This window comes from Phocoena sinus, chromosome 13 (assembly GCF_008692025.1).
Source record: "Phocoena sinus isolate mPhoSin1 chromosome 13, mPhoSin1.pri, whole genome shotgun sequence".
Classification (NCBI taxonomy): Eukaryota; Metazoa; Chordata; class Mammalia; order Artiodactyla; family Phocoenidae; genus Phocoena; species Phocoena sinus.
Genome location: NC_045775.1, coordinates 24579776 through 25156491, shown reverse-complemented (window position 1 = coordinate 25156491; position 576716 = coordinate 24579776). Strand labels below are relative to the sequence as shown.

The following is a 576716-nucleotide window of genomic DNA, read 5'->3' as shown; positions in this document are numbered from 1 at the left end:
ATCTTCCAACAAACAAAAGTCCAGGGCTAGATGGCTTCACAGGTAAATTCTATCATACATTTAGAGAAGAGCTAACACCCATCCTTCTCAAACTTTTACAAAAAATTGGGGAGAAAGGAATACTCCCAAACTCATTCTATGAGGCCACCATCACCCTGACACCAAAACCAGACAAAGATACTATAAAAAAAGAAAATTACAGGCCAATATCACTGATGAATATGGATGCAAAAATCCTCAACAAAATACTAGCAAACAGAATCCAACAACACATTAAAAAGGATCATACACCATGATCAAGTGGGAATTATCCCAGGGATGCAAGGATTCTTCAATATATACAAATCAATCAATGTGATACACCATATTAACAAATTGAAGAAGCGAACCATATGATCATCTCAATAGATGCAGAAAAAGCTTTTGACAAAATTCGACACCCATTTATGATAAAAAAACTCTTCAGAAAGTGGGCAGAGAGGAACCTACCTCAACGTAATAAAGACCATATACGACAAACCCACAGGCAACATAATTCTCAATGGTGAAAAACTGAAAGCATTTCCTCTAAGATCAGGAACAAGACAAGGATGTCCACTCTCACCGCTATTATTCAACATAGTTTTGGAAGTCGTAGCCACGGCAATAAGAGAAGAAAAACATATAAAAGGAATACAAATTGGAAAAGAAGAAGTAAAACTGTCATTGTTTGCAGATGACATAATACTATACCTAGAGAATCCTAAAGATGCCACCAGAAAACTACTAGAGCTAATCAATGAATTTGGTAAAGTTGCAGGATACAAAGTTAATGCACAGAAATCTCTTGCATTCCTATACACTAAGATGAAATATCTGAAAGAGAAATTAAGGAAACACTCCCATTTACCACTGCAACAAAAAGAATAGAATACCTAGGAATAAACCTACCTAGGGAGATAAAAGACCTGTATGCAGAAAACCATAAAATACTGATGAAAGTAATTAAATATAATACCAACAGATGGAGAGATATACCATGTTCTTGGATTGGAAGAATCAATATTGTGAAAATGACTATAGTACCCAAAGCAATCTACAGATTCAATGCACTCCCTATCAAAATACCAATGGCATTTTTTACAGAGCTAGAACAAAAAATCTTAAAATTTGTATGGAGACACAAAAGACCCCGAATAGCCAAGATAGTCTTGAGGGAAAAAAACGAAGCTGGAGGAATCAGACTCCCTGACTTCAGACTATACTACGAAGCCACAGTAATCAAGACAATATGGTACTGGCACAAAAACAGAAACATAGATCAATGGAACAAGACAGAAAGCCCAGAGATAAACCCACACACCTATGGTCAACTAATCTATGACAAAGGAGGCAAGAATTTACAATGGAGAAAAGACAGTCTCTTCAATAAGTGGTGCTGGGAAAACTGGACAGCTACATGTAAAAGAGTGAAATTAGAACACTCCCTAACACCTACACAAAAATAAACTCAAATGGATTAGAGACCTAAATGTAAGACTGGACACTATAAAACTCTTAGAGGAAAACATAGGAAGAGCACTCTTTGACATAAATCACAGCAAGATCTTTTTTGGCCCACCTCCTAGGGTAATGGAAATAAAAACAAAAATAAACAAATGCGACCTAATGAAACTTAAAAGCTTTTGCACAGCAAAGGAAGCCATAAAGAAGATGAAAAGACAACCCGCAGAATGGGAGAAAATATTTACAAATGAATCAACGGGCAAAGGATTAATCTCCAAAATATATAAACAGCTCATGCAGCTCAATATTAAGAAAACAAACAACCCAATCAAAAAATGGGCAGAAGACCTAAATAGACATTTCTCCAAAGAAGACATACAGATTGCCAAGAAGCGTGTGAAAAGCTGCTCAACATCACTAATCAGTCGAGAAATGCAAATGAAAACTACAATGAGGTATCACCTCACACCAGTCAGAATTGGCTTCATCAGAAAATCTACAAACAACATATGCTGGAGCAGGTGTGGAGAAAAGGGAATCCTCTTGCACTGGTGGTGGGAATGTAAACTGATACAGGCACTATGGAGAACAGTATGGAGGTTCCTAAAAACAGTAAAAATAGAACTACCATACGACCCAGCAATCCCACTTCTGGACATATACCCTGAGAAAACCATAATTCAAAAAGAATCATGTACCACAGTGTTCACTGCAGCTCTATTTACAATAACCAGGACATGGAAGCAACCTAAGTGTTCATTAACGGATGGATAAGGAAGATGTGGCACATATATACAATTGAATATTACTCAGCCATAAAAAGAAACAAAATTGAGTTATTTGTAGTGAGGGTGGATGGACCTAGAGACCGTCATACAGAGTGAAGTATGTCAGAAAGAGAAAAACCAATACTGTATATTAACACACACACACACACACACACACACACGCACATATGGAATCTAAAAAAAAAATGGTTTGAAGAACCTAGGGGCAGGACAGGAATAAAGATGCAGACATAGAAAATGGACTTGAGGACACAGGGAGGGGGAAGGGTAAGCTGGGACGTAGTGAGAGCGTGGTATGGACATATATACACTACTAAATGTAAAATAGCTAGTGGAAAGCAGCCACATAGCACAGGGCGATCAGCTTGTTGCTTTGTGTCCACCCAGAGGGGTTGGATAGGGAAGGTGGGAGGGAGAGGAAAGAGGGAGGAGCTATGGGGATGTATGTATGTATAGCTGATTCACTTTGTTATACAGCAGAAACAAACACACCATTGTAAAGCAATTATACTCCAATAAAGATGTTAAAAAAAATAAAAAGATAATACCCAGCTCATAATGAATAGCCATGATGGAATTGTACCTTGAGCTCCATGGTCAGGCATTCAGTCTCAACTAGGGCTCAGTAGTAAGCCAGAAGCTGTTTCTCAAAGGCGAATAGACATTTGAAGAGGAGGACATGGCTTTGCTTCAAAACCTTAGGGTTCTGTACCTCTACTGGGGCTGGACAGAAATTCCATTCAGTATCCTTACCTGCTGCAGACACTGTGATCATTGCAGGATCTTCTGGGTTACCAGGCCCAAGTGGCCAAGCAGCTTTCATTAATCGGACTAATTGCAGAGGCTTCTCTTGCTCTTGGCTGAATTTGAATGAGGCAACCTTGTGGGTTTCTCAATGAGTCAGAGTAACTAATGCAATTAAATGTGGCATATGTGTAGCATGACCTTCCATTCCAATCTGCCCAGGCCAGTCCCAGTTGATTCTAAAAGATAAAATCTCAACCACCACAGCTTCTTTAATGTTTTATTCTCTTGGTTGCTTTTACTTTTATATAGATCTTCACCATTTTACTCTTCTGGTAAAATACTTTGACTCTTTTATAGAGCTTCAATACTTTACTCCCTTGGAAAAATGTCATAGACCTTTATAGATGTGTATTATTTATTGGGCAAATACATGTCTTCTTTTGAATGTTTGCTATCAGCACCCATTTCAAATAGCTTATTTGGAAATTATCTAATTTATGATGGCAAAATCTAATCCCACCCTCCTGCTGAGGTCTTATCTCCCCTTTCTGGGGCCTCCTCCTCTGTTGACCTCAAGGAAATTCTCAGAGGATTCTTGGATTATATTTATGTAGGAAGGAAACATGAATGTGTTAAGGGTGTGGTAGTTAATGCCCCAAGCTGGTAAAAACTCACCACCTTTTTTCCTGCAGACAGTTTTTACAAATACGAGTCTTATTTTTTAACATCTTTATTGGAGTATAATTGCTTTACAATGGTGTGTTAGTTTCTGCTTTATAACAAAGTGAATCAGTTATACACATACATATGTTCCCATATCTCCTCCGTCTTGTGTCTCCCTCCCTCCCACCCTCCCTATCCCACCCATCCAGGTGGTCACAAAGCACAGAGCTGATCTCCCTGTGCTATGCGGCTGCTTCCCACTAGCTATCTATTTTACGTTTGGTAGTGTATAGAGTCTTATTTTTAAATTTGAAGTCTGAAGATTACCTGTAACAGTTGCTACTTGCCATTCCCATGCAAATACTTTTCTAAGCCTACATGGAAAGTCTTGGTTAGGAAATTAAATTTTTTTTTTTTTTTTGCACTTTGCCAAACGATTGTACTTTAGGCCTTGGGAAAAAATGCTTTTCATTTCAGGTTAAATATAAAAGCCTGTAACCATCAGTGACTCAGAACAGTAGAGTAGATCTGTAAATAACAGCCTTTCTGTTTAGGAAAAATAGTGCTTTCTCTCTGCAGGTGTAGAAAAGTCCCATGTCAGATGTGTAAGGCATCATTTTATACGTGCATTAAGAATGCTGGTTTATAGTACTTTTAATAAAAAAATGAAAAGAAGTGTTCATAATGTAAAGGTTTATTTAAAGTGTAGCTGAGTTCCTTCATTACAAACAGTACTCCTAAAAGCATGCTTACCATATCCTTCAAATTTTACTATATATATATATATTTATCCACAAACTTTCAAGAGAATCTTTAAATATTACATTTCCCATTTTTAAGACAGATTATTTTGTGGATCGAAAAACAGTTATCTTTTTTGTAGCTCTGTTCAGAAAGCATTTCCTTTAGTTTTCCCCTCAATTTCCCAGTAAGTCATATTGTCACAGTATCACTGACACTGACATAGACTGAGGAGTACTTTCTTTTTTTTAAAATAGTGTCATTCTTTTATTTATATATTTATTTTTTAACATCTTTATTGGAGTATAATTGCTTCACAATGTTGTGCTACTTTCTGCTGATCAACAAAGTGAATCAGACATATGCAAACATATATCCCCATATCCCTTCCCTCTTGCGTCTCCCTCCCACCCTCCCTATCCCACCCTTCTAGGTGGTCACAAAGCACTGAGCTATTCTCCCTGTGCTATGTGGCTGCTTCCCACTACCTATCTATTTCATATTTGGTAGTGTGTATGTCACTGCTACTCTCTCACTTCATCACAGCTTACCCTTCCCTCTCTCCACGTCCTCAAGTCCACTCTCTACATCTGCATCTGTATTCCTGTCCTGCCCATAGGTTCATCAGAACCATTTTTCTTTTTTTAGTTTCCGTATATATATGTTAGCATACGTTATTTGTTTTCCTCTTTCTGACTTACTTCACTCTGTATGACATACTCTAAGTCCACCCACCTCACTACAAATAACTCAATTTTATTTCTTTTTATGGCTGAGTAATATTCCATTGTATATATGTGCCACATCTTCTTTATCCATTCATCTGTCGATGGATACTTAGGTTGTTTCCATGTCTTGGCTATTGTAAGTAGTGCTACAATGAACATTGTGGTACATGACTCTTTTTGAATTATGGTTTTCCCAGGGTATATGCCCAGCAGTGGGATTGATGGGTCCTATGGTAGTACTATTTTTAGTGTTTTAAGGAACCTCTGTACTGTTCTCCATAGTGGCTGTATCAATTTACATTCCCACCACCAGTGCAAGAGGGTTCCCTTTTCTCCACACCTTCTCCAGCATTTGTTGTTTGTAAATTTTCTGATGAAGCCCATTCTAACTGGTGTGAGGTGATATCTCATTGTAGTTTTGATTTGCATTTCTCTAATAATTACTGATGTTGAACAGCTGTTCATGTGCTTCTTGGCCATCTGTATGTCTTCTTTGGAGAAATGTCTATTTACGTCTTCTGCCCATTTGGGGATTGGGTTGTTTGTTTTTTTGATATTGAGCTGCACAAGCAGCTTGTATATTTGGCGATTAATCCTTTGTCAGTTGTGTCATTTGCAAATATTTTCTCCCATTCTGAGGGTTGTCTTTTTGTCTTATTTATGGTTTCCTTTGCTGTGCAAAAACATTTGTTTCATTGGGTCCCATTTATTTATTTTTATTTTTATTTCCATTTCTTTAGGAGGTGGGTCAAAATGGATCTTGCTGTGATTAATGTCCTAGAGTGTTTTGTCTATGTTTTCCTCTAAGGGTTTTATAGTGTCTAGCCTTACATTTAGGTCTTTAATCCATTTTGAGTTTATTTTTGTGTATGGTGTTAGGAAGTGTTCTAATTTCATTCTTTTACATGTAGCTGTCCAGTTTATTAAGTCCCACTTATTGAAGAGGCTGTCTTTTTCTGCATTGTGTATTCTTGCCTCCTTTATCAAACACAAGGTGACCATATGTGCATGGGTTTATCTCTGGGCTTTCTATCCTGTTCCATTGATCTACATTTCTGTTTTTGTGCCAGTACCATACTGTCTTGATTACTGTAGCTTTGTAGTGTAGTCTGAAGTCAGGGAGTCTGATTCCTCCAGCTCCATTTTTCTTTCTCAATATTGCTTTGTCTATTTGGGTTCTTTTATGTTTCCATACCAATTGTGAACTTTTTTTCTAGTTCTGTGAAAAATGCCATTGGTAGTTTGATAGGGATTGCACTGAATCTGTAGATTGCTTTGGGTAGTATAGTCATTTTCACAATGTTGATTCTTCTCATCTAAGAACTTGGTATATCTCTCCATCTATTTGTATCATCTTTAATTTATTTCATCAGTGTCTTATAGTTTTCTGCATGCAGGTCTTTTGCCTCCTTAGGTAGGTTTATTCCTAGGTATTTTATTCTTTTTGTTGCAACGGTAAATGGGAGTGTTTCCTTAATTTCTCTTTCAGATTTTTCATCATTAGTGTATAGGAATGGAAGAGATTTCTGTGCATTAATTTTGTATCCTGCTACGCTACCAAATTCATTGATTAGCTCTAGTATTTTTCTGGTAGCATCTTTAGGATTCTCTATGTACAGTATCATGTCATCTGTAAACAATGACAGTTTTACTTCTTCTTTTCTGATTTGAATTCCTTTTATTTCTTTTTCTTCTCTGATTGCTGTGGCTAAAACTTCCCAATGTATGTTGAATAATAATGATGAGAGTGGGCATCCTTGTTTTGTTCTTGATCTTAGAGGAAATGCTTTCAATTTTTCACCATTGAGAACAGTGTTTGCTGTGGGTTTGTCATATATGGCCTTTATTATGTTGAAGTAGGTTCCCTCTGTGCCTACTTTCTAGAGAGGTTTTTTTATCATAAATCGGTGTTGAATTTTTTTTTTTTTTTCGGTATGTGGTCCTCTCATTGCTGTGGCCTCTCCTGTTGCAGAGCACAGGCTCTGGACGTGCAGGTTCAGTGGCCATGGCTCATGGGCCCAGCCGCTCCGCGTCATGTGGGATCTTCCTGGACCGGGGCATAAACTCCTGTCCCCTGCATCGGCAGGCGGACTCTCAACCACTGTGCCACCAGGGAAGCCCGGTAGAGTAATCTTGGTTGTAGGTTTTTCCTTTTCATCACTTTAAATTTGTCCTGCCACTCCCTTCTGGCTTGCAGAGTTTCTGCTGAAAGATCAGCTTTTAACCTTATGGGAATTCCCTTGTATATTAGTTGTTGTTTTTCCCTTGCTACTTTTAATATTTTTTCTTTGTATTTAATTTTTGATAGTTTGATTAATATGTGTCTTGGCATGTTTTTCTTTGGGTCTGTCCTGTATGGGAGCCTCTGCAGTTCCTGGACGTGATTGACTATTTCCTTTCCCATGTTAGGTAAGTTTTCAACTATAATCTCCTCAAATATTTTCTCAGTCCCTTTCTTTTTTTCTTCTTCTTCTGGAACCCCTAAAATTCGAATGTTGGTGCGTTTGATGTTGTCCCCGAGGTCTCTGAGACTGTCCTCAATTCTTTTCATTGTTTTTTCTTTATTCTGCTCCCCAGCAGTTATTTCCACCATTTTATCTCCCAGCTCACTTATCAGTTCTTCTGCCTTAGTTATTGTGCTGTTGATTCCTTCTAGAGTACTTTTAATTTCAGTTGTTGTGTTGTTCATCACTGTTTGTTTGCTCTTTAGTCCTTCTAGATCCTTATTAAATGTTTCTTTTATTTTCTCCTTTCTGTTTCCAAGATTTTGGATCATCTTTACTATCATTACTCTGAATTCTTTTTGAGGTAGGTTGCCTATTTCATCTTCATTTATTTGGTCTTGTAGGTTTTTACCTTGCTTCTTCATCTGTAACATATTTTTTTGTTGTTTCTTTTTTTTGCTGGGTGGGGCTGTATTCCTGTCTTACTGGTTGTTTGGCCTGAGGCATGCAGTACTGTAGTTTGAAGCCAGTTGGATAGAGCCTGGTGTTGGTGCTGAGATTAGGACCTCCAGGAGGCCTCCCTCCAGACCCCTGGGGTCTGAGGTTCTCTGTTAGTCCAGTGGTTTGGACTCAGAGCTCCCACCACAGGAACTCAGGCCTGACCTCCAGCCTGGGAACCAAGATCCCACAAATTGGTGGCTTGGGGTTCCTCCTGTCCCTTTTGGTGTCCATGGTCCCTCGTCCCCCACTGGTGCCTGGTAGGTGCCCTAGTTGTGCAGAGACAGGAATTCTGCATCCTCCTAGTCAGCCATCTTGTCTCCGCCCTCTGCTGAGTACTTTCTTGCTTCAGTTTCTGACATATCAGTTGCCCTGTCCGCATAGAGGCAGCTCTTATGCCATACTGTCTCCTCGAATGTGCATCCACTGTGTGCAAGCAACTATGCTAAGTCCTGTAAGAGCTACCAAATAATGAGATCCTACCAGGTGCTAGGCTTCGAGCCATCAGGCAGGCTGGCTCCTGACTGGCAAGCACAGTCTGTGCTGGTAGTTGCCAAGTCCGGAATTCCGCACCTGGAGAAATTTTTCGGCCAGCGGGGCAGCCGCAGGGAGGTGGACGGGGAAGGAAATTAATTTTAAGGATCCAGTTGGAGGGCATTTTTATTAAGGTTAAGTAATGGGAGCCCACACTGGCCCCCACTCTATTGCCATTTTCCCCATGGATAGAATAAAAGATGTGGATGTGGATGCTGGAGAAGAGTTATGATGAAAGAAGAGAAGGAATCTGGGGGTGGTGGACATTTGTAGGCAGAAAAAGTGACAAAGAAAGGGTTGGGAGAAAAAGCTGCTGAGGCTAAACCCTCCTGTTCCTTTTCCACCTGCAGAACAGGACATTTGAGAGGAAGATGATCTGTTTTGAGGGTAACACACCACCTACGTTTGGCAGGAAACCAGACCCTGGCTAGGTGGTTGTGGGCCTGTCCTACTTGCTGTCCTATGTGGAAAATTGATTCTCCCATTGCTGTGAAACCTGGCGTTGCTGGCTCTTGCTCTCATTTCCAACACTGGACTCTCAGCCTCCTGAAAAACACCCTCTCCACTTCTGGTGTCCAGTCCATTCAGTTACCTTGTAATTTTCATCTCTTTCTCCCTCTCCTCTTCTGCTTCTACTCAGTGCTGTATGAAGAGGTAACTGTGACTTTGGGGACCTCTTGAGTGTCTCCCTCTGTCTCTGCTCCAGGGGTCCTGGGGGCCAAAGCTGAGTCACATTCTTCCTCCTTAGCCAAAGCCAGCACCATGGTGAGCCACATCAGTGCCCGGGCCCACAGGAAGAACGTGCACCCCTATAAATAGGTTTTGACCACTCTTTTAATTTTTTTTTTTCCTGGAACATTCAAGAAGTTGAACCAATATTGAAAAATTAACCTCTCTGTGCCTCAGTTCATTCATCTGTAAAATGGGAGTTAATTACAGTCCCTGTCTCATAGCGTTGCTGTGAGGTTAAAGGCCTCTGGCTGACTGAGGCTGCTGCCTTTCTGCAATTCACTTGTGAGGTGCTGGAGAGGCAGGGATGAGCTGACCGGGTGCAGTCCTACTCTCCTGGAGCTGACAGTCTGGGAGGGGAGAGATAATTAAGCAATAACAGAGTAACTCATGGGGTAAATGGCTTCATTTTTCTGACAGAGAACAAGCCTCCACAAGCCCTCTGGGGTCAGAAAACTTAGAAGATCTACTTCACTGTCTTTCTCACCTATCTTTCTTCAGTAGATCCTGATACTGCAGTGAGCAGATCTTTGTAGAAAAGCTTAGGGCTGTGCTGTAAAGTTTTACAGGGTGGGGCTGCTGGCGGTGGTGGCAGGAAACCAGGCACTGTGTCATGGGTTCTGCTCTCATGCTTCCCTGTTTTATCCTGAGCAAGAGGTTAGTTTACTTGCCAGGTCTATGATATATTGGGTGGTGGAGTTCCATGTGAGGGGGGGTTCTTAACTCTCCTCTTCCCATTTCTTGCTGCCCTTTCCCTTAATCCCTTTTACACGACACTTGCACACACCCTGCATATATACATACCTTTGCCATAAGACATTCCACATTTCCCTAGAGAAGTAGTCAAGCCTAAGTTCTCATCAGCCCCCTCTGGGTCTTGAAAAGTCCTAGTCTCAGGTGGTCCCTGTGTGTTTGCAGCTTTTCTCTTTCCTTCAGTCATGGCTGTTTCAAGGAGGGTGCTTGTAGCTACATCATTCCAACCTCTGCCTCCATCTTCACATGACAGTATTCTCTGTCTCTATGTCTTTTCTTCAGTCTCTTATAAGAACATTTGTCATTAGATTTAAGGCCCATATGAATAATCCAAGATGATCTCATCTCGAGATTCTTCACTTAATTATGTGTGCAAATATCTTTTTTTTCCCAAATAAGTTCACATTCACAGGTTCCAAGGGTTAGAATGTAGACATATCTTTGGCGGGGGTGGGAGGATGCCATTCAAACCACTATATACACAATTATTTCTTACCAGGATCAGTGCAATAGCTTTTTTACTGGTCTCCATGTTTTAATTTTTGTATTTCCCTAAACACACACACAGAATTTATTTTAGAATAAAATGTAACTTCTTACCGTGGCCCACAGAGTAGGTAAATCTAATCTCTGACCTCATTTATCAGATACTACTGATATCATCCAGGCTAGTATGTGACCCTCAGACAGGGAAAAACAGGGGCCAATCAGATTCTCATGAGCATGGGAGGTCAGCCATTCTAAGGAGAGGTATGTAAATAACACACAAAGCTGAAATCAGTATGTACATTTCACGGAGGAGAGAGGGAACAGGCAGGGAGTGAGATGGCTGGGAACACTTCCAGGGGTTGGGACTCAGAAGGAGGTGGGCAGAGTAGACATCAGAGGGCGAAGTCAGAGACACACATACGGGGTTTAGCATTAGGTGGGTGAGTCCATGAAGAGGCTCAGCATTGTTACAGCAACTGAGGTCAGTCTCTTCATTCCTCCTCTGCATTCCTGGGTCCTGCACAAGTGTAGTACCACCAAGGGGCAATACTCCATTAGAGGGTGGTAACTGAACTGCAGCAGTCACCTTGTATTCAGGGAATAAAGCCTTTGCAAAAGTGAATTATCCAGATATGTGAATATCACAGCGGTGGAGTAAAAAGAATATGAATTAGACACCTGCTTTTAAGTTCCAGTTCTTCCACTTACTAGACTTGTTTAAGTTACTTTCCCTCTTTGGAAAATTCATCTGTAAAACGGGCATAAAAGCATCTGTGCTGGATGCTCTGGATTGGGTCACCCAGTCTCCATTTTAGCATTCTTCTCACTGGAGAGGCTGGAAGACTAAAAACTACATTTCTCAGATTTCTCAGTTCAAAATATGAATTTGATTTTACCAATTTGATACACTTATATGATTTTTAGAAAGTTAGAGGTAAAAGGAGGCCATTATCTGGGGAAAAAAATATGTAGAAACACATGACATCCCTACAGATGGTTCGAGGGTCAAGTCTCCAGTTTCCTGGGGATAGAGAAAGAGCGGTAATGTCCACAGCTTCTTGGTATGACTTCTAATCCTGATCACAGATTGGCCTGTCCATTCTCCAATTTTCTGAGCATAAGAAGTAGTTGGCAGGGTAGTGGCTTTTTGCTTCTATGGCTACAGTGACAGTCTCAGAGGAATAGCTCCCATGGTGGATCAGTTCTCCATTTCTGGGGATTATTTCAAGAGGACCAGTCTGGAACCTGATCCTTAAGCCCTTCTGATGATTTTGAAAAAGGCCTAATCTTAGGAACCAAATCCTTTCTTGCTTAAAATTCTCAAAGTAGTTTCTATTTCCTGAATTGGAGAAAGGGACCCTTAGAAAGGCATGAGGGGTGTTGCCTGGGAAAGGCCAGTTCAGCATGAAGAAGACTCACAAAATACTATGGCATTTACCTTGCAGAGTACACTGAGGTGCAGGTCTGGCCTCTGGCTTACCGTCTTAGGACCTGATGTATTAGAATTGATGGGGCTTGGACACTGACTCATGCTAACAAATCTCTCAAGATGAGAATTTATGAAATCAGAACGCTGATTTAATCATTTATAATGAGAAAGGCACTGCCAAGAAGACCAGATGCAAGTTTTAGCCTGACTAGAAACTCTGTCAATTGTGGTCAAGCCACATGGGAATTTAAATTATCAACGGCTCCTCAGTGAACAGGCTGTAGAAACAAAGAAAGAGCCACATGGAGATGGAGTTGCCTCCTGTGCCAGGCTAACCATGGGTCTCGGGCACCTGGACGGTGCTTGGAGGGGACTCTCCAAAATGGTGCCCCTGAGGTCCTCCTTTCCATGCTTTTAAGGCAGACCAGAATTCCTTCTGATTCTAAACATCACAAATCCTAAGACCTAGGAGGAATTCTGCTCCTTAGGTAATGCCTAAGAATATCTCTATTCTGTTTCATAATTAGTGGATTCTCAGTTTTACATCTCATAAGATAAACTTACTTCTCCAATTTCCAAGGTCTTAGAGAAAAACTACCGAAAGCACATACTTGTCAAGGTTGTTGTGAGGATTAAATTAAGTAAAATCAGTGTATGTATTCAAAATACCTACCGTAATATCTGGCATATAGCTGCATATTTAATAAAATTAATTTTCTTTTTATGATCCTTTTTTCCTCTCCCAGATTTGAGCATAACTTTAATAATATTAAACATCTTAATATAAATCTTTGGAGAGTACATTGTTTACTTATCTGCCTTCCTAAAGAAAGAATACCAAACTTAACTTGGCTTTTTCTTATTGACTTCTGGTTATCAATATAAACAGCCATTACTTTTAATGTAATGATACTCTCTGGGGTTCATTTGGATGTAGGTTAACTTGTTTTGAAGTCAGATGGCTCTCCCTTCCTTTGTTTTTCTTGTTCCATGTCTCCTACTTAGGATTTATAGTCGCCTCCTTTAGAGATAATTGGTACTTTGTTACTTCTAGGTACTGCCAATTTGCCTGTCTTTATCAACCATGACCTACCTGTAGGTTACACATCAGGTACTAAGCCTTGTCAGAATTGCATATCAAATAAGAACTGTCAAAGCTCTGAGTGAGCATCTAAGCATTGCCTATGGGTTCTAGGCAGATGAGAGAAATTCTAGGTGGAGAAGAAGCAGTAAGTTTGAGAGCTCTAGACAGGATGAATACAGGGAGGCCAACCAAAAAGTACATGCAGGTGTCATAAGTCAGTCCAAAAGCATCCTGAAATCAAGAGGTCAGTGCTAACAAGTATAGCTGAAGTCCTGTTGGAGCAGAGGCTGTTTTCTCTCTGCTGCTGCATACTGCCTGCCAATCAGGTGGAATTTATCATAAATATGAAAGAACTGCAGAAAGCAGGGAGAGGAGCCCAGATGAGTCAGTAAGAAAAGTCTTTTGGAAATTACCCTGTGGGATTTTAATCCTACAGCCTCCACCAAAAGAATAGAATGTCTCTTTGTAATTTCCAGACTTGGTTTTTGGAACTGCACCTCTTCTTCTTCAAGTCACCCTTATGTATTTTGAAGACATGAATATTAGCACTTCTTCTGGCATCTTAACTTTGCCTTGGGTACAGAGGTGAAGGCCTTCAATCAGCAGCCCTTAGAAGTCCATGCTCAATGAGAAAACGTAACTGGGCTTCCAAGAGGGGGCTAGGAAGTGTTGACACAGAGACAATGTTAGCGCAAGTCCGTGTGCCTGAAGCACAGTGAGGCCAAACAAACCGAAACGTTGGACTTTGGAGCAGAGAAAGTTTTATTGCAGGACCACGCAAGGAGACAGGTGGCTCATGCCCTAAAAATCCTTGAGCTCCCCAAACGATTTTGGCAAAGCATTTTTAAAAGCCAGGTGAGGGATGGGGGTCACAGGGTACGTGATCAGCTCGTGCACAAGTCTCTGATTGGCTGATGGTGAGGGAACAGGGTAGTGTCACAGGGGTTAACATTATTAGTCCTTAGGCTCCAGGACGTGTGGGGGCTATGTGCTCAGGGTCCTTATGTAGTTAACATCTTCCACTTAGGAGGAGGGTTCACATCTGTAAAACAACTCAGGAAATGTGCATCAAATACTGTTATCTAGGTACTTCAGAGAGGAGCTAAGGCAGAGGATATGGGGGAAGAGCCTGTCCTGGGAAGGCCCCATAGGGTCCTGCTCCCTTACAATTGGACTTGGAGGTGCAGGCAGGCAAGGGGGAGATTGCAATGTAAACATAGATTGCACCTCTCTAGGCAATCTGCCAGCAAAAGACTCAACCAGGACTTTTCCCTAATTTCTGTCTAACTCCCAGTATCTTTAGAAAAATATGTAAGATCTGAGCAAAGGTCAGTTATCATCAGGAAGAGTAGGCTTAATATTGATTAATGAAGAGTAAACTCAGACTCTCAGAGAAAGGATTATATTTAGCAAAACATCTTGGTAAGCTATGTTTTGACATGAAAGAGTAGCCCTCAAAGAATTTTCTGGACTGGCTGGCATCAATCAAAGAAGACAAATCCATTTCTGCAAAAATCATGAGAGCAGAATTTTGAGTGTCCAGGGGCAACCTAAGAAGGAAAAAGGTGAGGACAGACCCGTCCCATTTTCCTCCTTCCACCAAAGGCACAAGGAATAATCAAAGGGAAAGGGAGATGGGGTATTGGGGAGAGGATTTAGCAATATGCACACAGCTGAGGAGAGGCATGTAGAGGTTCTGTATCCAACCTTGGGGAATTTGTAGGGGCTGCGACCTCCACGTCTGTGTCCCAAGATCCTTAATGAAACCTTTCTCTTCATAACTGCTTATGTGGTGTTGCTTTGGAAAAACAAGGGAAAGGGACTGAGCTCTAGGTTTGGGTTGCTGCAAGATGGAGAAGAAAAAGCACTCCATGAGGGAAGATGGCAGAGAGTATGAGAATTCTGTGAAAGGAGGCGGTGGATTAAGCGGTTGAAGCCACATCTGGCCTCTGTACCCCAACACCGAACTAAATCTCAGAGACAGTTTTGGGTAAAGTAGAAAAGAATAGCCTTGTTGCTTTGCCAGGCCAAGGCGGGACACAGTGGGCAAACGCCCTCAAAACTGTGTGTCTCAACCTGGAGGCGGTAGTGAGGAGTTTTATAGTAATGGTTCAAAGAGGGTGTGATCAGCTCATGGACATTCTTCTGATTGGTTGGTGGTGAGGTAAGTGGGAGTCAACATCATTAACCTTCAGGTTCCAACCGGTCTGGGCAGCATACCATTAATTTCTCCCACCTGGTGGGGGTTTCAGTATCTGCAAAACATCTCAAAGATATTGTTATGTGTGTCCCTTGAGGGGGAAACAGGACCCTGCCCCAAGGCTGCACTATTGTTTCTTTTGACTGTTCCTCCCTTGTCTCCACATCCCCTCCCTTCCTAAATTAGCAACTGTTTGAACCTGCCCCTTGGAACTCAGGGAAGGTCATGGAAGCTGAATGAAGCCTATTTCCTGTAATCAAGAAATGGGAGAGACAGAAAGGCTTTTGCACCCAGGAGCCCCACAGGGTCCTGCTCAGTATCACAATGACTGGAATATATAACTCACTAAGAATTTCCAGTGATCATGGTGGAAGGAGAGTGCTGTGTGTTCATACTATGCAGGATCAAGTTCAACCCATTTTCATTTAAATCTCAAAGGACTGGCAATCTGGGTGGGATCGAGAGCACAGGGCACCCAGAGTCAGTGCAGTCAGGAGCTACAAGGTTTGGCTTAAAGAAGAGGAGGGTGTCAAGTACAAGACAGCATAAGTAGACCCTTGTGTCCTGCCTTTGGAACAGATATTTCAACTTCTTACAGTTCCCCTTGACCTCTTGGAAGATGTTAATAACTTAACTTTCCAGAAGCCAGAGAGGGAAGCTTTTCTTCTAGTACTTCCTAGACTTGTTTCCTCCTGCACTATGTTGTCTGACTGGCCAACACGGTTTTCTGCTAATTCCTAAAATAATCCCTGTACTTTCTTCCCACTGTGTTAATACACAACAGGAGATCATACTGACTCATGCGTCTCAGGCTTTAAAAAGCCCATAGCACCAAATAGTACTTCCTCTTTGTTCTCTAAGTCTTAAAAGACCTTTGATGGAGATCAGTAAAATTCTGTCCCACTAAATATGTTAACTGCAGGGTTTTAACTACTTGATGAAAGGCCCTTTCCCTTGAGAAGAAAATATCTTCTTCCAATTAGAAACAACTGATCCTCAAGGATAAGTCACACAGCTCACTGCCTGGCGCCCACGTGAGGCGTCTAAGGACTCGCATTTGGGTTTGAAGTCACTTTGTATAAGGGACTTCTCGTTATGGAAGGGGACAAAGCTGAGTGGAGGAGTAGGAACATGAGCTCTCTGGAAGGTTCTATGCTGCTGCCAAATGCTTCCCCTGAAAGAGTGGAACAGAGTGTCTGTGAGACATTTTGACACCGGATTACCCAAAGCTTTTAAGAGCCTTAGTCAGGGCCAGAAACCCTTACTCATGAGTAAGGATCTTGTGTGTGAAAGGAATGTTCTGGCCTAAGTTTTTTCAACTTCATAAATAGAACCAGAGTGAAATCTGAGGTAAATAAAACTTAATGAGTTATAGCAGTGTTATTCACAATAGCCAAAAGGCAGAAGTAGCCTAAGTGTCCATCGACAGATGCATGGATAAACAAACGTAGTATTATTTGGCCTTACAAAGGAAGGAGACTCTGATACAGGCTACAACATGGATGAAACTTGAAGACATTATGCTAAGTGAAATAGCCAGTCACAAGCATGCTGCATGATTCCACATGCATGAGGCACCTAGAGTAGTCACATTCACAGATACAGAAAGTAGAGTGGTGGCTGCCAGCATCTCGGGGGAGGGGAGAATGAGAAGCTATTATTTAATGGGTGCAGAGTTTCAGTATGAAAAGATGAAAATAGATCTGGAGATGGAGGTTGGTGATGGTTGCACAACTATGTGAGTATACTTAATGCCACTGAATTGTATATTTAAAAATGGTTACAATGGTAAAAATGATAAAATTTATGTTACGTATATTCTACCACAATAAAATAAGTTTAGTGAGAAAGATATTGTGCTGTTTGCAAAATTTTGCATTTCTTTAAATCATATTTCTCCACGTGTGTTCTATGAAAGCACTCATGAGAAAAAGATTCTGTTGTTTGAATCAGCTAGGGAACTCTCCATACACAAAGCACATTAAGTACAGAAAAGTCGCTGACAAGACCAGCATTGAAATTTTTAAAGCTTTGTTTAAGCCAGCTTTTCACATGTGTATTTGACCCCGGAACACCTTTTTCTCAGAGATCCCTTAAATACCTGTTAGAACTGGTATTCCATAAAACATCAGCTTGGAAAGTACAATTTATTTATTTTTTAAATATTATTTATTTTTTCATACAGCAGGTTATTATTAGTTATCCATTTTATACTTATTATTGTATACATGTCAATCCCAATCTCCCAATTGATCACGCCATGCCCCACCTCCCCACCGCGTTCCCCCTTTGGTGTCCATACGTTTGTCCACTACATCTGTGTCTCAATTTCTGCCCTGCAAACCAGTCCATCTGTACCATTTTTCTGGGTTTCACATATATGCGTTAATGTACAATATTTGTTTTTCTCTATCTGACTTACTTCACTCTGTATGACAGTCTCTAGATTCATCCACATCTCTACAAATGAGCCAATTTCGTTCCTTTTTATGGCTGAGTAATATTCCATTGTATATATGTACCACATCTTCTTTATCCATTTGTCTGTCGATGTGCATTTAGGTTGCTTCCATGACCTGGCTATTGTAAATGGTGCTGCAGTGAATATTGGTGTGCAGGTGTCTTTTTAAATTATGGTTTTCTCTGGGTATATGCCCAGTAGTAGGATTGTGGGGTCATATGGTAATGCTATTTTTAGTGTTTTAAGGAACCTCCATACTGTTCTCCATAGTGGCTATATCAGTTTACATTCCCACCGACAGTGCAAGAGGGTTCCCTTTTCTCCACACCCTCTCTAGCATTTGTTATTTGTAAATTTTCTGATGATGCCAATTCTAACTGGTGAGAGGTGATACCTCATTGTAGTTTTGATTTGCATTTCTCTAATAATTAGTGATGGTGAAAAGCTTTTCATGTGCTTCTTGGCCTTCTGTATGTCTTCTTTGGAGAAACGTCTGTTTAGGTCTTCTGCCCATTTTTGGATTGGCTTGTTTGTTTTTTTAATATTGAGCTGCATGAGCAGTTTATGTATTTTGGAGATTAATCCTTTGTCCGTGGATTCATTTGCAAATATTTTCTCCCATTCTGAGGGTTGTCTTTTCATCTTGTTTGTAGTTTCCTTTGCTTTGCAAAAGATTTTAAGTTTCCTTAGGTCCCATTTTTAATTTTTTTTTCCATTACTCTAGGAGGTGGAACAAAAAGGATCTTGCTGTGATTTATATCAAAAGGTGTTCTTCCTATATTTTCCTCTAAGAGTTTTACAGTGTCCAGTCTTACATTTAGGTCTCTAATCCATTTTGAGTTTATTTTTGTGTATGGTGTTAGGGAGTGTTCTAATTTCATTCTTTTAGATGTAGCTGTCTGGTTTTCCCAGCACCACTTGTTGAAGAGACTGTCTTTTCTCCATTGTATATCCTTGCCTCCTTTGCCATAGATTAGTTGACCATAGGTGTGTGGGTTTATCTCTGGGCTTTTATCCTGTTCCACTGATCTTTATTTCTGTTTTTGTTCTAGTACCATATTGCCTTGATTACTGTAGCTTCGTAGTGTAGTCTGAAGTCAGGGAGTCTGATTTCTCCAGCTCCGTTTTTTTCCCTCAAGACTGCTTTGGCTATTCGGGGTCTTTTGTGTCTCCATGCAAATTTTAAGAATTTTTGTTCTAGTTCTGAAAAAATGCCATTGGCAATTTAATAGGGATTGCATTGAATCTGTAGATTGCTTTGGGTCGTTTAGTTATTTTCAAAATATTGATTCTTCCAATCCAAGAACATGGTATATCTTTCCATCTGTTTGTATCATCTTTAATTTCTTTCATCAGTGTCTTATACTTTTCTGCATATAGGTCTTTTGTCTCCCTAGGTAGCTTTATTCACAGGTATTTTATTCCTTTTGTTGCAATGGTAAGTGGGAGTGTTTCCTTAATTTCACTTTCAGATTTTTCATCATTAGTGTATAGGAATGCAAGAGATTTCTGTACATTAATTCTGTATCCTGCTACTCTACCAAATTCATTGATTAGCTCTAGTATTTTTCTGGTAGCGTCTTTAGGATTCTCTATGTATAATATCATGTCTTACTCAAACAGTGACAACTTTACTTCTTTTTTTTCCAAATTGGATTCCTTTCATTTCTTTTTCTTCTTTGATTGCTGTGGCTAAAACTTCCAAAACTATGTTGAATAATAGTGGTGAGAGTGGGCATCGTAGTCTTATTCCTGAACTTGGAGGAAATGCATTCAATTTTTCACCATTGAGAAAAATGTTGCCTGTGGGTTTGTCGTATATGGTCTTTATTATGTTGAGGTAGGTTCCCTCTATACCCACTTACTGGAGAGTTTAATCATAAATGGGTGTTAAATTTTGTGAAAAGCTTTTTCTGCATCTATTGAGATTATCATACGGTTTTTATCCTTCAGGTTGTTAATATGGTTTATCACAGATTGATTTGTGTATAATGAAGAATCCTTACATTCCTGGGATAAACCTCACTTGATCATGGTGTATGATCCTTTTAATGTGCTGTTGGATTCTGTTTGTTAGTATTTTGTTGAGGATTTTTGCATCTATGTTTATCAGTGGTATTGGTCTGTAGTTTTCTTATTTTGTGACATCTTTGTCTGGTTTTGGTATCAGGGTGATGGAGACCTCATAGAATTAGTTTGAGAGTGTTCCTTCCTCTGCAATCTTTTGGAAGAGTTTGAGAAGGATGGGTGTTAACTCTTCTCTAAACGTTCGATAGAATTCACCTGTGAAGCCATCTGATCCTTGACTTTTGTTTGTTGGAGGATTTTTTTTTTTTTTCCGGTACGTGGGCCTCTCACTGTTGTGGCCTCTCCCGTTGCGGAGCACAGGCTCCGGATGCGCAGGCTCAGCGGCCATGGCTCACATGCCCAGCCGCTCCACGGCATGTGGGATCCTCCCAGACCAGGGCACGAACCCGTGTCCCCTGAATCAGCAGGTGGGCTCTCAACCACTGCACCACCAGGGAAGCCCTGTTGGAAGATTTTTAATCACAGTTCCAATTTCATTATTTGTGATTGGTCTGTTCATATTTTCTATTTCTTTCTGGTTCAGTGTTGGAAGGTTATACCTTTCTAAGAATTTTCCATATCTTTCAGGTTGTCCATTTTATTGGCATAGAGTTGCTTGTAGTAGTTACTTAGGATGCTTTGTATTTCTGCGGTGTCGTAACTTCTCCTTTTTCATTTCTAATTTTATTGATTTGAGTCCTCTCTCTCTTTTTTTTGATGAGTCTGGCTAATGGTTTATCAATTTTGTTTATCTTCTCAAAGAACCAGCTTTTAGTTTTATTCATCTTTGCTACTGTTTTCATTGTTTCTATTTCATTTATTTCTGCTCTGATCTTATGATTTCTTTCCTTCTGCTAACTTTGGATTTCATTTGTTCTTCATTCTCTGGTTCCTTTAGGTGTAAGGTTAAATTGTTTATTTGAGATTTTTTTGTTTCTTGAGGTAGGCTTGCATTGCTATAAACTTCCCTATTAGAAGTGCTTTTGCTGCATCCCATAGGTTTGGATCATCATGTTTTAATTGTCATTTGTCTCTAGGTATGTTTTTATTTCCTCTATGACTTCTTCAGTGATCTCTTGGTTATTTAGAACGTGTTGTTTAGCCTCCATGTGTTTGTGTTTTTTACATTTTTCCCCCTGTAATTCATTTCTAATCTCATAACATTGTGGTCAGAAATGATACTTGATATGATTTCACTTTTCTTAAATTTACTGAGGCTTGATTTGTGACCCAAGATGTGATCTGTCCTGGAGAATGTTCCATACACACTTGAGAAGAAAGTGTAATCTGCTGTTTTGGGATGTAATGTCCTATAAATATCAATTAAATCTGTCTGGTCTATTTTGTCATTTAAAGCTTGTGTTTCCTTATTAATTTTTTGTTTGGATGATCTGTCCATTGGTGTAGTGAGTTGTTAATGTCCTCCACTATTATTGTGTTACTGTTGATTTCCTCTTTTATAACTGTTAGCAGTTGCCTTATGTATTGAGGTGCTCCTATGTTGGGTTCATATGTATTTATAATTGTTGTATCTTCTCCTTGGATTGATCCCTTGATCATTATGTAGTGTCCTTCCTTGTCTCGTGGAACATTTTTTATTTTAAAGTCTATTTTGTCTGATATGAGTATTGCTATTCTAGCTTTCTTTTGATTTGCATTTGCATGGAATATCTTTTTCCATCCCCTCACTTTCAATCTGTATGTGTCCCTAGGTCTGAAGTGGGTCTCTTGTTGACAGCATATATATGGGTCTTGTTTTTGTATCCATTCAGTGAGCCTGTGCTTTTTGGTCGTAGCATTTAATCCATTCACGTTTAAGGTAATTATCGATATGTATGTTCCTATTACCATTTTCTTAATTGCTTTGGGTTTGTTTTTGTACATCCTTTTCTTCTCTTGTGTTTCCCACTTAGAGATGTTCCTTTAGTATTTGTTGTAGAGCTGGTTTGGTGGTGCTGAATCCTCTTTGCTTTTGCTTGTCTATAAAGCTTTTGATTTCTCCATCAAGTCTGAATGAGATTCTTGCTGGCTAAAGTAATCTTGGTTGTAGGTTCTTACCTTTCATCACCCTAAATATATCATGCCACTCCCATCTGGCTTGTAGAGTTTCTGCTGAGAAATCAGCTGTTAACCTTATGGGAGTTTTCTTGTATGTTATTTGTCGTTTTTCTCTTGCTGCTTTCAATAATTTTTCTTTGTCTTTAATTTTTGCCAATTTGAGAAGTACGTGTCTCAAATTGTGTATGTATTGTGTAGTATGTATCTCTGCGTGTTTCTCCTTGTGTTTATCCAGTATGGGACTCTCTGCGCTTCCTGGGCTTGGGTGGCTATTTCCTTTCCCATGTTAGGGAAGTTTTCCAATATAATCTCCTCAAATATTTTCTCAGGTCCTTTCACTCTCTCTTCTCCTTCTGGATCTCCTATAATGCTAATATGGTTGCATTTAATGTTGTCCCAGAGGTCTCTTAGGCTGTCTTCATTTCTTTTCATTCTTTTTTCTTTATTCTGTTCCACAGCAGTGAATGCCACCATTCTGTCTTCCAGGACTCTTACCCGTTCTTCTGCCTCAGTTATTCTGCTATTGATTCCTTCTAGTGTAGTTTTCATTTCAGTTATTGTATTGTTCATCTCTGATTGTTTGTTCTTTAATTCTTCTAGGTCTGTGTTAAACATTTCTTGCATCTTCGCGATCTTTGCTTCCATTCTTTCTCTGAGGTCCTGGATCATCTTCACTATCATTATTCTGAATTCTTTTTCTGGAACATTGCCTATCCCCACTTCATTTAGTTGTTTTCCTGTGGTTTTATCTTGTTCCTTCATCTGGTACATAGCGCTCTGCCTTTTCATCTTGTCTATATTTCTGTGAATGTTGTTTTTGTTCCACAGGCTGCAGGATTGTAGTTCTTGCTTCTGCTCTCTACCCTCTGGTGGATGAGGCTATGAAAGAGGCTTGTGTATGCTTCCTGATGGGAGGGACTGGTGGTGGGTAGAGCTGGGTGTTGCTCTGGTGAGCTGAGGTCAGTAACACTTTAATCCGCTTGTCTGCTCATGGGTGGGGCTGGGTTCCCTCCCTGCTGGTTGTTTGGCCTGAGCGACCCAACTCTGGAGCCTACCTGGGCTCTTTGTTGGGGCTAATGGCAAGTCTGGGAGCGCTCACACCAAGGAGTACTTCCCAGAACTTCTGTTGCCAGTGTCCTTGTCCTTACTGTGAGCCACAGCCACCCCAAATCTCTGCAGGAGACCCACCAACACTAGCATGTAGGTCTGGTTCAGTCTCCTATGGGGTCACTGCTCCTTTCCCTGGGTCCCGATATACACACTACTTTGTGTGTGCCCTCCAGGAATGGAGTCTCTGTTTCCCCCAGTCCTGTTGAAGTCCTGCAATCAAACCACTCTAGCCTTCAAAGTCTGATTCTCTAGGATTTCCTCCTCCTGTTGCTGGAGCCCCAGGTTGGGAAGCCAGACGTGGGGCTCAGTACCTGCACTCTAGTGAGTGGACTTCTGTGGTATAAGTGTTCTCCAGTTTGTGAGTCACCCACCCAGCCAATATGGGATTTTATATTTTTTAATTTTTATTTATTTATTTATGTATTTTGCGTTACGCGGGCCTCTCCTGTTGCAGAGCACAGGCTCCGGACGCGCAGGCTCAGCGGCCATGGCCCACAGGCCCAGCTGCTCCATGGCATGTGGGATCTTCCTGGACCAGGGCACAAACCTGTGTCCTCTGCATCGGCATGCGGACTCTCAACCACTACGCCACCAGGGAAGCCCCTGATTTTATTTTGTTTGCACCCCTCCTACCCTCTCATTGTGGCTTCTTTGTCTTTGGATGTGGGGTATCTTTTTTGGTGAGTTCCAGTGTCTTCCTGTCGATGATTGTTCAGCAGTTAGTTGTGATTCTGGTGCTCTGACAAGAGGGAGTGAGAGCACGTCCTTCTACTCTGCCATCTTGAACCAATCCCAAAATAAGTTGATTTTTGGAAAGCACAATTTAAATCTTGCTCCACCTGTAGAGGGGATGTGTCTGGAAAGTAATGGATTGTTTTCTTTGGGAACTGAGTTCTTTATAAATATATCTGGTGGACTTTGTGATTAGCAGTTAGAGATTAATTTGTTATGTTTTGTTAGTTCAGTAAAGAGACCATAAATCAAAAGCTCTCAGTGGATATGTCTTCTGACCGACCTACTTGAAAACTAGTAGGATTTTTGGATTTTGCCAATAATGGAGGCAACCTCTGTCACTGTGATGGTAGCTACCTGGATTGCAGGCATGTGATTTGCAAATATAATAAAAATCAGTCAGTTGACCGTAACTGTCCCACAACCAACATTTTTTTTTTAATCTGCCAAGGGTTTCCCTTTTCCCTGATTGATGTAAGTGGTCATTAAGCCTGTATGGATGGAGAACCTAATGAAAGACATGATCTTGCTTTTGCAGTTACTATTTTATGCTTGGATTTTGACCTACGTCTCCATCCAGGAACATTATTTCACAGTGTATCTCATGCCCACAAATCAACATTTTGGGCAGATTATTTCCACATCCTGGATTTCATATTCCCCATCTCTAAAATAAAGAGCTTGGATTAGATTGCAAAAGTTCCTTCCTGTTTAAAAAAATGCCTTTTTTTTCCAGGTAAAAGGGAGTCATTTTCTCTTTCCTTGCAAGTCAACATTTCTGTCTTTACCTTGTGAAGATTTGAGGTCTAGATACTTCCTGTTTTATAAACATTTGCAATTTGCATACAATATATTTTATATTTCATACCTACCAAACACTTTTCTTAACAGTTCTGTTGTTCTGACACATTTATTGCCATGTTTTTGACCAATTGTTTTTACAAAAGTTGGTATGAAACTACAGCTATTTTAGAAAAGAATAGAATATTTAAAGTGAAACAAAGCAAAGTTTTAGAAACACCTACAGACATTCACAGAAAGATAGACAAGATGAAAAGACAGAGGGCTATGTACCAGATGAAGGAACAAGATAAAACCCCAGAAAAACAACTAAATGAAATGGGGATAGGCAACCTTCCAGAAAAAGAATTCAGAATAATGATAGTGAAGATGATCCAGGACCTTGGAAAAAGAATGGAGGCAAAGATCGAGAAGATGCAAGAAATGTTTAACACAGACCTAGAAGAATTAAAGAACAAACAAACAGAGATGAACAATACAATAACTGAAATGAAAACTACACTAGAAGGAATCAATAGCAGAATAACTGAGGCAAAAGAAAGGATAAGTGACCTGGAAGACAGAATGGTGGAATTCACTGCTGCAGAACAGAATAATGAAAAAAGAATGAAAAGAAATGAAGACAGCCTAAGAGACATCTGGGACAACATTAAACGCAAAAACATTCACATTATAGGGGTCCCAGAGGAGAATAGAGAGAGAAAGGACCCTAGAAAATATTTGAAAAGATTATAGTCGAAAATTTCCCTAACATGGGAGAGGAATTAACCACCCAAGTACAGGAAGCACAGCAAGTAACATACAGGATAAACCCGAGGAGAAACACGCTGAGACACATAGTAATAAAATTGACAAAAATTAAAGACAAAGAAAAATTATTGAAAGCAGCAAGGGAAAAATGACAAATAACATACAAGGGAACTCCCATAAGGTTAACAGCTGATTTCTCAGCAGAAACTCTACAAGCTAGAAGGCAGTGACATGATATACGTAAAGTGATGAAAGGGAAGAACCTACAAACATGACTACACTACCCAGAAAGATCTCATTCAGATTCGATGGAGAAATCAAAACTTTACAGAAAAGCACAAGTGAAGAGAAATCAGCACCACCAAACCAGCTCTACAACAAATGCTAAAGGAACTTCTCTAAGTGGTAAACACAAGAGAAGAAAAGGACCTACAAAAACAAACCCAAAACAATTAACAAAATGGTGATAGGAACATACACATTGATAACTACCTTAAAGGTGAGTGGAATAATGCTCCAACCAAAAGACACAGGCTTGCTGTATGGATACAAAAACAAAACCCATATATATGCTGCCTACAAGAGACCCACTTCAGACGTAGGGACACATACAGACTGAAAGTGAGGGAATGGAAAAAGATATTCCACGCAAATGGAAATCAAAAGAAAGCTGGAGTGGCAATACTCATATCAGATAAAATAGACTTTAAAAGAAAGAATGTTACATGAGGCAAGGAAGTACACTACATAATGATCAACGGATCAATCCAAGGAGAAGATATAACAATTATAAATATAGATGCACCCAACATAGGAGCACCTCAATACATAAGGCAACTGCTAACAGCTGTAAAAGAGGAAATCGACAGTAACACAATAATAGTGGGGGACTGTAACACTGCACTTACACCAACGGACAGATCATCCAAAATGAAAATAAATAAGGAAACAGAAGCTTTAAATGACACAATAGACCAGATAGATTTAATTGATATTTATAGGACATTCCATCCCCAAACAGCAGATTACACTTTCTTCTCAGTTGCACATGGAACATTCTCCAGGATAGATCACAACTTGTTTCACAAATCAAGCCTCAGTAAATTTAAGAAAAGTGAAATCATATGAAGTATCTTTTCTGACCACAATGCTATGAGTTTAGAAATGAATTACAAGGGAAAAAACATAAAAAACACAAAAACATGGAGGCTAAACAATACGTTACTAAATAACCAAGAGATCACTACAGAAATCAAAGAGGAAATCAAAAAATACCTAGAGACAAATGACAATGAGTACAGAACAATCTAAAACCTATGGGATGCAGCAAAAGCAGTTCTAAGAGGGAAGTTTATAGCTATACAAGCCTACCTCAGGAAACAAGAAAAATCTCAAATAAACAATCTAACCTTACACCTAAAGGAACTAGAGAAAGAAGAACAAACAACATCCAAAGTTAGCAGAAGGAAAGAAATCATAAAGATCAGAGCAGAAATAAATAGGAACAAAGAAAAGAATAGCAAAGGTCAATAAAACGAAAAGCTGGTTCTTTGAGAAGATAAAGAAAATTGATAAACCATTAGCCAGACTCATCAGGAAAAAGAGGGAGAGGACTCAAATCAATAAAATTAGAAATGAAAAAGGAGAAGTTACAATAGACACCGCAGAAATACAAAGCATCCTAAGAGACTACTACAAGCAACTCTATGCCAATAAAATGGACAACCTGGAAGAAATGGACAAATTCTTAGAATGGTATAACCTTCCAAGACTGAACCAGGAAGAAATAGAAAATATGAACAGACCAATCACAAGTAATGAAATTGAAACTGTGATTAAAAATCTTCCAAGAAATGAAAATCCAGGATTATATGGCTTCACAGGTGAATTCTATCAAACATTTACAGAAGAGCTAACACCCATCCTTCTCAAACTCTTCCAAAAAACTGCAGAGGAAGGAACACTCCCAAACTCATTCTGTGAGGCCACCATAACCCTGATACCAAAACCAGACAAGGATACTACAAAAAAAGAAAATTACAGACCAATATCACTGATGAATATAGATGCAAAAATTCTCAAAAAAATACTAGCGAACAGAATCCAACAACACAATAAAAAGGATCATACATCATGATCAAGTGGGATTTATCCCAAGCATGCAAGCATTCTTCAATATACACAAATTAATCAATGTGATACACCATATTAAGAAATTGAAGAATAAAAGCATATGATCATCTCAATAGATGTAGAAAAAGCTTTTAACAGTATTCAACGCCGAATTATGATAAAAACTCTCCAGAAAGTGGGCATAGAGGGAACATACCTCAATATAATAAAGGCCATATATGACAAACCCACAGCAAACATCATTTTCAGTGGTGAAAAACTGAAAGCATTTCCACTAAGATCAGGAACAAGACAAGGATGTCCACTCTCACCACTATTATTCAACATAGTTTTGGAAGTCCTAGCCATGGCAGTCAGAGAAGAAAAAGAAATAAAAGGAATACGAATTTGAAAAGAAGAAGTAAAACTGTCGTTGTTTGCAGGTGACATGATAGTATACATAGAGAATCCTAAGAATGCCACCAGAAAACTACTAGAGCTAATCAATGAATTTGGTAAAGTTGCAGGATACAAAATTAATGCACAGAAATCTCTTCCATTCCTATACACTAATGATGAAATATCTGAAAGAGAAATTAAGGAAACACTCCCATTTACCACTGCAACAAAAAGCATAAAATACCTAGGAATAAACCTACCTAGGGAGACAAAAGACCTGTTTGCAGAAAACTTTAAGGCACTGATGAAAGCAATTAAAAATGATACCAACAGATGGAGAGATATACCATGTTCTTGGGTTGGAAGAATCAATATTGTGAAAATGACTATACTACCCAAAGAAATCTACAGATGCAATGCAATCCCTATCAAATTGCCAATGGCATTTTCTATGGAACTAGAACAAAAAATCTTAAAATTTGTGTGGAGACACAAAAGACCCCGAATAGCCAAAGCAGTCTTGAGGGAAAAAAACGGAGCTGGAGAAATCAGACTCCCTGACTTCAGACTACACTACGAAGCTACAGTAATCAAGGCAATATGGTACTCACACAAAAACAGAAACATAGATCAATGGAACAAGATGGAAAGCCCAGAGATAAACCCACGTACCTATGGTCAACTAATCTATGACAAAGGAGGCAAGGATATACAATGGACAAAAGACAGTCTCTTCAATAAGTGGTGCAGGGAAAACTGGACAGCTACATGTAAAAGAATGAAATTAGAATACGCCCTAACATCATACACAAAAATAAACTCAAAATGGATTAGAGACCTAAATGTAAGACTGGACACTATACAACTCTTAGAGGAAAACATAGGAAGAGCACTCTTTGACATAAATCACAGCAAGATCTTTTTTGATCCACCTCCTAGAGTAATGAAAATAAAATTATAAATAAACAGATGGGACCTAATGAAACTCAAAAGCTTTTGCACAGCAAAGGGAACCATAAACAAGACGAAAAGAGAACCCTCAGAATGGGAGAAAATGTTTGCCAACGAATCAATGGACAAAAGATTATTCTCCAAAATATATAAGCAGCTCACGCAGCTCAATATTAAAGAAACACACAACCCAATTCAAAAATGGGCAGAAGACCTAATAGACATTTCTCCAAAGAAAACATACAGAAGGCGAAGAAGCACATGAAAAGCTGTTCACCATCACTAATTATTACAGAAATGCAAATCAAAACTATGAGATATCACCTCACACCAGTTAGAAGGGCATCATCAGAAAATCTACAAACAACAAATGCTGGAGAGGGTGTGGAGAAAAGGGGACCCTCTTGCACTGTTCGTGGGAATGTAAATTGATACAGCCACTATGGAGAACAGTATGGAGTTTCCTTAAAAAACTAAAAATAGAATTACCATATGACCCAGCAATCCCACTAGTGGGCATATACCCAGAGAAAACAATAATTCAAAAAGACACATGTGGGCTTCCCTGTTGGCGCAGTGGTTGGGAGTCCCCCTGCCGATGCAGGGGACGCAGGTTCATGCCCCGATCCGGGAAGATCCCACATGCTGCGGAGCGGCTAGGCCCGTGAGCCATGGCCGCTGGGCCTGCGTGTCTGGAGCCTGTGCTCCACAACAGGAGAGGCCACAACAGTGAGAGGCCTGCATACCGCAAAAAAAAAAAAAAAGACACATGCACCCCAATGTTCATTGCAGCACTCATTACAATAGCCAGGTCATGGAAGCAACCTAAATGCCCATCGACAGAGAAATGGACAAAGAAGATGTGGTACATATATACAATGGAATATTACTCAGCCATAAAAAGGAATGAAACTGGGCCATTTGTTGAGACGTGGATGGATCTAGAGACTTTCATACAGAGTGAAGTAAGTCAGAAAGAGAAAAACAAATATCATATATTAACACATGTATGTGGAATATAGAATAATGGTACAGATGAACCAGTTTGCAGGGCAGAAGTTGAGACACAGATGTAGAGGACAAACGTATGGACACCAAGGGGGGAAAGCCGCGGGGCGGTGGGGATGGTGGTGTGATGAATTGAGCAATTGGGATTGACATGTATACACTGATGTGTATAAAATTGATTACTAATAAGAACCTGCTGTATAAAAATATAAATAAAATAAAATTCAAAAATTAAAAAGAAATCACATGACTGTGGTCACAGGAGAAATGGGAAATCCTCAGATGCTTGAAATGAAGGGGTAACTGGAAAAAAGCAGTGAACTTTGGAAGCTGATGAGCACCTTTCCAGAGAGATTAGTGGTCCTGGAAGCCTTGCTTGGAGATTTTTCTTTTAACACCAAAACATTGGGCTGGGCCCTTGAGCAACTGAAACTGATACCACTACATAAATTTGAAACCTTTAAAAGATTTGCATGGTGGTCCAGTGGGTAAGACTCTGCAATCCCTGTGCAGGGGGCCCAGGTTCATTACCTGGTCAGGAAACTAGATCCCACATGCCGCAACTAAAGATTCCACATGCCACAACGAAGATCCTGTGTGCTGCAATTAAGACCCAATGCAGCCAAATAAATAAATATTTTAAAAAAATAAAAGATTTGCCTCCTAAGTAAAAGGGCAGAGTACAAAAAGTCAAAAACCCAAACCCATGCATCAGCACTAAGAGAAGATAAGAAAAAATAAATAAAAAAATAACACCTATAAATGGCAACGTTCAAGGACAGCCATTATAAGAACTGAAATGGAGTGTAAATCTTCCAAACCAGAAAAGAGAAAGAAATTGAATAAGAAAATAAATATGTCACAGGGCTTCCCTGGTGGCATAGTGGTTAAGAATCCGCCTGCCAATGCAGGGGACACGGGTTCGAGCCCTGGTCTGGGAAGATCCCACATGCCACAGAGCAACTAAGCCCGTGCACCACAACTACTAAGCCTTTGCTCTAGAGCCTGTGAGCCACAGCTATTGAGCTTGTGTGATGCAACTACTGAAGCCCACATGTCTAGAGCCCATGCTCTGCAACAAGAGAAGCCACCACAATGAGAAGCCAGCGTACCACAACTAAGAATAGCCCCCTCTCGCCACAATTAGAGAAAGCCCGCACACAGCAATGAAGACCCAACACAGCCAAAAATAAATAAATGAAAGAAAATAAATATGCCACAAATTCAATATTTTTAAAAAAGAAAAGAGAAAAAAATCCTACAAAAGATAACACAAAGTAAAATGGTAGGAAGAAGCCCAAACATTTAATCAACAAAATGTAAATGACTTAAATATGTTAGTTGAAATAGACTTAGAATGATTTTGAGAACAGTAATACAAAATTCAGCCATGTGCTTTTACAAAAGAGGTATCGAAACCTTACAGACATGGGAAGATTAAAAGTAAAAAGAATAGAAAAAGATGAAACACATAAATCCTAAACAAAAGAAAGCTGGTGAAAAGATATTAATTTCAGATAAAATGGACTTTAAGACAGAAAACATCTTTAGGGGCAATGTAGTTTCTACATAATATTTTGAAACCTTTAACACTAGAAAGATGCTTCAACATAGTTTCAAAAACAAAGTAAAAATTGATAAAATTACCTAGAATTACCAAGGGAAAAGGAGAATTCAGCATCAGAGTGAAATATTTCAATAAGAAATGTGCAATTATTGGGAGGTGAAACAGACAAATGTTAGGGTTGTGGTGAGGGTTAACTGATAAGGTGTATCATTTCACGTATAAAATTTTGGCTGAGCACCTATTTAGTGTGAGGGCACTATTCTAGACTTTGGGTTAGAGGCATGACACACAGATGTAGTCCCTGATCTCGAGTCAGAGTCCAGGACCTGGGGTAGTGGGGAGAAGGTGGCCAGGACACCCCCTCTCCACGGTATGAAATTTGGAGGTATAGTTCACATACTTGGGACTTAGGTCTTCTTTGGGTCTCGTCTGTAGCACCTAGGAACTGCACGTATTGGGACAGTAATGTAATCTCAATCTATATATAAAATGGGATGCAGTGGGCCCCTCCAAGTGTAGGTGGGTAACATGACATAAGGTATTTGAAACTCTTAGCACGATGCTTGGCATAAGTTCTCAGTAATTGATAGCATTTACTATTACTCAGTATTTTTCAAAAAGCTCTGAATCAGCACTTGCTGAACCTGATGATAAAGTTTTAATAACACTCTGTTTGAAAGCAGTGGTACTTTGTGGATGAATATCAGATGCATGATATTTCCCCACAAATCCTAGTTTTCCAGTTTTTTATTCTTTTTATCTAACTTTATAGTTCTGCATATTTGAGGCCCACAGTAGGCAAACCTGAATGCTATGTTTACTTTTGGCAGTTCTTAGTGTGCTTAGAATTTTAGAGTCAGGGTAATGCATTGTGTCTTTCTTAGCATCCTGGTCAGAATGGTCAATGTCTCCTGGCCGTGCCTAGACCATCTAACATGATATTTGCATAAAACGCAGAATCTGAAACCATTAACTCTTTAAAAAAATTCTTTCGTCAGTGGTTTCCTATTTATATGAGCTGCCATTTCATTTTAAGAGATTAGCACCAAATGTGACAAGGATTCACAACAGAACAGGCCCCAGTGCATTTCTGCTATCTGTCGTTTTTTAAATACATCAATAAATATTTACTAAATTCTTCTTAGATGACAGACACTTTTCTATGTCAGGCATAGCAGAGAGCACAATCATGAATAAGTCATGATTCCTACTCTGGAGGATCTCACTGTTTAGTGGGAGAAATAAGACAGATTAAAAAAAATTACTCTCCCTAAGATCAGGAGAAAGGCAAGGATGTCTACTCTTACCACTTCTACACAACACTGGTCTGGAGATAATAACCAGTGTAATAGGCAAAAATTTAAAAAGAGAAATAACATAAATAATGGAGATGAATAATTAAAACTCTTTATTCTCAGACAACTAAAAGCTTCTTTGTATTTTGTCACAGTCTTTGTTTTAAAGTCTAGTTCATCGGATACAAATATTGCTACCTCAGCTTTCATTTCATTTCCATTTGCATGAAATACCTTTTCCCATCTCCTCACTTTCAGTCTCTGTGTGTCCAGATCCGAAGTGAGTCTCTTATAGGCAGCATGTACATGGGTCTTGTTTTTGTATCCTTTTGGCCACTCTACGTCTTCGATTGGAACATTTAGTCCACCTATATTTAAAGTAATTATTGATAGGTATGCAATATTGCCATTTTGTTAATTGTTTTGAGGTTGTTTTGTAGTTCTTTCTTGTTCATTTTTTCTTCTTTTTCTCTCTTCCCTTGTGATTTAATGACTATCTTTAGTATTATGTTCGGATTCCTTTCTTTTTGTGTGTGTGTGTGTGTGTATCTGTTGTAGATTTTTGGCTTGTGGTTACTATAAGGTTTATATATAGCAGTCTCTCTCTCTTCCCATTTATATATATATATATATGTATATATGATTATTTTAAGTTGATGATTTCAAGTTCAAATGCATTTTAACAGCCTTGAATTTTTACCACCCCCCAACATTTAATGTTTTTGACATCATATTTTACATCTTTTTGTTTTGTGTATCCCTTAACTACTTACTGTAGATATAGATGATTGTACTACTTTTGTCTTTTATCCTTCCTACCAGCTTTATAAATGGTTGATCTACTACCCTTACTCTATGTTTGCCTTACCAGTGAGACTTTCCTTTTGTAATTTTTGTATTTCTAGTGTGGCGTTTCTTTTCTGCTTAGAGAAGCCCCTTTAACATGTCTTGTAAAGCTGGTTTCTTATTGCTGAACTCTTTTAGCTTTTGCTTGTCTTGGTCTCTTCTTCAAATCTGAATGGTGGCCTTGCTGGGTAGAGTATTCTTGGTTGTAGGTTTTTTTCCTTTCTTCACTTTAAATATATTGTGCCACTCTTTTCTGGCCTGTAGAGTTTCTGATGAAACTTAAGCCGATAGTCTTATGGGAGTTCCCTTGTATGTAATTAGTTACTTTTCCCTTTCTGCTTTTAGTATTCTCTCTTTATCTTTTGTCTCTGCCATTTTAACTACAGTGTGTCTTGGTGTGATCCTGTTTGGTTTGATCTTGTTTTGGACTCTCTGTGCCTCCTAGACCTGTTGCCTTTTTCTTTTCTCAGGTTACAGAAGTTTTCAGCTATTATGTCTTCAAATATGTTCACTGTCCCTTTCCCTCTCTCTTCTCTTTCTGGGACTCCTATGATGCAAATGTTAGTATGCTTGATATTGTACCAGAGGTACTGTAAACTGTCCTCATTAAAATTTTTTTTTTGCTGTCCAGCTTGAGTAATTTCCACTACTCTGACTTCCAATTTACTGATCTGCTCCTTTGTATCGTCTAATCTACTCTTGACTTCTTTTTTTTTTTTTTTTTTTTTTTGAATTATTTAATGTATTTTTAATTTTAGTTATGGTATTCTTCAGCTCTGTTTGGTTCCTCTTTATATTTTCTAATTCTGTTAGAAACTTCTAACTTCTTACTGTGCTCATCCATTCAACTCCCAAGTTCTTTGAGAATCTTTATAATCATTACTTTATTGGTAGATTGCTTATTTCCACTTCACTTAGTTCTCCTTCTGGGGCTTTATCTTGTTCCTTCATTTGGAACATATTCCTCTGTTGCCTCATTTTGTCTAACTATGTGTTTTTATTTCTATATATTAGGTGGGTCACTTATGTTTCTTGATCTTAGAGAAGTGGCCTTATGTAGGAGATGTCCTATGGGGACCTGCAACACACTCCTCTTTGGTCATCAAAGTTATATGCTCTAGGGCTGTGCTCTGTGTGGGTTGTGTGGGCCTTTTATTATAACAGGTTGACTGCTGTGGATACACTGGAAGGCATGGTTGGCCCCCAGCCCAGTTGGTTGCTAGGCCCTGCCTAATTCAGAGGCTGCCAGCTACTGGTGGCCAGGACCAGTTCCTGGCATAGCTGGTTACAAGGCCTGAGGAGTCCCATCTTGGTGCTGGCCCACTAGCAGGAGGATCCAGGTATTTAGGTAGCTGCTTGCAATACTGGGGTTTCCAGGGCTCATGCCCACCCACTGGATGGCAGAGCCAAGTCCTGGGGCTAGGGCTGGCCCACTGGTGGTTGAGGCATGATCCTTAGGTGGCTGGCTGAAAGGCCTAAAATGTTCTGGAGCTGGTGTCTGCTTGCTGATGGGTTGGTGGGGTCAGGGCCCAGGGGGTCCAGGAACTATCACTGGCCCACTTGTGGGTAGAACTGGGTTCTGGGGTTTCTGGCTGCAGGGTCCTGGAGGTCCTAGAGCTGGTGTTGGCCTGCTCTTGGGTGGGTCTGTGTCCCAACAGTGCATAGCTCAGCCCTGAGGGTCCCAGGGCTAGTGCTGGCCCAGTGGTGGGTGGAGCTGGGTTCTGGTCCCTCTGATGGGTGGGGCCATGTCCTGGGGTGATTGGGGAGCTAATGGGGGTCCATGGTGGCCAGGCTCCTGGTGGGTAGGGCTGTGTCCCCCTGCAGCCAGTAGCTCATCCTGGGGTGTCCCAGGACTGGTGCTGACTGGCTGGTGGATGGGTCTGGGTCCCAAGGCTAATAAACTAGAGAGGGGATTCCAAAATGGTGCTTACCAGCACTAGTGTCCTCCTGGTAAGATGAACTCCCCAAAATGGCTGCCTCCAGTGTCTGTGTACCCAGGGTGAGTCCCAGTTGCCTCCTGCCTCTCCTCTCTGGGAGGCTCTTCAAGATCAGCAAGTGGGTCTGACCCAGGCTCCTTTCAAATTACTACTTCTGCTCTGGGTCTCAGCATATGTGAGATTTTGTGTGCATCCTTTAAGAGTAGAGTCTCTGTTTCCTATAGCCCTCTGGTTTTCTGCAAAGCAAGCCCCTCTGGCTTTTAAAGCCAAACATTTGGGGGGCTCATATTCCCAGGGCAGGAGCCCTGGGCTGGGGAGTCCAATGTGGGGCTCTGACTCCTCACTCCTTGGGGAGAATCTCTGAAGCTGTGATCATCCTCCCATTTGTGGGTCACACACCAAGGGGTGTGGGTCTTGACAATACTGCATCTCCCCGCAACTCCTACCCTTTTTGTTGTGGTTCCTTCTTTATATCTTAAGTTGTAGAAGATCTTTTGTGCTAGTCTTCAGGTCGTTTATATTCATAGTTGTTCTGTAAATAGTTGTGATTTTGGTGTGACTTTATTAGGAGATGAGCTCAGGGTCTTCCTACTCTGCCATCTTGGCCACTCTCTCCCATGTATTAACTTTTTAAGAACCCCAAAGTAGAGTATAATACAGAAGCTCTACCTGTTTCTCCCTACTACTAAATCCAAACACCTGGTGGCATTACCACCCAGTTTTCTTCCTCTTCTGTGTCTGGGAAGAAGTGTCCCTTCCCTTCCTCTGCAAAGCTAGGTTCCCTATTTGTGCTCTGGATCCCACCCCTTTTTTTTTTGCCTTATAAGGCTCTTTGTTCCTTTATTAGGGATTCTGCCTCCACCTCTCTTTAACTCTTCACTCTCCATTGGATCCACCCAATAAATATTCAACATTTGTATACTATCCTTGTTATCCTCATCTCCTCCAAGTATTGCCCCAATTTTCTGCTTCCTTACTTAACTACACTTCATTCAAGAGCTGTCTGTGTCATGTCCTCACCTCTTATTAATCCTTCAGTGTATTCATTTTCAGCTTCTGCACCCTCCACTCTATAGAAACCCATTTTCCTAGGTCACTACATGGTGCCAAAGCCAACGGTGATTTCTCTGTCCTTGTTTTACTGGACCTTTTTGTGGCATTCTAAGCTGTTGGCCACTTCTTCTTTCTTGAAATATATGCTTCCTCTCTTGGCTTCCATGGCACAATACTACCCTGGTTTTCTCCTAACTCCCTGGTCTTCTCAGACTTCTTTGCCAGCACCCCTGTTACTCCTCCCCTCACCTGAACTCTAATACTTTGAGCTCTTCAGGGAGCAGTCCATGGACCTCTTCTCTTCTCCCTTTAAATCCTCATCCCATCCATTCCCATGACTTTTGACATTACTTTATATACTATGACCCTTAAATGAGTATCTGTATCCCAGACTTTTCTTCTGGGCCTCAGACTCTTATATTTAATGACTTATTTGTTATTTCTAATATCAAATGAAATGGCTCACAGGAATCTCAAAATTAACACGTACCAAAGAAACTTTTCATTCCCCTATTCCTGGCCCTTCATCATTCTTCATCTGGGTAAATTTCATACAGGCAAAACCAGCTCTATCTTTCCTGCTACCTTTCCTCATTCACTGCTCCTCTTCTCCCAACACACATTCTAATTCATCACAAACTGCTATTGATTCTATATCTAAATCAACAGTCTTGGAATCATTACGGATATGTCCATATCCATCTCCAGAGGGCTACCTCAGGCCACCACCATCTCTTGTTTGATTCCTGCCTAACCTCCAACCTGGTTTTACTGTTTCAACTCTTGCCCCACTTCAATCCACTCTCCCTGTAGTAGTAAAAATGATTTATAAATGGGTGTAGGATAATGTCTCACACTTACACATAAATTACACCCACCCCCCATGATGGAAAACTATCAATGGCTTATTTCAGTTAAAACACAATAAAACCCTTACCATGGTCTCAAGGCCCTGCATGATCTATCTTCTCACTAACCTCCCCTTGAACTGCTTTTCCACACTCACTACACTGATTTCTCTCCTCCCATCCGTACTTCAAGTAACCAATCCCTTTTTCCATCTCAGGGAGTCTTTCCACCACTCTTTGCCTGGCTAACTCAGTCAACACTCAGTTCTCTCATCACTTCCTCAGTATGGCCTTCTGTCTGCTTTTCTGTCCCTGACAGCCCAGTGTTTTCCATTGTAACAGCCCGATTTGTAAGTATATATTTATTTGTGTGTTTATTGGTTTAATTTCAGTTCTGTGAGGGTAGAGACCAGGCCAGTTTTGTTTGCCACTGTACGTCAGTGGGTTCAGTTCCTGGTCCATAGTAGATACTCAACAAGTATTTGTTGAATGAATTTATTGTTGAATATAATATACATAATGATAAGTTTTCCAACTCTAGGTCAGGATCAATTGTCTGTTTTTCTGTTTAACTGTCCCTACTCCCTTAATCTCTAGTACAGGCAGGATGTACCATTTCTTCCTACAAAGTTCTGTTTTAAAGCCCTCTGTATTTGCATTTACAATGCTACTAATGTCACATGAATGAGAAATAAATCATTGTTCCTATAAATTATTGAGATTTGGGGGGCTGCTCATTGCCACCATTTAACCCGAACTACACTGACTGATGGACTCACTTCTTGAAGTTAGATGTAACCAGTGTTACTAGTTCTGCCAAGAAAATGTGGGCAGAAGTCACATGTATTACGTGTATCACTTGGTCACATCTCCCCAGGCTTCAGAAGTCATACTTCTGGGTCCAAATGCAGTGGGGCAGCAAGGAATCAGGAACAAAATGCAGAGATTAGGTATTTATGACTTGGTAAAGAGAGAATGAGATTGCCTGGAAGATCTTTTACATCTAATATAAGTGAGCCTTGACTCTCTCATCCAAATCCTTACTTCTGCCTTTGGGCCACCCAGCATTTTCTTGGATAGAAACAGACCTAAGCGTCCTGGATGTCAGAGACTTAGTCCCATCTCTGCTTGGCTCCCCACACGTGAAGTGAAGGGACGTTGTGTACTTACTGCAGCCGTGTGGCCTAAGGCAGGCTCTCAGGAGGGTTTCATTCTCCTCATGCCTCCTGGTGGTTGCTGGTGTGTCCCAGTGTGAGATTCAGGAACTCTCCCCTAGGAAGTGCCTCGTTGATATCACCAGTTTATTGACAGTTTATCTGGCTGGTAGGTTCTTGGGAGAGTGGCTAAAATACAGTATAAAATACTGCCAAGCTCCAACTTCTGCTTCAGGAAACATTTCCTGAATACCTGCTCTAGTCCTGGAACTTAACAAACACTTCTCCTTGCAACCACCAGATAAGGAAAGTATTATCTCCATTAGACAGACGGGGATGTTGGTTCAGAGACCATAGGGATCTTATCCACGGGTGCAGAGCTCGTGAGTGAAGAACAAGGATTTGAACACAAATATTTGAATTTCTCTGTCTCCCTCTGTCTCTGCCTCTCTCTGTATGTTAGTGATGTTGTACATACAACTAAATGTACAACTAGGCTCTTAACATTGCCTTCTCTAAATCTCATCCCTGGAATCTTTTTCTTGAAAGCTCTTCCTACTGGCCTGGTGTTAAAGCACATTTTTCAGTCTCCTGGAAATTATTGCTTTGTTCATAGAAGTTCATAGAATTAGTTCATAGAAGTTTGATGGAAGAGCCCAGAGGGGCAAGCCTTGGGAATCAAAATAGTAACACCTTCTTTCCTGATTCCTGTTGGTTACTCCAGCACAAGCTCTGCTGGGCTGATGTAGGGATTCATAGAGCTCCCAGCTGGAGCCACTGGCCCGAGACAGTCCTCTCTGGGTTACTTCATACACCTGAGCCGTCACTGTTGTCCAACTGAATACAGTAACATAATCCAGAAGAAAAGACCAGCTGTGCGGTCTGTCACCCCAGAACACTTCTCAGAACTAATTGTGGTCTTCCCAAATTGGAGGGCATGCCATAATTAAGGGGATCTGCTGGGGCAGCCACAGGCACCTACAGCTCAGACAGTGCCTCCCATCCCTCCCACCTGCTGCTGCCATACCTGTCCTCAAGGTGCTCTACCAGCTCTTGAAGGTGACTAATTATTATGTGGTGGCTCTGCTGGGCATTTCAGGCCTGTGGTCAGTTGGGCCTTCAGAGAATTCCTGGTGGGAATTTGAATGTCATGTCTGTGTTATGTTAATCTTTGTACAGAACAGTGTCTTCCAACCCTCTTCCCTGACATTTCCCTTCCTTTCAGTGGGTGCTAGTAGGAGAGGGCTGGATCTCCAGGCCCTTACTGAAGGAGAAGGCAGGTACTAGGTGTATGAAAGTGGATGCAAAGTTGGGCTCTTTAATTTAGGTAGTGTCAATTACCACTTCTTGGAGTTTATATCTGCTTACATAGCCTATTCTTTTTTCTTTTATTTGAAGCAAAATTTATTTTTAATTCATTTATGTTTTACATTTATTTTTTATTGAAGTATAGTTGAATTACAATGTTGTGTTAACTACTGCTGTACAGCAAAGTGACTCGGTTGTACATATATATACATTCTTTTTTTATATTCTTTGCCATTATGGTTTATCACAGGATATTGAATACAGTTCCTTGTGCTATAGAGTAAAACCTTGTTGTTTATCCATTCTATATATACCAGTTTTCATCTGCTAATCCCAAAGCTCCCAATCCAACCCTCTCCCACCCTCCTCCCCCTTGGCAACCGCCAGTCTATTCTCTGTGTCCCTGAGTCTGTTTCTGTTTCATAGACAGGTTCATTTGTGTCATATTTTAGATTCCACATATAAGTGATATCACATACCCTATTCTTACACTCTGGAAAACTGGCCTTTACTGACAGGTGCTGGGCTTTAACTTATTCCTTATCTCATCTACAAAGTCCAGTACAGCACTATGCTGCTTCCTACACAATATAAAACTGGATAACATCTTCCCCACCCCATGTCCAAACAGAAAGGGACTGAATGTGAGAGGGCACAGAGGGAACCTGGGGAGACCTTCTGGAGGAAAGGAGAGGCTCTGCCCTGACAGCCCAGCAAGGCAGTTGTTCCTTTCCAGAAGTGAAGTAAGAAGAGATTGTTTTAGCTTTCCAGGGGTTTTTGTAGGGTAGGAGCAGTCAAGCCTGTGGTCTTCCCCTTCCAGTCAGAGCTGACTCGGTTGGGTGCAATTAGGTTTACATCATACCACTGGAAACCATGAGGCCATGGGAGTGGGCAGATGTTCTGGCTCATCCTCTCTCTTCCTGGGGTTGGCTTTCTTTGAGCTACTTCCTGGTTTCCTTCCTCATCCTCTGCCCAAACCAGTTTCCCCATTTTCCTTTCTCACTTTCCTTGTAATCTTTACTTGTCCATTTCTGGACCACTTCCATCCCTTTAGCAAACACTGTTTCCAAACCCCTTTCAAAATGTTTCTTATAAGAGAGCACCCAGCATTGCCCATGACAGATTTCCAGACCATGAGTAACTCCCATTTGACCTGCTGTGTTCTGGAAAGTCCTGTTTCACTTAAGCTAGCATTTCTGGTGACTGGGGTTTACTTAAGCCAAACTCACTTCCCAATCCCTGGATTTTCATTGTTGGTTGTTGCTATTTTGTTTTATAAATGTTGAGGGTTTCCTCCCTGACTCCTTATTTGTCCAAATCCGATGTTGATTAGATCTCTGCACTGGTCAGTTACCAGGGTCTACATGAGCTTCTCAGTCATAAGAACAAGGGGGGTGCTCAAGTCCTAATCTTGGGGATCCAGTAGAGAGGAAGGAGCACTGAAACTGGAATTAAAACCTGGGGTTCAAGTTCAAACTCTGCTGTTCACTCACTCTCAGATCTATTTCTTCAGATGAAGATGGGGCTTATAACATTATGTAATACTTATGAGGATACCATGAATTGATGTACAAGAAAGAGCTGTAGTGCTGTACAAACCGTAGGGCATGATGATGAGTGCAGAGAAGTATCACGATAAGAATAAGTGTGAGATTAAGATGATTTTCTCTCTGGATGGGAGGGAAGCAGACTTAGGTAAAACATGTGAGAAGAATCAGTGCCTTTCCCTCAGCCCTTTATAGCTGAGCAGAGGTCATTGAACAAATACTGATTGACCGCTACTAGGGATACAAAAAAAGTAACATCTAGTCTCTGTGTTTTATGCCGTACTAGAGGTAGACATAAAATACACTGGAAATAGATGAGAGAGCAATGAATTTTCCTAGGTGTGGTTGTGTGTGGAAGTCTGAGGCTCTGGCCTTTGGGGAGCTGATTGCATTTAAGCTGAGCTTTCAAGGGTTTCATTATGGGGAGAAATGGGGAAAAGGGGTTCTAAGCTGAGGGAGTAAACTGGGAAAAGGCATTGAGGTTTGGTGGTGAGTTTAGGGATTGGTGAATAGCCTATTGGCCAAAAGATGGGTTCTGTGGGCTGGGTCCAGATGGGTCCTGATGGCACAACCCTGTATGCTAAGGCAAAGTGGTCTGTGCTGTGGACTCTTGGTCCTTCTCACTGTGCTTGGAATCTTTCTGTTTGCACTGGTTTGAGTTTTAGGAGAGGTTTTCACTTACAGCTGTGAGTCTTTGCCACTGCTCACCTATTTTCCCTCCTCTTTAATATTTATACAAGCTGTTGGAAGTGCACCACTTTCTAGACTCACTCCCAATATTTGCAGGGAGAGGGTACAAATGGAAGCCCATTTGCTATATGTTTACATATTTAAAAGTTGTAAACCAACTTAACAAATGTTAAATCAAGAGGTTCCATGCTCCTCGCTTGACAAATGCACCTTCATAATCACCTTGAAGGCTAGGTTTTAATTTATAGTTTACGAACTCTCCAGCGAACTGCTCTCCCCAGCGTCATAGTACATCTCCCCTTTCCACCTTGACTTCCCATCCTCAGCTCTGTCCCACCCTGTGATGGTCTTCTCTCAGGCAGATGAGTGGATAAGGCAGCTCACAAATCCAAGCTATGCCCACTGTCCCCAGGAGTCACCCTCTGGGGACCTCAGGTTGTACATATCAGGAGCCAAGGGGTGGTCATACTAAGAGCACAGCTCTCCTCTGCAGGAGTAGACCAAGGAAAATGGCCAGATTGGGCCTTGAAGTGAGCTGGGGCCATTTGGTGGGAACCCAGGTACTTGGGGTATGCTATAAAAGGGGGAGTGATATAGGCTATGAGTGGTTACTTTCTTAGGCCTAAAGGACCTCTCAACCCATGGGGAGGGGAATAACCACAGGAAAAATGGAGAAGCGTCCTTTAAAAGGCAGTCCCAGGGCATGGCCACATCTTGCTTGGGCCTCAGTGTGGGGCTGTGATGAGCAGCTCCTATCCTTGGTGAGTCCTACTTTCAGGGTTACTGGGCTGACTTTGTAGGTGCGCCCAACATTGCCGGCAGGAAGACTTCTTGTCACCTCCATCCCCCAATAGATCTTCTAAGGGAGTCAACTCTATGCATTGGTGGACAAGAGTCTGACAACATATTTCATAATCCCATACAATGTTATGACTATTTCAGAGGCTTACTAAAGAGAGGATTACTCAAGGATACTCTATATTAGGAAATACTGGTCCAAACAGTTATATGAAAATGATAAGCATAAAATAAACTAAAGCACTTCTGTCATCTGATATTATTCTCTTTTCCTTAACACTGTGGCTACACTGATGTTGCACAAGAGTTGGGAGTGTCCTGATAGCAATGCACAACTTGCTCAGAGATGAGTGAGGCTCAGAGGACATGAATATAGAGCATCGTTGCACACTTGAGCAGGCCATGCCATGGGAAAGAAGGATGCAAAAAAAAAAAAAAAAAAATCCAAGTATTATCCCACACCATAATACCCTAGTATGACAGAGCTGGAAGAATATGTGGAGTTTTATAGATAGGAAAGGGTCTTGCCGAAAGTGTCAAGGAGGACAGATCCTTGGTTGCACCTGAGTCTCTTGTCTCTTAGACTGAGACTCTTTCCATGGTTTCATCTCAACACAATGTTTGGTTGCCAGAATTTTCTAGATCAGTTGAATGAGGGCTCTGTTTCATAACAAAGGAATGGGAAGCTAGAAGATTTTGCCTTGGAAGAAGATATTCTTTTTCTTATTTGGAACAAGTTCACAAACTCTGCTCACAGACCCACCATTGAGGCACTCTGATTTAGCCTCCAGGCAAGGTGCTTCATGCATTTCCTGGGAGCTGCTACTTCCCTGGCACCCAGACATGGCTACTGGGGCTGTGTGATTCATTCACAAGATCCTTGTCACCGTAGTTCCTACTTCCATATGAGATTCTCAGAATAATGGTGATAATTAGATACAGGTGATGAATAGGGGACATTTAATATCACTGATAGCGATCAAGACTGAAAAATTATAGTTTCCAGGTCACTCAGGACTGTTAACTATTCTGGTCTGGCTACTCAGCTGGTTCTAGAAGGCATCCGAGAATCACAGAGGTAGGAAATTAGATTAAGAGGCCATGGAGTGGTCCCTGAGGTAACTTCATCATCCTTGGGAACCGCTCTATTTTTTCTCCCTTTGGGTGTTCTGTCTTCCTTCTTGTCTCATTGTGTCCTAAATCTATCAGGCCCACAAGTATCATCTGTGGGAGGTTAAAACCTTTCCAATCCAGATTCATGTTCCCTTCATGCTCCAGGAAGCTACCAAACCACCAAAGGGTACTGTTTTCCAGAAGCTTCCTTGTTCTCCTAGAGAAAAATGGCCAAGTCCAAGTGTCGGTAGACCCTGCAAGAATGCTCCTGGCTTTGCCCTTCTCTGCACATCCTGGGCCTGGGCTTCTGGAGGAGTGGTGACAGTAGTCACATGTCCTGTTTCATCTGCTTCTCTCCTGGTAGAGTGAGGCTGGGACCTGCGACCTTTTTCTTGGTCCCCAGGGAGTCAATTGTCAGATGGGTGACAGCTAAGATTGCACTGACTTCCTACTGTTTCTTCCTGTTTCTTCTCTCTCCCTAGAACTTTTTTACACTTTACATTTCCTTTGGGATTATAGAATCCCTTAAGATTCTTGTAGTCTGACAATTTCTGTTCACTTGGTGATCTCTGTCTATGAAGCACTTAATGGGGACTGTAAGAGTAAAGACAGAGATATAAACTATCTCCGTGTATTTTCAGAAGACAGGCCTGAACGGCCCTAAGCCTGCTTCTGCCATACTGCACACCATTCTCCTTGTTGTTTCATCCCCTACTCTACTCCTCTGATTCTCTCAAGGTCAAAGTTTCTCACTGCTGATACCTCTACAGTGTTAAGTGAGACCTTTATCAATGAAGCAGTTTGTCCCCTGCCTCCAGCCCCTATAATAGGTGGTGTGGAGCTAGGAACGCCTAGTCTCTGCTCTCTATTGCCTTCAGAAGATTCTAGAATCAGAGGAACTTGGGTTCAAATCCTGGTTCCCCCTTACCAGCCATGTGAATTACATAACCTCTCTGAGTCCAGACAGCTTTTTCATATAGAAAAGAAGAAGTGATATCTATCTTGTAGGGATATTGTAGAAAGTAAATGAGATCCATATAGAATGCCTAATTTAGGACTTGGCATATATTAGTGGCTTCATAAATAAATGTCTCCTACTAGGGAGGTGATTTAACTTTGACCAGTAGACTAGCCTTAGGACTGGAGGCCTTCCATTGCAGCATTTATAGCAAGGACTATATACTCTCCTAAAAGACCTTAAGATTACTTGCTAGATCAGTGAGGAGATGTGGTTGTCTTAATTTCTCCAGTTGTCACAAAATGTACTAAAATAAAGCTAACAGTATAAGAAATCTCCCTAAACCACTCAATGAGAATTGCTCAGCGTGCTGTAACGTGGATGCAGCATTATAGCTCATGAGATTACAATTCACGCTTCAGAAAAATGGCAAATATTATGCCATGAAACTTTGGGATTACCCACAAATGGTTAAAATCTCAAATATTAATCCACAAATGCCAAGGATCAACTAGCTTTCAAGACTCTGGAGAGAAGGGTAGACTTCTTCCAAAAGTACAAGAAAGGATTGAAGGGAAGGTCCCATCAGCAGTGGACAGCATCGGCCAGGCATGGATAAGACCACCAGGAAGGACTCGTGCAGAAGGGCAGACTCTATGCAGAAGGTTGCTCCAGTTTCCTTTTCCTCTCCTTGAGCACTGGGAAAACTGAACTTAGTCTAGAGAACAGGTCTGAGGTGGCCGGCTTGCTCTCTGTCCCTGATTGCTTTGGGGACTATGCTCCCTTTTTGGGCTTTATGCCTTGGGATGTAAACAGTAGTTTAATGGATTTTTTTTTTAAAGCAGGAGAGATGGTGTTCCTTCTTTTTTAAAAGAAACACAAAGCAAATAGCATCATTAGCAACACTATGTTCCTGTGGAGAGTTCTGGTTCAAGGACAGATTTAGAATGGGAGCAGCAGGTGATCTTCCTATACACTCTTGCACCCTGACTTGACTTCCCAGAGGCTACTGTATTAAAACTAGGGAGGCAACCCTGGGAGGTCTGAAGGAAGCTCTCAAGTTTTCAGATCATAACTATTTAAAAAATATCAATATATATACAGGACTCCCCCTGGTGGTGCAGTGGTTAAGAATCCACCTGCCAATGCAGGGGACATGGGTTCGAGCCCTGGTCCGGGAAGATCCCACGTGTTGCGCAGCAGCTAAGCCCGTGCGCCACAACTACTGAGCCTGCGCTCTAGAGCCTGCGAGCTACAACTGCTGAGCCTGCATGCCACAACTACTGAAGCCCGTGTGCCTAGAGCCCATGCTCTGCAACCAAGAGTAGCCCCCGCTCGCCACAACTAGAGAGAGCCTGTGCAAAGTAACAAAGACCCAATGCAACCAAAAATAAATAAATAAATATATTTATTAAAAATAAAAATCACTATATAAGCCTGAAATCTGCATCTTTGCTTTGGGGAGTGGTGACATTTAGGAGGGAAGGTAATGTTCTGAAATGTTCAGTTTCTGAAATGTTGGCTCAGAAATCATGGGTTACCTATAAGGTAAAATGCAGGTGTTCTTTAAGCCTCTTTGACCCTACCAAAGCCTGTCATAGTGCCTGAGACAGGGCAGAGTCCTATTAAAGTTGATAAATGAATGGGTGTGTGAATACTGCCTTGTGTAGAGGTTGCTCTGAGCCCATCCTTAAAACAGAGTGTGAGGATGGGGACACTAAAGGCCAAGGATCTGGGAAGGAGACCAAAATAGTCTTCTTCTCAGGGGCCCACAATCCTTGGTGGCCATCATTTACACAACGCAGCTTTGCACATGGGTCAAGCCAGATATCTGAGCCATGCTCCCTTGCCTTTAACTAAAACCAGGTCCCCTCATTGCTCTAATTCATTCGTTTGTTCATTCAGTGTTCAAGAAATATTTCTTTCTTTCTTTTTAATCATTTGCTCCATTTACATGAAAGAGACAGATTTGAGCTTATTTATAGAGAATTTGATTACTCTTGGGACTAACAAAAGACTACAAAGAAGAAATTTCAAAATACTTCTTGAATAAATATTGTGTTCACCATGCCCAGGCAGTGTTTTGCACTGACGAAAACACACATTAACACGTCTGTCTTTGGGGAGCTTACTGTATTAGTGAATGTAATCCTAGATGTTGTAACAGACTAACCCAGAAATCTCAGTGGGTAAATACAATACAAGTTGATTTCTTGCTCCTAAAAAGTCAAATAAGCAATAATGTAGGGGAGGAGAATGCTCAGATCATTGTAATATCTATTTAAGGACTTTGGCTGACTTGAAGCTCTGCTATACTTAGTGTGAGGCTTCCAAGATTACGCTGGACATAGACATTAGTGATCAGAGAGTGGGAGAGACAATGGCAACCTGGAGATTGTTAACGTCACTTTCACCCATATTTCATTAACCAGAACGCAATAATATAGCTTTATCCACATGTAAGGGGGCTGGGAAATGTCGCACCTGGCTGGTAATTGTTTCCCAGCAGAAACTCTCTATTAGAAAAGGAGGGCATGAATATTTGCCACACTTACCTTCTATTAGGTTCAGGTAGATAGACAATACACATTTAAGTGAGTACATTATATAGTATTTCAGATGATAATAAGAAAAAGAAATCAGGGGAGAGGAATAGGGCTGCAAACAATTGTGAAAATAGTTTTCCCTAATGGTACACATTCGGCCATATTGCCTACAGGTTGTATGTGAGTTGGTCCTTTGAATGAGCAAAGTAGTAAGGACTCCCCTTCCTGAGTTGTGCTGGAGCAGCTCAGATTGCAAAGAGAGACTTGACTGGGTATCCAGACAAGCCCACATTGTCATCATCACAATGGTGATGAGATTATAGAGTTTATTGAAAGGTATTATTGGAAAACATAATATGTGCAGATGGATAAAGTGGGTTTAAATTTGCTTCTGGGCCTTTTCTACTTTTTGAGCTTTTTGTCAGCAGTATTGACCCAGGCAGAACTTCGGGGGCTTTTAGTTTTGACTCTGTATCCACTTTTGGATAATACCACCTTGTTGATTCTAAAAGGATCTACTTCGCAGATGTACATAGAAAATCAAGGGTTGATTTTCTCAATAGTAATAGAGTAATGTGGCCCTTGTGCTGAGGAATACTAGCTGGTTACCTAATATCAGTGACAGAAGTTTAGTTGGAAAGAAGCTGGTGAGGGACTTTAAATGGTTTTAAGAATGTATGGAGTGATGGGAGAGAGTTCCATATTTGGCAAAAGGCAGAGGCTTAGGCATTTCTGAAAACTCAGTTCATCCCTTGCATTGTGGGCTTAATTCAATGGGCATTTGTTGATCCTTTTTATATACCTGGCCCTATGCTGGGCACCAACAATATAGTAGTAAATGGTTCTGCTCCTGATCTCAGGGGCTCACCATCCAGGCCTGAGAGAAAGACTTCAACAACCAGAAGGCTGAATTTCAGCTGGACTGAGAGGACCCGTGAGTGCTATGCTAAAAATCTTGGGTTTTATGCTTCCTAGTTAGTGAAGAAGTATCAAAGAGATGCTTTCTCTGCTGGGTAGTGGGTGACAGGTGTAGAAACCGGTACTTGCTTACTGTGAGACAGTTGGCAACTCAGCTTATCGGACCACCATTTTCTTTGTCTGGAGAGGGAAGATAATAACTTCCCTGCTCATCTTGCAGGGCTTTTATAAGGATGAAAACAAATCACATTGTGTGAAAGAAATGCTATTCAGTTGTTAAGAACTATTATTAGGACTGGTTAATAAACTAGACATCTGGGAGAACAAGGGAGGACTTAGGTGCTGGGCAGTGATGCTCTGAGAATATAGCAAAATCTTTCATCTAGAATGGGCGTATTTAGGAGGGAAACCAGTCTCAGCTAAAAAGACAAAACCCCCAACAACTTAGTAAAAAATAATCTAAACAATGGAATATTTTGAAAGAAAAGTGATTTTTTTCAAGTAAAGTTCGTTGTAAGTGAAGGAAGTGAACAGGGGATGCCTGTCAGACACAGAAACGATGCACATCTGGATTCAAAGAGAGGGAGTGAGCAGACCAGAGGCACTGCTGCACAGGCAGGTTAAGGGCTGGCAGTGAGACTTCTGAAGGGAGCTGGGGATCTGCCAGGGCACAAGCTACCAGAGAATCAACTCAGAAGCAGCAAAGGCTCTACAGCTGTCGACCCAGCCCAGCCTAAGCCTTCAGAGAACACGCCAAAGCTTTCCTGAATAGCTCTTCCTCTTTTGCAGGGAGTACTTGGCCCCATGGGGGCTCACTCTTCCAGAAATAATGACTTGGTTCTTGGCAGCATTTTCTCTCTTCTTATCTTTTATGATTTCCTAACAGTGTTGTTCCAAGAGGAAGAGGTCTGTGTCCAGGAGGCCTCAGGGTTTATCTGACCTTTCTGTGGACTTTGGGACCTCACATGCCAATGCAGTGCATATTATAAACCAAGCAGTCCTTAGGGAAATGAAGGAAATTAATGTCATGTAAGTTATAGTTGACCTATTTCAAGACCATGAAATCCCATTATTCAGCCCAAATATGAGAATGCATCCCAACGTTGAAAGCATATACAGAAGGTCTTCAGCTTGGGGAAGACCTAATTTACAGCACCTTGAAAAATTGCAGAGAAAGACATAGTCACAAATATTCTTCTGAATTAGAAGTAATCATACTAAGTTAAAGTATCAATATGTCAGAGTTTTGTTAGATCTCAGTTTATAGAAACTAGTTATTACATAAATAAAATCTGAATGACAACATAAGCCCTTATTGAAATGTTCCATAATAACAGTGGAATTTCTTCTCCAGATAAGAGAAGGAGGCTAATGATTGGCTGAGTGGGAAGTAAATCAATCCTTACAAATCAGTTCTCTGTATCCATTGGTTGCAACTCCACAGATTCAACCAACCAAGGGCAGGACATTTGATCCACGATTGGTTGAATCCGCATATGCTAAACTGTGATTAGGGATATGAAGAGCTGACTGTATTCATTGTTCTCTAGCCATTTTACATAAGGGACTTGAGAATCTGTGGATTTTGGTATCTGGAACCAATCCACCACGGATACTTTGGGACAAAAGTATATGTTGAGTATTTACTATGGGCAAAACATCTAACCTCTGCCTCACTTAATCCTCACCAGTGTGGATTCCTACACAGCTGGTATAGTTAGCCCCATTTCGTAGATAAGGATATTGAAGCCAAGAGAGTGATTTTTGCCAAAGGTCACACAGAACTGGTGGAGCTAATATTCAAGTTGTCTACCTAACCCCAAACCTGAGCTCTTTACTCAGCCTTCCCCCTTTACCTTGAGAGTGTCCTGGTGCTTTGGTTAGAGACTGGCTAGGAGGAACTGGAGGTCTTGTAAAGCTGGGTAGATCAGTGAATAGGGGAAAAGCCTCTCCATCACAGAGGTGTGGGCACTGTTGGGAGAATTGACCCATTATAAAACACCTACCCAAGCTTAACTCCTCTACCTCTCCCAAACTCCTTCCTTCTTATTCCTTTTAAGGCAGGATTTCTCCACTGACATTTTGGACCAGATAATTTTTGTTCATAGGAGGCTGTTCTATGCATTGTAAGGTGTTTAGTAGCATCCTTGGCCTCTATCAATTAAATACCAGTAGGAACTTTCCCCAGTCATGTCAATAAAACTGATGGAAGAAATGTTCACATATTGAGGTATGGGGAAGTAATTCTGGCTTATATATGATTTAACTTAAACTTTATGCTACCTAGAACAGCCTGTTTTGTGACCTGTTAAACTACATTATACATATGCTTAACCATTAAAAGAAAAGAGTGCACTGACCAGAAGTAAAAATGTCTATTTAAAGATAAAGATTAAATGCCTCCATTCCTGAGACACCAGTGCTAGTACACTTCAATGACAAGGATCCTTTCCCAGGCGCCAAGGCTGTACTGACTTTGTGTACATGCTGATCTGTCATCTTTGAAATCTTGAAAATAATGTACTCTTGTCATGTTTGATGTTCTTTGTTCTGACAGGATATAAAACTGTGCTGAAAACCATGCTTCTCAGGATCAGTTCCTCAAAGCATCTGAGAGTCTGAGGCTATAGTCCTCAGTTTAACTCCAATAAAGCTCTCTTCTATTTGTATGGTAGATTGATTATTGATGATTTCTTTGACGTTACTTTGTGTAGTCAACAAGTTTATCAGAAAAAACCCCCCTGAGGTCGCCTGGAGTCTACTTTGGACTCAGTACCTAGCACAGACTCCCTTGAGTCCCCACTGCCCTGGCTTCACAGAATCCTTCTGGTGCTTTGGTGAGTTCTTCCTGATATATGGACCTCCTTATGTTAAGTCTGACGTTCCTGTGACTTTTGTTCAAGTTGTCATCTTAAGCCTTGAAGTTTTATTGTGGAACCGGTACAATTCCTAGGTAGAAAGGACCTAGGAGGAATCCCTAGGCAGGAAAAGCCTAGAAGAAATTTTTGTTATATTTCCTAGGTGTAAAGGACCTAGGGAGAATTCCTAAGCAAGAAAAGCCTAGAAGAAACTTTGGAGTGCTTTCCTAGGCAGGGACCTAGAGGTGATATCTTACCCAGGAACCTAGAGGGAATTCCTAGGCAGGAAAAACCTAGAAGGAAATTCAGAGTTAAATGTTTTGGCTGACCTCTTTTTCAAATTTGGCTTAAATTGGAAAGATTTGTATGTATATATTATGAAAAAGCTGTTTGAGAGCAAAATGAGAGACTGAGTCCATTCAGCTCTCAAAAGAAGGGACACTAGTTTCCTTCCAGACCAGAGGCATTCTCAGGCAACTGACAACCTAGAGGAAGTGTCTGAGAAAATGATCGTCATAACGAGTAGTGGTCCCACAGGGAACCCATCATGACACTTTATGTAGTTTTGTAGCTGTCCTGGGGATGCACATAAGAATTTGTCATTCAGTGCTCTGAACCCGCACAGTGGTTTTAGACAGCTGGCTGGAGAAACCGAGACACAAAAGAGCTGAAACTGACTTGAGGGCAACACCTTGATGAGCTAAGCTCACAAGTAGCACACTTCTTTTTTTTTTAAGTTTCAGTTAAAGTTAAAAATTTCTGCCAAGCCAAAACCTCCCTTACTCTACTTTCCCTTGTCCTATAAAAAGCCTGATCCTACTTCAATGCCGGAATCATCTGGTCTTCCAGTAGCCTTGATGCTCACCAGCTGAATAAAGCCTTTCACAAATTTTATTCTGTCATGCAAATCATTTTGTTTTGACAACTAACATATTCACTTTAGACTTTCATTTATCTTTTCTCTCTAGAGTCATATTTTCTTCTTTTTATTCATTTCTGCTGTTTTCATTCTGATTTATAAAAAACTTTTATTCTTCCTTGCCTTCCTCTGCATTTTTTACTTGAATATTTTTTAGATTTTATTTTGCAAATTATACATATTATTCTTTTATTATTTTATGCAGTTTTAATATTTTAACAAGCAATTCTAACTTGAAATATAGAGTTTATCAACACCCCTAATAATACAAAGATTTAGAGCTTGTAGTTGCAATCACTTTAAAAAATTTGCATTACTAATTTATTATTTATATTTATGTTGTTTTGCTTAAACCCACAATTAGATATCAGTGTTGGTGTTTTTGTTATTATTGTTAAATAAAATTAATTATTGCTTGCATGTGTATTTTTTCATGACATATTTTCTAATATTTCAAATTTCCATCCAGTTAATTCTTCTTTCTTCCTTCCTTCCTTCCTTCCTTCCTTCTTCCTTTCTTTCTTCTTTCTTGTCTTTCTTTCTCTTTCTTTCTTTCTTCTTTCTTTCTTTCTTTCTTTCTTCTTTCTTTTCTTTCTTTCTTTTTCTTTCTTTCTTTCTTGTGAGTTGTATAATAGAAAACTGAAATTAGTCACATTTATTGATGACAGTAGAGTCTATCATAAAGCCATAATTGTGAGTTACTGAAATAGGGGGGAAATTGAGACCATTGGAGTACACAAAGTCTAGAAATTTAGATGCCACTATGTTGGAGAAATCATCTAAATGAGTTATAAAATCACCAAGAATTACAACTGGGATAGCATTGGAAAAAGTGAAATAATCTAGTTGCTAAGACATTCAAGGAAAAATGACCAGAGTATGGCAGATGAATATTACAAGGAAAGGTAGCAGTCAGTGTGACCTAATGTACTGTCATAGCATTCTTTTTTGTTTTTAAACATCTTTATTGGAGTATAATTGTTTTACAATGCTGTGTTAGCTTCTGCTGTATAACAAAGTGAATCAGCTATATGTATACATATATCCCCATACCCCCTGCCCCTTGCATCTCCCTCCCACCCTCCCTATCCCACCCCTCTAGGTGGTCACAAAGCACCGAGCTGACCTCCCTGTGATATGCAGCTGCTTCTCACTAGCTATTTATTTTACATTTGGTAGTGTATATATGTCAATGCTACTCTATCACTTCGTCCCAGCTTACCTGTCCCCATACTCATGTCCTCAAGTCCATTCTCTACATCTGTGTCTTTATTCCTGTCCTGCCCCTAGGTTCATCAAAACCAATTTTTTTTTAGATTCCATATATATGTGTTACCATATGGTATTTGTTTTTCTCTTTCTGACTTACTTCACTCTGTATGACAGACTCTAGGTCTATCCACCTCACTACAAATAACTCAATTTCGTTTCTTTTTCTGGCTGAGTAATATTCCATTGTATATATGTGCCACATCTTCTTTATCCATTCATCTGTGGATGGGCACCTAGGCTGCTTCCATGTCCTGGCTATTGTAAATAATGCTGCAATGAACATTGTGGTACATGACTGTTTTTAAATTATGGTTTTCTCAGGGTATATGCCCAGTTGTGGGATTGCTGGATTATATGGTGAGGAAACACAAGCTTTAAATGACACATTAAACAATTTGAACTTAACTGATATTTGTAGGACAATCCATCCAAAAACAACAGAATATGCTTTCTTCTCAAGTGCTCATGGAACATTCTGCAGGATAGATCATATCTTGGGTCACAAATCAAGCCTTGGTAAATTTAAGAAAATTGAAATCATATCAAGTATCTTTTCCGACCACAATGCTATGAGACTAGGTATCAATTACAGGAAAAAAAAAAAACTAAAAAATACAAACACAAGCAGTGGTTGGGAGTCTGCCTGCCAATGCAGGGGAAGTGGGTTCATGCCCTGGTCTGGGAAGATCCCACATGCCGCGGAGTGGCTGGGCCCATGAGCTATGGCCACTGAGCCTGCGCGTCTGGAGCCTGTGCTCCACAATGGGAGAGGCCACAACACTGAGAGGCCCATGTACCACAAAAAAAAAAAGAACAAAAAAAACAAACACAAGGAGGCTAAACAATATGCCACTAAATAACCAAGACATCACTGAAGAAATCAAAGAGGAAATCAAAAACTCCCTTGAAACAATGACAATTTTAGAAAAGTGATCCAAAACCTGTGGGATGCTGCAAAAGCAGTTCTAAGAGGGAAGTTTATAGCAATACAATCTTACCGCAAGAAACAAGAAAAATTTCAAATAAACAACCTAACCTTACACTTAAAGCAATTAGAGAAAGAAGAACAAAAAACCGCCCCAAAGTTAGAAGGAAAGAAATCATAAAGATCAGACCAGAAATAAATGAAAAAGAAATGAAGGAAACAATAGCAGAGATCAATAAAACTAAAAGCTGGTTCTTTGAGAAGATAAACAAAATTGATAAAACACTAGCCAGACTCATTGAGAAAAAAAGGGAGAAGACTCAAATCAATAGAATTAGAAATAAAAAAGGAGAAGTAACAGCTGACACTGCAGAAATACAAAGAATCATGAGGGATTAATACAAGCAACCATATGCCAATAAAATGGACAACCTGGAAGAAATGGACAAATTGTTAGAAAAGTACAACCTTCCGAGACTGAACCAGGAAGAAATGGAAAATATAAACAGACCATTCACAAGCACTGAAATTGAAACTGTGATTAAAAGTCTTCCAACAAACAAAAGCCCAGGACCAGGTGGCTTCACAGGCGAATTCTATCAAACATTTCGAGACGAGCTAACACCTATCCTTCTCAAACTCTTACAAAATATAGTAGAGGGAGGAAAACTCCCAAACTCATTCTACAAGGCCCCCATCACCCTGATACCAAAACCAGACAAAGATGTCACAAAAAAAGAAAACTACAGGTCAATATCAATGATGAACGTAGATGTAACAATCCTCAACAAAATACTAGCAAACAGAATACAACAGCACCTTAAAAGGATCTTACACCATGATCAAGTGGGGTTTATCCCAGGAATGCAAGGATTCTTCAATATATGCAAATCAATCAATGTGATACACCATATTAACAAACTGAAGGACAAAAACCATATGATAATAGATGAAGAAAAAGCTTTTGACAAAATTCAACACCCATTTATGATAAAAACTCTCCAGAAAGTAGGTATAGAGGGAACTTACCTCAACATAGTAAAGGCCATATATGATAAACCCACAGCCAACATCGTTCTCAAAGGTGAAAAACTGAAAGCATTTCCTCTAAGATCAGGAACAAGACAAGGATGCCCACTCTCACCACTATTATTCAACATAGTTTTGGAAGTTTTAGCCACAGCAATCAGAGAAGAAAAAGAAATAAAAGGAATCCAAATTGGAAAAAAAGAGGTAAAGTTGCCACTGTTTGCAGATGACATGATACTATACATAGAGAATCGTAAAGATGCTACCAGAAAAATACTAGAGCTAATCAATGCATTTTGTAAAGTAGCAGGATACAAAATTAATGCACAGAAATCTCTTGCATTCCTATACACTAATGATGAAAAATCTGAAAGAGAAATTAAGGAACCACTCCCGTTTACCATTGCAACAAAAAGAATAAAATACCTAGGAATAAACCAAACTAGGGAGACAAAAGACCTGTATGCAGAAAACTATAAGACAATGATGAAAGTAATTAAAGATGATACAGACAGATGGAGAGATATACCATGTTCTTGGACTGGAAGAATCAACATTGTGAAAATGAATATACTACCCAAAGCAATCTACGGATTCAGTGTAATCCTTATCAAACTACCAATGGCATTTTTCACAGAACTAGAACAAAAAATTTCACAATTTGTATGGAAAAACAAAAGACCCCGAATAGCCAAAGCAATCTTGGAAAAGAAAAACGGAGCTGGAGGAATCAGGCTCCCTGACTTCAGACTATATTACAAAGCTACAGTAATCAAGACAGTATGGTACTGGCACAAAAACAGAAATACACATCAATTGAACACGATAGAAAGCCCAGAGGTAAACCCATGCACATATGGTCACCTTATCTTTGGTAAAGGAGGCAAGAATATACAATGGAGAAAAGACAGCCTGGGAAACTGGACAGCTACATGTAAAGAATGAAATTAGAACACTTCCTAACACCATACACAAAAATAAACTCAAAATGGATTAAAGACCTAAATGTAAAGCCAGATACTATAAATACTCTTAGAGATAAACATAAGCAGAACACTCTATGACATAAATCACAGCAAGATTCTTTTTGACCCACCACCTAGAAAAATGGAAATAAAAGCAAAAATAAACAAATGAGGCCTAATGAAACTTCAAAGCTTTTGCACAGCAAAGGAAACCATAAACTAGACGAAAAGACAACCCTCAGAATGGGAGAAAATATTTGCAGACGAAGCAACTGACAAAGGATTAACCTCCAAAATATACAAGCAGCTTATGCGGTTCAATATTAAAAAAGCAAACAACCCAATCCAAAAATGGGCAGAAGACCTAAACAGACATTTCTCCAAAGAAGGTATACAGATTGCCAACAAGCACATGAAAGGATGCTCAACATCACTAATCATTAGAGAAATGCAAATCAAAACTACAATGAGGTGTCACCTCATAGTGGTCTGAATGGCCATGATCAAAAAATCTACAAACAGGGCTTCTCTGGTGGCGCAGTGGTTGAGAGTCTGCCTGCCGATGCAGGGGACATGGGTTCGTGCCCCGGTCCGGGAAGATCCCACATGCCGCGGAGCGGCTAGGCCCGTGAGCCATGGCTGCTGAGCCTGCGCATCTGGAGCCTGTGCTCCGCAACGGGAGAGGCCACAACAGTGAGAGGCCTGCATACCGCAAAAAAAAAAAAAAAAAAAAAAAAATTTACAAACAGTAATGCTGGAGAAGGTGGGAGAAAAGGAAACCATCTTGCACTGTTGGTGGGAATGTAAACTGATACAGCCAGTATGGAGAACAGTATGGAGGTTCCTTAAAAAATTTTAAAAAGTAGCACACTTCTGATTCCCTATACTGTCCTTCAAAATTGTTAAGACCTTATAAATAAAATGAAAGTAAAAGGTAAACTGTACTTCCAAAGCCTACCATCTCTCAGATGGGCAGCCACCCACTAGAACTCCAGCTGAGTTCATGTACCATTGGTACTGAACCAATACAGTACTATCAAGTACTTATCTGGCCCTAAAATGACCAGGATGGGGCTCTTTTGACATTTTGAAACTGGTTTTTACATATGCAGCTAGAAAATAAAGCTGGCTTGATAAAATATCTTTTCAAAATTCTGACCCATAGGGATCAAAAGTATTTCTAGGAGAAAGCTTGAAGTTATAGCTTTTACCATGTCCTTGAAATGTAAACATAGCCTACATCTCCTGAGACTATGGCCTTGGCTTAATCAGCAGAACCTAAAACTTGAAACAACCAAACAACAAAAAAAAAAGGGAGAAGAGACCTTTTCAAACTCAAGTAGGAAAACTATGAGATCTCTGTGTTTATCTGGATGTATGTATGTCTATGTATATGTCATAGACATGATATGTCTCTATCTTCAGGTGGTATTATCAAAATTAATTTGTAAAAGATCTCTATTTAAATAGCTTAAACAAATAGGTGCTTATATAAATTCTCAGAAATATAATAGAAATTTACTCAAAGGGCTTTTGTGTTCATGAGATATAGGAAATATTGAATATTAAATTAATATTCAGTATTAAAGTTAGTTTAAGTTGTTGGTATAATTAATACAGACATGGTTTTAGAGTCATCAACATTAGAATAATATTGTAATTGTACCTGGGTTTATGGGAAGTCAGTAGACTCCTGTTATCTCTGTTGGAAAATTTGTCAATAAGAAAATTAACTTGGTATGATGATACTTTCATAAGTAATAAAATAAATGGTTTTTAGGAAGATTCTTTAAGAATACTTATGTTTTATGGTACGTTTACTTAAAAATAGTTTCTCCAGATTTTTGTTTACTTGAAACTTTAGAGTTTTGCTAAGTTAAGTTTGTTGATGGGAATTCATTTAATATCTAGATCATTTTTAATGAGATAAAATACTGAAACATTAATGCTAAGCAAGTCAATGTTTACCTACTTTTGTCTTTTATTAGAGAAAAACTAAAGATGTTTGGTTTATTGGACACACATCTTGTACCACATTAAGGAAAGAAATTATGCTGTGAGAATATGTATGTTTCTAGAGGTTATGGAATATGTACATAAGTTTGCCAGTCAGGAAATGCTGGTATACAGACAGTTCACAATTGTTGCTTCTTGGTTTTTTTTGCTAGCGATTCAGGTTCTTAAAGGTTAAAAATTGTAACATATATGTAATTAAACATACTAGAAAAATAAGAGAAACATTTCAATATGCAAGGAAAGTAGGATGTGTGATTCTAGTAAAAGAAAATATGAGGAATGGAATTGCATTTTGTTAAGGTAAAAAGAAAGTGATCGGGCTTCCCTGATGGCGCAGTGGTTGAGAGTCCGCCTGCCAATGCAGGGGACACGGGTTCGTGCCCCAGTCCGGGAAGATCCCACATGCCGCGGAGCGGCTGGGCCCGTGAGCCATGGCCGCTGAGCCTGCGCGTCCGGAGCCTGTGCTCCGCAAAGGGAGAGGTCACAACAGTGAGAGGCCCGTGTACCGCCAAAAAAAAAAAAAAAAATGATTTTGTCCTGAATCTTGTTATTTCTAAATGGGAAAGAAAATAAGAAACAAATTTGGATATAGAAAGTTGTGGGAGGTTTGTGGAAAAGGCACTCTGAGAAAAGTGGTGGTCAGGACTGGCTGAGATTGAATTTAAAGGTAAGCTGCTGCAAAACTAGCATTTGGTTCTCTCCCTGTTAGGACAAAGTTTTCTTGGGATATTGATCTGTTTTGATAACGGATTGTAAAACTTTCTTTACATTTTAAGCAATCTGTTGTCTTTCTGTATTTGCCTTTGAAATATTTTATTGTCACTTTGGCTAAGTGAATGACTAAACATTTTTTTCACAGTGACTTATTTGACTGTTTTAAAAACCTTTTTGATATCTTTGAAAAACTTTCCCAAACTCGAATTCTAAATGAAGTCTTTTGGTTTAGAACTAACTTTGAGATATTTTTCTCTCCTTATAAAAAGAGAGATATTAAATTAATTAGGCATGTTGTCATGGGAAGCACTGTCAAGAAATAAAAGATTCAGCTTTCTTTAAGTAGTGTCCATACATATGGACACTACATATGCATTGTAAGTGTTCCAGACACTTATATGCATTGTAAGTGTTCCAGAAATTATGTGAAATTCCTGGAAGTCTTATATGTCCTGACATAAAATGTTATCTGTCATCAAAATTGAGACTCACACTAAAGGGACTGAACTCAAGTATAAGGGAAATGCCCAGAAGACTTTCATGCAAAGGCAGCAACAACAGAATCTGTAAAGATTATGGCATGTATAAAGTCCATTCTACTTCTGCAAAAAATTAACCTCTCATTGTCAGACTTTTGCCATCCTGATGTCCTTGTAACATGGCAACAGTCTGCTCCTAAATCAGTGAAATTTAGATGAGTCAGGAATAGCTGTAAATTAAATAGTTGGACCTTGGGAAACCCAAGATGACTGCTTGGCTCTTCCTGGATCTCTGGCAAACTCCATTTTTCATTTGATGGGTTAAAGCCTTCCCTTACTGCAAGGCTGGTGCCCTCACAATGACAACGAAACTGTTAGAAAATGTTTTCTACTTGGGGTATACCTTCCACAGTCTCCAGCGATCAATGCACCCACTTTCCTGTGTAAATTGTAGGAGCCTTAACAAAAACCTTGCAAACTTCTTGAAATTATCACTGACACTATTGCCTCCAATCATCAGGCAAGATCAACAGAACTAAAGGAAATACTGGACTCAAGAAGAATAAGAATTAGTTATATGGGATTGAATGAACTGATAAATATAATGGTAATTTTAGTGATTTTTTTGTCTGAACTATTACTGGCCTTTCATCTTTATTTTCCAGATATAAGGAAATATTTCCCCTAAGCTAATTATGACTTACACCAATTTAGTAAATTATATCTTTGTAATCAGAGTTAAAACCTTTACCTTTTCTCCCTTCCTGATCCCACCAGAATTTGGAAACTCTTAATTAGTGACTATTATTTTCATGGCAATGCAGTTATTTGCATGAGTTCAGTAAGAATTTGTTCTCCTTATAACAAGACACAGTTGGAAACACTGGCAATATTACTATGGCTTTGACCGAAATGTCACGTTTGGGAATATCCATAAAATAAAGTATGGCTAGATAGTTTTAAAGAACTAGGGTAGACTTTATGGAACCATATAGCCCCTTGATAAAACAAGCTAGTACCTTACTTACTGGGTTCCCAGCAACCTTACCAGGTGATTAAGAAGGACCACTTCCTGGCACTTGCAGGAACCTCAAGATATTTTGGATCTTGAGAAGAGAGAAATCCTACCAAACCTGTAGGTATTACAGGCAGAATCTGATGGCAAGTCCTTGGCATGACTTTCCTGGCCTTAAGAAGCCTGTTGAAAGTTCCATTTGGATTCCTTATGAAAAGGTCCAACGAAGTCAAACTTCAAAGAGTCCATATGATCAATTACACTTATGTTAATAGTCAGGCCAAGTTTATTGAAACCAGACATTTTGCAAACAGATTAGTCTTAATTTGGCTATATTTTACAAAGAGATGTGGATAATTTTAGAGGGAAGAAATTGTTTCATTAATATACCTTCATGTATATTAAGTTCTCATGATGTTAATTGTCATTGAGGTTTGATATTTATTGCTTAAGACTCATTTCCTAGATGGCTCCTTGTTTCTATGTTACATTGTTGTGAAGTTTCACTGAATTACTTAGAAGACATTCTAAGCTTGGTTCTGAAGCTTACCTCAATAATCTGTCTTTGGATAAAGATCAGACGCCCCATAACCTGCAATGTGCTCAGTCTCTGCGGGAGATTATGCACATTGGAAAAGAAATCAAACAAAAGATTCTTTGAAGCCATGTTGTAAAATAATGATACCTGATAATACCTTATCAGGCATTATCTACTAATCCATGTGCTGTCACACGAAAGGGCATAGACTCATGGATTCACATCTCTCATTTTAAAAAGTCCCCTCCACCCAAGTGAACTTTAACACCTATTTCTGACCTGGCTTTCACTGACTGAGGCAAGTACCATCAAGCCGAGATGAGAAGAAGACATCAGTGGTAGACAACGGACCCAAGAATCTGGACCAAGCCTGTAAGACTTGCTCTACCAGTTCAATTGAACTGTTTACCAAATGTTTATCTCTCTATCAAATTGAAAATTATTGTTTTATTTCTAGCTATGCTTTTGCCCCAATGTTCAGGATGAAAAGAACATTGTCTAGTAAAGTTGTCACAGCATATAGTTACTGAGGGCAATTTAACACATTGTTGGATCTGTCATCAAATTCCTCAGTGAATACAAGACTGATTTAGGCCCCTCTTAATACCTGTCACCGACTTTTCTGATGTTCCAAACATTACCACTCATATAGAATGACCTCTCTCTGGCCTAACATTTCAGGTTCAAATTCTTCAACATATTAATGTGTCCATCCCTTGTCTGATACTGTCCTCAGTCTTTAGAGACCAGATACAACGTACCCTAGGACTGCTTCACTTTGTTCCTTACTTAATTAACAGATGTCTTAAAGAGAAAAACACGAGTAAATTATGCCAGCTACTCTTAAATGTCAAATGCCATACAGATAGCTTTTGGAAAAGCTGCAAGAAAAATGATCCGTGGTTTAATATTATGTTAAGAAAGCTTCCAATTAACAAGGCTATTATTGAGACTGCTTGTGCTTCCCCAGGTTTTATCTTTGCATGTGGTATTAGAATTGACCCACTTTCCCAAAGATGGGCACATAAATGTCTTAATAGCTGGCAAATAGAATATTATGTTTACTGGTACGTTATGCTACCCCATTGTTTCTATATAAGGCAATAGATGAACCTCCTTTCTCTGTTCATTACAGAGTCAAGAGATCCATTTTAGCAGGATACCAAGATACCTGGTGGGGACGTCTTTTGGGAATCTCGATTCATAGTGCAGGAGTATATGTAAGCAGAGAGCTGATCAGAAATCTATCAGTCACCATTGGTCAAATAGCTGAGGACACTGCAGAAAGCATTGCAGCACAACAGACATCCCTAAACTCCTCAGCCCATTTAGTATTTGATAACAAGGTTGCCTTAGATTTTCTGCTGGCTTAACAAGAGTTGCTGTGCTGTTGCTCACATTACTTGTTGCACTTATATCAACACCTGTGGAAAAGTAGGCATACACTTAGAAAAACAATTCCCAAAAGGCAAAAAGGCTAAAAGATGTATGGGAAGCTAACCCTTTAAATAATCTCTTTGGTTAGCTTCCCTCAGTAATAGGCCTTTTTTCCCCCCTGATTTGCTTTATAGATGATTGTCATTGTTGTAGTATGTATTATTATTCTTTTCCTAGCTATCAAGGTACTCATGACATGTATCACTGTTTGCTCTAAGTTGACTGCCCCAAACACAAGTATAAAGCTTGTGCAACAATTTGATATAATTGATAATATACCCTATGTTTATCCATCATCATATACCTCTGTGTTTACTTTGGTTGATTAAGTAATTACTCCCCAATGAGAATAATTAGGCAACTCTTTTCCTAGAAAAAAGAAAGAGAGAGGAAGTCCTAGCACCGAGGGACGTGTTGGACAGGCAGCAACCACTCTGGCATCAAGGGACAAATACTTTGGTCATCACTGCTTTCTTTTGAAAGATTTTATTCAATCAAAAAAAGAAATGATGGAAGAAATTTTCACATACTGAGGTGTGGGGAAGTCATTCTGGCATATACATGATTTATCTTTATGCTAACTAGAACAGCCTGTTTTGTGACCCATTAAATATACGTCGTACACCTGCTTTAACTGATAAAGAAAAGGCTGCATTGACCAGAAGTAAAACTGTCCCATTTTAAAGATAAATAGTAAATGCCCTCCCTTCCTGGGACACCGGTGCTGGTACTCCTTTCATGATAAGTCTCCTTTCCTAGGTGCCAGGGCTTTACTGATCTGTCAGTAAATATGCTGTGTATGTGCTGATCTGTCTTTTCTGAAACCATGAAGGGATGTACTCTTGTCATGTTAGATGCTCTTTTTTCTGACAAGATATAAAAACTGTTCTGAAAACCATGTTTCTCTGGAACTATCGGAGACACTGTCTCCTGGAGTGTAGTCCTCAGTTTGGCTCAAATAAAACTCTCTTCTATTATTATTATTATTAATTGATTCTTGATGATTTCTGTCAACAAGACATATCCCCAGACATTGCCAGAAAGGCTCCTGGGATGAAGATCCCCCTTCCTCAGTTAAGAACCACTGTTTTATGCTGACCAATCATCTTAGTTTGCCTTGGACTGAAGGATTTGCCAGGGATTTAGTGTTAAACCAAGACAGTTGGGGACAAATTGGGATGATTAGCCACCCTACGAGTGGAATTTCATCTCCTGCTTAAATAAAGTCTGTGTGGAGAGCGGCATCGTGTTGATTACATGGTGGCTGTCCTGGCAGTCTTCAGTTTCTCTAGATTATTTCTGTACCAAGCACATCTGCCCAATACTGCTTTCTTCCCCACTCATATCTTTCAAGGGGTGTAGTGGAAGCGACCTACTTCACAGAGGCTAGCTTCATAGAAGACAGAGAGAATGCTGGTGTGTGTGTGTGTGTGTGCGTGTGTGTGTGTGTGAGAGAGAGAGAGAGAGAGAGAGAGAGTTGGGAGGGGCAGTTGGCCGCTGGACTTTAGAGCCCATTGGTGCTGCCTGGGTGGGTGATATGCATGTGTGTTTATACCAGGAGTTAATGGAGACTGGATGGGGGAAGGTTTTCAGCTCTGTATTAATTTGGCCTATGCCTATGAGATACGCACATTTTATTTGGTACAGTATTTTGAAATATTTTTATGAGTTATTCCAACAATTTAATCAAGGGTATTTCCCTGAGAGAAACAAAAGGAAAACCTCAAAGTGGTTTGTTATCAGGATTATTTTTGCTGTGCTGTTGAGAATACATTTGCAATAGTAATAAAAATTTTGGTTGTTTGCTTATTTACAAAGCACTTCCAAAAATACATCATTTGTCACTCAGCCTTTTGCTCTTGATGTCATTCATTTGCCATTTACAGGATGAAAATAAGTGCGTTCTGAAGTGATAAGAGACCTGCTGAGGTCAAATGCAAGATTTTGCGTCTGAAGAACTGGACCCTGCCTCTTATGACTCCAGGACCCCTCCAAGCTCTGGGAGAATGAGTCCTGCATGTAAGTGCTGAGTCTGGGTTGCTGTAAACCTAAATGGTAAAATGACAAGTGTAGACGCGGAGGGTGTGAATCACCTCTATTGCTGTGACTGTCACTGTGACCATGGCCCTTCCGCCTTCTCCGTCTTCAGCAAGTGGGAGGATGAAGCAGGTTCTGTGAGGGTGGTTCCTAAGACCCACAGTCATCTGGCACCAAGGCATCCTCCTTGCTGATATCTGCCTGTGTCTTCCTCTGTGCTCTTCGACACAGGTGTTGGGGGTGTGATTGCTGTGTGTGATTGCATTTTCCTTGATTATGTAAACGGGTGTCTTTTGCCAAGAACTCTCCATGCCCCGAAGCTCTGAGCTTGGTCCCTCCCATCGGCTGACTTCATTTCATTTTTTTGGGAGGCGTATTTTTCAAGTTGCAGAGCAGTAATAACTGGCAGTGCCTCTTGGGCATAAGGTACCTGGAGTTCAGGGACCCCCAACCTGTGACAATGACAGCAGATGAGTTGGTTTTCTTTGTGAATGGCAAAAAGGTAAGCAGAAGCTGACCCTTTCTCTGGTTTCCCTGGTCCCCGGGAGGGATGTGTGTCCTCCGGAAAAGACCTGTTCTTGTTCCTCTCTCTTTGTGTTCTCCCTTATTTGTTCGCCTTCTCTCTTTCTCTCTCTTCCTTCAAAGTTGTTGCTGCATTTGGGGTAACACTGGGGAAAGAAGACCTTCTCAGGGTTAGAACACAGTCAAGATACTCACAGGGTAAAGCAGTGGATGGGAGGGAAGCGAGAAGAAAGGCGCCTGTGAGTTCACCCGTGCTCCTTGCCACCTCTTCGCGGTAATAGAGACACTGGCAGGAAGCTGAGAAAGGTGGGCAGGGTTCTAGGTGAGATTGGAGGTCACCTCCATTTCTGTGTTTAATCAAATGTATCCTAAGGCTTTTGTTGCTTTCTTTACTGAGAAAAGGAGCAGGAATGTGTTTTCTTGCTAATCTCAGGGTATAAGATGTACACAGCTTTGATTCTGATATTTCATCTGTGTAAATGTAACAGCTAAGTTGTGTGAGGACATATACTGACATCTTGTGGCAAGTCACAATTTTTATTTCTTAAAGGGCACGCTTTTCTCCCCCCCCACCCCACACTTAGTTATACATATAAATATTGCAAACCTCTTACTTTGATAAAAATTGCTCACTTGGATTAACTTCATTGCTGCACAGGGACCTAGGGAAGGTGGGGATGGTAGGGCAGAGGGCGGTCTTATGATAAGGGTACCAGTCCTTGCAGCACCGGAAGGGTGAGAATCTTTGCGGATCTTAATGCAGGTGCAGGAGGCAAGCACATCACATTGTCTCCACTGTCCACTTGCTCTCCCTACACGGGTGTTGAGGTGCTTGCATCTGCTTCAGCTCCCTCGTTGGAAAGGAAAGCGACAGTAAAAGGGTAGCCTTGGCTGCACATTGTGAATGGCCGTGTGCGCCGTAGGAGTGATGGTTATACCCCATCGTCAGAGCAATTTTGTTTGTTTTGCAGCATTGGCAATTTTGAGTTGAGAAACTGGGTGATGTGGGAGGCAATTTTCAAGAACTAAAATGCATCTAGTGCTTAAATTGTCAGGATATATTTGGATGAGTAGCAGGGGAATTCCATGAGCCGCCACAATGTCAGTGCTCCCAGGGACTGTTGGATTCAGTTTGAGTGGTATCACTGGGTGGCCCTGGGAACTGGGGTCAGCTGTGCTCTTCCAGGTGCAGAGCTGTCTCTCTGTGCCGACTTCTTTCAGAATTGGTCTCTGGTAGCAAACTAAGAGGCAGGGCAAATCATCCTTGTTGGTGGCTGTTAGACTTGCAGCCAAGAATTCCAACGACTTTGTCACATTCAGCAATTGCATTGTAGAGATTTAAGAAACAGTCGTTGAATTGGCTTTCTCCATCCATTACTTACACAGTGGCATCTCTAAGACCAGGCACTTACCATTCAGGAGTTTATGAACTAGTTGGCAAAGTGGATTGTGATTAGGTAAGGTACCATATTCCAAAATGTATTTCAAAGAAAAGTATCCCCACCAGATACTCTTCTTAGATATTCCTAGACCACTTTGTATAGTGTTGGCACATAGTAGGTGCCCAATGAATGTGGACAGAATGAATGGATGAATATTAAAACCCAGAGAAACCCTCTACTAAAGAAACTTATTTTTCAGACTTTGTACTTTAAAGGTATTTTAAATTTACAAGGAAGTTGCAAGAAGAATGCAAAGAAATATTAAATAGACTTGCCCAAATTCAACACCTAACATTTTGCCACATTTGCTTTAACATCCTTTCTTTAAGTATACATATATGTGTATAGATCTGTGCATATAAATAGATATATAGATATATGAATACGTAATTATATATAATTTATGCATGTAATTAATTGGAATAAATACATAAAGTATAAAATTTTCTTTCTGAACCATTGAGGATAAATTTCAGATATCAGGGACTTCCCTGGTGATCCAGTGTTTAAGAATCCTCCTTCCAATGCAGGGGATGCAGGTTCAATCCCTGGTCAAGGAACTAAGATCCCACATGCCGCAGGGCAACTAAGTCCGTACACTCTAGAGTCCGTGCAGCACAACTAGAGAGCCCACTTGCTGCAACTACTGAGCCTGCATGCTCTGGAGCCCGTGTGCCACAACTAAGACCCAATGCAACTAGTGAATAAATGAATAAATAAATAAGTATAAAAATAAATTTCAGATATCATACTTCTCTATCCCTTAAACTAAGAATAAGTATATTCTTACATAACCACAATCTAATTATAAAAATCAGGAAATCTAGTGTTAACATAATACTAGTCTAATCTATAAACTTTATGCAGAGCGTTATTCCAAGTTTCCAGTAAAGTCATTTATGGCTTCCACCCCCCAATCCCAGGATCCAGGATCATGCCTTGTACTTAGTTGGTCATATCTCTTTAGTTTCCCTTAATCTGGAACAGCTCCTTAGCTTTCCTTTCTCTTTTGTGACATTGATGTTTCTGAAGAGAACGAGCCATTATTTTTAAAATGTCCCTCATTTTGAGCTTGTCATGCTTTCTTCTAATTAGACTCAGAGTCTGCATTTTGGGCAGGATACCAGAGAAGTGACATGTCTCTCTTGGTGGATTTATATCAGGAAGCACATGTTATCGGTTTTCCCCATTACTTGTGATGTGAACTTTGATCACTCAGTTAAGGTGGTGTCCACCAGTAATCTTGCAATCTCCACTGTAAGAGTACTCTTTTCCCTTTATAATTAATGAATAATCTGTGAGAAGATACTTTGGGACTATGTAAATACCTTGATTATCAAACTTTCATCTGCTAGTTGCAGCATCCATTGATAATTCTTGACCAGATCAGTTATTGTGCTGAATTACAAAATGGCCACCCAAAATGGCCACTAGTTGGTATTCTTCTGTCAGGAAGAACTTTCCTTTCTCTCCTACTTGTTTATTTATTAATGATCGGTTTGGACTTACGAGTTTCAATTCTAGTTAATGGTTTTGTAATCCATTATGGCTATATTTGTTTTGGTGCTTGAGTTTTACCAGAGCAATCTGTTTAACCCAGCATTTCCTAAGCTCACTTCCCCACAGTGTTTTTCTTTTAGAATACACATTTCCTTTGGGCATCCTTTTGAGAGAGGGTTCTCTGGGGTTTGCTGGGACAAACACCGCAGCCATGCCATGAGAGTGGTCTGGTCATTCTCTGAGGAATTCAAGGAAGGTTGGACCACTTGTGGCTGGGGTGATAGGGAAGTGTTTGGGGTCTTCTAATAAGTCAAGATGCAGGTGAAAGAGGAATGGAATGGCCAAAGGCACAGGAGTTAGAGGGTTTAAGTTGTATTTTCACTGGAGTATGAAGATCAGCTTGGCAGGGAAGCAGGAGGGGAACTGGCCTGAAAATGAAGACTGGGGACACATTGAAAAGGGTCTTGAAAGACAGCCTAAGGAACTTGGATGCTACCTTGAATATGTGGGAGGTCACTGAAGGCACTGAGCAGAGAACTGATGGATGTGATAAAAGGAGAGCAGCAGGGCAGGAGGAAGGGGAGGCAGGAGCCTCTTGGCAAGCTAAGAGGACCTTATTGCCATCTATGAGAAAGATAATAAAGACTTTTATTTTGTGCATTTATGATTTAATTTCCAAGAGAAAAGAAACAACTCCTTGTGTGAAATTTATAACCAGGAAAATTTGAACAAGCTGTACCTGTGGGGTATAATCATAAAAGAAAATTAATTTTATCTTCCACTTTCCTTTCAACTTTATTCAAGGGTAAATTTTGGTAGTTTCATGACCTTCTGGATTACTCTTAGTGAAAAAAAATCCTATGGGCAATTATAAGTTGCCATACACAGTTTCATTTCAGGACAGAGAGGAGAGGGTAGTGAGAAAGTTCTTATTTATTAGGTGCTGGTGTAGGATGGCTTCCCGCTGCTGGGAACCTTCAACTGCAAGTCTCATGACATGGTGTAGGGGGCTGTTTTCTCAGTCTGGCTGTTCTCCCTCAGCCTCCAGTTTTGGGAGGTCCACTCCACACAGACTCTGATGGAGGTCCCATCACCTCCTGTAGTCAGTCTTTCAGGAATGATTTAAACACCTCCAAGCAAGTTCTCTCTCTCACATATGGCCGGTGCTGGGTCCATGGCACAACAATTTCACATCCTTTGCTCTTCCAAACTCTGGAAGTGCACATCAATCCTTACACTACAATTCTTCCTCAGCTAGTCTGGTAAGACTTTTTCTATCTTTTAGCTAAGCCAGACCACCATATGCCCTGCAGCATGTGAGCTTTACATGTAGGGCTATAGAAGCCCCTCATGAAGTTGAAGGTGTGAGGCAGATACCTCCTCCTCCTACTTTAGGAAGATGTGAGAATCATAGTGCAGGTCTCTCTAAAGAAACTCTTATCACACATTCTCTCCCCTTAATCATCCAATCACCCAGACCCTTTTAGGCTTGATGATGCATGAGGAGAAGTGAAACAGGTTTTCATAGATTTCCTTTGATGATTTGCATCTGAAACTAGCACCACACCTCATGGACAAACTTTCTGCCTTATTGAACATTCTGTTTGTGGGCCTTTGGTTTGAGATTTCTCCTCCATTTCTCACCTGTGTTAGTGCCGTTGACTGTGATGACCCAACGCATACCACACTCTGTTACGAGCACAGGCCAGCAGACTGGCCGTCCACCGCCTGAGAGTCCACCCTCCAGGATGCAAAGTCAGAGGTCTGCATGCCACCGCTCCCAGCTGTCCCTGGCGTTCACAAATGTGCTCCAGCAGCTGGAAATGAAATGACTTGTTCAATTTGAAGGGAACTTTGCCTTGAGTCAGCCCAGCACGGCGGCGCTGTACCTAAGTGCTCTGTGGTGGGTCCAGAGCTGAGCCCTAATGCAGAATTTTACAATTGCAGCATGTCCGCAGGTACACGATTTGGCTTGCAGCTAATATGCTCATCTTATAGAATTAAGAAAAACACCTTCGTTTTCATGATATATGTACCACATCTCCATTAACTCTACAAATTCTTGGGTGAGACGATGACTAAGTATACTTCTGATATAGTTTTCTTTGGTGTTTGCTTTTATAGGTGGTGGAGAAAAATGCAGATCCAGAAACAACCCTTTTGGCCTACCTGAGAAGAAAATGTATCCTGACTTTGGAGCAGGGGTGAGGGAGAGGGGGCACTTGGGGACTCGTTCTCTGGGCCTTACCCCATTTGCTAGTGACTGGTCTGGAGGCCGTGAAGTGCAGAGGAAAGAGCACTGGGTTAGGGCTCTTGACCCCTGTGTCTTAGTTGCAACTCTGCCACTTGGCAGCTGTGTGACCTTGGGAAGTCATTTGAGCCTGGTGGGTCTGAAATTCTCAGCTGCCAAGTAAGAACATGGTTCTTGATGTTCTTCAAGTCTCCTGCATTTAAGGTTCTAGTAATGCCAAGGTTTTACCCTGGGCCTGTAAAACAAGCAGCTCCAAAAGACCCTCCTTAGCTCTGGCAAGCTTCATGGTCATTCCCCTCCCCCCAACCCCAGGAGGAGCAGAGCCTGCCTCAGACCTTTGTTAATACATAAATGGGCTTCCCAGGCAGGGTTTCTAGCTCTGCGAAGGTGGAAAGAAAGTCAGGGGAAGGGGTATTTTGGGGGGAAAAGGATGCCTGAGGTGGGAATCGTGTAGAGGCACCATCCACTGTGGGAATGGCAGGCACTGGGAAGCATGGGGTACGGGACTCCTGAGCAGGGTTGGGGTACTGCTCTGCTCCCGGAGTGGGGAGTGCTTCTGTAAGATCCCCCATCCCTTTTGTTCTTTCCTAGTAGGAAAGTATTCTGAGGCCCTGGAACAATACCAGCAGTAAAGCTAGAATAGGAGCTAACATTAATGGGCACTGACTACATATGAGTGGAGTTCAAGGTGGTTTATGTAGGCTATCTCACTGATTCACAGCGATCCCTTTAACAGAGGAGGAAGCGAGGCTGGATGCGTTAAGGGACTCACCTCCCCCTCGTGTGTTCTGGGCAAATGCTGGCAGACCTGGACTGAAGCTGGGAGCCATGCTCTGAACTTCCCACCCACACTGGAAACTCTCTAGGGGTCTGTTGTAGAATGATACTCATCCTGACCTCTGTCTGTAAACCCTTGCGGCTCCCAGAGGCAGGGACGTCTGGTGGCTCCTTGCAGTGACATACTTTGGAACAACAAAGGATCGTTTCAGCACCCTCAGAAGCCAGCCTGGACTCCATGGCCTTGCCTCTGGTTCTTTCACCTCCTATCAGATAGTGGCTGGCTCTAGTGTACTTTGTCCTGGATTTTTGACCTGGTGGGGGCAGGTCTGGAGGTTCACAGCACATGGACCTGATGGTGTTTTTTGTAGACCTGGAGTCACTCAATGGGATCAGGGGACTGCATGGGACTCCATTTCCAGCCCATCTACCTGGGTGGTCTGGAAAGAGAGGCTCACTCTTAGAGATTGTTGACATCAATTTTAGATTTCTAGTACAGTTTTGAAGACCTGACAGCCTCAGAAATTCCTGATCATAGCAGTTGGCTGGTTTAAAGGCCAAATCTCTAATGAACTCCAAACCTGAAAGTTGGCATGTAAATATGAAGGCCTCGTGGCTTACTGCTGCCTGTGTTGAGAGTTGATCTGTGGGAGTTCCAGGCAAGAGAGAAGACACTAGCCTTGACTTCTACCCTGGCTTCCAGAAGGATGCCCAGGCTAGCAGAAGACCTCTAGACTACTTTGGGCTGCTTCCATTCGTCCTCACGTGCCCCTAGAGTGGTCTAAACTGCTGATCTCATACGTCCAGACTAGTGAAGAGAATAACTCGAGATCTAGAGATCCCTCCCCAGCTGTGCTTTAAAAGAAGCAGCAGCATGGTGGGGGAGGAGTCAGATGGCCGTGTTCTCTAACACTCAAGGTAACAACAAGTGGCTGTCATCTTGCAGGGCGCACATTACATCTTGGGTCTCAGGTCTTCCTCCCTTCGTTCCTTCGTTCCTTCGTTCCTTCATTCCTTCCTTCCTTTCCTTCTTTCTTTCTCTCTTTCCCTCTCTCTCTCTCTCTTTCTCTCTCTCTGTCTTCCTTCCTCCCTCCCTCCCTCCCTCTCTCTCTCTTTCTCTCTTTCTTTCTTTCACAAATTCCTGCCCTACCTGCTAACCACATTATTATGAAGATCAAACGGGTCCATGGGTATAGCTACTTTCCAAGTAGAAGATGCTTTGTCATTGTTAGTTATTAATTTATCTTGAAATTAGGGAAGTGACCAGGGATAATAGCCTCAGGTCCTTCCATCTTCAGTAGGAAGATAGATGGCCTGGAGGCCTGTGGGCCTGAGGGAAAAGCAGCGATGGAGCCTGTGTGTCCCCGGGAAAGAGGCCACCATAACTGCTCTTCTCCAGAATAGCCTAATTAGTTAGGCACTTTTCAAGCGCAAAGTATCAGAGATTTTGTTTCCCCCCAATATATAAGAGGTGGCTCCAGTGTTGGTTTCTGACCTCAAAAATATCTTCATTTTAATTTCCATTCACATATCCTATGGGATGGATATTCAGAAGCCCTGGTCCGGCCCTTAATTTTGGTCCCTGGACATTCATCAATCCAAAAGGTTTGGCGGGGGGATGAGGGAAGCCGAACTCAGCAAGTCCCATGCTGGCTTGAATGGCTTCCTTGCACGACCAGCTGGGTGATGTGAGGGCTGGGCCCACATACTCGAAGACCTTGATCCCAAGAAAATCTCCAGGATTAGAGACAGTGGAACTCCAGTCCCAGGGGTTGACACATGGGTGCTGGTGCCTTTCCTTTTCTGTACAATGGAATTGGCCCCATTTCCCTGATCCCGTCTGAGTGGGAGGCCGTGTGGGTCTGCTGCCTCCCGGGTTGAGGGGCCTAAGCCTGTGTGTGGACGAATGGCTCTTCACTCGAAGCTCAGTCCAGGCATTTCCCAGCAGCCCAACAAAGACTTTTTTTTCTCTGAGTTCATATTCTTTAACCCTTGACCATCCAGTGGGGCTGAGAGGACAAAGCTGGGCTGCGGAGAAGGCGGCTGTGGGGCCTGCACGGTGATGCTTTCCAAGTATGATCGTCTCCAGGACAAGATCATGTATCCTTTGCCTGCTGGCTGATGGCCTTTGCGGACCGTGATGCAGGGGTCAGCTTTTGAGTTGAGTGTACGTGTGCGCATATACATGTAAGCCCCTGTGTTTCTAAGTAGACTTTGGTCATGAAGAGGGACATTATAGAATGATGTCTAGGAAGTATCCTCCTGGCTTATAAATATATATGGACAAGATTCTGAACTGCTGAAAAAAGTCGTCTTTTTAAGATTCAGACTTATATCACATCCCATGAAATCCTTCAGTAGGCCTCCATTGCCCCAAATTAAAGTCCAGTCTTTTTGTTCAACATGTGAGGTCCTGCAATTTTCCCCATCTTTCCTCTCCAGTTTTCTTTCTCTTCACGGGTCCAGCGCTCTGTTCATGCAGAAACAATTGTGAACTACCAATGCTCCACTGCCCATTCATTTCTTGGTCTTTGCAGAAGCTGTTTTCCCGTCTTGAATGTCCTTTTTCTCAAGGACTTCTCTACCTGGCTATCTCTTACTAGCACTTTAGGACTGGGCAAAAATATCACCTCCTCTAGGAAGCCTTCCTTGACCTCCCAAGACTGGGTTAGGTTGCCCCTTGTCTCTGCTGGTGCCATGGTGCCCTGTGCATAGCCCTCCTGAAACACTTACCGTAAAATATTTAAATTTCGTCTTCACACTGGCTTCTGTTTTCCTGAGTTGAAGGCAAGCTATTAGAGGACAGAGATTCCATCTTATTCACCTCTATTTCCTCAGCCCTCGGCAGGGTGCCTGGCACTTGGTTGGCCTTCAGTAACTGATGTTGTCTGTATGAGTGAATGAGCGGTGAATAAAGGGATAGATGTGGGGAAGCTCTTTCTCAGGGGTTGGTGCCCCATGCCACCTGGGGATTTCCCCTCCCTCTCCCCACAGAGGAATGGGAGAAATGGAGGTGAGTGAAAGCAGAGAAGCAAAAGTGACAGGAGGTTCTGAAATTGAAGTGGCTAAGGACGGGCCCTGCAGAGAGAGGAGCACACTTTGGGCCTGGAAACTGCCAGAAGCTTCCTCTTGACTCAGCCTCCAGTGTCAGGCTAAGAGGCAGCTGAAAGTGACCCTGGCTCCCATGCTCCAGCTCAGAGGCCTAGGGTGCACCGATGTGTGACTCCACAGGACGCTGGAGGGGCTCGGGCGCAGAGTCTTGGGTAGAGAGGTGAGGACACCTGTAGAAAGACAAGACATAATATAGAGTGAAGAGAAGTGACACAGGCATCACAGATCTCCCAGGCCCTGCACTCAGGTCTGCTTGATGACCTGAGTGGTCGATGGAATGACCTTAATTTGGGTTCCAGTCACTTTTCTGCCAATGCCTGCCTGGCCCCCATTTGCTCCTTGCACCATGTTGCCGTGACAACTGTGGAAGGGATCGGAAGTACCAAGACGAGGCTGCATCCTGTGCAGGTAACCAGAGGCTCTGACCAAGGCTGCAGACTTGCTCTGGGTTGTTGGGCTGAGTGTCACTTCCCGGGCAAAGGTGGCATTCCGGCCCAGCCACCTCCCCAGATCCTCGTGGAGGTGAGGGGATGGCTGTGAGGCAGAAAGTGGAGGCACCCGAGCCTGGAGCTCCCTCCTGTGTCTGGTGGATGGTGACATTGCATGCCCCGTGGGAACCAAGAGGTCAACTGGATCTGGCGGCTGGTAAGTCCAGCTGTGTCACAGCTGGAGGGAGGAGGGGCAGGGGACTTCCTCACCTTGTGCCCGAGCATGCTTAGGAAGCCCCCTTGCCGTCTCAGATTGAAGATTCCAAATGCTCTGTGCCCCTTGATAAAAAAGCCCACCTACTCCCTGCTCCCTCCAGTGGTAATTTCATTGCACCTCTCACCTTTCACCCATGGATCATATAGACATGGGCTCATTAAATGGAGGTTAGCAAGGGCTGAGTCAGAGAACCGAGACACATGGGTGTCTGACCAGTGCTTTCTCCCTGAAGGTACCAGGCACCTGAGGATGAAGCGAAATTGGGGAACACTTTGGGGAAGAGTGGGCAGTAATCTGAGGGGTTTGAGGAGAGAGAAAGGATGCTCGTAGACAGGTGGAATGGAGCCCATGTGGGAGCAGAGCACAGTGGGAAGGAAAAGCCACTGTTCCCGGTGCTTACGTTTAGGGAAACTGAGGCAGGAGGTCCTTAGGAGATTGCATCATGGAAGGTGCCTGAGCCAGGCCCTTTTCTTAATCTTCCCTTGACTGTGTCATTCAGATCCTGCCACTCTTGTGCCCCTTATGTGAGTCTGGAGTCAGGATCGCCGGCTATATAATTAGCAAACTAATTATACTATTATATATTATAATTATACTATACAAACTAATTATACTCCCTGGAGGGAGCATCTTGGGCCGGTCACGCGGGGTCAGAGCGCGGTGGGGTGGCATTGCTTCACTGCCATGTCTTTGCTTCCTAGGCGGGAAAAGGGCAGATTACTAAACTTGTCCAGCCTGCAGCAGATGTGCGAAGATTAATGAGGGCTTGTACTTTTCTTTGAAACATAGATGAAAGAAAGAATGAACCGTTTAACGCAGGGATCGTATCCGTACAGTGAGGTGAAAACCCTCTCTTTCCAATGGAATAGATCCTTTTTCCTGACGTACTTCTTTTGGCTCCACATAAGCTGTAGATTCCACTTCCTCTTGTCCATTTATGTTTTTCTCTTGGCTTCTACCACACCACACTTCCCTCATTTTCCTCCTACCTCCATGCTTGCACCACGTACAGCTCTCCTCGGCTTAGTGCCTAATTGCTGCAGTACCCTGGGCCTCTGGCCTGGGCCCTCTCTCTTCTCCGCCTTCACACTCTCCTGAGGTGAGTTTAATGCCATCTACACGTGAATGCATCATCTTTGTATCTTCAGTTTCGACCTCTCCTCAGAGACCAGACTCCTCTTTCCAGCTGCCTACTTAAAATCGCTAGATGGATGTCTAACCTCAAGCTTAACAAAACCCTATTTTCCCCCCAACTTCTTTCTTCCCTGGTCCTTCCTCCATTTGAGTCAGTGGCAAAAGCATCCACCCAATTGCTCAAGATAAAAATCTAGGAGTCACCTATGATTCTTTCTCTGATACACCCACACCCAATCCATCCAGAAGTAGTAACTACTCTACCTCCAAACTTTACAATGAGATCTTCATTTTTTTCCTCTGTTTCCCTCATTAATGTTTGGTTCAAGTCACTATCCCCCCTTGCTAGGCCACTTTAGTGTCCTGTTCCCCTGTTTCTTCTCTTGCCCCTACAGCTGTTTCCTGCCCAGCAGCTAGAATGATTCTTTAAAAACACAATTCGATCATATCAAGCCCTGCTGAAATTCCCCTTAAGGCCTCTCCTTATCACACCCAGAATAACAATCCGGATCCCTAACCCTGGCTTATGAAGAGCTGCATGGACTGGCTGCTGCCTATTCCCCCAGCTGACATCCCTTGTCCCAGGATTCCATCCACCCTGGCCTTTCAGCAGCTCTAGCGCATCAGACTTTTGCACTGTCTGTGCTCAGAGCCTTTGCACTTGCTGTTCCCTCTGCCTGGGATACACCCTTCCCTGCTCCAAATTACGTCTTTAAGTTCAACTGGAAGGTCATTTTTTCAGAGTGGCTTTTCTAACCACTCCAAATAGCCACTAGTCACTCTGGGTCATGTCCTCTTGTACTAATTCTCTACATAGCACTGACCTCCACCTCAAATTTTCTTCTTTGTTTTTGTCAGTATTTTCCCTACTAGGATATGAGCTTCATGAGAGCAGGAACCTCATCTCTCTTCTTCACTCTCTGTCCCCAGTGCCTTTACCACTCCTGGTACATAATAGTTTCTCAGTAAATATCTGTCAAATGAATGACTATCCATGCTAGGCACTGGGGATACAACATTCTAGCAATTTTACTTAATGTAAGTTCCAAGAGAGATTCCCAGAGATTAAAAAATAGTGTAGATGAGGAGAATCTCCTTGTAATAAAAATCTTGCAGGTTTGAATGAAAATTCTGTGACATTCAATGCTTTTAGTGAATTCTATATCACACATTTCCCAATTCTTAAGTCCCCACCCATTGGACTTCAAGGATTGCCTTCACATAAGCATACAGCAGCATTCTGATTTGGAATAAAATGCATTCATTTGGTTGATTTGGATTGTGGGGTAGTGTAGTTAGAAGAACCTGACACAGCTCTTGCATTCACCATGTGTGATCTTGCATACATCTCTAAATCTCTGAGCCTGCTTCCTCCTCTCTCTAGTGAAGGGAATGAAGGGTGAGAAGCCCTCTGGCTTTAACACAGTCGTCGTTCTTTGAGGGGGCTGTCCTATTTATAACTCCCATGGGTGGACTCCTTCCTCTATGCCAGGGATGATGTTAAGAGTTTTACGTGAATGACCTCACTGAATCCTCTAAGTGCTAGGATGGTCCTAAACATATAGACAAGGCTTAGTGAGGCTTGGTAACCTGGCCAAGGTCACAGCTGGGAAGTGGCGGCACTACGACTTGACTTCATGCGGTCTGCTGCCCTACACTGCCTGTCGACATGGGCTGGCTCCAGTTGAGTCACGGGGAGCATGGGAGGGGTTCTGCAACACAGGTGTCTACGTCATCTGCCCCTTTTAGGAGAGAATCGCCAAAAGCCACGGCTCCCAGTGTGGGTTCTGCACCCCCGGCATCGTCATGAGCATGTACGCACTGCTTCGGAACCAGCCCGAGCCCACTGTTGAGGAGATCGAGGATGCCTTCCAGGGTATGGGCCTTGAGGCAGGGCCTGGAGGTGGGGTGGGCAAGTGGGGCTCTGAGGAGGGCAGGGCAGGGCCAGAGTGGATGCCAGGCCTGGAGTAGGAGTTCCAGGCACCGCCTTTTGAGGGAAAGGCTCATGCCATCCCACCACGTTGGTTACGATTGACTGGAAGAGTGGTGCTTTCTTAATTGGAAGAACACTTGGGTGGTTTGGAGACCTTCTGGGGTCTCCTGCCTTAGTGTTCATCTTCCTGAGGTGCCTTCTGCTCTCACCCCTTGCTAGGACGGGGTAGCCATGAGTGGCCGGAGTGGGAGGAGATCGTCTGGGAAACCGCACAGAAGCTAATGACATGGCGTCTTCCCTTGCCGCTTCCTCAGAGCAGGGTCTGCAGGGCAGGGGCCACCTATGAGGAAGGAGGCCATGACTCTGAGCCTTGAGCAGGGACTGGCTTCCCACTTTGCCTTCTGTGAATGGGCCCAGATGGTTGGGCCTGGTATCTGTTCCTCTGAATTGAGTAGAGAAGGCTCCCCATTCATTCAATCCATTTTAATGCATCATTTATTCAGTCAGTTATGTGAAGTCCTATCATATGTCAGGCACAATACAGGGTACAGGGGACACAGGGATGAAAGACACAGTCCTTCCTCTCAAGGAGGTTGTACTCTGAAGGGGAAGAGAGCTTATAATGTAGTTTGATAAGCTCACTGATAAAGCTATGACTAGGCACCATGGGAGGACTTAGGAGGAGCACCTGATTCAGTCTAGGCATTCTAGCAAGGCTTCCTGGAAGAAGTGGTAGATGTTTTGAAGTCAGGGATACAAGCAGGAGGAGGGTCATTCCAAGCAAAGAAAATAGAATATGTAAAGAGAGCATTTAACTGAGCTGGGAGCAAAGCCACAAACCCCTTAGCTGCTCCGGGGCCTGCGCTGACACTGCAGCCTTTTCCTTGGCCCACAGGAAACGTGTGCCGTTGTACAGGCTACAGACCCATCCTCCAGGGCTTCCGGGACCTTCGCCAAGGTGAGTTGGGGCCCTGGGACAGCAAACGACCCTGCTCCTGAAGCAGCAACACTCAGGAATCACAGCTGGGAGGGATGCCATGGGCCTCTGGGTTACAGAGAAAAATGATCATGTGTCCAGCTGGCGGGTCCTTCTGCCGCAGGTCCCTGGCAGGGGCGTTGGGCTGTGCCGTTCTTATTCTGGAGGTTGGAGGGAGGTGGTGGTTCTCATCAATAGCACGGAGACTTTTCTTCCAGGGAAGGCCTGGAGAACTGGTTACTGGAAGAGGACATTCTGCCTAAGAGCTAATTTCCTCCAGGGCATTCGGGCTTGGCATCCTTCCTTGGTGACTGGCACGCTCACCCATGGCACAGGTGCTTGAACGTGGCATTTAATAACAACCCAGCCTGACTCAGCACTCGAGTCCCTCCTCCTTTCCCCGCTGTCCCCACTGCTTTCTGCAGCTGGCACTCTGCTGGGCTTATGAAACTGCTAATTAGATCTTCAGACAGTGTGTGAACCCTGTAGTGTTCATATTCCTCTGCGTGAGAAACCACAGCTGGGGTGCATGAGCATCGATTACATAAATGCAGGACACACACCTGTCATCTGGCAAGGAGGACGGAGGGCTAGCTTCTCCTTTCTTGGCGTAATCTCCCCAGATTTTTACCTGATTTCCCAGCTGGTTCAAGTTGATCCTGACTCCAATCAAACTGTCTCGTGTCAGTTTGATTCTGGGTTAAGGGGAGAGCCACAGACTCCTGTACCTTTCACTGACTTTAGAGCTGGTACAGTACAAAAAGGAGTATTGTGTCCCAGTAGCCCAAAGGGTGGAGATGGAGGTGGAGCCTCTAAGGATGGAAAATGCCACATCCTGGTGAATGCTGTTGACGATGCGGAACCAGGAGGTACGGATTTAAATGAAAATGATTGAAAGCTTAGATTCAGAATCTGCAGACCTGGGTTCAAATCCCATTCCATCACTTAACTGATGCATGATATTGGGCAAATTTCCTTGTTTCTAAAATGGGGATTGTAATAAACACCTACCTTACAGTGCTTGTAGAAAAGACTTCTTGTAAAGCTCTTAGGACGATGCCTGGCACATCTTACATTTTCAGTAAATGGCAACATAAATTATGACGCTGGTACATTTTTTCCATGACCCATCTTTGATCTTCATGTATCGCTTAGGCTTCCTGAGAACCAGGGGTTGTTAATCTTGTGCATGTACTTACTTCATAGGAGGCTCCTCAAAGAAATACAATCTGACCAGCTCTCCTAGTTTCTCCAGAGAGAAGGGCTTTTGAGTGTAGCTGACAATTATACTCCTTCTGTGGGTCAGAGTTTTATCATCATTTACACAGTTCCCGAGTCTATTGTGACACCATGGGAGGAGGTGAGCTGCACCCCCTTCACTCCAGCTGCCTGGCAGCGGTAGAGCAGAGTAGAGCTGGGTCCTCCAAGCAGGCACAATGACTGGCTCACGGAATGTGAGCCTCTCAGAAGCTCATGCATGTTACTCCTTGGAGGCCCCCCAAGGCCTTTATTCAGAGCCTTTTAATTGTTACCTTACACACAGTTCTAAAAAGCTCATCTATCTAGTTTTCATGGCCGTAGCACACACCGGAAGAGGGTGAGAAGAGCATGCTATAGCGAGGCAGCCTGTTCACAGCAGGAAATGACAACGTTCACCTGGCAGCAAGGAAGGAAATGGGGGAACCATAAAAATAAGCCCAGTAGTTTTAGCCTACTGAGAAAAGTGGAAATCTCTCTGGGGAAAAACCCTAGCCTTATCTAACCGCAGTAGGCCTTGAGGGCAGTGACGCATTATTGTACGTTATAGTAATTTATGTCATAAACACATCAATGAATTATCAAGGAAAAAGATCTAAGTAAGAAAGTGCTGACACTTTCATTATCTGAATAATCCACTTTTGCGAAATATATCCTTCCCCACAAGGACCCGGTGAGGGAGGCTGTTGTCTTACTGTACGCAGGCCTGGTAATTTTCCACATCGCTCCTGCAAAAAGAGATGCGAAGAGGCCCTCTCCGTTCTGTCCAGATTCAGAGGGGAAGGGCAAGGTGGTGGTGTGGGCGGTACAAAATAGACCGAGCCGCTCTGAGATCCAGTGGCAAAGCAGTGAATGCAAGAGGGGTCTGCACGCAGGGCAGCACGGTGCAGGGGGGTTGAGGCAAGTCTGACAGTGCTTGCACGTTCTCAGAGGCTACACCTTCGGCCTCCTTGGCCCTCTGAGAACTCCCTCGGGGACACTGGTGGGTGGTGACTCACCCTTTGGGAAATGTCGGCATGAATGGTGTCTTCCATGATTCACGTAAGGAAGGGCTACTCCCAGCCTGCTCCCCCAGGAATGGCTGCCCTGGAAATGTGTCTAGGTCTGTGCCTGGGAGTTCCCCCACTTCTGCCTCTTAGCACAACTCCACGATTCTGTAGTGTCTTCTGGGGCTCTGAGCTGAGACTCCTGCCTCCTTGGGCTAGATCAGTCAGGTGAACACACCCTTTCCCACCTTCAGTGCATTGGTTTTTGGGAGGTAGCAATCTGGGCTCTATTCTGTGCTCCGCCATTGGCACCCCAAGAGGTCCTGAGCAAGTCCTTTCCCCATAGGTGATGAGTCATCAGACCTGTACATATCCTCCAGAACAGGCCTGCAGTGAGGAATAAAGAGTGAGCTTTCTGGCGAGAAGTGCCTGAGAAGGCGTGGGAAGGCCATCAGGCACACTGGCCGGGCACACCGCTGGTCCTGAACGTCTTTGGCAGCAGCCCCCCCAAGACTCCAGCCTGGGAGGCGCCCAGCCCATTCCCATAGAACTTGATGGTTTAGAAGTAGAGGCATGAGGGGCTTCCCTAGTGGTCCAGTGGTTAAGACCCTGTGCTTCCCCTGCAGGGGACACAGGTTTGATCCCTGGTCGGGGAACGAAGGCCTCCTCAGGAAGCAGTACTGAAGAGGAATGTGGGCACAAAGAGATGATTTGATAAAATAGGACTAGCTTTTATGGAGAAGTTTTTCTCATAATTAAATATCCCTGCTGCTTCCAGGAGGAGAGGTCCTGTTTGTTTATTCTCAAGTTATTTAATCTACGCTAACGAAGTGAAAGTAGTTAAAGCAGAGGCCTTTCCTCTGTGCAGAGGCAAGTGGGATGGGGTGGGGTATCTGCTGTTCCTTTTGATGCTGGAATAGGTATCGTACCCGGATCTTCATTTGATAGTAATCATCTAGGTTCTTTAGCTTCTGTGGAAACTCTTTGCAAATATCTTTGCGTGAATGTCGGTCATCTCTCTAGGATGGTGGATGCTGTGGAGCAAATGGGAACAGCCCGAACTGCTGCATGGACCAGAAGAAAGACCACAAGGTAAGCGGATCCTTTTCAGCCTGGAAGCCTGAGGGCCAGCCTCAGATCAAAGGAGCGAGTGGGCTCTCTCCACACTCTGGGAAGTGGTGGCTGGAAGAGGGAACGGTTACACCCCAGCCACGAGGGTGGTGAATGTGTACATTAGCCCTGGATCCTCTGTCAAGACCTCCTTGTCCCTTCTTCCCAGGAGATACCAGCTCCTCCACCAGCCTGCTGGGGTCTGTGGATGAGCTCGCTTGGACAGAGGGCTAGGCCAGCCCTGTGGGGCATTTTAAAGGAGGGGACAGTGTATCACTCATCTGTCCCCTTTTCCAGCAGGTCACTCTCTCGCCATCTTTATTCAACCCAGAGGAATTCATGCCCTTGGATCCCACCCAGGAACCCATCTTCCCCCCAGAGTTGCTGGTAGGTGATGCCCCACGAGCCCCTGGAGACCTGTTGGGTCCCACTCGTACCCACTGGGGCCTTTGTGTCCTCCTCGTCCTGTAGATTCAGCCTGAATTTCCCTTCCTTTCTCTAACACCCAAACGTCAAGTCCCTGTGCCACATATTCCCACAGGGACCCACACTTCTCTCCTTCTCACACGTGTCACTCTGAGGGAGTGGATCCCTTTGGCATGCTGTGTACAGTAACAGGAGCTCCAGAAGTATTTGGTGACCTCCGGGCTAAATCTCATGTATAAGCCCTCAAGCAATCCATTCTTCTTTCTGTTAGCAGTCCATTTATATACGAAACAAACAAACAAAGGGAGCTGTGTTCAAAGGACACAATCCATGGCCTGCAGCCATGTCTTAAGGACACCTCTCATGCCTACTTTCTCACCTTGGTGATCTGCTCCTTCACTCCAACATCGTGACCAAAATAATAATAATAATAATAATCAAGCCACTCTCAAGGTTTCTCAAGTGCAGATTTCTCAGGGGGGTGGTGAGCTCATGAAGGCTGCTTTATGAATTCAACAGGCCGGAAAGAACGGCTTTGCAGCAGACCGCCAGCATATCTTTCTCTGTGAAACCTTGAAAAACCATCAGTTTGATTTGGGAGTTTTCTCTCTCAGCCCCACATCACCCCTCATGCTCTAGAGCCAACCTTCCATTGCATTCCCTTCTGATCCGCCTCCCGTACCTCCTGGAGACAGTGTGGGACAGTTTCAAGTCACCTTGCGGCAGTGACCTTCAGCAGGTCCCATAACCTTGATCCTCAGCTTCCTCCTTCACCTGTAAAAGATGAGACTAACAGTGCCTCCTTCACTGAGATCTTCTGAAGACTAAGTGACATAATGTCTATAAAAGAGCTGCAACGTAATTCCTGCCTCGATACATGGTGTCCTCCCTCCCTTCTCCCCTGACATGCATTTTCCATCTGAATTCAGTATTAAACAAATCCATAGTAGAGTTGGATCCCCTTGCAAACTTAAAGCGATGGCCCTGGGAATGGCAGTGGGGAGGAAGAGGCAGCACGGTAAGAAAACTTCATTTTCCAGAGGCTGAAAGACATTCCGCAGAAGCAGCTGCGTTTTGAAGGGGAGCGTGTGACCTGGATCCAGGCCTCGGCCCTGAACGAGCTGCTGGACCTCAAAGCGCAGCACCCTGAGGCCAAGCTGGTGGTGGGGAACACGGAGATTGGTAAGGGCGCGGGGTGGCCCTGGGCCAGTCTGCCCAGTTCAGCCCCTGTGGCTGTGTGTCCTCTGTGTGTCCTCTTTTGCCCTCACTTCCCCATTTCATATGTGGAGTAATAACACCTCCTCTAAGGGTTGTCCTGAGTACTCACTGAACTCCTTGCTGACTGTTTCTCCGTAAGCACTGACAGGGAGCCTGCTCTGCACTGGGTACACTGGGAGAGCCAGGGGTACCCAGATCACCTGGACCAGACCCCTTCCCTTCAGTGTCTCCCAGTCTAAAGGCGGAGGGAGCAACGTAGCTTACGTGTCTGGGACCGGTGCCTGACGGACACTAGGGGTTCCATAAAGGTCACTCTCTTGCCCTCCCTTTTCTGGGGGTGATGTGGTAAGGCTAGGGAGAGGAGATGTCCAAGTGTGACTGTGCTGTGTCGCCCATGACTGTGGCCACCTGCCGTGTGGTGCCACCACCTGGGACATGAGGCCCGCGGTACGTGAACAGGTCAAGGAGACACCAGATGTGCAGCTCTCGGGCTTGGTCCTTGAAGACACAGGAGCAGAGGTGCCCAGGTCCCTGCTCGTCTCCATCCATTTATAAACCTGGCCTGGCCCGTTTCCACTTGGCTGGACCCAAGCCCAGTGGGGATCCAAGGAGAGGATGGTGGCACAGCCGAGGTCTGCCTCAGAGGAACCCTGGTTTGGGGGGAACTTGACATGCTTTTAAGCAGCCAAGTCCAGCTTGTGGGGGACTCCTGGCTCTGGCTCTGGAGGGACCCCCCGAGCCCTGGGTTCTGGTTGGTTCTTCAGCCACAGAGAGGAGGGCCTGGCTCAGGTCTGTGCTGGTGAAGTGCTGAGCTGGGCCACCCTTGTGAGCACAGGTGCTGTACAGAGTCCCCTGCTGCAGTAATGTGACACATCAGGATGGCAGGGTGGCCTGTGAGACGTGCCTCAGGTGATATGACCACAGTGGCTGGCCTGTGTAGCCATGACCCAAGGGCCCGGGGTCCCATGAGTTAAGGTGGAGAATGACTGGCTGGAAGAATATTTGGGGTCCTTGGGTATATGACATGTTCCTCGCCACGAGTCACACAATGTCCTGGGCTCAGTTAGATTCTAAGAGAAAGGCATTCACAAAGATATTATAAGCTTCAAGTTAGAAATAATTGCTTAAGACCATGCCACAGCTCTACCTCCTCCCTCACACGCACTCCGCACAGTGTAACCACCTACCGCCATGACGTAGGGGGAGGTGGGTCATAGAGAACCCCTTATCAAAATGAGCCACTTAGTGCCTCCATCTACATTCTTTGCCCTACGAGCTGATATTCAAACAGGCCAGACTCCTCAAAGCCTGCGCCTCCCTTCAGAGACCCTCAACGGCACCGGAAAGGGGCGGGAGGGGGGGTTGATGCACAGACATTTCCTTCTTACCCTTTTCCATCTACGGCCCTGTGGGCGGGGCTGGGAGAGGTGCTGTGCTAACTGGGTCTGAGGAACAGAAGCAGGTCTGTTCGCAGAGGTTTCTTACTTGATTCACCGGAAGGACAGAAACCAGACACAGACATTCGGTCCCACCAAGCCATGCACCTTAAGAACTCAGACAGATATTGGGGACTGGGAGGCCAATCTGAAGTTTTCTCTCTCAGTCAATTTTCCTTTTTTGTCTGAATGTTAGACTTTCATATCATATTACTATTACATCCCGATTCTAATAATTGCTCCGGTACTGAAATATGCCCATTTTTAGCTGTGTAATTTGGGCGAGAAACTTAACCTCCCTGTGCCTCAGTTTCTTCATCTATAAACAGAGAAATCACAGTATTTCATAGTGTTATTGTGAGGACTGAGTTAAAATATGTAAAGTGCTTACAAGCGTTCCTGACTTATTTTCATGCCCTTTTTCTAATATTGTGATTAAACACGCACGCACACATGCTCACACACGAATTCGAGTTCATCTTATTTGAATTCCGACGGGTTTTTTTCGAGAGGGAAAGACATAGCTTTTCAGGCTGACTGTGCGGAAACTGCACTCACTCTCACATCTTGTCCACTGCACCCCTAATCACCCCAAGTCACCCATGGAGCATGTTACGATCGTGAATATGTCCTCCGTCCTGTGTGCAGTGGTGGGGGAAAATGCCCTGGTGATAAACAACAGATCTATAACTTGAGGCTTCTTGTTCTCTTCAGGCATTGAGATGAAGTTTAAGAATCAGCTCTTTCCTGTCATCATCTGCCCAACCTGGATCCCTGAGCTGAATTCAGTGGAGCATGGACTGGAGGGTAAGGGGAAGTTTGCCTGAGCCCACAGAGGGTCTGAGATGCTGGAGGTGGGTCATGCGGGGGGATGATGAGTGCCAGGAAAGACTCCTCTTTGGCTCCCGCTGCCGCCTGCATTTTTGGGAGCCGCCCTGCATGGAAAGTGGGTACCCTCAGTGCTCTCCTCCTCGGAGCATCCATGGTAGGGTGCCAGCGGGCAAGGGGCTTGGGATTCTCCATAGTTGTTCTCTATCCTGGCTGCATGTTAGAATCGCTCATGGAAATAGGGGGTAGGTGGGGGGAGTTTTTGGGGTGCTTTTTAAAAAAAAATGCCAAGACTTCACCCTCAGAGATCTGATTTTATGAGTTGAGAACCACTGGTTTAGAGAAACGAGCACTCTGGTTGTAGGGTCAACAGGCCTGGGGTTGAGTCCTGGCTCTTTATTAGCTGTGTGGCATTGGGCAGGTCACTTGACCTCTCTGGGCCTTAATTTCCTCATCCATACAAGGATGTGCGTCCAGGTTTTAGCCTTACTGGGGCTGCTGTGTATGGAAGTGCTTTCCGAGCTGTGACGGGGATCGCTGTCATTCCGAGCGTGTGTTCCTAGGTATCTCCTTTGGAGCCGCTTGCCCCCTGAACTCTGTGGAAAAGACCCTGCTCGATGCGGTTGCTAAGCTTCCCACCCAGAAAACAGAGGTGTTCAGAGGCGTCCTGCAGCAGCTGCGCTGGTTTGCCGGGAAGCAGGTCAAGTCTGTGGCGGTGAGTCCCTATTTAGGGGCCCAGGATGCACGTTTTCATCGCAAGGCGAGGGGCGCTAGTCTGGACTCTGCTGCAGACCCAATGGGTGTCAAACTTAAGTGCTTAGAATTGCCTGGGGTGTTTGTTGAAATGCAGATTCCTGGGCCCCACCCTCAGAGCGTCTGACGGCAGGTCTGGAGTGGAGCCCACGGGTCAGGGTTTAACAAGCCCCACAGGTGTTTCTGATGAAGGTGGCCTGCGGGCCACCCTTGGAAGCACCCACGCTGTGACTCAGTCTTTACCCCTGAGGTTGGAGCCACCTGCCTCCCTCTTCCTGGACTTGGCCGAGGCTGCCAGCAGGTGAATGAGAGATAAGTTAGGGAGAAGCCGAAATAGGAAGGGGGACTGCCTTTCAGAGCTGGGGAGAGAACCAGAGGTAGACCCCCTGAGAGGAGGGAGAGGCCCCACCTCTTGACTGTTTGTAATAAATCTTCAGACTGGCCCCCAAATTCTGGGTTTTGCAGACGGCGTTCTCACCACCTGGCGCCATTTCAGTCTCACAGTTGTTGATGGAGTTGGGAGAAAAGCTGGCCCTCCCATTCCACTGCTGTTGTTGTTTTAAATTAGAACAAGAAACAAAGCAAAACAGCCTACTCCCATTCTCATCACCCTACCCCAGGCACCTGCCTCCTTTGATTACAGATAAGGAGACATAAACCCAGAAAAACTCTGCTGAGTTCCCAAGCACAGATGCAATCTACTTCTGGGAAGGATTTTTTTTTTTTTTTTTTCCCTGGAACAACTGGTTTTCTTCCTCTTTTCTAATAATAGGAACCCTGTGTCTGATTCTCCTTACATTCTTTGCCAAGGAAGCTCAGTTAGAACACACTGTTCATCCTTAAGCCTTCCTCCTCATTTTCCTTGATCTTTACCTTTTATTTCTTTTTTACTAAATCTCTATGGCCTCTGTGATAAACCACATCAACCCTTTCAGAAAGAGTTTGGGTGAAATCGATCAAACAAACACTTTAAAGGCTGATCCCGGTTTACCAACAGGTAAATTTCAGAGCTGAGGGCAACCTCAGGCACTGGAATCTCTTGCATGTTGCCCGAATGCCCAAGTTCTTACTGTGCTGATCCTGTGTCTCCACAGGGGGGAGAACCTCAGGGCTCTCCCTTCAGCAGGTGTGCCCCCACCTTCTGTGTGTTCGGGAGCCAGCTGTGTGAGCAGGGCTTTCCTGGGGTGGGCTCTCTCACACGCTCTCTCTGCTTGTCCTAGTGCATTGGAGGGAACATCATTACAGCCAGCCCCATCTCCGACCTCAACCCTGTGTTCATGGCCAGTGGGACCAAGCTGACTATCGTGTCCAGAGGTGAGCTGCCTCATACAGTGGTCAGGAAAGAGGGCTGGGGAATGGGGTGGAGTCTCACAAGATAGGTCACTTTCTGGAGAAGCAGAGCCCAAAGTTCAACGATGCAGCTTTCCTGAAGTTTGGATCCCCTGGCAACTGCAAAGGGAGATGTGCCCAGGTTGGGGACCAGGAGAGCTGGACCACCACTTAATTAAGAATTCACAACAGGACCTGTCAGCCAGATGCCTTACTTAGTGGTGTGTGCTGGGGCCAGAGCACACTGCTCACCGCAGCTGATTGCTAGGTTTTCAGAGAATCTGAGCATTTGTTAAACATGGCAGCTATTAAACTTAAACTATATAACCTTACAGTGAAATAAAATATATTTAAAAACAAAGGTAATGGACTTATATACACTACCAAATGTAAATAGGTAGCTAGTGGGAAGCAGCCGCATAGCACAGGGAGATCAGCTCGGTGCTTTGTGACCACCTAGGGGGGTGGGATAGGGAGGGTGGGAGGGAGAAGCAAGAGGGAGGAGATATGGGGGTATATGTGTATGTATAGCTGATTCACTTTGTTATAAAGCAGAAACTAACACACCATTGTCAAGCAGTTATACTCCAATAACTGCGTAAAAAAAAAAACACAAAGGTAATAAGTACTCAAAATTCACCATTTCCCAATTATTTTATTTCATTTTACAGTTGTCTATGCCCTTGAGGTTATTTCCATTTATTATATTTGTAGAGGGAAATGCTGCATAATGGTGTACTCCTGTCCATCTTTCCTCGTTGGAGGGTCCCCAAGACCACCTCTGGGTTTGATGACTCTTAGGAGGTCAAGGAAGCCTCACAGGACTCAGCGTAGAGTCTTACTCATGGCTATGACTTATTACAGCAGGAGGATAGAAAGCAAAATCAGCAAAGGGAAAAGATGCATGAGGCAGAGGAAACCAGGCACAAGCTTCCAGGGCCTCCTCCCAGGGGAGTCACACAGGACATGCTCAGTCCTCCCCAGTAATAAGTTGAGTTGTGACAACACATGTGAAGGGTAGTCTACCAGGGACACTTGTTAGAGACTCAGCCCCAGGGCTTTTACTGGGGGCTGGTCATGTAACTCTGCCTGGCACGTACCAGAAGTCCAGACTCCCAGGAGGAAAGTCAGGTGTTCAGCCTAAACCATATGATGTGTACAAACATTTCGGGCCCAGTGAGCCGTTCTTATCAGGGAATGGTGGGAACTCTCCTGAAATCCAAGGCCCCAGAGGATAGCTAGTGGCCAACCTTGTAAGCAGGACTTTCAGAGGAGGGCAGGTCTGCTGTGTCAACTCTTTGCTACCCTCCTTCCAACGTCACACTGAGCGATGTTGCTCTTTTAGCTTTGCGTTGGCCGTGGTAGGAGTATCTATACCACATAAACTAGCAAATGCTTTGAATCAGGGTTTTTTCTCAAAGAACTGATTGTTAAACAGTCAACAGCACACCAGTGCTTCAGGATTTCAAATGGAGCACCTTGGCCCCCGTCGTGCCAGCCACTGCCTCTGACTGTGGGCATCAGAGACCAGGATGGAGAATTCCACTGGTGGTCTGTCCTATGCTTTCCTCACGTTGGTCCCTCTCTGTCTTGCCTCTGTACAGGCACCAGAAGAACGGTTCGGATGGATCACACCTTCTTCCCTGGCTACAGAAAGACCCTGCTAGGTCCAGAGGAGATACTGCTCTCCATTGAGATCCCCTACAGCAGGGAGGTGAGATGCTGTCAGAAACATCCTGAATCACCCCTACTCCTGCCAGGCTCCAGACGGGGAGACCAGAGCCTGCCTCGGGAACCAAACTTAGCGTCTCTTCACTTTAACATCGACGTTCTTGTCTCTGAACATTGCCTTTAACCAACCATATTACTCTCTGAGTAATGTGGGGCACAGGGCATAATCAATGAAACCAGAGAGGTAGATGTGTGATCCTGAGTGAGCCATTCATCTTTCTGAGCCCCAATTTCCTCATCTGTAAAATGGGCCCATGTTACTGACTGTGCAGGTTATTGTGAAGACTGAAAAGAAAGAATTCATAAGGTTCCTGGCAGATATGCAGGAGCTGGTGGAGATCACCAGCTAGTGCTAGTGACATAGTTCCAAGAACACATCTACTTGTGGAGTATCCCTGCCCCCAGTTTTCGTATGATGAAGTGTGGAGTTTGCATGCTGGTAGAGAAGCTACCTGTGAGTCAGGTCCTCACATGCTGACCTTGGGCTTGACAAGGTGCTTTTTCCCTGACCTTGCCCTGTGTTGTCTTGGATGGATTTCTGCTTCACGAGAGGGTTTTCTGGCTTGTTGGGGCAGGTCTGGGCTCCTCTGGCCGCCTTGCTCTTGTTCCTTGGGGCCTGTGGTGTCTTGAGCTGGTGTGGTTTTGTCCTACACATTCCACAGTGGGCCTTTTAGAAAAGTGATCTGTGAGAGCCAGGAACCAGCTGTAAAGGAGAGTATTAAGGGTTTACCAGAGCCTGTGCTTTAGCGAGTGTTACAAGGCATGTTTTGCCCTTGCTGATTTTGACCTCCTTCATGAGAATACTAATTAAATTAAAGCAGTTATATCCCTGTAGTGGTTTCTTAATGATTTTCCAGCCTGTCCTCATAGGACCATTTTGAACAGGGATTCCCAGAGTTCTGGTATTTCACAGATCAGTAGATTTTGATTTTTTTTTTTTAATTATGAGGTGGGGAAAGGAAGAGGAAACAGGCGTAGCACTGCCCAGTTTTTATTTTGCCAGGTAGGGACATTAACAAAAAACATTTTATAAATGAAAAGAGGTTTTAATACCAGAATTAGGTCTTGCTCAAGAAAGAACAGCTGATGACCTGATGCTGACGCTGCATGAACCCTGGGAAAAATGTTGCCGTGGGCAAGCACAGTCCCGGGAGTGAGCGGCTGGAACCTCTGCTCCAGAACCGAGTTCAAGCTCTGGGCTGATTGCCCCAGGGCCATGTTAGACATCAGAAATCTAGACGAGCTTTCTCATTAGGAGGGGTCTCCGTGGCTTCTTCAACAAAAGCCTGGGGCCATTTTGAACCTCAACAGTGGGCCTCCTTGTTTCTCCAATAAACCTTTCCTTAAACCTCCCACCTGTGACAGTCATCAGAACTTGTGGTGCCGGGGTGAGTTCAGACCTCGAGCAGAACCTGAAACAGCTGGTTCTTACCTGGAAAGTAACTCACGCTCTCCTCCTATCTCCAATGACAGAGGTTGGCTTGGATCCGGGGGAAATGTATGTTCAAAGCACAAAGGCAGCTACTGTTTCATAGTGAGTCTTTCTTTCAGGAAACAAGATTTCTAACCATAGCCAGTAGACTGGTAGGAGACACAAGGCAGGGAGAGCATCTGCAGAAGCCACAAACACCTCCATCTGATGCTGGGTCTCAAACACCCTTTGGCATCGCACTGTACCTGCTTGAGAGGTGGTCAGGCCAGTGGAGCCTTCAGAACAGCTCTGGGGAGGCCGGGTGGACATGATACCAGGCACCAGGATGGGGAAGCCGTGGTGGGGCTGCGGCAGTCTCTCAGGAGCCTTCGTGAAAGCACCTTGCCCCCTCCTGCTCTTTGGTTGAGAGCACCCAGTTCTCCTGTGTCCCTGATTTCCCATTTTCCAGACTGATAGGCAGAAATCCTGGCCCTTTCCCAGCTTCCAGGAACATTATCCGGAACTTCTCCTGAAAAGGTGGTAGTTATGTCCCGATCGTTGGCCTCCACCACCAGCTCTTGGCTGCTCTGTGATGGTCGTGCCACCTCACCCCACCTTGTGTCCCTGCTTCAGGCTCACCATTTGCAGTCCTTGCAAAACAAGGTAGGAAACAGGGATTTTTCTGTGATTTTCAGGGTGAGTTTTTCTCAGCATTCAAGCAGGCCTCCCGCAGGAAGATGACATAGCCAAGGTGACCTGTGGCATGAGAGTCCTGTTCCAGCCAGGAACCACGCAGGTAAAGGAGCTGGCCCTTTGCTATGGTGGAATGGCGGACAGGACGATCTCGGCCCTCAGGACCACGCAGAAAACAGCTGTTGAAGTAAGAGCCAACGGCAAAATAAAATTGCTCCTGGTGCTACTGATATTATCACTGCTGCTGCTACTACGATGGCCACCAGCAGTATTACCGTTGCTGCTACGACCGTTACTGCTGTAGCTGCTTCTACTACTACTACCGTGATTTCTGCTGCCACGGGTGGTATTACTATGAATCGTGTTGCTGCTGCTGTACTACTGTTAGCATTGCGACTACTGCGGCTGTACTATCTCTGCCTGTTGCTGGAGCTACAGCTGCTGTTACTATTGCTCCTACTGCTGCTGCTTCTGCTACTCCAGTCGCTACAGCTGTGCTCCTCGTATTATTTCTGCTCCTGTTATTACTACTGTCCTGCTCCTACCATTGCTGTCATTCCGATGGGCTACCGCCACTATGAATGATATTACTGTTGTGGCTACCGCCACTATTTACAGCTGCTACTACTACCGCTGTCTCTTCTACTACTAATATACCATTATTGCTGTTACTCCTAGTATTACTGCTACTGGTGTTACTGCTGCTGCTACCATTAACGCTGCTGTTATTGCTGTTACTGGCAACTATTACTATTGCAACTAGCACTGCTGCTGCCACTATTACTACTAAGAGTATCACTACTGCTGCTGCTGCTGCTTCTGCTACCAGCAGTATCACTGGTGCTCTTGCTATCACTACTGGTGCTTCTCCTGTTTCTGTTATTACTTCTGCTTCTACTACTATTACTATTGCTTTCACTACTACTATTACTGCTTCTGTCACTGTTAGTGTTACTTCTACTGGTATTGCTGCTGCTACGCTGTTATTATAGCAACTGCTATTACTATGGCTACTGTGTGGCAGCAGTCGTACCAAGCACTTTGCTGGCACTGTCCTATGTAATCCTCACAATAACCATATGGATAGGTAAAGCTTAACTTTGGAGTTTGGTTCCTTGGTTCCAATTCCTGGCTCCGATACTTAACAGATGGGTAATATAAGCCAAGTTACTTAATTTTTCCATGTCTCCGTTTTCTCGTTGGTAAAATGAGTATAAAAATTTTCCCGACTATACCTTTCAATTTAGGTTGAAGACATTTCATATAAATCACTTGGGACATTACCTAGTACATTATAGGAACTCAATAGATTGACCTATTATTATTTTGTGTGGTCTTTAAAAAATTGTATCTATCTTAAAAAAGAGAAAACTGAGGCTCAAGGAGGTTAAGTAACTTGCCTAAAGTCACATAACTATAAGTATCTGAGCCACAGTTTGAGCTGAGGTTCGTGACTCTAAGGCCCTGTGCAAGCCACTCACACAATGGATTCTGAGAGCTGGGTGGGGAGTGCTCTCACACAGCCTGCTCTCTGGCAGGTTCTGGAACGAGAAGCTGCTGCAGGACGTGTGTGCAGGCCTGGTGGAGGAGTTGCCCTTGTCCCCAGACGCCCCAGGTGGCATGATTGGAGTTCCGGCGCACCCTCACCCTCAGCTTCTTCTTCAAGTTCTACCTGACAGTGTTGCAGAAGCTGGGCAAGAGGACTCAGAAGATGTGAGTTTGGGGCCTGGGCAAGGCAAAGACTTCCTGCAGCACTTGTGTTTAGGGATCTGGGAAGCTGACCGGGGTAGGAGAGTGCCGTGGACCAGGTGGTAAACATTCCTCTCCTCTGGATGTCTAAGGACAGAGGAGCAGGGACCAGGAAATATCAATAAAGGTCAGCCTGGTGTGACGACTGAGGAGATGGAATGGGGGGTGGGGCACAAAGGAGAGAAGGCTTCACAGCTGTGGGTGCAGCAGAGTGAGATCCCTTTTTTATAAACATTTGTAATAGTTAATTTTTTCTGATTATGTAAGTAATAAATTTGTGGAAAACTTTAGAAAATACAGAAATGTATAAAGAAAAATTAAAATTACTCTCAGATCTTAGATAAAGCCACTGCTAATATTTTTCCTTATTTCTCTCATCTTTTTTCCTATGTTTATCTGTCCATCTGTCTGTCATCCTATTTGTCTGCTCCATGTCTCTCTCTCTTTCTATCTGTCCTTCCATCTGTCTATCTATATATCTATCATCTTCCTATCTTTTGATCTGGATGTATCATTTTCTAAATAGATTTGGTGTCATGCTGCATAGAGAGCTTCACGTTCCCCTTAATTTGTTGAGATGATACTATGAGAATTTCCCCTACCACTAAATATTTCCCACAGAATTGAGGAGAAAAAGGATGACTTTTCCAGGAAGACTGAGGGAGAAGGATATTCCCAACAGAGAAAGCAACATGCATAAATGCAGGAAGGAGGGAAACTTTGGTTTGGTGTGTCAGAGGAAGTAGGGTGCAGGGGTGGGGGAAGAGAAGCTGTCAGAGCCCACGTTCGGATGTTGAGATAGACCCAGCCAGTACCAGGAGAGTAAATGAGGAGATGAGAAAGTTGTTACTTTTACCACTTGGGAACAACCAAGAATGGGACCAATGATAGAAATAGTCATGATCACCTCTGTTATCTTGTCTCCACAGAAGTGTGGTAAACTGGACCCCACCTATTCCAGCGCCACCTTACTCTTTCACAAAGACCCTCCGGCCAACATCCAGCTCTTCCAAGTGAGTACAGACTGTGTGTAGCTAATATCAGTGGCCCTTGCAGGGCACCTCAGATGATGCTGACCATTGGTGAGTGACCAACTCACATTGTATGTGGGTGCTTAAAGCTCCTTACCATTGTGCATAAATGTCTAGTGAAGGAAATGGGAATTATATTCATGTGAATGAAGCCATTTCCCCCCTTGTCACCTAAATTTCTCTCTTGGGATTCCTCTCATCTTCACCTGCTCCTTAAAAAGCATTTTTTCCCCATTTTGTTTTTTTCTAGTTCCTCTGCAGGGCTCATGTGCAAAGCTAGGAGTTCTCTTGAGCATGTAAACTAAACAAAATTTCAAAAACCCTATTTATATCAACAGTAATTTTTTGAGAGGTATTAGTTAAAGGGTCAGCTGTAAATGTTTTGGATTTCTGTGGGCCACATAGTCTCTGCTGCAATTCCTCAACTCCATCATTGCAGCACAAAAGAAGCAAGAGGCAATACGTAAATGAATGTGTGTGGCTATGCACCAGTAAAACTTTATTTGTAAAAACCGGGGAGTGGGGGCTTCCCTGGTGGCGCAGTGGTTGAGAGTCCGCCTGCCGATGCAGGGGACGCGGGTTTGTGCCCCGGTCCGGGAAGATCCCACATGCCGCGGAGCGGCTGGGCCCGTGAGTCATGGCCACTGGGCCTGCGCATCCGGAGCCTGTGCTCCGCAACAGGAGAGGCCACAACAGTGAGAGGCCCGCGTACCGCAAAAAAAAAAAAAAAAAACCAGGGAGTGGGCCAGATTTGGCCCATTGTCAATGATTTGTAGACCCCTGATCTAGATTGTAATGGTCCAAAGCATAAACTCTGGGCCTGACTGCCAGCACTTGACTCCAAACTCTGCTATCACATAACTATAACCTTGGACAAGTTACTTTCTCTCTCTGCCTCTTGGGCAAGTTAGTTATGCCCAGTTGCAAATGTGGCTAATGAGGGCCCCTGTTTCACGGCATGGTTTTGAGGATTCAACGGGTTAATAAAAGTGAATAGCTTAGGTAGTTCCTGGTATATAGTAAACTCTCAATAACTACTAGCCATCATTATTATTACTTTGAAAAAAACACACAAAACAGTGTTTTATTATAAACTGAATACATTTTAGAACATTTTGAAAAATGTAGAAAAACATAAGAAAATAAAAATCACCCCAAATCTCACCTCCAAGAGAAAATCATTACTCTATGTTTGTATACTTCTTTCCATTTTTTCCTATGCATATATGGACATATCTGTACTATATTTATAACATTTTCCACAGAATTTTGAATCATTACGCACACATACAATGTTGTATGTCCTGCTTTTACACTTAGCATGAGCGTTCTTTCCTTCTAATTAAAATTCTTCAAAACTATCTTTTGACAGTTGTGTGTTATTCCATCCTGTGAGCATAGCATAGTTTATTTACGCAGCTCTCAACAAATGGACATTTAGGTTCCTTGTTTTGTTTGCTCCTGCATATAGTCAGCCGTCATCTGTGGATGTGGAGCCCATGGATACAGAGGGCCAACTATACTGCCCCATTTTATATAAGGGACTTGAGCATCTGCAGATTTGGGTATCCATGGGGCGTCCTGGGCAGATGCCTGTGGCTGACTGTATAGTGATACTGTGACCAGTCTTCTCAATGCCTTCTTACCTGCCTTCTGTTTCTTTCACCCCGTTCCCCGCCTGCCTCCTCCATTCTCACTCCTCACATTTGCTTTGGCCTGAAGCTCTCCATGGCTCCCTGGGGCCTCTAGGGGAACAGTGTCCCCTGCAGCTCAGCCTGATTGGTGGCCATGTTGTTCCAGGAAGTGCCCAAGGGTCAGTCTGAGGAGGACATGGTGGGCCGGCCCCTGCCCCACCTGGCCGCGGCCCTGCAGGCCTCTGGGGAGGCTGTGTACTGCGATGACATCCCTCGCTACGAGAATGAACTGTTCCTCCGGCTTGTCATCAGCACCCGGGCCCACGCCAAGATCAAGTGCGTGCAGTAAAAAACACTTGGGAAGGGGGGTGCAGGGAACACCTGCCAGGCCCTGGAGATGCCACAACGACAAGCCTCCTCCAGGGCCTCCCAGTCCAGAGAGGAACACAGGAACTCTTTTTAAAACCAGTCTGGAGAGAAACAGGAGACGTGAGGGGCTCAGGGGTGCTGGGAGGGTGGGGGGATGACATTGGAGAGGTGGGCAGGGGCCAGATCAGGAAAGCCTTGGGGTGCTGAACAGGGACACTACACTTGGCCAGAAAAGCAATGAGGAGCTGCTGAAAGGCCTTTCTTAGATCTTCACTGTGGATATTGGGCTAAACTTCAGTGCAAATCTTCAGGAGAACTTGAGTCAGCACCAAAGGGAAGAAGGAGGCCTTAGAGTGCCTGCCATTGACGTCCTATTCCAGTGCTTAGCAACCTGACCTTGGCTCTTGTGCTTAAGCTCTCATTTTCTCCATAGGGTACTTTTGTGAGGATCAGTGATAGTGTCCACAAAGGACCCAGCAGAGAATAATCACGTGTACCCATTTGTTGAACCTTGAGAGCCCAAATGGCAAGAATTTCTACCTCGATGATGATGGTGATGATAATAAAAACACGTCACACAATATTTGCTGCAGCCTGGTTTAAAGCATTTTACACATGTGGCCTTATCTCTTCCTCGCCACAACCCTATAGGCAGGTCATATTATTATCCCCATGTTCCAGATGAGGAAACTGAGTGGTACAGCAAAGGCCCTAATGTGCTGAATCTGGATAGGTATTAGCTGTGATGTGGGTATTGGAGCTCTCCAGAGTAAATGCTTTCCGGTTCTCTTGTACTTGGAGACCAAAATAGGGCATTGTACAAGGTCCATAGGGACAAACGTGTCCTATTCATCTTATATCTCCCACAGCACTCAGCACAGTGGCCTCCACGTGGTAAGCATTTAATCAGCATTTGCAAAATAGGATAGGATAGGATAGGATAGGATAGGAGGTAGAAAAGGGAAGCATTAGGGTGGAGGAAAAACTGTCAAAAAGAAGACAAAGTTATCCAATTGGGTAATGGGTCTTTTTTTTTTTTTAAGATGAAAATGTTTTCCCGTTTAAGTTCATGGATCCCTGAATTCTATCAATAGACCCTTTGAGGGTATAGATCCCTGTTCTAGATGATAGTATCTGTTCTCCCTATGAAGGGATGGATGGGATTGGATGGGGAACTACAAGGAGCAAGATTTATAAGATATAAAAGTATAGCTGGGCTTCCCTGGTGGCGCAGTGGCTGAGAGTCCACTGCCTGCCGATGCAGGGGACACGGGTTCGTTCCCCTGTCCGGGAGGATCCCACATGCCGCGGAGCGGCTGGGCTCGTGAGCCATGGCCACTGAGCCTGCACATCCGGAGCCTGTGCTCCGCGATGGGAGAGGCCACAACAGTGAGCGGCCCGTGTACCGCAAAAAAAAAAAAAAAAAAAAAAAGTATAGCTGAAGATATTTTAGAAATTTTCTCTATTATACAGTCTTTTGGGAAAGAATTATTGATTCACAGGTAGAAGCAGAGCATAGTTCATCACTGAGTCAGGTGACAGGTGACAGGTCTTCCGCTTGTTTTCCTCCCTGGCCCCTCACATTCCTCCTCCTCCTTGCAGGTCCATTGATATTTCAGAAGCTCGGAAGGTGCCAGGCTTTGTTTGCTTTCTCTCGCTGATGATATTCCTGGGAGTAATGAAACTGGACTTTTTAATGATGAGACAGTCTTTGCAAAGGATAAGGTACATCTTGGATTTTTTTTTTAAAAAATATGAAGTTAGGGCTTCCCTGGTGGCGCAGTGGTTGAGAGTCCGCCTGCCGATGCAGGGGACAACGGGTTCGTGCCCCGGTCGGGGAAGATCCCACATGCCGCGAAGCGACTGGGCCCGTGAGCCATGGCCGCTGAGCCTGTGCTTCCGGAGCCTGTGCTCTGCAGCAGGAGAGGCCACAACAATGAGAGGCCCGTGTACTGCAAAAAAAAAAAAAAAAAAAAAAAAAAATATGAAGTTAGTGGAATGAGTATTTAAGTTTTAATTTGTGTTTTTTCCTCCAAATCCCTGATCTTGAAAAGATTATACATTTGCACATATCACGGCCATCATCCAATTAGCCAGTATTCAGGACAGTCAGCAAAGGGATAGAATATGCCTGGTAGCACTTTTACTTTTAACTTAATGTTTTATTTATTTATTTCATCGATGGCTGCAGCTTGTACATAGTATAAGACGTAGTAGGATGACTCCATGCCAAAGTGGCATTAAAAAAAGGCCTGTGACTGTATTTTAACAAACAATCAGGTTCTTAAGTGTACAATATTAAACTCCTTTATTAAAAGAAAATAAAAAATACACTAAACAAACCAACCAGAATAGGAATTACAATTACAATACCACCACTATGTGTATTGATAATTCACTTACATGAAAGTTTACCTATTGATTTCAACCATATATGGAGTTCTGCCAAAAAAAAAAATTCCAAACATTCAAGGCAGCTGCTACAAAAACCTATATACTCGTAGGATAGTTGTCAGTCATTGTATAATTCCAGTACAGATCAAATGTTGCAAATTGGAGGTTGATAGGTGTTGCCGAAGGACAAATTCAACTTATTATTAAGCTAAAAGTGAAGGAGGGAATGAAAAAACTATAGCCCTGAGACACAAGGACTCTCAAAGGAGAGCATTTGATAGAAGACAAATTGCTTTACAAACTTCAAGAGCCATAACTAGCATTATGGTTAGTGAGAATCAGCCAGGTTCAACAACCACTAGGCTAACCAATTAAGTCAAGAGCTTAACCGGGTCCTGAAGAGGTAATTATCAGAGACAAGACATGTTAAGTATTGGTTCCTATTGTCAGAAATCTCATCTTCCAAAGTGATGAGTTGGACAATTTTTTTGTTTATTTTTGGAAGGATGTTGGAAAAAAATTATCCCTGAAGGAGATCCATAAAGTTTCTATAGTAACTGAATTTATTAAATGAAAAGAAAACAATAATCATTAATTATTCTATAAATCTAACAACCAAAAAAACTGGTTTATAGGTCATCGTGTCTAAGAACCAGTATTGGGGAATGACCACTTTGGGGTATCTAGGTGAAATATAAGACATGATTGCTGCCTTTGAGAAACTTTTGGTATAAATCTGAGAAACAGAAGATAAAAGAGAGTAGAGTGGTAGAAAGAAAATAAAACTGGAAGTCAAGAGTTAAGATTTAGTCATAGTCTAGTAGTGAGGCAACTGTGATCTTGCCATCTGGGTCTCCATCTCTTAATATGAAGAACAAGGGTGTTGGGGTAGATCTGAGTTGACAGATATACTTCATGGTGCCGTGCTTTCCATTCTGCTGCTCATGGCAGACATCACTAATCAATCACCACATTTTATCCTGGGCAGCTTCTCAAGAGGCTGCCATCAGATACTAGTTATCTCCAAGTCCTATTCCAGTTCTACTGATTCTAAACACTTATGAAGAAGCACATAACCCCAAATAGTAGGATAAGAACATGAAGAGGCCTCAGGACATTCCTTAAATGTACCTTAAAAAATTATGGGGGTGAGACTTCCTTTACTTTTTTGAACAATCAGAAATAATTTGCTTCATGAGGAGCATGTTATGTTCTTTAACCATCTGGCTCTGCTCCTAGGTGACTTGTGTTGGGCACGTCATTGGTGCTGTGGTCGCCGACACCCCAGAACACGCACAGAGAGCCACCCATGGAGTGAAAGTCACCTATGAGGATCTTCCAGCCATTATCACGATTGAGGTAACTGAGGAATGGGCTGCCTGGAGAGGGGAGGGCTACCTGTTCCTGGAGGCACCTTTATTAGGATCCTCTAGAGGAGATTCAAACAGCAGGTGGAATCTGACCAGATAAGTTTTAAAATCTCCTCCAGCCTGCAATTGTGTGGTCCTATGAATCCTTCCCCATCATGATCCTAGACTCAGTCCATAAATGGCCAAGCTGAGTTCTTCCTTCCCAATTTCAGCTCCAGCTGGTTCCTTGAGGTATTCTTTGCTTTCCTCAAGATCCAGGGTTGTATGTCTATATCTAATGAAATAGAGAAATAGGACACCTTGGGCTACAATTGAGCTTTAAGTCTATATAAGAAACTTACAGAGATGGTTGTGTGACTTATGTGGGAAGAGAGAGGTAATAATTCCAAGAGCTTCTCTTCCCCAATCCCTTTAAGCCACCTTCCGTCCTTTAAAGCCAAGTCACTGAAGCTTCGTTTTAATCCTCAGGATGCTATAAAAAACAATTCCTTTTATGGATCTGAGCTGAAGATTGAGAAAGGAGACCTCAAGAAGGGGTTTTCGGAAGCAGATAATGTTGTTTCAGGTATGGCCGCGTGATGCAGCAGTGGGAATGGGGTGGCCCTGGTTTATGAGTTAAATTCAAGAGCTGTACCTGAGCCCTGGAGCAAGGGAGTGATTTCCTGACATTTCCTAACAGAAGAGTCTCTCTGTTGTTTGCAACAAAATACTAGACAGGTGGCTGGGAAAGAACTTAAGCATCTTAATCTCTACTCTCCTGTCTCTAGACTGGGACATACCTAAGTGGTTCTGGAGACATTATAATGTGTTGGATTTGGAAGACTGTCTAGGGAAGATAAGGGTCACAGATGTCTCTAACACAATATTGTAAAGCAATTATACTCCAATAAAGACTATAAAAAAAAAAAAAAAGGGTCACAGATGTCTGACCAGTCTTGGGTCTGCCCAGCCTCTGGTTACACAGACGTCTGGTCCTCCCCGTCTGCCTGAAGGCAGTCTTCACCCATCTCCGGCTAGTGCTCTCTCCTCTCCTCCCCCTTTCCCTCCCACACTGGGAAATTAGGTCCAGAGCTCTCACCCCAGAGCAAGGCTGCCTATCAGCCCCCTTTGGGGATGGTTTTCTACATTGGTTTCTGTACATCACTAAGTTACTAGTATGCCAGCTATCCAGCTGGACTGACAGCTTGGGGTCTGGGAGATGCTGTTTATTTTCAGCTTCTGAATCACATCTGTTAATTCCTTTTTTACTTTTTCCAAAATTTTACAATGATAGTCTAAAAAGCTTTCATTTCCGCTGGCTGCAGCAGGAAGGGAGCTTCACACCTGATGCATTTCAGTGTCGTTCTGATCTCTTCATTAGCGTGCGGGGGTTCAGCTCCCAGATGGCTAAGACTTTGAGACCCTTTTCCATCCCAGTTGGGGAACTGAAAGGTTACCTGTGAACAGCTGGTAACTGCACAGGGCCCTGCATGAGTACATTCTCTCCTTAAGCAAACTCACCGCCTCTGCAGCATCGGGCTCACTGTGGGGAGTCTTGTTGCTTCTCCAGGCGAGTTGTACATTGGTGGCCAAGAGCATTTCTATCTGGAGACTCACTGTGCCATTGCTGTCCCGAAAGGCGAGGCAGGGGAGATGGAGCTCTTTGTGTCCACACAGAATACCATGAATACTCAGGTAGGTGTCCGGTGGGTCAACAAGGGGCCGGGGAAGAGGGAGACAATGGGCTGATCCAGGAGGGGATGTGAAGATAGTGGTTCGAAGCCAGGCCCTGTCACCAACAAGCTGGTGTCATTGAGCTTGTTATATAACTTTCTCATCTATAAAATGGGGCCTGCCCAGGACGTTGTAATGATTAGATGAGTTTTAAAACTTGGATAGAGCCTAGAAAATCTTAGCTTTTATCATTCCAGTGCTGTATTGCCTTGGTCAGATCATATCTGGCTCAGTTTTCTCATCTGTTAAATGAAGGGGTTGTGCTAAGTGAGAGCCATGGGGACCACTACATTAGCTGCAGTGGCTCAAATATTCCTCATTTCTCTATTGCATGTAATAGGACAGTGGTTGCCAGTGTTTTGGGCAGCTGGTCTTACCCTCATGACCCACCAGTTCCTGGCCAAATGGAATGAATTTTGGCTCTGAAAGTAGGCTGTGAACAGCTGCTCACCCCTCTGGTCAAAAATGAGTGTCTGGTGGCTTCCCTGGTGGTGCAGTGGTTGAGAGTCCGCCTGCTGATGCAGGGGGCACGGGTTCGTGCCCCGGTCCGGGAAGATCCCACATGCTGCGGAGCAGCTGGGCCCCGTGAGCCATGGCCACTGAGCCTGCGTGTCCGGAGCCTGTGCTCCGCAACGGGAGAGGCCACAATAGTGAGAGGCCTGCGTACCGCAGAAAAAAAAAAAAAGAAGAAAACAAAACAAACAAACAACAACAACAACAACAAAAAACCGAGTGTCTGAATTCAGTGCACAGTGACTGATGTGCGCCAGACCCTGGCACCACTACCCAAGGGCTGCCCTGGGACAGGAGGGGGATTCTCGAATCAAGGAATTTCAGAGTTCATAGCAGTAATTAGGCTTCTGTGTGTCGGGTAGGCTCTGGGTCAGGCCTGAAGTAAGTCCAGGTGGCATATGCATTCACTGGGAGTATTTTGTTCTTTTGCCCACAGTCCTTTGTTGCAAAAATGTTGGGGGTTCCAGTAAACCGAATTCTGGTCCGAGTGAAGAGAATGGGAGGAGGCTTTGGAGGGAAGGAGACCCGGGGCATCGTGATGACTGTGGCTGTGGCCCTGGCTGCATACAAGTGAGTTCCCCCAGTGGGCTCTGGGAAGAGGAATAAGGCTGCCTCTGCCAGGGAGGCTTCCTGGATTCCCCCTTTGGGAAGTAGATTCCCCTTGCTTCAAATTTTCACAGCCCTCGGTTTTTAGAACTCGTGGGCATAGGGGTGAGGGCAACATCACCTGGTTCATTGTATTCAAATGCATGTGTCCATGTCCTATCTCTCCTACCTGTGAGGACCCCAATGGCAAGGACACACTCCACACCCCATACCCCACACCTGGATGTCCCCCACCTTGTCCAGCACAGTGTCTAAAGAGCGAAGCAGTGCAGTGTACCAGGTGGAGAAAGAAGGCTTCCTTGCTGTTTTTATCCCTGAGACTCACAGGGCTGGGCTGTTGTAGAGGTTTCTCACACTCTGGTACCTCCCCCAGGACTGGCTACCCGGTGCGCTGCATGCTGGACCGTGATGAGGACATGCTGATAACTGGCGGCAGACACCCCTTCTTGGCCAGATACAAGGTTCTAGATGTCGGGGGCTGTGCCGGGTGGGCAGTGCCCTCTGCTTAGGAAACTGGGGATAAAGATTCAGGGATCCTGGGATACCCTCTGACTTTTGTCATGACAGCCTATAGAAATTCAAAGAAGGAATAACAAGGAGAGAAATTCAAATCAACCAACAGCAACATAGGAGGGTGATCCTGGGGGAGGCTGGCAGGCCACTTCCCAAGAGATGCCACAGGACGCTGTGCGTGACGTCTGTGAATTTGCTGGGGTCCAAATCTGGTCCTTGTCCACTCAGGCTCGGAAACATGAGTTGTCAGCAGATCTGGGGTAAATCCATCCCACAGGATGGCCTAATGTTAATGTGTTTACAGCCTGATGTCAAAGTCAGAATGACCACTTAGGAATCTCCAGTGAGAAATACAACTTTCCAGGGGCCTGGTCAGGTATAAGCTGTTAGGGTGCCTGCTCGGCCAGAACACGTATGGCTGGGCACTACCCAAGTACCCTGTGGGACTGTCCCTTTTCTGGGCTTCTGTGGATGACCAACTACTGTTCTGACCATGCATCCTCCCCTCTACACACCAGTAGAACCTTACAGGTCCCAGTCTGGTGCTATAAACCTGGGAGCCCTCTGTCTCCACACGTTGGCTTTGAACATCTCCTCTTTGGCCTCTTCTGACTTTAGTCCATGATTTAACTCACCAAAAGGGATTGCATTTCTCTTATTCCCAAATTTTTGTGGGCTCCAAGAAAGTAACTTGGTCTTGTGGGGTTTCAGGTTCCTCACTCATGAGATGGCCTGTCAGGGTTTGTTTAGATAGTTTACACGAGGTTGGGGATGTGAAAGCACTTTCATGCTTGTGCAAGGTGTAACTTTTGCTGTCTTCTGGCCAAAAGCTGTGAGGGAGTCTCCAGTTTCTCTCCTAGTTTCTCTTCTCAGCCCTCCCCTCCCTGACCTGTCATGACCAGTGTTCTTTCTTCTACCTTCTCACTTCCGTTGGTAGAACCAGAAGCCAGGAGTAGGGAGGAAGAAGGAGGAGTGTAGGGAGAAGGGGTGTCCAGGATCCATCACTGGGGAGATGTTGGTTCCTCTCTTCTTCACCTGTGAGGTCTGGTGATCTCTTAAGTTTGACTTTATTTTGTGGTGGGATGTCTTATTCTTTCTGTTTTCTCCAGGTAGCGTAAGTGGGAGGAGATGGCTAGAGACAGACAAAGGAAGGGGACAGTTGAGAACTCACTCTCCTTTTTTTCAGGTTGGCTTCATGAAGACGGGGAAGATTGTGGCTCTGGAGGTGGATCACTACAGCAATGCCGGGAACAGCCAGGACCTCTCTCTCGGTGTATGTAGGACGTGCCCTTGCATCCGGGGTGACTGGGAGGTCACGGGTGTGCCCCATAGCATGTTTGCACATGCGGGAATAGGCCTCCTCAATTCTTGCCTGTTGTTGCAATAGCCTCCTACTTGGTCCCCACCTTCAGGTTCTCCATCCTTGGTTATTCTCTAAAGCATGGAAGTGATCATATTACTTATCTGACTAGAAACTCATCCTTCTGGTACAGGATATTTTGCCAAGCAAGTAAAGTTAGTTACAAAACTTTATGTATAGTATGGTGACATTGAGTGCCTGAATGTAATACTAATATGTGTGTGTGTGTGTGTGTGTGTGTGTGTGTGTGTGTGTGTGTGTGTTTAATGATATACATGACAGAAGTCTGATAGACCATACTCCAAACAGTGACTGGGTGGGATTAAGGGGGGTACTAACTGTCATTTTCTATATTATGCATTTCTGTGATGTTTGAATTTTAAATAATGACTTGATTTACCTTTTTAAAAATAATTTAATTGAAATATAGTTTGCATAACATAAAGTTCACCCATTTGAAGGACAGTTGACCTTTGAACAACGCAGGCATTAGGGGCACCACCCCCAACCCCACAGTCAAAAATCTGTGTTGGGCTTCCCTGGTGGCACAGTGGTTGAGAGTCCGCCTGCCGATGCAGGGGACACGGGTTCATGCCCCAGTCCGGGAAGATCCCACATGCCGCGGAGCGGCTGGGCCCATGAGCCATGGCCGCTGAGCCTGTGCGTCCGGAGCCTGTGCTCCGCAACGGGAGAGGCCACAACAGTGAGAGGCCTGCGTACCGCAAAAAAAAAAAAAAAAAAAAATTCTGTGTATAACTTTTGACTCGCCCAAAACTTACCTACCAATAGCCTACTGTTGACTGGAAACATAACCAATCACATAAACAGTCCAATAACACATATTTTATATGTTATATGTATTATATATGTATTTTTACAATAAAATAAGTTAGAGGAAAGGAAATATTCTTAAGAAAATCGTAAGGAGAAGAAAATACAGTACTGTACTATATTTATCGATACTGTAAATTTACATAATCTGTTTATAGGATGAACCATCTGTCTGTAAGTACCTACATCAATATTATCTTATGTGATACAAAACACTGTAGATGTTATTTGAATTACTAACACTAGACATCAACAATGAAAAGATAATGTGAAAGAGAAATTCATGTTTGTTTACAGATACAGTGATTCATGCATTGATAACGGAGAAGCAGCAGTATTTTATAACGATTCATTCATTAGTGTATAGGCTAGGCTATCCTGAAGCAATCATGTTGATTACACTGGGCTACCATAAAGCAATACGATTGCTTCAGGATAGCCTAGCCTATACACTAATGAATGAATCGTTATAAAAGTTTTATGACATACAGTAATTTTTATGGCATATAGTATATGATTACAGTCATAGACATAATATAGTACTGGAAACGTGGTTACATTTTTAAAAACCCACTTCCCTGTGATGATAGGCTGAGAGGCAGTTTCTCCAATTACAGGAGAGGGGCATACTGAACAGTAATATAATTCTCTGAAAGCAAAGTTATAAAACAGTAAGAAAACTAACATATTATTTTATATTTAAGATCACTTACGTTATACCTATGTAAGGATAGACTAATATCTACATATATCCTATGCATTCATGTCATACCTTCTCCTTAATTTTTTGGTATTTCTAGCCTCTTCAGTTCATCTGTGAAATTTTTCAAATTGTTGCAAATCTCCAAAATAATGTCCAATATCTTTATTGAAAAAATATGCTTATAAGTGGACCCACGCAGTTAAAACCATATTTTTCAAGGGTCAACTGTTTTACAATTTAACGGTTTTAGTACATTTAAGGAGTCAGGCAACCATTATTGCAATCCAGTTTTTTTAACACTTCAATCACCTCAAAATTATCTCTTATGCCCATTTGCAGTCACTCCTGTTCCTACCCCTCAGGCCCAGACAACTGCTAATCTACTTTCTGTCTTTACAGATTTTCCTTTTGTGGCCAATTAATATAAACGGAATCATATACTATGTAGTCTTTCTTGTCTGGCTTCTTTTCTCTCAGAATAATGTTTTTTGAGGTTCACCCGTGTTTTAGCATGGATCATTCCTTCATTCCTTTTTATTGGTGAAGAATATTCCATTGTATGAATAGACCATTCTTTGTTTTCCATTCACCACTTTAAGGACATTTGGGTTGTTTCCAGTCTTTAGCTTTATGGATAATGCTGCTTTGAACCTTCTCATATGGCATATATTTTTGTCATTTTGAAAATTAACCAAGTTACCTTGGTGGTACTACCTTTTAAGTTTTTTAAATCTTAATTTTATAACCATATTAGTAATATATGCATAGATTCTTGTTAAAAAAGAAGTCAAACATTTCAGGAGAAGCAGAAGTTCCCCATTATTCCCACTTTGAATCTAAGGGCTTCTCTAATTGGCTCAATTAGGAAACGTTATACTTCAGATCTAGTGTAGGAAGCTGTTCAAAAAAGAAAACATTTCTGGTAGTCTCACCAAATATAACACTTGCTTCTTGGTGTTGTAAGAAAATCAGGTTGAAAAAGATATAGGACTTATCCCCAAAGATTTTACAAGTGTTAAAATTTAATCCAGCAAATATTTATCAAGCCCCTAGGGTGACGACATATAGAAGAATATGGCACTGTTTCTGCCCTCTAGAAGGTCACAGTATGGTGGGAGAGACAGATAATAAAAGATAAGATGAAGTACAATTGACAAAGTGCTAAGGGAAAGCAAAAATGGAACTGAGACATATAAAAATCATCTAGGATGACTAAGACTGAAAAAAATCAAAGACCCCCAAAAGCAACCTGTGGGAAAGAGGCTATAAATGGGGAAGTAAATTAAAGCCAAAATGAAACGAACAAACAAAAGCTACCATTTAGCTCATCAGAGAGATGAGTTATCACACTTTAAAGAAAGAACAAGATGCTATAAAAATGAAGCAGTCTAAGAATAAAAATGAAGCCTTGTGAATTAAAACTGTGAAAGCAGAGGGTTGAAAGAAGCTTGAGGTGCTCTCTTAAAAAAAGAGAAAACAATGGGGAAAAATAGCAAGAAAATACAAGAAAATCTGAGGACCAGTCCAGGAGATCCAAATAATAGAAGTTTCAGAAAGAAAGAATAGAAAAAGAGAGAGAAGGAAAACTATTAAGAAATAATTCAAGAAATTTCCCAAAACTGATGGGCATATATTTTGAGATTAAGAGAGCCCATCCAGTAACCAGCACAATAAAGGAAGATAGACTTATGCTAATTTACATTATTGTGAAATTTTAGAAACCTGAGCACAAAGGAGATTTTACAATTTTCAGGGAGGAAAAAAAACGGAACTCATTCCAAGAGTTGGAAAGGCATTGGTTGAATTTTTCAATACTGGGGAGCTAGAATGCACTAGTAAAATGCCCTCAAAATGCTGAGGGTAAATGGGAAACTTAGTGCCAACCTAGAATTTTGTATACAGCCAAATCATGAATTAAGGGTGAGAGTAGAATAAAGACATTTCAGACATGCAAGTTCTCAGAAATGTACTTTTAGATATACACTTTTTGGGAAGATGTTGACGGTTGTACTCCAATCATATAAGGGTGTAAAACTAAGAAAAGGGAAGACATGGGATCTAGAAACAGGAGACTCAATGTGGAGAGAGGCAGAGGGAATCCTTGGGATGAATGTGAGGGGAAAACCCCTGGGCGACAGCTGAACAGAAGCCTAGGGGCTGCCAATTTAAATTGAAGTTGGCCAGAAGGCTCCAGAAACAATTTCTTCAAAAAGATGAGATTAATAGAAAATCAAATGTGTTTGAACATATTGAAAACAAATTTGTAGTAATATGTGCATAGAAAATGAAGCAAATGAAAAAAATAAAGATAATTGTTAACTCCAAAGGGGGAAATATTATCAAGAAAGAGAAGTAAACCTAGTATAACTACATGGTTCAGCTGTAAGTGATGTTTACAGAATGATTAAATGGACAGTTGATGAGAAGAAAGTATAACTATACAAGGACGAGGCGAGATAGGAAGCTGGTGTATATGTAGAGAAAGGGGGCTGGGCGGGAACTAAATCCTCCTTTTCCATGATGGGAAAACAGTATAAAAAGTCTAAAACTGAACAAGTCAAGAAGTGGCAATATAAACATTATTTAGAGATGTGGAAGACAATGTAAATAGCTGACAAAGAATAAGTGGTTGCTTCTGGGGAGTGGAAGGAAGAAAGTGGAGGCAGCTGCTGTTTTGTATAACGCGGCTTATGGAAGTATTTGATTCTTTAAACTATTTGCAGTGCAAGTTTAATGAGAATAAAGTCACCAATTTTTTAAAAGAGGCAAGTGATCAGTTCCAACTAGAAGATCTGGGAGGGGCTCCTCCATGTGGGAGCTGAATGGGGATTTTAGCAGGTAGATATGGTGGGGAGGGGCCTTACGGGTGAGAGTAACATGCAGTCAGAAAAGAGGATCAAAAGTGTATTGGGGGGACTTCCCTGGTGGCACAGTGGTTAAGAATCCGCCTGCCAATGCAGGGGATGTGGGTTCAAGCCCTGGTCTGGGAAAATCCCACATGCTGGGGAGCAGCTAAACCCGTGCACCACAACTACTGAGCCTGCTTGCCACAACTACTGAAGCCCACGTGCCTAGAGCCCATGCTCTGCAACAAGAGAAGCCCCCGCAGTGAGAAGCCCATGCACCACAATGAAGAGTAGCCCCCACTCGCCGCAACTAGAGGAAGCCCGTGGGCAGCAATGAAGACCCAACGTAGCCAAAATAAATAAATAAATTTATTTATTAAAAAAAAAGTGTATTGGGGAAAGGTCAGTAAGTGTCTTGAATTCCATGCTTAAAGATATACAGACTTTACTCTGGAGATAGTAAGTGCCACTTTGAAGCAAGTGCTTGACCTGCTATGACCTTATATTTCAGAATGAGGCATAAATTAGAAGGAGGAGACACAGAAGGCCAGGAGTGCACTAAGGAGGTTTGCAATACCCCAGGAAAGAAATAATTTCGGCCTGAGGAAGAACAGTTGACTGTGGGGCTGGCAGAGGTGGGGATGCTCACAGCCCTTGAAATTCCTTTTCGGAGGAGCCAATGAAATCCATGCATCGTTCTCTCCCATTTTGGTTTCTTCTGCTTCAGATAATGGAACGAGCTCTACTCCACATGGACAACAGCTATAAAATCCCCAATGTCCGGGGCACTGGGCGGCTGTGCAAGACCAACCTGCCCTCCAACACGGCCTTCCGGGGCTTTGGGGGGCCCCAGGCATTGTTCATTGCCGAGCACTGGATGAGTGACGTCGCAGTGACCTGTGGGCTGCCTGCAGAGGAAGTAAGCGGGGAATCTGGGGGCACAAGTCAGAGGGGTTAACCTGCTTTGTATCTTGGACATCTCCCGTGGGGGTAGAGGATGGGCAGGCGCTGGTGAGGGGCGGGAAGCTCAACTTCTAGTTATGCCCCCCTGGTCTCTTGCCACCGACCTGGCCTCAGTGTCTCTCTCCTTGGGAAGGTACGGAGGAAGAATCTGTACAGAGAAGGGGACCTGACACACTTCAACCAGAGGCTTGAGGGTTTCAACTTGCCCAGGTGCTGGGATGAATGCCTGAAGAGCTCTCAGTATCACGCCCGGAAGAGTGAGGTTGACAAGTTCAACAAGTAAGCGCCAGGAGGGGAAGAGCCTGACGTTCTGGGGCTCTCTGGGTTTCAGATTCTGTAGCCTTCTTGCTGAACTCAAAATAAGAATAATAACTTAATAGGTAACTTAGGAGGCTGCTGTGTTTGCTAACTCATTCACAGCCATCTCTTTAAGATCCTGAAATGGTCTTCAGCCCTGGGGCTCGGGGCTCACAGCGCTCAGCGTCATAGCACATCAGTGTGGTCCGTCTTTATACGTTTGTCTGCCTTCTGGGCAGACGATGTTCTAGAGGACGCCGGCCTGGGACTAAAAACACCACGTTATGTGCCTACCTCTGACACTAAGCTATAAATGTGACCTTGGCAGTCACTCCATCGTCTTGGGTCTCAGCTTCATCATCTGTAGAGAGGGGATAATTGTGCTGGCTCTGTCTTTCTGGCAGTTACTTGGTAACCAAATATACAGCACAAAGAAAGTATTATCATTATCATCAGCGAGCCACAGTTCCTCCCTGGGGCGAGTAGAGTCCAGGATCACCAGAGCACTCTGACCCAATCTGAATCCCACTCAGGGCTTTCAAGGGTGGGCCCTGTTTCAGCTCCACTGGGGGATCTAGAACCCAAATTTCCGCTGTTCTCATTTTTTCTACACAATTGAAGCACAACTCAGTTATGACAGAGACTAACTGGGCAATTCCAAGGATGCTTTGTTCCAGTTTTACAAAGATACTGACATAAAATATGTTCAATCTGACATGAATATACTGGAGAAGTTGCTATGAGAATGTTTTTTTTTTTTCTTCCCTCCAGGGAGAATTGTTGGAAAAAGAGAGGATTGTGCATAATTCCTACCAAATTTGGAATAAGCTTCACAGTTCCTTTTCTGAATCAGGTAATTGCTTTATATAATTTTGTCCATCTCCACTGCACTGGGGCCCCATTTCCCCCTCTGCTTGCAGTGTTGCAAGGGAAAGCCCATTGTCACGGGAACAGAGCTGAACAGATGAACTCCTTGCTATTTAAATGAAAGTTGAACTTGCACGTACTTATTTGATCTGGGGTCAATGTCTAGTTCTTATCTTCCTGCCTATAGGACTGTGGACATCTGTTCTGCCTTTCTGATCCCATTTCCTCGTCAGGAGAATCAGGACAAAGACCTCCCTCCCTCTTAGGATAGGTGACAGAGAGATATGAAAAAATAAAGTAGTTTTGCAAACTACTGAAAGACTGTATAATTAGATCATGAGATTTATACTGCTTTGATTTTTCTGTCTGAGGTTTCTATCCAAATTTCTACTGCTGGTTTTCTTTTTCCTGGGCTCCAGTACTTTTGGTCCCAGGCCTTAAACTGAGTTAGGATTTGCTGAATTTTCTGTTTGGTATCGTTCTCTTCCCTTAGGCGGGAGCCCTGATCCATGTGTACACAGATGGCTCTGTGCTGGTGAGCCATGGGGGCACAGAGATGGGCCAAGGCCTTCACACCAAGATGGTCCAGGTGAGCAGTCTGGAGACCATGGGCATCCGCCCCAGCACTGTGGTGTCTGCGTGAGGGAAGATGCTGTGAAAAAGAGAGCAGTGCCACATACCAGAAGCAGAGGCAGGCCTAGGTTCTGGCCCTAGCCCTGCTGCTCATCTACATGTGACCCTGGGCAAGTCTGCTCCTCCTCTTGGCCTCAGTTTCCCCATCTGTGCAAAGGGTTTGGCCAGGTGATGATTCAGGCCACTTCCATCACCAGCACTCTAGGGCTCTGTGACTGTGTGTAAGGTGTGTGTTATGTGTATTAAGGTAGCTGGCTACCCTCACACACACGGGACTCCTCCCAGGGGCGCTGAATTAGAGTTGGCATACCTGCTTGGCTTGTGGGTACTGGCCAAACTGGATTTTTTTAAAAGCCGGGGTTAGTTTAAAAAGGCATTGTTCTTCACCATTACATTTATGACTTTTTTTAATCCAACCAAACCACTCCATAAAGTGCTGCTTCAGATTCAGACAGACGTGAGAACATCCGAGTCTCAGTAGAATTATGGTTTACGAGATGATTTTCTTTTCTGTAACAGTGAATCTGAATCCCATCTTGGGGAGAAGGTAGCCAAGCCCTTCCCTAGGGGGTGACGTCCTCTCTGTTCGCAGGTGGCCAGCAGAGCCCTGAAGATCCCCACCTCTAAGATCTATATCAGCGAAACAAGTACTAACACTGTGCCTAACACCTCTCCCACGGCTGCCTCTGTCAGCACTGACATCTACGGACAGGCCGTCTACGTAAGGAGCCCCGGGGCCACCGTGCTGGGGGCCAGCCCAAGGCGGGGGGCGTGGAGAGTCCCCGGGCTGGGGGCTGGAATGGCGGCTCCTTGCAGGCTCGTGGCTGTGGCCATGCCTCTGGCTCTCTTCTCCAGGGGACACCAAGCTAAAAGAGGGGCTCAGGAACCACAACCACTTCCATCAAGGCCAGGAAGGATGAACGTGGGAGGGCAAGGGCAGCTGGAGGGAAAGCAGGGGATTCTGGGAGGACACAAGACAATGGAGCGAAATTGAAATTCGATTGTGGGGTCAGCCAGGTCAGACCACGTGCTTTGTCTGATGTCATCAAACAAAGGCGTTTGACGGGAGAAGGCACCTCCTTAGGGATCCCTCAACATCTCCCCCTCTGTCAGCCTCAGGACTGGGTCAGGAAGTGCTCTCCAAGCAAGAGCCAACGGCTTCTACCCTGAGACTCAGACATTCCCAAGAGGGTGGCAAGGCTGTCTCAGAGGCACTCTGGGCACAGCATCGCTTGCAGGTCCTCGGGGTTTTGTTTGGGTCTGGGAATGCAGAGGACTGATGTGTCTGCCATGTGGGGCATGTGTTCTTCAGGAAGCCTGCCAGACCATCCTGCAAAGGCTGGAACCCTTCAAGAGAAAGAATCCCAGTGGCTCCTGGGAAGACTGGGTAAGTCTGAGCTGATTCAAGTCGCTTTTGCAAATTAAAGTGAAGTTAAGAGCAGGGCTTTGTCCCCTACCCTGGGCAGGAATAGGAGGTCGGGATCTAGTCACACAGGCAAAGAGAAGTTGAGGTGCTCTGTATACTTTCACAGGACAAGTAAATGCTCAGCCTTACTGGGCCCCTCTCTACAATGTTCATAGTTGAGGGAAGTCACTTGAGGAGAATTTTTGATCCAGAATCTTGACAGCCCTGTGGGAACTAGGGGTTCGGCTACCCTGAGCCTCAGAAGACGGGGTGAGTGCTACCTCCGCCTCACTGAGAAGTCTTGGTCCCTTGGGGCTGGTCCCTTGCCCCACTTGTCTGCAGTCTTGATGAGCCTCGTTTTCTCCAAACCTCCATCTCTTGGAGGGCTGCCCCAGGAGCCTCTCCCCTTGCCCAGCTCTGGGGTCCGGAGACTCTATCTGTGAGGCGGCAGGGAAAAAGATACTGCCCACGAGTTTATATCGTCTCTGTGATTTTAAGAGTGACACAACAAGCACTCATGATAAGAATGAGCCCAGTTCTCTGATTTCTGGTTCAGAAGCCTGCACGTCAGAAGCCCTCAGAGGGAGGCTGCAAGGAAGTGTCTCTCAGGTGAGAGACCCCAGCTCCTCCCATGAGCAGAGATAGCAATGGTGGCCCTGCCTCACCTTCCCCTAATGTTGGAATGAAAGGACTGGATATAACAGTAACACATAAAACGTGACCACACGTGAACCAGCGCAGATAGTACAAGTCTCCCTCAATAGAGTCAAAGAAAATAAGCTATTGCTCTCTGACTCACTCACCTTACTGTGCCTCATACAACCTGCACTCCCCTGCCCACATTCATAGACACCACATGAATGTGGGTTGATCTTGGTAGTTTGAATTTTAGTATGGATTTGTAAGGCAACGTAGTTGTTTTTAATAATGCCTTTCCAGTCCGTTGACCTGGGCTTTGTCCTCAACTATCGGCCATGTAGTCCAGTGTTCCTTATAAGCAGATGACCCCCAGAAGGCCATTATCAGAAGGGTGTGATCAGGAGATGACAGACATCAAAGCTCTTTAGTGTTTGTACTGTACTGAAAAACAAGCCATCACTGCCACCACTATGATCTATGTATATGTTTGATATCATGCACATATAGTAAGGATCCTAGAGAAATTTTTTCTCTAAACCTTAGTTTTCTCATCTGTAAAATGAAGATAATAATCTTCATAAGTGCTGATCTTATAGGATTGCACTGGATATTAAGTAAGACGGTATCTGTAAAGGACTCAATAGCATTTGGTATATAGTAAAGTGCTTGGTAATTGACAATGATCATGATGCAGACTATATCAGTAAGAGATTAAATCTTAGAGCTGTGGATATTGAAAGAGAGAGAGAGAGAGGAGGGAAGGAACGAAGGAACGAAGGAAAGGAAGAAAGGAAGGAAGGAGGGAGGGAGGGAAGGAAGGAAGGAAGGAGGGAGGGAAGGAAGGAAGGAGGGAGGGAAGGAAGGAAGGAGGGAGGGAGGGAAGGAAGGAGGGAGGGAGGGAAGGAAGGAAGGAGGGAGGGAGGGACGGAAGGAAGGAAGGAAGGAGGGAAGGAAGGAAGGAGGGAGGGAAGGAGGGAAGGAGGGAGGGAGGGAAGGAAGGAAGGTAGGAGGGAGGGAGGGAAGGAGGGAGGGAGGGAGGGACGGAAGGAAGGAAGGAAGGAGGGAAGGAAGGAAGGAGGAGGGAAGGAGGGAAGGAAGGAGGGAGGGAGGGAGGGAAGGAAGGAGGGAGGGAGGGTGGGAGGGAAGGAGGGAGGGAGGGAGGGAAGGAAGGAGGGAGGGAGGGACGGAAGGAAGGAAGGAAGGAGGGAAGGAAGGAGGGAGGGAGGGAAGGAAGGAAGGAAGGAGGGAGGGAGGGAGGGAAGGAAGGAGGGAGGGAGGGTGGGAGGGAAGGAGGGAGGGAGGGAAGGAAGGAGGGAGGGAGGGACGGAAGGAAGGAGGGAGGGAGGGAGGGAAGGAAGGAAAAAAAAGAAGGAAGGAGGGAAGGAAGGAAGGAAGGAAGGAAGGAAGGAGGGAGGGAAGGAAGGAAGGAGGGAGGGAGGGTGGGAGGGAAGGAAGGAAGGAAGGAGGGAGGGAGGGAGGGAAGGAAGGAAGGAGGGAGGGAGGGAAGGAAGGAGGGAGGGAGGGACGGAAGGAAGGAAGGAAGGAGGGAAGGAAGGAAGGAGGGAGGGAGGGAAGGAAGGAGGGAGGGAGGGAAGGAAGGAAGGAAGGAGGGAGGGAGGGAAGGAAGGAGGGAGGGAAGGAAGGAAGGAAGGAGGGAGGGAGGGAAGGAAGGAGGGAGGGAGGGACAGAAGGAAGGAAGGAAGGAGGGAAGGAAGGAAGGAGGGAGGGAAGGAGGGAAGGAAGGAGGGAGGGAGGGAGGGAAGGAAGGAAAAAAAAGAAGGAAGGAGGGAAGGAAGGAGGGAGGGAGGGAAGGAAGGAAGGAAGGAGGGAGGGAAGGAAGGAAGGAGGGAGGGAGGGAGGGAAGGAGGGAGGGAGGGAGGGAAGGAAGGAGGGAGGGAGGGACGGAAGGAAGGAAGGAGGGAGGGAGGGAAGGAAGGAGGGAGGGAGGGACGGAAGGAAGGAAGGAAGGAGGGAAGGAAGGAAGGAGGGAGGGAAGGAAGGAAGGAGGGAGGGAGGGAAGGAAGGAAGGAAGGAGGGAGGGAGGGAAGGAAGGAGGGAGGGAGGGACGGAAGGAAGGAAGGAGGGAAGGAAGGAAGGAGGGAGGGAAGGAAGGAAGGAAGGAGGGAGGGAGGGAAGGAAGGAGGGAGGGAGGGACGGAAGGAAGGAAGGAAGGAGGGAAGGAAGGAAGGAGGGAGGGAAGGAAGGAAGGAGGGAGGGAGGGAGGGAAGGAAGGAAGGAGGGAGGGAGGGAAGGAAGGAGGGAGGGAGGGACGGAAGGAAGGAAGGAAGGAGGGAAGGAAGGAAGGAGGGAGGGAAGGAGGGAAGGAAGGAGGGAGGGAGGGAGGGAAGGAAGGAAAAAAAAGAAGGAAGGAGGGAAGGAAGGAGGGAGGGAGGGAAGGAAGGAAGGAAGGAGGGAGGGAAGGAAGGAAGGAGGGAGGGAGGGAGGGAAGGAAGGAGGGAGGGAGGGACGGAAGGAAGGAAGGAGGGAGGGAGGGAAGGAAGGAAGGAAGGAGGGAGGGAAGGAAGGAAGGAGGGAGGGAGGGAGGGAAGGAAGGAGGGAGGGAGGGACGGAAGGAAGGAAGGAAGGAGGGAAGGAAGGAAGGAGGGAGGGAAGGAGGGAAGGAAGGAGGGAGGGAGGGAGGGAAGGAAGGAAAAAAAAGAAGGAAGGAGGGAAGGAAGGAGGGAGGGAGGGAAGGAAGGAAGGAAGGAGGGAGGGAAGGAAGGAAGGAGGGAGGGAGGGAGGGAAGGAAGGAGGGAGGGAGGGACGGAAGGAAGGAGGGAGGGAGGGAGGGAAGGAAGGAAAAAAAAGAAGGAAGGAGGGAAGGAGGGAGGGAAGGAAGGAAGGGGGGAGGGAGGGTGGGAGGGAAGGAAGGAAGGAAGGAAGGAGGGAGGGAGGGAAGGAAGGAGGGAGGGAGGGTGGGAGGGAAGGAGGGAGGGAGGGAAGGAAGGAGGGAGGGAGGGTGGGAGGGAAGGAGGGAGGGAGGGAAGGAAGGAGGGAGGGAGGGAAGGAAGGAAGGAAGGAGGGAGGGAGGGAAGGAAGGAGGGAGGGAGGGACGGAAGGAAGGAAGGAAGGAGGGAAGGAAGGAAGGAGGGAGGGAAGGAAGGAAGGAAGGAGGGAGGGAGGGAGGGAAGGAAGGAAAAAAAAGGAAGGAGGAAAGGAAGGAAGGAAGGAGGGAGGGAAGGAAGGAAGGAGGGAGGGAGGGTGGGAGGGAAGGAAGGAAGGAGGGAAGGAAGGAAGGAGGGAGGGAGGGAAGGAAGGAGGGAGGGAAGGAAGGAGGGAGGGAGGGAAGGAAGGAAGGAAGGAGGGAGGGAGGGAAGGAAGGAGGGAGGGAAGGAAGGAGGGAGGGAGGGACGGAAGGAAGGAAGGAAGGAGGGAAGGAAGGAGGGAGGGAAGGAAGGAAGGAAGGAGGGAGGGAGGGAGGGAAGGAAGGAGGGAGGGAGGGTGGGAGGGAAGGAAGGAAGGAGGGAGGGAAGGAAGGAAGGAGGGAGGGAGGGAAGGAAGGAGGGAGGGAAGGAAGGAGGGAGGGAGGGATGGAAGGAAGGAAGGAAGGAGGGAAGGAAGGAGGGAGGGAGGGAAGGAAGGAAGGAAGGAGGGAGGGAGGGAGGGAAGGAAGGAGGGAGGGAGGGTGGGAGGGAAGGAGGGAGGGAGGGAAGGAAGGAGGGAGGGAGGGAGGGAAGGAAGGAAGGAGGGAGGGAAGGAAGGAAGGAGGGAGGGAGGGAAGGAAGGAAGGAGGGAGGGAGGGAAGGAAGGAAGGAGGGAGGGAGGGAAGGAAGGAGGGAGGGAGGGAGGGAAGGAAGGAAGGAGGGAGGGAAGGAAGGAAGGAGGGAGGGAGGGAAGGAAGGAAGGAGGGAGGGAGGGAAGGAAGGAAGGAAGGAGGGAGGGAGGGAAGGAAGGAGGGAGGGAGGGACGGAAGGAAGGAAGGAGGGAGGGAGGGAAGGAAGGAGGGAGGGAAGGAAGGAGGGAGGGAGGGACGGAAGGAAGGAAGGAAGGAGGGAAGGAAGGAGGGAGGGAGGGAAGGAAGGAAGGACGGAGGGAGGGAGGGAGGGAAGGAAGGAGGGAGGGAGGGTGGGAGGGAAGGAAGGAAGGAGGGAGGGAAGGAAGGAAGGAAGGAAGGAGGGAGGGAGGGAAGGAAGGAGGGAGGGAAGGAAGGAGGGAGGGAGGGACGGAAGGAAGGAAGGAAGGAGGGAAGGAAGGAGGGAGGGAAGGAAGGAAGGAGGGAGGGAGGGAGGGAAGGAAGGAGGGAGGGAGGGTGGGAGGGAAGGAAGGAGGGAGGGAAGGAAGGAGGGAGGGAGGGACGGAAGGAAGGAAGGAAGGAGGGAAGGAAGGAGGGAGGGAGGGAAGGAAGGAAGGAAGGAGGGAGGGAGGGAGGGAAGGAAGGAGGGAGGGAGGGTGGGAGGGAAGGAAGGAAGGAGGGAGGGAAGGAAGGAAGGAGGGAGGGAGGGAAGGAAGGAGGGAGGGAGGGAAGGAAGGAAGAAAAGGAAGGAAGGAGGGAAGGAAGGAAGGAAGAAAGGAAGGAAGGAGGGAGGGAGGGAAGGAAGGAGGGAGGGAAGGAAGGAAGGAGGGAGGGAGGGAAGGAAGGAGGGAGGGAAGGAAGGAGGGAGGGAGGGATGGAAGGAAGGAAGGAAGGAGGGAAGGAGGGAGGGAGGGAGGGAAGGAAGGAAGGAGGGAGGGAGGGAAGGAAGGAAGGAAGGAGGGAGGGAGGGAGGGAAGGAAGGAGGGAGGGAGGGTGGGAGGGAAGGAAGGAAGGAGGGAGGGAAGGAAGGAAGGAAGGAAGGAGGGAGGGAGGGAAGGAAGGAGGGAGGGAAGGAAGGAGGGAGGGAGGGACGGAAGGAAGGAAGGAAGGAGGGAAGGAAGGAGGGAGGGAGGGAAGGAAGGAAGGAAGGAGGGAGGGAGGGAGGGAAGGAAGGAGGGAGGGAGGGTGGGAGGGAAGGAAGGAGGGAGGGAAGGAAGGAGGGAGGGAGGGACGGAAGGAAGGAAGGAAGGAGGGAAGGAAGGAGGGAGGGAGGGAAGGAAGGAAGGAAGGAGGGAGGGAGGGAGGGAAGGAAGGAGGGAGGGAGGGTGGGAGGGAAGGAAGGAGGGAGGGAGGGTGGGAGGGAAGGAGGGAGGGAGGGAAGGAAGGAGGGAGGGAGGGAGGGAAGGAAGGAAGGAAGGAGGGAGGGAAGGAAGGAAGGAGGGAGGGAGGGAAGGAAGGAAGGAGGGAGGGAGGGAAGGAAGGAAGGAGGGAGGGAGGGAAGGAAGGAGGGAGGGAGGGAGGGAAGGAAGGAAGGAGGGAGGGAAGGAAGGAAGGAAGGAGGGAGGGAGGGAAGGAAGGAGGGAGGGAGGGACGGAAGGAAGGAAGGAGGGAGGGAGGGAAGGAAGGAGGGAGGGAAGGAAGGAGGGAGGGAGGGACGGAAGGAAGGAAGGAAGGAGGGAAGGAAGGAGGGAGGGAGGGAAGGAAGGAAGGAAGGAGGGAGGGAGGGAGGGAAGGAAGGAGGGAGGGAGGGTGGGAGGGAAGGAAGGAAGGAGGGAGGGAAGGAAGGAAGGAAGGAAGGAGGGAGGGAGGGAAGGAAGGAGGGAGGGAAGGAAGGAGGGAGGGAGGGACGGAAGGAAGGAAGGAAGGAGGGAAGGAAGGAGGGAGGGAGGGAAGGAAGGAAGGAAGGAGGGAGGGAGGGAAGGAAGGAGGGAGGGAGGGTGGGAGGGAAGGAAGGAGGGAGGGAAGGAAGGAGGGAGGGAGGGACGGAAGGAAGGAAGGAAGGAGGGAAGGAAGGAGGGAGGGAGGGAAGGAAGGAAGGAAGGAGGGAGGGAGGGAGGGAAGGAAGGAGGGAGGGAGGGTGGGAGGGAAGGAAGGAAGGAGGGAGGGAAGGAAGGAAGGAGGGAGGGAGGGAAGGAAGGAGGGAGGGAGGGAAGGAAGGAAGAAAAGGAAGGAAGGAGGGAAGGAAGGAAGGAAGAAAGGAAGGAAGGAGGGAGGGAAGGAAGGAGGGAGGGAAGGAAGGAAGGAAGGAAGGAGGGAAGGAAGGAAGGAAGGAGGGAGGGAGGGAAGGAAGGAAGGAGGGAAGGAAAGGAAGGAAGGAGGGAAGGAAGGAAGGAAGGAAGGAAAGGAAAATTTATTATGTAGTTAAAGAGATAGAATGGATGGAGAGATGGATAGCTTTATTAACAGGACAGTGTAAGTGGAAACACAAGGCTAACATGTTAAGTATCCAATGAGCAGTGTACAGAGCTGCTGTTGTAATGCCCAGATTAGGGAGTAATCACAGGAGAAGTGGATGAAGAGGCAAGCTTGCGCTGGTTGCTGAGGGAAGAAAAGGATTTGGACAGATATAGCAGAGGACCCATGTAAACAAAGGTGCAGACGTGTGGGGACATGAAGGATTGGGAGAGACTTAACACTTGATTTTGGCTGGAGTAGCAATGATGTGTGTGTTACATAAAGCCAGAGAGAAGACTGGGGTCCTGAATGTCAGGCATTTGGTCTATTGCTCTGTAGGCAATGGGGAGACATGGAAAGCTCTAGAGCAGGGGAGTGTCATGGCTAGTGTGGTGTGTTAAGATGACCCCTCTGACTTGGCTGGGCTACCCGGCAGGGCGAGGAGGCGACTTGAGGCAGGAAGACGAGTTAAGAGGCTACTGCAGCGCTCCAGGCTTCAGATGACGAGGACCTAGTGCAGGGGGTATGGTGAGAAGGGGAGGTAAGGTATGCAAGTGAGAATCACTAGGAAAAAGAGTTGATCAGCTTCCAGATGAGGAAGACGAGCTCCTGAAAGCTTAGTGCTGGGCCCACGTTTCTGGAAACCATGGTTCCCCCTTCCTGACGGCCATTTCCTCTGCTCAGGTCATGGCTGCCTACCGGGGTACAGTGAGCTTGTCTGCTACCGGGTTTTACAGGTAAGTAAGGGGCTGATCTCGCCCATCTTACAATGTGTTGTCATCTTAACCTCTGCAGAGCCCTCCAGCACTGAACTCTGTCAGCCTATGGTCAGAAGAGAGCAGTTCCACCAAAATGTTTGTCTCTTCAACGGACTCCCACTAGCTTCAATTTAAAGATGCTCTAAAATACGTGGGCTTACCCAACTATGCGCCAGAAGCACGAGCTGTTATATCGGAAGACCTCTGTTCTAGTTCTGGTCTTAAAGTATACTATTCCACTTGGGGGGATCACTGGTTCTCTCTGAACCTGTCTCCTCATTTATTGACATAGTGGGTCAATTACCAGCCATTCGCCCCTCAGCGTTCTCCTGCAAGAACCAGAGGTGTCTGGTGTTCCGAGTTACCCGTGTGTGTTACTTTGTGCTACGCGTCAGATTTCTTTAAGGAGGCTTTCCTTCAAAAGAGTGAGAGGAGGATTTAGAGCACATAGTCCTGTTACAAAATGCAGAATTCAGTGGACTTAAAGTGAGTTTTAGAAAAGAGCACGTATCTTCTGCAACTTTAAAATTCAGTAGCAGAGACCCTGTCCATCTGATTTAGAAGCTGTAAAAAGATATGATCGTATTTACTGTCAGCCATAATGTTTTAGCTTTCCCTGGGAAATTTAACTAGTGCCTTTTCTTTCACAGATCAGTGGATTTGGAAAATAGTTCAATGTTTGCTTTAAAAGGTCTTGTGTGAATTTATGAATGTATATAAAATATATGTAATATAAATGTATATATATATATATACTTCTAGGGCAAAGTAATGTTTTGCCAGTGTTCCTTGGGTTATGTAATATTTGACCTACACAAACACAAACTAATGCAAGTTTTCTCATAAGTTCCTATTTCATTTTTAGAGTTGATAAAACTGGGGTTATATCAGGGAACACCCAGATGAAGATGGTGAGTTCAGAGGTCAAAGAAGGTGATGGTCTCCTGGGAGAAGGCTTTTCCCTCAGCCCTGTATTGGTTTTGTTTTCATGCAGACTCTGATCACATCAGCTCACGTCGTTATTTCTGTGGAGTGAATAGAATAGCACAGATACAGATTGTTATAAGCAGAGAACACACACACACATTCGTATATGTTGACTCATGCAAAATTGGAATCTTATAAGATACTCAGGATTGAAAAAGAAAAAAATTTATAAAAGAGCATCTGCTTTTATTAGCAACCCTTTGCTCAAATCATTTGTTGAAACTTAGAAGGGATCAGTAGATGAGGAGTAATACCAGGCAAGGTGGCTGCGTTAAGAGGCACCCAAGTTGGCACGAGGTACTGATCTTATTACCTTTCACCTCGAGAAAGGTGAGCAGCCCCGTGAGCAGGTGAACTTATATGAAAAGCTCACAAGCCGGCCCAGAAAGAACCTTTGGTTCTGAGATCTTGAATCCCTATTCGGTAGATCATTTGGAGTGTAGCTTACGTGTCCTTCGTGAGCTCAGGCAGGTCTGTCCCCTCCGTTTCTACCATGTAGAGGCCAGCATGCTGGGACCCTCCACTGCTCAGTGCTACAGAATGATTCATATAAAGACCATTGGCAAAATAGAGCAGAGACAAGGGACAAAATGCTCCGGAGTGCCTGGGTTTCATGAACAGGTTCAAAATGTTCAAAACTCATGGACTTTTTTGAAGAACAGCTGAATAAAAAAATAAAACCTTTAGCGTCTCAAGATTTTAGGGGACAAGCTACCTCTGTGTGTATGAGTGGGGGGCATGTTCCTCTTAATACATGTGCAGTATTTTCTCTCTTCTACCCCAGGACACCCAACCTTGGCTACAGCTTTGAGACAAACTCAGGGAATGCTTTCCACTACTTCACCTATGGGGTGGCTTGCTCTGAAGTGGAAATTGACTGCTTAACAGGGGATCATAAGGTAAGAAGTTTGCAAAACTTTAGTACTAAAGGGAAAAAGAGAAACGTCTGAAATTGCAATACAAAGAGCTGATAGGAATGAACTTTCTGGTTGGGAAAATAATGTGTTAAATCATGCCTTGGCAAACTTCCTAAAGGACCAGAGAGTAAATATTTTAGGTTTTCTGGGCCACAGAGACTCTGCCTCAATTATTTCACTCTGTCTTGTAGTGTGAAAACAGACGTGAACGTGTGTACACAGATGCTCATGGGTGTGTTCCCATGAAATGTAATTTATGCACACTGAATGTGAATTTCGTATAGTTCTCATGTGTCACAACATATTCTTTTTATTTTTGTCACTCATTTAAAAATGCGAAAACCATTTTTAGCTCACAGGCCGTAGAAAAACAGGGGACAGGCTGGGTTCAGCCTGTGGAATGTAATTTGTGAACCCCTTCCTTACATGATCGACCTAGACAGGTTCAAAAGACAGACAGGTTCAAAGCCTCAGGAACCTGGGGACCTGCCCTTCCTACTCAGACTCTTGCCTGACTGTGCCCGGAGTGCTCTGCTTGTGAAAGTACTACTCAGGTTGGCACTTAATAACCTAGGGTCACCAAGACCCCTCTATCATTCCACACATCCCTTTCTTTTCAAACTGCTTTTATTTTGCTCTCTGCACTAGAACCTCCGCACAGACATCGTCATGGATGTTGGCTCCAGTCTGAACCCTGCCATCGACATTGGACAGGTAGGACTCCTGGGGCGTCAGAGTGGTGACAGACTTGGCCACTGATGTGCCCCACCACCTCCTAGGGTCCCCAGCCACAGCATCTTGCCCACTGTCATTTTTAAGCAGGTCTGAGCACGGTAACAAGTGAGTCTCCCTGAGTGGGATTTAGGTAGATGAGAGCCCACCCAACTCTCGGGGCGGAAGACAAATCCACGTGGTTAAACTTGGAAAGGGCACTCATATGTCAGAAAACAAGATGATGGGGTGGTGGGAACACTGGGTGTGCACACAATCAAACACACGCATACATGCACACACACGCGCACACATGCATAGTCTGAGCGGGAGCATGGGGGAGTGGAGATTGAGTTTGGGATCAATGTGCAGGTCGTGGGGTCTCAGGTCAGAGGCATCTTCTCCCTCCTCATTCCTCTTCCACCGAGGACAGCTGTTGTACCCTAGGAAGTAAATGCTACCAAGCGCGGGGAGCAAAAGACATGGGTTCCAGCAAGAGGAATAAAGGGGTGGCTGGAAGAAAACCACTTTTGGAAAATATGAGAGTATTAAGCAGAGCAGCAGAGCAGAAAAAGACAGAGGGAGGAATCGAGAACTGAGGTATTGAACATCCGGCAGAAAATGTGCATTGTTTCTCAAAACTGGACAGTTACTGAGTATAGAGAAACTTAGTCATAAATCTGTTTATTAACTCCCTGAACAACTGTGGTGAGGAACCCCTGCTACAGGCAGGCGTAGAGCTCAGCACAGCAGACACAGATGCTCAGCACCTGGTCTCCCCCAGACACACTTGTTTAGCTACGATGGTGCCACATATCACGATTCTGAGCAGTGAGGCTGGGAGAGCAGACGTGTGGGCCAGCAGAGCATGGCAGTGCCCTTTAAGAGATCTGTAAGCTACAGCAGAGGCGCTCTTCTCCCAGAGGGCAGGCAGGGCTGGGAGTTCAAAAAGCCTCAATTCTACTGGCCAGGAAAGTCCTCCTCTCTTGTGGGGCTGCCCCAAAGCGCATGGTCCCACTCAGCACAGAGGAGGGGCATGGGCCCCTGTGGCACACTCAGCCACCATCAGCCCACGAGCTTGCTTCTCAGCCCGGGGTCGCCATTTCTCCCCTGGCAACGTGGAAGGAGCATCTCCATCTGCCCTGCGGCAGGTTCTAATGGGAAATTACGCCTACAGCTGCGTGTCCCTCCTGGAATGGCCGACAAGTTCTGAAACTGATTTCAACGTCAGTGCCTTTGGTCTGCCTACACAGATGCCTGGCAAAGGCCCAGATCAGTTATCCTGGGCTGGGGCGGGAGCCAGGGAAGCAGTGGGGGGCTGTTTTCAGCTTCTTTCCAGGCTCCACTGCAGGTGGGGCTTGGTGCCCGCTGTGGGAAGCAACACCTGTCTTTGGGTGACGGGGGCAGGAAGGCAGGGTAGCCACGGTCTCTGTCTGCCCTGCAGGTGGAAGGGGCATTTGTCCAGGGCCTGGGCCTCTTCACCCTGGAGGAGCTACACTACTCCCCTGAGGGGAGCCTGCATACCCGTGGCCCCAGCACCTACAAGATCCCTGCATTTGGCAGTATCCCCACTGAGTTCAGAGTGTCCCTGCTCCGTGACTGTCCCAACAAGAAGGCCATCTATGCATCCAAGGTACTGTTGCCCTGGGTCTGTGCTACCTTCTAGTCTACACTGTGGGAAACCACGGGTAGTGATGAGGGGCTCCATCCACCCGCCATGTGGGTCTGTGGGGGGCTCGTGTGGAAGAGAGAGGAGAACCTGACACGAGTCTTGGTGAGGGTGATGGAGGGGTGGGCAGTCCTGCCTGGGAACATAGGGAACTGGGTCAAGGATGACACCACCTCTGTGTGGTCCAAGCCAGCTCTTGTGGGTACACTCAGAGGGATTCCTTAGTTCAGTCCTGTAGGTGGAATCCTGACCTACACCCCCGTCTCAGGTGTGCATCCCCAATGCTTGATCTTAGAGATGATCTCACAGGTCCAGCACCCATGTCGTCTCATGAGAATCAGCCTATTCACTGCACGTGGGGCAGCGCCTCTGTACACACACTTTCACCTCCTTCAGTGTCCACCACTAGACCTTATGTCTTGATCAGCACTCCTGGATGGTTAAAACCATCCTTTATTTCCTCCGTGCTCTGAATAAGTATGAAAAAATGGTTGAAAATCAATCAAGCTGATTGATAGTTGTTGGTCTAGGAAGGATACAGATAATTACTTGTAACCAATGAGACACAGGCCTTTGCTCATCTCACGGTTTACTTTACTGTGGGAGGGCCTGGGATACTTTGTGATCCTTGCCATTGGCTCCTACACTTCACTGCACATCAGATCACTGGGCATTGGAGCTCATGATAAAAATGCAGCTCCACTGGGCTCACCCTTAGAAATCTGGATTCGGTGGGTCTGCGGTACAGCCCTGGAACCTGCGTTTTTAGCAAGTGTCCCTAGTGATTCTGATACAGGCAGTCTGTGACCTATGCTTCGGGGGATAAAACAACCTCTGCTAGAAAATAGTTTAATTCCTATTTGTCATGATGCCTCTGTTTCAGCAAATTGTAAGAATAATTATGATGCCTGTAAGTGTTGGTGACAGAGCTGCAGGTGGATTATTCCCCTAGGCTTATTGCTGTGAGGAAAGGGTCAGATTTGTTTTTTGTCTGTAAAATATAGTTACTTACTATAACTTTCAATGGTCCATCGTATTTGCACGGTGTCATCGGAGAAAATCACATAGTAAGAGTTAAAAGAAATATACCCACAAGGTTGAGTCATTTACTGCACTGACTGTTCTCAGCCTCTGATTAATTTTGACCGTTCCTCCTGTCTTGCTCGATGTAGCCACTAGTGCTGGCTGGGCTCCCCAGCATCCCCAGCCCTGCAGGGGTGGAAGCTGGGCCCTCCCCTGACTCCCCGCCTACACTCTGCTCTGTCCACTCAGGCTGTTGGGGAGCCGCCCCTCTTTCTGGGCGCCTCCATCTTCTTCGCCATCAAGGATGCCATCCGCGCAGCTCGGGCTCAGCACACAGATAATAATACGAAGGAGCTTTTCCGGCTAGACAGCCCCGCCACCCCGGAGAAGATCCGTAATGCCTGCGTGGACAAGTTCACCACCCTGGTATGATCCCCCTCAGTCTGGGGAGGCGGGGCATAGGCCGGGGAAGGTTCCGTTGCAGAGAGAGGGGTGAGACAGTAGGCTCTCTCTCAACTGGGAAGCCTTGGGTCCACGCCCGCCCTCTGCTATGCAGTTGAGGTACCTCCTCCAACCTGCAGGAAAATAACAAGAAACCCCTTAAAGCTGCAGCTTGCAGCTAGGCCTCCTGAGAGGAAGGAGGGCTGTCTGATGCACATTTATCACCCACAGATTTCATTATTTTCCATAAAGATGAAGGTGATGGATAAAACTCCAGAAGAGCCTAATCTTTTGTGTCCATCACTGGCATTTTTGAGACCCTTCTTTGTTAAACACACTGTGTGAGGTACTAAGGAAATGCAGAGAAAAAGAAGAATTAATGAATGAATGAGATGGACCACATATGTTCTGTGATTACCTTGTGCCATGCTGGTACTGGGGACACATAAGTGCCCTTGAAGAATTTGCAGCCTTTTAGGAAGCCAGATGATTGCACCACGTGGTGATCGGTCACTACCTTGGAGGCGTGTGTAGCAGTGAACTCCACGGTCACTGGAATCATTTTGGGGGAGCCCCTATGTGATACTTGTGGAGACAATGCCTGGCAAAAGGAGACTGTGCCAGGACAGTTTCATCCACTGTTGGATGAAGCAGCCCAGTCTCTGAGTTGGGCTGAAGTGGGCCCTGCATACACAGGACTCTCCAGTTGACTTTGCAGCCTCTGTTGAGTTAGCAGAACTGGATTCTTCCTGATACCCAAGTTGGATTTCCTCTTGGATGTTTGATAGGAAACTTGATAGGCCTTTGGGGTTTCAAGATGAAGTGGGTACTCATGAACCCAGAGTTCCGGGGATGGGAAGGGTACAGGAGAAGCCCTGGGGACAGGCAAATCCGCCATCCATACCGAGGGTGAGGAAGGCAGATGGGTCCCCAGGCAGGCTGCCCTTTAGGTTTTCCAGTAGATTTAGCTTCAGGGTGAGGACCACACAGCCCATGTGCAGGGCTCCCAGGCAGTGAGATGCCCACACCTGTGCAGCAACCTTCCCATAGCCCAGAACCTTCCCACCGTGGCCCCAGTGCTGACAGTTACCCAAACCCCATTCTCAGATGGCAGAGGTGCTGCATGGCTCCCAGTAAGCGCACACAGGTTGCAAAGTTAGCTCCTTGTAAATAATCTGATGCAGAACTCAATGATTTGATAAGCCCCTCCTCTGAGGCCCTAGACCTAAAGCAAAGTTTCTAACTCAAGCCCCTTTGTGATGCTACAACACCCAGGTGATTTTAAATCCCTGCAATGGATTTGCATGAGCAGCTGATCCATGAGCCAAGTGTGCTTTTGAAGGACTGTGTCACATGACAAAGGACCACTTTTCTATTTGGTCATCCCTGGATCTCCAGAGCCTGCCACAGTGCTTACCACATGGAACGTGCTTAATAAAAATAAACGAATGACTAGGAAATTAAGGGGTCCTGCCCTGGGGGCACTCCCAACAGCTGGGACTGCAGAGTGGTGTCTGGTCTTGGAATGGTGGTTGGCACTGGTGTCCTGAGCTATGTGAAGACCCTGCAGTAAGTTCTCTGTTGTTCCTTCCTAGTGTGTCACTGATGTACCAGAAAATTGTAAACCCTGGTCTGTGAAGGTCTGAAGAAAAAAGCCCCATTGGAGTCTTCTTATCCTACACTGGGGATTCCATGGAAGATGGAACTTGCCCTGCAGAACATGAATTTATAAAAGTTGCAGGATGACAACGGTGTGATTCATCAGGATGGTGTTTGGAAGAACATTGAATGCATTGGAAGATTTTGATCAAAAATATGATTTATTAACACAATGATAAGCAAATTCAGAAATGTTAGGCCCAAGTGGCTAATAGGCAATTAGCATCATTTCATGTCTGTTGTAATCATGTATTTGAAATAGATTTAGGAAGTGTCTGTGCTATGTCCCAACTCACTGGACAGCCTGTATAACCTCAAGTGTTGACAGCATCTGTTCTTCAAAGAGGATTTCCACAAACCTCCAGAAGCGTAAACCAAAGTGAATCTGTGAGCCTTCCTCAGAAAGCTTTTTCTTCAAACCAATGAGCGTCATATTATAACCTCATATCCACACTCAGATTTGCAGTGGGACAGTGGGGTGAGATTCAGACCTCTAAGCACTTCATTGGAGAGAATAAAGAATGACACAAATTCAAGGTTAATTGGACTTAATCTTCTTAAGCTGCATAAAGTAAGATTATTATATAACACCAAAAGCCATCAAACCCAGTTATTGAGTACCTACAATGCATTAGCTTCTTCCTCTTCTCCTTTGTGCATTAAAAAAAGATCAGGTTTAAAAATCTTCAGCTGAAGCCGGTAGTTCCCATCTACTCGAATCAAGATAGGCCAGAGAAAAAACAGTCAAGGAGCCTGGGTTCTCATCCCAGCCATGTCTCTAATTATCTTTGTGACCTTAGGCTTTCACTTCCCTTTTCTGTGCTTCATTTTACTGCAAAATGAAAGGATTGGACTGGAATAATCTCTTAAGGTCTTCTCTGGATCTAAACATCTATAAATATATGACCTAAAAACTCCAGTTACATAAGGGAACTGTAGCACTCAGAGACTTGGTTCCCTTACTGTGATGTGCTATCTGGGCTTCATGAACTTGACTTAAATCCCCCCAAGTGTCTGAGGTTGGAAAAGAGAATAGGAGAAAGGCAAGCATCCCCTCTGCTTGTTCTGACGGGTGATTTCATCACTACCTGGTGCTAGGTGGACAGTGTGACCTGGTCATGTGCCTTCACTGTATAAAATGTCCAGCATTCTGCTGGACGGGATCCACGGTTCTGGCCACAGGAGAAGGACAGTGTAAACCACGCAGCTGAGCCCGGTGCTGGATGTCACCAATAAATGAAACCATCAGCTGGTTGGCATGTGAGAAATGCATCTTCATTATCATAATCACACCAGATGCTGACATCTGCCATATATGAGCCAACCTGCATTGCTAGAGAATGCACACACCAAACACTCACATCTCCACACACACACACACACACACACACACACACACACACACACATTCTTACAAAATTCCTTTCTTCAGAATATTCTAGACTTTTACAGCATGATTAAAACTGAAGAGCTTTAGAAATAAAACCGGTATTTGCACTGAGGTCCACACAGGTCCGTTTCATTGATTTTCTGGAATGTTCTAGGACATGGCCTGAAACTGAGATGTGTCTGTCAGCTGTTAGTAGTCTATCAGGGCTGAACAATGACTGAATTCCCTCTGAGCTTAGGAACAGAGGCAAGGCAGGGTGGTCGTGAAAATCAAACAGGCAAGTGCTTTGTGAGCTGTAAGTCACCGTGCTATTCCGAGGTGTTGCCTTCCTCAGACACCTGGCCTTGCCTTGTTGTCTTATCTGTAAACTGCTTCAACTCTGTAAAGTGAGGGTCCTTGGGCTTGGTGTTGCACAGGGGATGCCGGCATTGACTGCAGTATCTCACTGCAACCTGCAGAGGGCAGTGGAAGACTGGACATGAGACCATAGTCTCCAGCTGGCCCAGCAGCATTGCGTCTGCTGCAGGTTAGTTACCGGGGAGCTGATTTTACCGCCTCAGGATAGACCAGGTGTCTTCAAAGGTCTCTTCAAGAGCCGGATTTGAAGCTGATTTAGGGTTTCAGACTGAAAAAGTCTCCTCAAAGGAGCTCTCAGAAGACATGGGTCAGCTGTGGGAGTCTGAACTCCTGGTGAATGGCTGGCAGGGGAAGGCAGGTCTTACTTTCTCAGCATCTCCAACTTGCCAGGTGCCAATTTTCATGTTTTACATACGGGGTCTCATTTAATCATCCCAGTGGCCTTAAGAGGTAGTACTTTAATGTCTGTAATGACATGAAGAAGAAACCCTACCCACAGCCGTGCAGTAAACGGGCGTTTACTCCTGGAAAACAAGCCGCGACTGAGCCATGCAGGCAGGGAAACCTGGCGTATACCGGGAGTCCATCTGCCTGTCAGAGTGGACCCATGCTACTCAGGCTCCCAGAGGTTGGAGGAGGCCCCTGGTTGCCTATCTGTTCGCCTGAGTGCAGGTTAGGATTCTCACAGGGGCACGGCCAAGCCGTGGACCGTGGTCAGAAGGCAGTGATGAACTTCAACCTACTGCAGCTAAAAGGTGGCTGGGGAGCCAGGACGGGGAGGACAGGATGGATGGAGGTCGTAGGAGGAACCGTGGGCAAGGGACAAGGACAGAAATAGTCCTAGCTGATTGATTTACGACTGGGAACATCCCCGGGCCCACAGTATTTTTATCTTTAGCGGAGGGGGAGCCTGGAAACCATTCCCTTTGCTGCCTATTTTAGATCCTGGGACAAGGCTGTTCGGAACATGCAGCTTCCTTGACCTGCTGAGGCTTGACGTCGCCCTGGGGCCCCCCAGGCCCAGGGACCTGTCCTTTTGTTTTGTCTCTATACTGGACTGGGGGAGTACATGCCCCCAAGGCAGGAGACAGATCCTGTGACAATCTCATCACCTGAAACAAAGCAGCCCACTGATGGGAATGGAAATGTCAGGAACCGCCCAAAGGGTTTTTGGCATCACCTCTGTCCGTGAACTGGCCTGGCCCTGACCTTGTCCAATCTTCTAGACTGACTCAGCATCCTAGAACTGGAAAGAACTTGGGAACCATCAAACTCAAGCTTTTTGTTTAACAGCCAAGAATCGTAAGCCCAGAGAGGGTAACTGACTTGTCTACTGTCCCACAGCACTTTAGTGGGAGAGACAGGCTTATGACAAGGCTGCCTGACTCCTGGTCCAGATGCTTTAAACTAAATCATACATCCACTAGTCAAGCGAGCCTTCTCTTAGGCAACCTTTGGGTCAAATTGTGGGGAAAATGGTAGAATTCTAGTCACGTGGGGTGGGAAGAAAATATGGACAGCTTGGAGCCCAAGACAAACACTGTGCCCTACTGTCACCTGTGCTCTAGGACAGGGTGCTGCAATTGGAATCCTTCTGAAGCTCCACAGGTGGGAACAAAACAGTAAGTGCAAAACATCCCCTTGTTCCAAAATGATGGGCTAAGTCATCTATGCGAGATTTGCAGAGGGGCTTGGCTGGAAACGGACTTTGCTGCCTTTAGCTCATCACCTACCTCAGGGAATAAAGAAATGAAATACAGAGTTTGAGATATTGGAGAGAGAGTATGTCTTCGAAGACAGCAAGATGTATATCCTCCCTGTTAAAGAGAAAAGGAGGGAGGGAGGAAGGGGTGGACGGGGAGAGAGAGAGAGAGAGAGACTGTGTATGGGGCAGCGTTTTCCCCCACCAGGTCAGGGGAAGGGGAGCTTCAAGGGTCCGCTCAGAGACCCACATCCTGAGAGCTGCTTGAGCGGCTGTGGTTGGATCAGCCTGAGGCAGCAGAGCAGCAAGAGGAAGTGGGTGAGAGCGAGTTACCCATCCTCCAGTGTCAGGGCAAGGATACCAGTGTGGCCACACTGGAGGAAGCCACCCAGGAGGACTGCCCGGAGGGGGTGATGTAATCCCAACAGAGGGAGAGACCATCTTGTGCCTAGGGATCAAACTAGCCTCCGGTTAGCTTGCTCCAGGGTGGCCCACTGGAGCACCCTTCCGAGTGCTCTGCTGTGCCTTTGTGATGGCCCGAGCCTGAGACCTGAGATTTCTCACTCAAGTCTTTCCTGAGAATGAGCCCTGAATGTTGGGGGAGGGGGCTTAAGAACAGCAGTGCCCAGGCTGCTCCCACTGTTCTGATGCACTCAGAACACCAGCCCTAGAAGCACAGAGCGCGTTTCTGAGAGTCTGGGCAGCACGTGGCTTGCTGCCTTTTCCTCCTGCCTGCCCATCTCCATCACATCCTAGCGGGGCTGGAGACCAGGGCCCTTCCTCTGTGCAGCCCATTGTCCTCAGCCATCAACAGCGTTGAACTGACCCATGCATGTGCCCTGTGTTCTTCCTCCCATGAGATGTGTATTTCCTGGGGTCCTCCTGTCCATGTGATGTACTGGAGGGAGGCTGCCTTTCCTTGCTTCCCACCAAGGCTGGAGTGAACACCTGCCCTGGGCAGTGGCACCAGCATGCCTCAGGCAGTGCTTGGCTATTTAGGAACTGAGTGTGGGCGTGCCAAGCCCCTCTGCTTCTCCTCTTCTTCCTCTCTCTTGGGCAAGTCACTTAGTCACTCTGAACCTCAGTGTTTTCATCTGTAAAATCGGCTTGAATAATCATACCAACCCTGCAAGAAAATTTGATTTCTAAATGGACATGCATGAGGTATCCACCGCAGCATGGGGAATTGTCCTTCCGGCAAAAAAATTGTAAATGGAGATACTCGACTTTGGTACTTGCTTCTAGTCCTTTATCAGACCCACATAATTATTTTGTACTATAGTTTCTTAAAGCATTTCTAGGTACTGAAACAATTATACACAGAAGTGGAACATCTTGTCTATTACTCATGTTTTGAGTGTTGTGTTTATAACCAGATACACTTTGAATTTGTTTGTTTCCCTGTGGAGGGTCTGTTTTTCCTTTAAGAACTTTTTTCTTAAATAAATTCAATTACAATGTATACCAAATATAAGTAATATGGAGAAAAATAAAAGACACATATATACTTCCCACCCAGTTCTAAAAATGTTTGTTTGCCCATATTTGTTTCTCATGCTTAAAAATGAATAAGTACAGCTGAAGCCTTCCATTCATTCCACCCCCGCCCTCAGACTTGCCTCTCTGCCTTAAGGTAGTCAGTATTCTAAGGTTGGTGTATATCCTCCCCCTTCACGTTTTTATATTACATGTATATCCATTCACAGGCAACGCACAGTAGTTGTGCATGAATGTGTTTCAAGAGTCACACCCAGGGCTTCCCTGGTGGCGCAGTGGTTGAGAGTCCGCCTGCCGATGCAGGGGACACGGGTTCGTGCCCCGGTGCGGGAGGATCCCACGTGCCGCGGAGTGGCTGGGCCCGTGAGCCATGGCCGCTGGGCCTGCGCGTCCGGAGCCTGTGCTCCGCAACGGGCGAGGCCACAGCGGTGAGAGGCCTGTGTACCGCAAAAAAAAAAAAAAAAAAAAGAGTCACACCCATCAACCACCAGGATGACTAAAATTAAAAAGACAAAAAATTCAAGTGCGAATAAGATGCAGAGTAACTGGAGCTCTCACACACAGCTAGGAAAGTAAATTGGTAAAACCCTTGGGGAGAACTACTGAGAGCCTCTACTTAAAGCTGAAAGTCTGCATACCCCCTGACCCAGGAATTGCTGAGCTTATACCTAAGAGAAGTACATGCACATATGCACCAAAAAAAAAAGTCCAAGACTGATCATAGGAGCACTGCTTGTAATACCTCCAAACTAAAAACGTCCCAAAGGTAGATCACCAATGAAAAGCATAAATTACCGTGGCACATTCCTACAATGGAATCCTAGCATAGCAAAGAGAATGAATAAGCTATAGCTACATGCTTCAACAGGATGCGTTCCTCCAAACATAATATGGAATTAAAGAAGCCAGACAGGAAACAAGTACACACTTTGTATGTATATGATCCCATGTATATACATTTCAAAAATAGGCAAAACCCATCTATAGGATTAGAGGTTACGAGAGTAGTTACCTTTGGACAGGGGTAGTAACTAGAGTAGAGCAAGGTGGAGGAGACATCTTCTGAGATATTTGTTAACATTCTACTTCTTAACCTGGGTGTTGGTTACGAGGGTGTGCCGCTTGGTGAAAATTCATTGAATGGTTCATTATGATGTGTACATTTTTATGTATGTATATTGCTCTTCAATAAAATTTCCTTTGAAAAAAAACCCACATCCATGATATCATATGGTGAAATCCTTCTGCAACTTGCTTTTCCACTCAACCTTACGCTTTTAATATGTATTCATTTGATCTAGTTCAGCCATTTATCTGTTATGTAGTGTTTTATTATATGTATATGCCAAATTTTATTTTTTCTTTCTTATACTAGTGGATGTTCACGCTGTTTCCAATCTTTCACTGCCACAAACCACACTGTGGGAAACATCCTCGGATATACCTCCTTCTGCAACGGGTGAGAATTTTCCTCCACGGCCCATACTCCAAATTGTCATTTCTGGGTATGTCTACTTTGTTCTTTTATTTCTGACTCGTTCATGTTACGTTTTAGCTGAGTCTCTTATAAATAGTATATAAGATGAGGGTGTGTGTGTGTGTGTTTAAATGCAATTTGAGAATCTTTCTAACTGGCAAAATAAGGTATTTACAGCAATTGTGATTAATGTGTTTTGATTTATTTCTGTCATTTCGTTTGGTGTTTCTCTACTGACCGTGTTTACTCTCTTTTGCCTATTGTCTTCCACTGGCTTAATCAAGCTATTTCTTTCCTTCCTGCCCTGCTCTCTCTACTAGTGTTTTGTTCTACAATCTATTTCTACTCTTTTAGAGATAATCTTTAAATTTTTAACATGCACACTGTATTTAGAAAAGCTTATGTTTAATTAAATATATATGCTGCCACGAAACAGGTTAAGAACCTTAAAATGCATGAACTCTGATCATGCTCTCTCTTCCTCCATCTCTGTAACTGAGTAGTTTCACCTTGTTCTAACACTTTCTTTAGTCATTGTTGTGTTATCCTTGAAAAGGTTAGTTGTATTCATATGTTTACCTTTGTTTTCTCATCATTGCTTTTATATCCCACTCTTCCTTCTGGGTTCAATTTCCTTCATTAAGAGACACATCTTTTAGTAGTTTTTCAGTCAGAGTTTGTGAATGGTAAACTCGGTCTTTTTTGTAAAAACGTCTTTATTTTGCCCTCATCCTCAAATCATGATTTAGTTGGGTATTGAATTCTAGGAAGCAGCTCTTTTCTCTCAGTCCTTGCCATATATTTTTCTGATGTCAGTCAAATTGTCATTCTTTTGCAGGTAATACATCTCTCACTGGCTGCTTTTCTTCTGTTAAGGTATTTTAAGATATTCCATTATCTAGGTATGTGTTAACTGTTTATTACGCTTGGGATTCTCTCTGCTTCTTCATTCCCATGTCAACATCAAAGGATATTGGTGGGGATCTACTCTGCTCGGTCCCTCAGGGACCAGATGTAACAGAGGCTCCATCATCTGGTAGTTGCATCAACGGGACTGTGAGGTCTCTTTGGAGCTCTTGCTGACTTCAAGCTCCCTCTTCTTTTTGGAACGTGGGGGTGTCCCTTTCTTTTTATTTTGAGCTCAGCTGGGTGTTATGTTACATTTTCTTCTACATTTCTATCCATTTGAAGCAGAAGAAGAACATTCATTTAATTAAAACTTCATGTTGCCAAGAAGTTGAATCTTTTAAGAGGTTATATTCTAAAACACTTTAGATAACTTTCAATCCTATTTATTTTGCATATGAATTTACATCTCAGAGCCAACTGCCGGAGCATAATTCCAAGCATCCCCATATTCATATATCCTTCTGTTGCCCATTCTCATTTTCCTTATGCTGTCAGTATCCATCATCAATCAGCTATTCCTTTCTATATTTACAAATATTTCTAAGGTCCATCTTTCAATTCCTAATTGCCACAGTAATTCATCTTATTAAAACAATAACCATCCGTACAGGCTGTGAAACATACTTCCAAGAAAAATTTAGCACTGACTACACATGAGGTGCTGTGCCCTGGAAGGAAAATGAAGATGAATAAGCCTCAGATGCTGCCCCGAGTAGCACATCATCTAGTAGGATAAATATGACAGGTACATAAATAACCCTACTTATATAACCCAGGTGGACCATGGTAATGGCTGAAGAGGCTCAGGGGCAGAATGCTTTGAGACTTCAGAGGGGACACACGGATAGATGGATAAACTGGAGAAGGCTTCATGGAAGTGGCATTTGTACTGAATGATGGTGCTGAAGGATGGTGTGTTAATTTTCTATTGCTGCCACAACAAATTACCACAAATTTAGTGCATTAAAACTGCACCTTGTAAGGTACAGCATGGTGACTATAGTTAATAATACTGTACTACGTATTTGAAAGTTGCCAGGGGAGTTATTATCCTATAGTTCTGTAGGTCAGATATGTGGGTACCGTGCGGCTCTGCTGGCTCCTTTGCTTAGAGTTTCACAAGGTCAAAATCAAGGTGTTGGCAGGGCTGCATTCCTTTCTGGAGGCTCTGCAGAGGAATCTGCTTCCAAGCTCATTCAAGTTGTTGGCCGGATTCACTTCCTTTTGGTGGTAGGACTGAGGTCCTGATTCCTTACTGGCTGTCAGCTGGGGCCTGTCTTTGCTCCTAAGGGGACATTCACGTTCCTCCTCATGCTTTCCATATGCCCCACCTCTGACCCCAGCAGTGAGGGCGAATCCTCTCGTGCTTTGAATATCTGTGATTTCTTCTTCTTGTCTCTTCTGACCCCAGCTGGGGAAATTGATTAGATTGGGCCCCACCTGGGTCCTCAACCTATTTTCAGGTCTGTAACCTAATTTACATCTGCAAAGTTCCTTTTGCCTTGCAAGGTAAGGTATTTACAGGATCCAGGGATTAAGGCGTGGACTTCTTTGGAGAGCCATTATCCTGCCTACCTTTGATGGGTAGAATTTACATAGGCTGAGCCTGGCCAGAGGGCTCTTCAGGCAGAGGAAATGGAAAGAATGAACTTTGGAGACAGGAGACCTGCTGCAAGGAGCAGTGAGAACAGCCAGCCTTCCTCTCCGGGTGTCCCCCTAAGGAGCAAAGACAGGCTCCCAGCTGACATGTCTATTAATATTCTTCCTCCATGTTATTTTTAATGGATACATAGTTTCCTATTGTATGGATGGCACCGTGGTTTATTTAATGAATCCCCCCCCCCCCCATGTTGACATTTGGCTTGTTCCCAAGTGGTTTTACCATCATAAACAATGCTGAGATGAGCATAACAAAGGTTGTTTTTGTGGACACAGCGGACAGGATGTGCTCAGACGCTCAGCAGGAATGCAGAGGGGAGCCTGGGTGCAGTCACAGCTGCTGGGGTGAATGCCTTCTTGCCCGTGTCCTCAGCGGGGCCTCTTGGCTGTTCCCATGTGTGTCTTGTTTTGCAGTTAACTTGATCCAACTGCACCCAGGGCTCCAGTTGGGACCCTGGAGCTGCGGCGTGAGGAGGGGGTGTCGGAGCAGCAGTTGAGCGCTGCCGCAGACAGTGGGCGCTCAGGGTGCAAAGGCAGTAAAAAAGGAGTGACGGTAGCTGTGTGCAGTGCAGGGCTGGTTAAATGACTGCCCGCAGCCGGCTGACCCTGCCCTTTATACTGCCACATGGAAAACCAACCTGATTACAATAAGCTATCATTCTAAAGCAAATTTTGGAGGGATTATTTATATATATACACACACGTCTGCTTTAGCTTTAAGATTACTCACATTTGGGGCTTCCCTGGTGGCGCAGTGGTTGAGAGTCCGCCTGCCGATGCAGGGGACACGGGTTCGTTCCCCGGTCTGGGAGGACGCCACGCGCGGCGGAGCGGCTGGGCCCGTGAGCCATGGCCGCTGAGCCTGCGCGTCCGGAGCCTGTTGTCCACAATGGGAGAGGCCGCAGCAGTGACAGGCCCGCATACCAAAAAAAAAAAAAAAAAAAATTACTCATATTTTAACAACAAGCTACATGTCTTAAAGTCTAGTTATTGGGAATGTTCAGGCCCCACATGTGTTGGTATCATTCTGCACCCCTACGTCCATAATAAGCTAAATCAACAATGACAAACCCACAGTAAGTTATCACTAAAGACCAAGAAGAGCAGCAGTTCAAAATCAGGACCAACTCAAGACAGTGATGGGCCTCTGACTACAGTGAGTCCTCCTAAAAACATCTTCGGGCACTTCAGTGTCTTTGTGGACATGTGCCCCGTGGAAGTCCACAGAATGGTCACATGCTGCCATTCCAACCGGGGAGAACAGTGAGTTGGGGTCCACTGTAAACCCGACTAAATTTTTAATGTGAGTTTATAGATCCCAAATAATAGTAGTAATTCACTTGATAACTCACTTGGTAGGTATTTGGTAAATAATCTTTTGATATAGAAATAAAATTTTATACAAATTAAAGGGAGGATCAGTGAGGGACTTACCAGAAGAATCTTCCCAGTGCTTGAGGGGGTAAATATTATACACTGAGAAGCCTTAATCTAGAGCAACAGAATCACCTGAGCTGGTTACTGAAAATGCAGCTTCCAGGGCCCCCCCCCACAGAGATTCTGGTTAAATGGGTCTGGAGTGGGAGCCCAGGAATCTGCATTTTAAACAAGCAGGGAATACTGATGTAGGTGGTTCACAGACGCAAACTGATCAAAAACACCTAGAAAAAGAGTGGGCCCACTCTGGGCCAGATGCCTGCGTACCTGCTAGTCTGAGAGAATTTCCAGGGCTGGAGTCTGCCTTTATGAGTTGGGGGTGGGCAGGTGGGTCAGGCTGGTTTATACAGCCAGAGACAGGGAGGGCAGTGAGGAAGGGCCCAAGCAAGGTGGGCTCTTTATGTTGGAGAAATCTTCTAGTTTGATCCTTGAGTTGTGGCAGCTGAGAGAAAACTAAAGTCCTCTTAGAGGGAATGGGACCAAGGAATGAGAGACTCAGAAGCCAAGGCTGGAGGTTCAGTGTGAGAGGGAGAAGACCTCACAGAAGGAAGGACATAGGGGAAGTGATAAAGGAAAAGGAATGTACATCCACACAGCACTGTGGACCAAGGGCTTTACCTGTCTATCTCACTCACAGCTCACCACAATGCTCCGAGCTGGCAATAGCATTCCCTCCTACATGTGCAGAGAGGGTGGCTCAGAAAGGTTAACCAACGGGCTAAAAAATAGATGGCAGTCAGGATTTCATTCCAGGGCCATATGGTTCCTGAGCTCTGGCTCTTTACCTAGAACTTTGAAAGATGAGTAAATTACGTGCACCCAGTCTATCCATCTATACATTTATTCGTTATTTCATTTATCCACCCAACATGAATGAGCTGCTACTCAGTCTCACGGCACTGAGATAGGGTCCAGGGATTGACTGGTAAACAAAAAAGATATTATCCTAGATTTTAATAAATGCATACATTAGACAACCACACAGGTTAACTGTAACTTTGCAAACAGTTGTAAGAACTAAAAATGAAAATTGCAGGCTCTGTACAAAAGAAGGCAGGGGCTCTTATTTTAGGCTGGAGGATCAGAAAAGGCCTCTGTGGGAATGTGACATTTAAGCTGAGACTTGAAGGATAGGTTGGAGTTAGCCAAGCTCGAGTGTAGGGAAGACTGTCCCAGAACTTCTGTGATGATGGGAATATTCCATATCTGTACTGTCCAGTATGGTACCAATGAGCCACATGTGACTTTTTTTTTTTTTTTTTTTTTTTTTTTTTGCGGTACATGGGTCTCTCACTGTTGTGGCCTCTCCTGTTGCGGAGCCCAGGCTCCGGACGCGCAGGCTCAGTGGCCATGGCTCACGGGCCCAGCCGCTCCGCGGCATATGGGACCTTCTCAGACCAGGACACGAACCCGTGTCCCTTGCATCGGCAGGTGGACTCTTAACCACTGCGCCACAGGGGAGCCCCACGTGTGACTCCTGAGCCCTTGAAATGTGTTTCATGTGACTAGGAACTGAATTTTAAATTTTATTTAATTTCAATTAATTTAAGTGTTTATATAAAAAAGCCATGTGTGGCTAGTGGCCATTGTACTGGACAGCCCAGCTCTAGAACAAAGGGAAAGTTTGTGCAAAGGACCTGAGGTGGAAAAGGATTTGGTGGCTTCCAGGAGCCTAGTGTTGGGCTGCAAGGGGGAGATGGAGCAAGGTGTCCAGGCCTCATGGGGGTTTTCGATTTTACTGCGATGGCAAAGTTGATGAAGGGTTTTCAGAAGAGGAATATCTTGGTCAATTTTACTTTTGAAGAAGCTCACTCTGTGCTATGCCAAAAGGATCATAGAGGGTGAAAGTAGGAGAAAAGAAACCACGGAGGAGGGGATGGTGATGGTTCAGCCTAGGGCGGAAACTGGAAATGAAGAGAAGAGGACAGTTTTGTGCTACCATTTTCAGGTGGAATTGACAGAACATGCAGTTTAAAAGAGACAGAATCCAGCTCCCTAGACCTGTGTTGACTAATATGGTAGTCACCAGCCCCTTGTGGCTACTTACATTTAAAGTAATGAAAATTAGGGACTTCCCTGGTGGTCCAGAGGTTAAGACTCCATGCTCCTAATGCAAGGGACCCAGGTTCGATCCCTGGTCAGGGAACTAGAGCCTGCATGCTGCAACTAGAAGCCCACATGCCACAGCTAAAAGATCCCACACATGGCAGCGAAGATCCCACATGCCGCAACAAAGACCCGGTGCAGCCAAATAAATAAATTAATTGAAATAAATAAAGTCATTAAAATTAAATGAAATAAAAAATGTTGCTTGCCCACACAAGGCACATTTCAAGTGTTCCATGGCCACACCTGGCTACCGGCTGCCGTTACTGGACAGTGTAGCTTTAGTGAACATGTCCATCATGGCAGTAACTTCTACTGGCTAGTGCTAAGATCATTTGGAAAAGTATTTAAAAATGGGTCTATAAGAAATGAAAGAGGTCATTAAGTCCAACACCCTCATTTTAGAGGTGACCTGTTGGAGGATGCCCAGGTGATGTCACTAGAGGGGCACCCACACAGGCTCTCCTATGGCAGCCTCCGACGCTCGCTGGCTTTGTAAGCATCATTGGCAGAGACTCCAGCTTTCCGGCTCCTGCAAGGCTCAGGCCTGATCCTGACTCAGATCACTTAATCATTGCATTGCTATGCAAGCAGCCTGGAAGGAGAAGGAAGGGCGAGATATAAACAAAACATAGAGGGGTGGGATAGGGAGGGTGGGAGGGAGGGAGCTGCAAGACGGAAGAGATATGGGAACATATGTATATGTATAACTGATTCACTTTGTTATAAAGCAGAAACTAACACACCATTGTAAAGCAATTATACTCCAATAAAGATGTAAAACAAAACAAAACAAACAAGCAAAAAAACAAACAAACAAAAAAACACGTAAGCACCATTATTGTTTCCAGCTAATGTGGCCCAGGGCTGGAGGCCCGGAGGACGTGTCTTTAGTCCTTTCAGCAGGAAAGGATGCATTGCCTCTGGAGACCACATACCACATGGGGAGCCTCATTTTGTCATTCAGTCCCATCCCCTCACTCAGCCTCTCCAAAGATCCCAAAGAAGTGGGTTCCAAAGAAACACTACCCGCTCACACTTTACACTGAAGTCTAGATCCCAAGTAGATCTTGTCATCAGAGAAGGAACAAGAAAAGGAAAAAGAAAGGAAAAAACTGAACTAGCGAAGCTTCCTGGTGACCTGGTAATTTTGGGAAGAATTAAGTGAGTTCACAGGAAGTAGATGAAACGAAAAGAGAGCCTGTTTTCGTCACCTCTGAGCTTCTGGTTACGGGCAGGGCTTAGCTTCGGAGGAGTCAAGTGGAGGAAGGGGTGGGGGAAACTGTGTGAGGAGCGGACCTGGGAAGGAGACGGTGGAGGACAGCAGACGTCTAAGGGTTCACGATACCCCCCCCAACACCCTGATTTGCTCAACCTGGGACAGACTTTACTATGGGACAGAGGGTTCATCTCCACCTCCCCTCCCAGAGCGCAGGCTGCTCAGGAGACCACCACATCCCTCCTTAGTGGAGGCAGCGGTGCCCTGACAGCCTTCCAGCATTTCTTGTTGCCCTGAGCCTTCCTGGGCTGCAGAGAGATGATTCATGACTATGACGTACCCATATGTCATCCCCCTCAGACAATGCTTGGGTTCACATCCCTTACGTTAGTGTTTTCACTAACATTTGAGTAGGCTAACGAGCAGTGCTCCCATTAGTTGAGCCCCATCTACGTGCTGGATGCTGTGCACCGTGCTTCATGTGCAGGAGCTCAATCAAACATCGTGAGAAAGTGAGGCTCAGAGAAGTTACAGGAACCGCATGATCCAGCACTTGTATTCTTTGGTATTTACTCAGATGAAAACTTTACTCCATACACAAACCTGCACGTGGACGTTTACAGCAGCTTATTCATAATTGCCCAAACTTGGAAGCAACCAAGATGTCCTTCAGTAGGTGGGCCGAGAAATAAATCATGGTACCTTGGGACAATGGATTATCATTCAGTGCTAAAAACAAATGAGCTATCGAGCCATGAAAAGACATGGAGGAACCTTAAATGCACATTACTCGGTGAAGAAGCCTATCTGAGAAGGCTCCGTAGGATATGAATCCAACTGCATGACATTCTGAAAAAGGCAAAACTATGGAGACAGTAGAAAGACCACTGGTTGTCAGGGCTGGAAGGAGGGAGGGATGAATAGTGAGAGCACAGAGGATTTTGAGGTCAGTGAAAATATTCTGTGTGATACTATAAGGGTGGATACATGTCACTATACATTTGTCAAAACCCACAGAATGAACACCACCAAGAGTGAACCTTAATGTAAACTAAAGACTTCGAGGATAATGCCTTTGGGTGACGATGTAGGTTCATCACTTGTAACATCGGGGCAGGATGTAGATGGAGGGGAAGCTCTGGACTGGGGAGATGGGGATATGGAAGTCTCTGTAATTTCTGCTCAGCTTTGCTGTGAACCTAAGACTGCTCTAAAAAATAATCTACATTAAAACGTTTCAGTGTCTGTCCAAGGTCCAGCCTGAGTGGAGAGTGGAACTGGGACCCAGTGCAGAGCTCTTTAACCCCAAATACCCTAATCTTCACCTTCAGCCTATCCCACCTCAGTGTAACCTTTCATATTATACTTCACAAATACTTTTTTTTTTTTTTTTTTTGTGGTACGCGGGCCTCTCACTGTTGTAGCCTCTCCCATTGTGGAGCACAGGCTCCGGACGCGCAGGCTCAGCGGCCATGGCTCACAGGCCCAGCCGCTCCGCGGCACGTGGGATTTTCCCAGACCAGGACATGAACCCATGTCCCTTGCATCGGCAGGCGGACTCTCAACCAGTGCGCCACCAGGGAAGCCCAATACTTTTGTTTTTAACTCACAGTGACTCTATGATGTGGGTGTTAATCCTATTTTCTAGGTAAGGAAATAGGCTCCAAGAGGTTAGCTAACAAGTTACGAGTTGAGTGGGTGAGCAGCTGAGTCAGAACTTGAATTTAGGTCAGCTGACCTGCAACTCTGTAGTCTCAGATAACACCTTGATCCCCCTGATCCAGAAGCTCATCTGACCTAGAAACACGCAGAGTGGTGTCCACACTGATTGCCTTCACCTCCCAGCTACTACGTGACATTCGCAAGATGTTGAGTTATTCCATGAGCTGCTAGCGGTGGATGGATCCCTGTGTATCACGGGACTTGGGTCATTCTCCACCAAGGCAAGATGCCATTGGTCCACACCCAGAATAAAGGGGTGTGTGTTACATGGAGAGAGAAGGGACAAGGGAGGTGACTGGGCTTGTGTGCTGGGAAATTGAGATGCAGGCCCAGCACCTCCCGCCTCACCCCAGAGGCCTCGGCTCTTCTTCCCACTGACGTAACGGGCTTCTGGGCCGCCTCGTGGGTGGCCAGACCTCCTGGCTGCAGGGGAAAGCTCGCGGTAGGAATGGAGAGGCCCTTTGGAAACACTGGGAGTATTCAGAACTCCCTTCTCCCTAGGTCCCCTCCCTAACGGGAAGTTTGACAATGCCCTCTTCTCCTCTGTACACTGAGAACTTCCCCGATTGAAATCCTGACCACATGCTGGGCTCCCCCTCTCCTCTTTCTTTCCTCTGATTCCAGGCCACACTCCTTTCCCTGTTCTCTCCTAGGAAGGGAGGAGATGAAGGGTGCCACCCCGCCCCCCCCCCACCCCATCTGTCTGTCAGGTTGGTGTCTTCTTTCTTGACCAGTCTACACTCTGGCCCACCGATTTCACTGCTCTATGAGGGGACAGCCTTCGAAATAGTGAAACGTTGAGCACACAGCCACCCTGCTGCAGAAAAACAACTCAAAACTTAAGGTGATAACCACAGGGGTTGCCAACGTGGAGTCGGGCAGGTTGGACACTGCCCAAGGGTGCCTGGCACAGGGGGTGAGTGGTGAGTGGGGTCTGAAATAGAAACCTTGGTATCTTCACCGGGCTGTACTCCCTCAGCCCAGAGGGGCATCTCATGAACACAGACGTGCCAAGCTGCCTGAGGTATTTTAAAGGCGGTGGTGATCACTGTTGTGATCGGCATCGCTGTTGTTATTTTTAGTCCTAATACTTGACCCAGCATGGAAAGAGGCAGAGCTTGGGAGTCAAGGCCCTGGGTTCCATGTAACTTCTCCACTTATAGGAGGTAAGGACTTTGTAAGTCTCTTGGCCTCAAGTTACCCAAAATGTTTCCAAATACATATTTTCATTGACTTTCAGAAAAGAAAAAGAAAAAAAAATTAAAACTCTGTAAGGAAAGTAAAGCTTGAACTACCAGTCCCATTTCACAGAGGCAAAGTTAGGTGATTTGCCCAAGGCCACCAAGTTAGTAAGTGGTGGAGAAAGCATGGGACCTGGGTCTTCTCTTTTGGTTCCAGGCTACCTCCCTCCAGCACCCACCACCCCCGCTCCAAACCTGCCACTGTGTAGCAGACCTGCACACACTAGTATGACATCTGAAGCACTCTCACATTTGTTATCTTATTTGAGTCTTAAAATGAACCAGACAAAGAAGACAGTGGATATGTTTAGGGCAGGTCCTGCTGATATCTTGTTTAATCCAACACTAGGGGGATGAGTGTCCAGAATTAGCCACGAACACAGTGAATGAACACAATTCATGGGCCATTCGCTAAATGATACTCTCTTATTTTTGCACAGCCCTTTGCAGTTTAAAATGTCCTTCCAAACATAATATTTGAAGCTCTCATTGGCTCTCCCACACAACCCAGGAAGGAGCCGGGGCAGTTCAGACCGATGAGGGCGCGGCTGTGAGAGGAGTGCGCTGGCACCTCAGCTCACCCAGCTGCAGGGGCAGAAGCGCGGGTCAGAATCAGACATTCTGGTGCCGAACCAGCGCCCCGCCCAGGGCTCCCTTCTGCCTGGAGCCATGCCCTAACCTATTGGTTTTCAGAACGCTTGAGGGCTTCCTGGAGGTGACTCCAGGGCTTCCCCCTGAGGTTTGTGTGTATGGGGGCAGGGGAGGGGATCATTTGCATCTGCTCTAATAATATTAAGTTTTTAGTAGATAATGCATACATAGTGAACAGACTTCAGAAGATGTATTTATTTGGCCAAACACACGTGTGGGTGCTTGGCCCTATGCCAGTATGCCAGACAGAGGCAGGATCAGCGTGCGGTGTGGAAGCTTGATTAGAGAGCGCTCTTGGGATGGACATCTGTGGAAGGAAGGGAAGGAGGAAGCAGGACTGAAGTGAGGGGAGAGCTGCGGGCTGGTGCAGCGGCAACAAAGGCCTCCGCCAACACCGTGGGGAGCTCGGAAGCTGGGGTGGACCTTCAGAGTCGGATTGCGTGGTGGTGATGGTACAGGGCGTCATTGGATGCAGGTTGCCCTGGGAAGAGGGTGTCATTTGGGGCGAGGCAACTCTCCACCACCAAGGCAATTCTGAAGGGGGTTCTCGGCTGCCAGCACTTCCAGCAGCTGCGGGAGTAAGTCCTTTAGTCCTGAAGCGGCATCTGGGCTGCTCAGCACAGCATCTTCAATGGTCTACCTTTTGTGCCACTCAGACCCACTTCTTCTTAGAAGTTCTGGAAGCAGCCTCCTCTAGAATTCTGGTGGTCTCTTTTCCTGGGAGACACTTTCAAGAGGAAATGAGACAAACCCCAGCTGGTCTCAGGGCCACGTCCATGCTCATATCTCCATCCTTGTTGCCCACACCCTCAGCCAGCCCTTCTACTGGTCTCAACAGCTTCCCTGGTGGTGTGACCCAGATAGACCCTCATCCCTGAGGCGATTGAGTCTCTTCAATGCTTTTCTAAGCTCATGACTGCTTCATTTTCCATATACTGTCAAGATTGAGGCAAAGAGCAGCAAGGGCACCCAAAGGAATGGCCTGGTGCCCTCACTTCTCCCTGCTGCCACCGGGTAACAGCAGCCTGACCTCCTCCTGCGACCATGTCAATCACCCCTGCCAGGACGGTGAGTCTACTTCTTACTTTCCAGCCTCAACACACACACACACGCACGCATGCACTCACATACACGCACGCACGCACGCACACACACACACACACACACCAGCTGTAGCTTATCATTCAATGGACCTCCTTCTGTGATCCCAGGTAGAAGTTCCCCTTTAGAAAACCCATTGGATGATAACAACAGGTTTTTCTACTTTTTATTTCATTACAATTTTGAACTACAAGGAAAAACATGACAGACCTTACTTGGGTTTCTTTCTAAGTAAGAATCAGCAGGCCTCCTCTATCATTTTCTTCTAGGCCCTTCCAGGCTCCAGAGACACTTCTGCTCCCAAGTTTCTTTGCCGGAGCCCCTCAGAGCAGAGGCCCCCAGGCCCACACTGGAGGTGACTGCTTTCGCTTCTAGGGGCTGCTCTTGCCTGTCCCAGAGCCTGTGGCCTCACCCTCGGGCCCTGGTGCAGAAGGCATTCTTTCAAGGGCTCCAAGTATTTTTAATCATCTGTGTTTATGGGACCTAGAATGGGGCAGGGCTCAGTGGGCGCTCTGTGGTTTTTTTCTTTTTCCTGGACAATCAGCTGGGATTGTCAGGAATTCCAGGCTGTGTGTATTTACGGAAGGCCATGGGGTCCTGAGAGAGGAAAGTGACATGCTGACCTCCCTTCCCATGAGCCCCTGGGAGCCTAGAGCCTTCTCCTTTCCGCTCCCCAGAGCCTGGGGCCCCAAACCCAGGACACCGTCCGGGGGCAGGGGGGGTCACTGAGATGTGCAAGGAAGGGAGGGGAACTTGGCTGCAGAGCCTCTAATCTGGGGTGTCACCCACCTCTGCCCCTGCCCAGTCAGCAAGTATTTCCAGAACATCTCTTGTGGGCACGCAGTGCTTTCCTCAGCCTGGGGAAACTGCTCAACTCAGGGCCACTTAAGGAGGGAACCAAGAGACAGAGAAACTGGTACAGCTCTGAAGGCCAGAGGCACCCAGTAGATGCTCACGAAGGGAGCGATTATTCCCGGCCCATCTCCATAGCCTATTGCCAACTCTCTATGTGAGCTTCTTTCATTCCAGCCCCACCTGCAGCTCCCCCGGGCCACAGGGCAGCCTCCCCAGAAATGTCAGTGAGCTGCAGCGGGGGTCTGAGGAGCACATGGCTGACCACCACCTCCCTCCCCGCCAGCCCCGGGATATTTTTGCAGGGTGCTTGCCAGTCTGGGCCCAGCCAAGATCTTCTTTTACCCAGTAATCCTGCTGGCAGACAGGTGTGAAAGGAACCGAAAGCAGACATCACGGTCTGTTGATTTAATTACTGCTCTTCGGAGCAGCTGAGGTTTGGTCTGGAAAGCTCCTAATGGCAGGTCTGTCTGCGGAACAAGGGCAGACATGGTGAGATTCAAATGGGGGCTTGACAAGCCACAGCTGACAGCACTGTCAGAGCAGCCGGTCAGGGCGGACTCCTCTGGCTTTGGCACCCTTTCCTTGTGCCTCAGGTGTGGGCCGTGGTGCTCAGATGAGCTCCCGTGCTGGCCAGGAGGAGCCTGCAGCCAGGATGGGGAGGACGAGGCAGGGACACCCCCTCGGGGGACGCTGAGCCGTACGCTGCACGGCCCAAGAGGTGCGTGTCCTTTTCTTTATTCACTCAACAAACATTTGTTAAGCACCTATATCATTTGCCGAACGTTGTTCTTCCCTGGGGATACAATGGTGAGCAGGGAGCCACAATGGTGAGTGGTCAAATGCCCCGTCTTCCTGGAACTTTTGTTCTCTGTTGCCCTTCGTCTGGTGCCCCTGTCTGGCCATGAGTTTGCAGATGAGAGGAAAGCTTTTCGGGTGCAGAGTCTCCGAGAACAAGCATCTTGCAGAACGCGGCCCCAGGCCTGACGTTATGCCGATGTGGGCCCTGGAAGACCCCGGTGAAGTGTGGTCCGGTCAGCATCCTTCAGGCAAATCCTGCCTCCTCAGGCACCAGGGGAATGGCTGGCTGTTCGTGCTGCCCCAGGTGGCCATTTCTGATGGCCTGTGTTTCGTGGGGGAAGGGCAAACCACGGGAGGAAAACCGTGGGCGAGCGAGGCCATGCCCCAGGGTGTTTGTGTAGAATGAACTGACAGGAGTAGCGACCTATCCATTTGTCTTTGAGCTGTTCAGAGACTGGGGGTCAAGGTCTTTGTCGGGGTCTTTGCTGGCACCGTAGTGCTCCAGCCCGGGCCACCGTAACCCTCACCTTCCACCCGAGCCCGTGTGAAACAGCCATACTGCCTCCGCGTGGCCTGTTCAGGACACGTTTGACTGCCCGCGGCCCTGATGGCGTTGCTCTCATGCCCTCAAACCCGCAGTCTAGTGTGGCTGAGTGGTGAAGGGCTGTGAAACAAGGGTGTTTTCAGCAGCGAAAGGATTCAGACGGGGCACGTGAACACTGAAGGATCAGTCAGCCTATACCTTTCCTCTTTGGTTATCTCAATTTACAATCCTGTTTTCTTCCATCACAGGCATTTATTTAAAGCCAGTATCAAGGGTCCCACTCTGTGTCAGGCATTGTGTTTACATGGATTGTTTCATTTAATCTTCCAGACAGTCTTGTGAAGAAGCATGATGAAACTTTATCTTACAGAAGAGGGAACTGAAACTTAACAAGGAAGGAAGTTTGCCCAGCATCCCCCAGCTAGTTACGGGGTTTGACCCTCATGGGCTGGCCTTGGAGCTCCTGCTCTTAACCGGCACTCTGCGGACCCTCCAGGCCAGGTGATGCTCATGTCATGCTTGTCTCATTCATGGTCAAGGCTGAGGTTCAGCCTTGAACCTGTCATTCAGTTAGTTCTGGAAGGTGGCTGATTTTCTTGTCTCTTCCTTTCAAGACCTAGGGCTCTGCCTCTCCATACCTGAGGGTGAAATCTGCCCAGGCCCCAAACCCAGTGGTCCCATGGGAGTCACCTGCTGCTCCTATGTCCACCATCCTAGGTGCCCTCCAAGGGGACCACAGAGGTGGGGGAGGGGTGGTTGTATCTACAACTACCCATGGAGCTCTGCTCCCATGCTCACTCTCTGTGTGATCTTGAGCAAATTGCTAACCTCTTTAAGCTTCAGTTTCCTCATCTGTGAAATGGAAGTAAAATGAGAACTTACCTCTTAGTCTGTTGGTGGATTATATGAGTTAACTCACAGTACACATTTAGCAGAGTCTAGCGTATAATAAGCACTCAATAATTATTATCTACTAGAGGTTCACATTCTGTTATCTATGATTCTGAAGTCAAAAAGCTCTGAAAATTGTGTGGTTGGGGTCGAAACTCATTTGGAAGTAAAACCTCTCCTGATGTGGAATGCAGCTATGTTTAGAAATACTGATGAGGTGCTGCTTTGGACACGGCTGGGGTTGTTACAGGATATATTGTATATGCACCACATCACCTTTCTGAAATCTGAAGAATTCTGAATTCTGAAACACACCTGGTTCTGAGAGTTTAGGATAAGGGGTTGTGAACCTGTATTGCTTTTAAAAGCAGAGTCAGTATGGCCCCTAAATGAGTCTCAGTGGTGGTGACTGTCAACTCTGGAACCCTGAGAGCCAAAACCCTGGAAGGAATGGAATTAACTTTCTTTTCTCCTAGAGGAATTTTTTTTAACATCTTTATTGGAGTATAATCGCTTTACAATGTTGTGTTAGTTGCTGCTGTCTAACAAGGTGAATCGGCTACACATATACCTATATCCCCATATCCCCTCCCTCTTGCATCTCCCTCCCACTCTCCCTATCCCACCCCTCTAGGTGGTCACAAAGCACCGAGCTGATCTCCCTGTGCTAATGTGGCTGCTTCCCACTAGCTATCTATTTATTTTTGTCTTCTTTCTCCTAGAAGAAATTTTGGATTTCTATTTAAGGGCAAAAAGAACTAGAGGTAGTGAAGTCAGTTGGAACAATGTTCCTTTCTTCATTTGCTCGTGTGATCATTGAGGAGTTTCTAGAGTAGTCTGGTCCTGGATGAGAACAATCTTTTTTTGTTTGTTTGTTTGGTTTTTTTAATTTATTTATTTTTTGGTGTTTTTTTTGGCTGTGCTGGGTCTTCGTTGCTACGCGTGGGCTTTCTCTAGTTGTGGTGAGTGGGGTCTGTGTTGCAGTGTGCGGGCTTCTCATTGCGGTGGCTTCTCCTGTTGCAGAGCATGGACTCTAGGCACGTGGGCTTCAGTAGTTGCAGCACGCGGGCTCTGTAGTTGTGGCGCACAGGTTTCGTTGCTCCGCGGCATGTGGGATCTTCCCAGACCAGGGCTCGAACCTGTGTCCCCTGCATTGGCAGGCGGATTCTTAACCACTGCACCACCAGGGAAGCCCGAGAACAATCTTTAAGGACCATTTAAATTCCCAGATCCCAGGACATCGTGGTCACTTCCTGCTTATTTAGCACTGTTTTAGGCAGGGTTGAGGAGAGGGGAGCAGAGCAATCATCCTCCCTCAAGGAATCTATGCTTTTATTGAGGATACAAGCTACGCATGCTTGAAAGAAATAGTCATATGTTAGTGCTGTAGGAAAAAATGTGGTGAGAGGATGGTCATGTCCCAGGCCTTGGGTGAGTCCCTGGGAGGGGCCGCCAAGTGAGAATCCTTAGCTTTGTGCTGGAAAGAATTCAAGAGCGAGTCATAATAAAGTGAAAGTGGGTTTATTGAGAGAGATACACATTCCATAGACAGAATGCGGCCCACCTCAGAAAGCAAGAGCCTTCCCGAAATACGGGGTGGTTAGTTTTGTGTTTTTTTTACATCTTTATTGGAGTATAATTGCTTTACAATGGTGTGTTGGTTTCTGCTTTATAACAAAGTGAATCAGTTATACATATACATATGTTCCCATATCTCTTCCCTCTTGCGTCTCCCTTCCTCCCACCCTCCCTATCCCACCCCTCCAGGCAGTCACAAAGCACCGAGCTGATCTCCCTGTGCTATGCGGCTGCTTCCGGGGTGGTTAGTTTTTATGGGCTGGGTAATTTCATAGGCTAATGGGTGGGAGGATTATTCCAACTGTTTTGGGGAAGAGGCAGGGATGTCCAGGAATTGGGACACTGCCCACTTTTTGGCCCTTTATGGTCGGCCTCATAACTGTCGTGGGTGTGTCATTTAGATGCTAATGTATCACAGTGAGCTTATAATGAGGCTCAGGGTCTACTGGAAGTTGATCCTCCGCTATCTTGGACTTTGTTGGCTCTAAGCAGTTTATGTCCCGTCCTGTCCTTGACAGCTGTGTCATTCTTTTAAAAGTTGTGCCCTGCCTCCTTCCTTCCTGTCCCGTTAGGAGACTCAGTTAGATTAGAATATATTAGACGATTATGAAATCAACATTCAAGTGAGTAACATAGCTTGTATGCACAGTAGGAGTCCGGAACGGAGACCCCACAGGTGGGAGAGCTAATCTAAGGCCAGCTCATTCATAGAGAGAAGAGCCCCAAGGAATGACTAAGAATGGAGAGAAGAGGGGAACTGACATTGCAGTGCAGGGAAAAGCAGAGACTTTGGAATTCAGTCCACACTCCACAGGTACTAACTTTGTGGCTTGGCTAACCTTCTGAGTCTGTTGCCTCATCTCTAATGTGGAGACAGTTCTATCTCTGTCTAGCTAAAATTATTATAAATATTACACAGAACAGTGAATGTAAGTGAGTGAGTGTTGCCTGGACACCCTTTCTTCTTTTGGGGGCCATGTCCCTGCAATTCGGCTCTCAGAATCTTAGCACTCCTTGACTCCAAGATGCCTGTTGACCCTGGGCTGGGCAGCTCACAGCCTTGCTCAAAGGTGTGTGTTTCAAAAACATATAAATCAGGAGGAAAAAAGCACAAACAGCCATTCAACCAGCTAAAACCTCAAATAACCTGTACCCCCATGGCAGTATTTGGCAACGGGGCTCCATTCAGCCCCTCCCGTGCCCCCATGGCAACATTTGACAGCGGGGCTCCATTCAGCCCCTCCCGAGCTCTAATTAAGCTAACGCAGCACTGGAGAGGGGAAACCAGCCCATCCACGGAACTTTGCCCACAAGTCAAAGATGTTTGTTCTCAAAGATCTCATTTTATCTTCTTCTTCTTAGGACCTCTTGGCCTGTTAACACACAGCACCACCCCATGGGAAGGTTCTTGATAGATGGCAATTGTCCTGGTATCTTGGCTCCATTGCCATCGTCAGGCTCAATAGGTCATACAAATAGCAAATTCTACATATCAACCAAGGGAGAGGTTAAGGGGAAATGCAAAACGAAAGGGGGGAAATGTAAAACAAAAGGGAGTAGATGTTATCATGGTAGAAATGCAGAATGAGAGAAAGCTGCACCCTATCTAATACAGAAGAAAGAGTCACCAGAACACTTAACACCAGAGCCTACCCCACAAACAGGGAGCTTAGGAAAACCGTCTCAATTTGATGGGAAGCATCCTTACCCCACTATAAACACCTAGGAGAGCTGGGGCATATTAGGTTTTGGATGAATGGAAGCTATTATTAATAGTAGCAGCAGTGGTTTGGTAATATCATCGTCATCATCATCACCCACCTGTATAGAGGGTGAAGGTTCATGAAGATCACGTCTCTTAGGAGGGCTGGGCTCAGGAAGAGCTCAGTGACCAGTGATGGGGGGAGGACAGTCTGGCTAGAGTAGAGGGCATGCTGGCAGTTGAGATGTAGAGATTGGAGGACTTTGAACACCCAGCTGAAACTTCGTCTCTAGTCAACTGGGATGTCACTGGGCATTGCTGAGAGACCAAATGTCATGAGTGAAAATGGTGTGAGGAAGCCCTGAGGTGACAGGTGACTGTGAGTGTTTGACGGAGGAAGAGAAAGGAGTCAGGGAGACTAATAGGAATTAAAACGAAAGGATGAGTCCCAATGATATTCTTGTTTTGTTCAAATTAGTTTTATTGTTATCTTATCAACAAAAGTATTTATACCATTTATTGAGATAAAATTCACATAACATAAAATTAACCATTTTAGAGTGAATAATCCAGTGGCATTTAGAACATTCATAATATGGTGCAACCACCACCTTTATCTAGTTCCAAAACGTTTCTGTCATTCAACGTAAAATGCTGTACCCATTAAGCAGTTTCTCCCCATTCCCCTCTCCTCCAGCCCCCGGTAACCACCAGCTGTCTTCCGTCTCTACGGATTTATCTCTTCTGAGTATTACATATATGTGGAATCATATGATATGTGACCTTTCGTGCCTGGTTTCTTTCACTTAGTATATTTTCATGGTTCACCCACACTGTAGCATACACTAGTATATACTTTATTCTTTTTAATGGCCAAATAATGTTCCATTGTATGGATATACCAAGATTTGTGTATCCATTCATCCATTAATGGACATTTGGACTGTTCCACGTTTTGGCTATTGTGAAGTGTCAACAGAAACACACACGTACAATCCCGATGACATTCTAAAGGTGACTTGAAAATGTGTTTTTATGGGGCTTCCCTGGTGGCGCTGTGGTTGAGAGTCCGCCTGCCGATGCAGGGGACGCGGGTTCGTGCCCCAGTCCGGGAGGATCCCACGTGCTGCAGAACGGCTGTGCCCGTGAGCCATGGCCGCTGAGCCTGCGCGTCCGGAGCCTATTCTCTGCAGTGGGAGAGGCCACAGCAGTGAGAGGCCCGCGTACTGCAAAAAAAAAAAAAAAAAAAAGTGTTTTTATGGCTTATCTGCTTGGATGCAAGTCAGACTTTGTGAAATATATCTCAGAGGCTAGTTTCCCAATTTTAGTTACTGGTGAGCCAGGACATGGGCATCAATAGGCAGAAGAAGCTAAAGATCAAATAACCCCCATCCTGGGGAAACAGCTCCAATTCAGCTCAAGAGGTCTGGTAGAGAACGTCCTAGGCTGGGGTCAGGAGACAGACAGATGTTTACATGATGGTTCTGCCATGCCCAGGCTGTGCAGCAGCTGGCAGGCCTCTGAACCTCAGCCTCCTCATTTCTCAAAAGGTGCTATGATCGCTGCTTGCCTTCCTCACGGGGCTGTTAAAAGGCCGAGGAGCTGTCTGGTGTCGGGGTGCTTCTCAGCCAGTCCAGGATCACACATTTGTGCTAAGACTATTACTTTCCTGTTAGAAGACACGCAAGGTGACGCCTCTGACTCACCATCAGTACACTGTTGCATTTATCACAGTGCTTTATTTATAAGTATTAGAAAATGGAGATCTTTAGAAGGCACCTGAATAGCCCACAGAATTGGAGAAATGAATAATCAGACTCAAAAGGGCAGGGGCCAGACGAGGTCCGGGGTCCTGGGGTCAGAGGCTGACTGCTGGGGTGAATGGGTGATGGTCATTTTTCTGTCTTTACATCACTCCACTCAATGTTCCAAATCCCAGGACGGGGTCTGATTGATGGGCCCCTTGACCAGGGGAGGGCAAGAATCCTTGACTGACAGTTCCATCAAGCCGGCACGGGTGGAAGAGGTGATTCTCCAAGTGGAAATGTGGGAGCCATTAACAGAAGGAATGGGAGCTGGATGCTGGGAGACCCCAAAGCCTCAAATGTCCACTAGAGACAAACTCTTTGAACTGTTTATACAGAAGCAAGCACAGCGGGGTGCACAAGTTGGGGGTGACCAGGGATTTGTGGTGAAGGCTGAGGCCTGGCCCCTGCACACCCCCTGCAAGGTGCCACCCTGATATGCCATGTTCCATGTGTGAGGCTCAACATCTCAGCCTGAGAATCTGGACCAAACTGCATCTGGCAACTAAAAATATCCAGGCCCCAGGGAACTAGCAGAAAGAACTTTCCAAAGCTAGCCAAGGTCTTCAATGTATGTAGGAAATTATTCATCACACCCTGTGATTCTTCTTGGCATGAGCTGTCTTTACACTTTAAGAATAAGTAAATGTGAACCAGGGCCCACTGGGCCCCTCCTTTCTGTAATCATCCATGTCGGAAGTAGTTGGTAAACCCTGCTGTCCATGCCCCCCAATAGAGTCTTCCCTGCTCCCTGGAAAAACAGGAATTTCTTATCAGATCAACAGGAAATTCTATTTTTACTTGATGTTAGAATTAGAAATACCACAGGGAGAGAGAGGCACTCCCATATCCAAGCTGGGCACTAAGTTTATCACCCCCCCACTGAGGAGTTCCCCTCCCAAACTTTGGTCAGGGGTTCGCTCCCAGGGTTGACTCCCTCTGAGACTGGCCCCAGATAGCACTGATGGACAGAGAGCTGTGACATCCCAGCTTGGTTTTCTTCCTAACCCCAGGTAGCAGTGTTGCCAGGAGGACCACCTGTGACTCTAGGAGGGCGATGCTCCATGCACGTCATGGTTGGGCCTAGAAAGGTGCTCCAGAGACATCCATTAAGACACTGAGACAGGTCCAGTTAGCAGCACTTCGCAGCTGACTAAGTGGCCCTGGCTAAGAGTGGCCCTTAAGCCAGAGAACCCTTTTCCCTAAAGCAGTTAGGAGAATGGCATTGATTTGCTATGAGAAACCAGCCTCAGGAACATCAGGGAAGGAAAGCCGAAGTTTACTAGGGCCTGACTGTGTGCCAGGGACCTACTAGCGGCACCAGGCCATTCAGTGTCCCCCGCAGCCATCAGTGGAAAGTATCGTCAGCATCTTCCCCAACTTACAGAGGAGAACGCAGAGGCTCACAGAGGTGGTCAGGGATTGGAATTCGGGTCAACTTGATTCCCGAACTCATGCTCTTTTCTCTTTACCAGCAATATTTCGTTCAATGTCTCGCTGCAGGTCAGAAGCTAGGCTAATGGATCCAGTGGCCACTAGCGTGGGCACAGCCAGCTGGATGGGTGGCCTCCCTCCAGGACTCCTTTCTCCTGGAAGGGGCATCTGTTTAGTGGCGCGGCTGCTTTTGCTCGGTTTTAACTGGAGCACAAATAACTACCCCACTCGGAGAGCAGAAGAAATTCCCTCAATGCCCAGCTTGCTTGAACTTGAAAGTCACATGACTTCTTGTACTCTGCTAAAGTACCTTTAGCATTTCGTCTGGGGTTCATACAAACCAGCACCTTATCTGCTGCTGAGTGGTATTTTTGTTTTGTTCTGGTTTGGGGTGTTTTAGTGGTACAACTAAAAGGGTAACGCAGACACCTAGCCTTTAACCTGCCTCTGAAGTGGGGATCTTGATGTCATTCATTTCTCATCTCAGGGCCTCAGTTTCCTCATCTCTAATGATAAGAGGCTTCACTAGACCTGTGCTCTCAATACAGAGGCCACTAGTCACAAAAGGCTAGTGAGCACTTGAACTGTGACTGGTCCAATGGGGTGTGCTGTAAGCCTAAAATACACACTGGACTTTGAAAACAGTTGCAAAGAAAGAATGTAAACTTTCTCAGTAATAATAATTATATTGATTACACACTGAACTGACAATTTTTGGATATATCGGGGTAAATAAAAAGGTATCATTAAGATTAATTTCACCTACCTGTTGTTCTTTTTTACTAATGTGGCTATTAGGATATTTAAAATATAGATGTGATTTGTAGTATGTTTCTCATGGACAGATTAGACTAGACTTTCTGGGTTCCTTTCCATTTTTGGTCTGGTTGGTTAACTAGCCTGGGGTTAGGTGAAAAGGGGGCTTATTGGAAGACTCGAGGTGGCTGCAAGGACACTGCCTCTGGTTGCTCCTGGGTCATTTGCTCTAATGTCCCTCACAGAGTTGGCCAAAGCGGAAAGGGGAAACCCAAGACTGCCAGTGTCCTTGTGAACAACATACTTCTGTGGCAAAGTGTTTGCTCTGAAAGGAGCTGCTCCAGGGCATGGCGTGTCTCCTCTGCCACCAGTATGAGGAAGAGGTCACCCATGCTCTGAGATCCTTCCTGCTCTGGGTTGACCAACTCCTTAAGAATGTCAGGCATGTGGCTGATGGCTGAAGGGCAGCCTTGACTTTTGACACCATGTCCAGGAATACATGATGGTCTGCCATGTTTTAAGAACTTCCTGTCTTAACTTCCAAAGAACTGGTTCTTTTCCTGTCGAGGCAGCTTAAGGAAAGGAGATCGAAAGACAAAGACAAGAAATTAAGAGCATGTCCCGGACAGAAACCTGATGACCTGACTGAAAGGCTGACAGCACTTAGAATACTCAAGAACTGAGGTGTGATAAGAAAAAACAAAAGAAACAAACACACACGAAAAAACAAGCTTATACCTTATGGACTCTATTGTCAAAGGCCAGGTGCTTGTGTGGAGTTGGTTAAGGACCGTACATGTTATTTGAATAAATACCAGTTAAAGGCAGGGCCTGATAGATGAGTCAAGCATAAACTCACAGCTGTGGGCAGCTGGATGAGGAACTAGGAGATGGGAAGGGTGATTCAAGAGTGAGTCGGTGCATGTAGTCTGACCTTTGCCCCACCTGGAGAAGTCCTGGTTACTCCCAGGGAGAGATGAGATAAGCCCTTGAGATAGCTGGTTGGTCCTCCACATATACAGGGCACCAACATGAACACAGAGGGGTACAGGACAAGACAGCCTAGAAGGGTTTTTGTCCCATATTCTCATTCTAGAAGTGGGGAAACAGGTCTGTGAGTAGGAGTGACTTACCCAGGATCACACAGCTAAGTAGTGGAGGGCCAGTGCTGAGATCCCAGACTCCTGCTGTTAGGTCCTTAGTCTCAAGGATCCTACAGGATGGTGCCATGGAAGCAGCATTGGACTGGATGTTAGGAGAACTTGGCCCTAGACTTGAGTCACTACTAATGATGTGACCTTGGGCAAGTCATTCCACTTCCTCTAAGCCTTAGTTTCCTCGCCTGTAAAGCAGGAGATGGGCTAGTTGTTCTCTTAGATTTCATATCATAGCATTCAGGATAAGCCAGATTTTGCTGTGTTAACAAACAACCTCCAAATCTCAGTGGCTTATGATGCAAAGACATTTCTCACTCCCACTATATGATCATAGCAGGTCAGCAAGGTCTCTCACCTTGACACATGTTTCACAGGGAAGGAAAAGAGGCAAAGTATACACTGGCTTTTCAAGCTTCTGGCCAAAAATGACACGGATCACTTTCATTTACATTTGTTGGCCAAAGCAAGTCACGAGGTCGTCCACCAAATGCCCAGCAGAAGAGACTGGGAATATTTGGCAACAGTCCTACCAGCCATATCGTCCCTACATTGTGACAAAACAATACGGAGAGCTGTGTGGGGCGGTGGGGATGGGAGCGCGGGCCCTGAGCAGCCTTGATGGGGAGACTTCATGGAGAAGGCTGCACTCTGAGAGGCAGGGATTGGAGAGCACAGGATCTAGAAGGATTGGCGGGGGCAGAAGCAGGGGTGTGGCAAAGGACAAGAAATGTGAACTTAATGGGGAAATATCTAGTTTGGCTGAAGTGTAGGTGCACGAGGGGAGGAATAATAAGAGAGAAATCTGAGACCAGATCACGAGGGGCTTTGAGTGCCAGGAGAAGGGGCGCGTGCCTTGTTTGCTAGGCTCTGTGATTTCCGAGCAGGTTTGTGAACGTATTGAGTGGTGTGTGGCTGGTACCAGCAGCTCTAGAGAACTAGGGATAAGAATAGCACAGGGTAGGGGGAGACCAGGTAAGAGGCCACTGCTGCCCTTGGGGCTGGAGGTGATGAGACCCTAAGGTCCTGAGGCTTTATTCTAGGCTGGGTGCAGCAGGGGAAATGGGACAAATGCAAGTGAGACTACCTGTGAAGGAACCTAGTACAGGTCTTGGCCGCCTAGACCTTGGCTGTACAGCCTGTGTTCTCTGAGCATGTTTGGATGCCCACACAGGGGCAAGTATAATTAGTCTGGGAGTTACCTGGAGCTGCCCCGAGAGGTTCATGCTTCTAAGGGCACCTGGGACCTTCTCAGGAGGGAGAGGGGATAACCCTGAGGGCTTGTGGGAGCTCCCTCCTGAACTCTAAGGGGAAAATCAGGCTGAGCGACAGTGTGGACACTCCTGCCTGGTCTGGAGTCATGGGCAAAGTCATGGGTAAAGTCCAGCACCAAACAAAGGGGACCCCATGCATCGGCTGTCCTTCTCTCTCATTCCAAGTGGCCGTTTTGTGCATTTTGTCCCGATCTCAACTTGACATTTCTAAAGTGGCTGCAATCGTCTGGAGTTAATCCAGAAAAGACGCTGATGCACCCTCTCAGGCCCTGCTGCTTATGATCTGCCAAGACTCTGAATATGATTATTTAAAGTAATAATGAAAAGCAAAACAGGAAATTCTTATCCATTTTGGCAGGAAATTCTTTAGCTGCGTGGAAGGTACTGCTCCGGGGGTTTGTGCCCTCCAGGAACCATTTGGAAATGATTTATGGTCCAAGATGGCGCCAGTCCCTCCTCAACCCCCCGCGTTGGAAGAGGGAGGGATGATCCGGACCATGGGAAGCGGGACCTGCATTCTCTCGGAATGTGCCTTTCTGTTGATAACATGTTCATTGTCTCCACTAATAAGTTATGGTCCTGTTTTCGTCTTGCCCTGGGATGGGAAGTACCAAATTTAGGCAAATTAAAGATGTTCCTTTTCAAGTTTGAAAAGTTTAATTCCTCAGTATGTATTATTTTATGTGGAATCCTAAGTAGGACTTAGGGGAGAAGGTTTACGTTGATTAAAGACACATGAGTTCCACATGTTGTGATAGACCTTCTCTATGTGTCATGTTATCTTCTCTAATTATGGGTATTATTTTCTTCATCTCACAGATGTAAAAACAGGCTCACTGAGGTTAAGCAACCTGATCTTCTGGTAGAACCAGAAGAAATGTTTTCAATAGACTCTGAAGTTACCTGAGGGCCCAGGCCAGGTCAGCTTTGCTCACCAAATGTGTCCCCAGCACCTGGCAGAGTGCCTGGAATACAGAATGTTTAACCACCCCCCCCCCAAAAAAAAAAGTTCTCAGATGAAAGAATTAAAGTGTCTAGGGAATGGGGAGGCTGATTTTCAGGGCTTTGCTGCAGTGTTATATGACGAGGACCCCTTGTTCTGTTCCCGTGATTTTGATTGTTTCTAGTATACACAGTGCCAGAGAGGACAGATGTCATTAAAATGTTGAAGGATTGTTGATTTCTACCAAAAGCCAGTGATATGGGCTGAATTGTGTCCCCCTCAAATTCATATGAAGTCCTAACCTCCAGTACCTCAGAATGTGACTGTGGTTTGGAGATAACGATTTTAAGGAGGTGATTAAGCTTAAATGAGGTCATTAGGATGGGCCCTAATTCAATATGACCAATGTTCTTACAAAAAGAGGCAATCGGGACACAGACACACACAGAGGAAAGACCATGTAAAGATACATGGAGAAGACAAGCCAAGGAGAGCGGCCTCAGAAGAAACTAACATGCCCTTGATCTTGGACTTGTAGCCTCCAGGACCCAGAGGGGATACATTTCTGTTGGTTAGATCACCCAGTCTGTGGCACTTTATTATGGCAGCCCAAGCAGACTAATACAGCCAGCCTCCCTCTGTGTCTCATTACCAGCGGGAATCACGTCCTTATGTTGGCTTCTGGCACATTCCTTATTGCACTTTTATCTCGGAACCTGCATCAGGGCAAGGCCAGTGTTGAAAGCAGTCTGAAGCTCAGCTTAGGCTGAGGGTCAGGGGCAGAAGACCTGTGTTTGAACCTGCCATGTCCACAGACCCTCTTCTCTCCCCCCGGGGTCTTGACGATGTAACGCTTGCAGTTGGAAGATAGAGATTGCAGTCATCAGGCTGCCACAAGTGGACAGGCTCTTCCACCCTCTGAGCCGGTTTCTTCATCTGTATTTGTGAGGCTGGCAAAGATTTTGTTTTTAACCGATTTTTCAAGGCCTCTGTTGAAAAGGGCGTGCGTTCTCCGGTTCACCACCGCCCAGCACCCCGCTGTCGTGTACCTGTCTGCTTTACTCGCTTACATTTGGGTTGGAACCTCTTCTGGCTCCGGCAGCCTCTGTGTATGTGATGCTAGGACAGTTGACCACGTGGCTGAGCTTGTGCGTGGCCCCGAACTAAGGAGGCTTCTCACGGCAAGGCTGGTTCCCTCCGCTGTGAAGCCGCCTCTGTGGCTCACGTTTGCACCTGGTGTCCTGCCAGCTTGTCTGTCTTCATACTGCCGACTTACTTCAAATTCCACCTCCGTGAACTTGGGACTGCCCGTTCCTTGTTTCATACCTAGGTTAGCACTGTTTTGGGGTTCTCCCCAGGTCTGATCATGTCAGCAGTCGTATATTCGCTCATTCATTCATTCAACAGGTATTTATTGCTGGCTTTCCAGGACGTCTTTTCAACTCATCATTACCTCTGGTGCTGCTAGCTTATTTATAGTGTGGCTAAGAATTGGCAAACTTTTTGTTTATCCCTTCTAGGTGAATTAGGCTGACACTGGGAGGTAGGCATTTATAGACCCATTTTACAGATGAGAGAATGGAGGCTTGGAGAGCTTACTCACCCAGAGTCACGTGGCTAATAGCAGCAGAGCCAGCAGCTACTCTGGTTCTATATTTTCAGGATACCCTGTTTGATTCTAACCCCTGACAAATATGAAGGGGAGAGGTTTGTCAGCTTGGAGAGTTTCCTAAATTCTAAGAAAAGATACACTGATAAGGAATTGTGTACCTAAACCCTGCTGCTGAGAAAGCACTGTTAGAAGAAGTGGACCCGGGCTGGGGGAGATGAAGTGTCAAAGAGGGGTTTGAGGACGTGAGCTCTGCAGGGATGTGGCCAGACGGCAGCAGGAGAAGGTTGGGGGACGTTCTAGCAAGCCCACCCATACGCTGCAGGCCTGAGCACTTCCTGTCCATGAAGCCCTTGGAAGAATGTTTTGATCCAAAGCAGAGGCCCGGCCTGGGACCTTGGCTGCAAGGAGCTTTATTTGTCAGGGGCTGAGGACTAACAGTGAAAGCTTGACCTTGATTTAGAGGGCAGAGAGCTAGAATGTCAGTGACCAGAAGGTTCTAGATAGTTGAAACAAGTTAACCAAGAGCTTGAACGGGGAGTAGCAGGAGACACCAGGACTTCAGCCCTGCGCCAAGCTAACTGAGCAACTGCAAACTGTGTTTCTATAATCCATAAACCCAAATGTTCCTTGTGTACCAAGAGACTTCCCAGTGGAAAAATAATTGGTGTATAGAAAGCCTCCCTTTTCAGGTCAGCCTTTCTACCTTTCCCAGCATCCTGTAATTCCCTCTCTCCATCCCCACTCTGTCCCCTTTGCATTTTGTAGGATGACCAACTCATTCCAGTTTACTTGGGACTTGACCAGTTTTGATGCTAAAAGCCTCATATCCCAGGAAATTGCTCAGTTACAGGCAAGCCGGGAGTGTAGGTTACCCTAAAGATCTTTTCTCCAACTGACTCCTTCCTAACCTAACATATGCTCATGACTCCTCTTTGTTAAAAAATTCCACTTCCTTTTGAGCTCCTATTCCATTCTTGGTCATCTGTGGGTTGCTAAACCTCTGCCACATGTAGTCCATCAACGCACTATGTCCCTGCCCCCTTCTGGAGGACTCCTGAACCTCCCCTACCAAACTTCACCAGCCTTTGTTCTTGGTAGCTTTTCCATTGCATTTAGTACCACTGGGTTCTGAGATCCCATTTTCTGCTTCCAGCTCTGAAGTGGCTGCTGCTCTGTCTCAGGTCTAAGGAGTGACTGCGCCCTCTGCTCTCTCTGCCTGTTTGGGACACCCCTCAAGGCTCAGGTCTTGGTCCTGTGCTCTCGCTGATCTACAAAATGCCTAGAAGTGTAGGTGGGTAATGCGACCTGTTAGGCAGACTGAGTAGGGATGGCGTGAAGCGGAGAGTCTGTGCCCCATCTGGAGAGCTCTTCTCTTTCGTAGGTTTTCAAAAGAGCTGGCCACCCTTGGTTTGAGTGTTTTTGGAGTTCAGCTGTTATATGAAGTCAATTTGATCCAACCTGGGAATGGGACATTTCCACCCAAAAGCATGGAAACAAATCTGGATATACCTTAGGCAAGAATTCAGAGTTTTGGGAAATATCCTATCCTTGACTTGGGAGAAGAGTTCTTGTCCTTGCATTGGGGTGAGAAGGCTCTCTCCTCACCTGACTTCCCGCCTTTCCTCCTCCCAAGCAGGTTATCAAGTTCTTAGTCACAAGGCTCTCACAGTACAGTCAGGACCTTGATGGAGAGAAATGAGGGCCAGCTTGTCAAGTCCTGGGAGCATTGTTAACGTGGAAAAAATGCTCCTATCTGATGAAAGTCTTTTCACTCATCAGAGACTTATTATTCTTTCCATTGCAATTAAGAGATAGAATATGGCAATATCACGAGTGCACGATGGTCAGCAACTAAGGATCAGATAGATCACAAGACATTTCAGACATGAACAAGGTCAACAGCTTGACCACTTAAGCTATTTCAGTATCCAATGTCACAAGTCCAGAAAGGACTTTGAAGAATAATTTGTCTATTCTTCTGGTCCCTAGTGGGGCTGCATGTAAATAATCTCAGATTTTCTATATTCTAATTATTATTTCCCTAAAGAGTTTGTGCCCTTTGCCCCTTTTTAAAAAACAATTCCTTCATTCCTTTATTAAGCATTTTTTAAGGGAATATAGTTGGATATAAAAACTAGAAGAAGGTGTATCTCTCTCCTTGAAAAGTCTCCAGTTAGAGAGGGGAAGATGAATTATACATAAATCCTTGGAAAGACTTCCCATTGCTAATCCAGTCCTGCCACTTCATGGATGTCAAGCTGGGGCAAGTTAACAATCAAGGCTCATCTGAGTCCGTGCAAGGCTGGAGGCTTCTCTGACTGCAGCCCTCAAGGGACTCCATTCACTGGGCCTGTGACAATCTGTCCAGCACCAAATACCAGCAGATTGCCCCTGGCTCGTCCAGGCAGTTTGGGTGGAAGCAACAGGAACAGGAAACTCAAGCCTGCCTGTGGAAGCTTGGAGTCTGGTCAACAGACAGAATAAAGACACTTGAGACCCTTAATAAACAGCTCGTCTTACATTATTAGGTGCCGGGTGTGGGAGTGCATCCAGTTCAGGAAAGGGAGAGGCCCCTGTGGGCTTGTGACCAGGGCTCAAAAGAGGGGAAAGTGGTGACAAGGAGAGAGGGCATATTCCCGAGCTGCCTTCTGTGGAAGGGTGTTGGCAGGCAGCACCCAGAGGAAAGGGTGCAGAGCCCTTCCCTTTTACAGATGTGGTTCAAAGAAGGGTTCAACTACCTGCCCAGATGATGGGCTGCAGCGGACCTGGTAATGGGCTTGGTGGCCTGGAGACCTGACTGGTTCATAATAGGTCAACATTGTCCTGAGTCTTCAAATTGCTCAGCTGGAAGCACTTTTCAGTGTTGTCTTTCCAAAGCTGGAATTGCTTAAGAGAAACAGGATAGGAACGTTCTGATAAGGTGTTTTGCAAAGTTGTTCTCAGGTACTCTCCAAAAGTGTTGTACCACTAGAGAAACAGGACAAAAATAGTTAACACACACACGCAGCCACACACACGAATACCCACACACAAGACACACATAAATGCTCACAGACACTTTCTCTGTCTCTCTGTCTCTCTCTCACACACACACACGAATGTTGAAGCCCTGTAGACACTGCACTACTCCTAACACATACTTTGGCAAAATTGTTGAATTAGGGCCAAAACCTACAGTAACTGAAATAGCTTTGTATGAAATCTTTTCGGGCAGTGGGAAGAGTCAGGGGAAGGGCACTGGAAGGATTACCTTACTTTTCATCCTTATTTGATTAATTCTCACAGAGAAAGGGCGTGTGCTGAAATTGATCATATTCCCCACACCCCCAATCTGCCTTTTTTATTGAACAAAAAAATGATTCTGGTTTGAGACACATAAATGATACATTTGGTTTTCAAGGGAAATTTTATTTTTGCATTGGAAGAAAATTAAAGAGTTCATTTTAAAAAAAAACTTATCTAGCGAGTTGCATTTCCTGAGCAGCAAAGAAAAAAAAATTCTTTCCCTTCTCGTGACTTATCTCCTTTTCTCTCAGCAATAAGTCATCTTGGGTTATTTTTTCTGTGCCTGGATCACATGAGACCAACAACGGAGGGAAATGATGGGACATGATGGTCTCAAAGCTTGGCCATGGTGGAAGGCAGGCCCTCAATAGTAGAACTGAAATGGGGAGCTGAAAAGGAGCACGAGGACAAGGGGAACCAAGTGCTCCTGAGATAAGCTACAGCTGCAAAGATGAGAATATTGCAGAGTTAATTAAATGATCACCTATTTAAATCTTCTTTCTTTTCTAGACCCCAGTTCCCCCAACTCAAAACTCAGCCCCTCACAACACCCAGCAGTCATTGACTTTATTTTGTCTCAGCGGGACGGGATAGGAGCTGGAGGACCCAACCCCGTTGACCCCAGAGTTCATGCCGGGCAGCACGTCCTTCACTGTGACATACAGCTACCGAGCTCCACGTGTGCAGGCAGGGCCCTGATTTCTTTCTTTCTTTTTCACTAATAGGCTTTATTTTTCGAGCAGTTTTAGGTTCATGGAAAACTGAGCAGAAAGTACAGAGAGTTCCCACACATGCACAGCCTCCCTAACTCTCAATATCCCCCGCCCGAATGGTACACTCGTTACAATGGATGAAGCTACACTGACGCATCACATCACTTGAAGCCCGTAGTTTACGTTAGAGCTCACTCTCAGTGTTGTACATTCCATGGGTTTTGACAAGTGTATCTTGGCCCTACATTCTTTTCAGATGCAGTTCCATGTGCCTGTCGATAAGGCAAAGTGTTGTGATAATGAGATAGTGACTGCTGAAAGATATCGCATCCAGAAGAAATTGGTCTGGACACGTGGGTGGCCAGGGACAGTCATAAGGATACAGAGCTCCATTGGTGGGTGTCTGAGGCTGGGTGGACATGATGATTTCCGAGGTCCCGTTCAACTCCTAGACCTGTGTTTCTATGACCTAGGCCAGACACAATCAGGAAGTGGCCTTATGGCATGTTCTATAAAGGGTGCTGCTACCCATCCTGCCCACTCTGGCCAACAGGGGATTTACCACGATGATTCACTGGGGTTCACCGTGTCCAGGCTTCTATTTGCTTAAAAGTATCAGAAGAGGATACTTTTTCTCAAGACTTTTCAAAGATGATAAAATGATTGAGACTATGAAATAAGATTGATATGGTTCATTAAACTATTAACTATGTCTAGCATAAAATTATTTATATAATAAACTATATATGATATACAGTATGGCTCTGGTATTAAATTTGATTCCTCTTCACTGAGGAACTGGTGACATTTTAGTCTAGGAGGAACGTGCCACCATCCCCCATTTCTGTGCCAGCAAAGCCATAGCTGACTGGTCACGGAAGGCACCCTGAGTCCTCCCATCAGTGTTCCCAGCAGCTGCTCCTCGTCCACGGCTGCTGGGATGTGGAAACCAGCCGTGAGTACCCTGACCCCATCAGATCTTCTTTCGTTGCCCCAGCTCTTTTTCGTCCACTGATCTTCTATTATATCCTACAAGTCTGCAATTTAAAAAAAAAAATCTCATCCTTATCGCCAAGGCTTTTACGGAAAATGCAGTGGTTCTAGATTTCTGCTTAAGGACAGCATCTTCACCAATTCTGCTCCTAAGGAAGTGTCCTTCCCTCTAATGCTTACTTTTTGAAAGGATGTTCTCTCCGACATCGACGGACCTCCGTCTCTCTCTGAGCTGCAGCACGTCCACGAACAGGAGAGACTGGCCGTCAGTAAGAAAAGAAGAAATTGCAGATTGAGAGTGATTTGAAACAATGGTCTCATTCTGCAAAGAAGAGTCCTATGGTCCTTCCCCTCATTTACTAATAAACAACCCTTGGCTGGAGCTGCCTGAGGTGTACCTCGAACAATTTTGCCTTTTTCCCTGCCTTCCATGGTGCCAGCTTCTCCCAGTAATTCAAAGTGACCTGCCAAGTAGGTTTGGTGCCACGTGGCACTTACCTTCTGGCAAGGCCACCTCTCCTATTTGCATGGTCAACTAAGTAGTCCCCTTGAGGCCAACCTCTGACTGGATTTATCACTGAGCAACTAACTGACCAACTGTGCCAACCAGTATCTACTGAGCAGCTTCTATCTGCCAGACCCTCTCTTTTATTGCAGGGTGGGATCTCTGGGAAGCAGACCCTGGGATGGAGTTTAGCACGCAGCAAGTTTATCGGAGGGTGCTCTTGGAAAGGGGAAGGGAAAGATGCAGGAGGGGGCGGAGGGAGGTGTTGGGCTGCAGTGCAGTCAGGAGGGCTGGGCTGAGCCCGTGTGGAATTCTAAAATGAGAGGGCGCTTCAGAACCGTTCCAGGTGGGGCAAGGGGCCAGGCCTTTGTAGCCTCTCACTGACCCCTCACTGGGTGCAGCTGTTCCTGGGGAGAGGGTGTGGCACCGGGGGGAGGCCGCTGAGGGTAATTTCCGGAGACGGCTTGGAGCTGAGGGCGGGCAGCTGGCAGCACGACCTGCAGCTCAGGAAATGAGCACTCGAGGACAATCCAGGTGACACAGCGAGGCACCCCTGCCCTGGGCTAAGCGTGTTCCACGCCCTGAAGGACTTCATTATCTGGGTGGTGAAATTCAACACGTATGCCAATGCCATTGATCCGTTTGAATTAGGTCTTGGAAAATCCCAGCTTGTGGATTTTTGTCATCATCCGTTCGAGGCAGGCCAGCTGAAATCCTTGGTGCGTGAAGTGGCCCTTCTTGTACACAGACCACTAGACCTGGATTCCAAAGCAGACATTAAGTCAATCCCCAGGACTGAGGAGTGACATCTGGCCGGGCACTGCAGCTCAGAGTCAGTTTGCTTGTTTTCTCTTCTTCTCAAGAAGTTCCAGGAAATGTCACTACAGAGTTCAGGGCTGCTATTATCTCAGGCCTCGCTTCCTGTGGTCCCTGGACGTGCCAGAGGATCAAGAGGACAAGCTGCATCTGCTCTGGGGCCTGGACGGTTACTCTGCTCAGGGCAAGAAGCACCAGCTGACTTCCTTGCAGTTATATCTTTTCATGCATGGCCTATTCCTGAGGAGTAGAATTTTCTGGAATTGGGGAATTGCTGTGTACTGCCGAGAAAGCTGTGGAGGTATTTAGGAAGTAGATAAGATCCAGAGGGGAAGCCTGCATAGGAGCAGGTGCCTGCATGGTGGTGTGTCCCAACACCCGCCTGATACTGAATCTCAAGCCTTCTTCTTTGATGGATTGACTGGGACCTTTCCCACTGGGCCATCCTGCTAGACTCATACCTGTGACCAGAGTCACGGCCACAGCATCTGACCCCATGGTCACACATGCAGACTCTTGGTTCCTCAGATCAGCCAGTGGTCCCATGGCAGGACTCAGCTCCATGGGAGGGAACAGACACGGCTACTGCGAGTGGGGTGTGTGTGTGTATATCACTGGTCTGGAAAGGGCAGAATGCCCAGTTGGGGAGAAGTGGTCCTCTGGCACCCTGGATGGGGGTGGGAAGAAGAGCAGGAGAAAGAGAAAAGAGCGGAAGTGGGCTGTGAGAAGGGAGATGTGGACTGAAGTCAGATTTCACTAGCGTCATCATTACACCGGCAAGTGAGAGTCTCTCGAAGGTGAACCAGATCCCAGTCCCATCCCACAGTGGGGTTGGGGTGCAATGAGGGTCATCTCCCTTCTACTCTGATCTGGCATTTGCTACTCTCTTAGCTCCTTGTCTCAAACAAGGGTTAAGAAATGCTATTTCAAAACAAACAAAACACAGGCTGGTAGAAAAGGAGACTTCACCTCACCTAAGAGTGTGATTCTGGAACTTTGTGAATGAAGATAAACCTTGGATATTTGGGTTGTGTATTCAATATCCTGGAGGATCTGCTATGACCTGTGACATCCGTAGGTGGCCTGTGTTGGAGCCAGGCCGTCATGCTGCCCCTCCAGCCCACCAAACGAGTGCACCTTGATTGTTCACAGCCCTCTGCCGGCACCAGAGCACGGTGGCTGGGAGGCCAGGCAGGGATGCCAAGCGGAGATGCAGGGCTGTGCATTTACCCAGGTGGCCGGGGGCCCTGGCGGTCTAGGGCCTGCAGGTACCCGCAGGTAGTCTCCAGCCGCCGGGCACAGTTCAAGAATTCAGGCACTGCAAGCCTGCGCTTCCCAGATCCTCCACACCTCTTCCGTTCTTCTTTCTCTCGGTGCCTTTTTGGGGCGTGGCTGCTTCTTGCCTCTTCCCTGAATCGTGCCTCTTCCAGCACATGCCAACAAAACTCACGTGTGCAGCATTTATGTTACTGTGAGCTTTCCCACCTATTGTCTCTTTGTATTTTCACAGTACCTCCCCCAAATTGAAATGATCCCTACTTAGGGGAAAAATAAACGGAGGCACAGAGAGGCCGCATGGCTTATCCTGATGCTGGAGCTCAGGTAGCCTGAGCCCCAGTCCTTGCACTTTCCATGTCTTCTCTGGGTAATGAGGTGTGCACATGCTGACCAGCCCTCAGGCCATGGTTGTCGCTATTATGCTTTAGTGACGTTTCCTGGGAAGGGGTTGGGGGAAACTCTCCCCATGAAATTCTAAGGGAGGAGATAGAACTGCTATTTTTTCTTACCATTTCCTTATTTTATAGTCTCAAGTATTCGAAGTACACACGTTCGTACCCCCTGGATTCTTAGAAAGGGATTATTACTTTGAAAATTCCCCAGTCATTGCTCTCTCTGGAGAGTGATCCCCTCCCTTCCTCACTTATCCTGCAAGAACCACTTCAGGGTATCCTCCCAGCACACACATACACACACACCCCCACACACCCCTCCAGGAAGCCTGCCCTGTTGCAGCCTGGGTCCCGTCTGCACGTCTCAGCAGTGCTCAGGCCCTCTGGTTAGGTGGTATACGATCATTTGCTGTGCTGTCGCTAGTGGAGGCCACTGCTTCATCTGACCTCACAAGCAAGGCCTCTAGCTTCTTGAGCATAAAAAGGAAGCTGTGAAGTCAGGAAGCTTCTGTGTTAGCTGCTGGGTCCACCCCTGGCATGATCTGCTTCAGTCAACTCTCCCACGAGTACATCTGGTTGGCGGACCTAAACCACATCCTGAGCCTGGCTGCAAGGGAGTCTGGGGATTGTAGTTCTTCTCTTTCCAACCTGTGCACTCTCTGTTTAGCTCTAGGCAGACAAATGCCCATTCAATCCTCAGAATCTATATTATCACAGAAAGAAGACAGGGCCTATCAGCATTTGCCTCCATTAGTGCAAAGTTCCCCGGCTTAAAAAGTGATACGGAAGGGCTGGGGCTGGGACACTGCAGAATATGGCTCAGACACTAAAAGACTTTGTGTAAATTCACCTAAGCCTTGAGCTTCAGGTGAACTTGGTTCTGGAGAAAGCAGCAACTCAATCTCCTAGAAGACTTTCCTTTACACTTACTCAATGGACTAAACTTTTGGAAGAACTCAGCAGGTGTTTTGGCTGTGATAGTCTCGGTGATGCTGGGTGATAAATAGCCCATGACTGTCAGCGGCTTAAAATTAAAATCACTGGAGTTCACATCTTGCTCATGCCGCCTGTCCAGTGCAGACTGGTAACGGATTTCAGAGTGACCCAGGAACTTGGGCTCACTAAGGCTCCCACGTGCACTCCTGGCCAGGCAAGAGAAGCAGAACGTGGCAAGCCGCATGCTTGTTTCTGCCAGGAGGGGGCGTGTCGCCGACCGCCATATCTCACGAGCCAAAGCAAGTCACGCAGCTCACTTTTTTTTTTTTTTTAACATTTTTACTGGAGTCTAATTGCTTTACAAGGGTGTGTTACTTTCTGCTTTATAACAAAGTGAATCAGCTATACATATACATATATCCCCATATTTCTTCCCTCTTGTGTCTCCCTCCCGCCCTCCCTATCCTATTCCTCTAGGTGGTCACAGAGCACCGAGCTGATCTCCCTGTGCTGTGCGGCTGCTTCCCACTAGCTATCTATTTTACATTTGATAGTGTATATATGTCCATGCCACTCTCTCACTTCGTCCCAGCTTACCCTTCCCCCTCCCTGGGTCCTCAAGTTTATTCCTGTCCTGCCCCTAGGTTCTTCAGAACCTTTTTTTTTTTAGATTCCATATATATGTGTTAGCATACGGTATTTGTTTTCCTCTTTCTGACTTACTTCACTCTGTATGACAGACTCTAGGTCCATCCACCTCATTACAAATAACTCAATTTTGTTTCTTTTTATGGCTGAGGAGTATTCCATTGTATATATGGGCCACATCTTCTTTATCCATTCATCTGTTGATGGACACTTAGGTTGATTCCATGTCCTGGCTACTGTAAATAGAGCTGCAATGAACACTGTGGTACATGACTCTTTTTGAATTATGGTTTCTCAGGGTACATGCCCAGTAGTGGGCTTGCGGGGTTGTATGGTAGTTCTATTTTTACTTTTTTAAAGAACCTCCATACTGTTCTCCGTAGTGGCTGTTTCAGTTTACATTCCCACCACCAGTGCAAGAGTGTTCCCTTTCCTCCACACCCTCTCCAGCGTTTATTGTTTGTAGATTTTTTGATGATGGCCATTCTGACCAGTGTGAGGTGATACCTCATTGTACTTTTGATTTGCATTTCTCTAACGATTAGTGACGTTGAGCATTCTTTCATGTGTTTGTTGGCAATCTGTGTATCTTCTTTGGAGAAGTGTCTATTTAGATCTTCTGCCCATTTTTGGATTGGGTTGTTTGTTTTTTTGATATTGAGCTGCATGAGCTGCTTGTAAATTTTGGAGATTAATCATTTGTCAGTTGCTTCATTTGCAAATATTTTCTCCCATTCTAAGGGTTGTCTTTCCGTCTTATTTATGTTTTCCTTAACTTTAAAGGAGTAGAAAGTTCGGTCCTCCCTGTGCCAGAAGGACCTGAGAACCACACTGTGGGGAACAGCATTAATTACCTCCAGGGGGAGGTCGAGCAGAGAGCCATGTCCCTTACAACCTCCATTTCCCTCATGGCTCTAGCTGGGATAACTTACCATCCCTGTTACCATTTTTCTTTTTCTCCAAGCACTGAAAATTTCAACTTGAAAGATACTGATAAAATTTTTACTTGAAATGGCCTGTGAAAAACCAGCACAGTCCCCAGGGACAAAATTCTCATCATGCTTTTCCTCAAATACATCAGCGGTTCCGAGTCTGTCATGATTTTGTGGGCTGGGAATGCTGTGTGTTTACTTTTGTATAAAAATCCTGTCTTCCTTGGATTAGAGAAGAGAGATTGGCACAAGAGGCGGACTCCAGAATGTTTCGGGTTCAGCTCAAGTGCCCCACCCTTGCCCCAGGCTTTCTCTGACCACCTTCTCTCCAGTTGGAGGCCATTTCTGACTCTCGTGAGCCTCCACTTTTCCTGCACTCCCCATCCCAGGACCTGTCATGGTTCCTCATTGTATTATCGATGTTTGTATAAATGTCTCACTTCCCCAATTAGGCTGTGAGCTCTTCGAGAGCTGGAACCTGATTGGCTCCGTCTAGGACTTTCCCCCTGCGCAAGCGGCATTTATCAAGTATTTTTGAATGGCTCAATGGATGTACGAATCTCATCTTGGGGCCTTTTCTGCAGGAGATTCTCAGTGTCTTCTGAATGAAACGATGACTGGATGGATAAATGGATGGATGGACAAATTAAAGAATAAAAGATTGAATATGTATAGAGGCTAGTTAACATCTCATAGGGGAAATAAGCCTATTCCCCCCCACATGGCTGTGCTAATTCTGACCAGCCAACACATAAATGTAGATTCTTGGAACAGAAGGGACAAATGGGAGTGGGGTGACTCAGGGAAACCTCTTCCCACCCTGCAAACGGAGGCCAGGCCCTGCTGTGGCAGCAGGGTCCCCTGTACACGACTGGGCTTTGGTCATGGCTTAGTCCTCGGGTGCCAGGGGCAGGCTTTCTGGACACAGGGGCAGAGGGCGTGGCTCTTCCTGTCTGAGCATTTCTGTGGCCCAGGCTGAGTTTGGGGGAAGGAGCAACAGGCCAGCGGAGCCTCTAGGGGTTCTTGCCGGCGAGACTGCTGTGATGTGGCTCTGCTGTCCACACTAAATGTTTTCGAGGCTGAGGCAGGGGATCTCTGCAGGCCCCCAGAGCCCACAAGAGGTCAGTAGGTCGAGGCAGCAGGGGCAGAGGGACAGCCCCAGAGAAAGTGTCCCTCATCTGTCCCCTCACCCGTGGGAAGGAGCCTCAAGCACCATCTCCTTGCTCAGCAGATGGCAACACGAACTCCCGTGCCTCCCAGATCTCTCCAGGGTGGAGTCTTGTGGAAGGGAGGGGAGACAGGCAGGGAGAGGAAGGGCAGGAAGGTGACACATGTGTCCACGAGGCGGTGGGGTGAGGGGACAGACACCCCGTTTTATCTAAAATAAAGACAGAAACCTCCCCTCCCTCTGCTGTCTCCTTCCCATTTCTCCTTCGGCTCAAGTAAAGGCATAGAGGTGAGAAATGGTCCCTTTGCTGGGCTTGGCCCTTGAGTTAGAGGAGGTTAGACCTCTCTGCCTTGGTTTTCCTCTGGTGTTCATTTCATGAGAAAGAGAAATGTACGGATGCAGAAGGAACCCCAGGAGTTGGGGACCATCTTCCCTCCAGAGTGTCAGTGTGGTTCCACCAGGGCAACGGGCCTGGAGAGGCACCAGGCCAATGGGATGCTACTTGTGGATGCTGGCTATGGGCGGCCCCGATCCTCTGCCAAAGATGCCCGAGTAAGAGTCCAGCTCCTCTTCTCAACCTCCCATGGAATGATGTTCTGTGGCCCAGCATGTACCAAAGGATAAATGTGCTATATTAACATGAACGCTAATGACAAATGCACTGCAGTAGTAAGCACATCGTAGACACACAGAATATTCTCTATATAGTCTGAACATAGATACAAAATAAGTTATACTTGTTTTTCTTTTCCATCACAGTAGGAGCATGGCATACAAAGTGACTGAGTCAGTGGCCGCAAAGCAAGCCAAGGGAGAGACCATGAGGGAGACTGTAGGGCACCGAGAACGGTGGGGATTTGCCAAGGACACTGCAGACTCCCGGGGGTCCTGCAGGGAACACGACCTTAGACCTCTCAAACTGGCCTTCAGAGAATCAGCAGGAGGTCCCACTGGATAAGAGTTGGTGGCTGCATTTGAGCTGGGATGATTCAGGCTACTGGGTGGGAGGCAGAGCAGAGACAGAGGCAAACAGCACCCAACAGGCCAGCCCACTCTCCCGCGAGCGCTGTCGGGCTTCTGCGATTTTAGGAACACGGGGAGCGTCGCCGGAAGGCACGGTTTGCTTCTGTGCTGTGACAGATGGCCAGACTGATGGCCCACCAAATGCTGGCTGGCCCTTCTCCCTCGCCAGCCCGCTCTGGGAGGCCATGAGGGGGCTGTGTGCTCAGCTTATCTGCCGTGGTTTGTCATCAGCCAGAAACGCTGGGATCCCGCACATCATCACAGCAGAGGGCAGAGTCTGTGGCCCTCACTCTACCACATGTGAGTTCTGTGACCCTGGGAGGGTCACCTGAACTCCTGAGTCTCAGGCTCCTCTCTGCAAACTGAAGGGACTAACACATACTTCCTCGGAGCGTGGTGAGGACCACATGGGATAACGTATATAAAGTGCCTAACACAGCTCCTGGCACCCAGGAGAGGCTGGATAAACGTGAGTCAAGTACAAGCATCGAAACACAGAGGCCAGGTGGGAAAAAATACGAATCTCACAGAGCCTGTGGAACGAAAACCACCTTGACTGGCTACGAGAGCAGAGGATGACAGAACAGTTTCTTTGCTTTCTTTCCTGCCGAGTTTTCCCCTTCTCCCTCTGGTTGTGGGATTCTTTGAAGTGAAGTGCAAGCAGGTTTCAAAGCCAGGTCTGCCAAGGCAGTCAGAGCCTAAGCCTGGGAGAGAACAGGGCTCGGGGGCCACGTGTCTTCAAGTCTGGGGCTTGGTTCGCTGAGGACGCTTCCCTCCTCCCCTCCCCTCCCTGCCGCAGCTCCCCTCCCCTCCCATCTCCTGGCCCCAGAGCAGACTTCATATGAGGAAGCCCAAGAGGGAGGGGAAAGCACAGAAAAAAAGTGGATTGTCTATTAAGTGAAAAGCCTTTTCCATTGCTCTGAGTCCGGGGAATCTGGAGGTAGGTGGGCCATCTGTGGGTGAGTGAACCGCCCCCTCTGTGGGAGAAGGCGGGTCTCTGGGCAGTGGAATAGGGGAGGGAAAGAGGGATGGAGACCTAGGCTTGATACCTGGGACCCTGGGAGCACTCCTGTGCCTCAGCCAACGCTGGGAACTTGGAGATGTGTCTACGCAAAGATCCACCTGGAGACCTAGGGATCACTGTCCCCTCTTATCCGCAATGCTGTTCCCAACATCTGTGTGTGTGTGTGTGTGTGTGTGTGTCTGTGTGTCTGTGTGTATGCGATTGCCTCTCCCGTCTCCTCTAACACCTGCCTGCTCTGGACCTCCCCGCCTCCCATCACTCGGTGGCTTTCCTCTTGGACGGGGGTATGAGGTGGGCAGGCAGCTCGTTGGGCAGCTCATGCCCCTCCAGCTTCACCTTTATGAGGTGGTTGGCCAGTGCGAACTCCTCGTCATCCAGCATGCCATCCTTGTCGATGTCGGCCAGCTTCCAGATCTTACCCAGCACGCTGTTGGGTAGCTTGGAGCGCACCATCTCCTTCTTGGCATTGGCGCCCGTGATCTTGCCATCCACCGGTGACAGGGTGTAGAAGATCTCATCGTACATGGGTTTGTCCCTGGCCACCACCCACTCAGCATCATCGATGCCCTCCCCAGCCCCCTCCCCATAGCCGTGCCCGAAGGGGCCGTGCAGGGTGCCCTCAAATGCTCCGCCCTTCACTATCTGGGCGGGCCGCTGTGTCCTCCTCCTGGCGCACCAGCACCATGAGCTGGGCAATGTCATGGGCCAGCATGTCGTCCACACCTCCAGCAGCTTGCTTTTCAGTGGCTGGAATTTGCTGAAGTCCTGGGCTGCAGCTGGTCCTGCAGAAAGAGAAGAAAGAAGGTGAGGACAGAAGACAATGGAAGGAGATCCACAAAAGATATGAGAGGAGGAGAAAAAAGGCACGTTGGGCTCTTGGTGGATTTTTCGAGAGAGAATATCGTTGCAGGGGTTGGAGAAGGAAGGGAAATTTAACCATTACTGGTCTGATTCATTTGGATTTCCTCCAGCGTTCTAGAAAGCAAATACAGTTCAGCTCTCTGTATCCGAGGGTTCTGCATCTGTGGATACAAGAGGGCCAAATGTACCTCACCATTTTTATATAATGAACTTGAGCATCCATGGATTTCCGTATCTGTGGAGGGTCCTGGAACCAATCCCCTGTGGATACCGAGGGATGACTATAATTAAATTTCTCTTTAAGTTAGTTTTGGCTATTGACAGTGAGTGGTTCTTGAATGTGTATCCCTCTGAGACTGAGTTCATGCGGGTGTCTACTTCAATAAGGGTTTATACTCGAGAACACTGGAAGTGCTTTCACGACGTTAATTACTCTCATTCACTCCCCCGTGACCTTCTGAAAGTGGGAAATCACATGCTCTCACTATTTAGGGAAGGAAAATATGGAGGCATAGGCAACTAAAACAAATCATAGTAGAAGCCACAGGTCATTCCTAAGCCAGTATTCTTAATCAGGATGCTCTCGGGATTATCTGGAGAGAGTTTTCTTTTCTTTCTTTTTTTTTTAAACATCTTTATTGGGGTATAATTGCTTTACAATTGTGTGTTAGTTTCTGCTTTATAACGAAGTGAATCAGCTATACATATATCCCCGTATCTCTTCCCTCTGTGCTTCCCTCCCTCCCACCCTTCCTATCCCACCCTCCAGGCGGTCACAAAGCACCGAGCTGATCTCCCTGGGCTATGCGGGCTGCTTCCCACTAGCTATCTACGTTACGTTTGGTAGTGTATATATGTCCATGCCTCTCTCTCGCTTTGTCACAGCTCACCCTTCCCCCTCCCCTATCCTCAGGTCCGTTCTCCAGTAGGTCTGTGTCTTTATTCCTGTATTACCCCTAGGTTCTTCGTGACATTTTTTTCCCCTTAAATTCCATATATATGTGTTAGCATACGGTATTTGTCTTTCTCTTTCTGACTTACTTCACTCTGTATGACAGACTCTAGGTTCTACTCCACCTCATTACAAATAGCTCAGTTTCGTTTCTTTTTATGGCTGAGTAATATTCCGTTGTATATATGGGCCACATCTTCTTTATCCATTCATCCGATGATGGGTACTTAGGTTTGTTCCATCTCCGGACTATTGTCCGGAGCTGCAATGAACATTTTTGGTACATGACTCTTTTGAATTATGGTTTTTCTCAGGGTATATGCCCAGTAGTGGGATTGCTGGGTCATATGATAGTTCTATTTGTAGTTTTTTAAGGAACCTCCATACTGTTCTCCATAGTGGCTGTACCAGTTCACATTCCCACCAGCAGTGCAGGAGTGTTCCCTTTTCTCCACACCCTCTCCAGCACTTATTGTTTCTAGATTTTTTGATGATGGCCATTCTGACTGGTGTGAGATGATATCTCATTGTAGTTTGGATTTGCATTTCTCTAATGATTAATGATGTTGAGCATTCTTTCATGTGTTGTTGGCAATCTGTATATCTTCTTTGGAGAAGTGTCCTATTTAGGTCTTCTGCTCATTTTGGATTGGGTTTGTTTGTGTTTTTGATATTGAGCTACATGAGCTGTTTATATATTTGGAGATTAATCCTTTGTCAGTTGCTTCATTTGCAAATATTTTCTCCCATTCTGAGGGTTGTCTTTTGGTCTTGTTTATGGTTTCCTTTGCTGTGCAAAAGCTTTGAAGTTTCATTAGGTTCACATTTATTTTTGTTTTTATTTCCATTTCTCTAGGAGGTGGGTCAAAAAGGATCTTGCTGTGATTATGTCATAGAGTGTTCTGCCTATGTTTTCCTCTAAGAGTTTAATAGTTTCTGGCCTTAACATTTAGGTCTTGAATCCATTTTGAGCTTATTTTTGTGTATGGTGTTAGGGAGTGATCTAATCTCATACTTCTACATGTACCTGTCCCAGTTTTCCCAGCACCATTTATTGAAGAGGCTGTCCTTTCTCCACTGTACATTCCTGCCCTCCTTTATCAAAGATAAGGTGACTCTTGGCTTCTCCCCTGAGGGTTCTGACTCAGCTGGCACGGGCAACAGCTCCCTCCTTGACTTCCCCATGACCCCCACAGCACACAGTAAAAGAAATATGTTCCGCTTTGCATGTCTTTGCCATTTTGAAAGGTCCTGAGTTTCAAGCATCCAGCTTCTCCTTTGCCTCTATAATGATAAGACAAGAGTCTCCCACTCCCACCCTGGCTCTGGCCACAGCAATCTCAGGACACTGGATGAGGCCAATGCCAGGGGACAGTCTCAGGACAAGCACACTGAGTTCACTGCAGAACAATTCAGAAAACACCCATGGCTACATTTCAAGACCAAGTGTGAGCCTGGGCATTCTCACCTCCCTTCTAGGGCAGGGCTGGACCAGGGAGGCTGGGGGAGCTGGTGTGGGGGATGGTGGAGCTTGACAAAGCCTTTTCTCCTGCCCTCAGCACGACCTCCTAAGGTCCTTGTCTCTCCCAGCCTGTCCACATCTAACTGTGTTTGGTGGGCTTCCAACTAGGGGGTCCCAGTATCTTCCAGAGGATATGAGGTTGCTCCCATCAGCCCACACATATGCCCCCACCGGACAGGCCATTACATACTGATCCAGCATCCCTAACATGAAACTGACGTCAGACAGGCAAACAAGTGAGAGTGAAACCAGTTACGTTGCAAAAGAATTCCTCACATTAAAAAGTCATATGGTCCCTTTCAAATGTCATCCTCCCCAAATGTTTGCTTACAGATCATTAAATTCTTAATACAAAGAGGAAACTGAAAAGTTTAAACAATTCTGAAATTAGTGACTGGATCCAGGTAGGTGGTTATAGGAATGAATGTATACATGAACAAATGCATGCTTTGGATGTCTATTCTTCTTTCTTTTTATTTTACTAGATAGGAAATTAAAAATGCGTATTTGGGACTATACTGATATTCTGAAACCCTAAAGCAACAAGAGCAAAAACAATATTACTACTACATTCTGCTGCTAGTTTTTCCTAATTCCCTATTCTTAAAAACTTATCATTTTTATATTTTATTTTTTTAATACATTTTATTTATTTTAGTGTTTATTTTTGGCTGCTTTGGGTCTTCGTTGCTGCTGTGCGGCTTTCTCTATTTGCGGGGAGTGCGGGCTACTCTTTGTTGCGGTTGCGCGCGGCTTTCCATTGTGGTGGCTTCTCTTGTTGCGGAGCACGGGCTCTAGGCGTGCGGGCTTCAGTAGTTTGTGGCTCACGGCCTCTAGAGCGCCAGGCTCATGTAGTTGTGGCGCACTGGCTTAGTTGCTCCACGCGGCATGTGGGATCTTCCCAGGCCAGGGCTTGAAACCCGTGTCCCCTGCATTGGCAGGCGGATTCTTAAACCACTGCGCTGCCGGGGAAGCCCTTCATTTTAAAATAATTACGTGAGAACTAATCATGAGAAGTTGCAAAATTTGTTCAGAGAGCTAGGTTCCTTGCGCTCATCACCCAGCTTCCTCTACTGGTGACAATCTCAACCTCAACTGGCTACTGCATTTTAAGAGCACAGTTGGTGCCAGGCCATGCTAAGTGCCTTGCAAATATTATCTGATATACGCCCACAATATTATCTGATATACGCCCACAGTATCCATATTAAGGTGGTGGTTTTTGTAGCCTCAATATGTAGATGAAAGACAGAGGGTCAGAGAGGATCCAGTTAGTATGGTGTGGTTAGTTTTTTTCCTTAGACCTTGGACACTCCTGGGGTTTCTACTTGCAGGCTGTGTAAAACATTACTAAACCGTAGGCAGGTTTAAATTACCTTTGTAAACCTCAGTTTGCTCACCTGTAAAAGGAGGATGAAATTGCCTACCTCAGAGGACTGTTTCATCCTAAAAGGAGGATGAAATAACTCCCTCAGAGGACTTTTCACACATAAGGAAACTATATGTGACTGACCCTGGCCCAAGAGAGGGGCCCGTGGTATGCTCCAAAGATGGTGAGCTTCTGTGCAGATTTCTGCTTCTCTGTGGCTTATGTCCCAAATTGCTCCCAAGGAGGAGCTCGGTGGTAAACTTAAGCAATAAAGGGTCAGGAGAATGTCAGGTGACTTGTCCTGTTTCACAGGATGTGGTGGGGATTCCAAACCTGTGGTGGCCAGGACTGGGGAAGGTCATGAACTTGAGGTATCAGACCCCCGAACATCCTCTAACACTGCTGCCCACTGGGAGCGCTGGGGCTCCATGTTTCTCCCTGGGCCCAGATACGGCCCCTGTTGGGCCAGTGCCAGCCCAGCAGGAAGAGCAGACCCAGGGCCATCTGCCGGCCTGCCTACTGATTCTGGGTTGAGTTTCCATGCAGGGAATCCAAGGGTCGCCTCCTTCAAGCTCCGGCTGCTTAGCCGGCTTGCTCCTTTCCTGGGGCCCCAGACCCTGGTTACCTGCATCCTCTTCAGGTTGGGAAAGTCCCCAGGTGAGATCTGGTGCTCCCGCTCGATCTGGCCATAAATCTCGGCCAGATTGTTCACCAGCTCCTTCTTCTTGTTGTCCTTTCCGAACATCGAGGGCATCTCCTTCTTCAGAGAGCTGATGATGTAGGCATGAACCTGAATAACAGGGGCAGAGAGAAACGTTCAGATGGAGACCTCAGTTCTTTCCTTCCCTCTAGGGCGGCTCTCACCCCATCTCTTCCCATCAATCCCCCCCCTCCTGCTCCTACTTCCGAAATTATTTCTGTCTCCACCCTCTTTCTCTCCCGCTGCTTGCAACGCACGTTGTTTTGCTGAATCCCAGGGAAAGGTGAGATTGTGGGGAGGGTAAGGTCAAGGCGTAACAGGGATGGAAATTCTGGTGATGGCGTTGATGAGGAAGACAGTAACAACAGCTGACGTGTACAAAGCACTTCTGAGGATGCCAGGCACTGTGATGGGGGCTTTTCCGTTCTTTATTCTTCTAACCCTTTCATTTTACTTATGTGGAAACAGGCACAGCACAACTAAGGGCCTTGCTGGGGTCGGGATGCACAGTAAACTGTGGAGTTGAGTCCAATCTGGCCATCCGACGCCAGGGCTTGTGATCATCGACACCACAGTCTCCTGCTCTGCCCCCTTCCCCCCGCAGCTCTTGCCAGCTAAACCCCCCCACCCCAAACCATTGGGCCCCGCCCATGCTGCCCATCCCCCCCACCCCCCCAGGTAGCCTCACCTTGGCCAGCCTGGCCCTCTTGATGAGGTCGTTCAGGCTTGCGCAGGGCAGCGTTTCGCGGCAGACTCTGGATGTCTCTGAATAGGTCCTGCTCCTCGGCCTCAAAGAGCTTCGGTTGTCTGGGATGAGAAGGGGTGGCGGGACCAGAAGGAGCCGATGTAGACCCGGATCACCTCCGGGGTGTTCACGATCTTCCCCAGGGACCACATGAGGGGCCCCGTACACCCGCATCAGCTGCTGCGTCTCAATCTGGTCCGCCTTGTTCAGCACCACCCGCATCTTGTCCTCGTGGTTCTTGAGGGCCTTGATGACTTCTGAGAACTCATCAGAGATGTCCAGCTTGTGGCGTCGAAGAGCAGGATGATGCGATTCGACCCGCTCGGGCGAACCACTCGAGGACTGCCGCAAAGTCGTACCCTGAGACACAGCAGAGTCCAGGGGGCGGGGCCTTTGGGGCGGAGGGTAGGGTTTTGGGGGGAGGCAGCCGGTGCAGTAGAAATAACATGGACTCGGGAGGCAGATCTGGATTCAAATCCGGCTGCTCCACATTTTCACAATTTGGCCTTCAGCCAGTTACCAGATGTCTCTGAGTCAGTGTTTTTCCATCTATAAATGGGCATACTAATAGTATCTCGTTCATAGAATTTTAAGGACTAAAGATGCTCAGAGCCCAGCACCTAGCAGCTGCTCAGTAGATGCTAGTTATTATAATTAACATCCTTATCCCCGTAAAACACAGCCACCATCCAGCTCCCCTATCCTTGCTTACTGTATTTAGGAGCCAGGGGCCCTGCTGGAAAAGAAACTCTGGACATACATTTTGAATAAAGACCCAGAAATTCTTAACAAGGTCCCATGGTTCAGACCACGCCCATCACTGGTCTGGAAGAAATCTGAGGCTCTTGACACACAACTTCTTCTCATGCCTGCTCATAAGCTCGCTTCATTCCTTATTCATCAGCTGCAGCTCTTCCCAACTCTTAAAACCACAAGGGGTTTCTTCCCTAGCATGGGACAGACCTCTGGCTGCCACACGTTGGTTATCTGGCACTGAGCTGCTTCAGGTCAGGCTGGTTCCAGGACCCCCACAGCACCTGCTCTGCTCAACCCCAAGTAGCAGTGGATCTGGGAGGGCCTGGAGGGGGAGGTCATGCCAACAGTCTGCACATCCAGCCTCATATTCACTGACCCTTAACAGCTGGAAGCAGCTTCACCTCTCTGTGCCTCAGTCTCCTCTTCCATGAAACAGAAGACAATACATGGGGAAGTGAGGCTCAGAGAGGGAAAGTGACTTGCTCGAGGGCGCACAGCCCAGACACAGCAGCACTGGGATGAGGGTGGACGTGTTAGGCCTTCTGCTGCTCCCCGGTGCCACACCTCTGGCAGGGAGGTAGGAGCCCTTCCTTAGGCTCTGGTGGGATCGACGACCCCGGGGTCCCAACATCACAGGCTTTCAGGGGCACAGACCCTGGGGCCCCAAAGCTCATTGCCCCCACTGAGTGGGAGACCCAGCCAACGGGAAAAAGCCAGCAGCTCCTGCCCTGCCTCACGGAGGAAGATCAGAGACCGGGGCAGGTCATTAGGCAGCTGCTTTGCCACTGAGTCAGATGCAAGCAGCTCTGCTCGCCTGGAACGGCGGTCCTCAACTTGAGCGCGCAGCGGAATCCCCCAGAGGCCTGTTAAAACCCAGATGGCTGGGCCTACCTCAGAGCTTCTGGTTCAGTTCACATCATGACCTCATTTCCCCTTCGCACCACCCTCTGAGGCAGGCACAGTCCCACTTTCCAGAGGAGAAACCTGGGGTTCAGCGATGAGGGGAGAGCCAAATTGCCGGCATGTTGGGGGGTCAGGGTTGGACCCCGCCACGGGGCTCTGGGCACCCTGCACAGGCCGTGCTGGCAACGGTCCTGCACCTGTGCCCCACCCGCCCCGCCTCCCGCTCCCCTCCCGTCTCCTCCCTTCCCAGGGCTGGCTCCAGGCTATTTTTAGTCTCCCTCAGCACAGCCAGGTGGAGGGCAGCTCTCACCTTCTGAAGGCAGTCCATCAGAGCCGTGGGCAGGAGGGCGGGCAGAGGGCTCAGAAAATCAGGGCAAACTCACTCCCGGGCCCCATCCACCCCAACCGGGAAAACAGGTCACGGCCTGGCTGCTTTGGCGCCTGGAACCTGCAGGCGTGCCCTCAGTTGTAGCTGGGGAGGGCAGGGGGCTCAGAGGCCTCTGGCCTTCTGCTGAGGCCTGTTTCCAAATCTAGCCTGACAAGGTTTTGGCCGTGGTGGTGCAGACCACGGGGAGGGCAGCTGCGATGCGCCCTCCCTCCCTCCCTCCTTCCCTCCCTCCCTCCCGTACAGCAGATTTCAGCCCTCACTGCTCAGCACACCGGCTCACTGCTCACAGGCAGCTGGTGGCAGCAGCTCACAGTCGGCTGTGCAGCCACAGCAGCTAGTCCTGGGCACTTAATGACAGGGCTCAAAGCAAGTGGGTGAGATGCGCCCAGGACCAAGCAGAGGGAGGGCCAGGACCAGAACACAGGTCTTCCTGTCCCAAGCCCAGCACTCCAGCCAGCCCTCCACGGGCTGGGGAAAGCGAAGGGGCCAGAGAAGCTGCAGAGAAGAGGCTTCTGGCCCCTGAGCTCTCACCAACCCCAGATGGCAGCAGCCATGCAAGAGGAGCCTCAGCTGCAAAAGCTTGGACGGGGGTGGGGCAGATCCCAGCAGGCTGACCAGCCCCTGCTTGGGGTGGGGCGGGAGAGTGACAGCAACAGGTCAGTGCTGCCGGAATAGGCCGGCCCATGTCCGTTCCTGTCCTCACGGCTGGCTCAGGTGCCCCTCAGGCAGGCCCTTGCCTCTCTGCTCACCCAGGAATTTATCCTCCCCCCACCGCACAGGGAGCTGGGCCGGGCAGGGGCTGCTCATCCTTCCCAGCTTCCTCTGTGCCCAGCACGGTGCCCCACACACAGTAGGTGCTCTATAAGCATTTGCTGAACAGACCTGAAATGTGAGCCCTGTTCTGCCTTTTGCATCCCAGGGACAGTGAACAGGTCATCTCTGGGCCTCAGTTTTCTGGTCTCTGAATTGGAACCCACCAGACGCTGCCAGAGGGCGGCTGTGAGGATCCAATCGAAGAGGATGCCGGTGAGACTGCTTGCCTGTGACCCTGGCTGTTCCTACGGCTCTGCCCCTTTATAAAGAGCTCCTTCCAGACACCAGTTTCCATGACTTGGGTGTGCTCTGAAGGGGGCACCTGAGGAGCACCGGCCCGGGCAAGCCCACCTCTAGTTTCTGCTCAGCTATTAATTTGCTGTGTGTCCTTGGGCAAGTAGCCTTCCTTCTCTGGTCCTTGGTCTCTTTGCCTGTTAATCCACAGAGTTGGACTGGAAGATCTCTGAGTTTCCTTTCTCAGTTCACAATTCCCTGCTTCTAAGACTGAAGGTATGAGGGTGGGGAGTACAGCAGGATGGATGGAGATTAGAAACAAGGAAGCTCTTGCAGGACAAGGGGAAGGAAGGCTGGGGACTGCTGTCTTTAATGCCCTGGGCTGCCTATGTGAAGCCTGCTCCTTCCTGAGAACAGGCAGATGGCTTCTGCGAACGTTTCTAGGATTTCAGAAGCACAGAGGCCTCCTATTCACCCTCCCACTTTTGCAAATTTTGTATGCTCTGGCAAGGCTGGCTATCCAATTACCAACTGGGTAATGCTGGAAGCTTTCTCCCCAGGTGTGGCTGTGAGGAAATGAGAATCAAGCAATGACTCTGTGGGCTTCCTCTGAAGCTCAGCCTCCCCGATCCCAGCTATTCAGAGCCAACAGGCTCCAGCTGGGTATTTAATTATTTCTGTAGACTGGGCTTATGGTATCCAAGAATGGGAGCATCTGAAAGGCACAGACGGGACTTATTAAGGAAAAGGGAACGGGTTGGCTCTCCCATTTATTCTCTGTGTGGCCTTAGGCAAGTCTGAACCTCAGTTTTTTCAGCTGAAAATGGGAATAAAAATGACTGACTGATGAGGGGTCAACGTTAGAACCATGGCAACAAGATAGCGGAGGGAGGGCCCAGACTCAGTCTGGAGTCTCTGCCCTGACGTCTAGGGTGATAGGCCCCCTTTCCCTCGCTGGTCCTGGGAACGGCTCTGAGCCCCAGAATAGGAGCTCTTGAGCACCTGCAGCAGCCCAAGGCTCATAAGATATGGACTAGTGGGTGGTGGGAGATTCAGGCTCCAGGAGACAGATGGCGAAGCTGGCTGTCCTGGAATTGCGGGTAGCAAGTCTGCCGCCTCTGGAAGATCTGGTGTGCAGGCACCTGGAGCAGAGACTGGGCAGCCTGCAGGGAGCTAGGGCTCTCCCCACTGACCCCAGGGCGCCAGTGGAATGGAAGGAAAGCACTTTCTAAGTAATGCCAGGCAAGAGGATATCAATGAGACAACACAATAAGTGCGGCAACTCCTTAGTCATCAACCAGCTTCCTTCACAGCCTGAAAGGCAGTGCAGGGGCTTCCTGGTGGCGCAGTGGTTAAGAATCCACCTGCCAAAGCAGGGGACATGGGTTCAAGCCCTTGGTCTGGGAAGATCCCACATATCGCGGAGCAACTAAGCCCATGCGCCACAACTACTGAGCCTGTGGCTCTGAGCCTGCGAGCCACAACTACTGAGCCCGCATGCCACAACTACTGCAGCCCGTGCACCTAGAGCCCGTGCTCTGCAACAAGAGAACCAGCGCACTGCAACAAAGAGTAGCCCCCGCTCGCTGCAACTAGAGAAAGCCCGCAGGCAGCAACAAAGATCCAACACAGCCAAAAAATAAAAGAAAGGCAATGCAAGGGTGCTGACAAGGCAGCACATTTCTTTGTATTTTCAGCCACATGATCTCATTTGATCCTCACAATGCTCCATGTGCCGGGAGGTAAACATGCACACACAGGGAAGGGAGAGGGAACAGAGAGGTTAAGGGGCTCACCCAAGCTCACACCAGCCAGGTGGTGGCAAACTCGGGCCTAGGACCCAGATCCTTACTTCCATCTGCATTCCCGTTCTCGGCTCAGAGCCCTGCAAGGCTGTAGCTCAGGGGGGCTGAGGCCCTCCAACCAGGCACTTACTTGTGGTGGGTACTTAAAAGGTCCCATCCTGCCCCCAAAAGCTTTCAGATATAAAGACATTTTAGCAAAAGAGAAATTAGAAGGCATCAGTTTGCAAAATGTGGGAAAAGTTCAGATGACAAAGGCCACACTACTTGCCTCCCAGAAAGTAACCTTGAAAAGTAGCCCAACAGACTCATCCCAGGTCTCCCAGAGGGCCACAAGTTGTCAGCGCACCCTTTTAAAGGGAGTCCGGGACTCTGCTGCTCTGTCCCCGCGTGTGAGGCCCCCAGAGCCGTGTATGTACAGCATGCGGTCTGGGGCCCCAGAGGCCCCTAAGTGAGGATGCCAGGGTGGGAGGCTGTGAGGACCAGCCCAGACCCTCCGGGGTCCCCAATGGAAAGTTGTAACATGAGAGTTTGCCCTCATTCCTCTTCTTTGAGTTCTTCCTGGGCAGGCAGGCCATGATAACGTGCTGAAAAGCCACCGGACGGGGAAGCAGGAGACCAGAATCCCCATCCAGTTTTGTGGCCTGGGCAAGTGTTTTCCTGCTCTGGCCCTCCTGAGTGCACCTACACAGGAGGGGGTCCGCTGGAGTGATGTGTGCAACGCGCCATGGGGTTGTTTTTCTAGGGTGGGGCCTGTGGGGATTTCTAGCTGAGAAACAGACAGGAAATGTGGTTGCCAAGTGTGAGGACACTCAGGCTTCCGGAGCCCTCCCACCTCTGCCGCATCCTTGCTTCTTCCCAGTAATGAGTCCTGGGCTGCATCCTGTCACTTCCAGGAACTGCCTCCCTGCCCCTCTCCCACCCACTCCAATGCATCTACATCCAGAGACAAGTGTGGGCCTGGGACTTTCCCGGGCTCAGGTTCCTGGACGTCCCTTGCTTCTGCTCTGCCCCCAAGACACACACAGACCCCCAGGTCCGGGCAGAGGGGCCACACTTTGTCCAGCTGTGGCCTGGGGCCTGACTGCTCCTTCCCGTGAAGCCTGAGGCCCGGGGAGCCCCCTGGGAGCAGCTGGCTTTCCAGAATGTGGCACAGCAGGCCTCGGCCCAGAGGTGGCTCTGTGTGGATTTGATAACGATGCCCTGGCATCAGGCTCAGTGAGTGGAACGTGGGCTGGATTTCAGGCTTACACACCCCCTCAGTCGGGTGCCCTCCTGCAAGGGCTGTCCCCGGGGCCCCTGCCCGGCCCTGGGCTGGAGGAAAGCAAGAAAGCAGCAAATCTGTGCTGCGGCCAAACCGCAGAGTTCTGAGCGCCCCAGGCGAGAAGCCACGCGCAGCGCGTTTGGTTCTGTGGGCACACTTGTGTGCCTGTGTGGGGAGCGGGGTGTGGAGGGAGGTGTGATGTGTTTAGATGGGGGGTGCACAGGTATAAACTGAACTACTGAGTTCTGCGGCTGATCGTGAAAGATGAGGAGGGGGGGTCTTCATACTGGAAACTTTTCTCCTTTGGGGTTCCCCTGATATCTGAGGGTGTCTGATCCCTGCCCCCCACCCAACTTTCCTGGTCTCTGTGGAGTGCTGGGGTCAGCACTGCCCCAGGCAGATGATGCGGGACCGGCGGCCCAGCTCTCAGCTCTTGTTTTTATCACAGGCTACTTTTGCCAACAACTGCATTTATAGTCTAGAATCAGGAGGGCAGAGAACAAACTGGTCTGCCTAGATACACAGGGCTATCACTTCTCCCAGAGGTGGGGTGAGACCTGTGTGTGGTCGGTATGTGGTGGAGGGCAATAGGAAGGGTGGGGCAAGAAGAACAAGCCCCCAGTTTGCAGTAGAGCAGCCACTGAGGTCAAAAGATAAAGTCAGGAGAAAAGGCAGAGGGATAGGAAAAGAATGGAATGGTACAGAAGCTGAGGAAGGCAGGACTCCTAGAGCAAGGGCTGCCACAATACAGCTGCATAGGCTGTGCACTGCACAACTGCAAGGAAGGCCCATTCATGTAGATTACCCTGGGGTTGTTTAACAGGGTGACCCTGGATGGCAGATAAAGAGGAAAGAAGGGAGCTCACTGTGATCCAGACCCAGAGCTGATGTCTGTGTTTCCATTACCATCTGTGGATCTCACGAGGTCATGCGATGGGTATCATTACCCCTTGTTATGCACGGGGACATTAAGGCTCGGGAAAAATGTGACCTGGAGACCCACAGGTTCTAAAACCCAATGCTCTAAACTCCCAGTCCAGTGCCCTTGGAATCCACGAAGGCTGGAATCCTCTCTGGACCCACCTGTCAGGCTGCATTAGCCTTGTGTAGCCACCCACCCCCTGGGTAGTTCAGGTGGAGAATTTTGGCTGCTCTCCAAGCCTTCCTCGAGGAGATACAGGCTGTCTGTGTGAGACAGTAAATCCCCTTTAGGGCCTAAACTCAGGATGAACTTGGAGGAAGACTTAACGGCATGCGGGTAGAGACTGGTCAGGAAGAGAGAGGGAGTATCTAGGGAAACAAATAGAAACAAGACAGAGAGCCACCCACGCTGCACCCTCCCCCCCCGACCACGGGGCCCTGAACAGGGTGCCAGGGTGCTTACAAAGGGCAGGTGGGCCAGAAGGAGATGCTCCTCCCCACAGGGCCGTGGGTTCTATGCCCCCCTCGCCCTTGCACCATCCCATGCACCTCACCCCAGGCACGTGCAGGAGGAAGTAGACAGGCACCTGAGGTCAGTTCAGGGCAGGGTCCTGGCTGCTGCTGAGCGCTCTTGCCAGTCCAAAGCCTTCCCCTCCCGGAAGCTGCCCTCTGAGTGCCGATCTGGCTCCTGGCCAGCTCCCAGCTCCAGGACGGGGGTGGCTGTGGCTTCGTCAGCTTTTCTTCCCAGCAATACGGCATGCAGCACAGAAAGGGCTGGGGGCTACCTGGGGCACACAGCATGGTGTGGCAGGAGAGGCTGGGGGAGGGGAGCTGGGAGCTGTAGTTTCAAGATTTTTACAGTATCCATCTAGTATTTTAGAGCTAGGAAAAAACCAGTGATGATGATTGGTGATGATGCTACAGCACCTCATGTTTACTGGGGACTTGCTATGTGCCAGGTAGGAGGCTTTTTACCTGTATTATTCTTTTAATCCTCAACAACGCTAGAAGGTAGATAGAGTTATGTCCCCTATTCTACAGATGAGCCAGCTGAAGGAAAGAAACCCGCCAGGTCACCCTGCCAGGAGGTGTCAGAGGCAGGACGCTGGTGGTCTGGCTCCTGAGTTCCATCTCCCGACCCGCATGCCGGCAACCTCCCTCAGTGAACAATTCCCCACATCTGTCTGGAATGAGCAGTTTTCAAGGGCTTTCACATACCCAGCTCCCGACTCTCACGCCCCAGAGCACACTGTCATCCTCACGCTGTTGGCGGGAGTCCTCTGCAGGCACCTGTCTCCCCTGCAGAGCTGCAAGCTCCTGGGGCAGGGACAGCAGGAACTTCAGAAGCAAGCCAGGGTCTGGCCCATGAAGAAACCCACTGAGGTGCATAATGCAGACACTGATGTCTCCACTTCACAGATGAGAAGACCCAGGCTAGCTGTCTCCTGAGCTGCAGTGGACCCAAACCCATCTGCTGACCCTTGCCTAGGATGACCCCACACAGCACACGAGGCAGCAGCGGCTCATCAAGAGACAGCAAGGCCCCGGGAGCCTCTCTCCTGGTATGGAAGCCAGAGAACGTACCAGAAAGGACACAGCACAGAGCCAGAGCCAACCCTACCAGCTGCCTCACTTACCTCGGCTGATCCTCTGCTTCTCCCCGGAGAGGATGCCCGGCGTGTCGATGACGCTGATGCTCTCCAGCACGGGGTTGGGCAGCTGAGCGCACACGAACCTGCAGGGGTGGGAGGAGAGCCGTGGTGAGCCGCCGTCCTGTCCTTGCCTCTCAGGCGCCCTCGTTTCAGCCACACGCCAACCTCTCCTGCCCTGGGCAGAGGTTCTGAAGCCCGACCGCCTTCCAGTGCAGACTCCCAGTCCCAAGCTAGACTCAGCCCCAGTAGTGGTCCCAGGATCTGTACTTCGAGGAAGCTCCCGGGGTGGTCCTAAGGCAGATGTGGGCCTACGTTTGTGAGCCCCTGCTGTCGGGGACACCAGGATGTGCAGCCCTCGATCCCTGCCCCCAGGAGCACAGTCTGGTGGAAGAGCAGAGGCGTGCATAAGGACAACCACGATATGGGTGCGATGGGAGCAGCGCCCCCAAGGGAGGCCAAGAGAAGGGCTCGGGAGATCCAAGGTGGAAGGAAGCCTTCCTGGAGGAGGCGGCACTGCAGCTGGCCTCGAGGAGTGGGGCACACCACCCAGGAACGTTTATCTGGGCTTCTAACAGGCTGTGCAAATACCAAACATTGCTAGTACGATAACAGTCAAGGCTTATTCAAGGAAATATTCCCAGTATCACATCCCAAAGTCTCCAAATACGAATTGGTAAACCTAAGCTAGATCCTTCTGACTTCAAGCCTTCTCTCTTAAATGCCATTTTTGGTGGAAGCCAGCAAGGTGTCTGACCATCACAGGTACAGTTCACGGTCCCATAGTCTCCAAGAACAGACAGGGAAGGGAGCCTCTGCTACCCAGTGAGGTGGCTGCAGAGATGCAGGTTAGCGGATGAGGCTAGGGATGCACGGGAAAGAGGGTCCGGGAAGCTTCTCAGAGGACGCAGAACCTGAACAGAGACCTCAAAAGATGGCCAGCATTTGCCAGGTGGACAGGGGTGTGGGCAGGAAGCCAGTGTACATGCGTGTGTGTGTGTAGCTATGTGAAGATACAGACACGCACAGAGGGGAGATTGGAATTACGCTGCCACAAGCAAAATGGCTGGAGTGACCGGAAGCTGGAGGAAGCACAGAAAGATCCTCCTCTACAGGCTTTGGAGGGAGCATGGCCCTGCCAACACCTTGATTTTGAACTTCTGGCATCCAAACTATGAGTCAGTAGTTTTGGGGGTTTTTTTTGCGGTACGCGGGCCTCTCACTGTTGTGGCCTCTCCCGTTGCGGAGCACAGGCTCCGGACGCGCAGGCTCAGCGGCCATGGCTCATGGGCCCAGCTGCTCCGCGGCACGTGGGATCTTCCCGGACCGGGGCACGAACACGTGTCCCCTGCATCGGCAGGCGGACTCTCAGCCACTGCGCCACCAGGGAAGCCCGAGTCAGTAGTTATTTTAAAGCCACTCAGTTCACGGTAATTTATTCTGGCAGCCCTAGGAAACTAATAGAAGCAGGTGTAAATGCAGCCCAGAAATGAGGGGCAGGGAGAGAAAAAGAGGGGGTGAGGGAGTGTGTGTGTGTGTGTGTTTGTGCGTGCAGGCACCATTCCAGGAGAGCGCTCATCACTGGGCTGGAGCCCCTAGAGATGTGGCCAAGACAGGGAGGCAGGGCCTGGATCACAAGGGCCTTGAAGGCCACATTAAGAGATGTGGACTTTATACTGAGGGCGGGAAAAATCCATTGGAACAGTTTAAGCACAAGAGTGACACAGTCTGATATGATGCTTGTCAGCATGTCCAGTTCAGTTCAACAAACATTTATGAAGCATGTGCTGTGTTTCTGGCACTGCGCTAGATCGCGAGGGCAGAAGAGTCCATGGCGCAGCCCTTGTCCTACCAAAGCCCATGGTTTTCATTGTGCCTGGGGCCCAGCCACATTCTGGTCCTTAGGTTCTAAGGCACACCCCAGTATTCCTCAATACATTCCACGTTCTGCTGAAGCCACCTGGAGCGGGGCTGCTGTCACTTGGTGACCAGAAGGTCGTGTACGTGGGGCTGCTGTTTGGGGCCAGGGCTGCGGTTGAGGTATCACCCAGGCTGGGTGCATGGAGTGAGAAGGGCAGGGGGCTGAGGATGACACCAGGTCATAGGAGCCAGAGACCAAGGGGACCAAGGTCTGCTAGGGAGGCAGGAGGAGGGCCAAGGAGCTGAGGGGGGCTGGTGGTTGAGAGAAACCAATACCCAAGAGAGATGGGGTAAGGTGAGGACGGAAAGTGCTCACCGCTTGTCACTGAGAGGTCGCAGATGACCTTCACACGGGCAGCTGTGATGGGGTGAAGCCATGTTCCACAGGTTGGGGGACAGGAAGAAGTGAGGAGGTGAAGCCCTGAAACTTGGCTGCGATAGGAAAGCGAGGGGGTAAGGGCTAGTAGGGCCTGCTGCAGGGCTTGCAAGAGGAGATAGATAGTTCCAGGCGGAGAAGGAGCCATGGGAGGTGGGGAGCTGTCAGAAAGAGTAACTGACAGAGCCGTCCCTGGGCAGATGGCCGGATGCACGAGTCGGGGGCGCAGGGGCGCAGACCTGAGGGGAAAAGAGAGGACTGGGCTCTCTGGAGGCTGCGTGGACGGCAGGGGCGGGGTGGGCGGGGTGGGACTGATGCAAACGAACTCCCTTTACGGACAGTTTAAAACAAACCAACTACAGGGAATCCATGGATACGGGCTTCCATCTTCTCTAGAATAGGAAGCAAGGTCATCTGCCGAGAGGGGGCCTGAGGTATCTGGAGAAGGCTTGGAACACCCACAGAGAAGGGGAGGGGAGATGTCAGGGGAGGGGAGATGTCAAGGGCCGCGAAATGGGATCACGGGGCAGCAGGCGTCCGGGGTGTAGCCGCCCTGTGTGTGTGTAGTTGCAGTGAGGCTGGAGGCACATGGAGGGCCCTCTCCCACCCCACCCCCGCCCCAATCCTGTTATCCCTCCAATGGATGTGCCTGGCAGATCCCCGGCCAACAGTTAATCTACACATCTGTCACCCAGCTGTGGCGCGCTCCTGTAGAGAAGCGCGAAACTTACGGTGCCATCTACGTATGCAGTGCCCTCTATGTATGTCGTAGTGTTCTTGCATTAAGCCACATTCTTTCAGTCCACTGTGTGTATGTGTTTGTGTGTATATATATTTTTTCAGTTTTCTCTGCCTGGAATGTCCTTTTTTTTTTTTAACCCTTTTAGTGTGATTTCACTCATGATTGAACATCTGGTTCAAATGCCAACTTTTCCGCAAAGTCCTCTTGCCTTGGAGGAGGACATTACTATGATCCTATTTTACAGATGAGAAAAGTGAGACACAGACCAGTCAGGTAACCTAAGATCGCAGTGCTATTTGGTAGGATTTGAACCCAAGTCGGTCTGAAGCCAAAGCCCATAGTCTTTACCTTTACTCTAAATGCCTTCAGTTAGAGAAAGTAGTTTAAAAATTTTTAAATGCGATACAGATGCAAAATTGTGGTGTGGATCTACATAACAAGCGTATCAGGGGATCAGCCTGCATTCTAGTTAAACAGAATAGTGGGAAGGCCTGGGTCAGCTTGCCAAGCAGTCTCTAGAGCTTCCTCCACTCAAATTGACCCAATGGCCCTGGTGTCTGCAGGCTGACTTGTCCCAGGGGAGGTGACTTGTCCAAGGTCACAGAGTTAGTTTAGTAGGAGGGTCAGTGCTCAAAGCCAGGGCTTCTACCTTACGTCCAGGGTTCCTGCCACCAAGTAAAAACAATATCTAGGAACAGAGAGGAACCTTCCTTTGCCTCCTGTCAGTTGGATGCAAAGCCCTTCCATAGTTTAGGCAAAAGCTGGGAACTACACAGAGTAGCCCTCTCTGCTTTTACTGGAGGGAGGTACACATTAGAGAAATGTGATTTAACTAGTTGAACCCTTCCCCCAACTTGATCGGGAGAAATCAGCTCAGTGTTTGCAGCTCCTGCATCCCTAATCAATGGTGGTTTCGTTCCCATCAAGAAGGGGACGATCGAGAGAGATTCCAGGTCTGGAAAAGGTACAGAGTTTCCCAAGACCCTGCCCCGCCCTTTCACCTCTCATATTCCAAGAAAAGAGAGCTCCCAAGGCCTGTGTGTGTTCCCTCTTCACTCACCTGTTCAAGAAGGCATTGCCAAAGGCATTCAGTTTCCTGAAAGGTTTCTTAGGATCCACCACCAGGGCATTCCCGGGGATAATGCCCTCCATCTCTCCCTGCATCACCGCAATGAAGGAGTCCGTGGTCGGCTCGGGCCCAATCCTCATGCCTGGGAAATCCTGTTCCAGCAGGTACCTGGCAGAAGGGAACGCAGTCATGATGCAGGGATTCTATTCACAGATCAGCACCGCATGCCTACCACAAGGCAGATGGTGTGAGTCATGGCAGAGGGGCAGATCCAGAGCAAGGAGATTTCACAGCAGGGAGAGATTTTCACCGACGGGGAACCCAAAGACCTTTGGGAGGAGGTGGGATTTCAGTTGAACTTAAAATAACAAATCTGTCCTTCTCGGTCCTTATCTTTTTCCCTCCATGAAGCAGTGCCGGGGGTGTGGGGCAGGGGGCACGGGGAAGAGCAAGGTTTGGGCTCAGAAATAAAGCGTGGCTGGCTTGAAACTGATTCCCACACAGAATATTGTAGACTTCACAGCTGTAGGGAGTCTGTCAAAGTCCCTGCACACAGGCTTGGTTAGAATTAGATCACCCATAGGCTCTGCTGGCCATCCACAGGCTCTTCTGGCCACCCATAGGCTCTGCTGGCCACCCATAGGCTCTGCTGGCCACCCATAGGCTCTGCTGGCCATCCATAGGCTCTGCTGGCCATCCATAGGTCCTTATCTATTTATCTGCTTAGTCAGTCATTTAATGTAGAAATAACTCGTACATAATACAAACTGTGTGATAGGAACACTATGACAAGTGCATGTCCATCCCACCCTAGACTTTTGGTCCCACCCTCTAGCACAGGTACCAGGCTGTGGCCCCAGGGGACAGGTGCCTCTCTTTGCTCCAAGCCTGGGCAGTGAGAGCCCAAGGCCACTGCCCTTCTCCACAGCTCCCTTTAGAACATATGGTGAGCCACAGAATGAAGAGAACAGGCTAGAAAGACAACCAGGCCCTTTGGAAGGAGCTCAGAACAGCTTTGAGCCCACACAGCTTAAGGCTGGACTGCGGGTGAAGGAGTCCAGAACTGCCCTGGGTTGGGACTGGCCAGAGAAGAGTCCCAGGGGCCATGATGGACAAGAGCTAAGGGGTATGTTGCCCAACAAACACAGACCCTTGGGTGAGCCCTCACCGTGTGCCAGGACCCTCCCCCCAAACCTTGCGGGCCAATGTTCACGCTCAGAGGGAAAAGTCAAGGAGCCCTCAGGAGAAGAGATGGCAAGTCAGAGGCTGCTGGCTGGGGAGAGAGCCTGAGACCTCCAGGACCAGCGGTCCTCAGCTGGCTGCCCGTGGAGCTCCAGCTGCCGGGGCCGGGGCCCAGCCCAGAGGTTGTGACCCGCCGGCTCAGGGCAGGGTCCTGGCGACCGGTCCTTTTCAGGAACTCCCCAGTTGATTCTGATGTGCAGCTGGGGTTGACACCCTGCTCTAGACCCTGTCATTATGCTGATAACGCCACTGACACCCAATAGCGTGTCCATGCCATACATCACACTCATCACTCTGAGAACGTATCTCTTTCTGGCTTCACCGCACCCCTATAGGTCGGTACAGTAGGGCTCTGCGTATCCGCGGGTTCCACATCTGAGGATACAACCAACCGCGGAGGACCCGTGGTTGAATCCAAGAATGTGGAACCCGTGGATCCGGAGGGCCGGCCGAACTGTGCCATTTTACATAGGGGCTTGAGCATCTGCGTGGGAGGTGGGGTCCTCGAACCAAGGTCCCGCGGAAACTACCAAGGGACGGCTGTACTGAGGAAACCCAGGCTTTGAAGGGTTCCCTCAGTGCAGCCGTCCTATTTGCTCACTATTAACTCTTGAACGTGACGGAGCTGGAATCCAAACCCTTATCAATCTAACACCAAATCCTTTGCTCTTCAACTGTCTTCTACCCCGAGGAAATGCTCTCTGCCCACCCTGTGCCACCCCAAGGTGGGTCTGCTCTGCCCAGCGAGTGGCAGCCGGGGGCACTGGCTGGGGTTTCTTCCGGCTCATCGACATCCCTCTGTGTCCTGAGCTGTTAGTTTACTCTGTGCTTCCAGGGCAGTTCAAGTCGGGTTGCCACGGGCTCCCTCCCCGAGGAGCTGGCAGGGGAGCTGCTGCAGAGGGGCCGCTGCCCAGGGCCACCCCGCCTGCACCGGGGGGTTTAGGTTGCCTTGGGAAGCCCCCCATCTCCCTCCAGGATCCCAGCCCCACATTCTGGGTGTGAAGACAGGATTCCTCCCATCAGAGGACCATTCTGAAAGCTGGATTGGGATGAAGATAAATCACCACAGCTGCACTTGGACGACGCTTCATGCTTTCTCAGACGCTCCTTCTTCAGGGTTTCGGGCGAGAGACAGGGAACCTCAGGGCCTGGGGCCAGCCGACCTGGTTTCTCTAACCTTCAGAAGGTTCTTGACCTCTGCAAACCTCAGCACTTTCCTCTGTAACATGGGAGACCATTGCTGTGATTTATTAAGCACCCTTGATGTGCCAGGTACTGTTCTAGACTTTCCATGAATTGTCTCGTTTCATGTCACGTTTCTGCTGATGTGAGCACCGTGACCCTTATGGTCAAATGGGCCTCATGGGTAAACCCACCTCATCGGGTGTTCTGAGCGTTAAATAAGTTACAGACCTTAAGCACATAAACCAGTACCTAGAACCTAGATCATCACCCCATTTTACAGAAGAGAAGATAAAGGTTAAACTATTTGCTGCAGGTAATGCAGTCAGGAAACAGCAGAGCTGGGATTTGAATCGAACACTCACGCTCCTAACCACCACACTCGCGGTCTCCCTTCCTGCCTGAGGTATCTCCTTGACCAGGAAATGCAAATGGGCTGAGCACCCCCTTGGGACTAGAAGGAGGAGTGGGACAAGAAGGCCACAGAAGAATCTGGTTTGGCAGGAGGCCGGCCGGGGCCAGGCCTTGCGGGAAAGGTTAGGTTTCAGGGCCCACAAACCCGGGAACTACTCATCTCCGTAAACATCTGCCCTTGGGGTTCACACTTCGGCCTCAGCGGGTGGGACGTGGCAGCAAAGCTGTTGCTATCAGGTGACCCAAGCAGGCGCCAGGCCCGCTGGATCTAAAAGGATATTCTTGGGACTTGAAGCAGTTTCATGAGAATCAACACCGTGATCTGGAAACCCCATCCATGCTTGCCCATGTGCAGGGAGCACCTGTCCCAGTGGGCACTTGGGTGAGAAGCCCCAAGCAGGGGGTGTGGCATGGGCGAATTCTGAGGCAGAAGGAGGGTGGTGGATATCATCAAAGGCTTCAGGGACAGCTGAAATAGACAGGGGTGGAAGCAAACAGTCTGAGGCACCCTTGAGAATGCCCAGCCTGAACAGGGCCAAGCAGCAGTGGGGAAGTACCTTCCTGACCCAGGCGTCTCAGATTTCATCCCTGAGATGCACTGTGCTGGCAGGCAAAGGGTGATGCGCCCCAGCATAGCGGGGGCCACTTCCTGGGATGTTCTGCAGCTGTAGCCTCAGGCGGCCCAGCCAGGGCCTGGTGGCTGGAACTGCTGTCCTGCCTCCTCGGCTAAACCCACATGACCCCAGGTTTGCCGACCACACATGAGTCTGGAGAAATACAGAGTTCAGTGAAGCCAAGAGCAAGTCCAGGGATGCAGTCAGGCCAAGCAGAGAACCCAGGGCTGGGTAAATTCTCAGGGACATTTGGGTATGGCCTGCAGCCCCAAGTGCCCCCTTAACAAAGCCACCACTGTGTCCAGAAAGGAAAACCTATTGAGGAATATCATGGCTGCTTCTCTATGGGGAGTGATACAGATGGCCTCTGTTGCCAGGCAAAAACATTCCCAAGGCAGTGTAAAAAAAGAAAAGTTAATTCAAGCCTGGGTGAGAGCAGCTGAGATGGGGAAGCAAGAGAATAAGGAGGGGCTGATAGGCTGAGCCCCTGCTGTAAGGCAGGTGCTGTTCTGCGACCTTTCCCTGAATTGTTCCACTTAATCGGTCCTTGAAGCACTGTGGGGTGGCTGAATTATTCCAGTTTTGCAGGTGAGCAAGTTGAGCTGGAGGCTGCCCGAGTTCAGGGCCAAATGCAAATATTTAGAGGCCCAAAGAGCTGAAAAGTTTTGGGTCCCCCTTCCTTGCTCTCCAATGCAAAATAAATACTAAACCATAAAATGGGTATAGGGAAGTCCTACACAATTCAGATTTTACCCATGAGGCCTACTTTTGTTCGTATTTTTCTTAAGCAAACTCTTTCCTAACATTTCCGTCGTCTTTTGGTGTCCTGCTTGGCTGGCAATCTAAGCATGTGGCCTGCATTACTGGTGACCTAAGCACCCAGGGTAAGGCATGGAGCCAAGGATCTTAACCCAGTCTCCAGGGTACCCATCTCTGCAGTAGCGGGGCCAAACCTCCCCTCTGCTGGGGCAGCATCCAGGGCGAGGAACAGAGGGCCTGGTGCCACAGGAAGTGCCACCAGAGGCCTTGGGCTGGCCGGACCCTCTGCCTTGTCTCAGTTAGGGAATGCGCCTTGGTGGGCGTCTGCTTCATCACAGATATGACCTTGGACAAGTCCCTCAAGAGCCCACTGCCTCAGTTTCCCCAGTTTATAGAGCGGGGCTGATCCTGGGTTTCTAACTAGCTCAGAGGGTTAGAGTGAAGGTTTTGAGATGACATACATGAGTTTGGGAAAAGCAAAGGCTACACCAGACATGCGCCCACATTGGCAGAGACAATAATTAGAGAAAACAAACGTCTCATCACTGCCTGTAAGAACTCAGTGCATTTCTACCTGGACTCCAGATCCAGGGCCCTCACCGCCTCTGTGAAAATCCACGTAGCTCTTAATTTGCATATCTTCAGGTAGATGCAGAAGGCATGTATCACTTTCTGCCTGTGTTACAGGTACTCGTGTTATATATCTGTATCTTGGTTTGTTTTGTTTCTGTTTTTGTTTTTGGCCGCACCATGTGGTGTGTGGGATCTTAGTTCCCTGATCAGCGATCGAACCCATGCCCGCTGCAGTGGAAGCGAGGAGTCCTAACCGCTGGACCACCAGGGAATTCCCATATATATCTGTATCTTTGATCTCTCTAAGCCTTGTGTACTTCAGCTTTAAAATGGGGTCAAGACAATAATGCTTGTCCTGTCAGCCTCTCGGGGTTCCGGGGATACCGTAAGTCACTCCACGGACACAAAGTGAGGTAGGAGATGGGGGACTCAGTGGCTGAGTTGAGGTCTGAGTCAGCTCTGTGCCCCACGGAGCAGTCACCACTGCCCCTGGGGCACAGCAGCCTCCACCAGGGATCAAAGTGACCCCAGCACAAAGGAGACCAGTGGCGAGACTGTCAAGCCTCCCACTAGCCTTGCCTTGTCTGCCCACCCCTGCGACAGGCTGGCCTGAGTGACCCTATGAGTTGTCACTATTCGCGTGTTAGAGACGAGGACACTGAGGTTCAGAAAGGTTAGACCTTCCTTCCAAACATGGTCTCTTGGCTGGGAACTGGTGGAGCCTGGGTTCTGCCAAGCCACCCGTGTTCTTTCCGTGGCTGCGTTCTGCTGTCAGTGGGAGTGGGATGGAGCCCTTCCCCAGAGGTCCTTCTCCCAATGGCCTCCACACCTGACTCTCAAGGCAGATCTTAAGCCGGACCTCAGGCAGGTGGACCCAGTGCCTCTGCCCTAGGCCCTCTGCTCCCTTGAGTAACACTCAAGCCTTGTAAGAGGCAGGTGGATTTCCAGCTAGTCCCACTCAAGGACCAGCAGATCAGAGCCCTGGCAGGAAAAGGACATCCATGGACCTCGGAGTGGGGACAGGAGTGAGGACTTGCAGGGGTGTGGCTGGCAGGATGGGCCTGGCAGAGGTCAGTGGGCCTACCTGGAATGGAAGGATGGCCCCTTCTCTAGCCCTTCAGCTTTCCAGAGAATCATCTTTCCTGGGTGGTAATGCTGCCATGAGGCCTGGGCATTAGAGATGCCAGGGAGATGACGGGAGAGGGTACAACCACAGGCAAATGCTGCGTCACCTTGTGGGGAGGATGCAGAGAGCCCCCTGAGAAAGTGGGGGAGGTCGAAAGGGCTGGCTGAGCAGCCCCCCCGACTGGCCCACCCCACCATGTGCTCATTCATAGTTTAGAGTCCGGGTCACGCTATAGAAGAGCCACAGGTGATCCTCAAGATCAGCTCAGATCTCCCTGTGGACAGCCAGGCAGCTTAGCTCCAGCAGCCCCGGGCCCCATACCCAGTGCACCCGGCCCTCTACCCCAGTGCCGCCGCAGCCCAGCGAGGCCTCCCTGCGGCCCCTGAGACGCTGGGGACACTGGACCTTCCAGTCCCTGGGGCAGCCAGTTATTCACCTCCATGACCAGGGGGCCAAACGGTGAGAGAGAGGAGGGACTTGAGGCTTCAGGCCAGAAGGAGGAAGAGTGAAGGGAGAAAAACAGCAGAGGAGGGAGGGAAGGCTGTCAGGCCAGAAGGACACAGAGCTACTGTACTTGGAAGAGGCAGCCTGTGTTGGAGGAAGCATCCACCAGGCCAATTTATTGTTTATTACCCTGGGTTGCCGGGCCTTTGGCCAGGGAAGTTATTTCAGGCAGAGGTCATAGCACATTAATTAGTTGTTAGAAGAATGTCCTTTTCTGTATGTTCTTCCTGAGACAAGAAGTAGACCCTGAGGCAAGTACATATAACTGAAAGTGGATGGACACTCAGAGCCGGGGAGTGAAGAGGCAAGTCTGCTTCCGAGGGGAAGGTCCCTCACAGGTTCAGGCCGGAACACAGACCTGAATCACTGTGTTCAAGGCGAGAAGCAGGGATGGGAGAGGGCGTAGCTGCGAAGGCAGGCTGTACTCTGCACCCAGGCGCACTTAGCTACCCCAAGGGGAACTTTCTTTGCTTTGGGGGAGGGGTGTTGTACCAGCCTACCCTCTTGGGAAGCAACTCAAAAATATGACTCTTAATACCAAGATTAAAAAGTAAGAAAATGTTAAAACAAAACAAAACAAAACAAAACAAAAAAACAACCCCAGAACTCTGTACAACCTTTGGCCTAGTGATTTCACTTCTGGGAATCTCTGAGAAAACAGTCTAATATGTGGAAAAATATTACGCACAGAGATATTCAGAGTGATTCTACAAGAGCAAAAAATAAAATTAGAAACAACTTCAAACATTCAAAAGAAGTAGATTGGTTAAACGAATAACTGCACATACATGCAGTGAGATATCGTGTGGCTCTCAAAAATAATGCTACAAAGATTTTTAAAATTTACCCGGGAAATGCTCATGCTATGAGTGAAATAAACCCACATACAAAATTACATTATGGCATGATCTCAACTGTGTTATAAAATAGCTAAAAATACTGGTGGAAAGATATATATATATTTTTTTGCGGTACGCGGGCCTCTCACTGTTGCGGCCTCTCCCGTTGCGGAGCACAGGCTCCGGACGCGCAGGCTCAGCGGCCATGGCTCACGGGCCCAGCGGCTCCGCAGCACGTGGGATCTTCCCGGACCGGGGCACGAACCCGCGTTCCCTGCATCGGCAGGCGGACTCTCAACCACTGCGCCACCAGGGAAGCCCTATATATATAAAATTTAAAATGGTTTCCCGAGTCGTGGGATGATGGGGCATTTTTTTTCTTCTTCCTCAAATTTATTCTTGTCTGCATTTTCCAATTTTAAAAAATAGCTGTTCAGTGGATTTAATGAGAAGAAAGGAAAATATGTAATTTGCTTTTGGAGGGCTTCCCTGTGCTGCAGCCCCTCCTCCCCTGCTGGTAGTCTCTCCCTCAAAGGGAGACAGCCTCTGATGCACTAGCTAAATTCAGTTACTGACATGAGTGGGGAGGGAGAATTCTTGTACTCGGAGGATAAGAGAGAGGAGGGATCTGCCTCTCCTGGCCTTCCTGTCCCCCTCAGATAAGGAGTAATCTATGGCAAGTTGGCTCTGCCACTTTCTTAGACCCAGTTAACAGCAAGCATGACTCAGGCAAAGCCAGGACAGTGTCTCAGACAAGAGGCATGTCTGCTGCTCCAGGATCCTGCCCTCAGGGACGCTAGCTTCTCCCCATCTCCCCTCCCATTCTGCAAACCTCTACTGGGAGCTCCTGTAGCTGAGACCCCAGGCAAGGCCCCAGGGAGCTAAGGCACAGTAGTAAGTGCTGGGCTACAGGAAGGAGAAGCTCTAAATAACGTACTAAGAATTATAACCAAGGTGTGTCCAGAGGGCTGCAGGAGGCTGTGCAAGGGCAGGAGCGACCTGTAAAAGGCCTGTGCTTCCCGTGGGGCATAAACCGGACCAGGTGGAGGATGCGTGGTACAAAGGAAACCGTGAACAGAACCCAGGTAGCTCTGAAGTGCCTTTGGCAGAAATGGGTGTTTAACAAAATAAGGGAGATGGATTAGATCAGGGGTTCTTGCCCTAAGGGCCAAGGCAGCCCTTGAACTCCCCAAATTATATGTAAATTTGGGATGTATGTGCATTTTTCTAAAGATGGGTCCACATATTTCATCAGATTTTCAAAGGAGGTACTGACCTTTTGAAAAGTTAAGAAGCAAAGAATTAGATTCATCATTAAGGGCCCTTGTAGTTCTAACAATATAAGATATCCAAAAGCCAACATTCCCCCTGGGTACCCAACTTCAGAAATCACTCAGCCTCTCAAAGCTGCTGAGTCCAAGGCTGTCCACCCCACAAGAAAAAACTCATCTGGTGTTCCATTCATACATGACATGTTAGTATGCTACATGCCCTGCTTCCAAAAGGCTTGTGTTAAAAGCTTTGAGCTGGAGCAAATTTGAATCTAGAAAATCAGGAACCAGACTGTGAACTTTTCTGCTTTCCTCGCCAAACAAAGCACAGTGTTTTGCATGTTGCCGGTGCTTTGGTCAATGAATGGAAACAAGAGCACCCCTGCTTTGACACCTTCCACAGGAGATGAGCACCATTGACTCTGGGGGCGGTGGACACAGAACACATCACCACTGTGTACGAGCCTGACTCTCGACACGGGGGGGCCACGAGCACCCTCAACAGCTTGCAGGGCTGTGAATGAGGCCAAGGAAGATGGCCTGGCCTTGAAGGCTGTGTGGACTGGAGAGAAGCCTGTCTTCTAAAGATAGGAAAGGTCCTATCACTCTGGTGGACAATATATGGACCTCTCTGAACGCAGGGTGGACAAGCTGACTTCCTGAGGATCCCTCCAGCCCAGGGATTCTGTAATTCAAGGGGATGGATGACTCACCCTCAGAGTTACAGGCATTTAGCCAACCATCTCCTCCCATGCATCCAGGACCTGCATCCCAGGTCAGCCTCCCACCCTGTTATATGGCTTTGAACAATGTATTTAACTTCTCTATGCTTCAGTTACCTCACCTGCCAAGTCAAGGGGCTGGATGAGACCACGGCCAATATCCCTTCCACCTCCAAAAGACTTTAATATGATTACTGAGCCATTAAGATCAACGGAAAAGAAAAAAGCATCCTGCTTCTGGACACTGTTTGTCGCCAGTCTCCAAGAGATATCTGTAGGAGCTCTGCTCAGTGAAGGAAACGGATAAAAGAAGGACAAGTGGAACTACCAGACAGAGGGCCACAGGCTCCCAAGCCCACCTCCTCAGCTGCAACTGTAAAGACCTCATATGAGTGGCTGAAGCCCTTAGAAGGCAAGGGAAGTGGTCCTGCCCATCAAGGGTATGTCCCTACAAGGAGAGGGGGTAAGACAACCCCACCAGCCTAAGGTACTCTTGCGACCAGGGGCTTTCTCACTTGGGCTTCCTGGGTTTCAGTTTTACCGTCCATAAAATGGGAAGAATAGGGATGGCTCTGAATTTTAACACTTCAAACTGACCACCAAAGCCAAGGGCTAAGTGCAATGGAGAGGCACTAGGTAGGATAGAGCAGGGGACCATCCAATGCAATTGTGGGGTAAGCTTTGGATACCTGCACATAAGGATTTTTTCAGAGCCTTCTAATGAAGACTTCCCACTTGTCTCCACGCAGGAGGGGACATCGGGAGTGAGCGCAGGGCCTAAGCGCTGGGCGGCTGGGTGGGCTGCGGGGGCCCTGGCCGGCTCACCTGATGAAGGTGGTCTTCCCGGTGGAGTACTGGCCCACCAGCAGGACCATGGGCTTGTTGTCGAAATCAGCATCCTCCAGGGCGGGGGAGTGAAACTCGTGGAAGCGGTAGTGCTCTTCCAGGGGCAGCAGTTTGGTCCTGTAGAGTTTCTTGAGACCCTCGCTCACCGTCTGGAAGACCTCGGGGTCCTTCCTGCGGCGGTCATCGGAACGCAGCCAGCTGAACATCGCGGCCACCGCTCGCCCTCTCGGGCCCGGTGCGCAGTCCCAGCAGGAGGGCGCGGAGTCCGGCGACCCCCGTTCCTTGGGGAAGGCGTCCTGCAGGGCGGGTCCGCCGGGCTCCCAGCTGCGCCGCCGCCTCACCGGAGCGCGGGGCTCAGCCACACCATGGCCGGGGCGCAGGGCTCGGGGCTCCCTGGGAAGCACTCGCGCTCTTCCCCTGCTCCTGGGACCAAGCCCAGGCCCAGCTTCATCCAGCAACCAAGGCCGGAGGGAGATCAAATATCTGGGCTGGGCGGGAGGGCTGCGATCTTGGGAAAAAAGTCAAACCTGCTATTAAAATGTCAGATGCCGGGGTCCCCGGTCTCCCCCAGCTCTCTCCCGCTTTGGCTCGGGTGCAGTTTAGGGATGCTTTGGCTCTTCTCCCGCCCGCCTGCGAGGCTCAGGGGAGGAGGGGGCGCTGCCCAGCCAGCGGACAGCTCAGCATCTGCAGCCGCAGCCCGCAGCCCCAGGCGCCTGTTTTAATGCCAGCCGTGCAGGAAGCCGGCTCGCGGAGGAAGTCCCCGAGTACTGGCAAGGCTGGCGTGGCCCTGCGGCCCCGGCGGGGAGAAGCTGAGCAGGGCGCCGCCATGTTTATGGGCAGTCGCCCCACTAGGGACCCGCGACCGCTTGCTGCCTGGAAAGGGAGGGATGCTGAGCCCGGTGGGAACGGTCTGGTATTTCATTCCCGGCCACTGGAGGTTTGATTTGGGAACAGCGCCCTCTCAGGGACAGCTGCGAAGACAGAGTTGACCTGCTTCACGCTCTCCCTTCTCTTAGATATAGTCTTTCTTTGAGTTGCTGAGTTCAGTTCCTTAGGATGACAGGTTCTCTATTACTTGGGAATATTTTTTGGGGGGCATGGAAAGAAGAGCCTAATATCAGCTTGCCCCGAATGCCCAAAACTGTCACTACCCAAACTTTCTGCTAGGTCTAGGATGAAGTCAAAACCATTTTCATTCATTCATTCATTTGTTCATTCCGTCCAGTAAAACCAAACAAAACGAGCAGAACCTCCACAAGTATTGAACCGGTATTATGGCACAATTTTGGTGACTGTGGTTACACACTTGATCACCAAGATGAGCACATACAGTCTCTCCCTTCCAGGAGCTCCAGCCCAGGCCGGCCTTAAAGAGGAGATAGGAGCAGAGGGCCCTGGGTGCACAGCGGGAGGAGGCATCATTTTTGCCTGGATACTATGAGGAAGATGTCACAGAAAGCAGGCTGTGAGCTGGATGTTCAATGACGAAATCTACAGAGAAGAAGGAGGACATTCCAAGCTGAGTAAAGGGCACTTGCAAAGGCTGGGGAACATGGAAAAACTTGGTGAGGTGAAGGCAGAGAAAATAGTTTGCTACCTAGAGTACTGGGTTCAGGAGGGTGGAAGGGAGTGACTGAGGCCAGGCACAGAAGGCTTTGCAGAAACAGGAATCATGGAGGAGATAAGGAGCCAATAATAATGTTACTGCAGATAACTGTTAACATTGACTGAGCACTCACCATGGGCAGGGGCCTGGGCTACGTTCCCAGCGAGTATTGTTTCATTTAACCCTTGCAGCAGCTCTACGAGGCAGATCGTGTCTCCAGTGTCATGCCAAGGAGAAGGGGATGACAGCTGGCCAGGTGTAGGCAAAAAGGGGTGTATTTGTCTACAGGGAATTTAAACACAACAATAAAACCAACTCAAAGTCAATCTGCTTTATATTCTCACCATTCTCATCAGCATCAGTGACAAAATATTCTCTCCTGCCAAGGCAGATGGCTCCCATATACTCCCCTCCGCAGACGAGGAAACAGAGTAGGCTAATGGGCCAGGTGGGACCGCTAATGCTGGTAGCCGTGCAGGGGAGGGGCTGGAGAAGCAAAAGAGGCTGGAGGCCAAGAGACTGATTAGGAAACTTCAAAAATGTAGGAGTTGGGGTAATCGGGCTGGGAAAAAGTCATATTCAAGAGATTTTTTTCTTTTTTAATGACATAGAATTGACAGATCTTGGTAAGCAATAATAAGGGTAAGATGGAGTCTAGGATAATTCTGAATTTTCTACTGTAGGGGACAAGATGGTTGGAGCCACTGTTCCACCAATTAGGGGAGTCGGGAAGAGAGCAGACTTAGCATTTAAAGTCTGAAACGTGTGGTCGAGGTGCCCATGGGAACTCCAAGGGGAGGAGCGTGGTGAGCTGCAGGGTTTCGAGTGGGGATTGTCAGAGGTGGGTGCTGGCTCCGATCTCCTTGGCTACAGCTCAAATCTCCTGACTCCCTACTTGAACCCCAGAGCTGATCGCCTCTTTCTGAGCTCTCTGCACCCCTGGTTGAGAAATCACTCAGATTAATATTTCACCCTTGGTGTTAAGTTAGCACTGGCATATGAGCATAAGAGGCAACTTTCAAAATATTTAACAACTCACATGGCATGGGAATGGAGCAATCAGAACAGACGTCTGTCTTCTCAGTGAAGCAGGGCCTAAGGCCCTTTTTTGCAGAGATACCAAAGACAGTGAAGGATATTACAATAATAAAACCCACAAAAGAGCATCCAAAATATATAATTAATGCCTGTATATTAATAAGAAAAAAATTCCAACAGAAAAAAATTAGCAAAAGACACAAAAATTCCTCTTATAAAAGAGGCTACAAGCATGTCCTAAAAGTATAAGAAAAGATGTTAAACCTCATTAGTAGTGTCTGGAAGTTGGGAAGGTCTGGGTCTGTTGAGGGGGAGAGGTCAGGATCGCCAGGGTGCTGGTGGGGAAGCCAGGGGTTCCTTTGTGGAAATATTTCAATATTTTAGTAATTAGTACAGCCATGGTATTGTGTACAACTAACTGTCAGCCCTGAATATTTAACTTATCGAGTGCATGTTGACACATCTCACTCTAGCTCTCAGTCATGAAGAGTTGGGAAATCTATCTTTTAAATAAAGGAACCAAGTAATGATGCAGCATGTCTATATACTAACAATAACGACTTACAAGAGAGAATTAAAAAAAAATAAATCATTTACAAAAAATAGAAACATCATAGGGATAAATCTGACAAAAGATGTACAGACCTTTAGATGAAAAGTAATACAACTTAATGGAAAAACATTAAAGAAGTTCTAAATAAGTGGGAGAGACATACCGTGTTCAGTTATGGAAAGATTTCATGTCACAAAGATGTGAATTCTTTATAGCATAATTGCCAGATTCAATAATAGATAGAATTTAAATTAAAATCTGAACGGGGTTTTCCATGGAAATTTAACATGGTGATTCTAAAATGTACGTAGAACAATAAATAGTCCAAGAGTAGCTAAGGGATCCCAGAAGAAGAAAGAAAAAGAGAGGAAGGTACAGGAGGATTAGAAGGAGGAGGAGGGCTTCCCTGGTGGCGCAGTGGTTGAGAGTCCGCCTGCCGATGCAGGGGGCACGGGTTCGTGCCCCGGTCTGGGAGGATCCCACATGCCGCAGAGCGGCTGGGCCCGTGAGCCATGGCCGCTGAGCCTGCGCGTCCGGAGCCTGTGCTCCACAACGGGAGAGGCCACAACAGTGAGAGGCCCGCGTACCGCAAAAAAAAAAAAAAAAGAAGGAGGAGGGAGGGAGAAGGAGGAGAATAAAAGAAGACAATATCAACAGCAAGAGCAACAACTAGGCGAAGGGAACTTGCCACAGTAGAAGTCATTATCAAGTTGCAGTGGTTAAGGTGGTGAGGTTTAGCATAGAGATAGATCAAGAGAACAGTGACCCAGTAAAATAGTCAGGACATGTGGAAACCTGATATATACAGAGGTTGTAACAGAGAATGCATATATATATTACAACAAGGTCAGGAAGAATTCCTTCAATAAGACACCAAAAGAACAAATGGCAAATGAAATACATTTGGCAATAGTAAACCTAAGTCACTGTTATTCAACTGAAGATACAAAAGATAGTGAAAAGATATTTGCAATACATAAAACCAACCAAAGAGCATCCAAAATATATAATTAATACCTGCACATCTGTAAGAAAAAGACAAACATTCCAACAGAAAAAAAATATATTAGCAGAAGACAGATTCCTTTTCCAAAAGAGGCTACATGACTTCTACCCTATAAACACAAGAAAAAATGTCGAACCTCATCAGTAGTTAGAGAAATGCCAAACCACAATTAGATAGAACTTCACACCCACCAAAATGGCCAAAAAGAAAAGCATTGGTTGATAACAAGTGGTGGTGAGAATGTGGTGCAATGGGAACTCTCACGCGTCACTGGTGGACGTGTAGATTGTCATAAACGCCTTAGGAAACAATTTGGCATTACCTGGCAAAGCTCAAGGTGTGTGTGTCCTCCATCTACCTTGCAATCCCATGCCTACTTGTTATCTAGAGAGACTCTTGCCCACGTGCAGGTGCATGGGGAGATAAGTATGTTGAGGGCAGCATTGTTTGTAACAGCAAAATATTATAAACAATGAAATTTTCTTCACCAAGAAAGTGGATAAATTGTGCCATGTTCATATAACAAAATTAATGTCATATAATAATACAGTACTATACCAACGTGAAAATGAGGACACTGGATCTGATGCCAAAACACAGTGCTGGGTAGATAAAGCCCAAGGTAGGCTGTGATGCAAAGCATAATAAATACCACTTCTCTAAAGTTTTAAATTATGCAGGAAACACTCCCTGTTGTTCATGATGCTCGGAAGTTTTTAAGAAGTAAGGGAATAGAAAACAATCTGGAAAACAATGTCCTCTGGGGACTAAGGACGGAAGTGAAATTGGGGATGGGGACACAGGTGGCTTCAACTATACATTCGCAGTGCTTTATTTCTTAACCCTGAATGTGAGTACTTGGCTGTTTATTTATTATTACCCCTATCCTTTATAAAAAATATCTAGTCCTTAGATACATAAAATTAGATTTTTTTTCATAATCGTGGTTCAAGACAAACTCCTTATACCTGGCTTCTTTGTTACATTTTTTTCCTTTTTTAATTGAACTCACTTTTAAATAATACAACGAACCCCTGGTGAACCTATCAGCCAATCCGAGAACTGGAAAAATTAGCAATAATTTGCATGTATCTATGTGTCCATCCCTTATCCTGTGCCCCGCCAGCCCCAGAGCTAGCCACTACCTGGAATTTATTCCCTTGGTTTTTAAATTAATGTTATCATTAATAATAGCATATTGTTGAGGTTTCATGCTCTGGAACTTTGTAAAAAGCATATACTGCTACAAGTAGTCCCCTGGAACTTAATTTTTTTCCTACTCAACTTTCTGTCAGTGGCATTCGCTTTCAGTTCCCGCTGGCTCCTAGCGGCCTCTCTCCTACCAGGTGCTTCTCCTAAGCCCACCACGTGGCTCCTATGGTCTGTTACCCTGAGGTTCCCAGGCAAACAACCTGCAGTAGATAGAGTCTCTGGGCCCGCACATCCTTAGCGACCTCAGGAAAGTGACTTCACTCTCCCAGCCTCAGCTCCATTGTGAGTGAGAGTTTTTGAGAATGAATGGAGACAATGCATGTTGCTTTCTCAGTGACTGCCTGGTCAGTTGACAGTGCTCAGTATACACTGTTAGCTCTTAGTATAGTAATCACTGTCATTGTTATTCACTATGTGGGCACTGCCCTGTGTTCTGGACGTATTTAATAAGCTAGCATATCATTGGTCAGTGAGTAACTTTTTTCAGTTCATTTGTATATTAACTGAGGGTGGCTCATCGGCTCCAAGAAGCACAACTGCTAGTAGTGGAATGTGTGGCCTTCGCTATAAGCCCTTGAGGGTGACGCTATGAAATTGGGCTTTTTCCTTCTTTTTCTTCCCTTTCTCACTAAGACCACCAAAGTCTGGCCAGAAGTAGAGGGAGAAGAAGGTGAAAACTGCAGTGGCAACTTGGAATAGAAAAAAGCTTGAGCCCTGGCCCTAACCTGGGGAGGTTAGAGGAGTCAGGAGGACGGTTCAAGTGGTGGCCCAGGTGTCCACAACCCTAGAGCTTGGGCCCCTCCCAGCCTGGCCCCTCCCAGATGAGTACACCATAGTTTACTCATTTTGTTGAGCTCCACTGAAGGGGAAAATGCATCAGCTCAGCCAATTCCTCTTGTTGAGAATTAGATTAAGCTATTTAACCTCTTCTTATGGCAATATTCTCGTATGTGAAACCCGGTCTAAGAATGACACTGCTTTCGTGGGGATAAATTGACACAGTGTAGGTTAAGGACCTCATACCATTTTATAATCTCTATACAGATGTCTATCTATCTATAGACATAATTACATATATGTATATATGTGTGTGTGTATATATATATATACATATACACACATACATATGGCATGTAAGTTCACTTCTGTTCATTCAGTTTTCATTCATTCAAGGGGAAAGTGAACTTCTGTTCTTTCTACTTGAACTACTGTACTTTCCCCCTGAATGGATGAAAACTGAATGCATACAAAGAAAGGCAAGTCTGGAATAAAAATAAGGAGATTAGGAAATTGTACTCGGGAAATTTATAAACAGAAAAGGAGATGAAGTAACAGGCTGGGTCCAGTTGTCCCTGAACAGCCTGCCCTGTTCATACCATTACTGCCACACCTATTGATACTTAATTACTGGGACGTGCGTCTGTCATACACAGCAGCTCTTGTGGGCAGAAAGAGAATCTCATCCCTAGGTTACCAGCGGTGAGCTCACCAGAAAAGTCCAATATCACAAGGAAGGAAGCCCACACTATGGGAGGCAGTGGTGGATGTCTGGTTTTATTAAAGTGTCTGCTTCTTGAGCCCCTACAGCTCAGTTTCCTCTCTGAGAACCTCATCTCCCAAAGGCAAGACATTTGTAACTTAGGAGATGTGAGCTATAATTAGAAAACCTTCCATCATCACCTTCATTATCAGTCTCTGCTTTCATAGCACTTGTGTTCCTAGAGGGTGGGCATTGCCCTTGTAGCATCTGGTCCTCACAGCAGTGCTGAAAGTGAAGATACGAGAGGAACACTCACACAGAGAGGTCGAAAGCTTTGCCCCCACAGGCATCCTCTGTGGAGCTATCTATCATCCTACCTCCTTTCCCATCAATCCAAAAAGGTGTGAGGCAGCTTTCCAAAATCTCCTGAATTCTGAAAAACAATTTAACCCTTGAGGCAGTAGATAGGAGGAGAAGCGGCAGGTGGCTGGTGCAGCAGCGATCGTGTCGGGGGGAGGTGAGCTCACCCAGTGCTCCTTAGAAGTGAGCAGCTTGTGTGGCTCCGAGCTTCCTGATGAAAGCAAAACCAGAAGCAAGTTCTTGGTCCTAAGCCCAGACATATCAATCGTCCCTGTAGGCAGTACCTTGATTGCACCATCCCACTAAACAACCCCCCTTGGATAATAAAAGTAACAAAGCAGTGAAACGACAAAAGCACAGGAATCCAGAGGGACCCTGGAACAAGGACAAGTCTTGAGCATCTTTCCTAGATGGTAAATCTTGCCTGTCTCCCCACTAGGGGAGGTAGACGAAGCTTCTTGATGAGGAAGGCTGAGCTGTCATTTCTCTTGAAATCTAGCTCAGTGCTGAAGCAGGCCCCAAACTTGACTCATTAGGGAAGTGGCTCTTGATGGGCAGAGAGACTGGAAATGTGAATTGCCTGCAGTTGGCTAATGACTGTAAAACAATACGGCTGTGACCATCACAAAATGTGTACCACAGAAGGAGACTGATAAAGGCAGAAGATGGGAGCAGGCATCATTTAAAAATACAAAAGCAGACAACAGTGGAAGTTGAAGAAGCAGAGCCTGCTCCTGTCTTTAAAAGTCTGCTACTCAGCAGCTATGTCTCAAATTTTCTCTATTTAAAAACTGTATTTATTTTTATTTTATTTAGTTTGTATTTTGCTTCTCAATTTTGATTATATAAAATTTTTTTTTTGCTTACTGAGTTTAAAATTGTTTTATAGGAAAAGTTATTGGTTTTTTTCTTTTAATTTTATTGATTTTTACTTTTGGTTGCTTTGGGTCTTCGTTGCTGCACGCGGGCATACTCTAGTTATGGTGAGTGGAGGCTACTCTTGGTTGTGGTGCGTGGGCATCTCATTGCAGTGGCTTCTCTTGTGGAGCACGGGCTCTAGGCACGTGGGCTCAGCAGCTGTGGCTCGCAGGCTCTAGAGTGCAGGCTCAGTAGTTGTGGTGCACGGGCTTAGTTGCTCCGCGGAGTTGTGGTGCATGGGCTTAGTTGCTCCGCGGCATGTGGGATCTTCCCGGACCAGGGCTCGAACCCGTGTCCCCTGCATTGGCAGGCAGATTCTTAACCACTGCGCCACCAGGGAAGCCCAAAGCTATTGGTTTTATTCTTTATGATTTCTCCCATTACTACATTAAACTTAGAAAGAGTTCTCCTGCTCAAGAGTTTGAGTTTTTATTTTCTTGAAATTGTTCTCTAGTTTGAAACTTTTATATGTAACTTTAAAATTCATCATTAGCTTTTTTTTTTTTTGGTATAAAGTTGTGGAGTGGTGATGTATTCAAAATTATTTCCAGATTCTTTACCAGTTCTCTGTTGAATAGTCTTCCATTCTCTTTTGATTTGTCAAGTCTTCTTAAAGACACATTATTATAAATTACTGAAATAGGATAACCCTATTTCAGAGTTATCCTGTTTCAGCGAGCTGTGTCTATTTTTAGTAACATGCCATTTAAATTACTATAATCTTATGATACATCTTAATATCTGGTATGAATATTCACTCTCCCTTACTAACATGTTTTAACAATCTCTTAGTCTCACTTTCTTCTTGTCCTTGTTGTCTTCCCCCTCCTCCTCTCTCTCTCTCTCTCTCTTTCTCAAAATCTTCTGTTCCTTCTAATTGAAAAGTAATTATGAAATTTGCGGGTAATTTAGTTTCCGTCTTATTTCTGTCAATATGTATTTATTTATCCTCTGCCTTTTCCCCAGTCAACATTATACCATGTGTATTTCACATATCCTGGAAAACTATTCAAATAATTAATTGGAATGAATGCTAATATCCAACTCTATGGAAATTCCTTAATTTAATTAGCCGTACTAAATAACGAACATGTAAGTCATTGGCAGAATTATTGCCAACAATAATAAAAGCTTTATTTCAGAGTTATCTATTCTGTTTCACTGAAAGATGAACACCTTTGTAAATAATTCTTCATCCATGGTTTTATTTACTTAATATGTATTTTATAAATGGAACCATTGGCAACAGTATTAATTCTTTTGATACTTACCACCAAATTGCTTTTCAAAAGAGGTACAACAGTTTATATCCCTATTGCAGGGATGTTAGAGTTCCTAGGGTTTTTTTTTTTCCCCCAACACTGTATGTTATTATTTAAATAAATTCACCAATTTGGGAACTGGAAAATATCTCATTTTTTAAAATGAGTGTATATATTATTACAAAAAAGTTTGAAATTTTTCATTTGTTTATTAGCCATTTATATTTCTTCTGTGACTGTCTATTTTTGTTTATCCTTCATTTTTCTAAAAACATTTTGTGTTTTTCTCATTGTTTTGAAAACGTTTCCTTGTTTTTACAATAAGGACATTAATCTTATGTCTCTGTGTTTACTCATCCAGATCAATTTTGAAGATGTTTTGTCAATTACCTTCTCCTCACCTCTCCCCTCCCCCACAAAACAAGATCATTGGGATATTTTTTTATCAGAATCTCAATAAAATTATAAATTAAGTTTTGGAGAGTTAACATCTTCTTAATATTTAAATTTTCAATCCAAGGAAATGATACAGCTTTCCACTTATTCTTTTACATCCGTGTAAACTTTCTGTAGTTTACAAATAGGTAAAAAAATTTCCTTTAAGATTATTCTCAGTTATTTTATATTTTTATTGTTACTATGAAAGATATTTCTATTATGATAATTTCTAACGGCTTATTGCTATATATAGGAATGCCATTACTTTAAAAAGTATTTATCTAATGTATAGTTTTTTTACTTAATACTCATTCATACAGTACTTTTTAGTTCATTCTTAGTTTTCCAGTTAAATGAGGATCAACTAGTGTTTTTCTTCTTTATTAATACTATTTAGGTTTATAATTGTATTTCATATTTTGCCAGAATTTTCAAAACAATGTTGAAATTTTAAAAAGGAGCCTTCTTTTTTTGTTCACCATGTCAGTGCTATTCTGATACCTATCTGGATTCTTCTTTCTTTCACCTCCTTGGCTTGGGAGTTGTGATCTTTTTCAATGCTTTCTTTTTTGGGGGGGGTGGGTCAGATAAAAAAGTATTCTTAGCGTCTGGCATATAGCATCCTCTTAGATTTGACAGATACATGTATTTGTGTGTATATAGAATCCTACATACACAATTACATATTTGTGTTACGTGCTCTGAGTGTTTCTGAGAAGCCTGGGTAGATGGTGATGCTGTGAATAGAAACTGAGACCACAGGAGGAACAGTAGGTTTGGAAAATGATATCTACTGATAGCCACAAGGATACTGAAGCTCAGTCCAGGATCTTCTCAAAGGGTTTCCTTTTGCAGGATGGGACAGAACTCATATGTTTTGACATGTGAGACATGAGATTGAATTGACAGCAAACTCAATGTGAGTCAACACTAAGATGTAGGTGCCAAAAATAATTATAAGGTTTGAGCCGCATACACACAAGTGTAGGAGATGAGGATAATCACTGCTGCCTGGAAGCCTGTTACATGACTGGCGCTATGCTAGCTGCTCTCACACACATGACTTACTTTGTTTGCGTGACAGTTCGAAGTGTCATGCTTCTCCCAGAGAGCGGAACAGAAGCTTAGTACCTAGAACGAGGCAGAGCAGGGCACGTGCCACAGTTTTTATGAAGTGTAGGTGAACTGATTGATAAACCCAGATGTGGTCTGACATGGTATGGTTAAGAGTCGGGGAGCCAGTCACTGTGTTGTATTATGGTTAACTTAAGGAGCTGAAATTTTAAAAATTATAATTGGAGGACTGTTCCCTGCGAGGGCAAAAACAACCAATCTACTACTGTGCTATTACCCACTTGCAAGATTTCTGTTACCATCTGTATGCCAATAATCCTAAACATTCATATCTCCAGTCTGAGCTTCCCTTGGGTATCCTGTAGACAGGCAGCTCACATTCAGTCCCGGGGTGAGAGTTTCCCAAAGACCTCTTGGTAAGCACTAAATTCAATCATTACGGAATAATTTTAATTACTATTTTAACACAATTTACTGAGTGCTTATTATGGACCAGCCACTGGACTAAATGTTTTGTATTCATTACGAAATGAATAGTTGAATTTTCCCACTAATCTTACAAAGTATATATTATCCCTATTTTGTAGATGATAAAACTGAAATGATAAAACGGAGTCAGTAAATGGTTAGAGTTGGGTTCAAACCCCAGGTTTATTTGGCTGTAAGTGTAAGTGTGACTTCCCCAAAGTCCTCCAATTCCCTTTAACTCTGTTTCAGACTTTTTCAACTCCATTCGCACCTGATTTCTTCTTTCTCTTAGATCTCCATCAGTCATGTTTGTGTGTGTCAAGAACTTTTATTTTCATATTGAGATAAAATTTATATTTAGAAATATTTATGTTTATGATTTTATATTTATTTAACAAATGTATTTAACAAAATTTAGCACTTAATATGTGATAAATACTGTCCTAACTGCTTTACCAATGTTAGCTCAATCCTCACAGCAGTCCTATGAGTAGGTGTATTGGTGTCCTAGGGCTGCCATAACAAATTGCCACAAGAGAAATTTATTTTTCATAGTGTTTCTTTTTTTCTTTTTTTTTTTTTCTTTTTATGCTGTACGCGGGCCTCTCACTGTTGTGGCCTCTCCCGTTGCGGAGCACAGACTCCGGACTCGCAGGCTCAGCGGCCATGGCTCACGGGCCCAGCCGCTCCGCGGCATGTGGGATCCTCCCGGACCGGGGCACGAACCCGCGTCCCCTGCAGCGGCAGGCGGACTCTCAACCACTGCGCCACCAGGGAAGCCCCATAGTGTTTCTTAAAGGCAGAAGTCTGAAATCAATGTGTCCTTAATACCGTACTCACTCCAATGGCTGTAGGGGAGGATCCTTCCTGCCTGTTTCGGCTTAGGGTGGCTCCCAGCATTCCTCAGCTTGGAATGCATAGCTCCGGTCTTTGCCTACATCTTCACACACCCTTCTCCTCTGTGTCTTTCCCCTTCTCTTCTTTTGTAAGGACACTTGTCATTGGATTTAGGACCCACCCTAATCCAGAGTGATTTTATCCCAAGATGCTTAACTTCATTACACCTGCAAAGACCCTTTTTACAAATAGGATCACATTGACAGATTCTAGGTAAACGTATCTTTGGAGGAGGGTACCCATTCAACTCATCGCAGTAGATGTGACTATTGGCTTCATTTTACAGATCAGGAAAAGGACACAGAGAGGTTAAGTAACTTCCCTTAGGTCTCACAGCTAGTGAGCAACAGAGCCATTTTCTCCTCTTACCAACTCCCAGGGCCTTTGATCGTTCATTTCAAGGTCTCATCTGCAGGCATGAATCTCACCCAGATATCTGCAACATTTGCTATTGGCACTCAGCCCAGCCACCTGGACTGGTTCTCATTTTATACAGGCGACCTCCAAACGTGGACCTGCGTACCTAGTCAAGCTGTGGAACCCCTGGGGAAGAGTGGAATGGAAAGGAGACTGGAGTGACAGGTGAACTTCTGAGACTGGCTGGGAGGGGTGAGGACGGGGTAGGTAAAGGCTGCAAAGGAGGCTGCCTTTGGCACACAAATTCAAATGCGTGCTTTTGACATTTTCACATATGCATTATCACTTAATCATTTTTACAGATGAAAAAATGAAGGCTCAGAAAAATAAGTGGAATCTTACTCCTGATAGAATGTACTACACTCTATTTATTATACATTAATAAAGAGAATTGTCGGAGGGACTGGGTCTATGTGGAAAAATGGCATCCAAAGATTTATATAAATTTTTTTTTTTTTGGGCTACGTTGGGTCTTCGTTGCTGCGCTTGGGCTTTCTCTAGTTGCAGCGAGTGGAGGCTACTCTCCGTTGCAGTGCTTGGGCTTCTCGTTGCGGTGGATTCTCTTGTTGCGAAGCACAGGCTCTAGGCGCGCAGGCTTCCGTAGTTGTGGCATGTGGGCTCTAGAGTGCAGACTCAGTGGCGCACCGGCTTAATTGGGCATGTGGGATCTTCCCGGACCAGGGCTCAAACCCGCGTCCCCTGCATTGGCAGGCGAATTCTTAACCACTGCGCCACCAGGGAAGCCCGATTTATATAAATTTTAAAGTGTTGTAGAAATATAGCATCATAACGTTGTTGGTAGTGGTTTGTTTAGGAAAACAAGTGCTTGTCTTTGAGAAAAATGACGGGTGAAATTAATTTTGGTAGCTGTGTGATCTTAGGCAAACTTTTTAATTTCTTTGAGCCAGACGTGTGATGAGGATTAAATAAAATGATGGGCTTTATTCCATAGTGTCTAAGCTGCTGTTAGTCTCATCCAGAGTAGTTTTCATTTTAGATATTATATTTTTTAATACTAGAGATACCATTTGAGAATATCTTTCACTTTTCTCTTCATCATGTCCATAGTTCCCTTTACATCCTTGAGAACATGAAGCGCATTTATAATGGGTGTTTTAATGTCCTTATCTGCTAATTCCATCATATCTCTCTTATTTCTAGGTCTGTTTTTACGTGTGGTCATGGATCACATTTTCTTTCTTTTTTTTTTTAAACATCTTTATTGGAGTATAATTGCTTTACAATGGTGTGTTAGTTTCTGCTTTATAGCAAAGTGAATCAGCTATACATATACATATATCCCCATATCTCCTCCCTCTTGCGTCTCCCTCCCACCCTCGCTATCCCACCCCTCTAGGTGGTCACAGAGCACCAAGCTGATCTCCCTGTGCTATGCGGCTGCTTTCCACTAGCTATTTATTTTACGTTTGGTAGTGTATATATGTCCATGCCACTCTCTTACTTCGTCCCAGCTTACCCTTCCCCCTCCCCGTAACCTCAAGTCCATTCTCTACATCTGTGTCTTTATTCCTGTCCTGCCCCTAAGTTCTTCAGAACCATTTTTTTTTTTTCAGATTCCATATATATGTGTTAGCATATGGTATTTGTTTTTCTCTTTCTGACTTACTTCACTCTGTATGACAGACTCTAGGTCCATCCACCGAACTACAAATAACTCAATTTCGTTTCTTTTTATGGCTGAGTAATATTCCATTGTATATATGAGCCACATCTTCTTTATCCACTCATCTGTCGATGGACACTTAGGTTGCTTCCACGTCCTGGCAATTGTAAATAGTGCTGCAATGAACATTGTGGTACATGACTCTTATTGATTTATGGTTTTCTCAGGGTATATGCCCAGTAGTGGGATTACTGGGTCATATGGTAGTTCTATTTTTACTTTTTTAAGGAACCTCTATACTGTTCTCCATAGTGGCTGTATCAATTTACATTCCCACCAACAGTGCAGGAGGGTTCGCTTTCCTCCACACCCTCTCCAGCATTTCTTATTTGTAGATTTTTTGATGATGGCCATTCTGACTGGTGTGAGGTGATACCTCGTTGTAGTTTTGATTTGCATTTCTCTAATGATTAGTGATGCTGACCATCCTTTCATGTGTTTGTTGGCAATCTGTTTATCTTCTTTGGAGAAATGTCTGTTTAGGTCTTCTGCCCATTTTTGGATTGGGTTGTTTGTTTTTTTGATATTGATTTGATAGTGGATCACATTTTCTGCTTCTTCATATACATGGTGATTTTTTTTTTTTTTTTTTTTTTTGTGGTACTTGGGCCTCTCACTGTTGTGTCCTCTCCCGTTGCGGAGCACAGGCTCCGGACGCGCAGGCCCAGCGGCCATGGCTCACGGGCCCAGCTGCTCCGCGGCATGTGGGATCTTCCCGGACCGGGTCACGAACCCGTGTCCCCTGCATTGGCAGGCAGACTCTCAACCACTGTGCCACCAGGGAAGCCCATATACATAGTGATTTTTTATTCGATACTGGACATTGTAGATTTAGTTGCTTAGGGATTATTTTGATACTTTGAAGTTTTCTTTTAGGACAGTTCCAGGAAAACTTTTAGTTGGGGCCTGACTTGACCCCACTACTAAGGTGTAGACCCTTTGGGTTCTCTACTAAAGACCCCATGTATACTGTAAGGTCTTTTGACTCTGGCTGGTGGGAATTCAAATGATTTCCAGCCTGGTGTCAGCTCTGGAAATTGTTCTGTGTATAGTCCAGTCTTGTGGGATTTCATTTTATGTATGGACAGATTTTATTTTAGCCAAAGACTCAAGGGAACACCTGTGAAGTTCTCTGGAGGTCCCCTCCTCTTGGGCACTTTCCCCAGCAAATTCTAGCTGTCTTGTCTCCCTGAACTTCAGACTCTGTCTCTTCCACTCAGCAAGACTGCTGGGCTCTTTGTGGGTCCACTTCCCTGCGTCACTGTCCAGAGAATTAGTTTCAGGCAGGAGTCTAGGCAACGTTAGGGCTCACTTTATTTGTCTCCCTCCTCTTGGGGTCACAATTCTGTGCTGCCTGCTGTCTAATGTCCAAGAACAGTTGTTTCTTGTATTTTGTCGCATTTTTAGTTGTTTATAGTGGGGAAGTAGTACATGAAAGCCCTACTCCTTTGTAGCCAGAAACAGAAGTCCAAGATGATGGGCTGTGGAAAAAAACCCAATAGTAACATAGGTTCCAATGCTAGTTCTGACATTTAATAACTTTGTGACTTCAAGCAAGTGACCTAATCTCTTTTAACCTCAGTTTCCTAATCTCTAAAATGGCAATAAAAATCCCTACTTTGTAAAGTTGCTGTTAGCCTTAAATGAAATAAAATATGTCAAGAGCCTAGCCCAGAACTTCGCTCAGAGTAAGTGATGAATTAATGTCACACGTTGCTTTCATAATAGAGGATGTGAGATGTAATTGTCTGCAAGCAGTATGAAGATGAGAATAAATAGCAACACTATAGAGCATTTACTGAAGAATTTCCTGCATGTCCCTCTCAATCCTTTCCTTCCCCATGAAAACATCTCTTTTCTGTTTTCAGCTCAAGTATGTGGGAGCTACTGAGCCTCAAGGAGAAGATTCTGCTGCTGAGGAAAGATGATGATGGAGAATTCTGGTATTTGACTCAGAGACTTGGGGCACATGCCCTGGCTTACATTAGGACATCCATCCAGCAAACGTTTATAGGGTGCCTCATGTATGCCAGGCATACATGAGATCAAGAGAGATCAAGAGACAAGATCTCTTATACAGAGATCAAGAAGACCCTTTAGGGGCTCATGGCCTAGCAGGGCAATCAAACAGTCACAGTCTCTGTGATGAGAGCAGAGACCCCTGGCATGGAACTCAGCGGGTGCTCAAAGCAGAGGGTGGGTGTGGCCACTGCCTCCTCTCCGACTTCTGTTTCTTGCCGACTATAAACCACCGCACCTGTGCTCTCCAGAGCAAAGCAATACTACCCCCACCCGCCCCGAAGCCTCTCACCCCTTTTTATGAAAGGCCACCAGACACCCTGAGCTGACGCTGCTTCTGGGTGTCTGACATGAGACCCACCTGTTCCCCGTTCCTTCCACTTTTCACCCTTACTATTAACTCCCACGCTGTCTCTTCTCTCCCTGTACCCATCCTTTTCAGACTGCTGTGTCCCTTTCGCTCTTGAAGTAAGTGGTCATTGAACTCAAGAGTCCTGCAAATACTATTATTTCTGTTTACAGATAGTAAACTGAGCTGGTTCAGACAACACGCCTTGGGGCACAACATTAGCCAACTGGGGCGAAGATTTTTATCAATTGATGATGAGGAACTGATTTGTGCAATTCTTATTGAACATGTGTAAATCAATTGACTAGCTATGAATGCCCCAATTCCACTTTATCACCACCATCAGTGGCCCAAGAACATCGCCCTCAGGTAGCCATTGTTGGAGGCTGCTTCCAGCCACAGGGTGGGGTTTCTTGGTAGCACCACCTGCCCGAGATGGACCCTCACACTGGTGCATCCAGCCCCAGTCTCATGGGTCCAAAGCCAGCTCAGCTCTGCATGGGGGTGTGGAGGCTGGAGCCCTGGGTCCAGCAGATGGCTGGGATGCCCATTACTTAGTTGCAGCCTCCCTTCTGGTCCTCATGACTGGATGTCATCTCCTTCGTCCTCTACACAGGATGACACTGCAGGACTTTAAAGCACATTTCATGCTTCTGGTCATCTGTAAACTGAGCCCAGGCCTGCTGAATCAGGAGGTGGTCCAGAAGTGGTCGTACACCATGCTGGAGGGGAGATGGGAGAAAGGGACCACGGCTGGTGGCCCGACAAAGTCACCCCGAGGTGAGCCTGTGCACAGGAGACAGGGGCTCTTGGGTCTAAAGGGGCAGCTTCTCCAGGCAAAGGTGGGGCTGCAGACAGAGCCGCTGCCCAGGGCCCCTGGCTGAAGGTGAGGGGGCTTTGCTGGCCAAGCTGTGTGCGCTGGCCCCGGGCTATGTGAACCAGGAAGATGGGGCACCTTTGTCCTAATTTGCACCAGGGCGTAGAATTCTCAGTCAGGCTGCCTACCTCTTGGGGGTGTATCTTTCCTAATGGGCACCAGGCGGCCACAGGCGCACAGGCATAGTAGAAGGTTGGGTCACATCTTTCTGTGGTTTTAGGATAAGGTCACTGATATGCTGAAGTAACCACCCCATAACAGGCAGGATTGAAATAGTATTTATATCGTATGTATCAGGCCCACCTTACCTAGAGTTTGGTAGAGAAACAAAGTCAAGGATTCCCAGGTCATCAGGTATAGGAGATGAAAGTGTATACATTCTCCAAGTGGAGAGGTTTGGGGACTGTGTCCCTTTCTCCACAATGGGCCATCTCTTGGGTAGGAAAGATTTGAAGGGGGTAAGATCTCAGCGGGGCCCGGGTGGCCCTGGCTCTGCCTTCATCTCCCCCACAGTGTCCCCCCAAAGGCTGAATCTGCACATAAGCTAAGGCTTGGTCCCCACAGCTCTGTCCCCTTCCCTCCCACCTCTTCCACCTCGGGTTCTTCTATGGACACACAGACCTGAGAGTTACTCTCCACTGTAGCTTTTGCCCAGCACACTGCCTGGCACAGACTTTGTGTCCTGGAGATGTTCACTGCCTGGGTCAGTGACTGTTAACTAACTGAAGAGGACGTGCCTGTGGTCCCAGGGGAGCAGCATTTTAATGGGGACCAAGCCTTAGCTTATGTGCAGCTCTGTCCAGGTGGACCCCAGCTCTGTCCAGGTGGACCTTGGGTGGGAATCCCGGGACAGCACCCTGGGTCTGTGCTCCTCTCTGTGGTTTGGCAAGCAGGATGCTAGGGAAGCCTGTCTCACCTTGGCTATGTTCTGCCCCAGACACATTTTGGAAGAACCCGAAGTTCCTGCTGTCGGTCTGGAGGCCCCAGGAGGGCAGGAGGTTCCAGATGCCTTGTAGTGTGCTGGTGTCCCTGCTCTGGAAGCCCAGGCACAGGCACCGCAACAAGAAGCCTCACCTCACCATTGGCTTCTACCTCTTCAGGGTAGGTGGGCCTCTCGTGGAGTCTTATCCTTTCTTCCTGTTTCCTGTCCTCTTTACCATCCATCTCTGTCTACCTACATCCTTCTCTGTCTACCATGGGTGCAAATCCTTGGGAATATGTGACCTAGAACAAGCCACCTTCTTGCATTTGAACATCAGTTTCTACATCTGTAAAATGGGGATGATATTTATGCAAAAGGTGGAGTAAAAGAAGATCGTGTAGCAGTGCTTATCATTGTGCCTGGCACACAGCTGGTACAGTTAATTCTAGTTCCCTTTGCCCCTCCCCAAAAGCCAAGCTTACCTTGCCTCACCTTTTTCCAGGATTTCTGATGATGGATTAAAATGTCACTGACTGGAACAGCAAGTCCTATGGGAGGGGAAGTGGCCTCTGGGTAGAGTCTTCTTGTATACCAGCCTCCATTAGAATTCATGCTTGTGAAAGAGCTGGACTCACTGCCTAACGAGGCCTCTCTTGTTTGTTTTTCAGGTGAGCAAGGTGAGTTGCACACTTGCCAGGCTGGCCCTGGTAGGGAGTGATGTCCCGGGCTCACTGAGACTGCAGCAGCCTTATGTAAGGAGCCACGGGAAGGTCTGGCAATAATGCCAACTGCCTCTGTGTGTGCGAGTAAAGAGCATCTGCTGTTCTTTTTTATCCAAGGGCCCCCCAAAGTCCTTATACCTCCATAGACAGGTCTGAGCCTGACGCAGAGCCAATAAATTTTAGGATCGATTAAATCCCTACATAAATACTTAGGGCTAATATTGAAGACTGTCACAACATAGGAAGAATGAAAAATCACGATTTTGCCTGAGTTATGAAGCCCATAATAAGATAGATCTATAACAGATGGGACATCAGGAGCCCATGCAGCCCACCTACTCGGGGACAAGGGACAAAGGCTGGGAAAACAAAACAGAAACACAGGCAGAGGACAGCAACAGCTCTGTGTTTCAGCTGCAGTGGCAGACTAGAGGGATCAGTTAAGAAGGCCTGACCTATCCCAGCCTCTGAAGGGTGGCAGATATTCTTTGTTTCCCAAAGAAAACAGGAGTGAAAAACTTAATTTTCTCAGATTGGACTGAATCGAGTAAAAGGGTTTTGCAAAGAAACCATTTTGCATTGGGTGTCTTGGGTCGCTTTGGGTATTTTGTTTTCCTCCTGAGGGAAAACTGAGCACTCCCAAAGTTGCCTATTAATTTTAAAAGAAAAAGTTATTTAGTCGAGGAGTGGTGGTGGGATGGATTGGGAGATTGGGATCGACACATATACACTAACATGTATAAAATAGATAACTAATAAGAACCTGCTATATAAAAAAATAAAATTAAATTAAAAAAAATGTCTAGGAAATAGTATAAATGATGCCAGATCGCAATATAGACATTGGTAAATCTAGACAAATCTAAAATGCTGTGAATTTCTATTAAATTCTACTATTTCATATAAAAAAAGCTATTTATATCAAGCCTATTCCTAAATAGAATTGGGTCAACCTACAATAAAAAGTATAAACAGAACAAAACTATGAACCAGTTACAGAATTCAAAAGGCGAGAAAAAAGTTATAAATAGATGAGGGATAGGAAAGCAGTTAATTCTACCAGGAGCACTAAACCTAGAACAGCTACTGCAGCTGATTATAAAATTTAGTTCTGAGATTCCTGGCAGCCAGGGCAAAGACAGCAAAGGCTGATTTTCTAGTTCTCATTGTCTCAACAAAGAAAGCATGTATCGCCAAGAGATACATTTTGTTTCCCCAGCCCTAAGTGGAATCTGGGAAATGTCTTTATGCGGTGGATAGTGTCTTCAGCAGCAACTGTGTGCATACCCCCTTATGGATCTCCCCTCCCTCCATAGCCCTGCATGAGAGCCGAGGGAAGAGGAAGCAGGGAGAAAAATAGGGCCAAAGGGGGATATAAAAGAGAGAGGGAGAGAGAAAGAGAGAATAAAAATAAGAGATAAAACAAAACACAAACCAGACCTCTGATCTGGGTCTTCTGAGCTTTGGCCAGTACTCTTTCTGCTTTATGAGGCTGCTTTCACTGAGATGACACGGAGTATCCAGTTGATCTGTATGGAGGGAGATGGCTGGTGGTCCGTCTGTACCTATGAGCATAATCATGTCATAATCAACCTTGAAATGGTAGCACATACATGGAGGCAGCTTCAAGAAGTATCAAGAATGTGGACATTGGAGCTCAGCTGTCCTGAATTCCAATCCTGGCTGAGACTCTTACCTGCTAGGTGACTTTGTGCAGATGACCTAACTTGTCTGAACTTCAGACCCTCAACTGTAAAGTGGAAAGTGCAGACACAGTGACATTCCTCACCTCATCTTGTGTATGATATTGTTTTTAACACAAAGTCAAATCAGTCGACATATTTATTCAACCTCATGTAGGGTTCCAGCAAAGGTGCCCGTCCTCTACCCACAGAGCTATGATGACCAGAGGAGACTGCCTCCCAGGTTCTTCTGGAAAAATGCTCCCCTGAATTGGCCTGCGACGTTTCTCAGAGAGAAGGAAGTGAGTCGGGAGCTGTGGCTGGAGCCTGGGACATACGTCATTGTGCCCTGCACATCTGAGTCCCACCAGGAGTCTGAGTTCATCCTCAGAGTCTTCTCCAGGAAGCGCGTCTTTTAGTAAGGTCCAGGCCTCTCCCGGAGGTTGGGGTCCACTTGGGCCAGGGGAGGGGGGCAGGGTGAGGCGAAAATGGCAGAGGACGGGGGTCTCTGTGACCAACACAGGGGACAGGGTGAGCAGGAGAGCAGGGCAGCGGTCTGCGCGGAGACATCCCTCACTTCTTCCTCCCTGCTCTCCTAACAAATGAACACTCTGCTGGATGTAGAGAGAAAAGGCTAGAACAGGTCTGGCCCCTGCCCTCCAGGGGCTCAAAGGCTAGAAAGGACATGGACGTATGAACAGTTATTTATGTTATGCTGTGTCTGGGGTAAGCGTTTATCTGTCCAGGGTGTTTGGAGGGCACCAAGGAGAAGCATCTGAGCCACCCTTCCATGGTCCTGGGGGAAGCAGGGGTGGCCTCAAGGACGTGGTGATTCCTAAGAGATGCACAGGGTTTGTTCAGTTGAGGGGGGCTGCCATCAACCATCAGGCTCAGACGAATCAATATACACTCATCCCAGCCAAACTTATTACAGGCCTACCTCGGAGATACGGCAGGTTTAGTTCCAGACCACTGCAATAAAGCAAATACTGTGTTAAAGAGAGTCGCAGGATGTTTTTGGTTTTCCAGGGCATATAAAAATTATGTTCACACTGTACTGTAGTCTATTAAGTGTGCAACAGCATTATGTCTTAAAAAAACAATGTGCATCCCTTAATTAAAAAATACTCGGGGACTCCCTGGCTGTCCAGTGGTTAGGACTCTGCGCTTCCACTGCAGGGGGCACAGGTTGGATCCCTGGTCGGGGAACTAAGATCCTGCATGCCGAGTTGTGCGGCCCAAAAAAAAAAAAACAAACTTGACTGCTAAAAAATGCTCACCATTGTCTGAGCCTTCAGCGAGTTAGAATCTTTTTGCAATAGTAACATCACTGATCAAAGATCACAGTAACAAATATAATCATGAAAAAGCTTGAAATATTGCGAGAATTACCAAAATGTGACAGAGAGACAGGCAGTGAGCCAATGCTGTTGGAAAAATGGTGCCCATAGACTTGCTCTATGCAGGGTTGCCAGAAACCTTCAATCTGTAAAAAAATGCACTAACGCGGACACAGTGAAATGAGGTAAGCCCGTATTTTGCCTATGATTGTTCTGACATGACAGCCCTTCAGTGCTTAGAACCCAGTTCTTTTTCCATCATATTTCGGGCATAGATAGTTTATCTTGGTCCCAGGCCTCACTGCCTTGTGAGACCACTGAGTCTGAACGTATGAGTGGGAGTAGTTAGATGAGGGTGGGGGAAGGAAAGGGCACACGGGGAGGAGGGTTCTGCTTGAGTAAAGGCCGTGGGGTGAGAACACAGGGCACGTGGGGAGGTACAGCCGTGTGCTGAGCCCTGTGCCAGACTGCACACTTCAAGGGCAAGTGGGGCGTCAGCTAAGGAACTGGGAAGGTGAGTTCCCAGGGGTGGGAGAATATTGGTCAAAACGTTCCCAAAATGATCCCCAAGAAGTAATTCGGTCTTTTCTCCCCCCTCAGTGAAATTGGCCGCAATTCAAGTGTCATCTTCCCTAAGGTGAGTTGTCAGGTGGAATTCCACATGATGGGGACCGTTTACAGAGCTGGGAAGGGGGGCTTCTCCCCTCACATTCAGGGGTCAGGGGAAGAGGTCTGCAGATCCTGCAGGCCCTACTCTATGGCACACATAGTATGTTATCTATCGTGCCCTAGAAGTATGCAGGTTCTGCTGTTTTTGCACCAAAATAACTGCCCTCTGGTCAGGTCCTTGGCATTGAAGGCCCGGAGCCCCAGATGCATGAGTCACACCTCCATGTCCTTCTGTTTCTCTCTACCCGGTGTTTCTTCTGCCCCTTTCACGGTTTGCTACTTCCCCAAAGCCAGTGACGACTGGAGAAACAGGGATGTGGGTGAGTGCTATGGTAAAACATTTAAACCAGCACTCGAGGTCAGACTCACAGATTTCAGAGGCCTGGGAGCCGTGAGCACATTAGAGTGTGCACGAGAGTCCGTTCGTCCAGGGGAATGACCAAGTCCTTCTGTGTGTCTGTTCCTATAGGAAACTGTAGACCAAATGGAGGGCAGGATGAATCCTTCACCCAACTCTTTGAAAAGGTAAGTTGAACCAAGGGAGGTAGCAAGGAGCAGGGCACGCTGTGGAGCCTATAATCCCATGGCGGGTGGGTTTGCATCTGCCTGACCCTGTGTGTAAATTGTGATTTAAGGCTTTCTAGTCCCCAAACTGCCACTTTCTATGAAAGCCCTCAAGGTTTTAGACAAATGAGTAGAGCTCTTGTTTCCAGAAGGCTCCTGTAAAATGCATATCCGTTCTTGGAAGCTACATTGATTTTTTGTAGGAAAAACAACTTTAATTTTTAATCCCTGTGACAATGGAATATGGCAGAGGTGAGACTCAGTGTTAGGTGTGGGTGGAGCCTGGCAGTGATGAGCCCTCGGGGGTCTGGGGGAGGGACGTCCAGGGAGATGACCCCGTGGGCGGGTTGGTGAGGGTGGAACCGGTAAGAGGCATTGGGGAGGAGGAAGGCTACCCTCCTGGTCCCTTCCAGTTCTTTCCTTGGGCTGACCCAAGAGGCCACCCCGTCCCTAACCTGAAGGATGCGAAATACATTTAGAAACAGGGCAAGAAATCTGGGCCTGACATCTGAGTGATGTCATTACAACTGGAAGAACATGAACTGCCTGTGTTAGTAACACTCCTGATTTAATTCACAAGTTGCCTCCCCTCCCGTCTTCTCTCATCTTCACCACTGGCATTTTGCTTAATGTCATCAGAGAGGATACATCAGAATCTTATGTGTGTTGTTTATAAAAGTTTTCCTCCATACCAGGGGTTTCCAAACATCTTTTACGGCAGTCCTTTTTATCAAATGGAATCTCACAGAGAAAACTAACATATATAAAACAGATTAATATGAACAGATAACTTATAGCCATTTTATAAGCTCACATTTATGGTACTTATATTGCATTAATATGTTCTAAAGTTAAATGTTCATGTAAAGGGTTGCTTTTCTGAACTCTAAAATGGAAATCTGGACTCTTGGCTAAGGATAGTTTATTAATAATAAAACTGAGACCCAATTGCTGAACTTTCAAAGCATCTCTGTAGAACCCAGTTTGAGAATCACCGCTATTAGTCTACCTCTTAAGAGTCCTGCCCTGCTGGGGTGCTCTGAAATTGGCACCCAGCTAAACTGTTGTAGAAGTTCTTATGAAATTCCAGATTTAATTATACGTCGTCATGTTCTTTATGTGCAGGAAAATGGTGTCGCTTATTCTGCCCAGAAATGGCATATGTGCCACCCTGAGCAGATGTGGGAGAGGCCTTTCCCAACGCCCTATAGCTGTGGGCCCTCTGCATCTAACGAGCCTTCAGCAGTGATGATTCTCTTCTACCACTGTGCTTCTGCTCCAGCATCCAGAAATAAGTGCAGTCCAACTGCAGAAGATCCCGAACCACATGCCCTGGGCAGGTGAGTATTTCAGAGTCATCCTGTAGCACTCAGGGGTCACAACTTTTCTGAACTCTGGGTCTATTTCTCTTTCTCCTGGTGGGACATGTGAATGCCCACTGGTCCCCCCAGGAGCTGTGTCTTATACCAGGGTGGGTCGTGTGGTCTGACAAAGAGGTAGAGGAATTCATGCAGCTTAGAAAATTGTTCTTTTTTTTTGCTTAGTTGAGTGTGTAAAGACAGACGGCAGTGAAAATGAAGATTTCTGCTAGTTTGCTAATTTGAGAAGAATAGCTGAATATTTCTTTCTTGGCATATAAAGTCCATGTGGAAGAATGGCATTCATTTTCTCAACCCGGCAAATAAATATTAAGTATCGACTAGCTTACCAGAGAGCTCTCTGATGAGCTCATAGTTAAATTGATTAATCCACAGAAATCTGATAGGAGCACATCACGAAGGAGAACTGCAGATGGGCGGTGTGGATGCCTTTGTATGAAGCTTGGGATAAATCATCAGAAAAGCTTAAAGCCCATATAAAAGTATTTTATGTGTATATTTTGAGTGAGAAAAACATGATTTTGAAAAAAAGTAAACCAAACAATTAAAGGGTATTTGCTACCTGAAATATGTGATTGCTTCTCCTTTACATGAAGCCAAGATTTCAAACCCAAACACACTCAGAAACTGTATAATTTCCAGATGGTTTCTCAAAGCCAAACTCGGGTATCATAAAAGAGCCAGAAAGGGAGACTCTAGAAATTATACAATATGAGATGTAGCCCCACCCTACGCCTCAAAAAAAATTGTAAAAGAGATGGCTTCTGCACATTAAAATTTTTAAGGCATTAATCACAAGTATGCAAAATGATTTTTGAAAGAATGGATGGACACGTTGCTTTCATTTATTCCTATGAGAGGGTTTCTGGTTGATAGAGCTACTATAGCTTTTGGCAAAATAGTTGGTAAAGTCTTCCATAATAAACGAGGAAATGTGGGTTGGAAAGTTGCAATATGATTCACAAGTTTCATCATCAATCCCGAGAGTTATATAAATATGAACCCAGAGAGATAATTCTATGTTATGGGTCAGAGCCTATACGTTTTAGGTATTTAGTTGAGAGTCTCTGTATTCTGCCCTTGGTCCCCTTACACTTCCTCAGCTTTTATCAATGGCTTGGAAGAAGACATGGCATGCAGGCTTATCAGATCTGCAGAGGGCACAGAACTGGGAGGAATAATTAATATTATAGCCAACAGAATGAAAATTCAGAATGTTCACCACAAGCTGTGCCCAAGCCAAAAAGATGAAATGTAGTCAGGGTGATAATTAAAATCTGCCACTTTATAATATTTAAAAAATCAGTTGCACAAGTTCCTAACAGAAGAGACCTCATCTTTGTGGCAGTTAATTTGAAAGCTATCTGGTTAATTTAGTTGACCTTGAGCTTAACATGTGCTAATAGTTTCAAGTTGCTGCTAAATAAGCGAATCCAAATTCAGGCGGTATTTAATGGAAGCATTTAGTGTGTGTTTTTGAAATTGTGTTCCAAGAAATGTTAGAAACCGAGAGGTTTTAGTAAGTGCTCCATGAAGTAAAATGGGTTAGATTCTATGGTCAGTTGTGCTTAGGAAATGCTGCATTAAACAAAATTTCGACGTTGGCTCCTGTACACGGATCACGTGCTAAGGTACATGGTGATGGAGACCAGGGTCATAGATACAGAATATTTCAAATGTATTTGAACTCAAAACCCTTTCTCTGCAAAACGTCTCCCTTGGAACCTAATTTGGGAAATGTGGACTGAAAATGTTGGAAGTGATAGACCCACTGTGCTCTGCTTACTCCACCTGCAGCTGCAGGAGTGCGTTCCAGTCTTGGTGCCATATTTTAGGGAGACGCTCGCAAAGCAAAGTGCGTAGAAGAGGGAGGTGAGGGTCTAGAAACCATATCATCTGGGGAACCGATGGAGAAATGTTTAGATGTTTCGAATGGAGGGGAGGAGTCGAAGAGGCGACAAATACCTGTTTATGCTTTTCTGGAGGTAGAACTAGGACTAGTGAGTGAGTTTTACAGGAGCTTCCTTTGGAATTAACGTGACAAATTTCTCCTGACTTGGAGCTATGGATCCATGTGAAAAAGTGAGCTCCCAGAACCGACAGGCCATCTGTCAGGACATCTGAGATTGTCTCCAAGTTTGGTGGGAGCTTGAAAAAGGTGCCCTTTCAGACTGGGGAGCCTGTGACTCTATCATCCTGTCTGCCCCCATCCCAGCCCCCCGATGCACAGGGCCATGTTCATCTGACCTACTGTGAAGCAAAACCAGAATGTTCTCTGCAGGGTTTTACTGTATTACTTGGATGTAGGAATCCCCTCTAAGCCTTCTCTCTCCGTCTCCACTGTTCTCATTCTTCCTGCCCCAACGTAAATGGTGGTCATCGGACCCTATGGCCGGCCTAGACAGCACTGCCTCTTCCTGTTCAGAAAAGGGCCATGCAGTCCTAGGGCCACGCCCATGCAGACTCTTTCTGTTCCTTCACAGGTCTAAGGAGCGAACAGCCTCTCTTCAGCCTCGAGGCTTGCCAGGGGATCCTGGCCCTACTGGATGTATCTTTTTGGGTTTGTGGGAGGATGCATTCTGCTGTTTGAGAGCTTTGCCCTGGAGCCAGGCGGCCTGGGGTTGAATCCCAACCCTAGCACTTACTAGGTCTGTGATCTCCGACTAGTCACTTAGCCTCACTGTGCCCCAGGCCCTCATGTGCAGCACAGAGATGGTATTAAAACCTATTCTGGGGCTTCCCTGGTGGCACAGTGGTTAAGAATCCGCCTGCCAATGCAGGGGACACAGGTTCGATCCCTGGTCCGGGAAGATCCCTCATGCCGCAGAGCAGCTAAGCCCGGGCGCCACAACTACTGAGTCCATGTGCCACAACTACTGAAGCCCGTGCACCTAGAGCCCGTGCTCCGCAGCAAGAGAAGCCACCGCAATGAGAAGGCCGTGCACCGCAACGAAGAGTAGCCCCCGCTCGCCGCAACTGGAGAAAGTCCGTGAGCAGCAACGAAGACCCCAAAAATAGCAGCCAAAATACAAAAAAAAATCCCCCAAACGAAACCTATTCTGTAAGATTTGTATATGAATACAAATGAGATAACCCACGTAAAGTGCTTAGGACAGAACTGTCATTGAAAAGTGATCAATATTGTTATGAATAACAATAAGCTTACTTCCTGACAGCGAGGGTGAGGCAGCAGCAGGGTGGCGGTTAGTAACAATTCTCCAGGTTACGAGAAGCTTTTACAAGAGCCTCAGGGTCCTGAGTTTTCCATTTGGTGATGGGGCAGCAGCTGCCCCCATCTACAGATCAGGAAGCCAGAGCTTGGGGAGTTCCACGACATGCCGCGAAATCAGCTTTCCTCGTTCTCAACACTGTCATTTTTCTAGCAAACCCTCTGCCTTAAGTTATTTGGAGTTTAATTACCCATGCCACAGAGAGGCACATAGAATGGATACTGTGAGAGGGGTTGCAAATATAAAGAATGTTGGCAGAAACTTTGCAGAGGCTGTGGGCAGTGTGGGATGGTGATCGGGTAGGCAGGCATTGGGGCAGGTCCCAGCCTGGTCAGCAGCTGTATGAACTTGGACAAGATCATGCTCTCTGAGCCCTCATTTCCTCATCCATAAGAGGGAGGAGTTAGTACCTACCCCACCTACTAGGTGAAAATGAAGTTCCATAGGTCAAGTGTATAGCTCAGTGCTAGGCCCACCATCAGGGCTCAAAGAGAGGTGGTGTGTCATGGTGTTTTTGAGCCAGTCTCTCTGATGCGGGGGTACTTGGACGTGGTCTACAGGGCTAAGCATTCAGCTTTTAACCGTTCATAAAATGACTGAATGTAAGAGGCATCCTTAGCCACCCTGTGCCTGACTCCTTCCATGAGTTTGTTTTGACAACAGTGAAAAAAAGAGTTACTATTTTTTATTTAAATCGCATCAGATTGGCCATGTCAGAATACCCTGCTTCACTAAATGGTAACTGTCATCATCACCATCATCAGACCATCCTCTCCTCAGTGCTGCTGTGTTCCAGCTCATTCTGTCCTTTCCTAGTAAGGGCCAGGGAGCCCTGGGCTGCACTGAGCAGTTAAGGGAGGCCAGCTAGGGATAGCTAACATTGAATGGGGTGTCCCAAATCGCACATTGCTGTGTGGAGGGCCCATTACTGCCTCCAGAGGTGTGGACAAAACTCCCCTGGCGGCTTTGACCTTAACCCTGCTATCAGCTTAATGCGTCCGGCACCGTGAGTATCCAGGAATTCAGGGACCCGTGGAAGCAGCTGATGCTCTATCAGGTAAGAACAAGTGTTCACCACGCCTCCCACGGGACAGTGCAGAAATGGCAATTCTGCAAAACTATAAGGTACCCCTCTCCCTTTCAGCCCTTTCTACCCAACCACTCACCTAATCTTCCCTAATGTCCTTTTAGTGTTTCCTCCTTTCTCTCCGGAACTCAGAGAGCCTGTTGCAATAGTCTTCTGAATTTTTAACGCGACATCTGATCACATCGCTTCCTTACTAAAAATTTTTTGAGACTCCCCATGGCCGTCAGTCGAGTTCACACTCTTTAGCATGGCATTTAGAGTCCTTCATAAATTGGCTCCCTCCTACTTTTCCAATCATTGCTCACAACTCTCCTCCCGTCTCCTGAGTCATAAGGTTGGAAGCCCTTCAAAGTTTGGATGGTGTGCCCAGATTAGGCATGTTTACCTATACCAAGACTCTCCATCCCCCGTAACAGAAAGACCGCCCACTCTCACAAAGCCTTAAGGAGAACTGGGAGAGGAGGTGGGATCCTGACAGGGACCCCCTGCCCTATTCTCGTCTAGGCAGCCGGGCCTACCGGTGGAGCCTCACAGTCAGCAGTCCTGCCGCCTTGACGCTGGGGTGTGAGGGCTCTCAGGCGGGGCTTGGAAACGCCTGGCTTCCTTAGCCTTTGGTGTGGGCTCTTCGCAGGAGGTTTTCCACAAGCAAGACACTAACTTCTCAGGATGCCTGAACTGGGCCCAGCTGCGGGCTGCCATGAGGGACACAGGTAGGCCTGGAGGCGGGTGGGGAGGTGATGCTGCAGGGCGCACACCAGGCAGGGGATGGGGCGGTGGGGGTGAGTGGTGCTGGGCAGGGTGTGGGGCGTCCTGCAATCTTCTAATGAGTAGGGTTACTCCCCAAGTTCAGAGGCCCAAAGACCAGGATCCGTGAAGAACTAAACCATCACAGCTAACATTTATTGAGGGTTGGCACATGTATACTCGCATTTAATCTTTGCCAACACCCTGTTCTAATCCCCACTTCACAGAGGAAGAAATAGAAGCTCAGAGGAGTTAACTTGCCTGGGGCTTAACTCCAGGACTCCCAGACTCCAAGGCAGATGCTCTTGACCACTAAGCAGACTGCCTCCTGCCTTCAAGGCCAGTAACCCATGTGATAAAAAGATCCTCATGCTGGTTGCCTAGGGGACGGGGATGGAGAATGGAGAGACAATAAAATTAATAGGCTAAATAATTGAAAAATTCACAATGAACCACGTAAAAGAAGATCTTAGGCTGTTAGGATTCAGGTCCCGGAAGTGGAGGGACAATTTAAGGGGCCTCAGGTGGGAGGGGAGCTGGATATGAGGTTGCCGGCACCCACGGTGCGGACCCTTGTTCAATGCAGGAATCGTGCTCAGTGATGACGTCTGCCAGCTGACGCTCGTCCGCTACGGTAGCCCTGACCTCCAGATGACCTTCGTCAGCTTTGTCCGCTTGATGCTGCGTGTGGAGGACCTGCAGGGTGAGCTGGGGGGAACGAGGGAGGGCCCGGGCTTCCTCTGCTGTCCTCGTGGATTGCCCACCTGTCCCCAGTTCAAGCACGAGAGAGGACTGCTGCCAGTGCAGGGAGCTCTGGGGAACGCTGGCTCTGTGCCTGTGAAACCTAGCTGCATCTACCCGAACTAACTTATAAAGGAGAAGCGTTCTGAGTGCCCTTCGTTCTGCTGAGTGCACGATGGAGCCCTGTATTCGTGGCACTTATTCATTTGTGCATCAAATATGACTGGGCGCCCACTGTGTGCCAGGCATATGTGAAGGTGCAAGTGTTTGTTGAATGAATGAGGGTGATGCACTGAGGAGAAAATAGCTCTGTGTCTGACACTGGCCGTCTTCCCCTTCCATTCAAGCTGCACAGATTTACTGAGCACCTGCTATGGGCCAGATGTGGAGACACTGGAGTCTGGAGTTGAATCATCTGCCCTTTCTGTCGAAGACACATCCTCCGTTTGGGCTGCTTAGAAAGAGACTAAGAAAAGCTGGGGTTTCTTCCTTGACCTCGGATGTTCAGTTTATGGAATAAGCTTCTAAGATATAGGGACCCTCAACGTGTATCTACCCTCAATCACTCCCATATTTGAGTGTGAAGGTGGGATGCAGGTGGAGGGGCAATGGTTAGAACTTCTGAGCCCATACCCAAGCACAGATCCCCAAGGACACCTGATCCCAAGCAATCCTCCCATAGCGACATACTCCGCACTGAGAGAGCACTACAGCCATCAGAGTGGCACCTGACGCAGGGCAGCTCACAGCTTGAGCAGAGGCTCCTAGAAAGCAACGTGCTATCATGGCAAGAGAGCTGGACCGAGACCCAAGGTGAAGCCACAGCGCCCCTCGTTACCACCTGTGGGACTGTCAGCACATCACGTTGCATCTCTGGGCCTCAGCTTCCCTGTGTGCGAGATGAGCTGGCTGGGTGATGTCTAACGTTCTCTCCAGGTCTGACCACCTCTGGCTCCTTGAGGAGATCCTCAAGGCCATCGAGGAGGCCTACAGGGAGTGGCAGCCAACTTGCTGGAATTTCACTCTGGGCTTTTCTGTGACCCCACCGGTAACTTCACCATTCTCATCTTCATCATCACCAGCATCACCCTTTTTATGGAACTGGCCTGGGGAGTGGTTTCCCCAGAGGTTCCCCCCATGTGAGTTAGAGGGACCGTTCATCACACCCACACAAAGCTGTCAGACAAATGGGCCCATAAATGTAAACATGTAGACTATGCTCTATTGGATCTCTGCTACCCAGTCGGCCCGCACACCTACACACTGCTGTCACGGGCACGCCAAATTGAATTCCTGGGGGAAAATTGCATTGAGAATTGAACATAGAATCAGCCTGCATCTTGGCTATCATCATTCACAGGCACCAAGGGAAGTCAAGGTTGATTATATTTCAGGTTGATTTATCCTTACCATGGGATGGTGTGGTCCTTCTGGCTAAGCTCTCCATAAATGTCCTGTCTGGCTTCCCGGGAGTGAGGGGGGAGGAGGCCCCAAGTCCTGCGTCAGGCTCTAGGACCTGGTGACTGAGAAATGAAGCATCCTTAACTGAATGTCAGAGATGGGTCTGAACAGATCATAATTTTCTTCCTCATTATTCCAGTGGCTGATGACGACTCTGCACTCCTGAGAAGGCTGGACGCTCATTGGCCCTCACTGAGGACTCTGCATGTGGCCCAAGGGTGGCCTTTGGTTGAGACCAACCCATGCTCAACCCACCTACAGTTCTTCAGGACTGTGTCTCCAGCCCTCACCTTCTCGTCTGGTAAGATTTCTTTTCTGCAGATCTCCCCTTTGGACGGGCAGCATACAAAGAGGGAAGCAGCGAGGCAGAAAGATTGCCTTGGACTTGTCAAGACCAGCTCTCTTTCCCTGTGACCACGACCTTGTCACAAGCAGAAACGTCATCTAAGCAAGCTGATTCCAGGTTTGGTGTGCTTTCCTTTATACAATACTGACTCCACAGGTGTCCAACTTAAATGACCTTAGACATGCCGTGTTCTCACATTTGGGGTAATAGTCTAGGTTTCAAGACCTGAAGAGGGAATGATATGTTTGTAGGCATCTGTACCGGCATCTATAAACTGGTAGAGGGATAGGCTAACTTTTAACTGTCCGGGGGTGGGGCGGGGATACATTGAGCTTTTAAGAACACAGAAAATAACAGAACTGTCAGGGTCCAGGTGGGATGGGCTGTATCTGGCATCTGGGGTCACTGCGTGATCTTCTGCTGACAATATCTCCCGATGGTTGGATTTGGGGGGTGCCAGTGAATTTAGAACACCCGACTTCTTAAAGGGCTTCTGCATGTGATGGGTGTCAGTCTGTTTACCTGCCCTATGGGCTATCGGATCTGCTCCAAAGAAGAACAACAAATCCATGCTGCATTGGAGAGCTAATCAGCGGATGGTCGGTATATCCGATTTTTTGTGCTACAGTGATCCCTCACTTTCCTGACATCCCTACCAACCCAGAACCCAGGCAGAAAATCAGAACAATGGCCATTTCCCAAGGTCCATGCATTTTACTCATAAGTTAGCAACCCAGAACCATTCATTAAAATCCTATTTATTATTGTTATTATTTTAAATTATTTATTTATTTATTTATTTATGGCTGCATTGGGTCTTCGTTGCTCTGCCCGGGCTTTCTCTAGTTGCGGCAAGCGGGGGCTACTCTTCGTTGCGGTGCGTGGGCTTCTCATTGCAGTGGCTTCTCTTGTTGTGGAGCACGGGCTCTATGTGCGCGGGCTTCAGTAGTTGTGGCACACAGGCTCAGTAGTTGTGGCTCGCGGGCTCTAGAGCGCAGGCTCAGTAGGTGTGGTGAACAGGCTTAGCTGCTCCGCGGCATGTGGGATCTTTCCGGACCAGGGCTCGAACCCGTGCTGCCAGCATTGGCAGGTGGATTCTTAACCACTGTGCCACCAGGGAAACCCTAAAATTCTATTTATTATTAATTTACAAACTGTTCTAACAAACATGACTACCTGGTTTCCGGGTCCATAGGAGACTAAAGGAGGAGGTTGAATAGGGGATAAAAGGGTGTCCATTGGCAGAACTAAAGGAAGTTTGACAGCCTGGTAGACGGGCAGTGCGGGAGGAAGGAGCACTTGAAAGGGGCACTTTCAAAGCATAAAAACCTTTATTTATTCCAAATGATAAAATGTGAAGTGGTTTACCGTAAAGTGCCATATGCACTAATACATGAGGTATTACTGATTTTGTAAACAGTCATCATATAATTATAGTCTTTTAAAGATTTTTATGTCTATTTATTTGTCATTATTTCTCTCTTTCGACCCTGCCATTTTAAATATTTGGTTTAGTTAAATTATTATTGCTTTGCACCGTGAAGTCCATTTTGCAGAGTTTTGGGTGATGGGAAGTTCGTACCGTTATTCCGTTCATCACACTTGTGTGATGGTTTTGCTTGGTGCAGATGAGATCTGCATTCAAATCAATTAATTCTGATAAAGCCCCCCGTTTGGCTTCTTGGTGGTGGTCTGAGCTGCCCTCCTGTCCCTCGTGTGTTACCCTCACCCCCCTGAGTTTAGGTATCACTGTGGCAACTCACAGATACCCTGTGCCTTGCCAACCTTCACTCCCACAGATTCCCTCTGTGCCCCCCCAAAGCTGAGTACTGGAGATGAGGGGCAAAGCCATGTCACCACCCACATATCCCCTCCCCATCTTCTGTCACCCCAGGGCATGGGGGGCAAGTAAGGCTCTAGGACAGGGTAGACCGTTCAAGGGTCCGGATGAAGTTATGCTGAAGGTGTGAGTGGTGGACATCAGTGATTTCCAGAAGTTAAAAGCCAGGTGATTATCATGACCAAGACAGGTGGAAAGTCTGCATTCCAGAAGCCCAGCAACGGAGGAGCAAGCAGTCAGTCCTCAGGTGCCAAGACAGGTGAGTCAGGGAGTCCAGAAGCTAGGGCTGTCTAGAAGTCCAGCCCAGGCAGGCAGAGCACGCCTGGGGGTCCCGTCCTAAGCCTTCAACTCTCAGAAGAAAAGGACTCTAATTGCTAAAAGGACAGTGCAAGAGGGGACTAAAATACCTGCCCTTTATTTATCCTTGCTTTTCTTTTTTCCTTTCTCTCATGTTTTGTACAAAAACTTAGTCACCAGAGAGAACCTTCTAGATACCAGTTAAGGCCCAGGGCAGGGCAGTCAGCAGCTTACTGTACAGAGCACTGCTTTCCTTCTGTTGTCCCACCGGGTTAGAGAAATGATTTTAGCCTCCAGGATTTCTAAGCTAATGTTTTCCCAATGAAATATATGTTTTAAAAGATTTATAATGGACAAAAAGGAAAAAATTAGTTTTGTGGATCCTAGGTAGGTAAAAGGGGGCCAGCTCTGCCTGGCTTTGTGGAGGAGTAAGCTGTGTGTCCAGCTCTTGGGGAGCTCTGCGAAGACAGCCCTCTGGGGTCACTGGCCCCAGGACCTGAGTTACCAACGCTCTCCCAGAGTCCCAGAGACTGAAGGGGTACAAAATCCAACAGGAATGAAAGTGAGGAGAGGTTGGGCAGGAATATTCTAGCTGTATGACATTGGACCTCAGGTTACTCATTTGTAAAACAGAGCCCAAAATGTCTACGTTACTGCGTCATTATGAAGATTAAATAATGCTGGTATGCTGTAGGCACTCAGTAAATGAAGCTGCTCTTTCTTTCCTTAGGCAGGACAAGTCTTTCTTTACAACCATTATTATTTAGTTTTGTTTTTAAAACACAGTCACTCACAACGACCACTCCTCTGAAACGCCCAAGGTTTCATACCCCATTTCTACTTTCCTCTTCTTCCTCTACTTCCCCTCTCTGAACCTATCACTGCTTCCTTGAAGTGTGGCCTCTGGAGGGCACCCCTCGTCTCCAATGCCAGGCACCTGCAAAAGGGGCCATCTTGTTATTAAAGCTCCTCTCACGTCACACAGACACAGGCTCTGCCCTCCACTCACCTTGAACTTCAGAAGCAGGAGAAGGTTTACTCGTCAGAGGCCCAGGTTGTCAGTGAGGGCTTTTCTGGACCACAGACCAAGCAACTCTGGAGACCATACTGACCAGCAGTTGTTCCAGAAGCTCTGTTGGATCATTTAGATGTGACCTAGAGCTGACCTGACACTAGGAGTGAGAAGGCCTGACAAGTGCACAGCCATGGCAAGGAAGCGGTCACTCTCTGTTAGACCGATGTCCTCACAGTGGTGCTCCATGCTGATTGGCTCAGCTGGTTTGCACGTGGCGCTGAGGCCCTGGCATGGTGAGGCCAGCTGGGCAGTGGGATTGTATCCCCTCCACCTGTCCAGCCAGCCAGCCGTTCAAACATTCACCCATCCATCAGAAGACATGTGTCAACCTCCTATAATGCGTTGGGCACCGTGCTAGGCACTGGGGACACAGTCGTAGTTTACTGGAGTGACAGCTGACGGACAGATGGTCTGAGGCGCGCTGTGATGGGGATGCACAGGGTGCTGGGGAAACACAGAAGACAGGTGCCCAGGCCAACCTGAGAGGGTCGGCGGGAAGCTTCCTGGGGGGTGATGCGTGGCCGTCTTATAGGATAGAGGCACTAGATAAGACAGTAAAGGGAGAACGGTGAGGTTCCAGATAGACGGTGCTGCACGTGGAGAAAAAGTACACAGAAGCAGGGAAGGGAACGGTGTGTTTGGGAAACAGCCATGGTTCCGAGGGGCGGGGCTTCGCTCTGTCGTGACGGAGCCGGTGAGCGAGTTCGCACAGGCAGGCAGGGGCCCAGCAAGTTCTGTCATGGCATCGGGACCCTCTCCTGAGGGGCTGAGGCAGCAGCCATGGCCTTCAAGCTTGGTCATGAGACGTTCAAGCCCTTCCTCTCCACCACTGTCAGCAGGGTGCAGGCAAGGACCTCAGAGTCCTAAGAACTGAGTTCAAATCACTGATTAGCTCAGGGGTTACTTCGGAACTTCGCCTTTTTGAATCTCTACAGCCTCGTCGATAAGACGGCGAGAAACATGCTAACCTCACAGGGTGAGTTTCATGAGACAAGATCTGAGCGTGTCTGGCATTGGGCAACGCACTTCAGAAAGTGTGAGCTCAAGCCTGATCTTTCGGGTTGGGGGCGGAGCACCTTCCTCCCCACATCTGTGGCATGTGCTGCGGATGAGCAGACACTAGATGGCGCCCTGTCCCCACTCAAGGGCTCCTTCCTGGGTGCTGGACTGCAGAGGACAACTTCAGCCCCGGACCTGGGAAACCCCAGCTGATTTAGGGTCCTGACAGCCTGACTCGGAGCAAAAGGCCCCCTTCAGCCCCACATGGACTCACTCCCCTTTTCTTGCCTCCTTTTTCTGCTCAGGTTTTAATTGATGTACTGTACTTCATTTTACACAGCTCATTCATTTCTGAAAAAGAGCAAACTATGCTTTTAAGCCCTTGTTTCAAATGCATCTCTTTGATGATGCACTCAGTCCACTCACCCTTAGAACCCAGCGCCTGGCTTAGTGCCGAACCCACGTTTGGTATTAATTGAATGAATGAATGAATGCTTTTTGAAGTAATAGGTGAATCTTGTCATTTAAAAAGTCAGCATCTAATTGAGTTTCTAGGGGAAGATATTTAGTACATAACGTTTGCTTGGGGACAAACGACTTTCCTCTAACAGGGTCCCTCCGATGTTGCATAAGGTATAGTTTCACCCTGATGCCAAGCACTGTAGCTCTTCAAACCACCTTTGGAAAGCTCATCAGGCTCTCTCTGAAGACATTCTTCGTATCTTGACATTCCAGGGACTTGGGCATCATTTCCTCTCACACATTCAGAATTCGTCCTTCCAGAGGGATTAACCAGTTGAGGAAAGTTCCAGAGACTTTTGCTTTCAGGGTGGCAGTGGCAGCTCTGTGAGTAGTGGGAGGCGGCTGGTCCTGGGCCTGAAGGCCGGTTGTTAAGTCCTCATCTCCGTCCTAAGCCTCGACAGCTTCTCCGGCTTGCAGAAGGAAATGAGGCCAGAACAGGCAGGGTGGGGTGGCGAAAGGAGCAGGCCTCACCTTGGCAGGGAGTCTGGGTGTTTTTTGCTCTCCTGAAGAGCAATCCATGGGGCCTTAGATGAGTTCTCTAACTTCTCAATTCAACTGTTTGCAAAAGCTATGTGTGCACTTGGAGGAGGTTGGACTGTATGACTTCTGAATCTGCCTCTGGCTGGAGATAAATTTGCCAAGAGCACAGGCTGGGCTTGAAAAGAGACGCCTGCTGGAGTCCAGCTCCACCATTTACTAGTGTAAGTTACCTTTGGCCAGTTGCCAATGTATCTGTGGTCCGGAGGATGGTGTGGATCACGTGTGATCACGTAGGTAAGCTGCTTAGCACTGAGCCAGGCCTCTGCCATGGTTTACTGTGGACCCACAGGAGGGGCTGACTCCACTCTACAGTGGCCCCCCCAGGATTCCCCCCAGGGGAGAAGCTAAGTGGTTTCTGAACCAGGGCAAACCAGAGGCCATAAGGCTCTGATGCCTGAAACCCAAGCTTCAGTTCTGCTTGGAAAACATCAATTTCGGGGCTTTCGTACAGAGGGTTTGCTTGCCAGATTCATTTTCCTTTTGGCCGAATGAAAGGATCAAAATGATCTTTGTCTTTGTTTTGACTTCCCATTGGCCTCACATCAAGTCTCCCCCAGGAGGGAATGTCACCAAGCTTGACATTCCACTCACCCGGCTGGTGGCCTGATTCGCTCATCAGCAGTAATGACAGACGCAGCCCAGCTAAGGCTGCACAGCGGCAGCAGTGGCCTTACTCAGGCAGAGCGGGTGGACAGGTTGCGGGGCCCCAGGCTGGCGCCTCTGCTCTCTCGCCCTCGGTATTGCACACACTTAGAGAAGTAGGCCGGTTCAGGCCCCACAGCAAGGCTGGGCTGTGTGCTAACCCTCTCTCCCATTTTGCATGGTCCGGGGCTCACACGGAACATTCTTTTCCTGGTCTTTGGCTTCCTTGAGAAGGGAGGAATCTGAGACTATTAGAGTGCCTTGGCCATGTCTTTAATGATGGGAGGGCCGTGGAGTTCTCAGGAGGCAGGCACTCTTCCCCTGAAACTGCCCCTGCCTCTGGGTGGGGGAGGAGCTTCTGGAGGGGGGGAGCTGCAGGGAGGTCTCCTGGGGACTCTGGTGGCTGTGAAGGTGCAGTACGGTTTGCAGGCACCGCCTGGAAAGGGGCCTGGGAGATTGTTGCTCAGGGCTGCTCATTGCTGCCCGAGTGCATGTGTGTCCGACACCCAGGCTCCCAGAACTGATGGTATCTTCAGATCAGGCTATGCCAGGAGGCTCAGGAGCTGAGAGGAGAGGTCTGAATTCTGCAAGTCATACTGTGAAAGTTGGGGTCCTTAACGGAGTGAGAATGATCCAGGGGTGGGCTGGCGAAATGGGCAACACATTCGACCAGGAGCCAGATGACATGAGCTTACGTCCCCTCTTCCACCAACTGGATGTGAGGTCGTGTGGCCTTAGGAGTTTCATTTAACCTCGCTGAGTATCAGTGTAGTCATGTTCCGATTTGGGATGGTGACTCCTGCCTCCCAGGCTGGTGGCAAAGATTAAATAAGATTGTGAGCACGAGAGAGCTTTGCAAATCGTAAAGTAGGGTTCGTAGTTGGGGGTTACTATTCTAGTGGACAGACCTGGAGTCGTATGCATTTGCTGGATTATTTGAGGATATTTGATTCTGCTCTAGAAAATATGAGAAACCAACAAATAAGGGGGATAGATAAAACTCAGTGTAGAAGCACATGGCTTGAGAGGCAAGTCAGACATAGATAAAGAGAGTGAGATCACCACGTGAATTTAGGAAGGGATGGAGGAGCTGAGTAGGCTCTGAATATTCATGCTTTGCACTAAATATACATGAGGTACCTGAAGCATCAAATATTCAGAATACGTCAAACATACACGAGACCCAGGAGGCACTCAATCTCCAATCAGCCGCCCACTGGTGACGCCCACCTGATCCCATTCTAACCCCTAGAAATGCAGCTAACTGGCGAGCTGCAGCTGTGCCCTGCCAGCCCTGCCGGAGGCTCACTGATAGAGCACCTGTGTGGTTGGGCCCAGAGCCTTCGGTCTTTTGCTCAAAGCCTCAACTCTGGTGCTTGTGGGCACACCGTCAGCAGGAAGGGCTGATGTGGCAGAGGGACAGGACACCCGAGCATTCTGTAGCCCAGGACTCAGTGGTGTGGACCTTCCATAATATCCTAAGTGTGTTCACTACCCCGTCTCTCCCTGCCTTGCTTTTCCCTGTTTTCAATTGATCCAATCAACCACGTGAGCTGAGGCTCCTGCTTTTTGGTCCGCAAGCCCTTCTGTTTGGTGACTTGCTGGTAGAGGAGTCGGAAGACACCCGTGCAGCAAGGTAATTTCCCCCATGACACCTGGGGCCAGAATGGGGAGCTTGGGGCTGGGGGCAGGACGACTGCGTGCTTCCAACTCTGTAGCCTGGCTGCTGAGGTACGGGTGCCGTGTCTACACGCATGGTGGGTGGAGCGGGCCCCTCAGTTCACCCCTCCCCAGCAGCCCTCGTCAGGTGGGTCAGCTCCCACGCAGAGGGCTGAGCAATGCCTAAGACCACACATTGTGGAGAGGTTCCCAGCGACCCTGCCGCTCTCTCCCCTTGTCCTAAAAGGACAGAAAGTCAAGTGATTTCAGCAACCACCTGACAGAATCTCATGCTCTCCTCACTGGCCTGACCGGTGTTCCAACTTTCTCACCATCACCTTCCCATAGCCTCTTCTGAAAGTCATCCACGAGACACTACGTGTCTGAGCGCAAAGAAACCTGGGTCAGAGTCCCGCCTCTGCCATGTACTAGCTGTGGCATGTAATCGAGTCACCTAAACTCTGGGCCTCGGTTTCTTCATTTGTAAAATGATGCCTGACCAGGCACTTGTAACAGCTGATGTCTGTTCAGTAACCCCAAGCACAGAGAAGGCAGGTAGTTCTTTATTTTATTTTACTTTACTTACTCTATTTGGTTTTATTTTATTATTTAGATTTTTTTTTAAGAGTTCCTGGAGGACGTGGTACTTAGTTTGAACGCTCAGAGACGGATCCAGGGACAGAAGGGTGAGCTCGGTAGAAGGAAGGGTGTGGGAAAGGACGGAGTATTGAAACGTGGATTCGTCAGGAGACGGATGAGTGCTATAATGACAAGTGGTTGCAGCAGGATAGAGGCTGATTTGGAGAGAGATTGTTCCAGCAGCTTAGCAGCGGACAGATTGGCAGGAGTAGAAATGGGAAGGAGTTCAGGGATTGTAAATGACCTACCTGAGGTCCACAGGACGTGGTCGGTCCTCATGACTCAACTCTTTCCAGACCTCCCGCTCAGGTTTCTTAGAATCCCGGAAGGGCCTGATAGGTGCCTTTTCCTCCAAGTTGCTGTCATCCCACACCCTGGTGGCTGCAGATCAAGCCACTCTGGAAGGGAGGGGAGGGGAGGAGGCTGCCCCGTGCAACCTCACGTCGTCAGAGACCCAGACAAAGGCCAGGCTGAGCGTGTGACGGGGACAGGCAGGTGTGTAGAGACAGCTTCCCCAGAGCCTCAGGCTGCCCCAGCCGTCCTTCCTTGGGAGGGTCCTGCAGGAGGTAAAGGAAGAGAGGGAAGGAAGAGGAGGCTTCACGGGTGACTTCAGAGCTGCTTCTCACTCCTCAGTGTTGCCTCAGCCCTCTCCATGAGAAGGAATTTTGTTTCAGAAGCAGACGGGGCGTCACTGAACGAGGCAAGTCCCCTCCTAACTCCCACCCCTCTGACTCACACTGTGCAAGACGAGCCCTCCGGGCAGTGGTTTTAAAAACCCCTTTTTATTACCATGGAAACTTACTGAACGTTCAAGGGGCTGTTGGACTGGGGGCTTCCTTTCTAGGGGATGTGGAGGAAACCATCTTATTGTACGGGTATCAATCTGGGTCATATCAGGAGAGAGAAACCACACGGTAAGGTGAATAGGGGTCTTTTACATAAAGACTTTTTAACTATAACGGGGGATTGGAGTAACGAGAGACGGGGTAGTAAAAAGTAACGAGAGGGCTAAATGATGCCACAAAAGCAGATAGAAGGGCATCTGCTACCCCTAGGCCTGAGATAAGAAATAACTCCCTTTCCCCACCCAGAGCTGATCCTTGGTGGAGAGGGCGCGCTGTGGTTCCTGCACGGCCGAGAAGCCACTGGGGTGCAGGCAAAGCGGCAGACTTGCTGGAGAGCTCAGCTCTGGAACTTGCTCAAGTTCTGCCCTGCAGAACCTGCTGGAAATCTGTCCTCCAGGGTGCTAAGGAAAGCTGTTCATGGGACGGTGTCTCACCAGGGGCACTTTTCATGTGTACTTCCCTCACGCAAAATACTGAAAAGGTATGAGTTCGAGGGCCGAGATTTAATCAAATTAATCATTTTTACTGCTTTATCAGAGACATTCTTAAATGAAATTGGCTGTTACCCCCCTGTTCTCCTGCAAATGTGCGGTGGTGTAGAACATGATGGCAGGTACGGTTGGGGAGGAGTGGGCTGAATCTAAGGTGCCAGCTGTTTACCTACCACTGCTTCTGCATCGCCGCTGTGAATGTCAGCACAACAAGAAAGGACGAGAACAGTTTCGTACTATTATTCAAATAGTTTTGGCCCTGCAGGGCCCCTGAAAGGATCCTGAAACCACGGGGGTTCACAGACTACCCTTGGAGAACTGCTGAGTTGCTGGCTTGCCCAAGCCCCTAGACTAGGAAATAGGGGTAGAATTTAAATATTGGGCTCCTGGCCTCAAACCCTGTGCCATTTCCACCAAAACTGTCAGGGTTCCCAGTAAACAGCCCGCCTCTTCTTTGTCCAGATTTTAATAAGTTGAAAAATAAAATAAAACTAGGGTCCAAATGTCATCTTTTATTACAAATATAGAGCAGGTTGAAGGACGTAGCATCAGGTCTGCCTGGAAATAGACTGTGTGTGTGTGTGTGTGTGTGTGTGTGTGTGTGTGTGTGTGTGTGTGTGTAGGGCTGGGGAAGGCGTGGGGAGCATTGCCCAGAGAGACAGAGCCGAGCACAGGTGGTCTGCAGCCCCTCGCCCCCGGGGAGGTAGAGGGCAGGGCTGAGCTGACCATGGTCAGTTACTCCTAAGACAGAGGAGTCTTCGGCCTTCATAAGACAGGGAAGAAACCCAGCCTTAGAACAGGAGTCTCAGATGCTTCCGACCCTCGCATTCCACATTCGAGAAGTTTTCCGTCCACCCCATGTCTGTATCCTACCAGCCAAAGGCAGTCTCTGAGTAGCCATTTCCCAAGGTTTCTTGTCATTTCTCAGATATGTTCAGCACCCCTCCTTAATGCCTTTGTAACTTTCTGTATCCTAGATCAAAGGTAATCAGATGCTCTTTCAGACAAATAAAGCATGTTGGAAGTCCCCTTATTAAGAGGCAGTGAGGTTGAGGAAGAGAAGAGACCAGCTTCTGGCTGGGCCTCTGAGGGTCTGTATGGCGGTGGGACTTTCGCAGTTCAAGACGCAGCTGGTCAGATAACCCGGGTCAGGGCACCCGGAAGTGATCTGGGCAACTGGGTCCCCATCACCATGCTCATGTGCTTGTAATGTATCCTGGGAACTCATCCATCTGAAGGAGGCCCCTTTAGGGTGACCAGAGGCTTGTGTCCATCCTCCAAGAGGCACTACATCTGGGAACCTGGAAAAGCAAACAAATCATTAGACGGCTAAACAGACTTAAAGCCCAGGAAGTGAGACGAGTCTGGGCCGCTGCAGCACAGGCCTTTCTAGTGATTAAATCTTTGCGCTGCCAGGTGCGCGCTCCCGCTTTCCCCCGGTCGGCGCCCCGCAATGGCGGACAGCTCTGCGTTCCGGCTGCGCCCTGATCAGCCGTCAGTGACTTCCATCCATCTGCTTGAGCTTGTGTGACATCATCTTCAACGGAACACAGTTAGCGTTTGTAGCAGGCCGAGCTAAGTTTACAGGTCATTTTCTGTTGATTGCGTTTTTGAGCGGCTGCTTCTCTGAGTGTCCGAAGAGGGCCAGTAATTCACCAGTGTGCGCTCTCCCAGTTGCTCCCGCAGCCCAATTTACTCCGGGGAAGATTTCCTTTTCGACATTTGATCCGCGTCAGGAGTGTGGATTCCCGTTAGGTCTGATCAAAGAGATCCTCTGTGATTTGCCCTGCCCTTAAAGAGCCGCCTGTGTTGGTTTATTTCACTAATAGCTACTGCCTTTAATGTTGCTGGCAGCCTGTGGGAGCTTAGATTAATATCATTTAAGCCGAAAACAATAGAAAGTGTGCAGGGGCCTTAAGCAAGACCAACCTTTGAGTTAAGAGTTTGGGATTTTGAAATGGAAAGCTTTTCCACCTCTCACAAAGAGTTTTTTTATTTAAAGGCAAGTAAACAATTAGATGTTAATACGCATTTCGAAGTTAATTTTTTAGAAGAAACAAAACCTTAAAGATAAACCCCAGGTCTTTAACTTCAAGTGTGAATTTCTCCCTCAGAACCCCACGTTTGTGAAGTTTCATTTGGGGAGTATCTGTTCCCCGCAACTTGGTCTCCAAATGGTTTGTAAGAGCTCTCACTATTAAAGCCCATTCATAAGGGAAGTTGTCTTTAAAGGAGTTCAGTTTTGCTTCAAAACTGCGTTTCTTGATTGTTTACTTGGTTTAAAAGAGTGTACTCTGGGGTTTGGGTAATTGACATGCTGTAGAGGACCTGGTTAACCTCCTCAGTGTGTCTTACCAGTGGGACCTTACATCAGATCTCCTGGAGAGTTTTAATCACACAGCTCCCAGGGGCCTGGAGATCACCCTCTTCATTTGAACATATGGCACTTTCGGGGCATGACACGTTCTCCCAGCTTACAGATGATGTTCTGTTGGTTGAACTGTAGAGTGGCTGCTTCTCTGGGTGTGCAGGGCGGCACCTTCATTCACCACTTAAATCTGAAACTCTGCGGCCAAGACATGAAAATCCAGGTTTTCACAAAACCCGCATTTTCAGAAAAAAATCACTGAAATGATTCTGACATATGCAAAGATCTGATGTGTTTCAGAACCTACTAACTTCGCTTTGCCAGGTTTCATTTGTTCCATGCCTCTCCAAGACGGGCTCTGGAGATAGGCTTCCAGTTCATACCCGACTCATGCCAGGTACCCACCAGCATTGGCAGCACCGACCTCTCGATATAGAGGAAAACGCTGGGCTGTTTGTACATTTCTTCATCCTTCCTCCTGTGCCGCTCTCTCAGATCTGCACTTTCTCCAGAGCTCCCCACGTAAAGGGATCTGAAGATACTGAATCTGACCTGTTGGCAGAGTGTGTACCTTGCTGAGAAGAGGATGAAGCGAGCATTTGGCTTCCTGGTGCTGGCATACACATTTTAATTTTAGGGTCTTCATCTGCTTTGGTAGATAAATCACAAACATTTCCATGAATAAGCACGTCTGTTATGCAAATTGTTTTCTGTCTGCTGGTCTGTTGAGAATAATATTCCATAATTAAAACAGCTATTTACTTATGGGCAAATCAGCTTTCTTACCACCTTCTCCATTTGAGAGAGGCCTCCAACTGCTGCAGGAGCCCTCGTGTCTGGAAGGGCTGGAGGACTCTGTCTTTGTGGGCCTGTGGTCTGAGTTGGCAGGTCCTGGGACAGAAAAGGATCCAAGTACCGTACGTTACTCATTTGTACATTTATTCCGTGAGTGTTTATTGAGCACCTACATCATGCCAAAAACTGTGCAAGGCTGGGTATTCAGAGATGAATAGACCCAGTCTAGTTCTCCATAATTCACAGTCTAGTTAAGGAGAATTAAATTCAGCATGGTGTTCTAATGAGGGGTAAGTGTAAGGGTTCACGTAAGTCCAAGGAGGGTCCATAGTCCAGGATCAGGAAAAGCTTCCAGGCAGAGGTGACATCTTCTCACTATGCTCCAGCCATGCTGGTCTTTCCTGCAGTTGCAGATTCCGCCCCAGTCCAAGTAGTTTCACTCTCTGTTCCCTCAGGATTGAATGCTGTTCCCTCTCCTTTTGACTATCTCCCCCCATACATCTTCAGGTCTTGGCATAAATACCACTTTCTCAGGGAGGCTTCCCCTGACCTCACTCCCCACAAATCTACATGATGATTCCTCTGTTATTTTTCTTTCCTACCGCCCCATTCCTTTACAACACAAACGTATTTGTATCTATGTGAATCTTTAAATAACTGTTTATTGTTCCTACTAGCATGTAAGCTCCTTTTCCTTCACTGTGTATACAATAGTGTCTGCCACACAGAAGACACTCAATAAATACTGGTGGGACACATGAATGAAAGTACCCAACAAAGGCAAGTCAAGAAGCCTCTGGATCTCAGTTTCTTCATCTGAAAAATGGGATTTATGTGCCTACTTCACGGGATTTTTGGAGTGTGATTACCTGAGCAATGTCCCCCGGAGATTTTCACATCCTAATCCTTGGCACCTGTGACTATGTGACCTTATATGGCAAAAGGGACTTTGCAGATGTGATCAATTAAGGATCTTGAGATGGGGAGATTATCTTAATTATCCAGATGGGTCTGATGTAATTACAGGGGTCCTTATAAGAGGGAGGCAGGAGATCAGAGGGACAGAAGGCAATGTGGTAATAAAAGCAGAGAGAGACCTGAAGATGTTATGTGGTTGACCTTGAAGGTGCAGGAAGGGGCCACAGACCAAGTACTGCAAGTTGGAAGAGGGAAGAAACAGATTCTTCCCTGAGCCTTCACAAGGGACACCCCCCTCCCCCCACTGACACCTTGATTTAGCCCGGCAAGACTCATTTTGAACTTCTGACTTCCAGAGCTGTAAGAGAAAAAAATGTTATTTTAAGCCTCTAAACATGTAGTAATTTTGTTACAGCATCAATAGAAAACTAATACATGTAGGGATCCAAAAAGATCTTGTGTGAGATGACTCTTGGAAAAACACAAAGCCAGGAGTCATTATTAGTTTATGACAACTCACCCTTCGTTTATTCCATTTCTGTGCAGTGCTATGTAAGTTCCAGCTCCTATAATGAGGCGAGATGCTTGAATAATAGCCCTACACCCCAAGAAAGCGTACTTTTTCGTAGTTTATAATTGCCATAGAGCTTGAAAATCTTCCAGGTCTTAATTATGCTCTCATGCATATGTATCAATTACCCACATGCTCCTACCTAGCTTGTTACTGCAAAGATATTTTAAAATATATATATTTGGAACAGTTTCCTCTGCATGCATCTCCCTCTGAAAATATCCTATGAAATATTTCACCTCCACTGCAATAATCCGCTCCAGCTGGGACATGCTTGCCAATCTTCTCCTGCGTGATGAAATTAAACCTCCATTGTTGTCTGCTGCAGGCTCAATCCTACTTTTTCTACCTGGCGGTTCTCTCCTCTTAACTCCCAGTGGTGTCATTGTAGATTTGGTTCTCCGGGTTTGTGTCTACTTTGCTGAGTATGGTCTGCAATCTGGGAAGGATCAGGGAGTGCCCGACCCAGGAGGTTATACTGAAATGGCGGTGGAGGGGGAAGAAAGAGTGTCTGCACGGTCTATACTTCTGGACCACTGAGTTCCCACTGGATCTCAGTGCTAAGGGGAGGCAGTTTTATCTGCAAATCAATGACTTTGCCAAGTGATAGCATGGGAGTCCTCAAGTGGCCCTTCTGGTGATTTTTGGTCCCACCTGACTCAGTTTTTCAATTTGTAAGTCTATTTTCTTCTTTTCTGATTCCCCCCATTCCTTCTGTTCCTTCTCTCCCTGACTGCTCCCCCTGTCCTGGAGATGCCCATGGGAACGATACTGCTTGTCTCTGTTGGGAGAATCACAGTAGATCTTCATTGGACATTTTCATCAAACCGACTAATGTCAGTCTGTTGGTGAGCTGAAAGGTGGTGGTCTGCCTCAATTTTTTGACTGTTATAGTGAACTTAAAAAAATTTCTATTGTGAAAGAGGAGATTTCACCCGTGGAACCTCTATTTTTTAAAACATATGAGTTGTATCGTTAGGTAAAACCTTTAACCTTTCTGCATTTTGGTTTCTTTATCTGTCAAATGGAGATAATAATACAAACACGGTAGTGTTGTTGGGAAGATTAAATGAATTACTATGTAAAATGCTTGTCACGTATGGGGCACGGTCACTTGGAAAATACTTATCCTGTCCTCTGCCCCCGACTCCATTCTCATTGAGATGCATACACACTCCCTGGTGAATCTGCTTTAAAGGAAGATTCTGGGGTCTTCGTTCAGAAAGTCCGATTCAGTCCGTCTTGGGAGAAGTCTGGGAATGTGCACTTGGAGCAAGCTGCCCAGGTGGCATCGATACGGGTGATCTTCAGACTCTACTTTTAGAGACCGTTCCATGGGCTGTGAATATGGTGAGCTTGGGCCATAAGCATCTTCAGGGCAGCGCCTGTGTGACGTCAGTTTGTGTATAATCACAGTGCCCGTCACAGAGGAGACACCCGATACACACTGGCCAGTGTTAAATGAATACCTCTGTGCACTTTCCGTATTACCTGATTTATTTTTTCTGGCTTTACTCCTCACTGGGTAATTAGAAGGCTATGTATAAAGTACACTAGTGTGACGACCCATCCTCTGAACCCCGAAACATAGTCCTAGGGGACATCTGGAGTCCCCATTCTCCTCCATTCCTGCATGTCCAAAGTTACCCATCTTTCAATAAGCCCCAGTTCAGAGCCACGTTCCCTATGACGTCCTTCCTGGTCAGAGTTAACATTACCTTCCTCTTCAACCAGTTTCTCTCTGTCGTGTAAAATAGATTAACTCATACAGGTTAAGTACGTGCATTGTCTCTCTCAGCAAATTACATGCTCTTGATGGTTTTCCCCATAATGTCTCTCAAATCCATCTCCTACTGCCATTTGGGCCACAGTTGGCCCAGTCCCAGCTCCATCATCTTGCTTGTGTTTATGACATTAGCTTCTTCTTTGACTGGGTCAGGTGACTGTGAGCTCTGTATCTTTTCGATAAACTCTCCTTCAAGTAGGCTAGCTTGAGTGAGCCTCAAGCTGTCCGTTCTTTATCTTCAAAAGAAATGTGAGAAGCAATCAGTGATTGGGCATGTAATGGAGCAAACAGTTTAAATCTGAATTTGAGATGAACCTCGGCGGACTCACCTTTCTTAAAGACTGGAGCCATAAACATAGCTTCAGAAGAAACAAGCTGGGGATATCAGGCTTGTCTATAACTAAGCTGAAAGCTGGTACTTGTGTTTATTTATACACTTAGTGTTCTCTGTTACTCACACTTGGGCGAGGGAGACTTTCCTGATTGGACATCTGACCTAGCATGAGTTGGGCTCATGGCCTGCTCTGGGGGAACTGCCAAGACTGAGGTTCAACGTGGAGTCTTCTTTGCTGCCTCGAGAGACGGTAGTGCAAATGACAGGTACAGAAGAAATCAATCTAGCCCCCCCGCTTCTGGTCCAGTAGCAGCCTAGCCTGGCAAAGGGCTGATAGCCTTTTCTCTGCTCTTCTAGATTATTTCTAAGGTGTTAGCACCACGCTGATGCTCTTGTAAAATCACACTGGCTGCTATTCCCCTTAGATGGTGTGTCAACCACCAGCTCTAAATGCCTTCAGATGTTCAAGGCAGCAGAGCCAGCGCTGTCTTCGTTGGCCGAGGTGCTGTCAGCTAGTCAGCAAGCGCTTACAGTGTGTCCCCTCGGTGCCCATCTCTGCACCAGGTGCTCTGTGCACTTGACTTACGTGTGTGAAGAAAATAGTTAATTTCCTGCTGGACATGCTGTTCCGGAAGGGTTCTGACGCTTTGGCGAGCATTGCCAGGGCAACCAGACCAGGAATCTGTTAATTAATCGATACTGCAGCGATCGTACTCCACTCTAGATAAAGTGAAGAGGAAGCTGGTTGAGATGCTTTTCTTCTCTGTGAGGGGTGGGTGAGAAAGAAACAAGGAGTTTCACAGTACAGGTTTTGTCCCATTTTAAAGCTAACTGGGACAAGACGGGGAGAGAACTGGTATGGGGGAGAGTTATGGATGAAAAGAGCTCAGCCCATAACCACGTGGATGACCAGCAGAAAAATGGTTGAAGGGTTTCTTAGGAGAGATGGAAACCACAGCATGAAAGATCTATCAAGGGAGAAGTTCAATTGCTGAGTTGGGGTTCAGGTTTCATGTAAAGTTTAGCCTTCCGATCAGGGCACCTGAGAAGATTCACTTAGGAGGGCTTTTGTAGAAACAGTTGGGAATTCATGAAGAAGGACACATCCCTGTGAGTTTTATTTAATTTTGCGTGCGTGTATGTAATCACGAAAACCAATGACTGGTTGTCCAAGGCTGTGCCCATGATGGTTTTTGACATAGGGATGCAAATCCTTTCTGGCCACAGTCCTGGCTGCCTTTTGGTGCTTTGAACCCCATTCTGCAAGCAAAGGTCTTTGGAATTAGAGTGGACTCCAAAGGAACTCATTTGTAGGTTGGACAGAGCCAATTAGATTCTTTTTATCTTCAAGAATCTCACTAAGAAACTAAATTAGTTGATAACTAGGAGCTTAAGTGAGGAGGGGGTGGTCACAGAGATCTGTGCTAGGTAGCCATGTCTTCCATGAGCACTCAGATGCAGAGAACAACACTGGTGGGGGCAAGGAGGATTCTTTCTTTCTTTCTTTCTTTCTTTCTCTTGCTTTTCTTTCTTCCTTCCTTCCTTTCTTTCTCTCTTTCTTTCTTTCTCTCTCTTTCTTTCTCTTTCTTTCTTTCTTGCTTTCTTGCTGTTCTTTCTTTCTTTCTTCCATCCTTTCTTTCTCTATCTCTTTCTTCCTTCCTTCCTTCCTTCCTTCCTTCCTTCTTTCCTTCTTTCTTTCTTTCTTTCTTTCTTTCTTTCTTTCTTTCTTTCTTTCTTTCTTTCTTTTCTTTCTTTCTTTCTTTCTTTCTTTCTTTCTTTCCTTCTTTCCTTCTTTCTTTCTTTCCTCATTCACTGAGAACCTGCTATGCACCATACCCTCTTCTGGACACAAGTGATACAACAGTGACTAAAACACAGCCCCTTTCCTCATAGAGCCTACTTTCTAGTGAGGCAAAGGAGAGACGTAAAATAATTAAACACACACTATACGCTCAGGCAGTAATAAGTGCTATGAAGGAAAAGAAGGCCACTGGGGCCATAGAGATTGATGGGGTTGAGAGGCTGCTGTTTTAGATCAGAGGGACAGGGAAGGTGAAACAAGGGAACAATCCCTGTAGCTGTCTAGGAGGAAAGAATGAAGGGGGTGGCTGAGAGGATTAGGGACAAGGCCTCCTGTGGTCGTAGAGAAATGCAGAGAAGGATTCTTTAGAGATCTGGCTGTCCTTACTGTCCTTGGGTTCTGTGAGATACCCTGCTATACATCTAATGAATTACCCCTTTTTGCTTAAGCCAGTTTGAGTGCCTTTCGTTTTCTTGTAGTTAACAGATTTCAAAGTCATCTACAAATCCACAAGGTGAGTCTGAAGCAGTTACAAGCTACCTAGAATTTCTGTCAAGGCTCCCTAGTCAGAGCGCGTGGCTCTTTATCTCCACCTGGTGCCAATATTCTGAAGGTGCAGGAGCCTTAACAAAGGAGCGAAAACCAGTCTGTGAGCACAGTAGATGACAAGAGATAATAAATGTAACTGTTTCTTATCCCCAGTTTTAGCAAATTTTAAAAATGGAAGAAATCATATTCTTGAAAACATTAAAAGTATATTTATTCATGTCAAGATTATCCCATTTCATCTGTAGGATTCCGGGAAACTTGGAGATATTAGTTGTGATTTCTTTGAACTGAGGGCAAGAGCTGGTCCCATCTTGGAGTCAGGTCATACGGATCACTCTTGATGGCTCTGAGTGATTCTGCGTGTGAGCCTGGGGCACAGTTTATTCCTGGCCTTTTGCTTTCACTCTAGCTAGAGAACCAACCAGTAAGCTGGGATCTCTCTAGAACTGTGTGGATCCCCAAGATGCACATGTAATTAAATGTCAAAAAGGAATATAGGGGCTTCCCTGGTGGCGCAGTGGTTGAGAATCCGCCTGCTGATGCAGGGGACACGGGTTCGTGCCCCAGTCCGGGAAGATCCCACATGCCGCGGAGTGGCTGGGCCCATGAGCCATGGCCGCTGAGCCTGCGCGTTCGGAGCCTGTGCTCCACAACGGGAGAGGCCACAACAGTGAGAGGCCCGCATACAGCAAAAAAACAAACAAAAGGAATATAAGTAACACTGTAGCTTGAGGCTCTGACTGCTCTTGGACTTGTGTTTAAGGAAATAGTATTTGCTGAGTACTCTGTTGCCAGACACTGAACGTATAGTATCTTCTTCGATCCCTAAGGAATTACCCCTGTTGTAAAGATGGGGAAACAACTGCAGAGAGTAAGCAGCTTGCTGGATCAGTCAAATTCTGGGTTGCAAGCTCCAGAAGATTGCTCTGGCTGGTAAAGCAGAAACAGGATACTAAAAGGATTTGGGGAAGCTCACAGAGAACCAGGGCCAAGCTTCCAGAGGTATGCCTGCAGTTGCACTGCAGAACTGGCCTGATGAGCAGACCACGGCCACTCTTACAGAGGACTAGATGCCAGGATATGCACCACTGCCATTTTTGTGCAGGTACTCGGCTAGACTGCTTCTGCTATTTTTGCAAGCCCCATTCCTCTTTTGTGCCAGAAATTCAGCTTTTCAGCTGTCATGACTCCCACTGCCCTCTGTCCCTTCTTTCTTGTCTCATCAGCTTCCATGTAAAAATTTGGCCAAGTGGTCTGACCAGGAGAGCATAAATCTGGGCTGCAGCTGCAAGGGAGGCTAGGAAAGGAAGTGCTGGTGTTTTTCAACTCCTCTGAAAGGCTGCTTCCACTCCTTATCAGGGAGGGAATTCCCCCCAAATGGAAAGGGGTTCAGATGGGGGCAGCCAAACACAGTCACATGCCCTCCAGAGTTGCCAATACGACATGACCAGTGAGGGCTGGGGTTGGCGTCTCTTTCCAGAGCCCACTACTTCACAGTCCTTCTTTCTGTCCATCAAATGGAAGGAGATGCTTGCTTTTAAAAAATTCATCAAACAAATATAGTATTGAGTATTTTCGTCATGTCACAAAGTGGTGGAGGAGGGGTGCCAAGGTCAAAGGACACAGTCCTTGCCCTCAAGGTGATAGCTTATCGAGCCATCATCACCTGATCATGGGTGGCAGTGATGGATGACTAGTATATTGATTACCTTCTGTACCAGGTGCTTTGTATCTGTTGTTTCTAAATCCTGACAACAACCCTGCAAGGAGACATTCGTAATGTCACTTTTTTTCAGATGATAACACTGGCGCACAGAAAGGCTGTATAACATGCCCACGTGACACAATTAAGAAGCAGCAGATCCCAGACTACAACCAGAGGTCTGTGTGGCCAACTCCAACCTGGGGACAACTGGGGGACAGAGGGATTCAGTGGCTTGGCAAAAGTCTGCAGCTGATGGCAGAGGTAGGCTTAGAACCGAGGCCTCTGACTCCAGTGTCTGTGTGCTTAGCTGCTAAGCCAAGCTGGCTTGACAGCAGCTGTGCTCACGTCACACCAGGTGTAGGCTGACCTGACCCTCTTTGCCTTCATTGTTCTGAATGCCTTTTATTCAGTCTTGAGGTTTTAAAACTTGTCCTTTCTAGTCCCATGGTTTTGAGGGATGCTGTCCACCTCAGGTGATTCCAGGAGGTAGGGTTGTGTCACTAAAACCAGATCACCCAGAGACACTCTGAGGACCAGGGCATCGGCCAGCTGAGCGTGAAGGTCACTTCCCCATCTGACTTTCCACGAGGAGGGCTCATCCCTAGAGTGTGTGACTCCTTCTTGAGAGAAGCTCTTGATTTTAACTCTCCTCTGTGAGGCTGATGGGTTCTATGACCTCAGGGCAGTCACTCCGACTGCTGGGATGAGTTCCTTCCCTAAAGGACAAGGACAGGCTGCTTTTTTAAAACAAAGAATTGCTGCATTAAAGCAAACTGTTAACATGTACACACAAATGGTAAAGCTTAAATATTGAAGTCATAGCAAACAAATGGCAATTCAATATCCAGGGTTGGTGGACAGCATGCTTGAGACGGGGTAGCACCAGGTCAGACTCCCATGGTGGACAGGGCGTCTTCAGAGGTGAGGGGCCCTGGGATGGGCTGCTGGTGGTGATTAACTCCCTAATGAGGAAAAAGGACTTTTGAAGGAGGGGCATGAGCAGAGCCTTGGTGGGGGATGACGTGAGTGACATTATGAGGACGCGCCTCCCAACTGGACAGGTCTGGCAGCACTGAGGGTAGAGCAGAGGGTACTCCGAGAGAGGTCATGAGAGGCTGAGGGAAGGATACTCCGAGAGAGGTCATGAGAGGCTGAGGGAAAGAGACAGAATTAGAGGAACTGGTTCTTTACATCTTTCTCTCCCACCTTCCACCACTGATGCAGCTTTCACCAGGGTTACGTAGCCTTAGCTTTCATCTTGTTCTTTAATGCGCCCATGCTCTGTATGTAAGTGCTTAAACATTATCACTGTTGTTGTCTGAGCAGCACTGGACCATTTCTATTCAGCTCCTGCAAATATGAGCCCATACCATCTCCTCCCACTTCAACTCACACACACACACACACACACACTCACACCCGTGAAAACCTCAGAGCCTTTTGCTGCACCCTGGGGATTGCTTTGTCTTTGAGAGACCAAAGAGAAAAACCCATCAGCTGTCAAAGATTTTAATTATTTATTTTTAATTACATAAGCAATGCATGAATATGTCTGGTTGTAAAAAATTCACACAATACATGTAAAAGTAAAGTCTCCTCCAAGTGACGAATTTTAAATAGTTCTGGTCCTTACGTGTCAGATCATAGGTCTGCGTGGAACAGTTCTGGGGGATGTGGGTGAACCGGGCAGCGGTTTAAGGCAGCTGGAGCCTTTGTTATACAGGGAAGGGTAGGGAAGCCGGCGTCACTTGTTAATGAAACAGGAGTGGTCTCTAGTTGAACCTATCCTTTCTGTTTAGAAGCTGTGGACTTTGCCAGGAATGTGTTCTTAGATTTTCGCAGTTTTCTTTTCAAGGAGTGAGGAAGAGGGGACATGGGCTCCTGCACCTCTGTAGAGATTCACCCTTTTCTCTAACATGTGCTGCTTTAAGGCAGCCAGCATCAGAGGCAAATGTTTGGCACCCTGGCCCACTGGCTTCTCTCCAGAGGGCCACCTTCCCGGTTCAGGCAGAAGAAAGAGAATCATCCTCACACATCCCCTGTCCCATGTGACTTAGTGAAGAAATTTCTCAATATTGGTTCACACCCTCCTTGAGTTTAAGGGACCTGGACATGCTTGGCCATAGCAAGCAGGAAGACTTTTGTCAAATAAATCTCTTCTCATCGACATTTTATCAGTGGGTATTTTCCTATGACTCAATAAAACCCCGTACACATTGGCTGCAGAACCAAATGCAGATGAGTAAAGGATTTAGGAGGAGGAATAAGAAATGCATTGAATCCAAGAGAGACTGAAGTGGAAAGGATCTTAGAGACAATCAACTGAGTTCCTCACTTTACAGGTGAAGACGTCGAAGACCAGAGAAATTTGGTCTAATGCTCCAAGTCCCATAGGCAGGATTAGAAGCAGAGGGAGAGCCAGGATTCCCAGTTCCAGACTCAAGGCAGTGCTTTGTCCCTTACCCCAGATTTGGAATTCAAGCTGCCACTGAGATTTACCTACAGGACCTGGGCAGGTGACAACAGTTCTTGGTCCCAGTTGCCTCATGGCTCCTATCTACCTTAGAGTAGCACTGCTAAGAGCATCACATGAAATAATGACTGTTAAGTGCCATGCAAATCGCCAAGCAATTTTCAAGTACAAAGAGTGAACTGCATTTCAGTTATGGACAAGACAAACGTTCTTAATTAGTCAACGCTCATCGCCTAGCTGAATAAACATTGTTGGAAATCTGGCCAGCAAGGTTTGCTTTTTAGTTTTGTTCCGTGTTTTGAAGTTCCCTAGAAACTTGGTTATAGACTGAGTGTTGTATGATCTTAGGAAGTTATTTTTAATTCAGTTAGGTGTGATCACGGTGTCGTGGTTATGCCCAGGATGCCATTAATTTCGGGGACTCTGTGATGAAGTGTTTCTGGGTTATTGTTTAGGTGTTCTGTATCATGTCTGTAATTTACTTTTTAACGGTTCAGCAATTATAGATGCATGCTTGTGTGTGTACACACATATATGGCAAAATGTTAATTTTTGAATCTTGGTGGGAGGTATCTTATACGCCTGGCTGTTGAGTAGACTATCATCCTAACTTCCTGTGTGTTTAACAATGTTTATAGTAAAATGACTAGTAAAACAAGTTTTCCAGGTGATCCTGATTCCCTCTAATGGTTTGAGCCCACTGATGTGGAGCTGTGAGCCACTGACCAATGACGATGTGTGAGTGAAAAAATCTTTTAAATTCCCTGCTTGGTGTCTTGTCAGAATTGGCATCACTTTTCCTCAGCAATACTGGTGAGGTTCTATTTCCCGTTGCTCTGTCTGAGTCATCTATAAGACCAAAGTATTGAAATAATAAACCATCTTCAACATTTCCAGGAAGACCTAAGAGGTGATACGGACTCGATTTGAAGATATTGACTAGTCCAGTGGTTCCCAAACTTAGGTGCCTAGAAACATCACCCACAGAATTTCAGCAGGCTTAGGACAAGACACAGGCATCTGATTTAACAGATAGAGGTAATTCTAATGTACATCAGAGGTAATTCTAATGCACATCTAGGTTTGAGACCCACATTTTAGACCACAATGACCACAAAGCCAAGGTCATAGGTTTGATTCCCAACTGAAGAGCTATTTAACTTTGCAGAAAGAAAAGTTCTGTTCCTTAAAGATATCCTGCACACCTTACTCTGTTCTGTCATTTTAAAATAGGGGTCCTGGTGGGAAAAAAATGAAAAAAGGGAACCAGGACAAAGAAGGTGAATGGATCAGAGCAATTTACTATTGTAAACCCATATACGATTTTCTTCCCTTGTCATGAAAACCTGCTACATTCTACTGTAGAGGTGACTGCATTTTGTTGATGGGTGAAAAGAGGCCTTTGTTCGTCGTTCTCTGACTGCCAAGTGTATTCCTACCTCAGGAATTTTGGATGAAGAGGTAAAAATGTCTTGTCAGTATCAGTGAATTATGATCCAAATGAATCGTGCTTTTGATGAAAAACACTTGATGCACACTTACCCGGAATGCCTGAAAGGAGAAACTGAACCTTGGGAGACAGAAAAATGAACACTCCCCCCTCACCCAACTACCTTTATTACGAACATTTTCTGGGACTTCCTACACCCCTGTAAAGGAAGCCAGTGGCTGCCCTTTGGTGCAGCCCTGGTTTCTTGCAGCAAGAACCAGCAGTATCCTTCATTAGCACACCACAAAGCAGCTTCCCGTGTTCTTATGTAATATGTCTTTGCAGCTTAAACCCTTAATTACAGAGATGTCATCAAGAAAAGTTTGCCAAGGAAGAGGATGCCCGGTTTAATTAAAAAGATCTTTAATAGTTATTAAGGAAAACAATTTGGAATTCAGGCCTGAGAGCAGTGCTGAGGGAAGAAATCACTGAGAGGAACTTTGCCATCTCTCTGGGTAATGGATTTTAACCCTTTGATCTGCATTGCTTCAAATCCCTGGGACAGTGGTGCAGGGGGATGGGGAGGGATGCTTATTTATCACTCATCACTTTTGAATCTACCTTCCAGATCCCAGAGGCAGGTCTGCCTTACATACAAAAAGCCCAACCTTTGTGGAATGCAGTTGTCCTGGCAATCAAAGGAAATGGAAAACCATTATAAATTGAAAATCTACTACCTCATAAGTATGAGCTATTTCTTTTTCCCAAGAGATGCATTATTTCTCCCAGAGGATTTGTGCTTGGACTGTGCATCAGGTGTCTTTTTCTATTACCGCGCAAACCCTCCTTCTTCGGATCAAGCCAGAAAAAAGGAATTTGGCTCTTTGGAGCACAAGAGAAATATTATTTTCAGTTGTCTCATGAAAATGATGACAGCAAGGGTGAAACAGCCAGAGGATGGGCAAAATAAATTGCCTGTGGTGTAGAGGGGCTGCAAAAGGGAAAGAATTTTTATTTGAAAAGAACAACATTCTACCAGCAGGGGGATGGTTTTAATATCATCGTCTGATGCACCCCAGCTGAGTTCAAATGCTAAAAGCACTTGTCAAACAATCTCTGTTTAATTAATATTTGTACAGCACTTAATGAGGGAAACTGAAGACAGGTGAGCAGTATGGCTACAAAAACGACTTTCCTGTTGCAATGTAGCTCGTTCTCAGGTGGACTGAAGCGCCTCTACCTGGAACTCCTATCATTACTCAATGGAAACTCAACAGAAAGGATGAACCAGATCTTTGGGCGCTCAACCTGCATCCTAACCACCAGCTTGCACTTTCTTGAAGGGTTGGGAACAGGCTTGTATTTATTTATATTACTCACAGCAAATCGCCCAGAATCTGTGCCCACAATGTCTCTGTTGATTGCTGATTACCTGGAAACTTCTGGGCTCGTTAGCCCCCAAAATGTCTCCGTTCCCTGTTTCACTTGGTCTATTGAACCTAGTGAGGGGTGTCACTTGGGAGAATTGGGGGTTCGGGGTAGATGCGTTGTAATGCAAGCTCTACCGATGAACTTGTTGTCTTGCTGGAAATAGATCAGGTAGCTTCTCTGAGCTCTACTTTCCTCAATTACAAAATAAGAAGCATTGAACTAGATGGTCTCCAAGGCCCCTTCTGACTCTAACAGAGTCTGCTCCACTATTTCCCCTTTGTCTTGGCTGGGTGTATCTGTTCTAAGTTAGTAGACTGTTGGTAAACAGGAAATAGTGCTTATTGAAACATTTGTGGCTGAAGTACCGGTTGTAAACTGGCGAGCAGGAGGCTGGATCCAGTCTGCAGACCTGTTTAGTTTAGCCCACCTAATTTTTCGGAGAGGGGGTGGGAATTGAATTAGTTAACAACAGTTAAAATCCAGGCGATATCACGAAGTTGGACTTGTGTTTCTTTTGAGAAGTTGGAAAACTCTGGTACCGCTTCATCTTCATTGGCAATGATCTGCTTCCTTGTGAGTCCTACATGGACCCAACCCCTTCCCGCTGTGTCCTCAACAAGAAGGTTGAATGTCAGTTTCATTGTTTTCATTGATCTCATACCATTTCACTCATTCATGGCCCACGGAGTTATGTGGGTAGAGGAAGAGAGGGTTGGAGGGATAATTAGAGTCTGATGTCAGGAACCTCCTGACCTTTGAAGAGACATCTGTGCCAGGAGCCTGGCTGCTTCCTGAGATGTGTGAGCTGCTAGGTGGATAAAGTTCCTTCAGTTGGGTGGATAGAATCAGACAGCCTTTGACTGATATGGGCAACACAATGATTTCCCATTTAAAGCCAGTGAGATTTGTCTACATTGTCTCTCCTTTGAAGAAATGTTTTGATTATCGTTCACTCAGAATTGTGCCCCACAGGAACATTTAGGCTATCCCACACTCAGCACACCCACAGAAGAACTTGAACAGCAAAGACCCTTTTGTCACCTAAGGACATCAATCTTTTTTTAGCAACATCACTGGAGTCCTCCTGTCCATTACAGTGGCCATCTAATTTATTGCCTAAAATATGAATTTCTTGAAAGTGAAAGGGGGCACTATTAATAATTATGCCAGGAAAATAGGAATAAACCAGGACTGCAAACTGGGGCATGTAGTCACCCTGCTCAATGTGCAACACCCACTAATGACTTGATCACAAAATCTGCTACCGGCCATAGCAGCTTGTCCTGGGAACCAGATTTGTCCCATTTCCACCCCTGGGCCTGCGTGGCTCCTCTCCTGTTGAAATTCCTGCCAGATTGGAGAGGACTCACCCTGTTTCCATTCCTTCCAGGATTTGAGCTCTCCAGCCCCCTTCTACCTTTCACTGATGCCTCTAAACTTAAGCCTGCCAAGAAGGACTGTCTTTGATTTGTCACAGATGATGCAGGTGGTGATGAGATGTGGCTGTGTGAACTCTGGGTCCTGGGGAATGAATGATATCTGTCTTCGGATCCCTCCATTTCTTCTTCTGCCCCTGCTCCCCTCTTTCCTGCCACGTAATTCAGGTTAAAGAATTTTCCTCTCCTTTTCTTTAAGCTAATTGGGTCATCCCTTCATGCTGCTAGAACTTTACATCTTCTATGTGGGAGAGGTGGTCCGTGGCTCAGGTCACTGCAGGACACCACCACTGAAGATCAAACCATTTTCACAACCAGCAAAGGCATATCATTGCAGCAATAGTGAGTTTTATACTTGGCATTTGGGCGAGGAACAAAGAAAGTTTGGGGGCACTTCAAATAATGAAAGAAAGGAGCAGGCTTTTGAAATGCAAAGATATAAATCCCTTTCCAGGAAGCAAATTATACCGTGGTACATAAGGAAAAAAAAAGGGAGGCGGGGTTGAGGGTAGTAGGATGGTGAAAGGAGGTGTTTAATGGTTGGAGAAAGATCCAGAAAGGTGAGTCTCAGATCCCTTAGATAAAGCCACCCATCTACGTGGCGAGGATAAGAGGAAAAGTCGGCGGCTGGCTTTATTCTTTTGACAAAGATGCACCAGTGTGGCAGAGAGAGGAAGTAAGAAGGTTGGTAACAGCTCATTCTCATTTACCACACAGCCTAAACTATTCTATCACTCACTTTATAAAAAGGCCTCGCAGGAGACTCAGGACATACAGTTTGACAGAGTCTACAGTGGCAAGGAAAAAGGGGAGGAACACGGAGAGAAAGGGAGCTGATGTATTATTTACAGGTGAATAAAGAACTTGAATAAAGCAGGCTGCAGGATCAGGCCCAAAGAACCTGTGTCTGTACGACTGTGGAATAGAGACAGACATCTCTGAGTTCCTGCTGCTGCCCCTTTTGCTGCTGGAGACCCTTTCCAGTGCTGGGCCCGTATGCGTGTGTCTCAGCTCATCGCCGTGCTCCAGTCTGCCCTGCTCTCAGTTACATTTCCCTGCGGCCCAGAAGGGGTAAAGCCCTCACCGGGAAGCTGCCGGGCCTCTGTGGGTACAGTCTCATCAGGCTGGGCACAGAGGGCATCTCACTGGTGGTGGCAGGTCTAATAAGCATGCAGATGGAAGACACGCATGCACCCACACACTCTCACTGAAGTCATGCAGTGGGCAGAGAGCAGGGATATGGGGGATCAGATCCGAAAGGAACAAAAGGCTGCAGCCTCTGCAGTGAGCTGAGTGAGAGTGACAGGAGGACAGCTAAAGGCAACCAGAAGCAAAGTGTGAAAACCCACAGCAGAAGGCACCGGAGAGCATATGCACCGGACTTCACAGCTTCCTCCCATTCCCGGCTTACATTGGCTCCATGTTACACAGCTTTCTGGGCCCGTAATGGGTTTTATTCCACAGTTTTTATACTAACACGAATGACTCACATCTGCTCCAATACCCAATGCACTCTCTAATGACTTCGGCTGCTAGGAGAGAACTTGCCAACGACAGGAGTGGCCAAAAAGAGTCCCAGTTCAGGGATGAGGAAGGCTACAACCCCATACGTGTGAGCTGGAAGGCCTTTGAGAGGGTATGACGTTAGGAATGGGGAAACAGACCCCGAGATATCAGGAATTTGCTCCAGACTATAGAGACCAGAGGTCGATCCGTTTTAGGGCACCAGGATAGTACTAATTCAGAATGTTCTTATTTTCCTGCCGTGTTAAATCTTTTGCTAGGAGCTTTTCCTCCCCATATAGGCTGTGATGAGAAAAAAGTAACTTGGATTAATCACCAATGATAGCTAATCCCCCACTGGGATTAACTGTGCTCTGCATTACTTAAGGTGGATATTAAAGTTTTAAATATCCGGGGGACCCCTGAATAGGCTGGGAGAGACTTAAAGGGCTGGACCCTGCAGAGAGACTCACCTGGCTTCCAGATGTTTGAAGTCCCAACTGAAATCAGTTTCAACCCTAATGACAGTGACTGGCTTGACAACCCAGAATAATATGCCTTTTGGCTGGATCAGGTAATGACACTTGGCGAAACTGGATTCCCTTCACAGCTCTCATAGGCCCAGGGAATCTTCTCCACTTGAATGGAGGACAAAATAGTAATCAAGAAGCAAGCATCTTGGAAGGCAGTCCCTGCTGCCCCAGGCATCACAGGCCCCGTAGGGAGCTGCCCTGGGAGACCCAAGGCCTCAGTTTCCCCAGGTGCCAAACAGCACAAAGCACCTTACACCCTCAGCAGCAGGTGGTGTGGTGCTGCGCCGTCTCTAAAGCTTGGCGGTGGCGTTGTGTAACTGTTCGCCATCTGTTACTCAGAAGCAGCATCACAGAGCGCTGAGCAGCGGACCACGGTGCTGCGGCTCCTGCCTGGAGCCGACAGCACCTCAGCGGCTTGCCTGGGGCTCCCCTGCACAGCCTGCCGCAGAGCACTTTGCAGGCCCCAGCCTGCAGGTCCAGGGTAAGGCTCCTGGAAGGACCCAGGAAGCTCAAGATGCTGCAGAGAGGGGTCCTCTTGCTGCTGCCCCCACCCCTCCCATGACCATGATGTACCTGGACCTTTGCCCAGCCAAAGTAGTGGCTGGGAAGCCTACCTCAACCTTTCAGAGTTCTAATAAAGGCAGATCCTGGACCATCCCCAGGGTTCTGTGTGATGGTCTGAGAGCTCAGCTGAATCTTGAGCTGGGCCGGCAAGAGTGCTCAGCTTTTCTGGGCTGTTTGATTTCCACCTTTGTTCCCAACCAAAAACTTCTCATCTATAGCCTGGCCGAGAACACTCTGGGGCTATGAGAAAGGACTGCCCTGTGACTGAAAGACAAGGTACCAAACACAGGGGTTTTCAGCAGATTCCTCCATTTCTGACTCCACTTTTTGCTGACTCCATCTTACTGGAGAGTGAATTCTGGAGCCGTGCTTCACACCTGCGCTACCTCCCCATGCTGAGCTCTGTAGGGAGAGGCAGGGAGGATGATGGCGACAGTATAGATGCATCTTTCACCTCCCCAGGCAACTTGATGAGATAAGCATCCCTCCAACTCAGGCGCGACAGACGTAATAGGGCACTGTTCCCCAGGGAGAGCAAGGTTTCTTTCTTTCCCTCTTTGAGGGATGAGATGATCAGGTAACACCAGCACCTTGCATTTAGCTTTCACAACTATTCATTCACTTGTCAGAGGAGGTAGTATCATCCCCATATTACAGATGAGGAATCTAAGGCTCCGGGAAGGTAAAGGACTTCCCCAAGATTCACACAGCTAGTGTGGCTGACCTGGGCCAGGAACCCCTAGTCCAGTGATATCACCATCATTCCAGCCTAGCTGAGACCCACACGGGAATCCAATTCACACTTTGCTCTGCCTCTGGACTCAAGTAGTTTTAATCTTCAGGAGGAAGGAGGATGCACTTCCAGAAGGCATTTGGGGAAAGGGGTTTTTGAACGATAACCCTCTGTGCTCAGTACCCCCCTGCCCCCAAACCACTTTCCAAGAACCCCATGTGGTTGACCCAGCTTTGGACGCCATCCCCCACCCCCTTTCTGCAAGCACAGAGCCCTGGTCCTTATAGGGAGAGAAAACCCTTACGGGAGATAATTACACCTTAATTTTTAAAAGGATTTCTTTAAAGTTAAATTTAGACCAACTCAGCGTTCCATTAAGCAGAAAAAGTTGTCAGGCAGCTGCAGGCAGGCAGAGAAGCACCCTGGGGAACTGGCTGAACTCTGCCTGGGCCCTGAGCGGCCAGGAGCGTGGCTTGCGGGTGGGGCAGTAGCCCCGCCAGCGGCCCAAGGTCTCAGCGTCAGCTCCCATAGGGCGGGAGCCCAAAGGGCGGGACCGGGCTGTGAGCGCCACGTGCAGACCCTGGCGGCGAGCCGGAAAGTCCTCCCAAGCACAGCCCCTCCTGGCGCCGGCTGGCTCTTGGATCCCAGCTCGCAGCTGGGGGCTGGCGGGTCTCGGGGACGCACCTTTCCCGCCCCGCCCCATCCCAGTATGGCCCGGGAGCTGCGCCCAGGGCTCGCCGTGGGCGACCCCAGAACAGCACCCGGCGCCTCGGTGGGCGGGCGGCGGTAGCGCCCCCTCTCAGAGCCCCGTTTGCTCCTGCCCGGGTTCCCTCGGAGTCGGTCTGTCTGTCGGCCCTCCCTCCCCCTTCGCTGTTCCTCCCCCGTTGTGTTCCTCCCGGGGTGCCGGGCACAGCCTCGGATTCCTCCCTCCCCACAGCTCGAGTCAGTTTCCCTCGCGGCGGCTGCCGAGGCGGCGGCAACGGCGGCGGCGCGGGAAGCATCTCTGCGGCCACCGCGCTTCTCCGGCTGGAGCGGGCGTCCAGCTTGGCTGCCCCTCGGCCCTTCCCTGTCGCGCCTCGGGGCACCGTGTGGCCACCACCCCTGCTCTCTTCTCTCCCAAGCGGGCGGGGCGCCTGGTAGGATCCCACCGGCCCTCCACCCGGATCCCGGGGCTAGCGCTCCCGGGAGCAGGGCGCTCTGAGGACTCCTGCCCCGCCGACCCTGACCGCCAGGGGGTGCCCCACGGGCGCAGCGCCGCCGAGAGGAGAAGGCAAGAGGGACCATGCGGCGTCTGACTCGCCGCCTGGTGCTGCCGATCTTCGGGGTTCTCTGGATCACCGTGCTACTGTTCTTCTGGGTAACCAAGAAGAAGTTGGAGGTGCCGGCGGGACCTGAAGTGCAGACCCCCAAGGTACCGGTTTGGCGGCGCGCCGGGCGCGGGGCAGTGGTTGGCAGGAGGGCGCGCAGCTCGCGCGCCGGGTTTGCGGGCTCCCGGAAAGCCAGGGCTGGGGTCTGGGTGCTGCGAGCAGGTAACCGGGCGCCGGATGCGGCTACAGTGTGATGTTTCTGGATTTCAAAAAGCTCAGGGGCATCCCCGGCCCCGCGCCGTGTGTAAGTGGGAGTGGGAGTGGGTGTGGATGGTGGGCGCGCTGGCGGGCAGAGGGGGGCTCTCAACTTGGGCAGCGCGCCGGGGTCCCTGGGCGGTGGGGGCACTACGGTCGAGCAGCCCAGGGAGGGGGTGGCCGTCCGTGGACGCCGCGAGAGAGTCGCCGGTGGTGGGGTCGGGTGGCAGGGCCGGCAGGTGCTGGCGCCCGCGAGAAATCGGGCGGTCGCGCTGATCTCCTTCCTTGCCTCAGCTGCCAGGCCCGACCGGGGGAGGCCGGAGACCGAGGGTGCGCCGCGCGCGCTTGTGCGGCGCGGGAGAGCGCCCTGCAGCCTCCCGGGCGGTTGCTTCCTTTCGCCACCCCTGCTTTGTAATTTTCCTCGATCCCTCCAGCTGCATTGGAAGTTGAATTGAATGTGCCCTGAACATCACTAAAGAGCCTGTAAAAACAGACGCCTTGGTATTGGTGGGGAGTTGGGGAAATGAGAATCCAAGTGGCTTTTCCAACTCCTGCCCAGTCGGTTCATATGAGCGGAGCCGCAAGGCTCCGTCTTACCTTTATTCAGAGCCCCTATTCCTCGGTCTCCTCTTCCACAGACCTGGCTGTGGGACACAGAAAAAGGAGGCCTCAGGGGGTTTCCTGACCAGCCAGGAAACGTTTATGAACTGGGTCCAGAGAGGTCCTCCAGCGACCGCGAAAAAGCCCTTGGAGATTTACGGTCCCAAGCTGGAGACAGAAAATAATGGGGGAAGGGGGAGAGAGGGGAGGCTCCCAGTAAGTACAGTGCAGAACACCTACTAGGTGCAGGGTACATAGTGGGTGCTTCTTTATAAGTAGTTGTATGAGTTGGGTAGGATTCTCCTTATTCCGTAGATTAGGAAACCGGTTCAGTCTTTAAGTACCTTGCCTTAGGACACTACTGGTTTGAACTCAGACCTCCGATATTCAGGATCTTTCCACTATATCAAGTTGCCTTTGAGACTGCCTTTTAACTAAGTCTCTGGTCACTTATGTTTTGGAATCTTGCCAATGCTCTATTGAATTCCACAATCATTTATTGGTGATCTGCCATGTGCCAGGCAGTGTGCTAGGTACTGTGGGTACAGAGATGCAGAACTTGTTCTCTGCAGTAGGGGGATCTGCTCAGGAATAGACCAGGACCACACAGTGTGCTGAGGGCTACAATGGCTCAGTGCACCGGGCGTCATGGGAGCCTGGGGACTTCCTGGAGGAGGAAGAGGACATAAGGGAACTGAGTTGAGAAGGATGAACAGTAGGTTTGCCAGTAGGTAGGGAGGGCATTCCAGGTAGAGGTTAATTGCACCAAACAGGCTGAGAGGAATTACACAGCACACTGGGTGAGTTTGGTGTCAAAGCATGTGGCCAATGGCAGGGATGAGGTTGGGAAGATGTGTAACGAACGGTCCTGTTGGGCAGGACCTTGTGGGTACCAGGGAACCTTGGAGGTGTACAAAGCAGGGGAGTGATGAGGTCAGACTGATGATTTCGAACAGCCTTCGTCCCACTGGATCAATTTTCTCACTCACCTCAGACCTAAAGAGGTCTGAGGTGGGTGAGATCTGGAGAGCTCATAGATCTGGAGAGCTTTTCGTCTTTTTCCCTGGGTGATTCTTCTCCTTGTGAGGTTAATGATGCCTGTGGGGGCATGAACTCTCTCTGTTTTGCGTTGAACCTCATTACCTTAAGCTTGCTTATTCTAGTCTACACCAGGGAGCTGGGACAAGAGATCTGTTTCCTTCTTTGTGCACTTTCTCCGTCTTCTTTTCCAGCCTCTTCTCATCCTGGCGAGCGCTGAGCACACATTGATCGAATGCGGCCACAGGCCAGGCTCTGTGCTAGGTTTGGGGGCGGCTGTGATGAGTACACTGTGCCCCTGCCGTTTGGCGGGGGCGGCTCTCACAAGTTCCTGGTTGAGGCAGAATTGCAAACAAATGAGTAGCGGCATGGTACGGGGGCAGTGGTCTAATGTCAGAAGTCCAGACATAGTGCTGTGCAGTCACTTGCTCTTTGTCTTAGTATCTTCCTTTTCCCTCATTTTCTGTATCCTTTATAACCATGAATTCTCTAGACTTTAAAAATCTTGATAATTCTTATTATTGGTCACCCTTTTTTGTTGGTAGATTTCTTCTTCCTGTTTTTCACCTGTATTATGCCTTTTTGTGTCTACATATATGTGTTGTGTGTATTCATGTATGTGTGGGTGTATTTTGTGTCTGGTGGATGAGCAGCCCTCTGTATCTTAGTGTATATGTACCTGAGGGGCGGGATGGAGAGACAAAGAGAGGTCCTTCTTAGCACTAGAACAGTTGTATTCCCATGACTGATCTACTCAGGAAATTTGCATGTCAGGTCCCAAGGAGTGCGGTGGGTTTCCAAACCTGATTCCATGTCAGCACCACCTGGAGAGCTCGTTTAATTTACATGTTTTTGTGTTTATTGCAGAGATTATTCTTCTGTGGATTTGGTAGAAGGTCGTAGAATCAATATTTTTACAAGGGCTCCATGTGAGTCTGAGGCAGCCTATTGATGGGTGGTATCTGGGAGCTAGATGAAGAATACCAAGTCTCTTGGGTTTTTTTGTAGTTCGGTGGGCCCCATGTAAATATGGCCGAATGATTTCATTCCTCTTGAGTTCCTCGTGGACCAAGCCTGTGTGAGCATGTGCATTCATGTGAAATAACAATAGCTAGCATTTGTCTTGTGCTTTACAAATTCACAAACTCCATTTCACATATATTAGCTCATTTAAGCTTCGCAATGACCACAAACAATACGGCAGATCATACTTTTATGCAGATGAGATTGAGTAATGAGGTTAAACAATTGGCCCAAGACAACAAGACTATTATTAAGTGGCAGCATCAGGACAAGAATGGAATGGGATTATTCTGGCAACTGCTCACGCAAGTGCTCCTTCCATGCCGTCAAGCCACATGGATGCCTGGGTCTGCGCTAGTGGGTGATGGGGTAAGGTTAGGGATGTTACTAGCTGCACGATGCCCACCTACTTTCCAAGCACTTCCGTGGCTCATCCCTAGGTGCTGGCCTTTGGAGAGCTCCGGGGAGGTTGGTGTAATGTGCGGGGGAAACCGTTTCAGAGGGAACCCTGCTCTGCCCTTGGGGGAGGTCATATGGGGCAGAGGAGGCTCCTCCGGCTGGATAGAGTGCACCCTGGTGGGGCGGCTCTGATGGAAGGCTGTGGCATCGTTGCGGGGTTGCCTCAAATGGTTGCAGCACCGTTGGTTGAGGAATCATTTGCCAGGGCGGAGATTGTTTCCTCAAGAGTAGGAATTATCCAGGGACATTTGTCTATTGTAGGGAAACAGTTTTGGTTTCTGAGTGAGTTCAGTATCCTAGGTTTTCCTGGACAATGCTCCTGCACAGTCATGGGGAGAGCTCTTGCCTTGGACATGTCTGAAACCAGGGGTCCTCTGCCTAAGGCTCTTCCCAGTGTGGTGGAGGGGGTCAGTTTATTTTCTAAAGCAAGAGCACTGGGCTCCCTTCCCCTAAAAATATTTAGAGAAGTTGAAATGGTGGAGGGATTGGACTAGAGAGGGCTATGGTGAGGGCTCTGGGCTGGGGACTTGTAGATTCCATGCAGCCCATTGCCTTCATGGGGGGCTAGACCCTTATTCCCCTTTCCTCAGTGTTAGGGAACATCCTCCTTCACCCGGCATGGGATCTCCAAAGTGGGCCTGATAATGAAAGAGAACCTATGCTCCGTCACAACCCAAGTGATATGGAGAAGCCAAGCTGCACTCCAGGTTTAAGAAAATTAGTTGGATTTTTTCCCTTAGTTTCAAGAGGGGCTGTTTCTATTAATAGCTCAAATAAAGATTTAAGTTTGACTTTTCAACGTTGATTTGATTTTTTATGGGGTTTCCCACCCCCAAATTCAGCAAAGCTCTAATTCCTAATTGAAAATCCTGTAACAAGCTTGATGCCTTAATTTAAACTGTATTTTAGCAATAAACACTGTACCGCTAAAAAAAAGGACCTGAAAAATGTTTCCATTTTTTCTCTCCCCTATCATTTGTTTGCTTCTTGGAGAATTATACAATAACTTGCAGAATTAAAAAAAAAAACCCCAGCAAATTTGTCTCTTATTTCCAAGAAACTAAATTTAGTCCAGGGGCTTAGGGCTTAGTAAAAGCAGAAGAATTTGAAGGCCTGAGGGTGCTTTTGGAGGAAGGTATTGGAAATGTAAAGGCTTTGAATAAAGTGCCTCAGGCCCATGTAAATGTATTTGCGCTGTACTAGAAATATAGCAAAAACTATTAGAAGAGAGCCTGTTTTCTGTAATATTTGTATATTGCAAATGTCTTATGTATATGACACTGTTATTGTATTCCCCATTTATTAGGTAATTTCTCCCACTCAAAAAAATTCATCGATTTTAGAGAGAGGCCCTAATAATCTGCTGACGCTCAGTGGGTGTATTTTAGACTGTCCAGGGAATTTTAACTCTGGCATGACCAGAAATAGCTCATTATCTGATGAACGTTCATCCTCCATGAATATTCATTTCTGTGGGTGCTGGTGCCTTGCGCTGGACGCTGTGCTGTTTTCCCATCTAAGGCAGTTCCTGGAGAAGGTGGCGGGGATGGTGTGTTGCCTCGTGGGCCAGATGTGGCTGCTCTGAGAAGCTGGGAAATACGAGGCTAGAAGGTTGGAGCCTCAGGTGTTCAAGAAATAGCATGCTTTTGCTTTCTAGATACCAACAAGCTTAGAAAAACAAACCATCCCCAGAACCCTGAGCTCCCCTGTGCTTCCTCTCTTGCCCTGTTCGGCCCCATCAGGCTGAGAGGAATTTCTCCTCCTTGGGTCATTTTTGGGCTGCCCTGGGTTGCACCCTTGTCCCTGCTTGCTTTCCTAGCTGGCATTCTCCCCCAAGCCCTGTCCCAGGGACCCACAGATCTATTCGAACGGAACCTCTTTGAGTCAGTCTGGGGAGCGCTGTCTCTCTCTCTCTCTCTCTCTCTCTCTCTCTCTCTCTCTCTCTCTCTCTCTCCCTAAACCCTTGTTCCCCTAAGTGGCCTGGTACTTTTGGAAGCAAAGACCAGGAGTCCCTGTCTCAAAATTTTCTAGAGGCACAGAATGATATCTGCTCAAATCAGGGAAGACAAAGGGGCAAAACCAGAAAAGAAAGAGAAATTAATGTCCCTGTCACAAGCTTCCCCAGCCTGTCTAGAGACTACCCTTTTCCAAGGTTGCTCATCTGTTTGTATCATTTAAAAGTGTTAATTTCCAGTCACCAGAGGTCATTTATTAACTGAACAGGGACAGAATGAGGCTGCCGTTGGCTGATACCCAAGGCCTGGGATTTTTACAGGGACTGGTTCACATGCCATCTTGTCTGCCGCCTTTGCCTGCATCCTTTCCCACACCTCTCCCATCCCAAATTTCCCAAACAGTCTTATGCATTATCAGGCACCCAGGAACACATTTTGAAGTTGAAGAAATGTGTTTCTGTGCCCTTGTTTAATTTCTAACGTTTACAGTTTTGTCACTCTTCCAGAGCATTTCAAAGTCCCCAATGCATTTTTTGGGAAAAGAATCTGAATTAGAAAGTAGGGACAAATCCCCAGCTCCTCTCTCTGGGAGCGTCTGTGAACCCTGTCATGACTTTTGCACATTCTACCCGAGACCAGCATTTATGGACCCACCATCTGTTTGGGGAAGTGAGTCTGACATGCCGAGTGCCCTCTACAGCCGGCTGCTGCCTCTTCCACTTGCCCGCAGTGACCCAGAGCTGGGTGGTCAGCCTTCCTCCTTGTCTGGACCTCAGAGACTCACACTGTTCACCAGGGTTGAAAGATGGAGAGCCCAGCCCTCTCCTGGCAGCTCCCATGATGTCATAATCAAGTGTGGTTTCACCTTCTGGTTTTTCTTACATACGTGGCAACCGGGTGTCTCTTTCTGCCATTGGCAGTGCTGGGGATAACTCAGATAGTCTCTTCCGGGCTCAGTCTCCTCAACTGTGAAATGGGAGCAGCACGCTACAGCACTGCCTGTCTCTCACTTGCCCTGCCTTGCCAGCAGTCTGAGTCATTTTGGGTTAATTGTGAATAATTCTGAAGTGAGACCTCGTGGCTTTAAATAACTATACCACAGATACTCTGTGTCTATTACTTATCTTTTAATTATTTTACCAGAAATGTTAGATTAACCAAAAGATAAGTCAGTTTCCGAGTTCTCAGATGTTGAACTGATTAAGAAAGAACCCCTTTGGGATACTGAAGAATGTGCGTGCACACACGTGTACACTGGCACCCTGGGGAATTCTGCAGACGCTCCTGAAATTTGCTGGCTCTGGTATTTTGGTATTTCAGAATAAATGGCCTGAGATGACCTTCTGGGGCAGCAGTCTCTGCATTTGGCAGCAGCTGCTGTCATCACAGGACCTAATGAACACTAGGAAGCTAATGGGGAGAGCGAGGAAGAGATCTATCTCTGTGGTGGGAGGAATGTATGTGCCACTCAGGGAGTCCTCTTTCCTCCTGTTCTTCTTTCCATCGCTTCCCTCCTCCCTTCATCATTCTTCCTCCTCCTCTTACTCACATCTCCTGGAAAGCCAGGGGGCCCCAGAGCAGAGAGGCACAGGGCACTTGGTCAGGAGCCCCGGGAAGGAGTCTGGAGGTGCGGGAACCCAGTACTTCCCTGCAAGCACTGACCAAGGTCAGGAGCAGCCTGTCTCGCTGCTGCTCTGGACACAAAGGCTGTTCTTTCCAAAGGAGGGAAGTAGCTGCTCTGGGCCATCCTGAGCCATTCTGCTCGGATGCTCTTATACCAGCATGAGCCCTCATGGCAGGAATTAAGGAGCCATCAGACCACTATCTCCCGGACAATGCCAATTTCAAGTACAAAGTCTCTTCTGTGTACCATTTCCTGGAGACAAGATTAGACATTTGAAAAAAATAATTAAATTCTCCTCATGTCACTTGTCTTCTTAACTGTGAGAACTACAGAGATCTTTCAAGGAAATACAGGGCGAGCGGCACACGCACATGTTCCTGCCACTGGATCTGAGTGCCCAGACGAAGAGAACCTCCACCAGCTGCCTCTTTTCTAATGATCCCGTTGTTTAAACCCAATTTGCATCTCATTCCCAGCCAGAGAAGCGTGGGTAACATCTACAGAGCAGGTAGGACTGCCCCGTCTTGACAAGCTGTCTCCCAAGAGGCCATCGGACCCTTTCCTCTGTCCTCACTAAGGCTTGGAAATAAGGATTTTTTCCCCCTAATGGTCCAGGCTGAGGATTTATGTAGCCCCTGTTGTTCCTCTGAGAACACTCTAATCGTTAATTCCCCACCCCCACCCCCCAGCCACAGAGAGACTGAGCCAATCAATATTTATGCTCCCATCACTCACAGCTGCACAGGCATAATGGATGCCAAAATCCTTGATGGTCATGGAGAAATTAGCTGGCACCCGTGTTTCGGGCTCATTGTTTTCTAGGATCTTGGGGAGATCGGACCATGTCATCCATGGCTTATCTGTTTCAGGCTCATTTTCCAGGATCTTGGGGAGATCAGACCACGTGGTCCATGGATTAATTAAGCCACCCAGCTAATTGGCTGTTAATAGATGGGCAGTTGATAGCTGCCTGCTGAGTGCTGAATCGACCTATGTCCTTCTTACGGTGGGCTGGTGGTCTTTACTTGCAGAGGCACTAGCTCAAAGACCTGACTAATTAAAGGTGAATCAGGAACTGGAAGATAAGAGGTAGCTTCCTCCCTCCACCTCTTTGTGCCATGTTTTACAGTTTATAAAGTGGTATTATTCACAAGTGCCTCGTTTGATCCTTCCTGCAACCCCTTGAGGTGGGTGTCATTATTATCCTCGTTTTCTGGAGTATGATGAAGCTGAGATTATAAGAGGGAGGAGACTGGCAAGCTCGCCCAACCGTAAGTGGCCTTGAACTCACTCATCTGACTGTAAAGCATGTACTGTTTGTATCATGGCCGCACTCAACGTCTGGCTAGCTTCCTTTTCCCGGGGAAATGAAATCTATTTTATATATGTATGTGTTATGTATATATTTTCATATGGACAAAAAGCTTGTGCTCTTGCTGAGAGATGGCTCCGTACCTCTGGTAAAACACCAGTGTTGCTTTTCTGCATGTAAAAGGGAACGGAGGGTTTGATTAAGGGAACTGTAGAGCCGGTCTCCAGAGGGCCAACAGGACTTTGGGTTTTCTCCCAGGACAGGCCACGTTTAACTCACTCGCAGGCCCAGCAGAAACATTCCACAGGACACTGTTTTCTACTGTGGGAAGGTGCCGGCCTGGAATGGCAGACTCATGGTCCCGGGAGAACTGGAGGGAGAGGGGCTTTCCCACCCCTGAGTCCTCTAGTCGCCATTGTCTCTGTCCTTGATTCTCCCTGGCTGGCGGGTTTTGACAGCAGGAAATGAGGCTCTGCTGTCATTCAAGAGGCTGCTTAACTCAGAAGTCAACAGGGTTGTGCAATTAGGACAGAAACCGTTGATATGAATCCCTTTCGTGTTGAATGTGGTTCTTAAACAATCAGAAGCATTTCCCCTCTAAGAGGAAAAACGTCATTTGAAAGAACCTAAGACGTACATCCTATTTGACATGCGAGGCAGGTGTATGGGGGAATGACTTCAAAGAAGTGTCTTTGGAAGGTACCCAGCATCACCTGAGAGCCTCCTGGCTCGAAGACAGAGGTTGTCCTGCCTGTGTCGTGCTCTTTAGCCTTGAAGGCCCAGGGTTCAGCCTCTCGGTGGCTGCTTTGGAGGTTGGGTGTGGGTAACGTAGTTGCTGCCCGTGTATATGCTTAAACTTACGACAGCATAAAAGCAGGAGGTTGCTGATATCTTCCTGGTATTTTGTCTGCAATTCGGGTAAGCTACCCGGAGGGCTCATGGTGGTGCTTTTGTGATGTGGCCTGAGTGACACAGTCTCTATTATGGGATCCTGTGCAGAAGCATGACTTCACCACTCTTGTCCATTTCTGCAGAGCGTGGCAACGTTAAAGGGGACTGTATTTTTAAAGAGTGTGCATGGAGTAAGAATGAAAAGAAATGTAAACCTAGAGAACCCTGATATTTTCGCTCTCCACTCAAAAGTCCCGATGGTTTCTAATCATTTAATTCTGGATCAGGTAAACACCTGTAATTCTCCCTGCCTCTCTTAACACTGAGATTATGGCTTCTGCTCCAGGTTTTAGCTTTTCTCTTAAAACTGAGTGTATATTTTGGAAAACGTCTTGGCAGTGTCTGCTAAAGCTGAACACATGTATATACCTATGACCCTGCCATTTCACTCCTAGTGATAAATCCCAAAGAAATGCATTTCGTATTTCGACGAATGCCTCGCACTCAAATTGAAGTCAGCAAACTTTTTCTGTAAAAGGTCACGTACTCAGAATTTTTGTTTTTTTAGGTCATATGGTTTCTGTTGTAACCAACTCTGCTGTTGCGAGTGAAGGACAATATGTAAGTGAAGTTGAGCACGGCCGTGTTCCAATAAAACTTTATTTATGGACCCTGAAATTTGAATTTCGTATAGTTTTCACATCTTGTGAAATATTATTCCTCTTTTAGCATGATTTTCAAAGATTTATAAATGCAAAATCCATTCTTACTTTGCCAGGGTATCCTTAGACAGGTGGCAGACCAGATTTGGCCCTCAGGCTGTGGAATTCCACTTACATAAGGTACAAGAACAGAGCAAAGTAATCTATGGTGTTTGAAGTCAATTTCATGGTGACCCTTGGTTGACATTAGTGACTAGAAGGAAGGAAGCAGGGGGGCATTTGGGGCATTGGTACTGTGTCATTTTCTTGATCTGGGTGCTTGTAACTGGGGTGTGTTCATTGTGGGAATTCATCCAATGCCTGCTTTTTTGTGTTTGTATATGCCTCCTCTATAAGACGTTCAAAAGGAAAAAGAATGAACTGAGTGGGTGGCTTCTGACTTCAGGTGTTAGCACCTCTTTGGGGTCAGAGCATAGAAGTTTTCATTCTTTTTACAGCCACTGGCTTCTGTTTCTGAATAAGAGAGTCTTTGGAGAAAGGTCTTGATAGGTCTTTCCAATTTCCCAACTCTTACGTCCTTTTACATACAGGGAGACGTTTAATAACTAGTGTAGTACAGGTACCAGCCACCCAAAGTACAATACCTGCGGAGAGTTAACCCTCTAGTTGCTGAATCATAGGAAGTTGGTTGGGGGAGGGGAATCCCAGAGGAGAGCCAGGCAGCGGGAAAGCCTTCAGGGCAGTGGGAACCGCCAATAGGAATTCGGCTCCATAGTGATTCTGGGCTGAAATCTACCTATGTTTATAGTTAAGAGGTGGAGGCTTAGAATTATATGGCTACAAGCTAGTGGCTTGTAGCAAACCACCTTCTATTCTTTTTTTTTTTTTGCACCCAGGACAGAAAGCAGAGAACTAACAACCTGAGCCCCTATGAGTGCCAGGTGTTTCCTGTGTCAGACATCTGTGCTTCCTAACAGCCCTGTACAATAGGCATTCGTAGCTTTATTTTCAGATGAGGAACATCAAGGCTTAGTGAAGTTAAGTGACTTTCCCAAAGTCATGCCACTCATCAGCAGAGGAACTGGATTCCAATCCAGATCTGTCTGGCTCCAGAGCCCACCTTCTTCCCATGTCACCACGCTCACCCCAGGTTTCTCCTCCCTTCACAGTCACACGTATCTGGTCTCCTGAAAGCGATGATTGAATAGAGTTTCCCCTTAGCAACCTGCCTTTATAGCCCGCTTTGGTCCTGCTTCCTGGAATTACACACATCTCTTTGAGACCAGAAGCTGTTGAATGAAATAGTTTTATATCAGAAGCTATCTCTTCCAGGACAAGTCATTTTAAAGCAATAGTCAAGGAGAAAACTTCACAAAACTTTCAAAGAGAAATAGATTGTGCTTTCAGCACTGTTTGATATCCCTTGTGAACATGACAGATGACTGGGGATGTTTCTGATCCCAGGGTTAAACTTTGAAAAAGGAAATCTCCAAGCTGTCACACTCCTGACCATGTTAAGGTGCTTTCGACATGCCTCAAGACTGATGAAAGAGGGCGTGGTAAGGAGTTAATCAACAGATGCTGAAAACGCAAAGGCCATAGTGAATGGTAACCCCCTCCATATCACCCCTCAGAGAGGAATAGTCCTGTATCCGACATAATAGCACCAATTATTTGGTTGTTTGTGCTGAGGAGTTGAAAGCTATCATGTGCGGGGGTGGGGGGGGAAATACTCAGCATGGAGCAGTAATTATGGATCAGCTGATAATAAAGGATGCACTGGATTGACTGCTAATTAGATTATTAGCACCAAAAACAAATACCTGCTATTAACCATAAATAAGCCACATTTGGGGTCTTCCCTGGTAGCTCAGTGGTTAAGAATCCGCCTGCAAATGCAGGCGACATGGGTTCGAGCCCTGCTCCGGGAAGATCCCACATGCCGCGGAGCAGCTGAGCCCATGCACCACAACTACTGAGCCTGCGCTCTAGAGCCCGTGTGCCACAACTACTGAAACCCTCGCGCCTAGAGCCCGTGCTCCACAGCAAGAGAAGCCACCGCAACGAGAAGCCTGCGCACCGCAAAGAAGAGTAGCCCCTGCTCACCACAGCTAGAGAAAGCCGGCACGACACAACACAGCCAAAAATAAATAAATAAATATTAAAAAGAATAAGCCACATTTATGATATTTTCTACCTTTAAATACACATTTCTTTTTATAATGTGCAATTTCCTTTCTTCCCTTTCTGTGCCAAGACTTCTAATTCTCCCCAGTCATATTAAGCATAGCTGTTTTCTGAGCTGTAACCAAGTGGTTTTCTTGTTTCCTTCTGGTCTCAAAAGGAGTTGAGAGCTCTGACATGTACTGTGTCACGTGTCAAGGCCCTACGTGAGATGTGCTAGTTCTTTTCAGGGAAGAAGTCAGGGTTATTCCAGAGCAGAGTCCCGGTCTTTCCCACGGGCACGGAGTCTTTATAAGGGGTAAGGGATTGTAGAATTTTCTCTGTGAAATATATGCTGGAGTTAATTGCCAAAGAAATGACCCAGTTGCTTTTTTTGTGGCACTTTGAGCTTTGGTCCTTGTTTTCCTGATTTGAGAAGGATGGGATGGGCGTTTGGGTGCTTTGGGTATGTGCTCTCCACCCCACCCCAGCAAGGAGGCCATCTTCCTACAAGTGGGTTGACTGTGTATCCCCAGTAGAATGAGATTCCAGCTGTCTTCTGCCCAGGGTGGCTATGAGTTCTGTGGGTAGGACCATCTGAAAGAACCCTCGGGAGCTCCCTGGGTTGTCTGCAAGGAAGAGCTGCAGTAGGAGTCAGGAGGCGGCTCTGGCCGTGTGCTCAATAAGTGGTGCAAGTGACTGTCAGGTGTCCTGCAGGAAGCGCTAGCGATGGAGCTCTTCGTGGCCACCATCATACGCTAGGGGGCTTCCATGGGGAGAGGGGTGTATGGCTGCCTTTCAGGAGAAATGCTAGGTGTTCTATCTGTGTTAAGTTATTCATTCTTTACAAGGCCTACCACAAGGTAGGCAGGCTGAGATTTACCTGGTACTTGCCAGTACAGTCATACTGGGTGTTTAAGGCTGTCACCTTTCTGATTAAACAGTGTCTGAGCCATACGGGTTGTTAAATGTTCTCTTATGAACATTATCTTTGGGTGATGTATTGATTACCCTTATTTTACCAGTGAAGAACTCGAGGTTCGTAAACATCCAGTGAAACTTGCCCAAGTCAACAGAGCTAGTAAGCGGTGGAGCTAAGACAGGTCTGGGTGATGCTGAGGTGCCAGTGGGGCAGTCGGCAACTGAGAAAGACAGTGAGCTCCTTGAAGGAGTTTCTCCCTTTGAGCGCCCATCCAGCGTGGGGAGACAGGCTTATGGAACAGGGGGAGACAGAGTGGGCCAGTTGCCCTGCACCAGGCCACTGGGTCAGGCTCATGCGTTCATTCAGCAAACCTACACGGGCATTGCTGGGTGCGAAGCGCTGTGCAGGATGCAGGAGACGGCCGAGGCTGGGTCTGCCCTTCTTGCCCAGGGCGAATTCTTAGGGAGTAGTGGAGTGCGGCGCAGTGGCCCCCGGCCGGCGCCTGGCGACTTCTGTCTCTAGAACTCTTGTCTCCCTCTTGGACTTTCGGGTGTGTTGTTTATTCCTGGAAAGATAGAACTGTGTCGCTGGGATGGCTGTTAAATGGTGACATGGGCTGCAAAATGGCTAGAAGTCTTTTTTGTCCTTTGTCAAAAGGGGATGTGAGGCCAAGGGGATGGAGAGAATCTTTACATGCGTTCATGGGATAAATGTTTGAGACTATTGCTTTCAGATATTCTAGGTACTGTTCTGCAAGGTTGATTTCTTCCCCTGATCATGTCACTCTTCTGTTAGCTCAAAAAACTGTGGTTGAAGTTTAATCTCCTCCTTAAAGCTCTTCCACTAAAACAGGAACCTGTTATTCCACAGGGCCTCTTATTAGAAGAAGAAGAAGGATTTAGGACGGCCTTTTAAAGGCCGTTCAGTGAGTTTTGAGGAAGTACATTTGCCAGCATCCACTTGTCCCCAGAGTATCTGCTGTTTGAAAAGCACAGCACTAGCGGAAGGATCACGGGAAAGGAAAACCAACTTCAGGATAGAAAAGTAGGCTGAGCACCCCACTTTAATTAGTCGATGCTTATCGTGGGTTTTATACTGTGTTGGACACTCTAGACCAGGATCGGCCCGTGGGCCAAATTCAGAACCCCAAATTCAGTCCTCCTCTGCTTATCCTGTGAGCCAAGAATGGTTTTTAAAAATATTTTTAATGGTTGGAAACAAAACGAGGAAGAAAAATATTTTGTGCCGTGTGAAAATTAGCTGAAATTCAAATTTCAGTGTTCATAAATAAAGTTTTATGGGAACCATCACACTCATTATGTGTTGTCTGTGGCTGCTTTCACACTGCCGTGGGTGGCAGAGTTGAATAGCTGTGATGGAGACTAGGTGGCCCGCAAAGCTGACATTTTTACTATCTTTATAGGAGAAGTTTGCTAACCCTGGCCTTAGACCTTGGCTTCTCAAAGTGTGGTTCTTGGGCCAGGGGTGGAAGTTTGCTAGACATGTGGATTCTCAGGCCACTCCACAGCTACTGCTTCAAAATCTGCATCTTAATAAGACCCCCAGGTGGTTCTTGTGCAATTAACATTTGAGAAGCACTGCATCAGATAGCAACTAACTCTTGCTCACAGAAAGGTAGTGTGAATCATACTTCACGAATTGGGGTCTAGAGTTGGTGCCACATTTCCCTATTCATTGAATTCAGTTTGATTCAGAGCTCCCATTCCCCTGGGCTGGAGTGGGGAATTCCTCTCCTACTCACAGCTTCACAAGGATCCTCATTGCCTGGTGATGTGGGAAGAGCCTAGAACGTTGTGAGAGCATCATGGTCATGTCTGTAACATCATTGACTAAAGCTCTCATCATTCTGTTGCTCTCGGGCTAGTGGGTTCCTTGTGATGCTGGGAGCCCAGAGCCCAGGGCCCAACCTCCCTAGGGGCACCACACAGCCATGCCTCTGGGACCCTGCTGCCCCCTGGGGCACCCACCACTTTCAGGACTGGCTACCTTCATTGTCTTTCCAAGCTGGAGAATTCCCTTTTTCCATCACCTTCTGGGCTACTTATTCTTTCAGCACAGCTTCTATGTACCACTTACCTGGGAGTGAGGGAGTTTCCTGTCCAGGTTGTATGCTGAGGTTAGGGGCTGGGACAGGGCTGGGGTGGGAGTGAGTGGGTGGAATGAAAACAGATACAAATGAACATCCCGGTACATTATCCTACCATGCCTGTAGTGTGTTAGGGTGCAGTCTGGGGACATGAGCAGTGCCATGTACTAGCAAATCTAGAATATCTTCCTGTAGAACAGGAAGTAAATTCTGTAGGAATTTAGAGAAAGGGCAGTCGTGTGGGTGGCAGGGGTGGGGAAGGTCTTCCCGAGGCAGTGGTACTCGGCACGAATGACCAGAGGTCCATGCAGACCGGGAGCAGCCCAGACAGTGGAAGAGTTTGAAAATAAAGCCGTTTGCTTATGTTTGTTTTCAGAATCGAATGTGTCTGAAAGTAAATGGATCTCTTCGGTTGGGAATATTATGGTCTACTCACTGTGGACTTTGTTCAGGAAATATTTTTGGTTTAAGGATTTTAACTGCTCGCAGTTCGCTCATTGCTCTTAAAGGGGCAATTCAGGGAAACTTCAGTGTGGCATTCCCTTTCTCTTATTCCCTGGCCTAAATGAGAGTTGCTGTTTATGTTCTCTATTTCTCACCAAGGCTGGTTCTGGCTTTTCTTGACCACCTATTTTCATCTTTAGTTCATGTAGCTGCTCTTAGAGAAATGCCCCGTGGTGAAGTCATCTTTCATTCTCTTCAATGAGGTCTTGGCAGGGCTGTGACCAGAAATCATGTACAATAGTCACGTCTTCTGAGTCCAGAAGACCTGAGTCTGTATGCATTCGTTCAAGGAATGAAGAAGTGAAGATATCCTGCCTGGTGTTACCAGGAGGATGGATAGGGATCAGGGCCTGGGAGATTTCTTTCTTCTTATATATGCCAGGTCGACCAAAGGCTGATGGCCGTCTGGCGTTCCCTGAGATGTGTGACTGATCCACCATGCCTCTCTCCAAATTATCTTCTTGGGAAGCTAGACTAGGAAAGTACCTGACCCAGTGGGCACGGAAATATACTCACGATGTACCAAGTTAAAAATAACTTGTGGGGCTTCCCTGGCGGCGCAGTGGTTGAGAGTCCGCCTGCCGATGCAGGGGACGCGGGTTCGTGACCCGGTCCGGGAAGATCCCTCATGCCGTGGAGCGGCTGGGCCCGTGAGCCATGGCCGCTGAGCCTGCGCGTCCGGAGACTGTGCTCCGTAACGGGAAAGGCCACAACAGTGAGAGGCCCGTGTACCGCAAAAAAAAAAAAAAAAAAAAAAAATTAGTTAATGAATGTTCTGTCTTATTAAAAAGATCTTCCTAACTACTAGGTTGTATATAGAACGTCCTAAATTTCCTCTTCTATATGAATTTCAAAAAACTTTTAAATCTTAAGTCCATCTGGATTTTATTTTTATTTCTAGTCTGAGGTAGAGATTTAACTCCATTTTCTTCCAAATGGATAGTTATTTGTGTCAATATCATTAATTAAATAAGCCATCATTCCCTCCACTAACTGAAATACCACCTTTGTCATATATTTATTTCCCCTAAACAATGGGTTTTAGTTCTGGAAACTCCACTGTGCTCTATTGATCTGTTTATCTCTTACTATATCAATATCATACTTTTTACCAGAATTTTCTTATTAAACCTAGGGGTTACTTGTTAATTGGTCCATTAGATTTTCCAGGTATAAAGTCATATCATTATCAAAATGAGTTAAATTTATCTCTTCTTTCGGAAGATTATTGATTGATTATTTCATTGTCTTGTTTTGTCACCTTCATGAGAACATTCAAAATGAAATAACATGGCAATACAAGACTCTTTTCTTGCTCTTGATGCAAATGGCTGTAGTATTTTACTATTTCACATTTATGAAATATTCTTTACCATATTGTAGTGGTTTCCTTTCCTGTTTTACTTCAAGTTTTTATTAGAAATAATTTTGTATTTTTAATTATATTTTGATTGAGTCATATAATTTTTCTGTTTGATTGATCCAGTGAAATATTTTGACTTCCTTATTTTGAACCATCCTTGCTTTCCTAGGATAAACCCTCTAGAGTTATAGTTTATTTTTATTTATACTACTGGATTTTATTTGTTGGCATTTATTTGGAATTTTAACAGCTATATTCGTGAATTAACTTAATTTATAGATTTTTTTTTTGGTACTCTATCAAGGTTTAGATTTAAGAATATACTGCTTCCATAAAATGAATTAGGGAGATTTGTGTTTCTTTTTAATGTAAAATAGTTAAAATAATAGTTTAAATAACTTTGACAAATCTGTCCTTTAATGGGCACATAAAAGCTCAGCTCTGAAACTATACTGATTTCTTCGATGGTAGCCCTTGACTCCCTTGAATACCTATTTTTATTTTTCAGTCCAGTCTGAAAATGGTAGTTTTTGAATAGGAATATTCAGCCTATCATAATTAGTGAAATAATTGATATATTGAATATTTACTATTTATTTTTCTTTCTCCTTTTTATTATTGTCACTAGTTTGGCCAGTCATTATTTCAACTTCTGTTTCCTTTTTAAATGCAGATATCTTACTATACCATCAACACTGACAGTTACCTTTCTTTTCAGGACATTCAAATAGATATTTCTATAAAAAGAAGATATGGATGAGTTTTCCCCACAAGGATGTTTTATTCACTTATTTTCAGTCTAATACATTGAGCCTTTTAGGAGTACTTTTACTTCCTTACTCTTTCTTACACTGAAATCTGGCAGACCTTTAGAAGGCTTTTACTCCCAACCTCCACCCCCACTAATTTCTAGGTTTTGCTAAGATAATTTAACACCTCTAGAGCTAAATGGCAATTTTTTCTTTGCAGAGTGCCACTTCTTTTTCAAGTATTCTTATTTGTCCCTTTTGTTACATGTTTCCAGCACTTTATACTATCTATTTAGATTCAGCCGTGCAAATTGCATGGTTCATCACTCACCACTGTTTTCATCTCATTCATCCTGAGATTTCTGTTTGAATTCATTCATTTGTTGACCTGAGTATTTTCCTTAGAGGGGGTATGTGGGTTATATTTTCTATGAACCCTTGCATATCCACAAATATTCTACAAGTCAGACAGGTGGATAACCGCTGGCTTCGATGACTGGCGGTCTGTGGCTGGTTTCCTGCTGTCTTCTAGACTCCCGTTTTGCAGATGGCAGGGAAACTTGATAGCTAACTACTTTTCATTTGTAAGTCACTTTTTCTTTCTGTCTGGCAGCCTGTGAGATTTCTCCTTATCTCTGGAACTTAGGAACATACTTTGGGGTATGTCCTTTCCCATGACTCCTGCAAGAAGCTCAGTTCCATCTGCAGACTTCAAGGGAAGCCCTCTACTTTCATTTGTTTAATTCTTGTCTGTTCTTTATTTGTTCGTTTTTGTCCTCCTGGGATTACTCTTACGCACAAATTAGGTCTTCCGAATAGGTCTGTTATCCAAATATCTTTTTGGCCCCGATTGCCGTTTCTTTGTATTTTTGCTCTTCTTGTGATATCTTTTTTCCATTTGCTCTTCTGAGCCACTGATTGAGGTTGGTACAGTGACCGTCCATTTACTCAGCTCATCTGATGAGCTTTTTAGTTTGAAAATCATGATTTTTAGTTCCAGAAAGTCTTCTTTGTTTGGGGTTGTAGTTGAGCATCATTAAGTGCTGTTATTGTGTTGCTTGTGTTGTCCTTTGCCTCCTCCAGCGGCTCCCACTTCTAAGTGAGTTGCTCCTTCATCTCTCTGCCTCCTGGTCCCCTCTATGGGGAACGTTTGTCTGCTGGATGAGCCTCAGGACCAGCTGCCTTCAGGTAAGAGCAGGAGAGAGTGGTGACGGTATTACAGTCTTTGCTCCTGTACTTTGGTGTGGTTCCACCTGGCAGGTAGTCAGTTCCCTGAGACACAAGAAGGAACCCCTGAGCTACCCTGGCTTCAGGCTAGAGGGGACTCGGCAGGCCTGTTCAGCTTCCAGTCCTTCCTGTGGGCTACAGAGCAGGAAGTCCTCTCTGAACACTCTCGCCCGCTGAGCTGCATTCCTCCCGGAGCTCTGAGCTTGCCTCTCTGCTGCTCCTCTCCAGGCTCTCTTTCAGCCCTGCATCAGCTTTCTCCACCCAGCTCCGCAAGACCTGAGGTCTCTCTCATCACAGACTCCAGGCCACACCCGTGTGCTGGCCTCAGCGGCTGCCAGGCCCACAACAGCAACCTGCAGTTAGTTAGATTGACATTGAGTGAGACAACTCCAGCTGTCAGCAGGGGCACGTTCAAGACCGTTGTCCAAAATTGCTTCATCAACTCCTGAATTTTCAACAGTGAATTTTCAGAAACTTCTCAGCAGATTCTGTTTGAAATTTAGGTTTCTTTGTAAAGCAATTCAGTTCTAGGAGGAAGATGAGAAGATAGAGTCTTTGCATCGGCTTTTGTATCTTGTCACCTTCTAGGAGAGGGGGTTTTGCTTTAGTGTTGGAAGAATTTCTATGCATTGAGAAGTGTTACTGTGATTTTATAGTAGTTGCATGTAATAATACCGCTGTGTTAGCCTAATTTATCTAGACCAAAATTACTTCCTTATGGGGTCATTTAGGGGCTGGTAGGTTTAGTCCATCACAAAGTAAGAGTTCCAGAAGCATATGGAGATGGGGTTCTCTAACCAGAGGAAAGAAGGCTTGGTGTAGCCTGAGGATCAAAGGGGAGAATTTGGGGGTGGCAGGAAGGAGAAGGTTTGAAGTAGAATTAGGGACAGACTCAGTGGTGTTGTGGACCATGAGAGTGACACGGGATCTTGTTCCACAGAGTGGACAGAGAGCCAGGTGGACCCTGGGTTGCTGGGAAATTCATTGCCAAGATGTTATCAGATGTCCTTTCAAGTGCAGAGAACTGGAATATGACCTAGGTCGTGAATGTTGGCCATTTTGGTTGAAGACTGTGGCCTGTCCCAAAAACTAGCTCGTGAAGAATTCAAGAGATCCTCATGTTTTTCAGAATTTATTAAATACCGGTTCCTTACAAAACATTGTGCCTGGTGCCGTCCCACACATCTCGTTTACTCTCCATCCAATGTTCTGTGTTAGGCAGCCTCTTCCCCAGTTTACATGAAGAGCAGGAATGAGAAGCTAAGTGACTTGTTCAAGGTCACAGGTCAATAAATGCCCACCGGGCTTCCCTGGTGGCGCAGTGGTTGAGAGTCCGCCTGCCGATGCAGGGGACATGGGTTCGTGCCCCGGTCCGGGAGGATCCCACATGCCGCGGAGCGGCTGGGCCCGTGAGCCATGGCTGCTGAGACTGCGTGTCCGGAGCCTGTGCTCCGCAACGGGAGAGGCCACAACAGTGAGAGGCCTGCATAACGCAAAAAAAAAAAAAAAAAAAAAAAAAAAAAAGACGCCCACCGTGATTTATTAGCTGAGTTGGAGGCCTGACTCCCCTGTGATAGTGTGGCTGAAATGCATAGGTTTTTGCCCAGAATTTGCTCAAACAGTGATCAGAATAAGAAAGCAACCTCGGTACGTTTGCTCCCCTGCACCCTGGAGCCGGTTCGCCGGGAGGAATGTTTGAAGGACCTTCTGCTGAATGGGCAGAATGTGACCACTGGCCGTCTCCAAGGACAGCCTTTTACAGAATTGGACTGAAATAGGAGCTCAGGTCCTCTGAGGAATAAGGAGGGATACAAAGAAGAAAAGAGAAGAAGCAAATACACAGAGCTACAGAGAGAGAAGGCGCCCAGCCCTGTCGGTGGAGGCAACAGCCGTGTGAGAGGCTGTGCTCTTGGTACCGGTGCTTCTGGCAGCCTGTTTAAAAAATAAACAGTAAATAAGGCATGAGAGAGAAGCAAAATAGATACAAAGGAGGAGAGGGTCAAATTGAAACTCATCTTGCGTAGACAAGTGAAGAAAGCCAGATAAAGCCCTTTGAAAAAGAGTCTTAAGCAAACATCTATTTACCTGCATCATCTCCACCTCATTTTAAAAGGAAACAAAAACTCTTAGGGTGCAGCTCAGGAGTCTCCAGAGGGGTGGGATTTGGGTAGTCCTTGATAGTTTGTTATAGTTTATTTTTGGTTTGATGGGTTGTGGTTTGAAGTCCTGGGTGAAAGCCACACGGGGGGTGGACAGGAAAGCTGTCCCAGTCAAACCAGCCTGGGAACCAGCAGAGAGGGGCTTTCCTGCCGTCGATTTAGTGAACAGATTAAATTCTACACATGTTTAGGATGAATATCTGTTGTGCGTCCAGGGATGAACTCAGCCTTGTGGGCATAAAAGTGTAAGCCCAGGTCCTTTTGCCCTGGAGACTTGTGAAGCCTTTCAGGGTAGCTGCCCTGGGAGGCCTCCATCCTGGTGTCCTTAGGGCTTGCGACTACAGAATCCCGGGCAGCTCAGAGATGGCATTTCCCTGTCTGCAGCCTGGACGCTTCCCTGGGCCTTCGGAGCGGAAGCAGGGGGACAGCATATACTTTCTGCCTCAGCCTAGCTTGCACCTCTGAGGCTCTGGGGTGCTCACTGGTTTCAGTTCTCTGGCTCTGCTGGGAGACTCTAGGGAGAGGGTCAGCTTGTCTAGCTCTGTCTTACAAATGGGCTACAAACATGAGGGAGGACTAAAGTCCTTGACCCCAAGTCATCCAGGGCTTTGGAGTTACAGTCCAAGTTCCCTTAATCCACATGAGTCAGGTTGAGTCATATCTTTGAAAATCTGACTTGCAGATTTTTTTCCCTCATGAATCTAGTGCCTATGTGAGGGTTGATATAAGTCTTGCAGAGTCAGTCTTTCCCATTCAGAGAAAAAGACCAGTCAGCTTGACATCAATCCCTCCCAGTTTTTGAACAGATGGTTTTCTGAGCACTTAAGAAAAAGATGTGGTGGTCGCAAGGGCTAACATGGCTTCCCCTCAGGACAAAGCACGTCTTCTTTCCCAAGGTCGTCTACTGGGAGGCCAGGGGAAGGACACAGCAAGCGGTGACTAACATCTAGCGCATGTGCTGTCACTCCTTCTCCAGCACTCAGGCCAAGGGAGACAGCGCTAACTGTCCCCTCTGCCAGCATATGGCCACAGTTTTCATGGAAGCCGGAACCAGGCTTGGTAGCTCCTGTTCTGCCTTTATTTTGCTCATTAAAGATTGCCTTCTGGGTAAGAAACAGGATTCTTTCTTTTTTGTGACTTTTTACATCCTTGGCCTGTTCTATTTCCAAGATGCCTATTGTGTGGATGATGTGTCCTTTGGAGTCACTACAGGTAGGCCACCTTTGACTTGATTAGCCAACGAATGGAGTGTCTAGAAATGGGGGCCATGAGGGAGGAATCTGTGTGCTTCTTGCATTTACAGGGACTAAAGAGATTGAGGAGGGAAGACAGGGAGAAAGAAGGACTGAGTTGGCTATTCAGACACCTGAAATATTGTTTCAGAGAAAGGCAGTGCAGAAATTAAACCATTTTTTTTTTTTAAAGAGATGGGGCTCAAAGACAAGGAAAGAATGGATTTGTTTTTAACGATTTCAGGTAGAACTGAGGCTGTTCCTGTGATTGTTGGAAATAAAATTGGTTAGAAAATGTCAGCAGAGAGTGGGGACTGTGAACCAGGACAATAAATGAGCTCTGAAATCACCTTCTATTTCATAAATATTGTTTCTGGAGCTGAGAAAATTGAGACAGATTATTCCTTTTTCTCTCTCCCAAGCTATGGGTGGAAGAAGCCCGGAGTATCCCATTTGGACCTTGTGAGGAGTGTCCCATCTTGTCCTGGCGCGCTAAGTAGCTTTGTCTGCATTTAGACACACTCCATTTCGCTCTCAAGGACCGCTATCAGCAGTAGCCAATTACAAACACACCTCATAACACATTATTGAGACACACTGCAAGCAGATAAGCTGGAGAGATGTTTAATGATTGTATCGCATCGCGTCCATCCCAGTCTGTCCACACTGCCGGAGGACGGAGGGGCCGTGCCCGGGTGCAAGCGTCTCTGTGAATTTGTGCTTCTGTGTATTTCATTTTCACCGTGTCCTAATTGGACATAATTTGAGCCAAACCAGTTTACACTTTCAAGGAGGGAGAAAGGGCATCATTTCACATTCTGACAGGCTCTTTTTAAGCCTGAGATTCCTTATCTTTGGTTTTCTAAAAGTATCAGCGCTGTTAGCAGCCTGGATTTATCTGAGAATAAGGGATGATGCATTTTCCGACGCCATGGGTGGTTTTCTTCTGTGATCTGTCTCTTGTGGAGAGGCGAAAGTTGGGCATTTTAGAGAAATGTTACTTAGACCGTCACTTCCTCCACTCTTTCATTTGCGGGTTTGGTTTTGCGGTAAGAGTTTGGTGAGTTTTATTTTCTCTGCCGTTTGCCATTGCTGTTGGTTTTGAAGTAATGACTGCATTTTGCCACAGTAACAGCAAGCATTCCAGGCCTGGGAGAAGTGGTGGCTGATTCACAAAGCGTGAGGCCTTCTCTTACGGTGTGGGGTTAGGGGTATCAGAGCTGAGATTGAGGTAACAGCCAGGCTCCGGGGGATAAACCGGAATCCCCACTTGCTGAAGCAGGGAGCCTTTGAGTTTATCAGACCCACTTGCTCTCCTTACATCTGAGGATGCTGAGACTCGGGAGAAGGTACCCTCTCAAGAGTACTCAGCTGGTTGGTGGTGGAACTTATCTGGAACCTGGCCTCTTGGCGCCTAACCCAAGCTCTTTGCATTCTGCCTGTTCCAAGCTGACTGTGTTGGCCTCCATCAAATGCAGGGCTCAGCGGGGGGAAGTTGGGGGCTGCTGGCAGGATGCTGGGGGCCTGCCGGAACCTCCAGCCATGAAAAGCACCCCAGAGCATGCAGACGATGAACACTTGTATGCTTCTCATTCCTCAAGGAGACTCTTCCCATTCCACAGAGCCTTCTGAAAGAGGGCATATGACTTCAAAGGATTATCTTATCAAAGGGTTGTTTTTATCCTCCTCCTTTTGGAAAAGTGGGATGCCCAATGCTCCTACCCATCTTGTCTTGCTTGAGTTTCACTGTTGTAGTTCTGAGCCTTCCTTGAAGGGGTAGCAGAAGGAAGAGAGGACAAACCTTTGTGTATGCCTGGAAATCAGCCGGGAAGGTTCTCAGCCGGATGGAAAACTAGGTCAGGTCTTCTAGAGCCTGTTTGTACAGCTGAGTGGGTGTGTCTGGCCTCCCGACTTGGAAGAATTTACTGTTCACACTTCATTCATAATGTTCCCTAGTCCTTGGCAAGTGAATTGCTTTTGAAGAATTTATGTTCCCATCTGCCACTTCAGTTACTAAGGGTGAACATTTGTGACTGATACGGTGACGGCAGAGTCCTGGGTGATTTGACATTGCCCATCTGCAGCCTGAAACCTTGGGGTTCACATGGGGTCATGGGTTTGGTATTTCCCAAATCACACCACCTGTCTGAGGGAGCTTGTGTTTGCTCACAGCCAGGTGGATGGTGCCAAGTAGTGGTACATTCCTACTGCTACTTTTGCAGCCAGCAAGAGAAATGAGACAGGGCAGGCAGCAAGTTGGTATTTTGAAGAATCTGCTACGTCTGTGGATGTGAGTGTGGGTGGTGTTGGGGAGGGGGTGAGAGTCTGCAGTCTAGTCTTAAAGAACCAGCTGTTTCCTGGCTGGTGGTCTACAGAAGAGCTGGTGCTAAAGGAGAAGTAGAATGGGAGGTAAAGCGATCAGCACCACGGAAAGCACCCTCCCGAATAGCAGTGAGACTTGCGTTCTGTCTGCGCTTCCCATACTCTGCTTTGGTCATCTTCAGAAGGAGCTCGAGAAGGACAGCAGTTCCTTCTGCCCATTCTGCTCTTGGGGAGACTGAGGCTCACGGGGTGACTGGTTGGAGATGTTGTGGTAACCCCGTAGAGCAGGCAAACAGAACTTCCAGCGTGCTATGGTTGTTTGTGCAAGACAACCTCTTGCTTTCTGTCCTTGGATATTATACAAAAGCAACAAGGGGAATAATGATAATTTAAAAATGCAAAATGTCATTTTCAGTGGAATTAGAGAATAGATACAATCTGTGGAACCTGAAGTATGTGCAAGGGCTACCTAAGCAGCTGGGTTTGGGAGAGGCCACTGGCAGATGTGAAGAGGTTTAGAAGAGCAGCAGGAGAGCCTCGGGGCAGCAGATGGCAGAGCGTGTGTCCTGGAGGTGCAAGGGCATCCTGAAGATGTATCCCTTCTTTTCAAACACTGGGCAGGGACTGGCATGAGCCAAACAGAAGGAAGGTGCCTCCCAGGCCTGTTTTGCTTTAGAGAAGCAGAGGAGGTGGGTTGATACAAAGTATCCCCCAGAGAGACCTATCTGCAGGAAGTAATTTCTGTTGCAGCAGAAAAACAGTCATCCCTCCCTTCATCCCTTCCTTCCTTCCTTCCTGCCTACATTTTTCTTGAGGTCTAACATACACGCAGTAAAGTATATAACTATTTTTTAGCTTGACAAGCTTTTATATATGTTCACACTTGTGTAACCACCACCCAGTTCAAGATCTAGGGCATTTTCAGCACCCGAGAAGTCTCCTTGTGCCTCCTCCCAGTCATTACCTCTCCCACAAAGAGCTTTTTTTTTTTTTTTCAATAGTGAAATGCTACCCTGGCCCTTCCTTCTATCCCACAGGGACTTCCTGCAAAAAGCTGGTCCAAGAAAATCCACTCGTACAATCTAAGTAATGAAAGAGAAATGAAAAATTGAGGGTATTGGTAGAATAGAAGCAAAGATATTACAGTGAAAAAATGTCAATAGTAGCCACAAAAAGTACCCCAAATAAGGAACATTTCCATGTAAATGTAGGGAGGAGATGAAAATTTCAATCAGGTATTTCACAGCGTATTTAAAGAACCCAATGAAGCAATCATTTCTATGAAGAAAAACTACAAAGCAGAAACAAGAATTCTGGAAAGGATGACAGGATGGCAAGAGGTGGTGAAGCGCAAGCTGTCAGAACCCAAGGAGAAAATAAGGAGGGAAAAGGCAAATCTATCTCAGAAATGAAGATAAAGTTGGAAGGCTCTCAAGGGAAAGCAGACACTGGAAAATTCAGTGTGGAGCATAGACAGTAGAAATGAGTATAGTGAATAAATGCAATTGTAATAAGAGAAGTGCTCATAAAGATGGGAGAGAAAATGACAGATATAGAAGACATGCAGTGGAAATCCAAAGAAAGCATCCTTCTAGTCCCTGAAGGAAAACGCAAAACCATCGAATGGAACAAACGTTTAAAATATAAATTAAGAAAGCTTTCATGATATAAAAGAGGAGTTAACATCTAAATGTTGAAAGAACACAAATTTGGGCTTTGGGGAAAATTACCCAGAACAGTTAACACCAGGATATAGCCTTGGAACGTTTTAGGCATTAAGGGAAGGGAATAACTCCCTTCTTTCCTCCTTTCTCTCCTCCCTCCTTCCTTCCCTTTCCTCTCCTCCCCTCCCCAGCAGCGTATAGAGTAGGTGTGGAGGTGGCAGGCACAGAAGTTAATTTATTGAGCAAGTAAAGATACATAGAGAGGATAACAGGACCCATGGTTTTCACTGTTTGAGAAGAGATTTATAAACATGTAAAGAGGAAGGGTTAGAAAGAACGTGGGGTGCTGGATTGGAATTAGAAATGTCCATGTGTATATGTATATACATCCTAACTCATTCTGCTGAGATGGTCTGGAGGCAGTGGAACTGTAGCAGCCGTGGGTGTACACTGAATACTCAGAGCCTGTTTTCTAAATACTGTCCTTCCACTAGGAGTTACTGGGGCTCCTCAGAGAAATGGCTGATTTAAGGGATGGGGCAGAGAAAGTGTAAAATGAACCTGAAATATTTTATTTTGCAGAAAGTCAGGAAAAGATTGGAACCTGTCAGAAGGACACAGAAACCATTGTCTGTACAAACCGTTGTCTGTAGCCCTTGGAGTATCCATGGGCCAAAGGACAGTATAAGCATCAAAGTAAATAAGTATCAGATTACAACCATTGCATAAAATAGGAATCCATGTTAGAGATGAATGAATGAATGAATCAATCAATCAATATATAGATAAACAGATAAGTGGGGGAAAAGGGGAAACGTTTCATTATGGTAGAATGCCAGCTGAGAAATGTAGAAGGAATAATGGAAATAGATATTCATCACTTGGCAACGATCGTGATGGTAGTTGATACAGGCAGGAGTTGTCAATGGATGCTAAGTCTTGTGGGTGGAGGTTTCATAAGGATCTAATGTTATTGGCACAATACGGAATAGCTTCCCACAAAATTGTAATCAAATACAATGGAAACATGCTGAATTGTCAGTGGTGAAACCTGGCAGACACCGCCTTGGCCAGGTAATCAAAATTAACATGAATAGTGGTGGAATGTGTTGACCTAGGGTACCCTAGATGTGATGCACTGAGAATACAGCATCATTTCTATTGTATTCCTACCAAGAATGCATGGCCTTTGTCTGGTCATGGGGAAGCATCGGATGTACATAGGCCCTACAGAATGAAAGGCCTGTGACTGAGACTTTTAAGGACTTGAGAAACAGAGAAAGGCTGAGGGACTGTTCCAGATTGGAGGAAACTGATGAGACATGACAACTAAATGGAACACGTGTTGGTGGATAGGATCCTATACCGGGAAGGGAAAGGAGACATTGTTAGGACAGTTGGAGATCTTTGATTAGGCCTGTGGATCAGGCTGTGCTGTATCAGTGTTGAGTTTTTGACCAGAAGGGTTTGTATGGTGGTTCTGCTTAGAAGGGTCCTTATCTTTGGGAGGCATACACTGGAGTATTTAGAGATGATAGACATCATGTCACAAGAAAAATCTCTCGCTTTCTCTCCACAAATGGGAAAAATACAGTAAAATGCTCTCATCTAGGGAATTTGTGTGGAGGGGAGTGTAAGAGTTTGTATTGTTCTTGCAACCTTTTTTTTTAAGGTTTGAAATTACTTCAGAATTAACAAAGGGATCATGAAAAAGACAGTTTAAAGGAAGGAAGGAAGGAGGGAAGAAGGGAAGAAAGAAAAGGAAGAAAGAAAAGAAAGGCAGACAGGCAGGAAAGAAAGACAAGAAAAAAGCAAAGAAAGACAGGAAAAGGAATTCATTGGGAATCTGGGCAAAGAAATCAAGTCACTTATGAGGAGAAAAATATCAGGTTGGCCCCAGTTTCCTCTGCAGAAACATTAAACGCCTGGAAGTCAGTGAAACGTCTACAAGATAAGCAAGGGGAAAAAATGTGAGCCAAAATTCCCATCCATCCTAGTCATCTTTTAAGTATAAAGACAGTTTTGAGCATGCGATAACTCAGGGAATATTGTTCCCATGAGCGCTTCCTGAGCAAACTAGTAGAGGATGAACTTCAGTCAACAAAGGGAAGAGTGAGGATGAGCGCCGAGTAGCTCCGACTGTCAATCTACACTAAAGCTAAAACAAATATAAGGATTAGAGCAACAGAGGGGAATGTAAATGTTCTGTGCCCTGATGATGTAGAAATAACACAACCAACGGATATTGGAAGGGGAAGGGGGAAAAAGTAAGTTGTCTGAATGCCTCACTCGATAATAGCAGGGAGTCAAAAGATGTAATTTAGAGCTGACAAATGAAGTAATATAAGCATAATTATATTTAACAGTAAATGGTAAACATTATGAAAGATAATATTATTGATTAAAATCAGGTGTTGGAAGAGAGATGCAGCCTAGCCAGAGTAAATGGCGCCAAGGGGCTCTGTAATGTGTTTGTCATCTCCCTCCCTGCGTGCAGCTGCCACTGTGTTAAATTTCTATGCATTTTTGTAACTGGTGTCCGGGGATGTAAGTCTCTTTCTCTCCCTACCCTGACCATGCCTTTGCTAGGCCTCTGTGGAAAGGGAAGTGAAGGGGAAGAGGAGGAGATATACCGATTTTATCTTTGCTTGTAGTATAAGACTCATAAATCACGTCTAAAGACATAGATTAAGATTAGTATATAATGTTTTAGTTATGAAATGTAACCACTAGAATGAAAGCATGAGCCTTCCCAGAAGAATCCCACAGCATAAACAATCACAGAAAGACTAAAAATAATGCCAAGAGTTCAGGAAACATGATATAAAATGAGAACGAGGAGCAAGCCCATTTGTCATACTGCTAAATATAAATGAGTTTAACTCACCTTTTAAAAAAGATTTTCGGATAGGATTATAAATCACAACCCAATTCTATGTTGTTTAGAGAGACACCCTTAAGGAAAGTGAAATGGCAAGGTTGAAACTACAGGAAGAATGAGTAAAGGAACACCAGGAAAATGCTTTAAAAGGTTAATAAAAAAGTAAATATAGAAATAAAGTAATAATCACAGGCTTGCATCAGAAAAAGTAGAATTCAGGTTAAAATGCGTTAAATGAGATAAAGGAACTTCATTATGCTAAAGTATGCATTTCACAATGAAAAAAAACAGCAATATTGAGAAAACAGAAATTTCAGGAGATTCAAGGAGAAATACAGCAAAGCACACTAGTAACAGATCACTTTAATTTACATGTTTCGGTCTCCAGATAACTGGACAAGAATAAAAATCAATATTGAAGACCTAATTAGCATAAGTAATAAAGCAGATCTGATTGATAAATTGCAAACCCTATAGACTTAATAAATGAAGAGAATGCATCTTTCAAGGGCCCACAAAACATTCACAAGTATTGACTGTCTATTAGGGGCTAAAGATAACCTCAGTAAATCCCCCAAATTAGAAAAAAAAGATACAAGCAGTATTCTCTAATTACAGTACAATTAAGCGAAAGTAATACTAAATCAGAAAATCAAAAGACCATTCCACTAAAAATAAAATAAAATCAAAACAAAATAAAAAGACCCCTTTAATGCATAGCTCAAAGAGGAAACTAGAAACTGAAAATTCAGATTTTCTGGAAAACAGCAATTGATTAAAAAAAAGATCAGGACAGATGTGATGAAGCTAAAGCAGTACTCACAGGCAAAATGATGACCTTAAATATTTACACAGAAGAATGAAAACACATGAATTAGTCGTCTAAGTCAAGGAGTTATAACAGAATGAAAAGATTATAGCAGAGGGAAAGCAGAAGGAAGAAGTAGATAAAAGTAAAAATTAATGAGTTAGCGAAACAGTTGAAATAAATTTCAAAGCTGGTTTTGGGGAAAACCAACAATGAAATAGATAAACTACTAGTTAACCTAATCAGGAGAATGTGGGAGCAATTGCAGATACATAAAATAAGAAATGATATGTGGGAAATAATGATGAAAACAGCAAGTTAAAGGAATCACAGGGGACTACTTCGCTCAGATTTATGCAGATATATTTGAAAGTCTGAATGAACTAGATTATTTTCCAAGAAAATAAAATTTACTAAACTGACCTCAGAAGAGAATCCAAAATTTCCAAGGCAGAACACAAAAAAAACAAACAAAAAATCCTTTTCAAACAGGTATACTCCACCCCAAAATAAGAAAAAAAACAGTCCAGATGGTTTTACAGAGACAACTTTATCAACCTTCCAAGGAACAGGCAATTCCAATACATTCCAGAGCATAGACAAACAAGAGAAATAGTTACCAAAATCTGGCAAAGAAGGCACAAATAGAAAGCCGAAGACTAATCCCACTTATTATATCCATTAAAAAATCCTAGGAAAAATGGCAAAACAATTTCAGTAATACATTTGAAAACTAATAAATCATAATCAAGAGGGTTTTAATCCTGGAACGCAGATACAGTTTTACACTAGTGAACATTAGCAGAAAAGTGATATGGTTATCTTCATAGATGTCGAAAAGGCCTTTGAGAAAGTTCAATCATCATATTTTATTAAAAAAAATACATACAAAAGCAGGAGCAACTAGGTACTTTCTTTTCTTTTTCTAATATCTTTTTTTTTTTTTTTTTTTTTTTTGCGGTACGCGGGTCTCACTGTTGTGGCCTCTCCAATTGCGGAGCACAGGCTCCGGACGCGCAGGCTCAGCGGCCATGGCTCACGGGCCCAGCCGCTCCGCGGCATGTGGGATCGTCCCGGATGGGGGCACGAGCCCGTGTCCCCTGCATCGGCAGGCAGACTCTCAACCACTGCGCCACCAGGGAAGCCCTTTCTGACATCTTTATTGGAGTATAACTGCTTTACAATGGTGTGTTAGTTTCTGCTTTATAACAAAGTGAATCAGCTATACATATACATATATCCCCATATCTCTTCCCTCTTGCGTCTCCCTTCCAGCCTCCCTATCCCATCCCTCTAGGTGGTCACAAAGTGCTGAGCTGATCTCCCTGTGCTATACAGCTGCTTCCCACTAGCTATCTATTTTACATTTGGTAGTGTATATATGTCCTTGCCACTCTGTCACTTTGTCCCAGCTTACCCTTCCTCCTCCCCATGGCCTCAAGTCCATTGTCTACATCTGCGTCTTTATTCCTGTCAGCTAGGTACTTTCTTAACGTGCTAAAAATACATCTATCTCGGACTAAAAGCCAGCATCATTCTTAATGGGGAAACACTAAAGGAATTCTCACTAAAGTAAAGAATAAGGATCTATACTATTAGTACTATTATTCATCATTGTGCTGGTGATACCTTCCATTTCAACTAGACAAGAGAAAACAATTAGAAGAGAGAAATGGGGGGAAGGCAATAGTCACTGTGTGAGATATTATGGCTGCATGACTGGAGAACATAAGAGAGATCACCGTAAAACTTTCAGACAATAAAAGAATCCCGTGAAGTAACAATGTACAAAAATTAGTAAACAGAAATCAATACCTTTTGTATATACAGACATCAAACAGAATGTACATTGGAAAAGCCCTCAGTTACAATAACAACAAAAAATGTAAAACAATAATAAACTTAGCAAAAAGATATATAGGGTGTATAAGAGGATTTAAAAACACTACTAAAGGATACAAAAGGAGCCTTGAACAAAGGGAGAGATATATCATGTTCGATGGAAAGACAAATGTTATTCTCTTTATAAATTTAATGCAATCTAAATACAATCTATAAATTTAATACAATCTAATTAGGTAAGCTTAAAGTTCATATAAAAAAATAAATAAGAATAGTCAGGAAAATTCTGAAAAAGAAAAACAATGTGGAAAGACTGGCCCTCCCAGTTATTAGAACTTACTGTAATGCCTCATTTATTGAAAGAGTGTTGGAGGCACATGCACAAATAGTTAAAAGAAGCAGAATGGATAGTTTAGAAATAGACCCAAATACGTGTGATCATTTAGTATTTGTTAGAGGTGGCATCTCAAGTCATGGGAGGAACAGCTTATAAGTTTAAAAAATCCCTATGGGAGAAAAATAAAATTGCATTTATACCTCATACCATATATATGCCAGGATAAAATTCAAAACAAAACTAAGATTTAAATGTAAAAATAAAACTATAAAGGTACCGAAAGAAAACAGAGAGAAGGCAATTCTAAGCAAGATTTAAATCCAGAAGCTGTAAAAGAAAAATCTCATATATTTGACTTGATAAAAATTGAAAGAGAAAAAAAAACCAACAAAATCACCTGAATAGTAAAAAATATTCTGTATAAAGTAAACCTAAAAGACAAATGACAAAGGACTAATCACTTTCATAGATAAAGAGCTCCAAAGAGTCAATAAGAATTTCAGTCCTATAGAAAAAATAGGCAAAGGTATAACCAGAGAAGTCATAGAAAAAGAAATATGAATGGCCCTTACCTTGGAAAAAGCTCCAAGGCCTTACCTTGGAAAAAGCCAAATTAAAACTACATATAAATACCATATTTCATCTATCAGAGTGCCAAATGAAGAAAAAAATTCCGAACAGAGTGTATACAATACTTACTTTTGTATAAAAGGTGGTGGAGTGGGGGTGAGGCAGAATTAGAATGTATATTTCACATTTGCTTCTATAGCCATGGGAAATTCTGGAAGGAAACATAACAAGCTGACAATGGTTTGCCTTTAGGGGTGCTGATGTGAACTCGGGATGCACAGGGGTGGAAGGGAAACTTTCCATTGTGTGCCCTTTTTTTTTTCAGCCATGTAAATGCATCCATTTTTAAAAGGGATTATTATACTAGCAGGATTCTGACATATTCACTGATATATTTATATCACAAAATGATGCACACCCCCTTATCCCTCACCTACAGAACAGGGTACAAATGCTTCTACTCTAACTGATTGTAATTTACCCAAACCTTTCCCCCTTTAATAAGCTGTGAAGGATAAAGGCAGAGCTCCTCAGAGTCCACTGTGAGTTTTTCAGGTAAACTCAGCATCATCTCGAATCACTGACTTTTACGAGACAGTGGAATGTTTGCTTGCAGAATGCAGTGCATTTGCTGAGTGTGCGGTTTGCATCTCCCCTGACGCTTTGGTATGGATCTGGATCAAGTGTTAGATGCTTGTTTTGCAGCTTTTCAATAGAGATGTATGAGGGTAACTGATACCAGCTTGTGATTACTCAGTTCCCAGCCCTAATGTAAGTCTGAACAATTCTGACCACGCAGAGCCTAGGACATGAAACAGAGGGCATGGAATGGATCACTGAGATTCACTCGTGAAACTCCCCCATTTTATTGGTGAGCAAACACTCCAGTCCAGGTGGAAGGTGCTGAGTTAGAGCAAGAGCCTTGAGGTTCTGGGCTGGAACCTGCCAACTGTGGATTCTTTCCCATCTTCCCATTTCCCATGATCACAAATGTCTTAGAGTGGTCAGTACAGTGTGACTCTATGGACAGTATGAAGGAGGCTTAGTATTAGGGTGTGAATGTCCTACGTTAGGATGCTTGCGTGTGGACAACAGGAAACAGAAGAATTAAGCTAACATAACCGAAAAGTCCAGATAATAATAATCTCTCTGTAACAAACCCCTATTTTATTTTCCCATAGCGCAAAACACTCTCAAAAAGATCTTGTTGAATTTTTTTTTTCTCATTTGTTTATTTTTTAGCTCTGTGACCAAAGAGGTCTCATCTGGCTTGTCTACTCTTGTATCTCTGATGCCTAGAACACTTATTAGGTGCTCAATAAATACTTGTGGGAGGAGTTAGTTCTCTGCCCTTGGAGTGGAGGATGGAGGATAGAGCAAGCGCATGGTCTAAGAGTGGGGAGAGGAATTGTCCCCCAGAGATATTGAGAGGTGACAATGGATGCACGAGGCCAAAAGACAACTAATGTCCACTGCACCTCAAAGATTTTGAGATAATCTTCTTTAGCTCTCTTCTCCTTCCTTGTTTCTTAGAAAATGTCTTCATGTTCATGTTTTCCCTTCTGCTGCATTTGACTCAGGAGGACGGGGAGACGCTTCCGTAATTGTGGTTGGTTATTGTGTCTCACACGAGCGGGAGGCACCTCTCACACCACCTGGCACCGCACAGAGTACATGAGACTCCCCCGCAGTCCTTCCCCAGCTGGACGATCATGACTACTTCTCCTTGCTTAGAACCAGGACTGACCTGATGGTGTGTAATCACATAGCAAGAAAGGAAGAATATGGTTTTAGGAAGATACTTTCAATGGGAAACAGCCAGACAGAGGACAGAAATGCAAAGTGAGAGACCCAGGGTTCTGAGTTATATTCAGAGGCCAGTGTCTACTATTGCCACACCTCTCCACTGAGGTCAAGTTGTGTTTTGGCCGAATGGTGGTGCTGGTGATGCTGGTGGTGATGGTGGTAGTGGTGGTTACCATCTTCCCTGTGTGTACATTTCCGTGGTACTCAGAACAGGTTTTCAGGCAGGGCATGTGTTATTAGAAAACTCTAATTTGAGACCACAAGTGTTATCATTTGTTAGTTGTGTGATCTTAGGCAAATCATTTAACTTCTTACTCTCAGATTATACTTCTACAAAGCGAGGATGATGGCAGTATATTCCCTATGTATCTCCCAATTGATGCGAGGATTAAATGAGACAAAGCATAGGCAAGTGCTTTGAAAACGAATGCACGCGACAGAAGCTAATCTTTTAATGACCTTATTTTATCCCCATAAAGTTACGTATCTTAAAGATCTGAGACTAAAGTCCTTGATTTTAGAGGAGAAAGCCAAAGTGACGAGGTTTGGCCAGGGTCATATGCCTTAGTTAGTAGAGGAAACCGTTTCCCGCTGTGGTAGGTAAAATAACGCCCCCTACTCCCCCAAGATGTCCTAGTTCGTAGAAACTGTACATTAGCTTACATGGCAAAGGGGAGTTGCATTGCTAATCAGTTGACTTTAAAATAAGGAGAGTAGCCTGGATTACCCAGGTGAGTCTAATGTAAATATGAGTGTCCTTAAAAGGGAAGAAGGAGGCAAAAGAGGTCAGCGGGATGGATGTGAGAAGGACCCCACCCACTGTTGCTGGCCATGAAGATAGAGGACAGAGCCGAGAAATACAGGTGGTCTCTAGAAGCTGGAAAAGGGAAGGGAATCCATTCTCCCCTAGAGCCTCCGGAAGGACCATACCCTTGCAGACACCTTGATTTTCGCTCACTGAGACTCGTGTTGGATTTCTAACCTAGAGAACTGAAGGAGAATAAATTTACATTGTTTTAAGCCACTAGTTCATGGTAATTTGTTACAGCAGCCATAGACAAGGAATACAGGTACCATTCCTCACATTTAAGTAGGCAAAGAAAGGTAGAGGGTCTTAGTTTCTAAGTCATAAGTGTCAGCTACTTTGGGAACTTTTTCTAGAGAAAGGAGTTGTGTTGAAAACATTCAATAACTACTATGGATATAGCTTGGAAAAGATTAGGATATTAAAAAGCTGGTCGTGGAAATAAATTTTCATCTCTTTCTAGCTAGCCTGCATTCCCTCCATGGAGTGTCAAGAGCTGTAAAATTTTTCAGTGACCTGCTGTAATCATGACTTGTCCTGCTGAGTGGGCAGGTTGACCTTCTCAGGACCAAAGAACATCTTAGTGGAAAGTAAAAAGTAGGAGGTTGAGGCGGAGACCGTTTCTTGTATAAATGGAAGTGGAGACTTTGGCTTATGCACTTTTTTTAAGGATGATTTCCCCTGTGTCCAGTTAGCTTAATGCAGGGCCCGTGCTATGTCAGATACTCAGCTTGCAATTGTTCTCTTGTCGGGGTTCATGCACATTTGTCAGCACATCTGGAACAAGGGTGAAATTCATAGACGCTGAATGCTGGATGGGATCCCAGTGCTTAACCTACCTCGTTTTGTGTTGATGGCATTAAGCTATTGCAGTGACAAATCTCGACCAAGATCAAGTCATCTCTGGTTGTCTTCTCTGGGTTCTGCCATCTTTCTGTCTTTTTCCACTCCCACTGATGTTTCCATGAGTATTCTGCTGTCCATATCTCTTTAACTCAGCACGCTATTTGCGCTCAGCCAGAATACGCTCATTGATTCCACTCAAGACTTGATGTTTACCTAGTGGTTCTTTTGTATCACTGCCTGGCCTATTTCTCATTTTGATCTTCATACTCCTCCCCTGTGGCTCTGACCTGGCTTCTGGTCTAATATGCTCATTAGTCAGATGAGCTATTAAGGCCATAGAGGAGAAATGACCCACATGGGGCCCCCTATCATTGGGGCAACAATGGGGCCAGAGCCCGGTTTCCTTTACTTCATTCCTTGCCCCTCACCCAGCACGCTCCCTACAGTGAGTCTCTGTGGAGGACCAGACACAGCCTGTGCCTTCCAGTCTCAAGACCAGCCTCATGTTCTTTGGGAAAATTCCTTAATCGTAAACTTCCATTCTCCATATGCAAAATGGAGAGAGCAGAGAAGCTGAGAGACACCTGGGGAGTGGTAAAGTCTGGGATGTGCAGTAAAAATGGATCAAGGGAGACCCAAGGACATACTATTGCCAGAGCAAAAAGAGTGATCAAGGGGATCTGGCCACATGTTGCCCGTGGCCAGCTTCCGTGGCTCTCACACAAATAGCTTTGGCCTCCAAATGGGCCAGGTCAAAGCCTGCAGCCGGGGTACATTTTGTTGCACCATAAACTAATGTGAATGACCTGGATGCAGTGGATTTCCAGCCAATCAACATGCTTGGGAAGGGCTTCTCAAGTCCAGCTCAGCGTGGTTCAGTCTAGGTCTTGGAATAACCTGGCAGCCTTACTCTTCTGCTCTTGGGTGTTTTTCTTTATAGGAGGCTGCAAGTCTGTAAAAGTGTATTTCAGCCCATTTGCATTCAACACCTGCTGGATACTACAGAAATAAAGTGATGTATACGTGATAGATAATAAGAAGAAATGTAGCACTTGTCATTTGTTAACAGTGCTATTCATTATTCTTTGCAGGAGCGTGGTGTGATAAGATTCACGTTATCTTTCTCCTAAAGAGGAGAGATGAAGCCTGGTGTGTGGGAATCAACATACCATGTCTGTGGTCCCTGCCCAGGATGTGCAGCCCCAGACTCCCCAGGCACTGCTTCTAGAAGTGGCATGGCCTCTCCTGTTGTACAGTCTTCTAAAAGATGAACAGATGCTGGTCATCGATCACTACATTTTATACTCACAATATTGTATACTCACTACTCTGAGTACATGTAGTGGTGGGGAACTCATCGCTTGAGTTGACACAGACAGCCAGGATGCTTCTTTATGTTGAGCTGAAGTGGGTCTTCAGTCCTAAGTTTACTCCTTGCAGCCACAGAGAAGGACCCTTATCTTCCTTCTTCCTAACAGCTCTTTGGATAATTGAAGGTACCCGCTTAATTATCTCTCTAACCATTCTTCCTGTGACACGTGTCTGAGTCCCAGAGCATTCCTGGTTGCCTAACTGAATGTGATCCATTTTGTCTATACCTCTATTAAAGTACGATTCCCAGAATCAAATCCTGACTCATTCTAGATCTTTTTCTGGGAGTAGCCTTGGAGCAAGTAGAAAGATGGTCTATATCAGGAGTTGGCAAACTTTTCCGCTGAAGAACCACTTAGTAAATAATTTGGCTTTACAGGCCATATGGTCTCTGTTGCAGTTACTCAGCTCTGCTGGTGTAGCATGAAGGCAGCCACAGACAATATGTAAACAAGAGAGCATGGCTGTGTTTCAATAAATCTTTATTTATGGACACTGTAATTTGAATTTCGTATAACTTCCATGTGTCACAAAATGCTCTTCTTCTGACTTGTTTTTCCAACTATTTAAAAATGTAAAAACTGTTCTTAGCTCACCTGTCATACAAAAATAGGTGGTGAGTCAGATTTGGGCAGTGGGCTATAGCTTGCTTACCTCTGGTCTATATTCTCTATTTAAGAGCCCTGAGCTCCTTCCTCAGACCAAAAAAAAAAAATACAACTCCTTTCGTCCATGCCTGAAATACCCCCGCTGATGAAGGAGGGAAACATTTCCCTCCATGCAAGAGGGAAGGGATGTCAGAGGGTCTGCTTAAAAGTGAAAATATTTTGGGGTGAGGGAATCCAGGCTTTATAACTTTAGTATGAATTAGTACTAATGACTTACCTTGTAAAACACTTGCCAGTTTATAAACATGCACTATTTAACTCTGTCATCACAGAACCTGTGAGGTATATATTAAAATATCTACCTTCACAGAAGAGAAATTGCCTTAAAGATGAAGTGACTGCCTCGGGCTTCATGGTTCAGGCAGAGCTGAGGCTTATCCCAGGCAAGTTGAATTCTCTGCTACCTCTGTTGTTTGAATATAATAAAATATAACATTTATTCAGTGCCCACTTGTGTCTGGCGCACTGCTAGAGAAGGAAGGACAGGTAGATAAGACACGGCCCCAGACCCAGAGAGCTCAGAGCCTCGTAGGGGAGATACCTAATGTCATTGTCGTTGCTTGGCTAGAAGGTGAGAGTAGGGTACTCCCGGAAGCTCAGAAGAGGGGACCCTCACCCAGCCCAGCTGTGGACTGGAGGGCTTCTTGAGGGACACTTTGCTCCAACAGAGAAGGAGGGGTGGGCTGGCTTGATGATTCTGGTGTCTGAAAATGATGGGAACTTGGGAGGGTGGATTGGAGCCCTCAAGGGGATGGAAGGTGAGCACCTGCACCTGCTTCACGAGTTTGCCTGTGGCAGCCCTGTTGACAAGCAAGTGTTCTTTGGACCAGTCCTGTTATCCCCACACATAACTGGTGGGTGTTGAAGATGGCAGTGCAGGACCTTCGGAAACTGTCAGGTACCTTGAACCTAGACTTCAAGTATACTCTGTTACCCTGGCTCAGGCTGGGAAGGCCCTTGAGAGCGAAATTCCTCTAATCTCTTTCAGGTATAAATAAGATCTGCGTAGTTGGGATGGAGGGAGCAGGCCTGCTGCTTATTATTTCTGGGACCCCTTGCATGAAATACACGCTCCCGAGCATCACCTGTCAGATCTGCTGCCTTTTGTTTCATTAAAAATAAAACAGAAAGCCCTCTAAGCAATGGCATTAAAGAACATCTGGAAAATAACCCTTCTACTTTCCCAGGGAAGATGTCAGTATGTCCGAGGCAGGACTGATGAAGGCATTTTGGAAGCAGTCAAGAAAAAAAAAAGAAAAAACGGATCAGGCTTCAGGGAAGTCGGCATAAGAAGTGAGAAAAAAAAAATAACCCCAAACCAGAAAATGTGTCTGTCTCCAAAAAACAGTAGTTCTGGTGGCTAACTCTTAACAGCTGGTCTTGCCTGGTTTGTTTTGGTCCAAGTCAGCTATTCTAGAAGATGAAACAGTGACAGACAAATACTTTTTCTTCTTAAGCCAGTTAACAAGTAATTATTAAGCCTCCTCAGCATGACCATCATTATGTCATTGGTATTTTGGGGGACTCAAAGGAAGCAGACCGCCTGGCCCGCGTGTCTTATCAAGCTGAAGTCCAGCAGAGGGAAGAGGTGGCGTTAGTCTTGAAGCAAACAATGAGAAGCTAATCAGTATTGGACTGGGGTTGAGACTGCAGATATGGTAGGAGAAGTGAGGGGTCATGGTAAGCTAGCGTAGTTAGCAAAAGCTTTCAAGGAGAGAGTGGGGCTTATTAGAATTTAAATCAGTGGAGAAGATTAGACATTTAAGGAAAGGCAAAGAGCAGGCAGCAAAACATCCCGTCACCACAACCAAGGACACTTCCTACAAATGACCTTGCATCATTAGTCCTTGAGAAGTTCGAGTCCATCCAACCTGAGCTCCTCATCTTTCCTCGACCAGATTTTTAAACTGTCTGGCATCTGTACCCACCTTTTCCTCTCTTATTACAATGGATATACCACCCTCCTCTTACCGAAGACCGGCCCCTCCACTTGTCCTCGGGATCTCATTCCTTCTCACTCTTCTCATAGATGTTGCCCTTCCAAAGCTATCTCACATTTCCCAGGCATCAAAATCGTTTTTCATGTCAGTAGATCATTTTCCTATTAGTATACAAACATACTCTAGTATCACCTATCTTAAAAATAAAGATATCTGACTACATGTTCTCCCTTGTATCAGTCAGCCATATCCATAAAAATGCTGCATAACAAATAACCACAGCATCTCAGGGGCATTCAGACAACAAGCATTTGTTTTTTGCTCATAGGCCTTCAGGTTGGCTAGGAGTCCACAGATCTAAGCTGGGCTCCAAATTGTGGGTTGTGTCCTAATGTGTTCCACATGTCACTCATCCTCCTTCATCCAGAGGCTACCCAAGGTATGTTCTTCTCATGGAGAAAGGCAGGAGCTGCAGAGAGCAGGCCCAATCATGCAAGTGCATTTCAAGCCCTTGTTCAGGGCATATCTGCCCATCTCATATGCCAGATCATGTCAGAGGTCCAAGCCCAACATCAGTGGGGTGGGAAACACACTCCTCCCCTGTGGATGGAGGGAGAGGGAGTGCATGCTTGCTGAGCAATATTCCACCATATTCTTTCATCTTCCACACCTTTGTTCTGTTTCTCTTGATGGCCAGACCTCTGGAAGAGGTTGCCTACACACCGTGTCCCCAGTTCCTCACCTCCTGTTCTGTTTCCGTCTCCTCCAATGGCTACTGCCACAACCACTCCACTTAGGCCCCTCTGATCAAGGTCACCAACATCATCCACATTGTCAAAGCCAGTGGATATGTTTCCATTCTCATCTTACGTTCTCCATGTCTCGGTAGCCTTCCACCCAGGTGGGAGCTCCCTCCTTCTGGAATTCCTTTCTCTTTGGGATTTCACACCCTCACCAGGTCCTGGTTTTCCTCTCTTGCCATGACTGTCCCTCCTCATCTCTTTCTTCTCCTCCTCTCCCCCAGCTCAGTGGTGGTATTTCTCAGGACTTGGTCTAGAGCCCTTCTTCTCTACTTTCTCTAAACTCCATCACTGTTCACAGAGTTTGAGGTGCCTTCTCTGCACTGATGACTCCTGAATGTATGTGCCTAGCTCAGGGATCTGAGTGTTCACCTCCTGTCTATTCAGCTGCCTTGACGGTGCCGTTTGGTTGCCGTGCATAACCCTTGAAGTCAGTACATCCAAATGGAATTGTTTGTCTCTTCAGTAATTTGCCCCTTCAATATCCCCACCCGCAGCCATAAAGATCTTAAACAGACCACATTGGCACCTGCCTCAGAGCCTTTGGAAAGGCTGTTTCTTCTTCCTGGAATGCCTTCTGCCCCTCTTCTCCCCAACCCACCCCTTCCCATGGCTGGTGTCTTGCCATCGTCCAGGTCATATGGTCAAATGTTACTACCCTGGAGAAGCCTTCCTTAACCGTTCTCTCTAAAGGAGGCCACTCTCCTCAGACTACCTCATTTTTTATGTCTGTCCTATGTTTCCTACCAGTTACCACAATTAGTCATTCTTTCATTTGTTCTCTTGGATTTTTTTGTTTCCCTAACTAGAATGTAAACTTACTGGCAGGCACTCAGTAAATATTTGTTGAATTAATGACCTTGAAAGGCCCTTGGAGATTATCTAGTCCTCTGTTTGCCAACCTACAGGCTGTGGTCCCCTGGGGGACTGTGGAATCATTACCCTGGGTCCAAGAAGCCATAGTGTACCAGTAATAATAGATCTCACTCATCTATGTACTACTATTTTTCAAATGATGGTGTTGTAATGAATAAGATACAGATTCATTTGAAAGTGTTACTACATTCATAGGGTCTTTTTATCTCATCTTCTAACAAAATTCATAGACCTCTGTCCTTATAGTTGTAAACACAGCTCCAGAGGGATGAAGTTACTTTCTCATCAAGGTCACATTCTGCAACAGTAGAAAGGCCTGGAGGGAGATGGAAGGTAAAGGTCAGGGGCCTAGGGAGCCATCACTTATAGCTTGGTGATTAAGAGCATGGCTGTGAGTACATGCTTTGGAGGCATCCAGTTTAGCAGGGTGGGCCTGTGGCTGTGGCCTGAGCTGACTTGTGGGGCTAAAAGGCCGTGACTTGGAGGGTAGTGGCAGGTGAAAGGGTTAAGAGATGGCAACCCTGTGTGCCTGAGAATCACGGTTTAGCCTGGAATAGTGTGACCCCCAATCCAGAGATCTTGGGACGTAGTGAAGGCCTGATGGCCGGGGTGGGAGGTGACAGAGCGAGTGTTACACATGGGCAGGAACTGAGCATTTCAATTAGAGAAGCATCAAAAAGGCACAGGAGAGATGAGGGGGCACAGCAATGCACAGAAAGGAAATGGAGTGACTTCTAATGAGCCCATTAGAGGGTGGCAGGGGAGTGATGACAGGGAGCCGGAGAAAGTGTGATGGAGGTGGCAGAAGTCAGGTTGGGACTTGGGTTTTCCCGGTGAGGACACCAGTTCCCAGGCCAGGGGCTGCAGAGGCTGACTCCCTTGCCTCGCCCAGCCCGCCTCCCACCCCATCTCCCCACCACCTTCCTGTGATTAAGGCTCCCTCGTTGTCCCTGGGCTCGGAGTTGAGCTCTGCGGCTGTGCTTGGGGGCATCTTTTTGAGGCTCTGAAGGTTATGCTTGAGCACTGTCTCCGCCCTCTCTCTGGAAGCCCTTCTTGTTGTCCTGATCCTGGCTTGCCTTTCTGGATGCCTGGAAGACCGGGAGTGAGGAACGAAGGCTTTGAATCGGGCTCCTAGTCAGACAGGTCAGCCTGGCGTGGTTAAATGCCGTTAATGGGGGAGTCCTATCGCTTCTGTTTGGCTTGTGGGCCTGGCACCCTGGCGGGTTAGCAAATGTTGCTCTAAATAACGTTTCCCGTGTATGGAGGGCTACACTGCACCCCATGCAATGCTAAGCATGTCACACATGTTATTTTTAATAGTCATACCAGCTATGGGTGATCCAGGTTATAGATGAAGAGACTGAGGTTCAGGGAGGTTAAGTGACTTGCTTAAGGCTGCCTAGTTGCCAAGGAGCAGAGCCATTATTCCAGCCCTACTGTGTGGGGTGTACGAACCCATGCTGCTTCTCCTTCACTGGCCCACCGCCGCAGTGTCTCCAAGGAGGACGCCCCATGCCAATCCCATCCCCAGGAACCAGGCAGGCTGAGCATCAGGTCAGGGTGTCAAAGCCCTTAATAAACGTGGAGGAGCTGGATACATCAACCACGGGGCTTCAAACGCCACACCGGACGGCTGGTCCAAAGAAGTCTGTTCCTCTGGCACCAGGTTCCTGGTTCCTTGCATCAGCCACCATCGGTTCGGCGCATGTTCCTGATCTCCGTCCCAACCCACATCTTGAAGGTTCCAGAATCAACTGCTTCTGCTTTAGCCAACACACCAAACTCCTAAGTAGCTTTGTTGCATCAACAGCTCACTTCTCTTAGCCTCAGAGTCTACCTCCCTGAGATTGTTTCCTCATCAAAAAAAAAAAAAAAAAAAAAAAAGGGGGCATAATAATGCTTATTTTAGAGTTTTGTGTGTGAGGAGTAAATGAGGACAAAATCTGAGCAAGTGCCTTGCACGGTGGCTGCTTCCAGTGCCTGTCCAGCGTGTGTTAGCTGAGGCTGAATTTGGAGGGTGATAGACAGGCAGGTTCACTTTCTTCCCCACTTGCTGTATATCAGCCGTCTCTAGAAATCGTGTTCCTAAGTCCATCCCAACAACCTCAGGGAGCTGAGGTGTCCCTTGGAGCTTCCCCCACCAACAGCCTCTCACCAGGCATCCCCTGGGCCCTCCTTGCTTCCACTGTTCTGAGATTCGCCAGCAGCAGGAGAGGAAGTAGGGACTCGAAGTTGTGTAACTGCCCTCTTGTTGGGTTACACGTGGGGTCTGGTGACGGGTTATGGGGAAGGCCTTGGGCCTCAGCCCCTGACCCGGGAGACCAGGGCCTGCCCACTGAACCAGGGCTCCCTGATAGTAATTCCCAGCTGAGAGTCTAGGCCTTTCTGCAGAGATACAGCCAAGGAGGCAGCAGTTGGGAACCCTGGCCCCATCACTTCACTTATTCAGATGCTTTGCACGTGGCTGAGTGCCCACCGCCTGCCAGGCTCCTGCAGTGAGTGAGGCTCTGGGTAGGCACCTGATGAAGGGTGGGGAGAGCAGCTGAAACTCAGTGAGCCCAGGCACAGCCAGACCCCGCTTCCTACCATCCCCTCCCACCCCCTTGTTCTGTTTTCTTTAACTGGAACCGACGGGAGGAAATGATTAGACTGGGCAGCTCGTTAACGATCATCGATTCACTACGTTCACTTCACCAGGCACTGTGACGGGAAATGCCAGACCATGATCCTCCAACAAGAAAACTCAGCTTTTCCCCCAGGAAGGTATGGTTCCTGGCTCCCTGACTGTAATGGCCTCAGATGCCCGCAGCTAAAGGCACGTAAGCCCACCTGCAGCTTCCAACCCAGCCCAGGCTCTGTGATCATTTTGGGCACAGCGCAGGGAGAGAAGGACAAGCCATCCCAGTTTGCCTGGTTTAGCACTGGATGAACCACGTCTTGGGAAGCTGGCCCCGGATAGTTGGTTATGCTAGCAGGGAACACTTCATCCTCCTCCTTGTCGGTAATAACTCATATCAAGTACTTCCCACGCACCAAGTTGACCTGTGCCACACATTGTACATCTTTAGGAAGTTGGTAATCCCCTTCAGGAAGCTGAGACAGAGGTTACAGTTAATTTACCTGATCAGCTTCTGCACGATTCTGTTTCCCCGAACCCCTAACTCATGTTCTTAGCAGCAGGTCAGCTTCCTGCAGGGGCTACTCTAATTCTCTGGTTCCCCCCAAGCTCCTGCCTTGTCCTGGTCTCTGGCTCTCAGCCTCTCCTATGGCTGAGATCCGCTGAGCACTCCAGTACCCTGGGACCAAGGTCAGCCTTATTCCTGACCTCCATCCTGGAAGTCTACAAGAGCCTGGGGTGTGGCACTTGAACTTCTGTCGCTGAGGCTCGGCCTTTACACCTGCACTTGGATCCTGTGTGGCTGCCTGCTCACTGCTTAGTAATTATAGCTGGTGCTTGGTCAGCCTTCCTGGAATTATCTGCAACCGGTCTGGGCTTGCAGAAGGCTGTGCTCTTGCCCTGGTGGCACGACGTGGGGAGCACAGCCCTTTTCATATCAGTCTGAACATCCTATAACTAGAGAGACAAATAGACCACTGGAAATAACATCATGCACTCCAAAGGCACGTATAGATGACTTTTGGAAAGGGTGGGCTCGATTAAAATCAAATTGATTCAAATCATGATTCAAATCACTAGTCGGGAAGAGTCGATTAAATCAATATTTTCCCTTCAAAAATGCATTCACTTTTGATACAATTTTAATGCACAGCCTTCGCATCTCTGACAGAGATAGATGTGGTTTTCATTTTTAGAAGTTACATACCATGCATTTTTAAGCTGTGATTTATTTTGACATTTCGTTGAATCAGTTTTGCAGCCACGTCTGTCTTGAGTGATGACTTGGTTATTTTATTTACCAAAGCTAATCAAACAAATGTGTATAATTTTCCCAACAAAATAAGCATGTGTACTTTTGAATGTTTAACTATTTTTTTCTGTAAATGTAAAAATGTGTCTTTGCTGAGATGAAATTAGACCGTTTCGGGCAGATCCAACCCAAAACGCTTATTATCATTTGGAGTTAACTCAGTCTTTACCTTTCCTTTCTGCTTGCATACATATTAGGAAAGAAAGGGTAGGCTTTTCTCCTTTTGTAGTTCCCAAATGGTTTTAAAATTTAGACTGAATTAGTCTTCTTTGGGAGACACTCTTGTATGTGTAGAGAAGAAATAGCTGTGATCACACAAGCTCGATATTCATCCTCATCGTTGCTGAGAATCCAGTGCTTGACTTCTGCCAGCCTTTGGTGTGACCTTCCTGAAGCTTTGTCAGCATCTTTCATGATTAATTGAGCTTTACCCTATCTGAAACAAATTGTCTTCATGGGGATCAGTGGATTTTATTTTAAGAAAGTATTTTCACAACAACAAAACCTTTTAAGACGCACCTTTGGAATCAGATACAGTCTTAATAGGGCTGTTGATAGAAGGGCTTCTCTTTCCTTCTATCAGCCTTAGAAGGTTTGGGATGGACCCCCATAGAGCAGTAGAGGCCCAGGAAACTTACTTGGGTTTATCTTTTCTGACCCTATTTCTGGCTTCAATTCATGACACCATCTCTTAGAACACGGCTGTGTGAATTCTGTGCCTGCTGGGAAGTCAAGTGCCTGCCAATGGATGAATGGATAAAGAAAATGTGGCTTATATATACAATGGAATGTTATTCAGCCATAGAAAAGATGGAAATCCTGTCATTTGTGACAACAGGGATGAACCTGGAGGTCATTATGTTAAGTGAAATAAGCCAGACACAGAGAGAGCAGTAGTGCATGATCTCATTTATAGGTGGAATCTAAAATAATCATAGGAGCAGAAAGTAGAATGGTGGTTACCAGGGGCTGGGGGGAAGGGGAAATGGGGAGATGTTGGTCAAAGGGTTCATGAAGGATGAAGAAATTCTAGAGATTCAATATACAGGATGATGACTCTAGTTAATAATACTGTATTATATACTTGGAATTTGCTAAGAGAATAAACTTAATTGTTCTCAATGCCCACCCCCCCAAAAAAGGTATCTATGTGAGGTGATGGGTATGTTAAAAAAGAAAGAAGAGACCTGCAAAGAAAGAAAGAACCTACATCTTTCTGCAAGAGATGCCCTCTAGTTTTGTTTTTCTAGGACTTGGAACATAAATACATTTGTTTCATCCTGTTCGTATAGTTCTAATTGAATAGAATCATAACATTTCAGGATTAGAAAGAAAATAGCCATTTCCTAGTCCATCCTCAAAGTAACTAACATAAAAATTAAGTGACTTGCACAGGTCACAAGCCTGGGACAAGAAACCATGTCCTCTGGGTCTCCCAGAACATGGTGTTTCCTGTAATAAATCATGCCTGGATTTGAGTAATTTCTCCTCTAAGTCTTCCTCTTCTGGAAAGTAATGATTTTTTAAAAAAACGATTTTCCATATACAAACATCTAACTTTTGTTCATTTGTAACTGTTCTTTGCTGGACTTTCATAGAACTGCACTTAGAGTCTAGGTATAGAATGGGTGGTTTTCTGGTAAGGATGCCAGATTTAGCAAATAGAAACAGAGGATGCCCAGTTAAATTTGAAGTTCAGATAAACAATACTTTTTTAGTGTAAGTATATCCCAGAAATTGCATGGTGTGTACTTGTACTAAAAACTTAACTGGGCTTCCTGTATTTTAACTGGAAATCCTATTCTCCCTATTATTCAGGGTAATGTGTTTTATTTGGTTACCCATGCTCTTTCTAAGGTGTCAAGTAACATATCTAATCCTTCTTACAGGTGGCCAGACACGCTTGAGTTATATTTTCACTGCATACTCTGCTCTTCTGTTTTGTTTCATCAAAAAAAAAATCATTTTGTGTATAGAAAAGCAACAGATTTCTATCTATGAATCTTGTATTTTGCAACTTTACTGAATTCGTTTATTCTAATTTTCTTTTGGTGGAGACTTCAGGGTTTTCTATATATAGTATCATGTCCTCTGCAAATAGGGACCATTTTACTTCTCCAACTTGGATTTCCTTTATTTCTTTTTCTTGTCTGATTGCTGTGGCTAGGACTTCTAATACTGTGTTAAATAGAAATGGCAAGAGTAGGCATCTTTGTCTTGTTCCTGATTTTAGAGGAAAAGCTTTCAGCTTTTCACCACTGAGTATGATGTTAGCTGTGGGTTTGTTATAAATTGCCTTTATTATATTGAGATCTGTTCCCTCTATACCAACGTTTCGAGAGTTTTTATCATGAATGGGTGTTGAATTTCATCAAATGCTCTAATAATGAATTAACAGAAAGAGAAAGCAAGAAAACAACCCCATTTACAATCACTTCAAAAAGAATAAAATACCTTAAAATAAATTTAACCAAGGAGCTGAAAGACCTAAACTCTGAAAACTATAAGACATTGATGAAGGAAACTGACCAAAAAAAAATTCATTTTGACCAGCTCTGATTTTGCCCCATGCACCATTTTCATTAATGTGCACCACTGCATCCTTTCGAGAAGGGATCCTGATGCTTGCAGAATTCACATCTGCTTAAGCCAACCTGTGTGGCACCAGGTCACAGGAGACTGGCCAAGTCCAGGTGCTGGAGGCTGGAGCGGTGCCCTGAGTTCCCAGCCTGGTATTTCTGGGAAGCACCAGGAGGGCCTGGCATCAGAGTGACCACCAGATGGAGTAGCTGTGACGGGGGCTGAGTGACATGAACCTCACTGTGCCGAGGATGGGAGATCTAGACCCTGCCTGATTAAGGAAGCCTGTGGAAAGCTCATGCTGACACAGCCAATTTGCTCGTTGATGGGAGCCTCACACAGAAGCCAGTTATCCCTAGATGCGTGGCTTTCTGATTGCAGTAGTAGCTCTTATTGGCCATCATCTTCCCTCTGGACATGGAGCCTAAGCTGTGGCTCTTGATTCAGGCAAACTGGTTTCCCAAAGGTGTGGTCACCTGAGCCACGTATCATGGCATGCATTTCCATTTCTTATTTCTTTGTGTTTTTGTGAATTGAAAGCAGTCTGCAGCTGAGGTCTGGGCCCACCCATCTCTGAACCCAGCCACAGCCCCCCAGCATAGCTCCTCTGCTCTCCCTCCAAGGCCCTGAGACGGGCTTGCACAGCAGCAGACCTGGCTACACAGCTTCCTGCTCCAGCAGACCTGAAGTGCCCGAGTTTGCAGCCCTGTACTCTCATCTATGAACCAACCCTGCTTTGCTCTGCTCTCGGGCGCCCGAGTTCTCCCAGGTCTGTGTCTTGTCCCATGCCTTGATCTCAAGTGCCTGTGCCCATCCCTGTTGCTCATCTTGGTGGCCTCACCATGCTGTCCAGCTTCTGAACCTTTGCCATGAGTGAGCACTGTCCTGAGTGGGCAACGTGGCCCCCAGGAGCCTGGGTGGGCCTGAGAGCTCCCTGGTTCTGGCACTGCTGCAGGGCTGGCCCCAAGACAGCTCACCTCAGCCAAGCTCAGTGCGGGGTAAGTGGGCTGATTTGTCGGACTTCCAGAGAGTGGGAGGAGAAACCTTTAGTAGGCCAAATCCTCCCAGGATTGCTTTGATAAGAAATTCCAATTGAGACCCTTTCTTCTAAAGTCATTTAGTTGCGGCTTTAACTCTGGATGCAATTTTCTGGTAACCTTTAAAACAATAGGGTTTTCTTATCAGTCTGTGTTCTGTTAATTAGGGAAGGGCTGATGAAGACAGGAATGGGGGGCAAACCTGGTGAACTGATGTATCTAATGATAGCAAACCTAATTACCATTTTCAAAGCCTGGCTGAAACTGTAAAGTTTTGGAGCAGGATCATTACCATTCAAGTTTTCTCCTCCTAACGAGCCTGAACTTTCTCTGCCATAGCTGAGCCTGATACTTTTTGATGGTTGTCCCTATTGACTAATGAACGTAATTGGTCCTGGCCTTTTTTTCCAGCCTCCTCTTTTCAGACTCAGCACAGTCTCCGCTGGAGCCAGTCTTTTCTCAAGATTACCTGTATCCCTTCACTTTTGCTCATGTGTTGTCACCTCTGGCATGACGTAGCAATGTCCTCAACTCCCGACTTGAGCCTCGTGGCCTGCCCTGGTCTCTCCTGTACCCAGGGTGGTACCAGACAGCTCCATCTGTGACCTGGTACAAATTTCTCTGTGGACACAACACGATGAATCTTGGTCAGGTTCCTCGGCCCATCCACCATAGCCTTTCAGCATAGACTGGCACTGAAATGCAATGCATATGCAATGGCAAATAGGCAGTGCTGTGGCTGCCCGGCTCATTAGGGGATGAAACCCAAAGGTGATGAAATAGAGTGAGAAATGTGTGTATTTTGCTGGTACTCAGGGAGAAGTCGATTTCATTAAAGACAGATGAAGAGGTAAATAGAGATTTCTGGGAATCGTGCAAGGCGACTTCTGGGCACTTTCAATGTCATTATTGGATGATAACTGTTTATTATTTAAAATTTTATTTTACAACTTAGGTTTTCATTTGCCTTCATGAAGGAACTCTTAGGCTTATCAAACAAGATTAGTGAGCATCTTCGGAGATTTGTAACAGGAATGGAAACAGGGAAAGCAATATTTAGAGAAAAGGGGAAAGTATTTTCCGAGATAATTGAAGGGAAAGAAAGACAGATGTTAAGTAGGGAAACAGAAATTAAAATGGAGAGAAGAAAACTGCCTGAGATGGCAGGAGCTGAGTTGTGGTTGGTGAAAGATGGACGTGTGTACTGGACTTCATAGCCTCCTTGAGGAATACAGGTCAGAACTTAAGCTTGTAATTAAGACGAGGCCCTTTATATTCAGACAGTGCTGGAGTACTCACTTTCATGGCCATAGGGCATGCCACTTAGCCGACACTCTTTGTACCCTGTTTTACTTGCTGTAAAATGGGTCTAATAATGCCCATCTCTTATCATTGTAAGAATCAAACAAGCTGATATCTGTAATGGCTTAGCACAGTATGTGGCATCTCTGATCAACAATTAGAGAAGCTGCAATTATTATAAAGATTGTTACTGTAATAATACAAACAACAGAATTTAGTGCTGATGTCACAAGGGATAGGTGGCACTGTGCAGAATTCAGCACTTGTATAGGACACTTGAAAGCGGAGCCTGTGTAAGTTTGGCCGGGGCTTATGACCATCTAGCTACCTTAGGTGACCTTACATCCTGGTTCACCTTGGCCAGTTCCGTTTATACCTTTTGTCCTAGTGCAATTATTAGCAGTGTCTCCTTTCATTCTTAAGAGCGTTCTGGTGTGGATGACAAATCATATAGTTTTCCTACATCTGGTTCTTACTGTCTAAATCAGTAAGACAGTATTATTCATTGTTTCCTATTTTCTCAAAAAGATTAGGAGTTTCTTGAGGCCACTCTACATATGTGTAAATCTGAGTATGTATTCACACACGTGCTCACACACACACAGACAATTTAGTACTTCTTTTGTACTTGCATCAGTGCTTCAACAGTGCTCATCACATAGAGATGCGGTGCTCTCGTCCTAAGTGGTCATCTCTCCAGGACCCTCCCCTCCCACTGTTGCTGCTCCATGAGCCCCTCCCTCACTGCTCAGAGGGGGTCATTAGAGGACAGTGGGCTAAGAGAAGTGGAGACATCGTGTTCATAGGAGCAGCGTTGGTTCTAAAGTGGAGCTGTGGGCCGACAATGAGTTTGCATCCTAAACATCTCCTGGGCCAGTCATTGAATTTCTTTGAGTCTCCGTTTGCTCATATAGAAGAGTAACAAAATAGACCTGGAAGTCTTGTTAGGAGGATTGTACTGCTTGGTGCCTGACCGTAGTAGGTGCTCAATAAATGGGAGCCTTGCACAGGACGGCCCTCTAAATATACGTGGGCAGCATCGTGTCCCTGCCCGCCCCTACCCACTCTTCCCTTCAGTTCTCCCAGCTGTTTTTTTTTGGTTTGGTTTTGTTTTTTTGCGGTACGCGGGCTCTCACCATTGCGGCCTCTCCCGCTGCAGCCTCTCCCGTTGTGGAGCTCAGGCTCTGAACGCGCAGGCTCAGCGGGCCCGGCCGCTCCGCGGCATGTGGGATCCTCCCGGACCGGGGCACGAACCCGTGTCCCCTGCATCGGCAGGCGGACTCTCAACCACTGCGCCACGAGGGAAGCCCCTCCCAGCTGTTCTTTCTACACTGTGGTTTCAGGTCCGTTGGTGACCTGGGTATGCTTGAGTGAAGACAGCTTCTGGCCAGGGGGATGGATAGGTCAGTTCACGTGGCTGTCGGAGTTGTGTGCAGGGTGCTTTACAAAGGGTTCTCTCCCTGACTCACAGATGCATGTGTAGAACCTGCAAGAGCCCAGTGTCGGGGAGAGGTCTTCCTACCATGTGTACTTCCTGTCTGCCTTGAAGTTAAATCATGTTATTCAAATAGGATATTTGTGATTCAATAATCAATTCAGCAGTGAAAGGCGAAGGAGCAGCCTGCCAGTTCTGGCGGAGTAAATCATCCCGTAAGTACAAGAGGAGCAGCAGCCCCTAATAGCTCTTGTAAACATGCTGTCACTCTCGGGGTTGGGCACCGTCCAGCCAAACCTCTCTCTGATGTTTGTCTCTATTTCTTGGAAGCGCTGCGAGAGCCAGCTGTGACACACATTCAGTCAAGAAACAGTGTTCCAACCCGTGTCTCTATGACCCAGAGATTGTTTCTGATTGTTTGCAGATCAATTAGGAGGCCTTTTTGGAGCAGCTTCTGGGTGGGGGGGAGGGTGGAAGCTCAAGGCTGTTTGAGCCAGATCTGCGTGTGAAAGATGTGTGGGACAGTGGAACCCCATTCTGAGCCACACTCTGCAAATGTGCTTCCACTCATGTTCACGGCAACTGTTCCTTGTTAACTTCATTTTACATGTGAGGAAGCTAAGACTGGGGAGGTCAAATGACTGCTCCAAGGTCACCAGCTGAGAGTTGGATCCCGAGCTGACTCTGCAGGCTGTTCTCTGCTCAGTTATGATCAGCCGAAAATGTCCATTAGACCTGAGTCGTCTCCTGCAGTGACCTCTGGCCTCCTTTATCTACTTCCCCTGCACCTTGGTGTCATTCCTCACCCACATTTGCCTCTTTCAGGTCCTCAGCTCACAGGCAGCTATCTGCAGTGGAAACCCCAATTGATTATTAAGATGTGCAGAGAACTCAGGGCTCAAATAATATACAGGTAGATAAGTAGGCAGCCTGGGGTAAAGCAGAGGGCTCAGTGTGGCAGTGGAAAGAGGGGGGTTCCACCCCAGATGTTTCTCGCCCCTTTCTCTCTAGTCCCACATTTGCCTCAGTTTTCTTCACAGCAGAGATACTTCATCCGTGATTTGCCTCTCTCCTCCACTAGAATGCAGTCTCCAAGAGGGCAAAGTCTTTGTTTTTCTCGACCACTGTGCCCCTGTGCCTAGATAAACACCTGCACACAGCGGCGTGCAACAAATATATTCATTAAGTCCCATCTTTGTAACTAACCTGTTTTGAGTGCGTGTCATATGTCAGGCACAGGGAAAAGTTATTTATGTTAGCTAGACCTTGTAAAAACCCCATGGAGTGAGTCCTGGTAATATTCCTGTTCGGCAGAGTGGTTAAATATTTTGTCCAAGATCCTAGAGCTGCTTAGTGTCGGAGCCTGGGCTGTTGGACTCCAGATCAGAGTCCTTAGACACTATTCTCAGGTGACCGCTTGCCTCCATCACTAAGCAGTTGAGGAGGGGTTTTCCCAGCAGAGATTGCCTGGCCCCTGCGGTTCCTGGTGTTACCTTTGAACCTGGGTGTCTTCCTTACCTACATCTTCTTCCATGTACCCAACACTCAGATGTTTAAGTGCAAAGACCAGTTTATCATCGTATGTCGAGAATGTAGGGCTCAAATAAGATACTCAGACAATTAGCAAGGCCAGAGCAGGGCAGAGGCCACGTGTGGTCATGGCAGGAGCGCCGGGCTTGAGTCCGGTGACCTGGGCCACCCTGTCCTGCACATCTCTGCCTGGGGTCCTAGTGTGCATGACTTCCCTCACTCTCTGGCTCCATCAACAGGGTGGAGGAGAAGTCCCTTGGTCCCCATGCACTGAGTGAGGGGTCCTGTTGGAGGGATGTCGTCTGTCGCAGGACTGGATGTCCTCCAGGTCTCCTTCAGCTGCAGGAATACGAGTCTGTGGGTCTGTGAGTCCACTAAGGGAGATGCCAGGGAAGGCAGAATGGTCCAAGCAAAGCAGAGCAGGGGCCTGTGAAATGGAATGGAAAAGAGAAGCAGAGAAGCGAGGCAGAGTGAGGACCAAAAGAGTAGAGGCCAGGGGACCAGAGGAGTGAAAAAGAAAGAAAGAAAGCAATGAAGGAGAAACTAAACAAAAGAATGGGATCAGAAAGGGGAAAAAAATATGTATTTGGCGTGTGTGTGTGTGTGTGTGTGTGTGTGTGTGGGGAGAGAGAGAGAGAGAGAGAGAGAGAGAGAGTGAGGGAGGGAGGGAGGGAGGGAGGGAGGGGGGGAAGAGAGAGAGAGAGAGAAATAAAGTAGGTGGAGGAAGGCGACTGGAAGCTGGGGAGGGGAGTGAGCGCCTCGGAGCCGGGGCCATGCCTGCTTCTCCTCCCCTCCCCCACGCCTCTGCCCAGCGCAAGGTGGAGATCATGCCTTGCATCCTGTCCTCCCAGCCTGAAGTGCTCCTCTCTCCCCCGGTTCGCCTGTTCTTCCACGTGTCTCTGCCACCTCCCTTTCTGCCCCTCCTGATTCCCTCTTCTCCCACACATAGTGAACCCCACGCGCAGACCCTAGGAGACATCTTCTCTGCTCGGGTTGCTCAGCCCCTCCGGTCGGGGTGTCTGGTCAGGGTAGCCCCCAGAGCACTGCCGGCTTCCTGGGCCTGAGGCTCCTGAAGCTGCACACGGGCTCTGTGCTTGATTTCAAGTCTGCTCTTGAAATTCTTAATGATTTTTGAACAAGGAAGCTCTACTTTTCTTTGCACTGGGACCTACCAGTTATGTAGCCAGTCCTCTCTCAGAGCCCAGAAGCCCACCTGGAGGTCTGAAGGAAGGGAGAGACACCAGAATTCAGAGGAGGGTAGAGGTGAGAGCCAGGGAGGCCCAGACACACCAGGTCAGGTGCGGAGAAGGAGGGCCCGGGAGCAACTTGGAAGCCGTGGGGCAAGTTCCTGGGACCAGGTGAGCCAGGTAATTCAGTGGGACAGGAGAGGCGGCTAGGGACATGCAGAGTCAGAAGCTACAGGGCCTTGACCCCTGCGCCTGTGGGCAGGGAAAGGAGCTGGAACAGCTGTGATGAGGGAGAAGATATCACTTGACACCAGTTTCTGAATGAAACTTCTCCATCCACCCTTGGTGTTAGATCCAAGTGGCTGTCCTTGAAGCCACTGGCTCTCCGTTACGCTCCGCTGTCCTCTGGACATTGTTCAAGAAACAGCTGCGAAAGCACCAGTCCGGACGGTACTCAAGACTCATGATGGGCATCCTTGGTTGACCCTGGTTCTACTTTTCTCCAAGTCCGAGGAAGGCCCTGGTATCTCTCCCCCAATAAAGATGGCCCTTACTGCTCCTGCAAGCCTGTGCCCAGCCCCTAGTAGGGCCCGCCTCTCTCCATCCTGCAGACGTCCAACCCACACTTGCAAATCTGCATTTTTGCAATTGGGCAAATGATCTCAGATTATTCCACCAACTCAGTGATTTGGGCATTTGTTACACACTGGAATTTGGATGCACCTGAAAAGAATTCAGATTCCAGGGTGTAGGATTTCAAATTAAAATTAGAAGGTGTTTCACAGCATTGCTTGTTTCGGCTGCACCCGCTCGTGGCTGTCAGCCACCTACCCAGCCACCTACCCCTGACCGTTTTTCGGGCTGGTGGAAAATGGATGCATCAGTGGGCTTTCAGAGCCTAAGTGCAAGCTTGTGTATTGTGTAAGTTCAGTGTGAAATGTCAGGTGGAAGAAGATGGCCTTTGAGTCAGGGCCCTGCCAGGAGCACAGAAGCACTTCTGTGTCTGAGGACAGGACCTGTTGGGCAAGGCCTGTGTGATGCTGCCATTTCCAAGTTCCTTCTGTCTTCAGAGGGACATTAGGACCTAAAGGGTCCCCGTTATTGCCCTCAAACTGATGTCCTAGGTTTGTTTCTGGGCTCCTTTTGGGATGGTGGACAAGCGCTGGCTGAATTTCTGACTGGTACTTGGTGAGTGGCTGGACATGTGGGACAGTCCCTGATTAACGTGGGAAGGATGCTTGAATGCAGGATTGCGTTGATTATCCTGGGTTAATCACTCAGGTGGTTCGCCTCTTTCCTCCCAGAGGCTCTTGGAGGATGCTTTACGGAACTCAGAGGAGAGGTGTAGGTGGATGGAGGAAAGAGTGTGGCTTTGCTCTTGGTTGGGTGATTAAGCCGTCGTCCTTTCCTTCACCCGGGTGTGGGTCAGTGTTGATGGATCTGTCTCCTCCCTGTCACAGAGCGGGCTTCTCACGGAGCAAGGCCGTTCATCACCCCATCGGGATGGGGAGACAAATGACAAAAGGAACGTAAATTGAGGAGGATTAAATAAAACCAAGGAGCTATCGCACACAACAGTGGACAGTCATTTAAAAGGAAATCCATCTTGTTGTTGCCCGAGGCCTCTCGGGAAGAAAACGACATCTTCCTATGGCGAGTTTGGTTTTTATTGACGGGGGTCAGCTTCCAGGAAGCTCCGCCCCTCTCCTGCCGCGAGCTCTCCCAGGCTCAGGGGGAAGAAGGAAGGCTCTGGAGACACAGCACCTGGGTTCACACTCAGGGTCTGCCTGTCCTCGGGCGAGATATCACATTTAACCTCTCAGAGAGTCCATTTCCTCATTTGTAGAGTGCGGATAATAAAAGCATTTCCTTTATAGGGCAATCGTGCAGGATAAATGAGAGGATACCAGGAGAGTGCTTAGGACGTAACTAGGATGCAATCAGTGATAAGTATGATGATTATAGGTCAGATGCCGGCTGTCTAACCTGTCCATAGACTCTAATAAATATAAATATACTCTAATAAAACACAGACCCTCTCGCCTTCCTGATGTGGCCTGGGGATAAATAACCATGAGAATGTTTAATGCTGTTTCTGAGAGACTGACTTTCTCCCTGTCCCTCTCCAGAAAGGAAGATAAAGGGGATGACCCAGAATCTTCTTTTGATAAATGGAATGGAATATTTATAAATGGAATATTTCCTGCCGTATCAGTAAACAAAGGATGTCACAGCCATCACAATTGCAGCCCTCCAGCGTGAGCCGGTGAGCCCAGAGGAAACTCAGGGCTGAAAAGAATACCTGCCATCTAGCAGCCAACAGACTGCAGCCACTCCCTGCGGTGGATACTGGCCCCAGATAGCGGAGGTGCCTATCAGAGGAATGATTTCCTTTGAGCTCCAGTGAGCTCCAGACTCTTGCATCTTCCCGTACATAGAAAAGCGCTAAATTCCTTAACTTGAGATATCTGGTTTTCTTTCATTAACAATAATCTTTTGATGTTCAGATTACTTGCCCTTTGTTACAAAACCTCTATATAACTTGGCTCCCCTGCCTCGCCTCCCAGGAGCAGTTTCTCAGTTTTCTGAAACACTGTCTCCCAGGCTGCAGTCCTCATTTAGCCCCAAGTAAAACTTAACTCTCATCTCTCACATTGTGCATTTTTTTTAAGTCAACACTTTAATATCTTTACTGGGGTATAGTTTACATACCATAAAACCCACCCATAGAGAGTATACAGTTGAGTGTTATAGTGTATTCACAGGGCATACAACCAGCACCACAATATAATCTTACAGCATCTTCATTGCCCGCACCCAGCCCCTGATGGCCACTAGTCTACTTTCTGTCTCTATGGATTTGCCTGTTCTGGACAGTTGATACAAATGAACTCATACAATACGTGGTTCTTTGTGACTGGCTTCTTTCACTTAGCATGTTTTCAGGTTTCATCCATGTTGTAGCATAAATATACTTCATTACTTTATTTTTTAACATCTTTATTGGAGTATAATTGCTTTACAATGGAGTGTTAGTTTCTGCTGTATGACAAAGTGAATGAGCTATATATATATATATATATATATATATATATATATATATATATATATGTATTCCCCATATCCCCTCCCTATTGCGTCTCCCTCCCACCCTCCCTATCCCACCCCTCTAGGTGGTCACAAAGCACTGAGCTGATCTGTCTGTGCTATGCGGCTGCTTCCCACTAGCTATTTTACATTTCGTAGTGTATATATGTCAATGCCACTCTCTCACCTCGTCACAGCTTACCCTTTCCCCTTTGCATGTCCTCAAGTCCATACTCTACATCTGCATCTTTATTCCTGTCCTGCCCCTAGGTTCATCAGAACCATTTTTTTTTTTTTGGATTCCAAATACATGTGTTAGCATACGGCATTTGTTTTTCTCTTTCTGACTTACTTCACTCTGTATGACAGACTCTAGGTCCATCCACATCACTACAAATAACTCAATTTCGTTTCTTTTTATGGCTGAGTAATATTCCATTGTATATATGTGCCACATCTTCTATACCCATTCATCTGTCGATGGACACTTCGGTTGCTTCCATGTCTATTGTATACAGAACTGCAATGAACATTGTGGTACATGACTCTTTTTGAATTATGTTTTTTTCAGAGTATATGCCCAGTAGTGGGATTGCTGGATTGTATGGTAGTTCTATTTTTAGTTTTTTAAGGAATCTCCATACTGTTCTCCATAGTGGCTGTACCAACTCACATTCCCACCAACAGTGAAAGAGGATTTCCTTTTCTACGCACCCTCTCCAGCATTTATTGTTTGTAGATTTTTTCATGATGGCCATTCTGACTGGTGTGAGGTGATACCTCACTATAGTTTTGATTTGCATTTCTCTTGATTAGCGATGTTGAGCATCCTTTCATGTGTTTGTTGGCAATCTGTATATCTTCTTTGGAGAAATGTCTTTTTAGGTCTTATGCCCATTTTTGGATTGGGTTGTTTGCTTTTTTCATATTGAGCTGCATGAGCTGCTTGTATGTTTTGGAGATTAATCCTTTGTCAGTTGCTTCATTTGCAAATATTTTCTCCCATTCTGAGGGTTGTCTTTAAGTCTTGTTTATGGTTTCCTTTGTTCTGCAAAAACTTTTAAGTTTACCTAAGTTCCATTAGTTTATTTTTGTTTTTATTTCCATTTCTCTAGGAGGTGGGTTAAAAAGGATCTTGCTGTGATGTATGTCATAGAGTGTTCTGCCTATGTTTTCCTCTAAGAGTTTGATAGTGTCTGGACTTACATTTAGGTCTTTAATCTATTTTGAGTTTATTTTTGTGTATGGTATTAGGTAGTGTTCTAATTTCATTCTTTTACATGTAGCTGTCCAGTTTTCCCAGCACCACGTATTGAAGAGACTGTCTTTTCTCCATTGTATATTCTTGCCTCCTTTATCAAAGATAAGGTGACCATATGTCAGTGGGTTTATCTCTGGGCTTTCTATCCCGTTCCATTGATCTGTATTTCTGTTTTTGTGCCAGTACCATACTGTCTTGACTACTGTTGCTTTGTAGTATAGTCTGAAGTCTGGGAGCCTGATTCCTCCAGCTCTGTTTTTCTTTCTCAAGATTGCTTTGGTTCTTCGGGGTCTTTTGTTTTTCCATACAAATTGTGAAATTTTTTGTTCTAGTTCTGTGAAAAATGCCAGTGGTAGTTTGATAGGGATTGCATTGAATCTGTAGATTGCCTTGGGTAGTAGAGTCTTTTTCACAATGTTGATTCTTCCAATCCAAGAACACGGTATGTCTCTCCATCTATTTGTATTGTCTTTAATTTCCTTCATCAGTGTCTTATAGTTTTCTGCATACAGGTCTTTTGTCTCCTTAGGTAGGTTTATTCCTAGGTATTTTATTCTTTTTGTTGCGTGGTAAATGGGAGTGTTTCCTTAATTTCTCTTTCAGATTTTTCATCATTAGTGTATAGGAATGCAAGAGATTTCTGTGCATTAATTTTGTATCCTGCTACTTTACCAAATTCATTGATTAGCTCTAGTAGTTTTCTGGTAGCATCTTTAAGATTCTCTATGTATAGTATCATGTCATCTGCAAACAGTGACAGCTTTACTTCTTCTTTTCCGACTTGGATTCCTTTTATTTCTTTTTCTTCTCTGATTGCTGTCGTAAAAAACTTCCAGAACTATGTTGAATAATAGTGGTGAGAGTGGGCAACTTCGTCTTGTTTCTGATCTTAGAGGAAATGGTTTCAGTTTTTCACCATTGAGAATGATGTTGGCTGTGGTTTTGTCATATATGACCTTTATTATGTTGAGGTAAGTTCCCTCTATGCCTACTTTCTGGAGGGTTCTTGTCATAAATGGGTGTTGAATTTTGTCAAAAGCTTTCTCTGCATCTATTGAGATGATCATATGGTTTTTCTCCTTCAGTTGGTTAATATGGTGTGTCACATTGATTGATTTGCATATATTGAAGAATCCTTGCATTTCTGGGGTAAACCCCACTTGGTCATGGTGTATGATCTGTTTAATGTGCTGCTGGATTCTGTTTACTAGTATTTTGTTGAGGATTTTTGCATCTGTGTTCATCCGTGATATTGGCCTGTAGTTTTCTTTTTTTGTGACATCTTTTTCTGTTATTGGTATCAGGGTGATGGTGGCCTCGTAGAATGAGTTTGGGAGTGTTCCTCCCTCTGCTATATTTTGGAAGAGTTTGAGAAGAATAGGTGTAAGCTCTTCTCTAAATGTTTGATAGAATTCGCCTGTGAAGCCATCTGGTCCTGGGCTTTTATTTGTTGGAAAATTTCTAATCACAGTTTCAATTTCAGTGCTTGTGATCGGTCTACTTATATTTTCTATTTTCCTGTTTTTTAGTCTTGGAAGGTTGTGCTTATCTAAGAATTTGTCCATGTCTTCCAGGTTGTCCATTTTATTGGCATATAGTTGCTTGTAGTAATCTCTTATGATCCTTTGTATTTCTACAGTGTCATTTGTTACTTCTCCTTTTTCATTTCCAACTCTGTTTATTTGAGTCTTCTCCCTTTTCTTCTTGATGAGTCTGGCTAATGGTTTATCAATTTTGTTTATCTTCTCAAAGAACCAGCTTTTAGTTTTATCGATCTTTGCTATCGTTTCCTTCATTTCTTTTACATTTATTTCTGATCTGATTTTTATGATTTATTTCCTTCTGCTAACTTTGGGGTTTTTTTGTTCTTTCTCTAATTGCTTTAAGTGTAAGTTTAGGTTGTTTACTTGAGATTTTTCTTGTTTCTTGAGGTAGGATTGTATTGCTATAAACTTCCTTCTTAGAACTGCTTTTGCTGCATCCCATATGTTTTGAGTTGTCATGTTTACATTGTTATTTGTTTCTAGGTATTTTTTGATTTCCTCTTTGATTTCTTCAGTGATTCCTTGGTTATTTACTAGTGTATTGTTTAGCCTCCATGTGTTTGTATTTTTTACAGTTTTTTGCCTGTAATTGATATCTGGTCTCATGGAGTCGTCGTCAAAAAAGAACTTGTTACGATTTCAATTTTCTTAAATATACCAAGGCTTTATTTGTGACACCAGATATGATCTATCTTGGAGAATGTTCCATGAGCACTTGAGAAGAAAGTGTATTCTGTTGTTTTTGGATGGAATGTCCTATAAATATCAATTAAGTCCATCTTGTTTAATGTATCATTTAAAATTTGTGTTTCCTCATTTATTTTTATTTTGGATGATCTGTCCATTGGTGAAAGTGGGGTGTTAAAGTCCCCTACTATGAATGTGTTGCTGTTGATTTCCCCTTTTATGGGTGTTAGCATTTGCCTTATGTATTGAGGTGCTCCTCAATGAGGCTCCTGGATGAGGCTGGATCTTATCTTTCTAGTGGGCAGGACCGTGTCCAGAGGTGTGTTTTGGGGTGTCTGTGGACTTAGTATGATTTTAGGCAGCCTCTTTGCTAATGGGTGGGGTTGTGTTCCTGTCTTGCTAGTTGTTTGGCATGGGGCTTGCCAAACACTGGAGCTTGCTGGTTCTTGAGTGGAGCTGGGTCTTAGCGTTGAGACAGAGATCTCTGGGAGAGCTCTCGCCGACTGATATTACATTGGGCCGGGTGGTCTCTGGTGGTCCAACGTGCTGAACTCGGCTCTCCCATCTCCGTGGCTCAGGCCTGACACCTCGCCGGAGCACCAAGACCCTGTCAGTCACATGGCTCAGAAGAAAAGGGAGAATAAAAAGAAAGAGGGCTTCCCTGGTGGCGCAGTGGTTGAGAGCCCGCCTGCCGATGCGGGGGACGTGGGTTCGTGCCCTGGTCCGGGAGGATCCCACATGCCGCGGAGTGGCTGGGCCCGTGAGCCATGGCCGCTGAGCCTGCGCGTCCGGAGCCTGTGCTCCGCAACGGCAGAGGCCGCAACAGTGAGAGGCCCATGTACTGAAAAAGAAAAAAAAAAAAGAAAGAAAAATAAAATAAAGTTATTAAGATAAAATTTTTTTAAATTAGAAAATAAAATTTAATAAGTAATTAAAAAAAAGAAGAGAGCAACCAAACCAATAAACAAATCCACCAATGTTAACAAGCACTAAGAACTATACTAAGATACACATAAAACCAGAAACAAATTAGATGCAGAGAGCAAATGCCAAGTCTACAGTTGCTCCCAAAGTCCACCTCCTCAATTTGGGATGACTCGTTGTCTACTCAGGTATTCCACAGATGCAGGGTATATCAAGTTGATTGTGGAGATTTAATCCACTGCTCCTGAGGCTGTTGGGAGAAATTTCCCTTTCTCTTCTTTGTTCGCACAGCTCCTGGGGTTCAGCCTTGGATTTGGCCCCACCTCTGTGTGTAGGTCGCCCTCTGGCATCTGTTCTTCACCCAGACAGGAGGGGGTTAAAGTAGCAGCTGATTAGGGGGCTCTGGCTCAGACCGTGGGGAGGGAGGGGTACAGAATGCGGAGCGAGCCTGCGGCAGCAGAGGCCGGCATGACGTGGCACCAGCCTGAGGCGCGGCATTTGTTCTCCCGGGGAAGTTGTCCCTGGATCACGGGACCCTGGCAGTGGCGGGCTGCACAGGCTCCTGGGAGGGGAAGTGTGGAGAGTGACCTGTGCTCGCACACAGGCTTCTTGGTGGCTGCAGCAGCAGCCTTAGTGTCTCATGCCTGTCTCTGGGGGCCGCACTGATAGCTGCAGCTTGTGCCCGTCTCTGGAGCTCGTCTAGGTGGTGCTCTGAATCTCCCCTCCTCGCGCACCCCAAAACAATGGTTTCTTGCCTCTTTGGCAGGTCCAGACTTTTTCCCGGACTCCCTCCCGGCTACCCGTGGTGCACTAGCCCCCTTCAGGCTGTGTTCACGCAGCCAACCCCAGTCCTCTCCCTGGGATCTGAACCCTGCAGCCCGAGCCTCAGCTCCCAGCCCCAACCCGTACCGGCCGGTGGGTGAGCAGACAAGCCTCACAGGCTGGTGAGTGCTGGTCGGCCCTGATCCTCTGTGTGGGAATCTCTCCACTTTGCCCTCTGCACCCCTGTTACTGCGCTCTCCTCCGTGGCTCCGAAGCTTCCCCCTCCGCCACCCGCAGTCTCCGCCCGTGAAGGGACTTCCTGGTGTGTGGAAACCTTTCCTCCTTCACAGCTCCCTCCCACTGGTGCAGATCCCGTCCCTATTCTTTTGTCTCTGTTTATTCTTTTTTCTTTTGCCCTACCCAAGTACATGGGGAGTTTCTTGCCTTTTGGGAAGTCTGACGTCTTCTGCCAGTGTTCAGTAGGTGTTCTGTAGGAGTTGTTCCACACGTAGATGTATTTTTGATGTATTTGTGTGAAGGAAGGTGATATCTACGTCTTACTCCTCCACCATCTTGAAGGTCCTCCCCTACTTCATTCCTTTTAATTGGGAAATAATATTCCCTTGTATTGATGTACCTCATTTTATTCACCCGTTCCTCAGTTGGTGGGCGTTTGGGTTGTTTCTACTGTATTGTGAATAACCCAGCATCATCTTAAACACCCAGGGGTTCCACTGCTGTCCTGGGATGCCAGGGGCCAGTAGTGAGTGGCCATGTACCACTTCCAAGGTGGCCCAGCCTCTAATTTGGATCCTCTGGGGTTGAGAGGCAAATGGGGTTAGCTGTGTACCTTTTGTTACTCTTTAAAGTGAGTGTCCAGGGACTTTCCTGGTGGCCCATTGGGTAAGACTCTCTGCTCCCAATGCAGGGGGCCTGGGTTCGATCCCTGATCAGGGAACTAGCTCCCACATGCATGCTGCAACTAAGAGTTCGCATGCCGCAACTAAGATGTCATCATGCCTCAACTAAGAAGTCTGCATGCCACAACTAAGAGCCTGCAGGCCGCAACTAAAAGATCCCACGTGCTGCAACTAAAGATCTCACGTGCTGCAACTAAGACCCAGTGCAGCCAAAATAAATAAGTTTAAAAAAAATAAATAAAAATAGAGAAATAAAGTGAATGTCCTATTAGTTAGGGGCCTTTCTGGGCTTGCAGCCCTTTGTCCTCCTTTGGAATCAGCCAGAATCTGGGTACCTGCAGGGCTGAGCCCCACAGTCCTGACCAGAGGCTCCAGTTTGGGGAATGACTTGGAGCCCCTTTCTGGGCAGAGCTGGCAGCAGGGTGGGGAGCGGAGGCTCCTGAACTTTGTTGCTGGTGCAGATGGGGAGAATCCACACCCACAGGAAGGCAGAGCAGACTCGAGCTCAAGGTGCTGCGTCCCCAGCCTTTCTGCCTGCATCTCCCCCAGATCATGGCTCATGGGAACAGTACCTCCGTGTGTGTTCGGACTGTCTGGATGTGGCTTAGGCACAGGGGGACATTGAGCGTGTCACTGTGCACCTCAGAGCTCCAGTCCTTGTCTGAAACATGGGGTGAGTCATGCCCACTTCTTAAAATGTTAATGAAAATTCATCGAGCTGATGGGAATGGGAGCACAGCGCTGCATCTGTAGTGCAGGGTCATTTTTTAATTTTTAAAAAAAAATTTTAACATCTTTATTGGAGTATGATTGCTTTACAATGGTGTGTTAGTTTCTGCTTTATAACAAAGTGAATCAGTTAACCATATACATATGTTCCCATATCTCTTCCCTCTTGTGTCTCCCTCCCACCCTCGCTATCCCACCCCTCTAGGTGGGCACAGAGCACCGAGCTGATCTCCCTGTGCTATGCAGCTGCTTCCCACTAGCTATCTGTTTTACGTTTGGTAGTGTATATATGTCCACGCCACTCTCTCACTGTGTCACAGCTTACCCTTCCCCCTCCCCATATCCTCAAGTCCGTGCTCTAGTAGGTCTGTGTCTTTAATGGAGGGTCATTTTTATTGCACAAGTAGGCTCTACTCCTATGTCCTCCCTTTGCGATAGGCAGGGGATCGGCTCCCCTGCCTTTGAAGCTGGGTAAATGGAGGCATGGAAGGCAACCTCAGTCTTAGCACCACTAGGGGCAGAGCCGGGAACCCTGTCCAGTTTCACAATAGATCCAGTCACCTGTGGACGCCCCACTTTCCTGAGTAAATGTGTCTGCCTGTCACAAAACCCGCTGGAGGAGGGCCCTCGGGGAGAAGCTCGGTATTCTGTAAGTCCTTAGGATGCGGTGGAGGCAGCCCAGCCTCCATGATTCTGCATGTCTGTGCTCATCGGGATGCGGGCCTCTGCCCCTTCTCCTCGGCCCCAGGGGGGATGCTGCTTCTGTCTCTGGACTCCCAGTGTGGCTGCAAGGCTGCGTCCCCAACACTCTTCCTCTTCTCAGGTCGGATCATCAGGGCTGGAGGGGATCTTCCCGCTAGCTTCCCCTGCTCTCGGCCATGTGACCAATGCGGGGACCATGGCCAGGGAGGCCTGGTGACTGGGTGAGACGACAGGGCACGTCTGCTCGCCCTGGACCGGAAGAAGGAAGAGTCCGAGCGGCTAAAGTAGTCCCCGAGGAAAGGATGATGCCTCGACTGCTGGGGGCAGGAGGAGGATCCCTGGCTGAGCGGCTGGGGGGCACCATCCAGCTGCATCACTGGTGTTGCTGGGGTGTGGGCACCCCCTGCTCGAGGGGTTCGGGCCGGTGTCGAGCATCATCACACGTGGGTGAGGTAGGCCTGGGGCCAGTGCCCCACCCAGTCCCCCCCTTCTCGGCCCGAGTGGGCATGGAATTGGGTTTTCCACCGCCGGAGCGGCTTCCCACTGACTTGATTTCTCTTTTCTGTGTGTGGAAAGGGCCCCGGCCTCGGGGGCCGGCCTGGAGAGGCGCTATTGGTGCAGCGGCGGGGCGGCGCCCTGCCCACCTGCCGAGCAGCCCCGCAGGTCGCGCCACACTCCGACTCTGCAGAAACCAATATTGCAGCTGATTTTATCTTTCCGCCGGGATGGTAGGGATGACAGCGTTTTGGCTGAGATGTAGTTCCTGTCCAGCCCGTGTCAGCATTTCTGAGGGGAAGAGCTCTAATTAAAGGCTTCCCTGCAGGGCCGCCGCCCTGCTCGCTCAGCCTGAGTGACGTAAATAAGGCCCTTGTTTCTCTTGCACCAGCAAACCCTGGAGGGTGGCTGGACGCCACATCCCCCATCCCCATTCCCTGGCGGCCCCTAGGAGTCCTGGGCAGAGCCGGTGAATAACGGCCGCTGTCCAAGCCACAGCCCTGCTCTTTTAGCTTCTGACAGGCTCCTGGGTACTTTATAGCAGGGGAGGGTGTTATGCATTCTTCCATCTCCTTCTGACGGTGCTGCTGTGGCCCCTGGGGTGGCCTAAAAACGGCTCAGCTGAGGAGTCAGCTGATGAGAAGCATCTTACAGTGGGCACAGAGTGGAACCTCCGGATTGATGGGAAGCAGGGAATGGGGTCCTGGGAAGGGGGCATCTGCCACGTGATGTGCTTCTCTGGGCGAGGCACCTTGAAGCTATGATGTCATCTCTCTCATGTAGCAACCCTGCGAGCAAGCTAAGGAAAGGGAGCCTCAGAGAAGTTGAGCCACTTGCCCGAGGTCACACAGCTAGGGAAAGGCTGGGGCAGAGATTTGAATCCTGAGCTGAAGGCCTATGCTCTGGTCATCGTGCTCTGCTGCCTTTTGGGGCAGTTTGTGGGGCTATATGGCACGAATGTGTCAGAGCTGCAACTCAAACCCAGGTCCACCTCATGCCCTCCGTCCTGCTGTTCTACTTCCCCTGGGCACCCAGGCCAGACTTGCTGGACACCTAGGATTTGTTGGGCACCTGGGGAGGACATGTAGGATGGTTGATTGTGGTCTTTCTCAAAGCGGGAGGTCCCCAGCGCAATTTGAATGTGAGTCCTTTCACAGTGTTTCCATTCACACATCACTTTTTAAATCCAGCATGGTGAGCAGGACCTGTAAATCTGAGACTCAGGAGGGGCCATTGCAAAGTTGACAGGTCTGGAAGGTGCACAGCAGCATCGGTCCGTCCCAAGCCTTCCTCCTGGCCCCTTATAGGTTCTGCCCAACCCCACCCAGCACCCACCCAGCACCCACCCAGCACCCACCCAGCACCCTGCCGATTGGTGCTGCGTCGTGCAGGGTAGGAGCATAAAAACAGATTTGTACCCACTTGAGTTCCAGTCTCTGTGCCCACTTAGAATCAGGGGTTTGCAGCAGGTTCTGTGGAGGAGAGAGCCACTCTCCACCAGTCTAGATGTGACATCTGTTCTGTGTTCTGGTGCACCTGGCCGCGAACCTTGCCATTTCTCCTCTCTTGCCATCTGTAAAAGAGGACTTTGCCCAGTAGGGATGAAATGAGAATGAAATCCTCATCTCGGAAGTCCCCTCCTGTAGAATTGTCTTTTCGCATCTTTTCCATCCGGGAAGAGTATTCTCAAGTACTACCCGGGAGGAATTCAGTTCATTTTCAAGATTTTATTGAAACAGCTTGGTTCAGGCACTGCATGAAATACTAGGGTAGGAATAAATTAAAACTCTGATCTTGTCTTTGAGGACTCTTTGGTGTGGGTGGGGACAGTAGGCACCTGGGGACAGGTGACAGGATTATAAGATGTAGTGATGAGTCGTCAGAAAAGAGGCAGGTTAGAGTCAGTTGCAAGACTTTTTTCTGAAAGGGCCAGGGAACTGGGCTGAAAGGATGAGGGGTAAAGGGAAGAACAGTCCAGGTGTAGCAGGAGTGAGCCCTTCATGTACTGAGATGCTAGTGGTCTCAAGGTAGCACAGTAATCTGGGTAAGTGGGGATAGTCATTGGAGGTGAGCCTGTCCAGAGATTTGGGGTGCCCAGTGGGAACGTTTGAAGAGTTTGTTTCCAGGAAGGGAAATTTATGGTCATTACTCTGTTCGGGGAAAACTACCCTGATGACATTTTAGAGGATGTGTATTGGAGTAAGGAGAAAGGGGGACTCAGTTGTCCTAGGGAGGGGGGATGGGAGCCCAGACTGAGATGGGAGGATTTCATTTCAAATGGGAGTGAGGAAGGAGGTGGATGCAGGACATATTTGGAAGTAGAATTAATAAACCCCTCCATGGATGTGAGGGTTGAGAAAGAGAAATTAAGGAAGAGGCCAAATGTTTGGTTTGAGAAAGTGAATGGAGAAAGGAACTTGCAGCTGAGTTTGGAGCTGGGTAGAGAACGAGCGCGCTGGGCATGGGAGGTGGAGATAAGGCTGGAGTCGCGTTGGGTTTGCAGGGTCTACGGGATGTCCAAGCGGGATGCCTGGTAGGGAGTCTGCAGCTCAGGAGAGAGACGTGGTGGAGTTTGGGGCCCTTGGCATTTGGGTGATGGTGGACCGCCTGGGTGTGGATGGCCATCGGGGGTCACTTGAGGGCTGGCAAGAGAAACACCAACACTTAAGAAGGAAATGGAAAGGAAGAGAAGAAATGAAGGAGGAAGAGCCAGGGGAAGGCATGCCTTCTCCGAAAAGCCTGCTGGGAAGAAAGCTGTGATTCCTGCAGCCTGTTCCTCAGAGATCCGTCCTGTGGCCGCAGAAGCCCATTGTCCCGCTGTGTCCTGTGGCTTCCCTACGAAAGTCCTGGCTCAGGGGAGTGCAGTCCAGACATGGGGCAGAGCCACATGGTTCTGCAGTACTGGCTGTCTTCTGGGCCGCACTGACTTCTCTTGGAGAGAGGTGCCTTTCTGGGCCCAAACACCGAGACTCACTGGGGGAGCTCTTTAACTCAAATGTATTGCCGGCGTTGGGGTGCGCGCAGATGGGCCCCGGGGCCATGCTGACAGCCGCTGGCCCGTTAAAGATGCAGCGAGACTAGGGGAGGCACAGCTCTGAGGAGCTGCTGTGAACAGCGTTTAATAGCCGGACTGTAGTTCATGGTTAGCAAATGTTTTATAAACAGATTCCTCGTGCTCTGTGAATTTATTTATAAATTATTCAATTTATTCGGAATGGATTTGCTTTCCTATTAAGCTCAGGAGTGTATAATCAGCTCCTTTTCTCCACTGAAGGGCTTTCTCCCTGGCAGGAGTGGAGCCTGTTTAGCACTGGCCCTATTCAAGTTCAGTAGGAGGCCCTGGGTGGTAGGCGTGTGTGTCTCGGGGTGTTGTGTGGATTGTTGGCAAAGCAGAGCCTCGAGAGACTGGTCTACGGTGGGCGGAGAGAGGCCGTCTGGAACAGCTGCGTGATCATAATAGCATCTTCCCAGTCTGACGGAAAAAGTCCCTGACCTGGGCTCTCCCTGCTTCGGTCCCGGCTGCAACGCTGGTTTCCTTGTCACTCTTGGTCGAGCCATTTAGCCTTTCTGCCTCTGCTCTCTTCATCTGTGAAGTACAGCTCGTAACACCTCTCGTCCTCTCGGGTATGTTGTAGGGATTAATGACCGTGAAGCATCTCAAGGGTTGGGGAGGGGAGAGGGCTGGTGGTGGTGTCCATGCTGAGTGTTCAAGGAGTGTTGGGAATTCTTGTTGAAAGCGAGGGGCAATATAATTTGGCATCGCCAATACATCATTGAATTGAACTTCTGATAGTATTTATTCAGGCCAAGTCACATTTTAGGAGAGGTACAGAAAGCACTGGATTGTGTCTGTTCAGACGAGAAGTGGGCTGTGATGTCTGCTTTTCATCCAAAGAAAACTACCCCTGTTGTTTCCTTAGTGCTGGACGGGCGAGGAAGAGGGCAGAGCTGCTAGGCAGGCTCACTTGCCCTTAAAATAAAGGTTAATATAATTTTGTCCCTTGGGAAATAAAGAGAGAGAAGACTTTCAACTCTGGAACTTTTACTTAAACATAAGATGCTTCTTTTATCTCTCTGCTTTTTCCTGACATCATTTTCACTAAATTACATAATTAAACCGTCAACGGTCAGTGACTTGCAGACGGACGACTGTATCTCTTCCATACCATTTCTGTTTCTCAGTGCAAGAGCCTGTCTTTCCGGTCCAAAGATTTACTGCAGGGTGAGGGTTTTGTTGAGTCATTTATATTTGCTGTCTTAGCTCTCCCTGCTGGGAAAGAAATTGAGACATTGGTTAGAAGATTTAAGAACTAGGTCTGGTTTTGGTCCTCAGGAGATGTGTGACTTTGGACAAGTCTCCCCTATCTCTGAACTCTGTCTCACCCCCAAAATAAGTAGGGTAGTAAGGTCCACTTCATGATATTGTGAAGATCAAATGAGCATCGTCTGTGAAAGCTCTGTGCACCTGCCAGGTGTGGGGATGTATTGCCGAAGTGGGAAGAGGGAAAATGAAATCCAGAGGGAATCACCCCCTAAGCCAGATGGCTCCCCTGGGCCCAGCCTGACCTCCTTCTCCCGCGGTGAACGGCCCCCTGGCTGCTGTGTGCTTCTGAGGGGCAAGAGGCGTCTGAGCCCCACGTGCCCCCAAAAGACCTCCCCTAGAGTGATTCTGGCCATTCCAGACAGGAGATATACTAGGTCTGTCTACCCAGAACAAGGTGCAGGGGAACCTGTCCTCGGAGCTCTTTGCCGGCTCTAAAATGAAGGGACTCATCAAGGGCTTTCCTGGCCAGACACCCTACTAGACCTGCCACTCACACCGTTCCGCTTAATCCCCACAGCCCGCCTATGGCGGTGGGTGCTGCGGTTCCCCTTCCAGAGATTAAGTAGCTCAGATTGGTTGGGTGCTTTGTTCAAGGTCACGTAGCAGGGCAGGGTTGTGTCAGGAGGGCTCAGGCAAGAAACGGCTGGCACACACAGTGTGGCTCAGGGGACCTTAGTAAAGAGGCTGGTTAAAGATCTGCGGGCAGGTGAGAATATCTTTCCCAGAAGCCCCCAGCAAATGTCCCCTCACATCTCATTGGCCAGAAAATGTCACATGGCCTATATCTAAACCAATCGTATACGTGTGTATATATGTATTTTTTATATCCTCTTGATAACATGGGTTTGATTTTTCCTAATATTCATTTATAAATTCCAAAAGGAAAACATTTTGTTGGGAACAATATGGGAAATTTGAATATAAGCTGGGTACTGAGTAGTATTAGGAATTATTTTCAATTTTGTTAGGTGCACTTAATGACATTGTGGTTATTAGGGAAAATGTCCTTGTAGTTAAGTGACGCACATCAAAATATTTACAGGTAAAATATGAAGATCTGTAATTTACTTTATAATACTTCAGAATAGGAAAAGACAAAACATGCCAAAATGTTAAGATTTATTAAATCTGAGTAATGGGTATGTTTCATTATCCTATGATCTCTACTTTTCTGTATATTTGAAATTGTTCATAAAAGAAAGTTTTTAAAATTAATTAAACCATGAAAAAATTGCAAAATAAAGCAAACAGAAAAACCCCCCAAAACAAACAAACAAACAAAAAAAGATCTATGGGCAGGGGTAAGGGAGCCAGCAGGAGACAGAGAACCCCCCAGGGACCAGCACCCGCAGGGAGCAGTTACTCGCTAGGGCTGGAGGGGCAGGAGAGGGATGGTGTTACAGGAGCAGGGGGCCACCTTGGTGCCCAGGTAGAGGACGGCTCTGCAGTGGTCAGCTCCCGGGGTGCACAGCAGGGGCAAGTTCAGAGATAATATACCTGGGGGCAAACGGAGAATAACAGGATGCAAACCTGATTCTCTGGCATCAAAATCAGGACTCGTTACCATATCACTGAGCTGAGCTAGTGTTGCATACATGCTCTCAGGTGACGCGTAGTTGTCATGTGATGACAAAAAAATGAAGCTCCTGGTGATTGTTCTTCCTGGTGATTGTGAAGAGGGCCGTTGCCTCTCCTTTGCTACTGGAGCCAGGCCCAGTGCCTCAGCGCCTAAACTGGGCTTCTTAGCTTGGCCCTAGCTTTATACTTACGCAGTGCAGCTGCTACAGGTGTTTTGAATTTTTTTTCCATCTTGTTACTACCTTGAAATTACAGCAGTTCTTGGACCACTGCTAGATCCCGTTGAATGCATTAATAAACACATATACGCTACATCAAGTTAAAAATTTTTTTTGAAAAACCGTATTTGGTTATAATTTGTTTCCTTTGTAACACTATGCCTTTAATTTTATGCGTTTATAAGCATTATTCTGAGAAGGGCTTCCCCACAGCATGTGCGCTACAAAAGATTCAGACCCCTGGACTGGGTGGCCTTGACCTTGCCTATGTTGTTGCAACCATAGCTGTTGCAGCTGGATTGTGGCAGGTGATGCCTTGAAGGTCTGGGTCATAGGGCCCGGCCAGTGGCTCCCCAGGTCCCAAGGTTGAGACCCTTGGACCGAGCTTCAGGAGTGTCCCTGGGATGGTTCTGGCTCCTTCTGCCTCTGGATTCACTGACCTAAACACTGATCCTTTCTCAGGATCACACTTCTGAGATAAGTGTCCCGAGAAGGGAGACTGGGGACAGATAAGCCTGAACCTACCGAGTGGACAAGGGTAAACCAGCTGGTCCCCTTCACCTCGGAGTTTCCTCAGTGTTGATCTGTTCATCCCCTTTCTACCTCAGGATCACTTGGGAAGCTTATTAAAATGTAGATTCCCACTCCAGACCCACTGAATCAGAATTTGGGGAGCAGGACCTGGGAATATGCATTTTGTGGGTTTCTTGGGTGACTTGGGGGCACGCTGATATTTGGACGCAGAACCACTGCTTTCGATTGCCTGTGCCCTGGAGCTGCTAATTGGACCTTAGCTTTAAGATTTGCAATGGGTGTTCAAGAACACATCTAATTTCTAAACCAAGTTCCACTCCAGTCGGAGAAAATCGTGCATGGAGGAGAATCATGGCTTCTTGCACTCTGCCGGTCTATCTGGCTCTTGTCCAGTGTAACTAGAGGTCTTCTTGTCAGACTCTGTGCTGTCCTCTCTGGCTCGGCCACTTTTCATGAGAGAAATAAGGCAGCCAGGGGCTGTACCAGCAGGGTCTCGTCCCCTCTGCTCTGGAAGCCTGGAGAAGTCCTTCAAGTCCTTCAAGTCCCCATAGCCAAGGGCTGGCCAGTGGGGAGCCTGTGCCTTTTGCAGCGAGCTGCTCAAAGCTTCTCATTACAACAGGGGACCCAGCTCTCTATGGGTGGGTGGCACAGACAGTCGGGTGGCAGCGGCACGCCGGGGCTCAGAAAGCAGGTGATGGCCTAATGGCCCCTTTGGCCTCCAGCAGCTGGAGTCTCAGCTGAACTGGGCTGTTCTCTTTTGACCCTGAAGTTTTGCATTGCAGTGGCCAGTCAGTTGATCAAGTGCAATGACAAGGCAGTGGTTTATCCAGCACCTTTAATCCCAGCATTTAAAGAGCTGTTCAAAGGTCAGCTTCCAAGGAGTAAGTGCCCATGTCATTTATGCTTTTTAAAATAGTAGGGTAAATGAAAACAGTTGTCTGGCACCTTGCTAATGGACGCACACTTTCCGGATTTTCCTTAGCGCTTCAGAAGACGGCCAGTGTTATATGGATGATCCATTTGACAGCAGCAAGCCTGAAGATTCACAGTATCTGTGCTGCAGATAATTTCAACTTTCATTCAAGTTACTTTTTTTTCCAGAACATGATTTCTTTTATGTGCAGTATTTTCATGGCCAAGTCTCATCCTCCTTTGCTCTGACAGTTTAGTGGGCAGACCTCTGGCCCAGGTTTCTCGCATGTGGCTCTCAATATGGCTTGGGCCTCAGTCTTGCCATTCCAGAAAATGGGCAGCTATTCCCAGTCTCTCCTGTACCGGGAGAACCCTTTAGTACTTTTAAATCTTGCTCCATGGTTTCCTGTCTTGAAAGTTGTTATCCACTAAATAAACAGCTTGGATGTTATGATGCTTTTGTTTTCCCACTTTTAAGAGTCAAAATGTATTTACTAATTAGAGTTTCTGATTAGCAAGGGAGCCAGGAATACTGAGTTGATATCCTTGTAGTCAAAGGCAAAGAAATGTGACATCCTGTTTCTCCTGTGGGGCTTTATCGAGGATAAGGAAACTGATAAAACCTGTTAGGCCTTGGAATATATGGAAATAGCTCACAGGAGCCCGGGAGGTTGGGAACCACTGGGTGGTTGTTCTTCCTGTTCTTTTTTTTTTTTTTAACATCTTTATTGGAATATAATTGCTTTACAATGGTGTGATAGTTTCTGCTTTATAACAAAGTGAATCAGTTATACATATACATATGTTCCCATATCTCTTCTCTCTTGCGTCTCTCTCCCTCCCACCCTCCCTATCCCACCCCTCCACGTGGTCACAGAGCACCGAGCTGATCTCCCTGTGCTATGCGGCTGCTTCCCACTAGCTATCTATTTTACGTTTGGTAGTGTATATATGTCCATGCCTCTCTCCCGCTTTGTCACAGCTTACCCTTCCCCCTCCCCATATCCTCAAGTCCATTCTCCAGTAGGTCTGTGTCTTTATTCCTGTCTTACCCCTAGGTTCTTCATGACATTTTTTTTTCTTAAATTCCATATATATGTCTTAGCATACGGTATTTGTCTTTCTCTTTCTGACTTACTTCACTCTGTATGGTTCTTTTATTGGTTCCTTCATTTGTGCAGTAAACTTCAGTGGAGGGAGCACTTGCTGGGTGCTGGAGGTGTAGTGTCGAAGGACACAGGCAAGGATGCAGGAGGACAGATGAACAAAGAAGGGGAGGCCAGGCTGTGAGAAATGCCATAATAATGACAGAATAGGAGGCTAGGAGGGAGAGTGATGGGGGCCGCTTTAGATCAGGCAGTTGGGGAAAGTCTCTCAGGGGAGGGGACATTTAAAGTGAGACAAGGAGGAGCCAGCCACGCCAGGGTTATCTTTGGCCACATTGACAGAGTGGCCCAACTCAGTCTGCACATCTGTAAATGTGACTTCAGTCTTCTTGCCAACCATCTTTCAAAAAAAATCAGGACAGCCATTAAGTAGACAGCTCACCCCAGGGGCTCAAAGCACTTTTCACATTTCTGTGAAATGGTCTGATTCCTTTTCTCCCTCCCTGAATAACGTGTCATCTCCTTGAAGGCAGGACCCTGACTTGCTCTTCCCGGTATCCACAGAGTCTGATGCTGTGCCTGACTCAGGGGAGGCCTGCAGTAAATTCAATGCGTGGAGGAAGGAAGGAAAGGAGGGAGGAAGGAGGCGGGGAGGAGGAAGGAAGGCACAGTGTTGATTTTCACTCTCGTCGGGCTTTGTGGTGCGGGGTTCTTGCCAGGCAGTGACAGAGGCTCAAAGGTGGGTGAGAACTGGTAAGTGAAGTCAGCAAGGGTCTTCCCAGCCTTGATCTGATTTGCTGGTCCCTTGAACAGTGTGGTCTGAAGACTGCACGCAGAGGAAAGGTTTAGTAAAATATTAATGCCCTGCTATGCCTCTTGTTAAGAAGGCATGGGTGCCAGGAGAGCTAAGAAGCCAGTCTATCTAGAAGTATAATTGTTTGGACTTTGAGCTGCCTGGAAACAGCCGTGTCTATAGGGAAGGCTAGAAATGGGAGCAGAGGACTGCTTCTTAGCAGCAGGGGACAGACCTGGACTTCAGGCTGCAAGTGGAATAGGGACCTTGGGGGAAGCCATGGGATGTCTGGGTGGCATGGTTCCTAGTGCATTTTTGTGGGTCTTATTATATTTTGTTTTACTTTTTGAATTTTATTTTATTTATTTTTTTATACAGCAGGTCCTTATTAGTCATCAACTTTATACGTACCAGTGTATACATGTCAATCCCAATCTCCCAATTCGTCCCACCGCCACCCTCCCCACCACTTCCCCCCCTTGGTGTTCATACATTTGTTCTCTACATCTGTGTCTCAATTTCTGCCCTGCAAACAGGTTCATCTGTACCATTTTCTAGGTTCCACGTATATTCGTTAATATACGATATTTGTTTTTCTCTTTCTGACTTACTTCACTCTGTATGACAGTCTCTAGATCCATCCACGTCTCTACAAATGACCCAATTTCGTTCCTTTTTATGGCTGAGTAATATTCCATTGTATATACGTACTACATCTTCTTTATGCATTCATCTGTCGATGGGCATTTAGGTTGCCTCCGTGACCTGGCTATTGTAAATAGTGCTGCAGTGAACACTGGGGTGCATGTGTCTTTTTGAATTATGGTTTCCTCTGGGTATATGCCCAGTAGTGGGATTGCTGAGTCATATGGTAATTCAATTTTTAGTTTTTTAAGGAACCTCCATACTGTTCTCCATAGTGGCTGTATCAATTTACATTCCCATCAACAGTGCAAGAGGCTGTATCAATTTACATTCCCATCCACACCCTCTCCAGCATTTGTTGTTGGTAGATTTTCTGATGATGCCCATTCTAACTGGTGTGAGGTGATACCTCATTGTACTTTTGATTTGCATTTCTCTAATAATTAGTGATGTTGAGCAGCTTTTCATGTGCCTCTTGGCCATCTGTATGTCTTCTTAGGAGAAATGTCTATTTAGGTCTTCTGCCCATTTTTGGATTGGGTTGTTTGGTTTTTTTAATATTGAGCTCCATGAGCTGTTTTTATATTTTGGAGATTAATCCTTTGTCCGTTTGCAAATATTTTCTCCCATTCTGAGGGTTGTCTTTTGGTCTTGTTTATGGTTTCCTTTGATGTGCAAAAGCTTTGAAGTTTCATTAGATCCCATTTTTTAATTTTTGTTTTTATTTCCATTACTGTAGGAGGTGGATCAAAAAAGATCTTGCTGTGATTTATGTCAAAGTGTGTTCTTCCTACGTTTTCCTCTAAGAGGTTTATAGTGTCTGGTCTTACATTTAGGTCTCTGATCCATTTTGAGTTTATTTTTGTTTATGGTGTTAGGGAGTGTTCTAATTTCATTCTTTTACATGTAGCTGTCCAGTTTTCCCAGCACCACGTATTGAAGAGACTGTCTTTTCTCCATTGTATATCCTTGCCTCCTTTGTCATAGATTAGTTGACCATAGGTGTGTGGGTTTATCTCTGGGCTTTCTAGCTTTTCCATTGATATATGTTTCTGTTTTTGTGCCAGTACCATATTGTCTTGCTTACTGTAGCTTTTCAGTATAGTCTGAAGTCAGGGAGTCTGATTTGTCCAGCTCTGTTTTTTTCCCTTAAGACTGCTTTGGCTATTCAGGGTCTTTTGTGTCTCCATACAGATTTTAAGATTTTTTGTTCTGGTTCTGTAAAAAATGCCACTGGTAATTTGATAGGGATTGCATTGAATCTGTAGATTGCTTTGGGTAGTATAGTCATTTTCACAATATTGATTCTTCCAATCCAAGAGCATGGTATATCTCTCCATCTGTCGGTATCATCTTTAAGTTCTTTCATCAGTGTCTTATAGTTTTCCGCATGCAGGTCTTTTGTCTCTGTGGGTCTTATTGTCAAAGGAGGCACCACACTTGGTTAAGATCCGATCCATGGTCATCAGAGCTGGAGGTGGGTAGGAAGGTATGGCAGGATAGGTGGGGAAAACAGGTTGGGAAGAGTCCCACTCACCTGCATGGGGAGCTCACCTAGCCGCAGGTGCCAGTGGGCAAGTGTACACCTGCGTCTAGGTGAGCTCCCCGAGTGTTCAGGGGCTACAGCTGTCTTCGGTCAGGGAGGATGGGGGGTACCCAAGAGGAAGTGGCCAACTGTCCTGACAGTCAGGGTTCTCTGCCCATTATACTAGGGTTTAGGCACTGGACCCAAGGTTGGGCAAAGGCCCTGTGTTATCAGGCAGGTCCCCAGGCCTCAAAGAGGTGCCAGGAAGAACCTCAGCACAGGCCCAAGAAGTGGATCGCAAGACTAGGGCCTGGGGCCAAGGAAGGGTCTGTTGGGAGCAGCGGGGCTCTGCTTTGCTGTGTCTGCAGCTGCTTAAACCCCTCCTGTCTCAGCTGAAGGTTGGGCCTGGGCTGAATGAGGGGGCCCAGCTGTGAGGAAATGGGATGAGAGGCCTGGAGGCTGGGGACCAGCAGGGCGTGATGCTGTAGCCCTCCCGGCTCTCCCCTGCTGGAAGAAGGGTGCCAGATAAGATACAAGATGCCCCGTTGTATTGAGTTTCAGAGAAACAACAAATGATTTTTTCATTATAAGTATATCCCCAGTATCACATGATGTGTATTTGTAGTTGATCAGAAATTCAGATTTAAGTGAGCAGTTTGTATTTTTATTTGCTAAATCTGGCAACCCTGATTTGAAGGCAAAAGGCAGAAGCTCCCGAAGAAACCACTGATTTCTGGTGTGTCTGCTGCCTGGCGTGTCCTCTGCAGTCGAGGCCGGTGGAGCTGGTGTTCCTTTCCACCTCCCTGAGCACGTGGGCCTCTGGGTCAGCAGCTGGGCTGAGGGAAGCAGCCAGAGTGGCCCGGGCTGACACAGAGGGAAGTGGTCTCTTGGCAGAGTGGAGGAGGATGTCCTGCTGTCTCCCGGCCTGCTGCTCTTTGCTCCCCTCCTTGAAAAAGTGTCTGAAGTGAAAATGCCCAACTTCCTGCTCTGACATTTGACCTTGAGTGTGTCCTCTAGTGCTGTGTGGGGTTCTGGGGCTGTCACCCAGATCTGCGGACTCCCAGAAGCTCCGTGGATCCTACTGGTTTTCTTGAGGCTGAGAACCTTGGGCAGGACAGCCTGGAAGGGCAAGCAGCCTGTCTCAGTGGGTTGGTTCCGCTGGGTGCTGTGGGTATCTCCTTGGCAGGTGGCACGTTTGTTCTCCTCCCCAAGGAAGTTCTGTCAGCCCAGGCACACGTGACTGTGGAGAGTTCAGTGATGTGCTGTTATTTTCAAGTTGAAAATGAGACGTGGCGGGAGGGGGGTGTCCACTAAGCTATTTCTGAAATGTTTGTCACTTCCTGTCCCTTTTGAGTACAGGGAAAGGCATCCTCTTAAGACGATCAATACAAACTCTTTATTTCAGTGACTGAACGATGAAGCTGGGGAGCACCAGTGATGGGGCATCACTGTCTGTAAACCCACAGAGGGACATCAATGGGACAGTGAAGAGAGCAGGTGCCTCTCACCCAGCCCAGGGTCTTCTGGATCCTCTGTTTCTCTTGAATTAGTGAGGGTTCTCCAGAGAAGCAGAGCCAGTCTGTGTGTCTATTTCTACATATGCATATTTGTCTTGTACATCTACATCTATCCATCCATCCATTTATCTATATATCTAGTGAGATTCATTTTAAGGCATTGGCTCACATGATGGGGGGCTGGCAAGTCTGAAATCTGTAGGTCTTGGATAATCAGGTCAGAGCTTATGGTGCAGTCTTGAGCTCGAAATCCATAGGCAAGCCAGGCAGGATGGAAACTCCGGCTAGGTTTCCATGTTGCAGTCTTGAGAATTCCTTCTTTTCCAGGAAACCTCACTCTTTGCTCTTAAGGCCTTTAACTGATTAAATGAGGCCCACCCACACTACGGATGGTCATTTGCTTGACTTTGAATCTACTGAATTGAATGGTAATCTGCGCTCAGAGTCTGCTGATTTAAATGTTAGTCATATCTGAAAAAAATACCTTCACAGCAACATCTAGGCTGGCTTTGACCAAACAACTGGGCCCCATAGCCTCGCCCAGCTGACACATGGCACTAACCATCACAGTGCGCTTGTCCTCAGACTTGCTAAGTGTGCAGAGCTGGCTGGAGACCCAGGTGGAGTGTCAGCCACTTTCATGCGGCTGTTCCTCCAGTAAGGGGATGTTCCCTTGGCTTTTCTACACGAGGTTCACAAAGGCCAGAGTGTCCATCTTGATTCCCCTGCCCGTTTTACTACACCAGATCTCTTATTGCTTAGGGGAGATGAGTCTTTGTTCTCTTAAGGCCTTAACTGATTGGACGAGGCCCACCACTTATGGAGGGCCATCTACTTGACTCAGAGTCTGTTGATTGTAAATATTAAACACATCTAAAAAAAATGCCTGCACAGCAATATCTAGACCAGTATTCGACCAAGTGGGCACGATAGCCTAACCCAGTTGACACATAAAATTGTTATGCTTTTCCTCTGGCCTATCCTGAGAGTCGGAAGACTCTGCCCTTGCCTTGGATAAGAAGAGAGCCAAGGAAAGGTGTGGTCACCTGTGTGCAGAGCAGAAACTTGGCACAGCGGGAGTGAGCCAGGAGCTCAGTAGAGCAGGAAGAGGGAGGGTGCACATCACAGTGGGCATATCCACCTGATCCACATGCCCCTGCCCTGGGGGAGGTTTGGTGGGCCTCCAGGCAGAGGCCAGGAGAGACTGGCATAAGACAGGAGATCACTGCCAGCTGTCCCCTCCCTGGTCAGGGATGTTACACTCGCTCCATGGGCCTGTGAGATTTCCAAACATGCCCAGCTGTCTAGAGGGTCTCACACACCCCACCGGAGGCAAGTTCCAAAGGATTCCCACAATGGCTGCCCCATGCGAGCCCAGAGTATTCTGCATGGCATGAGGCTCTCTGCCCAGTTCATTTCACTGCCTCTGTCCAGTAGACTTTTCTGACAATAAAGATGGTATTTTGGTAGCGTCTTCCTGCCTCATCCCTTTTCTTCCTTCTCTGTAGGAAGGCTCCCCCCTCTGCTTCCCCCTTTGCCCTTCTTCTCTTTAGTTATAACCTGCCTGTGACCTGCAGGCTCTCGCTGGAGTGAGGTCACACACAGGGAAGGTCCCTGTCAGTGTGGGGCTGCCCCCAAACTCCACCACCCATGATGGAGAACACTCACCTCCAAGAAGGCAGCATATTCACTTTTTCAATAAATTAAACTTTTAGTTTAGAATAATTTTTAATTCATAGAAAAGTTGCAGAGATAGTAGAGCATTCGTGCAGTCCCTCACCCAGATCCCCCGAATGTTATCCTCTTACATCACATGGAACGTTTGTCACCATGAAGAAACCGACACAGGTGCATTACGATTAGCTCCGGACCTTGGGTCTCACTAGCTGTGCTGTTCCGGGAGCCAGTCCAGGACATCACGTGGTGTTTAGTTGCTACTCCTCCTTTCAGGATCTGTCGGCCCCTTGCGCTTTCTCACACAAGAAAGAGACCCTCTAGACACAGCCTTCCTAGTTCTCCCCTCCCCCCCTCCCGAGAGGCGATGTCTGTTGATCCTTGCGCAGAGGTCTAACCTGGAGCTTTCTTCCCTCTTTCACGCTGGGAGGAAGGAAGCCACCCTGGCCGCTTGGTAAATATTTTACAACATCTAATGGAATCAAGTTGTTTACTCTGCAGGAAATAGAAAGGCATTCATTAAAGACAGTAACAAGCTGGCTGGTTGCTGACCCTTCCGGTTTAATAGCGAGAGACCTGGGAGCTTGAATGATTTCTACTTAAGCTTTAGTGCTGGCCTGCAGCTAGAACATCCCAGAAGTGATTGGCTTCTGCTGCTTCTTGGGGCAGGGCTCTCAGGGCCAGGATCCCTGCAGCCTCAGACTCCCTAGGGACCTTGCTGGGCTCCCACTCAATTCTGTCCCCATAATGTCTCCCCTGCCCCCCAAACCTCACTTCCCCCAAATTCTCCCCTTGGCTTCTTCCTCCTCAGCTTGATTCTCCCAGCCCATAGCCTTTGGGGGTGTCCTGCGGGGCTGTGGACCACATCCTGAGCCTGTCATGTCTGTGCCCTACTGGGACCCCGATGAGCTGTGCCCATCAACACGGCCCCTTGCCCGTGGGACCTGGCTTTCTTGTCTGGCATGAGAAGGACGGTGCTTAACACGCAGCCCAGACAGAGTGGAAAGGACTGCTCCTCCTGTCTGGGTCTGGGAACTCCCATGTCACCCGATGCTACGTTATTTCCCGCTCCTGCCCCACCGCCCCCTCCTCATGTCCCACCTCTGCTTTTCTGGACTTTGCCCCCCAAGAGTTTCATTTCACAGAAGAGTGAAACAAAAATATTTGTTATTTAAACCAGGGCATATAAAGGAAGGCTGTAGTAAATTGTTCTGATGCTGTTTACAAGCGTGAAGTCACTAGGGAACCAGTGAAGGAGGTCTGAGCAGAATCTTGAATGAAGGGGAAACAGATCTTACAGACCCTTAGGTTTGCAATTTTGTCCCCTTCCGGCTCGTCACTCTAGGGAGAGATCTGGCCTCCCCGCTCTGCCCTGTGGCTTCCTTGCCCTCTTCTTAGCCTGCACCCCACCCCTACCCCTCACCCCCTCATCCCATCATTCGTCCCCCTGCTCCCTGCCCCATGTACACCCGGTTCTCCGTGACTAGAGGAAGTGAGCTGCCGCCTAGTTCCTCGGCGCCACAGCCCGGCCCCGGCCTGCTTTCCCCGGGGGCCCTGGGAGCCGTGCAGCGGAGCCCTCCCGGCTCTGGCTAGGAGCACCCAGGAGCCTCTGATTGGACTTTGGAGATTTACCAGGAGCCTGGGTCATCTTTCTCAGTTGTCTTGAGTGATAATCGTTCCTGCTTTGGGTGTTTAACACGTGCAAGTTTGCATGTGATACCTGAGAACAAGCGGAAGACAGACCCGAGCCCTGAGAAGCGAGCCAGCTGATGACTGCTACAGTGCAGAGAGCTAGTTGCACGAAGTACGCATCGTGGGAAGCTGCGGGATCTCCAAGGATGGCACAGGGTATCCGTCACGGCCTGGGGTCCTCCCTCCTCATTTGTAAGGGAAGGCTGGCCGGGCAGGGTCGGGGGAAGGGAGGGAAAGGAAGGGAGAGACGTCTGTGGGCTGGAGGGAGCATCTATCCAATGAAGAGGTCCTGGTGGGAATGAGGGGGTCAGGGGAAGGGCCCCAAATCCCGGTGAGCGGTAGGGAGGCAAGTTCAGTCCTCATCACAAGGACAGAGGGGCTTCTCTGGGGTCTGGGGGAGAGAGCTGACCTGGCCCAAGGTCAAGAGAGTGATGACAGCGGCATGAAGTGAAGGAGTCAGCGCAGAGCTCTCGGTACTTCGAGGGGCAGAGGATGAGACTATGTCTCACAGTGAGGTCTCAGCACGGGGGAATGATGGCAGAGCTCCGTGGAAGGATACAGCCCTGGGCACGGGGAGGCAGGTGAGGCAGGCTTCAGGGTGGGGAGGCTGTCCCAGGGCCTGGTCGTCTCTGGCACTCTGTCTCCCTCTCTTTCATATTTGTTCCTAAGAACCTGGCCATTCATTGCTTTAGCCTCCAGAGGCTGGCGGGTGGTGAGTTTTGGAGATGGGTGCAGGCAGGGTGAGGTCCTCCCCAGCCTGGAGCTTCCAGGCTAGGCCTTGCAATCCAGCTACCATGAGGGCTATAAACTAACAAAGTAGAGCCCTCTCTTCTCTCTGCCGTTCTGCCTTATCAGGGTCCTCGTGGGGGAGAAGAACGTCGCTGGTTCGAGTCACATTTGGGCATTCCTATATATATCCCTTAGCCAAAAGCCATAGAGCCAGCAGGGCCCCAAGCCTGAAGTTCTCAATAGAAAGCAGGAAAAAAAAAAAAGACCAGTTCATGTTTCCTACAACCCCCCTCCTGCCTGGGGTGGGCAGCACATACACCCAGGGGTCTCTTTTGGGGGTGATGAGGTTATCCCTGACTCTGAACATCCCCCTCTGGGCCCTTGCATGTGGATTCATGGCCCTCACATCTGGGCCATTGCTCCCGGAGAGCTGGGAGCTGGCTCTCCAGCGTTTGGAGGCATCCCACATGCTCAACAGCTTTGGATTAAAATGTTCTAAATCCACCTATTATGGACCATAAGCTGGAGCCCCAAGGGACTGGTGCTTGGCCGTAAGCCAGTGCTCCCTCGAATAGGTTGGACACTGGCACTGAAAATGAGCCTGGAGATGAAGGTGGGTGGGTCCTCTTTCTGGTCCTGGCTGCTAAGAAGACTCCATCCCAGCTTTGTCCATTGCAAACAAGGGCAGGAGTCTCATCTGCCGAGATGGTTGACATGCAGATTCCAGGGCCTTATTGCCAAGTTCATGATTCAGTATGTCTGGGGTATGGTCCTGGGATCTGCATTTTGACAAAGATCTCTTGGGTAGTCCTGACGTGTAGCCAGATGTGGGAACCCTTGCTTGAGTCCACCCTCCTAGAAAGAATCCCTTCAAGGTCACTAGCCTAGGCCCTCGTAGATCTGGATGTGGAAGGGAGACTGGGGAACAGCCTGGGGCCTCCCTCCCCTTTGACTTTAGTTACCCAAAAGGGATGAAATGTTACCTGTAGTGCCCGTCAGACCTCAGAAGACAGAATCGTTGGGAAGACCTGATTCTGAAGCTATTCAGAGCCAAGGGAGTGGCTACAAACGGGAGCCTGGGCCACCAGGGCACCCTGTCTTATAGTGAAGGGGTGAGGTAAAGAGCAGTGTAAGGAGGATGAGGGACTCTTCCCAGCAGCGGGGGAGGCAGGGCTGCAAGGTGGGGCCCTCCTCCCTGCTCCTCTCAGCTGCCTGAGGCCCATGCTCAGCCTCCGGCCGGGCAGGCCCTGCTCTGTTTTCTCCTGGAGGAGTACTCTGCCCCCGATGGTGGCTGGCACTGTGTTCCCTCTGTTCCTTGGGGTTCCGCTGGCGAGGGTGATCTCTGCTGAGATTTAGGAGGCAGAAGGCCTGGATGGAGCCTGTTTCCAGCCACACCACTTCCTAGCATCTGTGCCCAGGCAAGGGGTCCAACCTCCCTGAACCTCCATTTCTCCATTTGTGAAAGGGGATGTTGATTTCTGTCTGGCCTCCCCTATAGAAACATTCCAAAGACCACATGAGTTGAGAAGTGGCAGAATACCTTGAAATTTCTGAAACAAAGTCCATGAACTTGATATGTGGGACTAAATGAGTGAGCTGGGCAGTGAGGAATGGCGGGAGCTGCGGGGAACTGGACAACAGAATTAGATTCAGTCAGAAAAAGTCAATACCATGGGCTCTGAATAACTCATAGATAAGGCCCAAATTTGGCTTGCAGGCCAGCAGTTAACCTCTACTGTAAAGTGTCATTCAAAAGCCAGGTAGCTCTCATAGATTTCCGTACCACAGCCATCAACTCTGATATAGCAGCATTGCAAACAATGCCCTACAAAGTATTTTATGCCTGGACATATGTGTGTGTGTGTGTGTGTGTGTGTGTGTGTGTGTGTGTGTGTAGGGCCTCTAAGAGATGGGCTCTGGCGTCAGCCTGCTTAGATTCAAACCTGGTCTCTGGTGCTTGGACACGTTATTTCAATTTCCCGTACTCTCGATTATTTTCTTCACGTGTAAAATGTGGGTAATAATAGCACGTACGTCATTGGAATCCTGGGCAGATTAAATGAGGTCATCCATGAAAAGCTTAGCCCAATGATTGCTCATAACTTGCTCAGTAAAAGTTCAACCTGATGTTTATTGTTGTGTTATTATTATTTTTCTCTGCTTTGTTGCACAAAGGATTGGAGGGGCGTATCCTGCAGGAACACAGTGATAATACAGAATAAGGGATGGCGGTAAAAAAGAGTCGGAACTTAAGAGCAAAGATGACCACAAAGGTCTCATGTTGTCCTTTGGAAAGTTTGTATTTTACTTCGAGCTTCCTGTTAACTACAGGGACCAGGGAGAAATGGCCAGTTTCAAGCTTCTTATCAAAAGGGAGGAGGGATCTTGGAAGCTCCTCCTGGATCCATGCTTATCTTTTGTTCAAGAAAAGAAGTGGAGAAAGCTTTCATCCTCAGTTGAAATGACTGTGAATATACCTGGATAACTGTTTCCTCACTGGCAGGTCTGAGCCCAGAGTGACACCTTGGTTGTTTTTAAACCTCGGTGGTCCCCGGATACTGGGACATGAAAATGGCCCCCTCATGGCTAGTGCCTCAAAGCTCAAGATTTGGGCCAGTTTTCTCATCTTCCTGAATGCGCCAGAACATGGGCGCTGCTCAGCTATTTCAGTAGATCCATCTCTGCCTGTACCTTGTGTCTAACCCTCTCCTTCAGCAAACTGGTCATTCTTCTCAGTGGCTCTGACATCTGCCTTCCCACCTCCCATCTTGAAGCCCTTTCTGAAAGTTTTCTGGGTGGTGATTTCCTATGAGCATATTGGCTTGAATTTCCAAATACCTTGTGATAGATCTAGACACCCCATACTTCTGACTACCCACATGCTCCTGGGATAGAGTGTAGCCAGTATGTAATTTCTAGAAGATATCCTTTCTGGTTTTATGCACTGTTAATATGGAGGCACTGAAGTACAAGTTTCTAGAGTGCACAGACCACACATCTGTTTATCTTGCTCTGATTTACATTCTGTGGCACAGAAGGATACTTAAATCAATGTCCTGATGAAGATGGTGGTAGTGTCCAGTAAATGATAATAACTGGACAGCAAAAGGGGAAAACGTTACCTGATTGAACACAAACCTTGAGTTTTCAGAGGAAAGCAAGCTCTACGCAGTGCATTTATTTTCGGAGGGAATGTGTTGACTTTGCAAGCCATCGCTGGACGAAATGAGCAGTGCGTTATTTTACTGCTGAGCCCTTCCAAATGTTTTTAGGAACTCTGATGTGTCAGGACAAAAGGCCTTCTTTTTACAACAATGGGTGGCTTTAGAAGACTTACTAGGGGACATGAAGAAACAATGGTGTGAAAAAATTGATCTTTGAATGACTAATAGGGTCTTGTGATAAGTTGCGGGTCCTTTGCTGTGCCGTTATAGGGTCCAGTATGTGAAGTGGGCAGTCAGGAGACTTGACAGCATTCCCAGAGGGCGGGTCCTTCTGGTACTGCTTTCTGAGGTACAGGGAGGCATCCAATAGCCTGCCAGGCCCTTTCCCCGATCATCCTTTACCCTTGCCCGCCCGCTACTGATTTCACACTGTATTGTACCTGCAGTTCCAAGGGACTTCTTATAGATGTTGATATTGTATGCGTTATAATTCTTTGTTTACATGCTGACCTCTCAGGATTGTGGGGAGGGACCAGTGTGGTGTGATGTCTTATTAATCTTCATATGCACAAGACCTAGCATGTAGTAGGCCCTCAATATGTATTTGCTGAATAAATTAAATAGTTTTGGAAACACACACACACACACACACACACACACACACACACACACAAAACCTGGTCCATCCCTTTCTGGTAAGGGTGGAGGACCCCAGAGAATTTTATAGCTTGTCCAGAGCCCCAGAGCTAGAACGTGGCCTGTACGGGGACTGGATCTTCTGCTTTCTGTCTCCAAGTACAAGTGTTTTTGGCTGGAGTTATCAAGTTGTGGGTTTTTTCCCCCCTCTTGTTTGATTACATTGTTTTTTTCTTCTTACACATTCATTCATTGACTCATTCTTACTTTTTTTATTGAACAGCTACAGTGGGCTACGTACAAACCAAAACAGATGAAGAATGCTTCTGCTGCTCTGTTATGACCCAGATGGGCGGGATGGGGCGTGGATAGGAGGGAGGTCCAAGAAGGAGAGGATACATGTATACATACAGCTGATTCACTTCATTGTACAGCAGAAACTAACACACCGTTGTAAAACAATTATACTCCAATTAAAAAGAAAAGAAGGCTCATGGAGCTTTTGTTTTATCAGGGGAAGATAGCCAATAAATAATAGGCATAATTAATAAGGAAGGTATATCATATGTCAGAAGGAAATAAGTGCTATGTAAAAAAGAAGCAAGTGAGCAAGGAGGGGAATTGGAATATTGAGGTGGGGCTGGCAGTAGGTTATAGCATTTCATGGGATGAGAGTGAGAAAGTGAGGTTTGAGCAAGGACTTGTAGGAGGTGAGTGAGTGGATTTTGTCTACACATATCTGGGGGAGTTTGTTTCTGGCAGAGGAAAGAACTAAAGCAAAAGGCTCCAAGGTAAGAGTGCACTTGGAGTGTCTGAAGCCAGGGGCCAGCAGAGTGGAGTGGGCTGGGTGAGCGGAGGGGAGAAGTAGGAGGTGAGGCGAGGCAGGTAACCAGACCCGTATCAAGTAGAGTCTTGTAAGCCATAAATAGGACTTTGGCTTAGATTTGGAAGGATATGGAGAGACAATTGGAGGGTTTTGAGGAAAGGAATGACATGATCTGACTTGTTTTTAAAAAGAACTAGCTGTTGGGTTGAAAATAGACATTAAGAGAGCAAGGGTACAAGCGGTGAGACCTATTAGGACGCTATTGACATAATCCAGGCCAAAGATGCTTGTGGCTTGGACCAAGATGGTAGCAGCAGTAGAGGTGGAGAGAAGAGGCAGATACTGGATTTGGTTTCAAAGGGAGAGCCAAGAGGGTTTCCTGATGGATTGCATACAGGGTAACCCAGGTTTTCACCTCAGCAGACGGAGGGATGGATTTGCCATCCACAGTCATGGAGAAAAGCTCTGGGTGGAGCTGGATGCCCCATCGCCCCACCCGCCCCCACTGGTTCCATTCCTGGGAAAGAAGAGGAGTGGGGAGAATATGGAGTGAGATGAGAGTCCCCCGCTTCTGTTTTGAACCCACAATCTTTTTCTTCGCTAACTCAAATGCTACCCTTTCAGTATCCCCTTTAAGATTCATCTCCTCCTTCATGACATCTACCTTGATTAATTTTACCTGGCTGAAGTCTCCCAGTTCATTCCATATTCATACAGAGATATACTTAACACAATTGATGAATTTGTTGAAAAGAGAGGTATAAGTCACCTTTTAAAAAAACATTAAAGCCTATTTTATATTCTGCAGGGGAGCAAACTATTCAAAGTACCTCATTATTAATGCTTTTGTGAGGCTAAGAGTCCTTTTGTTAGATGACTATGGAGCTCCAGTAATTTATCAGTTTTGAAAGATCAGATTATAGATGTGTAAAAACTGAGTGCAGCACTTATATGTCTCCGTACGTGAGGCACCTGCTGGGCATCTCATCACGGGGCCACTGGGACCTCAGGCTTAGTGCGTTCTCACCTGAGCGCATCATTTTCCTCCTCAACCCTCGTCCTCCTGAACTCCCTGTTCCACCCGGGCCTGAAACCTCAGAATCATCTCTTGATGTTTGTCCTCATCCGTCTCTCTGTCCCTCCCGCACCCAGCTCGTCACTTCACACCTGTGAAACTTCCTTGCATCTCCCGCATTCTCTCCCTGACCCTCTGCCTCTCTTATAGTTTAGGTGCATGGGCTTCTTAACTCTTCTCCCTGTAATGATTCTAGCCCTGTTCTCTGATGCTCATTCTCCATTCAGCTAATGCGAGCAAACTGTCAAAAGCATCGTTCGTATCGTGACACTTCTTTGCTCAAAGATCTGTAACCTCCCCATCACCTTGCCTCTAGCTTGCAACTAAACCCCTGAGCATGGTATCCAAGCCCCTGTCTGTACCAGCCTCCATGCACCTCTCTGGCCTTCTCAGCAACCTGTAATCCCTTCGTCCTCATGCCTCGTGAGGGGCATCTGTGAAGAGACATGCCTGCGGTCCTTAGCGTGAGCAGGTGTGGGCCCCACCTTCATCACCCCTGGCCTGCAGTGCCCCTCAAGCTGCCTTATTCTGCTCAGATCCTTTCCATTTTCAAAGATGTCCCAAGCACCCCTTCCTATTGGAAGATGCCTGTTCTTCAGACAGAAATGACCTCTCCTTCCACAGCACTTCATGCAAATTATTTTCATAGGCCGTATCCTTCTAGTGTGTCCTTATTCTGCTTCTCATATCTCCCTCACCGATCTGTATGACTGCTGGGTGCCGTCTTCATCCTCACCTTTCCTTTCATGTCTTACGTGAAGTGAGCGCTTAAGAAAAATGTGCTGTATGGCTGTACAGCTGTCCTTTCTCTTATTCATGTTTTATTGTTGACCTGTGCTGCCCACATTTAATTGTAAAAAGCTTTGTGAAGTCGCGAACTGCCTTTAGTTTTTTACCTCCATCCTTACCGTACTGTCGCCACAGATGGTGTTTATTGTGCTAAGCGCTGAGTTCTTCATTAGCCCTTGTGTTTCGAGGTTTTACGACCCTAACGGTAGAAACACAGCAAACTGGGAATTCATCCCAGGCACTCTGGCCTCTGGTTTGTTTATTCATTCATTCACTTATTTATATCCCACGTGGCGGGTATGAATTTCAGGCTACAACTGTAAGGTACCAGAAATGTCACATTTCTTTGTTTCTCTAAATCAAATTTAATCAGTGCCAAGCTTCCACCTGCTGAGCTGGCTGGAAATTCAGTCTGTCTTTTGAGAGCCTCCCACCCCCACCTACTCCTTGAGGATTGTACAAAGCCTCAGCGTTCTCACCAGCTCTGAAGAGCTGAGGAAGGACCCCTTGTTTGGGCTCCGTACTGGTCACATCATAACTCACGTGATCTGCAGGCCAGTGGCTCCTCTGCTTCTGTGTTAAGAGAGCTGGAGGGCCCAGGCTAGGAGCATCAGGTCCTTACTTTTTTTTTTTTTTTTTTTTTCGGTATGCGGGCCTCTCACTGTTGTGGCCTCTCCCGTTGCGGAGCACAGGCTCCAGATGCACAGGCCCAGCAGCCATGGCTCACGGGCCCAGCCGCTCCGCGGCACGTGGGCTCCTCCCAGACCGGGGCACGAACCCGTGTCCCCTGCATCGGCAGGCGGACTCTCAAACCACTGCGCCACCAGGGAAGCCCCCATCAGGTCCTTTCTGAGATTCTCCCATGGTCCCCCGGGCACTGCAAGGAGAAGGGTGCTAGCCTCTACTACTCAAGATGCCTCCGGAAACCACGCGCCATCACTTCAGGGGACATTCTCAAAACTTCCACCAGATGAGGGAGGGAAAATACCTCTTGTTCTTTTTAGCCTATTTCAATATTGCCAAAAAGAAATCAATATCAGAATGACTTTTCTGTCATACATACATGTTAATAATCTGATTTATGCTCAGTACACGTTATAAAATTTGTGATGGTATAGAAATAGAAATAAAGAAATTGGACCAGGGAAAGAACCCAAAGTCCCAGTAGCTATAATTGCTATAGTTAAGCTTTGTATTTGGTTGTCAAAACGAAAAGGGAGATGAGGTTTCATAACTCTATTATCAGAAAGGGAGAAACAATCAGTTTCTCAAGAGAGACAAATATTTTTCTATTACTTGGTTCTAAAATAAATTTCTCTTGTGAAGTTTTATAGAGGGCATATCAAGTTAAGCCTTCTGAGATATTGCACGCAGGTCTCTGTTCCTGTAGCTTGTGCCTCTTGTTAACCATGTGTGAGGATAAGAGTGCCTGGGGCCCTGCACATGGGAGCATTGAGCACAGATATTGGTTCCTTCTTTTGCTACCTATATCTCCTGCTCAGATTTCTAAAGATGGCCAGATTATTTTTGATATCACCACCGCACCATAGTCTAAATGGAACAAAGACTGAAATAATCATCTACTAGAGATCATAACCTAAGTGGCAAAAAAGTGTGGCCAGTCTGGGCAGGTAGGTTCTGCTCCTGTTATTGCCTTTGCCTGGTCATGGCCCTTGGCCATTTTTTGTCCTGCTGAAATCTTTTTGAGCATTGGAGCTGGGACTCTGTCTTCATCATTGAATCACTAATGCTTCGCATGGTGCCTAGTGTTTAACAGGTGCTGACTAAATCATTCTTCAGTCAATATGCTTGTTTTTTCCCTCTATTTCATATCTGTAACATCATCTTTTAAGTTACCTTCCTGGGTTTCAGGAATAATGTGGAGGTAAATAAGAAAAGAGTTCCTCCAAGGTGGACTTTTCTCTACCTCATACGTGATAGGACTAAGGAAATACATCTGAGGATCTATCGGTGATTTAAGGGACATATGAGAATTAAAGGAAAGGATGAGAATATTGCTTCATTAAATAGAGAATATTGGTAAAGAGATAGAAAAATATATATATATGTAAGAGAACCAAATAGACATTCTGGAGTTGAAAAGTATAACTGAAGTGAAAAGTTCACTAGAGAGACTCAACAGTATGTTTGAGTTGGCAGAAGAAAGAATCAGTGAACTTAAAAATGGGTCAATTGAGAGTATACAGTCTGAGGAACAGGATGAAAAAAGAACGAAGAGGAATAGACAAAATCTGAGACCTGTGGCACGCCATGAAGCACACCAGCATACGGGTACTAGGACCCCAGAAGGAGAGAAGAGAAAGTGGCATAAAGAATATTTGAAGGAATGATGTCACAGAACGTCCCAAATTTATGAAATGCGTTAATCTACGCATCCAAGAAACTCAATGAATTCTAAGTAGAATAACTCAAAGAAATCCACACCTAGATACATCACACACTGTCAGAAGTCAAAGACAGAGAATCTTTAAAGCAGCAGGAGGGATTTGTCACGTACAAGGGATGTCAATAATATTAACAGCTGACTTCTCATCAGAGAGCTTGGAGGCCAGATGTCAGTGGTCTGGAATATTCAAAATGCTGACGGAGAAAGACTGTCAGCCAAACATTTTATATTCAGTAAAAACTATCCTTCAGAAGTGAAGGGGGAATTAAGACGTTCTCAGATAAACAAAACTAAGGGAATATGTCGTTAGAAGACCTGCTCCACAAGAAATACTAAAGAGAGTCTTTCAGGCTAAAATGAAAAAACACTAGCTGTAACTCAAATCCACAGAAAGAAATAAAGAGCAGTAGTAAAAGTTGCTGCAGCGTAAATGTATTTTTTATTTATTAGTCTTTTCTTTTCCTATCTGATTTAAAAGACAAATATACAAAGCAACAATTATAAAACTTTGTTGATAGGCTTATAATGCACAAAGATGTAATTTGTTTGGCAGTAATATCATGAAGTAGGGGGAAAGAATGGAGCTATATTGGAGCAAAGTTTTTATATACTGTTGAAAATAAATTGATATTAATCTGAACTAGATTGCTGTAAATTAAGATGTTAATTGTAATTTCCAGGGAACTCACTAAGAAAAAAAAAAAAAGACGACAAAGAAGAAACAGTGGGGCATAAAAATGGTACACCAGAAAACATCCATATAACATTAAAAGAAAGCCATAATGGAGAAATAAAGGAAAAAAGACACAAGGCATATAGAAAACAGATAGCAAAATGGCAGACATAAATCCTACCTTATCACTAATTACATTATATTCAAATAGACTCAACACTTTAATCAAAAGGCAGACTTTGGCAAGATGGATTTTAAAAAAATGTAATCCAACTATACGCTGTCTACAAGAGATATGTTTTCGATTCAAAGACACAAATTGGTTGGAGGTAAAAGGGTAAAGATATAACGTGCAAACAGTAACCAAGAGGAGCTATACTAATATCAGACATAATGGACTTTAAAACCAAACTTTTACCAGAGACCAAGAACATTTTATAATGATAAAAGGGCCAGTTGATCAGGGAGACATGACAAATATAAGCATAGTCACCTAACAGCAGGACCCCAAAATACGTGAAACAAAAATGAACAGAATTGAAGGAAAAAACAGACAATTTGGCAATAATAGCTAGAGATTTCAATACCCCACTTTCAACAAGGGATAGAAAACTCAGCAGACGACCAACAAGGGAAAAATGGCTTGGGCACTAGAAACCAAGTAGACTTAACAGATATCCGTAGAATACTCCATCCAACAGCAACAGAATAGACATTCTTCTCAAGTGCACATGGGACATTCTCCAGGATAAACCATATATCAGGCCATGCAACAACTCAATAAATTTAAAAGGATTGAAATCATACAAAATATTTCTCCAACCACAGTGGAGTGAAATTGGAAGGCAATTACATAGGAAATTTGGGAAATGAACAAATATGTGGAAATTAAACAACATACTTCTAAGTAACCAATGGATTAAAGAAGAAATCGTAGGGAAACTAGAAAATACTTTAAGAAGCATGAAAACGAAAACACAACATACCAAAACCTACGGGATGCTGATAAATCAGTGCTTAGAGGGAAATTGATGGCTGTAAATGCCTATATTTATAAAGAAGAAAGATCTCAAATCAATAACCTACACTTCCACCTTGAGAAATTAGAAAAAGCAGATCAAAGAGATGGAAGGAAATTAATAAATATTAGAGCAGAAATAAGTCAAATAGAGAATAGGAAAACAATCAGAGGACTAGAAAAAGATCAAAAGTCAGTGACTGGAGTAAGCCACAAAGAGCTCAAGGGAACGTCCCAGGCAAGGCTAGCAAGGATGGGTGCCGTTTTGTGAGGGGTCCTGGTGCTGGATTAAGCACCCTGTTTTGAAGTGTGGGCTGAGAGGAGTCCTTGGAACTTTCTCCTGGAAGAGTAGCAAAATGAAATAAGTATTCTAAAGGATAATCTGGAGGCAGCGTTCATTATCTGGGAGCAGTGTTCAGTGCATTATAAAGGCTAAGGAATGAAATCAGTAAGGTGAAGCTAGAGGCCACTGCAGTTATCCAGGCATCTAGGGACAGAAGTCCAGAGCTGAGTCATGGCAGTGGAAGGACAGATTCAGTCTAAAAGGGGTCAGGAAGGAAGGAAGACTTCACAGGATTTGATGGCTGTCTGGATCTTTGATCTGAGAAGTAAGTAGGAAAGATCTAAGAAGTAAGAAAACTTAGAAAACTGAGTTTAGTCTTGGCTCCATCATTTACTTGCTATTTGATTTTAGGCAATTCTTCTGAGCCCCCAGGTCCCTCATCTATGAAATGAGGCTAGCAATGCTTGCCTGGCCTATATTCCTGGGTTTTCAGTATGATTGAAATGGAATAATGGGCCTAAAAGAGGTATAAAAGCCACTTGTGAACGTTCAAACTCTTGACAAATAGGAGGGTTTGTTTGCTATTATCATGAGTTTCGTTTTTGTCACATGTGTTCAATAGTGAGACCATCCAAGTGGAAATGTTGAGTGGATGGTTGGAAACGTGGGAGGGAATTCTGGAGAGAAGTTAGTTAGTGCCAGAACCAACATTTGTCCTCACCTGCCTATCCCAGAGGGAGGAGTAGAGAGAGGAGTGGGGTGGGACGGGCAGGGACTCAGCCAGCAGAGAAATGGAACCCATTAGGGGCAGAGGCAGGCCAGGGTGGAAAGGAAGCGGGAACTCACTCAGGGACAGGGTTTCCCAGAGCTGTAGCTCTGAGACGTGAGAGGGAGAAGCTAACAGGTCTGGGAATGACGGGGTATCTGAACTACACACGGGAGTTTCCGTAGAAAGTGGTAGAATCAAAGGCAGCATTATCTGAATTTAGCCTGAGAATCAAGAGTAAGGAAAGGTAGGTCACAGGATAGAGTGTTCATTTAAATGACTGGCTTTGGAAGAGAGAATCGGGACAGTCTCAGAGTCTTGCATTGAGACGTCATCGTCTTTATTTTTGAAATAGAAACTCTGTTGTGGTTCTGCCGTGTGAAGTGTCAGGGTCATGAGGGAGGCCACCAGGGAGGACAGGTGCATGGGTTTTTGCAAGTGGGAGCCCTGCCACACGTCACAGAGAGGTGGGGACCCCAGTCCACAGGAGCAGGAGGGAAACGCTTGGTAAATCAGAGATACCCCAAAGCCTCGAGGGCTTAGTAGCCTGAGCATCTGGAGAAGCATCCCCCCACCAAGGCAGCAGGGCTCATTTTGGATACCTAATTCTTTTACCTCCATCTGTCCCCTCCCCTGCAGCCAATCTGTTCCCTAACCCAAGGATGCTCACCATCACAGTATAGCAGTAAACTTGGGCTTGGTGTGACTCAGGGTCCCTCCCAGCTCAGGGCTGCTTTGGGAGCTGACCAATCCAGAGGTGCCCTTAGGGTGAGGGACGCAGCCTTTCCTGGCTCCTTCTCTCCCAGAGCCCAGCAGAGCCCAGCTGTTTTTCCAGCGTGGAGCAAAGTGCAGCCCGAGGCAGGGCTTCCGGGCTTCCGAGTGCAGGAGGCACCTTCTGCTCTTCACAGCAGGTCAGTGGGAGGTTGCTATGACCTTCATGGCTCAGCAGTGCTGCTGGGGCTGTGGTGAGCCGGGGCTTCCTGGGCCGGAAAGAGAGAGAATTGGAGGGTAGAGGTGGAGGATGCAGCGAGGAATATTCTCAACAGCGCCCCCTGGCAGGAAGATATAGCAGAAGCAAGTCGTGCACTCGCTAGCACGGACCTCTGAGCTGCTTCTGTTCTTTCACAGCCCCAGGATGCGTCCTTAATGCGCTGGACCTCGGAAGGCACCAGAAAAGTAAAAACAGCAAAAGTTGAGCCCAGATACCCTGAACTGCCGAGTTTATCTGTTTCTTGCAGCCTGGAAATGAAAATTGCTTTGCCTTTGGTTGCTGTTCAAGGCATCCTGGAGCCCTGCACTGTGGTCTCCCTGCCCAATCCCCACAACCCCAACTTTCTCTTCCCCAACCCAGGCCCAGGCAGGGATGAAAGCTCTGGGATGTCGGTGGCTGGAGGTATCTTGAGTGGGTGAGTCGTCAACCAGCCATTCCCCACCAGTTCCCCAGGGACCATGGGCACAGAAGACTTTCTGAGAAAAATCACTCTTGTCATAAGTTAGGGCTTTGGGTCTGAGCCCCTGATTGGTCTCCCACCTTGGGGAGCTGGTCTCATCACCACGGGACCTGAAGGATTCCTTTGTATTCATGAGTCTGGCCCTGGTATTCCTCCCCAAATCCCACCATTGGCTTCAGCATGGCTTTCCTGAAGGATGAAGACACGTCCTTCCGAAGGAAGGAAGGTCCCCGGCAGATAGTATGGCAGCTCCAAGGAGTTCCTCCAAGGAGGCACAGGGAGCAGGGCACCGCTCGGCAATGCCAGAGCCAGCGGCTCCAAACAGGAGGACACTTACTGGAGAGAGGACATGTTACCCAGGGTGTGTCCACCCGCTGCGCTGCCCCTCCCTCGGGGGCGGGGAGGGCAAGGGGAGCCTCAGTCCCTCCTTGGAGGTCGGGATGTGTAGCCAAGATCCTGCACCCAAAGCCACAATTTCCACGTGGGGTTCAAAGCGTGGCAGCTATTTTCTCAGGCAGGGACATTTGAAGACTTCCTTTTCATCCTTACGATCTTATTTGGATGCATCCGGATATTGAGAGGTGTGCCAACAAGCTGGAGCTGTTCGGGACCAAAGAAGACACAGGTGTGCGCTCCAGCTGTCCCCTGTCTGGAAGGCACACGTGTCACAGCCACGTCCGTTTGTATGATGCGCTCTCATAGGGTGCCGTTGGAGAGCGGGCGCACTGTGGCTGCCCCCGGGCAGCCAAGGACTCGCTCTTCTCAGAAGGGCAGTGGGGCATGTATCCATCAGGATATGGGCTAAGCTGCTGTAACAAAGCCGCCAAATATTATCGTGCTTCCACGATAGACGCCGCTTCTTTCCTCTCTGAACAGACCAGAGGGGGGTCCAGGGTGGGCCGTACTCTGCAGCATGAACTCACGTAGAGAGCCCAGCTGTCTTGTTGCTTCTCCACGCCTTAACGTGCTGTCCTCGTCCCCATTCCTGAGACTGGCCGCCACCATCACGTGCAAGTCCCGGCACAGGGGAAGGGGGAAGGAGAGGAGCGGGGACAGCCCATTTCCTTTATAAAGGTTGTGACCTGGACGTTGTACCCATGATATCCCCTCGCCTTCCATTCGTTATGTGGTTCCGTCTGCCGCAAGGCAGGCTGGGAAGTACAGATGCTAGCTGGGTTGGCGTGCCCAGCTGGAGCTCAGGGGTTCTGTTACCAAACGGACGGAGCGGAGAGAGATTCAAGGAGACAGAGATTAGTCTTTGCCCAGATGGCTTCACTGCGAGGGGACGCAGGCGCTGCTGCCGCCCCGTGTGAGACTGATCGGCTCTGTGGAGGGCCAGGTGGTCGGATGCTGGTGGCGATGATGAGACATTTGGGGGTGATGGTGGTGGAGGCATCTGTGACCGTGAATGTGGGGTGCAAGGGGCAGAATATGCGTGCATAGACAGGCTGGCTCTTCCTGACTTTGGCTCTTCGTATAAGAGCCACAGAGCTTGTCTGACCCTTCATTTTGCAAATGACAAAACAGATCCAGAGAGCTGAAGTGACTTGCTCAAGGTCCCACCACTCGGGAGTTGCTGAAAAGAAACTCAGAGCCGAGTCTCTGCTCTACCCTCTATGCGCTCTAGAATTTTCTTGGGTGGGGCAGTTTGAGACATGGGAGCACACGGAGTGCCCAGGAGGCCTGAGGGCTGTAAGAGCGTATGAGACCTGCTACAGATGCCCTCGTTCCTGGCCCTCCACCTGCATGCTGGGAAGCAGTGCTTTCGTTTTGTGTTTTGTTAACATAGCCAGTCCCTCAACTGTAAGCTCCTCCCAGCCGTTGCTGCTTAGCGCGTGAGCCGGCCTCTCCCTCCCCTCACCTTCCCGTCCCTGCTAGATACCGTGGCAATGAAATACCACCTTGGCAGAGTCGGAGAATTTGTCATTTTTACATCTCCACATCCTAGTGTCTTCTGCTCCCAGTGACAAATAAATCCCTGGGCTGATGGCTGGCCCCGGCCATTCATTAAGCAAATAAAGCCCCAGAGTTTGAGCCAGAGGCTCGTAAATACTCCCTGGTGTTCCCCCCACCCGCCGTCCCCCCCCCCCCCCCCCCCCCCCCCCCCCCGTCGCCTGCTGCCTCCCAAGCTTTGCATATTTATAATACAGGAGCAGTATTTCCGACATAGCCTATTATGTGTGGGAGACGTGGGGGAGAAGGACAGACAGCAGAGGCTCTAACCTGGATGGAGAAGGCCCAGTCACTGCGCCTGGCTGCGGGCAGTGGCCCCTCAGCCCTGAGATGTTGACATCATCACCCAGCTGGGCTGAATGAGGGGCTCTGTCGTGCTGGGCCCAGAGCCGCCCTGATCTGGCCCCAGTCGAGGTGGTGGGGAGGAAGGAGACCTGGGCCGAGTGGCAGCTTCAGCCCATTCTGTCCTGGGGGTAGAGGACCATCCTCTTGGAGGAGGGAAGTGGCTGTAGTGTGGTAGAGCCCTTGGCCGGCTGAGTGCTGGTCCATTAAGGCCCCTCACAGAGGCCAAGCACCCTCACTTCTGTTCCCTGGGCAGCCTCATGGGTGAGGGGCTCAGACTTCCGCAATGGGGAGCAGGGAGGAAGACGAGAGAGAGTTCATGCCGGTAACAGTGAGAACAAGGAGAATAATTAACACTGAAGAAGGGGATAGAGTTCACAGGCACCTTCATGTGAGTTCGTGCCTCGCTATATACACTCTTGAGCAATGGACTCAGCAAACCTCTGTTACCTGAGGGATGTCGCCATGCAACACCCTGCCCCTGGCACGTGTACACACACACACAAACACACAAACACGTGCACACATGCACACCGTGGCCCCCTCAGCGTGTCATATCCCCCAGGCAGCATTTGTGTGCCTAAAGCCTTCCAGAGGTAAAAAACCATTATTTATAGGAGGTGTAAGCGGTGTGGGATGTAAATTTCAGTTAGCTTCCACCACAAAGGTTGGGCACATGAAAATTGTGGCGAGAAACAGAAGCAAGATAGATGGCAATAGATACTCTATAACCAGTCCCGAAAAGGAAGGCTTGGGATACACTATTGACCACTGGTATCCAGGTTTCTTCCTGAAGTGGCCAAGGTCGGCTGATCTCACCCAGACCCCTTTTGTCTGGATCTGTATGAACGTGCCTAGGACCCCTGAATTTGTAGGTTTGCTCTCTGACTGGGCCCTGTGACACCTCAGAGAGGAGAACGCTGAGAGCAGAGGCCATGTTTTTACCCTCAGTGAGAGCTTGTGGTTGTCCCACGTAGTGTGAGCGTGGACCAGAGCGTTGTTTAATGTGGAGCACGACGCATCAGAGAACTGTATTTCTTTAAAGGCACGGGCTGGAATGAGAAAGCATTGCAAGCAGAAAGAGTTTCGTTCATAAAGTGTTAGCTCTCGTTGTGCGTGCAGGTGTGTGTGCTGTGTAGATGTACTGACCACAGTGTGAAATGTGTTTCTTACCCGGGGTTGAACTCAGAAAAGGTAGGGCAGCATGGGGAAAGGCTGGAGAGGAAAGAGTGCTCTGGACTTGTTGAAGTGCCTGGGTTCAGTTCCCAGCCGTGCCCTTGAGTTCTTCTGCACATATTCAGAACACCTGACTCAGGCCAGTCCCTTTCTTTGTACATGATAGAAATGGGCAGTCACAGTGGGCATGGGGGAATGGTCCAGCCGGAAGGCACCTTGGAGATAAGCCAGGTCTGCGTGAACTCAAGGCCAGAGATCGGGAAAGGCTGTGCACGGTCACATGGCACATCAGTGGCCAAGGCAGGACTGGAACCCATTGTGATTCTTGCTGCAGCCTCCCTCCTGGGGAGCAGTAGGCATGAGGGCCTCAGGAATCTCCTTAGAAGCAAACATCTCCACGGAGTGACCAGGATGACCTGGCGTCACCCCATTCTAGGCCTCATTCCTCTCTGAGCCAGGGCAGGGTGGCCACTTACACCATCACAGTCCAAAGTCCAGTCTCTGTCTGGGAAGAGAAGACAAAATATTCTGCATCCAATTAAAAGCAACAGGAGGGTGTAAGGGAGACAGAAAGTAATTCTCCTTCTTGGAAGCCAGCCAGGGCATCCTCGTGCCAATACTAAGAAGGATAATAACAACAGCCATAATTGTGGGAAGGAAGAAGCTTCTACAAGGCCTCAGGGACCTGACTAAGTAAGGAGAGAAGAAGGGGAATCAAAATGGACACTCTGACCTTTGCAAACCTGCAGAAAAGCCAGTGACCCAGCCCCTCACTGGAGAGAACTGTCCTCCTGGAAGCGCCCTTGGGTCTCTGGCCAGCTTTGCACATTCGACACGTCTGAGGCCCAGCCCACTGTGATGGTTAATGCCAGGTGTCCGCTGGGCGAGGCTAGGGGGTCCAGTTGTTTGGTCAACAGCAGTCTAGATGTTGCTGTGACGGTATTTTAAGCATGTGATAAACATTTAAATCAGTAGACTTGGAGTCGAGCCATTGACCCCTCATAGTGTGGGTGGGCCTCATCCAGTCACTTGAAAACTGCAAGAGCAAACAATGAGGTTTCCTGAAGAAGAAGGAATTCTCCTCGAGACTCTAGCATAGAAACCCTGCCGGGGTTTCCAGGCTTTGGACTGCAGACCGCGGCATCAAACTCTTGCTGGAGCCAATTCCTTAGACTCTCTCCCTCTCTCTCCTACTGGTTAAGTTTCTCTGGAGAACCCTGACGAATACACTCACCAACTCATCTCCAGGCTTGCAGAGCTGACCTCATCTCTGGTCTCCTCTTCCCTCCACCCACATCCAGTGGGCCAACAAGGCTGTGAGTGTTTTCTCACTACCGTAGGACTGTCATTTTCTACTGCCCGTCTCACATCCAGCCCTGTCTTATCATTCTCTGGTCGGTCCTGTCTAGCCTCACACCTGGACAATTGCAGTTGCCTCTTTAGCTGGCTCCCACTCTTTCTCTCTCTCTCTCCATCCATATCCCTCTGTATCTATCGTCTATCTCCCCATCCCCTCCATTTGTCCATATTAGAGAGTGTCAGTGGTGGGAGGGTGCCTTGCAGATCATGAAATCCAACCCCTGCTCATTGGTTCTGGAATCAGACCCCCTGCCTTGGGATCTAGGCTTATCAACTTCCTGGCACTACTACAAATCTTTCTGCCTCAGTTTTCCCATCTCTGAAGTAGGTATAATAATAACATGTACATCTTAAGAGTTATGAGAAGAATTATGTGAGTGAGATGATCCACCTAAAGTATTTAACCCAATATAAATGTGCAAATCAACGTTAGCTAGTTTCATTATTACCGCAGGAAGAAAACGTTGGCCCAAATGGATGAAGTGACTGGCCTGATGAAGAGTGTCTGTGGGGTAGCTGAGCCACCTGTCAAGTATTTTGACTTCCAGTCTAGGGCTCTTTCTCTCCTGTTCCAACAGCCCACCATCACTGCCAGGAAGACTGTGTGGGATCTCTCTCCTCAGAAGTTTTCAGTGGCTCCCCATTGCTTCTCCAAACAAAATGCATACTTTTGGACCTGGCATTCATTCAGCGAATATTTCTTGAGTAGGACCATGTGCCAGGCTCTGGATTGGGTGTTAGGGATACCCAATGGAGTTCCTGCCTTCACGGGGCTTACATTCTGGTGAGAGGAGAGAGAAGGCAAATAGATGTGTAATCTCTATGGTGCTAATGAATGCTAAGAAGAAAAATAAAACAGAGTAAGGGAAAGGGTGGTCCAGATAAGTCCTCTGAAGAGCTGAGGTGAGATTTAAGCAGGAGGGAGTGAGTCATGCAGATATTCTGGGGAAGGGCATTCCAGGTTGAAGAAATAGCACGTGCAAAGGCCCTGCGGTGGGAGGGTGGCAGGCATGGTGGAGGAACAACCCGGAGTCCAATATGACTAGGATGGGGTGAGGGGTGGGGAGCAGCAGGAGATGAGAACGTGTGGGGTCTTTGGGCCACGGTAAGGCCTTTGTTCCGGAGGGACTTGTGCAGCCAGCAGATAGTTTGGGGAAGAGCTGTGCGGTGATTTGACTTACATGTTTAAAGGATAACTATTGTCTGTTTCTGTGTGGAGAATAACCTCTAGGGAGAAAGGGGAGAAACAGGGAGGCCAGTTAAGAGTACAGATGAGAGGTGACATTGGCTCGGGTTCTGGTGATAGTGGTGGGCGTGCTTGGAGGTCACGTGGGATGTATTTCATCTCTGCGGACAGTGAGAGGAGTCAAGAGTGACACATACACTGAAGGCTGGAAGGAGGCATTTGCCTCGTACTGAGACGGGGAAGGCTTAGAAGAGCAAGTTCGAAGAGGAAATCAGGTTTTGGGTTGGGGACGTATGTTCAGGATATATTTTAGACCTCCAAGTGGAGATTTGGGGTAAACACTTGGAAACGAAGAGGGAAGAGGTTGGAGGTAAACATATAGGTTTAGGAGTCATCTCTGTGTTGAAATCCTGGGACTTGATGAGATCACGTAGGGAGTGTGTGTGGATGCAGAAGAGAGGATGACAGAGTACAGAATCTTGGGCACTTTGGTGCTTAACCAGGGGAGGAAGAGGCTGAGAAGGGGTGTCCAGAGAGGTGGGAGGAAAACCAGGAGGGAGTGGGGTCCCAGAGGGGAAAGAGGAAGGCACCCCAGTAGGAGGGCTGGAGTTACTGTGCAGTGATGCTGCAGGATGAAGCGTGCTTGAGAGGTAAGACTTGTCTATTGGATTTAACCCTGTGGAAGGATGACCTTCCTATGGGCCGTTCATAAATCATGGATGACCTCCATGAGGGCCATTTCAGAGGACAGTAGGGCTAAGAGCCTGATGGGGTGGGGTTCAAGAGAGAAGAGGAGGAGACGGTGAAGATGGGATTCTTTTTCCATAAAGGGAAGCTGATAGCTGGAGAGGGATCTGGGAGTCAAGGGAGGGTTTTTAAAGATGGGAAATATGGTACTAGATCTGTGTGCTAGTGAGACTGATCCAGCAGAGAGGGGAACTGTGATGATGTAAGACTGAGAGAGTGCAATTACGGGAAGGAATTCCTTGAGTAGACAAGAGGGGAGGCAAGTAGCGTTCCCACCAGACCCGTCCTGGAAGTGCTCCCTCTAGGCCATGTGTGCTCTCTGCCTGGGCTGTCTGAGCGCTTTTATCATCAGTGCAGACTTCTTCACTAAGCAGAGGGAGCGCGTGCTGAGGGAAGCAGCATAGCAGGGCCACCTGTGGGTGGGGAGTGAGAGAGGGAATTCAGCTCCCACCAACTTGCCCAGAATTTCGGTATTGGAAGAGCTACAAAGAACCTCTGTCCATTTCAGTATACTTGTAAATATACCTGTAAGCTTTACTGTGGCATATTGTTTTTATTTAGAATTATATATTGGGAGGCATCATGATTTCTTCTGATCTTAGGACCCCCTAAGGATCCTAACTGGGCTGCCCTCGCCCCCCCCACCCCGCTTTCTCCCCCAGGAGGCTGTGAGTGCCTGGAGGATGCATTGCATCCCACCTGTCTTGGGGACTCTGCAGCATCTCCTAAGCTCCTAAATATACATTTCCTATGTGTGAAGACACGGTTTTGCAGAAGTGTTACGTGGAAACTGGAGGCCCCGAGTGGGATGATTTTCTGACTTTGAGGAGGGTAGAGTCGTGGTGGTCTTGTTGCAGAACCGGGAGAGAACAGGACCACAGGGCCGAGGCTAGGGTCACAATCCATAGACTCAGCCCGAGGGGGGGCTGACCCAAGCCAGGTGTTATGATGGGCCCCGCATCCCAGCATCTGCCACCAAGGGGCCCCCTGGGGGGCTTCGTGGCCATATTTTGAGTGTGCCAGTGTCCATATTAAAAGAGAAGGTAGGCATTGATTTGCCTGCTCATCCTTATTTCTCCTGAGAAGATCAAGAGGTTGTCAAAGAGCAGCTCTGCCTTCTCCCCTCCCTTCCTCTCCTTTCTGACCCACACCTCCCATCCATCCATGCACGTATTTGCAAAACACAAGCAGGGTCTCTGAACATATTCTAGCCCATGAAGAATAGGCTGGAAAGGTATATTTCAGAGCCACAGAGGAAGAAATCTCTCTTCCATCCAATTCCTTACCGATGCGTCTGCCTTCCATGCCTCCACTGCACACACAGCTTGTCTCATTTTTACTAATTAAGACAGCACCCTGTAACGTAGATGTTACATCCCCATTTTATAGATGAGAGAAACTGATGCGTAGAGAAGTGAGGAAACCTTTGCGGGGCACACAGCCAGGACAGGACAGAGCACACGTTAATCTCCAGTCTCCTGGCTCCCAGGATCCAGCAGAGTTCTCTTTCTACCACAGCAGGGGTTGGCAAACTTTTTCTCTAACGGGCCCGATAGTATATATTTTAAGCTTTGCGCGCCATATGGTCTCAGCTCTGCTGCTTAGTGAGAAAGAAGCACAGTGTGTAAAGGAGTGGGTGTGGCCATTTTTATCAGAGCACGTGGTGGGCTGGATTTGGTGCACAGGTCTGAGAGAGAGTTCCCCAGACCTCCTCCAAAGCTGCCTCTTCCCTTCACACCCTTTTGTGACCACAGCTTCACAAAGCCCTTGGAGGGTCCCTTTCTCGCCGGCAAACTGGCCCATCCGTAAAACGCCTGCTGGCTTTTCCAGCTCTCCTGTGCATGTCTCTTGGCTCCAGGATGGGCATTTCCACTCCTGCCTTCCCTCCAGGCCCATTGGCAGGTGATTAAGAGCCCAGCTCTACATTTCTGACAGCAGTGGCTGGCAGAACGGACCGCGTGGCTGAGATAAGCGAGCGTGTGCTGGGGAAGGGGGCTGGCCACGTGGGATGAGGGTTTCATTCCTGCAGAGGAGTAATAAGCATGTAATTGGCTTTTCGGAATCGTGCAGGCTGCTGGAAAGCCTGTCTCTCCTACACACCATGCTCTCTTCTGAGCCGCCAAGGCTGGTTCACCCGGAGCGGGGATGAGCTGGATGAATTCTGCATCCGCAGGTGGGGGCCACCTTGTCCTCAGTGATCACTGTGAGCTGTATGATGCTTGGGAGCTGAGAGGCAGGTTAGGACAAGACAGAAGGCAAGTTGTTCCCACTAGCAACCCCCCTCTCCAGGGGTGCAGGAGAAGTGGGTCTGGGAGGACCATTCCTAGACCCAGCATGACTGTTGAGGAGAAGAGAATTAAATAGCTTCCCCAGGGTGCTGGGTCCCTTGGGGTCTGTAAATTAGACCATCCTTTCATGACCCCGAGGCCACCTTGAACTCTAGGCGCAGGTGGGAACTGCCCATCCCCCAGCTCTGTGCTGCCCAGAGAGGGTGCTCTGACAACATTTGATGGTGGGTAGGGCAGGGGCTGCTGGAGGTCCCCCGCTTCTCTCTAAGCCTCTCTGTTCTCTGGGGTGTCACTGACCCACATGAAGGTATTGACAGCTGCAGCCATGTATCTGATGGACTCGTTTTACAAAAACCAGCTTTCACTGTAGGTTGACTTTAGTTCAATCCCCCTTTAACAAACACAATTAAAATGTACAGTCTATAGAGCGAGTCTGTGTTCACGTCCCGGATAATGATCTAGCACTGCTTTGCGTGTTATAGCAACGAAACGTGTCTAACATGTTTGTTCCCCAATCCCTGATCAGTGAGTGCTGGTCCATCCAGCAGAGATGCTGTTCATAGGGTAGACTGTTTGAGAACCTCTCACTCCTGTTCTAGTACAATTCTATACTTAGATTCGGGCACAATAATAATCTCTTATATTTGTAGAGAGCTGTTATGTTGTCAAGGCGCTTTTACATGCATCTTTTTACTTCATTCCCACAGTGACCCTGTGACCTAGGCAGCTCAGGTTGATTCAAATGATTCCCATTTGACAGAAGGGCTAATGGAGGCTCCAAGCTTGGACTTCTAAGGTCACACAGGGACTAAGTGCTGGCCCCTGGAAAGGAGGCAAAGCTGCTTAAGGTCGAGGAGAAACCCTTGCACCCCCAGGTCAGCCCTGTCATAACCTTCATGACCTTTTGTTGTGGCCTGCAGGCTCCCGATGCACGTTGTGTGGTCGTGTGGTCGTGTGGTGCACCCCTGTGGCCTGCTGCCTAGCCCAGGCCCTGCAGGACACAGACAGATTTTCAATGAGTGCTCATTAAATGGGTGACTGAATGAGGGACCCTGGGCCTCTCCCAAATGACAAGTCAGGTGTCAGACACTGGGCTCCGCAATTCCAGAAGGAAGAGCTCTTTACAAATGAAAATTAGAGCAACACCCACTCAAAGTAAGCTCTGATGTCAACAGATTCTCAGCCCAAGTCCGATTCTAAATTAAGACTGCACTGATTCATGTTGACCTAGAGTTGGAGGGCCCAGTGGAGTCATAGCAGCCTCCATCCTTTCCGAGAAGGTCCCGGCCCTCAGGGCTTCCATCCCTCCCACCCTGGAGGCACATGGGGTGGTGATTGAGGACAGCCTGCATTTGCGGCCTGACTGCCCTCTACCAGCCTGCGGCCTTGGGGACATGACAATCTTTCCTACCTCATGGCGTTGTTCTGAGGATTGTATGAGATGATGTCCGATAAAGCATTAAGTGTAGTGCCCACAGACACCTAACTCGCCCATCACCAGCCCCTGTGCCACTGGCATTGTGGGGCCCAGGGTCACTGTTTGTTCACCCATCTAATGACCACTCACTTAGAATCTGTCTGCCCTTCCTGGGCCTGGGCCAGGCAGATGGCCGCAGGGGTCCACCACGCAACCGCGAGCCTGCAGGCTGCAGTGAAAGGCCAGGAGTCCTGAGGGCTGCGTGCTGAGTGAAATGTGTTTTATTGTCACCTCCCCTGACCTCATGCTCTCACATCCCTAAGAACTTGCACAAATTTTCTTACTCCTCACTCTGTCCATCCCTAGAAGCCCTCACTGTTCCAGATATCATTTGCTTCAAATACCTGAAAGAAAGAAAGAAAGAAAGAAAGAAAGAAAGAAAGAAAGAAAGAAAGAAAGAAAGAAAGAAAGGAAGGAAAAGGAAGAAATAAAGAAAGAAAGAAAGAAAGAAAGAAAGAAAGAAAAAACAGATCACCCCTCTAGACTCTTTAGCAAAAATGAACAATAAGCGGCCATTTTTCCTCTCAAGTGCTTCGAAGCTGAGGCTGCCTGGCCCAGAGGCCTTGCTGCCCTGCTGGAGTGAAATCCCAGAGGGCTGGCCTCGCCCTCTTGTTCTCCAAGCCTTTGTCCCTTTCACACATCTCCAGACCCCTTTCTTCTCAGGAAAATTGCCTCTCCCGGAGCTGGGAGGCTGCTGAATTGTTGGCCCTGACCTGGGTCAGGAGGAGCAGAGAGCTGTCCCCAGGGCCCAGGGCCTGAGGGAGGGTAATTTCACCCTTGTCGCTATAACTACAGACGCCCTTACCCTTGTTTAACAACATATTAAACCATTAGTCTCTGTGCCAGTGGGTTCAGTTAGTTCACAGTGGCAAAAGCTGCTCATTAAATCCCCTTTTCCCTGCTTAATCTCTTTTAAATTGGTTGCCTTTTAATTTCATCAAGTGCCCTCTTTCTTCACCCGGTGCAGCAGCCCCGGCATACTGCTAGGTGAGAGGGGCTGCTGCAGGGCTTTCTGGGTCTTCCCCGGGTGGTCTCTGTGGACTGCAAGGTCACGGGGCAGAGGCTAACCGGAACACTCTCCCTGAAGAATGGGCCCCGCTCCGGGCGCTGTGAAAGAGTTACGGGTTTTACTCTCCTCTCACTCATCTCTGAGTCAGTACCTGGGGCAGAAGATTCCAGTCTTTAAATCTTTTGCTCTATCAGTCTGTCCAAGAACCTGGGTTCCCTGTAGGTTAAAATAAAAATAGTCTGTTTTCTTAGGAGGAAATTTAAGTATTCGTAAAAATGGACAGTGTGCTATATATACGTATTACTTGCAGTAAATTCAAACGTCATTAAAGTTGTAATTGAAGAGAACTCGTATCGCTAGGAGCCTGTCAGTCAGTGGTCGCACTGTGTACGGTTGTGGCTGAGCACCGGTGTGCCGAGAGGTGCTCCAGGAAGCCAGCTGAGTGCCGAGCCCCTCCTTTCCCTATCACGCAGCAACTCCACGCCCTCACCTCACCTCAGTCACTCTTCTTGTTAGGTTAGGTAGCTGTGTTCTGTGCCTGCTGTCTACTGATAAGAGGAACCAAATCTGAAGAGGTGGCAGCCATAGCTTTAAGTTTAAGGGGACTCTGTCCACTTAGGTGGGACTGGGGGGTGGAAGGGAGAGGTGACACTTCCCTTTCTGTTTCACAGAGACCTTTAACTGTGGAGAAAAGCACAAATTCTCTAAGTGTGGGAGTGGTGAATGGGCCCACTCCTCCTTCTACTCGTTGGTTCCCAGATCCAGCTGTGAATTCCGCGTGTTGACTGTAGAGCCGTATCCTGGTCATGGGTGTACGGCAGCACCCTGAGGGCTGATGTCCTGTCCTCTCAGGGCATCATCTCCAAGCTGGTGCCTCAGCTCCACTCTAATAGGCTCGTGTCTTGTAGATGGCATAGTGTGTTTTAGGGTCAGTGGATCTGTAGTCTTGTATGTATTGCTTTTCCTCTTTGACATAAAATAAGTCCCTTGGTACAGGATGATGCCATTATGGGGAATCCTCTGCTCATAGGTCAGACTTTGTGTGAGCCCTCAGCAGTGGTACTAGTCAAGGCTCTGCAGACAGGAAATTCAAGCGCACACCTGGAATGTTCATCTGGGAATGATGAACCTCTCGCTGCCTTTTCCATTATGGAAGGGTCCAGTGTTCACCCTTGAACAACACTGGGGGTGACCTGAGTATAACTTACAGTTGGCCCTTTGTATCCACAGTTCCTCTGCATCCAAAGATTCAACCAACAGACCATGTAGTAGTGTTTTATTTACTATTGGAAAACATCTGTATATGAGTGGACCTGTGCAGTTCGAATGCACATTTTTCAAGGGTCAACTGTAATTAACTTGCACCCAGTGGCTGGTTGGTCTCCAGGAACCAGTGGATGGTGCTGTATCGGACTCAGCATTGGCCTCTGTTGTCGGCAGCTTGGCCCCGTGGCTGTGGCAGTGGCTGGATCAGACTTAATGAGAGGGAGCCCAAGCCACTAAGCCCACACATACCCTCTACCTTTGCCTCCATGACTGCTACTTCATTACTGAGCCAGTTGTGAAAGCGCTAGGGTGGCTAAGGACAGAGGCTGGCTGCCTGTTCTACCGTGGATGTTCTTGGTGGGCATGAACACGTGACACGTACTTCCTCACACGTGCCAGCATCCATGAGGCCATCACATGCATCAACCCAGATCTCCTTGTCTCCAGCCTTAACCTTGCTCCTTCCAGGCCCTTGACCAACCAGCTCAGCCATTCACCACTGCTCATTAGACCGTGGATGTCCTTTCCTTGGGCCACTCCACACAAGGTGCATGACTGAGAGCCTTGTCTGAAGCTTTACCCACTGGGAGGATTTTCCCTCAGCACCATTCCAAGGCCACAGTGGGGTGTAGCTAATGCAACCACAGTCTGTTTGTGGTTTGCACCCATCTGTAGCTCCAACTAACCCATGAACAAAGCTCAGGCTTTCTCCTTTATCTGTCAGGGGAAACCCCAGCCCCGTCCCCATGAGGCCGAATTGGTGAGTTGAGTGAGCAGTGTGGGTACAATCGTTCTAAGTGACGAGGAGGAGAAGGGGTCTGGGCCGCCTGGTTTTTTTTTTTTTTTTTTTTTTTTTTTGGCGGTACGCGGGCCGCTAACTGTTGTGGCCCCACCCATTGCGGAGCACAGGCTCCGGACGCGCAGGCTCAGCCACCATGACTCACGGGCCCAGCCGCTCCGTGGCATGTGGGATCCTCCCGGACCGGGGCACGAACACGCGTCCCCTGCATCGGCAGGCGGACTCTCAACCACTGCGCCACCAGGGAAGCCCTGGGCCACCTGTTTTTGAAACCTTCTTTCTGGACGTGCTTAAGCCCAATTCTGGACGTTCCTTTCCGTTTTATGATGGCTTCTCCAAGGCCTACTCAACTTATGACTTGGTAGGTCCCACACTTTCCAGTTCATCGTGAGTAGTTTGGGCTCTGTGGTTGCTTCATGTTCCATGGGTAGATTTTTTTTATGCTCTTCTTTTACTTGATAACCCAGGATTAGGGGTGTGTGTGTGTGTGTGTGTGTGTGTGTGTGTGCATGTGTGTGTTTTAATATTCTGTTTCTACCAGGGCCCAGAAGCACGTCCTGGCATATACTTCCATGCCTCAATGGCATCTATAACCTTGCTACATAGCCCTGTGGTTCTATGCTGCAGCTCCTCTTTTGGGTCTTTCCAGAAGCTACATACAGCGTTTTTCTCTACCACAGATACCTCTGGTACCATGGGCTCTGCCAAGTTGTATGCCCTAAGTGTCAGAGCTGCTCGACCTGTAGCCTTGACCTTCCGTGGAGCCCATTTTTGTTCTGGGTCTCTTAAAACTAGCAGACTTTGAAGTTATCTGATAAATGGGTAGGAACAGTATTCCCAAGTGTGGAATATGCTGACTGCAAAACCTGAAGGGACCTAGCGCGTGCTATGCTTCTCTTTCAGTGGAGAAGGTGCAAGGTGCAATCCCATGCCTTTTGCTTTGGAGGGGATGTCCCGACAGTCCCCAGATCCTGGGATCCCTAAAACTTCAGCCATAGGTCAAGCCCTTGCCTCTTCATAGGGCGCGTCTCCCATCTTCTGCAGCACGTGTATCTTACCTAGACTTCAAAGGTCCTTGCTGGTTCCACTCATCTAGCTTGATTAACATGATGCCATCCGTATAATGGACGAATGTGATATTCTAAGGTGTGTCCAGATAGTCCAGGGGCCCTTTGGATGACACTGTGACAGAGAATTAACATAGCCCTGGAGCTAGCCTATGAATGTATATTGTCCATTTCATATGAATTTCAGTGAATTTCTGATCTTCCTTCCTGATGGGTATTGAAAGAAAAGCATTCACCAGGTCAGTAGCTATGACCCAAGGCTGTGTCACTCTGTTCTAGCAGATATACCACAACTGGCCCAGCAGCTTTACTCGTGCCCACCACCCGGATGGGTTTGTAGTAGTTTATTGTCATCTGCCATAATCCATCCGGTCTTTGCCTTGGCCAGGATGGGGATTTAAATGAGCATTGATAGGCATCGCTGCCTTGGCATTTTTAAAGCTTTGTGGGTGGCACTAATTCTCCAGGGGGAATGGGATTTCGGGGTCTTCCACTTGTCCTTTCCTATCACAGCGGCTCCTATACTACAGGTCAGAGAATCAACGTGGTATTTCTGCTAACTAAATTTGTCCTTTCCAGTTTTATATTGAAGAACCAGGGAAATGACCACCAGGTAGATCTGTGGATCCAGTCAACCCACTGTGAGACTAATTTGGGCCAGGCCTGCATTTCTTAGCTGATCTCTCTTTGCCCCCAGTCCAGCAGGGGGACTTTGATGGCACATTGGGTCACAAGGTGTCAGTAACAAATTAGACCCTGTGATTGATAGTCCTCAAGAGACCTGGCTATGGTTACCTTTTTGAAAGAAGACCGACTTTTTTCTCTACCAGATTCCACAGCAGCCACCTGATTCCACAGTTTTTATAGGTGCGATTTCCCTCAAACTCCTTAAACACCAGTTGCATTGCTCCAGCCAGGGCACACGCTTTTACCTGTATCCTGGCTGGTCCATCACCGGGCTGTTAGAAATAGCCACTGCCACAGCTTCTTCCATCCACAGCCAGTGTTGGGGTCCTATGGCCATCCAGCCAGCATGTTATCCACCTCCTCAGCGGCTGATCCTGGAAGCAGAGCCTGAGGCAAGGATCCCTGTGGAAGTGATTTACTTGGGACATGCCTCCAAGAGGAGGGACCTCAGGGAAGCAGGACCACTGGAGACTTGCTTTAGCCTGGTCCTGCTGGGAGCCCTGGGTTAGGAACTGCTTCAGAGTTGGTCTGACTTTCATGCAGGAGGGCTGGCCTTGGGTCCCCTTTGCCAGTTAGTCACTGGCTTCTCGGGTACTCCCAGGAGGGGACCCTGCCAGACTCCTACTCACTGGGGTGAATTCTCTGGAAAAGGAGACAGCTCTGAGTCATTAGCTCATCAGCAGCGAGGAGTCAGTGGAGGGAAGAGTGTCCTGAGCCCAGGAAAAGGCTCAGGGTGGGACAGTAATAGCATCTATGGCACCTTGGATCCTCTCTACGGACCTGCTGTTCTAATCTCATTTTACCAATAAGGAAACTGAGGCACAAAGTGGTTAGGTAATATTTCAAGGGTCACCTAACAAGTAAGAATCCAAGCTGGGCTTTGAACCCACATTCTCTGACTTTGGGACCTCCATACCTCATGGTCGTGCTTCATTGCTTTCCAGGCTACCAGACCAAGGCCTGCATCGCACGTGCGTGCGCGCGCGCACACACACACACACACACACACACACACACACACACACACACACACACACTGCTGCCCTAGTCTGGGCACAGCAGGAGCAGGACTGGCTGGCATTGGTGGAATGGACTTAAGTAAGCGGTTAGGAGCACAATTAGTACCTCAGTGATCCATGGATTTGGACAGATGCATCCTTTTTTTTTAAACAACTTTTTATTTTAAAATGATTTTAGACTTGTAGAAGAGTTGCAAAAATAGTATGGAGAATCCTATATCCTTCACCCAGCTTCTCCTAATATTAACATCTTATATAACCATAGTATTATATAATTATCAAAACCAGGAAATTAACACTGGAATGATATCCTTAACTAAACTAAAGACCTACCGTGAACTAAACTACCGTTTAAAACTTCCCCAGTTTTTCCACTAACGTCCTTTGTCTCTTCCGGCATCCAATTCCAGATCCCACATTGCCTTTGATTGTTCTGTCTCCTTAGTCTCCTTTGATCTGTGACAGTTTCTCTCTTTCCGTGTCTCCAGTGCCCTTGACACTTGGAAGAGTACCAGTGAGTCTCTCGGTTGGGTTTGTCTGATGTTTTCTCCCGACCAGATGGAGGTTCTGTGCTTTGGGTGAGGATGCTGCAGAGGCCATATTGAGCCCTTCTCGGCACATCATTTCAGGGGATACATGCTGTCGATGTGTCTTATGAGCGTGGTGTTAACCTTGGTCCCTTGGCTAAGGTGGTGCCTGCCCAGCTTCTCCATTGTAAAATGCCATTTTTTCCTCTTTGTAATTAATAAAAAATCTTAGAGGGATATACTTTGAGACTCTGCAAGTATCCTGATTTGACTCTGGCTTTAGGATCGATGGATGCAGTTTTTATTGCCGTTTTCTGGACTCCCTTAATAGGGTGGAGTTGGCTTCTTTCAGCAGTTCCCTTATCAGGAGTGTGATCCTGGGGCTCCGAGCAGGTTGAAGGCAGCTACCTCCAGCTCCCTCTGCAGGCAGTGAGCTGACGCTCCTTTATGGCTATCGGATCAGTGCTTCAGTCCTTTCTTGCTTCCTTTCCTTCTCCTGGTCCCCTCCCCTGCTCACTTCAGTCTCCTGTTCCTGGCCTTGCTCCCTCCTTCCTCTGGTTTGCTTGTTGAGTCAGTTGAGGCCACAGAGACATCATATGGGGCATGCAGCCTGCCCAGAACTCTGCACTCTACACTTACAGTCAACCAGAGAACTTCCAGATCGACTCCCACCCTCTTCCTTCACAGATGAGGAAAGACACAGACAGGTTGAGAGGAATACGTGGGTGCCCGTGCCGGGTCTAGAACTCGGCTTCCTGACCTCCGTGCGCTCTGTTCCCCAGGGTGCCCCATCCCTCAGGGCTGGTCCTGCAGTGGTCACCCGGGACGGCCAGGAGAAGGTGGCGGCTGGCTGGCAAGCTGGAACCACACTGCCCCTCAGCCTGCTGTCACCTGCCGGGAAGTCTGGCTTCCCGTTCTGGCTTCTCTTCCTCAGTCCTGAGAAAGGGGGCTGTTCTCTGCCTGCTTGGAAACTGGGGGCCCCACGCCTCTCTGTGGAGACGCTTCTCCCTGTTTTGGAACACTGGGACAGGGACCTTTGTGAAAGCCCAGCATCTCCCATGAGTATCCAGACCCAGAGCAGTGGTTCATCCTCTTGCCTCTTTGCGGGGAGCGTTGAGGTGGAGGTGCTCACTTTCGTTCCCATTTTCACCCTCATCTTCGGTCTCCTTCACCTCTTAGTGAACAGTTATTATGTGCAAGTCACTGCTTTATATATATTTTTTCATTTAATCCTTAAACCCTATGAGATGGGCATGAGTCTCCCCATTTGACAGGTGAAGGAGCTGAGGCTCAACCAGGTTAAGTAGCTTCCTCCAAATCACACAAATAGTGAGTGGTAGAGCTGGCATCAGAGCCCAGGTCTTGAGAAAACTTAGGTCTATTTTAGTTCCTTATCAGCAGCTTTTATGATCGCTTACAGAGGTAAAAGCCTGAAGCCATTATCCACATTATTATTATTTTCAGATTGTCAGAGTCGGTAACATTTTCACAGCATTATATGACCATTGCCATAGCTGTTTTGTTTTAATTCCATAATAGATTAAATAGATTCCATTAAATAGATTCATTGTGCCCCTTGTTCTTATACTCCATTCCTGGGCTTTTCTCTTTTTTTTGCGGTACGTGGGCCTCTCACTGCTGTGGCCTCTCCCGTTGCGGAGCACAGGCTCAGGACGCGCAGGCTCAGCGGCCATGGCTCACGGGCCCAGCCGCTCCGCGGCACGTGGAATCTTCCCGGACCGGGGCACGAACCCGTGTCCCTTGCATCGGCAGGCGGACTCTCAACCACTGCGCCACCAGGGAAGCCCGGGCTTTTCATTTTGAACCATCTCTTCATTGGCTGGATGTTATCATTTAGTAGATTCTTCAAAATGGGCTCAGAGGTGCTGTGATCCCCAAGGTCTTTGACAGTGGGAATGTCAGTCTCTCGCCTTCCACGCTTGAACAGGTTAAGATGCTCTCAGGTCATACCTGGAGTTAGCCTTTGTGGCTATTCCTTCACTATCATCTGTGGATGAATGTTGCTCTGGGGAAGTTTGAAGTCAGCAAACATTCTTCCTTTTGTAGATGAGAAGATGTCTTGTTTGTTCTGCCTGGATGCTTGATGATTTCTGTCTCAGTCGTCCAAGTTCGATACCTAAATCAGGAACCATCTCTGGGTCAATTGTTCTGTATCAATTTTTTGTGGAACGTGGCATGCTCTTTTGCTGTACAGATTCCATTTTTTATTCATTTCAGGGGCTTTTTTTTTTAAAGGATGAATACCTTTTTGTGCGTTCCACCTGTGTCTCGCCTTCAGGTTCGCTGGTTTTCTGATGTCGGGTCACCTTTGCTGTTTTCTGCATGGTTTTTTCTCTCCTCTAGTTGCTTCAATAAACTGAGCTTTTCTCCTTTGCAGTCACAGTGACTCACCCAAGGACCCACAGCTACGGGGTGGCAGACGGGGATGGAACCCTTTAGTTTGTCAGAAATTAGATTTTCTGCTTCATCTGCTACTTGGAATTTCTACATTTATTTACTGGTTCTGCAAAAGCATTTAGTGGTTCTCGATTTTATAATCCTTCATTTTGTTTCTTTGTTTTATCATCTGATCTTCTAGCTCTTGTTTTATTAAACTCATGTTCTTAAGTTGTTCCATGGTACAAAGCGTGTTTGGGTAATTTCTTTCTGTTCCTTAGGTTATATTTTCTTTCAGACTGGGGTTTTTGGTTTATGTGTATGTGCAGTGAGATTTTTAATTTTTTTCATGCTATGCTCCATTTCTTTGTTCGTTTTTGTTCATCTCCTCCCACCGCCCCCCCTGTATTCCCCAATGACATTTGCATCATTGCCATGCAGTATGTTTTCAATTTGCCTTTCCTACTGACCCTGACTTAGGGTGAGTCAGTTCTTGACCCCTTTCCCAGCATGTCTTGTTCATTTTCTCCACCAGGAGTAGTTTGAGGGCTGGGGGTTCTGTGTTCCGTCCACTTTTCTGCAGCCTGAGAGCCTTGGCTGGGGTGAGAATGGAAGTGGAGAGCTGGCCCGAGGCTGGGAGTAGTCTTCATTAGGACACCCAGCCTCTCTCCCAGATGCTAGGAGTCAGAGAGAAAATCCTTGCTCCTAGCTCTATGCAGTTTGGGAGAAGGCGGCCCAATACATAGGTAATTATAATAAGTGCCATGATGTAAGAGCAGGGGCCACTTTCAGATGGCAGGGACCAGATTTTCTCAACTTACTTTCAGTACTAGTGGTGGCAGTTTAAGGTAAGGATACCAGTTTTGTGGGGACTGGAATTAAGGACTTGCAGGCCATGGTAAGGACCTTGGCCTTTATTCTGTTGATGGGATCCAACTATATATTTCAGAAAAGTCACTCCAGCAGCAGCATGAAAATTAAATACGGATCTGAAGACTTAACATCCCAAAAGCATATCTGTTGGTCAGCTCTGCGAAGAGGCCAAGAAAATACCTTTTGTACTTGGAGCTGGGGCAGCATGGAGTAGAGAGGTTCCTGAGACAGGCTGACATCCCTCCACCCGTCTTTATCCGTTCCCCGCTTCAGACACCCCCAGCTTTGGGGCAGCAGCTGAAGACATCCCGCTTCTCTTCCCAGGGCTCTTCCCTCGTGGACCTCTGGAGGTGTTTTCTAGAGCTGTCCAGATGACAGCCAGGCCCAGGGGCTGCACATCGGGAAATAGATTTCAAGGTCTGCCTGTGTGAGCTCATCTTTTCAGGGAGGCACCCATACCGCTACAGCGGACTCGAAAGCCGGGTGCCTCCTAGGGTTCCATGGTGGCACTGGGTCCTTGATACTGTAAGCAGAAATTTGTATCTGTGTCTACACAGACATTTCTGTGGGGAGAAGGGCTTCCATCATGTTGAAAAGGGGGCCATCTGCCCTCAGAATAGTTAAGAATGCCTGCTCTAAGTCTTACATTTGTCAAGTGGGGAAACTAACCGGAGACCCAGTGAGTAGAAGTGATTTACCCAAGGATACAAGGTAGTGGCAGAGGCAGATCTAAAAGCCTGATCTCCTGGCTCCTTCCGGGACTCCTCGCTTCCCCTCTGGTGGGATCACTTCCTGCCCCATGGACGCACGATGCTGTCTTCACTTTACCAACAAATGAAGTTGTAGCTGCCGTTGACTGAGTGCTTAGTGTGTGCACGGCACGGTGCCCAGTGCTTCATTTAGTCTGTGTGTTCACAAAGCAGAATCATGATTTTACAGAACAGGCAGCTGAAGCTCACTCAGAGAGGTTAATCACTTACCCAAGGTAGACAGTAACTGGAGGACAGAGACGGTACACTCAGCTCTTTGGGGGCATCCATTCTACCCCCCCCCACCTCCCATCTGTTTGTACTCCTGTCTCAGTGTGGCCCAGGCCAGGACTTCCCCCTCCCCGCGGCGTTGTCTGACGGGCCCGGCCCCGGCTGTTTCTTCCTTTCTCTGGATAGGTAGGACCACTGTAAGTTCTTCGTCGGCAGATGCTCCGGGTTCAACTCTCAGTCCTGCTACTTCCCTGATGGCTTCCCTTGAGCATATGTACTTCTCCTCTGTAGCTCCACTGGTATATGACGTGGGAATAATAATACCCAGATCTTGGGGATTTTAAGAGGATTAAATGAGATAATTAACATCCATCGAGTCGTTTATTCAACAATTATTGGAGAATCTACCATGAGCCATGCAATACGCCAGCAGTGGTGAGCAAAACAGACCAGCTCCTGCTCTCAAGAAGGGTGTGGCCAAGTTGCAGAGGCACACGTGGAATATATACTTAGACCAATGTACCTGATACGTTACACGCTGTGATTTCCCAGTTCTGTAAAAGACCAATGTACCTGATACGTTACAGGCTGTGATTTCCCAGTTCTGTAAAAGACCAATGTACCTGATACGTTACAGGCTGTGATTTCCCAGTTCTGTAAAAGAGACGTGTAAGTTCCTAGGAGAGTATAGGAGGGACTTTATGCAGCCTCAAGATGCATGGAGGCCCTCTTTCTTTAAAGATGTAACACTTAGTTTGAGAGCCAATGGATGAAGAGGAGTGATCAGGTGAAGAATATTCCAGGTAGAAAGCACGGCAGACATGGAGGCCTGAGATGGTGTATTCATTTGCAAGAACTGCCATAACAAAATGCCACAGACTGGGTGGCTTAAAGTACAGAAGTTTATTTTCTTAAAGTTCTGGAGGCCTAAAGTCTGAGGTCAAGGTGTTGACAGTGCTGGTTTTTCCTGAGGCCTCGCTCCTTGGCTTGCAGATGGCCGCCTTCTCATCATGGTCTTTTCTTGGTAGGAGGGCACACCTGGTGTCTCTACCTCTTTTTATAAGGGCACCAGTCATATGGGATTAGGGCTTCACTCTGATGACCTCTTTTTAACCTAATCACCTCTTTGAAAGCCCTGTCTCCAAAGGCGGTCACATGGATCAGGGCACACCCCAATAACCTCATTTAACCATAACTACCTCGCTAAAGGCCCCATCTGCAAACACAGTTACACTCTTGAGGTATTGGAGACTTCAACAGATGAATTTTGGGAGACCAGAATTCAGATGGGAAAGAGCGTGACTTGTTCTACAAGCTGAAGACAGGCCAGTGTGACTGGAGCGTAGTAAACAAAGAGGGGAAGGGAGAGGGGAGTGAGGCTGCAGAATTTGTGGAGCCACATCAGGCAGGGCTCGGAGGGCCATGGTACAGAATGCGGATGGTATTCTGAGTGCAGCGGGGAGCCACTGGAGGGGTTTTGAGTCCGAATGGGAGACAGAGGATCAGGTGTCATTTTAAGAAGGTAACTCCTGAAAATGGATTGTTGGGGCCCAAAGTAGAAATACGGAGTTGGGGCCTATTGCAGTCAGTATTTCAGAAAGGAGTCAGTGGTGGTGGGCGTGGTTGTAGAGATGGGGATGGTCGGGGGGAAGGATGGAGACACATGGTGGAGGTTGCATCCATAGGACATGGTGGTGGGTGGGGTACAAGCGATCAGAGTGAAGATGAGGGTGAGAGAGAAGGAATGTGGGGGATGACTCAGATTCCCGCTTGAGCAGCTGCACGGGTGCTGGTGCTCTTTCCTCACAGGGGACAGACTGGAGGAGGTGCCGGTTGTGATGGGAGGATCACGAGTTCCACATGGGACCTACTCAGCATGAGATGCTTGTGAGACACCCGGGTGGGCATGGCAAGTAGGCATCTGTTTAATCTAGACGTGAGCTCAGAAGAGATCTGGGCTGGAAAGATATCGTGGGAAATATCCACCTGTAGAAGGCTTTGAAGACACAGGAATGGAAGCAGTCACCTGTGATGAGCGTATAATGGCGGGGGGGGGGGGGGATTAAATCCACAGGCAATTCCAAGATTTAGAAGCCAGGGAGGAGGAGAGGCCAGCAAAAGAGGTGGGGAAGAGGGCAGAGGACGAGGAAAAGCCCAAGAAAGAGGGCTCCTGGGAGCCAAGAGACAAGAGCACCTGAAGGGGGGTGTCCCCGGTGGGATAGATGCTGCTGAGGGACCAAGGAAGAGGCACGTGCCGAATCCTCGCTCAATGCTGGGCAGCCAGCGGGCACCCGATCGACATAGGATCCTTTTCCTCACCACTCTCTCCGTCTTAATTTGTTCCTGTACTTCTGAATATCTATTGCCTTTTCCCTCAGATGACAGTAGGAACTCAAGAAATAATGAATAAATGAATGAAGATGTGAATGACAAGGGCAGCTGTGACAGGTGGTCTCCGGGGTGAGGTGCAACTCCCCTCATCTCCTCTCCTGCTGCCCTGGGCATTGATTTTGCCCCAAGACTAGGCTGGGTGCAAGATTCCTGGACCCTGATGGCTCCTGTCTAGCAGAGGGCCCTCTGGGGAGCCGCTTCGCATGCTCATCAGGCATCCTGGCCGAGCAGGACCGAGACAGTCCCCTTGGCTGCTGGGGCCGGGAGCCGCCTCCCTCAGCAGATCGCTGGATCCTGTCACCTTCCCCCCACCGCCCAGCGTGTCGCTACACTGTAATCACACAAGTGTGATGCCATAAAATGTCACATTTGGAGAATTCCATGTAAACAAAGCATTAACAACGCTTGAAAATAGTAGTCTTTACCACTAATGACCTCCTTTGTCTCTGCACCCACCGTACCCTCCTGCCACCCCCAGGGCTGCCGCTTTCCCCAGCCTCACTCTCAGAGGCAGACCAGAAGGTACAGTTGTGTCTGCTGCCTGGAAAGCCTTAATGTTTAATGTGCTGGGAGAGGCTCTTTGATGCGTGTGTCCGAAGTTGGCCAGGCCAGGGGGAGCCCGGCACTGAGGCCACTTACCAAATGAGACAAGAGGATGCCACACTGCCCTACCACCCCGCTGCCCTCCGCACTGCCCCCGGCAGATCTAAGATCCTGATGGTGGAAGAACCCGTGGAGAGAATCTGGTCCTTGGGAAACTGAAGAAGAGGATGTGTTGAAAAACTTGAGGGGCGGATTCATGCCATTGGCTTTGACTCCCTCCTCTGGGAAGAGATTGAACCTGACACTTAGTGTAAGGCCTTGCAGGAGGAAAGGGTCCTGCCCAGCGGCTGTGGACCAGAGTGAGTCCAAGCTAAGAAGGTAGGTGGGTGGAGAGGCACGGGGTGAGAGGGCTTTGATAGTTTTTAAACCTCATTCCCTGGACAGTGCCTGGAAAAGTGGAGATACTGATTTTCTTTGTCACCAGAGTCTAATTTTAGTGCACTAAGGAAATGGATTACTTAAAGGAATCTTGTAGTGAGTGCTCTTAGGCAGTAGGACATAAACCAAAACAGCTCTGGCCAAGTGATTAATCTCTTCCCGCTGTATCTCAATTGCAAATCCGGATCCCCAGAGAGTCCCGTCTGTGGTTAAAGTCAGAGTAAGCTTTATTTTGAAGAAGCAAAAGAGAAGACCACTGTGGGTTAAAAGACGTTGAATTAGAGGATTGGCGATGTTTTATTTTGTTTTTATTGATGTATTGATTTACAATGTTGTGTTAGTTACTGCTGTACAGGAAAGTGATTCAGTTTATACATATACGTATGTATACATTCAGATATATTATATTTTTTCCATTGTGGTTTATCATAGGATATTGAATCTCTATGTTATACAGTAGGACCTTGTTGTTTTCCATTTCATATATAATAGCTTACATCCGCTAACCCCAAGCCTCCCACTCCATCCCTCCTCAACCCGTCCCCTGGGCAACCACCAGTCTGGTTCTCTCTGTCCATGAGTCTGTTTCTGTTTCGTAGATAGGTTCATTTGGTCAAAACTCTAACTCAAAAAGATACAGGCACCCCTGTGTTCATAGCAGCACTATTCACAGTCACGAGACATGGAAACAGCCTAAGTGTCCATTGACAGAGGAATGGTAGAGAAGATGTGGTGCATATAGACAATGGAATACACTCAGCCATAAAAAAGAACAAAAGAATGCCATTTGCAGCCACATGGATGCAACTGGAGATTATCATGCTAAGTGAAGTAAGTCAGAAAGAGAAAGGCAAATACCAATGACAGCACTTATATGTGGAGTCTAAAATATGACACAGATGAGGGTAGAAGGTGTTTTAAATCACTCCAGCACTTGACATCCCTCACACAGTTCAGGATTAACCTGCAGAAGGGATCATGCCACAGGTGCTTTAACGAATGGACAAGAATGGTTGGTGACGAGCAGGTCATTTGGGGAACAATTATTGTGCTTCCTAAGGTGAGAGAGATGCCCCTGTGGGTCTTGTTGCAAAAGCAAGTGCTTTATAAATCCCTTCTTTATAGTTCATGCAAGATGCCATAGGCGAGATTCCTGCCAGGCTGTAAAGATGGTCAGTATTTAGGACAGGCTCGTAAAGATTTCTCCCAGTATTTCAATCCACTGCCATTATCACTTGCTATGTTGCCCGCAGCACTAAATTTGCCCTTCGCAGAGGTGGGCATCCTGCCCCCACCCAGATTCAGCAGCCGCGAGTGGTCTGCTGGGTCTGCTTTTGACATAATAGAGCCCCTTTCACTGAAAGCCAGCCAGCAGCCCCCATGGAGTCCTGGGAGATAAAGCCCTTTCAGAGTTATTCACTCCAGCCCCACACCTGCATATTCAGCAGCTGACCTAGTTTTGAGGGAGCTGGAGGGTATCTGGATGTCACCTTATTTACAGAGCGGATAGAAAATGCGCTAAGCTCTGGGCCCTGCCTGCACACAGTATCTGGGGAGATCTAGCCGGCACCTCGGAGGCAGGCGGAGAAGAGAGGAACAAATTCTCCTCCGTCAAGAGCTAGAGGCTTCTTGCTAATGTCACGTTTGGGGAATGAATGATAGGGCTTAGGGGACTTGACTCTGAAACTCCTTCTAGCCAGAAAATCCGGTTTAGCACCTTTTGACCTATAGATTAGGGGAGGTGTTTCCAGGATAGCCTCGGGGGAAAGTGTATGACGGGGCTTCTGGCGGGTACCTCCTCCCCCCTCCTTCCTCCATCCTTCTCTAGGCAGGAGCTGGGTTTGGAAGCCTCTTTCCACGAATGACCCTCTGCCATTGTAGGTCCCGGTAAAGGATATGACGGAGCCCACCTGCCTGGGTTTAATCCCAGCATCTGCACTTACTAGGAGTGTGACCTTGGCTGAGTCTCTTTAGTTCCTCAAGCCTCAGTTTCACCTTCAGTAAAATAGGGTTCATAATAGCACCTACTTCAGGTTTGTTCCGGGTATTCAATGAGTGACATCTTTAGGACAGAGCCTGGCATGCAGTAAATGCTACAAAACAATTAGTTGTGATTGCTCTTCTGAATGACTATGTCCAGTGTGCGAATTGATAGCCTTTTCAAGTTGGTCCTCTTCCCTGGCTTCTCACAGCCATCTCCATCTTGATTACTCCACTGTCACCTTTGCCCAAGAAGAACCCAGAGGGAGATTTGGGGAAGCTGCAAACCTTGCCGAACATATTCCTTGTGAGGATAGCTGTAGGACTGGCCATTCCGGCCCTTGGAAGCCAAGTCCCAGGACGCCTGGAGAAGACCCTCTGGGGCTAATGTGTCAGAGGAGGAAAGGGGCCAGCAGTTGAGCAGGGAGCAGGCTCCTTAGGGTCTCAAGCAGGTTCAGGTTTCTGACCCCACCCCTGAGATCCCCAGGTCTCCCCCCGGAATCACCCAGCACAGCCTCTGTGCCTGCCCCGGACCCCACCTTCACACACATAAAAAAGGGAGTTAGCACAGAGGCCACACAGAGCTCAGTTTCCAACCTTCCGAGCTGGCAGTGACCTTATGTATTACTTTTTTAAAAAGTAGTTTTCTGGTTGTGTCGTTTGCATGGCACTGTGCTCAAACCCATATCTGAGGTGGGGCTTTTGGGTGGATGAGCCCTCCAGAGCCCCAGGCGACCTCAGCATTGATAATGACCTGTCTCTTGCTTCACAGCCGGACAGTAAGGAGGTGTACCCAGTCACCTGAGGATGCAGTCACAGGTCACATTTCTGCCACAGGGAAGGAAGAAGCTAAACGTAGCTTAGCCGACTGTAAATCATAAAATTGTAAACTTTTCCCCCCATTAGCATTCAGTCCCCAAAAGGAATAATAGTAACCACAGCAATGTTGACAATAATAATGTGTTACATTTGCATTATGTTTTACAGAGCAATTTTCGTGTCTTATCTCATTTCTGAGACTTAATCCAGGACGGTAAAATTGTGTGGGGTAAAGATTCATATTGCCCTTGGGGTGGAGGAAGAAACCGACCACAGGAGGTTGAAAGGGCGCGCTGAGCAGAGCCAGGCTCTGGACCGGCTTTCCTGACTCCTGTTTTCTTTTAGCATCTATGGGACCGTCGACAGGAATTACAGGATCTTCTCTGATGACGTGCGTCCCCTTCTCTGCCCATCTCCACCTTCCCACACATCAGCACTCTTGCTGCTCCATGTCTGTCAGGGTGAAACTGAGTTGAAATGTACAAGGGGCCCCTTGAAAGAGAAGTCACAAAAGCTTGATGCCTATAGCATGAGCACTTTTCCCTTCATTCTTCCCTCCTTTCCTTTACCCTCTTCCTTTTACCCCATTACTGTCTCTGGGTCACAGTTTGGAAGCCTGCGGACTCACCCATGGGTGTATTTTGTTTCACCCAAAGGGGAGGTTTAAGGCGGTGTCACTAGGCGGGTACTGTTTGGCACCTGTAAGGTCTTCGCTCACATTTCTGTTCTCGGTGACCCTGAAGGCATGTTCATTTGTGACCCCTGCTGCACACCTTGGTTCAGTCGGGCCCCTTGAAAATTGCTTGCCTCCGTAGCTATTCCTTGAGGCTAACGAGATTACTGATGATGCCTTAAGGTATTTCCTGGCCCTGTACAGGTGAAGAGGGAGACCTCTTCTGTCACTGGGAAATTCAAGTCTCGTTTTTAGTGTTTTGTTTTTTTCCTGCTTCTAGTGAGTGAGACTCTTACCAGCCGCTCTGGCCACACTGTTGGGCCATCCCAAAAGGAATGCCCTCCTCTTCCCTTGCAATCCTGCCCTGAGAGATGGCTGCAGTGTCACCCTGGCAGACCTCAGCCTTTGGAGGTGACCCTGTGCCCAAGACGACTCAGCTGTCCACACCAGAAACAATGAGTTTCAGTTCTGTTTAGCTGGAGGCCTCCCTTTCTGAGCTCACTTCCGGTCCCCTCTCCCTAGGTCCAGGCCCTCTCCTTGGGCCCTCCCGAGCACAGGTTCTGTCTCTTCATGCCTGGTGTCCTCCAGCGCCAGCCTCCTGGTTACAGGCACAACCACCCTCCTTGTGCCACCATGCAGTCCACCAAATCCTCTTCCTCCTGGGCCCTGTTCGGTTACTTGGCTCCCAACCCCACTTGATCTCTTGCCCTCTGGGTTCCAGAGCTGAAAGGGACAGAGGCTTCTCATGTTCCCGTGGTCTGTTTACTGCTCCATCTTTGAACACAAAGAAGATGCAGAAATCGATGATGCAGGTGGGGCCAGCTCTCTCTTAATCCTCATGCCCACCAGCACCTGGGAGGTGTTCTTCAAGCAAACAAGTGATGTGAGATGCCCATCTCCGTAAAGGAGGCCTGGCTTTGGTCTTTGGTGGTGGAATGTATGGGGCGTTGGGTAGGAAGGGAGCAGACGTGTAGCATTAGGGCTCACTCACCCTGGCACGTGCAGGGGGACCAGACCTTCTTGCCCAGTCACGCTGATTTATACTTTCCTGGCATCTCCCTCTCATGCTAATTAGCAAGCAAATTAATCTCCATATAAGGCCCAAATTGCATGAGACTCTTTTTCTTCCCCTGTTCCAGAAACAAGAGCTGGGCTTCTGTCCATTCTGTTAATCACATTATATTTCACAGTTGGAGTTTTCAGGCAATTATAATAATTATCAGAACTTTTCTTCTTCCAGAAAGCTCGAAGCATCCCCCAAAGCTGTATTTGCATGTGATGTGCAATTGGAAAATAGGTGGTCAGTGTGTGTATTGGGCAATGACGGGGAGGAGAGAGCTAGGTGGTGGTGTCTCTTGTCCGAGACCAAATGGGACTAAAGCCAGCAATAGAGTCATTGTGGTATCCAGACTGTCAAGACCCCCCAGTGGCTCAGAGAAGCCACAGCAGACCCAATATCTAGGCACCTGGCTCTTGAGGGAGCGGGGGTGAGAAGAAACGTGGGGAAGAAAGACAGAAGGAGGTGGAATAGAAAAGTAAACTTATCCTTGATGAATTATCTGCTACCTCATTTGGCCTGAGAAATAGCCCTTTCCTCCTCTATTATATGCCCATTCCATCTATCAAATTCTTTAAAAGTGACTTTCATATAATTAATACTAGCCATTAAACTACAACATCGAAGGAGCAATTGCCTAATTCTGAGGAAAATTTAAATTTATTACCAGCACCCGAGATAAAATGAATCCTAAAGAGAAGAAGAGAAAACCACGCAGAAGATAAATAGAAAGCCAAGTGGGATACTGACTTGATCCTTCTCCAGTGCAGGGTAATTTGGCTTCTAAAGTGAGTTAGATGATAATAAATTAAATTTAGATTTCTGCACATCAGTTAAATAACTCCCCAGACAGAATTCCAGTGAGAGGAAGAGGTGATAATACATGGTGGAAATATTAAAATGGAGATCTTATCTAATAATCCATAATTGATGTGCTGTCCCTGGATGAGGGAGAAAGATTTTGCAGCTCTTCCCTTTGTCATGAGCCCAGATGGGTGAGTGAAGGGCTGGCTTGCCCCTCCTTCTTTGTTTGAGTTGGTCCTGCAGACCGTGGGGAGTCTGTTACCGGCAGTCACTCCTCTCCCAGGCCATTCCTACCAGGTAGGACTTACATAGCTGTACTGGTGTGATGAGGGATTCTGCTGTCCTCTCTTGACTGGCCCTTGGAAGGACAAGGTCACTTCCCAGATGGATGCACGTTAGAACAGTACAGAGGTGGGCAGATCCTCCTGCATTTTTGGGACTGCCTAGCAGGGTGAACAAAGTGGCCCCGTGGATGAGTGAAACATCTGGTGATGGGGAAAGAACACTGGTTTTGAGGTCAGAAGTCCTGGGTTAGAGTCTCAGTCATCTCCAGCAAGCTCTTATGCTTTCTTTTTTTTTTTTTTTTTTTGGTGGAACGCGGGCCTCTCACTGTTGTGGCCTCTCCCGTTGCGGAGCACAGGCTCCGGACGCGCAGGCTCAGCAGCCATGGCTCACGGGCACAGCAGCTCCGCGGCATGTGGGATCCTCCCAGACCGGGGCACGAACTCGTGTCCCCTGCATCGGCAGGCAGACTCTCAACCACTGCGCCACCAGGGAAGCCCTCTTATGCTTTCTTAAGCCTCAGTTTTCCAATCTGCAAAATGGGAACAACCTAACTGGCCTGCCACCTGCATGGGGTTAATACAAATGAGATATTCCAGTGAAAATGCTTTGAAGACTGTAAACATGTCTGTTTGTCTTTCAATCATTATTATACTTTTTTGGTTTCTAAAAATTCTGTTTGGTTCTTTTACAAAGAACTTTTGTTCTTTCCTAATTTTTATTCCACATTTCAACCTACACATGCTTTATATTGTATCTGTAATTTCTGTGTCTGGATTACTTGGAGGATCAGAATACATTGTTTATAGTTTCCACTCACTCTCCCTTATAGTGGACTTGTTCCCTCTGTGTCTGGTCATTTTTTATTGTGATTCCATCTTTTGGTGAGCTACGTGGGAATCCTGGGAGCCTACCTTGGAGGTGCTTTCCTCCAGATAGTATTTATATTTGTCTCTGCTGGGAGCCAGGTTACAGCTGATCTGGGACCATTTAGTCCCACTCCTCGACCTTAATTATGGAAGACTCAGGTTCAGTTACTCCACCTTTTAGGAGCCTGGCTTTACTTTCTCAATGACCTTTACCCTCGGGGCAGCCTCACATCTTTACTTACCATTCAACTATCCCAGCTCTGGCTTTAGCACCCTGTATTTTCCCTGGCCTCACCTCTCCTCTTGTGGTGAAGATTTTCGTTCTAGAAAGCCCAGTAATGCATTAAAAACCACATTTGTGGCACTTCCCTGGTGGTCCAGTGGTTAAGACTCTGTGCTTCCAATGCAGGGGGCACAGGTTTGAACCCTGGTCCGGGAATTAAGATCCTGCATGCCGTGGGGCGTGGCCCAAGAATAGAAATAATAAAATAAAATAAACAAAATATACCTTTCAAAAAAAACCCACCACATTTGTTGTTATTTATGCAGAATCTAGCTGCAGTTCAGCATGAAGGTCCTGGCGAGTATCTGGTCTGCCATGGTGCTACAAGCAGATGGCTCCAGCGGGTAGAAGGCAGGGGCACTCGGGGTGGTGCTGGAAGCCACAGGCTGCGGTCCTGGAAGCAGCCTGGATGTGTGGAGGTGTGTGAACGCAGGCTGCACAGCTAGCATAGAAGCTGGGTCTACAGGCCTTGAGGCACACTTCTCAGTTGTGTGAACTTTGGCAAATAATTACCCTGCCCGTGCCTCAGTTTCCTCACTTGGAGATTGGGGATACAATTTTCTGTTGTATATTGGGATTGTAAGGGTTAGACATCATTTGGGTTACCCCTCCCTCACTACTACCCTCTGAGGTTCTGACAGGGGAGCTGGGATGGGTAGTTTTGTGTGCCCAGTAGGTGGTGGACCTTATCAACGTCACAACAAAGCAGCTTCCGTCTAGGAAGCCTGCATATAAAAGTTAGATTGTATTATGAGCAATGTCTCCCTTCTCATTCTGCACATACGGAAGGGTTTCCAGGGTGTTTGAATTCCTTGATGAACCCCACCCAACTTCACTTACTCCTGTTCTCTTGATCCTTTGCTAGATCTTTTGCACGTCTCTGTGTCATTTTTTCTGAGTCTTATATAATGGGGGGTTGGAAGACCCGGGAACACATAGTTGCCATTAAATATCTAAAGGGTATGAAAAAGAAAGGTCAGATTTGCATTAAATATCCCTGGGGATAAAACCAGGCCCCAAAGGGAGATACTACCAGGAGACAAATTCTGGTTCAAAATTAGAAGAAAACTTCTAGAAGTTACAGTCCTTTGAAGCTTGGAGTGGGCTTCTTGGGACCGTTCTGTCCCTGACTTGTGGGATGTCCACCGGTGGAATGTTACACTAGAGTTTAAAACATTGGGTGGATAGATGAATTATATCGTCTTTAGAGTATCAGTTATATCATTTTTTTCAATTATGACCTTCTGTGTGTGTTAGTCTCTCACATTCCCATCTTCCTGGCAGGAATCTGCCTGCAGAGTTCCCCTTTCTTGCCCTGGGCTGGCAGGATGAAGCCCACTGCTGAGAGGAGAATGACTGCCCACAATGGGGAGTGAAGGGCGGGCTGGAGGATGGTGAGAGGGGGTACAGACATCCTTGCGTGGAGGAAGATCTCTAAGCAAAGAAAGAACTGGACCTCAAAAAATGGTGGGAAACACATGGATAATCTTCGAAGGTAACCCAAGAAAATGGCAGTGAGGATGTACTAAGGTTGAGTCCCTAATGGTTGAGCGCATGGGAGCTGGAGCTAGGCTGCCTGGGCTCAAATCCTGGCTCTGACACTACCTGTGTGACATTGGGCAAGTTACTCAATCTCTCTGTGCCTCGGTTTCCCCAGTTATAAGATGGGAATGGTACTACTGATATCTATTATAGTGAGGATTAAATGTAAATATTTAGGACACATGATAAGAGCCCCCCAAGGTGTTAGCTGTTTATTATAGGGTGAGTCTGAGACATTCTCTTAAGGGATCAGGTGCAACTCAGAGTAAGATGGAAGCCTTAGCAAGGGCTAGAGATTTTCTCATTTGAAAGTGAAAAAGAAGAGACTTAGATCATAAGAGAAAACTAGTAATACCAAGCTGGGGAAAGAAGGGAGGGAGACAAAGCATTAGTGGAAATAAGAGCATCTTCAAAACCTAACAGAAGGGAAGGCTACACCCATGTTCTTGAGCCAAATAGTCAGCTTGAAACCAGAGTGAGAGAAAACAGGCCAGGGGAGGATGGAGGAAGGGGATTCATGATTTTCTCGTGGAAGTGTGGTGAGAGGAAAGAAGTGAAGCAACTTAACAGAGGTGCTTTCGAGCTTTCATTTTGGTGCCAATTATTTAAGCACTGGTCTTGGCCAGGGGGTTGGCTGACTTAATCAGATAGTTTCTACTTAAAAGATGGTCTTCGTTTTTGTTTGTGGCATCATACTCCTCTTTTGAAACACACACACTCGAGATTGAATAAATTCCGGTCAGAAAGTCAAGTGGGTGGCAGCTTGGGGGGGCCACGTGGCAGTGGGCGCAGCTCTGGGGTGGGCCCTTGTGGGGCTCCTTGGCGTGTGTTCTTGTTTTGGAAAGCATTTCACCTCCTGTGCTAGGAAGGCTTGTGAAGGTGAAAGTGCCTGTTCAGAAACTCTCTCGATGTTCACATGAGCCAGGAAGCGAGGAATCCGAGGCATGGGTACAAGGTACATGCCCTGGGCCCTTAGAGGCCAGATGTGGGGGCTTGCGAATTGAAGAGCTTGGAAACCAGCTCCAAATCAGGACTGGAAGTATCTGGCAAAGTCGCTGCCCCTTTAGAAATTCTGGGAGGACCGCGGTCAGCTCTCTTCTGGGGGCAAGCAGGGCAGGAGTGTCTGGCCCTTCCTGCGGGCATGTCCCCGACTCCACTCCTCCAGGGGGGTCTTTCTCTGCCCATTCATCTTCAGCAGAGAGGACGCTCCTTGTTCTGTCGATGATAAACAGAACAGACCATGGCGCTGGGAGGCCCTAGGGAGATTCAGTCGGGGGTCCCTTCACTTACTAGCCGTCGTGCATGGGCAAGCCACCTTACCTCTCTTAAGTCGACCCCTCCCTGTCCAAATGGGGGTTGTGTGAGGATTCTGTGACAATACCTGCAAGCTGCTTCATAAAATAGAGGTTGCTATTCAAATGGTAGTGTTGTTTTAAACTCAGTCTCACCATTATTTAATACATCCAGATATCATTATAGAAACACCAAGCTCCCGGTTCCGGGAGATCCCCCCAGTGGATCCAGTGCAGCAAAGTGGGAACCAACTCCGCACCCGTGACCGTCTGAGGGCGTGGTCCCCTCCAAGGATGCCCTTGACGGACTGCTCAGACAGTTTCTCTTGCCGGCCTGGCTGCTGCTCTGGCCCTAGGCTTTCTGGAAGCCAGCTGAGTTTTCACGGCACCATCTCCAAGGATGCCAAGGATGCTTAGGGTTGGCGATTACCAGGCTGAGCAAACCACCCAACCTGTAGCCCCTTGGCCCTGAGCCTGGTCTGGTATTAAGAGAAAGTAGGAATTGGGATGAGACTTAGAGGTTGGTCGAGCGCCCTCACTGCAGCCCCTGTGCCTCCCCACCGTGCCTGTCCCACCACCTGCTTCTCCAGCTGATGGATGGAACTGTACACCTGGGCCCCATCAGGCTTCCCTTCCCACCAGGATAAAGTGCTAAGGTTACCTCCCAAATGGTCTCCTCGTGGAGCTTTCTTACCTCCACTCCATCCTGCACATGCAGCCAGAGATACTTTCCCCTGACCTGCTTCATACGGGACCAGCCACATTCTGGAATTTTCTCTCACTCTTGCTCTCTTTGCAGTCCACACTCTGGCCTCCCCATTCTGACCTAGCCATTTCCTGAACAGATGCTCCTCCCCTGAGCCATTCTGCCTTTTATCTGGATTTTCACTGCACACGTACTTCCCTTCCCCATATCCCCTTAAGCAAAGCAAAATCCCTGCTCATCCTTCAAGTCCTAACTCATTTGATGCTTCTTCTGGGAAGCCGTTCCCATTTCCCTCGCTCCTCTGTTATAGGTGTCTTCATGCAGGTGTCTCTACAGTGTTGCGCCCGCTGGAGGGCAGGGGCCTTCCGTCTCCGCTCTCCCCTCCCCAGCACACAGCACTGTAGGGGCTCACAACTTATTTTGAGATTTGCAGTGAATTCAGTGGGGCACGAGCCAGCTGGAGATGGTTCAGGGCGCCGTGGCCCTTCCCGCAAGAATGGGATGTCAGGGTGGCCCTGAGGTCATGTTCCAAGCACAGGTGACATCTTTCAGGCTGTGACATGACACAGCCCAGGCTGGGGGTTTCATACCACCCACACACAAATACCCCCATGTAGCAGCAGTATCACAGGACATTAATAAAATCAATTATTGGATAAAAATCACTGGTTTCCAGTGCTTCATTTTGTGCTATTAGCAGGAGAATGCTGTTTCAAAAGGAGATAACAGAGAGAGAGCGAGCGAAAGGGAAAGATCAATTATCAGATAAGATGCAGTGGTGCCTGAGATGAATGTGTATGTGGGCGAGCGGCCCCCCTTACCTGCCAAATGTGGGCCGAGCGCTTGCACTGCTGTCGGCAGCACCTGCCCTGGGCCTTCCTGTTTAGATGCCCTGAGTGCAGAAGAGCATCCTGGTCAATGACGCGATGGGCGGTGTCCGGGCAGCTTCAGATACTTGCACAGCGAGGAGGGTCAGTAACACATGAATGAACATCTCATCCTCGATGCCAGCCCCAGGGCTCCAGCCCTCGTGGTCCAGGTCGGAGCCTGGTCAATAGGTTCTTCCTGGCACAGGACTCTTTTGGCTTTGATGCACCTGAAAGGTCTGAGCTTTGTTGATACAGACCGGCTCTCCCCTAGCGGGGTCAGCACTAGTACCCACTGGGCAGTGGCTATCAAGGGAAGCATCCAGTGTGCTGAGGCCCTGAAGCCCATCCCTCCTGCTGGCTGTGTGGAGTCTCTGTTGGCTGCACAGCTGGGGTGGGCAGAGCAGAGGCGGCAGCCTGGGCTCTGGGCAGGAGCCGTCGCCTCCCTGTGTGAATCCCCTCACCTCCTCTGCACTGGAGGGTCCAGGAGACAGAGCTCTGCTTTGGGCTCTGCCACCATCCAGCTGGGCGACCTCAGAAAAGCCAGTAACCTTTCTGAAGGCTTGTCTTCCCTACTCTGCAGAGGGTCTTGGGGAGGGTGAAACGGTATCGTGAATGCAGAAACCGCCTTATACATTCTAAAGTACTGTCTTCTCTTGTGGTGAGGGTTATTACTTGCTCCCCCATGGATGCTTCTTAAAAATAAGCACAGATTCCTGGGTTGGAGGAAGAAAGGAGCACATAGGCATCCACCTGGTGGGTAGCACACCATTATAGATGGATTGCTTACTTCTCATCGCCACCTTCCTTTGGCAGAGGAAGGAATGACAGTCACTGTGTACCACCTACTATGCGCCAGCCACTGTGCCAGCACTTTTCACCGAGTGTCTCAAATTACCCTGGAGAAGTGGCCCCTGGGGTTAGTATTCTAGAATCTAAGTCCCAGCCCTGCAGGATCCTAATTGTGAGATCCGGAGCGAGCTACCTGGGCTATAGAGCCTGCTTCCTTGTCTGTGCAGTGGGAATACGAACGACATCCGTCTCCTAAAACTGCTCTGAGAGCTACACGAGATAACGAGAGTATAGGTCCTAGCACAGTGCCTGGTATGTGAGCACAGCACTCGTTAAATGGTAGCTGTCATTGTCATCGTCATTCTGTTGTTATTATTATTGCTCATGGTCTTATTAACGTCCTACCTCTGCCCCTAGCTTTGAGCTAAATCTCGCCAGCAGCACAAGCCTGGTCTTGGTGGCTGGGCACTGACAGCCAGAGGGTGCTGAGAGGACCGGGAGCCATCCTCACAGACTTCCTGTTCATGTCACACAGATTCCGGATGCTGACTGGGATGACCTATGGGACCAGTTTGATGAGCGGCGGTATCTGAATGCCAAGAAGTGGCGCGTCGGTGATGATCCCTATAAGCTGTATGCTTTCAACCAGCGGGAGAGCGAGCGGATTGCCAGCAGCCGGGTGGTCCCAGACACTCGCCTTTTCAGGTACTTCTCCCGACCCCTCCCCACAGTCATGTCAGATCCACAGCAGGCCAGCTTTATGCAGCGCCCAGTGCCAGGAATCGGGGCAGGGAAACCGTTTGTTGCCAGGTAGACACAAGGGGGTCTGTGATGCTGCAGTTTGCCCCGTCTGTGCTTCTTGCCGCCGTGAGCCGTCGCAAAGCACCCCGTGGAGAGGGAGGAGGCCTCCACCTGCACCCTGCCGCCCTCACCCGGGGCTCACCCTAGGCATACCCGCCAGGAAGTCATGGAACACTCAACACCTTACAGCCAGAACCTTTCTCCCCTAGCAGATTCCCATGGCCTGGCCTGGCTTTCACACTGGGGGAGGGCAGGCCTCTGGGCAGTCAGGCTGGTGGTCTCTTCTGTCGCTGGGAGGTCCCCCTGGCTTCTCTTCTCACGTGCCAAAATGTCAGGCCGTCAGAGGTCCTACAGCCTGACCTTTTGGCACGTGAGAAGAGAAGCCAGAGGGGCCTCTACACTTGCCATTGGGTCCGCTGTCTGCTTCGGAGCAGCCCTTTCACACAGCCTCTGTCCTGCTATCCCCTTGGTCAGGCCCCCTTCAGATGGGTTGCAGAGATCAGGCCTGGGGCAATGTGGAAAGCTTTGTTTCCCAGCAAAAAGAGGCTTTGTGAAGGCGCTTCACCTCTCAAGCCTTCCTAGAGTCAGCCAGCCCTTCGCTTCCTGGGGAGGCCTGAGGAAGCAGGTCAGTCTCACCCAGTGCCTCCCCTCCTGACCTCCAAGCTGGGAGGCCAGCTGTGCCAAAGACCCATGAGGGCATGTTTCCTGTCTGCTGCGGGAAATTGACTTGGCACCCAAAGTAGCAGACCGGCAAGCTTGGGGTAGAGGGGCTTGAAGGCAATGTCAAATGAGAGACTGTAGGGTTGGTGTTAGCTTCTTAGCTTTCTGTGTCTGTTTGGGCCTCTGGGTACCGAATTGTGGACACTGGGGTTTAGAAGCAGGACAGTAAAAATTCTCATGACAAACGAGGCTGGTCGATCAGGTGGTATGTAAGTTGGCGGTATGGGAAGGCTGGTGGACTCAGTCTTTCCGACTAGGCTGCACAACTCAGAACCTTGACTTATACAGTTTATTTCTGTGGAGGGGTTTGACCGGTCCTGGTTAATCACCATCACGCCTAAGAGGAGCCGGAGTCCTGGTTTCCCCCCACAAATAAAGCCAGGGGACTGAACTGGATGAGGTCATGCCTTCTCACTCTGAGAGTCTGTGAACTCAACCCTCCCCTCGAGGTACCCAGGAGATGCTTTCTTAGCAGTGGGGCCTGGAAGTCCCCTTTACCCAGGACACTCCCTGCTGCTTGCCTGAAAGCTTCAAGTCAGAGTCTTGTACTATTCCTATTAAAATTCCCCAGCACTTACCCTGGTCCTTGGACATGATAGAATTTTATTTAAATATTAGATTATTTTATTTCGCAGGGCGGAGAGTATGTATAGGAGAACAGGGAAGAGAGAGCAGGCAGAAGGCTGAGAAGCTCCACTGGGTCTCCAGCGGGTGGTGCCTCCCTTGTCTTGCGTCTAGATGCTGAGGCCCTGTAGAGGGACACAGGGACACCTCCGCACCAGGAAAGGGGCCGGTGTACCTGGGTGACAGCTGTCAGAACTGCCTCTGAATGCTCCCACCTGCAGGGAGGAGGCGTCGGGGAATTAACTGGGCAGGCAGATTTGCGGGGATACCTGACCAGGACTAAAATCTGCGTTCACCCTGTTTTATGATCTGAGAGGCAGAAATGAAAGCATTTTACAGGGCTGGACATAGTGGTAGTTGTGGGTGAAGAACTCAGCCTGTCCCCAAGGATCTGAGTTCCCCAGGTCCAGTTCCAGGCTCCCTACCTGACCCAGTGTGTTTCTTCCGTGAAGTAAGTGTGATCTTCTGGGATTGCAGCAAGAAGGGAAGAGAAGATTTAGACAGAATGCAGACACCCTTTGGAAGACAACGAGGAAAAGTGTATCAGCCACATGTCTGCCTCGGGACAGTGACCTTGCTCTGTGGGAGCTCGGATTGTGTTACTCAGAGCAGTTCAGATTTATGGATCCTAATCTGAAAGAGCAGGAAGGGGAGACGACAGAGCATTGGGAATGAGGGCAAGCACATGGGACCAGGCAGCCATGGCACATGGTCCCGCCTACTGTGCGCAAAACCCTAAGCAAGCCCTGACAGAAGCCGCCCACTGATCAGCTTTCTGCAGGCTGAGTTTGGTACGGGACTGACCCTGTGCCTGTATCACCCTCGCGGTGATGGGAGTTCCGGAGACTGCAAAGCCCAATGTTCTTCTCTCAAGTGGGCCCCCACTGAGTGGTGACTTTCTGTCTACAGGACCTACCATTTCCAACACTTACCTCCCAGGGAGTCCGTGTCCCTGAGGTTGAAGTCACCAGCTAAGTCCCTTAATCCTTCTGTGATTCTGGCCTCTCTGCTGTATCCTGTCTTCATCCTCTTCCAACCCTGGGGCTTGCCTGCTTGGGCCCATTCTCAGGCCCTGCCTGTCCCAGCTCTGACCAGCTGTGGCTGCTGGTGACCTGCGTCCACCTGACCAGGGATTCTCAATGGTGACTGACATTTGGGGCTGGGTAACTGTATGTAAGGGGGGCTGTCCTGTACTTTGGATGTTTAGCAGCATCTCTGGCCTCTACCCACGAGATGCCAGTAGCACCTCCCCGAGTCGTGACAACCAAATATGTCTCCAGACGTTGCCAAGTGTTCCCTGGGAGCAAAACTGCAATGAGAACACCTGCCATAAAGCCAGCCCTGCTTGTTACCTGAGTTCTCAAGAACGAAACATAAATATTCCTTCTCAGCCCCAGCAAAAGGATGAGGCCATATCTTCCCCCTAAGTCAGAGTCAAGCAGAAGGCAGTACAGCCCAGGGGTTAATGATATAGAGTCTGGGATCAGATCACCCTGTTTCCTGTCTTGCCTGTGCTGCTGACTAGCTGAGCAAACTCATCATTACCTGGCTTCTCTGGTCCACACTTTCCTCTTTTGAAAAGTAGGGATAAAATAACAATGATACCTATCTAATGCGCTTTTCATAAGGATCAAATAATCTATATGTAAAGTACTTACATACTCCTTAGCAAGTAGTAAAAAAGATTTTTCATCGTTGTTATTATTGCACGGTAATAATATGGGCAGGTTGGCACTGCAGGGCCAGGAATGGAAGGGAAGTGTCGGGGCGGGGGGGTCTCCTGAGAAAACTGAAGGTACTCAGGCAAGAGAGGCAACCAAATGCCGAGTGTCAGGAAGGAGCATTAGGGAGATCACTTAAGTTGTCAGGAGGGGTGGGGGTCAGGGAGGAACAGAGGAGGGCCTCAAGGGTAAGTTCAAAGCTGGAGAAATGGGCGTGGAGTGTTGGTCACGAGTGGGTGTCCCAGCAGTTCTCAATCCAGGCATCTCATAAGAACCACTTGGGGAACTTAAGAAAGGCTGATACCCAGCCTCCAACCAGCTGAAGTGTCTCTTTTCTGAGTTCCCCAAGTGATTCTAGGGAGCAGCCAGGGTTGAGAAACGCCGTTCCAGGTACGTGTTTCTCAAACTTAAATCACCTGAGGTTCCCGTCAAACTGATCCAGCAGGTCTGGGGTGGGGCCTGAGAGTTTGCATTCCTATCAAGCCCCCGGGTTCTGCCGATGGATGGTCCATCGATCACACTTCGAATAGCAAAGGCTTAGAACGATGGTTCTCAAAGTGCGGTTTCCCAGACCAGGAGACGAACAACACCGGCATCACCTGGAGACTTGTTAGAACTGCAGTTTCTAAGCTTCCCCCCAGAACTGCTGAGTGAGGCACTCTGGGGTGGAGCCTGGCAATCTGTGTCTCAACAAGCACCACCAGTGATTTTGATGACTGCTCGAATTTGCAAACCACAGAGCATCAGCTGGCACTGCGGCTTCCTTTTGTGGGTCAGATGAAGTCCATGGGTGGGTTGGTCCAGCTGAAAGGCCCAGGGTTTGAGTAGAAAGTAAGCCCTGGTATAAAGATGGCTTCCTGCCTACAGGCTGCAGCCCTGTCCCTCTGTCCAGGTGGTGGGGCTCTGTCTCAGGCCCTGTAGAGACCTCTGGCTTCTCTGCCCCTTCCTCTTCTCAGTTTCTTCAACCACAGGGTGTATATGCTGCCATCCTCTTGGCAATTGGCATCACCTTTACCAAGAAGCTCCTACTGTGGCCATTGGCCCACCCCGGACTCCTGGTTCCTTTGTGGGACCCGACCCCATGGACACAGCTTCCCTCTCCCTGTCCATGTTCCCATCATGCCTTGCAGCTAAGGTTCTACTAGTTATGACACCAGTTGCCCTCTAGCGGGGAGAAATTTTTGATGTGTGATAGGAATTCAATAAATGTTTGTTGAGCAAATGAAAGGGAGAGTAAGCCTGGAAGGACAACTGATAACTCTTTTCCTATCTGCCTGATGGGTAAATAGGACAAGAGGAGCTAGAGGAAGCCCCCTTCTCCATATCCTCCCGTCCTCATGGGCTTCAGATAAGGGACCAGGAGAAGAGCCTCCGTTAAAGGAAAAAGGCCTTTTTGCCTTAAAGAGTTCTCATTAATGAAAAGAGAAGAGTGAAGAAACAGCATGTGAGAGGGGTCTGAGCTTATTAAATTTGCTTCCGGTTTTCCTACCACAGTAATTGCATTGTGATTTATAGGATGCGTTTGAGCAACGCCTGAAATACAGAGCTGTTAGCTGAGCACCAGAGCAGGCACTGCTGAGAGAGCGGGCACTGGGCAGAATGGCTTAGGAATCCAAAGGTACCCAGGTGGAGTGAGGAGGGGAGAAAGGAGGAAGGCTGCGGAGGTTTCCAGCAACCACACACTGTGCTGATTGAAAAGCGAGTGCACTGGTGGCGTGGAACGCTGACAAACAAGTCATGGCGGGGTGTCACGTGATAGAAGAAGCTCCACAGGGGCCAGGGGCTTGATCCCCTGTGTGAAATGGGATAGAGTCACCATCTTTCTCTTGGTCCTTTACCCCGTGGAGTCCACGGTATTTTGTGGGAGGCAGCAAGGTTTACCTGGAGCCTGGGATGACTGAAGTGAAGAGTAGCAGATAAGACTGGGGGGCAGGCTTTGAACTCTCCATTCCAGGGTTTATGGGGGCCGTGGGGCCCATGGGGTCAGCAGTGAGGAGAGTTTAGAAATGAGTTCCTACAGTTTCCAGTGGATCTACTCATTCACCCTTCGGGGTCAGCAACCTTCCCCTGCCTGCCCTACCCCTTCCGTAACATTTGACATTTTCACAGTCTTGAGATGGAAACCTGCTGTCTGGGGGCTTCAGACATGTCTTTGCTACAGCTTGGTCTCCCCACCCCTGATTCAGGTCCAGGGAGAGCAGTGGGGACAAGGTGACCAGCAATGGCCTTCCGCCCATCCCTGTCCTGTCTCGGCTTGTTTTCTCATCTGTAGTTGGACTAGATAACCTCGAAGCTTTCGCATTCCCTGAATGCCACACAATTGTAGATGGGTTCATTCTTCCGCGGTTGGCCTTCTCTTCCTGATATAAACATACGCTCCGCTCTCCCACCCGCCTCGGCCTTGTGTGAATACAACACAGGGTGCTTCAGGGGCTTCCCTGGTGGCGCAGTGGTTGAGAGTCCGCCTGCTGATGCAGGGGACACGGGTTCGTGCCTCGGTCCGGGAAGATCCCGCATGCCGCGGAGCGGCTGGGCCCATGAGCCGTAGCCGCTGAGCCTGCGCGTCCGGAGCCTGTGCTCCGCAACAGGAGAGGCCACAACAGTGAGAGGCCCACGTACCGCAAAAAAAAAAAGACTCTGTCATTACGGGGTGCTTCATCGGGGCATCCTAGTCCCGAATTTTCCCCCTAAGGCCCATTGTTCTGTTAACTCGGATGAGAGCCTTCATTTCCAGGGCACTACCTAAGTCCTGTGGGGCCGCAAGGATGAATGGATGTGGCTGCCTGTGTTGGGGGCTGGAGGTGGGGTGCCATAAATATTTCAGTGTGAGGAAGAGACAGCGTCTAGCTGGGATGAGTCTGAGCAGATTTCCCAGGGGAGTTCTGCTGTTTATCAAGCATTGTCTGGTCCAACAAACAGGCCTCATTTTCCAGTCCTGCCGCCCCCACCCCTGTCACCACATTCTGGTGACAACAGCTGGATTTGCTATCATCCAAGTAGCACATAAAACGTCTGGCAGACAGGAAGCCAAGAAATGGAGGCACACCCCTCGTGAAGGGGGGAAATGTTTTGATAAGGCACATGTATATTTTCGCTGTTGCCTAGCAATGCTTATTATGGGGTCGCTTTGATTGCAGGGGAGCAGGTGGCAGGGTGGATGCGCCCGTGGGCTGTGAGCTGAGAGGAGTGAGAGCTGGGAAGCCTCATTAGGTCACCTCCCCCGGCCATGCTGGGTTTGATTGTTCCCCTCGGCGGCATACCCTCCTGGGCTCTGTCCAGTGCAGTGCTAAATCATTCCAACAGTGGGATGCCCATCGCTTGCCTGGAGGGAAAATTCCACACTTCGATACATCTCACCGGGAAGACGTGTTTCCTTTGCTTCTTTTCATCCTGGGAAATGAAGGGGCCGTGGCCCAGTCTAGGATTGCATTTATCCTTCCTTGAATTTACTCAGTTGGAATGGCTGCCAAAGATCATCATCATTTCTATCCTTGTACTCGTCACTTAGCAGTAATAGGATCAAAATCTTTGTGGCTGGAATGGCTAAGCATAAAAAATGTTCATATTCCCTCAGAGTCAAGGCGATTCCACTAGCTCAGCGTAGACTTGGTGATTCCAGATCAAGGTGGAGGGGAGGGGAGGGGAAACCCATCGCAGACAGTTAGCTTTGCAAACAGGCTCTCCCATCTGCTGCATTCCGGTCTCTGTGCGCCATTTTTCAATACAGGAGTTTGCAAGCCCGTTGACAGTGGTTCTGAGAGTGCTTCACTCCAGAGCATCTGAGAGTTTCAGGGAGCTTTGGAAGGGAATAGCGGGAAGAGTTTCCCAACAGCCTGGAATCTCTCAGCAGGAGAACTGTGTCTGCTGCCCTGGGTACCCCCGATTGCAGGACCACTTACAGGCCCCGGGAAGGGGTTCTCTCCAGGGTGCGGAGGAAGAAAGACCACAAAGGCTGAGAGAGCAGGGCGTCTCTGGGCCAGGATTCCTTCCACTCACGTCCCCTGTTCCTTGTGTGCTGCCCCTGCAGGCAGGTCCCTCCCTCAACCCCCCGGCCTACGCTATGAGATTCGGACAGATTTCCCAAAAGGGCAACTCTTCAGCCTTTGAAAGGGGGCCAGTCAAGAAAAGCTACTGATGAGAACTCATCCGGACAAACCGCCTTAGCTAATGTTTTCTCACACCTTGTTTCCTAGTTAATTCCCACCAACTTGACTTTCCACCACTGTGCATCTCACTCATTCACTCATTTCCCCATTCGTCCACTCAGCACATTTACTGAACACTAACTGCATATGCCGAGCTCCGTGCTAGGAACTGGTCTCTGCTCCCAGGAGCTCATGGTCTAGTGGGAGAAGTACACAGCAGCGGGTTCCTGGTGCTCAAATGTGGGTTGCCCTGAAGCCATGTCCTTATTTCTGGAGTTAAGGCACAGCCTTCCCGCCCTTGATTTCCAAGCGCCCATTTCCTGCCCTGTCTCTGGTCGGGTGTAGCTATTTCTGTCTTGACCATGGAACAGAACACAGGAGTTAGGAGCTTTCCCACAGGAAAAAGACAAAATAGCATTAGGCTGGCATAAGGAGGAGAAGGAGTTTACACGTGAATGGGAAGCAGAGGTTTTTTGAAGGAGGCAGCATCTGGACCGCAAGAACTAGGGGAGACAGGTAGGATTTTTGCAGGTGGGAGGCATTCCAAGTTGAGGGAACAGTGTACCAAAGGCAAGGAGATGGAAGAGCCACAGTGTTTTGTGGGAGTCAGTCCAGTTTCCTTGGAGGGTGGGATAATGGAGGGGATGAGTGGGGGAGGATAATTCTGGAAGGGATACTTCGGATCATGTTGGGGCAAAGCCTTGGATTTGGGGTGAGGACCTTACAGTTAATTCAGTAAACACTGGAATGCTTTCACTTTCACACTTGACCTGGCCCCTCATCAGAGCAACCCTGAGAGATGCCCTAGACAGCACATCTTGGGGCAGCGCCATATTTTGGGAGCTCCTGCCTGGGGGAGGGGACCAAGCCCAGCCTGAACCTGGAGCCGGCCCGAGGCGGTGGAGCGTAATGTGGGATTTTGGCTCTGAGGCTCTGGCATCCTCAGGGTGGGAGTGTTGTGTCTTACACCTGGGAGTTTACTCAGAGGTGAGGTGGGAGAGATGAGAAACCAGAACTGGTCCGGTAGGAAAAGGAGCTGGTAGGGACCTGGAAAAGGGGGTTTGTTCTTGACCCCCAAACTAACTGCTGGGCTTCAGGATTGAGTACCAGTACTGGCTGTGGAGATTTGGGTAGAACAGCAAGACTAGCAGATTAACCACATACCTAGGTATGGAAATCCAAGGTCGCACAGCTAGTCAATGCTTGGGTAAAACTCAAAATCAAGCTTTTAGATTCTAGGTGAGCGTGTGTGTGTGTGTGTGTGTGTGTGTGTGTGTGTGTGTGTGTGTGTATACACATATATATATAATTCTGTCACAAACATAAAACCCCTATTATGGCCAGGTTCACGGAGTGAGTTGAGTGAGTGAGTGAGTGAGTGTGTGTGTGTGTGTGTGTGTGTGTGTGTGTGTGTGTTTGAACTTGTGCTTGTAGGAACAAGCGGAAGAGATGATGCAAGAGGATTCTGGCCTTCAGATAAGATAGTTTGATATTTTTATTTTAGTTTTGCTTAGAGACACAGACATAACATATTTCAGTTGGTTAATGGAGTCAGTAGTTTCTTCTGGTGTTCTGTCACTGAGGCCAAATTCTAATGGGCAGGTACCCCACGAAGAACGCTGTGTGGCTTTGAAAGGTACTAAATGGCCTGCTTCTGGGGGCAGATTTCCCTTCCTCCTCCTTGGGTTTGTCCCCTTTATTACATGATGCCTGAGGAAAGAGCCAATGGAAAGAGATGTAGAAAGAGATGGAGAGGTATATTCGGTGCCCAGAATAGGAAACTGGTTTGGAATTAATATTTGCCATGAAAAAAAAAAACAGCCCCCAATACTTATTACTTATACATATTGCATAATTAGGCTATTAGGGACATATCAGTAAATGAGCAGTCCTGGTGCTTGCTCTCATGGAACTGAGATTCCCCAAGTGAGCAAATCCCCCACTGGATGATTGGGAACTACCTTAGTGCCCCTACAGGCCACCAGTCCCTCCTCACCTGTGGGTCACTCCCCATGGGAACAATGTTCCCTTAACTCTGGCCTTGAAACTAAGTCCTGGTGCCCAGGGCCAGTAACACCAAGGGGAAGGTGGTATCATTTCTCTCTCCTCTAAATTATCTTTTTCTTAAAAATTTGGTTTGGGGTGTGTACTTTTAAAGGTCAGAGGCAGAAGGCTGAGGGGACCTCAGATTTGTGCTCTGTGTTCTGGGGTGTTCTCTCTAGCACTATGAAGGGCACCAGGATGGTTGGAGTTCTAAGAAGGGGACAAGGCACTGATGAATTTGCTACCTATTTCATTACAGTCCTTGCCTATTTCATGGGCTGTATTTTGAATCCTTCCAGTTCCGTGGCTTTTGAAATATTCCTGCAACACCAAAATATACCCATGGATGAGGATCTCTCTTCGTCTTAAGTAAACTTTCTATCAAAGTATCACATACATATAGGAAAGTTCACACTTTGTACATGTACAGCTTGATGAACTTTTCCTAAGAGAAGTTACCCATGTTCCTATATCAAGCACCTCGGTCAGGGACAAGACCCTCAGTTTGCCAGAAGCCACCTTTGTTCCCCACTCTGCTCCCCACCATAAGTAACACTGTCTAGACTTCAAATGCCATAGACTAGCATTGCTTGTTCTTGAGCTGTTTTTATAAAGAGAATTACACAGTGTGTACTTTGTGTGTCTGCCTTCCCTCAAAGGTATGTGTATGTTTAATCCACTTGGAGTTTATTTTGGTATAGGGTGTTAGGTAGTATTCTAATTTCATTCTTTTACATGTAGCTGTCCAGTTTTTCCAGCACCACTTATTGAAGAGGCTGTCTTTTCTCCATTAGAGGAAAACATAGGAAAAACACTCTTTGACATAAACCACAGCAAGATCTTTTTTGACCCACCTCCCAGAGTAATGAAATAAAAGCAAAAATAAACCAATGGGAATTAATTAAACTTAAAAGCTTTTGCACAGCAAAGGAAACCACAAACAAGACGAAAAGACAACCCTCAGAATGGGAGAAAATATTTGTAAATGAAACGACAGACAAAGGATTAATCTCCAAAATATACAAACAGCTCATGGAGCTCAATAGCAAAAAAAACAAACAGTCCAGTTAAAAAATGGGCAGAAGACCTAAATAGCCATTTCACCAAGGAGGACATACAGATGGCCAAGAGGCACATGAAAAGATGCTCAGCATCACTAATTATTAGAGAAATGCGAATCAAAACTACAATGAGGTATCACTCACGCCGGGTCAGAATGACCATTATTAAAAAATCTAGAAACAATAAATGCTGGGAAGGGTGTGGTGAAAAGGGAATCCTCCTGCATTGTTGGTAGGAATGTAAATTGATACAGCCACTATGAAAAACAGTATGGAGCTTCCTTAAAAAACTAAAAATAGACCTACCATACGACCCAGCAATCCCACTACTGGGCATATACCCTGAGAAAACCGTAATTCAAAAAGAGTCATGTACCGCAATGTTCATTGCAGCTCTATTTACAATAGCCAGGACGTGGAAGCAACCTAAGTGTCCATCAACAGATGAATGGATAAAGAAGATGTGGCACATATATACAATGGAATATTACTCAGCCATAAAAAGAAATGAAACTGAGTTATTTGTAGTGAGGTGGATGGACCTAGAGTCTGTCATACAGAGTGAAGTAAGTCAGAAAGAGAAAAAAAATACCATATGCTAACGTGTACATATGGAATCTTAAGGAAAAAAAAAGGTACTGATGAACCTAGTTGCAGGGCAGGAATAAAGAGGTAGACATAGAGGGGCTTCCCTGGTGGCACAGTGGTTGAGAATCTGCCTGCTAATGCAGGGGACACGGGTTCGAGCCCTGGTCTGGGAGGATCCCACATGCCGTGGAGCGACTGGGCCCGTGAGCCACAACTACTGAGCCTGCACCTCTGGAGCCTGTGCTCCGCAACAAGAGAGGCCGCGATAATGAGAGGCCCGTGCACAGTGATGAAGAGTGGCCCCCGCTTGCCACAACTGGAGAAAGCCCTCGCACAGAAACGAAGACCCAACACAGCAAAAATAAATAAATAAAATTAATAAACTCCTACCCCCAACATTTAAAAAAAAAAAAAAAAGAGGTAGACATAGAGAATAGACTTGAGGACTTGGGGTGGAAGGGGAAAGCTGGGGCAAAGTGAGAGTAGCATCGACATACATACACTACTGAATGTAAAATGGTTGGTAGGAAGCAGCAGCATAACACAGGGAGATCAGCTCGGTGCTTTGTGATGACCTAGAGGGGTCGTATAGGGAGGACGGGAGGGAGGCTCAAGAGGGAGGGGATATGGGGACATGTGTATCCATATGGCTGGTTCGCTTTGTTGTGCATCAGAAACTAACAGTATTGTGAAGCAATTATACTCCAATAAAGATCTATTAAAAAAAAGATAAGTGTGAAATCCAGCCACATTTTGCAAGACAGTTTGTTCATTCTCATTGCTGTATAGTATTCCTTTGGAGGAATATATTACAATTTATATATCTGTTCCACTTTTAATGCTCATTTGGGGTTTTTCCAGTGTGCGTTTCTTCTGAATAGAGCTCCTATGAGTAACCTTGTATTTGTCTTCTGGCGAAAAGGCGTATGCGTTTCCGTAGGGTGTATCCCTGGCAGCTTTTTTTTTTTTTTTTTTTTTTTTTTTTTGTTGTTGTGGTACGCGGTCTTCTCACTGTTGTGGCCTCTTCCGTTGTGGAGCACAGGCTCCAGACGCGCAGGCTCAGCGGCCATGGCTCACGGGCCCAGCTGCTCCGCGGCATGTGGGATCCTCCCGGACCAGGGCACGAACCCGTGTCCCCTGCATCGGCAGGCAGACTCCCAACCACTGCGCCACCAGGGAAGCCCACCCCTGGCAGCTTTTTAAGATTTTGTCAAACATCTAAGGAAGCGGTTAGACCGTTTCCACCCCCACCAGCAGGGTGAGAGTTCCAGTGGCTCCATGTCTTTGTTGGCCGTCACTCGCTATAATCAGTCTCTTTCATTTTAGCCTTTCTAGAGGCTGAGTAGGGGTGTCTCATTGTGGTTTACATCTGCCTTTCTCCACGAATCAGTGAAGTGGAACGCCTTTTCCTAAGGGTATCGGCCACTTGAATCCTTGATCAAGAGTCTTGCCCCTTCCCTGTTCATCTCTCTGTGCTCTTTGCCCAAGAACAAAGCATGAAGCCTGGCTTTTAGTCTGTCCTCAATTATCTCCTCTCCTTCTGATTAGTTTCTGGCATTTTGTCCCACATCTTGGCAGCATGATAAAATGAGAGGGGAAGAGCTGAATGGAGCGTGAGAAGATCTGGGTCCTAAGATGCTCCCCAGTTCTTCCGCTCTCTGGGTGACACTTCTTCACCTTTAAGAAGAGAGAAGTAGCTCAGAGATTGTTATTAAGGTCACTTCTAGCTCTGCTGCGGGTGGAAAATACTCTGCCAGTAAGAATGTGCAGGAAGTGACTTAGGGACTGACTCAGATTGGAGGCTATTTCCAGACGCAGGGCTCCTTCTAGCTCAGCAGCAACGGCCCGCCCCCAAGACCCCGGTTTAATCGTTCTCCTCACACACTCCCCTTCCTGACAGGACTCGAGGGCCCCGCAGAACCAGTGGAGCTGTCCTTTTTCATTGCTGCCGTGGCCGTTTCCTTGTATGGCTCCCCTGCCCCCTCATGCCTTCCCCTCAATGGAGGTCACCAGACTCCCTCCCAGCTGGAGATCCAAATGTAAGCTGATGTGACACAATCTTTGCACTTATCCGAAGGTCTCAGGATCTATTAAACACGACGACAACAAAACCATCTACCCCTGGAATTGACACGTGGGCAGCAGCTTGGCTGCAAACTGGTAACCTGCCCACGTTTTTCAGTCTAGCACAGGGAGTTGGGACATAACGGACTTTTCCCTTTAAAGCCCAGGATGCTGTCATGTTCCGTTACCATTATCCCCCAACCCCTAGTGCACTTGGCGTGGTGTGACACCCCTAACGCCAGAGAGAAACAGGGCTGGTAGGCCTGGCTTGATGAGGCCCAAGGAGTCTCAGGGCACCTTTGGCAATTCCTTAGTGAAAGGCTGAACCTTGTGGTAAGTGCCTAGAATGAGAATAATCACACCTTATATTTACGGGAGACTTTCCAAAGCACTCTCACATCCCTTACCCGTGATGTCCTCAGTAGCCCTATGGGTGAAGGGGCCATTGTCATTTCACAGCAGAGGAAACAGAGACCCAGGCAAGGCAGCTGGTTGGCTAAGTGGCAGAGTAGGTCTTCTCGCCATGTGAGCCCTGAGAGAAGTCATCTCTGCCACTTACCAGCTGGTCCTTGGGCAAGTTACTCAACTCCCGAGCCTCAGTTTCCTCATCTTTAAAATGGGAATAATAACGGTACCCAGGATTACTGTGAGGGTGAGCAAATCCATAATCCATGTCAAATGCTGAGCCCAGTCATTAACCCCTAGTAAGCACTCAGTGACTGTTTGTTAGCTGTGGTCGTGAGCAGTCCAGCATTAGCACTCAGACCCTGGGGCCTTTTCACTGCTCCGCAGCTGTGGGGAAAAGCAGGTCCGAGAGGCGGGCAGAGAGGGTGACCCAAACCAGGACAAAGGGGCGATGTGAGTAAGTTTGGAGAGGTCCTGGCTTGGCGCCTTGTCCCACAACTCTGAGTTGGCGTGCACTCCAAGAGCAGGGCGGGCAGGGGTGGAAGTTGTGCAGAGAGCATCCTGCCTCATCCTTGGCTCTCAGCACCGAACACTTCACGTGCCTGAATGTCAGACTTACTTTGGAAACTAGAACACAAAATAAGCCATGAGGCAACTGCAATGCCGCGTCTGGTGAAATTTGCACTTTTCAGATACCGGGGATAGACGCCAAGGCCAGCAGAGGGAGTGATTTAAGGGCTGGGGTCCAGGAAGTACAAAATGTGTTTGACAAGAGATGAAAAGAGCAGAGAGGAGATGACAGCTGTGGGTGGGAGAAGCTGTGGGAAGGAAGCTGCCCGTGCAGCTGTGGTGACAGACAGTGGGATGGAGCGACGTGAGCCCCGGGGACCAAGGACAGCGGGGAAAACTCACTGAGGAATGTGTGACGTGACAGAAGAAGGGCTGTGCTGGGGGACCCGGGGAGTCACGTGGCAGCCGGGCTTCCATCTGGACTGACAAGTGGCATGATCAGCAACGGCCCCTTGTGGGGTCCTTAGTGTCCTGGATGTAGGAAGAGGAGCCACTTACATTGGACTGAAGCATAGCGTATCTGACAGCTCTCACGTCTGCCCTCACCTCACCCTCCCAGTGACCCTGCAGCCGGACCATGCATCGTTACCTCTGTTCCCTGTTTTCCTACTTCTCCCTGTCACTCCTTGATTCATCATATGGACACATCATTTTTTCCTTATTCCAGGCTGTGCCGAGCCTGCCTGTCGAGACATCAAGTACCCAGTATGCTCTCACGTCTCCATCCCAGGGCAAGCCCACTCTTCACCCTGTGACCCAAGCCAGACCCTTGGCGTCCCCTCCTCTCTCACCCTCACTTTGTTGGGTCTGCCTCCTACATAGCTCCTGGTCCCTGCCCTCGCTCCCTGCTCACAGCTCTCTTCTCTGCCTGGGTGACCGCAGCAGCCCTCAGCCGCCCTCCCACTGGGCACCCTCCACACCTCCTCCATGGAGAGCATCCCAAATGCCGGTGCATCGCTCCCCATCCAAACCCTGCAAAGCTGCCAGCCCGCCCCAGCCGAGCCCAGGCTTGCAGCTGCCTGACTGTGCACAAGGGTTCATTCATGCCTTCTCATCTTCGCTGCTCTCTCTGCTTGGGATGCTCTCTCCCCTTTCAGGAACGCGGGTTGGTTGGGTCCCCACTCCAGGAAGACATTTTGCCCCCTCAGGCTAAGTAGGGCAGCACCTCCTACTCGCTCACCTCTGAGCAGCACCCTTTACCCCGAGTTTCAAGCTTTCCCTCTCCCCTCCTTGAGCGACAGGGCCGGGATGCTGACTTACATTTGCACCTCCCTCCAGAGCTCCACACAGTGCCTGGCACTCAGACACTTCATCAGTGTCAGCAGATGACTGATGGATTCAAAGAGCACCCCACTGGATTCATTCTCAGACAATCTACTGAAAACGTCAGGGTTTGCAAGTGCAGGCGTGGGAATGAATCCTCAGAACAGAGGGAGAAAAATCACGGGAAATTTAAAACGACCTTCACTCAACAAAGAATTCTCTGTGTTACCACATAAATCCAGGACCATAATCAGCCAACATTTATTGATCAAACTAGTCCCCTGACACGTGGTAGGCACCTTACGTATGTCCTCTCAGTTAAACCTCATGACAACTTTGCTGTGATCCTGGGTTTAGAGGTGAGGAAAGTGACTGCAGTCGGTTGAGTAACTGGCCCACGGGAACATTAAGCAGGAGAAACGTGGCCGCTGCCCACGGAGAAGATAGCACAGCCATGCAGGAGGGGCAGGGAGTCCAGGGAGCCCGTGAGAAGTGCAATGGAGGAGCTGACCTGGGCTAAGCATTGCACAAAAGTTACACTGAGGCAGCCCTAGAAAGGACGGTGGCTGGATGGGGAGGTGTGTGGAGGTTGTGGCTCAGGCATGACCAAGGAGGCGTGGACTGGTTAGCAGGGCTAGAAGGTTCAGGCAAGAGAACCGTGGGGCAGAGCTGAAGGGTTAACACGATGGTGGGGGACTTGAGATGTGGCCAAGGTTTAGCTTAGGTAACGACGGAAGGTAGGGAGAGTTACGTGTGTGAAGCAGGGTGTTAGGGAGATTAATGTGGAAGGTGGGGGGAGGAATGAGATGAGGAGTAGTCAGAAGGCCATTGTAGTCCCACAGATCAAGGGGTTGGGCCAGGCTTGGGCAGATGGAAGTGAGAGTAAAGAGAGGGGATGGAGGCAGAATTTGGTACAGGACTGACTCGGGGATGGGCCGACAGTCTAGAAGGGTACAGGCGGGCATGGGAGGTCTTGGCTTTTTATCTCCCCAGCTCAGACCTTCCACAGGGGCCCACCGTTATGAGTCCCCTAGAGAAGAAGAGACATTGGATGCTTGGCCCTCAACCAGACCATTCTGGCGCTCAGTGTGCTGGGTCTGACCACATGCCTGGAGTCACTAGGCTACAGGTCTTATCTCAGCTGCTTCAGTTTGAGGAACATTTCCCCCTTCAGGTAAAGGAAGGGAATGACTCTTCTCTGATCCTTTAGCTGCAAAGTCTGAGAAGTATCAGGACACAGCTCAGGGAAGATCAAGGGGAGACATCCTTCCTTAGCAGGCGAGGGACACCCAGACTTGTGATTTTTCCATCTTTCCAGAACCTTCCAGCGTGCAGACTTCAAGAGCAAAAACAGAGAGAAAGGTCAACATGAAACAGAGTTTTGCCAACGAGTATGTTGGCTGACCATCTAGGGTCATTCTAGTGGAGTGTGAGAGCTGAGTTGGGAACCAGACCGTCTGGTGTGACATCGAGACTCTGCTGCTTAGTGACCGTGACCTCACGGTCGTCTCCACGACGAGCGAGGAGGTCTCAGCGCACCTACCTCAGGGAATGATTGTGCAGATTTATAGCTCTTGGAAGAATACCTGAGACGTAGGGTTCAGTAAATGTTATCTATTGTTACTATTGTGTAATGTGATTCAAGCAGGACTAAAATAAGACTTGGAGGAGCCCTAGTCTCAGATGCTGAGGAATCTTTTTCAGGAAACATTTCAAAAATAAGCCTTGGCCCACCTCCACACTTCCTGGTCCTGGCTAGACTCTGCATTTGCCTTTTGAGAACATTCTCCCCTGCACACACACATGCACACACATGGGCACACAGCTGCCATCAGGGTAGTGCTTGGTACCAACTAACCCAGGTCCTGGCAGCATCCCAAGAGAAGCCTCTTTGCAGCTTCCTGAGAGCAGCTGATCTTTCTGGAGAAAAGGCGCTGCTACTTCCCTGTGGTTTCCACCAAACCTCAGTGTTCCACTCACTTCAAAGGGGCTGAGTTGTCTAGAAAAACACAGTGGTGCAGAACGGAGCCATGGTCATTTCTAGGAGGTCTAAATGTGGCCAGAGGCGTCTGCATTCGCCAAGCTAGGTGTGCGTTCCGAGCCCAGATTGCGCGTGACAGCTTGGACAACAGAAGTGCGTGAGGAGATACGTTGGGGCTAGAGACTGGAAAAATCATACCAAGTCGTAGCGTCAGCAGCACCAAGAACAGAGCTGGAGCTGCTGCTTCCAGAGCAAAGCGTGGAGATGTCTTGTCTTCTGCGTTTAGCATCCGTGCTGTCTGTGGAGGATGGACATAGGTGCATCATAATTTAGTGGGACAAACCCTTGAACTGTACTTTCAGATGCCATTTGGTGAATTAGTGCAGATCTGATCTGTGGAGTTGGGGAAAAGGGGAGATGCTGAGGGAGATTTTCTTAAAGTTTAATTTTACGATTTATAACGCTTTTCGTGATTCTGAGGTTGTGGCCTTTTTGAGTGTTTAAACACCCTTTCTTTTATGAAATAACAATGATGCTAGATGGTGAGAGTTTTAAAGTAAAATTTTGCTGCAAAAGAAAATGTTACAAACCTCGTAATCTTCTCTATATTTTTAAAAAATTTTATTTTACTCATATGAAAGAACCCAATATCTAGAAACTATTGTCTGACACTAATGTTGAAATTTTAAATTAGATTATATATAAGCTAGGTTCAGTAATGGCCTAGGACAACGATGTCTAATAGAAATAGATGTAAGCCATGTATGTAATTTAAATTTTTCTAATAGTCACATTTTAAAAAGTAAAATTTTTTTAAAGACTTTTTTTTATGTGGACCATTTTTTAAAGTCTTTATTGAATTTGTTACAATATTGCTTCTGTTTTTATGGCTTTTTTGGTTTTTTGACCACGAGGCATGTGGGATACTAGCTCCCCAACCAGGGATCAAACCCGTACCCCCTGCATTGGAAGGCGAAGTCTTAACCACTGGATCTCCAGGGAAGTCCCTAAAGATTAAAAATTTTTAAGTGAAATCAGTTTTAATAATATGTATTATTTAACCCGATACACCCCAAATTATCATTTTGACATAAAATAAGGTAAAAAAATTACTGATGAGGTAGCTTGCATTTTTTATCAGTCTGAAATCCTGTGTGCATTTCACACTTACAGCATATCTCTATTCTGATACATCTCAAATGCTCAATAGCCACAGGTGGCTCGTGGCTACCACATGGGACAGCACAGGTCTGGGAGAAAAGGGCATCTGAGTCATAGTCTGGCAGTCTTTTAAGCTAGGATTCGGTCTCTCCCCTCCCACGTGAGGAAGCATTGTTCATCACTGGGACTTCAGTGAACAAGGGGAACATCCCAGCTTTTTAAACATAGCTGAGTTTTCAGTGCAACAGAGAATGCATCAGACCTGTCCACAGGCACCAGATGACTGTCCCAGAAGTTCTCCCAGGACAGCCTTAGCCCAAGGCTCCCCATTCTCCCCACATGGTACCCTTCTCAGTTTGGGTGACTCGTTTGGACTCCTCTGTGTGACTGAGCTTAGCACATCACTCAGCTTACAGCTCTGCAGCTTCCACGCGCTGGTGCCACCTGTCACTTGGCAAGGGACGTTTTCTCCTCTGGCTTTGCCCCCATGGAAGCCTCACCTGCTTCCTCCCCCATTCACTCATCCACTCATTATTCAGATGTTTATCGTACCTATACTATGTTTAGTCGCTGTGCCAGGGACTGAGGTTATAACTACGAATAAGTCCTGGCCTTCATTGCAGCTAAGAGTCAGCAGAAGAGACGGAGAGTTCCCAATGCTTGGTAATAAACCACAGTGATGGGGTGAGTGCAGGGTCCTAGGGGAGCACAATAGAAAAGACTTGGAGATCAAGAAATGCTTCCGAGGGGAAGTACCTTCCAAGCCAGGATTAGAAGAGGAAAAAATAGCCAGGCCTTGGAAGAGAGGAGAGTGCCTTTCAGACATGTGGGAGGGAGGGCAGCGCCTGCTGAGGTCCAGAGGGGAAAGAGCAGGTGAGGCAGAACGTGGCTGGAAGTTGGAGGATGTGAAGAGAGGAGTCACGGGTGATGCCGGGTCACCGAGGATGGTAAGCGGTGATTAGGGGTTTCAACTTTATTTTGTGAGCAGTTGGGCAGTGTTGAAACATGTTAAAAATTTGCAGTTTGGAATGATCATTGTAGCTGCAGCATGCAGGAGAGATTGGAAGGGGATAAAGCCAGCTAGGAAGCGGCTGCAGTAATCCAGCAAAGACATGATGGGAATAGAGAGAAACAGCCAGATTGAGAGATACGTAAGAAGGATTGATAGGACTAGGTTTAGGGAGGCTGGTGTCAGGGACGGAGAGGCAGGATTCGAGAATACCTCTTGGGTTTGGGCACATGGTAGATGGTGAGCTGGGGAACACGGAAGGGTCGGCAGGCTTGGGCGAAGTATGAGAGGCAGAGGGTGGCTGAAGAGGTCATCTCGTGGGGACATCCAAGAGAAGATGCTCATCAGATTAAGGTTAGGGTTGGGATCGTCAGCAAACAGATGGGAAATTGAAGGCTTGGAAACAAAATAATCTAGAGGGAAGGAAGACTGAGGAGAGAATGGCTTAGGAGAGAATTTTGGAAGGGAGCACCAGAATTTCAGAGGAGGGAAAGAAAAGGAAAACCAAGAAACAGCCTAAGAAGAGGAGAACCATGCTAGGGTGATTCTGCCAAAGCCAAGGGCAAGATCCAAACATTTAATGAGATGTATGACCCTCAATATTAACTACTACAGAGATGACAAGTAAGGAAAAGACTGAAAATTTTCTATTAGATTTAGCAACATAGAGAAGTAATAGGGACCTTGGTGGGAATATTTTGAGGGGGTAAAAGGGCACTGGAAAGCAGAGGTGGCCAGTAACCCTATGTGGACTGGGGCCTGGGGCTTCTCTAAACCATCCGACAGGGCCCCCCAAGCCTGAGTGCTTTAAGGAAGTAGCAAGTTCAATAGCCAAGAACTAGGAGATCTTAGCTTGGCCACTGCCAAGCAGGGTGAACGTGACAGGTCAGTTTGCTCACCGTTCTGGGCCTCAGTTTGCACATCTTTAAAAAAGGAGGGAGCTGGAAGCAGTGCTTTTAAAACCTGTGTGTTACAAAATTCTGTTTTTGGTAGGATGTTAAGTGGTCGGCTTGATACAATATATATATATCCTGTGAATATGTGAGTTCCCATGATATGTGAAGGATCTTAGGGCAGGGTTTGAGGTCAAAGCTTGGTAAACAGGGCGCTAGCGCAAGTCTCAGAACCTTTAACGTGTTCGCGTGCACGGGTGGATCACCAAAAAGTTAGTCTAGTAGTTTCCCGGTATTTCTCATGTGCCAAACTTACTTGACTCCTGTAGACTTTATTCAGAGCATGCGTAAGCTTCTCCTGGAGATGCAGTCCAGCAGCTCACAATGTAGGGACTGACGAACCAGGGGAGCTCTGTGGCCCATTCCAGTCCAGTATTGCAGCAGCCCAGGAGTTTGTATGGAGCCAGAGAGGGGAAGGTCTCCCAGCTACTCTGGGCTGCGAAAGAGCGGCAGAGACTGAGGCTTTGGCGGCCTCCAGACAACATGGCCCCTTCCATCCTAGTGTACCGCTCTCCAGTTAGCTTTGCAGCATGTCAGCAAGAACCCTTGGGGCATTGGTACATCTCCAGGAAGATGAGCTTGCGGAGCCTGCAATTAATAACGATGGTGGAAGTGCCCTTGAATTGTCAAGATGTAGGTTGTCTTAGAAATGTGATGCTACTGGAAGTAGGTGGCTAAGAAAACCCGAGGGTTCTCCGAGGAGCAAGAAGTGAACTGCAGACCCCGAGCTGGCCTGACAGATAGATTCAACCAAGAACATGGTGATGGTTGGTACAGGGAATGCATTTGTTGGCCTAAATAGGCCCAGCCTGAGACCAAGGGCTCTGCCAAATGGCCTCGTGTTCATGGAGTGGAGGGATGTCTGTGTTACCATCTAGGTCAGCCTTTCTTTACTGGACTTCTTCAAGTGAATCAAGCCTTAAAGCCCTATGACATCCATTACATGAGATGAATTAACTTCTCCTTTGTGCGTGTGGAAGGGTACTAGTTATGCACCATCCACGGGAGAAGTGAGAAGAGAGTCTCTCAACAATTTTCTATGTGTTTGATTCATATTAAGAAGCCCTAAGGGAGCTGAATCTTTAAAGACTGGAACAAACCCCAAAGGTACCCCTGAAGAACTTCCCTCTGTACGTTGTGGCCACAGGAATCCTATACCTAGCAACATCTTGATGCCAACAGAGCATGAATGAAGTGGGAGCTCTGGAGCTCTGCGCTGGGAGAACCGTGATGCCTTTGCATAGCTCTTCCACCAAGTACCCGAGAGAATTTACCTTTGACCCCAGGGCAGTGAGAAATCCTGGTGGACTCGGGTTTTCAGGAGCTAAGGGTCTGTTGCTGCATAACAAATTACCATGAAACTTAGTGGCTTAAAATAATGTTTATCGTCTCACAGTTTCTGTGGGTCAGGAATTCAGGCATGGCCAAGATGGGTCCTTTCCTTCGGGGTCTGTCACAGGCAGTGTTCAAGGTGTCAGCTGGGGTTGCAGGCATCTCAGGGCACGTCTCAGGGGGAACTCTCTTCCGAGTTCACTGACATGGTTGTTGGCAGGATTCAGTCCCTCACAGGCTATGGACCAGAGGCCGCTTTCAGTGCTTTGCCATGTGGGGCTCCCCATCATGGCAGCTTGCTTCAGCAAAACATACAAGCGAAAAAGATGGAAGTCACTGTCTTTTGTGACCTAATCACAAAAGTGACATCCCATCACTTTAGCTGTAGTCTGTTCCTTAGAAGCAAGACACCAGGTTTAGTCCACACTCAAGGCTAAGAGATTACACAAGGAGGTGGGTGCTGGGGGCCTTCATCTGCCCACCAAGAGCTCAGCCAAGTTCCTAAGCAGTTCAATTCCCTGCCCTGGCCCACTTATCCCCTTCCCAGGATACTAGAATTTAATAACATGCTCAGCAGGGACTTCCCTGACAGTCCAGTGGTTAAGACTTCACCTTCCAGCGCAGGGGGTGCGGGTTCGATCCCTGGTCGGGGAGCTAAGATCCCACGTGCCTTGCGGCCAAAAAGCCAAAACGTAAAACAGAAGCAGCAGTGTAACAAATTCGATAAAGACGTTAAAAAAATGGTCCACATCAGAAAACAGTCTTTAAAAAAAAAAATAACATGCTCAGCAATTCAAAATGTAGCCGTGTCATGGAATAGCAGATCTCACTGTTATCTTAAGTGTCTTTTATGAGACGCAGGATTTCCATAACGCTAAGTGAGGGTGACTTGAGGCAAGAAGTAGGAGCAGTATATGTTTATGTGGATGAACCAATTAATCTGCATGTGAAATCCCAGTGAAGTTGACACGAACTAAAAATTTCATGCCTTACAGTGTATAGTGTTGCCCATGAAATGAGATTAAAAGGAATTTCTGGTTTTACAGCTGTCATACTTTTTATACTGCTCGTGTTTTTCTCCTCTAAAGAGTCAAGTTTGGACCTAGAGGTCAATTACAGATTTGGCGTTTTATAGTTTTCAGTCATCTTCCTTTTCCGCATAGCTGAGAGCAGGCTTCCTTGCACAGAACTGAGCTGGGAAATGTATTAGGTATTCTCAGTCCCTGTCCTGAGGGAGCTGACACTCTGGAAAGGTCACTGGGCCAAGAGCTTTTCCCCTCTCGTCCTTTCTTCCTCACACACGTCAGCTTTGGGGGGGGTGTTGGTGGCAGGAAAATGGGGAGGAGACGTGGTCTCCCTGGGACCTCTTCTGGGCTATAGTGGAGGACACAGGGGGACAGAGACGGAAGCGGGGACCAAGGAAAGGCTGTGCCACCCACCTGCAGGGAATCCAGGTGGTCACTGCCTTGGGGACAGTGTTCTCCCAGGAAACTAGCCCTACGTACCCCCGCTTCACAGCTTATGCCTGTTTCCCTTGGCCTTTGCAGCTGTAGAGTTCAGGCAAATGGCACACGTGAAGATAACCCCTTCGTTTTCTATGTCTGGTCTGGCCTCTGGAGCGGGCTCTGGACCTGCGGGAATCGGAGGGACAAACTGCAGCTTTCTGCTTAAAAACAGGTTCACGCGCCTCCCAGGGCCTCGTTGAAATCACCCTGTGCCCACCCTTTCAGGCTCCATCTGGGCGTAAGTGGGAGCCCCTGTTAGGATGTTCCTGTGGCGGCTCAGCCAGCAGTGTCCCAGTCTTTCTGTCACTACCCAGGAGCGGCAGGCAGCCTGTCCCTCCCTGCTGGGTTCTAGAGCTTGGTAGAAGCTGCTCCTTGGGGGTGGTGATCGAGTGTGAGCCCAGGGGTCCACAGGGTGTGCAGGGCCCATAATACACCTAGGGGACAGACGGCAGCTAGGGATACCCTGATGCCTGGAATGGTGCTGGCACGGAGAGGTGGTGGCTTGGTGACAAGGATATGCAGCAGGCCTGGGCTCACTAGCTGCAGTGAGTTACTTAACCTCCCTGCGCCCCAGTCTCCTCCTGAGTGAATCCATTAAACGGTGCACCCTCCCACAGGGCTATCTGTGAACCTTAAATACGCGAGGTGCTCAGGACAGCACCTGGCAGCAGGGGTCACCAAGTAGTCGTTTAAAAACAATAAATGCTGGAGAGGGTGTGGAGAAAAGGGAACCCTCTTACACTATTGGTGGGAATGTAAATTGATACAGCCACTATGGAGAACAGTATGGAGGTTCCTTAAAAAACTAAAAATAGAATTACCATACGACCCAGCAATCCCACTACCGAGCATATACCCAGAGAAAACCATAATTCAATGAGTCATGTACCACAATGTTCACTGCAGCTCTATTTACAATAGCCAGGACATGGAAGCAACCTAAGTGTCCATCAACAGATGAATGGATAAAGAAGATGTGGCACATATATACAATGCAATATTACTCAGCCATAAAAAGAAACTAAATTGAGTTATTTGTAGTGAGGTGGATGGACCTAGAGTCTGTCATACAGAGTGAAGTAAGTCAGAAAGAGAAAAACAAATACCATATGCTAATACATATATATGGAATCTAAGAAAAAAAAAAACGGTCATGAAGAACCTAGGGGCAAGACGGGAATAAAGACACAGACTTACTAGAGAATGGACTTGAGGATATGGGGAGGGGGAAGGGTAAACTGTGACAAAGTGGAGAGTGGCATGGACATATATACACTACCAAACGTAAAATAGATAGCTAGTGGGAAGCAGCCACATAGCATAGGGAGATCAGCTGGGTGCTTTGTGACCACCTAGAGGGGTGGGATAGGGAGGGTGGGAGGGAGGGAGAAGCAAGAGGGAAGAGATATGGGAACATGTGTATGTGTGTAACTGATTCACTTTGTTATAAAGCGGAAACTAACACACCATTGTAAAGCAATTATACTCCAATAACGATGTTAAAAAAAACCTTCCCTGAGGTGTGGATAATTTCATCAAGGAAGTCACTGCCCAGCTCCCAAGTGGCAAAGGGTTGGCCCAGTGTGTCCCACCCCAGGCCTGATTTCCACTGTGTCATGCTGCATATTTGCGTGACCTTTCCCCTTTCTCTAACTGCCCTCAGCCTCCCCTCTGGGGTGCCAGAGCCCCGCTTCGAGAGTTTGCCTCCTAGACACAGAGCCATTGTCAGTTCTGGACATTTTAGGGATAATTATTATGCTGTACTCTCTGCTTCCAAGTCACTGGGTCTGCCTCTCCATCACTCCCTCCTGTTTTCACACTCGAGAATAAAATCCCAAATGTTTCTAATTTTTTTTTTTTTGCGGTACGCGGGCCTCTCACTGTTGTGTCCTCTCCCGTCGCGGAGCACAGGCTCCGGACGCGCAGGCTCAGCGGCCATGGCTCACGGGCCCAGCCGCACCGCGGCACGTGGGATCTTCCCGGACCGGGGCACGAACCCGCGTCCCCTGCATCGGCAGGCGGACTCTCAACCACTGCGCCACCAGGGAAGCCCCCAAATGTTTCTGATTTATGACCTCATCTTTTCTCCCTGCTGCCCAGTGCTAAATGGGGGTGGTGATCATCATAACACTCTGTTTACGGGCTGCTGCCCAGTGCTAAATGGGGGTGGTGATCATCATAACAACACTCTGTTTACGGGCTGCTGCCAGTTTAATGAGCTTGTGCAGTAAATAAAAGGCACGTGCACAGCATTGCAGTTCCGTGATAACTGACGGCCATCCTCACTTGGGGTGTTTCTAAATCCGCGCTTGGCACCTGTTCAGGTGCAGGGATGAGGCGGGGTAGGCAGCAGAGCAGCGATTGGCTGGTGGAGAGATGGAAAGAGATGGAAGAGGAAGCTGTGACCCCGTGCCAGGGGTTAGCATCTCAGAACACCTCTCTGGAAGCATCCTCAGACAATAAATGACACTGAACACTCAAGAAGTGGATGGTTAGGAAGCACTGTGAGGCCCACCTGAACTTGGAGAAATTAAGTCAGTTGAATCTTTCTTTAAGAAATGAAACGTCAACAAGGAAACTACAGGTGGAGAAGCAGCTCAGAGGAGCGCGCATCATGCAGGAGCTGCTGTGGCGATCAGGACGGCAGCCCAGGGCTGGCATCTGTCTCTGCACACAGCGGTGGTCCCGCCCTTCCTCCTGGTTGCACCCTCACACCCATCTTGCCTGCTTGCTAGCTCTTCTCTCCAGTAAAACCCCTGAATCTTTAATAAATTACAAACATGTTTCTCGTCCATCTGCCGGCGCCAGATCTCAGTGTTGGCAGCTTTTTCCATTTCCCTGATGCCCCTAATAGATCTTGCCGTTTGATGAATCTTTTAGATCCTCTCACAGGAAGCCCACGCACATTCTGAGTCCCCACGGTGGCCTGTTTTAAGGATTTTTCCTGGCCCCTTGGCCTTGTTGCTGTCAGTGCCCAGGGCTCGCGTCCAAGCGGGACTGCAGCCCCCCTGGGCCTTGAAGGGCAGGTGGCTCATGCACAGGGCTTGGGGAGGTGGGCCCTGTCCCCTCGGGCTCCTGTGCCTTAACCAGGTTGAGTTCACAGTGGATGCTAGGGACAACTACCACATTAGAAGTCACGGAACCTGGACGCAGCTCATCTCGGCCGCTCACCAGGTGTGTGAGCTTGAGTGAGATCCTGAGCCGCAGTTGCTCTCATCTGTGGAGGAGAGGTTCTCAGAGGCTGCTGTGAGGGTCCGAGGAGACGGAGGATGAGTCCAGGCACCATGAGCTGAGAGCAGGGGCAGGAGGAAGACGGTGCTGAGTGCCGGGAGCCGGGAGCCGGGAGCCGGGATGCCCGTTCCTCAGAGCTGTGATGCACCGCCTCCTGCCGGCCTGCCCTCCCTTGGGCCTGTGCACACAGGAGGCGCTTATGGGATTTCTGCCTAGCCTCGAGGAAGAGCCCCTGTCCTTTATCCTGCAGGAGCAGGAGGCTGGAGGGGGCTGAGCCCCAGGAGCAAAGCAGCCCAGGCGCCAATGGACGCCTGTTGGGCCAAGTTCTGCCCACTTTAGGAGGTTGGACTGCGTCATCTCCAAGCCCCTTCCTTCCTTGGCTGAACTCTGAGTTTGTAGTTCCTGTCCAAAAGCATTGAGCATTGCCTGGAGGCAATATTACTATTACGATAATAATTCTCACCACCATTTACTCAGCAGCTATGAAACACCACGTGTTTTGCCTGTATTCTCTGCAATCTCCACAAACAAGCCTGAAAGGGAGGTATTTGTCCTCAGTTTACAGGTGACAGCACTGAGGCTCAGAGAAGGTAAAGGACGTGCCCGGGGGCACAGGATTCACATTGATGTCACAGCCCAGGTTCCTTTCTCTAACACTGATGCTCTCTTTGCTCTCTTTACCGCCTCTTGCCTCCCAGTGCCCCTCACCCGCTGTCAGACAGGGCACAACCACTCACTAAGGATGCCTTTCCAGCCTGTGCGAAATCTGGCTCCACCCAGCGGGAGGAGGAGTCTGCAGGTTTAAACGTGATGTTAAAAATAATGATAGGGCTTCCCCGGTGGCGCAGTGGTTGAGAGTCCGCCTGCCGATGCAGGGGACACGGGTTCGTGCCTCAGTCCGGGAGGATCCCACATGCCGCGGAGCGGCCGGGCCCGTGAGGCGTGGCTGCTGAGCCTGCACGTCCGGAGCCTGTGCTCCGCAACGGGAGAGGCCACAGCGGGGAGAGCCTTGCGTACCGCAAAAAGAAAAATAATAATAATAGTAATGATAGTCACTATTTGTCAAGCATCTGTTATTACCTAACATATTAATAATTTAGGGGGAAAATCTACAAGTTAAAAGTTGTTGTCTCCACTTTCCAGATGAAGATACTGAGTCTTGGAAAAGTGAATGTGGATGTCCAGCCGCACAGTTGAGCCTCAGCTGCAGGTTGATTTCGTTCAAATCAACCATGCTTATTGCACGTCAGCTACGATCAAAGCTTCCGATTACTGATGCTCTGGGAACATTTAGCAGGAGAGCCTTGGGCCCAAGCTCTGTTTTACAGATGAGCAGACAGCAGCCTGCAGAGGTGGGTGGTTCACCCACTGTCTCGCAGCTGGTCAGCGGTATCCAGACCCCTGGGCCAGTATTCTGCCAACTGCCTCACTGGGCATCCGGCCTGCGGGTCCAGAGCCATGCTGTGAGGGGGATGCTGTACCCTGTTTGCGTCCATCTATCCCTATCTCACCCTGTGAGATCCAGCACCTCCTCCTCCATGAAGCCTTCTTCACATTCACCCCGCCCCCGGGCAGAGGTCCGCTTCCCTCTGCTCTCCCAGCGCCACATGCATGCTGCTGCGTCACTGTGCAGCCATACTTCTGCCTCCCAGCTGGATGCCTCCGAGGCAGGAAAAGGAGCCCCGCCCCCAAAAGCTCTCTAAGCGGGTAACTCCCAGTACCTCCTGCACCAACTTGCCCCCGAATAGCTTACCTCATAAAAGCTGGGATTTGGGATCCCATCACCGCCCAGGGTGTGGAATGGGACGCCGTCTCCAGCGCGGTGCCCAGGCCTGACCCTCAGCGCAGCCCTGGCAGCACGGCCTTCTCAGTCATCATGCTCGTCTGTCTTCTCTCCCCATCTCTGACGGAGACAGGGAGGTTCTGCCAAGTTCTCTGCTTTATCACCTTCCTATAAGGAGACAGATGATTATCCTTCCACTCCCTGACATCCCCCTCATTCCTCTTGGTGCTGACAATGCTCACTGCCGCCTACCCCTCTGCCTGGGTCCCTCCCAGCCCCTCCTTGCCCGCCATGGACCCTGCAGCACACCAATCGAGGGACCCCCCCGCCCCAAGTCCACCTCTGCCAGCCCCCTGCCCTCCTCCCTCCCCACTGCTCCCAGCTTAGACTCAGGTCTGAATCCAAAGGTAGGCAAGTCCAAGGCCTCTTCTCACTAGGGGCCATTTCGAGGCATTTTCCTCCTCTTTTATAATGGTTATTTAATGAACAACAAATCACCCCCAAACTTTAGTGGCTTAAAACAACAGGAATCATTGATTGTCCTTATGGTCTCTGTGAGGTAGGAGTTCAGAGCATCTTGGCTGGGCAGTTCAGGCTTGGAGCTGCTAGAGCTGCCATCATCTGGAGGCTTGACTAGAGCTGGTGGACCCACTTCCAGAGGAGCTCGTTCCTGTGTCTGGCAAGTTGGTGCCGGCTGTGGGCAGGAGACCTTAGTTCCAACACACGTCAGCGTCACTCCACAGGGCTGCTTGAGTGTCCTCACAGCATGGCAGCTGGCTTCCCTCCAAGTGGCCAAGGCAGAGTCTTCGGCGCTTTTATGATTTAGCCTTAGAAGTCACACACTGTCACTTCCATCATTTTCTATTAGTCCTATAAGCTAGCCCTGATTCAGTGAGGGACAGAACTATATACCTCCCCTTTTAAAAGCATAAAAGGCTAAGTCATCAGCTGACCTAGGAATGCATTTCCTGAATTTCTTTCTCTCTTTCTCCATGAATGGGCATCTGATATACTTATCTCTTGTTCTAGGGACATGGAGATAGACAAGGGTCCTTCCCTAGAGGAACTCATAGTCAAGTGGGGGAGATAGTCCATCTTGAGAAGTGCCAGGAGAGAGATATGTACAAAATTTTGGGAGCACAAAGCACAGGTCATTACCTATCTGGGGGAGTATGGAACGCCTTTGCAGACAAGAGATATTTGCTCTGGGTCTTGAAGGATGAGTAGGCGTTCAGCAGGTGGAGAAAAGAGAAAGGACACTGCTCCATGCAGAGGTAATAGTGAGAGCAGCGGCAGAAAGTTATGGCAGCATATGAAGTTGCAATTGTGGAAGGTCTTGAAGGCTGTGATAGGGAGTTTGGACTTTCTGTATCAGGAGCCACTGAAGGCTTCAGGCCAGAGGAACACCTGGGCAGAGCTTTGTGGTAGACTGGACATGACTGGCAGGGACAGAGGGTGGAGGCAAGATGACTGGTCAGGAAACTGCTGCAGGAATCCCCCAGAGGAGTAAAGACTCTCTGAGCTGGGCCCGTGGGGACTAGAAAGGAGAGGTGGGTTCAGGGGGTGGGGATTTATTAGTAGGTGGAGCTGATGTGATGTGGTGAGAAGTTGTCTCTGTGGGGGGAGCACAGGCAGGTCTGAAGGTCATGACCAGCCTTTCCACTGTCTCTTCCCCTGGGGCCTTCCTTTCCCAATTCTTGGCTCCTTGTGGCTGACCCATCCCAGTCTGTACTCAGGTCCTGAGCACAACAGCCCTGCCTGTCTATGTAAGTCCTCTTATTCAGGGTTTGCTCTTGTAGGAAAAAGTGTTCAGAATTATTAGGGAGGCCAAAGGGTCGTCATGCCCATTGGCCTAGGATTGAGGTTCTTCAGTGTTTCAGGCCACAGACTTCTTTGAGAATCTACTGAAAGCTATGAACCATCTTCCCAGGGAAGAGAATAAAAACACATTTGTGTATACAAGTTTGCAAACAATGTCAGAGGGCTCACAGCCTCCTTGAAGTCCATCCTTGGGTCTCTGGACCCCAAGTTAAAAGCCCCAAGAAAGCCCCAAGCCTAGGAAGAAATTAGAAAATAAGGAGAGGAAATGTTTGACTCACCAAACATCTGTTCTTTACTTCCTCGTTTAATACCCCTGGAACAGCGAGAAACAGGAGGCAGCATTTACCCAGGATCGCCCCTGGTGGCCCCAGCCTCACTTGGTGGGTTTATTTCCATTATTATAGTAATTTTCGGGCTGCGGGCTACAATTTTCACTTGCAGTGAGGTATTAAGTTGATATTACCCCACCTGTAATTGTCATACAAAATGATCCTGGACATGGGGAAGTGAATGCTTTTTCAAGACGGCGTTTTCCTACGAATGCTGGGTTTTAGGGCTCTGCCTCTTTAAATATGCAGGATTTCGGTGTGTGCGGCCGGAAGTCAGAGGTCAGCGTGGTGTGGTGGGCTGGAGCTGCTGGCCCAGAACACAGTGAGGCCTTGGCAGGCTGGGATGGACACAGACTGGGCAGCAGAGCCCAAGGCTCGGGGGTGGGCTTATGTGGCTACCAGGAACTATGTGCTGTAACCCAGGCACGCGGCAAATCCCGCATTTATGTTCTGTACGTCAACTTAATTCGACTCCAAGCCCAAGTTCCCCTGAGTTGGTGGGAGATTCAGCTCTAATCATTCTCGGAGCTTCCTGGGCTCCCCCGTAGGGCCAGGTGAGGCCCTGGGGTCTTACACAGTGCTGTGCAGCTGGAGGGGGCCCCACCAGACACCAGGCATCTGTCCACGCCAGTGATGCCCTTGGTTCCAGCCCTTGAGATCTGCTTCGTCTCTAAAGGTCTTCTTGTCCCGCTGCCTTGCCTTCCCCAGATGCACCCTGCTGGGGTACTGCGCGGACCTCCCTCCCACCAGCATCATCATCACCTTCCACAACGAGGCCCGCTCCACCCTGCTCAGAACCATCCGCAGGTAAGAGCTCTCCCGTCTGTCAGCCTTCCAGGCTGGTGCTTGGTGAGGGCATGTCTGCCCGCGTGGGGAGGGGGACCAGTTCGAGTGTTTCTAAGTACCTGCCAGGCACTGTTCAGGACACTCCACATGTATCTGCTAGTAGTCACTCCTCACGCTCCTATGAGGGCGGCTATTATCCCATTATACAGGAGGAAAGATAGAGGCCTGAGGCATCGGGTTACTTATAGAAGGTCACTGGAAGTCATAGACGACTTGGTCCCAGAGCACGTGCCCTTAACCACTGCGTAGACTGCCTCTAGAACATGAGTTCTCATTTCCACAGCTGATGAGGAAGCCGGGGCCCCGAGAGGCTGAGTACATCCTCCACCCCCAGCATCAGTCTGGGATTAGAACTCGGGTCTGCCAAGAGCATCCAAGAGAGACTCCTTGCCTTCCAGGCTGACCTCTTCTCCTCCTTGGAGGAGTCTTCTGATGCCACGCACCTCCATCCCCCTCAACACATGCGCACACGCGCGCGCGCGCGCACACACACACACACACACACACACACACACACACACACACACACACCCATCAGGGCCTTCTTCTGGGCTGCTTCTCTGCACATCTCTACTCTAGCACTTAATGCATTTTTCCCAGATGTAATCCTCAATGAACTCCTGACGGGTAAGGCCTGTATCTTATTCATGTCCTACCTAACCTCCCTGTGGCATAATAATTAGTCCTACGGCAAAGAGCTGCTTTGGTTAATTCAGGTAAATGACTGAGACTGTGCTGGCACAGAGCAGCCATCCCTGTATCTGCACAGCTAGTGAGCTCTGAAAAGAAAAGAGGCTCTGGGGTACCTAAAACGGCACCAAACTTGGAGTCTGAAGACCTGGGTCAAGTCCCCACCCTACCACTTCCTTGCCTTGTGACCTTGGATAGGTCATTAGCCACATCTATAAAGATGGTGATAGAAAGGTCTTTCATGTTTCAAGTTCTATCACATTTCCCACAAGAAGACATTACCCTGGAACATTTGGGGGCCATTATAATGTGGGGACCCCAGGTCCCCCATGCTTTCCTTACACTATGTTTTTGTTCTCAGGGGCACTTCAGCTGCTGCCCTCAGACTCACCCCTCTCAGCTCTAAGACATATTTCTCGTTCTCTTCCTGCTGCTTCTCCGTGTCTTTATAACAGTAATAATGGTACTTTATGATAATATTAACATGTTAAATGTATGCTGAGCTTTATGGTCCACAGAACACATTTTTTTTTTTTTTTTTTTTTTGCGGTACGCAGACCTCTCATTGTTGTGGCCTCTCCCGTTGCGGAGCACAGGCTCCAGACGCGCAGGCTCAGGAGCCATGGCTCACGGGCCCAGCCGCTCCGCGGCATGTGGGGTCTTCCAGGACCGGGGCACGAACCCGTGTCCCCTGCATCGGCAGGTGGACTCCCAACCACTGTACCACCAGGGAAGCCCCACAGAACACATTTTATCTCTCACTTCAGTTGGAGCCCCGTAGAACCTTGTGAAGTCCAGGTGCACCTAGTGAACGGAGGCCAAGTCCACAGAGCTGGGAAGCACAGGAGCCAGGATTCGGGTTTCTGACTTCCTGGGTGGAAGTGGGGAGCAGTAGGGGTGCAGCCCCAGCGCCTCTGTCTTCCCCCAAGGCCCTGGTGCCCTGCACTCTGAAGGGGACTTGGGGCCCATCGACATGATGCTCTTCAGAAGGCGCCGTGAAGTGCCAGACTGTACCCCCAGTTCTGCTGGGTGCTTTGCTGAGAGAGCTCAGGACCTCTTTCCTGCCTCTCAGGAACTTCAGTGTGAGCCAGGGGCCTGGCTCAGACCCAAGTGTGATGAATGAAAACATCAGAATTAGGGCCCGAGAGCCAGGTATGACCAGACGGGCAGTAACATCATTAGCAGGCAGGGCGGAAGTGAATTTTAGGGGTGGAGGCAAGAAGATTACTTCTAGGAAATTCCGTGGCCAGTTGTCATTTGCCTTGGGAGTCCGTACCTCCCTTTTACTCCCTATCCTGTTGCACAAATAAATCGCTAGCCACTGAGAGAGAATTGAATGAAGACCACCTCCTATCTCACTTTTGTTGATGAAAGGATCTTTTCTAAGGCGTCTTTTCATCTTTAACTTTCTAGAATTCTCATGGCTTTGCTGCCAGGCTCTGGCAAGGGAAGGATGCTCGAGGAACTGGGAAGGACCGAGTTGCCCTCTCGTCCCTCCCATGCAGCGCCTGGCCAGGCCTTGGTCCCTCTGCCCATCCCTGCCCAAGCTCCTGCATTAGCCGGGGATGGGGGGTGGGGGAAGGCACACATGGGGGCGCTCAGAGCCAGGCAGAGGCACGATGTAGTGGGTGATGCGGGGAGGGAGAGAGAGTCACAGCCTTGATGCGATCGGGGACTTTTCTCACTTAAGGACTGAGAAAAGCCCTGAAGAATGGTTTATCTTGACTGGTGTTGCCACGAGACCCTGTGCCTGTGTGAGGCCCAGGGCCGCCCCCTTCTTTTGGAGCATCCTCCGGCCCCCTGCCTCCCAGGGGGGCTCTGGAGCATGCTGACTGGCCAGTTTATATCTAGAATCTCCTTGCTGTGGCTTTTGCTAATAGCCTAGATTTAGAAGAGAAGTCTCTCAGATTCAGGTGGTTAAGAAATTGGACCCTGGGGCCAGATTTGCCCACTCTGCCCTTACCAGCTGTGTGACCTTGGGCACCTCCTTCACCTCTCTGCCTCAGTTTCCTTTTCTGCCATACAAGGAATACTGGTAATAACTGCCTCACCTGATTGTGGAGAGGAGGGAATGACTTCAGGTAGGTGAAGGCCTTGGAACGGCGCCTGGCACAGAGTGAGCCTGGGTAGGGACAGCAGGTGCCATGAGGCACCCCCAGCCTGGGTAGGCAGCAGGGTTCTGATGCTGTGACTCTCAAGCTTGAGCAGACATCAGAATCCCCTGGAGGGCTCGTTAAAACATGGTTTCTTGGGCCCCATCCCCACGTATTCCAACTCAGTAGGTCTAGAGTGGGGCCCAAGACTTTGCATTTCTAACAGGTCCCCAGGTGATACTGATCCTGCTGGTTCTGGGATCACATGTTGAGAACCAGTATCGCCATCATTGTCAGTCCTCAGATTCCGGGAGCAGCTGCTGGGCACCAGGCAGGGTGCTAAGCTCCTTTTCTGTGGCTGAGGCAGTGTGCTGACAGTTCAGTACTTGCTGAAGCTCTCCGGGCAGTGAATGGCAGATCCGCAGACACAGCACTCGAACCCAAGTCGGTCTGACTCCAGAACGACTAAACTCAACTGTCAACCGGCCCCAGGTCTTCATTCAACCGGTAGTTATGGAACGTCTGGTAAACGCTGCCTGCCTATAGCCCCGTGCAGTTCTCAAAGCAATTTCAAATACATTTCCTCATTTCATACACACAATAACCTGTGAAGTAGGTCAAGTGTTAACATCACCTGCCTTTGCAAGGAAGATGTAATTACAGATGGAAATGAAGGCTGGGACCTTCCCAGTGTCTTGCTCAGGATCACATCGTAGTGGATGGTAGAGGCTGCCTGGCCTCCCACGCTGCTGTACCTGCCATCTCTCAGGGGTCTCCGGGGGGCCCCATGGTTAGGGCGCGGCGGGCAGAAGGTGTAGACGCTGCCGGCAGCCGCCCTCTGGCAGAGAGCGAGCTGTGGATAGGAGACTCAGTTCTAGGATAATTCCCAGGACGAGCGTGACCCCCCCCATGCGCCCATGAGGCGAGCACTCACTCCCCTGCGAGGCTGTGAAAAGAAAGGGCTCAGAACAGTGCAGTGGGGGTGAAGCAAGGAAAAAGCCGGGCCCTGGAGGAAAGGGAGGGTCGGCTTGGCTGTAGAGGGACTGGTGAGCTGTCCTGGCAGAGAACTGGTGAGACCAAAGGAGGGAGATGGAAGCCACCAGGGTCCAGGGGATGAGGGTGGGGTGTGCAGAAGAGAGGACCCAGGGGGACCATCTGGGCTGAGCCAGGTCCCCTGGGCTGGACTTGACCTGCCTCCTTCTCCAGCCACCCCAGGCACCCAGAGCACCTGCCCATCTCAGGCCCTCCCAGCCCCGAGTCACTTTTTCGGTGCTCCTACCATCACTCCAATTGCTCTGTTTAGAGGAGCAAAAACCAGCCAGGTGTCACTAGGAAATGGTGTAATTAGCACTTACCGCTGACGATTTCATTCTTTTTCATTTTTTCTTCTTTTTTAAACCCTGGACATTTTTTATTCGCTAATCATCTCTCAGTTCAACCAGCACAGAGCTGCACGCGATTTACCTTTTGATGTTCACAGAAGACAACTCTTGAATTTCAAAGAGCCGGCAGGGATTTGGGGAGATCGCGTGCAGAAGCTACAGCCGTAATCAAACCTCATTAGAGGGTATTCTTCCAGCAACTTTTTCCTCTCTCTCAGCCTCGCTCTCCCCATCCCACTCTGATTAGAGAGCTGGTTGTTGGGTTTGGTGTGTTTCCTTTCGGATGATTGTGGCGAGGGTTCCCTCCCACCACCTCCTGCCCGCCCTGTCCCCACCTCCCAACAGCGGGCTCAGGGCTTGGGGTCGGGGTTCCTCTCTCCCCCTCACACTAGTTGCCATGGTGAGAACTACGGTTTCATGAATAAAGGTAGCTCCAGGCGAAGTTCTCCTCCTGGAAAGCCTCTGCATCCTGCTTAGAAAGGACAGCTCACCAGAAACAGGGCTCAGGTGCGCACATGCCTCCGCCAGCGCCCATCTGAAGCCCGTCCTCAATACACGCAGGGCGCTGGGTGCCCCACGGTGGGTGGTGTGGCCCGGGAATGTTTCTGAGGAACCGTGCAGTTTGGCATGTTCAGGAGAAGCAGGATCCAGCCATCTCAGGCCTGAAACCCAGAATGAACCCAGAAACCTAACCTTGCCCTGTGGGTACAGATCCACAGCACAGGAGAGGAAATGAAGTCAATTCAAAAATCACCACTGATGCGCAGAACAGTAATAATTGCTACACTTTTTATCACTGTTATCAGCAGACACTGTGCTAAATGTTTTAGAAACGTTCTCCTTTAATTCTCCCAACAGCCCTGTGAGTGATAGGTGCTATTATTATCCCTGTTACACAGATGGGAATACTTCACTGCACAGAGCAGTAAAGCAACCTGCCCAAGGTTACACAGCCTGTAGTAAGTAGCTCCTAGACCACAAGCTTCTCACAGAGCTCACATCTCCTTTGATCCTCATCATACACCCAGCGCCCAGCACATAGTAGGTGTGCACTAAATGGAGTGAATGGTCATGGGCCAAGGCACAGCTGGACTCTGGCAGTACAGACGGTAGCTTGACACGGCCCCTGCCGCCGGGGAGGTGGCCATTTTGATGGGCCAACGAAACCAGCCCTTGGAGTCAGGCTGGTGTGAGAGCCGCAGGAAGCTTCACATACGAACAGCTGAGGGACCCCAGAGGAGGAAGCAGTTCATTCTCACTAAGTGGCTTGGAAAGGCGCTAGAGAGGAAATGACATTTGAATGGATCCTTGTGGCACAGGAGGGGCATTTCACGCTGTGGCAGTGGTAGGAGAACGGCCCTCGGTTGTAACAAGCAGGATGTCTCCAGATAAAGGCACTGGGCACGAGGAGTCTGGAAAGAGGGCTGGCTCCAGGTCGGGAAAAGCCGTGAAGAGCTTGCTGAGGGTTTGGGGTGTAGATTGTGGGGAGCCTTCTGTCAACCTATGCACTTGCATTAGTGAGGAAAGTCACACGATCGGAGATCAGATCTATGCTTCAGAATGCTCACTCTGGAGGTCACAGGAGGATGGCCTGACAGGTCGGGCTACTGAAAAAAAACAGGCCAAAGAGGTTGGATCAGGTTGGAGGTATAAGAGGTGAAGGTGATCTGAGTGATACTTTTCAAGGAAAACCAGCACATCTTGGTCACTGGTGTGAGGCAGGATTTCGGGGAGAGGGAGGGTCGTTGAGGGTGGCACTGGATCTCTGGGTGCTATGTGGGTGGTGGTGACATTCACTAAGACAGAGCAGAGTTGTGTCCCAGTGGCTCACAGTGAGCAGTGTGACTGGACAAAGTTTTCCGGTTGTTCTGAGTTTTATTCTTCAAACGCACTGGTGTCTATTTAAAGCTCAGGTTGAGGGCTTCCCTGATGGCGCCGTGGTTGAGAGTCCGCCTGCCGATGCAGGGGACGCGGGTTCGTGCCCTGGTCCGGGAAGATCCCACATGCCGTAGAGCGGCTGGGCCCGTGAGCCATGGCCGCTGAGCCTGCGCGTCCGGAGCCTGTGCTCTGCAACGGGAGAGGCCACAACGGTGGGAGGCCCGTGTACCGCAAAAAAAAATAAAAAATAAAGCTCAGGTTGATACATGTATTTGCCGCTGGAAGTCATAATGATCTTTCCTCTTTCAATCTCACAGCATATTAAACCGCACCCCTATGAATCTCCTCAAGGAAATCATATTAGTCGATGACTTCAGCAATGACCGTAAGTACCATCGCTCTCCTGTGCTGTGGACACAAATGTCTGTTCCCAGCCCCTGTGTAACCAGCAGAGGTGAGCCCACTGCTTCCCTGGGGGTGGAAGAAGCCTGGGTTTATAGTAGGTTGGAAGACAGTGAGTGTCCAGGCGGGGCTCAAGGAGTACATAAACCTTACATTTGAGAAACAACGTCTTGGGTTCTCTGCCATGAGTCTTTGAGGATCTAACCAGATCAATTCAGTAGATTCTTGATGGGTTTGGTGTGTGTATGCATGTGTGTCACTGCCCCCAACCTACGTTCCTGGACTTGAAGAGACCCCATACCTTCAAAGAGACCCCAAGCCCTGAAGCAGGGCCCATGACTAGAGATTCCTCACTCATATACTCTGATAATCCGTCAGCCTGAGCTGAGGCCACCTACCCTCTTCCTTTCATTCCCATGGCAGGACTCATGGGGAGGGGCTTCAGTCTTGGGGACATCCCATCACTTGGCCATGACACAGTGAGCAGCTGCCTTCCAACCTTCCAACCACTGGTCATTACCATCCGCTAGTCACCCTGTCCAAGAACCTGGGTCCCAGGCAAATTCACGGTCCAAGTCCACTTTCCCCGAGAAAAGCACGAGGGAGGTTTCAGACACCGGTGTGTTCAGTTTGACGGTCGGGTACGATCATCGCAGACGCACTGTTACACTTCAAGTACGGCTCCTCTTCCGGGAGCTGTCATCCCGGCCGCGGTACCGCTGCAGGCAGTCAGCCACATGCAGGCAGAACCGCTTCTTCCCAGTGACAAACCAGGGGAAGCAGGTGACGGCCGCTGGGGACCGCTCCGAGTCCCAGAGGAGTGGAGTCTCTCCCCGCCAGCCCCGATGCCTGAAGCTGGGCGTCGGAGCCACTACCACACTGGGGTCTGCTGTCGGAAGGCTGGAAACCCACACCGCTGACACAGCCTCAGAACCTTGGAAGTCATGCACGAGTGGGTTGTGTACCAGATCCAGGGTAATCAGATCGGACCTGAGTTCTGCAACTCAGTGATCTGATCTCCCTTCCCTAGTGAGAAAGGGGTTGGAGCTGGGGAGACACTCGTCCTGCTGGGAGGTAGCTGGCACTGAGGCTGGAGACGGGAGTGCTGCTGGATTCACTTAGAAGCAGAATAGCTTAGTGGTTAGAGCATGGCTTCTGGAGCCAACTGCCTGGCTTCAAGTCTGAGACCTGTCACTGACTCACTTACTAGCTGTGTGCCTTGGGCAAATTATTGACCTCTGTGCGCATCAGTTTCCTTGCCTGTAAGATGGGGATAACGATGATATATATGGTTTATATAAGGATGGACGTGTTAACATATTTGAAGCGCGTAGAACAGCACCTGGCTCTGAGGAAGCTCCTCTAAGTCTTTGTGGTCACTCTGTAGAGTCCAGACCCAAGCGGAGAGGCTGAGGTTGGCCAACCAGTGAAGCAAAATCAAAGCTTATGATGTGGAGTTCAGAGCCAAGGAGGGCTGGGGCAGGCAGGCAGGCCAGGGCGACCCAGGGTGAATGCCTAGGATGAGTCTCTTGCCTATCCCAGCACATTTCCCTGCATGGTGGAGAGCTGAACCAGCTCTGGGTGACGGGATACACCAGACGGATCCCCTAACAAATAGGGTCTCCTGTATTGAGTCCATGAACTGAAAGGAAACTCCAAAATTTGTCTCATCCATTCTCTGGCCTCCCAGTGGCTTTTTATCAGGCCCCACGTAAGCGAATAGCACTCTGATCATGCTTTGAATGATCTATAAAAAAGCAGAAGTGTCCCCAGGTGACCGTGCCAAGACTTCCCATCTGGCAATGTTCCAGCAAGTACGCAGGCGCCACTGTGTGACTGACCTGCTCCAAAGTGGCCCCCTTGGTGGCCACTTTGCACAGACTGGGCCACGTTGTATTTTGCTAACTGTGGTCAGTCAGCCCCTTCCAAAGCCCACAAACACCCTGGCTTCAAGGCAGGGCACCGCGGTTGGGGGCGGGGACGGCAGGCAGGGCTGCCGCTCACCTCCACCCCCAGGCGCTCAATCCACGTGACCTCTTGTCTTTGCAGCCGAGGACTGCAGACAGCTCATCAAGCTACCCAAGGTGAAATGCTTACGCAATAATGAGCGGCAAGGTGGGTCTGTGCTGCTGGGCGGGGCCGGGGTGGGGGTAGGGGTGGGATGCGTTTGGGCGTGTGTTCTGTGTGGTCCCAGACAATGGAGCGACGCTGGCGCCCACTCGGCCGATTGTCCCTCCTGCAGGTCTGGTGCGGTCCCGGATCCGGGGTGCCGATGTTGCCCAGGGCACCACCCTGACTTTTCTCGACAGCCACTGTGAGGTGAACAGGGACTGGCTCCAGCCCCTGCTGCACAGGGTCAAAGAGGTGAGCGAGGTGGGTTCCGTGCCCCCCACTTCCGTAAGCTCAGGACTTCACATATGTCCTCAATCCCTTGGGGGTTGGGTGGGACAGATTGCTGTCCCCATTTTATAGATGAAGAGAATGGGGGAGCGTGGCCTTCCCCAGGGTCGCCCAGCAGGCAGCGTTGGAACAAAGCCCAGGACCTCTTCTTTGCATCACACTGTCACCCACAGCAGGCCTGCAGGCGGAGCTGCCGATGGCTGGTACATGACACACGCAGCTTCCTGGCCAAGAGAACTGCCCAGAGCGATTTCTCCCAGACGTTAAAAAGTTCCAGAAAGGGAGTGCTGATGAGTGTCATTTGTGAAAAGGAGGCAGTGGAATTAACCAGGCCTCATAATGCAAATCCTGGGGCTTCTGACTTATCTCCAGCCATGTGTCACCCTCATCCAAAGGCCAAGGTGGGAGCCGGGGGTGGATGCTAAGAGACCTGAATTCCTTGCCTCTGTCTGCCCTTAAATTACCCTAGAATTCTGTCTGCTTTCTCTCTCTGGGTCTCAGTTATTCCTCTTGAAATTTAAAAAAAAAATTTTTTTTTAATTTTCCCATCATTATTTTATATTCCCAAAAATCCATCCACCCCTCCCCTGCCTTGATCTGCAGAAAGCACTGCATGCTTAGATGCCAGTGTCTGTGACTAGCATTTATGCTGTTCATTTCCTCCCTGAGTTACTGTCTCCTGCAGCTGCTCTGTGAAGTGGGAAGCCGGGTATTTTTAACATACCCATTTCACAGGTGAGGATACAGCCTCTGGGAGAATCATATAATTTGGGCTGATATTTCCTAGCTGGTACCACCAACACCAGAGGCCTCATTGTTGCCGCAACAGCATCTCCCCTGTGCTGTGGTTATTTCCTTCTCGCTCTTGAAGGTGGTAGGTGGCTCCTTGACTCCTATTGCAAAATGACGGTTTTCAGAGGATGAAGGAATTGAGATGTGTGAACCGCTCAGAGTACTGAGAAATCCTTACCAACTTTGTTCATCCATTGAGAGAACCTCGGTGGGTGTACAGAGTTCCGACACCTGGGCCTAGATGTTAAAAACCATCCCGTGACCACTTTCTCTGAGATCGGGAGGGCTTGTATAAGTGTGTGACATAACCAGGTGAAGAGGTCTGGATGGAGACATAGTCGGTTATGAGCAGACCATTCTGTTGAGGGGCTTGGCCCGGCGCTGGAGGCCCTTCCACGTCCTCCCCTCCCTTTGTGCGCCATCTACAAATGCAGCGAGCCCCCACAAGTCTAACATCTTACAAAGCTAGAATACTTCTCCTCCCTGCCCGTGCCCGACACGCCCACTGCTTCATCTCCCTCTAAGCCCTTCCTGTCCCTGGATGCCCTTCCCCACCTCTCCACAACCCCCTTGCTCCCCAGGGCCTCACCCATGTCTCCCCTCCTCCAGGAAGTCTTTCCTGACTGCGTGGCCAGCGGGGATCACTCCCAGCAAGAATTGCCCACTTACCCCTACAATTTCCTTTTCTGGGTTTAGTTCTCTGTCTCCCTTAACAGATGACAAACCCAGGGCGGCACCAATCACCTCACTGTGGTCACAGAGTAAGGTGCTCAGTGTTTGGAAATGATAATAATACGAAAGTAGATGCAACGGGAGGTGATAAGGTTGGAATAGGAGGAAAACGGGCTCGCTTCGTGCCTCTGAGTTAACTACCAGACATTTATCGAACACCTATTTTGGGCAGAGTTTCGAGGGAGAGTTGGGATGGACCATGGAAAAGGAATCCACACCCTGCTTTCTTCCCCAACCTGGAAACTTTTTTTTTTTTTAACATCTTTATTGGAGTATAATTGCTTTACAATGGTGTGTTAGTTTCTGCTTTTAACAAAGTGAATCAGTTATACATATACATATGTTCCCACATCTCTTCCCTCTTGTGTCTCCCTCCCTCCCACCCTCCCCATCACCACCCCTCTATGGTGGTCACAAAGCACCGAGCTGATCTCCCTGTGCTATGCAGCTGCTTCCCACTAGCTATCTCTTTCACATTTGGTAGTGTATATATGTCCATGCCACTCTCTCACTTTGTCCCAGCTTACCCTTCCCCCTCCCCGTGTCCTCAAGTCCACTCTTAGTAAACCCGGAAACTCTTCAAACTGTGTCGTTTAGGGTTTTCATGGAGGTTTCTTTACATAGGCATGGTTGATGAAATCATTGGCCATTGGTGGTTGAGCTCAATCTCCAGCGTCTCTCCTCTCCTTGGAGGTGGGGGGGAAATGGGGAAGGGAATGTGAGGGGGTTGGGCGTGGGGCTGCAATTTCCAGCCCTTTAATCACGTGGTTGGTTCCTCTGGGAACCAGCCCCCCCCCTCCAAGAGTCACCTCATTAGTAAAAACTCAGATAGAGTGAAAACGGCTTATTATGAGAACAAAAGATACTCCTGTCACCCCCAATCGGTCAGGAAATTCCAAGAGTTTTAGGAGGAACAGAGGCTAAATTCAGATTTCTATTCATATCACAGTGTCACAGTATATACCACATTTTGTTTATCCACTCACCCACTGATGGTCATTTGGGTTGTTTCTGCCTTTTTTACCATTGTGAATAATGCTGCTACAAACATTTGTATACAGGTTTTCCTCTGAGTACCTGCTTTCAGTTCTTTGGGGTACATACCAAGGAGTGGAATTGCTGGTTGTGTGGTAATTCGGTGTTTGACCTATAAGGACCTCCAGGCTGATGTGTCCCTGCAGGATGCTTTCCTCGGGCATCCTTAATGAACCTGGAGGTCCTTTCCTTCCCCGTGGTGCTGAGTCCATCTCTGAAGCCCTCTTTGAAAAAATGCTCTCTTGTGTATCCCTGCACAGCAGTCCTCCTCTAGGAGTCATGCGGCCCCAAGAGTGGGCTCAGCCCCCCAGGCCAAGCTCCCAGTGTCCACCACTGTCTGACCTAAAGCTTTCATGGCAGAGGGTTGCTCAGACAATCCCCAGACTGTGGTCCCACCCTCACCTGCAGAGGTTTTCACCAGACCCGACTCTTGATAACAAGATGGTTCTGCTGAGACATCCCTTCAGGATGGGGAGTGTGGGCGTGTGTCAGCCTCTGTTTCCACGTGTCTTCATATGTGTCTCATCTCAGAGTAAAACATGATTTGATCTTGTGAGTGGAAGTGGAAATTTTAAGCTGTAATTGGAGTTTGGGATTTTCAAAAATAGAAAGAGATAAGGAAGAGGTTGGGCTTGAGCTGTCAGAAGCTGTCCTCAGCTGGTGTTTTCCACATGGAAAATCTCCTTGATTTCCCTTCCTTCCCTTCAATTACATGATGATACTTTGAAACAAGCACCAAGTTGTTAGGTTTTTTAAACAGAGGCTTCTTCCCTGCCACCCTTATCTACATATTCCTTTAGTAGGAAAAAAAGATTTTAAGAAATTTCAATCCCCGTAGCATTTGGCAAATTGATATAAATAATGGCTTACATATGCTTCAGAGCCCTTTCACATGCTTCCTTTCTTGCTCCTTCCAAAAGCCCTGTTAGGAAGGCAGGATAGTTTTGCAAATTATAATTTGCCTTTACTTCATAGATGAAGAAACAGAGTTCCTCAGAGTGTCCTGATTTGCTTAAGGTCAAACGTATTCTAGGGCCTCCCTGGTGGCGCAGTGGTTGAGAGTCCACCTGCCGACGCAGGGACGTGGGTTTGTGCCCCGGCCCGGGAGGATCCCACATGCCGCGGAGCGGCTGGCCCATGAGCCATGGCCGCTGAGCCTGCGCGTCCGGATCCTGTGCTCCACAACGGGAGAGGCCATAACAGTGAGAGGCCCACGTACCGCAAAAAACAAAAACAAACAACAAAAAAAACGTATTCTAGATGTCAGAACCAGAATGGGAACCCAGGTCCCTGGCCCCCCTCTCGCTCCCCCATCCCTCCCTCCAGGCTAACAGACACCCCACATTGTACTCCTCTGCTCTCCTGTCCACCACCTTCCCTAGACAGCAAGGTCTTATTCATCTTTGTACCATCCCCAGTCCCTAAACCATAGTAGGTGCTCAGTGATGCTGGTGGATGCAATGAGTGAATGGTCGTCTCTAGAAGTTCTTTGGTTGCCCGTTTACAATGTGGTTTTAATTATATGAGATGGTGGAGAAAGAAGAGAGGTATGACTGGAGGGGTGATTGATGGCCATTGGCTCTCAGTGGGGCTTGGGCTTGGATTTGTGTCGGAGAGGGGGAGGGGCGTGTTGTTCTGGATCTGCCGGGGATTTCACCAGCTGCCGTTTGAACTTACCTATGGACCTAGCCTTAAAGATAAAGCCACTGGAGCACACAGGTTGGGGAACCTGCAGTGGGTCTGGGCATCTTTATGGAGAGTCCATCCATCCCTGAGCCTGTGTGAGTAGAGGCCATCCTGCTCAGTTGTAATTGATCCACCTGCTTTGCCTCTAGCCATTGACAGTGTCCTCAGAGAGAGTTCATAGCTGGCTCTCTTTAGCCAATGCCAGCTGAACACCTGCTGCCCAGCCAGCTCTGGCCTGGGGCTGAGGGATACAGAAGTGGAGCAGATATGACCCCCAGGGTCCTCAGGGAGGTTTGTGTCCTGTCTTCGAGGGGTCATGTCATCTTCTGCAGCCCCCTCGTAAGGTTGGCCCCACATAGCACTTAGCCCCAAACATCCCCTCTCTGCCTATCTGGCCTCCATGACTCTGAGCCAAGCAGCTGTCACAAGACCGTGTTGTGGAAGGACAGAAACCCTCAGAACTTACAGAAGAGTACCCCAGAGTCTGTCACAGCCCCGGAGGCAGAGCCCATGGGTGGCTTCTGGGGAAGCCTGTGGCCAAGGTAAGCAACCAGCATTTTATTTTGTCTTGCAGTTTCCAAATATTGAGGAAAGATTAAAATAAACAGTATTGCAGTTTGGGGTCCCCAAGACCACCCTCAGCTTCAGTAATTCACTAGAAGGACTGAGAACTTAGCAAGATGCTACACACGTGGTTACTGTTTATTACCACAAAGGGATGGTGGATGAAAAATCAGCAGCGGGAAGAGGTGCATGGGGGGAGTTCCAGGCACGATCGTGCAGTTGTCCCCTCCCAGTGCTGGTGTGCGGGCAGCCTTGCTTCCCCCAGCCAGGATGGTGGCAACATGCACGGAGCATTGCCAAACAGGGGAGCCCACCCAAGCCTTGGTGTCCAGGGTTTTTATTGGAGGCCAGTCACATAGACGTGGCTAATCACCGCCATGGTTTCCATGCCCCTCCAGAGGTCAAGCTGAGTTGGCACCCCGTGACCCAAGGCCGTCACCACAAACCTCATCGTTAGCATAGACTATCTGATGTAACCTCAGGGTCCCAGGTAAACAGACACTTTTATAGGCAGAACATGCCAAGGGCTTAGAAGTTACCTCTCAGGAGTTGAACAAGGGCTAAACGTATCTTCGGGTTAATCCTTTATGGCACAAGGGTTTTTACCTAAAGACTCAGTGAAGCTGTAGAGGCCCAAACTCAGCAGACAAAGGCAAAAAGAGGACTTTGTCAGACCCACAGAAGAAGATCAGTCTCTGAACTTCTGAGAACATTTCAGAATTCAAGTCAGGAGAATATCTTTGGGGTGTGTCTCTGTGGAGATGTTGGTGTGGGTGGTGGATGGCTGTGTGTGCATGTAGTGTGTATATACACACGGACGCATGGTGACAGGGGCCCCAGAGCACTGTGGCAGCTGGGCAGGTGCTGTACAGGAAGCATCTCTGCACATCCCAGAGGGGGAAGCAATGCATTGAAAATGAGCATTTCCTTTCGCGGGAGCCAGTTGGCTTCAGAGGCACCTTGTCACTGTTGAGATGAGCTGTGTGTGGAGGCCAAGGGCCAAATTAAGTCTGTGAATGTCAAGGCGGGTGCTCGGTGAATCTGAGCTTAAAATTAGAAGACGGCCTTATTTATGGGAGAGATTGAATCAGGAAATCAAATGCAAGAGAAACTGCAAGAGAAACAGAAGTTCCTGCCCGTGCTGACCGGGGGTGGTAGGTGCGAAGGATTGGAAAAGTGGTCCTGCCTTGTAGGCCCAGGCCTGTTGTCTCCTCCCAGCTGCTGGATTCCCATTCAGCCAATGAGTCTCCTGGTCACAGCTCAACTATCCTGCCCATGAGAGCCCAGTTTCCCCTCCTGCATACCAGTACGGGAGTGTTCATCCAGAATTAAGGAAGATTTTTAAAACATACGCAATGCCTTGATGGCCCCCAAGAACTGGTGAATTTGTCTTGCAGATTTTGAAACTAGCCCCTGGATGACTTTGATGCCTATCAGCGGGGTAGCCTGGGGGAAGTTGCAAGCAATGAGGCCGGAAAGCTAGAAACAGACCTGTTTTTGATGGTCTTGGATGCCAGGCTAAGGAGTTTGAACCTTATCTTCTTCAAGGCAATTCAAGTTTTTAGCTGTTGAGCTACAGAGTGAGATTTGAAAGACAACTCCGTCAGCCACCTGTAGAATGAAAGGGAAAGGGGTGAGGTGAGGGTGGGGAGAGGAGCTGGGAGTCCACTGCCGCATTCGCCAGGCTCGAGGGGGTAAGGGAGAGTCAGCATCCATTCAGAAAAGCAGTTTTAGGGTTACAGTCGGCAGGATCCATCCAGTTGATGGGCAGAGGTGTAGCTTCTTAAGGTAGCGCCGGGGAGGAAGGGGGGATATGTTGACAGAAATAGGGAACCAAGGGAAGGAGCGTGTGTGGGGAGAGGATGGTGAAGGCACCGCTGAAAGGCCGTGTGCGTCCACATGGAGGTGCCATCCACCCGAGCCTGGAAGTGAGGAGCAAAGTCAGGGCTGGCGGTACAGGCTTGATTATCACAGGTGACAACTCAAGTTTGGAATCTCTGGAGATGCTATGCATCAACTTGCCCGTGAACCATAGGCATAGAAGGTAAGTGTTGGGAAATTCCCACTGTGGAGGTGTGGCTTTGCTTCTTGGAGCTGCAGGCTTTAGGCCACCTTGCTGGCTGACTGTGTCCTCTGCCTCCTGAGAGCCGCATGGCACTGAAGGACTTCAGGGGTCCCGTTCTTCCTGATGTCCCTTTTCTCAGTGTGCAGCACGCTCCAGCCAGCCGCCCCGTGTCTCCACCCTGACTACATGGCCATGAGAGGGCGCCCGGGAGTAAAGGAAAGGCTCTTAGCATGGTAGGCATCATAACTGGAGAGGTCGCAGTGTCTGTTGGCCCATTTTATAGATGAGAACATTGAGATCCAGAGAGGAAAGTTCTCAGTCAAGGCCCTGAACCCAGTCTCTGGCCCTCCCAGGGCGAGGCCCTACCGAGCCCTGGCCTGGCTCTCTTATGCTGCCATCTGAGCGTGCAGGCCTTCTTTTTACAGGACTACACGCGGGTGGTGTGCCCCGTGATCGATATCATCCACCTGGACACCTTCAACTACATCGAGTCGGCCACGGAACTTAGAGGGGGTGAGTGGGGCTAACACCCTTGCCCAGTAAGGACTTTCTTTTTTCTCCTAGTCATTGCTGCCAAGGGGGAAAGTGAGAAAAAATCACCTAGTGGTTTGTCTGGAACCTCCAGCCCTGCATCCTGTAATGTCAATAGCTCCAGGGTGGCCCTCACCATGGGGACTGTGAACGGAAGGGCTGGCGGGGTGGCAGGTCACTCCTAGCCCCCCTGAGCTCTAGCTCCAACACGGGGTCACTCCAGGGCCTGAGGATTCGAGGGAAGCAAGGGCCCCCCTCCAATGTGGGGCCTGAATTGTTCCAGCATCTCAGTATTGGGTGCCTCCCTCTCTTCAAGGCCCACCACAGTTCTGCCCAGGGCTGAGTGCTGGCTCCTCAAGAGGGGTTTGGGGTGATTCAGCCACTCACAGACCTCCTGCTTACACGCCCCCACTCCCGAGACTCTTGGCCAAGGGCCACACTCCATAACTGTCCATCGTGTCCCCCTTAGGTCCCACTCTTGGGCTCTGTCAACTCCCACTCTTTATCCTGTGCCCTTTGTTCCCTAAGTCCACCCAGCAGAGAAGCCTCAGAGAGGCAGTAGGGGGTAGAGAAAGAAGGAAGCCGGGAGGGAAATCAGGCAGCTGTGTTGCTGACCAGCTTGGGTGAGACCTGTTATCCCTGGGGCCACCTGGGAAACTGGGTACGTTCTTGAGCTTCTAGTAAAGGGACAGAATGAACAAGGTCTGCAGGTACATCAGAGAGACCAAGTCAGCCATGCGGATGCTGTGTTTCAGGGTTTGACTGGAGCCTCCACTTCCAATGGGAGCAGCTCACTCCAGAGCAGAAGGCTCGGCGCCTGGACCCCACTGAGCCCATTAGGTGAGTCAGGGCAAGGGTTAGGGGTGGGCAGATTCATAACCACTTGGCCCTTCCCGCTGTCACGTGGTATAGGGAAGCAGTCCATGTGAGATGCTCACACGATTGGGCAGAAACCAAGAGGACCCTTTGCCAGGCCAGCACCGCCTTTGCCCTTATTTTAGGAGGTTTCCGTCCTCATGGATACTTCTGCTGAAGGGATGGGTGCCGGTGGAGACCTGTGCTGAGGACTTGCCCAGCGCTGTCCACCCACGCACATGCCATGTCAATATTTACGCTTCCAGCTAAACGTTGGAGGGTTCCAGATGGTCCCGTTTGAGCCTCTGACAAGGGAAAAGATGGTTCCTTAGCCCTCAGGTGCTGGATGTCAGGATTCAGCCCAGGTAGGTCGAGTCAGCCATTGCTGTAAGTGGAGGCTGCTGTCCAGGCATGGCCACTGCTATGAACACACACGACTGCTGCGTCCCACGTGAGAACACGACAGGAGCGTCAGCTCTGGGCTGCTTCTCCGGTGCTGCAGATGGCTTTGTCCTCATCTACATTCTCACTTCCAGACCCCATTGTGACCCACAGCACAGTGGCCAGATGGCCGCCTGGGGTTCAGGCGCATCTGAGGGCTCGGCGTAGAGTAGAGCTCGGGTCCACCCAGCGGTGTCTGCATCGTGTATGTGGCTTCAGTGTTCCCAAGACTGGAGGGTGCACGTGTCCCAGGCTGTTGCGAACCTCCAATCTAAAACTTTCCTGCCTCCAGTGGAACGTCAGGAGGCCAGCAAGTGCTTCAGGATGTGGAGAGAAGACCACGGGACGGGGATTGCTCCTGCTGGGGTCGCAGGGATGCTCTGGGCTCTTCGGGGCACCTCTGCAACTCGGGGCCTGCCACAGAGTAAATGTTTGATCATTTTCATTGAACTAACTTAAGTCAAACTGAGACTCAGAGGTCTGTGAAGAACTGAGTGGTGACACTCAGACAAACGGTGGGAATTGGGAGAACTTTGCAGTGGGACCTCTGTCGCATCTACCTGCCAGTCCCTCCTCCCTCCTCCCTCCTCCAGCTTTCATGATCTGGCGTGATGCCGAGAGGGAGGTTGGAGCCACGTGGCATGCCAGATAGTGCCATTTGCTCCTAAAGGGAGAGCAGAACCTTCTCACCATCCTCAGGGCCGTGGAGCACACACCAGTGCCTCGGTTACTTGCTGCCGGAAGTGTCTGATGTGGCAAGTGGACCAGGACAAAGTCAAGGTCAAGGCGGTGATGGTGCCGCTGCCTCTGGGTTTCCCTTCCCTGTCCCAGGGGTAGGGTTTTCGGGGCAGGTTCTCTTCTTGTGGGAACATCTCTGCTCATCAGAGGACAAGTGTTTCCCAGAGGATAGTAGGGTGTCGTGGCATCGGGAGACCGAGCTTCTGACCTGCTCCCCGTCAACTAACTGTCTGACATAGAAGAAAACGCCCTTCGCCCTCTGGACCCACGGAATGAGGGGCGGGGTCCCAGAGGGCTGGCCAGCACCCCAGCCGAGATGTTGTGCTTATCGGGTTGCTTGGCTGGACTCTGCAGCCCTTTCCTTTCCAAGTGGCTTCTCCGGAATCTCTTTCAGTGGTCAAGGGGAAGGGAGCTTGGGAGAGGACCCCAAGGAAAGAGAATGAAGATGAGGGTGTGTTTGTTTACTAGGGCTGCTGCAGCAGAGTGCCACAGGCTGCGTGGCTTAAACCGCAGAAACATACCGTCTTGAGCTCTGGAGGCTGGAAGTCCAAGACGGAGGTGTTGGCATTTAGCGGTCATCCTGTGCATCGTCCTCTGCCCCTGTTTTCTCCTGTCCCTGTCTCCAGGATGCGTTATGGCTTCCTTCTTCAGTCATTAAGAGTTACTTCCTGGAAATTTATGGCTGTTGGCCTGACCCACAGCATCTGTTCTCCTAAACTGGGCAGTGTAGAGAAATCTATCAGAAAAGTCCGTGTCCTGCCGTGTGGAGGCAGGGTTGCTTCCTTCTGAGGGCTGTGCCGGACCTTCTCCTGGGCTTGCAGAGGGCCGTCTTCTCTCTGTGTCTCCTCACATTGTCTTCTCTTTGTGCATGTCTGTCTCTGCAACTACCTGTCCCCTTTTATAAGACACCAGTCCTATTGGATTAGGACCCACCCGAATAACCTCATTTTAACTTGATCACCTCTGTAAAGACCTTCTTTTTAAATAAGGTCACATTCTGTGGTACTCAGGGTTAGGACCTCAACATGTTTTTCGGGGGATAGAACTCAATCTGTAGCAGAAGGAAAGAGAGGGAAAAAAAGAAGAGAGAGTCCAGTCTCAAGAAATGGATGTGCTGTTCACAGCTGCTGCCGCAGCCCGTCTTCTCTGCCTGGTCAGTGGCCCATGGTCCCCGCTCCCTGTACTGGAGCTCCCAGGAGAGCCCCGCTGGGCAGGGCCTGTGGCAGAAGCCAGGGGGAAGGCTCCCCAGGCCCTCCGAACAGCCGGGGTTCTGAGCGAATCCCGACTGCCCCACAGGAGGTGTGCAGACGAGCATATTAGCCTGTCTGCAGGGTCAGGAGATTTACAGTCGAAGGGAAAAGACCTGGAGCATGTTCCTGTTTGAGGTAAGTGGACAGTATGGCCTCAAGATCAGGACCACCAGGACAGAGAACACGGCAGCAGCCCCCCTCCCGTGACTGACCCTCCTTCTTTTCCTTCCAAATGCACAGGACTCCAATCATAGCTGGAGGGCTCTTCGTGATGGACAAATCCTGGTTCGACTACCTGGGGAAATATGACATGGACATGGACATCTGGGGCGGGGAGAACTTCGGTGAGTCGCTGTCTTCGCATCCAGGGGCTAGGGTGCGGGTCTCCGTGTCATTGGACCACGTGTGCCTGGGATGAGGGCCAGGGAGATGGGGAGCAGGTCATTCCTTTGGGGGAACACCACGTGGGGTGCCAGAAGAGTGGCTGCTGGGATGGCGGAGGGAAGGAGGGGGATTATCCATGGGGCCACATGGATGCTGCGGACCAGGGAAACACACCCAGATGGACCATTAGGGGGAAGTTGAGATGCAGAAGCTGGAAAGTCCAAAGGAGGAGCACCGAGTCTGAGGGCCAGAGGCAGGCTTGAGCTGGGAGTACTGAACATGGGAATTTGGAGTTGGAAGGAGACTGGGGATAAAAAGCATGAGGAGGAGGATGGACAGCAACGCCATTAAATTCTGGATCACATCTGTTGGCTGGCCTAGGCGTACAGCACTTGGCACTGGGTTAGTGAGGAGGGTCTGGGTGAATGCTGCAGAAGCCCTCATCTTTTCGCGCAGAGAAAGCAGTGGGGGAGGGGGAGGGGCTGGGTCACGTGTTCCAGAACTGTGTAAACACATGGCCAGGTGTGGCCACAGTGGTGTAGGGCTGCCATGTGCAGATACAGGAGAAAGTAGTCGGAGACCCGTCCCATCTAGATGATGACAATGACTGACCCTCCAGTTTCCTCGTGTGTTAAAAGTGTAACACAGGGATGCTTTGAGGGTTGCTGTGGAAATCCATTCAGGTAAGTCTGTAAAACCTCTGGGCACCGTGTGGACACAATACACGTTAGTTACCATTTCTTCCCTCCAGCAGGTAAGACCTAAGAGGTGACCAGCCTATAAGCTACACAAGGCAGGGATTTGGTCTCTTTGTTCACGGCTATCTCCCTTGCCCAGTATGGTGCCCGCCACGAAGGAGGCTTCAGTAACTATTTGTTGAATAAACCACAGGAGAACCATTGTAAAGCAATTATACTCCAATAAAGATGTTAAAAAAAAAATAAAAACATAAACCGCAAGAGAGGAAGAAGAGTCCAGGGTGTCAGGGCCCCTTCCCCTTTCTGGGTGCCGGGGAGCGTGTTTGGCATGGGCTCCCCGAGCAGTGGCGCAGCCCAGGAGAAGGATCCATGGCGCTCTTCCTGGCATTTAGCGGTAATCCTGTGCCTCGTCCTCTGCCCCTGTTTTCTCCTGTCCCTGTCTCCAGGATGCGTTATAGCCTTCTTCCTCAGTCATTAAGAGTTATTTCCTGGAAATTTATGGCTGTTGGCCTGACCCACAGCATCTGTTCTCCTAAACTGGGCAGTGTAGAGAAATCTATCAGAAAAGTCCGTGTCCTGCCGTCTGGGGGCCAGGTTGAAAGCTCGGCAAACAAAGCAGAAAATCCCAGTTCCCACAAACCAAGCCAAATCCCCTGACTAGGACTCAGTCCTCGGATGCCATGGGGGTCTTTGGGGTGGGGTTTGAGGGGGGATCTGCCTGCACCAGCCCGGGAGAACTTGGAGCCGGGTACACCCTTGGCGTTCTCAATGGGGACAAGGTCTCTGTCCTTCTGGGCAGAGCCCATCAGATGTCCTCACGTTCACAGTACCTCTCGTGATTCTTCCTGATGTGCTCTGGCCTTTATCCCTGTACATTGAATCCTTTCTGCAGCCCTTTTGATAGACAGCAGTCATCCAGTCTCTGCTCGAATGCTACTGATGGTGATGTGTTTGCTGCTTCACAGTATGGTAAGTTCTGTTGTTGAGAACTTTTGTGTTGAGTTGTTAGAAAATTCTTCTAAGTCGAAGGCCAGCTTCCATCAGTCAGGCCTTGTTCTGCCCCCTTGACCCACACAAAGTACGTGTGATGCTTCCTTTCCGTGGCAGCCACGTGTGGAGGCAGGCAGCGTGTTACTTTCAGTGATGTCACATTCTGGTCCAACCTACCAGTACCTTCTCTTTATAGCAATGTTGACACACATCTGCTCACATCCAGGGTGATCTCCTCTTGTTGGTTTCCCAGTGGTTTGACATCACCAAGTGCTGACTGGACCAGGGAAGTAGGGAGGGGCATCGGGAGAGGTGTGGGAGAGACATTTTACAATCCATCACAAAAGTTTTTAAATCACAAAGAAAGCACTGCAGACAGCTAACACAGGAAACACTGTTTTCTCCAATTTCAACATTCCATTATACTATAGCCAACTCCCAGCACTTTTTTTTTTTTTTTTTTTTTTTTTTTTTTTTTTTTTTTTGCGGTACGCGGGTCTCTCACTGTCGTGGCCTCTCTCGTTGCAGAGCACAGGCTCCGGATGCGCAGGCTCAGCGGCCATGGCTCACTGGCCCAGCCGCTCTGCGACATGTGGGATCTTCCTAGACCGGGGCACGAACCTGTGTCCCCTGCTTCGGCAGGCAGACTCTCAACCACTGCGCCACCAGGGGAGCCCAGCTCCCAGCACTTTAAAAGTCATTTCTGGATTTTTTTTTTTAGCATTTTACACGCCAGATGCAGTGCTTTTTATTTTAATTGAAGTATAGTTGATTTACAATGCTGTGTTAGTTTCAGGTGTACGGCAAAGTGGTTCAGTTATACATATACATACATATTCTTTTTCAGATTCTTTTCCATTATAGGTTATTACAGGGTACTGAATATAGTTCCTTGTGCTATACAGTAGGTCCTTGTTGGTTATCTATTTCATATATAGTACTGTGTAGATGTTAATCCCAAACTCCTAATTTATCCCTCCCCCACCCTCCGCTTTCCTCTTTGGGAACCATAAGTTTGTTTTCTATGTCAGTGAATCAATTTCTGTTTCGTAAATAAGTTCATTTATATATGTTTTTTAGATTCCACAAATAAGTGGTATTATATGATATTTGTCTTTCTCTGTCTGACTTACTTCACCTAGTATGATAATCTCTAGGTCCATCCATGTTGCTGCAAATGGCATTATCTCATTCTTTTTTATGGCTGAGTAATATTGCATTGTATATATGTACCACATCTTTATCCATTCATCTGTTGATGGACATTTAGGTTGCTTCCATGTCTTGGACATTGTGAATAGTGCTGCTATGAACATTGGGGTGCATGTATCTTTTTGAATTAGAGTTTTCATCTTTTTCAGATATATGCCCAGGAGTGGGATTGCTGGGTCGTGTGGTAGTTCTGTTTTTAGTTTCTTAAGAAGCCTCCATACTGTTCTCCACAGTGGCTGCACCAACTTACAATCCCACCAACAGTGTAGGAGGGTTCCCTTTCTCCACATCCTCTCCAGCATTTGTTATTTGTAGACTTTTTGATGATGGCCATTCTGACCAGTGTGAGGTGGTACTTCATTGTAGTTTTGATTTGCATTTCTCTAATAATCAGTGATGCTGAGCATTTTTTCATGTGCCTGTTGGCCATCTGTATGTCTTCTTTGGAGAAATGTCTATTTAGGTCTTCTGCCCCTTTTTTGATTGAGTTGTTTGGGTTTTTTTTTTTTTTTTGCGGTATGTGGGCCTCTCGCTGTTGTGGCCTCTCTCACTGTTGTGGCCTCTCCCGTTTGCGGAGCACAGGCTCCGGATGCACAGGCTCAGTGGCCATGGCTCACGGGCCCAGCCGCTCCGCGGCATGTGGGGTCTTCCCAGATCGGGGCCCGAACCCGTGTCCCCTGCATCGGCAGGCGGACTCTCAACCACTGTACCACCAGGGAAGCCCGGAGTTTTTCTTGATACTGAGCTGTACGAGCTTTTTGTATATTTTGGAAATTAAGCCCTTGTCAGTCGCATCGTTTGCAAATATTTCTCCCAGTCCATAGGTTGTCTTTTCATCTTATTATGGTTTCCTTTGCTGTGCAAAAGCTTATAAGTCTGATTAGGTCCCATTTGTCCACCTGCAAAGGACAGATGGTGAGGAGGGGAAAAGGGATCTGCATGTCAGAGTAAAAAATCCAAGCTCCAGTGTATGGCAAGAGGGCCCCTTGCTTCCAAGTCCTGAAGATCCTCTCCCCTCAGCATCACTCATGTCCATCCCCCTCTTACTTTCCTAAATGATTCTCCACCTCCAGTCTGCTCCCCTCAAAGCCATCCCCACACACTCCCGCCAAAGTGCTCTTGGAAATGCCAATCTCTCCCACCCTCCCGGGTTTGGCACCCCCTGTGGCCCCGTCTTGTCCTAAAGACAACGCCCACACCATTCCTTGACCTTGCCCACCTCCCCAGCCTTCAGTCCAGAGGCACTGACAGACCCTCCTGCACTGCCCAGACATGCCCAGCCATCTACAGAGATCCAGCCTCCACCCTCCACCAAGTGCCAAATGGCCACAGATCACAGCTCTGGGGCTGCCTGGCCTCCCCCAGGACTAGGACACCCTCCCTGCCCACCCTCTGCCCACTCCCCTCAGCACCCTGCTCTCCTCTCCACTCTGGTACTGGGCCCTCTCGCGTATTTGTCTGTTTTTTCTTCTGTGCCTTCCACCTACAAGAACATTCATCTAACTTCTTGACCTCGATGACTGGAGCGGTGGAAACTGCTCGCTGAATGTGTGTTCAAAGAGGGAGATTGACCAGGAAGGGGGTTCAGGGTGGGAAGGACCACATGTACACAACTCTGAGGCTCCATTTAAAATCAGTCTCCATGCATTAAACAGAGCCTGTGGAGAAAAACAATGGCAGGTAAAGATGTCTTTCCTTTCCCAAGACGTGGGATTTCTGTGTGTTCCAGACGTAGTTGCCTTTGTTGCATCGACTTGATTTCACAGCACAGAAGTCCATGAGATCACTGGACAAGGCTCTGGCCAGGGTGACCGGGACCATCCTCTGTGGCACACTGCCTGGCCTGCCCATCTCACTTTCATCTGCTGGGAGCGGCCCCAAGCGGCCACTTGAAAGCCAACCCCAGCTATGCACTCGAGCAGCCCGACCCTGGTGCAGTCATTCCCACAAAGCGTTTCTAAGAGGAGCTGAAGTGTTGATAATTACATCTGCAGTTCAGCGTAGGAACAGGCTTTAGGGAAATGTGGCTTTTAGCCTTTTATTTTTCAGAAGTTGTTTTGCATTAAAATTGGATGTTTAAACTCCAGTTTTCATAACACGGGATACCTGGAAAATATCTAATACATCTACTCACTTTAGCTTTTGGTCTTTAGAGGTGAAAGGAACCTGTTGCCCAGTAAAAGTGTGCGTGCGTGTGTGTGTGTGTGTGTGTGTGTGTGTGTGTGTGTGTGTGTGTGTATAAGTGGTGGGGTAGGAGGTGTGCCTTTCCAAAATGGAGGCCTTGGCACATATATGAAGGGAAAGTATGGGATTTCTGGATTTAAAATGGGGGGTTTCTAAAGCATACCAGATACAAAAGACAACGCTGAGGAGAGAGATGAGGGCCCCAGAGAGGAGCTGCCACCACCAGCTCCCCCATCCCCAGAACAGCCAAGGACATCAGGCTGTGTCAGGTTTGGCAGGCATACTCCTGTGTGTCAGCATGGGCTGTGGAATCAGACAGGCCTACGTCTGAATCCCGCAGTCATCACTAGTTCTGTGTCCTTGGGAAAGTTGCTTTACCTCACTGTTTCTAAGTCTTTAAAGTGGAGACAGTGATCCCCATGGTAGGGGAAGGGCCTCCGCCAAAATACATCCCCGCCCTAATCCCCGTATTAGAGAAAAAATTATTCTGACCCTTGTTAAAATGGTAAGAAAGACTTTATTCAGAACTCTCACAATGGGTGTCAAGGCTATCGCAATGGCAGGGCTGGGGGGTATGGGGCTTAGCTCCAAATACAACAAGAACAGGTAGGGATTTGGATCCAAGGAGCAGGGCGGGGGGCGGTGAATGGAAATTACTAAGAGGGAACATCAAAAGTGGGGGGGATAATATTCTTGAAGTGACAACATTATGAAGGAAATAGTAATGGTTAACATGGGTTAAAGGTGAGGTTGATGGGAGAGGAGAGAGGTGGTGTGATTAAAAGGGCAGCATGAGGGATCTTTGTGGTAATGAAACTCTTCTGTGTCTTTACTGGTGAATACATGGACATATGCATGTGATAAAATTGCATGAGGTAAATACACACATGCACACACACAAATTCATATACATGAAACTTGGAAACCTGAATATGACTGATGGATTGTATCAATGTGAATATCTTTGTTAAATTCATGTACTATAATTTTGAAAGATGGTGCCATTAGGGAAAACCATGAAGGGTACACAGCATCTCTATTTTATTTCTTATAATTGTTTGTGAATGTACAATTATCTCAACATTAAAAGTTTAATTTAAAAACAAAGTGGGGGGAATTCTGCTACACTGACCTAAGGTTTCTTTTTTTTTTTTTCATCTTTATTGGAGTATAATTGCTTTACAATGGTGTGTTAGTTTCTGCTTTATAACAAAGTGAATCAGTTATACATATACATATGTTCCCATATCTCTTCCCTCTTGCGTCTCCCTCCCTCCCACCCTCCCTATCCCACCCCTCTAGGTGGTCACAGAGCACCGAGCTGATCTCCCTGTGCTATGCGGCTGCTTCCCACTAGCTATCTGTTTTACGTTCGGTAGTGTATATATGTCCATGCCTCTCTCTCACTTTGTCACAGCTTACCCTTCCCCCTCCCCATATCCTCAAGTCCGTTCTCCAGTAGGTCTGTGTCTTTATTCCTGTCTTACCCCTAGGTTCTTCATGACATTTTTTTTTCTTAAATTCCATATATATGTGTTAGCATACGGTATTTGTTTTTCTCTTTCTGACTTACTTCACTCTGTATGACAGACACCATCACCCTGATACCAAAACCAGACAAGGATGTCACAAAGAAAGAAAGTTACAGGCCAATATCATTGATGAACATAGATGTAAAATCCTCAGTAAAATACTAGCAAACAGAATCCAACAGCAAATTTAAGAGGATCATACACCATGATCAAGTGGGGTTTATCCCAGGAATGCAAGGATTCTTCAACATACGCAAATCAATCAATGTGATACACCACATTAACAAATTAAGGAATAAAAACCATGTGATCATCTCAATAGATGCAGAGAAAGCTTTCGACAAAATTCAACACCGATTTATGATAAAAACCCTCCAGAAAGTAGGCATAGAGGGAACTTTCCTCAACATAATAAAGGCCATATATGACAAACCCACAGCCAACATTGTCCTCAATGGTGAAAAACTGAAATCATTTCCACTAAGATCAGGAACAAGACAAGGTTACCCACTCTCACCACTCTTATTCAACGTAGTTTTGGAAGTTTTAGCCACAGCAATCAGAGAAGAAAAGGAAATAAAAGGAATCCAAATCAGAAAAGAAGAAGTAAAGCTGTCACTGTTTGCAGATGACATGATACTATACATAGAGAATCCTAAAGATGCTACCAGAAATCTACTAGAGCTAATCAATGAATTTGGTAAAGTAGCAGAATACAAAATTAATGCACAGAAATCTCTGGCATTTCTATACACTAATGATGAAAAATCTGAAAGTGAAATCAAGAAAACACTTCCATTTACCATTGCAACAAAAAGAATAAAATATCTAAGAATAAACCTACTTAAGGAGACAAAAGACCTGTATGCAGAAAATTATAAGACACTGATGAAAGAAATTAAAGATGATACAAACAGATGGAGAGATATACCATGTTCTTGGATTGGAAGAATCAACATTGTGAAAATGACTCTACTACCCAAGGCAATCTACAGATTCAATGCAATCCCTCTCCAACGACCACTGGCATTTTTCACAGAACTAGAGCAAAAAATTTCAAAATTTCACAGAACTAGAGCAAAAAATTTCTGAATTTCACAGAACTAGAGCAAAAAATTTCAGACCTAAGGTTTCTTACCAGGGTAGTCAGGTATGGGGGCCGGGGCAGGCTGGGGGCATGGATTCTCTAAACCGGCTTGACAGGATTCTTGCTAAAACGGGATGCAGGCCTGACGAGGGTAAGGAACAACAGCTCATGCCTAGTCAGAGAGAGGGCGAGCCTGAGTAAAGCTTGGTCACGGAGAGCATCTCCTCACCTAGAACCTGTCAGGAGGTTACCTTACACGGCAAAAGGGAGTTTGCAGATGTGATTAAGGCTCCTGAATCTGAAGCTGGGAGAGTGGCCTGGACAGTCCAGGTGGGCCCAGTCCAATCACTTGGGCCCTTTGCAGCAGAGAACTTTCTCTGGCTGGAGTCAGAAGAGATGGAGCGAAGCAGTCAGAGAGGTTCACAGCCTGAGAGGAACTGGCCTGGCTGCCACTGGTGTGACGGGGGAGGGGCAGCGTGGATGTAGCAGGGGCCCCTGACCTACAGCCAGTGAGGAGAAGGGAACCGCAGCCCTGTGACCGCGAGGAACCAGCTTCTGCAAACAACCTGAATCAACTCGAAAGCTTCAGAGCCCCCAGAAAGGAACCTCATCCTGCTGACATGTTGATCGTGGCCTGGAGAGACCCTCAGCAGAGGGTCCAACCAAACCCACGCTGGGTTGGTGTGGTAATTTGTTACAGCAGCAGTAGAAACACGCTCCCAGGGCCACTGTGAAGACGAATGAGGCCCCGAGCAGTGGCCTTGCCTCGCCTTCGGGCTGCAGGCGAGCAGGTTTGTCAGACGAGCACTGTGCCACACCCGCGGGAACAGTGGGTCCCTCTCGCTTTCTCTTTTGGCCTCACCTTTTCCAGGTTCAGGGGCTCAAGATGAGAGAAGTGGCCTCATCTGAGAAGAGCAACCAAGTCTGATGTAAAGTCATCTTCCCCCGACCCAGGTGGGGCTGCTTGCTAAGCCCCAGGCCCAGGTGCGGTCCCTCAAGGCCACGCTTTTCCAGAGCGACTGTGGAGAGGTAAAGGGTGCCGCCATGACATTCGCAGCCGGACAGCCCGTGGTGACCAGGGTGGGCCTGTGGTTACTGCTTGTTCAGAAGTCAGGGACCTGGATGCAACCTTGATTGTCCCGGATGGTGTGAAGTATAATTTTGCTCATAGGTTCAAGGTTATCCTTTGTGGCCCAAATAAGATTGCCTCTACTCGAGTCCGTGTACTCATTAAAAAATAATAACAGAGCTTTCTAGCTCAGGTGATCTTGAGAACGTAAAGATTCTTGAAAGGAAAGGTCCCTGTCACCACATTTGTCTGTGCGGACGGATGAGTGTCTCTTACTGACCATCACTGTCCCCTGCAATCCCTTTGTCCTCACTAGATTTCAACCCAGCCAGAGGGAGAGTGGATAATGCTGTGTAGACAATAAATGTGTCTGTATACAGTCCATGAGGTTGCATTTAAAACAGGCCCACTGCCTTCAGGGGAGCCCGTGTCTAATGCTCCCTTTGCCTTTGTGTAGAAACCGGGCTATCAGAGGAGATTTCAACTTGACCTATATGGCCAAGGAGTGGTATAGGAATAGATGTGATTCGGTTCCTGGGGAGAAAGCTGTCCCCTTTCCCCTGGATTCCTGTCCACCATCACGGCTGGTCAGGTAGACGCTGGCTCTGGCTAAGGGTTGGGGGCTTATGAGCGCTGGTAAAACTGCTGATGAGTTGATGAGGAAATAGAAGGAAAGAGCTGAGAACAGAGGCTGGGGAGGGTAGTTTATTCCCAAATATTAATCTGAAGTTTAAAGAAAAGAAGAAGGCAACAGCGCCCCCAATGAGGATGGAATAATTACACATCTCCCTGCCTGGAATTCAGAGCAGATTTGGGGCTGCGTGACATCCATCACCAGGGAGATTATGCGGGTGCTGACTCAGTGAGAACCCCCCACAAACTCCCTACATCATCTTTTGGCTCCTTCACTTGAGGAAGTGATGACTTTGCAGGAACTGAAGACATGGCAAGTGGAGGGTCTGGGCTCTACCTGCAAGGCCCACTGCTTTACACCTCGGTCTACGGCCCCACTGCTTGGACCTCGGAATCACAAGCCTTTCCCAGAGGCTTCAGCACAAATCTGTGAATCACCGGACCTGGCTTGCAGTCCTGGGAGGACACACGTTGTTATCCTTTAGTCAGGGGTGTAGTTAGGGGTGGGACAACTGTATGTCCTAGGTTTTAAATACTCCACACTATGGTACCTGAAAGTCATTATGCTGATCTGAACACTCCAGGCTTCATCACCCAGACTGCCTTGACTCTGGCCGAGGCACAGCAAGGCATGTGTCTCAGGTCATCTTGGATACGACAGTCTGGACTCCAGAGGAGAGAAGCTCTTACTGCATCTCAGGCTGCAGCCTCTGTGGGCAACATCTGCTGGCCGGAAGCAGAGTTGAGACAGGCAGGTGTCAGGACTGGATGAAGGAGTGGATAAGGCAGCTGGTTATAGATTGGTCTCTCTGGTTCGTCTGCGAGTGCCCTGAAGTCAGGATCTTTGTGTCCACAGCCGCATTGGCTGATGGTGCGTGTCCACACTGAGTGAGATGGGGTCAGGGCAAGGGCAGGAGTTCTGGAGCTGGGGAGATGGGCTTCAGAGGCCAGCTACCCGCTGTCAGTTGTCCTATCAGGACTGCTTCTGCATCGTCAGAAACTTCCCCAACCGCGTGTGGGGTTGTTAGGATGACTAAGAAGCTACTGCCTGAGGGAGGACCAAAGCCCAGCCCAGGAAAAAATGAAAGAGTCCTTTCCTCCCCTGCAGAACTGAGATGCTCTGATGTTTTAAAGCAGCACAGACACAGGAAAACGAGGAGGAAGGATGGTTTTAGAGGTGGAGGAGAGGAGGCAGCCTGCAGAGGGCTATTAGAGGATGCTGATGGGGTAGAAGACGTGCTGCATCTGAGGGCATCCAGTGCACCTCGACAGAGCGTCAGGCAGCCACGGACGTCAGTGCTGGAGCCCGGAGTAGAGCTGGGCTGGTGGGATAGGGGTGAGTCCTCAGCGTCAAGGGAATGTTGGGGTCAGATGAGGAAGCAGTGTCAGCAAGGCACTCAGAGATAGCGCCTTGGGGTGGAGAATGCCAGAAGCCCGAAAGGAAGGTGGAGAGGAGAACGGTACTTTCTGAGGTGGGGTCTGTGCGTGATGGTGGCAGAGGAGGGGGGGGCCAATAGATTCAGAGAGAAGCAGAATGCTGGGTGAAGGAAGCACAGGGAGAGGAACGGGTTTCAGGGGCGGGAAGGGTGGGTGGCACTGAGGCACAGGTTGGAGGGATTTGCTTTGCAAATGAGGAGGGACGTATGTCTCATTTGAATACATGTAAGGAAGAGACCATAGCTGAAATGTATGCATATTTTTGGAAGAAAGCCGGCACAGAATTGGTAGGTTATATCCAGTAAGCAAGGCCTCCATCTCTGGTTTTGAGGGATGAGAGGGTTTTCCTTTTTGGGAACTGGAAACCCTGTTTTGAGGTCCTGGAGAGGAGCTGATTATTGGAGCCCAGTAGACCTTAGCCCTGGAGGCTAAATTGACACATGTCCCATCACAATTCCCTGCACCGAGCCCTCCGCCCCTTCGTGCATCGCTGCAAGGTGGAGAGCTGGATGTTGGCCGTCAGCTAAGCTCACTCATCATCCCCCACCAACGCCAGGCTGGTGCCCCCGGTTCCAACCAGGCAAACACCAGGGCGCCGTGTATCATGGATTTCTATGGAGAGTCAAAATCTCAGGTGTTAAATACCACAGATTTCAACTGCCTCCTGTAGCAGAAGCAGGAAGCTGTGAATCATCTAGGAAGTTGGAAGTGGGCACAGGTGGGCGATGCCGTTGGTGTCCACGTCTTAAAGAGACGGCCTGCAGAGGAATGTCTTATAACTGCTACTGAGCTTTCCAGCACGCTTAAGAGTTTTCACAGTTATTCTTGAAATTCCATTTCATTTGATGTCAACAGCAATCCTTTGGAGTACTTTTATGATCTTCATTTTACGTGTGAGGAAACCCGGCCTCAGCGAGGTCAAGCAGGTTTCCCAGGGACACGGCTAGTGGGTTACTGCAGACCTGGGGCCACGACCCCAAAGCCAAGTTCTTCCTGTCTCTCCCCGACCCTGTGTTCTTGCCATGATTTGACAGCACTCTTGAGACGTCCGTTCTTCATCCTAGTGTCCACGTTGCCCCCACTCCGAGGGCAATCCGAGCTTGCTGGAAGTGAGCTGTAGCCTGTCTGAGAGGGCACCTGGGCAGGGGGCGACAGCTGTCAAGGCAGCCTGGCCTGCAACTCTTCCAGGGACACAGGGCAGGAGGCAGGAGGGGACAGGTAAAGGGTGACTGAGGACAGGCGGGTATGAGAGCAGGTGAAGATCAGGATGAAGAATCTGTGTCCAGGCACTTGAAGAAACCCAGGGAAGTGGGGCCCAAGGTGCTGGAGGGTGCAGGGCACGTCGTACATGGTGGGACAGCACTGGAATACCCGCGTCTTCATTTCCTGCTCATGGACACCCGGGCTGCTTCCAGGGGCAGTTGCCCATGGGCACGGGATTTTCCTGAGCCATCCTGTCCTCCTCTTGCTTGAGCTTGACGGCAGAAGCACGGGCCAGGCAAGCATTTCAGATGGGCAGCCAGCGGCGTGCAGCGAGGAGGCTGCCCTGGGTGCAGTCCGTAAGGGGATGCACCATCTGTAGAGGAGTTAACAGCGATAATAAAACCCCTCACAGTGTTCAGCAATTCCAAACCAGGGCAGTGATGAGAGATATTCCCCCACCACCCCTGAATTCCGCTGCTTCCTTCTGGGGTAGAACCGCTGCTCCAAGCCTGCAGGAAGCAGCCCCGAGGGAGAAATGCACCCGCCAGCCTAGTCCTAGCGCCTCTGCTAACTCCACCCTTCCCCGCTCCCGGAGGTCCCTGCAGTAGCAGCCAACGGGGAAAAAGGGGTTTCTGTGCAAATCCCCACCCAGGGGAGCACCTCCAACAGGAGCTTCGAGGCTTCCAGCACTTTCTATGGCTGCTCCCAGCTCTCGACTACGGCTCAGACTTCCTCCTCCGGGCTAAGATTCAGGGGCCCTTGCAGCGGGTAGAATTGCCGTCTCAGTGTCGGGAGGCTCTGTCCTGGACACCTTGTCCAGGTGCCTCCTGGAAACTGGTCCTCTCTGTCGCCTCCAGGCCATGTGGATTGCTAGCCTGTCAGAGTGGCAAATACACTTACTCCATGACAGCCCCTTCTATCTGGACCTTGACCATCAGAAAATTCTCCCACAGTCTCCAGTGGAAATTCTTTCTCCTCGGTCCTGGCTCTAACCCTCTGGGATCATATGAGCTCATCTAATCCATCTTCCACATGCTCAAAAGCAGCTCTCCCATAGCCCCCAGGCTTCTCTTTCCAGGCTAAAGCATCACAGCTGTGCGGGCCCCTGAGTGTGTTCCAGAGGCCTCCCTGAGGGCAGGGAACAGGCGTTGATTTTTGTGTGCTCCTCCCTGCCGCCTACTGTTTCCGTGTTAACTCAAACCACCCTCCCAGGTGTGAGTTGTTACCAATCCTTGTGGGCCGGGAAGCCGAGGTTGCCGGGCCAGTGGAGCACGCTGGTAACCGCCGCACCCGAGGCTGGGTGCGGCCGGCCCTCCCCGCTCCCTGGGATTCCCTGGCGCCTGGAGTCTCAACGCTGCCATCCTGTGCCCCTCCGTCCAGGAGGCAGAGCAGTGATGGGGGGCATGGCTGTCTTGCAGAAATCTCCTTCAGGGTGTGGATGTGCGGGGGCAGCCTAGAGATCATCCCCTGCAGCCGAGTGGGCCACGTCTTCCGGAAGAAGCACCCGTATGCTTTCCCAGATGGAAATGCCAACACGTATATAAAGTAAGTGTGCGCTGCAGTGGCCGAGGGCTTTTCTGGTGGATGGGCTGCTGCTGCCCTGGGTTCTCTGGTAGGTTGCCTGAGTGTTCTGGTTGGACAGGGGCTGTGGGTCCTGCTCGCTGGGCTGCTTCCTGAGCAGGAGAGGTCAGGCCTGCCCATCCAGCTTCAGGCTGGAAGCCCCAAGGCTGTTCTCCACTGTTGGCTTCCAAGGCCCCACATGTAGCCTTGGGGGCTTCAAGTCACTGGGCAGCGTCATCCTGCAGGGCTCAGGGCCCTGGGTATTTTGGGTTGTTTGGGGTGGGGGAAGGGTGACCGTTTTGCCCCTGAGTTCTAGAAGATCCGCTGCTCCCACCTTCAGGCTGGGTAACCAGGGGAAAGGCCCTTGGGAAGAATCGGGAACGGGGAGGCACAAGTAGGTACAACCCACCTGACTGCTCCAGGGCCTCGAGGGTGCACAGAAGCAGCCAGGCTGGCATAGGCCCTGCGGCCCTGGGCTCCTTTCCTGGGACTTGTCATCTCCTGCCTGGGGACAGGACGAAGATCCTGGGGTCTCAGTGACCCAGCGGTGCCCACTTGCCTATTCCTGCTCCCTCCCTCCTTCCATACGCCCTTCTGCTTTCCGTGATTTTTTTCTTCAACCTTTCTCCTTTTCTTTAAAAATAATTCCTTACACCTCTTTCTCCTTTTCTTCTTCTGGTCCTCCAGCTTCGTCTCCCCTTGTCTCTTGTCACTTGACAGCTCACTCCCCATTTATTTCCACTTTGCCCTTTTTTTCTCTCATTTGGTCCATTTGGGGGAAGCGCCTCTTTTGGTGTTTTGCTTCCCCTGCGGTGTTCTTCTCCTCATCTGGGTTCTCCCGTCCTCGGTTTCTCACACGTATGGACAGCTGTGGGTGTGGACAGGTGTGGCGGCGTGATGGGCTTGAACAGGGAGAAAGTTGACCCCATGCTGGGCAGGGCAGGGCAGTGAGAACCCAGTCAGCAGGGACAGGAACAAAGGCAGGGCTGCCTGGGCTCCGGGCTTTTACAGGGAAAGGTGATCTGGGGGCGCCTGGCACAGGAAAACGGTGGGGCTGTGATGGGGAAAGGGGCCAGCCTGGGAGTGAGGGGGCAGAGCCTTGGGCTCCAGAACGTTCCTTGTGTTTGAGACTGGGCCCTGGCCAGCGGGCATCCTGCGTGCCACCAGTGGGTCATTGGAGGGGAGGGAAATGTGGGGCAGTGTCTCCTCGGCAGCTTCCAGTTTGCCGGTGGTTAGGCCAGTGAAGGGAGGCGGCAAGGCTCTGTTAGCTGTCTTCCGAGCACCAAGAGCTGGGCTGCGTGTGCATGACTCCTTCCAGGTTCACGGGCTGGAAGGGCGTGCCACGCTCCGTTGTTGAATGCCTCTGTTCCACAGAGAAGCAGAAATCTGGAGGGGCATGGCCTTTCTGCTGAGACCCCGAGTCCACGCACTCGGGCCTTGGCAGGTGCCGCTTCAGCCCTGCTCCTGGCTTCTGATTGTTTTCCCACATCCTCTCTTCCTGGTACCCCCGCCTCCTGGACAGCTGAGCAACGACATCCTCCGTGTCGGTCTCTGTCTCCTTTTCTGTGACCTTGGATGTCAAACTCAGAGCGAATAGCCGATTTTTTAAAAGCTTCAGAGTCCTGGCAAACGTTTGACCGAGATGGCGTGATTGCTTAATCCTTTACACCTGCACCAAGCTAATCACGTGGCCTGTGGGAGCCCGTGTGTGGCTGGCTGTCCCCTTGGAGAGCCGGGCCCTGGGCTGAAGGGGAGAGCTCTGGAGCAGGTGCCCGCGGACAGCCAGAGGCGAGACGGTCGGCCCTTCTCCTCTTGTACTGGCACCGAAGGGACGTACCAGATTCTCCTGGCTCTTTTCTCCCTGACTTTTTTCTTTTCTGAGGGCGACAGAAGTTCAGTTTCTGGTGTAATTTCTCTGGCCTGTGCCTTTTGGGAAAAGAGTATGTAGTGACTACCCAAACCCTGTGTCTTGGGGTAGAGGTCCCTTTGGAGGTTGGTGGAGGTGGCTGGGCTCGGCACTGTGGGGAGAGTAATGTCACTGGACCATGGTGGGCCCCACGGGGGTGACGCTGCCGGCTTGCTGCTTGTGCATATTTTACCTGGACACGTCCCAGGTCCTCTCTGACCCTCCCCGATACCCCCTGTCTCCTCAGGAACACCAAGCGGACAGCTGAGGTGTGGATGGATGAATACAAGCAGTACTATTATGCTTCCCGGCCGTTCGCCCTGGAGAGACCCTTTGGAAAGTAAGTGTCCCTCCTGGTTTATTTGTGCAAAGCGCCAAGAGCCCCAGCTCGCAGGCCTGTGTGCTCAGCTGGTCTCCCGAGCCCCCAGGCCCCTCCAGGGCCCAGGCTGGGGCTCTTCTCCCTTCGTGTGCCTCCTTGCTCCTGCCCAGTTCTGGCTGCAGGGCCTCGGACAGCTCTTGTGGGATGACCACCGGGCAACCTGGGCCATCTACTCAGTGGGCAGAGCTGTGCCTTGTGCAGTGGACTGGTGTTTCCAGCTTTTTATAGAAAGGTGAAGTGCTGGGCTAAGCAGCCCTGGTCCCTCCAGGTCGGAGTTCCTTCCTTCTCGTCCTCAGCTGCCCAAGCCTAAATCTTCTGCCTTCCTAGGAGGAACGGTACCGTGCGATCTCCTCTAGAGCCGGGCTCCAGCTTCATGGGGGTCGAAGAGGACAGAGAGAGAAATTAAGGGCCAGATACCATTACATGAGATATCCCATTAGTCCTCTGCAAACTGAGAAATGGGTATAATTACCCCTGTTTTACAGATGAGACTGGGTCCTCTAAAGGTTCACGTTCCTGCCATGGATCACACCATTACAGGAGGGGGAGAAGGCTCAGATCACACCTGTCAGATTCCAAAACCCTGTGATGTTGCATTCCCCAACCCAGGGTTGATTTGAGTAGAGAAAAATGGCAACTTCATTGATGTTATCATTCGTCTTTTGTGGGGGGCAGCCGGTGGCTTTTGTCATCTAATGTCCCTCAGTCATTCTAAGGCTGTTGACAGATGGGATTTTTGCAGCCTACTCTCCATAGGTCGAGCCCATCACTGCCCGGGAGGATTAAATCAGAAGCTGCTAAAGTGATTTGTATTTCTGAAACCATAAACCCACACTGTTCTCCACTTCTCATACTCAGAGCCTCCCAAGGCGTTTATTCTGAGTCCTCAGCCAACTTCCGGTCTTTTGGCCACGTGGGTCCACCCCTCCTTTCTTCATTGCCCCTCCCCTCTCCAACTTGGGTTCCACCTTCTTGCTTAAAGAAAATGCTTAAAAGATGTTGTCCTCAGATCTCTTGCTCTGTTGGGCATCTATCAACCCTCCCTGGTGAAGTTCTCTTAACCCTGGATGAACCCGACTTTGTACCATTTCCTCTCCGGTTCATAGGCTGCTGAACAGTTCTGGGCCTATGAGGTGGTACTGCGACCACTCCGTGGCCATCAGGTGCAGGGAGGCCCTTGGTGGACCTCTTGAGCCTGCCACCTTGCCTGGCCAGCGTTCTCCCTCAATCTCCATTTGTACCTTTGCCCCTCTCCCCAGCTGCTGAGGCCACCCCACTCCTTTCACTCACAGAAGATGACACCTCTGTTTTGTAGATGAAATAGCACCAACTCCCCAAGACAGACGAACGTGTATCTGCACCAGAAGGATAAGGTGTGCCTCCTGTTGTCCGGACACACTCTTGCCCCCTGCATTCGTTCATAAATGATCATTAATCGAGGTCCCACTGCCTGGATTCATCTCCTCCTGCCTGTCGGCTTCTCGTACTTGAATGTGCACACAGATCTCCCGGAGGTCTTGTTAAAGTGTGGATTTTGGTTCAGTAGGTCTGCAGTTCTGTAAGCCCCGGGTGGTGCCGTGCTGCTGGTCTGAGGACCTCAGCTGAAGGGGCGAGGTTTCAGGGTGATGGTTGCCAAACTGTGTGTACATCGCATCCACCTGGGGAGCTTCAAAAACTCTGCTGCCTCTACTCCACCCCCAGAGGGTGGATTTCCCCTGGGCTGTGGCCTGGGCTGTAGAATTTGTAAAAGAACCATCCCCCCACCATCAGGTGATACTAATGCACAGACAGTGTGGGAGCCCCTGTTCTAGGGGACTTTGCCCTCTTTCAGTCTCCCTGATCACCCATCTCTCTTCCCTATTGCATGGTCCCCATTGGCATTTAAATTTATTCAGTATCTTACATAGTTTTTAAAAACAAAAAAGGACGAGAAGGAAAGAAAACAAACTATAAGAACTCTCCCTCAGGGGCTTCCCTGGTGGCGCAGTCGTTGAGAGTCCGCCTGCCAATGCAGGGGACGCAGGTTCGTGCCCCGGTCCGGGAAGATCCCACATGCCGTGGAGCGGCTGGGCCGGTGAGCCATGGCCGCTGAGCCTGCGCGTCCGGAGACTGTGCTCCCGCAGCGGGAGAGGCCACGGCAGTGAGAGGCCCGCGTACCGCAAAAAAAAAAAGAACTCTCCCTCAGTCCAGCTTTGCTCATCACCTACACCCGGTCTTCTGCTCCTTCAGAGCCAAGCTTCATGAAAGAGCTGCCTGCATCGCTGTCTGCGGCTCCCCTCCCCCTTCTCCTGACTGTGACCTGAGGCCGTGCCCCTATCCCCTGCGATCACTCCCACCTGGCCCACCCATGACTCCCTGGGACCACTTACCTTTCTCTATGTTACCCCATTGGTATGAGACTTCTCCCACCCAGCCCCCTTCAGGCACACTTCTGATCTCGGTTTCCAGACCTGCAGTCTTGGCTCTTGTCCTGCGGTGCAGGTTGCACCCTCTCAGCCCCCTTTGCAGGCTCAGGCTCCTCTCCCCACCCTTATATGTTGGTGTTCCCCGAGGATCTGTCATAAGCCCTCTTACTCCACATTTTCCCTGGCATCAACCGCCACTGTGCTGCCGATACTTGCGTTTCCATCTCTGTCTTGCACCTTTCCCCTGAGCTCCATCCCTTATGTCCGAGTAGCAACTGGACATCTCTGCCTGGATGCCTCCCAGGCTCCTCCAACTCGACAAGTCCTAACTGAACCCATCCTCTTCACTCCTAAACTTGCTCCTTACCCCAGATTGCCCATCTCAGTGAACGCTCTTCCTTGCATCCTGTTGCCAGACCAGAAATCTGAGTGTCAGCCTTGACTTTTCCCTCCCCCTCTCCTCCCACACCTAGACAATCACCACGTCCCAGAGATCCTGCCTCACTCATGCACTGAACATCTGGGTTCTTGCAAATACTGAACATTTAGCCCTTTTCAAACAATGTCATTCCTGTCCTCGTGTTGCTTAGAGTCTGGTGAGGAATGGTGGTTAGTGCCGTTTAAGAAGTTCCAGTGCCGTGAGGGCGCCCGGTCCAGTCTCTGGGGTGGAAGGAGGCAAGGCTGGAGAGAGCGAGGCCAGTTCTGTGTGGTCACCCAGGAGAGACAAGGTGTACATGGAACTCGGGTGGGTGCTGGTGGTGCAGTGGAGAGAATTAAACCTGTCCCTTCTCTCCATTCGCACCCCACTTCCCTACCAGCATTCATGAGCAGCACTGGGTTTCTTCAGCTGCCTCCTAACTGCTCTCCCAGCTTTGCACATCAGATGCATTCACCATCAGTAAGATGCTCTTAAAGGGCTAACAGTGCCACATCGTTCCCTGCTTAGAACCCATCCATGGCATCCCATTGCCCTGAAAATGAAGTCCAAGCTCCTCCACAGTATTTCACGGGACCTTTTATGGTCTGCATCTTCATCTCTCCTCCCACCCACCTCCCCTCTCCCATGCCCCCACATACGTCCGTTCACACACATATATTCTAACCTGCACCGCTATTCCTGCCAACAGACCCCTTCCCTCTCCATGTGCACTAATCTCTCTTTGCTATTCCCCTGGCACTACCAGGGGCCCCCACCTCACCCACTTTCTGGTTTGTCTGGACAACCTCCACTTTCCTTCCAGATACCAGCTTCCACATTACCACTCGACCACCACTGACCCGACAAGCATGGGGCCACCTCTGAGGTGCTCCCACCCCACATCCACGTCGGGCTGTGAGCACCCAGTTCGTTACCTGTCTCTCTCTTGCTCGAAAGTTCACCATCACGTCCCACGTTGGGCACAATGCCTGGTGCGTACTAGGTACTCAGGAAATATGTGATGAACAAATACATGACCAAAGCCCAGAACCAGCTAACGAAGAGGATTCTTTGAGGCTGGGCTGGTTGAGGCCGGGCGTCGGGGGCATGGTAGTTCAACAGCAGAATCCAAAGAGAGATTTGGATCTCTCTTTGTAGTAGAGTAGACCCAGAGCCCCGGTGGTGAATTATTAACAACACGCTGAATGTCCTCATAGCCTCGTTTTTAATGAAAAGTAAAAACACCCCCAAATTCTGTTTCCAAGTAAAGCACAAATCTTTGGTGTCATTACCGCTCCACTGTGAGATATTGCTAAGTGTTTCCATAGCTCTGTCTGGAGCTCTCAAAATCTCTCTGGGTTATTTTCTCCAGCACCCTCCAGGGAGACGTGGGTGCAGAGCATGGGCACGGTTTGTGCTGTACGCCTCCCAGCCTGGAGGGCTGGTACCTCCTGGGTCCATGTTGCTGGTACGCATCTCTGACACAGCTGTATTTTGTCTCTGTGTCTGCCCTCCCCCTTCGCCCCCAGTATTGAGAGCAGATTGAACCTGAGGAAGAACCTGCAGTGCCGGAGCTTCAAGTGGTACCTGGAGAACGTCTATCCAGAACTCAGGTATCCGCTCTGTGGTTTGAGCCTTTGCTAGCTGCAGGGAGAGACCCTCCGCTGACTCAGTCTGGAGAAGGGACCACCTGTGGCCATCTGGATGAGGGTTTTTAAGTATATGGAGGTCTAAGGCCAGTTGGCTCCACTTATCCCTGAAACCAGAAAGAGAATTCTATTAATCAGTAGCGTGAGGGATGGAGGTTCGCTGTCGCAGTATTTCTCAGCTGCTGGGCTTTGAACTCTGGGGTGTGACCTCAGGGCATGGACTCACTGATTCCATTCCAGGCTCCAGTCTCCTGGGTTGTTCCCTGCTGCCTTGCTGCTAGCGGCCCCTCCCCCATCCCCAGGCCCCAAGCAGTGCAAGTCATTGTAACACAGCTGGGGTGAAATGCCCCTGCCATTCTCCAAACACTGCCCGACCTCTCCAACTGGTGCTGTTACTACTAATCCAAAGAGTAGTGGTTTCTCATCCCTCCCGTGGCTTTCCTCTAGAGTACCCAAGGACTCCTCCATCCAGAAGGGCAGCATCCGACAGAGGCAGAAGTGCCTAGAGTCTCAAAAGCAGAAAGACCAGGAGATCTCCAACCTCAAGTTAAGCCCCTGTGTCAAGACTGAAGACAAGGACGCAAAGTCCCAGGTAAAGTAACTGGCTGGGGATACTTGAACATGTGGATGGACTTGGCCTCTATTTCCTGCTTCTACATGAATCAGGTGTCTAGTTGTACCCGGAGCTTAACAGCAGAGCAAGAGAAGCACGATCCCCCTCACTCTGGGACTGGGTTCACTCCGCTTGGTTTCCAAATGCACAGACTTTCTCTGAAAGACGCCTCACCAGGCAACTTAGCGCCTATAGGAATTAACCATTAAATTAGCAGGAGTTCAATGAGGATGTCATTGGTGTCCAAGCTGCTGGCAGTAAATGTGGGCTGGATCAGGCAGGGTGGGCAGCACAGCTACCTCAAAAATATGAGATGCAGACAGAAAAGCATCCTGCAGGGTGACACTGTCTCCAGGTGAACCGCCTGCTCTGTGAGTCTCCTTGCTGATTTAACCCTGGCTTCCAGACGGTCACGACAGCTGTGGTACAGCCTTCCCCATTATCCACTGCCCCCATCTCTGCGCAGGGCCGTCGATCATCCCCTTTCTGCCTCAGCAGGCCTGTGGCTCCACCTGTGCTGTCTGCTGCTTCCCCCAGGTCTGGAGGGACCATCGTCGCCCCTTCTCAGAAAGGTTTCCTTGTGCCTTAGCTGTTTCATCAACACTGTGGGTCAGTGAACTCCCCTCTGAGGATAGAACTCTTTTAAAGAGTCACTGACAAATTCACAGCCTGTCTCAACCTCTGTAGCACTTGGGCTGCTGGATGCATGAAAGCACATCCATCTTATAACTTCCCTCCTGGCTCTGGAGACACTGCATGATCCCGATTGTCCTGCATTCCTGTTCTTTCCACCCCCGCTTTTTTTTTTTTTTGGCTGGCTCCTCGCCCCACTCTCATACCCTTATGGTGAGTAATCACCCAAGTTCTCAATTCACTGTTCTTTTCTCTGTAACTGGTTCCTTGGAGATTTTATCCATGCTTCCAGCTTTGGCAACCTCCTCTGTTTTCTTTTTTTTGTTTTTACATCTTTATTGGAGTATAATTGCTTTACAATGGTGTGTTAGTTTCTGCTTTATAACAAAGTGAATCAGTTATACATATACATATGTTCCCATATCTCTTCCCTCGTGCCTCTCCCTCCCTCCGACCCTCCCTATCCCACCCCTCTAGGTGGTCACAAAGCACCGAGTTGATCTCCCTGTGCTATGTGGCTTCTTCCCACTAGCTATCTATTTTACGTTTTGTAGTGTATATATGTGCATGCCACTCCCTCACTTTGTCACAACTTACCCTTCCCCCTCCCCACATCCTCAAGTCCATTCTCTAGTAGGTTTGTGTCTTTATTCCTGTCTTACCCCTAAGTTCTACATGACATTTTTTTTCTTAGATTCCATATATATGTGTTAGCATATGGTATTTGTCCTCCTCTTTCTGACTTACTTCACTCTGTATGACAGACTCTAGGTCTCTCCACCTCACTACAAATAACTCAATTTCACTTCTTTTTATGGCTAACATTCCATTGTATATATGTGCCACATCTTCTTTATCCATTCATCCGATGATGGACACTTAGGTTGTTTCCATCTCCTGGCTATTGTAAATAGAGCTGCAATGAACATTTTGGTACATGACTCTTTTTGAATTATGGTTTTCTCAGGGTATATGCCCAGTAGTGGGATTGCTGGGTCATATGGTAGTTCTATTTGTAGTTTTTTAAGGAACCTCCATACTGTTCTCCATAGTGGCTGAACCAATTCACATTCCCACCAGCAGTGCAAGAGTGTTCCCTTTTCTCCACACCCTCTCCGACATTTATTGTATCTAGATTTTTTGATGATGGCCATTCTGACCGGTGTGAGATGATATCTCATTGTAGTTTTGATTTGCATTTCTCTAATGATTAAGGATGTTGAGCATTCTTTCATGTGTTTGTTGGCAGTCTATATATCTTCTTTGCAGAAATGTCTATTTAGGTCTTCTGCCCATTTTTGGATTGGGTTGTTTGTTTTTTTGTTATTGAGCTGCTTGTAAATTTTGGAGATTAATCCTTCGTCAGTTGCTTCATTTGCAAATATTTTCTCCCATTCTGAGGGTTGTCTTTTCATCTTGTTTATGGTTTCCTTTGCTGTGCAAAAGCTTTGAAGTTGCATTAGGTCCCATTTGCTTATTTTTCTTTTTATTTCCATTTCTCTAGGAGGTGGGTCAAAAAGGATCTTGCTGGGATTTATGTCATAGAGTGTTCTGCCTATGTTTTCCTCTAAGAGTTTGCTAGTTTCTGACCTTACATTTAGGTCTTGAATCCATTTTGAGCTTATTTTTGTGTATGGTGTTAGGGAGTGTTCTAATCTCATACTTTTACATGTACCTGTCCAGTTTTCCCAGCACCACTTATTGAAGAGGTTGCCCTTTCTCCACTGTACATTTCTGCCTCCTTTATCAAAGATAAGGTGACCATATGTACGTGGGTTTATCTCTGGGCTTTCTATCCTGTTCCATTGATCTATATTTCTGTTTTTGTGCCAGTATGGTACTGTCTTGATTACTGTAGCTTTGTAGTATAGTCTGAAGTCAGGGAGCCTGATTCCTCCAGCTCCGTTTTTCGTTCTCAAGATTGCTTTGGCTATTCGGGGTCTTCTGTGTTTCCATACAAATTGTGAAATTTTTTGTTCTAGTTCTGTGAAAAATGCCAGTGGTAGTTTGATAGGGATTGCATTGAATCTGTAGATTGCCTTGGGTAGTAGAGTCATTTTCACAATGTTGATTCTTCCAATCCAAGAACATGGTATATCTCTCCATCTATTTATTTCATCTTTAATTTCTTTCATCAGTGTCTTATAATTTTCTGCATACAGGTCTTTTGTCTCCTTAGGTAGGTTTATTCCTAGGTATTTTATTCTTTTTGTTGCAGTGGTAAATGGGAGTGTTTTCTTGATTTCACTTTCAGATTTTTCATCATTAGTGTATAGGAATGCAAGAGATTTGTGTGCATTAATTTTGTATTCTGCTACTTTACCAAATTCATTGATTAGCTCTAGTAGTTTTCTGGTAGCATCTTTAGGATTCTCTATGTAGAATATCATGTCATCTGCAAACAGTGACAGCTTTACTTCTTCTTTTCTGATTTGGATTCCTTTTATTTCCTTTTCTTCTCTGATTGCTGTGGCTAAAACTTCCAAAACTATGTTGAATAAGAGTGGTACGAGGGGGCAACCTTGTCTTGTTCCTGATCTTAGTGGAAATGCTTTCAGTTTTTCACCATTGAGGATGATGTTGGCTGTGGGTTTGTCATATATGGCCTTTATTATGTTGAGGAAAGTTCCCTCTATTCCTACTTTCTGGAGGGTTTTTATCATAAATGGGTGTTGAATTTTGTCAAAAGCTTTTTCTGCATCTACTGCGATGATCATATGGTTTTTATTCTTCAGTTTGTTAATATGGTGTATCACATTGATTGATTTGCGTATATTGAAGAATCGTTGCATTCCTGGAATAAACCCCACTTGATCATGGTGTATGATCCTTTTAATGTGCTGGTGGATTCTGTTTGCTAGTATTTTGTTGAGGAATTTTGCATCTATATTCATCAGTAATATTGGTCTGTAGTTTTCTTTCTTTGTGACATCCTTGTCTGGTTTTGTTATCAGGGTGATGGTGGCTTTGTAGAATGAGTTTGGGAGTGTTCCTCCCTCTGCTATATTTTGGAAGACTTTGAGAAGGATAGGTGTTAGTTCTTCTCTAAGTGTTTGATAGAATTCGCCTGTGAATACATCTGGTCCTGGGCTTTTGTTTTTGGGAAGATTTTTAATCACAGTCTCAGTTTCAGTATTGTGATTGGTCTGTTCATATTTTCTATTTCCTCGTGTTTCAGTCTTGGCAGGTTGTGCATTTCTAAGAATTTGTCCATTTCTTCCAGGTTGTCCATTTTATTGGCATAGAGTTGCTTGTAGTAATCTCTCATGATCTTTTGTATTTCTGCAGTGTCAGTTGTTAGTTCTCCTTTTTCATTTCTAATTCTATTGATTTGAGTCTTCTCCCTTTTTTTCTTGATGAGTCTGGCTAATGGTTTATCAATTTTGTTTGTCTTCTCAAAGAACCAGCTTTTAGTTTTATTGATCTTTGCTATCATTTCCTTCATTTCTTTTTCATTTATTTCTGATCTGATCTTTATATTTTCTTTCCTTCCGCTAACTTTGGGATTTTCTTGTTCTTCTTTCTATAATTGCTTTAGTTGCAACGTTAGGTTGTTTATTCGAGATGTTTCCTGTTTCTTCAGGTAGGATTGTATTGCTATAAACTTCCCTCTTAGAACTGCTTTTGCTGCATCCCATAGGTTTTGGGTCATCGTGTCTCCATTGTCATTTGTTTCTAGGTATTGTTTTGTTTCCTCTTTGATTTCTTCAGTGATCACTTTGTTATTTAGTAGTGTATTGTTTAGCCTCCATGTGTTTTTACAGATCTTTTCCTGTAATTGATATCTAGTCTCATAGTGCTGTGGTTGGAAAAGATACTTGATACAATTTCAATTTTCTTAAATTTACCAAGGCTTGATTTGTGACCCAAGATATGATCTATCCTGGAGAATGTTCCATGAGCACTTGAGAAAAATGTGTATTCTGTTGTTTTTGGATGGAATGTCCTATAAATATCAATTAAGTCCATCTTGTTTAATGTATCATTTAAAGCTTGTGTCTCCTTATTTATTTTCATTTTGGATGATATCTCCATTGGTGAAAGTAGGGTGTTAAAGTCCCCTACTATGAATGTGTTGCTGTCGATTTCCCCTTTTATGGCTGTTAGTATTTGCCTTATGTATTGAGGTGCTCCTATGTTGGGTGCATAAATATTTACAATTGTTATATCTTCTTCTTGGATCGATCCCTTGATCATTATGTAGTGTCCTTCTTTGTCTCTTCTAATAGTCTTTATTTTAAAGTCTATTTTGTCTGATATGAGAATTGCTACTCCAGCTTTCTTTTGGTTTCCCTTTGCATGGAATATCTTTTTCCATCCCCTCCCTTTCAGTCTGTATGTATCTCTAGGTCTGAAGTGGGTCTCTTGTAGACAGCATATATATGGGTCTTGTTTTTGTATCCAGTCAGCCAATCTGTGTCTTTTGGTGGGAGCATTTAGTCCATTTACATTTAAGGTAATTATCGATATGTATGTTCCTATTCCCATTTTCTTAATTGTGTTGGGTTTGTTACTGTAGGTCTTTTCCTTCTCTTGTGTTTCTTGCCTAGAGAAGATCCTTTAGCATTTGTTTTAAAGCTGGTTTGGTGGTGCTGAACTCTCTCAGCTTTTGCTTGTCTGTAAAGTTTTTAAATTCTCCATCAAATCTGAATGAGATCGTTGCTGGGTAGAGTAGTCTTGGTTATAGGTTTTTCTCCTTCATCACTTTAAATATGTCCTGCCACTGCCTTCTGGCTTGCAGAGTTTCTGCTGAAAGATCAGCTGTTAACCTTATGGGGATTCCCTTGTGTGTTATTTTTGTTTTTCCCTTGCTGCTTTTAATATGTTTTCTTTGTATTTAATTTTTGACAGTTTGATTAATATATGTCTTGGTGTGTTTCTCCTCGGATTTATCCCGTATGGGACTCTCTGTGTTTCCTGGACTTGATTAACTATTTCCTTTCCCATATTAGGGAAGTTTTCAACTATAATCGCTTCAAATATTTTCTCAGTCCCTTTCTTTTTCTCTTCTTCTTCTGGAACCCCTATAATTCAAATATTGGTGCGTTTAATGTTGTCCCAGAGGTCTCTGAGACTGTCCTCAGTTCTTTTCTTTCTTTTTTCTTTTTTCTGCTCTGCAGTAGTCATTTCCACCTTCCAGGTCACTTATCCGTTCTTCTGCCTCAGTTATTCGGCTATTGATCCCATCTAGAGTATTTTTAATTTCATTTGTTGTGTTGTTCATCATTGCTTGTTTCATCTTTAGTTCTTCTAGGTCCTTGTTAAATGTTTCTTGCATTTTCTCTATTCTATTACCAAGATGTTGGATCATCTTTACTATCATTATTCTGAATTCTTTTTCACGTAGACTGCCTATTTCCTCTTCATTTGTTAGGTCTGGTGGGTTTTTATCTTGCTCCTTCATCTGCTGTATGTTTTTCTGTCTTCTCATTTTGCTTATCTTACTGTGTTTGGGGTCTCCTTTCTGCAGGCTGCAGGTTCGTAGTTCCTGTTGTTTTTGGTGTCTGTCCCCAGAGGCTAAATTTGGTTCAGTGGGTTGTGTAGGCTTCCTGGTGGAGGGGACTAGTGCCTGTGTTCTGGTGGATGAGGCTGGATCTTGTCTTTCTGGTGGGAAGGTCCACGTCTGGTGGTGTGTTTTGGGGTGTCTGTGGACTTATTATGATTTTAGGCTGCCTCTCTGCTAATGGGTGGGGTTGTGTTCCTGTCTTGCTAGTTTTTTGGCATAGGATGTCCAGCACTGTAGCTTGCTGGTTGTTGAGTGAAGCTGGGTGTTGGTGTTTAGACAGAGACCTCTGGGAGATTTTCGCCTTTGATATTACGTGGAGCTGGGAGGTCTCTTGTGGACCAGTGTCCTGAAGTTGGCTCTCCCACCTCAGAGGCACAGCAGTGACTCCTGGCTGCAGCACCAAGAGCCTTTCATCCACATGGCTCAGAATAAAAGGGAGAAAAAGTAGAAAGAAAGAGGATAAAAGAAAATAAAATAAAGTAAGATAAAATAAAATAAAGTTATTAAAATAAATAATAATTATTAAGAAAAAAAAGTTTTTGAAAAGTAAAAAAAAAAAAAACGGACGGATAGAACCCTAGGACAAATGGAGAAAGCAAAACTATACAGACAAAATCGCACACAGAAGCATAGACATACACACAAAAAGAGGAAAAGGGAAAAAAATCATAAATGTTGCTCTCAAAGTCCACCTCCTTAATTTGGGATGATTCTTTGTCTATTCATGTATTCCACAGATGCAGGTACATCATGTTGATTGTGGAGCTTTAATCCACTGTTTCTGAGGCTGCTGGGAGAGATTTCCCTTTCTCTTGTTTGTTCGCACAACTGCCGGGGCTCAGCTTTGGATTTGGTCCCGCCTCTGCGTGTAGGTCACCGGAGGGCGTCTGTTCTTCACTCAGACAGTACGGGGTTAAAGGAGCAGCTGATTCGGGGGCTCTGGCTCACTCGGGCCAGGGGAGGGAGGGCACGGAGTGCGCGGGGCGAGCCTGCAGCGGCAGAGGGCAGCGGGACGTTGCACCAGCCTGAGGTGCGCTGTGCATTCTCCCGGGAGAGTTGTCCCTGGATCCTGGGACCCTGGCAGTGGCGGGCTGCACAGGCTCCCCCAAAGGGGGTTGTGGATAGTGACCTGTGCTCGCACACAGGCTTCTTGGTGGCGGCAGCAGCAGCCTTAGTGTCTCCTGCCCGTCTCTGGGGTCCGTGCTTTTAGCCACAGCTTGCGCCCGTCTCTGGAGCTCCTTTAAGCAGCGCTCTTAATCCCCTCTCCTCGCGCACCAGGAAACAAAGAGGGAAGAAAAAGTCTCTTGCCTCTTTGGCAGCTCCAGACTTTTCCCCGGAGTCCTTCCCGGCTAGCCGTGGTGCACTAACCCCTTCAGGCTGTGTTCACGCCGCCAACCCCAGCCCTCTCCCTGCGCTCCGATTGAAGCCCGAGCCTCAGCTCCCAGCCCCGCCCGCCCCGGCCGTGAGCAGACAAGCCTCTCGGGCTGGTGAGTGCCGGTCGGCACAGATCCTCTGTGCGGGAATCTCTCCGTTTTGCCCTTCGCACCCCTGTTGCTGCGCTCCCCTCCGCGGCTCCGAAGCTTCCCCCCTCCGCCACCTGCAGTCTCGCCCGCGAAGGGGCTTCCTAGTGTGTGGAAACCTTTCCTCCTTCACGGCTCCCTCCCACTGGTGCAGGTCCCGTCTCTATTCTTTTGTCTCTGTTTATTCTGTTTTCTTTTGCCCTACTCAGGTACGTGGGGTCTTTCTTGACTTTTGGGAGGTCTGAGGTCTTCTGCCAGTGTTCAGTAGGTGTTCTGTAGGAGCTGTTACACGTGTAGATGTATTTCTGATATATTTGTGGTGAGGAAGGTGATCTCCGTGTCTTACTCTTCTGCCATCTTCCCCCCTCCTCCTCTGTTTTCTTGATTCACAAATTCTGTAACTTCATCCATCCATGAATTCATTCATTTATTCATTCATTCACTCAACAAACGTCTATGTCCTCTGTTGACTGTGGAGATGCACAGGTGAAGGGCTAGGTTGCAGGCCACCATGGCCCCTCGAGGGATCTAATGCAAAAAAGAAGCAAGTCAGCAGCCATTTTGATATAATCTCTGTCCTGGAGAGAGTTTGGTCCACAGTGCTATAGAAGTGCAGAGAGATGATATCCAACTTCTACACAAGGATTGGGGAAGTCTTCCCAGAGGACCTGAAAATGAGCTGTATCCTGAGAGATGAGTAGAAATAGGCCAGGTCACGAAGGGAAGAAAGGGCAGGTGGGCAAATCCAGCATGTACCAAGGCCCGGGGCTGGGAGCCAGGATGCCTTTGAAAGGCTGCAGGGAGATTGTGGTCAGAGGGGTAGAATGGTGAGGGAGCAGCAAAGGTAAGACTGGAGAGGAGGGAAGAGGTGCGTCATGGCCCCTTTTCCCAGCTGAGGAGATTGACTTTTATCCTCAGGGGTAGGAGGCTGTGAGAGCCCAGGAGATGGCTCCAGGATGGCGGGTTTACACTTAGACATCCCTGCCGGACTCTCTCTCTCAAACACAGGGTGATCTAGTGAGTCCACAACCACAACAAATGCCTCGGAAACTCAAGCCAACAGATGGCTCCAAGCGCCTGTCAGGCTCCCCGGCCACCTCATCATGCCACTAATTCTCTCCTGTCCGTCTTCCATGGCTCCTCTTTCTCCCACATCCCCCATTCCTGCAAATCCCGTCCCTTCTCCCCTCAGAATAGCTGCTCTTGGCCCCAACATTCACTTCTTCATGCCAGATCAGCGGCCCTCAGCCTCGGCACTCTTGACATTTGGGGCTGGGTCACTCTTTGTGGTAGGGACCGTCCTGTGTACTGTAGGCCGTCTAGCAGCATCCCTGGTCTCTGCCCACCAGATGCCAGGAGCACCCCATACATACCAGTCATTGCCAGTCAAAGCTGTCTCCAGGCTTTACCAAATGCCCCTGGGGGCCAAAACCACCCTGCTTGGGAAACACTGTGTTAGATTCTGGCCACAGCCTCCAGTAACATGTGATCACCAAACCATTGTTCCCCATCTCCATGCAGCCTTCAATGGCTCCCCATTGTCTACCACAGAAACCCACACTCTCAGCCTGGCATTTGAGGCATTGCACCACCAGCCTCCAGCTTGCTGAGATTTTTTCCAAAAATAATCTCCGCTCCAGCAAGACACGGAAGGGGGCTGCCTGAGTCAGACAGGAAAAGGGGAAGGAAACAGAGGTGTCGGCTTCACTTTAGGTGTGGCAGCCTGGTTGAGAATGATACCACTTGTCAGTGGCATTTTGTAGAATGTGTGAGTAGATAACACACATCCCTGTCTTCTGAATCTATGTGTGGGCCCTGCTCATGGGGGATCGCAAACAGCCAAAATGTTATCATCCCCCTTTCCCTGAGACAGAAGTTTGCCGCATCTGTTTCTAGCAAAGTAGGGGTTTTTCTGGTACTTAATGTCTCTGGCTGCATAAGGAAGGTGGCGGGGGGAGCCATGGGATCTCTGGTCTCAGGGAGGGGCCACCCAATAGCCTGGCCCAGGGAGAAGCTGCCAGGCCTTTATTTGACTAGAGGAGAGTGGCACTTATTCTGGCTGACATCCCAGCGGAGTGAGAAAGGGGAGAGGAGAAAGCTGTCGCTGTGGGAGACTAAGGTTTAGCAGAGTAACTGTTCAAGTGAGCAAAGAGTTCTTTTGTAGAAAATCGTGCCCAGCTGTCACTCCTCTGTGCTTTGGAGAGAACAGTTGGGTGTGTGTGGCGGCAGTGCGAATTCAGGATATGGGAAGAACACAGGAGACAGGACGATGTTCAGTTCCCTTCAACAGATGACACCCACCGAGTGTGCACGGTGCCCTGGGCACCAGGCTGCATGCTGGGGTGCTGGATGGGATTACGCCGGGTTAGACACAGCCCTCTCCTAGCGGGACGCGCGGCCAACAGCAGGCCTGGGGTGCCGGTCCAAGTATTCTGAAGGTGTTGAACCCACTGATAGAAATCCGCATAGCAATTTCAGCTAGGCTCGTCCCCCAAGTGTGTGGGCGTGTGGGCGTGTGCATGTGTTTCTGGGCGTGTGCACGTGTGTGCGTGGAGTATATACCCTTGCAGGACTGACTTACACTACGTTTCTCATGCTTTCGGTGTCTGCTGCTCTTTCCTACGTAAACTACCCGTCCCGTCGTCCTCCTTCCCAGCGCCTCCTGCTAATGTGATAACCTTCCTTTGCCTCTTCTCCCCTCTTGCATCTCTCAGCTTGTCCTGCCTCTTGGCCTGTCCAGAGAAGTTGCATCTGCCCCTCAGACCCCTTCATGTGACTCGTTCCCCTTCTCTCCTGCCCCTGCCTCTCTGTCTCTGAGAGGCCACGTCAAGCCGATTAAGCAGGTGTTACTATTATCCTCGTTTTGCAGATGATGAACCTGAGACCTGGAGAGAATTCTCCAAGGTCATACACTAGTAAGTGAGGATTTGGAAGTAAGGCAGGATTTGGAGACCTGGCTCCACAGCTCTGCTCGAGCTACTGCTGCCGCTGGGGTCATGGCTCGTTCTGGGCCCTTTGATTCAGTTTAATCTCGGGAGACCCCTCCTCCAGGTCGTAAATATTAAAACGATAGATCAGCTCCTCCTTGGCAGGAGATAGCTGGCAGGAGCTTCCTCCTCTTGGCCACTTCCCAGTGGCAGCCCCTGTGAGAAGGGAAACCAAGGTCACAGCCCGTGTCGGGGGCCAGGGAGGGGGCAGACCAGAGAGTAGGCCCCTCCCCTGACACTGATGGGAACCGGGCAAGAGTATGAACGGAGGTCCACCCGCCGCGGACGCCACACCAGACCAGGGGACACGCGTGGCGCTGGCTTCCAGCCTGGGCTGCCCCCCTTTACTTCCCACCCCACCTCTGTCCCCCACTGTGAACTCCCAGCCTGCGTCTCCCTGTTTGGTCACTCCCCTCTCAAGGGTTCCCCGAGGGCCTGGGTGTGTGGACCTGGGACACAGTCCATCCTCTGGAACGGACCCAGGGGAGAGAGATCCATGCAAGTCCTGAAATCAGGCTCAGGTTATTTGGGTGGTAGATTCCGGCGTCTTCAACACGTGGGGTGAAAGAGCAGCAGAGGATGGGGCTCGGGGGCCCTGAGCTCTGCTTCCAGCTGGCCACTGACTCTCCAGGTGGCGTGTCCCCGTGCACGTGGCTGTCCTCATTGTTGAAAGCAGACCGTCCAACCATGGCTGTCCTCTGGCTCCAATGCTGGCTCACGACCCTGCTCCACCGCAGCCCCATCCATCCCTCACCCTCCCTCCCTTCCCTTTCTTTGGCTGGTTTGTCAACCTTGGGAACAAAATATCTAACCTGGGTGTGTATTCAAGATGGCAGCAACCTGATGCCTTGGGTAGAAAGAGAAATACAGCATCAGTTTGTAAATGTGTGAAGCCCCAGAAGCCTTCTGGGTAGTAGGTTTCCTCTCAATTTTATTGGATTCCCTAGAAAAATATTTGTGAAAGATAGAAAGAAGACAGATGCACCAATCTCACTGTATCCCAATTTAAAGAAAGAGAAAAAACATAAATGAAAAACGTTTTAGTGTGTCCTCCCCCCTGGATCCCCAGCAATTCAGGCTACTGGCTTGTGAAGGAAGCATGCAGGCCACTAGATAGCCTGGGTGGGTGAGATGAAGATCAAAGCTCTTTCCCCAAACCCAGACCCACATTGGCACCTCTCGGTGAGTCTGCCAGTGGGACAGGTTGCCAGCAGTCACCTTCCCTGCCTGATACCACCCTTCCTCCCCGGCTTTCTCAGCACACCCTTGGGAATGGCCCCATCACGACTGCCTCTCCGGCATCTGTCCTGGGAGGCAAAGCAAAGGCAGTTTTCCAAAGGAGGATCTCCAGGGCCGTCTCTCCTCCTGTTGGCATCCTCCACTATCACAGCCAACGGGCGGAGAGTAACTGAGCACTTGCTCCCTGTTCAGCACCATACTGGGCACGTATATGTGTTACCCTCCGAGTACGGGGCTGCTGTGATCTGCATTTCACAGCTGAGGGGACTGAGGCGCAGAGTTAAGTAACTCACCCAAGTTTATGGGGTTAAAAAACAAGCGAGCCAGGGTCTTAGCCCCAGCAGTCACTCCAGAGTCCAACAGCCTGGCCTAATACAATATGTACTGGGTGTATTCTTACAGCTTGGGAGGAAAGGACACGACGGACTGGAAACAAAGATCCCCAAAGTGAGTCTAGTCCCAGTTGAAGGAGAGGAGTGTGTCTCAGAGCCGCCCCTGGTCAGAGGGCCCCCACCAGGGCACGGCTGAGCTCTGTCCCTGCGGGTGCTGAAGGTCCCCCGCACAGCCAGTCGGTGCATCTGGGGGATCCCGCAGCCATACGGGTGCATCAAGAGGTCGGCTGAACTAAATGTTCGCTTGAACCCACTCATTCGTTCCCAGCATCTTGTCTGAAGCAGGCTTCAGGGCGTGTTCGATGCACGAGGGCAATGCCCTGTGTGGCCTACGAGGTTTGAGGCCAGCCCGTGGCCTTGGACGCGCTTGGCTCAGATCCCGTCTCACCAGGGAGGTCCCGCATTCACAGTCAACCCCAGGGTCTGCCCCTGGCATTGCCCAGAGCAACCACTGACCTCAGTCCGCCTTCCATCCAATCGTACCTACTTCCCAGGGTGGCTGTGAGGGTCACGTAGACAACAGAAGGTGAACAATCAAGAACAGAAGCGTCCCTCGGCACCGAGTTATTTTGGCCGTCTAACCACAGCACAGCAAGCAGGGCTGCCTCCCATCCACTGTTTCTTCTCCGTTGTTTACTCTCCCCCACACGGGAGAATTTTTGAACAGGGAACTCACCACCAGCAGAAAATGATGTATGCTTCTGCTTTAAGGAAAACACAGCCCCCTAACGTCTGTCCACATGGCAATGTTTCTCTGTCCTCATCCAACCACTCCTTCCCATGTGTTGGAAAAAGATGGTTCACGGAGACTCTCCTCCAGGGGCTGGGCAGCGGGCTGAGTGCTCCACGAGCATCTGCTTGTTTCAGCTTCACAATAACCCCCATTTCACAGATGGGGGTTTCACAGCAGGCTTAGCGGAGGTGACCAAGGCTACCCAGGTCATATGCTAGTAGCGCCAGAGCAGGGTTCAGACACGGCCCTGCCGCCTCCAGATACCAAACTCTTAAGACTAGGCTAGGTAATGAGAACTTATTGCATAGCACAGGGAACTCTACTCAGTGCTCTGTGGCGACCTAAATGGGAAGGAAACCCAAAAAAGAGGGGTTATGTGTATACAGATAGCTGATTCACTTTGCTGTACAGCAGAAACTAACACAACATTGTAAAGCAACTATATCCAACAAAAACTAAAAAAAAAAGGCTAGGCTAGGGTTTCTCAACCTCAGCACAGTTGGTAATTCTTTGTTGCAGGGACTGTCTGTGCATTGTAGAATGTTTAGCAACATCCCTGACCACACCCACTAGGTGTCAGTAACAGCCCCGACCTAGTCATAACAATGCCTCCAGACACTGCCAGCTGTCCCCTGGGTAGGTGGCTAGGGGCAAAAGCACCCCAGCTGGAAAGCAGTGCCCTTGCCTACTGGCGGTGGCTCTGGACCATTCTAAGATCAGCCACTGCGCTTGGCCCCCAGCTTAGCTTCATGCCTGCTCCCTTCAGAACTTAACTCCTTCAGGTATCTCCTCTGAAGAAAATCTTTCCTCTCTGCTTCTCCAGCCAGTGCAGGACAGTAAGCCCCAGGCTAGCTGCCATGGCCAGGTGAGCATTTACTAGCGAGAAGTCTCCTCCCCCAGAGACGGGTCACTCCTGTCTCCCACCCACACTGGCAGCTCCAGAGACTTCCTCCGAGCACAGAAGGCCTTCAGGCTGTCCGGCCTGGACCATCCCCTCCCCAGCATCAGTTCCCCTCTTCCAGGGCAGCAGCAAAGAGGCTGGAGGGCCAGGAATGGACTGCCTCCTCCTCGACTCCTTACCAGCCCGTCCCAGAGGGGCGAGGCATCCCACACCACCTCCAGGATGGCCTCTGGGTTAGCTTCCGTGGATATGGCCTTGTCTGTGTGCATTGGGTTGAAGGCTGTGACTTTGCCAGTCCCCGAAATGGAGCCGCCAGTGCTCACCGATCGAGGCCAGGCCAGCCTGAGCAACCACTGCCGCCTTCTTGAATTCATTTCTGACTCTGAGATTCATTTAATAAACCCATTCATCACCGACCATTCTGCAAAGCCTGACAGGCCGCAGAATAGGAATCGGAAAACCTCTCCTTGCTTCCTTCCCCATCTGCTCCCATGTTCTGCTTCCCCCTTAACTCTCTTCTCTTGCATATGTGTGGCCACAGAGCTGCGTCCCTCTGGGGAATTGCGAGGCTGAATTATTTCAATGCCAGTATAGCACCAGCTAATGGAAAGTCCACGTAGTATGAGGGCTTCAATACCTGTCTGTGCCTGTGCACGTTCTCCCCCAGGCGTCTCGAGGTGGTTTCCTCAGAGCCCCCAGGGTACCATATACATTCCTTCCCGGAAGGCATTTGTGGATGGGGTGTCTCAGAGTTAAAAGGACCACCACTCCCCACCCTACCCCATGCCATCCTCAGCACTTCTGGTTTTTGAAGCCCCTAGGATATTCAAAAAGAAGTGCCAAGGGCTTCCCTGGTGGCGCGGTGGTTGAGAGTCCGCCTGCCGATGCAGGGGACGCGGGTTCGTGCCCCGGTCCGGGAAGATCCCACGTGCCGCGGTGCGGCTGGGCCCGTGAGCCATGGCCGCTGAGCCTGCGCGTCTGGAGCCTGTACTCCGCAACGGGAGAGGCCACAACAGTGAGAGACCCGTGTACTGCAAAAAAAAAAAAAAGGAAGTGCCAAAATGGGCTACCAGCAATTGTGGTATATTTTAAGTTTTTATATTTAATCAGTTAATGCTTTTAACATAAAAAACACAAAGCTAGTGTATTGTAGTGATCATAAGATAATTACGGGGTTTATTTTTTGTGTGTGTGTGGTAGGCGGGCCTCTCACTGCTGTGGCCTCTCCCATTGCGGAGCACAGGCTCCGGACGCGCAGGCTCAGCGGCCATGGCTCACGGTCCCAGCCGCTCCGCGGCATGTGGGATCTTCCCGGACCGGGGCACGAACCCGTGTCCCCCGCATCGACAGGTGGACTCTCAACCCCTGCGCCACCAGGGAAGCCCCAGGGTTTATTTTTAAGATGCAAATTCATGGTTCACTGCAAGCTGTGTGGTCGGGTAGTGGGACGGAGCGATGAGCCTCATCTTCTTTCCATATGGTGACTGTGTGTTTATCCTCATTTCCAGGCAATGCAGAAGTCTAACATTGAGGCCAGTGGTGCGGTGGGCCTGGGCAAATGGCCCCCTGGCAGCCCTGCCCTTGTACCTGGGCCCTACTCTCCCCCCGCACCACAGGCCAAGGAATTCTCAGGGCTCACGCCTAGGACCTGTGTCTACCTTCTACATTACACTCCCCAAATGTGTAGGACCCCAAAATCCGCCACCCTAATGACCCGAGCCTGATTTCAGGACTTGCATGGATCTCTCTCCCCTGGGTCCATTCCAGAGGATGGACTGTGTCCCAGGTCCACAAACCCAGGCCCTAGGGGGACCCTTGAGAGGGGAGTGACCAAGCAGGGAGATAGATGCAGGCTGGGAGTTCACAGTGGGGGACAGAGGTGGGGTGGGAAGTAAAGGGGGGCAGCCCAGGCTGGAAGCCAGCGCCACGCGTGTCCCCTGGTCTGGTGTGGCGTCCGCGGCGGGTGGACCTCCGTTCATACTCTTGCCCGGTTCCCATCAGTGTCAGGGGAGGGGCCTACTCTCTGGTCTGCCCCCTCCCTGGCCCCCGACACGGGCTGTGACCTTGGTTTCCCTTCTCACAGGGGCTGCCACTGGGAAGTGGCCAAGAGGAGGAAGCTCCTGCCAGCTATCTCCTGCCAAGGAGGAGCTGATCTATCGTTTTAATATTTACGACCTGGAGGAGGGGTCTCCCGAGATTAAACTGAATCAAAGGGCCCGGAATGAGCCATGACCCCAGCGGCAGCAGTAGCTCAAGTAGAGCTGTTGGGGAGAGTGGGTGCAGGGGCCACTTTCTGTACCTGACTTAGGATAACCTCTCTGAGCCTTACCTTCCTCATCTGTAAAAGGGGAATAATGACAACACCTACCTAATTGGAGTCTTGTGATTAAGTTAACATGTGTAAAGCTCCCAGAACAGTGCCTGGCACATAGTAGGTGCTCAAGAAATGTGAGCCGCTATTAGCCATCTTGTCATGGTTCCGACGTTACCTCCATGCATACAGGCGTCTTCCCGTTGCATCTTACCCTGGAGGAAGGCAAATGGTTTGCATAGCATGGTGATGTTCACAAGGCCAGAAGAGTACATTTCCTAACGTTTTATTATTAAAAAAAAAAACTGAACAGATACAGAAATCGAACTCAGTGGAAGAGTATGAAGAACCCCCATGTACCCATCCCCAGGCTTCAGGAATTCTCAACTCACAGCCAGTCTTTGTTCGTCTCTATTTCCATCCACTCCCCAGGGAGTACTTTCTGGTCTAGGTCGTCTCTCGACACCAAGTGGCCTGGTGCAGGGACAGAAGGTCCACTGGACGGTAAGGGTGTCGTGGAAGAGGAGAGGTACAGCCCTTAAAGGGGTCCTCTCTGCAGCTCCCCTCGGGGCATCCGATTCACAAGTCTTCTCGGCCCCATGATAAGACAAAGGACAGATGTTATCCCTGTTTTACAACCTAGGAAAAACCTCTTGAAGGTTCACATTTGACAACTATTATGACAGCATTTCCGCCTCTGATCGAAGAGCTGGGTGGTGGCCCGGGCTGCTTCAGCAGTTGGTTGCTCTCTGGTCTCTGGCGCTTGAAGGAAACGTTCCTCCTTCCTCGTAATGAACCTCACCGAATGCCCCGTTCCCTTCGCCTCCGTCAGAACTCTGCATGTCCATCCGATTCCTTAGCTGCTCCCCCTGCAGGAGCTCCGGGGCCAAGTGCTCTGTTCTCCTGGAGTGCTGGCGTGCATGTGCCCTCTTGGAATGATTTTATTTCTCACAACTTCCTTCTCTCCTTCCTTCTCCTCTCCCACCCCCTCCTCATTCCCTTTGCCCCTCCATCTGCCTCTTGTCACAACTCTCACGTTCTCAGGGCGCCAATTTGGACTCCTTTTCAAAGAAGGGACTTTCTAAAGACAGCTGGGAGGATGGGGCTGTGACCTGCCCGGTAGCTATGTGAAATGTCAAGTGTGGGGAACAGACACCAATCCAAACGGAGAAACTGGAGACCATGCAGTTCGGCCGGGGTGTCCTTCAGTCTCCTGCCCAAAGCCCAGAATTGGTCCTTGCCTCTCAGAGGCAGCCTGCATGCCCCAGGCCAGTCCCCTTCTTGGGAGAGGGGCGGGGACTTCACCGAGGGTGTGACCCAAGAATCTCTGGCTCTTGAGTAGCATTTTCCCAGGTGACCTGTTGACAGTCGATTCCCGCTAGGACCCCCCCCCGCCCCCGCCCCGCCCGGTGCTTCGTACCAAGCTGTGCTAATTGTCACATGTAGGCACAGTACTATCCCAGCAGGGGTGGCTTCCAAGCATGCTGAGGTGACCCTTTCTGGCCTCTTCCCCTCCAGATCTGGGCCTTCACATACACCCAGCAGATCCTCCAGGAGGAGCTGTGCCTGTCAGTCATCACCTTGTTCCCTGGCGCCCCGGTGGTTCTTGTCCTTTGCAAGAATGGAGATGACAGACAGGTAAGTGCTCAGCGCGTCTGCCCTGGGACGTGGCCGCCGGTGTAGGTCTAAGTCTCGTGTGCAGGAAAAGAGAGAAGCTTCAGAGGAGGAAGGGTTGATAAGGAAGAGGTCCTCTGGTTAGGAGAGGGAGGGAGGGGCCTCTGATACATTCCGTGGTGCCCGCAGCAGCGATCTGCTGCCGTGTGAAAGCCTATTGACCGCGCTATACCTCAGCTTGCATGTGTATCTTGTACTGCCCTGTCTTGCTCCGACGCCCACCCAGGATCCCAGAGCAGGAGCATACTGGGACGGAGCCTGAGGGGCCACAAGGATGAACAGGACTCGAACCGCTGCCTTCGGGGGCCTTGGCCTCTGGCAGGACGTCCAGCAAAGTTCATAGCGCTCTGGATGTACCTTGTGCCCAGTTTCTCTGGTGGCACAGTGTTGGCTCCACTCAGTTTCCTGCCAACTGGGTCCTGGTGTTAGAGAGACCGAGATTCAAATATCCATTTTCATGGCTCGCTGGCTGTGTGACCCTTGGCAGGTTACTGGACCTCTCTGAGCTTCAGTTTCCTCCTCTATGAAATGAGGTTGATGATGCCCATCGCACAGGGTAGCTGTTTAGAGCAATTCACTGAGATGATCCATGATACCTGGTCAGTGGTAGCTCCCCAATACGTGTCCATCCCCTCCCTCCTTGTCCAGTGAGGTGAAGTCTGGGAAGCAGCAGCACGAGACCCCCCTCTCTACTTGGGCCCCTCGTGCGCTGAAGCACTTTGGAGGAGCAGAGGTTCGGCTTCAGGTGCTGCCCAGGAGCCCCTCCCCCCCGCTGCCTCGCCATCCCCCCTCTTCATTCTCACCCGCTTCTTCATGACGGTGCAGATACCGAGCGTGGATCATTTCTTTAGCTGCTCCCGTGACTGACCCGCGTCACATTTTCTGGCCTATGGCTTGGAACGTTATTGCCTTCTAATGACTTTTCCTAGCAAACATATTGATTTCGCTTTTACTCTTTTTAATCCGATAAAAAAAAAAAAAAAAAAGAAAACCAACAACAATACCTGGCAAGGCAATTAGTTGCAGTTTTCTTCCTCCATGAGACCGTGAAGTCAAGTCTCTGGATGACCCTAGCCATGTGGTGTCAACATTTCTGATTACGCTGGAACTCCCAATACTATTGCTAGGACCCAGGACCTTAGCCGGAGAATTCTGGTTCATCCTCTCCCCTCTCCATCTTCCCAGCAATGGAGCAAGACTGGTTCCCGCATCGAGCATGTAGCATCCCACCTCTGCCTAGACACGGACATGCTTGGCGATGGCACTGAGAGCGGCAGGGAGATCGTTGTCAATCCGTGTGAGTCCTCACTTATGAGCCAGCACTGGGACCTGGTGAGCTCTTGAAGATCCGTGTCGGAACCGACAGGGGTTGTGGGGTGGCGCTTCCCCGGATGAGAATCGGACTGGAAACCAGGCTGCAGGCAGCCCCGAACTACTGCAGAAGCCCTGAATGGGGAGGCGAAGGCAGACCCCCCCCCCCCCCCCGCCCCCAGGACAGGAACGGCTGTCAGGGAGGATGCAGGAAGAGATTGCAAGCCACGAGCAACTCAGAGACAGACAGATCCCCGTGTTCTCAAGGCCGTTAAGTTCCAGTCCTGGCTGGGTCTGCCCCTGCACGGTACCTGGAGGCAGAGATCTGATGGGAAGTGTTGATGTGGTTCCCTGTCTTAACGAAAGAGGCCAGAGAGAGCAGCCTTCGTCGTCACTAGGCCAGGACTCGACTGAGAGACGAAGGGCGGAGGTGCTTTTCAAAACAAATAAAGGAACCGTGGAAGTTCTGTCTGTGTCTCGCCTCCTTTGTTTCCACTTAGGGTAGCTCAGAGCTAGGCTGAGTTCTCCTTTGAGTCGGGGTGGGCAGGTGGTGGGGCCTTGTTGGGGGTGGAAAAAGAGGACGGAGAGATGGGAAACCTGCCCTCTGATCCTGAACTGCCGCTGGCAGGCAGTGCCACCTGGAGAAGACACGTAACTTCTCTGGCCCTTCATCTCCTGTTACATCAAGTGGGGGGGGGGGGGGGCGCGAAGGACAGCAGTGTTTCCTACCTAGGGATACACAGTCTGTCTCATCTGGGGAAACTGTATCAATTCAGCAGCCCTAGGGTCTACCTGTGGGGATCCCACTGTGGTAGGTCCAGGGCAGGGTCCAGGCTCCTCCCTGGTTGGAATCACTGCTCTAGGCGTCTCTGTGGGCCCTGATGGCTTTATAGTCTGTGGCCATCGGTGTGAGAGTTTCTTCCTCTAACAAATCCGCAGTGTGTTCTGGGAATTGGGTATGGTGGTTGTGCATTCTTAGTAACTAGGCTTTAAGAAAAGAACCAACCCATGTTGTTTAAAAGTTCCTGGAATTGCCTGTACATTCTCAGCCAAGGTAAGTTCACCATGTGCTAATTAGTAATGGTTTTAGCTATCTATCGCCGAGAAACAAATGACCCCAAAACTTAGCAGCTTAAAGCAACACACATCTCTGATCGCACAGTTTCTATGCGGCATAGCCTACCTGGCTCCCCTGCTTCAGGGTGACTTGAAAGGTTGCAATCAAGGTGTGGCAGTGGTTGTTGGTAGGATGTGGCTCTTCGCTGTTGGCCAGAAGCTGCCCTCAGTTCCTTGCCATGTTGGCCTCTCTAACCCAGCCACCAAGCCAAGCAAGCCAGGAAGGCAAGAGTACCAGCAAGACGGAAGTCACAGTCCTTTCCAACCTCGTCTCACAAGTTACCTCCCACATTCTATTTGAGAGAAGTGAGCCTCTAGGCCCAGCCACACTCAAGGGGAGAGGATTACACAGGAGAGCTGGTACCAGGAGGTGGGGGCCATTTGGATCCACTTCGGAATCCATCTCCCATCTTATACCCCGAACAGGTGTCTGTCTCCCCTTCATCCAGAAAGCCTTCCGTGATGCCCCTTGTTCAAGCTCATCATTAAAAAATCCATGACTGTGGACTACTGCAGACATGGAGAGTGAAGGGCTGAGTGCAGGTCCAGCATGTCCTCGGGTGGTTGGATTTGTTTGTGCAATCCTCCTATTGCCTTCTTTAGTTACGATTTGACTGTTCTGTGGGGCTGGCTCACGCCCCACTGTGGAAAGGCGAGGAGGCCATGTGATAAAGACACCTATAGAAGTTCTGCTGGCTGCTCAAGCTACAGGGCCACCGGGTTTAAACCAGTTTTGCAGAGAAGAAAGAACAGACAGTTTCACCAGCGCCCTCTCCCCTAAATAGGGGAAAACAGATTCTGCACTGAAATAACTAAAGGAGCTGGTATTGTCCCCATCCGTGTCCTCGTCTCCCTCTGTAGCTGTGCCTGTCTGGGAGTTCCCCGGTGGCGGGAAAGCTGGCTCGTGACTTACTTTAGCCCCAGCGCTGAGTCAGGCACATGAAGCTCTCAGTGAATATTTTCCTCCGGGTGTGATTGGAAACACGACTCCTTGTCCAAGAGGAAGGGACCTTGCTCCTTTTACTCGCCCTGTAAAGTCACAGAGTGTAGGTGGCCATAGGTCTCTGTTGAATACCCACGGAAATGGGGAAACAGGAACGGAGGCCTCTGCCCCAGAGGGACAAACATTTTATTTTTTAATCTCAGCTGCTTAGATGTGGCAGAAAAGCTAAGGCTCGGGGATCCCACTGACCTTCCTCTTACTAGTAAAAGAAGCTGGGACAGTAACAAAGACTCCGTGAAGGACGTCGGGGGGTAGTTTGCTAATGGAGACACCAAAGGTTCACATTTGAGCTGCAGGGTATGTGTCTTACGACCTCCTTAGTGGAAAGCAGAACTTAAAAACTGATGCCAGGGCTTCCCTGGTGGCGCAGTGGTTGAGAGTCCGCCTGCTGACGCAGGGGGTGTGGGTTCGTGCCCCGGTCCGGGAAGATCCCACATGCCGCGGAGCAGCTGGGCCCGTGAGCCATGGCTGCTGAGCCTGCGCATCCGGAGCCTGTGCTCCGCGACGGGAGAGGCGCCAACAGTGAGAGGCCCGCGTACCGCAAAAAAAAAAAAAAAAAAAAAAAAAAGCCAATATGGATCCCTATAACTGTGTAGGGTTATCCAAATACCCTCTCTTCAGTAAGTTGATGGTGATGGAGCCAAAGCAAGAGTAATTTGTGATTTAAAAGCAAGAATAGCAGCAGTTCCAAAGCTCCACCGATTCAAGACAAAGCTGATGATTCCTGGGTGGGACGGCAACCTGCCCCAGTCTGAGATTCCTGTGTCCTGCAATGATGCAGCAGAGCAAGGGTGGCCAAGCTTTGCCGGGCAGTAAGGTCTTTTAGTGGGTGCTGAATTAGAGTCCTCGGTCAACTCTGCTCGTTCAGTTTGAATGCCAGATTTCAGGAACCTGGAACGCCTCACTGTGTAGGCCAGCAGTATTGTGGGTGAAAGTGAAAGTGAAAGCTTGTCAATGACATCAGCATCTGAAAGCAGAAAAGGACCGACTCTCTTCATATCTTATGGGCTAGCAAGATAGAGACCCCAAACCCAGCTTGGGGAGTCACCACTCTGGAGCAGTCTGATCACACTGCCGGGCGAGAGTGTGGCCAGGTGTGGCAGAAACGCCTCACCACTGGTTGCCTCTGGCTAGCGCGAACAGACGTGAGCCGTGTGGGCTCCTAGGTATCTAAATAGTGTGGTGTGTGAATTAAATGAAAGGGAATTTATACATGCGTTGTATACATTTATGAACTGGAAAGAAGAGAGACAGGGGCTTCAGGCACTCTCCAGTACCTGGATTAGAGTTGGAGGGATGATGGTGTTGAGTGGATGGGCAGAAACGGGAGTTTTTCAGTAGTTCTGGAGTCAGCTTAGGTGGCCACGCTGGGTGCCATATTGAATCTGAGACACTCTCTTGGCAGTTTGTTTTCTTATGTACTGTGTAATTTCTCTGTGTGAGCTCATCTTCAGCAGGAGTTATTTCCTCTGGGCTGTGGAAGCATGCCTCAGGGAAGGTTCAAGTTTGCCTCTGTTGGGTTCCATTGAGTTCAAACCAGTATGTACACTGATTTTTCCAATTGTAGTTTCCACACTGTGAAAGTTCAGTGAATTTGGACCCCACATCTGTGCTTGGCACCCTCTTGGATTTTGATCCTTTGCAGATTACCTTTCCTCTACCCAAATTGTTGTCCTGCTGCCATGCCCGCTGGTAGGTGGGGTTTGTTTAGCCCTTCTGAGCACCCACTTAAGTGTAGTGTAGGGTCCCATTTCTGGCCCCAGCCACTGATGAAGCTGTGGTCTTCATATCTGCCTCCACTGGGGTGTTGAAACCCCAGTCCAGATTGCACAGATATCTGGCTTCCACTCCCTTTCAGCTCTCATTCACCATGCTGGCTTTGAGTTCCCACTCATCTTTGGAATCTGGAATTTCTCTTTCCTTCCTTTCAAATGCAGCTGTGATTTCAAATTGTTTAATTGAATTTTATCCAATATTTATAGGTATTTGTGGAAGGGGGCTTTCCTGTGTCAGCTCAGACCAAAATTCCTTAGTGCTATAATTAGCTGTCACCACTGTCTTTCCCACTGGCTCTGGGACCATGTCTTAGCGTAGACCCTCAATAAATTTCTGTGAGTGAGTGAGAGGATAAGCCCGTGATTCTTTCGTACTACTTCCTAATTACCTCCTGGCTATAGCTACCAGACATTAGAGTTTTAAAAAGATAGCAAAGGCAGAAATGGAGGACGGAGAAGACGAATTTATAACAATGAAATCTCGTTATAATACACAAAGATTTAGGGATCATGCATATTTTATCTCATAATGACAGAGATTAATACTGAAAGCACTAACTAGAAAGAACTATCAGTAATGGAAATCTTTAATACTACAATAGAGCCTGGCAAGGGAGAGTCTGTTCTCATAAGCTCCGGGGGATGGAGATGGGAGGGTAAGTGGGAAGCACTCACATCTCCTCTGCAAGTATCTCAGGCATATTCACCGGCATCTGGTGATCTGAGTCCTGGCCAGCCTTCAAGGAGAGGCTCACCTTTTACCTGTGCTCCATCGTACTTTACCTGCAGCGCAGTTACGCCTCCTCCGTTCCCCAACCCCACACACTGTGCTCCTGGGGAGACAGTGCCCTGACCTATCGGGTCCCTTGGCACGTGACAGCACCTGGGGCAGCATCTGGCACGCAGAGGAGCACGGCGAAGGGTTGCACGAGAGGCCTGGCAGCCGTGCACATGTGGTGGCCTCTGGCACGTCACCCACGGTAGGCGGGAGCCTCTTCTCCCCAGCATGCAGAGCCAACCTCTCGAGCTCCCTGGGGGTCTAAGGTCTCAGGCAGCCCAATTCGGATTAGCAAAATCCAAAGCTCTGAGCACTTCTCCATTTGCCATGGAGCCGACTAATTTAATGAAGCCGTCACAGAGCAGACCTCAGGGCTTATTGGAAAAGGACTCGAGCACGACAGTACTTCACAGCAGTAGACTGCATCATTTTCATTTCACAGCTTTCCAATGGGAAATAATAAAACAAAATTACAAACATAATGAAGAAAGAAAGGAGGGGAAAAAAAAAAACCTTGGGTGAGAGATGCATCCTGTGTGCCATGAAAGGGCTGGTTACCTTATTCATTGGAGCCAGTAGATATTACCTGGCTTCGCTCGCAGGAAGGAGCGCAGCCAGGATGCCTCCACCTGCTGCTGAAGCTAACAGGCTGCAATAACTCACCGCCCAGCACAGCAAGGAGCCCTGAGCACCCCTGCAAAAGGCTCACTGGATGGCCTTCTGAGAAATTCCAGCTTCCAAGAGCTCAGCCCTCCCGGGGCTGGCCACAGCGCTGGGGCAAAGGGCCGCCGTTGGTGACAGCCGGGCAAGGTCTTGGGGTGTTAGTGTGCACTGCCCCTCCCTTCCCTCCGGAAGACACAGTGGCTTCACCAGTGGGCCTTCATTCATCCCCAGGTTGGAGGAAAGAATAGGGCTGAAAGCCAGGGGCTAAATGGGAGTCAACAGAGAGACAAAGCCCTTTCCAAAGCTGTCCTCATTTACAGCACTGAGGTGTAAGATAAGGGGGGGGGGGGGGGCAGCCAGCTCAGCTGGGCCTTTTATTCCATTCTGCAGACCTGTCCAGAGCTTGAGGCGATGCCCCAGGCCTCTCCCCACAGCCAGGAGACTGAACTCCATTCCACCCAGGCCCAACTTCCTGCCTTGCCTCATACTGAAAGTAACTTTCTCTTCGGTTAGTGGAGGGGTCTGGGGACTTGAGGAACGAGCTCCCTCCTCTTTCCCCTCCCCTTCTTTCCCCTCCCCCTCCTCATTCTTGACCCCTCACCTGCGCCTTCATCTTCCTCCCTTCTTGCTCCTGCAGTGATGTGTCCCCCTCTGCTACCCCCTCCCCATGAACTGAACAGGGTCCTGGTTTCTCCTACCCTGACATAAAGAAAAAAGCCTTCCCTTGAACCTGACCTCCCCTTTTTCTTTGGCCAACATGCTCCTCTAAAGCACAGCAGCTGGTCCCATGGACTTAGATCCTGGCTCTTCCAATTCCTAGCTGTGTGACTAGGGGCAAATTACTTAACTTCTCTGAACTCAATTTTCTCCTCTCTAAATGGGGCTAATAATTGTACCTACCTCATATGTTTATTGTGAGATTAAATGAAATGACTCATGTGATGTTCTCAGCACAGTGCCAGGCACGTATTATGTCTAAAAATGTTGGTCATTGTTATAGGTTTATTGTGAGAATTACACATCAGTTTCCAGAGCAGAGGGCAGGACCCGGGAGTGGGGAGGGCTGAGCCTCGATCCTCAATCCTCAGCAGTCACTTAGAGGTCAGGCTGGGGCCTGAGACTCTGTGGGGTTGCCAGGAGAACCCCCGGCAGCCCTGCTCTTTGATTCTGAATTGGTGGTGGGCCAGGAGGGGAAGAAGAAAAGAGGTACAGTGAGGGCAGTGAGGGAATGGCAATGCCCCTCGCTGGCCTTGGCCCTTTGTTGCCTGCAATTCACCATTTGCCTTTCCTGGTGCTGCCTCAGCCTGTGTGTTCATTGCTCATGGGTTCACACTGACGGGTCTGTAACCTGCGTGCTAGGCCCTGTGTGTGCCATGATCCGTGCAGAGCCCCGTGGGAGGCCACGTCGTGCACAGCGCCAATGGTGTCATAGACGAGGACAGAGGACAGGCATGCGAGTAAGCCCTGGCAGAGAAGTTCAGCCCGGCCTCGCACCCCCAGAACCCCCCTCCACACTCGCACGGTGGTCACACCACACCCCAACAGCCAGGAGACGTCTCCAGCTCTGCTTCCGACCCTCTGTTTGGCTCTTCAGTCTAACCTAAGAGTTCAGCTCTCACACCTGAACTCTGCCTCTGTTCCCTCATCAGCCTGGCCCCTGCGTGGTTTTTCAGTTTTGGTGTTATCCCCAGATGCTGTTGGACACCGTGTCCGGCTCGGGTGCCGGCGCTCAGTGCCCCAGGCTTCCGCCTGCCTTCCGGTGGGGTCCCCTGCTCCGGGAGTAGAGTCTGATCTATCTCACCAAACCGGCTTTACAGGACCCTCGGTCCTGAGCAGGCGGATAGGATGTTAAGGGCCCAAAGAAGTGCAGACAGAATGTTGCACCAGAAAAGAGATTCCAGTAAAGAACTATGAGGTCCAAAGGAAGAAAAGACCCCATGTGAGATGAACTTGAAACATACCTGAGACTTCAAAAAGGTGGACACAGAGACACATGCTAGGGGATAAGGACAGCCTGAACAGAGGCACAGAAGCAGGAAAGGATGGACCTTTTTCAGAGAATGTGGAGCAGCTCAGCTAGCTGCAGGTGTAGAAGACACAGAAGAGAGCGGAGGGCAGGGGGGTGTCAGGTAAGGCAAGAGAGGGGGCCTCGAATGCCAGGCAGAAGATGCTGAACTTAATTGGGTAAGTACTTTTGAGCTACTGAAGGTGTCGGAGCAAGGGAATAACACTGGCCGGGGCGGAAGAGGAGGAAGACGGATGGGACGGCAGAGAGTAAGGTGGTTTGGAGATGAGATTCCGTGAAGAGGGACCTGATGGAGACCCCAGAAGTAGTATGAGGCCTGCGCTATGTCACCATCAGTCAGAGGGGAAAACAGACCAGTTATGGGAGATCCTGGAGGCGGACGTGGGAGGGGAGGAAGAGGAGAAGAAGCAAAGCAAGATAAGGGCCTTAACGTCAGATGGATTCTGCTCTGCCAGCCGAGCAAGTGCCTTCGTGGGCCTACATTTAATTGAGTATCTGATAACCAGGCTTAATTATGTAATTATAATGCATTTCCGACACACAGAAGAAGACTGGTAGCGTAGCAACTGCTTACACGGTGCTTCCTCTGTGCTTGGCATTGTTCTGAGAGCTTTAAAGAATTTAACTTAGTCAATCCTCTTGAAAATAGTAGCGATGTAATATAATAACAGCTATTACTATCTCCATCTTACAGGTGAGTAGCTTGAGAGCCAGGAAGGTTAATAAGTTGTAGAAGTGAGATTCAAGTTCAAGAAGTCCCCTCCAGAGTGCTGGGTTCCTAACCACTAGGCTCTGCTGCTTCTCACGCGGAGGACAGAATAACAGATACGCGTGTCCTCAAATTAAGTAGTTCTACATCTTTAACAAGGGTGAGCCATGTTGAGCCTCCGTTCATCCAACCATCAGTCGTCCTGCACGAGGTAGGAAGGGTGAAGGGAATTAGCATTTAGGGAGCTATAGTTATGTGCCAACTGTGTGCTTATGGGCTCTGCAGTCACTAGTTTGTGGAATGCTGACAGCATCCCATAAGGTAGCTTATCCTTCGGGTTTTACAGGTGAGGAGCTTGAGTCTCAGAGAAATGAAATAACCCGTCAAGGTTACCCAGCTGATACGTGGCAGAGCCATCTGCCTCTCCTTGGTGACCATGCTGCCCCACGAGCGTGGGGATTCAGCCCCCAAATGCATACGGCAATCACCAAGCAATAAATATTTACTGGGCACCTGTCATATGACAGGCACTATGCCAGGAGCTGGCCACTGACCGTGCCCTCAAGGAAAACGAGCGGAGGAGAGAACCGGGTTCTATTTTAGAGAGAGTGGGGCCTGCGGGGGGGAGGGGGGTGAAGAGCAGAGGGGGTGAGGGGTGCTCAGCGTGCCCACAGCTGTAAGAGGTCACTTGAATGCAAGGGGCACAGAGGAGGGATGGGCAGGCTTCGCAGAGGATGGGATGGCTGAGTGGTAAGGCTGATGGGACTAGAGGAAGAGAAAGCAGGATTCCAGACGCGGGAACCCAAGTTTGCGTCTCCACACTGTCTTAGAGCCCCTGGCTCAACCCTGGCCATAATGTAAGGGTGGCATTTTCTTTATGCACTTGCGACGATTCATCGAGAGGTTGGAGGAAGGCTGAGCCATCTCCTAGGAACCCCTTTCTGGGCCCCCCAGAAGGATGCGGAGGCTGGCTGTCCCCTCTGTATCCCCGTGGTAACCTGTGTCCCCATGGGAGGCTCTGTCTCCGGGTCCTTCTGTGGGAACAGCAGCCTCTGCACAGCTAACGGAGCACTTCCTCTGTGACCTGTACCTCCTCTGTTCATGTGTCTGTCTGCCCACCCTCATTTGTTTGGACGCACCTCACAGGAGGGGACCCACCTGCATTTGGTAGCGTCTGGTCCTCAGAGGGTGCGTGTTGAACTGAACCACCCTGCATGGACCGAACCAGATTTTCCACGTGAACTGCTCCCTGCTTTGGTCCCACATCCAACCAGCCAGGCCAGGGTCATAGACATATTTCTGTCCAGAACAGGCCCTTGCAACTTAAGCAGCACAGACAGGCCATAGTTCATTCTAACTGCCAAGAGTTCTTTCTGTTGGGTCATAAAAGTGATGAAAACCTCTCAGACCTGACCTCTCCTGATGGATAGTCAGGTGCCTCTGCCCTGCGGCCCTGGGGACTGACAGCACAAACTTAGCAGGGACTTTGCAATATTCAGAACTGCCTTAGGGAGCTCCCGTTGTCCTTGGGGGCTACTCAGCCGTCCTGAGCAGGACTGGCCCTTCCGAGGGTGGCAGGGCAGTAGAACAAGGGCCCAGAGGGGTGACCGCTGACTGCCCTCCCCTGCCGCAGCTGGGTTTGGGACGTCCAGACTCAGTCAGCTTCAGGGTAACAGCCAACCTGGGGTGAAGTGGTACCTGGGGAGGGGAACCTGTAGGAAGACAAGGTGGGTACCAGCAGTTGTGTTCCATAGTTCAGATTCTAGAACCAGAAGCTCCCATGCGGAAGCATCTGCTGGGTATCCAGCACGGCCCAACGTGAATTCTCCAGTATGAAACAAAGTCATTCTGAGGAAAACAGGCTCGATTACCTCTGCCTCTGCTCCACCCAGTCTCTAATTGTAACAGCACGCCTGCATTGCCTTGGATTCTGTATTCCTATGGTAGAATGAAAGAAAAATCTAGAATAGTGAGCACAGACAGAACTTTGAAGGAGCATTTCTAGTCCAACTCCAGCTTCCTGGCAGACTTGTCCCCAATCATAGCAGCCATCTGCTTCTATTTTTAAGGGCCTTTAGAAATCACTCTTAATTTGCTCAAATCAGATCGATACTTAGCAACGCCTACTCTGTGTAAGCCGTCAGGGTCTACTGAGGCTACAGTGAAATGAAGTGCCCTTGCCCCACCCGTAAGTGCCCTGTGAGGAGGGTGGTGTTTGCCTCATCTGCAGAGTAGGAAACTGTGTTTCAGAGCAGTACAGTAACTTCTCCGAGGACACACAGCAAGTAAGGGGGCGCGGGGGACAGGCAGGGCTGGAACCCACTTCTTTCAGCTCCAGATCCCAGGCTCCTGTCCTCTTTCCTTTTCTTTCAAGAAAGTCTAACTTTAAAAGTCTAATCAAGAAAAACATGAAACTGATACTGTATATAGTGTAACTAAGGAGTTCAAAATGTAACACATTTTAAAAATTGTCTTTTTTGTTCACGGTGAGAAAAGCTGAGGTTTGATGACTAGTTTGGTTGAAAAAAGATCCAGCCCACTAAAAGGCTGTGGCAGCTGTCTATGTCATTTTTCAAAACTCAGATTTGTATTTGTTAATTATTTTTATAAAAGTAATACTTGTTTGAAGTAATATTTACATACAGAAATCCCCCATTCCACACATGCTCCCTCTCCCCAGAGAGAGCACCCCTCACATTTCCAGGGCTCCCCCCTAGTATTTACCTCATACTGCTATTTCTTGAAATATCAACTTTAGACATTATCTCTTCACTTTGGGCCGTGGTAGCTAAGGATTTCCTTTTTTCATACCATAGGCCACATTTCTCTCCTTTTATCCCTGTGACATATTTATAAAATAACTTTTGGCAAAAATCAATAACAGCACTGATACACTGAGTCAAATGGTGAAATACAACCAAACCTCTTTTCTCGTATAATCTTTTTCCTAGAATTAATAATTGCTTCCCTTTTTTTAAATTTACCTGGTTTTCTGTGAATCTTTCACACTTCTCTCCAGATTTTTCTATGTCATAATAATACTTTCCATAATTTCAAACAAATCCTCATTTCCTTTTTTGTTGTGCTTTATTTTGTTTTCCTTGAGTCCTCACACAAGAGGCTCTGTTTTCAAATGTCCCTATGTCCCAACGTTATTGGTTGTTTTCAGTGCATGCTGAATAGCAGACATGCTGGGGACTTTTTCTTCCAGTCTCTAATTTTGGTTCCCCTCTTTCCTGGATCAGATATCTTCTTATTCCTTGATTTACTTTTTTTTTTTTTTTGGTGAACGACATCTTAGAGTGCATTCCTAAGAATGAGCACATTGTATTTTTTGAACTTGAATTTGTACAAGCAAAATTTTTGAATTGCGAAAATGTCTTTATTCTACTCCACATTTGTTTTCTACTCTGGTTGTATAAGAAATCCTAAGGTGGGGAATTCCCTGGTGGCGCAGTGGTTAAGAATCTGCCTGCCAATGCAGGGGACACAGGTTCGAGCCCTGGTCTGGGAGGATCCCACATGCCACAGAGCGATGAAGCCCGTGCACCACAACTACTGAGCCTGCACTCTAGAGCCTGTGAGCCACAACTACTGAGCCCACACGCCGCAACTACTGAAGCCCGCACACCTAGAGCCTGTGCTCTGCAACAAAATAAGCCACCATGACAAGAAGCCTGTGCGCCGCAACGAAGAGTAGCCCCCGCTCACCGCAACTAGAGAAAGCCCATGCACAGCAATGAAGACCCAATGCAGCCAAAAATAAATAAATAAAATTGTTTTAAAAAGGAATGAGAAAAAAAAAGAATGAGTGACTAAAACAGCTGGAAGTTCTGTGTGTCTGGCCAGGGCATGCCACCTGGTAAGCTGAGCCATAGGGTGATCAAGCGTGATTTGGCCTTTTCATCGTTGGGGTGGGAGCTCCCAGTTGTCAAAATCAGTAGGTGTTTTCTCTTGGCTCTTCTAGTTTCTCCAGAAAACTCTTGGTTTCCTACCTTGGGAGATTTATGCCAGGCTTGGCTTTCTGGAAATAGAGCAAGGGAAGAGAGCTGAGGCTGCCACACTTCACCAAGCATGTTTTTACGAGGGAGAAGAAATAAATACGTTTGGTTAACCAATGCACTTGACCCCATTATCCTCATGGTGGTCCTGCCCTCATCCCCGGCCTCTGAGTGGGTGGGCCTTAGCTTAGAGCCTGAGACTCCTCTTCTCTTGTAGAGGAAATTACCTGCAAATTGATCCAATCAACAGGATATGTGATTCAAATACTCCCTGATTCATACTGTGCTCTCTAGTGCAGATGTTGTCATTCTTTATGGGTCTGTTTGAAGCAGGACATCTGATGTAGGACATCCTAAAGAGAGAACCTGGGGTCCAGGTGGTGATGTTTCCTCATGGAGCTTTCTTCAGAAAATGACTGCTTTCCTATTTCTCTTTATGTCATTTGATCCTGGTTTCTTGGGACCCTTCTTTTTTAAAACTTTTCTTCACAGAGTGTTTGTAAGCTCGTCACACTCATTTTCTGAGCATCTGGTTCATGTGCCTCGAAGTCCTCCTGCCTCTTGGTAAACCTTTTTAAGTCTTTCAGTTTCAAGGTCACAGCTGTGAGAAGGCCTTCTTTAGTCATCACTAGGTAAGCTCGTTCAGTCACAGAGCAGGAAAGCCCATCGTCTCTTCCGACAGTGCGTCTGATTTACTCTATCAGAATCTCACTGGCTTTAGAGCCTGGGAATCTGTATTTTGAGAAAATCACCTAAGTGATTCTGGTCACCTCCTAGTTGACAGGGGTCTGCCACACCCTTGCCTTTCATGCCTAATGCCTGAATTTGGAGCTCTGATGTCCTGGACCACATGTCCCTGGGTCAGACTACCTGCCCACTCCAGCCTCTGCCCACCCACTGCCCTGGTTGGACAGGGCTAAACCCCGGACCTTAAACTTTGCATCTTCACTCAGCTATGGTCCTCCTCTCTGTTCTCACACTGACCTCCTGGACTCAGGAGGGCCTACTTGCCCTTGTCAGAACTCATGTCCTCCCTGCCCCATCACCTGCCACCCACCACGCCCCCTGCCACACACACACCCAAGTCTGATATCTAGCCTCATTCTGGCCTGACCCATCCAGATCTGCCTGTGCTTTGAGTCCCATAACTAGAAAGGATGCTACTGGGTGTTATGACATTTGGTCTAATGAGCAGGGCAGACAAAGAACACTGAGAAGGAAGTGATGACCTCGGGCTGGCATCTCAGGGAGGTGTCACACTGAAATGGGATTTCAGCTGGACTTTTAGTGGAAGAGTATTTTTGCATATTCATAGAGGAGGGTGAAGTGAAGTCTAGGAAATACTTACCAAATGCCTCCTACTAATATTCATATATATTATCATTGAATCCCTACTCTAGGATAAGCACTGCATATGTGTGTGTATATAAATATTATATATATATATATATATATATATATATATATCATTTGAGACTTTCAACAACCCTCAAGGGAAGCATGGTTATCCCCATTTTAGAGATGTGGAAAATGAGGCACAGAGGAGAACTGTTCTCTCAAGACCTCAAGAATACTGAGTGCTAAGAGGAAGACGGGCAGGCCAGTCTGCTGACTGCTTTCTTTTCTCCTTGCGGTTTGCTCCGGCTGCTTCCCTGTAATTAAAGAAAGCAGCTCTCCCCTCTGGGAGAAGCAGCCTCCTCTCTTTCTTCCCAGGGAGACATCTGCAAATGAAACTCAAATCAAATCACACTGTGTCTCCCCACCAGCATGTAGATCACCAGGTTCCTCCCCCACAGGCGTCCATTATTGTGGTAGGTGAAGTGTGGCCAACCGTGCGTGCTCTTGGTAATTCGGCGGCCGTGAGAGTTGTCTGCAAGGTGGGGTGGCACAGCCAGGCTGCAAGCCTGTTCTCCTCTGCACCCTTCTTTTTCATTCCCCATAGCTTTCTGAGACATTTACTCAGAGACTAAAAGCATTCATGGTTCAATGCCGCCCCAGATCTGAATGACTTTGTAAAACTTGTTAAGTGCTTTTAGAGTTAGTCAAGCAAGAAAATATTTGACTTTTGTTCTAACGAAAGCAATTTCTAACATTTGAAATATAGAAAACAGCCCCACTTTTGCACTTCAGACACCAATATTTGCCCGCACGCGTGGCCCTGTAAGTACACAATCCATGAAAATCTAACTTTACCAAGAAGTTAAACTAGAGGAGATTATTCATTTGTTTACCGGGATGCCTTTGTACAGGAATTCCAATAATTTAAAAACCTGAATCCTAGGTCAGGCCCTACCACTTACTGGCATAGCCTCTCTGCACCTCAGTGTTCATCTCTGTAAAATGGAGAGATGTCAGACTAAGCTGTCCCATGAGGCTGTCATGAGAATCTAGTGGGCTATAGATTGTAAACCAAGATGTGCTTTAGAAAGATGAGGCCCCTTTGATGAGAGGAGTAGAGGGCTGGGGTGAGGGGAGAAGGCAGTCCTGTCGGGGGTGGGGGGGGTACCCCAGGTTGTTAGGAGACCAGCCTCCCACCTGGATTAGCTTGTGAACAGGCTACCCTCAGTTGCCACTACAGGATATGAGCTGTTCCAAGTCCCATTATCCTCATCATCGCCCCACAGCCCTGCTATTCACTTAAACACCGCAACTCCTGAGTACGTTTCCATTTCTGATCATTAGTTACAAGACTGTCTGTTAATTCTGACTCAGCAGATTTTGCAGAGACAGCTCTCTTTTTTCCCTTTCATTTTGGTCGGCTGCACACAGCCTATTCAGACAGACAATAAATCTGGTGGCTAACCTCCCTCCCGAGGGTGAATCATCCGAAACTCTGCAAAGGACACAGCCACAGGGGTGGCAACAGGGAGGGGGCCTCCTTCCAGGCTTCTTTATAGGTGACTCTGGGAGACCTTTGCGATTCTGGCCCTAGGACACAAACCTGCCGGTGGTGATTACATCAGATATAACAAGATTACCTCAGAGCTCAATAGCAGGCAGATGCGGGGGGGGGGGGGGGGGGGGGGGGGGCGGGGCGGGCGGGACAGGGAATAGAACAACCAAGGACAACTCGGCAAAATCTGTTCCTGCTTTCTGCCACTTTTATTAGATCACAGGTATCATGCCACTGAATTTGCTGTAGATTTATCTAACCTAGAGGTACCAACAGAATTTTGCAACCAGCAAGATTGGTTTGGGGTCCTGCACCTCTCCCTCCTCTCCTTCCCTCCTTGTGTCTAATTGCTCGCCCTGGCCATTGGCATGAGTAGGTTAATTGTCTTCCTGGGTCTGGTAGGTAACCCCTTCCAACCTTAGACCTAGGAAAAGGATGGGCTCACTCAAACTAAAATGTTGTTCTGGTCAGTTGTAATACTCTTCCCAGGGGACCGGTGGTCTTTTCAGAAATTCTTAAGAAGAATCGACACCCATGGAGGATTTACAATATACTGGACACTCTTCTTAACCCTTTTTATGTATTAACTCATGTAACTGCTACATCAACCCTGTGAGGTAGATGTCATCCGTAACCCCATTTTGTAGATGAGGGAACTGAGGCACGAAACTGGCAAAGAGCTCTCTCTGTAGTCACCCATGTAGTAAGTGGCAGGGCTGGAATTTGGTCCCCAGTTCCAGAGTCCATGCCCTTAGCAATTGCACTCTGTTAATGAAACTTGATTTTGTCACGAGATATTGCTGGAGTAGCTTGATGCAATCGCGGGATAGCTCAGTCTCAGGGGAGAGAGAGAGCCTGGGTTAGACCAATGACAGGGATGGACTAGAGCTGGAGGAACAGACCTAGCTGGTCAGCTGAGACGAAGTCCTGTCTGATGGAATCCAATCGGAGGCAAGAGTAACGGTCCAGGCAAGCAATGCACCTCGTGGAAGCTGACATAGGATGGAGGAGTGTCCCAGACCAACAGATAATTCAGGCAAGAAACACTCAGCAGGGTAGGCATCAGGGGTAACTACCAGCAGGCTGTGGGACCCGGGTTGGACCCCAAGCTGAGGTGGGCTCGGGAGCAGGAATTAAGAGTTAGGAATCCCTACCTCACGTCATATACAAAAATGAACTCAAATGAAATCAGTGACCTAAATACAAGAGCTAAAACCATAAAACTCTCAGAAGAAAACATAGGGGTAAACCTTTATGACCTCAGATTCGGCAGTGATTTCTTGAATATGACACCAAAAGCACAGGCAACGCAAGAAAAGAGTGGATAAATAATACTTCATCAGAATTAAAAACTTTTGTACATCAAAGGACATTATCAAGCAAGTGAGAAGACAGCCTACAGAATGGGAGGAAATATGTGAAAATCATATATCTAATAAGGATCTAGTATCTGGAATATATAAAGAACTCTTACAACTCAACACTAAAAGGACAAACAACCTAACTAAAAAATGAATGAAGGAATAAAATAGACATTTCTCCAAAGGAGACCTACAAATGACCACCAAACACATGAAAAGATGCTCAACGTCATTAGTCATTAGAAAAATGCAAATGAAAACCACGAGACACCACTTAATACCCACTAGGATGGCTATAATAATAACAATACAAAAAAAAAAGCAAGAATACAAGTGTGGACAAGGATGTGGAGAAATTGAACACTTGTACATTGTGTTATATTAATACAGCACACGGGAAATGTAAATGGTTTGGCCACTATGGAAAACAGGTCGGTGGTTCCTGAAAAAGTTAAGCACAGAGTTTATCACATGCACCAGCCATTTTACTCCTAAATATATACCCAAAAGAAATGAAAACAGCCACTCAAACAAATACAGGCCCATGCATATTCATAGCAGCACTATTCATAATAGCCAAAAGTGGAAACAGTACAAATGTTCGCCAAATGTGGAATGGATAAACAAATTGTGGTGTATACATACAATGGGATATTATCCCGACATAAAAAGAATGAAGTACTAATACGTGCTACAGTGTGGATGAACCTCGAAAATATTACGGGAACTGAAAGAAGCCAGACACAAAAGGTCCCATATTGTGTGATTCCATTTATATGCAATATCGAGAATAGGTAAATCCATAGAGACAGCAGATTGGCGCTTTCCAGGGACTGCGGGGGAGAAGAAACTGAAATGTGACTGCTTCATGGGTGTGGGGTTGTTGTTTTTGTTTTTTTGGAGTGATGAAAATGTTTTGGAACGAGATAGTAGTGGTTACACAACGTTACGGATGTACGAATGTACAATGCCACAGAACTGGTCACTTTAAAATGGTGAATTTTATGTCATGTGAAGTTAACCTCAATTAAAAACAATAAGTCAGGAGCTTAGAACAACGTTGGTGCCAGGCAAGGAGCAAGGCAGGTTCCTGGGTACTTGAACAGGGGTATCAATGATGTGGACCAAGTCTTCAGTACAAGGCAGTAGGCCAGTTATTAGCCAGGGGGTCTGGTGCGAAGCCTCAGCATATAGGGCCAGGGCTCCCCAAGCAGGTGTAGCCCTGGAAGACGGTCAGGGCAGAGCCAGCAGGGGAGATGGACTGTGTTTAACTGGGCACAGAGGAACCTGGGATCCTCTTTCTAGGTGGGAAGTTATTAGCAAGGAGAGGCAAAAGCAAAAAACCATGGGACACAGGTCAGCTCCTGTGATTCAGCTGTTTCTGGCCTCCCTCCCTCCACTTGTGTGAGCCTGGAGCTTTAGAGGAACGCATTTGGCCGATAATGGATCGCAATCACAAAGGAACGGGCAGGAGGGGTAGAGACGGAGGGAATGTTCTGTTGTTGTTCAGAAAATGAACAAAACAGCTGGAGGTAAAGCTTTTGTTACAGGCTGCCATCTCTGATTCGTGCGTCTTTATAAATCTGACTACACTTTGAGGGAGCCGGGAAGAGTGATCATTACCTCGTGCACTGCACCCACCAGCATGGGGTTTATTAGAAGCCAGCTGTTAGCAGTGTCGGGGGAGCGCATCATTACGCAGAACAGGCCGAGGTCGGTGTGGAGAAATGCTGCCCCCAGTCAGATGCCCAAGGCAGTAGGTTCAGAAAGCCTGAGGCCCAGTGCAGAACCTCTGGGGCTCTCCCAGGAACCCCCAGCTGCAATATGAAATATGCATGGAGGCCTCAGCCCAGACCAAGCAGAGCCAAGCTTTGGGGGCCTTGAGCTGAGGTCTTCCAACCTCCTGTGCCATCAGCTGGGAGTAGCAGGAAAGGAAAGGGATTTGTGAAAAGGAAAAAGAGGCCTTTGATGCCTCCACCCCCATGTGCCCACCCTCCCCCTCTTCTTTCCTGGGCTTCTCCTTCCCATTTCCCCTTAGGCTGCCTTTTGCCCACAAAGCTCTCCAAACTTGTCCATGTCTTCCCTACCCAAACTCAAAGGCCAAGCTGAATGGCTGCTGTTCCACGGGTGGGACTCCTGCCACATCTTCCTGTGTCGGCTTCAGCTCCCTCCATGTTGGGCCCTACCCTCCAGCCCCGCCTGTTGTCACCTTACCCCACCAGGAAGGCCACTTTACATAGTCTCCATTTCAAGGTTTTTCTTGATTGCCCACCCAGATATGCCCTCCTTACCTAAACAAACTAGGACCTGTTTGTGCCTCTCTTGACGGTGTGTCCTATTCTGTCTCAAATCATGGTTATTTCTGGACTTGTCTTAACGCGCCTTACTAGGCTGTATGGGTTTACCTCTGAACTGTCTCACGCCAGTGCAGGGTGTTTGTACGTGTAAAACAATATGTGTTTGTTGAGTGAATGAATGAATCAATGAACGAATGAACTTTTCCAACCTGAATGATGTGGAAGCATCTCCAGGACACTGCTTAGCCATCCGGGAATCCCTGTGACACCCACTGTGACTTCTCATGCAGAAAGCCCGTCTATGGCATCTTGTTAAGAAAGTGAATGAAAAGGAAGTAGGGCAGAGGCTCTGGGAAGTGCCCTGGCCTTCTGGTGTTTCATCAAAGGGACCAGGCCTGGAAAGCAAAAATAAAGGAAGTCCCTTTTTATCAAAACTGAGAGCGACTCAGCCCTAGGCATGCTGGGACCTCAGGAACATAGGCCACTAGGGAAGGGGAGAGTTGTGTCATTTGCCAGATTAGCAGGAAGATGCCAGGTAGCACTGGCAGTCCAGGGGGCAGTGAAAGGGCTTACAGGATGTCAGGGCCCCAGCCATGTTAGCTGGGCATCTTGACAGGTTCCCTCTCAGCCCAGGACATAAAGCACCTGCTCATCCCCCCGTGAACTGGGTAACCCCAGCAGGCCAGGGAGGGGCAAGCCCCAAACAGACTGGTCCCAGGCAGACACCTGGTAAGGGTGGGCCAGTCACCTCCTAACCCTGAGGGAGCTAGACGCTGCTGGGGTGAGCCTGGCTGGGAGTCAGGACCGGCTCACAGGGCTGCAGTTCTGCAGGGCTGGCCAAGGCAGGGGCGGCCCCCAGCACCCACCCCCAAGACCTCTCTTCCCTTGAGCCCTTTTCTCCCACACTGAATTCCAAGAAACAAGGCAGGAAAGGAGAGAAGCAAACCAACGAAGGAGGGAGGAGGGGAATTAATAGGGACAGATGCAGGTTTTCAGGGACCTAAAACTCATACAATTTGGGGGGTTCTCTTGAAACATGAAAATGCAACATTGGGTTTTAGAAGCAGTCGTGCCAGAAAAAGGCCCTGAGCCTCAGTTTCATCTTCCAGGGCAGTCAGCCTCTGCCCAACCTGGAGTGATGTCTACAGGGGTGGGGTGAGTGCTAAAATGTCCCATGGAAGTACAGGCACACACCCTCCGCCCACCCTGGCTCTTTCTCTCCCTCAGTCTTGTCTAGCAAACCTGGCTGGGCTGCCCAGGCTGGCTCCCTCCCATCCTCCCTGCTCTCCCAATTAAATAATCCATTCTGTATTTCCTGCGTGTAGAGCCCTTAATATAAGGTCTGAAAACAATTTGCAATCAGTTGCACTAATTAATCTAATTGAATTTAATTTCTCTTTCTTGGTGTTAGGGGTGAACGAACTCCCTATGCTGACTTACGTAAAGCAATATGCAAATTTGTATCTTGAGCCCAGAGCCCTGCAAATGCTTTTGATTACAAAAAATAAAAATAAAATAAAAGGCTACGCTGAGGCCTCGGGGAAACGCGCCACTGCAGTTTCTAGCCTGACACTCCTCTCTTCCAACAGCCTTGCCGGGCACCAGTGGCTTGGTCACCCTTGTTCCTGCCCCAGACTATACTCTTGGGTCCCTCCAGGGGTCCCTAGGAACCTGGATATGGTCTTTTCTACCTTAATTCCCCAGAATCTGGGCTCCTTCCCTTTGTTAAGCTGCTTCTCCTTCTCCCTCAGCCCCTCATTAAGCTCGGGAATGGATTCTAACTTTTGCTGAGAAGTCGGCTGAGCACCCTGGTGGTGAGGCATTCTGCTTGGGGAGGTGGAAAGTAGTGCTTTGCTGGCTGCCCCAGATCCCTCCAGCAGAGGGCAGTGCTTGGAGGGCTTGGGTGGGGAACCGGCCACAGTGCAGGGAATCCTGGCGTGAGGCCCCAAGGAGTTCTCTCAGCTCCCTCAGAGATGGGGTGGTGGCGCCCATGGATGACAGCGGAGCAAGGGTCACGAGCCTTGATTAGCCGTGACTGAGTCCCAGAGTCCCTGGTAGAGCCCTGCCCTCAACAGCTGCTATGCACCAAGGACTATGCACCAAAGGACTTGTACCCCTGGAGCTCCTGCTCTGTTTAAACACAATTTTTGGATTTGCTTCCAAATAAGCCGGGCTGGGGGCGGGGAGGTGGGTTGCAGGGAGTAGAGAAGAAGCAACATTGGCCATGAGCTAAACGCGGTTGAAGGTGGATGATGGTTCATTGGGATTTATTATACTTTTCTATTTCCATAGATGTTTGAAATCTTCAGTCTTAGTTCTGAAGCTGGATCCAAGAGCTGGCTTTCTGCTTCCCATTGAGTGGGAGCTTACAGACGGAATGAGAAAACACCAAAGGAGGATTTATTGTCAGCTCTTGCCACACCAGGACTGCTGTGGATGAAGGCTACATACACCCTCATCCCACCTCCTCAGGCAGGGTAAGGGAGGGGCAATCTGCAGGTCACAGGGGCATGGGGGGAGCGTTGTCCCAGCCACCTTCCGGTCCTGTGGCTCCCCAGGTCCATTCATTTGGCCAACGGAAGGACAACGATCCTAGCAGCAGGTTCCAGACAGTAAAACAGCAATAAAATGGACAAGGGGGTGGAGGACAGATTGCAAAAGGAGGCTAAGGGGAGGAAGACCCATTAGGGGGTTTTGCAATGTTTGTGCAAGAGACAAAAAAAGTGAGAGTTTGAATAGAGCAGGGCTAATGGATACGGAGAGGAAGGTGCAGGTGAGAAACATTCCCAAGGACAACCCATAGCGTTTACGTTTACGTGTATGGGAGATGAGCAGGCAGGAAGCTTCGAAGGTTGCTCCAGCACATCCAAACAGGTGGTGAAGTCATTAATGGAGACAAAGAGTACAGGTCAGGGAGAATGTAAGGGGAGTTGAGAGGAAAGGCAAATGGTTTCTTCTCAGACAAATGTAATTTCAGGCACAATAAGAACCCAAGTGAAGTTATCCAAGGAGGATGGGTATTTGAACCTGGAGCCCCAGGATGAGGTGAGAGCCAGAGGGAAAGATGTGGAAGCCATAGACATGTAAGTGACACAGTGCATGAGGGCAGTGAGACCATCCTGGGAGAGAACCCCAGGGAATTCCAATGTTTAAGGGGCAGGAGGAGGGAAAGGAAACAGCAAAGACTGATTGAGAGGGGAAAAGAAAGAAGATATAATCATGGAAACCAGGAGAGGAGAGAATTCCAGGAAGAGCATTTAGTGATGCCACATACTGCAGAGAGGACTCATAAAATCAGTAGCACAAAAAGATTTCCCACAAAGTCTTACCCACTGGATTTCCCACAAAGAGCTCACCATTGACCATGGCAAGAGTTTGAGGAATTTATGTGAATGCCTATCCCTTGCACTCAAAGTTCACATAATACTTAAGGAATCATTTTTTAAAAAAAATACATTTCCAAGCCTGGGTCTGTTATGCGTAAAATCTATATTGTTCCCTAAATCCAACCTTCCGTCTAGTATATTAAATATACTTGAGATATTATTCAAAGTTCTTCAAGAACAATGAAGAATTTTCCAATTTAGCCTCTGATGAGAGGAAGACTTTATTAGGAAGAATAAATCCAGTTGAGAATGCAGAGTAGAAGACAAGGATTGATGAGTTAAGGAAAACTTAAGGAGGCTCCAGGGTGCTTTCAGCCCCTCCTTCCTTGGCATAGGACTTCACGTCACCATTGCCAATTTTCTTTTTTAGTCTTAGGCATCATTCGCTATTTCATTTAACCAAAATTTATTAAGGGTGTACTATGTGCCAGGCACACACTACATGCTGCAAATAAGATTTTAAAAAATGGATTAAGACAAATCCCAGCCATTGAGGATTGAGTGTCCAGTAGGGAATTAGGAAGTCCCTACGGGGGTTTTATCACAGAGGCTCAGAGGTATGAAACAGACGTGGCAGTGGAGGTTACACAGAGCTGAGCCCCTATCCCCTTAACCTACCCGGGGCTCCTCCCACAAGGCCTCTCAAACACACGCTCTGATTTCACAGGGCGTCTTACTTAGCCCAGCATCAGGAAGTGTGCCAGGGCTTCAGAGGAAGCCAGATAAAGACATCAAAATCTGCACCTGGCTCACGTGCCAGTGGCTACCTGGCCTGGAGTTAAGAGCTTACCAAAGGCCCTTTATTAAAATTTTTCATTGATCTCTACCCGTCCCCAGACTCTGCTGGTTCCTTTGTCTCTTCCAAGTAGAAAGCAAGCCCCCCTTTAAGACTACTGGTGGTCCCCATGTGGGACAGCCAGATTCTTCAGGTCCACAGAGTGGGGCTCTGCCCCCAAGCATCTGAGAGTCTGTCTGCTTTGAAACCTTCCTTGGTTACCAGTTTCTGAGAATGACTGATGGTTTTCCAGCTCCCCTGCATTCAAGAAAGATTAGATGGTGGAGAAGAGCCATGTCTCTGTGCTCACATGATAAACGTGCCAGAGAAAGGTGCAGGGGTGGAGGCGGGAGGTGTTAAAATTCTTGGCAGGAAATAGAAGCTGAGCCAACTTCCTTCCCTTTGAGCTGCATCTGAGGAAGAGGGTAGAAGCCTAGGAAGCAGTGCTGCAACTGGGATGATGACAGTGAGTCACTCACCTCAGGCACAAAATGTAGGGGGCGCCAAGAATTCAGTAATCAAGGTAAACCATGTTCTAATACAATATCATAAAAAAATCAAAACTAAGGCAAAAATTTATAATGAACTTAAATTTATAATTTAAGTAAAGGTAGTATCAACAGGATCAACAGTGGAGTTGCCCCAAGCTAGATGGGAAGTGCTGAGGTTGTTTGCAGGGGATGCACCTCTTTCTAAGCATAAAAGCCAACTGAACTACCTCCTCCTGCTTAAACACTTCCCCTGTTCCCCAAAGCAGCAAGGCAGCTCTTTACCCTGTGAGTGCAGCCTCTCCCATTGCCCAGCACACTCTAGCCACAGCATCTTCCTTCTGTTCCCAGGACACAGTGATCTCTTTCCCACCACAGGACTTTTGCACCTGCTGATTCCTCCATTTGGAGCTTCTACCAGCTCTTCTTGTAAGAGATTTATTGTCACCCTTCAAGTCTCAGCTCAAGTGCCCCCTCCTAGAATACTTCCCAACCCGCTGGATTTAAAATAGGCCTCCCCCATATACCATCCTCTTTACCTCTTCCATAACATGTTTTACAATCTATAATTATCTTGTTTACCTGTTCATTATCTCCACAGATAGAATGTAAGCTCTATGAAGGCAGGAACCCTGACTGTCATCCCTGTGGTACGACAGGCCCTTACATGATACCTGACACAAGGCAGCGACTCAAATATTTGTGACCTGAATGGTTGAATGAAACTCCTTTTCAGGTGTTGCCTCCTCTGTAAAGGCTCCCAGTATACGTCCTCACTATTGCCACCACAAGAGTCATTGCTTCATTCTCTGTGTCCTCAGAGCATTTTGTGTGCATTTGTGTTACTGCATTCCAGCTAGATGTGCACACAGCCAGCTCCTCCATGAAACACTGATCTCCTAGAGGTCAGGGACTGAGTCTTACTCACCTCAATATTCTTGAGCACAAGGCCCAGCACAGCACCTGATGATAAATGCTCAAATAAATATGAGCAAGTGAAATCTACATCAAACCAAGGTAGCCAGGGGCACAGTAAATGTGTTCCGGAAAAGTTAGGCCTAATTAAAATTTTGCAGATCAAATAATATTTTAATGGCAGTAGAAGAGGAGCTCACTGCTTAAAGGAAGCCTATGGGGGATCCTAGTGTAGAGAGAGAATCACCCCCTTATTTATCCTTTCGTTTGTTTTTTTTTTAACATCTTTATTGGAGTATAATTGCTCTACAGTGGTGTGTTAGTTTCTGCTTTATAACAAAGTGAATCAGCTATACGTATACATATACCCCATATCACCTCCCTCTTGCATCTCCCTCCCACCCTCCCTATCCCACCCCCCTAGGTGGTCACAAAGCACCGAGCTGATATCCCTGTGCTATGTGGCTGCTTTCCACTAGCTATCTATTTTATATTTGATAGTTATATATGTCCATGCCACTCTCTCACTTCATCCCAGCTTACCCTTCCCCCTCCCTGTGTCCTCAAGTCCATTCTCTATGTCTGTGTCGTTATTCCTGTCCTGCCCCTAGGTTCTTCATAACCTTTTTTTTTTAGATTGCATATATATGCATTAGCATACGGTATTTGTTTTTCTCTTTCTGACTTACTTCACTCTGTATGACAGACTCTAGGTCCATTCACCTCACTACAAATAACTCAGTTTTGTTTCTTTTATGGCAGAGTAATATTCCATTGTATATATGTGCCACATCTTCTTTATCCATTCATCTGTTGATGGACACTTAGGTTGCTTCCATGTCCTGGCTATTGTAACTAGAGCTGCAATGAATATTGGGGTACATGACTCTTTTTGAATTATGGTTTTCTCAGGGTATATGCCCAGTAGTGGGATTGCTGGGTCGTATGGTAGCTCTATTTGTAGTTTTTTAAGGAACCTCTATACTGTTTTCCATAGTGGTTGTATCAATTTACATTCCCACCAACAGTGCAAGAGGGTTCCCTTTTCTCCACACCCTCTCCAGCATTTATTGTTTGTAGATTTTTTGGTGATGGCCGTTCTGACTGGTGTGAGGTGACACCTCATTGTAGTTTTGATTTGCATTTCTCTAATGGTTAGTGATGTTGAGCATTCTTTGATGTATTTGTTGGCAATCTGTATATCTTCTTTGGAGAAATGTCTATGTAGGTCTTCTGCCCATTTTTGGTTGGGTTGTTTGTTTTTTTAATATTGAGCTGCTTGTAAATTTTGCAGATTAATCCTTTATCAGTTGCTTCACTTGCAAATATCTTCTCCCATTCTGAGGGTTGTCTCGTTTATGGTTTCCTTTGCTGTGCAAAAGCTTTTAAGTTTCATTAGGTCCCATTTGTTTATTTTTGTTTTTATTTCCATTTCTCTAGGAGGTGGGTCAAAAAGAATCTCGCTGTGATGTATGTCATAGAGTGTTCTGCCTGTGTTTTCCCTTAAGAGTTTGATAGTTTCTGGCCTTACATTTAGGTCTTTAATCCATTTTGAGTTTACTTTTGTATATGGTGTTAGGGAGTGTTCTAATTTCATTCTTTTACATGTACCTGTCCAGTTTTCCCAGCACCACTTATTGAAGAGGCTGTCTTTTCCCCATTGTATATTCTTGCCTCCTTTATCAAAGATAAGGTGACCATATGTGTGTGGGTTTATCTCTGGGCTTTCTGTCCTGTTGCATTGATCTATGTTTCTGTTTTTGTGCCAATACCATACTGTCTTAACTACTATAGCTTTGTAGTATAGTCTGAAGTCCAGGAGTCTGATTCCTCCAGCTCCGTTTTTCTTTCTCAAGGTTGCTTTGGCTATTTGGGATCTTTTGTGTCTCCATACAAATTGTGAAATTTTTTGTTCTAGTTCTGTAAAAAATGCCATTGGTAGTTTGATAGGGATTACATTGAATCTGTAGTTTGCTTTGGATAGTATAGTCATTTTCACAATGTTGATTCTTCCAATCTAAGAACATGGCATATCTCTCCATCTGTTTGTATCATCTTAATTGCTTTCATCAGTGTCTCATAGTTTTCTGCATACAGGTCTTTTGTCTCCTTAGGTAGGTTTATTCCTAGGTATTTTATTCATATTCTTTAGTTTTTAATTTTGAATTTTCATAAGTTAGATCTGGTTGGTCCTAAGCCTGTGCACATTCTTCAGAGCTTTCGGATGTCATTTGTCCTCAGCCCCGCACAGGTTATTGTTAGACCCTGAGGAACTTGGTCATTACCCCATTTGTATATTTCGGGGGATCCTCAAGATGAGCTCCAGTTCCCTCTATGTTTTTTCTTTACCTGAGGAAACACAGGCCTATGGGCACACCCTGGTTCATGGAGAGGCCTTATTTGATTTCCACACAACAGGAGGAACTGGCATCTTGGAACAAACCAAATACCTATGGTGTCTGAACTGACTGTCCCAGTGCCAGGATGCTATATGATAAATATAGCCAAAGAACAGGAGGGAGGGTACTAAACAAAACCACTGCTGCAAAGTCTTTACATTTAGTGTGCAATGGTACAATATTTCCTCTAATTTCTGTGAGAAGTTAAAGATTCCATTGTAATCGCTAGAAATTTAATGCCAAAAGGTACAGGTGAAAAATCAATAGGGATATTAAAATGAAATAGTAAGAAATACTCAATTAACCCAAAAGTAGATATGAAAGAAGAAACAGAAGAACAAAAAACTAATTGAAACAACAGAAAATAAATATCAAAATGGTAGTCCATATTCAACAATATCAATTTTTATGTTAAATTATGTAGTTTAACACTTCAATTAAAAGTGGTTATAAGAATGGATAAAAGTCAACACCCAATTGTATGCTGTCCACCAAAGGACACATTTTAAATACAAAGAGACAGGTTGTAAGTAAAAGTCCAGAAAAAGTACAGCATGTAACTACTAATCAAAGAACATTGAAGTCATTCTATTACTATCATACAAAGTGAGTTCAGGGTAAAGCAATATTACATTTCATAATGATAAAAGGATTCATCAAGAAAACATAACAATATTCATCAAGAAAACATAACAATAATAAATTTGTATGCACAAATACAGAACCTTTTTGTAATTACAGATCTTTAAAGTATATGGAACAAAAATACAACATACCAAAATTAAATTAAAGGGAGAACTAGATAAATTCAATATCATCCTCTCAGTAATTGATAAAAATGGAGAAAAAAGTCATCAAGGACACAGAAGATCTGAACCACTCTATAAACCATTTTGATCAAATTGACATTATAGAATACTACACTCATCAAGTACAACAAACATATTCTTTTCAGGTACACACAGTCACCAAGATAAAACATATGCTGGGCCACAAAATAAATCTCAATACATTTCAAAAGACTGAACTCTTTTAGAGTATGTTCTCTGATGACAGCAGAATTAAATTAGAAATCTAATATAAGATATGTATAAAAGCCTTAAATATTTAGAAATTAAACTATATGTTTCTAAATAAGTCATGAGTCAATGAAGAAATCACAGGAAAATTAGAAAATATTTCATACTAAATAGTAATAAGAATACAATGTATCAAAACTGGTGATACAGGGCTTCCCTGGTGGCGCAGTGGTTGAGAGTCCGCCTGCCGATGCAGGGGACACGGGTTCGTGCCCTGGTCCGGGAAGATCCCATATGCGGCGGAGCGGCTGCGCCCGTGAGCCATGGCCACAGAGCCTGCAGGCTCCGCAACGGGAGAGGCCACAATAGTGAGAGGCCCGCGTACCGCAAAAAAAAAAAAAAAAAAAAAAAAAAAACTGGTGATACAGCTAAAGCAGCACTTAGTGGAAAATTCATTGCTGTAATATCTATATTAGAAATGAAGAAAGGTTTAAAATTAATTATCTACATTTCTACCATTTAAAAAATGAGCAAATTAAACCCTAAGTAGATAGAAGAAAGAAAATAGTAAAATTTGAGCAGAAATTAATGAGCTATAATGCAAACAATAAAGAAAACGAACAGAGCCAAAATTTGGTCCTTTGAAAAGATTAATACAATCAATAAAACCCCTAGCAATACTGATCAAGAAAAAAAAAGAGAAAACACAAATAACCTATATTAGGGGTCTGTTATCACTACAGATCCCACAAACATTAAAATGATAATAAGGATATATTATAAACAAGTTTATGCCTATAAACTTGATAACTTAGATGAAATGGGCAAATTCCTTGAAAAACAAAATTTGCAAAAACTGACACAAACAAATTAGAAAATCTGAATAGCCCTCTATTAAAGACATTAGATTTATTTAAAACCTTCCCACAAAAAAAACCCCTCTAAATCCAGATGGTTTTATTGTTGAATTTCATCAACAATCTTATACAAATGCTTTCAGAAAATAGAGGAGGAACGTGCCCCACTATATTTTATGAAGTCACCATATGCCTTATACAAAAATCTGACAAAGCCAGATTTTTTTCTGAAAAAGGAAACTACAGATGATAGCCCTCTTGAACTCGATACAAAAATCATAAACAAAATATAGCAAGTCACATCCAGAAAAAAAGATAATCCATCTTGACTAAGTGGAGTTTATCCCAGGAATGCAAGGTTTTTTCAACATTTGAAAATCAATATATTTCATCACATTAATAGAGTAGAGGAGAAAAATAATATGATCATCTCAACAGATGCTGAAGAAGAATTTGAGAAAATTCAATAATACCCAGCAAATACTCAGTAAATTAGGGAAAGAACTTCTTCAATTGGATAAAAAATGGGTCCAAACGTTATGATTTTCATTACACTTAATTGTGAACATTGGATACTTATTAAGCAATCGAGTCTATTCCTTATGCAGGGAGCTTTTCCAGTAGAAGCCTAGTGGGCCATGGGGGCAGTTATTGGTTTATTATTTGAGGCTGCAAGAAAATGTTCCAAACCCATGTTCTTAGGCTGAAGTGTTTGCCTCCTCTGCAAATGGAAGAGAGAGATGTGGTATGGAAAAATTCCACATGAATGATAAGTTTGGACAGAAACATTGTTCATTGGTCCAGGTACTTTTCAGGAACCACTATAGACAATGAGACCCTTAATCAAAATTTAAAATGTGCAGGTCCTTCAATCCAGAACCTCCACTTCTAGGTTCTAGCCCACAGAAACAGTAATATATACAAGGATGATCATTGCAGCATTATCTGTAATGGGGAAAAACTAGAGAAAAACTAAATTCTATCAATAAAAGATTGGTTAAGTTTATGGAATACTACATAGCCAGTGAAAAGAATGAAATGGATCTGAACGCAAAGGCATGAAAAAATATCCATAATGTAGTTTTTTAAGTTGATATATAATATTTGTAGTATTGATACAAGCACACTTTTATTAAATAAAGCTATTCATTTATAAGTTATATATAAAACAAATGCCTGAAAGGGTGCATACTAAAATGTTGATCATACCTAGCTTTGGGTGGTGGTATTTGGGACATTTTAATTTTCTTTACACTCTTATTCTCAAATGTTTCTACAAGAAACATTTTTTAAAATATGAGCCACCAATTGTGCAAAATAGGTACAATTATTCCCCTTACTGGGAGCTGGGGCGGGGGGAGTAGTTCCATTAGAAGCCCTGCTGTGTGACTTTGACAAGATGAGGCTCTTATCTCCAATGAGAATTATGATAACAATATATCCTGCACAGAGTCCTTGTGAGCATTTGTTAAGTCCTTCTGTGCTGATATACGTATTCTCATATGAGTCCCAGGAAGTCTTGTGTGTCGATCAGTGAAGCAGGCAGAGTTTGAAGCATCACACACATTACCCATCACACCACATCATACACACCACTCCATACCCCTTGCATGCACATTTAGTACTAACGTTGATGGAACACTGTCCGGGCACTGAGTCCTGTGCTGGGTGCCTTATATGTATTATTTCTGATCCTCCACAAAGCTCTGAAAAACACGTATAATTCAACACTCACTTTATTTAATACCTATTTACTGATCATCTACTACGTACCAAGCACTTTTCTAGATGCTGGCGTACAGCATTGAATAAAAATGACAAAAATCCCTGCACCTTTTGTAGTCAAACATTCCTGTGAGAAGAGATGGGCAATAAACCTAATGAATACCTATAATCTAAGAAGTTAACAGTATGGTTGAAGGTGGTATATACTAAAGTATCTAGTGTGGTTGAAGGTGGTATATACTAAAGAAAAATATAGTGAGATAAGGCGAATTGGGAAAGTAGGAGGGGGTTGAGCTTGCAGTTTTCAAAAGGATGATGAGGGTAGGTTTCCTTAAGAAGGAAAGCTTTGAGCAAGCACTTGAGGAAGATGAGGGAAGTGAGTCAGACAAATATCTGGGCAAACAGCTTTCCCAGTGGAGGGAACAACCAGTGCAAAGGCGCAGAACTGCAGGGAGGGGCCAAGGAGGCTGCACTGAATGAGTAGGAGGAGGCGAGGTCAGAGAGGGAACAGGGGACCCAGTCTTGGGAGGCCTTTTAGGTCATCGTGAAGACTGTAAATTTTACTCTATGCAACAGAAGCCATAGCCACAGGGGGAGTGAAATACAAGAGTGTAATGATCTGATCTGAATTTTTAAAAACTGATTGAAGAGAGGTACGGGGGAAACCACGAGGCCAGTTAGGAGGCTATTGCAATAACTCAGGCTGGGGCAGGATATTTCCATTTTTAAATCAGGAAATTGAAACCGAATAGGACTGTCTGGCTCACAAGTGACACAGCTAATGAGTGGCTGAGCTGGGACTTGAATCCAGAGCCATCTGACTCCAAATCCAGTGTTCTTTTGTCCAGGAAGGAAAACTGGGCTTTGTGTTGTCCTGAGAGTTCCTTTATTGGCCTATGTCCTCCCACTTTGAGGGGGGAGGTTATCTCCCGGCCCGTTTCATGCCTCTCTCCCACTCCATCATCTCTCCTTCCAACCCTCCTGCCCCTGCCACCTGCCAGCTGTGAAAATGGAGCTGATGTAGGTACTTCACCAGGGCTGGGGATGTGTTAGTGTTTCTCTAACACCTAAAACAGCCTGGGGTGGCAAGTGACAACCATGATAGTACAGGCTGGAGAAACTGAGGTACTGTCAGATCAGGAAAGCACCCCAAAGTGGCACAGCAGTTTGGAGATGGAGACTCTCTTTCCCTCCCCATTACCCACTTGCATCTCCTGCCTCCTGGTCTGGGCACTGGGTGTCAAATGGAGGCTGTTCTTGGTCCCCAGCAGCTCAGTCCCAATAGGGTGCCTGTGCCCCTTGGCGAGGGTGAGCCCACAGCAAAGCTAGGGTGAGTGATTGTTATTTTCTTGCACAGCATCCATCAGGAGACAAGCCCTGGCATTTATCTAGCAGCGAGCAATTGTTATCTGGTGGCGATGTTCTTCCCACTGAGAGTATCTTCTAAGTAAGGGTCAGCGATCCAGGGCTCTGTCTGCTGCTGATTTCTTCCTGTGGGATGAAACCAAGGAAGCGAGGGCACTGGGGTGGGGGCAGGGAGAGAGAAGCTGATTAAGGAGGAGGTTGTTCCACAGCTGAGCCAGAGAAACTGGCCTGAGCTTTGATTCTGACAAGTTTGGGAGAAGACGGAAGACAGCACCAGGGAGAACCCTCATTTCCACTTCAGCAAACTTTCATACATAAATGTAACAGACCATCCGGGGAAATCCCTGCATAGCGAAGTTCTGGATGTGAGGAAGGTGAGAGGACAGGCTCTTGTAGCTCTTGATCTCTGTCGCTTGTCTTTGTGTCATCAGACCGGAAGCTGGAATGGGTTTCGAGTGAGGAGCTCAGAATGAACTGTCATCAACTGGTCCTGGCCCCTGCATCAGAGGACCGAGGTTTAAGTCCAGACCCCACGGATTCCAGGATCCTGGACCTCAGGCAAGTCCCTAAACTCCCCTGAGCTTTGATTTGCTCATCTGCCTAATGGGAATGGGGACGACCCCTTTCTCAGGGGCTGTTGTGAGGCTTGTGGGAGATAATGATACCGTATCTAAGAAATGCCGTGTGGACTGTGGAGTGCTCGTCACGTGTGAGCTACCGTTGTTCCCCTTCAGGTCTAGGGTTTGGCCGACATTGCCGAGGTTGTTTGCCCTGCACTGTCCCGCACAACTCGTCTTGCTGACTGAGAGGCTGGTCTTCTTTCTGTTATTTTATCTCTTCTGGTCTTAGGTTGAGAGCTGTGGTCCAAGTAATGAGTCTTGTCAATTAGCAGAGAGTCCTGTGTAGCTGAGGCTGTACTAGCCTATGGGCATTTGAGAAGGATACGTGATTTAGTCTGTGTGCCCTCATGGGATTTATTAAGGTTCACTTTTGGACAAAATGAACCTAATAGAAGCCAAGGCACAATCATGAACCACTCTGTAGGTGGGTCCTACTTATTGAGGGCCTGATGTGTGCTAAACGGTGCCACGTACTTCCACATCGTTATATTATTTAACACTCTATAACTAATCTGAGAGGAAGGTGTCCTCATTTTACAGATGAAGAACTGATACTTGGAGAGGTTGAATGACCAACCCAAGACCAACCCAATGACAGGATAGTGGTGAGGGCTGTATCTCTTTATTCTCAAATCCAAGGCTTCTCTCCCCTATTCCAACTAGAGTATAATCTGGTGCTTAAACCTCTTATGGAGAAGTGAAAATCCCTGGCTTACATCCCTGGCAGCTGAGACTCTGGGAGGCTCCTATGCATTGATTCTGGTTGCTTCCAGTTCTGAGGCCTTGCTAACATTGGGTACTAAGACAGGTAAGCTCCTCTTGAGGGACTTGAATATTTAAAACCCCAGGGAGAAATGCAAGTCAAAACTACGTGAGATGCCACTTCACGCCCATTAGGGTGGTTATTATTTTTTTTTAATGGAAAATAAGGCTTCCCTGTTGGCACAGTGGTTAAGAATCTGCCTGCCAATGCAGGGGACACAGGTTCGAGCCCTGGTCCAGGAAGATCCCACATGCCGCAGAGCAGCTAAGTCCGTGTGCCACAACTACTGAGCCTGCGCTCTAGAGTCCGTGAGCCACAACCAGAGAAGCCACCGCACTGAGAAGCCTGCGCGATGCAACGAAGAGTAGCCCCTCCTCGCCGCAGCTAGAGAAAGCCCACGCACAGCTACGAAGACCCAACGCAGGCAAAAAAAAAAAAAGAAAAAGAAAGAAAAATGGAAAATAAAAAGTGTAGGTGAGAATGTGGACAAATCAGAACTTTTGTGCATTGCTGGTGGGAATGTAAAATGGCAGAGCCACTGTGGAAGGCGGTATGGCAACTTCTCAAAAAGTTAAACACAGAGTTATCATATGATCCAGCAATCCCACTTCTGGGTATATACCCAAGAAAATTAAAAGCAGGAACTGAAACATATTTATATACGTTGTTCATAGTATCAACAGTATTATTCACAACAGCCAAAAGGTAGAAGCTCCCCAAGTGTCCATTGACGGATGAATGGATAAACAAAAGCTGGTATATACTCACAGTGGAATACTATTCAGCCTTGAAAACAAAGGAAATAGGAACACATGCTACAACATGGATGAACTTAGAGGACATTATGCTAAAAGTGAAACAAGCCAGACACAAAAGGACAAATACTATAGATTCCACTTCTATGAAGTACCTAGAGCAGTCAAATTCATAAAGACAGAAAGGAGAATGCAGGTTACCCAGGACTGAGGGGAGGGCGAAATGGGAGTTATTGTTTCCTGGATACAGAGTTTCCGTTTGGGATGATGAAAAATTTCTGGAATTGATCATGTTGATGGTTGTACAACATTGTGAATATACTTAATGCCTTTGAATTGGCCACTTAAAATGGTTCAGATGGTAAATCCTATGTTATGTATATTTTACTACAATAAAAAAGCCCTCAGGGAGAAATGCTTCACTTGAAGAAAAGGAATGTTATGCTACCAGAGTGCCTTTCAGTAGTGAGTCCAGGACGATTATAATGTTTGTTTAGCAACCATTAACTGCTCATCAAAGAAGGAGCAGCCCAAAACACTCAAGAGATGACAGGACAAGAGAAACAGCTTTGCAATGTTAATATAACTCAATGAGGAAATGAGGATTTGATTCAGTAAAACTCAGCTTTTATGCAACTTTCTTCTGAGCCCAGCTATTGCCCAAAGCAAACAAACCTGCATCAGTATTCAAAGGAGCTACAAGGAAACCCAGTGGAATTTGACCACAGGTACCTTTAACTCATTCAACGATGAACATTTATGCCATATGTTTCTTGGGCTTTTAAAAGGCAATGTTCTGTGCTGATGGTCCCCGGCTGCATAGATAATTGTAAAACAAACTCCATATTCCACTGACACACTTTCTAATTACATCTTACCTTCATTAGGCTATGAAAGTGATAGATGGTAGCAATTACATTGAACCCCACTGAAAACTCTCTATCTGTGATGCGCAGTGACGAGAACATGAGTTATTTACCCAGAAGCCAGGAAGAACTTGGCTGCCTCCGCCAAGCTGAACAAAGAGAAACCCCCTGTGACCACTAACAGCACAGAGCCCCGCGGCCATGGCAGAAGGCAGAGTGGCAGAGTATACAGCAGAAGGCAGAGTGGCAGAGTATACAGTTGGGGCTCACTTTTCTACTGGCCTCACAAATGCCTGGAGGTGGAAGATGAAAACTATTATCGGGTGTTATAGAGTTACTCAAAACAATGTGTTCGTTCTTGGAAGAGAGTCTCCAAAATGCTGAATTACTCCCAACCATGCTATATGCCGAGTGGTTGAAGGAACCAAAGAAGTTGAACCTGGAGAAAAGAAGACAAGGTGGCCATTTATTGACATTCCAAGATGAATTCTATGTGTTAACGTCGACACGGCCCAGGGAGGATGAATTTGGTGCAGACAACAGAACACCCCACTCTAACAGGTTTCAATAACTAGGGCATTTACTAGTTTGTATAACTGGAGGTCCAGAGGTAGATGGGCTTCAGGGTTGGTTGATTCAGGGGCTCAATGATAATCTAGCCCTCAGGTTCTTTCCATTCCTCCACTCTGCTATTCACTTTATCAGCCTTACCATAAATTGGTGACTCCAGTGTGCTTTTGATGGCCACCAGTAGCAATAAGGGCTACATGTGCTCTTGTTCTTTTCCAATAGGAAAGCAAGAGCTGACTTCCCATAACTCTCAGAAAAATGAGGAGAGCTCTTAGAAGCCTTCAGCAAATATCTCTGATCTCACTGGCTGGAACTGGGTCAGGTGCTCATTTGTAAATTACTCATTGTGGTAGGGAAGATGGGATTACTGTGGTTGGTTAAGACTAATCATGGCTCACCTGGAACTGCTGCAGGTCAGCTTCCCCTGAGATGTCAGGGGAGAAATTCCCGGTAGATCTCAGGGGCAACCTGAGAAGTATTGGGCTCTGTTGGGAAGGAAGAAAGGAGATTGATATTTGGCAAGGCCATGGACACTGTTTGCTATAGGGGAAAACAAGGACCAACAGGTAGAGGCAGAGATGACTCATAGAAAGAAAAGCTTCTAGCACTGGGGGCAGATATGCTGCAACCATTCCACAGCTGCCCTCTTCCATACCCGTGGCAGACATGGTTAATTAATCAATCACCCTACCACTGAGCCTGGACAGCCTCAGCATCCTCCTTAACTTGGCTGTCCAGGCAGTCATTAATAGTAAATTAGAGACAGCTCTCAAAGAAAACCCCTTTTATCAGCTAGGACTGCCCAAAGATGGAATAGGCAGGCTGAGAAGATAGTGAGCTCTCGGTCACTGGTGGTATTCTGCATGCAGAGATGCTGTAATGGGTAACTGGTCACAGGTAAAGGTTGGGATCCAATTGTCCCTGAGATTCTGTGATTAGAGAGGGCTCAGCAAGAAACTGGGGTACTAGCACAAGCTGCAGATCAGCGATAGTGGAAGGGTTTGAGAGCCTGTCCTAGCTCTTTGCTTTTTCTCTGTGGTCCTGAAGCTTCATATCCCTCACACAGGATATTACCCCAGGCATCACCAGTCCTTCTCCAGAGCACCCATCCTAGTCGCAAAATATCAATACCTTTGCCTGGGGCTTTAATTTGCGCACAGTCTTTGCTTTTAGCTTCCAAATTCTGGTTCTCATTAAAATACCCACGCGCGAGATAGGCGTTGCGGTCATTTTACTGATGCATGCACCTGAGAGGTTGGTTGCCTTACGTAAGATCACACAGCTAGGTTGATGGTAGGGCTGAGATGGGACCTTGGGTCTCCTCTCCTCTAGCCCAGAACGCTCCTCTGGAAGCACAGGGCTGCAGAGCTGAGGTGTCCTCACCTGGGTATACACACGATGGAGACAGTACTGAGGTGGGCATGAGGGCCAGACACCGGAAGTGTGGTCCTCATGCTGGATACCGCAGGAGGCCTAAGTACCAGTGATTCTGAGGACTCTGAGTGTGGGTGGGTCTTCTCTCCTGTCTGGGCTTCACTTACTTCTTCCATCCACCTCCTCACCTATAAACAGGAGGTGCTGATAGGCTAAGATGCTGTAGGGCCAAGATGAAAGGTGAAGACACTTCCTCCAGCTTCTCCCTCTGGATCAGATACTCCAGGTTCATCTGAGCTGCGTGGGTTCACATGGGCTCCTTCCTTCCACTGATTCCTGGAGGCTGTAACCTGGCTGGGCAGGAGTCGGAAGGTAGGGAGGTGGCCTGAGATTAAAGCCACACCTTGGCCAGACACACAGCTTCTGTATCTCTGCTCTGTCTCTTTCCTAAGCCCCTTTCAGCTTGCAAAAATATGAAAAGACCAGCAGAACGTGAAGGGAGAAACTGAAAAGAGTTCTCTGAAAAGACCACTTGATCTCAGTGGTTTCTGACAGCACAGTTAGCGCTCTGAGCCCTCCTCTGTGCCAGGCCCAGTGGAAGGCACTCCACGCACTTTATCTGGGCAGTTCGTGCTGTCAGAGCTGTGACACACTGGTGTTTCAATCAGCTCTGAGGGGTGCTGCTAGAAATTCAACAGGTGGGTAGCACAGTGCCTCATCTTAGTAGATGTTAAAAAAATAATTCACTGACAGACTAAATGAGTGCATAAACCCATTTTAGAGATGAGTAAACCAAGGCATGTTATCCCTAGTTGATAGACCAAGGCTGTATATGACTTGCAGTAGAGCTGGGACTGGAACTAGGTCTTCTGCCTCCTAGTCTGGTCTGGGGCAGGACTGGACAATCTCTACTAGCCCTCTGTGCTCTCCAATAGCTGGACACTTGGATTCTGGATCAGCAAATTAGTCTGTAGGGCAGTGCTAGGCAGTAGAACATTCTGCAATGATGGAAGTGCTCTATACCACACTGTCTTGTACAATAGCCGCTAGCCACATGTGGCTGTGGAACACGTGGCATGTGGCTTGTGTGACTGAGGAGCAGAGACTTTAAGTCCTGTGGCTAGTGGCTACCATGTTGGAACAGCACATCTCTAGCGTGTTCTCTTCCCCAAGGCCCAGCACCACAGCCTCTGCCAAATTGTGATGCAGTGGAAGTTTGCCGTTGGTGATGACACTTGGAGAAACTTTCCTACATCCTTGGCAGAACACACCAGGTCCCCCAGATGCTCCAGTTATTCTTCAGTAGCTGTGCTTCTTTCTACAGAAGGGAGATGAAAACAAAATTGGAAGAGCTGAAGCTGAAAGACTATTGATTTTTAATCCTTTTTTATCATCCAAGAATTTCAAGGTGTATTCCTCATGTCATGCCATTCCTCTCCTGGGAACTGAGAGTACTGACCTGTAAGGCCTGGACGGCATCAAGTGATGTGAATTAAACCCACTTTAAAGAAAACCTCTCTAGTCAACATTGGTTTTTCCTCAGAGAAGTGTTTGGATCTTTACTACCTATTATTTTCCTTTGGGTTCTTGCCAGGAGAGGATTTTTTTTTTTTTTTTTAAACATCTTTATTGGGGTATAATTGCTTTACAATGGTGTGTTAGTTTCTGCTTTACAACAAAGTGAATCAGCTATACATATACATATGTTCCCATATGTCTTCCCTCTTGCGTCTCCCTCCCTCCCACTCTCCCCATCCCACCCTTCCAGGCTGTCACAAAGCACCGAGCTAATATCCCTGTGCCTTGCGGCTGCTTCCCCCCAGCTATCTACCTTACTACGTTTGTTAGTGTGTATATGTCCATGACTCTCTCTCGCCCTGTCAAAACTCACCCTTCCCCCTCCCCATATCCTTAAGTCCGTTCTCCAGTAGGTCTGCGTCTTTATTCCTATCTTACCCCTAGGTTCTTCATGACATTTTTTTCCCTTAAATTCCATATATATGTGTTAGCATACGGTATTTGTCTTTTTCTTTCTGACTTACTTCACTCTGTATGACAGATTCTAGGTCTATCCATCTCATTACAAATAGCTCAATTTCATTTCTTTTTAAGGCTGAGTAATATTCCATTGTGTATATGTGCCACATCTTCTTTATCCATTCATCCGATGATGGGCGCTTAGGTTGTTTCCATGTCCTGGCTATTGTAAATAGAGCTGCAATGAACATTTTGGTACATGACTCTCTTTGAATTTTGGTTTTCTCAGGGTATATGCCAAGTAGTGGGATTGCTGGGTCATATGGTAATTCTATTTGTAGTTTTTTAAGGAACCTCCATACTGTTCTCCACAGTGGCTGAACCAATTCACATTCCCACCAGCAGTGCAAGAGTGTCCCCTTTTCTCCACACCCTCTCCAGCATTTATTGTTTCTTGATTTTTTGATGATGGCCATTCTGACTGGTGTGAGATGATATCTCATTGTAGTTTTGATTTGCATTTCTCTAATGATTAATGATGTTGAGCATTCTTTCATGTGTTTGTTGGCATTCTGTATATCTTCTTTGGAGAAATGTCTATTTAGGTCTTCTGCCCATTTTTGGATGGGGTTGTTTGTTTTTTTGTTATTGAGCTGCATGAGCTGCTTGTAAATTTTGGAGATTAATCCTTTGTCAGTTGCTTCATTTGCAAATGTTTTCTCCCATTCTGAGGGTTGTCTTTTGGTCTTGGTTATGGTTTCCTTTGCTGTGCAAAAGCTTTGAAGTTTCATTAGGTCCCATTTGTTTATTTTTGTTTTTATTTCCATTACTCTAGGAGGTGGGTCAGAAAGGATCTTGCTGTGATTTATGTCATAGAGTGTTCTTCCTATGTTTTCTTCTAAGAGTTTGATAGTTTCTGGCCTTACATTTAGGTCTTTAATCCATTTTGAGCTTATTTTTGTGTATAGTGTTAGGGAGTGATCTAATCTCATACTTTTACATGTACCTGTCCAGTTTTCCCAGCACCATTTATTGAAGAGGCTGTCCTTTCTCCACTGTACATTCCTGCCTCCTTTATCAAAGATAAGGTGTCCATATGTGCGTGGGTTTATCTCTGGGCTTTCTATCCTGTTCCACTGATCTGTCTTTCTGTTTTTGTGCCAGTACCATACTGTCTTGATTACTGTTGCTTTGTAATATAGTCTGAAGTCAGGGAGCCTTATTCCTCCAGCTCCTTTTTTCGTTCTAAAGATTGCTTTGGCTATTCGGGGTCTTTTGTGTTTCCATACAAATTGCGAAATTTTTTGTTCTAGTTCTGTGAAAAATGCCAGTGGTAGTTTGATAGGGATTGCATTGAATCTGTAGATTGCTTTGGGTAGTAGAGTCATTTTCACAATGTTGATTCTTCCCATCCAAGAACATGGTATATCTCTCCATCTATTTGTATCATCTTTAATTTCTTTCATCAGTGTCTTATAATTTTCTGCATACAGGTCTTTCGTATCCTTAGGTAGGTTTATTCCTAGATATTTTATTCTTTTTGTTGCAATGGTAAATGGGAGTGTTTTCTTGATTTCACTTTCAGATTTTTCATCATTAGTATATAGGAATGCCAGAGATTTCTGTGCATTAATTTTGTACAGGAGAGGATTTTTTAAAAAATAGATTAGAGCATGTATCCATTAACCACTGATTTAATTTCTAAGCCCTTTTTCTTCTAAATTATTTTCTAATCACATAATAGAACTATGGCATACCTGAGCTAAAAAACAGCTTAGGCAACCTCCAGTCCATAAAATTGAAACAGTTACTACTTATCCAGGCTTGTGCAACCATTGGACTGTGTTCTCTCCATTATAATTGTATGGGGTATGTAAAATTCTCCCCATTTTACAGATGGGTAAGTAGCTAAGCTAGCATTTATATCGAGATCTGTCTGGCTCTGAGGCTGGGACTCTTGCTTTGTACCTTGAGCTTTCCAATCATTTCATGGACAAGGAAACGGAGACCCAGAGAGTTGTAAGAATTCCAGCAGTCAGGGCCTGACCTCGTGTTTTTGTGCTCCATTTAGTTCTACCCTTCAATCTCAGATTTACAGTCCCACACTCCACATTTCACCCTCCTTTCCTCTTTAGCAGTATCCTTTTCCCCATAAAAAAGTCACAATACCTTCATTTGCCATCCAAGCTCCCCCCACAATTTGGTCAACCTTCCGTGCACCATCCCCCAACCCTACTCAGTCAAGTGAGGTGTCTGAGCAAGTCCAATACTTGCATTCCTTCTACACTCTCAGAATTGAGCTGTTTTTCTTGCCACAATAAAATATATATATATGTATACACACACACACACACACACACACACACACACACACACACACTACATACCTGTATACTGAGAAAGACGTTTTGGCATTAAACACAAAGATGTTTATTACAGCAATATACATTACAGTAAAAGTAAAAACAACGTACATGGTCAACCATGACCGAAATGTTAAGAATAAATTATTTCAACTCTGTAGATTAGTAAAGAGCCACTGAAATTGAAGTAGGAGCCCATGAGAGGGGAGCATTTGGCTCCCCACAATGGTCACAGCTAAAGGAAGAGCAAGTGTATCTCCCTGAGGCGTCCTGGGCGTATTGTATATGAGCGAAACCAGAAATGGCTGGCATGGACCCCAGGATAGTAATAACAACAAAAACAATGGTAATGCGAGTTAATCAAGCTTTGTTTTCATGTCTAAGTTAAAGTTTCCAGCACTTGCCAGCTTCCCCTTGGAGCAGTGCCTGAGGTAGCTGGGAGAATAAAAACCACAATGGACTTGGAGTCAGAAACCATTAGTTCAAGGCCTGCCTGGTCACTGACACTTCAGGGTGCGCATCTGTAAAATGGGGAGGATTCCATCTACTGAGGAGCTGTGTTGGGCACAACTGGTAGCTGGTAGCCCCTCCCAGGAGCGTGTCTCCCTGCTGTTCCATCGTTCAGGGCTTTCTCCAAGCACAGGGAGAGTGAGGGCAGCCTCAGCACGGCACCCTGGCAGAAGAGGGGGCCAACCACTGCTGTCTGGACCTGCCTGCCCACCAGGTTCTTCCATAATCTGAATCAAGTTGATGTGCAGCAGTCTGTCCACACGGTGGGAGGCGTGGACCCACCATGGCTCCCCCTGGGGCCCTGCTGTATTTGTGGGTTCTGCTGAACCAGAATATTAGAACTGGGCCTAACAGCAATGATGGTAATAGCCACACATACCCTCGGGACTTCTCATGCTTTAGCAACCATTTAGAGGACCATTTCCAGACTCTGGTCGATGCACAAAGCAATTACTACTACATATTTTCATAGAAGATTATTGTCGCCAAATGTTCTTACAGATTGTTTGGTTCACCTGTGTGTGCTAGTGGAAACCATGCGGAATCAGCTCTGTGCTGTTATACTTAAGCACTCGACCTGGAATCTGTCCTCCAAGGCCACACAGGTTGGGAGCTGGCTCCTTATCTGAATCGCTCTTTAAGCCCCTAACTCAGAACCATATGTGATAGCTAAGAACAGTGGCTTTCACAATTTCTAAGCAGCAGAGGACTTTTTTCCCCAAATGAAATCTCGTCTGGAACTTATGTGTTTAGTTTATAATTTCTAATTAATAATACGTTCTTCAAAGTCAACCTGTGACAGTACTGAGGTTGTTTTGATTAACAAATAAGATTAAATCAGAAACTGCAGATGACAGCTGCATTTTTTATATAAGCTTCAGCATCTGATTTATCTCGGATTTTATTTGGGTTTATTGTATTAATAACTTCAGCACTGCTCTGAGTGCTTCAAACATTTTAACTCATTTAGGCCTCAGAACTCTAACAGATTATATTATCGTTCCCAGGGGAGGAAATGGAGGCCCAGAGACCTGGTTAAGTGGCCCAAAATCACACAGCTGGGGAGTGGCCAGAGCTGGGGTTCAAACCCAGGCAGCCCAGCTCCATAGTCCAGGATTGGAGTAACTATTCTGCTGCTCCCAATGAAAAGCCTAAGATATAAAAATACGTAGTTGTAAAGAATAGCTTTTTAATTGCCTGCCCTGCAAACTCGAGCTATTCTTTAATTAAACTGGGAGGGCAGAGAAGTCTTATCCATGTTCTAATAAAAAATAATAAATAACCTCGCCCCTGAAGCCACCCCCATTAGGATTCGGGGAATAGTTTGAAATTCCTGACCTAGAGCACCAGGGACATACTACTGAAGGAACAATCAGTCTGTCAAAACACACATGCAGAGGACCCTCGGGGTACAGCAGAGACAAAGACATTGGCTGGCATTTCACCAAATGGATATCTCTGTAGTCTCTGGCACTACCAATATTCCCCATTACAAATCTTCCAGCTGGTAAACAGAATGATGCCACTGACATTTAATTGAAATGTCAGCACATTTAGAAAGCGCCCTGACGAAGCTGCCAAGTTAAAGTTATCGCTGGTGAGTTAAGCTAAACGGAAACAGAAAATCACCACTAACACCTACCACCCCGGCACATACACATACACGCACTGTAGTATCAGATGGAGAGAAAGCAGAGAGCTTCAGCTGTCCAAGAAAAACTTACAGCTAGTTTTTAAACGGAGTTTTATTCTGGCTATGAAAAACTATGGTGCAATTGGAAAAACTTGTGGAAGTAATCAGGCCTGAGACAGGCCAATGGCCATATAAATCAGTTCAACAAGAACACATTGATTAAATTACGTTTGGATAGTAATATTACCTTACGTTTATTTGCATAGCTTATGGTTTATAGAGGCCATGGTAGATGGCAAGAAATGGCCCCAATTCTTCACCACTCCCTGCATCCTCACCTTATGCCTTTGTAACTTTGCATGTAGGGCTTAACCGTGTGATTTGCTTTGGCTAAAGGGTCAAAGCAAATCACATGGTTCAGCCCAATATGTGAAGACGTGACATTTATCTTTGCCCTCTGCCATCGCCTTTAGAAGAACATGCCCCTGGAACAGAGGCAAGGCATCCCAATTGTCCCAAGGCCATCCTAGATCGGCAATAGCTAGCCAATTCCCAGCAATATGAATGAGCCCAGCCCATTCATATCAGCAGAGCCATTCAGCTGTGACCTGCAGCTGACCACAGTCACATGGGCAAGCAAGCAAATCGGGAGAAGCCAAGCGCAGATCAGCTGGACCCCACAGACTCCTGCCCTAATTCAGTGTTTACTGCTGTACGCTACTGTGGTTTTGAGGGTTTGGTTCAGCATCACTAATGCGGCAACAGATATCTGATGAGGAGACTTGCCTTGTATGACCTCCTGTGTCCCCTCCTTGGGAAGGGATGTAGGGCAGGGGTTACATCCCCCATTTCATAAATGAGAGCTCTGTGATTCGTAGAGGTTAAGTGGACTGCTTTTATTCCACAGCTGCTTCTTCTGATGCCGTGTTCTCTGTTCACGCTTGTCATGCAGCCTCTCTGCAGCACTTAGCCAACAACGTTAACCCAGAGGCTGAATCCAGTTTTTCCTTTTAGATCAAAGAGGCGGTTTTTATAGGTTGAAAGCACAGAAGGAGAGCAAAGGTTTCAGGAGTTCTTGGGCCCCAGAGGCTCCCACTCTCTCACCTGGGATACCTCCCTTCTTCCCTTGGTTCCGCTCTGCTTTGAAGAGATACGTGATTCAGCCCATGTCAGATGTGTGTTCTCTTGCCATCTCTCTGTGGCTGACTTCACTCACAGGCATTCTTCAAATGCTTCACAGAAATCCCTGCCAGGTAGGAAAACCATTGGGGAGTTATGAAGAAATGATCAAAAATAATTTTTTTTGACCTTGCAATGCTCACTTTAAAATCTACTCTAGCCCCCAATTTCCCCCAGCTAAGGGCCAAACTCAAGTCAGATCCTTTACAGTCTGGACCAATCTACTTGGAGCATCACCACCTCCACACCCTCCCCCCAAATTTCTCTCTATTTCAGAATCAGAAATGTCCTTCTCCTTCTGGATAAGTGGCCCAAGACCACACAGCTAGAGAGCGGCAGAGCTGGGGTTCAAAGCCAGGCAGGCTAGCTCCATAGTCCATGATCTGTGAAGAACATGCCCATGGAACAGAGGCAACATTTCAAAAGCATTTTGAAATTCATACTCTTCCATCTGTTCAGAATTCTCATCTCTTCTTTTCCTTCATCTGATGAACCTCTAATCTTTCCTATAAGATCACCCTCACTTCTTAAAAAACACTTTAAAGACCCACTCACTTTATTGTTTCTTCATGCATTTATTTTGTCTGTCCGAGGCTGGGGAGCACCCAAAGACCTTGTTGTCAAAACCTCATGACATGGGACTTCCCTGGCGGGTCCAGTGGTTAAGAGTTCACCTTCCAATGCAGGGGGTGTGGGTTTGACCCCTGGTCAGGGAGCTAAGATCCCACATGCCTCGCGGCCAAAAAATCAAAACACAAAAACAGAAACAATATTGTAACAAATTCAATAAAGACTTTACAAATTGTCCACATCAAAAAGAATCTTTAAAAACAAAACAAAACAAAAACTCTCATGACATCCTGGTTCATGAACAGCCCTCGGAAATCATGGGAAATGGTAGACTCTGTTAAGGGAGGACAGGATTACTCCCTTTTATAAACAGCTAAGTCTAAATAGGTCCGTTTACATTAAGTGGATTAACACCTGCTCACTGGGAAGCTTCTCAAGCACTGACAGGTTAAATAAATCCCAAATTTCTCTAGCCAGTAAAGGCACTAATCACATTGATTTTAAGTGCCTCTCATAAGGCACTGATCTACTCTCCCGCTGGATATGAGCTTATAAAAGGCAGATGCCCTAATTTCATACTTTTACATGTACTTGTCCAGTTTTCCCAGCACCACTTACTGAAGAGGCTGTCTTTTCTCCATTGTATATTCTTGCCTTCTTTATCAAAGACAAGGTGACACAAAAATAAACTCAAAATGGATAAAGACCTAAACGTAAGGCCAGACACTATCAAACTCTTAGAAGAAAACATAGGCAGAACACTCTATGACATAAATCACAGCAAGATCCTTTTTGACCCACCTCCTAGAGAAGTGGAAGTTAAAAACAAAAACAAATGGAACCTAATGAAACTTCAAAGCTTTTGCACAGCAAAGGAAACCATAAACAAGACCAAAAGACAACCCTCAGAATGGGAGAAAATATTTGCAAATGAAGCAACTGACAAAGGATTAATCTCCAAAATTTACAAGCAGCTCATGCAGCTCAATAACAAAAAAACAAACAGCCCAATCCAAAAATGGGCAGAAGACCTAAATAGACATTTCTCCAAAGAAGATATGCAGACTGCCAACAAACACATGAAAGAATGCTCAACATCATTAATCACTAGAGAAATGCAAATCAAAACTACAATGAGATATCATCTCACACCGGTCAGAATGGCCATCGTCAAAAAATCTAGAAACAATAAATGCTGGAGAGGGTGTGGAGAAAAGGGAACCCTCTTGCACTGGTGGTGGGAATGTGAATTGGTTCAGCCACTATGGAGAACAGTATGGAGGTTCCTTAAAAAACTAAAAATAGAACTACCATACGACCCAGCAATCCCACTACTGGGCATATACCCTGAGAAAACCATAATTCAAAAAGAGTCATGTACCACAATGTTCACTGCAGCTCTATTTACAATAGCTAGTACTATTGGAAGCAACCTAAGTGTCCATCAACAGATGAATGGATAAAGAAGATGTGGCACATATATACAATGGAATATTACTCAGCCATAAAAAGAAACGAAATTGAGTTATTTGTAGTGAGGTGGATGGACCTAGAGTCTGTCATACAGAGTGAAGTAAGTCAGAAAGAGAAGGACAAATACCATATGCTAACACATATATATGGAATCTAAGAAAAAAAAAAGGTCATGAAAAACCTAGGGGTAAGACGGGAATAAAGACACAAACCTGCTAGTAGAGAATGGACTTGAGGATACGGGGAGGGGGAAGGGTAAGCTGTGACAAAGTGAGAGAGTAGCATGGACATATATACACTACAAAATGTAAAATAGATAGCTAGTGGGAAGAAACCGCATAACACAGGGAGATCAGCTGGGTGCTTTGTGATCGCCTGGAGGGGTGGGAAAGGGAGCGTGGGAGGGAGGGAGACGCAAGAGGGAAGAGATATGGGAACATATGTATATGTATAACTGATTCACTTTGTTATAAAGCAGAAACTAACACACCATTGTAAAGCAATTATACTCCAATAAAGATGTTAAAAAAAAAAAGGCAGATGCCCTGTTTTGTTCATCTTTCTGTTTCCACATCTCTCCTCAAACTTCCTCACCTCTAACACCAGGGACCTACTATAATGCCTAGCACGTATTAGAAGCTCAATAATTGTTTGCAGAAAAGTGAAAACCCAAACAAGCTATTGGGCATTAGACTCCCAAGGCGTCCTCTGAGAAGTAAAGGTACCTCCCCCGAGTGTTTGATGAATTCCCCTAAAAAGCTGGGAGTGCAATAGAAATAGTATGTGCTCTAGAGTCAGATATTAGGAATATCACTTAATCTCATTGGTCCTTGGTTTCCTAATCTGCAAAATGGAGATAGTGGATGGTACCATCTTATTACTATCATTTTAAAAAAACCTCATTTTTCAGGAACCTATGACACATGGGGGAGGGAGGCAGGATAGAGAGTGGTAGGCGTGTGTATTTTGAAAATCTTTCCCCACAGGATTTAATAAACTCATCCACGCCCAACATGAGACTCTCTAGTCTAGGTCTGAAGGCAAGAGAATTGGGTTGGAATGGAGGAGTACATGGTGTTCTGGGAGAGCTCAGAAGCTCTAGATAGTAAAAAAAAAAAAAAAGAAAAAAAAAAAGGGAAACTGACTCCCAGGGGAATGAAGACAGAAAACATGCAGAGGGCAGGGAAGAGGTAAAGAAAGGTCACAGCTCGATGTTATTATCCACATAGACCGAGGATAAATATGGGAAAAGGCCATTAGGATATCATCTTGGATGTCTTATTGTTGACCCTGTGTGTTTTGGGAGGATTCCATGGTCCAAATTCGTGGAGAGTATCAGAAGGATATGAGGGCATGCTCAGGACCATGACGGGGCAGGGGTGGGTGTAGGGAGAAGCTGTGAAGATGCTTTCATTCTCACTGGCCTTGTGGAAAAAAGAAAATCCAAGATGGAGTGGGTGGTGGCTATGGAGCAGAAACCCAGTAGGCCTGTCATCCGGTCTGCAGGAGAAAAGGCACACAGGGGCTCCAGTATCCAAAAGACAGCCCCAGAGAGGATGTTCCAGCAGAACTTTGGAGACGTGCTGTATCCCCGGGGCTCTGATATTGATTTAGTCAAGGTCTTCATTGTGTCTTTCCTGGACCATTGCAGGAGCCTCCCTCCTAGTCTCTGTGCCGTCCATTTCTGCTTCCTTTCAAGTATCTTCCCCACTAGAACCACCAAAGTTATCTTTTCCCCACTGTGTTTATAGGTATATTAAAAGTATAATCATATATAGATTTATATATTTAATATATGCATATATACATATATTGTTCTTTGTAATTATTTTATTAAAAGGGGATTGATTATATTATACAGACCCTTCTGTATCTTTCTTTTCTCATTCAGTAAAACCCGTGGAATTTCCTCTAAGTCTTCTGGTAGTTCTCCAATTCATACTTTTTTATGGTTACATAATAATCCACAGTATAGATGTACCAGTCTGTTCAGTTTGGGGCCACTGTAAACATCAGTAGCCAATTCAGCAAATATATATATATTCTACCTGTGTCTGTGTCCTTAGAAACTACTCTTTTTATTTATATAGGCTAGATTCACAGAAGTGGGACTGCTAGGTCAAAGGATATATGTACTTTGAATACTAATGATTGTTGCTTGCTAGCTTCCAAAATAGCTATAACTATATCACTGTCCCAACCAGCAATGGATGAGAACATTCTTTATTCTCCACATCCCTGCCAGCAATAGATCATTAATTTTCACCAGTCTGATAGGTGCAAAAATATACTTCATTGTTATTTTAATTTAGACTTCTGTGACTATCAGAGAACTGAGTACATTTTGTGCCATTTGCATATGCCCTTCTATGAATTGTATTTTGATATAATTTGTTCTGTTTATTGTGATTTAGTCTTTTTGTCAATTTATAATTTCTCTTTGTGTAGTAGTGGAATTGACAGTTTATCTACCATCTGAATTACAAATATTTTTATGGCTGTATTGTATGTATATTCTCTTTGCTGTCTCCTTTTTGCCAGAATGCATAAAGTAAATTTTTTACTGAGATAACATTTGCATATCATAAAATGTACCCTTTTTTAAAGTGTACAATTAATTGGCTTTTAGTGTATTCATAGGTTGTGCAACCATTACTCCTATCTAATTCTGGGACATATTCATCACCCTGAAGAAACCCTGTACCGTTAGCAATCACTCCTCGTTTCCCTCTTTCCCCAGTCCCTGACGACCACAAATCTGATTTCTGTCTTTATGACTTTGCCTATTCTTGACATTGTATATAAACGGAATCATACAATATGTGGTCTTTTGTGTCTGCTTCATTTGCTTAGCATAATGTTCTCAAGGTCCGTCCACGTTGTAGCATGCGTCAGAACTTCATTCCTTATCATGGCTCAGTATTCCCTTGTATGGATATACCATATTTTGTTTAACCATTCATCAGCTAATGGACATTTGGGTTGCTTCTCCCTGTGGCCTGTTGTGAACAGTGCTGCTATGAACACTCGTATACAAGTTTTTGTGCAAATGTGTTTTCATTTCTCTTCAGTCTATACTTAGGAGCGTAATTACTGAGTCACATGGTGACTCTATGTTTAACCTCTGAGAAACTGCCAAACTAATTGTTTGCCAAAGAAGCTTCATCGTTTTACATTTCCACCAGTAACATATGAAGCTTTCAATCTGCCCCCTCTTCTATTTTTTGGAAGAATTTGTAAAAGGATTAGCGCTAATTCTTCTCTCAAGCTTTGGTAGAGTTCACCAGTGAAGAAACTAGGTTCTGGGCTTTTCTCTGTGGGGAATTTTTTTATTACTAACTCAGTCTGTTTACTTGTTATAGGTCATTCACATTTTTTGTTTCTCCTGAAATTAATGTGTAACTTTCTAGAAACATCCATTTTATCTAAGTCTTTTAGTTTGTTGGCCCACGATTGTTCATACCATTCCCTTATAATTCTGTTTATTATATGGTCAATAGCAATGCCTCCTAATTTTAGTAATTTGAGTCTTCTTTCTTTTTATTATCAATCTGGTTATACATTAATCAATTTTGTAGATTTTTTTTTGAAGAACCAACTTTTCATTGTATTCATTTTCTCTATTATTTTCTATTCCATATTTTATTTCTTTCCATTCTAATCTTTATTATTTCCTTCCTTCTCCTTGCTTGAAGTTTAGTTTATTTGTCTAGTTTTTTAATTAGGGTAGACAGAATTTTGTTTTGAAATATTTCTTCTTATTTCATATAGTACTTTACAATTATAAATTTTCTACCAAGCACCACTTTTGCTGTATCCCATAAGTTTCAGAAGATCATGTCTTCATTTTCATTCTTCTTAAACTGTTTTCTAATTTTCCTTATGATTTCTTCTTAGACTCATTGCTTATTTAGGAGTTTGTTGTTTAATATTCACACATTTGTGAATTTATCAAATTTCCTTCTGTATTGATTTACAATTTCTTTCCATTGTGGGCGAAGAACATACTGTCTGATTTTAATCCTTTTAAATTTATTAAGGCTTGTATTATGGCCTAACATATGGTCTATCCTGGAGAATGTCCATATGCACTTGAGAATGTCTATTCTGCTCTTGTCGGGTAGAGTGTTCTATAGATGTCCATTGGGTCTAGTTGGCTTGTAGTGTTGTTGTTCTATATATAGAAGCGTTCTATTTTTTTATTGATTTTCTGTCTAGTTGTTCTACCCATTATTAAAAGTGGGATATTGAGGACTCAATCTACTATTGTTAAAATGTCTATTTTTCTCTTCAATTTGTCATATAATATTTTGCTTCTTGCATTTGGGAACTCTGTTGTTAGGTGCATATGTGTTTATACTTTTTATATCTTCTTGATGTCCTTCTTTGTCTCTAGTAACAATTTTTGTCTTAAAGTCTATTTTCTGATATTAGTACAGGCATACCTTGGACTTCCCTGGTGGCATAGTGGTTAGGATTCCGGGCTTTCTCTGTTGTGGCCTGCATTCAATCCCTGGTCAGGGAAGATCCCACAAGCCATGTGGTGTGGTGAAAAAAAATAAAATAAAAATTTTAAAAAGTACAGGCATACCTCGAAGATATTTCAGGCTTGGTTCCAGACCACCACAATAGAGCAAAGATCAGAATAACATGAGTCACACAAATTTTTTGGTTTCCCACTGCATATAAAAGTTATGTTTACACTATACTGTAGTCTATTAAGTGTGCAATAGATTTATGTCTAAAAAAACAATTTATGTACATACCTTAGTTTAAAAATACTTTTTTAACTAAAAAAATGCTAACTATCATCTGAGCCTTCAGTAAGTCATAATCTTTTTGCTGATGGAAGGTCTTGCTTCAGTGTTGATGGCTGCTGACTGATCAGGGTTGTGGTTGCTGAAGGTTGGGTGACTGTGACAATTTCTTAAAATAAGACAACAGTGAAATGTGCCATATTGATTGACTTTTGCTTTCATGAATACCTTCTCCTTTCATGAATGACTTCTCTGTAGCATGCAATTCTGTTTAACCGCATTTTTGCCCACAGTAGAACTTCTTTCAAAATTGGAGTCAATCCTCTGAAACCCTGCCACTGTTTTATCAACTAAATTTATGTAATATTCTAAATCCTTTGTTGTCATTTCAGCAATTGATTAAGTTTACCATCTTATGTGGGAACAGTTCATGGTACCCCAGAACGATTTCAATGGTAACATTGAAGATCACTGATCAGAGGTCACCATAACAAATATAACAATAACAATAAAGTTTAAAATACTGTAAGAACTACCAAAATGTAAAACAGACACAAAGTGAGAAACTGCTGGTGGAAAAATGATGCCAATAGACTTGCTCGATGCAGGGTTGCCACAAGCCTTCAATTTGTAAAAAACAGCATCTACAAAGTACAGTAAATTGAAGCACAATAAGACAGGTGTGTCTGTATAGCCACTCCAGCTCCCTTTTAGTTACTGTTTGTGTGACATATCTTTTCCATCCTTACACTTTCAACCTATGTGTATCTTTGAATCTAAAGTGTGTCTGTTGCAGACAGCATAGGGTGGGATTATTTTTCATGGATTCTGCCAGTCTCTGCCTTTTGATTGGAGTTTAATGATTACATTTAATGCTTAATATGTCTGCATTTAATGCAATCACTAATGAGATATTATTTACATTTGCCATTATGTTATTTGTTTTTACATATCTTATGTCTTTTTTGTTACTCCAGTCCTCCATACTGTGTCATTGTGTTAAATATTTTCTAGTAGTTTACCTTAAGTCCTTTGTCACTTCTTTTACTATACATTTTTTAGTTATTTTCAAAGTAGTTGCCCTGGTGGCTGCCAGGCTGCTGGTTTTCACTGAGATTGTGAGCTGTTGGTCTTCAGGGCAACTGCAGAGCTGGTGAGAGATGAAAATAGGACAAGCTAAAATGCTGTATGTCAACTGGTCTTATCAAAAATGCAGCCATTTTTCTTGTATAAATGCCCCTTGGATTTCTGCAAGGCTTTGTTAATTTTCAGAGTTCTGAAAAAGTTGATTCTGAACATTTTTGCTAGTGTTATTATTACCTTTATGGAGCAGAGAATTTTTGGAAGCTCTTACTCTGCCATTTTCACTGATGTCTTTGTTATATCTTTTTTTCACGTAAAAGTTAATTTTAATTTGTATTTCCTTGGAAAGGTTTACTTTAATTTGTATACAGTTAAATATATCTCTGCTTTATTTCATTCATTCTGGGTGTCCACTGTTCATTAGCAGAGTCTGCTCAACCTTAGACCGTAGTCTCCTAGGTTAATATATATAGAAATGCATAAGTACCCTATATGTAATATAAAGGTATAATATTATGCATGTATATGATACATACAAACAATATACATCATATTTGTGTGTAAACACACATATATATTCAATTTATTTATAGAATGGTATACTGACATAATGATATAATGGATTGTTTTAATAGATACTCTCATAATGAACCACCCTTAGTATAAAATCTACTTAATCACAATATGTTTTTCTTTAGATCATTGCCAGATTCTATTTGCTAATATTTCAGTTTGAATTTTGTACCTATACTTATAAGTGATATCGGGATATAGCTTTTCTTCTTTGTTGTTTTGGCAAGTTTCTATCATCTGGAACACTTAAATGGAAATTACCTATTCTTATGTTATATAAAATCTTAGCTTATAGGCCTAATGACATTTTCAGTGATAATTCACTAATCAGTTTGTCTATTTTTTCTCTAGTAATTGATCAAGTAAACATTTTCATTTCCTCTTAAATCAATTCTAATTGGGAATGTTTTACCTAGAATTAATACATTTACTCTAAGTTTTAAATTTTGCTAGTATACAATTCAAGCACGTAACAGTGGCATGTCTCCTTTTTCATTTCCAATCTTGTCTATGTTTATCCTCTCTTATTTCCCCCCTTAACGAGGCTTGCAAGAGATGTATCTGTTTTATTGCTTTTCTCAAAAAAAGTAGATTTAGTATTCATTTATCCTTTCTATTTTTAAATTTTCCATTTCACCAATTTCAAAGAAGGAATTAAAAAAGAAATTACTAGCTTCATACCAATGAAAACTATAACACTTTATATAAAAATAATACAAGACACTATAAAAGCAGCACGCAATTATTTAAAGAAGGACACTGAAAAATAAAGGAACCAAGGGCTAACTTTAACAGTGAAATAAACCAAACAATCAGGAAAAAAAGAGTAAGTAAAGAAAAAATTAAAATCAAAGAGCTCTTTCAACCCCGAGTCTTCCTTGCTTATGTTTTATCTCCACCTACAAGGTGAAGACCAGCTTCTTAGCCTAATGCATGGCACCTGAAGCCATTTATGATCTAGTACCTGTTTGCCTTTTAGCCCTATCAGTTGCCACTCCCCAGCACAATTCATGCTTCAATAATACCTAATTGCTTGAATTCCCAAAATACATTACATTGTCTTCCTTGCCTTCATTTTACTGCATGTACTCTTCCCATTCTCTGGAATGAATTTCCCATCTTCTTCCACCTGGCAAGCTCCTTTTAATTGTTCAAAATCCAGCTTTATGAAAAAGAGTCATGTACCACAATGTTCACTGCAGCTCTATTTACAATAGCTAGTACTATTGGAAGCAACCTAAGTGTCCATTGACAGATGAATGGATAAAGAAGATGTGGCACATATATACAATGGAATATTACTCAGCCATAAAAAGAAATGAAATTGAGTTATCTGTAGTGAGGTGGATGGACCTAGAGTCTGTCATACAGAGTAAAGTAAGTCAGAAAGAGAAAAATACCATATGCTAACACATATATATGGAATCTAAAAAAAAAAGTGGTTCTGAAGAACCTAGGGGCAGGACAGGAATAAAGACGCAGACGTAGAGAATGGACTTGAGGACACGGGGAGGGGGAAGGGTAAGCTGGGACGAAGTGAGAGAGTGGCATGGACATATATACACTACCAAATATGAAATCGATAGCTAGTGGGAAGCAGCTGCATAGCACAGGGAGATCAGCTCGGTGCTTTGTGACCACCTAGAGGGGTGGGATAGGGAGGGTGGAAGACACAAGAGGGAGGAGATATGGGGATATATGTATACATATAGCTGATTCACTTTGTTATAAAGCAGAAACTAACACACCATTGTAAAGCAATTATACTCCAATAAAGATGTTAAAAAAAAAAAGCACAATAGATGATTTTTACCAAAAAAAAAAAAAAAATCCAGCTTTATGGCATCTCTGTAGGAAGTATCCCCAACTTCTCCACCAGGTGGAACAATTTTTTTCTTCTTCTGAGCTACACCTGCACCTCTTACGAGACTATGAGCACCTTGAAGGCAGTAATTATATCTGACTGGTTTCTATAATGACTCCCAGTTCAGTACCTGGAATGTATTATCAGCTTGAAAAATGTTTATTGAATGAGTGGATGAATGCCATGACTGTAATATCCAGTCATTCCAAGTCCTTCTTTGCTGGAATACTCTATCAGAGTGTTTTATATGCTTGCTTTCTCTACATTCTGGACTTCTGATTCCTCATAATCTTTTACATAATGCATTCTGCTCCCATCATTTCAATAAAATGGCTTAACCCAAAGTCTCCATTAGCCTTCTCGCTGCTGAATTATTCAGTGACCCCCTTTTCCCCTGGCTTTGTTTGGCCTTCAGGGAACATTTCTCCTGTAAAGCCCCTTCATCTTTTTATTTCCCTCCCTTGATTCTAGGGCAACATTCTCCCTAAGCATGTATTTTAAATTTCTTCACTTACCTCCTTCTGCATGAGTTTCATCAGTGTGGCTTAGTCTTCTTCTTCATTCTTTTCTGAGTGGCTTCATGCATTCCCCTGGGGAAAGATGGGAAATGTATTCTTTATTTATAAATTCACACTTTTATTTTATTTTATTTTTATTTATTTATTTTTTTTTGCGGTACGCGGGCCTCTCACTGTTATGGCCTCTCCCGTTGTGGAGCACAGGCTCCAGATGCACAGGCCCAGCAGCCATGGCTCACAGGCCCAGTGGCTCCGCAGCATGTGGGATCTTCCCAGACCGGGGCACGAACCGGTGTCCCCTGCATCGGCAGGCGGACTCTCAACCACTGCGCCACCAGGGAAGCCCTAAATTCACACATTTAGATTGAAGATCCTCTAGTCACTAGCTCCAGCCTGGACTTATGAGATCCAAGCTGACACTTCCATCAACTTACAAGCTGTTCCATAGGCACCTTAACGTCAACTGCATGTTTTTCCTGTAACCTCTCCTTTCTTCTGTATTCCTTATCTTCAAGAATTGCATAAATATTTCCCAAGTCACTTAATCTGTAAACTGTATATTTGCCTTTCTTGATCATTGCTCATGTCACCAAATCTTGTTTGTGCCTCTGAAATGCCTTTCAAATCTCTCCCCTTGTCTTCATTCCCATGGATATGGCCCTGCATCCATTCTCATCCTCTTTTTCCTGGATTATAGTAATAACACTCTAATTGCTTTCTCAGCATCCAGTCTCTTTCCTGCTAATGTAGTTTTTACTTGGTTTTAATTCTAAACATATATCTGGTAATGTTTCTCCACTACAGAAATCTTTGTTGGTTCCCCACTACCTAAAGGACAAAGTACAAACTCCTTAGCAATGTACTCAAGACCCTCCACAATCTTTGAAGTTTGTATATTTTCAAGCTCATGTACAGTTTTTTCCCACCGCACCCCACACTTCAGGCACACAGGCTTGTTTATTTCCTAAGACCACCTTATTCATTGATATGTTTGACTTTTTAATACCTGTCCCTACCCGCTTATCTGTGAGCTCCATGAAATCAGAGACTGTCTTATTAACTCTTATATTCCAAGTACCCTGAAACCATCCCTGGCATTCCACAGGCGAGTGGATATATTTCCATGCTTCTGCACCGTTGCTGCTCCCTTCACCTGGGGAGCTCTTCCCTTCTGTTCTCCATGGTGAATGTCTGTTCATTCATCCTTCAAGGTCTAGTTCAAATATCAATTTCTCCATCAAGTCTGACCTAACACAACCTTCCCCAACTCAAAACGAGTGACTTTTCTTCTCTGTGCTCCTGTAACATTTTCTACAAAGTGCCGTTTTAGCATCTACCTCCTTGTACTACAATTATTTGAATATGTGTCTCCAACTTCAGTAAATTTGGACTCTTTGGAGGGAGAGGAATGTGTCTCACTCATGTACGGTTTCAAACACTGAACTTCACACTGAATAGGTAGGTGCTCGGTAAGTGAGCAGAAAGAAGGTGTCTGCCTTTTGATGATGTAGAGTCTTTTTTTTTTTTCACTTCTAAGCCTTTTTATTTTAAAAATGTATCTTCTTTTTTTTAACATTTTTTCCAGTTTTATCGAGATATAATTGACATATGTCACTGTATAAGTTTAAGGTGTACAGTATCACGGTTTGACTTATATTGTGATATGATTATCACAATAAGTTTGGTTAGCATCCATCACCTCATATAGATATAACTGAAAAAAGGAAAAATGTCTTTGTGAGAACTCTTAGGGTTTACGCTCTTAACAGCTTTCCTATGTATTACACAACCGTGTTAATTATAGTCCTCATGCTGTACATCACATCCTTAGTACTTATTTACCTTATAACTGGAAGTTTGTACCTTTAACCACCTTCCTCCCATTCTCTCTCCCCCTAACCCCTGCCTCTGGTAACCAGAAATCTGATCTCTTTTTCTATGAATTTGGCTTTTGAGGGTTTTTTCTGGGGGGAGTCCTCATATAGGTGAGATCATACAGGATTTATCTTTCTCTGTCTGATTTATTTCACTTAGCATAATGCCTTCAAGTTCCATCCATATTGTCATAAATGGCAGGGTTTCCTCATTTTTTTATGACTGAGTAGTATTTCATTGTATATATACACCACACCTTTATCCATTCATCCGTCAGTGGACACTTAGGTTGTTTGCATGTCTTGGTGACTGTAAATAATGCTGCTATGAATGTGGGTGTACAGGTAGTTTTTTGAGTTAGTGTTTTTTGTTTCCTTTGGACAAATAGAAGTGGAATTGTTGGATCATATGGTAGTTCTATTTTTAATTTTTTGAGATTCTCCATGCTGTTTTCCACAGTGGCTGTACCAGTTTACAATCCCACCCACAGTGCACAAGGATTTCCTTTTCTCCACATCCTCGCCAGCATTTATTTTCTCTTGTCTTTTTGATGTTGGCCATTCTGTCAAGCGTGGGGTAATAGATGATGTAAAATCTTATCTCCCGTTTGGACAGGGGTCCTCTTCGGTGAAGCACTTCTTCTGCCTGCCTCTCTAGTTCACCTGTCATTCTCTTTCATTGAAGTATAGAACCACAGAATGTCAGAACTGGAAGGGGAAACTGAGGCCCCACAGTTGGAGTGACTTGTCCAAGGCTACATGGCAAGGATAAGAGCCAAGGCCAGGGCACTTTAGGACAGTATCTTCCCACTTGATGCTCTCTCTCTGCTCCCTCTTTGCATCACCTTCAACCAGCTGTCACCCTAATGGGAGACATTGGAAGGAAAAGTGTCAGAGAGTGAAAGGAAATCCATGGGCCATGGGGTCCATCAAGTGTGTATGTGCGTGTGTGTGTGTGTGTGTGTGTGTGTGTGTGTGTGTTTTGTGTGTTTGCCTCCTTTCTACACTATATACAGCCCTCTGTGTGGCTGCACTGGGCTCCTAGAAATGAGCAGAGAAGTCTCTGATCTTGTCAGGATCTGTGAGGAGAGAAGTCATCACTCCTGGCTCTTCCCAAGTCACTCACCTTCTAGAAGATGCCCAAAGCCCACCCAACCTGGGCTATGGCATACTTTACCACACCAGGGTCAGAGGTGAGCCCTGAACGGGGAACCAAACAGCCTTGAAATGTCACTGTTACCCAGAACCCAGATCCCTAAACATCATTCAAATTGATGAACATACGTCCCATCTCACTCCGTCACCTTGGCAAACAGCAACCCAAAGACAGCCTCTGACCTCTGTCCTGCTCTGGCCACCGTAGCCCAGACACAGAACAAAGAATAGCTCAAAGGGATGTCAAGTTCTAGCATCCTCCAGTATCAAATTTTAAAAACTGCATTACCATCGATAGATGTGGTTTTATTGTAATTGCTTGGAATTTGAATAGCATGCTATAACCATCCCCATAAATTGGACTTCTTTAGATTTATTCAGCTATTTATTGAATGGTGGGTAATAAACATTCAGGATTAACAGCTCTGCAACTGCTCCAAGACAGTTACATAGAGAGTTGCTAAAACCCCATGAAATAATTATGAATGAGTTACCATGCTGACAAACCATAATTGTCAAAAATTTCAGTGCAGACTTGGGGGCCTTATTTAACTGTTTGTTCTTGTTTGCAGCTTTGAAGTTCCTCTTCCTTTCTCCTGACATCCCCTTTCTTTCCTCTCTTTTTCTGCTTTCTTCCCATCCTCTCTGTCTTTTTCTCCTCTCCCACCATTCTTCTTCCTTTCTTTCACTTATAATATATGGGAGAAGTAGCATGGTGTGAAGAAAAGAGCAGAGTTGTGGAATCTGTGACATCTGAGCTCAAGACAGGGATCTGCCACCTGCTACCTCTGGGACCCTGGGCAAGTCTCTCTTAGGATTTATCTCCTTATCCATCCGTATGGAGGCACATGCAGAGCATCCAGGATATAACAGGCTTTTGATGACTTTTGGCTTCCTTCTCCTCCCCTGCCCCTCCTGCTTAGTTCATCCTGAGACTGACTGGTTCCCCTGCAGTCCCATTCTCTCCGTGTCTCTTTCCCATAGCTCCTCTTATGTCACAGCTCAGCTGGGCTGTCAAGGCCCTAGTCCACCATTTGGCCCACTGCCTTTCAGCTTTGTCACCAACTTTATCACTTTATCTAGGACCTAGCATTATCTGGATTTTAATTCAAATCAGATGAAAATAAAGTTTTTAAAGTCATGGTAAAATATACATCACATGACATTTACCACTTTAACTTTTTTTAAGTGTACAATTCAGTGATGTTAAGTACATTCACATGGCTGTGGGACCATCACCACCATCCAACTCCAGAACTCTTTTCACCTTGCAAAACTGAAACTCGTGCCCATTAAACGGTGACTCCCCATTGCCCTCTCCCCTCTTCCCCGTTAATCACCATTCTAATTTCTGTCTCTGTGAATTTGACTAATCCAGTTTCCTCATATCAGTGGAAACCTTTTATGACTGGCTTATTTCACTTAGCATAATGTCCTCAAGGTTCATTCATGTTGTAACATGTGGCAGATTTCCTTCCTTTTAAGGCTGAATACTATTCAGTGTATGTTTACACTACATTGTGTTTATCCATTCATCCATCAATAGATACTTGGGTTGCTTCCACTTTTGACTATTGTCAAATAATGCTATGAATATGGGGGTGATAACATCTGTTTGAGTCCTTGCTTTCAATTCTTTTGGGCATGCACCTAGAATTAAATTACTGAATCATATGGTAATTTTATATTTAAGTTTCTGAGGAAGTACCATGCTGTTTTTCATAGTGGCAAAAATAGTTTTAATATATTTTCCTTCATTTTAAGGATAATATACATGCTTTATGAACAATTTGGAAAATATAGAAATGACTGTAAAAGAAAAGAAAATTTACTCATAATACCATCATTCAGAGGTAAACTTTGTTAACATTTTGAAATGTTTCTGTCCAATCTTTGTTCTCTGCAACTTTACCCTTATGGGCTTCCGATGATTTTATTTGTGTTTTTCAAGCAGAATTATTTAGATAGTACTATCTATACAATTATGATTTTTTTCTTTTATTCCACATTATATTGTGAGCATTTCCAAGTGTTGATAAATGTGTGTGTATGTGCCTGAATGGCTATACAGTATCCCACTGCATAAATGTTTCATTATTTATAGGACAGAGCTAAATGAGATCAATAAAAGTATCTATTAAAATTATTCTTATATAAAATTCTTTTCCTTTTTATTCCAGCTTTATTGAGATATAATTGATACATAAAATTGTGTACATTTAAGATGTACATGTTGATATGATACACTTACATATTGTGAAATGATTACCACTGTAGTGTTAACTAATACTTCCATCAACTCACATAATTATCATTTATTTTTGTGATGAGAATATTTAAGATCTACTCTCTTAGCATCTTTCAAGTATATAATATAATGTTGTTAATTATAATCACTGTACTGTATATTAGATCCCCAAAACTTATTCAGCTTGTAACTGAAAGTTTGTATACTTTGCCCAACATTTCCCTGTTTCCTCCAGCCCCCAGCCCCTGGTAATCGCCATTATACCCTCTGCTACTGTGAACTTGTCTATTTTAGATTCCAAACATAAGTGATATCATACAGTATTTGTCTCTCTCTAACTTATCTCACTTTGCATAATGCCCTCAAGGTCCATCCACGTTGTCACAATGGCAGAATTTCCTTCTTTTTCATTGCTGAATAATATTCCACTGTGGAGTGTATATGTGTGTGTGTGTGTGTGTGTGTGTGTGTGTGTCTGTGTGTGTGTGTGTGTGTGTGTGTGTGTGTGTGTGTGTATGGCAACTTGCATTGCTTCCACTCTTTGACTACTGAATATATATATCTCACATCTTCTTTATCCATTCATCCCTTAATGGACATTTAAGTTGTTTCCCCATCTTGGCTATTGTGAATAAACCTGCAATGAGCATAGAAATGCAGATATCTCTTCAAGATCCCGATTTCATTTCTTTGGATACGTACCCAGAGGTAGGATTCCTGGATCATACGGTAGTTCTGTTTTCAATTTGGGGGAGAACCTCCATACTGTCTTCCATAGTGGCTGTACCAATTTACATTCCCACCAACAGTGCACAAGTGTTTCTTTCTCTACACAAACTCACCAACACTTGCCTCTAGTCTTTTTTTTTTTGCAGTACGCGGGCCTCTCGCTGTTGTGGCATCTCCTGTTGCGGAGCACAGGCTCCGGACGCACAGGCTCAGCGGCCATGGCTCACAGGCCCAGCTGCTCCGCGACATGTGGGATCTTCCTGGACCGGGGCACAAACCTGTGTCCCCTGCATCGGCAGGCGGACTCTCAACCACTGCAGCACCAGGGAAGCCCTGCCTCTAGTCTTCTTGATGATAGCCATTCTAACAGATGTGAAGTGATATCTCATTGTGGTTTTGAATTCCATTTCCCCAATTACTAGTGATGTCAATAATCTTTTCATATATCTGTGGGCCATTTGGATGTCTTCTTTGGAAAAATGTCTATTCAGTTCCTCTGCTCATTTTGTTTATTTTTTAATTTATTTTTATTTTTGGCTGCGTTGGGCCTTTGTTGCTGTGCACGGGCTTTCTCTAGTTGCAGCGAGTGGGGGCAACTCTTTGTTGTGGTGCATGGGCTTCTCATTGCAGTGGCTTCTCTTGTTGCGGAGCATGGGCTCTAGGCACATGGGCTTCAGTAGTTGTGGCACGTGGACTCAGTAGTTGTGGCTCATGGGCTCTAGAGTGCAAGCTCAGTAGCTGTGGTGCACGGGCTTAGTTGCTCTGCAGCACATGGGATCTTCCCAGCCCAGGGCTCGAACTGGTGCCCCTGCATTGGCAGGCAGATTCTTAACCACTGCACCACCAGGAAAACCTGTCTGCTCATTTTTTAACTGGATTGTTTGGGGGGGGGGGGTGCTATTGGTTTGTATGAATCCTTTATATAGTAACCGCTTATCAGATACATGGTTTGCAAATATTTTTCCTATTTCATAGGTTGCCCTTTCATTTCATTGACTGTTTATTTTGCTGTATAGAAGCTTTTTGTTGCTTGTGCTTTTGGTACTGTATACAAAAAATTATTGGCAACTCCAATGTCAAAGGAACTTTCCCCATGTTTTCTTTTAGGAGTTTTATGGTATTAGTTCTTACATTTCAGTCTTTAATCCATTTCGAGTTCATTTTTGTAAATGGTGTAAGACAGGGATCCAATTTCATTCTCCTGCATGTAGTTATCCAGTTTTCCCAGCACCGTTTATTGAAGAGACTATCTTTTCCCCATTAAGTATTCTTGGCTCCCTTATCTAGTATTAGTTGACCATATTTGTATGGGTTTATTTCTGGGCTCTCTATTTTGTTCCATTGGTCAATGTGTTTATTATGTCAGTTCCATACTGTTTTGAATACTATATCTTTGTAGTATAATTTGAAATCAATAAGTGTGATACCTTCAGATTTGTTCTTCTTTTTCAGGATTCCTTTCGCTATGAGGGGTCTTTGTGGTTCCACACAAATTTGGGGGTTATTTTATATTGATATGAAAAATGCCATTGGAATTTTGATAGAGATTGCATTGAATATATAGGTGGCTTTGGGTTTTGGTTTTGATGAATCATCATTTTGATGATTTTGTATTTAAGTAGTTAATTTGAGTAATTATACTTTAAGTGACCATATGAACATTTAACTGTGAGTTACGTGATTTCCCCTTTGTATATTTTTTATTCCTTTATCAAAAATTAATTTACCATATAATATGGGTTTATTTCTGGGCTCTCTTTACTGTTCCACTGATCTATATGTCTATATTTTTGCCATTACCATATTGTTTTGATTACTATACATTTGTCCTGTAGTTTGAAATCAGGACTATGATTCCTCCAATTTTATTCTTTCTCAAGATTGTCTTTTGTGGTTCCATACAGATTTTAGGATCTTTTTTCTATTTCAATGAAAAATATAATTAGAATTTTGATAGTGATTGCACTGAATCTGTAAATAACTTTGGGTAATATGGGCATTTTAGCATGGAACACCTTTCCATTTACTTGTATCTTTCTCAATGTATTTTACCAATGTCTTTTAGTTTTCATATGGCCTTTCACCTTCTTAAATTTATTCCTAAGTATTTATTCCTTTTGGTACTTTTACAATCCCATGTAAGTGGGATTGCTTTCTTAATTTCTTTTTCTAATACTTCATTGTTAGTGTATAGAAATGCAACTGATTTTTGTATATTGATTTTGCATCCTGCAGCTTTACTGAAATCAGTTATTAGTGCTAACAGTTTTTTGGTGGGGCCTTTAAGATTTTCTACGTATAATATCATGTCATCTGCAAAAAGAGTCAGTTTTACTCCTTCCTTTCCAATTTGGATGCCATTTATTTACTTTTCTTGCCTAATTGCTTGGGCTAGGACTTCCAGTACTATGTTGATTAAAAGTAGCAAGAGTGGGCATCCCTGCCTTTTTCCTGATCTTTGAGGAAAAGATTTAAGCTTTTCACCATTAAGTTTGATGTAAGTTGTCAGCTTGTCATATATGGCATTTATTATACTGAAGGACATTTCCCCCATTCCCAGGTTTTTGAGAGATATTTTTCTTTTTTAACTTTATTTAATTAATTTTTTTATACAGCAGGTTCTTATTAGTCATCAATTTTATATACATCAGTGTATACATGTCAATCCCAATCTCCCAATTCATCCACCACCAGCACCCCACGGCTTTCCCCCCTTGGTGTCGGTACGTTTGTTCTCTACATCTGTGTCTCAATTTCTGCCCTGCAAACCAGTTCATCTGTACCATTTTTCTAGGTTCCACATATATGCGTTAATACACGGTATTTGTTTTTCTCTTTCTGACTTACTTCACTCTATATAATAGTCTCTAGAACCATCCAACTCTCAACAAATGACCCAAATTCGTTCCTTTTTATGGCTGAGTAATACTCCATTGTATATATGTACCATATCTTCTTTATCCATTCATCTGGCATTTAGGTTGCTTCCATGACCTGGCTATTGTAAATAGTGCTGCAATGAACATTGGGGTGCATGTGTCTTTTTGAATTATGGTTTTCTCTGGGTATATGCCCAGTAGTGGGATTGCTGGGTCATATGGTAGTTCTACTTTTAGCTTTTTAAGGAACCTCCATACTGTTTTCCATAGTGGCTGTATCAATTTACATTCCCACCAACATTGCAAGAGGGTTCTCTTTTCTCCACAGCCTCTCCAACATTTGTTGTTTGTAGATTTTCTGAGGGATGCCCATTCTAAATGGTGTGAGGTGATACCTCACTGTAGTTTTGATTTGCATTTCTCTAATAATTAATGATGTTGAGCAGCTTTTCATATGCTTCTTGGCCATCTGTATGTCTTCTTTGGAGAAATGTCTATTTAGGTCTTCTGCCCATTTTTGGATTGGGTTGTTTGTTTTTTTAATATTGAGCTACATGAGCTGTTTATATGTTTTGGAGATTAAGCCTTTGTCCGTTGATTCGTTTGCAAATATTTTCTCCCATTCTGAGGGTTATCTTTTGGTCTTGTTTATGGTTTCCTTTGCTGTGCAAAAACTTTGAAGTTTCATTAGGTCTCATTTGTTTATTTTTGTTTTTATTTCCATTACTGTAGGAGGTGGATCAAAAAAGATCTTGCTGTGATTTATGTCAAAGAGTGTTCTTCCTATGTTTTCCTCTAAGAGTTTTATAGTGTCCGGTCTTACATTTAGGTCTCTATTCCATTTTGAGTTTATTTTTGTGTATGGTGTTAGGGAGTGTTCTAATTTCATTCTTTTACATATAGCTGTCCAGTTTTCCCAGCACCACTTATTGAAGAGACTGTCTTTTCTCCATTGTATATCCTTGCCTCTTTTGTCATAGATTAGTTGACCATAGGTGCGTGGGTTTATCTCTGGGAGTTCTATCTTGTCCCATTGATCTATGTTTCTGTTTTTGTGCCAGTCTCATATTGTCTTGATTACTGTAGCTTTCTAGTATAGTCTGAAGTCAGGGAGTCTGATTCTTCCAGCTCCCATTTTTTCCATCAAGACTGCTTTGGCTATTCGGGGTCTTTTGTGTCTCCATACAAATTTTAAGATTTTTTGTTCTAGTTCCGTAAAAAATGCCATTGGTAATTTGATAGGGATTGCATTAAATCTGTAGATTGCTTTGGGTAGTATAGTCATTTTCACAATATTGATTATTCCAATCCAAGAACATGGTATATCTCTCCATCTGTTGGTATCATCTTTAATTTCTTTCATCAGTGTCTTACAGTTTTCTGCATACAGGTCTTTTGCCTCCCTAGGTAGATTTATTCCTAGGTATTTTATTCTTTTTGTTGCAATGGTAAATGGGAGTGTTTCCTTAACTTCTCTTTCATATTTTTCATCATTAGTGTATAGGAATGCAAGAGATTTGTGTGCATTAATTTTGTATCCTGCAACTTTACCAAATTCATTGATTAGCTCTGTGGTTTTCTGGTGGCATCTTTAGGAATCTCTATGTATACTATCATGTCATCTGCAAACAGAGACAGTTTTACTTCTTCTTTTCCAATTTGGATTCCTTTTATTTCTTTTTCTTCTCTGGTTGCCATGGCTAGGACTTCCAAAACTATGTTGAATAATAGTGGTGAGAGTGGACATCTTTGTCTTGTTCCTGATCTTAGAGGAAATGCTTTCAGTTTTTCACCATTGAGAATGATATTTCCTGTGGGTTTGTCATATATGGCCTTTATTATGTTGCGGTAGGTTCCCTCTATGCCCACTTTCTGGAGAGTTTTTCATAAATGGGTGTTGAATTTTGTTAAAAACTTTTTTGTACCTATTGAGATGATCATATGAGGTTTTTTTGTTGTTTTTTTTGTTTTGTTTTTTTTGTGGTACGTGGGCCTCTTACTATTGTGGCCTCTTCTGTTGCGGAGCACAGGATCTGGATGCGCAGGCTCAGCGGCCATGGCTCACGGGCCTAGCCGCTCCACAGCATGTGGGATCTTCCTGACCGGGGCACGAACCCGTGTCCCCTGCATCGGAAGGCAGACTCTCAACCACTGCACCACCAGGGAAGCCCGATCATATGGTTTTTATTCTTCAATTTGTTAATATGGTGTATCACATTGATTGATTTGCATATATTGAAGAATCGTTACATCCCTGGGATAAATCCCACTTGATCATAGTGTATGACCCTTTTAATGTGTTGTTGGATTCTGTTTGCTATATTTTGTTGAGGATTTTTGCATCTATATTCATCAGTGATATTGGTCTGTAATCTTCTTTTCTTGTAGTATCTTTTTTTTTTTTTTTCTTGTAGTATCTTTGTCTGGTTTTGGTATCAGGGTGATGGTGGCATCATAGAATGAGTTTGGGAGTGTTCCTTCCTCCACAATTTTTTGGAAGAGTTTGAGAAGGATGGGTGATAGCTCTTCTCTAAATATTTGATACAATTCACCTCTGAAGCCATCTGGTCTTGGACTTTTTTTGTTGGAAGATTTTTAATTACAGTTTCAATATCATTACTTGTGATTGGTCTGTTCATATTTTCTATTTCTTCCTGGTTCAGTCTTGGAAGGTTATACCTTTCTAAGAATTTGTCCATTTCTTCCAGGTTGTCCATTTTATTGGAATACAGTTGCTTGTAGTAATCTCTTAGGATGCTTTGTATTTCTTCAGTGTCTGTTGTAACTTCTCCTTTTCATTTGTAATTTTATTGATTTGAGTCCTCTCCCTCTTTTTCTTGATGAGTCTGGCTAATGGTTTATCAATTTTGTTTATCTTCTCAAAGAACCAGCTTTTAGTTTTATTGATCTATGCTACTGTTTTCTTTGTTTCTATTTCATTTATTTCTGCTCTGATCTTTATTTCTTTCCTGCTACTAACTTTGGGTTTTGTTTGTTCTCCTTTCTCTAGTTCCTTTAGGTGTAAGTTTAGATTGTTTATTTGAGATTTTTCTTGTTTCTTGAGGTATGCTTGTATAGCTCTAAATTTCCCTCTTAGAACTGCTTTTGCTGCATCCCATAGGTTTTGGATTGTTGTGTTTTCATTGTCATGTGACTCTAGGTATTTTTTGATTTCCTCTTTAATTTCTTCAGTCATCTCTTGGTTGTTTAGTAACATATTGTTTAGCCTCCATGTGTTTGTGATTTTTACGGGGTTTTTTCCCTGTGATTCATTTCTAATCTCATAGCATTGTGGTCAGAAAAGATGCTTAATATGATTTCAATTTTCTTAAATTTACTGAGACTTGATTTGTGACCCATGATGTGATCTATCCTGGAAAATGTTCCATGTGCACTTGAGAAGGAAGTTTAATCTGCTGTTTTTGGATGGAATGTCCTATAAATATCAATTAAATCTAACTGGTCTATTGTGTCATTTAAAGCTTCTGTTTCCTTATTTATTTTCATTTTGGATGATCTGTCCATTGTTGTAAGTGAGGTGTTAAAGTCCCCCACTATTATTGTGTTACTGTCGATTTCCTCTTTTATAGCTGTTAGCAGTTGCCTTATGTATTGAGGTGCTCCTATGTTGGGTGCATATATATTTATAATTGTTATATCTTCTTCTTGGACTGATCCCTTGATCACTATGTAGTGTCCTTCCTTTTCTCTTGTAACATTCTTTATTTTAATGTCTATTTTATCTGATATGAGTATTGCTACTCCAGCTTTCTTTTGATTTCTATTTGCTTGGAATATCTTTTTCCATCCCCTCTCTTTCAGTCTCTTTGTGTCCCTAGGTCTGAAGTGGGTCTCTTGTAGACAGCATATATATTGGTCTAGTTTTTGTATCCATTCAGCCAACCTGTATCTTTTAGTTGGAGGATTTAATCGATTCACTTTTGAGGTAATTATTGATATGTATGTTCCTATGACCATTTTCTTAATTGCTTTGGGTTCTTTTTTGTAGGTCCTTTTCTTCTCTTGTGTTTCCCACTTAGAGAAGTTCCTTTAGCATTTGTTGTAGACCTGATTTGGTGGTGCTGAACTCTCCTAGCTTTTGCTTGTCTGTAAAGCTTTTGATTTCTCCATCAAATGTGAATGAGATCCTTGCCGGCTAGAGTAATCTTGGTTGTAGGTTCTTCCCTTTCATCACTTTAAGTATATCATGCCACTCCCTTCTAGCTTGTAGAGTTTCTGCTGAGAAATCAGCTGTTAACCTTATGGGAGTTCCCTTGTATGTTATTTGTTGTTTTTCCCTCACTGCTTTCAATAATTTTTCTTTATCTTTAATTTTTACCAATGTGATTACTATGTGTCTTGGCATGTTTCTCCTTGGGTTTATCCTGTATGGGACTCTCTGTGCTTCCTGAACTTGGGTGGCTATTTCCTTTCCCATGTTAGGGAAGTTTTCGACTATAATCTCTTCAAGTATTTTCTCTGGTCCTTTCCCTCTCTCTTCTCCTTCTGGGACCCTGATAATGTGAATGTGGTTGCGTTTAATGTTGTCCCAGAGGTCTCTTAGGCTGTCTTCATTTCTTTTCACTCTTTTTTCTTTATTCTGTTCGGCAGCATTGAATCCCACCATTCTGTCTTCCAGGTCACTTATCAGTTCTTCTGGCTCAGTTATCCTGCTATTGATTCCTTCTAGTGTAGTTTTCATTTCAGTTATTGTATTGTTCATCTCTGTTTGTTTGGTCTTTAATTCTTCTAGGTCTTTGTTAAATGTTTCTTGCATCTTCTCGATCTTTGCTTCCATTCTTTTTCCAAGGTCCTGGATCATCTTCACTATCATTATTCTGAATTCTTTTTCTGGAAGGTTGCGTATCTCCACTTCATTTAGTTGATTTTCTGGGGTTTTATCTTGTTCTTTCATCTGATACATAGCCCTCTGCCTTTTTTCATCTTGTCTGTCTTTTCTGTGAATGTGGTTTTTGTTCCACAGGCTGCTGGATTGTAATTCTTCTTGCTTCTGCTGTCTGCCCTCTGGCCCTTGAGAGATTTTTTATCATGAAAGTATGTTGAATTGTGTCAACTGCTTTTTCTCTTTCTGTTGAGATGATCACATGATTTTTCTCCTTCATTTTGTTAACCTGATGTATCACATTGATTGATTTGTGAATGTTGAACCATCATTCTTTTCCTGGAATAAATCCCACTTGATCATGTTGTGTAATCCTTTTCATGTGTTTGGTTTGCTAACATTTTGTTGAGGATTTTTGCATTTTTGTTCATCAGGAACATTGGCCTATAATTTTCTTTTCTTGTAGTTTACTTGTCTGGCTGTTGTAGTGGGGTAATGCTGGCCTTGTAAAATGAGTTTGGAAATGTTCCTTTCTCTTCTATTTTTTGAAAGATTGTGAGAACAGTTGGTACTCTTTAAATGATTGGTAGAATTCACCAGTGAAGCCATCTGGTCCTAGTCTTTTGTTTGTTGGGATGTTTTGATTACTGTTTCAATCTCCTTGCTAGTAATTCATCTGTTCAGATTTTCTATTTATTCATGATTAAATCTTAGAAGGTTGTATGTTTTGGGGAATTATCCATTTCTCCTAGGCTTTCCAATTTATTGGCATATTGTTATTCATAGTACTCTCTTATCATCCTCTGTATTTCTGTGGTATCAATTGTAATGTCTTCTCTTCCATTTAAAAGTTTATTCAGTTGAATCTTCTTTTTTTTTTTCTTGTTATGTGTACATAAAGTTTTGTCAATTTTATTTATCTTTTCAAAACAACAGATCTTGGTTTCATTAATGTTTTCTATTGTCTTTTTACTGTCTGTTTCATTTATTTCCACTCTGATCTTTTTTATTTCCTTCCTTCTCCTAACTTTAGGCTGACTTTGTTCTTCCTTTTCTAGTTCCTTGAAGTATAAACGTAGCTTACATATTTGAGATCTTTATTTTCTTTCTTAATGTAGGTATTTATCACTGTATACTTTCCTCTTAGAACTGCTCTTGCTGCATATCACTACTTTTGGTATGTTGTGTTTGCATTTTAATTTGTCTTACAGTATTTTTTCAGTTTTATTGAGAAATAATTGATATACATCACTGTATAAGTTTAAGGCATACAGCATAATGGTTTGATTTACATATATCATAAAGTGATTATCACACATCAAGATGTTTTATTTCTCTTTTGTTTTCATCTTTGATGCATTTGTTGTTCAGGTGCATGTTGTTTAATCTCCACATATTTGTGAATTTCTCAGTTTTGTTCTTGTAATTGATTTCTAGTTTTATACCATCATGGTCAGAAAAGATGCTTTATATGATTTCAATCTTCTTAAATTTATCAAGCCTTGTTTTGTGGCCTAATATATGATCTATCCTGGAGAATGTTCCTTGTGTGACTGAGAAGAATGTGCATTCTGTTGCTGTTGGATGGGATGTCCTGTAAATATTTATTAGGTTCGTCTGATCTAACATGTTGTTTAAGTCCAATATTTCCTTATTAACTTTCTGTCTAGGTGATCTACTCATTGACGAAAGTGAGGTATTGAAGTTTCCTACTATTATTTTATTTCTGTCTATTTCTCTCTTTAAATCTTTTAATATTTCTTTTATATATGTATGTAAGTACTCCTCTGTTGGACGCATAAATATTTACTAATGTTATAACTTCTTGGTGAATTAACCCCTTTATTATTATATAATGGACTTCTTTATGTCTCGTTACTGTCTTTGGCTTAAAGTCTGTTTTGTCTAATATAAGTGTAGCTACTTCTGCTGTCTTTTGGTTTCCATTTGCATGGAATATCTTTTTCACTTTCATTCCATTGTGTCCTTTAAGCTAAAGTGAGTCTCTTGTAAACAGAATATATTTGGGTCTTATTATTTTCTCCTTTTGGCCACTCTATGTCTTTTGATTGGAGAATTTAGTCTATTTACATTTAAAATAATTATTGATAGGTATTGACTTACTATCGCCACTTTGTTAATTGCTTTTTGGTGTTCTGTAATTCTTTTGTTCCTTTTTTCCTCCTTTCTTTCTCTTATTTTGTGAATTGATGATTTTCTGTTGTAGTATGCTTTGATTCCTCTCTACTTTTCGTGTATCCTACATGAGTTTTTGCTTTGTGGTTACAATGAGTCTTACATAAAACATCTTGTATTTATAACAGTCTATTTTAAGCTGATAATAACTTAACTCCTCACACATAAAGCTCTACATTTTTAACCCTCCCCCATTCTATGTTTTTGATGTAACAACTTACATCTTATCTTGTGTATTCATTAACAAATTATTGTAGTAATAGTTATATTAACACTTTTGCATTTTAGTCTTCATACTAGAGTTATAAGTGATTAATCCACCACCATTACAACATTATTCTAAATTTAACTCTATATTTTCTTTTACCCCAGTGAGTTTTATTCTTTCATCTGTTTTCATGTTACTAACTAGTGCCCCTTTATTTCAGCTTGAAAAACTCCCTTTAACATTTCTTGTAAGAGTGGTCTGGTGGTGATCGAAAGCCTCAGCTTTTTTTGGTCTGGAAAATTCTTATCTTGCCTTCAATTCTGAAGGACAACTTTGCCGGGTAGAATATTCTTGGTTAGCAGGATTTGTTTGTTCTATCAGCACTTTGAATATATCAAACCATTACCTTCTGTCCTACAAAGTTTCTGCTAAAAAATCTGCTGTTAGTTTTATGGTGCTAATGTAACTTGGTGCGGGTCTCTTTGGGTTCATCTTTTTTCATACTTTATGGTATTCCTGGGTCTTGATGTCTCTTTCTTTCCCCAGATTAAGGAAGTTTTCAGTCACTGTTTCTTTGAATAAGCTTTCTGCCCCTTTCTCTCTCTCTTCTCCTTCTGGGACCTCTATAATATGTAAATTGTATGCAGACTGATAAGAAGTTAGATCCTCAGGCAGCAGCTGGGAAAGTATGTACTTAAGCCCCTTGCAGGGATAAACTGGAAGATAGGTAGTTTTGTCTGCTCCCTCTAGGCTGAGCCCATGTGTATAGCTGTGGTGCAGGTGTTCCTGCACCCGTTAAGAACTGCTTCTTTGATTGCTACAGCGCTATGGGACTCATGAATGGAAGTCTCTTTGGCTGTTGGAGTCATGGGATCCAGGAACCCATCCCTGTGTGGCAGCTGCAAAAAAGTAGAGCACGGAGGTGTGTATAAGCTCTTTTCAGGTAGATACTGGCAGTTTGGATCCGAGTATAGGAAGATAGCAGTGGCGGTGTCCACCAGTTTCCCTGGTCCTTAGGGAGGTTGCAAGCCAGCCCCTAGATATATGATAAATTAGAAGGCTGACACTTTGGCAGCAGCTCATAAAGTATGAGATGAAGTCTTTTCAGGAGAAGACTGGGAGATGAGCATTTTGTCTGTCCCCTCTGTGTTGAGTCAGTTAAAAACTCCTTCTTTGATTTGTATAGTCCTGTGGAATTCATAAATGGAAGCCCCATCGGCAATGAGACCCAGGCAATTGGGGGACATGTACCTTGGGCAACAGCTACAAAAGCTTTGGTGCAAATGTGTGCCCGAACTTCTTTCTGGGAGAAACAGGTGACTTGGAGCAAGTTATAAAGAGACAATGGGGGAGGTGTCTGCCAGCTATCCAGGCCCTGGGGAAGATCATAGCAGCCCCTGGATGTGTTCTAAATTAGAAACCTGACCCTCAGGCAGCAGCTTTGAAAGTTTTCAGATGAACCGCTTTCAAGGAGAGACTGGGACATGGGCGGTTTTCTCTGCTCCCTCTGTACTGATCCTAGAGAGTGCCTGTATGCCCATTAACAGCTGCTCCTTTGTTATAGTCTTGTGAGTCTCCTGGATACAAGCCTCCTTGGCTTTCAGAGTCAGATGTTTTGGGGGTCTGTTGCTCGGGTGGCAGTTTTAAAAGTTGGAGCAGTAAAATGTGGGGTCCCAACCCTTCACACCTCACAGAAAAGCTGGGAGTTAGGAGTTCCCTCCCAGCTGTATGATGTTACGCCATGCATGGGGTTTATGACGAGCGTGTGTCTCAGCCTTTCCTATCCATTTCTGTGTGAGTATTATGTCAATCACCTTATGTGTAGAAGTTGCTCAGCTAGTTTCTGAATTTCTTTGGGAGGTCGTTGTTCTGTGTGTAGCTGTACATTCACTGTGTAGGTAGGAGGAGGGGAGTCCAAGAACTTCTATGTTACCATCTTGGTTGACCTCCCAGTGTTCATGATTTTAGACAAGGCCCTTTATTCCCACTGCATTTAGACCCTGTTTGAGTCAAACAAATCAACTTTCTACCTACCATCCATGGGCTTCCCTCTTTTCTAGAAAGTCCTCCCCTTTTCTTCCCTGTTGAACCATGTGACTCATCTCCTGAAATCACTGCTCACATGTTTTGCCTCCTCCTGGAAGCTTTCCCTGATTGATCCCACTTGACATGACCCACCTAAATACTTTCTGATCCAGTTAGCATTTAAATACACACACAAACACTGAAAGCCAATGATAAACAGAGAGAATAAATTTCCAGATATATTTTACAAATAATACCGAGTCTACCTTCCTGAATTACAAACTCCCTTCAAATTAGTGTTCTCCAAAACAAAGTGATCTTTGATTCTCCATGTAAGGGATTATACATGTGGACAACCCCAAACATATGGAATCATCACAAAAGCAGATAGTCTGACGTTTAGAAGGAGATTGCCTGCATGTCAACCAGTGCTATATCTTACTGTCTGCATATCATTCTCCCAAGGAACCAACTAGATTAAAAACACATCTTAAAACAAGTTTCAGAAATGAAATATTGTCCATAGGGAAATCTGCCTACTATATCTCTATCATAACAGGCAGGATTCCAAGCCATATCCAAATTCAATCTAGCAAAATCTTACTTAATCTTTTCAAATAAAATAAAATACCAAGGTAAAATAAAATAAAATAAAATAAGCTTCCTTCAGAAGGGTTTAGATCACAGCTCTTTAAAAAATCCTTGATATGAAATCTTCTAGAAGGTACAGTCTCACATAAAAATTTGAAACTAAGAGAAATTCCCTTGGTCCCATATCACAGTCAGTTGTATCTCAGGTTCAACCAGGAACCTGAGATCAAACTGTTGGCAGGTCCCGCTGTGATCAATATGGTTATCTGAGGAGTGAACATTTATCTAAATAGTGAACCAGACTCAAAGTATACACACACCTCTATTAATACATAAGCATTTCTCAGGAACAGGGTGTGTCTGCTTTATTTTTATTTATTTTTTTTTCTTAAGTTTTTTTTTTTTTAATGTGGACCACTTTTAAAGTATTGAATTTGTTACAATATTGCTCCTGTTTTATGTTTGGTTTTTTGGCCCTGAGGCATGTGGGATCTTAATTCCCTGACCAGAGATTAAACACATACCCCTACATTGGAAGGCTAAGTCTCAACCACTGGACCACCAGTGAAGTCCCTAGGGTGTGTCTGCTTTCAAATCTTAAACTGTTTTCTTAGTAAGAGTAGTCTTGTGATAGACTTTTCCCCTTAGACAGTGAATTTCTTAAGAATGGGTATATTATCTCTTTGTAATTCTTTGATAATTATTTGAAGAAACAGTTCCACTGATTCTTTTAAGAAAATATACTTTCAAAATGGCTAATCTCTTTCATCTCCCATTTTCTAGGCCAGGGTTCTTTCAGAGTTTTGCATTGCCTTATACACAGTTGCATCCTCAGGCAGTTACACCTTCAAGTTCCAAGTTTCTTTTTAATTATTAGAGATAAATCTTTCACCATAATGATGGTATGGCATTTTTCCAGCCAAATCAGTGTACTTGACAAGGTGTCGACAGATTAGAATTTCACGCCACATTCCTAGAAACAGAGATATCTGAGAAAAAGGTAATTTCTAATCCAGGGGCCCCTCACTGCTTTGTGAGCTCCAATGCAACGTACAAGGTAAAGAAAGAAAGGAGAGAAAGCACTCTTGGTCTGACCCCCTTGTCTCCAAGACTGGTCCTGGCCAGACAGCATCTCTGACAGCCGTGTGTCCCTACACCTCCCTTCTTACTGAAAAAAAAAGAATTCAGGGGCTTCCCTGGTGGCGCAGTGGTTGAGAGTCTGCTTGCTGATGCAGGGGACGCGGGTTCGTGCCCCAGTCCGGGAAGATCCCACATGCCGCGGAGCAGCTGGGCCCGTGAGCCATGGCCGCTGAGCCTGCGCGTCCGGAGCCTGTGCTCCGCAACGGGAGAGGCCACAACAGTGAGAGGCCCTCGTACCGCAAAAAAAAAAAGAATTCAGGTGCTGGACTGAAGGGATTCAAGGAAAACTTTGATTAACAATGGGAAAGGAACGATATTTCTTGCATTTTATTCATCACCTGCCTTTTTTTTTTAATAGATCTTTATTGGAGTATAATTGCTTCGCCATACTGTGTTAGTTTCTGTTGTACGCCAAAGTGAATATGTCCCCATATCCCCTCCCTCTTGAGCCTCCCTCCCATCCTCCCTATCCCACCCCTCTAGGTGGTCACAAAGCACCGAGCTGATCTCCCTGTGCTATGCGGCTGCTTCCCACTAGCTATCTATTTTACACTTGGTAGTGTATATATGTTGATGCTACTCTCACTTCACCCCAGCTTCCCCCTCCCACCCCGTATCCTCAAGTCCATTCTCTATGTCTACATCTTTATTCCTGCCGTTCAACTAGGTTTATCAGTGCCACTTTTTTTTTTTAGATTCCATATATATGCATTAGCATATGGTATTTGTTTTTCTCCTTCTGACTTACTTCACTCTGTATGACAGACTCTAGGTCCATCCACCTCACTACAAATAACTCAATTTCATTTCTTTTTATGGCTGAGTAATATTCCATTGTATATATGGGCCACATCTTCTTTATCCATTCATCTGTCGATGGACACTTAGGTTGCTTCCGTGTCCTGGCTATTGTAAATAGAGCTGCAATGGACATTGTGGTACATGTCTCTTTTTGAATTATGGTTTTCTCAGGGTATACGCCCCGTAGTGGGATTGCTGGGTCATATGGTAGTTCTATTTTTAGTTTTTTAAGGAACCCCTATACTGTTTTCCATAGTGGTTGTATCAATTTACATTCCCAGCAACAGTGCAGGAGGGTTCCCTTTCCACCACACCCTTTCCAGCATTTATTTTTTATAGATTTTTGGATAATGGCCATTCTGACTGGCGTGAGGTGATACCTCATTGTAGTTTTGATTTGCATTTGTCCAATAATTAGTGATGTTGAGCATCTTTTCATGTGCTTCTTGGCCATCTGTATGTCTTCCTTGGTGAAATGTCTATTTAGGTCTTCCGTCCATTTTTTAATTGGATTGTTTGTTTTTTTTATATTGAGCTGCATGAGCTGTTTGTATAGTTTGGATATTAATCCTTTGTCTATTGTTTCACTTGCAAAGATTTTCTCCCATTCTGAGGGTTGTCTTTTTGTCTTGTTTATGGTTTCCTTTGCTGTGCAAAAGCTTCTAAGTTTAATTAAGTCCCATTTGTTTATTTTTTTTTATTTCCATTACTCTCGGAGGTGGGTCAAAAAGGATCTTGCTGTGGTTCATGTCAAAGTGTGTTAAGCCCGTCTCCAGGCTTTCATGCTAACACACCTGGTCATTGGGTCAAGCCAATATAGCTTGATTCCTTAGTTAACGGCACTTGGGAGCTTATCGGGTCTGTGACTGATGCTTGCCTTTGAAATTGAAGAAGGAACAGAAGCAAGTCCAAATATTTTATTTCATGACCCAGACCTGAGCTCTCCTGTTCTGGTCCAGAGTCAGGCACCTTCTGTGGAGCCAGGGCAATCTCTTGATGGACGTGTTGTGTGTGGCTGTACCAAACCACAGACAGTATTTAGTTTCTTAGGTCCTTGAGTGACCAGCGGAGTGTCCAACTTTGCAGCAAATAATCTAGCTTGTCTGTGAGTTTCCAGTCTCACTGTTAACGGTCATGAGGTACAGGGTTGGCATAGATGACTGAATTCATAGATTTTCCTCTTCTATCCAATAGGGCTAATGTTGTAAGTCCTTCTTCTGCCAAACCTTTTGTATTAATTTGCCAGGATTTGCTGTAATAAAAGTATCACAAACTGAGTGGCTTAAACATCAGAAATTTATTTCCTCACTGTTCTGAAGACTAGAAGTCAGAGATCAAGGTGTGAACAGGGCCATGTTCCCTCTGAAGGTACTCAAGAAGATCTATTCCAGGCCTCTTTCTTTGAGATAAAATTGATATATTATATTATATTAGTTTTTCAGGGGTACAACATAATGATTCAATATTCATATATATTGCAAAATAATCACCACAGTAAGTCTAGTTAACATCCATCACCGCACATATTTACAATTTTTTTTCCTTATGATGAGACCTTTTCAGATCTACTCTCTCAGCAACTTTCAAATATACAATGTAGTATTACTAACTATTGTCACCATGCTGTACCTTATATCCCCAGGGCTTTTTTTTTTTAATTAAACAAAAGATTCTTTAAATTCTATAGTGCTTTATGAGTTTCAAAAGTTTCACAAACGTGATTTCATATAATCCCATTATAACCCTTTCTTTTAATCCCCTACCCCTATATTTCCCCTCCCCGTTCTCTCTCCCCACTAGTAACCATTAGTTTGTTCTCTATATCTGTGAGTCTGCTTCTTGTTATACAGTATTCACTAGTTTGTCATATTTTTTAGATTCCACATGTAAATGATATCATATGGTACTTGTCTTTCTCTGTCTGACTTATTTCACTTAGCGTAATGCCCTCCAATTCCATACATGTTGCTGCAAATGCAAAACTTCATTCTTTTTTATGGCTGAGTAGTATTCCATTGTGTGTGTGTGTGTGTGTGTGTGTGTGTGTGTGTGTGTGTGTGTGTGTACATATATATCATATTTTCTTTATCCATTTATCTGTTGATAGACGCTGAGGTTGCTTCCATACCTTGGCAATTGTAAATAACACTGCTATGAACATTGGGGTGCATGTATCTTTTTGAATTAGTGTTTTTGGTTTTTTAGGACATATACCCAGTAGTGGAATTGTTGGGTCATATGGTAGTTCTATTTTTAGTTTTTTGAGAAATCTCCATACTGTTTTCCACAGTGGCTGCTCCAATTTATCATTACATTTCACCAACAGTGTAGGAAGTTTCCCTCTTCTCCACATTCTTGCCAACATTTATCATTTGCGTTCTTTTTGATGATAGACATTCTGACAGGTGTGAGGCAATATCTCATTGTGGGTTTGATTTGCATTTCCCTGATGATTAGCCATGTTGAGCATCTTTTCATGTGCCCGTTGGCCATCTGCATTTCCTCTTTGGAGAAGAATTCAGGCCTGAGTCATAAAATAAAATCAGGTTTGGACTTGCTTCTGTTCCTTCTTGAATTTTAAAGACAGGTGTCATTCACAGACCCCAAGAAGCTCCCAAGTGCTTAACTAAGGAATCAAGCTCAACTGGCTTGCCCCAAAGGTCCCAAGGCAAGGCTTATAAGAACTGGATGAGCAGTGGACTATCGGAGACTAGCTAACCCACGTCCCCTGCATCGGCAGGCGGACTCTCAACCACTGCGCCACCAGGGACGCCCGGAGAATATGTTTTGAAGACAGATGGGACTTACCAGGATCCGTCAAAGCTTGCTCCCACCAAATGCTCCCTCCAAATGCCCTTCAGTTCTACTTACAGCTTCCAATTCCCTCAGACATCTGGTATACCAGCCTTCTCACACTTCCACCTCGGCCCTAATACCTGGGCTGCAGTCTCCCTCTCTATCCCACAAAGAGAGCTGCTCATGCAGAACTACAAATGTTGTCCTTGGTGACAAAATTATCCTGTGAGGGCTGGGAAACCCACCCCACACAGTAGGCAGCCTGCAGCTAAGCATGAGGTACCCCAAAACATTCAGCAGCCAGACTCCAAGCACACAAGTTTCTGCCTTGCTAACATCTCCTCATACAGACATCTGCGCCTGTGAAAGTGAGATGGACATCCAGCTTTGCACGCCCCTTGCAGGCCCGTTGTCACCCGTGGGGGAAAACCAGTGGGAAACGTCGGCCTGTGCGTTCCCCTGGTGGGAGTGCATTTTCAGTTTTCTTTCCCTACCCCCTGCTCATTGTGGAAAAGATTAAAACTATAGAAACATGTAAAGACGGCATGAAAGCAATCAGCCACGATCTTGCCATACAGAGGCAGTTATGTGACAGCTTGGCATTCTTGCTACCAGAATTTTCCTGAACCATTGTTTAACATAGTTGAAATCTTATTGAATATATTCTTTTGAGACTCACTTTTTTTTTTCCATTTGATAGTCTCATAGCATTTTGCTAAGGCTGGTTGTTAATCAACTTCATAGTGAGTATTATCTGGGAGACTGGCAACCCATTGATGAAGCAGAAATCCAGTTTGAGTCAATTCTTTGGCTCCACTGGTGGTTGTCCTCCACACTGACTTTGGGATTTCTTCAGGTCCGGGAGGGTTGGGGGGTCTTCTTTACCATTCTAACTCTCTTCGCAGATTGTAAGCCCCCTCTTGCCAGGCCACCGCTTAAAGGAAAATTAGTCAACGTACTGCTTGGTACCCCAGTGAGAAAAGTGGGGATCTGAGAATCAAGGAGGTCTAGGACCAAGCATGGGGCAACAGTCCCTCCAGGGACATGAGCAGTGTTCTCTCGGCATCTCAGCCACCAGGACCGGCAGCATGAACTGGAGACAAGTGGCTCCTAAGTCTTGTCCTAAATGTCCTGTGGGGTCAGAGATGGGGAGAGAGAGCCCAGGTGGGCAAGGCTCAGTTCACATATACTCCATTGCCCCAGATACTTGCCCACCTATTATACTTCTTTCTTGCTTGCCTGCTTGCTTTCTAAATTTTTATTGGCGTATAGTTGATTTACAATGTTGTGTTAGTTTCAGGTGTACAGCAAAGTGAATCAGTTATACATATACATATATCCTCTCTTTTTTAGATTCTTTTCCCATATAGGTCATTATAGAGTATTGAGTAGAGTTCCCTGTGCTATATCGTAGGTCCTTAATAGTTATCAGTTTTATAAATAGGAGTTTGTATATGTCAATCCCAGTCTCCCAATTTATCCTTCCCCCACCACCCATTCCATTTAATCTCAAAGACTCCACAAGGTACTCATTCATCAGCCCCACTTTAAAGACAAATTGATGCAGACCTAGAGATTTTAGGTGTTACCCGAGATAAGTAAGGGGCCATGCTGAGATTCCAGTCCAAATTCAAAGTTTTTATACCACACTCAAGTTGCCTCTCAAGGTCACTGAGAAGCCGCCCTTCCTTGAGGAAACTAACTAGTATGCTCTTATACTGGCAGCCTTCTCTCAAAAAATAAAGAGCCTGGGTATGGTTGGTATAGTGGTGTGGCGGGTAGACCCTGGTTCAGGACTGAGACGTTTGGTCCTGAATGTCATTCCCCTCCTTCTGGGCATGTTAACAATGGATGGTTCTCAACTGAGTCCCTCTCCAGACATTTCCCTGAATTGCCCTTGACTGAAGAGAATCACCTCATCCGAGGTCATGCCTCCTCCCCAAAGGCAGCCTGCATCCCATTACTGGTCCACCTGGGGGATTTAAAGGGCTTGCCCTCTTGCCAGTAAAGTAGGATAATTCTGAAGGGCCGTCCAGAGTCTAGACCTGCCAGTGGAGTCAGCTGAGACCTTTGCTGCAGTGGCCTCGATCCATTTGCTTCTATCCATAACCTCCCTCTATCCGTACTTCTTCCTTCATTCCCTTACCTGGCAAGCAGTGATCCCAGCACCAGTCCCCAGTAAACCTTGTATACATAAATCTCTTAGAGTCTGTTTCTCTGGAACTTGCCCTGAGACCACTAAACCATTAGTCATTGACACACTGTGAACGAAGGGGATTATCGAAATGCACATCTTCCCTCTAGGACTCCTGAAGCCTGGCATACTCCCCCAGCACCGGGAAGAGAGAAGTGTGCTTAGGGGATGCACAGGTGCTCTGAGAAAGGGCAGGCCTGGATGGGGTGGCAGAACAGGGGCCTTTAGGCAGCCAGAGGGTGTGGTCTGAGCGCTGAACTATTAGAAGTGCCCCAACCCACAAGGGAGACAGAAGAGAAGGGACCCAGGAGGTAAGAAAGAGACTAAACCCGTGGTTCTCAATCCTGGCTGCATACTAGACTCACCTGAGGATCTTTTCAAATATATCATTGCCAGGAGCACCCTTACTCATCAAGAGTGTGACTTGACTGATCAGGGGTAGGGCCCAGGCTTGAGCATTTTTTGAATCTTCCCAGGTGATTCTAATGCATAGGCAGGATGGAGGATCATTTGGCTAACAGAGGTGGGCAGGCAGGGAAGGCTAATGACGTCCCCTAAAACCTACTCTGCAAGTTTACTTTGCCCCCTGCTCAACGAACCCTGACTCACCACTTCCTGGGCCTCAGGCTGAGCTCACAGAGGGGAGCCCCACCTCCTGACCCTGTGACGGCTGGAAGGCCCCTCTGACAGCACCAATGTCTCAGCAGGGCCCATGTGTGCATGTGATGAGGGGGTTGCTTTTTCTAAGCAGGGGACCAGCCCCAGCCAGGCTACTACAGGGGTTTATTCTCAATGCCCCATCCTCATCCAAACCCTGAGATGCTTGTCAAACCTGTGGATTCTCTGGCCCTACCCCAAACCTACTAAATAGGAATCTCTGGAGTGAGGCCTGGAAATCCACATTTTAAACACACCCCTACCCCCTCCAAGGAGTCTTGTGCACCTAAGTTTGAGAACTGCTACTGAGAGCTCACTTCCAGGGAACTTTCTCTTATGCACCAGTTTGCTGATATGAAAGCTTTGCTTTCTCTGCAGCAAAGGAGTCCTGGCCTGCTCCTGGTTTTCTGACGCACACTGGAGTAGGCAGTCAGGTTCCTGGAGGATAAGATCGGCCTGCCAGTGACGATCTGAGCAGAGCCTGAGAATCCTCTTCAGCAAATTCTTTCTTTTTTTTTTTTCCTTTTGGCAACTATGGTAAACATGGCTTGTGAATTGTCCCAAATATTTTTTTTTGGCATTCTGCAACTGAATCGACAGTTTTGCATAATAAACGGTTAACACGATGAGCAAATAAGAAATGAATAAAGCTTGATTGTTCGGAGGCAGATTTGCCACTGAGCACCCTGTACTTCTCTTCAGGCTCAGCCCATTGTCTAATGAGTGCCCTCTCAAGATTAAGTGTGGCCCTGAGGTGGATAAAAATAGGTATTTATAGGCTTGTACGCACCACACCCCCCAGTAGCATCTTCTCATCAAAGAGGCACAGCTGGGCTTCCCTGGTGGCGCAGTGGTTGGGGGTCCGCCTGCCGAT

The 576716-nt window shown here is 46.8% G+C and overlaps 4 protein-coding genes across 4 annotated transcripts; 3 read left to right on the top strand and 1 right to left on the bottom strand.

The window, feature by feature from the left end:
- The first annotated feature begins 65003 nt into the window (after positions 1-65003).
- XDH (xanthine dehydrogenase) lies at positions 65004-128846 on the top strand. The gene is given in 41 exon segments (XM_032652239.1): positions 65004-65045; positions 70132-70211; positions 73052-73135; positions 74446-74554; positions 77735-77861; positions 78814-78863; positions 78865-78876; positions 82161-82229; positions 82548-82634; positions 83714-83855; positions 86042-86134; positions 86719-86870; positions 88129-88222; positions 89842-89951; positions 92075-92108; positions 92111-92259; positions 92342-92418; positions 93611-93698; positions 93700-93789; positions 94754-94834; positions 96653-96822; positions 98458-98507; positions 98510-98580; positions 100489-100608; positions 101088-101184; positions 102169-102293; positions 103282-103415; positions 103825-103912; positions 105151-105237; positions 110432-110623; positions 110801-110946; positions 111736-111817; positions 112325-112420; positions 113057-113185; positions 113777-113851; positions 121320-121372; positions 123165-123279; positions 123946-124011; positions 125453-125641; positions 126950-127126; positions 128737-128846. Coding segments are annotated over 41 exon segments (4083 nt in total). The 3' UTR covers positions 128788-128846.
- Positions 128847-174891: 46045 nt separating this feature from the next.
- On the bottom strand, positions 174892-206216 carry EHD3 (EH domain containing 3). Its single transcript, XM_032652238.1, is given in 14 exon segments — positions 174892-176966; positions 176968-177050; positions 177053-177109; positions 177271-177349; positions 181657-181821; positions 182420-182455; positions 182457-182530; positions 182533-182554; positions 182557-182631; positions 182633-182800; positions 182802-182836; positions 191195-191292; positions 195305-195481; positions 205385-206216. Coding segments are annotated over 14 exon segments (1680 nt in total). The 5' UTR covers positions 205612-206216; the 3' UTR covers positions 174892-176582.
- A 929-nt stretch (positions 206217-207145) lies between these two features.
- CAPN14 (calpain 14) lies at positions 207146-267616 on the top strand. Its single transcript, XM_032652237.1, is given in 17 exon segments — positions 207146-207177; positions 218150-218299; positions 221687-221761; positions 222803-222966; positions 224001-224168; positions 226364-226370; positions 226604-226807; positions 228330-228366; positions 228868-228889; positions 228892-228923; positions 230245-230302; positions 232825-232889; positions 234560-234628; positions 235290-235368; positions 235989-236105; positions 237744-237905; positions 267471-267616. Coding segments are annotated over 17 exon segments (1587 nt in total).
- A 2094-nt stretch (positions 267617-269710) lies between these two features.
- Positions 269711-494536, top strand: GALNT14 (polypeptide N-acetylgalactosaminyltransferase 14). Its single transcript, XM_032652922.1, has 13 exons — positions 269711-269839; positions 402987-403156; positions 434270-434368; positions 440768-440835; positions 442902-442967; positions 443095-443216; positions 450552-450639; positions 451413-451497; positions 454182-454285; positions 467789-467915; positions 470084-470176; positions 493041-493160; positions 494382-494536. Exons 1-13 carry the CDS (start codon positions 269711-269713, stop codon positions 494416-494418), a joined length of 1308 nt encoding a protein of 435 aa, XP_032508813.1. The 3' UTR covers positions 494419-494536.
- Positions 494537-576716: the final 82180 nt, after the last annotated feature.

Bases quoted from the DNA above. Each gene is read 5' to 3' on its own strand.
- GALNT14 (XM_032652922.1), top strand. From the start codon at position 269,711: ATGCGGCGTCTGACTCGCCGCCTGGTGCTGCCGATCTTCGGGGTTCTC. The intron at 269,840-402,986 runs GTACCGGTTTGG...CATGTCACACAG, and splicing joins CTGAAGTGCAGACCCCCAAG to ATTCCGGATGCTGACTGGGA. The intron at 451,498-454,181 runs GTGAGTCAGGGC...CCAAATGCACAG, and splicing joins GACCCCACTGAGCCCATTAG to GACTCCAATCATAGCTGGAG.